Here is a 509,272-nt window from a genome sequence, read left to right as displayed (position 1 = left end):
GGTGCAGATCTAAATTGGAACCACTGAATCTTTTTTTCTATGGATATAAATGTAGACATACAGCAGATAACAGTGTTTACATGGAAGATGAATAGCGAATGAGATAGTGTCCCTGCTCTCCCTCTCAACTCTTATCAACAAAGGTTCAAGCATTTCGCAGAGAGAGACCACATGCTCACTCAAGCCAAGTCAATAATGAGGACTTTTAATTCATAGTGTTCCAAAGAAAGCAAGCCAAATCATAACCTTGAATTAATCACTTTCGTATAAGTCAAGGCCGAAACATACTCTATGCAAAATATGTGATCAAAGGCACTTCTTGCTGCACAAGCTCAATTTCGTGCATTGCTGTGTTCCGAAATTTGTCAGACTGCAATTCAAAACATTACGCAAGTATATGCTGCAGTATTAAGGTTGCCACAAGGGGTGCTAGAGCAGACATTAACGTGAACTTCGAAGTGTTTTTTCTCTTTTAAGTCAACTACTGTAATGGCAGAGGAACAGTTTGAAGGGAATATTGCTGAGAAAGTAAGTCTATATATTTATAGCAACTTGCCTGAATAATAACGTAAGTTGTTAAATAAGTATGTTTAAATAATAGAATAATAATCATTCAAAGGCATAGTATACCCGAGAAGGAAACATTTCTCATAATTTACTTACACTCATGCCATCCCCAATGTTTTTTTTAAAAAAGCACATAGAGGCAGAATAAAAGTAATCCATAATCCAGTGGTTAAACCCATGTCTTCAGAAGCGATATGATAGGTGTGGAGAAGAAAGATCAATATTTAAGTCCTTGTTTTACTATAAATCTCCACTTTCAAACAGCCCTCCTAAGTGCCCTTCTCAAGAGTTCTTCTTCTTTTGTTTTTGATGATTCACATTGTTCGTGCATATTGCCACCTACAGGTCAGGGAGGTCAATTTATAGTAAAACAGGACATATATTGATCTGTTTCTCACCCACACCTATCATATCACTTCTGAGGACATGGATTAAACCACTGTCGTAAGGATTATTTTTATGCTCCATTTATGTACTTTTTGTAGCTTCAAATTTTTGGCCACCATTCACGTGCATTGTACAGTGTAGACCTACAGAGCTTAACTATTCTTCTAAAAATCTTAATTTGTGTTCTGGAGAAGAAATATGTCTCACAAATCTGAGATGGTATGAGGGTGAGTATATGATAAGATCATTTTTATTTTTGGGTGAACTATCCCTTTAACGACAAACATTTAATGGTAACTCTATCTCTCGTTTGAGTACTGAGGTTTGTTACCACCACAGTAACACAAGAACTCACGTTAAGCATGTTCAACCAGACCGTGCATACTTGTGTAAAGTATGTTTTTGATCTAATGTAGCAACACACATATGAAAATAAACACACTGTTAGTCTCTCTTGTAGGTCTCTTTAATTAACTGAACTTTCCTTTCCTCCTAAGTACAGTACATCAGTATATAAACAGTACATATATATTAGCAGCTCTCTAAAGCGGAGCTTCGCTCTGCTGCTGAAACATAGCTTTGCACATTTACTGGTGACATAGACACTTCCAATCAGCCTGTACCCATGTTCTGGTGACCCTTTGAGTTATGTTTGCTTCTCGATTTCACCCACTGCACACACACAAACATCCAAACCCAGTAATCATATCTATCCTCTCTGATCTGCCTGTTTGTGTACAGAAGTTGCGCTGGGTGAAGTAAACCTACATCTGAACGCAGTAGATCTTAGGCCCAGGTGTCTGCAGGAGTGGCCTTTTATTTCTCTGTTTACTCCTGCGTGTCAGCTGTGGTCACCTCTGGAGTGATTATCACTGCATGTTGAAGCGGTGTCCTGGGGTTCATACAGAAGTATAGTGGTGGAGGAAACTGTGCTTCTCATTATCCACAAAGCCATCCAACTCCCACAAGGCCTTTTCATCTCCACATGCTCACATGCATTAAACCAGCCCAAAGATATACCCAGTTACCAGCAGAGAACAGGAGGCCATTGGATGCTTTGGCCCTTGCTAATACTGTAACCTTTTAAATAAGTGTAGAATTGAATTGGTCTCCGAATATTACTTCATCAGCCACTCATATTGCGTTTTAATGGTCAAGGTGTCTCAAGCAATCATCACAACTATTGTTACAGATGCAATTATTCTGATTTTTAACAGAATTAATTAAATAATTAAATTCAAAAGCATCATCATTATCAGAGGGCCTGCATATTCCCTACATGTGTCCTTTTATGTAAACTTTGGATACTTGATGCAGTTCACCTTTGAACCATGAGGGGGCAGGTGTCTGCCAAGGGAGACAGATAAATGCATTGCTGGATCTAGGAACAGAAGAATTTAAGCCTTTAGATAAAACACTCTCATCATACTTAACGTTAATGTTTAAGTTTGTGCTTAATCAAAATCATATAACTAATGGGTGGCAGTCTGTGTAGAATTCATTAAGGCAGAATTTTAGCTTATAAGAGGCTGAATTTACTCAGATCACTGTGGACTTGATATCCATATGATATCTAAACCTGATGAATCACGACGAGAAATGATATTCAGTCATTTCTAATTATCTTCTCAATAGCTAATTTTTCAATGCGTCGTTCACCCCCTCCAGGATACGATATATTAACTATGGCATGCTGTATATCTGTAAACACAATTTCTTTTTCTTTGATTTGGGATTTAATTTCGTAATCACTGCATATACCCATCTCTCATTTGTATGACATAAACTGCAGGCACGTATTTGTGTGGGACTGAATGAGCTGTAAATGAACAGGCACTGTAAAGTGAAAGGGAACATTCATTCTCTGCAGCACATAGACAATTGTCGTTTACCTCCTGATCTTAGTTTTAATTACATAACACCAAAACGGCAGAATCTCAGAACCATAAAACAACACATATTTGCACACACGTTGTAAGTGAAATGCATGGGGTGAGCTCACTCATTGCCTGTAAAGTCGATCACTGATGGGTTTCTCCCCACATCTCAAACACTGGTCATTGATAAGCCTGGGGGTCAGAGGCCAGGGTTTCTAACACTGATAAGGCAGTCTGTGGAATCCCATTGAGCTGATTGGGATCTAAGCAAGCACAGAGACCAGAGAATGTGAAGGAACACTGATCAAACACTGAGGTCTCCTCCCTCTCACTCTTCCTTATTCCTTAGTTTGGTGGTCTCCTTTAGAGCTACTTATCTGCAACTCACAAATGCCACATTTATGCCTCATCTTTCTCATCCATTCTCTTGGGTTTCTGTCTTTTTCTCTAATTACGTGTTTAGAACTAACTTGCCCATCTGTGTTCAGGTCTACCGACTGTTTACTGTAAATATAGCCAGCAGGAACACTGCATGACTGACAAATAGGTGATTGTACTCAGAGAAGAGGGTCTTCACGCTTTTCCCCTAGACCAGACCTTTAATTGAATGCATAAGCAGAGGGATATTTCACCCACCAAAAAGAGAATTCTGAAAAACAAAACAAAAATCTTTCTCCTGTATACAACAGCCAGAGCCTGTCAAGCTCCAAATATGATAAAAGAGCAGTCTATATGTCTTACCCACTATTTAAGCAATACCACGCGAGCAAGAGTGCAATATGGCCCTACATCAGCACGGCTGTGATTTGGCCGTAGGCCGAGTGCTGTTGGTAATCACAGCCGTGCTGATTTAGGGCCATATAGCACAATTGCAAGAGTACAGTCACACAAAACACATTTGTGCATGGAACTACTTTCTTACGCGACGAATCAGAATCTGCAGTTTCTGGTTCAAACAAAATGATGTGTCCAAGCCTCTCAAAAACATCACTTTAGAACTAGTATCACGGCTTGGTCTGTTTTAACAAGTTATTGGAGAAACAAGAATGGATGTATGTGTGTGTACATAAGTGTGTTAGAGAGAGAGAGAGAGAGAGAGAGAGAGAGAGATGGAGTGTGTGCGATCACCTGCATCTGTTGCCACTCCCAAGCAGAGATGCTGTAGTGTGTTAGTCAGCTTTCTGAAGATAATGTAATTTTTGTCAAATACATCCTATTTTCTGTGTGGAAAAATAGCCCAAGCGGGGTATTCATCCCTATTTCGCATTAGCCAGTGTGCAAGAGTCATTCACCTTTTTCAGCGCTATGCTCTTCCGAATTTTGTCATCTAACTTCCTGTTTTTATTGAAGCTACAGAGAAGAGTCAATCAAAATGGATTGTGTGTGGGAGCACAGAAAGTATTTTTCACCAAGAGTTGATGTGTGAGTCTACAGCACCTCTTTTCAATGTGAAAATGCTAGTGAGGTGTTTTTTCTGACACACACAGGGGTAAATTGGATCAGGGCAGCTCACATTTAGACAGCTATGACACACTGCACTTTACATAATGCAAGCGTTTAATTTTTATATGTGCAATTCTGCTTAATTATTAGGTTCCAACTTGTGAATAATTTGTTAAAATTATTTGTAGCTGATATGAAATTTCAAACAGTGACAGCTCATATCTTTACATGCACATGCAAGTTCAACATTAAAATTACAATTGTACTTTTTTAGAGGCTTAAATGTGATTTAAATGGTTGTAAATGGAATATAAAAGAAAACATACACAAGTGTGTGTGTGTGTGTGTGTGTGTGTGTGTGAGCGTGTATTTATCACATTGTGGGGACCAAATAAGGATAGTAAAACCCGAAAGTTTTGACCTTGTGGGGACATTTTGTCGGTCCCCATGAGGAAAACAGCTTATAAATCATACTAAATTATGTTTTTTGAAAATGTAAAAATGCAGAAAGTTTTCTGTGAGGGTTAGGTTTAGGGGTAGGGTTAGGTTTAGGGGATAGAATATAAAGTTTGTACAGTATAAAAACCATTATGTCTATGGAAAGTCCCCATAAAACATGGAAACACAACATGTGTGTGTGTGTGTGTGTGTGTGTGTGTGTGTGTGTGTGTGTGTGTATAAACATAGCTGTTATTTGTACCCCCTCCATCTGTCCCAGTTTAATGCTCAAAAATTACATTATAAGATGGTCAGAGGTGTCGAATAGAGATATTTTTAACAACTTTGTTTTGTCTGTTGGAGTTTGATGAGCACAGAGGCACATCAGTACATCCACAGCTTGAAGGTAGAATCTTGTGTATTTAGAATGCAGTACTCTTGTTTTAATCTCACTGCTCTGCTTTCTGTTATTATGACATCACCTGAACACTTTAAAATACTCATGATAGCTTTTGACAACTCTATAACCTGTAAATTAAATTCACTAGCTAATTACAATTTGACATCAACACCATAAATATCTTCATAGAACCGCTAGAACGGAAGTTTCCGAGACAAACTTGTCAAGATGTCTGCATGCTAGTTTCTCTGACGCTTAAGGTGAATAGAAACCGCAATGTCCTCTGCCATTTTGAACAGTATATCCTCTCCAATGTGGAAACTCCGGTAAGAGGTAGGCATCTTGAGTTTGTGTAATTAATCATTCTGTTGTGTCTCTCAACTGTGATGCGCCTTAATGCTGAAGTTGTTAGTTTTCCCAGCTTTGGTAGTGTAGGAGTAATCCAAAAAATCACAGAGTGCCGATGAATGTAAATACTGACTGACCGGCGATGCACGTCACCTCACCTGACTTCTTTACACAAATATTTTTTTCTTTTGCTGCCACCTGCTGGCTTAAATCTGTGGTGTCAAAAATATAAATGTAAAGAGACATCTAGCTTTTTACACATCTGCACTGCTCTTACACTTTAGTTTAGAATGGCACGAACACAAGCAGAGTGAAACAAACAGTGAAGCATTCGAGTGCTGATGTTCTGAGACATCAGTACTCATGGAAAAACTCTCATTCAATCAGATTCGAGGATCGGAACTAACTGTAGTATATATTCCAAATAAAATATCATACTTCCCCTTCACTGATAATCTTCCCCATATGCTGTAGCTCTCAAATCTCATTCATGCAATTTGAAGACACATTCGTATTTGGTGCATCAAGATCAGTATCAAGACAACACCATATATATATTTTATATACTATTTGTTTTTATTGTATGTGCACTCTATTGATTGATTTGCTTTAATTTACCACATGCCTCATTGAGAGCGAGAATCACTAATTACGGCCACAAGGAGGTTACCCCATATGACTCTACCCTCTCTATCAACCGGGCCAATCTGTTTGCTTAGAAGACCTGGCTGGAGTCACTCAGCACACCCTGGATTCAAACTCACGACTACAGGGGTGGTACTCAGCATCAATACTCGCTGAGCTACCCAGGCTCTCCATTCAAAGCTTTTTAAATAATTAACCGAATTTTTTAATTTAATCAGCTGAAGTTTATTTATTAAACCTGCAGGACATCCACCAAATAATGCATTACAACAATCTAGTCTTGAGGTCATGAATGCATGTGTACGTTTTTCGGCATCAGAAACAGATAGCATGTGTTGTAACTTGGCAATATTTCTGAGGTGGAAGAATTCAGTTCTACAAATATTGGAAATGTGATTTTCAAAGGTTAGATTGCTATCAAATATAACACCTAAATTTTTTTGCTGTATAAATTGATGTTACGGTACATCCATCAAGATTCAGATTATATTTTAGCGTCTTATTTTATGGGTTTTTGTTCCAAAAATTTGTACTAGTAAGGAAGGACATTTCTTGCCATCCACTCTTTGATATAAATTATACACTTTCCATTTGGAATATTTTTTATTTTGTCATGTTTCGAAGAAATATCAAGTTGTGTATCGTCGGCATAACAGTAAAAACTAATTCCATGGTTCCTGATAATGTCTCCAGCAGTCCCTAGGAGTCTTTTTTGAGTCCCTAAAACTGATCCATGTGGCACTTCAAAATGAAACTTTAATTTGATGTGACAGTTCCTCATTTACACAGACAAAGTGGTAGCAGTCAGAGAGATAAGGCCTAAACCAAGCTAATGCCTGTCCACAAATGCCAACATAATTCTCAAGCCTATCCAAGAGAATGTCATGATCTCTGGTGTCAAAGGTAGCACTCGTCTGTTTTAATCCAGGTTTCAGTCAAACAGAGCAAATCCAAACTGTGATCTGTAATAATTTAATTTACAATTAGTGATTTGAATGAAAGCTACATTTTTAGTAGTCCTACCTTTATATGATGTTTATACACAAGTTGTATGAGCAATGTTTATGGTACTTTCATGGTGTTTTAAGTGCTTTTAGGATCTTGACAGCCCCTGATCATCAGTCCTGCATAGTAACAGATTACATCATTGGCATAACTGACAGGGGGGGACTGGTGGGACATGTCACTAGCAATGTTTGCCTTTGCCAATTTTGTCACCACCACTTTCAAAATATATTTCGTCAGGTAAATGTCTAACGCAGAAGAAACATTTACAGTTCTTGAGCAGAAGTTTTCATTTTGTTCATGTGTATTATAATAAGTGGCAATCCAGTACTGAAGTTTGTTATTTCAGAATCAGAATGAGCTTTTATGTCAAGTGTGCTCACTTACACAATAAATTATTTTGATGATAGGAGAAACAAGCAAGTGCACATAGAACATTACAGTGAGACACTATATAAAACAAGGTAAGAGTGTAAATAGACATGCAAACAAATAGGACATATAAAAAAGAATGGCATGTTGTTCTCCTGAAGTCCACTATCATCTCCACTGATTTGTGCATGTTCAGCTCAAAATTCTAAATTCTGCTAAACATATTCTTAAGTGTCCCAAGAAAGAGAGTCATACATGTTTGGAATGACATGAGAGCGAATAAAGGATAACAGAATGTTCATCTTTAAGCTTAGCAGAGGGAAAGAACACAATTTGGAGATTTACATACAAGGACCCCTGATTGTTTGATTAGTAAAATTTTGATACTACTTTGGATAATAAACATTGACCCTCTATTAGGAGGGAGGGGAATCTGTCTGGTTCTAAAGGCTTCACTGGAACAATATGGACAGTTGGTGATTTGCCAAGGCTAAAGCTCTTTGGGCAGAAAAAAGCCTTGATAGCGTCTCTTATTTCACAACATACATCAGGGCAGGAGGCACAGAGTGCTTTGATATAAGCACTTTTGTAATATATTCTCTGAGTTATGAGTATAAATGAGGGGAGTTGATGATTGTGCGTTACTGTTTGAGATTAATATTTGCAGCATTACCCCAGGCAAAGCAAGCTTGCAAATCTTTATTTCCCTCGCAATCGTAAACATTTGATTACTCAAAAGTAAACACATAGAACAGTGCAATATCAACTGATATTTCAACTGACATTTCTGCTCTGTTCACAGCATGCAATCAAAGTGAGTCAACATTTGGGTAATTAATTTGAGTAATGAACACAGAAATTCAGGCATCTGCATTTTTCTCCAGTTAGGTCATTTTTCTCTGAATCTTTGAGACACAGTAAAATGAAATGTAATTGAAACACATGGAGTTTTACCTTGTTCTGTGTCCCAAGCCTTTCATCACTGAGTGTTTGGTCAATTATAAAACAGAGTGCTATTTCTAAAAGTCACATAAAAATGACAATACATTTATTACATTTAGATATGAATGTCACACACAGATGCTCTTAAATCAACTTAAATAACTAAGTAAAAAAATGACCTTGAAAGTAGTCAAAAAAGCAAAAATGTATTGCAAAATGTGGGAAAACTCTCACTAAAGTAATTGTGACTAGGTCTTTTCTTTTCTTTAGAGCTGAAATTCAATTACAGTAGTTTTTAAAGGCTTCCATGGGCCTAGTATTTTGTTAAACTCTCCATTGAGGGTTAAAAAGCCAATGGCAATAAGGCAACAGAAGATAGTGAATGAAAAAGGGCACTTTAAAGTAAAGAATCACTAAACAGCATTGTTTAAACTGAGCAGGGTGCAACTGTTCTTTGAGCAAACACCAAAATGATAAAGAGAGGAAGAGGAAAAGATAGGGAAAAGAGTGTGTTTTAAGATAAATACACTGATTGATTTAGTATATTTTGCGCTATAAATACATCAAGACAAAGATAGTAAACTAACTTCCAAGTCCTAAATGTTCCTCAAAGTTTTCACTTGTCATTCATTTTTAGATAAATGAAAATGTTAGGGTACAATGAGACCCTTTTGACTCCTATTTGTTTTCTCCTAAAGACCTGTTTGTCCAAAAGGTCCTGATCCATGATTTCACTGCATGCTTGGATGCATCATAATTAAAATCAATAGTTTTTAGTTACAGATGCCATTGTAGAATTTCACTATTCACAATAAGCCACGACGTTAATCAATATGTGAAAGTGTGACATTACAGAGCAGTTAATGCAGGCATATACGGTGCGATTTTCGGCTGTAGTGCGAGCTCCAAAGTTTTTTTTCCAGCCGGGAGAAATTGTGGGTGCTCGTGTGGTCGCGGCTCGCGCCATGTTAGAGGAATTACAAGCGGAGCCAAGCGGCTTACAAGCAGCTCAAGACCTCACGATACATTTTTTTTATTAAATATCCGGGCCGATTTGGCGATCTAACTGAAGTTGACCAATCAGAAGAAGGTGTTACAACTCACATGATCAATGTAAACTAAGTGTTCATGAAGCTTTTACACATTTGGAGAAAATGGTTATGTTAAAACTGTGTTTCCCCATATTATTCATGACCACATCACTGGGAATGATTCTACAGAAAGGCCATGCTGTTCTCTGCTCTGCAGACAAATCATTTGCCATACAGGTTGCGCTAGAAAACAATCTTTACTCTGACAGACAGAGTTTTCACATTTCCGTCATGGTTTATTTTTATCATACTTGCATTCATTTCTAGTGGCGAAATTTAAGGGGATATAGCATCTGTTATAATTGTATATACACGATAGAAGTTAGTGGTAGTTTTTTAACTATCCAAGCGCGTTTCTAGTGAAACAAAGGACATCTAGGTTGAAAGATCTACCTGTTAATCAACCGCTGCGTTAATAAGATTTATAAGCTTTGCTACATGTGGCTTTCAATTGCATTTACATGGACAAAACCACACAGATTTTCTTCAGAATGTATGCTATCAACATCCAAGCAGTGACACAGATAAGAAGAACGAAGCCTACATCTAAAGCTGAATAATGCTGGTAGCCTACTCAACTAAAATAACTCTGAATTCTGCACTATACGTCATGTTTGCGCTTAAATTAAATCCAAGTATAACCAACAGAAATTGTGTGTGAATTTTTCACACACTCTTTATAATCTTGTACATTTTGTGCACTTTTATCACCAACACACTGACGTTATAATTGATGTATGCAGCCATAAAATCACACAACCTCCCTTCAAATTCTTATTCTGTCAAATGTTGGACAGCATTTGTAATAAGTGTCCATTTTTTATATTTTTTAATCGGCAGATGAGTTTTCAGCTAATGCAGACCCCATGCCAGCCTTTTATTTAATTTCTACATCACAAGCTATGAGGAATTAAAGTAATGTTCTCCTCTGCCTTTATGTCTTATAATGATAAATAGCATGTCACTTTACACTATTGCACCTGTACTATTTTCAGATAAACTGACTCGTAACGTGTGCAGGGGCTCATGACCTCCCACGGGTCAGAACTCACACGTGTACGCCCCGCTTTACTGAGACTAAGCGAGTAGTATTCAGCTGGTCATATGATTCTAACATGGCAGCCCCCATGTGCGGACCCTCTCCATGTAGAATAAAACAGCTTTTATAAGGTTACTGATATAACTGGAGTCTTCATTTTAATGTGAGTGGTCATTATTTCCTTTGTTTATTACAAAATTACAATTTATGTCTTTAGGAGTAAAACATTTTAATGAGAAACTAATTACTGAGTGCACCTTTAAGGGTTCTATATACCTGTGTTTTAACAAGTGATTTAATTTAAAATGCTATTGTGGGCTTGAGGTAGAAAAAACAGAAGATGATGGTATGGATATGTGTGTGTGTGTGTGTGTGTGTGTGTGTGTGTGTGTGTGTGTGTGTGTGTGTGTGTGTCCCTCAGATTCAATTTGGCATTGAAGTGTCAGTGAGATGGTTCACTGAGCATCTGATATGAGTGACTGATTAACTCAAACTAATTGATTGAGAAGCATCACAATGACAAACTAAGATGGAGACAAGGGGGTCAACATCTGCTGCTTTCTCAGAAACTCCCCTCATGTACCTTATCCCATTACCCATCAAAACCCTCTGTCTGCCCCAGAACCCACAAATACACACAAACACATGCACACACAATACAGCAGTCACAGGAAGTGAGGTGGAAAAAATTTGAAAATAAAGATGAAAATGGCAACATTCATTTTTAATTAGACATGATTAATTGTTGTTTCCTCTTCTGACTTAGCCATACTTCAAGTGAAAATACCCATTCAAATAGATTGTGATTAATGTGACCCAGTGAGGAAATCACCGCTTCACTGAAATGAAAAGTTATTGATTATTGACTTAAGCTAAACTAACCAAATTTAACAAAATGACCTTCATCCAGTGAATGACACTGAGAGTGTGTTGAATTACTCCATGTAGTTTATAAGAGCTATACGGGCTGATAGCAAGGTGCTCAAAGGTTTTAATTGAAACTCAGATAATGCTCTGACTGGACATAGGATGGACGTATATCAAAGCCTCTTTATATGTGAACCTCTGTTGAAGATTTCCATCTTTATTATAGCACACATGCCTATTTAATCACTCACTAACCCATGCATGCAGATACATTAACTAAATGGGGACATGCCATTGACTTCTATTGTTTTTAGGTAAAGCTAATTCAAATGAACCCTAACCATAAAACAACACTATTTTGCACTTTTTAAAATTGTTTTATTTGTTTATTATTTTCTTATTTAAAAAATCTTTTTTTTATTTTTATATGACATGTACATTTGAATTTAAATGATTAAATAATTCCATTATTTAATTTTTTGTATTTTTTCCCCAATAGAAGACATTTCTGGTTTCCCCCAAAAGCAGCCGACCACTACTGTAAACCAGCACTCCAACGTGTGGGGCCCTGGACATCGGGGAGGCCCCGGAGAGAAAGCTGAGCAAAACGCTCAGTGGGTGAAGGGTCATGCGCTGATCTGTGTTCATGCATGGATACGATTTTTTTCAGCCGCCTAGGAGTGGTTCAAGTCAAGTCAAGTCAAGTGGTTTTTATTGTCGTTTCAACCATATACAGTTAGTACAGTACACAGTGAAACGAGACAACGTTCCTCCAGGACCATGGTGCTACATAAAACAACATAGGACAAACCCAGAACCACATGAGCAAACACGTGCAAAAAGTACAGGACAGTACAATAAATTATTAACAATGAACAGGACAATAGGCACAGTAAGAGACAGTGCAGTGCCGACCAGTACACAGTAGTGCAAAAGATGACAGTTTCTTAAAATGCCAAATGTAAACATAACATACTATGAGATAGTGTTCTATGCACATAGCAGTTATTGAGGTAGCAGCCAGTTATAAAGTGACAAAATTATAGTGCAACTTGACATGTGTGTGTCAAACCAGTCTCTGAGTATTGAGGAGTAGGATGGCTTGGGGGAAGAAGCTGTTACACAGTCTGGCCGTGAGGGCCCGAATGCTTCAGTACCTCTTGCCAGACGGCAGGAGGGAGAAGAGTTTGTGTGAGGGGTGTGTGGGGTCGTTCACAATGCTGGTTGCTTAGCGGATGCAGTGTTTTTTGTAAATGTCTTTGATGGAGGGAAGAGAGACCCCGATGATCTTCTCAGCTGTCCTCACTATCCTCTGCAGGGCTTTGCGGTCCGAAACGGTGCAAGTCCCAAACCAGGCAGTGATGCAGCTGCTCAGGATGCTCTCAATAGTCCCTCTATAGAATGTATTGAGGATGGGGGGTGGGAGATGTGCTTTCCTCAGCCTTCGAAGAAAGTAGAGATGCTGCTGGGCTTTCTTTGTAATAGAGCTGGTGTTGAGGGACCAGGTGAGGTTCTCCGCCAGGTGAACACCAAGGAATTTGGTGCTCTTGACGATCTCCACAGAGGAGCCGTCGATGTTCAGCGGAGAGTGGTCTGTGCTCTCCTAAAGTCAACAACCATCTCATTTGTTTTGTCGACATTCAGAGACAGGTTGTTGGCTCTACACCAGTCCATTAGCCGCTGCACCTCCTCTCTGTATGCTGACTCGTCGTTCTTGCTGATGAGACCCACCACGGTCCTGTAATCGGCGAACATGATGCTCAGTCGTGAGTCAGCAGAGTGAACATCAGTGGAGGTGGTGGAGATGCTGTTCCCGATCCGGAGTGACTGAGGTCTCCCAATCAGGAAGTCCAGGATCCAGTTGCAGAGGGAGGTGTCCAGGCCCAGCAGGTTCCGCTTTCCAATCAGGTGCTGGGGCATGATTGTGTTGAATGCTGAGCTGAAGTCTATGAACAGCATTCGAACGTATGAGTAATTTTTATCTAGGTGGGTGAGGGCCAGATGGAGGGTCGTGACGATGGCATTGTCTATTGAACGGTTTGGACGATTCACAAACTGCAGTGGGTCTAGTGAGGGGGGCAGCTGGGTCTTAATGTGCCTCATGACGAGCCTCTCAAAAGAACTTCATGATGATGGGTGTGAGTGCGACGGGATGGTAGTCGTTGAGGCAGGACACTGAAGACTTTTTTGGAGCAGTGTTGGAACGATGGCGCTGCTCAGAGAGATGTTGAAGATGTCGGTAAGAACATCTGCCAGCTGGTCTGCACATCCTCTGAGCACTCTGCCAGGAATGTTGTATGGTCCAGCAGCCTTCCGTGGGTTGACTCTACGTAGAGTTTTCCTCACATCAGCCGTGGTAAGACAGAGCACCTGGTCGTTGGGAGGAGGGGTGGTCTTCCTTCACAACCACGTCATTCTGCACTTCAAACCGAGCGTAGAATTCATTCAGCAACTGATGTTGTCCTGTAGTTGGTGATGGCCTGGATGCCCTGCCACATGCACCGGGTGTTACCACTGTCCTGGAAGTGACTGTGGATTCTCTGGGCATGTGGGCGCTTTGCCTCTCTGATGGCCCGGGACAGTTTGGCCCTCGCTGTTCTTAGGGCTGCCTTGTCACCTGCTCTGAAGGTGGAGTCTCGGTCCTCAGCAGCGCGCACACCTCCGCAGTCATCCACGGCTTCTGGTTGGAGCGTGTGGTGATGGTCTTGGAGAAAGTGACATCATCAATGCACTTGCTGATGTAGCTGGTCACTGATGCTGTGTATTCACATACATTATAAAGGTAAAATGCTGCAGGTAAACCCATTTGCGCAATTTAAAACATCTGATTCCGCTTTAAGTTATAATACAAATGTAAAAACGTGACACAGTATCAAAGAAATGTAGGAGGTGACAGTGTTTTACCAGATTTGCAATGAGGAACATTACAAACAGTCAAATAGAGTATGACATTGCAGTGCACTATCATCGTTCTGTCAAAATAAAAGCTCCAGGTCAAGGTGAAGTAAATACAACAAAAATAAATGACCATTGTATAAAACAAATCCTCAAAGTAAGACTAATTCGGTATCATATTACAATGATAATCTTGGCTGGACAATAATAAATATTATTCACCTTGGATACAAAATATAATTGAGTGAATTTTTTGTTTTTGCATTTTTATTACTATTGAAGCATATAAACAATATTTATTAATTTATAAATTAAATACTTTTCTTCCTTGTGTTTATTTAGTGGAAAAACTGTGGAAAACATGCATTCATTACTTTTAAATTGATTTTTACTTCATTAAAATGTTAGAAATCATTTTAAAATTATGAGTAAAAATCATTTTTATGTAATTTCCCCTGATTGTATGCTGAAAGGGGGCCCCCAGCTGGATGGTTGCTTGGGGCCTCAGAAATCGTAACCCCACCCTTGCCCAAAAGGAGGTTTTGTCAGCTTTTGGGGAAAAAGTTGGCCCCAAACCATAAATAAGTAATCTTTATGCATTTTTAGAACAACAACAAAACTTTAGGTATAATTATTCCAAATGATTATGTCCACAAATGCCATAATGATTATGTCCACAAATGCCAGTGAGTTTTTTTATACTTGGCCAATTTCTATGCACAAGTTTACACTCCTATTTAAACTCACCTCTCACCATTATTGCCCACATCCAAGAATCCTTTACCTGTCATTCTTCAAACAAACTTTGGAAGATTTCGGTTTGAAGAAAAAATATAGCCTCATGCCTTCCTCACACAAACACAGTTTCACAAACATAGAGACACACTCACACATAGATCCCAATATAATTCCATTTAAATCCTCATTGCTTTTGTGCTCTTTTACACGGAAGTATAATAGTGACATTATTGGCTAAAGGATCTTTGATGTGTGAATGGAAGGCTCAGTGAATGGATGCAGTACAATCAGTGTGGTGAGGAGGGAACCTGGGGAGCTTTTGAATACATGCTTTGATGTCCCTCTAATTAGTTTAGAAAGCATGAGGGTGATAGTGGTTTCCATAGTAATAGTGATGTTGATGCACTGTGTATGTGGCAGAGATGATGTGTGATTTGCTCCAAAATACGGTCCTTGATTGGATGGACATCAACAACAAAAACTATGGGAAATGTTTTCTCCTCCCTTTTAAAAGGTGATATTATGCATGGATATATGGCTAGTTTCAGGTTATCATGTGCATTTAGCGTGGGTTTTAAATTGCTGTCTGTGACCGCACTAGAACAGACCTACATCTCACCCAACACACACACACACACACTAGCCAACCCTTCCAAATGCAAACCATACATATAGTAATACATTTTTTCCAAAGAAGAGAGAAAGAGACACATGGAGAAATACTGCAATTTAAAGTGTTGTTTGCCACAAAAGTCAAAGTACAGCTCATTTTCCATATGAAAAGGTGGCAGGAGAGAGGGAGGTGCTTGAAATGTAGATTATACATTGACTAAAAGAGGTCTGATTTATTTGAATGAGGAAACAAGGGCTTGATGAGCTCAGGAAACCAACAGCAGACAGTAATTCCATTCCGTCTTTTACCACAGTGTCCAAACAAGTTTCTCAAAATGGCACAATAGATTTAATGAAGCGCCCCTGCACACTAACTCTATTCTTTTATGGCATAAGCAACACCACAAGTTTTATAATGGTGCTGTAAAAGGCAGACAAAAGACAAATGGCTGTCCATAATTTACTGCAGCCCTGAGGGCTGAAACTGGGCACTGTAAAGTATGTATGTGGGAGGGGGCTAAGAGCAGAACAGGAGAAGGAGGGGTGTGTTATTTTGTCAGTCAAACCCCAAAACAAGATGACAGTGGCTGGATCCAAGCATGTCCCCCATGTCACCCCCAAAAGCATACATGAACACACATGGCTGTCCTACTGCATCAGCTTTAATGTGCCCTGATTGGTAGGCATACCAAAGACTTTTCGGCTAATTGGTCAAACATCAGTCTATCTTCCCATCTCTCTGTTGAAGCTCCAATACTCTCATCAAGACAGAATTTAGTGGAACGGTGTAATGAGGTAAGGTGGGCAAGGAGGAGGCTTTCAGAAAAACAATGGTTAAGATTGTTCATTTATATATTCTGCTTTTAGTGTATGAGTAGGAAAAATCAATCATAGATTTCAACATTCCCTTTGCAAATAGATTTGTATAGTACAAGAACAAGGGGCCTTAAAACAGATGGTATGGCCACAGCAGAGTCCAGATTTGGGTCAGTCTGAGATTACATAAGGAGACAGAAGCAATTGAGACAGCCTAAATATATAGAAGAACTATGGTGAATTCTCCAAGAAGCTTGGAACATCCTATCTGCCAACAACCAAGAAAAACTGTCCAGGTGTACCTAGGAGAATTGGTGCTGTTTTAAAGGCAAATGTGGTCACAGCGAATATTGATTTAGCCTTTTTATGTTCACTGGACTTTGTACGACATTAACTGATAAATGAAAATTATTTATGGCATTATTTTTGAAGACATCCTCACTGTGCAACATTTTTCCTCAATTGCCTACTTTTGCACAGTACTATAGTTAACCCAAAAGTGAAGATTCTGTCATCATTTGCTCATTTTGTTCCAAACCCACATGACTATATTTCTTCACAAAATGAGAACATGTAATAAATGTTTACTGGCTGATTTCAATACATTGGGACTCATTTTAATGCTTAATAAAGAGTCATAAATGCAGCCTATGTGACCCGTGATTACTTTGTTTGATGCACAGACCATAATTTAAGTTGTTATTCACCCTAAAATCAAATGAAATCATTAAAAGGAATGTTCCAGGTCCTGTACAAGTTCAGCTAAGTCAATACCATTTGTGGCATAATATTGATTACCACAAAAATTTATTTCGACTCGTTCCTCCTTTTCTTTAAAAAAAGCAAAAATGGAGATTACAGTGAGGCACTTACAATGGAAGTGAATGGGGACCAATCTCAAGCTTATAATTTTATAAATCAGAATCAGCTTTATTGACAGACATGCTTACACATACAAGGAATTTGTCTTGGTGACAGGAGCTTCCAGTGCACAACAATATAATACAGCATCAAGACAGATAAAAATAAAAAATTATATAAAAAAAACAACAGAAATAAATAGAATAAAATAAAAAATTGGATAGGAAATTATATATATATATATATATATATATATATATATATATATAGAATACACAATAAGACAAAATTATATATACATACAGTGTATATACATATACAGAACTGTGCAAAAGTTTTATGCACTTGTGAAAAATGTTGTATAGTAAAAATAGTTTCAAAAGTAATGCCATACATAGATTTGATTGATCAATGAATGTCATACAAAGTGCAGTAAACATAAAAAGCTAAATTAATATTTTTTGTGACCACCCTTGTCATCAAAACAGCACCAGTTCTCCTAGGTACCTGAATGACTCCACTGCTGCCACAGTGCTGTTTAGAATGGTGAGGTGGGGGGGGTCTGGGGTGGGGGGGTGGGGGGGGGAATGTTGGGGTGTTCACAATCATTTCCACTGTTTTGAGTGTGTTCAGCCCCAGGTTGTTTTAACTGCACCAGACGGCCAGCTGTTCAACCTCCTTTCTATATGAAGACTCATCATCATCCTGAATGAGGCTGATGACAGTATTGCCGTCTGCAAACTTCAGGAGCTTGACAGAGGGGTCCTTGACGATGCAGTCATTTGTGTACAGGAGAAGAGTAGTGGGGAAAGCACACATCCCTGGGGGGCACCTGTGTAGGTGCTGGAAGTGAATTTCCCCTGTCTCACTAGCTGCTGCCTGTCCTTCAGAAAGCTGGTAATCCACTGAAAGATAGACGTGGGAACAGAGAGTTGATGTAATTTAGTCTGGAGAATAGCTGGGATGATGGTGTTGAAAGCCGAACTTAAGTCCACAAAAAGGATCCTTGTATATGCAAAAAGCACTTACATTAATTCTTCAGATAAACTCATGTATTATTTGAGCTGTAAAGTTTTTTAAATTGCAATTGTTACAGTCGTTTTAGGGTTTGTAGACATTACATTGTCATGGGCAACAAAGTTGTCAAATTGGCTATAACTATACACAGAAAAGGTTAGTTTTTTTAATTTTGAAAAAGTGAGTATTTTAACATTAAAAAAATCTCGATTTTTTTTTATGTTTTTTGATGTTTTTAAGAAAAGGAGGGGCAAGCTAAAATAATTTTTTGTGGCCAATCAACATTATGCCACAAAAGCTGTCGATTTAACTTATATTTCTTTAATTAATTTGATACACAACAGTGGAATCAAATATTGCAGTAACATCGATAACCTCAAACCTCATTGCTTCTTGCGCGTCTCGTGACCAAATGTCATGACACCGTGCCCGAATAGAATATGGCGACATATCAATAACATCAAACCTCATTAGTTCTTGAAACATGACATCATGATGTTTGGTAATTGTAGGAGTTAAAGTACAGTAGTTCTAAACGATGTATAATTGAAATATCAGCTTCATTCTCGACTTGTCTCAGATGTCTCCTGCAAATTATTTTTAAAAAAGAAATATGGAAACAGAAGAGACAATTGTTGACATTTACATTAAGAGCACAGAGCTATGAAATGAATGTGGAAAGCAGAGTCCAAACACGTTCATTAATAATTTGCTGTTAAATATTTGGGCACTCTGATTTGATTGCAGACTTTGGGATCTTGGCCAATCTGACCACATTGTAAGACAATGAGATCTCTTCTGTAACTCTAGATGAGGCACATGTTTGATTAGTAGTGTTAATATCTAACCTCCTAACACTTTGTGTTACTTTGTGTGATCTCCTATTTTATTTGTCTCTTCTACAGGCTTCTGTACAATGATAGAGGTTATTCCCCAAACAGTTGGTGCTTGGAATTGCGTTTCCAGGTTTAAGCATGTTGGGGGCTTTACTGGCCTCTCTACCAGTCAGAACAGCCCAGGGGGCGAGGTAAATAACCCCCAAAAACACAGTACCTTCCCTTATCAGTGATCAGAACCACCTCCAAACACACATTCACATTGACTAGATAAAGAAACAAACACCTCCCCACTGTATCAACACTGAGAGAGTTTGTTAGGCAGACACACCACTCTACTGTAAAAATAACAGATCATTTCAATATCAAGCAGACATGTGGTGCTATCTTTAATGCGGCTATTTGATAAAGTGTGCCATTTGTCTGCTGTTGCCGAGATGCACATAAAGGAACACAAGCACTTGTGAAAAGAGTAACACACACACGTAAACAGCATAAACAAATAGATAAATCTATTCTCTTTGACAAGACCCATGGCAAGGCTGTTTGCGCGTGTTTGTAAATGGCTGTTAATTGATGCACACCATCCTTTGTTTCATAATTTAAGAGCCTCAGTCATTATTGTGCCATTTTGAGCACAAAGTGCATCCACCCTGCTATAAACAAGCAAAATGGGCACCTTGAATAGCCTCATTTTATCATGCTGACAAGCTCTGTGTGTGCAAGTATGCACGTGCATAGGGTATTGATGTACATGTTTACAAAGTGTTTATACTTAAATAATTCATTAAGTTTAAATGAATGTACGTGGGAATCAGTCTGACTTTATGTGCTTGGGATTTACAGATTTAATTTGTGAAAGCCCCTACCTGATTATCTGGAAAGCTTTCATTGGACATAACATCTCACTGTTGTTTCTGATGAGTCTTTTTGAGCACCTTGATACGCAACAGATGCTCTGTTTGGGTGTCTATCTGGGATGTGTGTTTTATCTGTAATCAATCTGAGAGTGTGTGTATGTGTGTGTGTTCAGACGTGAGCCAGACACTCAGTCAAGGGGGTTTCAGGATAGATGGTGGAGACCTCTTGATTTGACCTCGCCAGGTGAGCATCTGTGTAACTGTCAGCAACTCTAACAATTCAATTGTAGTCTTGCGTGAGAAAATGTCATGGCCAGGGTCATTTTTAGACCCTAATGTAACCGTGCCACATCAATATGCACTTGACAGTCAGCCAATCTTTTGTAGATTCAACAGAGAGCAAGTGAGAAACTGCTTTACCTCTGAGAAAACGCAACGAACATGCAATTGGTCTGGGGCTAAAGAAGCACATCTCTGAAAATAAACACAACAAATTATTTAGAGAGCGAAGACTCAATGCTCGAGTTCATTCTTCTCTAGAGAACATCAGAAGAGGAAGAGAGAGAAAGAAAGAGAGAAGAGGAATGGAAATGTGGTGAATAGATGAGGATTTTGGTGGTTGGCTGAGTGGAGGGAATGAGAGGAGATATTTGGGGGGGAATTACCCTGGAATTTAAAAATGTTGACACACTCCCTCAAACTAGAGCTATAACCAGGAACCATCACACACACACACACACACACACACACACACACACACACACACACACACACACACGACACACACACACGCACACGCACACGCACACCTTTAAGAAGCTTAGTGACTGCAGAGTCGCAACACAACAAACATACTTAAAGGAACAGTTCACCCAAAAAAAAATCTGTCATAATTTGCTCTCAATATTATTGTGTGCTCACTCTTGCGACATGCTGAGACTAGTCCCAGATGCTATGACAGTTTTCAAAACAGCTTGATATCTAGACGTCTTGTCGTATTGTGTGAGCACTGTCCCGACAAGTGTGAGACCGTTATGAGCCAAAACCAATTAAATATAGAGAGAGCGCAACAGAAGGGCAAGATATTAGACAAAAAAATTATTTCAAAAATTACATAACATTTCACCCACATCTCTCTACTCACTTTTTATTATTATTTTCAGCAGTTTTTATATATTTTTTCGTTTGTAAATGGTGCCAATAAGCACAAAAAATAGCGAGAGCTGTTCTTTCATGTTTGTTGACCAGTTATCCAGAATAAAATGCACAAGTTTGTGAATGAATTTCATTATCTCAATTTTAAGATGCATTTTTGGCAATCCATATGAAACAGAACAATATTAAAGGCAGATGCATTGGCTGGTTTTTCACTGGTTACGTGCATATTTAAAGGGAAAAAGCAAATGCGTGAATATGTACGATAGGGACACAGATATGAGCAGCATGCACACTAGAAGCTCAAACAGGTCCTGTATTAAAATAACGCAGACTTCTGCTCTAAACATCATGCTTGCGAATAATTAAGAGAAACTGTGTGCTGGTTTTTAACAATTTCTTTCTCGTCTTTTAATTTTTTGTGCTTTATTATCATTCAGTAATACATAGACTTGATTGATCCTCAAATTCTGAACAAAAGTGGCCAAAAGAGATGACCAGGTTTAACGGTGACGTGTCTCGCTTGTACATTTGTGATTGAATCACCCAAAACACATCGTAATACTAGTGTACACATGGCCTCAGTGAGGTACAAATGGTCGTGCATTGTATGCACCAGCACAACAGAAAACAAGACTGTGAGTCGCAGAGCGCCGACTGCAAGTCATGTAGTGTACACTTGGCTTAACACAACCGGGTTCAAGAGGCGACATGTTCAAGGAAGCACTTACATTGATATTGCATACACCCCCTTTTTATGTGGTCCTTCTGATAGCATATTGCACAAGCAGCCTCATAGAAATGAGTACTGGTTCCACGGAAACCAGGAAGTAATCACCTTCACATAATCAATGATTAACATGATTCGTAGGTTGCATCATCACTCTAAAACTACATTTGCTTTTATTCTTTTTTTCTCTCCCCATTTTCTCCCCAATTTGGAATGCCCGATTCCCAATGAGATCTAAGTCCTCGTGTTGGCGTAGTGACAATCCGGGTGGCAGAGGACGAATCTCAGTTGCCACCACGTCAGAAACCGCTAGTCCGCGCATCTTATCACGTGGCTTGTAGCGCATGTGGAGGCCCTCGCTATTCTCTGCAGCATCCACACACAACTCACCACACACCCCACTGAGAGCGAGAACCACATTGTAGCGACCACGAGGAGGTTAACCCAACCTGACTCCACCCACCTCAGCAACCAGGCAATTGGTTGCTTAGGAAGCCTGACCGGAGTCACTCAACAAGTTGCGACTCCAGGTGTGGTAGTCAGAGTCTTTACTTGCTGAGCTACCCAGGCCCCCCCCAACTACATTTGTACTCCACCAAAGGTCAGGTTTAGGGTTGAGGTTTGGGTCTATTGTTAATAAAGTATGCATTCCTGTTGACTGTATTAGCCAAAACTAAAAACAACTCGCTTTTGGTGTAATTTTGGACATTTCACCTGGAAACTGAAGCTAACACTTGCCCATATGTTTAAGACTTCTAGCTTTGGCCACTGGAAGCATTGGTTCTAATTTCAGTGTGCACAGATCGATTTCAGTTGTACAACTTTCGACCTACTGTTGCAGAATTCACAATAAGCTCAGTCTGATCATATGCCTTCAGAAGACTTGGAATATGACGCACGAGCCGCATGGACTACTTTTATGATAATCTTGGGTTCTTTTTAAGCTTTGAAGTGAGGCACTCTTCACTGCCACTTTATTATCAAGATAGACCGGGATATCCATTCAAAACATTCCCTTTTGTTTTCTGAGTCATAGGTTTGGAACAAAATGAGGGCAAGTGAATTATAACAGAATTTTAATTTCTGGGTGAACTATTTCTTTAAACATTTCACAGCCTGCATTTTAGTGTGTAAACAGTGGAGTGGTGGTGGCATAGTGGCTAAAGCACAGGGCTGTTAATCAGAAGGTCGCTGGTTCGAACCCCAAGGCCACCATCATTGTGTCCTTGAGCAAGGCACTTAACTGCAGGTTGCTCCGGGGGGATTGTCCCTGTAATAAGTGCACTGTAAGTCGCTTTGGATAAAAGCGTCTGCCAAATGCATAAATGTAAATGTAACAGAAATCTGTGGAGAGATATGAGGTCTAGATGTTCTCACCGTAAAGGCTCTTGGTATTTTATAGCAGCCCTGATGTGTTATTTTATGTGGCACATTCATCCTGTCCCACCAGGGACAACACTGCCCACCAGGAATATTACTCTCAATACAGAGAGCGAAAGCCAAATCTCTCACTGTGTCAAAATGGGATTGTTGTCCTTGTGGGGAACCATGCACGCCTTCTCTCCGGACTTATCTTGATCCAAGGGACGGAGCTGGAAATATTTCACGTTATTTGTGATGAGAGCCAAAGCTAGCAATAAAATACTATTTTCATGCTGCATTTGAAGGACATACTGCCAAACATGTGTGCCAAGCATCTTTTTCTTTGCGGCAGGGAACTTTGAACAAAATCAGTGTGTGTTTTAGTCTCAATGGCTGTATTCATGTTAATTACAGGTCTCAGTGTGCCCAACTACTAATGTCACACACACACACACACACGCACACACGCACACACACACACACACACACACACACACACACACACACACACACACACACACACACACTCATGTTGTGTTTCCATGTTTTATGGGGACTTTCCATAGACATAATGGTTTTTATACTGTACCAACTTTATATTCTATCCCCTAAACCTTACCCTACCCCTAAACCTAACCCTCACAGAAAACTTTCTGCATTTTTACATTTTCAAAAAACATAATTTAGTATGATTTATAAGCTGTTTTCCTCATGGGGACCGACAAAATGTCCCCACAAGGTCAAAAATTTCGGGTTTTACTATCCTTATGGGGACATTTGGTCCCCACAAAGTGATAAATACACGCCACACACACACACACACACACACACACACAATCACAATCACACACACACACACACACACACAGCAATTTTCAACCATGTTTGCCAGGCAGGTCAAGGATTCTCTTTGTGCATAAGAAAGGTCATTCAACTGTTGCAGTTGTTATACCCACCCAAACAGAGCCGCCTGTTTTCTTGAGTGTTTGGGAAACATCTCTTATCATTGACAGTTTCACAATTTGATCAAGCCCAAGTAGTCCCAACTGGAGAATGACCACATCTTAAAGGAACAGTTCATCTAAAAAGGCAAATCATGTCATTATTTACTCACCCTCATGCATTTTGTTGCACTGCTGATTTCCATACAACAACAGTTGATAGTGACTAACTATAAAGTTTAAAAAATAACACAAAATAACACAAAAGTGTCATGAATATATTCCATACGACTTATGCAAAAAAGTCTTCTGAAGGCATACAATCACTTTGTATGATGAACAGACCAATATTTAAGTCATGAATCACTTTTAGATCAAATCAAATAATTGTAAACTCAGGTAAACAGCACATAAATCCAATATGTCAGCACATTAATAACATTAAACCTCTTCTTCAATTCTTGTGTGATGACGGCATAATGATTGGTCATGGGACTTTTAAGAGCCTATGAGGTTTGATTTTACTGACATGTCACCATATTTGATTTACAGTGTTTATTATTGTGGTTTCATTTGATTTGAGAGGGATTTCATTTGATTAATCATGTAAAGTTATCAAATTCCTTCAGAAGACTTGAAATATGACAGACGAGTCACATGGACTACTTTTATGACACTTCTTAGTGCTTTTTAAGCTTTAAAGTGAATCACTATCCACTGCTTTATATGGAAATCAGCATGACAACATTACTTAAAAAATATCCTTTTTTGTTCCACAGATGAAAGTCACATGGGTTTGATATGACATGAGGGTGAGTATATAATACAATTTCATTTTGGGGTGATCAATGCTTTTAAAGGAAAGCACATGAAATCTCTCAACTACTAATATGTACCCAGACCAAAAGAAAGGTCACATTTGACAAACTTTTGTTTTTGTCCAGTCTCAGCGATCTCAAACTATAATCAATCAAACTGTCAAGGTCTTTGGGGTTTTTGCAGTCATTTCAACAAAACAGAACTGTTTTAATCTTATTTGCATTGCCTCTCTATTTGCTTATGCTGAAAGTGGTCAGCAAGTGGAAAAGTGGCTATTATGTATTCATTAGCACTGAGGTGCCACTGCGAAGACGAACTTCCTGTACTTACACCTTGTCACAAACAATTTGTAAGTAGAACACGGAGGCAAGTGCCACGTCCTAACTGAATTTAAACTGTTTTTCAACATTTAGGTTGCAATAGTACTTTCTAGGATTGAAATGGATCTTTCATAAATGACTCCTTTACAATTTTTCAAAAATTATATTAGTTATGGAAATATCTAATCATTTCAACAATTATATAATTATATAAATTTGAGCTGGGAATGGATAATATTATGAGTTTACTTGAAACAACACATTTATTTCATCAGCTTAGGTCTCTATAGGTTATATATATATTTTTTAATCAACAGAACAACACAAAAGCGATCAGTGGTCTCTCTTTTACTCAGTGGTAGTGGTAGCTTATTTTTATTGCAATTAGTCTGAGGCTGATTCTTAATACACCTTTTGTAATTTTATTGGGGTTGCCATGGTGAACTCTGCATACCCTGGGAGCAATCTTCAAACCTTAATTTCCCATCAGAAATTAAGACTTAACTTTCAAGCACACACACACAAGCGCACACACGCACACACACGTGCGCACATGCGCGCGCACACACACACACACACACACACCAATAACACTACATTCACCTGAATCAAAAACCATGTGCAAACCCTTTCCATTTCTTGATGAACTTCACAATGGAGGAAGAACAGTGTCATTATTTTTAAAAGTCTTCTTCTTTTTTTTTAAACAGTTCAATCTCCTACTGAATGTGATTAACTGTAATTAGCTTATTGCATATTGGTGTGCAGCTGCAGTTGTTTTGATGAGGTGCAGGGCCAGCTGAGACTGAGGTGCTGTTATTAGATGATAGAATGACCCATCTGGGTCATATCCTCATTCTAACAAGATTTAACATCAGGGCCTTAAATCAGGCGATTAACCCCACATGTGTTGCAGGCTGGCGGTGGATACATTTGCAGAGCAATTGAGGTTGATTTTTGAGCAATTGAGCAATTGGGGCTCCAATCTGAACACATTCACTTCTTCTTGTCAAGTGTGAAAACGCTTGACAAGTGCAGTTTTCTTTCCTGTGCTGATGTATGTTGTATTGAAACAGGACATTTGGGCAGAACAGGAGTATAAAATGTATAAAAGCCGCACTTTTTATTAAAATCAAGCATAGCGTCAGTTCAGGCAGGTCACATTAGTTAAGCTGCAATCAGTTGATCATGACATCTACCAATACAACTCATCAGAGCGATCCTATTTAAGTCCTCTGTTTTTTCATTGCCTTAGCTGCCTTTCTAGTGCATGGTTGCAAGCTGCACTTAACACCCTCCTCCATCCCCAGCTCCAAATCTTGTATGGCAGCATTGCTTTTTAGTTTTCTCTGTGTTCTCTGCTCTAAGACTACAATTGATCAGCAGTTTTGAATTCCTATCTTCAATATGTTATTGGACCTTGTTATTGATTTACCAACTTTATATACAGTACTTTAAGTTCTTTTAAGTGTCCATTTAGTCTATTATGCAACGAAGGATTGTACCAAGTTGCACTGTCAGAATGTTTTCAAAACTGAACAATGTTGTGATAACTCTGTTGGTTCTGTTCTGTGAGTCATCAATATTTTGGTCCATTATCCTGGAGGAGAGAGACAGGAAAACTCTATACACTATATATGGTTTTAAAGCTAACAGATGTTGACTACAAGCCACAAAACTCCAATTCTGATTTAAAGGAATAGTTCACCTAAATGTTTTTGATTTGCACAGTCAATCTCCACTTTAAATTTCACTTTCACATTATTATTCGTGTTTTTGGTGATTCACGTTCTTCATGCATATCGCCCCCTACTGACCAGATGAAATAATTTCTAGCAAAAAAGTACCTGAATACTGATCTGTTTCTCTGATGCCTTTATGTGCTTTTTGGAGCATCACAATTTTGGCAACCATTCACTTACATTGTGAGGAACTACAAAGCTGAAATAATCTTCTATAAATCATAATTTGTGTTGCAGAACTATTTCTTTAAACATTTCACAGCCTGCATTTTAGTGTGTAAACAGAAATCTGTGGAGAGATATGAGGTCTAGATGTTCTCACCGTAAAGGCTCTTGGTATTTTATAGCAGCCCTGATGTGTTATTTTATGTGGCACATTCATCCTGTCCCACCAGGGACAACACTGCCCAGAAGAAAAGAAAGTCATACACATCTGGAATGACATGAGGGTGAGTAAATGATGAGAGAATTGTCATTTTTTGGTGAACTATTTCTTTAATGGGGCTTTCAAAGGCATGTTAAGAAGTAACTTCTGTTCATGGTACACCAGTTCATGGCAGTTCCATGGATGATGTTTACTGTAAAATTATAATACATATGTCTGGAGCTCCTTTACAGATGTCTGGGATTTCTCCAATGTTGTGTATGGTTTGAGGTAAGGTGGAGAGGTGATATGAGGGGTAATTGTCCAACTTTCCCCAATGTCGGGATTGATGAGGTTTAAAGTCATCATTGTGCTATTTGACCTTTCAGCTCACAGTTTGAACCAGTGGTTCACTGTTACTGCTGGCAACTCAGTGAAGCGGGTCAGACACTGGGGATAATGGACCGGATGGACTCAGTACTGGTTTAAACTGGTCACAGACCAGCGCATTTTACTGCCTTTACAACTCATCACCTGTGGGGGGTTTACAAAGCAAGCACTGAAATGAGCTTAAGAGGACCATGTGGGTAACTACTATGGGTCATGATGAGAAAAACAGCCCGTTTGTATGGGAACTGACCACCACATATGGCCACCACTTTATTCGGTATAATAATTACAACATTTAAACAATGTTTGGATATTTTTGTACATTACCTTTTCCTTTTTTACTGTTTCATGAGTAGTTGTTGAATAGTGAATAGAACAGTGCTTCATAGTTGTTTAACTTTTTCCTCCCGACTCAATTGGATCAAACTGAGAAATGCAAATTGATGATTTCTGCAACAGCGTTTAAGACAAACACTTTTTTACCTACAATAATTGTGTAATGTAAAAATCAGAGATCAAAATATTTTGTTTAGTAAGCTGCATACAAAATCCAATTGGCTCAAAAACCTGATGGGACACTTCTGTTGGCCACATAAGAAGGTTCAGAAACTCACAGACTCTATTTCAGTCTATTTTCCTTATAAGCTTCCAGCCAAAACGAACCATTTCCCATGTAGGGTGGCACAGACAGTCTCCATTAGAAAAGCCAACTTTGTCAAGTCAAGTGTGTCTTTTCTAGCCCGTCCCTGGAAACTCAAATGGGGCAAAGTGATTTGTGTGACTGGGCTGAGAGATAAGAAAGACAGAGAGAGAGACAGCGAGAGAAAGAGACTTACTCTTCTGCTGACTACTGAGGAGTGAAATGTCACAATGCGGCCTGGATCTCTCAGGACAGCAAATCAGGACGGGAAGGGATCTGAGGCATTAGACTGCACAGTGCTGATTCATGGCAAATTTCACCGCTGTCTTCCTCCAGTGCTGATAGTGCCACTGAATAAAGTACTTCCCTGACAGTCTGCTGGGCCTTGAATTGCTTGGTATCCAGACAGAGAGGACTGTGCCAGAGAATGGAAATCTATGGGGTGGATTTGGGACAGAGGACCAAATAATAATTAAAGCCAGCGCCACACTATCTTTTACACTGTTCGCTTTCATAAGAATATAAAATGGGCCAAAACTGTAAAAATTCGTTGGGGTTATTTTATCCATCATTAGTTGCTTATGCATTATTTCTGTATTAAAAAGTACCTATTTTCACTGTCACAGAGCTCTCTCTCCTTCTCACACACGCACACACGCAGGCACGCACGCAGGCACGTTGGTGCAGCTATCCTTATGTTGACTCTCAATAGACATAATTATTTTTATACTGTTCGAATTATAGATTCCCAATCCCTTCCCCTAAACCTAACCCTCACAAAAAACGTATGCATTTTTACATGTTCAAAAAACATTGTAGCGATTTGAATTAATGCCATTTATAGCATAATACCCTTGTAATTACCAGTTTGTAACCTAAAAAGATTTCCTCATAAAGCACCCAAACACTAACACACACACACACATGCACGCATAGAGAGAAAGGGTGAAGCCACGTCTTTATCTGTTAAAAGGTTGCTGATGACCTCTTTCCTGTTTCTGTTCCTGCAGCTATCTAAAAGAGAGAAGCGATCGTGAAGATCGACCTATATCTAATTTAGCAGCCTAAAGACTCCATTCGCATTTTGATGATGATAACAGGGACGAGTTGACCAACAGATTTTTTCACCGTCCAGGTGGTCTTGGAACCGATTGCATTGGTGCGGATCAGAGTGTGATTGACGTGTTCATAGATGCCTATAACAACCGAACCAAGGAAGAAAATGCACCAGGTTCTGAAACAAATGCTGCAAATGAGCCAGGTGTGAAAACACCATTAGGAACCGGTTCATGGAGTAACGTTACCTTGTGAAAGTGCTTGATTGTGTATTTATACGCAGAATGCGTATGTCCATATGCAGCTTTCAGTGAGTAAAGAAGTTCCATAAAAACAGCCTGTTCTGGCTCCACTTTCTGATGTAATGTTTCCTGAAAATCAGGAAAAACGCTTTGTGACAGAATCACTATGGATTACAATCAGCGTTTGTGATGTGAAGGACAGCAGCTTTAGGACAGTTAGGCAGAAATAATAGCACCAAATGAAACACACAGAGCAGGGGAACAACAACACCTTCACAGACTGAACCAGAGCAAGACATAGTGGTTGAATGTAACCGCAGGGAACGTGCGTTCTAACATCGCAAATGATGTAGCTATCTATTCATTTGGCTAGTGAAGAATAATTCACTCTCTCACTAAAGCGATAAAAGAAAGAGAGCCACTCAGGCAAAGAAAACACACTAAAGGAGGAAATCCAATTGAGAAAATTGGTGTGGACTGAAAAAAATGTCTGAGGTAACAGTAAAATAATAAACATGACCCTGTCGCTTATTTTTACTTTAGACCTCAATTAAATCTAATTGCATTTTTAATGAGGGTGACATTTTTCAGCCCTAATGAGACTCAGAGAGGTGATGGCCCAGCAGCTTAAGAACTCTGAGTGTGTTTGCTGTTGGAAACCACATATATCTCCACTTTCTAAAAGGACTGTGCTCTCTCTCCCTCTCCATCTCTAGCTCTTTTCTTTCACTCTCACTCTCCAAGCAATGTTTATTTAAAATTCCAAACCTGGAATGTTTCAAGGGCATTAGGGATGGCTGTTAAAGTAACCAAACACCTGTAATTGAGATCAACTGATTGTCTATGCATTGGGATAGAGAGAGAAAGATCTCATTTTCAATGGTAGTGGATCTACTGGTTTTGCTTCAGGACTCACAATTTACATTGGACATCAACCAGCATCCAAACACAGAACTAAACCTGTAAACCATATTTTATGTAGTCTGGCTTGTATTTTCTTTTACCTTGCATTGTTTGGTTCATGGTTTTATTAACCTGCCTATGTTGGCATCTTCCTAATTTGATTAGCTTCTAGCAAGTGACATAGCATGTAATTTGTGCCAGAATACTGTAGATTTTGATTGGACACAGCTTTTGATGTCAACAGCAAAAGATATGGTAAGCATTCCCTTTTAAATGTAGATAAACCAATTCATTTTGCTAAAACCAACAACATGTATGATTACATCGTTAATAGCATTTCATTATTTACATTTAGCATTGTTTTTACCCTGCTGTCTTTGACCCTATCAAAACAGCCCTGTGGCCTGTTTTTGTGTCGCAGCTCAACAGTTGAGAATAAATGCTCTATAGAGTGTGAACAAGAAAAAACCAGCAAAAGAAACAGATAGGAAGTAAACTGCTCATAAGAGGGGAACCTGAGATCCTGAAACAGAATCTGCGTCCAGGTGATAATCATTTCTCACAGCTCAGGCATAATTACTCACGTCACAGAAGGAACACACGATCCAGTCCTCCGAGAGGAAAGCCACATGGGCATAATGCTGAAACAAAAGAAACTCAAACCATGACTATAAGCTGCTAGTGAGACATACTGAACAGTGAGAAATTACACATTCATTATTGGAGAGTGGGGAGACAGCTCTGTAAATGTGTGCTCATGTTTTATAATCGTTTAAAGTAAAAACATAAAATAAAATAAATGTCTGGCTTTTGATGGCAAATTTGGTACCTTGGAAATGAGTTTGACATTGTTGAAATCTCCTCTGAAACTCTAGAGGAGACATGTGAGATTACTTAAGTGTTTTTCTCTGGAGAAGCAAGTGACATATACAAAAGTCTCCATTTGCAAGTTTTTCCTTTGTTGGTTGCCTTTTCTCTCTATTTGTGCATTTATTAGGAGTTTCTATTATGACTGTACATGCCCATGCCGTACATTTGTTTCTGAATGATTTGTCTGAGCTTTTAAATGGAAACAGATTCACGTGGATGCCCAAGTTCAGCAAATTTCACTGTGAGTTACAGCGACATATGGGCCCTCTCCAGGAATCTATGATAAGCTGTGTTCCAAAGCATCCTACTCAGACCTGCTAACTGAAACATACATGTTCACAGCAGGGGAGAAGGCTGGCGTAAGTATGAGAGAAACCGAGACAGCTTGAGGGAAGGAACGAAAGCAAGCCTGAGTGTAGCCATGCCAGTTGTTTGCGTTTACTCAGACACAGTTCTGCATGTTTTCACCACTTATCTCTTGCAGATACTTTGAGAGTCAATGACAAGATGGAAGGGTTCCATATAAATGGTGGATGTTTGTATCAACGGTCCTCTTGTTTTACTGAAAATAGGTTGTATGTTAATTTCTTTGAGGGGATTTTCGAAAAAAAAAAAGTCCTCTTGAATGCCCATTACTGCAAGGTTATGAAACCTATGTTACTTGATGTGCCAGGTCATTAACAACATCTTTGAGTTTCAGGTTTTGTGTGAGTTGTAAGTTTAAAGCTGAAGTTTGTAATTTTAGTAAAAATAATTTCTTCTATAAATTCTTTCATATGAGAAAAGACAACTATAAATCATTTGTAGGATGATTTCTCTGAAAAGTATAAATACTGTGACGCTACTAAACATTTTTGTACAAAATGGTATGTTTGAGCATCCCGATCAGCATGATTTGCCGTTTGGTGTGGGGCTATCCGTTTGTTCAACCAATGGAAAAGGTGGGAGGTGTACTGTATGGGGAAAACTGTTTTAAAACCATGAAAATTTTTTCAACTCCATTTGTGATCCTAGTATTGTAGCTTAGAAATTAAACACTTTATCTTTAAGCTGGGTCAAATGAAACTTTGTAAATGCCATAAACCTATCAGAGATGTTTAGCACTGAGTGTGTGTGTTCATACAAACTGTAGAATATTTCACACTAAAGCTCTCTGACACATTAAACCTCTATCCACCATGCCGTAATCCAGCGTGAGCTCACAAAACTTTTCTCAATGAAGAATGGAGAAGGCCAATACTCCAATATTCCTGGCTCTCTTAACCACCAATTAGGCCAGAGATTTCTGACCCACGTTGCTGTGCTGGAGTTTGTCACAGAAACTGTTTGTAACAAGTTGGAAATTGCCCTCACTGATATTCCTTAGGACCCCCACCCCGCCAGACTCCCCAAAACACGTCTCTCTGCTGCATTCGGGAAGAGAGGAGTACAGTGTATCTGCACCCATTTTAACTGGATAGGATTTGAATTTACACTCTGTTAACAAGCAGGATAAAACTCCTCAACAGAGCGGATTAATGCGGCTTGAGCGTGAGAGTGATGAGTGGCTGAGACTTGTGCCGTCTGTCTTCCACAAGGCAACATGTCAACAGCATCCGTTACCACAGCGACTCCATCCTCTCCTCTCTTCTCTTGCTGTGGTTTGAACCGCGCTTAACTGGCGCAAGGCATTTTTCCCTTTATTTTGCGTATTTCTATATTTCAATATTTATTTATTCTGTTATCATGAGCCACCACAAAACAACACATGTTGGCAATCTAGGCTCTAAATTATGTGTGGTGGAAAATCCCTTTTCTGCATTTTCTCGCCCAAATAGCTGTGTGAAGAATGTAAGCGATCTTCCATTGGCGTAAATTACGAGTTCTCTGAGGGTTGCTCGAGCTCTCTGTATCTGTGAGGAGCAGATCTAAATGGCTTTGCCTTTTCAAATCACTCCGCTTGGACACTTCAGTGGTTTTGGATTAGGCTTCAACTTCCCTAATGCAAAACCATTTAAATACTAGCACATGTCTTCACAGACTATTTACACTGTCTCTGGAAATAAATGCCTTTTTGACAGTAATTGTGAGATCCAAGTACAACAGTATGCAGACAGAATGCTCCCTAGGCAGCAGTAACAGGGTGCAAAAACAAAGCAATTAGCTGCAGGCTCCATTTATCATAGCATTGGTCTAGTTGTAACGTGACTTACGCGATGCAGCCATTCAGCAGAATGGAGTGGGTAGGCCGCTCTGATTGTGCCAATAATTTCCACTCGACTCTTCAAAGAGAGGATTCTGGTTTAAGTGGCATACTGTATAATTTCAAATGCAAATACCCCATGAAATTGGAATTGTGTACCTCTAGGTCCATGTCTGTTAGCTTTGAGGCTAATGCTATCATACTCCTAAAACTTGAAAATAGCTTGTTTGCAGTCACATGATTCTTATGACGTGCAAAATTCAGATGAAAGTGAAAAGCAGAATGGACGAGATGGAGGAAAGTCCGTACTGTACCAGTTTAGACGCGATAACGAGAGAAAGATATGAACAGAAAATCACAATATATGTTGGACGCGATCCTTATGTTATGAAGAGGAGCGATTTTTCAACTGAATTGAAATACATGTCTGCCATCGAGGTAATAGATATACACTCACCTAAAGGATTATTAGGAACACCATACTAATACTGTGTTTGACCCCCTTTCGCCTTCAGAACTGCCTTAATTCTACGTGGCATTGATTCAACAAGGTGCTGAAAGCATTCTTTAGAAATGTTGGCCCATATTGATAGAATAGCATCTTGCAGTTGATGGAGATTTGTGGGATACACATCCAGGGCACGAAGCTCCCGTTCCACCACATCCCAAAGATGCTCTATTGGGTTGAGATCTGGTGACTGTGGGGGCCATTTTAGTACAGTGAACTCATTGTCATGTTCAAGAAACCAATTTGAAATGATTCGAGCTTTGTGACATGGTGCATTATCCTGCTGGAAGTAGCCATCAGAGGATGGGTACATGGTGGCCATAAAGGGATGGACATGGTCAGAAACAATGCTCAGGTAGGCCGTGGCATTTAAACGATGCCCAATTGGCACTAAGGGGCCTAAAGTGTGCATAGAAAACATCCCCCACACCATTACACCACCACCACCAGCCTGCACAGTGGTAACAAGGCATGATGGATCCATGTTCTCATTCTGTTTACGCCAAATTCTGACTCTACCATCTGAATGTCTCAACAGAAATCGAGACTCATCAGACCAGGCAACATTTTTCCAGTCTTCAACTGTCCAATTTTGGTGAGCTCTTGCAAATTATAGCCTCTTTTTCCTATTTGTAGTGGAGATGAGTGGTACCGGTGGGGTCTTCTGCTGTTGTAGCCCATCCGCCTCAAGGTTGTGCATGTTGTGGCTTCACAAATGCTTTGCTGCATACCTCGGTTGTAACGCAGTGGTTATTTCAGGCAAAGTTGCTCTTCTATCAGCTTGAATCAGTCGGCCCATTCTCCTCTGACCTCTAGCATCAACAAGGCATTTTCAGCCCACAGGACTGCCGCATACTGGATGTTTTTCCCTTTTCACACCATTCTTTGTAAACCCTAGAAATGGTTGTGTGTGAAAATCCCAGTAACTGAGCAGATTGTGAAATACTCAGACCGGCCCGTCTGGCACCAACAACCATGCCACGCTCAAAATTGCTTAAATCACCTTTCTTTCCCATTCTGACATTCAGTTTGGAGTTCAGGAGATTGTCTTGACCAGGACCACACCCCTAAATGCATTGAAGCAACTGCCATGTGATTGGTTGATTAGATAATTGCATTAATGAGAAATTGAACAGGTGTTCCTAATAATCCTTTAGGTGAGTGTAAGCAACTACCTTGTCCTCTAGACATCAAAAGCATACAAAAGTATGGAGGCACACAACTTTTTTGTTAGTGGTTGGGTCAACGACCACGTCGTTTGGGTTTCACCCGAGTGAGTAGCATTTCTTTTTTGTCCTGTGGATTAACCTAACAACAAACATTAAACGCTGCGGCCGAAACCCCACTAAAGACATGGATCATCGTGAAACAAGACAGAGAAGTAATTGCATGGCAGGGTAAGTTATTTACGTTCGCCTGCAAATACTTTGTAACTAGCTTTGCTATAGTTATGTATTTTTGTTCAGTTACAGAGGAAAAAACAGTTACTTTAACTTTACAAAGTATGGAAATGGCTAACATTATATAAACCTAGCCACATAAGATGTATTAACTTACCTTTGACGAAGTAGTCGCTGCACACATGAGCATTATCCGAGTTGGCTCCTCCAGACCGCAGATCCAGGTTTACAAGCCATTTTTCCAGCGTTTTTCAGTCAATTTCTTGCATTTTCCCCCTTATTAACAACAAATTTTGGTACACGATAAAAGCTCCTTGTGGTTTCTCGGTTTGAGCAACCGTAAACGACACAAAACATAGGCATTTTGAGTTTGTGATAGTGCTTTCCTATGTAGAAAATCACTTCCTGCCCTCCATCTCCATTTTGCGCCACAGCAACACAGTGCCGTGACGTCATGTGCAAAAAAGCTATAGGGTTGTTAAACATCCTGTATAATATGGAATCGTTCTGTATTTAAGAGAACAAAATTGTATTCTGTAAATGAAATCCAAACGGGATTCCGTTTGACCCATATTTTTGCATCTCACACCCAAACAGCTGAGAATGTTTCACAAACAGAGAGAAATGGACCTGAAATGCACACCTTTCACATGAGTTCTGTAAGATATCAGCCATTTCTATGCTAATAGAACACCACACTTGACAGAATTGGCTAGGGCAAAGATCAATGACAATCAGCGCATGTTTTTTGAGAAGCAGGAGAATTTGGTCAAACAGAGGCCACAAAAATGGCTTTAGTCACTGATAATTGTTTCCCACCGTTGTGCTAAAAAAACACCACTAAATGCACCTATACATGACAGGGCATTACATTGAATAATTTCTTCTTCTTCTTTTTTTTTTTTACTAATATATATTATTTTTAATTAATTAACCAGAAACCATTAAACAGAAAGCTGATTTGTTGTGCTTTAAAAAATGGAAAATGCTAAAGCCTAATTATGGGGAAGAAAACATTTAACAGAAAAATATTATCTTCATAGATTACAATTTCATTTTTTTGGGAAAAAAGTGTTTATTAAAAGTGAATCTGAATGTAATGTGGTGTAATCATCCGGAGATTGTAAAAAAAAAAAAAAAGAAATAAAATGAGGAAAAAAATATTTTTTTTTAGCATGTTTGAAACAATTTTGCTTTAAAATATTATTCATATTTCAATCAAATAAAAAACAAAGGTGTAACTGACATTTAGATTGCCATTTTTTTGTCATGTAGACAAAAAAGAAAATAAGAAAAAGAAAGATAAGATCATAAAAAAGAGAGGACCTCTATAAAAATATAATTTTCATGACATTATCATGAAAAGGCACATTTTATGCAGGTCATCAAGAAAACTTTCTTGACTCCATTTTTTTTTTACTTTTTAATTGAATAATTAATGTTGTGCACAATCAAAGGCAAGTCAGTTCACATGAAAGCACATGGAAACACATCAACACAGGAAAGCAAATGTCTTTTTTAAATCAATGCGCAAAGGTTACATGACTCTTCAACATTTAAAATGTATGAGACAGACTGTTGGCTAGTCTAAATAATTTTGCAAAAGCAAAAACATACCCCTTAAAAACAGAGAGGAGGCATTACCAGCCCAACAATCAGAGAGAGAGGGGTGAAGAAAAGTGTGAAGTAAGTGACTGAGTGAATGAATCAGGCAAGAACAAACTAGATGAGATTAGGCTTGATTTCTGAATACAGGTCGATTTGTTCCTGTTTCTTTGCATTTAGAGTGAGTGAAGAAACTTGCCTCTGTGACTCTTTAGTAATCAACTTACAAATTCCCTCACAAATACCATCAGCCTTGATGAAAGTGCAAGACATGATGAAAGCTTGCTCGAGTCTAGTCATGCACTCAGAATAAAGATGTCAGTTTCATATTGCCTTTATTCCCCTGAACTCACCATTCCATATCACAGATAACTCGCCATTTAAATCAGCATGTTGTTGCCAAATACTGTCTCAGGTTTTCGCAGAACTGGCCATGACTCCTTTGGGACGTTCTGGGTGAACCTGTATCATAAGACCTCTGGCAGCTAGCCTGACCACAGGAAGAAGAAAGCACAACAGCCCTCAGCCACTCTAGGAATGTGGGCCAACCTTACAAGACAAAAGGAATATTGTATTCCTGAAAGGCTTAATAGAGAGGGAAACACAACTATGCCAGAATTCTTTCTCAAGCTCTAAATCGTTTTTGCTTTCTGGCTATTCCTCTCCTATCTGCACAGTATGTTTGGGTCAAGTGTGGGTATGGCAGGGAACTGCAGCCAGAAGGGAAACAGCTGCTCTGGCATTTGCAAGCACCATTAGACTGATACCAGGACAGGAAATGGAATTTATACCGGCCAAATGCAACTCTGCTTTAATAGGGCTGAGCCAGGCATCTTAATATTCTGCCTGTGACCTTCATGGGAATACATTTTCAGGGTTGTGGTATCAGTGATACTGTCGTCAGCACTAGTTTACTCTTCTGTTAGTCTTGCAGTGCAGGCAACGGCTCCCTATCAGGCCAAATATGTTTCCTTTTACTCCACTGACGTTTAGCTATAGGGTTGAGGTTTGGGTTAGGGCATATGGTTAATAAGATATGCATTCATCTTGCCTGTATTACCATAAAACTAAAAATACAACTTGCTTTTGGGGCCACCTGGTGGACATTTCTCCTGGAAACTGGAGCTCAAGGCCATACATTCAACAACATTTCCAGCTTCAGTAAGCACAGACCCATTGCAGCAGCAGAAATTTGAATTATTGCCGAATTCACTTTGTGATCAGTCTGTAGGGGGAGAGACATTCTCATACTAGAACGGATTTGATTTGACAAAAATCTTTGTAATGCATAATGAGCCATCAATATTTTTTGTAAATTGTTCTGGAAGAGACTGTCAATTTTAAATGCGTCCACCTGCTAAAAGTTACTAAGATGTATGCTAGACCAAAACTAACAGAAAAAAGACTAAAAGCCACACAACTCTAATTTCATGTCTGAGTCGATGTAATTTGGACTTTTGAAAGTGTCTGTATTTACTGAAATTTCACAAAAGATAAATGGGAGGTTTTAAGCACCAGTAAATACAGTACAAAAGCACTGTTGGCGACATTGAACATTCAGCTCGGAGCTGTGGAAAAGTTAAATGAGCGTTTTTATGCTGCCATTAAGCTCTTAAGCTTGAACAGAGGGATGAGGGAGGAAACAACTCCAGACTGTCTGTCACAACTCTCATAAATCAGATTTCCAGCATGCAGTCACACACAGACAAAGACACATACATACAAAAAGAGAAGAAAAATCATTCACACGCTTGTCTCCAATTTAAAGTACATTTCCACAGGCACATTTTAACAATTCATCACACAATTTCATTCTTAAAACAGTTTGAGATAAAATCTTCAGACCAAAGGGCTGCTTGGGTTGCAGACACTCAAAAAGAATACCAGTGCGTTTTTGATTGAATTTGAAGGAGAGAGAGAGAGAGAGAGAGAGAGAGAGAGAGAGAGAGAGAGAGAAACAGATGGTGAGAGGGAGAAAATAGAACTTAACAAAATAAAGCTCAAGACTAATAACACTGCATAAGCTTAATCACCTGTCGTTTTTGCTTGATCAAATTAAATTAGCATTAAATTAATGACTCGTGTTAAAGAAATTATCCGTAAGTTGCTGAAAGTGCGGTATGAATGACAGCACAATAATTTGATCACACTGTGTAAGACCTATTCAGCATAGGCTATCTACTGTATAGGAGACGTTTCACCAAAACATGCACTTCGGACCGCCTCTCACCCCTGTCAGCCATGATAGCGCGTGCAGCCACACTAAATGGCAATGTATAATTACTACTGTCTCAAATGCTAATTTAAACTTTGCCTAATAATTACTTTCAATAATTACACATCCCAAATCAATTCTGTAGGAGCCGAACATCTAGCAATTATGGTGGTGTTCCTTCTGAACTGTGTGAGAAATGAGCCATACACACTCAAGAAAAAAAAGAAGAGAACTTGCAAGCACATTGAAAACTTGAACAAATAATTCAAGATAAGGGGAAAAGAAAATTATGAAAAGGAATGAGAAGACAGCAAAATAAAAAAAATTATATATATATATATATATAATTTGCTGGGACAGAAAGTAATCAACCCGAGTAAAGGGCTATAATAGAATCTCCAATGATGATTACTTATGTGGTGACTACATTTGTAGCTTAGTGGCTAAAGATCTAGGTTGGCAACAAAACCATAAATAAAAAAAATAAAAACTACTGTAGTCATAAACATCAACTGCAAAAGAGTCAATATCGGCAGGTTTAGGTCATGACTCCATCACTCATGGTTTAAATAAATCATAAGCTATGCAGAAGAGTAATTTTTCTCTCCTATCCAATCCAATGTGCAGATAAAACTACAGTATCAGAAATGTGTAGCTGACTTCTGGAAGAATGTAAACACTGTGAGACTTTTAATATGACTACTGCATCTGTGGGCCTGCTTAACATGTGCTATGAGTCTGTGACAGGAGTGTTTGCAAAATCTGCTTGAAAACAGTATTTTGCTTTGCAATTCCGTTTGCTGCCACATGTGGTGCAGAAATTACACACTTCACCCTTAACAAATATTTCACTAATGTCTCTCTCTCCCAACAATCCTCTTCTGAGCATCGGCACAGAGCACTAATTACTCCAGAGCAGATAATGCGGTCTGCGGCCTTTATAATTATCACATGCAGCTCTTCATTCTGCAATAGCACATATTTAATCTCAAATTTAAAAAATGGGGCCATAATCACAGATTCATATCACCTCCTTATCTTAATTGATAATTACTGGTTTGTTAATTTGCAGCCCTCTATTATCACACATGCAGGTACTTTTTTTCAGAGGGCTGGGAGATGAAATTGAAAATGTTAACGCATCATACTGGAGGACAATATTCTCTGGCAGCCAAAAGTTTGGAATAATGTGCAGATTTTGCTGATTCTGAATGAAATTGGTATTTTAATTCACCAAAGTGGCATTCAACTGATCACAAAATATAGTCAGGACATTACTGGTGTAAAAAAACCAGCACCATCAATATTTGTAAGAAGTCATTTCTGATCAAATGTAGACAGGCCCCATTTCCATCACTTCATTAAATGAAGCTTAACATTGTCTTTGTTTTTGCAAAGGGGGTGCAGCCTTATGGAAAAACAAAAAGGTTAGAGTGGGCAAAGAAACAGACACTGGACAACAGATAATTGGAAAAGAGTGTTATGGATCTTAACCCCATTGAGCTTTTGTGGGATCAGCTAGATTGTAAGGTGCGTGAGAAGTGCCCGACAAGACAGCCACATCTATGGCAAGTGCAACAGGAAGTGTGGGGTGAAATGTCACCTGAGTATCTGGACAAACTGACAGCTAGAATGCCAAGAATCTGCAAAGCTGTCATTGCTGCACGTGGAGGATTTTTTGATGAGAACACTTTGATGAAGTTCTGAACATTGAATTTTTTTTCCAAATTGTAATAGTAATTGTTCACATTATTAATGTCCTGACTATAGATTGTGATCATCTGAATGCCACTTTGGTGAATAAAAGTACAAATTTCTTTCCATAAGATCAAAACTTGTACATTATTCCAAACTTTTGGCAGCTAGTGTACATGTACAGCATGTATATTTAATTATATATATATATATATATATATATATATATATATATATAGTAATTCTCCACACAGATATTTTCAAGTAACTTTCAAAATACAAAAAGGCATGTATTGTTTCAAATGCATATTTATTGAAAATGTGTTAGATAAAATACACAGTTTTGTACATAATAATAATGGATGCAGCGATACTAGGTGCACAGATTTTTATTTTCATTTCGTTATAAGTTACATACATGTTTGACATGATTAATGCATACTAAAGTCAACATTACTTTTATTCTTATTCATTACCTGTACTCTGAATACAGAGAGTCTTTTGTACCAAAAAATGTGAAAGAATTATTTTAGAATAAAATACATAATAGTTAAATGTTCAGATAAAAATATAATTGATGGTCCAGCCCCCTCCCTTAAAAAAAAAAACTAAACAGACTTTGTTTTGAGGGTTATGTGAGGCAAGTGATCGACCTATTTAAATGGTTTTTGGATTCAGGTGGGAATTCTGCTTGGGATGGTGCTCTGTTCATGGTGGTACAGCTCTGCCCCTCTCTCATCCTTCCTCAGTTTCAGTTCTATGGACCCTCCTTTCCTCTTCCTGAAAAAAACAATCTCTTTTTCTTCATCTTCCTCTGCTTATATAACTTCAAATAATGGACAGTTATTTTGAGGGCTATGTTATGTTGTATTGTATTGTGCAGTTTTAAAGGGATAGTTCACTAAAATAAAATTGTGTCATTATTTACTCACTCAAGTGTTAAAAAGTTCTGACTTTCGCAGAACACAAAAGTAGGCAATTTCATTGCATGGAAAAAAAAGATGCAATGAAAGTGACTGATGACTACTAAGATTAACATTTGGCCCACATCTCCTTTTGTGTTCTACAGAAGACCAGCAGGCATACAGGTTTGCAACATGAGTGAGAGTTAATGAACAGATTTTTAATTTTTGAAAATATTTTACACCTACTGTGGATTTATTGTGTGTAAATTGATCCACTTTTTTCTTTCTGTTACACATGACCAAATCTAGCTATTGTTTGCTGAGTGACAAAGTAATAGCGGGTGATTTGCAGTCATACAGTGACTTTCACAATAACAACAGAATGGTTAAACTGAAGAAGAGTATAAGGAGTGCTCTAACATAAAATAACAGCCTTTCATCTTTAAACATGTACGCACAACCCCACACACATTAGTAGATAAATTCCACAGTTTCAAATGACCACTGTAAAGATTGAACAGAACTGCACCAATTAAAGTGTTGCTGGAATTTGTTTAAATCAGGATTCAAATGCTTCCTCATACTTCAATTGTCCAAACCTCAGTCAACTGAGGTAGTAGCACATGATCTTTGGGCATGGCAGGTTAGCATTCAATCTAAAACTGCCTCTAAACCATCAAAACAAACCAGCCTAACCACAATAGGCTGACTGAAAGGGATCTTTGAGCAAAGTGTGAAAATTCTGTCATTTTTGACTTACCCTCATGTTTTTCCTGTGAGTCTTTCCATTTATGTAAAAAAGAGCAGTGTTGACATTCTTCAAAAAATCTTGTTCCACAGAAGAAAGTCATGTGGGTTTGAAACAAAATGAGAGAAGAATTTTTGGGTGAACTATCCATTTAAGATTTTTTTTTTCCAGTTTACTGAAGCGACCCATCACAACAAAGCATTGTGGGACAGCATCCATCTTAAATATCTAGCTGATACACACACATAGATATTAAGGCCAGTCTCTCGCACGCACGCACGACGCACACACACACACACACACACACAGGGAGGGAAAGTCTGACGCCTTGTACTGAGTGTAACTGTGTTATGTATATTGGATTATAATTTTCTCATCAGAACTTTAAGATGTTGCTTTGGCTAGAAAAACAGAGGACTTGATACAGCAACATTATTAGTAGTAAAACATGTAAACACCTGTCTATGAACACATGAAGCTCAAACTGGTGCTTATTCTAACATTGAACACAGGGCATAAAATAAATGGTGAGTTTAAACAGCAGCCGTCATTGGACTCTTCTGTCTCGGGTCAGAGTGTCGAGGTTCTCCATATGCATAGCGCTCTGGGCTAGAGTTGCGGTAGCCTCCACGGTTCATGGTGTCATAGCGAGGACCTCGGAGAGGTATGGTGGGAGAAGGGGGCACGTCCTGGCGCAGTGGTCCTCTCTGCTGCGGAGGTGGGAGATAGAACCCTGAGTCACTCTGCCGAGGGTCCACCAGGTGAGGGTAGTTTTCCCTGGGAGGGTAGCTGGGATGGTAGCCTGACTGTGGGTTTGGGTAGTGCGCGGGGTCCCTGTGTCCCACCCACGACTGCACTGGATACTCATTAGTTTCGACTGGTGGTCTTCTGCAAGCAAGAAAAGATGGAGGAAGCACAGTTAGAATTTGGAAGCAGTTTGGTCAAATAGGATTTTACCTGAAAAAATGGGCTATCGAACTGTAGCAACAAAAACGAGCTCCTCACCTTTGGTCAACACAAAAGTGAACGTGAACAAAGCAACCTGGTCTCAAAGTGAAAACATGACTTCATATACATTTTTGCTAAACTTGTTATTTGTGTCTCCAAGTAAAATTCCCTGCAGTTTTCAGGTGAAATGAGCACTATGAATAACTGTGTGTTTTATTAACTTTCACTCAGATCATGCCTTTAATGGCTGATTATGACTTTATAATACTTATTTTTCTCTCTGTTACTCAGAACCTGCTATTTTATGATTTCCACACACTATTTATCAAACACATCTTTTGAATAATGATACATTTTAATGCTTGTATTACAGACCCACCTACATATATACACTTATTCCAATTTGAATAGCTTGCACGCATGGAGCGTTGGATTTGAGTCAAAGACCGTGGTTCAAATCCAGCCATGAACTCAAGCTAACATGTGACATTACAGTCATAGAAGTGGATGTGGTTGCTTCAGTAAATGTGATTTTTCATATTGCTTCTGCATTTTAATACACAATTGTTTAGATTTAGGTATTGATTTGGAAAGGATGTCTTTCTTAAATGTCTCATTTATATTTTATAACTCTAATGGTTAGGTTCAGGCAAAAGTTATCCATTAGGGAGTTATGTTTTAAAAACATCCATCTAAAATACATATTCAATATGCATCTGAATATGACACAATTTTACTCGCTTTTGGTGCCATTTTTTATTCAGTAATGAAAAGTATCAATAAAAACAGTTCCTTGTAATTACAAGGATTTCACCCATTTCACACACTATTGAAGCCATTATTAGTGTGTGCTAAGTATTTTTTGTCCTTAGCACATGCTATGTCAGACTGTGAGTGTTATTTGAGTCTAGTGTGGCTGACAGCACTATTTGTGAGGCATGAGTTATTATTAACAGAGTCACTGCCTCTAAAGAGTACTCAATCACTTCAGTCACTGGAGGTTCCATTTCAGTTAGGATGCAGCTTTTTTGGCCGTGCTGTTTTTAAATAATTTTTCTAGGTAAATCTAAACTAAACAGACATCTTTGACCATTATGCCGCATTGTGCAGATTTATTCAGCATCTTAAGCATTTTCAGACACTAATGTTCTATTAAATTTGCTTTGTCTAACTTTTTTGTTTAGTGCAAGGATGCGTTCAGTCAGTGTGAACAGCCACTTGGAAGTTTGCTACTCAGTGTCCTGAGCAGTAGTTGCAGGGTCTGCAGGTTGTACACTAAAAACACTGCAGGGATAATGAGCCCATGGAAGAACCGAAAACAGGCATGTCAACGTGCTGAGGCAAACATGATATACTATGGAACCTGCAACATAAACATTTGAACACTTCCTGCCTCAAGCACATAATGTCTGGGACAGGGACTGACATGCGGTCAGGGTCCCTGGAGACAGCAATAAGGAGGTAGACAGTTGGCCATCTCTAGTTTCCTCACACTGGCTGATTAGAATATAAACTCTGCTGTAAGAAGAGACACAGTGCAGTAATTCAGCACGGATCGGCTATCATATCACAATTTGCATTTTTCCAGCTCATGCGCTGCTGTGTCCTGAATGTAAGATCCAGAGGCTTTAGCTACATTACACCTAAGATGAAAGGCAGCCAAAGAGAGGCCCTATGAGAACGAGAAACCAGACAGAGGATAGTTAGATCGTCCCATTTCACTGTACTGCCGAATCAGCAATCTTCCTTCCTCCCTTTTCATTCCCGTCATACCTCAGGCTAGTATCAGTATCAGCCCTGGCATGCCACATGTCGTAAGGAGCTGGGATCATTCTGTTCGACTCCCCAGACCATCCCCATGAAGTTATTTACATGTATGAGATGTGTATGTGAACAAGCTTCATATTTGAGGGCTCTCGGCAGTATCAATTATCTTCCATGTTCACTTTAGCCTAAAACGGTGTGTTTGGCACGTATTGCGTTACCCCCGCTGAGTGTGGAAAACATCAGTCTTAACGCCCTGGACAATAAGTTCAGTGTCACAGTAGTCTGGCTCCTGTCTGGAGCAAAAAAAGGAGGGAAGACCAAGAGGGCGGGAAGACAGACATTCAAAAAATCATCAGCATCCTCTTAATCTCTCCAAAGCCGTGACAACCCAACCATTTGGACAGTTGCGCACCTAGATGTACACACTCTCTCCTGACCCAAGCTGTCAGTCACACGCCATGTCATTGGCCAAGGCTTCAATGAAGTCATAGATACTTCACAGATACATAGATAGTCACCAGTGTCAGATAAGCAGGTTTTACAAGGGTCAGAAATTAACTAGTGATGGCTAATAAACCAGTCAGCAAACAAATTTAATATTTTCTATTAGTCATTTAGCAAACGCAAATAGACTTACAAATAAGGAAAACAACAAGCAATTTGTCAAACAAAAGTATATCTGTAGGACTGCACAATTAATCGAAAACTAATCGCAATCACAATTACAGCTGCCACGATTATGTAATCATGAAAACTGACGATTACAGCATTCAATTAAAGTCTGCTCCTGTTGCATCAATGGTTTATATTTACATCGTGTTTTTGCAGCAGTTGAGTATTCTAACCAATCACTAACATGCCTGTTGAGCAATGAAACAGCAATGGCCAATCAGAGCCGCTTAGATTAGTCCTCCGTCCTATCAGTAAAGACAACTGATCCTAATGTTCAAGCTTTAACCCGTCTTAATGCCCAGATGCTTTCTTTATATTCTAGCTCCGTTCGCGTGGCACACGAAAGATTAATAATGAAGAAACATCACCTGACACTTGAAAAGAATCTGTAGAACAAGAGTGAAAAGAACTTTGGATTCATTGCATATTGCACCACACGCTTTGAACATAGATGTTAAATACACTGAAAATAGCAAAACTAAAGTGATCCCGTTCTACAAGGCACAGACGCGGTGTAAATAATTGATTTATTAAGCTGATTAGACAGCTTTGTTTTTAATGAGAGCATTTGCGAGAGTGCAGAACATTGTGTGAAGAGTCATTGAGCTCGTGTCAAAATGCAGATCTCAAAAAGTGTAAACCTGCAGTGAGTGACAGCAGTCATTGTAATGGGAGAGTTTGTCGCATTTCTCGATTTCTGTGTACAATTTATTAAAAATGTAATTACGGATTTGTTTTGTCATGTTAATAAGTAGGCCAATGTGAATTTGATTTGTACAAAATAGCTATAAAGTAATTCAGCTTAATTGTTCTAAGTGTGTTTTGGAGGTGTAGCCAACATAAAGAATATGGCATGTATAGCATATTTCAGGAATCACTGTCATTGTTATCGCGTCTGCTCTAATAAGATCAATTTGCCAAGCAGCTGGTATTGGTAGATTGAACATTTTCATGAATCGCACAAACTCGCAAATGACTCTTTTTAATTTCCAAAGTGCAACCACTGAGGCCAAAAATTATCTAACGATGATCTTACATGAACAAGATCACCATTGAAGATCTAATGGGATTAATGGTCAACTGTCCCGCCACTAAATGTCTTAAGAACAGAATAACTTGGTCAATTTAAATCAGCTGTTAATAAGTTTGAATATTGAATATGCCATATTTTTTACTGTATGTGGACTAATAATTTAAGCAGTAATTTAGCAATCATTTAATTGATTCTATATCATAGATATCCATTTAAAATATTTTTTTATTTGCCAACAAACATTATTACAATATAAAATACAATACTATATAATGCTTAAAAGAAACTGCTCATATCCACCATTGAAATCTGGTGTTTTATTCTATTAATTTTGTTTTATTCTATTAATTTTATAGATATTTTTAGGGGTGGTGCTTCAATTAGCATGCTCAACTTCAGTTGTCAGAAATGTATCACAGTAAAACCCTCTCTGAAAAGTTGTGTCTTTAAATGAATCCTTTAAAGAATATAAAACATTTAGACAGACATATTTTTCCATTATGTCGTTTCTTGTATTGTTTTTTGAGGGTCGTTTACTAAACCGAATAAGCTTGAATACACTTCCTAAAGTATCTAGCGCTCTGCGCATGTGTCAAACACGAGGAAGTGTAATCGAATAAATAAATAAAAATATGATAATTCTGTCTGTTCTCACCAAAAACCAACTGGATCACTTCAGAAGACTTAACTACTGATTTAACTACTGGAGTCTTAACGGATTACTTTAATTTAGCCTTTATCTGCTTTTTGGACCTTCTTAGTTCTGGTCACAATTCACTTGCATTGAAATGACCTACAGAGCTGAAATTCTTCTATAATCTTAATTTGTGTTCTACAGAAGATAGAAAGTCATACACATCTGGGATGGTATGAGGGTGAGCAAATGATTAGAGAATTTAAATTTTTTGTGTGAACTATCCCTTTAATAAAAGTGCATGATTGAGGTGAGGTGAACTCCAAACCAGCCATACTATATAGAATTTCCTTAAAAGAGATTAGTCGACTAGTTCTTCAGACAACACACTAGTTAATTTAAAAAAATATGTAGTTTTGCACATCCCTACTGTGTATGGTGTGTGTGTTTGTAAATTGGCCATTGAAGGCCAACAGCATCATTAGCTTTACCACACATGATGGCTGCCTACACCTGGTTCTACCAGCTTATTCGCAAACACAAACCAAATCCAGTAGAGTAACATTTAATATTCCTATTCTCAAACCTATCGCTTTCTAATATAAAACAAAGCATTTACACACCTGTTCTAGTTTAGCCTTTTCTTGATGTAGAGTCCTAGAGTTTCAATGGGTCTATAGGGACTGTAGAACACAAGAGACCTAGTGGGGTAAAGAATGTTCCACTGTGTATAAGATCAACAGCTGGGGACACCAGAGTAAACTATAACTATATTCTTGTAAGCTCCTTTCATCACTTTACAAGCCCTCATGTCTTCCCTTAAAAAAAAAAAAAAAGAGCATGTTCAGGAAGCCCGTGTTGTTTGGAACAGGCATGAAGTGGGAAGATCAGTGATCAAGACAAGGAGTTCAGATACATTAGGCCAGTTCTTCATGGCAGTGAAATCCTGATTCTTCGAACTCAGTGTATTACAGTGGTATGAGGCCCTTTGGGCCAAATTTCCCTAATGGTTTAAAGACTCTGTGCAACTGCCTTTGGGATTGGTTGGGAATTGTGAGACATTCCTGATTTGCAGTTACTGTATTTAAATGTTTTTGTGGACTCGACAGCTGGGAGCAGCTGTTTAGAGCAACCATGGACCTTAGTGAGAGTAGATGTGATATTTAATGATGCAAATGTAAATTAGACTGTGAGGGATAGAAGTACAGTCTGTTCAATGTGTTGTACAGTTGCATCAATCATTGAGTCGATGAAACACTGAAATAGGTCTATCAGAAAATGTACAGTGGACCAAAGAAAAATAAAGCTCCATAAAACATGCTTCATGAAAATTAGATGTGACCTTGTCCCATTCACAAAGAATGCATTATTGCATTCAAAGATACGTTTTGCAAAGGTTACTTTTAACTCACCACTATCTTAAAAATACCATGCTAATGGCACAAGACATGAAACTAACAAACAAACAAATAAACAAACAGTGAGGAATTCCACAACAGCCAAAGATGACTCTCTAGAGCATTTTTACTTAGACCAACAATAAAAAAAATAAAATAGTGCTGTGGAATGCAAAAATGCATGGTTTGTGTACAGCCCCTATGACCTTATATTTGAACTGTCCACCCTGCAGCGACAACATTACACACATTTTAAGCTTTACTAAGCCATTCTGGATTCTCAAGGTATGCACTGTATGCAGGGGTTAAATTGGGATTTCTGAGGTGGGGGAACTCTAAAATGGGGTTATCCCATTTGTCATTATTCAATTCAATTGTAAAAATACTTAATTACATGAAAAATTTGGTTTACTAGATGACAATTAAAAAAATAAAATAATTAAGAATGATATCACATGAATTTTATACACTTTATAAAAATCAGATGACAGCTGGGACAAGTTACCATCTTGCCTGTAGGGAGTCATCTTATAAAACTGTCTTTAAAATGTATAATTAAATGCACATTGTTCTTAATGGGGGAAATAAACACCATCTGCATGAATACATTTTCCTCAAATTGTTATTCTGATAATATAAATGGTAATGAAAACATTTGCAATAAATTATAAGAGTTTAAAATTCTTCACTGCTTAGTGAAGAAGCATTTTCACTATAGTGAATCCCACTGTATATTTGGTAGAAAAAAATTCCCAAAAGAAATACCCTACACAAAATAAAAATAAATGCTGAATCAACAAAAATGGAGTACACATCAATATACAAATAACAATTAAACTTTTTACAGTGTGTTGGTCGAATGGTCTTTTATTCTTAAGATGTCACTTTGGATATGATTGATTCCTGATTCAAAACCCCTTCGGGTATTCAGCTTTTTAACAAAACAGAGCAAATCGCTACTGCATATCAGTGGATCTAAGAAACAGGTGAGCAGTTAATTCTATATTACACAATTTCTATGAATACGAGATCAGACCATGGCGCGGTACAGAACCGGAAAGTGCGTCTATGTAGGGGCATGCTGTCTGGTGCCGCTCTTAAATATGCTGCCTCTACCAGTGTCTGCAACTGACTAGACCAAAGCATAATGAGTTTGAAATATTTATAAGTACACTCGCTAAATAGAGATGGTATGTGTCAAGAGGATTGAACAAAAACAGCATTGAAGAATACAATAAATGGGGTGGATTGAAAAAAAAGCATTTTGTTTTTTTGGGGGTAATTGAAGGTGCCGGAATGCCATCAAAAACCGTACCGGCCCAATTTATCCCCTGACTGTATGTTTCTAGTATGATTCTCTTTATGTGATGGATGTATACAGTGCTGACTTCTACATTTTTCCTCTGAGAAAATATAGCAGTATTAAAATGCTAAAACTAAATTATCCTTCTTCACCGAATAAAAAAACAAAACCAGTTTATTAAAAATCTGCCTGCAGTTTTCCATCATGCAGTGAGGAGATGCAGAGACAATGATATTCTGGGACTGCGTTACCATTGCTTTCAAATGTTACACTCCAAGACATCTTCACTTTCTCATGCTCTTCATATCATCCGAGTTCAACGAGAAAGTAAGAGACAGCTGTCGTCATTTTGGATTCCTAACTAAGTTAGGTTCTTATGAAACTCAAGGTAACAAAGTTTCCCTCCCAAAATGAAATTTCATTATCAACTCAATTACTCCTTAATGACAGAGAGCTGACAACGAAAGAGCAATATAGGTAAAGTGCAAAATAACGAATGATAAACGCTTTTGCCAACCATCACCACAGAGAGAAGAGAGCAAAACAGAAGGTGTTCATCTCAAAGCCAGCTGCTCTGTCCTAAAACTTTCATCTTGGAACATCAACTCCAGTGTTTGATTGGTGAATGTTGTCTGGGGAACGTCTGTTGTCTTGTTTCCTGTGTTTTCCTCAAAGACTGTCATGTTCTGCTGCCTGTAAAGTTCCTCGCCTGAGGAGTTTGTAGCTGACAATCAATATTTGACACATTCATTTATCGCCTCCTGTTTTGTGAATATTGAAGATTTGGACATTCCACTCATTTGACACTGATTTTGGCACACTATATAGTAGGGAAGTAGGCATTTTCAGACACAGGGATAGTCTAAAAGACCCAATTCCGGTCATTACTAAGTTTTGACAAAGTGTAGTGTGTATTTACTGCATTTTGCCTTTGCACAGCAGAGACAGGGGCTGCCATGAACTGAGTGCCATGTTTTTAAAATCAGGTCAGAGCTGGTCCCCCATAGTGCACCTGGCTGCAAAAGTGACACTGTGGACCATATGAGAGCAGAGTTGTTTATTCAGCTGCCCTTGGGAACCGCACACCTCACCATCGCACACACAGACACATACACAAACACGTGCCCTACTGACCCCTGGCAGTCATACAACACCAGTTAGGCTCCCACTGAGAGGAAGATAGGAGGTCAAATCCAGGCAGGATTATTTGGTTTGAATTCCATACTTTATTGTGAGCGGAGAATCAAAGCAAAACATTCAGCTCTTATAACAAACTTCAGCTGTGTTTGTTAACAAGATAGGTGTCTATCCATTAGTAATGTTATTTAATGGGCTAGAATGTAATTATACAAATTGGTGGTGATATTAGACTTGAAACCCTGATTATTTTGCCTGCTATAATTGCATTTCATATGAAATTGTCTGCATGGGTGATTCTTTATTATCGCCAGTAACTGAAGCTTCACACTGCAGATGGCTTTGACAAAAGAGAAGTAAAAATGAGCAACTGAGCTTCCACTTTCACAACACTCAGCCTTGAGAGTGTGAAATGAATGGGCGTCTATGTGTATGTCTGAGAACTGAATGAAAGGTATGCAATGGGTGCTACATGCCTACAAAGATGAGTTAGGCGGTTAAGTGGCTTCATCCTTGTTGAGGCAATGAAGTCTGATATAGATCTGTAGATTTTGATTCTCTGGTGAGGATTCTGAATCTCAGGGTTGAGAATGCCGAGGTTCGACACTTCTTAAGAATAATACCTTGCTTTGCAATGCAGCCAATGGAAACGTTGCCAAATGCCCAGCTATTCCAATACTTCCCAGTAATTTCGGAGAGTTGAATGAGTAATGATTGACCATATTTGCTGCCGCAAGTGAAACGGTCAAAAAAATTCTGCCTGCTTCGTTTAATCATTAGCTTAATATTCTCCATCTGCTACCTGCCCAGTGTGGTAATGGAAGATGAGGTTGAAAGGCACTAAATGAGGTTTTCTCAGTAGAAGTCACGCTTGTGTGGTTGTCCTGCTATTGGACGGGAAATGGTCTGGGTAGGAACCTGCGGTTCACAGCTTTTCAGACACCTATGAGCTCACTTGTGGGAGATGCTGAACAGCAATCAGCCATCAGGGGTGAAGACATAAATTGACCATGTCTTTAACACACCTACATCAATTTACAAACCTGATGCACCCCAAAGGAGGGCGTGAATTTCTCTCTAAATCTTAGAAGACTGACATGATTTTGTGAATGCCAGTGCACAGGGTGAATAACGGGAAAACACTTTCATAAAAAGGAGGAAAGAAAGAAAGGAACAGAAAAAAATAGAAAGTGTATTCGAGCTGAAAGTGAGAAATAGGAAGACCGGGTGAGGAGGTCCAGCCTAGAACAGATGGTGGGTGTTTGTTGCCAGGGCAACACTGAACATGCAGAACAATGAGAAATACGGCATTATTTTCAGCGCCACTTATCAAATGTAACCTTCCTTCGTCACAAGTTCTTTTCTGGCATCTTCAGATTAGAAACTGACAGTTCACTGGCTAATCTAAAATATATGAGAACAATCCTCTGAAAATTGTACAAACGGTTTCAACAGTTTCAAACTGTCTCATGGTTCAAGAACAGCAGATTTTTTAAAATTAAATTTAGACTGCAAAGACTAGGATGTCTTCTATTGCACAATCCCCCACGTTAATGCACAACCATTTTGACAAGACATAATAAACAATGTGGCCATTGTGACTTGTCTGAAAATGTCTGGGAATGCCCACCAGCAAAAAAAAAGCACAAAAAAAAGCCATTGGATTAAATATTTCTTTGGAGAGATTTAGGGATTTGGGGGTGTTTCTATAGAAAACCTGTGTTAGTCTTAAACTGGCGCCACACTAGCCGATTTTCAGGTGTGAGGCCAAGCAGAGGGAAATGAAGCTCACATTAGCGTCTGTCAGTGGGAGGTTGTTAATCACTTGACAGTCAGGACTCCCTGTTGAGTAAATGGCTTCATAAACTTAAAAAAACAACAAAAAATAAAAAACACATCTGCCTTCAGAACCTGGTGCATTTCTCCCTTTGGTTTGGTTCGAATATGAACAAGGCAATCACACTCAGATCCGCAATCGGTCCAATTGCAAATTAACTCTACATTTTGTTAACTCTAACAAAAAATATCCATATCAAAACCATGAACATACCTAATGGATCTGCAAATAAGAAATCTGTAGGTCAGCATGTTATTGTAATTCATCAGCAAAAAGCTGATATAGTCTTTTGGTAAATATTTTAGATATAGTTACATATTTAAAATGTGAGCTATTTCATAATTCCTGAGGTAATTTTAGCATGATCGCCCCTCCACCATTTTGCTTCGGCAAGTATGTCATATCTCTGACTGAAGAGAGCGAGATCTCAGCAAAACAGTTTGCATGTATGACACCCTCAGCCAAAATCTAGTTTTTTGGAGTCTGCTAGTGTGGCACCAGCTTTAGAGACGACAATGTAGGATAGAGCGAGGAAGAACGAGTGAGTGAGATTGATTTATACCCTCAAAGTACTCCAAGTTGCTTTTGACAAGTTCATAGAGATGGGTCACCATCTGTGCATTCATTAGCTAATTATCACTAGAACTGCCCAATGAAAGCTTCCACAGAATGAAACAGAACTTTGACTTGCCCAGTTAATCCAATAATCTAGAGACAGGTGGTGAACACCCCCTCTGATTGGCTGACACTTATTGAGCACATGGTGTAATAAGTGGGTGTATCTATTTACTAATGGTTATAATTAGACACACAGAGAGGAGCAGCAGGGTCAGTTGACCAGGCCAGCATTCAGCCAACTGCTAAACCAGTGACCTCAGCATAGGTCGGACACAAATTTGAAACAATTCCAGTCTAGGCTGGTGTAATAATCAAAGCCGGGGTTTGCGTACTTGGCCCAAGTTCGGCCCCTTTATGTGTCAACACAAAAGCACGCAGTACCCTAATGGATCTAGGGAAGAGAGGTGAGGAGCAATATTTTGAAGGGAAATGGCTTTGAAAGTAGTCCCTGAGGGTGTTGAGACTAAAATACATTCTGATAAGCCATTTTGAAGGACTGAAATACTATTTGAACTCGGTGATGATGCTGTAGGGCAAGTGATAAATACTTTATAAGTGATTTAATGTTCTATTATAATTCGATAAGTGCCATTAAAATGCAGCACCAACACTTTTAAGAGTTAACCCCCTGTACGTTTTTGTTTGATTTCTTAATCTGGAAGAGACGCTCTGATTTGTTATCAGCAAGCTGTTTATCGTGGTCTGCGATCACGTGACAACATGCCCTGGTCTGAAGCTCAATACGCTTGCATGTGCCAGACTTGTATATCATGACACTAATGCCGCACTTACACTAGTACTGTTTACACACACCGCAGAGGTCAAACAGGCAGCAGACATTACAAGCCAAAATTCACGCCTGTGCGATTACTGCTGTGCAAGTGTTTGTTTGCGCTGGTCGCAGTGGCTTGTCAGGCACATTAAACATACAAAGATAGAGCGACAGAGCATGACTGAAAATTATACAAAGGAGAGATAGACAAAAGCCACTAGGGCTCTGGTGATATAATCACATACAATATCAATTATCAATATACAAATGGCAAAAAAAAAAAAAAAAAATCGCACCATTTTGTATACATTTTTAATCTACAGTACGTATCAATGTATTTATTTTAGGGCTGATAATCAATAATTTTATTTAATTGAATTAATTACATCATATGCTGATTAATTAAATTAATAGCATATCTCATATACTGTATATACACACACACACACACACACAGAACTGTGCTAAAGTTTTAGGCACTTGTGAAAAATATTGCATAGTGAGAATCTTAAAAATATTTTTCATTTATCACTTAATATCATACAAAGTCCTGTAAACATAAAAAAGCTAAAACAATATTCGGTGTGACTACCTTTGCTAATAAAACAGCACAAATTCTTCTAGGAGCACCTGGACATAGTTTTTCTTGGTTGTTGGCAGTTAGGATGTTCCAAGCTTCTTGGAGAATTCACCACAGTTCTTCTATCTAATTAGGACTCAATTGCTTCTGTCCATTTATGTAATCACAGACTGACATGATGTTCAGTAGGGGGTATGTGGGGGGCCCATGTCATCTGCTGCAGAGCTCCCTGTTCTTCTGTTCTAATCTTTTCTATTTGTAAAAGTAATGTTTGTGAGTCTAACATTTATATTTCCTATTGACACTAAAGATGAAGATATAAATAACCATCTTAAGACAAATGCTTTTGTGAAACATCTTATGCGTCTAAGTCTTCACAGTACTGCATACAATCTAGAAAATTAAATATACATTATTGTGGCAGACAAGCAAAGCATTGAGTAGACAATACAAAAAGATGCTTTACAATGTGTGAGCGTATGTATGTATGTGTATATATGTATGTATGTATGTACACTAATGGCCAAAAGTTTGGAATAATGTACAACTTTTGCTCTTATGGAAAGAAATTGGTACTTTTATTCACCAAAGTGGCATTCAGCTGATCACAATGTATAGTCAGGACATTAATAACGTGAAAAATGAAATACAACTTAAAGGGGTCATGACATGAGAAACCAAATTTGCCTTGATCTTTTGGTATATAAGAGGTCTTTGTATCATTAAAACGTCCTGCAAGTTTAATATTTTAAGACGTCCTCCCCATTCTAAACGAATCATTTATTTAATCAAGCTCAAAATACAGCTCGTTCTGGATTCATGGTTAGAAGTGGCGTGTCGGTTAGAAGTGGCGTAACAGCGTTTGCATATGACCGCCTCCAGCACAACATAACTACGCTATAAGCGCCAAGACAACTACGCTCATTTACGTATCGCCGTCGCCTCACAAGTGTTCAGTCGATGGACAGCGAGCTCTGACAGAGACTACTTGTGCACAGGAAAATTACGATGCCACACAGATGTGCTGTTCCTGGCTGTGGTCAAACAAAACCTCTGAATAAGCTGCCGAAAGATCCAGGCGTCAGGGAAAAATGGATGCAGTTTATTTTTTGCGGATGTCCCAGTCACGGCAGTGTTAACTTAAGCGTTTGTTCTGTACATTTTAAGGATGACTGTTTTGAGAACAAATCTCAATATGATGCTGGCTTTGCCAGAAAACTGTTGCTCAAAGATAAGTCCGTGCCGACTATTCTGGGAACAACGACGACGCAAACTGTAAGTAATCTATTTTAAACTTTAAACTACTTTTTAAAGCGCAATTTCATTCATTATGAATAATCACAGTGTTTTTACTTAGTTTACTTGCATATTGTTCTGGCTGGGAGCGTCAATAATTGATACATAGGCACTGGCGTTAGCCAATCATAACAGTGAGCGTTAACACTGAAGTCTTAAATGGAAAACGCCCCCAAAACAGACTGTTTGAATCAGAGGATGAGAAACAGGGTGGGAAAAGGTCATAAATCACTAGATTTTAAAAGTTTTTCTTAAAAAAAAATATATTAATACTATAATTGCACCTAAGGGAACATAATAATACAATAAAAAAACCATGTCATGACCCCTTTAAACTTCATCAAAGAGTTCTTATCAAAAAATCCTCCATGTGCAGCAATGACAGCTTTGCAGATCCTTGGCATTCTAGCTGTCAGTTTGTCCAGATTCTCTTGTGACATTTCACCCCACACTTCCTGTTGCACTTGCCATAGATGTGGCTGTCTTATCGGGCACTTCTCACGTACCTTACAATCTAGCTGATCCCACAAAAGCTCAATGGGGTTAAGATCCATAACACTCTTTTCCAATTATCTGTTGTCTAATATCAGTGTTTCTTTGCACACTGTAACCTTTTTGTTTTTCCATAAGGCTGCACCCCAGAGTCTTCTCTTTACTGTTGTACATGAAACTGGTGTTGAGCTGGTAGAATTCAATGAAGCTGTCAGCTGAGGACATGTGAGGCATCTATTTCTCAAACTAGAGACTCTGAGGTTCTTATCCTCTTATTAAGTTGCACATCTGACCTTCCACATCTCTTTCTGTCCTTGTTAGAGCCAGTTGTCCTTTGTCTTTGAAGACTGTAGTGTACACCTTTGTATTAAATCTTCAGTTTTTTTTTTTTGGCAATTTCAAGCACTGTAGAGCCTTCATTCTTCAGAACAATGATTGACTGACAAGTTTCTAGAGAAAGCCGTTTCTTTTTTGACATTTGACCTAATATTGACCTTACGACATGCCAGACAATGTTAAGCTTCAATTAACGAACCAAATAGCTTTCAGCTGTGTTTTATATAATGGCTGTTTTTTACATTAGTAATGTCCTGACAATAATTTGTGATCAGTTGAATGCCAAAATGAAAAAAGTACCAATTTCCTTCCGAAACAGCAAAATCTGTAAATTTTTCCAAACTTCTGGCCATCAGTGTATGTTCAGTTATCTGTCCCTAAAGTCACCTCATTGCTGGCAGCAGCAGTGTTTCTTCTTGATTTGTAAATGTTTGAAGCCTTCATATATTTGTAATAATCTCTTGATATTCAGCGGAAAAGTAAATCATGCAGTATTTCTCTCAAAATTAAATCATGCTGACTCTCTCCAAGCTTTACGCACTGGCTGTTCCTGGCAAATGTCACTCATTGATGTGCACAAGCTTCAGGGTTAAGCATGATCCCAGGATAAAACTCTTAGTTGACCGAGAATGTTTATAGCGAGCCTCTTGAAATTTCTAAACCTGATATAAACTGGTTTTGTCAACATGTAACTTACTCTGAAACTATGAGTTTGTTGAACTAGCTTCTTGAATCTGGCCTCTTGTGCTCTATGCTGTGGTTTGTTGTCTGTGCAGCTGTGCGATGCCTGAAGAGCTTGAGTTGCGCTTACTGCCCCCTGCTGACTGAGACTTGTAAAAATATGATGGTCATACATCAAGCTTGAATGACTCCAATGATATGAAAATACCTTATTACGGGTCGGGGGTATTATAATTACGTTAATGTTTTAATGCATTATTTTTTTATCTAATTAATCACATTGAATTAATGCATATATTGCCAGACCTATTTTCTTTTTTTAAACAGTTAGTTGCAATGTATTGACCATGCATTAAACGTGACAAAGTATGTATCTAATCTTGAGGTTGTTGGCGATATCCAGCCCTAGAACACTTTGAGGACTAGACCAAATGAGCTGAAACTTTAAGCGGCTCCAGAAATGTGCTCTGTGATCAGGTTACAGAGTTGTGACCGCATGGCCGCTTCCCTGGAGAGGATCAGGTGAATTCCCAGGATAGGAGGGCCTCAGAAGGCAGACACTCCAGATTTAATTATATGCTTTAAAGAGGATTATTCAGCTACGCATGAGACAGAGACAGATGACTACTTGCTCTCCCCCTCTTTTCTCATTGTCGTTCTCTTCCTTTTCATCTTCTCCTTTTCCATTTTTTCTCTATGCCTTCATCCATCCATCTCTTTCTTATTTGGCACAGAGGATGGAGGATTGACGGCTAGATGCTCTTACCTGGGCAAGGAGGCATATTGTCGCTCCACGTCCTCGTATCGGGGTGTCAGTCTGGGATCAGGGTTTCTCACTGGCATCTGGTAAAGGGCAAGAAGAGAGCATAATGAAACAGAGTTGGGGGGGGTCTCTTCACACCAAACAAATCTGGACCGCAATACATAGATTCACACACCTTTTGACAACATGTTTATCTGTGGGTTTTTTGTGTGATTACTAAACAACATTTTACATATTGCACTGGCTGGCTGAATATTTTACAGCTTAGACAATAAAAAATACACTGATCTGCCACAACATTAAAACCACTGACAAGTATAAAAAGTGAATCAAAATGTATTATCTCATTACAATGTCATCTGTCAAGGGGTTGAATATATTAGGCAGCAAGTGAACAGTCAGAAATTAATGTATTGGAAGCAGGAAAAATGGAGAAGTGTAAGGATCTGAGTGACTTTGACAAGGGCAAAATTGTGATGGCTAGACGACTGGGTCAGAGCATTTCCAAAATGGCAGGTCTTCTGGGGTGTTCCTGGTATGCAGTGGTTAGTACCTACCGAAAGTAGTCCCGGCAACAGGGTCATGGGCACCCAAGGCTCACTGATGCATGTGGGGAGCGAAGGCTAGTCTGGTTCGATCCTACAGAAGAGCTACTGTAGCACAAATTGCTTAAAAATGTAATGCTGGCCATGATAGAAAGGTGTCAGAACACACAGCTTGCTGCGTATGGGGCTGCGTATCCGCAGACCAGTCAAAGTGCCCATACTGACCACTCTCCAGCACCGAAAGCACCTACAATGTGTTTGTGAGCATCAAAACTGGACCATGGAGCAATGGAAGAAGGTGGCCTGGTCTGATGAATCACGTTTTCTTTTAGATCATGTGGATGGCCGGGTATATGTGTGTCATTTACCTGGGGAAGATATGTCAGCAGCATGCACTATGGGAAGTAGGCAGGCCGGCGGAGGCAGTGTGATCATTCATGTGGATGTTACTTTGACACATACCACCTACCTAAAGATTGTTGCAGACCATGTACACCCCTTCATGGCAATGGAATTCTCTGATGGCAGTGACCTCTTTCTGCAGCATAATGCACCCTGCCACACTGCAAAAACTGTTCAGGAATGGTTTGAGGAACATGACAAAGAGTTCAAAGCATTGACTTGGCCTCCAAATTCTCCAGATCTCAATTTGATTGAGCATCTATGGGATGTGCTGGACATATATATATATATATATATATAAAACTCTGGAAAAAATTAAGAGACCACTGCAAAATTAGCAGTTTCTCTGGATTTACAATACATAAGTATGTGTTTGAGTAAAATTATTTTTTTTGTTTTATTCTATAAAGTACTGGCAGCATTTATACCAAATTCCAAATAAAAATATTGCCTTTAGAACATTTATTTGCAGAAAATGCAACTGGTTAAAATAACATAAAAGATGCAGTGTTTTCAGACCTCAAATAATGCAAAGAAAACAAGTTTGTATTCATTTTTAAATAACACAATACTAATATTTTAACTAAGGAAGAGTTCAGAAATCAATATTTGCTGGAATAACCCAGATTTTCAATTACAGCTTTCAAGCGTCTTGGCATGCTCTCTGCCAGTCTTTTCACATTCACATCAAGATGCATGAAAGCTGTGATTGAAAATATAATTTTTAAATATATAATATATATTTATGTCTATAACAAGAAACAATTATATTCACTATTTAAAAAAAGATATTTCCAGGTTTTCAATGATCGTGAAATCCCTGAATTAAGTTACTGAAATTAAGGTTTTATTAGGATGGGATATACAGTGGGTACGGAAAGTATTCAGACCCCCTTACATTTTTCACTCTTTGTTATATTGCAGCCATTTGCTAAAATCATTTGTTCATTTTTTTTCCTCATTATTGTACACACAGCACCCAATTTTGACAGAAAAACACAGAATTGTTGACATTTTTGCACATTTATTTAAAAAGAAAAACTGAAATATCACATGGTCCTAAGTATTCAGACCCTTTGTTCAGTATTTAGTAGAAGCACCCTTTTGATCTAATACAGCCATGAGTCTTTTTGGGAAAGATGCAACAAGTTTTTCACATCTGGATTTGGGTATCCTCTGCCATTCCTCCTTGCAGATCCTCTCCAGTTCTGTCAGGTTGGATGGTAAACGTTGGTGGACAGCCATTTTCAGGTCTCTCCAGAGATGCTCAATTGGGTTTAAGTCAGGGCTCTGGCTGGGCCATTCAAGAACAGGTCACAGAGTTGTTGTGAAGCCACTCCTTCGTTATTTTAGCGGTGTGCTTAGGGTCATTGTCTTGTTGGAAGGTGAACCTTCGGCCCAGTCTGAGGTCCAGAGCACTAGGGAGAAGGTTTTCGTCCAGGATATCCCTGTACTTGGCCGCGTTCATCTTTCCCTCGATTGCAACCAGTCATCCTGTCCCTGCAGCTGAAAAACACCCCCACAGCATGATGCTGCCACCACCATGCTTCACTGTTGAGACTGTATTGGACAGGTGATGAGCAGTGCCTGGTTTTCTCCACACATACCGCTTAGAATTAAGGCCAAAAGTTCTATCTTGGTCTCATCAGACCAGAGAATCTTATTTATCACCATCTTGGAGTCCTTCAGGTGTTTTTTAGCAAACTCCATGCGGGCTTTCATGTGTCTTGCACTGAGGAGAGGCTTTCATCGGGCCACTCTGCCATAAAGCCCTGACTGGTGGATGGCTGCAGTGATGGTTGACTTACTACAACTTTCTCCCATCTCCCGACTGCATCTCTGGAGCTCAGCCACAGTGATCTTTGGGTTCTTCTTTACCTCTCTCACCATGGCTCTTCTCCCACGATAGCTCAGTTTGGCCGGACGGCCAGCTCTAGGAAGGGTTCTGGTCATCCCAAACGTCTTCCATTTAAGGATTATGGAGGCCACTGTGCTCTTATGAACCTTAAGGGCAGCAGAAAAGTTTTTGTAACCTTGGCCAGATCTGTGCCTTGCCACAATTCTGTCTCTGAGCTCTTCAGGCAGTTCCTTTGACCTCATGATTCTCATTTGCTCTGACATGCACTGTGAGCTGTAAGGTCTTATATAGACAGGTGTGTGGCTTTCCTAATCAAGTCCAATCAGTATAATCAAACACAGCTGGACTCAACTGAAGGTGTAGAACCATCTCAAGAATGATCAGAAGAAATGGACAGCACCTGAGTTAAATATATGAGTGTCACAGCAAAGGGTCTGAATACTTAGGACCATGTGATATTTCAGTTTTTCTTTTTTAATAAATGTGCAAAAATGTCAACAATTCTGTATTTTTCTGTCAATATGGGGTGCTGTGTGTACAGTAATGAGGGAAAAAAATGAACTTAAATGATTTTAGCAAATGGCTGCAATATAACAAAGAGTGTAAAATTTAAGGGGGTCTGAATACTGTCCATACCCACTGTATAAAAACAAGTCAAGTTTATTTGTACAGGGCTTTTCATAATACAAACAGATTCAAAGCAGCTTAACACAAAATTGCAACCTAGTCTCATAGATTGAACAGTAGGGTATAATGGGGATAAAGGCTCCTTCGATTTTATTTTTCACCTAAAACACTAAATAGCAACAAAAACTACCACAGCACTTTCCTAAACACCTGTTTGACACTATACATTGCAAAATGTTCCTGATCCATATGATCTTTGTGTGTAATGTCAATAGTTTGATTTTGAGGTCATTTAATTTAATATTTAATATTTTTTAAATGTTGCAATTTATGTAGCTAATGAAACTCCCTGAGATTAACAAATTTCTTTTGAGACAAACTACTTATTTATTATTTTCAGTTTTGTTTAAGGTCATTGAATCGTGGGCCTGGGTAGCTCAGAGAGTATTGACGATGACTACCACCCTTGGAATCACAAGTTCGAATACAGGGTGTGCTGAGTGACTCCAGCCAGATCCCCTAAGGAACCAAATCGTCCCAGTTGCTAGGGAGGGTAGAGTCACATGGGGTAACATCCTCGTGGTCGCAATTAGTGGTTCTCGCTCTCAATGGGGCGCGTGGTAAGTTGTCTGCGGTGTCATGCATAACAAGATAAATGATAAGATGCGCAAATTGACTTGTCCACCACCACCCGGATCGAGGTGAGTAACCGTGCCACCATGAGGACCTACTATGTAGTGGAAACTGGGCATTCAAAATATGGGAGAAAAGAGGATATTTAAAAAAAAAATAATAATAATTAAAAAAGGTAATTGAATCAAACATTTTCCAATAAACGTCCAATAAGTGTAAGGATAGTTTATGGGGTAAAAAGCCCACCTGTTGCAGGGGCTAAAGGCCCCTATAAAACACATTGTTTTTCTGAAGTAGATTTGTTATGAAAAATGTTCAAAGTGGGCTCACATTGAATCATCAAATTATAATAGAGATTAGTTTGTTTATAAAATACTTGAGATGTAATTAAATTACAAATATGTTTGAAATTAACAGGAAATGACTGACTTTTTTCTGAAATGTATATTTTGAGAAAGCATCATCTTAATTTATTACCCCAAAAAGCATCATGCTGTCACAAAATAATTTACATTAGTTGACAAGTTGTGCCCTATAACTAGTATGCCCCAGAATGTACACAATATCACTTTAAATCCCTTTATGGGCCTTTTACCCCAAGTGTGGTGTAAAAGTCTCCCTGACCACATTTCTTTTTTAAAACCGTAATTTTAATAGAAACAATCAATATACAATAAAAATACAAATACAAATGTAACCTTGATACATTTTGTGACTTGAATTTCCTTAAGGGGTGCCTTTAGCCCGATGTTCCCTATAATAACTAAAAATTGATTTATAAGTGTTGCTTTCTACATTTTGCTGCACTTTCCTGGTGAAATTAACATTAGAGGTGCTACAACAACTGTGCGTTTTATTAACATTCACACAAATCAAGGTTTATAGTAGATTAGTGTCAATGAACGGTTGGATGGCTGAGTGGTGTCTGGAGAATAGCATACTAATGTTACTCAATCTACACCACGCTATTGTTCAGGTAGAACAATTATTTCGACCACTAAAGATAGACCACTAACCACTAATAATCTTCCAGGTATATCTCATACATTCAATAAGCCCCAAAGTCTTGAAGAACTTGATGAAATAACTGAAATAATTGATGAATTATATAAAATATAAATACAGTCTTCTCTAGCACTCTTGATAGTGTGCCCCCCTTTGATTAAAGAAAATTAAAGAAAAACATCCTGCACCATGGTACAATGATCACACTCATGCTCTCAAAAGAGCAGCTCGGAAAATGGAGTGCAAGTACAGGTGAAACTCGAAAAATTAGAATATCGTGCAAAAGTTCATTAATTTCAGTAATTCAACTTAAAAGGTGAAACTAATATATTATATAGACTCATTACAAGCAAAGTAAGATATGTCAAGCCTTTATTTGATATAATTTTGATGATTATGGCTTACAGCTTATGAAAACCCCAAATTCAGAATCTCAGAAAATTAGAATATTGTGAAAAGGTTCAGTATTGTAGGCTCAAAGTGTCACACTCTAATCAGCTAAACACCTGCAAAGGGTTCCTGAGCCTTTAAATGGTCTCTCAGTCTGGTTCAGTTGAATTCACAATCATGGGGAAGACTGCTGACCTGACAGTTGTGCAGAAAACCATCATTGACACCCTCCACAAGGAGGGAAAGCCTCAAAAGGTAATTGCAAAAGAAGTTGGATGTTCTCAAAGTGCTGTATCAAAGCACATTAATAGAAAGTTAAGTGGAAGGGAAAAGTGTGGAAGAAAAAGGTGCACAAGCAGCAGGGATGACCGTAGCCTGGAGAGGATTGTCAGGAAAAGGCCATTCAAATGTGTGGGGAGCTTCACAAGGAGTGGACTGAGGCTGGAGTTACTGCATCAAGAGCCACCACACACAGACGGGTCCTGGACATGGGCTTCAAATGTCAAACGTCTTACCTGGGCTAAAGAAAAAAGAACTGGTCTGTTGCTCAGTGGTCCAAAGTCCTCTTTTCTGATGAGAGCAAAGTTTGCATCTCATTTGGAAACCAAGGTCCCAGAGTCTGGAGGAAGAATGGAGAGGCACACAATCCAAGATGCTTGAAGTCCAGTGTGAAGTTTCCACAGTCTGTGTTGGTTTAGGGAGCCATGTCATCGGCTAGTGTTGGTCCACTGTGCTTTATTAAGTCCAGAGTCAACGCAGCCGTCTACCGGGACATTTTAGAGCACTTCATGCTTCCTTCAGCAGACAAGCTTTATGGAGATGCTGACTTCATTTTCCAGCAGGACTTGGCACCTGCCCACACTGCCAAAAGTACCAAAACCTGGTTCAATGACCATGGTATTACTGTGCTTGATTGGCCAGCAAACTCGCCTGACCTGAACCCCATAGAGAATCTATGGGGCATTGCTAAGAGAAACATGAGAGACATGAGACCAAACAATGCAGAAGAGCTGAAGGCCGCTATTGAAGCATCTTGGTCTTCCATAACACCTCAGCAGTGCCACAGGCTGATAGCATCCATGCCACGCCGCATTGAGGCAGTAATTAATGCAAAAGGGGCCCAAACCAAGTACTGAGTACATATGCATGATTATACTTTTCAGAGGGCCGACATTTCTGTATTATAATCCTTTTTTTTTATTGATTTCAGGTAATATTCTAATTTTCTGAGATTCTGAATTTGGGGTTTTCATAAGCTGTAAGCCATAATCATCAAAATTATATCAAATAAAGGCTTGAAATATCTTACTTTGCTTGTAATGAGTCTATATAATATATTAGTTTCACCTTTTAAGTTGAATTACTGAAATTAATGAACTTTTGCACGATATTCTAATTTTTCGAGTTTCACCTGTAGAAGAATTCAAAATTAGAGGTATTTCGAGGTGCATGGAAGGATAGTTTCTGTAGCTACAGACATGCAATAAAAGCTGCCAGGTCGGCATATTTTAGCAAACTCATAGAAAATAACCACAACAATTCTAGGTGTTTATTCAGTACTGTGGCTAAATTGGTTAGGAATAAAGCCTCAACGGAACCAGATATTCCATCACAGCACAATAGTAATGACTTCATGAATTTCTTTACTGTTTAATATAAACTATTTAAATAATCAGAAATAAAATTGGAATTATGTAAGCATCTGTCACAGTACCTCAGATAACAGTGTCTCATAATTTTCCACAAGTGAAACTTCAAGAGTTAATAAAACTTATTGAAACATCAAATGCCACAACATGTATGTTAGATCCACTACCAACTAAGCCCTTAAAAGAGGTATTCCCTGTAATCTAAGAGCCTCTTCTTAATATTATTAACACCTCACTATCCTTTGGACATGTCCCAAGAAACGTTAAAATGGCAGTTATCATACCGCTTATTAAGAATCCACAACTTGATCCTGAACAATTGGCTAATTATAGACCGATTTCAAATCGAAATCGGCACCTCTGAAGGTGTCCTGTGGTATCTGGCACCAAGATGTTAGCAGCAGATCCTGTAAATTACAAGGTGGGACCTCCATGGATTGGACTTGTTGGTCCAGCACATCCCATAGATGCTCAATCAAATTGAGATCTGGGGAATTTGGAGGCCAAGTCAACGCTTTGAACTCTTTGTCATGTTCCTCAAATCATTCCTGAACAGTTTTTCCAGTATTTTCGAAAATACTGGAAAAGGTTGTGTCCTCCAAATTATGTTTATTTCTACAGAGAAATGGTATATATGATCATATTCAGTCAGGATTTAGGCCACACCACAGTACAGAGACTTCACTTATGAGTTACTAATGACTTGCTCTTATCATCTGATCGTGGCTGCATAACTCTTCTAGTGCTTTTAGATCCAAGTGCTGCCTTCGACACGATAGATCACAATATTCTCTTGAATAAACAAGAGAATTACATTGGCATTTGTGAACTTGCATTAGCATGGTTTAGGTCCTATTTAGCAGACCGCAATCATTTTGTCTGTGTAAACGAGGAATTGCCAAATCAAAGAAAAGTTAAGTATGGAGTGCCACAGGGATCAGTTTTAGGGCCTCTGCTTTTCTTCTTATATATGCTTACCCTGGGAGATATTATCAAGAAACATGGAATAAGTTTCCACTGTTATGCCAATGATACCCAAATTTACATTTCAAATGAAATGTATCAATGAAATCAAAGATTGAATGGCCAGAAATGTTATTCTACTCAATTCCGACAAAACAGAGGTACTAGTTATTGGACCAAAAACCTAAGATAAAAATAAGCAGCTAAAATATAATTTGACTCTTGATAGATGTACTGTTACATTGTCTTCAACAGTGAAGAGCATAGGTGGTATATTTGAAACCAATATGTCATTTAAACATCAAACTATCTATGTTTGTAGAACAGCATTCTTTCACCTAAGAAATATTGCTTAGTTACAACACATGCTCTCTGTTGCTGATGCCAAAAAAAAATGTCATATTCATTTAAAAATTCTGTTAACTACATACAAAGTTTGAATGGATCAAGCTCCACAGTACTTAAGTGACATTCTACTACGCTATATTCCATCACGTTCATTACGATAAAAAACTCTGGCCTGTTAATAGTTCCTAGAATATCAAAATCCAAAAAAGGAGGTAGATCCTTTTCCAATATGGCTCCTAAACTATGGAATAGTCTCCCTAACACTGTTAAGGATGCAGACACACTCACTGAATTTAAGTCTAGACTAAAGACTCATCTATTTAGCCAGGCATACACCAAATTTACTGGCAAAAGACTGGCATCTATGCTAATATTATTCTATTTGTTTCCATGTCTCAACACCAGAACCGGCTGGTTCTTACAAAATATTTGTTTAAACACTGGCCCTTAATTTAATAATTTTAAACCACGACTTGCACTGCACATAAATAAGTAATTTGGCATTATATTCATGCTGTTAGCCAGGCCCGCAAAGCGAGTCTGGTTTTTCCCAAAACACTTTTACTATAATGCATCATTTGAAAAACTTGTATAAAAGACTCACATTTTACAATAAGTTTCCATTTGTTAACATTAGTTGATGCATTAGGTATCATGAACTAACAATTAACAGTATATTTGTTACACAATTTATTCATCTTTGTTTATGTTAGTTAATAAAAATACAATTGTTAATTGTTAGTTTATGGTGCATTAACTAATGTTAGCAAATACAACTTTTGATTTTAAAAATGTATTAGAAAATTAACATTAACTAAGATTAATAAATGCTTAAAAAGTATTGCTCATTGTTAGCTAATATTAATAAATGGAACCTTATTATAAAGTGTTACCTAACACATTTATTTTCTGTTTTGCTCACCTCTCATTTATGTTTTAGTACACTATTAGTTAGATTTAGGCAAAAGTTTTAGTTTTGGGAAGTATGTTTTACTCTAAAATTCACTTTACAAACCTCATCTGATTACAACATCATTTCACTTGCATTTCGCACCTCCACTGGACATTACATTATAATGCAGCCAAATGTGTAATACAGCATGTTATTGTAGCTTGCAAATATGTTACCATGGTCATGTGCATTTCATCAGATCAGGCTAAAAAATTGTGCCTTAAAGCCCACAGTGAGCAAGTCAAACTTCAAGGAAAGGTGTAAAGGAAAAATATGATGTTTAGGTGAAGAGGGAGCGAAACCTTGGGAGGAACTAGCATACCACCCTTTCATATTGTCTCAATCTGAACAATTATGGCTATTAACAATAAAAATTTATAAACATAAAATACAATATTAGCTCTAAATTATGCACGAGTACTGATCAACCGATATGGGTTTTATAATGTCCGATACCAATATCCAGAGAGCAGGGTGGCCGATAGGCAGATAAAAATTACAATATATCTCACAATTTAATGCAGTAAATAACATAAACATAAAATTGCTAAAAGAAATGATTAACTCCTATTTAGCACTATATTTTCTCAATTTCACCCTAACTTTAACTTTGTAAAAATAAAAAATTATATTGTATTTTAAATGGTAGAAAGCAGTTTCTTCTGAACACATGAATAAATTATTAATATATTAGGAAGAAGGAAATAACAGTACACACAGTAGTCCAGCAACCATGGATGGCATGTCCATGTTAGCAATCGCATTTACTAAAAAATATTGAATCAAACCATTTGTACATACAGTGCATAATGAATAGGACATTTACTTATAGCAGACGTGAAGTGCTTTTACTTTGAAGTTACACTCATGCAGATCCAGCGGAAGCAGCAATATCCTGACAGTTTAAACAACCTGGATCGCCTGCTTGGATTGTCATGGAGTGCCCATCATTATTTTGTGAATCAAAGGAATTTTTGATCATGATTATAAAGCTTTTGATTCTGGCTGGTGGAGTACACGCTTCAGAGGAAAATATTAGATGAGCGCTCACAGGAAGAAAACTGTGGATTTTCACGAGTTGGTGAATTACATCTGTTTAAACGAGATATCTGCATATTTGAAAATGGTATATAATAGAAGTTTTATTGAGCTTTGCCTTTTTATCATTAGACAAGTCAGTTAAAAGTAACAGGGAACTGTTGAGGAGAGGCTGATATAATACATGCTTTAGAGGTAGATAAATGAACAATCCACAGGATACTGGATCGGCTCAAGTTTTGTGAGGTTGGTTTATTACATCTGTTTAAACAAGATATGCACATAAATGTAGACAGTATATGATATTAGTTTTATTGATATTTGCCTTTTTATCATTAGACAAGTCAGTTAAAAGTTACAGGGAACTGTTGAGGAGAGAGATACAAAGAAACAGATGAGCACTTTAACATTATGAGCTTAAACATGTCTGCCGTGGCTCTGATATGCAGACCGTTTAAATGACACTGTGTTGCACGCCGGTCTATTATTGTAGTAACACGGTGGCATGTAAAAACAAAACAAACCATGACTGGTTGTTTACATGTCTCAGACACTTCACATGCAAGCAGACAATTCTCAGCGATCTCAAGAATCAGCCAAAGGGGAAATTTATCAGCCAATGCCGATAATTACAAAATTATGAATATCGGCCGATTTACTACACATGATATCATAACAAGCTCTGCTAGAATACATTTAAATAACTGGCCTATCACTATGTTAGATTAAACAGACAACACTCTGGCCCATCACTCTCACCCACCACATTAATCACAGAGTTGCATTCCCCCTGAAATACCTGCTGTGTCCTGTAATCAAGCCATGAAAGGCAGTGTGAGTTGCTCACAAAGGCTGCTTATAGGGGATTTGGTACTGTAAATCATGGGGTGGGGTTAAAAGCCAGATCCCAGATTATGTTTCTGAAAACAGAATGGAGCCTAGCAGTCCACTAACCCTCCTGCACTAAGCCTGACTCAGGCCCAAGGAAGAGCCAGATTAACAGTGAGCATTACATTAGCAAGATGAGAAATCTCTACAAAGAATGGCTAAACCTCTGCTCAGTCAGCACACAGATTTGGGAGTATATCCCGATTCCTTTGCTCACACCATTTCCAATTATGCTGTTTACACAGTTAAAGATAACTTTTTTTTAAGCAGTGCTTTTGTCTTGTTTTGTCCTTTAAAGAAGAGAAATTTACTAGAGAAGCAAAACTGCCCAAGCTATTAAGACCGTTTTTTTCTTGCTTTCGGCTTAAACCTCACTACATTTTGTTTGCTTAAAGGGACAGTTTAAACAAAAAGGAACATTCTGTCATCATTTAATCACCCTCATGCCATCCCAGATGTGTATGACTTTCTTTCTTCAGAAAAACACAAACAAAGATTTTTAAAAGAATATTTCAGCTCTGTTGGTCCATACAAGCATAAAAGCAACCCATCCGACTGCAGTGGTTTAATCCATATCTTCTGAAGTGATATGATAGGTGTGGGTGAGAAACAGATAAATATTTAAGTCCTTTTTAATCTATAAATCTGACTTTTCTCTTTCACATTCAGCCACCAACTGGTTGGGAGCTTCAGAAGACATGGATTTAACCACCGGAGACATATAGATTACCTTTATGCCTCCTTTATGTAATTTTTGGACCTTCTGATTTCAGGTCATCATTCACTTGCATTGTTTGGACTTACAGAGTTAAAATATTCTTCTAAAAATCTTAGTTTGTATTCTGCAGAGGAAAGAAAGTCATTCACATCTGGGATGGCAAGAGGGAGAGTAAATGATAAAACAATTTTCATTTTTGATTGAACTATCCCTTTAAGAAAAAAACAAAAACAATTTGATCATTCAAGAAATATTCTAAGAAAACAAGAATTGCGATTATCTTCTGAAGCAATTTTGCATCTGAAAGTCTTCTTCTGCTTCTTGTTTTAATAATGTTAGACATTGCAACTGGAAAACAAAAACAAAAATACTGATTTAGTAAGTTATTTTTGGCAGTCTAGATCCCATTTAAGAAATTCAGAAGCAGCACTTTCATTTTGGAGAAAATGTCCTCCTCCATTTGTCTCATGTTTCAAGTTTTTCTCGCCATCTTCTTGTCCCTCTTAACCCAAGAAAGCTAAAAAAAAAAAAAATGACAGGCTTGGGACTGGGAAAATTGTACCTTGACACATATAGGCAACTTAATAAATTATAAATACTGACATATAATCCATGAGAAAATTATTCCAGTAGATTTAACAGGGCCTGACAGATGAAGGCTAGAGCCATTATGGAAAACTGGCGCTTTTCCGAGGGCAATATGTGTGAAATTGTGTCATCTGTCTCAATGAGCTGATTTTAAATACACGGCTAGCCGTGCCACCACCTCTCTTCTCCACTGTTCTCATAATGGCTGCCCTCTTGCCTGCATATTAGCCACATTTTTTCCTCTCCGTCTCTCAAAACTGAAATGTCTTCAGGGCTTCAATATATAAGATGAGAGGACAGGCACATATTACTTGGAAAAAAAGCCACTCGAGAAAGCGGCCAGAGATCGACGAGCAAAGAAGGAAGTGGGAATGAAAGAAGGAGAATGGAAGAGGAAATAAAATGTGCCCGACTACGTGCACTTCACTGCTACACATCTGCTGCAAAAGCAGTATCTCAATTTAGTAGGATAGCAATCCTCAATATTCATAATAAGCAGGTAAATATTACCCAAACGGCATACTGCTTCTTTTGAGACTCTGCAACCAGTGGACACTTTGCTAGTGCATAAGGCCAAAGGAGATGTCAGATAATAATAAAACATTTAAAATAGAAAATATGTCAGAGAATTCTGTAAAGTTTAAATGGTATAGGTAAAGAAAGTTATTCCTTGTGATTAAATTATACTAACAACACCTGAGATAATTAATTTCACTGTTTCACTGCAAAACATTTTTTAATCTTACTCAGTATTTTTGTTTTCCAGTAAAAAAAATCTCAACAATCTTGAGAAGCAAATTGCCAATATTTTAAGTCTTGTTTTCAGAGAAAATAATAAATAATTCAATAATTATAAATAAACAAATATTTTTGTGAGGTTTATATTGAAATAAGAAAAAATACTATATGCCAATGAGGTAAGAAAAATAAACTTACTTCAAATGGAAAGCAAATTTATTTTTATATATTATGTTCTTTTACATTTCTCAAGTTAATGTATCTGTTGTAAGTATGTTTAGATTTCTTTCCAGAAAAAATAAGAAAATATCTGCATACTTACAGAACAAAATGTACCTCATCAACAATTGGGAAGCAAGTTGAAATAGGCTCATCAAATTCAATAAATATTGAAATATATAAGTAAGGAATTTCACAGACAATGTTTCATATGTTTCAATCAAATGTGTCTTCTTCCTCTCTCGAACTATGCCTCTTCCACATCAGATGCCCTCGGTGTGAGATGCAATGAACAAGTACTGCAGAAGTAGGCGCCTTTGAATGCTGATGATGCTAAAGTTCTGAGCTAAAATTGCTATCATATGCCTCGAGGGTTAAAGAGAAGAACTTATCTCCAAACAGAACAGACATCCCTATTTGAGAGATACAGGGCTTGGCCTTCAAAGTTCCATATTTGGTATAGAAAGATATTTCAAGGATCCTTCCCCAACAGGGATCAATATCAGCCTGGATCTCTCCCACTGTAATATTTGTAAATAGACTGCAGTGATATGGTCAGTGTTGGGGAAGCTACTTTGAAACTGTAGTTTGACAAGCTACAAGCTACTCAAAATGTTAAGTAGTTAACCTACAGTCAAGCTACTCTTTTAAAAAAGTTATTACCAAAAAGTAGCTAGCTACATCGAAGCTACATAATGAGGCAAACATATTTTTTAATGTTACTATCAAACCAATAATATTAATAACAAAATGTACACTAATGCCATTAATTAATGTATTAATTCAATACATTTAATGTGTTTAATTAAATATCTTAAATGTATTTATTACATTTAATGAGTAGTAATATTAATACCGTTAATAATGGCCATAAAATAAAGTCCTGCTGTGGCCAGGTGTAGCCTACTTAAATTTTACATGTCAGCTCAACTTAAATAATTCAAGTAGAGGGAACCTAACTAATTAGAGCTAGTACAGTGAATGCTAGCATGCTGAATGCATGCTAATTGGAAACCCTATGCTTTGATTAGTATAGCAATAGTATAGCGTAGTGGTCGGGAACCTCTAGTGACTCTTTGTTAAAAATCAAGTGGCTTGCAGAGTGTCTCACCAACACATGATCTTTTAAAACGTTCAAGAGATAATTTTCCTGCAGAAAGTGTTGGTGCGATTGCAAAGCTTGGACTCAATGACACTTTTTTGATTTCCTTTCTCCCCAATTTGTCGTACAGCCTACTCCTGGTGAACAAGGTTTGAAATGAACACCTGCCAAATGCAGATTTTTCATGCAGAGTATTTGCTGATGTACCAGCCACTGTGGAAGGTGACCAGTAAGACTTCTTGGAGTGATATATGGGGCATGGGGACGTGGTCATGTGTTGGTCTGCGGGAGAGAGAGACAGCGGTAAGGATTGTCAACTGGTTCATAATTAACCCTAACACCAGTCTCTTGTTATAGTGATGCAGAGAGAGACAAAAAAGGCACGCCAAGTGTCCAAAGAGAGAGAGAGAGTAAAAGGAAAGAGAGCAACCAGAAAGCACAACAACTACGAGCAGAGAGAGCGTATTTTTTATTTATTTGTAAATCTTTAAGTTTGGCGACGGAAAGCATCGATTGTGTGTGTGAAACTGAAAATGAAAAACCCTGAGCTTGAATGAAAAGCTTTTTACAATTTATTACAAGAAATGAGACACAAAACATTTGATGAAACAAGAATATATTTTGAGAACAGGTGAAAGAAAAGCCGCTAATGCGTGTCTGATTTGATATGTGTGCGCAGTGAGCTCTGCTGTTCACGAGCGCAATGAAAGCGATTCTCCAACACGCACATTCATAGAGTTCTGGGCCTCATTTCCCAATGACTATTGATCTTAGCTGTTAATAGCATTTTCTACAAGCGATTTTATAAATGTTCGTTATTTCTGATGTGCACCCAGGGTGTGATATAGCACCCGCCACCCGCAAAATGCGACAAGGCTCAATCCAGTTCGCGAGCTCCTCGTTCAAATGTATTTCATGCACAAGTAAATTTGCTCATCTACAGGTGGATGACAATTAGTCAAAATGACACACTTGAAGAAACAAACTTTATTATATTTTCAAAAGCTTGTGTCTGCTCGTGTCTGCTTTGCGGTTTGGCGTGCAACGGGACCCTGTCTCATGGAGCAAGTGCATGTAAAGAGTTATCACTCGTTTTTTCGGTTTCATTCAACTGAAAACTGTTTGGAAGAATAATGTAATATATGAGAATGCTGAAAATGATCTCCGAGTTATGCTTTATTTCCACGGAGCAGTTCACTCTTACACATTGTGAATGTGACTCTGCAGGTTCAGTAATATATACAGGTATCTTTGTATTAAAGAAACAAGACAAAAGTGATTAAATCATAAAATAGAAGACACGTTCACCATGAAACTAATTTTTTTTCTATTTTCTTTTCTTTAGGAAGCATTAACTGTATTACCAAAACGCAATACAAACACATTCGATAAGAACACATATTTGGCAGCATTTTTTGGGAACACAAGGGAATTTACAAATGTATTATGATGATTATTATAATTATCTTTACATTAACAATTGTCTTTAGTTCTTAATTTTCACCTGTTTCCACATACTGATACTTGCGTGATGGCAAATGGGTCCGTTGGAGATGGTAAATGCTTGTATTTGGGGAGGTGGTTATATAGAAGATTTTTTAATCACTTAGTTATTTTAATTGCTTTTAGGTTTCGTTTAAAGTGCAATTTGAATTTAGAAATGTCTTTTGTTTAAGTTTTTCATGTTTCAATAAATGTATGTAATTTTTAAAGCAAAATAAATAAAGCAAAAATATTCACAGACCTTGGGGGTTGATCACATAATTGGATATCACAATATTTTAAATGCAATTATTATTAAAATATTTATTTACATATCACTCAGCCCAAAAGCAAAGTTACATTTTTCATGAACAATTGTACAATTTATTTGATGGAGACCCGCACAAACGCGTGTACTCGATTCCATATTCCAAAATGTTACCTATGTAGTTTTTGAGCAGTCTATGTGCAATATAAACATTTTATTTTATCGAAAAACTTTGTTTTTGAAAATATTAAATTATTAGTTTGTGGTATGGCTCTTTCGAAAAAATGCATCAACCAAAAATTTCTCAAAAAGAATTGTTGCATAATAATACATAACATAAATTATTTAATTTGTTTTACCAATTATTTTATATATTTTACATGAAAATAATAGTTAATGAAATGCTAAGAAATTGTTAAATCAAATAGTTCTTCCTGATAGTAATTATTATAATAATATATACTGTATATTTATAAATATTATAATAATAATTCACTCGCTGATCCCAATGACACACAGATGATGAGAAGCGAAATAAACATATTTAGAACAGAAACAAAATCCCTAAATAATAACTTTTTAAATTATTTTATTTAAAATGGTAAAGGTAAATATACTGTTGTGTGATCTATTAAGAATAAAGTGTCTGAAACATTATTTGTTTTATAGAAGAATAAAATGGTATTCTTTTATTAACCATCAGACAATCTCTTCTTATCCAAGTGAGCTGTAATATGCTCTCAGAAGATGGTTGTAATTCACTATTTTTGTTTGTAATCTGCCAATACAAAAGAAAAAGAAGACGCTGCCTGATTCTGATCAGTAGACTGAAATGCGCTGCCAGATCTTCAGACATTTTGCCGGTAAAAGTTTGGCTTTTACTCAATAAGGAAGACTATTATTTATAATCTGACCAACATGATGTAGCGTTTGTTAACACTACACCGCAACTTGCTGGAAAAAGTACTCAGTTTAAAACCAGCTAAGCTACTGTCAAGCTACTGAAAAATGTAGTTAAGTTAGTAGCGTCGCTACATGTAGTTAGCTACTCCCCAACACTGGATTTGCTTGTTATTTGGCTTTGCCCTCACATTCACACCATGCCGCTAATGGTGTCCACACTCAGCCCTATCACCATCTGTGTTCTGGACAGAAACTGCCAATAAATGCTGCCCAAGAACCAGCCAATCACAAGAAAATGGGAAAAAACTCACAGATATGAAACAAACACATCATAACCCTTAAATTGATAGAGCAAATGGAATAAAACACCTTTCCAGGCATATAGTCTGTGACACATCAATGATGATTTCCCTCATTCATAGGGATTCACATAATAATGTCATTATTTACTCATCTTCATTAAGTTTCAAATCCTTATGACTGTCCTATGCAGAACACAAAAGGATATATTTTAAAGTCACGATCACTGATTTTCATATGTGGATAGTGATGGTTCTTGTGTCATGACATCATATTTGAGTTAATTAATAAATCCATATAATGTAGGTTGCAAACATTGTTTTTAGCCAACTGCCAAAAAATATTTAAATATGCTTTATTTTCAAGTATTTGTTAAAATAACTTTCTAACTACTCCGGACACGAGAAGGTGTGTATGACTAATTACATTTTAGTGATCGAATGCGTGTAGACAGAGAGACCAGTGTTTGTGTGGAGTGTGTGTGTGTTTGCACAGGGGGCATTGCAGGTCCCTCTGGAGTGTGTATTCTCTCCCTCTGCTCTGAGCAGTGCAGGGCACAGGACTCATGCATATGTAAAACACACAGATGAAATCAGACTGATTTTGCAGTTCACTGCAGGCTAGGTAAACAAACAAATGAATGTGATGAGTAGAGAGGTGGAGGAAAGAGTTCTGGAAGGGCAGGGTGGCACCTGCTGACGCACACCCTCAAACAACTGGCATCACTCCTGGCCTCATTAGAGTGGTCCGCCTGCCAGAACCACTAAACAAATCTCCTGATCTGACCGTGCAAACTCTCACCTGAGACATTACCGAGAGTTTGCTCAAGCCGGCCATACTCACAGGGCTGGAAATGGCACTTGTTAAATGTTAATAAACCATAAATGAGTTTATTCATGGAGAAACCTTTTGCAGCGCACACTAATCTGGCCTTTTCGCTTCTCTCTCTCCTAAATGAGGTTGAGCAAAATATGCTGTGATCTGCCGTGTGCCATTAGATGCTAATTACATGATATCAATACACTGAACTTGTGCTGCATTAAACAAATAAATGTCAGATATGTCTGCCTCCAAATAATGATTGATTTATGGTGAATGTGAAACATCAAGATATGGTACACCTTGAGTATGTGAAATATTAAGGTTCATATTTATGGGTATATGCACCTCTCGCTAAAAATCTGTGTACGTGTATCAAGAGAGCTGTTCGTTTCAGTACAAGTTATTTTTTTAGCTCCAGAAGAAGGAAGTGGTTATTTTTTTTAGAAAGATCTGATTATTCTTTATATAACACACACACACACACACACACACACACACACACACACACACATACATACACATATATATATATATATATATATACATACACACACATATACATTTTATATATATATATATGATTTAGAGCATGATTACGATTGTGATATTGCTATATATATATATATATATATATATATATATATATATATATATATATATATATATTTATAATTATAATGATATGTAATAAATACACATATCTGTTGTGATATATACAGAAAGTAGGGATAACATTAAGAACACAGAAAAGAAAGACAGTTAAACCATTACTTATCTTCAAGCTTGTATTCATTTCTCCCTTCTGAGGAGCACAAAATTAGATTTTTTGCAGAATGTTATTCTCAGTCCCCATTCACTGTCGCTGCATCTTTTGTTCCATACAATGAAAGTGAATGGTGACTGAAACTAACATTCTCCATGATATCTCCTTATTAGTTCCACGGAAGATATCAAGTCAGACAGGTTTGAAACAACATGAAATAGAGTAAGATAGATATACTAAGATAAAGTTACATATAGATCATTTATGTTTTATATTTTATTTGATGTATTGTTTTAATGTTATAGTATTACTATTATTATAATATATTTTCTGCATATAGTTACATACTTATTGAAATTGACTGACTGAGATGGCAGAGAAAATACCTCAGATGCATACATCAGAGGGAGCTCTAGAGAGATGAGAGATGTACAGGTGTGGCCAAAAGTATTGGCAGTGACATACATTTTGTGTTTTGCAAAGTTTGCTACTTCAGTATTTGTAGATTTGTAGATATTTTTTCACATGTTTCTATGGTATACTGGAAAACAATGATAAGTATTTAATAAGTTTGAAAGGCTTTTATTGGCAAAAACATTCAATATACAGTATGCAGAGTCAATATTTACAGCGGTGACCCTTGTTCTTCATAACCTCTGCAATTCACTCTGGCATACTGGATGTCAGCTTCTGGCCCAATCCTGACTGATGGTGATCCATTCTTGCATTATTAGTGCTCGGAATTGAACACAATTTTTGGGCTTCTGCTTGTCCACTTGCCTTTTGAGGATTGACCACTGGTTCTCTATGGGATTAAGATCCGGGGAGTTGCCTGGCCACGGATCCAAAATTTCAATGTAATGATCTCCAAGCCACTTCATTATCACTCTTGCCCTGTGACATGGTGCTCCACCATGCTGGAAAATGCATGGCGCATCACCAAATTGTTCCTTGATCGTTGGGAGAAGTTGCTCTTGCAGGATGTTTTGATACCATTCTTTATTCATGGCAGTGTTTCTGGGCAGAATTGTGAGAGAGCCCACTCCCTTGGATGAAAAGCAACCCCACACATGGAAGGTCTCAGGATGCTTCACTGTTAGCATGACACAGGACTCATGGTAGCGCTCACATTTTCTTCTCCGGACTATCAATTTTCCAGATGTCCCAAAGAGTAGGAAGGGGGCACCAGTCTTCTGCTGTCCAATCCTTGTACTTCCTGCAGAATTTGAGTCTGTCCTTGATGTTTTTCTTGGAGAGAAATGGCTTCTTTGCTGCCCTTCTTGACACCAGGCAATTGTCCAAAAGTCTTCGCCTCACTGTGCGTGCAGATGCACTCACACCAACCTGCTGCCTATATTGAGCAAGCACTGTACTGGTGGGGACACGATTACGTAGCTGACTCCTTGGGAGGAGATGGTCCTGGTGCTTGCTGGACACTCTGGGACGTCCTGAAGCCTTCTTCACTGCAGTTGAACCTCTCTCTTTGAAGTTCTTGATGATCCGGTAAATGGTTCTTTCAGGTGCAATATTCTTAGCAGCAATTTCCTTGCATGTGTGGCCATTTTGATGCAAAGCAATGATGGCTGCATGTTTTCTTTAGAGGTAACCATTGCTAATAAGAACACAATGATTGGAAGCACTTCTTCCCTCCTTTTACAGTGATTTCACCTGACTAGTACTCGTTCACACTTTCCCAGGTGCTGCTGATTTGATTAGTGAAATGATGTTAGCTGGTCATTTTGTGACAGGTCCAAAAAACAAGTGAAATTTGGGTTTTTGTGATAAAGTAAATTCTTTTGGCTAACGAAGCTTGTCTGATCACTCTGCATAATAATCTAGAAACAATGTGAATCAACACCACAACAACTGAAGCAGAAAACTTTGTGAAACACAACATTTATGTCACTGCCAATACTTTTGGTCATGGCTGTAACAGTCTTGTTTTAAGCATTTCTCTTCACTCTACAGATGGAAAGCATTGCACAACACAATGCTGCATTATGATTGAGCACCAAAGATAGCTTCATCGCATTGCTCGCTTTCAGAGACGTGGAACAATTCGATACCCATTTATATCCGTTACACATTAAGTTCTGTAACTACAGTGGGTACGGAAAGTATTCAGACCCCCTTAAATTTTTCACTCTTTGTTATATTGCAGCCATTTGCTAAAATCATTTAAGTTCATTTTTTTTCCCTCATTATTGTACACACAGCACCCCATATTGACAGAAAAACACAGAATTGTTGACATTTTTGCACATTTATTAAAAAAGAAAAACTGAAATATCACATGGGCCTAAGTATTCAGACCCTTTGCTGTGACACTCATATATTTAACTCAGGTGCTGTCCATTTCTTCTGATCATCCTTGAGATGGTTCTACACCTTCAATTGAGTCCAGCTGTGTTTGATTATACTGATTGGACTTGATTAGGAAAGCCACACACCTGTCTATATAAGACCTTACAGCTCACAGTGCATGTCAGAGCAAATGAGAATCATGAGGTCAAAGGAACTGCCTGAAGAGCTCAGAGACAGAATTGTGGCAAGGCACAGATCTGGCCAAGGTTACAAAAACATTTCTGCTGCCCTTAAGGTTCATAAGAGCACAGTGGCCTCCATAATCCTTAAATGGAAGATGTTTGGGATGACCAGAACCCTTCCTAGAGCTGGCCGTCCGGCCAAACTGAGCTATCGGGGGAGAAGAGCCATGGTGAGAGAGGTAAAGAAGAACCCAAAGATCACTGTGGCTGAGATACAGAGATGCAGTCGGGAGATGGGAGAAAGTTGTAGTAAGTCAACCATCACTGCAGCCATCCACCAGTCAGGGCTTTATGGCAGAGTGGCCCGACGGAAGCCTCTCCTCAGTGCAAGACACATGAAAGCCCGCATGGAGTTTGCTAAAAAACACCTGAAGGACTCCAAGATGGTGATAAATAAGATTCTCTGGTCTGATGAGACCAAGATAGAACTTTTGGCCTTAATTCTAAGCGGTATGTGTGGAGAAAACCAGGCACTGCTCATCACCTGTCCAATACAGTCTCAACAGTGAAGCATGGTGGTGGCAGCATCATGCTGTGGGGGTGTTTTTCAGCTGCAGGGACAGGACTGGTTGCAATCGAGGGAAAGATGAATGCGGCCAAGTACAGGGATATCCTGGACGAAAACCTTCTCCAGAGTGCTCTGGACCTCAGACTGGGCCGAAGGTTCACCTTCCAACAAGACAATGACCCTAAGCACACCACTAAAATAACGAAGGAGTGGCTTCACAACAACTCTGTGACACTGACTTAACTCTGAGCCCTGACTTAAACCCAATTGAGCATCTCTGGAGAGACCTGAAAATGGCTGTCCACCAACATTTACCATCCAACCTGACAGAACTTGAGAGGATCTGCAAGGAGGAATGGCAGAAGATACCCAAATCCAGATGTGAAAAACTTGTTGCATCTTTCCCAAAAAGACTCATGGCTGTATTAGATCAAAAGGGTGCTTCTACTAAATAGAACAAAGGGTCTGAATACTTAGGACCATGTGATATTTCAGTTTTTCTTTTTTAATAAATGTGCAAAAATGTCAACAATTCTGTGTTTTTCTGTCAATATGGGGTGCTGTGTGTACAATAATGAGGAAAAAAAAATGAACTTAAATGATTTTAGCAAATGGCTGCAATATAACAAAGAGTGAATAATGTAAGGGGGTCTGAATACTTTCCGTACCCACTGTATGTGCTTCCCCACTGCACAAGCTCACAAGCTGCTGTAAGATTCACGAGATAATTAGAGAGGAAGTGTTAGGGACACGGTAAAGGGAATTCCCCGCACTACAGTATGAACATGAAACTTGCAGGAATTATTACAATTGTGCTGTTTATTTGTGTGTAGCAGTGTCCCTGCATGCAAGCAAATGTTTTAGTCTCCTCATCTTTAGCCATTCATTGCAAATATAATCTATATTTCCAGTCACTTTCAGGCTTCTTATCTCATATTGCTTCACAATCCTCCAGTGAGATAGGCCTAAGTCAGAAACAAAAACAATCAAAAAACTTTTATTTGCTCTCACCTTAACAGGACATCAAAAAAGTGCATAAGGCATGACATTAAAGCAAAAACTCAAGGGCTCAGAGGACTGTTCAATCTGGCCCCTGCTGTATATTGCCCAGGGTGACAGTGGGCAGCAATAAACACGGTGGCGTCTGACTGACAGTCACACTGGGTGATGTGTGTCAGAAGCTAATCTTCGTAATGAAGGCCATTGGGATGGCACGGCAGGCCTGTGCTGTATCCTCTGTCCCACTCATGCCCGCTCCTTCAGAGCTAATGGCCTACAGAAAGCCATTTCACGGCATGCCGAGCAGAGGAGAGATGAGAGGGTAATTCTGGCGGAAGAGACTGACACAGCCAGTCGTAAAGAGTTATTCCCATCCCTTTTTGCTGTGTACAGCCCGTGAGCCCATCAGCACCATTACCTGGACCTCCATTTGGCCTGGGCCACCCGTGCTGAAACTTATTTCTATGTATCCATCCCTGACACAAGACAAAAAATGCCAGGTCTATGGCTTAAAGTCAACATGAAACAACATTTGCAACCTATTATTTCCCATAATGTAATTTCCAAATGGATGTTATAATGTATAATACAAGAAAAAAAATGGAGGGAAGGAATTGATTTTTTCAATCAGGAATATTTTAGATCATGGATTGGAGACTTCTGAGTAGGTTTTTAAATGTGGGGTTGAGGATAAAGATCAAGTTCACCCTCAAGAGCTCAACATATTCAAATGGTAATGCTTCTTTTTGAAATCTATCATTGTTATTATTCCTGTAACCTTCATTACTTTAATAGGCCTTAAATTGCTTTTAACTTTTGGAAATAATAATTAATATTAATAAAGTTATATGAATAACTATATTAGCAATATTAACTAAAAAAGCCAGTTGGCTGTTGGTTATAGCCAACCCACCTTATTTACTTCAGCCGACAAGAAAAACTGGTTTTAGAGGTGAAGCAAGTTATATTGAAATAAGATTACAAAGAAAAACATGTTTTTGTTTGGAATAACATGCACTGATAAATCATTCATAATAAGACCAGGAATATGTAAAAGTTAATTTTGATTTCACATTGCCTTTAATATGTGGACTAGTATAGCGCAGATGACTTCAGAAAATATAGAGTAGAGACAATTTGAAATGCCCTAAACAGGTCATATTTAATCAAAGACATGCTGTTCTGGCATGTGAATGACTGGGGCAATATGAATATATCTGTACTGATAAATAGGCTCCATTACTTCATCATGTTCTGCTATAGTAAAACAGAGTCAGCGATAGGGTAACATACAAATCTGAAGAAAGGAAAAAAACGACACTGCAGACAGCTAAAAACATATAGCTCCAGAGAACATGAATTACCGTACATGTCAATTCTAAACAAAGGGCAATCACTTATTCCTCTGAGCTGGTCATATAAATTCAACCAGTGCTCCAAACACGTACCACTTCCTTCTGGGACTGTTGGAGGGAGGAATGATGAGAGACAGAGAGATGAGGTGAGAAGAAAAGGCTATGTCTCAATCTGTGATCGGCCCCCAATCAGGCTATTCAGCCGAGGAAAGGGATAAGGCCGAGCTGGATGAGGCAGTTCGGGAGAGAGAGAGCGCCACACGCAGCTGCCGTGTGTGTTTGTGTTTTGTGTTTTTTTGTTTAATTAAATATTACTCTGATTGTTAAGCCGGTTCCCACCTCCTCCTTGCCCATTTGAACAGTGTTACAGTATTATATGAAACTAGTATATGAGAATGTATTGATATTTTTGGAGTTCTAAAAAGCAAGTAATTTACATCCCTGATGAAAAAGAAAATGTAGGCTACAATACATCAATTAAACCATCATAATAAAATCATGAAGATAAACTAAAAGAGTCACCATGTGCTGAAGTCATACCACCATGGTTGAGTACAGTTAGCTAACCGTGCTGAGAATTCCAGACTGAGAACGGTTTATAATCATTCCACGCCGAACAGTGCTCAAGTGGAAATGTTACTGTAACTTTGATTTGGGTTCTGAGATTATCAATGATTAGATTTGAGAGTGAAGAATGACTGTATGCCATCAGAAAATGTATATGACCCGCAAGTCAAATAGACTTCTGTAACAAAGCTTCTGCGTAATTATTTATGCTTTAAAGTGAGCCACTACCAACTGCTATTGAACTGAAATCAGCGATTGAGACTTAATAACTCCTTTAGTGTTCTGCAGAAGAAATTATGTCAATTTGGAACGAAATTATTAATTGATTAAATTATGATGGAATCTTCATTTGGGGACAAACTTTTCCTTTAACTTATTGTTTACAGAACTGTTGTGTAAAAAACTAAATGGCTTTAATAAAATGAGTCAAATTGTCAGTATCCTGCCACTTCTATTGGACTTGTTTATAGATTTTGTGGCTGGATCCTGACACTCGTTGTTTTTCTCTTGTGGTGTGTGAGCACATGGCTTTGCTGTTTTTTCATTGCCATGTACTGTCCTTTCAGTGCCGTCTTGAATAATACCCCACCCCCTCATTTACCTTGTTATTGGTTTATCCGTTTCACCTGCTTTCCCTCTTTACCCTTCTTGTTTGCTTCCCTATATAATATCTGTATGTGCTCTGTCTTGAGCCAGTATGTTATGGTTTCTACCCATTCAATGTATTTGGTTTGAAGTTGCTCCCACAACTTCAGTCGGTCTTGTTGTTCTGTTTTCTTTTTGTCCTGTTCCTGGTTGCCCCTTCCAGTACAGCCGCCTGACCATTCAACCTCCTGTCTCAAGCCAGTCTGCCTGTTCTTAGACTGTGATTTTTGCCCTATGGGGAACTTTTTGTTTTTGTCCATTGTAAATAAATCTTTCTGTTTATTCTGAATTTGAGGCCTCGCCTCTCTCTAGCGTTCCTGACAGAATGAATTGGCCAATAGAGGACTCAGCAGAAATATGGGCATATTCCTCTTCCTATCCACCAGAGCTCCAGTTGCCAGCAGTTGGTCCAGCTCAACCAGCTATACTCACTCTGTCAATGGGAGGGCTTCGTCAGGGATTTCGACTATGACTTCCTTATCGTGACGGATGGGCTATATTTCAATGACACTGAGCTTAAGTTTAACACGTGCCTCAAGGAGCCCCTCAGCCCCTGGGAGATGGGAAGGCAGTGGATTCTCTCCTTTTGGGAATTCATGGACTACGATTTTCACCATGGGATGTGGGTACCAGATCCCCAATCCTCCAATGACACTTAAGCAGAGAAGGAAGAGGAAGAACGGCTCTGCCTCATCATGCACTGCAGCACCCCTGGAGGTAGGCAAGTGTACTGCAGTCTCCCTGGAGACGGCTGAGAACGCTGCATCCCCGCTGGAGCCCTCAGCTTTGATTTGCCATCATAGAAGGAAGAATTATAGAAGGGTTCTCACCTCATCCGGTCCTGTTGCTGCAACGGAGGCCATTTTGTTCCCATGCTGCCAGTGCTTCTTTTCACAGAGGCTGTTCCCCTGCCGACAGCTCAAACACATTATTTACTCTGGATTTGTGCAGCAGATTGTAGAGGAGCAGACTGCTTTGACTGATGACACTAATAGAACAGCCTCTCAGGCTTTGACTACCAGCATATCACAGTCAGTCCTCCAAACCATATAACCGTTTGCCTGAAAGAGTCTAATGTCAAACACCACACACATCTACAGTACATCCGTATGCATACACACTCCAACGCATCCACCCACATCCAATCATCCAAAACCACAGGCCCACTTCTGAATGTTAATTGAGTTTCACCAGAATGCTGCCATTGCACAAGTGATGTGAGTTATAGATTATAAGAACCTCTCACGGCCATCGATTTCACACAGGGGAAACGGCCCAGCACAGGGCCAGAGAGAGCTAAAATGAGCTGAGCATTACTCTGAACATCTCTGCCATTTAATTAACAGGAGGAGAAGGTCAAAGGGCAGTGATGCAGCTACAGCACTAATGCAGCAATTAGAAAATGTTTAAGGCTTGTTTTTAAATAAAAGGAAAACAAAACAATAGAAAGGGTATCGCTAACAATGGTGTGTACAACTAGAGTTAAGCAATACTTGGGACTAGGATTGTCACATTATCAAGGTATTAGTAACACCAGTAAAAATTCACAATTCTTAATACTAATTTATATACCACAGAAAAACACTATATGCAATGGAACTGTATTGATATTATGCCAATTTTATTTTCAATATTAATACAAATATTAACAATTTAAACAATGGCATGTAGCCATCAAGTATTTCTCAATAAGTAAACCTTTTTTTTCTCTCCCCAATTTACAATGCAGTCTAGGCAAAGTGACTTGCCTCAATCCGGGTGGCAGAGGATGAATCTCAGTTGCCTCCATGTCTGAGACCGTCAATTCGCCCATCTTATCACGTGACTTGTTGAGTGCATTACTGCGGAGACATAGCGCATGTTGAGGCTCACGCCGTTCTCTGCGGCATCCACGCACAACACACCATGCACCCTACCAAGTGTGAGAACCACATTATAGCGACCATGAGGAGGTTAACCCAACATGACTCTACCCACCCTAGCAAGTGGGCCAATTGGTTGCTTAGGAAGCCTGACCGGAGTCACTCAGGATGGCCTGGATTCAAATTTGTGACTCCAGGTGTGGTAGTCAGCATCTTTACTACCCAGGCCCCCCACCCAAGCATACCTGTTTAAAAAAAAATTATTAAGTACACAGTAAATAAAGAAAAACAAAGGAATAAGAGTTTTCTGAACAAACTATTTCATATTGAACAATGTTGCTGACTTGTGAGTTCCCAATATGCTTTGCAACATGAATAAATTATGCAGTTAGTGTTACTGTTAGTTTTTTATTTTTTTTGGTGTTTGCTGACTTTACGCTATTAGTGTTGTTTTTGTTGCCACTGTTAGTTAATTGTTGTGTGGTGATGTTAAGATCTATCTTAACGAGTTTGCTGATTGTCACCATTATTGAGGTTTGTGTGTTAAGGGTTGAGGTATATTGTGTGTCCATGTCAAAAAAAAGTGTACAGGCAAGACATACCTCACTTCAGAGCATGTAAAATTAAATAAAATTATTACAAAATGAAAGTTTTTGTATTGTAAATTAGTAGTTGGCTAAACAAGAAATGAATAGTTCTCTTAACAAGACTTTTTACAATTAGTGAACAAACAAATTCAAATTTACTAAACAAAGCAATGCAACTAAGGACAATTATTAAGAATTATAATTAAACATATGTTGAGAAAACTTGCTGCATGTTGCCTTGATTTTTTTTTATTTGCTTTAAAAAAAAAAAGATATATATATATATATATATATATATATATATATATATATATATATATATATATATATATGGCTCTGAATGTTGTATATAAAAGACTCCTCTTATCACCCACCTTCTACTGCTGTTCGTACCCTCAACCCTGGAAGACCACAATTCTAAAATGTTAAAGCAAAAGTCTAGGCAACAAACTGGGCCAAACAAGACAATTATTTCCCACGTGAAATTCTCTTTGCACTGGAAACAGCCCACGTAGGTTAGATGGATTGCGTTTTGTATCAGCATCTGAATCTCAATGGTGAATGTGGCTCTTGTTTAACAAAATCCAGCATTGTGAGGTCACAAAGTGTTTGAGATAAGGCTGATAAAACAGAGCTGGTGACTCAAGCACCAACCAGCTTTTGGAACAAAAGTAAACCTTCCTGTGGCTGTGTCAGCTTGAGTCATCCTGTCTGTAAAGAGCACCTGGCCCTTAAACCTGACAATGCAAAACCCATGTAATCTTGAACACAAAGCTAATTCAAGACTAATTCAAGTAAGGTCCTAAATGGTGTAGCATTCCTGTCTTACTTCAGTAAGTGGAATGGTAAATTTTGTGTTTGACCTTTGGTCTTTCTCAGCTCTCTCTCTCTCACTCTTATTCGATCATCATGAGCAACACTCAAAATAGTTCAGGCAAAAGAAGAAAAACAAACTCATTCATTCAAGTCCACTTCTATCTGCCATACTCCTTTCCTGCAGTAATTGCTGTGACTTGTGAAAAGCCATCAGTTTCAAACCCTAATTAGTGAAGGCTCTTAACAAAGTCTCTCCAGCCTTCCCTGAATGCCGTTCCCCGCTGGCAGCCACTGTGATAGCCAATAGACTCTTACACAGCCACGAAAATATCTATTTGATAGCTTTAATTGTTCATAATTTTCCCTAATAAGGGTGCATTTATTTTAACTAGGACATGAACACTGTGAGGGAGACTGGAAGCTAGCGCAGTAACTCTCTCAATGCTTCAAGAATCCATCATAGAGTTCAGCATTCTGTTGCATGTGGACTATCATTTGATGACAGATCTATCTTTATGATTGTGGTACACAAACTTGATTGGGCATCTGGCGTCTGCTTGTTATCGTAGGGTTTTTGAGTTGTTTGTGTGTTTGTTTGCTAGGACAGACGCAAGCTAAAACATATCATCTTGACAGTGCGCCCTAGATAATGCATTCTGCATACCATTTGGGTATGTTTTAATTGCCTTCAATTACATAGTAAGAACATTCAACTTTTTGTCTATGGTGTGTTCCTGTACATCTTTAAGGGAACAATTCACTCAAAATGTATATTCTGTCTATGGCTGTCGATTTAAAGTGTAATTATAAATATATATACAGTTGAAGTCAGAAGTTTACATACACCTTAGCCAAGTACATTTAAACTCAGTTTTTCACAATTCCTGACATTTAATAATAGAAAACATTCCCTGTCTTTGGTCATTTAGGATCACTACTTTATTTTAAGAATGTGAAATTTCAGAATAATAGTAGAGAGAATTATTTATTTCAGATTTTATTTATTTTATCACATTCCTAGTGGTTCAGAAGTTTACATACACTTTGTTAATATTTGGTAGCAGCCATACATTGTTTAACTTGGGTAATGTGTTTTGAGTAACCTTCCACAAGCTTCTCACAATAAGTTGCTGGAATATTGGCCCATTCCTCCAGACTGAACTGGTGTAACTGAGTCAGGTTTGTAGGCCTCCTTGCTCACACACACTTTTTCAGTTCTGCCCACAAATTTTCTATTGGATTGAGGTACGGGCTTTGTGATGGCCACTCTAATAACTTGACTTTGCTGTCCTTAAGCCATTTTGCCACAATTTTGGAGGCATGATTGAGGTCATTCTCCATTTGGAAGAGCCATTTGCAACCGAGCTTTAACTTCCTTGCTGATGTCTTGAGATGTTGCTTCAATATATCCATAACATTTTTCCTTCACCATGATGCCAACTATTTTGTGAAGTGCACTAGTTCCTCCTGTAGCAAAGCACCCCCAAAACATGATGCTGCCACCCCCATGCTTCAGGTTTGGGATGGTGTTCTTCGTTTTTGCAAGCCTCACCCTTTTTCCACCAAACATAACAATGGTCATTATGGCCAAACAGTTACATTTTAATTTCATTAGACTAGAGGACATTTCTCCAAAAAGTAAGATCTTTGTCCCCATGTGCACTTGCAAACTGCAGTCTGGCTTTTTTATGGCGGTTTTGGAGAAGTGCCTTCTTCCTTGCTGAGCAGCCTTTCAGGTTATGTTGACATAGGACTCCTTTTACTGTGGATATAGATACTTGTCTACCTGTTTCCTCCAGCATCTTCACAAGGACATTTGCTGTTGTTCTGGGATTGATTTGCACTTTTCGCACTAAACTACGTTCAGGAGACAGAATGTGTCTCCTTCCTGAGCGGTATGATGGCTGCATGGTCCCATGGTGTTTATACTTGCGTATTATTATTTGTACAGAACGTGGTACCTTCAGGCATTTAGAAATTACTCCTAAGTATGAACCAGACTTGTGGAGGTCCAAACACTTTCTTTTATTCTGAGGTCTTGGCTAATTTCTTTTGGTTTTCCCATGATGTCAAGCAAAGAGGCACTGAGTTCGAAGGTAAAATGTGTTACAAATTTCACGTAATTAATCATACCACCTAACCCATATGTAAATTCCGTAATAAGAATTAGATTCTTCTACCATCTGAGCAAATTGAATTACATGGAACTTTATGTTGTTACGAGCAAGTGAGAAGCTTCAAAAACATTTATTTTACGCATAGACTGACAAAAAAAAATTATGCAAACCGAGTTGTAAGACCAGGACTGATTAATAAATCCCAAGTGCAAAATGGATTGCTGTGGACTGTAGGCCAGGCTTATGTTCAATATGGGAATAAAACAAAGTATTGCCTTCTAAAGTCATTTTTTGTAATTTTCTGCCACAATAATAAAAATATATTTCAAATATATCCAAATATCTGAGTTGCTTTATTTTTATATATATATATATATATATATATACACACACAAATATTGATGTTTGTGATTCACTCGATTAATTAATCGACATGTCATGTAATTCATTTTTAAATAGATTAAAACATTTTAATAAACTGACAGCCCCAATTCTGTCATCATTCTGTCACTAGGCTCTATGGACCACTTTAATGGTTTTTAACAGTTTGACAGCCATGTTGGGAAAAGATGTGTGGACATTCTGCTTAATATATATTTTTGTGTTCTACGGAAGATATATCATTATTATTGTTTGCAACAAGAGGGTGAGTAAATAAATAAATGGCTTTAAAAAGGCAGACTACCTGGTCTGTAAATGCAAGAAAACAGCCTGTCAACAAAATATTTTAAAATCCACATGTATAAAGTCGTGTGAATGAAACAACTAGTCTTCAATTTCTAGTTACTCCTCTTCCTGAACTGAAATGTCAGGGTACCTCAGGGATGTCTATATGAGTGTGAGTAAATGTGTGGGATTGTGAGAGGATATAATGGAATACGAGTGTCTACAAGGTGTCAAAAACATGCATGCGAGTACAACTGAGTGTAAAAGTGTGTGTGTGTGTATCTGTTTGTGGAGCTAGAGAGACATGGGTGTATCTTTGAGACCTCTCTGTGAAGTGCAGTGAAGCTCCCACATGTAATTAGAACCATTTTCTCCTACTTTACTTTTTTCCACATCCACTTAATTTTAGCAGCCGGGGTTGGTTACATAAAACCTGGGAGAGCTTTTAACACTGTCAGCTGTTGAAATTCTCTCTTTTTGAGTCTTAACTGTGCAAAAGAAGATGAATCAGACATGTTTAATTACTTCAAATCTCATATCTGTATTATTGTGCAATAACAAAAGAGTGTGTGATGATTGAACGGGGGTGTTTGTTTGCTTTGCCAACGCCATGCTGATCTTCAATTGCAATCCACACTCGAGTTAATGCTTAATTTGAAATGTCAAATCCTTTCAGGATAAAGCCGGATAAACAGGAAAATAAGAAATGTCACATCCTCAAGTCCCTGGCACTCAGGCAATTAACCACATTAAAGGTCAATAACCCAATGCATTCTGCTTTTAATGACTAACGCCTCTTTACACATCATGCCATTTAATGGCTTCGATGTCTATTTTTATTTAGCTTTTCTCTTCAAAATGGCAACTCCAGGTCTGAGATTTTAAATGTTACATGGGGTGAGCAAAGCTCAGTGCCACTAGATACCTGGAACAAATTAAACGACCTTCTTCATCTTTCATGTCTTTTAAACGCTTATGCTCTAAAAGGTTCTTTCAAGATAAATTAGAAGCCCATAAATAAGAAACAGCCTTTTTTTTTTTTTTATTCTAGAGTGCTGACATTCTCTAAAAGTTGGACCAATTTTCTGCTCTTCCTGGGAATTTACCTTCCTTTGTTCTCATAATCCCTGCCGAGAACCTTTAAGATGGGATGTCTGAGAAATGGGGGTCCTATCTGGGTGGCAATGGCTTAAAAGAAATTATCTCCAGTCCTTAAACCCCCTTTTCTGTTCCTCCTCATTTCTCCCTTATCGGCCGTCCACCTTGAGTATTTTCAAGGACAATCCGCAAATTTAAGAAAAAATAAAAAGCTTTAAAAACCAGAGACTTTGAATTCTGATTGGCCCAGTGAAATACATCTTCCCTTAAATCACAGTTTCTACAGTGCATTGAGTTTTCTACACAGAGAAGCACCTAGGTATTTTTTACATCATGAGAGAATTTACTAGTGTGCGCTAGCAGTATCATGTTTGCACACAGATCACTGCATTAACCGTTGTATACAGAAAACTTTTAAAGGGATCATTTTCCTTTCCTCAACCTAATGTATTTTAAACCTGCATGACTTTGTTTCTCCTGCGGAAAAGAAAAGATCACAGAAAGTGCAAACTACTCTTTTCCATACAATGGCACTGACAACTTGCTTGATGACCATGGTCATTTTCAGTGGATAATGCCTTAAATTTCAGTCTGTTCCTCATATAAAGCTTAAATCAAATGATTTAAAAAGACATGGAATATTGTGCACGTATGGACTACTTTTAATATGCTTTAATGGTGCTTTTTTGTCCTTTTTGAAGCTTGAAGGCCTTTGTGAAGCTTTTGGTCATCTACTTTCATTGCATGAAAGAGAGAAGTTCAGACATTCTCCTAAACTTCTCTTTAGGTATTTGATAACAGAAATTTCTTTTGAGTGAAGAACTTATCAGAGAACACTGTTGGTCTATATATGTTATGTTGCTTCCAGGCTGATCCCTTCAATAGATCAATCTAAATATTCATTATATTTTCAAATGCTTGAGAATATATGTTTGAACTTTAGCCTGTGAGTGACTCCGCAAGTGCTGCAGTGAATTTCGTGTGTAAACATACATTTGGATGTGTGTGTGTGTCGGTCATGTGTCCAGAAATGTGTGTGTGTCGGTCATGTGTCCAGAAATATGTGTGTGTCAGATAGGGGAGCAGCTGGTTTGGCAGGCAGCTTTGGATGAGATTATAATGGGATAGACACACTGCCTCTCTCTCTCCCTCAGAGATGATTGCTGGAGAGCAGTTGGTTTCGAACCAGCACCCCGTGCAACACCAATTCCCACAGCTAGCCACCGCTGCAGCCATCAACCACAAAATCTGACCTGTCAGTATGAGTAGCAGACTCTTTGAAAATCATCTGTACATCACACAGCACTGCACAGAGGAAAGCATCATTCTAAAAAACAAGGGCTTTTATTAAACCGACAGGCCATGCATTACAGTAATATTACTACGGCAGAAATGTATCATTTTTCAGATGTTAAAATACTTTCTCCTATCCCAGCTTAAAATGCAGAGACAATTATAAGTATGCCATTTGTAGGTTGATTCAACAGTGTAAACACTGTGGCTCTATCAAAACATTGCTCTGTTTGTTTAAGTGTCCCAACCAGCACAAAACAAAGCAACACCCAATTGTGTGAGATTGGGAAGGGATTTTTTTTGACCAATAGAAGATGGGGGAAGTGTTCGGGAAACCGGTTTAAGAATAATCAGACATTTTGCTATTACGGTTTGTGACGTTAATGACACAGACATTGCACACTTCAGCTTTAAGGGGATACAAATCTGTATATATAACGTCATCATCTTGTCATCAAGTTCATAATCTACTTCATAAACCTAACTATAGGCTGTTTATAATTGCCTGTAGCAACTTTCAACATTAAAACAGATTTGCACATATCAGCAATTCAAAGGAAAAGTTCATCCAAAAGTGACGATCATCTGTAATCAGCAGAATGATGTAAAGGTGCATTACTGTCCATTACTGAGAGCCATTTAGTGCTGAACGCAGTCAGAGAATGAACTGGAGGAGGCTTACTGTCATTTGTGACTGCTCCCATTGCAACAGATGTTTTTTTCAATTTCTGAAAATGGGGAACAATGACGTCTAAATAAAGAATGTTTCTTTCTTTTTTTTACATGCTGAAAAAAACAAAAACTACTCAAATCTAGAAATGAAAGAAAATATAATGCAGCAGACGACACAATACATTTTCAGGCCTAGCAGCTAATCGGTTTATGTAACATAATTTGTTGACCAATACAGGTTGAAGGTAATGGACAAAAGAATCTAGTGCAGCAGTTCCAAACTTTTAGAAACACACCAATCTAATCTTTGACATCTGTCAAGCACCCCATCACCAAATCTTGGCTAAACATCACACTGTACATATTATAACCAATAGCAAGTTTTCACTGTGTATCAGAATGTTAAAAGGCATTTCAGTAATATATATATCTATCAAACAGTAGTCATTGCTTTTAAGGTATAGCTCACTCAAAAATTAATGAATATTCATTTACTCACACTCATGCCATACCAGATGTGTATGACTTTCTTTCTTCAGTAGAACACAAATGAAGATTTTTGGGGGCAATGTCTCAGTTTTGTAGGTCCATACAATGTAAATGAATGGTGATCAGACCTTTGCAGCTCAAAAAAGCACATAAAGGATACATAAAAGTAATGTAGATGACATCAGTGGAAAATAGAATATCTTTAGAAGCCATATAATAGGTGTGGGTGTTTTTTTTTACTATAAATCTCCACTTTAACTTTCACTTTTACATCTGAAAGTCACATGTGTTGCCTGTTTTGTTTCACTTGCGCATATGAAAGTGAAAGTTAAAATGGAGATTTATATGAAGATGTGGATTTAAAACACGAGTCATATGGATTATTTTTATGTTTCCTTTACAGGTTTTGTGGAGCTACAAATGTCTGATCACCATTAACTTGTATTGTGAGGACCTACAGAGCTGAGATATTCTTCTTAAAATCTTTGTTTATGTTCTGCTGAAGAAGAAAGTCATACACATCTAGGTTGGCATGAGGGTGAGTAAATGAGAGAATTTTCCTTTTTGGAGGAACTATCCCTTTAAGACTACACAGAATGCACATCCCCTAAAATAAAAAATAAAATAAAAAAATATATATAAATCATCTATATTAAATATCACTAACAACATTTACATATTTAGTCAAAAAGTATATCAAACACCATCCTACTTTTTATAACAAAAGCCACTTTTATCTGCATGAATACACAAGTCAGTGTACACTAGAGTCACAATACCATAATCATATCTTACGATAGAAGTATCACGATTCCACAGTAATTCTTAACACGGTTTGTCATAGCTTGCCATTCCACTTTTTACTCTGGAAGTGGTGAAAACAACTAATGGATGAACTGGGACTAATGGTCAAATGGACTAAGTTGTTACCTAATACATTCTTAGTTTGATGTAAAAAAAAAAAAAAAAAAACTTTCGCCACATCAAAACAGTAAGTTCAAACAGCAACGACTTTATACTTTTATTCCATTATTCTGTGATTATTTGAATGTTGGTAACATAAAAATAAAGATATTGTAACATTGAAAAGACTGATACCAATGACGCCAGTATCAACAACACTCTCTCTAAACTCTTATTTATTAAAATTAATCAATAAAAATACTACATAGAAAATAAATTAACAACTAACAAAAGCCTTCATCAGCCAAACTCAAAGGACAATGCATCTACGGGATGACTTCAAGGACTTTAACACAAAAATTTATAGATCATAAAAATGTATATTGTTTACCAATTGACCCCTTTCACTTACTTAGTTTACTCATTTTAACCACTAATAGTTCTAAACATAAATAAAACATAAACTAACGTTGGCATTATATTCCTTCATTTTCTGTTATAGCATAATTTCATGTATGGCTATACAAATACATTTGACTTGACTTGATTGTTTTGAACAGTTGTTTCATTATTACAACCGCTTCAGCCCCTCTCTCCTGGTAAACAGCAGTGCAAATGCAGATTACACACACGCACACACATCGGTTTGATAGCACGTCTCAGGGATGTGGTCAAACCGATCTAATCATAAGTGCGAAGTTACCGCCACCATTCATTTGTAATTGGAAAAAATTAAACAAGTGCAACGTTCGATTTTTCAGAGAATGGCCTGATCCATGCGTCCTTCACAAAGATGATCTGCCTGATTCCAGCCTTGCTGAAGCACCCCCAGATCATCACAGATCCTGTGTCCAGGTCTGAAAACACTGCATCTTTTTTGTTATTTTGACCAGTTGTCATTTTCTGCAAATAAATGCTCTAAATGGCAATATTTTTATTTGGAATTTGGGAGAAATGTAGCCAGTACTTTAGTGAATAAAATTGCAATTTTCATTTTACTCTTAATTTTTTCCAGAGCTGTATATATATATATATATATATATATATATATATATATATATATATATATATATATATATACACATAAAATTTCCAATAACATTTCTACAGATAGGATATCTAGCCAAGTTAGGTGGAGATATTTTTTCCGACCGTGAATTGGTGCCCATAGCACGTGACATGATGCAAAACATGGGTGTTAAAGGGGAATGTGCATTCCTTGTGGCCAAGCTGATCTCCAGGTGTTTGTAAAATTCCTGAACTCTGGGTGGCATCAGATTCTTTTAAGTTCTAAAGCAGTAATCCACAGATGTAACCTGCACCCCTCATTTCGCCTAAACAATTTCAGATCTACCTAATGCTCATTAACCAAGCACCAAAGCCTCAACAAAGCATACCTCCCTTCTCTATCTTCCTTTCCCCTGAGTCTCGATAAAGCGGTATAATCCATCCTGCCCTGTCATTCCTGTGAACTCCCCAGAAATTATACAGGTCAACCCCAGGCAGGAACCGGCGATCACGATACCACTGGCCATGAGTACAGAGGAGGGCTGCAGGGTCTTTACCCTCACTGTTCCAGGGTCAGAGAGGTGTATATGGTAAATTTGTTAAGGGGTAAGGGGCAGACCTGACCGATGAACCATCACAATCACACCAGGAAACCACAGCAGGCTAATTAGCGGAGAGCTTATTGAGGAATGCAGCTGTCCGCAGGATGACCAGGGTAGACAAAGTTGTCTTAGATGGCAGAGTTCTTTCAGGGTGCATAAAACAAGCAGTTAAAATGGATAACACACACAATTCTTTTTATTCTCTAATCATTTTACTCATCTTCATGCATCCCAGATTTGTATGGCTTTCTTTCTTCAGCAGAACAAAAATTAAGATTTTTTGAAAAATATATCAGGTAATACAATGCAAGTGAATGGCAATCAGATCTTTGTAGCTCCAAAACCACATAAAGGAAACATAAAATTAATCCAAAAGACTCCAGACTTTAAATCCATATCTTCAGAAGTAATATAATAGGTGTGGTTGAGAAACAGAACAATATTTAAGTCCTTTTTTACTCTAAATCTCCACTCTAACTTTCACTTTCAGATCTGAATGTGAAAATAAACAGGCACCACATGAGACTTTCAGATGTAAAAGTGAAAGTGGAGATTTAGAGTTAAAAAAAGGGACTTAAATTCCCTGATGGCAGTGGCCTCTTTCTGCAGCATAATGCACCCTGCCACACTGTAACAACTGGTCAGGAATGGTTTGAGAAACATGACAAAGAGTTCAAGGTGTTGAATTCAAGTTCCCCAGATCTCAATCTGATTGAGCATATATGGGATGAGCTGGACAAACAAGTCCGATCCATGGAGGCCTCATCTTGCTAACATCTTGGTTCCAGATAACACAGGACACCTTCACAGGTCTTGTAGAGTCTATGCCTCAACAGAGCCGTTTTGGCAGCATGAGGGGGACCTACATGTTATTAGGCAGGTGGTTTTAATGTTGTGGCAGATTGGTGTATAGTGCACAACATCTTAAGGTCTTATTTTGGCCATTGAGACTGAATTGATGAACGAATTCAACGTTCAACATGGCAGCTGTAGGAAAGGAATTCATTGAAAAAGTAACACCTGGTCTTTTACGACAATCCTTTTCTAGAATGTGCTTTAGCTGGACCAATCTGAAAAAATACCTGATTTTAAAAATACCTGTAACTGTTTTGTACTTGCATGACCAAACATTGTTGCTTTGGAGGCATTACCAAAATGGTTGCCATATGGAATGAATTGGATGAGCTCAAACAAGCTTCAACTGATGGTAATTCAATAGCAAACGTCTCTGGGTTCAAAAACAGCCAGAGGTTTGTTGCTTTAGCAGACAAGATTTAGGAGGATTTACCTTTGTCATTTGAAGCTGACAAATCATGTCAGGAAAAAGATTTCCATCTAAGTATGCAAACAAAACAAAAGCAGACTTCCAAAACAAAGGTTGATTTCAATCCAAAGTGTGTATTAATTAGGGAATTGTACAAAGCCATTTTAATCAAAGTTCTGTTTAGGTCAAAATAACAGCTTGTACATAGTTGTGTTTGAGTGAAAGGTGACGTGAGAGATTGAATCAATGCAATGAGATTCCTCAAATACTGCATGCACAATAGAGCAACTAGCAGTTAAATCTACTCTAGGTAGAAAAAATAGCCCACACAAAAGGTCAAATATGCACTGAGCAAGCCTAATGTTTCAATTTGGGATTTGAGCAGAAAGAATTGATTTCAAAGGTTTTGAATAACACAGCAATTATTGCTAACACGAAAGCATTTTGAGCAGTGTTAATGTTACTTTGGCTCTAAGAGAGTTTACACTTCTGCTGCTGCTATGGTAACTCCAGTCTCCATAGAACCCCAGTACATTGGTCCTAACAGCAGGGCTACTCAATCAGCCTGTTGATCCATCACACGATCTGTCCAGGGCAAGTTACAAAGCTTAGACCTGATAACACCAACAATTAGCAAGAATGCAAGCTTCTCAGTAATCATAAACAACAATTCCACGTGCACCTGTCTGTGCATGTTCATATTAAATATGCTGTCTGTTTGCACAAAGGCAATCAAGCATTCGGTTGAAGAGAGGTTAAGTAGAACCAAGAATGGACAACTCAACAACAACTGGGATTTACGAGGAGTAATTTCCCAGGAAGCAAGCAAATGTCGCTAAGATGTCTGTGACAGAGAGCATGATGGAAAGCGTTGTATTCTTCTCAAAATGTTGAAGCTCCAAAACTCATATAAGTCAGCATAAAAGTGATCCAGTGGTTAAATCAATGTCTTAAGAAGCAATATGATAGGTGTTGTTGAGAAACAGATTATCTTGTGTTTATCTTGATTCACATTCTTCATGTATACACCCCTACTGGGCAGCAATTTCTATCAAACAAAATTACTTAAATATTTATATATTTTTTCACCCACACCTATTATATCACTTCTGAAGATATAGATTAAAAGTTGTACGGATTACTTTTATGAAGCCTTATTGTACTTTTTAGAGTGTCAACATTTTGGGTCAACATTCTTGCGTGGTATGGACCTACAGAGCTGAAATATTCTTTTAAAAATCAGGATGTGTGTTCTTAAGAAGAAAGTTATACACATATCGGATGGCATGAGGGTGAGCAAATGATGATAGAATTTGTGTTTTTGGGTGAACTATCCCTTTAATGCCAACGTGTTTATGCGAGAGGCTGCGTGAACTGATTCCCCTAATGGATGCACATTGGAGAGTGACCGGATGTGTAGCTATAAAACAATGTAAAACAATTATAGTGAAAAGGACTTAAATATTGATCTGTTTCTCACCGAAAGCAATTGTATCGCATTAGAAGACATTTATTTAACCACTGGAGTCGGATCAATTTTACTATGACTGTCTATGCTTTTTAGAGCTTCAAAGTGCTGATCACCATCCATTTGCATTGCATGGACCTACAGAGCTGAGATATTCTTCAAAAAAACTTTGAACTTATTCTGCTGAAGAAAGTAAGTCATACACATCTGAAATGGCATTAGGGTGAGTAAATTTGAAAATTTTAATTTTTGGGTGAATTAACCCTTTAATTGTATGGATTTGTAAGCTAAATATGTTCAAGGAACTCACGATTATTCACTTACTTAATGTAACTTTCTAGTTTACCTTAAAATTGATATTTTGTGATGTATATACATTAATAAAAATTACGTCAAGCTAAACATTTTATAAATATGAACATTTAAGAGTAGTCTGACCAGAGCCCAAATCCTTCTAAAACCAGCAAAGTAGAACAGGAAACCAGCAGGTTTATTCAACAGGTACCCCATCATAAAAAGCTAACAAATATCAGAATTGTCATAGAAAGAGACTGCCTGGATCTGATAAAGAAAAAAGACGTGTACAGACAGAAGATGAATTGCAAAAAAGATCACATATTTGACTGTGATTGTTGTAGAAAAAGATTAATATTTGACAAAAAACATTACAGTCCAATTGAGCTCCTGGAAACAGTGACCTTCTGCAAGAGAGAGAGACCAGGAAAAGCAGAGCTTTGAGATTTTTTCCTAATGAAAAGTACAAAGGCAAAGGAGTCCCCGTGTCTTGAATTCTCATTTGTTCACTTCAGATGCGGGGATAGAATGAGAGATAGCACGCTGTGGGTGTGACGCTGTAACAGCGGCGTTGAAGCTCAGGGCGAGAGCACCATCATTATTCAGCTCAGTAAATGAGAGGAAAGGCAGGAGCTGCAGGCCTCTCATTACACAGAGCAGCAGAGGGCTCCCAGTGAAATACGCTGTGGATTTTACACATTCCTACCTCCAGTGTGTCAGGCTACTCACCTTAACATTCTTCCAGATTGGCCTGTAGCAGCCATTACCACCCTTGAGCTGGACAAGCTGCACTAGAGGTGCCAAGTTAAAGGAGCTAAAGCCAAGCACTGTTTGGCCAAAAAAGTAAGACATTTAAATAATTAGATGATTTAGTCGCTATTTTGGTGAAGATCATGGTGCAGAATTTAAATATTTAATCTTTAAGTGTGTAGACAAGTTTAGGATTTCTGTAATGCAGAGAAAAGCCATATGAGGAAATTTGGTATTACATAAGTGAACATCCATAGCACAGAGCCACACTAAAGTAGAAACACTAAGCCAAAATTAAACTCCACATATAAAATACATCATAAATTAAGCTAAAACTGGCTACGAATGCTTGGCAGCAGTGGTGTTTAAAAATGAAAACTGGGTAAAAAAAAATAACAGCAAGTCAAGAAATTAATTAACTTGCCAATCTTAAGGTCTTAACAAATCCACAGCAGTAGTCAATGAACCCTATAACCTTTTCACAAATCCTAGTTTAAGAGCAATAACATTAAACCACAAAGAGGCTTGTTTAGCTTGGTGGTGATTCCGTGTGGAAACTTCCAGGCTCTGAGCTGAGCTACAATAGCTCTGCTGGCCACAGGGGCCATGACCAGATCCAGAACTTTTTAATCAGATTAAATGCGGCTGATGAGGTGCGGGTCAGTACTCTCAGCCTTGGTGCTGAGCATCATGCGCTGGGCTCGAGGGTTATCACAAGCTCCCCAGATGTGTTGATTGGAATCGGGCAGCGGGCTCCTCTGGGCCATGGGGAGGTTAGATTAGAAGTGCACTGCAGCCTGCACATAGAGGCTTCTGTTTTTGTAAGTGATTTTCTTTTCCCTTGCTGCAGATCCATCAAGTCCCGGTTTTAATCAAATGCAGATCTAACTTTGCCACTGATTAAAGTCAATGGGACACACTGCAGTCTTTCACTATTGACCTGTATTAACAAGGCAAACATAAGAATCGTGAGACTGGGTGGATTAAGCTTACTGAATGAATAAAGCACTTTATACTTGTTGCAACTATAGTATGGGTATTAAAATGTGAAGTATGTCATTTCTCTGGCACTAGGATGCCAAAATCAAATCAAATCATCACCTCCGATGATGTATCTGGCCATTTGCACCACCCTTTGCAGGGCTTTGCGGTTGAGGGTAGTGCTATTGCCGTACCAGGCGGTGATGCAGCCAGTCAGGATGCTCTCTACAGTACTGGTGTAGAACCGTGTGAGGATGTGGTGGTTCATTCCAAACTTCCTCAGCCGTCTCAGGAAGAAGAGGCACTGGTGAGCCTTCTTCACAACGGCCTCAGTGTAAACGAACCATGTGAGTTCTTCAGTAATGTGGACACCGAGGAACTTGAAGCTGCTGACTCTATCCACAGGTGCTCCATTAATGGTGATGGGGCTGTGTTCTCTGTCTTTCTTCCTGAAGTCCACTACAAGCTCCATGGTTTTACTGACGTCGAGGGAGAGGTTGTGCTCCTGACACCAGCGTGTCAGAGTGTGCACCTCCTCTCTGTAGGCTGTTTCATCATTGTCAGTGATCAGACCTACCACCGTCGTATCGTCAGAAAACTTAATGATGCATTGGAGATATGTGTTGCCACACAGTCATGTGTGTATAGGGAATACAGGAGTGGGCTGAGAACACAGTGTTGAGGGTCAGTGATAAGGAGATGTTAATACCCTTTCTAATCACCTGACGTCTGCCTGACAGGAAGTCATGTGGAAATTTATGCGGTCAACAAACTGATGTCTCTCAAGTTTCCAAACATCCACTCAGTCTGCCATTGGTTGCACAAACAGAGCAAATTTATAATTTATAAATGTCATGTCAAAAACAAAACATGGCTAAATACGTATGAACAACATGTTGAATGAATTAATCCAATTTCAATTTTGTACTCTCTTTTGTCCCATTTCTCAAGAATCAGTACTCTGAATATTAAGCAGGAAAAGGAGAACGTGACTGAAAAAAATTACACACTTAACATTTAAAGGGTAACAATGACCCCGTTTTCACCTGGTATTAAGATGCGTGCGTCTCTTGTGAACACTTGTGATCGGATCTGGAGGGGAGGGACTTTGTTTCATGATGACATACGTCAATCACTATGACAGTGTGTTACTGCATGTTAATAAACCGCAACAAAGTCAAAAAACACAAAGACAGTGCAATTTTAAATGCCGTGCTCTTTCTGCCATATGTAGCTGAAATTTAATATAAGCATAAAATCAACATTTAGAGTAGAATTGTCTGTTATTTTAGTAGATAACCTGTATTATCCTGAGCTGCAGATGTTCTTTCTTTTCTTAAGTGTCCATGAATGTTGATTTTAGACAAACTGAAGAAGATCCGTGAAGATCTCGTGTTTGCATCCGCTGTTTACAATTGTCCAATCGGATGGTTATTTCCTTTTAAACTGCTCATAACCGGCAAAGTTTAAACTCTTGTTTTTGAGCTGCAGTTAATTGACAAGTGAGGGGTGGTGCTTCAGTGCTGCCGGGATGCCTACAGGATAGTTTAGTGTTTACACCTGTGATGCAGAAACATGTGTTTTTGACCACATTCGTATGTGTTTTTTGTGATCCAATCACAAAACATTTAGACCCTGTTTACACCTGCAAATTGCACTAACTACATGACACATCTTAATACCAGGTGTAAATGGGTCAATAAGCATTTGGATACTTGACTCCCCAATGCAAGGCACATGCTAATGCACTACACTAAACCAAAACTTTGGGGCGGTATAAGAGGAAGCAGCTTCAGAGGAGCCTAGGTAGCTCAGAGGGAAGTGAGTACCACCCCTGGAGTGACGAGTGTGATGAGTGACTCCAGCCAGGTCTCCTAAGCAACCCAATTGGCCTGATTGCTAGGGAGGGTACAGTCACATGGGGTAACCTCCTCGTGGTGGCGATTAGTGGTTCTCGCTCTCAATGGGGTGTAGATCGCGGAGAGTAGCTTGAGACTCCACACGCGGAGTATTTGCGGTGTTATGCACAACGAGCCACGTGTTAAGATGCGCTGATTGGCAGTCTCAGAATCGGAGGCAACGGAGACTTGTCCGCCCGGATTGAGGTGGGTAACCACACCACCACAAGGACCTACCGAGTAGTGGGAATTGGGGATTCCAAATTGGGAGACAGGGGGGATAAAAAAATAAATAGATAAATAATAAAAAAGAGGAAGCAGCTTCTCCTAGGAATTGAAGCAGACATGAGAACATTAGACCTGGCTTTGTGTGATCCTGTGTGCTGATCTTCCTGGGATGGGTGTAGGTTTCACCAACACAGAGCCAATGAACAGACTCAAGCAGCTCAGCAAGGTCAAACTAGTCTATAATCCAATTAAAATTCCACAATTATTCCTGAATACATGCCTCTGTCTCATTTTCTGTCTTTCAGCTCAGACAGTCATCTGATCGATTTATCCCCACTTCTACCTCTTACTCTCTCTTATTCTAAAAAGAAGGTTGTCTTCTTTTGGCTTATGTTTCCAGAACTGCCATTTTGTTTCTGTTTTCCTCTACATATTTGGATCCTACTTCCAGACCACATCACCTAGAGGGTTAAATTAAAATAAAAATAAATAAAAAAAGACAGAACACAAAGAAACTCTCCCACCAAATATAGACATCTGCAGAAGAACAGTGCGATACAAAATAAAACTACCCCTCCAATTGGAGGTAGACCAAGAATGCATGTCCCAGGCCAATGACATCCATGTGTCTCTTCACCAAACATCATAAATTTTAATCTGATGGCTTGTAATTGTGACAGGGCCCACGCCCGAAACAAAACTGAGACCCAGCCTTTAATCAGCTAGAAGATTTTTGTGGAGTGTGTTCTCACGGGCGAGGGAAAGAGCTGAGGTCCCGACGACTACCCCAATGTGGTGCTAGGGTTAAACTGTGTGGGTCTGTAAAAAACCTGATAGTTTTAGTATGGTTTAAATGACCATGAGAACTTCATACATTCGCCTTTTCCGTTCTAAAACAGAAAATGCTGAAATACTAAGCTGCTAAGCTATTTTATGGTGAATGTGTGGCTGAATGTAATTTTTAGAGGTCGACCGATTAATCAGCCAAAAGATTTTAAAATAGTTTAACAAATATATATATATATATATATATATATATATATATATATATATATACATACACACACACATTAGCATTCTGGGAATTTTTGTAACTTTAGGATACATGCTCAACAAACCGAAGCTAAATTGATTCAAGTTTACATCCACTGTTCACTGGCCAAGTTAAATTTCAAGTTATATTGCTTGGCACAATGTGTTCCCCATGTTGTATTTTAAATTTGACAATACACAGGCACAAAAGCCTTTATATTAATACTCTCTATGGTAATCTCAAAAGCACCTGAGTCATCAGCACTATAATATCACCTAAATATGCTGGGACAGGAAGCAAAATCAAAATCAACTAATTTACTGACCGAAACATTTTCTAAAGGTAGATTAATTCTTGACATATGCATTTACACTGATTAGAAGAAGAAAAAATATCTTAACCAGACTAAGCTCTTTTCCCCAGACTGATCAGACTGATTTGCCAATTTTAGAAGGATTTTGGGCACTTGTCAAGCTAGGAGACCATCTAGACCTTCTTAAATAATTTTAGCAGCAAATCAAGCTCAGGATTGTTAAACCCGTTTTTTTTTTTTTTTTTTTTTTAAGGCCATTTGGATAAAAGCTGGAATCACTTACAAATATGACATAGGTCAAAACAGAGTATTACACAACATCTTTCACTTTCTTGAACCGTAAATTGCCACTATTGTGAATCAATTGACTATTTCCTCCAATATAATCTAATAACTAGAAGGCAGAAAGGAATGGGAAACCGTATCGCTTTAACCCATGTGACTTATGTCCGAGAGGCAGACGAAACCACACCGGCAGCTAGTGCGAGTCAGGTGCCCTGTTTTGATCCTAAATAGCCAAGACTGTTCCACCAGATAAGGAAGAAGTGCTATGACATTGCGCCTGAGTCAGCATCAGCTCACTTTCGCCACTAAATCACAGCAGTTCATTCTGCACCCGAAAACCCAGTGAGGGCTCATATATCCTAACCCTCTAGCTGACAAGGTGAGAGAGAAGGAGGGGGCAAGGGGAATGAAGTGATGGAGGAAGTTAGTCTTTTACAGCCTTCTCTCCTTCTTTTGATGCTCTCCATTCTGCCTGTGATAATGAACTCATGTTGAGTGCTTGAACTCAGTCATTCAGTCATGAGTGCTGATGCTGAAAATAGAATGAGTGAGTAATTACTTCATGCATGTCTAGGGCTCAGGCTCCTTAGACCTTGGTATGAGACAAACGGACAGCGCCATGCCACCCATCTGATATGCGCGAGACACACATTCCCAGCCCTATGAGGCAGAGAAAGGGTCCCATTAGGCCTGTCTGAGAAGGTAATGAATATCCACAAGGTCGTGACCTCTGTTCAGACATAGTTACATCATCATCAGGGGGGTTATTGAGGCTCTACATTTGCCCCCGAAGCTCAAGATGAGAGAGGGAGAGGGAACGGATAACAACCCTCATCTGTCTTTATCACTTTCTCTCTGATGCTCTGTGATGTAAGAAGTTTTGAAGTGAAGACATACTGCTGTGGTAAAAAAAACATGCTTTCTGAGACTATAAACAGGGTTGTGGGGATTAAATCGTGCAACTTCAATCCTGCTTGAGATAAATCAAGTCTGTTGAAATGGATTAGTGGGACTTTCTTATTATTTAGGCCAAGTATGTCAGCCATTGTGTTTATTAGTGAGCAGTTCCATCTCTTTTGGCCTTATTATCACTTTTATGGCTACAGATAGACTATCAGTCCAGAGAGGGCAGGAATTGATAAGGAGAAGAGGGGGTAACAGGACTAGAAAATTGTCAAGTGTCTAGCATGGAAAGCATATGCATTAACTGCTGTTGCAGCTAGGCCACATTTAAAAAATAACAATATTAAAGAATAACTTAAAATAATTTTACTAGGGTCTCTTAATTTAAAGTCAGGCCATATAATGGATTTGAATCATTGTATTTTTTTTTCTTGAGGTCCACTTATTATATTAGTGAAAAAACCAGAGGATTTTAATGGATGCACAAACTTAAACAACAGAGGATTTGAGGTCTGACAGTGAACACGCAGCGCTTTAGATGGTGCATTTAAGAACTAAATGTAAATAATTAAAGAGACAAAACTTCTCATTAAGAGAAATTTGTGTGGAACTCTGCACAAATATAGCATCCTTATCAAGCGATTTGTAACAGAATGCATTTTTTCACACCCTTACTAAATGTGCAGTCATGAGATAATGTATTCATCTTTTGACATCAGAAATGAACAAAAACTCCTTTTTACAGCTTCCAGTTTCAATAAATTTTCTTTTGGGACAAGGAAGGAAGTTTAAAGTTCTGAAGGTTACTGTACATTTTCATAATACATTAGTACAAGTACTTTTGTCTCAAACAATCAAGGAAAATTTGATTTCTCATGGTATTCAACCTTTAAAGTACAATAAAAGAGAACTTTTAGCTAACATTCTTGCTGCAGTATGAAATGAAGTAAGACAGTAAGTGGCAGTTAAAAACCATGAAAACTTCCTCTTCAGAAAGGGTTTGGAGTGTATCGCTGGCCGTTTGCAAGACAAAAGCCTAAGGTCTAAAACATTTATAACAATCTAAAGCAGGCATGGTTTACATCCCGAATGTATTAGTCTTCGTAAAACAAGTTTGATACAAAGGACAAAGCCTGCTCTATATGTGGGAGAGAAACCACTGAGAAACAACAGCAGGTTGTTCCACTGCAACAGTTGCCAGCACACAGAAAAAAGCCATTAAGGAGTAAATCGGCCTGGAAATGAATTATCCTGCCCTCTAATCTCATCATAGCCATGCGGTGATCAAGAGGGCAGATTATCACATGCAAATTAGTGTGGAGTTCAATGTCGCTCCCATGGGTGGCCATTTTGTTTGAGGTCAAGGTGAAAACTAAAGTGACTTGAATTCATTGAAAGAACAACAGAGTAAATTCTCATACAATCTACACTATTGTACAACTATGACATTAAATGAAAGCTCAGGAATTATATTTCATAAATAAAGCTTATAATCTACTTCATTAACTCTTGGAACACTGAAGTAATTCCAGGGCTTCTGATAAATATTGCCTGTACTTATGAATGAGAACACAACAGTCCCCTGAATTCTGCTGCAACAGAGAGAGACCATTCACCAAAGACAAAAATGTTGACAGCAAAAACAAATGGAGAGAAAAAGAGAGACCTTGTGTAATGGCCTCTCTTGTTTCTCATTGAATAACCAGCCCCAGATGTTATGTGGTAGGCAGTAGCTGGTTTCTATATCCATTGTCCAAGAGCAGCTGAAGAGAAAGATATACATTTCCCCCTCAAAAAAATCAGTGTGGGACAGACAACTTATAAACGCTAAAGGGGTGACTGCCATTGGCCACGTTTATAGCGACTTTTATTAGAAATTTGGCATTCTTTGGTGGAAACTTGATCTGATAAAACCTTAAAAGTGTAGATCATTTGTGGTGGGTGGTCTGTGGGTGATTGCATGCTCTGGCATGGTTCGCTTCATATGTGAAATCAAATAGAGAGCACATTTAATGGCCCTATCCAAATGGTGCACTTCAAGTGGACCTGTGGTCTTGTGTCCTTCACTTGCGCTTGCCTCTGAAGACCACAAGACTGCACAATATCCCATTTGAAATGTTATGATTCAGAGGAGTGCTCACAAGCTCCCTCTTTGTGGCTGCTATGTTCACTTTTGCTGAGCCCACACTGGTTCGGAAATCACTGCAGACTGTAACCCAACAGTCTCTGGTCCTGTCTCAAATTAAATCCTCAGCCATATGGTCTTCCTTAGAATACACACTTTGCCACATGGGCATGGGTAATAGTCTGACGTGAAGTCAGGCATGGCAGAAAGGCATATTGAAGGTGCATAGTGGCCACAAAGGGGGGTTCTTGTGAGCACCTTCCTGAATCATAAAATTACATAGGAGACACTACGGTCTCAAAGGCCCCATTTACACCTGGTATTAAGATGCATTTTTAACTTTCTGATTGAAACAGGATGACCCTAAAGACATGTGTAAACAGGGTACAAAATGTTTTGAGGTTTCTGCCCTTCAACTACATTCTGAAGTGGTCAAATGTGGTGAAAAATGCATGTGATTGGGCTCGTAGTGTAAACGCTCATATGTATGAATGCGCTTGAGAAGCAACAAAGTGACGCTTACTCACCTGTCAATTAACCACTGTGCTAAAACTAGAGTTTAAACTTTGTTGGTTACCTGACACTTAAACAAACAAACAAAAAACAAACATCCAATTGGAAAATTTAAAAAAGCGCAAACATATACATTCACAAGAACTTCTGATATGAACATGTATCAGAAGCACACACATCGGAAATTCAGTTAATACAGGTAATTCACTAAAATAACTGAGAATTCTGCTCTAAACGTCATGTTAGTACTTGTAAATGCAAGGATTTTGGAGAGAAAAATTGCAGTAATACAATTACATTGTGACTGATACTGTATATATCATCATGAAATCAGAGTCCCCTTCCCTCCAAATCTAGGGCTGGGATAAACGATTATTTTTTAAACGATTAATCTAGCGATTATTTTTTCGATGCATCGGTTAAACTAACGATTCGTTTTTTCCAGTCCGATTCGATTTTGATTCGATTAATCGACTTGTGACAACACCGGTAATACTGGTTTCATCGGGGGTGTATAAAATGTAAAAAAAAAAAAAAATTTGATTGTTTGACAGTTTGATTGACTGGCGATCTGATCAAACAATCATAATACTCCATTTTTGTCCGACAAAATAGTCAGGAGAGAGAAGATTAACATCGGTGGATTTGAATTTGAATAATGGATTGTAGGCTACTGTACTGACATCTTTCCGCGGTTAAACCAACAGTCCTTCTGATGTAGGCTACATTCATGTTTAGCCTATTTGATGCTATAAATTAACCAAGGAAAAGATGATCGGATCACGAGCAGCTTTAACTGAGGCAATCTGTCACGACACATTAAAGAGCCACAAAATAGTAGGCCTATTTATGGTTTAATTTTCTTTGAATGACCAAATTTGAAAGTTGAGACTTTATTAAATGTTACCTGCTTGGTCCTGTCTGTCAGCGCGTTGTCAGTACCCTCTATGTATTTTTCACGACATTCATAGCTACAAGCGCATTATTAATAGCTATAAGCGAAAACTTTAGGTGTCGACAATGTATTATAGCCTACTCCAACATCGAGTGCAAAGTGGGGAGTTGAAAAAAAACTTACGGTGCTCTGTCATCTGCAGCTGCAACCGGGTGGCGCCTCTTCAGGTGCTGGTGCATTGCCGTGGTGCTAGAATGGAAAGCCATCTCCATTTTGCAAAGACGACATATCACGGAATTGTTTCCTTTTAAATTAAAGAATTCCCATACTTTAGAGTAACGAGTGCATGCCGCCTTGCACTTCTGATAGTCTGAGGAGCCACTCGTGTTGCTACTACTTGCCGGCGCCGCCATCTTTGTTTTGGGTCCGACAAATCGACGCGCATATTTTGCGTCAACGTATTATTTGCGTCGACGTCATTGATGACGTCGACGCGTTGTCCCAGCCCTATCCAAATCTAAACAGAAGTGGTCAAAAGAGATGCATATTACAACCAGGTGTAAACAGTGATGTGTCGTGCCTGTCCATTTGTGATCAACACATCTTAATACCAGGTGTAAACAGAGCCATAGACTTAACGGACGAGCACAAAGGCAACAAAACCGCAAGTCCACACCAAGTGCGTCATTCTGGAGAGGGTCTATGTGGCATTGCGTCACTGAAGTGTAGACTCAGAGGAAGACCACAAGAGCTTTGGGACAGGGCCAATGTCTGACTGCAACAGAGCTCTGTTTGACCTAACTGAATAACCGCTAAACCGACGTGCCAGAGCAATAACGGTCTAACTCCAAAAACCAATAGATATGATGTTTTTTCCATGTTACTTAATCAGCGTACAACGATTGGAGATCACACAAAGTACAATGTTATGAGGCATGCTGACATCCAAAATCAGACGAGAGTCACTTATGCAGTGAATCAGCATTAACAACCACCTGGCAAAAGGACTTAAACACAGACGTCTTAGCGGTTTGATTTCAAAACTAATGCGTCTGGACATTTAAAGGGGCAAGCATAACCAGATCTCACTGACAGCTTTCCAAGATCTCAACTGTGGGCTTCTAACTCTGTGATGGTAGAGAGCTTGGACAGCAGGGTTGCTCTTAGGCACAATGGAAACTTTCTGACTTATTAGGGTTTCCCTAAGTCGGATGTCTCTTTTTCTCGCTCTGCTTCAACTATGTGGTTTGTACGGCTACCAAAAAGGAAAAGATGACAATGGTTTGCTGGGGGAATGTGGGGAACAAACATTACAGAAGACAGGAAACTAAATGCCGCTGCCGCTTATTGTTACAGTCCTAGCTGGGAATATTAGTGTTGCTAATTTTGATATATGCTTTTGCATGAACTGGGATTCAGAACTAACATCAAAGGATCAAATCACATCCTGTTCCTCTGATGCCCAAATCAACCTTGACTTTGTAGAGCTGCTACCATGACACCCACAGCTGTACCACAGGATCTCAGGTCTAAATCCTGCTGAGCAAAATGGGAAAACACTAAGGTTAGACCAGATCTCGCTCAAACCACAACTAAAGAACTGATGCTTACACAGTGAAATCCAGCACCCAACTGGAGAATATTAAATAAATATTCTCCTCTAGTATTTCAAGGGAAAATATTTCACTACTTGCAATGGGTTTTATGAAAGCATAACTTGAAACAATAAAAAAATCAAAAGGAGTTACGGGAAAAGTGTATATGGGGATTTTTTTGTCATTGTGTATACGTGTATACGTGTATACAGTAGATGCAGCTGTTGACGCATAGATCTGGACTGTGTCCCAGCTTAGGAAAGGAAACAGAGGTTGTTAGAGCAAGGGAGACAGAGAAATACTTGTGAGGTTAGTTTCTCATGGACTGTATCATTTCTCATGGACGAGGGAGAGAGCAAGACAGAGTGCTAGTAAATATTGCCTGTTTTGACTCCTGGCTGATGTCTATCCCTCATTAGGACCTCAGCACTAAGGTGGAAGTTATTGCATTACCATACCAACTTTAACTGCCTTACAGGCACCATAAACAGTCACAAGACTACCACATATATTTTTGGAGGATACTTGTATGCTTATTCATGGCTTATCGGTTGCACTCGCATGACTGATTCTGTCAAGAGAGGCCTTTGAAAACATGCACAGCCTAATTCACATGCCCATTTGCTTGAGTTTTTCACAGGGTAAAAATAGTTTCTGGACACATTAGACACTGCAGGCAACACATTACATTGTTTGTTGCACAGACAGTGTGACTTATGTTTTGTCTCAACCTCTGAAAATGAACAGCATAGACGCAGCATGATAGCACTTGCATTTGGCTTAAAGCCTCTCATGTGCAAACAGGAAGTATTAAAGTTTGTGTACTTCCTGTTTGCATTTAAAATGTAACAACCACACATGAGAGAATGGGGCTAGTTGTCAGACAGGGAAGTCTTAATAACAATAACATTTGGAGTCAATTACGCAGTTGTGTGTTCTCAAACAGAGGTTTTGTATGTTGGTTTCAAACACCTAGTTCAAAATCCTGTTAAATTAGATATATGATTTCTGAATTCTACCCTTCCCGCTATCTTATTATAAAGATATAAAGGGTAAAGTAGGTAAACAGGAGAACATAATCAAACCACACCGGCATACATAAAGGCAAGGGTAAATTATATAACAAAGGCAGATCTTTACCGAAAGGTCTAAATGTGTTCTTAGGATAAATATATTTTGGTAACACTTTCTATGAAGCCTGTATTATAAGGTTATTCTTAATTAAGTAATATCACATGAGCAAAGTGCGATATGGCCCTACATCAGCACTGCTGTGATTCGGCCGCAGGCACAAGTCCGCAGGCCAAGTGCCGTAGGTAATTACAGCAGTGCTGATGTAGGGCCATATAGCACGGTTGCGAGTGTAATATTGCTTATATACAACAGTTCAATGAACAAGTAAATACAATTAAAAAATTAGGAAAAAACGAATATGGTCATAAAAATGCAATTGTGCATGGAACTACTTTCTTACAAGACAGATCAGAATCTGCCATTGCTGGTTCAAAACAAATGATGCATTCAAGCCCTCATTAGTAACTCAAAAAGTTCACTTCAGAAGTAGTATCATGGCATGTGCTGTTTCTAACAAGTTATTGGATAAACAAGGATGGATTGATGGGTGTTTGCACGTCTGTGTCTGTGTGTGTCTGTGTGTGAGAGAGAGATAGAGAGAGAGAGAGAGAGAGAGAGAGAGAGGCGGACGGAGCGTGTGCGATCACCTGTTGCCACTCCCAAGCAGAGATGCTGTCAGCGTTCTGAAGGTCAGCTTTCTCAGGGGAAAAATAGTGTCCAAGTGGGGGTATTTCTCCCTATTTCGTGGTAGCTGCGCAAGAGCCATTCATAATAGAAACAGCAATGTCCTCCGCCATTTTAAACAGTGTTTATCCAATGTGGAAACTCGGTAAGTGCCTCGAGTTCTGTAATCAAAGAGTCTGTTGGGTCTCTCAGCTGTGATGAGCCTTAATCCTGAAATTGTTCATTTAAAGCTGTTTAAAACAATGTCCTAGCTTAAGTAATATAGTGGTAATACCAGTGATCACAGAGCGCTGTTCTATGTAAACAATGACTAACGGATTCACTTTACGTCACTGGCTCATATTACAGACAAAAATTATCTTTTGCCACCACCTGCTGGCTAATATATGTAATTTCAAAAATAAAGACAATATCTCCTAACAGATCGGCACTACTCTTACACTTCAGTTTAGAAAAGCATGAACACAAGCGGAGTGATACACACACAGTCAGACAATCAGTGCTCATGGAACGTATCTCATCAAATCAGATTTGAGGACCGGAACTAACTGTTGTATAATGCATGCTTAATGCCTTATAATAAACATTATAATTTGTTGTATTGTCTCATAAATAATGGTAAAAACAGTTATAATATGATAAAATACCTGTTTTTGGTTAACAAACAATCAAAATAAATCTCTTTCAACACTATGTTTTATCCACATTTATTTTAAGTCAGAACGTATTATAGGTCTCATAGTTAATGCACTACAAGTTTTATATTTTGAAATTGTTTTCTGAAAATGTTTTAACTGCTTCAAGACAAATGACAAATGCAATGTCTTAGGCTTTATAATGAGATCATACTCATTCATAAGTGGCCTTTTTCTGCATTAAATAAAGTAATTACAGTAAGTCTTTTTTTTAAACAGCCATAAGATATATATATATATATATATATATATATATATAAGTGGTTATAAGACACATTTGCTTTGGACATATTTATTATAATACTTAGAAAATAAAATATTTCATAAAATCAATAAAACCACATAACATTATTTCAGATGTAAATGAGTTATGGACTTGCTTACATTAAAATGAAAATTGGCCTCAGAGGAAACACTCAAAAATGAACAAAGTAACAGCTCTACTAAAGGCTAGGCACTGGCAGTGTAAGTTATGAATACTTACTCATATGCGTTCTATGAATGTACGAAGTCACACAAATGTTTATTAAAAGGCAGTATGCATACATTGCATGTATCATCGTGTAGTGCTGTCAGCATTTATTTTTCTTAATCGCGATTAAGGCATGTTATTCAGCTATGTGTGAGTTTGTAAAATAGCTCAAGGATGGGCAAGGAGGAGGCGAGAACCGGCTTGTCAATATAAATGATAATTTAATGAAAACTTAAACCAAAACACATAAACAAACACACACGACGGACATGCCCATAATTCTCTCTCTCTCGAACCATCGTCACCGGCCGCCTTTATCCCTCGCGCGCCTCATCAGGCCGATTGGGGACCGGGCGCGCGATATTCTGATCGGCCGCGCCCCCCCCTCCGCTCCACACTCCTCCCGGCGTTATCTCAGGCCGGGGTGCCACCGGCATGACGTACACCCCCCCCTATCCCTGGGGCGGGGTGTATCTTGCGTCCCGCGTGGTCATCCCCGCCTTCCTCACCCTGGGAGGAGAGGAGGGAGAAGAAAAAAACAAACAAACAACAAAATAGGCGAGGGAAAAGGCCAACACGGTGCGAAAGGGAGAGAGAGAGGAGAGAGAGAAAAAACTCACTCACCGGTTCTCCGTGTACCGTCGCGTGGTCCTCGAACACTCCTCCACACTCAGGCGGACGACAGCCGCTCCAACCCCGGGCAAACCGGTGACACCTTCGACCCCCAGTGGGCAGAACGCGCCTCCGCTTTTCTGGCGGCAAATGGGGACACTCCTCCGCCCCTGGCAGCGGCTCTACCGCTCCGGGCGGTCGGAGAGATTATTCCCTCCTCCCCTCGCGGACGGCGGTCTCCCTCGACCCCTCTGCGTCTCGGGGGACGGCAGGGCACTCCTCCGCCCCCGGCAGCGGCTCCCTCGCTCCAGGCAGTCGGGTTATCCAGTCCCCATTTGCCCCGCGGACGACGGCCGTTCCACGCATCCGGGCGGTCGGGCTACTCCGTCACCCGGAAGATGGCAGCGGCGCTCCCCAGGGTGGACGGCAGTGTCGAGGACTCCGCGACGGGCATCCCTCCTCCTTCCCGGGTTTCGGCACCAATGTAAAATAGCTCAAGGATGGGCAAGGAGGAGGCGAGAACCGGCTTGTCAATATAAATGATAATTTAATGAAAACTTAAACCAAAACACATAAACAAACACACACGACGGACATGCCCATAATTCTCTCTCTCTCGAACCATCGTCACCGGCCGCCTTTATCCCTCGCGCGCCTCATCAGGCCGATTGGGGACCGGGCGCGCGATATTCTGATCGGCCGCGCCCCCCCTCCGCTCCACAGAGTTGTACACATAGCGAATCTGTGCCAATGATCCAGTGCTGGAGAAAGAACCTCTAATAAATCTAATGCTGAAGGTACTTCACTTCACTGAAGTCCTTCACGCGTCTTTTATAAGTAATCATTTTACCACATAAGCATGTCCATTCTTACAAGCACGCTGTGCAGCTAGATTTTCTCCCTGCTGACACTCCGCTCATATTTCATATAATTTCAACTTTGTACCCATTGCTGCCGAGCTTTTGAAATGCCAGCTAATGATCACAGGACAGTTCGGATTAATTATCTTTATATCGGAAGTGCCAGCACTAAAAGCAGAACAAGACACACTTTCATATGGAATTCAACACGATGCCCGATGCCCTGACACAAATCATGTGCATCACATATCTAAAGTGAAAAGACAGATGACTGATTAATATTAAATGAGGGTTTAATGCACATTGCAATGAATACTAGTCCTTTCAATCAGTCAACATCACACTTACACATTTAGTGAGTTTCTGTCTTTATACTGTGGAATTTGAAAAAAAATTAATAAAGCATTTTTGTTACACACTGTATTGTTTTGTTATATTGTGTTTTTATTTCCAAAGAACAAATAAATGCATTATGACAGAAAATACACTCACCTAAAGGATTATTAGGAACACCTGTTCAATTTCTCATTAATGCAATTATCTAATCAACCAATCACATGGCAGTTGCTTCAATGCATTTAGGGGTGTGGTCCTGGTCAAGACAATCTCCTGAACTCCAAACTGAATGTCAGAATGGGAAAGAAAGGTGATTTAAGCAATTTTTAGCGTGGCATGGTTGTTGGTGCCAGACGGGCCGGTCTGAGTATTTCACAATCTGCTCAGTTACTGGGATTTTCACGCACAACCATTTCTAGGGTTTACAAAGAATGGTGTGAAAAGGAAAAACATCCAGTATCGCGGCAGTCCTGTGCTGTGAAAATGCCTTGTTGATGCTAGAGGTCAGAGGAGAATGGGCAGACTGATTCAAGCTGATAGAAGAGCAACTTTGCCTGAAATAACCACTCGTTACAACCGAGGTATGCAGCAAAGCATTTGTGAAGCCACAACACACACAACCTTGAGGCGGATGGGCTACAACAGCAGAAGACCCCACCGGGTACCACTCATCTCCACTACAAATAGGAAAAAGAGGCTACAATTTGCAAGAGCTCACCAAAATTGGACAGTTGAAGACTGGAAATATGTTGCCTGGTCTGATGAGTCTCGATTTCTGTTGAGACATTCAGATGGTAGAGTCAGAATTTGGCGTAAACAGAATGAGAACATGGATCCATCATGCCTTGTTACCACTGTGCAGGCTGCTGGTGGTGGTGTAATGGTGTGGGGGATGTTTTCTTGGCACACTTTAGGCCCCTTAGTGCCAATTGGGCATCGTTTAAATGCCACGGCCTACATGAGCATTGTTTCTGACCATGTCCATCCCTTTATGGCCACCATGTACCCATCCTCTGATGGATACTTCCAGCAGGATAATGCACCATGTCACAAAGCTCAAATCATTTCAAATTGGTTTCTTGAACATGACAATGAGTTCACTGTACTAAAATGGCCCCCACAGTCACCAGATCTCAACCCAATAGAGCATCTTTGGGATGTGGTGGAACGGGAGCTTCGTGCCCTGGATGTGCATCCCACAAATCTCCATCAACTGCAAGATGCTATCCTATCAATATGGGACAACATTTCTAAAGAATGCTTTCAGCACCTTGTTGAATCAATGCCACGTAGAATTATGGCAGTTCTGAAGGCGAAAGGGGGTCAAACACAGTATTAGTATGGTGTTCCTAATAATCCTTTAGGTGAGTGTAAGTATATATAGTCAAATTTTACTATTAAATTCTGAGATTAATCACGATTAACAATGAAAAATTATATCTACGATTAAAATTTTTTATCTACTGACAGCCCTAGTTATAATGCGCCATAATCTTAAATGGTATAACCACAAATAGGTAAGTATTACATCATATTATAACTGCAGTTACCATTATTTATGAGACAATACAACATATTATAAGATTTATAATAAGTAATTTTGCATGCATTATAATGATAAGAATATCCTTATAATACAGGCTTCATAGAAAGTGTTACCAAAATATCTTTGTCCTAAGAACACCCTTATAATGCATTATAAATACATGCTTCATAAAAAGTATTACTGATATTTTTCATGAATGTCTGTTTAGGGCATGTTGTCACATTTTTATCATGGTAGGTTGTCACATGTGTTTTAAATGACCCCAGTGTATGTTACCTTTTCCTTTTGAACTGTTTAATGAATGGTTTTGTTCCTCATAATTGTTTTACTTCACAAATCTAGCAGAAAAGCCTGTTTAATGTTGCTAATACAAATGTTCTTCACTTCCTGGTGAAGAACAATGGAAGTTCTTCACTTCCATTTTTTTTCTTGGTCTATTAGTTAGAACACAAATACTCATGGCACAAATACCATTCCTGAATTTAATCCGGAGGCCAGAAGTCCTTAAAAAGTTAACTTGTGGACACTGAAATTACTACACCAAAGCCATCAGTAATTTGTGGAGTGGTCAAACAGTCATCAATCAATGTCCATACACAATCCATATCCAACCCCACTCTAGTTTTGGAACACAGTTTGGACCGACCAAGTAAACATTGCAACTCTTGGCATGAAGACAACAGAAAAAAGAAATGGTTGGAACATCAGCAGTTGGGTCCTTTAAAGGAGGAAAGGAGTACAACTGGCTAAAACGTTCACTAGAGAGGTGGACTTTGTGTGAACTGAACTGCGTTTGTGTGGGAATTAGCTGTACAATTCTGTTTTCGATTATTCTAACAGAACAATTAAAGTCCAAATACCCTTCTTATTCCTCAGTGTTTATTGTGAACATCCTTGACGGTTGATCGAGTGAGATATGTAAGGGATGATAAACAGGGTGATCAGGACCCCAACAATAAAAGAAGCATTCTTGTATCATCCTGAAGGTATTTATTTTTGAGATGACCATCTTGCTGTGCAGTACCCGATTATGTACACAGCTACTTACCAAATAATAATAATAATAATAAAAAAAAACAAACAAACAAACAGGTGGACACGAAATATTACTTTAAGTTAAAATTATATAAATGCGAGACAAAGAGACCATGGGAAGCATTGAAAGACATAAAACAAGTAGACCTATGTAATAAATCCATTGCCTGGGACAACGGTCAAAGATACAGTTTAGTGGACAATACGCAAAACACATTTGAACAGATAATGCTGTGATTGACCAATCAGAATCAAGTATTCCAGAGAGCCGTGTAATAAGTTAAGATATTAATTTTTTATACCCATAAATGGGATGAACCTGAACACAGAAGACAGCAATAACAATAAACAGACATAATAAAGCTGTCATGAGGTGTATTTATATCTGTGGTGTAGACTACATAATAGCAGCAGAACAGGGCGAGGAATGTTCTGTGAATATCTAAGTGTGTGTGTGTGTGTGTGAGTGTAAGTGAAGTCACAGGATATGGTGATTTCTCTCATGTTCCCTTCAGGCAATCGGCATCATTTCCACAATGCAATCATGTGGCCTGTAGGTAGCACAACAAAACTGTGCTAAAACTGCTTTCTTTTGACTCCAAAATGGTTGCTGATAAATGTTGCTTTGACGCAGTAAATGTCTGTTTCCTTTAGACGCTGAATAAATAGATAAATAATCACCAACGAGCAAACAAATAAATGCAGTGTCGACCTTAATGAGCCGGCTCGTTAGATTGGGTGATTGCTGTTTGGAGTTAGTTTAATTCGATCTGCCTCTCTAATTCCACAGCCTGCGATTCTTCATTGTTCACCGCAGCTCTGAATAAACAGACGTCATCTCATTTGAATTTGAGCAAGGTATACAGTAACTACTGATCTCACAGAAGGGGAGCTTTCTAAGCAAAAACATTATTCTGGATTGTCTGGATCTTCGTAAAGTAAGGGGCAATGCATAAGACCAATGCATTTGGTGGAAGTTTCTGTGAGTTCTGATTAAGAAAGGGAAAGTCTGTTTGCATAGTCAGTATTGAAATAATGAGACAGACTAACGCAGCGGGATCCTGTGATTGGAAAGGTGAAAGCGTGTGGGTTTGATGTCTTACTCTTTGTGGGTCGTACTCTTGTCCTCTACGTCGGGCCTCCAGTTCCTCGTAGGCTGGAGCTGCTCCCTCTCTACGAGCCTGAAGATACTCCCTCCTCAGCTGCTGGATACGGTCCATACTGCAGCCAAAACACACAATTAATTTAGCTATTAAATTAAATCATACCTGCAAACACCTGGCATCATGTTATGGACAAAATATGCCATTAATCACTTAAATGGCCCTTTTTTCGAATCAAAACCGAGAATTTTGCATAAAGGTGACACGCTTGCGGTATGTGGTGTTGATCAGTTGCTACAGTTCAGGGCTGGTAACCAAAAGGCTCTATCGTTTACATGCATCACATACTACTGGGTGAAGACTATTGAGCTGAAGTAGATAGAGACATGACTCAATACAGTGACAGATAATCAACAGCTCTTTGTTACAGGCTACTTCAAATCACATAATGACACACACTCACACATAGAAGACTCAGAATGATATTTTCATTTAAAGACCCCATGAGGTCAATTTTTTGTTTTTTTGTTGTTGTTGAGGCCATCTGTATGCTAGTGTACTCCTTACTAGTGTAGACTAAATTTTCATGCTGATCATAATTATTAATCATTATTAGCATTCTTAATCATTTTGTAGCATTATTTGTACTAAATTATAACATTTATACTTTTATAGTATGTTGTATTTGTATTGTCACATTTACCTTTATATATTTTCTATAAGCTTATATAAGTTACATACACATCTATATTACTTAGACCTTAACTTGCTAAGCAAGAACATTACAGAGATGTGATTTGACTTTCGCTAAATTGAACATGTGATTTGCTTCCTGTTTAAACAATGGAGAGGTAGTTTTATTGTTTTTCCTATGGATGCATTTAAATACACCCTGTACACCTTATAATACACCTTGACATCCTCAGGGAAAGATGGGAAGACCATCTTATGACACCACTCTTCAATTTAAATTTGTCTTTCTGTCCTATGTCTGATAACAACAAAAAAGCTACAAAATGCACTAACTCTTGGCAAGTAAATTTGTGTCTGGCTCCATGACTTTTCAATGGGGAAAAGGCAGAAGTGAAACTTCTTCTCTAGGGATGCACCAATATCACTTTTTCTCTCCTGATCTGATTACGATATCCAAACAGACAGTTTCAGCCAATGACGATACCGATCTCGCTCCGATACAACTGTGGTTTTTCTTAATCCATTTAGAATATCTATACCACACTGTGTGGAACTAATTGGAGTAATAATTTATATGTTTTGTGTAAATACACAAAAAACCTCTGGCTTTTATTTTGACGGAAGACCTAAGACTCTGTATGTAGGCTAGTTCATGGTAGTTTAATTCTCTTTTTTTTTTATATGGTGAAATGCTCGTCCAATGTACAGTGCTGTTCAAAAGTTTAGGCACTTGTGAAAACTTTTACATAGTGAGGATGTCTTAAAAAATTATGACATTAATAGTTTTCATTTATCACTTAATGTCATACAAAGTCCAGTAAACGTAAAAATGCTAAATCAATCAATCAATTCGATGTGACCACCTTTGCCTTTAAAACAGCACCAATTCTCCTAGGTATACCATGGTTGTTGGCAGATAGGATGTTCCAAGCTTCTTTGAGAATTTGCCACAGTTCTTCTATATATTTATCTAAATTGCTTCTGTCTCCTCATGTAATCCCAGATTGACTCGATGTTCAGCAGGGGGCTTTGTGGGGGCCATGACATGTGTTGCAGGGCTCCCTGTTCTTCTATTCCAATCAAAAGTAATGTTTGTGAGTCTAACATTTATATTTCCTATTGACACTAAAGCTGAAGATATAAATATCCATCTTAAGACAAATGCTGTTGTGAAACATCTTATGTGCCTAAGACTTTTGCACAGTACTGTATGTTATAGGTGAACTGAAATATTGAGCATTTATATTTAAGATGTAGTTAATGTGGAGCACTCACATATTGCACACTGCTCTGAGGGCTGAAAATAGCAGCTCATCACGAGCCTGTATGTGCTATGTGTGTGTGTGTGTGTGTCAACAGAGCAACATAGTTCACTGAAATGTGCTGGGCATGCATATTATTTACTTATTAAACGGCGCCTTTTGAAATTCACAAAGCTATCGAATGTCTTCAGACTTTGAATATAAGTAATATGGAATACTTCAATGGTGCTTCACTGGTTCTTTTCATTCTTGGAACTTGACAGTAATGTCCATGACAAACAAACAGTATTGGATTTAGATCGGGTTGTCTGACTGATACCTCAAAATATTTCAGTATCAGAGCCGATCGGTGCATCCCTAATCCTTACTCATATAAAATTATCTTTTAGCTGATATACAACTTACAATTTTTCTTCAGGAGCAATGGACTGAAAATATTGATGACTCACAATTGCATTGTAAAAAATTTTGCCCAAGGAGAAAGCATCTTATGTAGTAAAAATAATAAAAAAATGTAGAAATCTGTGTTAAAGATCAACATGGTATAACTTAATAACGTTCCACCTTTCCAAAGCACAGTATAACATCTCTCCCTTTCCAGACACAGCTAAATGATGTGCTTATCAGACATTCAAGAAGAGAATGAGTGATTTTTGTCTTGCTCAAATATTGTGTCATGGCAGAGAACTGTGGAAATGCAAAAATAGAGATAAAGTCCTGTCAATCAATCATTTGATAACCAAAATGGAACAAAAATCTAAAAGAAGAGGAAGTACTGCAGAGGAAGTTCAGTGCATTGTAGAATTTGTAATGTTTTAGGAATGTTACGATAGCATCAGTGTTTACACCTTTCAGGCCAATCATTCTACAAATTGTTTCCTTAAAGTAATATCTGATGGAATTAAGCTGGAATAGGAGAAAGTAAACAAACGTTTGACGTTGAAAAAAACAAACATTTCAGCGATGATGTGAAGTGATAGGATGTCTGCCATTATAATCAGAGATGTTATCCTAACCGTCAGGCATCAAAGCATACTATAGGCCACTTAGTTTCTAGCCACACCCACAGTAAAGTCTTATTGGTCCAAAATCCAAAGCCAAATAGAGTTATTTGAATCAAAAATTATTTTCTGATTTGCTGTGATTTTGTTGTTTCACACATAATTTCATATTCAGTGACAGAAAAAAAAAAAATACACTGGAATCTTGACGGATTGCACCAAGTAAGGACAAGGTGTAAATACAGTGCTCGACATGTAGTGGAAAATGTAGTGGAATCTACTTTTTTTTTTAAAAATCTCAATAAAAGTACAACTCTACAACAAGAGAACAAGTAGTACTTTCATCGAAAACAAAGTGCACACTGACCACTCTCCAAAACTCCCTTACATTCTTCCCTTTAGACACTCAGAGTACACTTAAATTACATTTTCTTTTTTTCAAGTTGCTGACCAATCAAATTATCTGAGAGAGAATGAGAACGAGAGAGAGAGAGAGAGAGAGAGAGAGAGAGAGAAAGAAAGAAAGAGAGAGGAGGGAAAGAAATACTTGGAGAACAGAGGATGAATGAGACAGTATAGAAATTAGATTAAGACAAAACAAATTAACATGTCTTTTGAAAACATCGTTAGGCAGATGGCGCAAGTGCCAAGCATTACAGAGGGATGATGCTGTGGGAACGGGCCAGAGCACTGTGACCCAGCAGCCACACGCACCCACACACACTTCTGTACACGGGACACTGAACTTATACAGTGAGGTCTCAAAGCAAACAAACAGTCAATGCAGAAACTCACAAACACAGGGACACACAGGAAGAAAGGTTGCATCGTGGATTATTAACACACACCCACGCAAAACACTGTGTCCGTTCTCTCTCCATCACACGGCTGTCATAAACAGCCTTTTTCATCTGTTGTTCTTTCAGGAACAATAAAGATTCCTGTGACTCAAGCAGGTTTAACCCTCTGGGGTTGACGGATGCGCCGGCGCTCTCGTTCTGTTTAGGACACATCTTAAAATACTCCGTCATTTTTGGGTATACAGATAAGTGTAAGACATCATTAGAGACTATAAAGGGTCAACTTTTATTTGTGTACACTCACAATAACAACAAAATATTGTGCTTTTGTAAAATAAAGAAAATAAAAAGGGTCTCTGTGTTCACGAGCATATTTCAGAAACACATCACTAAAATTAACTGAAACTCTGCGAATACTTACCACTCAAACATGAAACATATGTCTAAAGAAAGCTTAAAATGTCTATTTTTAAATAAAACAATTCAAATATAAAACAAATATTCTCCTGCAATGCAATCTGTTTGAAACAAAGCGATGTTCAGTTTTTACTGGTCTAATTATCTGTAACATGATCCCACCCACCAGCAGAGTGCGCCATTCATACGCTAATGTGCTGAGACGATCAAGGGAAATGTACACGCCCCCGACTCTGAGGTTTAATGTAAACACAACACAACTAAACTTTTCTGCGTGTTTGTAACGATACACAGGCGACTGTGAGGTTTGATTTAAACACATTTCATTAATTTTTCTGCGCGTTTGCAACGATACACAGACGAGAAAGCTCCAGGATATTAAGGAAGAGTTAACATTTTCCAGAGCGGGACTCCGATGAAAGTTTAAAGCAGGTATTTAAATTGTATGCTATATGATATAAATATGATATGAATGTTTAGATTATATTTTAACTAGTGTTTATGCTGCCTCATCTAATATGGGCATTAAATATGCCCATATTAGAAAATCAGCATATTATGAAAATTCAGCTTTGATCACAAATTGCATTTTACAAAATATTTAAATAGAAAACTGTTCTTTTAAATTGTAAAAAGATTTCAGAAAATCAATGTTGTTTCTGTATTTTGGATCAAATAAATCCAGTCTTAGTGAGCAGAAGAGACTTCTTTTAAATGGTAGTGTAGGTCTAAAATTAAGTAAAGTCAGATTACTTCTTTTAACTTAAAACTTGATTTGGATCATTAAGTCACCTCACATTCATTCTCTATCCCTCATAGATAGGCCCAGGGGAGGGTCTTTGTCTCTCATGTGTGAATTACAATGAACTATCACGATCATTCACACCTCCTCGCATATTACCTTTCAACAATAAAATTGTCTTACAAAAGGTAAATTACTATATTGTTTTGTATGAATGAGTGATCAGGATGGTTTTCACATCATTTTGTAGCACAAACTCTAGGCTACAAGATCTAGTTCTCAAAAGTCTTGTGGACAAATGTTTAGTATCTCTTATATGACCTTATTACAGTGACTTAATATTTTAGTTTTTTCAAAAAACATGCATAAACGTTATTTTCTGAAACATACAAACCTGTACATACATGTTGCTCACATATTATTGTAGCCCAGTTTGTGCTGAATACAGTGTTATCAGACTTTAGCCATTAATGTGTTTTTAAGCAACTGAAAAAAGCACAAATGTCAAGGCATGTCAAAACATCACCAGGGCCCAAAACACCCTCAGACACCAGAGGGTTAACTTTGCTGATGCTGCTGCAGTTCTGGAAGTGTTACTGTGAAGCACAAATTTAGACAAACTTGTAAACACACACCCACAAGCACACACACACACACTCACATTTCTGCTCTCTTTGTCACTGCTTTTCCAGGCCACAAAGTGCAGCAGAGTACCCTGAACTCTCTGAGATCATGTTCAGTGTTATACACAGTGTCTACACTGTCCTCAGTCCGACATAACAAAATTGCCACACAATGATATCAAATAGTGACTGGCGGAGCCAAACACCAAATAAGGACAAAAAAGCTCCACAAAAGTAGGTCTTGATGCTTTAAGTTTGGTACAGGACACTTGAAAAAAAAAAACAATGGTCTTGCCATTGACCACAAAACATGTCGACTTATCTCTAGTTTATTTGAAAAAGCAAAAATTACAGTGAAAGTAAGGCATTTACAATTCATGAATGGTCAATAAACATTAAAAATACAAAATTTTCAAACGTTTTATGACAAGATATAACATTATTCTTGTTAACATGATTTTAATGTGATAAAATCTCTCACTAACCTTGTCTGTGTAAAGTTAATGCTAATATTACAACTTTGTTGCTGACTTAGCTTAAGTAAACCCTGTAATTGATTTTTTTTTCTTTTTTTCCAAAAAATCATGTTGAACAGAGATTTTATCCCACTAAAATCATGTTAACAAACATCATTTTTGTACATCTTCTGGCTATATTTTTTAAACTGTGTGTATTGTTTATGGACAGCCTCATTGACTTCCATTGCAGATTGACCTCCATATTACAGTATTATTTTTTTATTAGCCGAGGGAGGAGTTAAAGTTATTTTCTGTTGTAATCAACATCATATTACAAATTCTGTCGATTGAGCTTTAAAAGTGCTGTAAGTGATTTTTTTAATAAAAAGGCATGAAAAAAATATTCCTACTCCCTGAAAGATATTAATGAAATGAGTGTCACAGAATAAAGAAAGCCATTTATTTTTGGAATGACAATGAAGGTGAGTAAATAAAGACTTAAATAAATAAATAATTTTTATTTATTTTCTTTCATTAAGTTATTTGTGTTCCTATGAATACATCATGAAATCTGACTTCACACTATTTACTGTATATTTAACATATTTTATATATGTTCCTGCTTTTATTGTGCATGATTTATCACAGCATTATTAAAAAAAAACCTCTGAAAAATCTTTCTTACTGATGTAACCAAAGCTATGAATGCAGGGAAATATTTCTAAGTTACATACATAATTTTACCGAGATTAATTGCGTTATAAATTCCATTAAATGTCGTTTTTACATTCACATCAGCATGACCCATACCAACATAGCCACATGCACACACAAGACCAAACACATTAACAACCACAGAAATAAACCAACACACAGGAGAAACACTCTTGAGACACAACTGCACTGTTACAGATCAGGGTGGACAGCAATAGGTCAGACAGACAGCAGCTCATCTGGCGAGGGCAGACGCAGAGTTATGCCCCTGTTACAACCCCACCATTTTTCACTTCTCAATCTCAGTGATTGGAGAGCAGAGAGAGTAGAGTGGGAATGTGTAGCAGTATCCATCTTCTCTCCACCATGGGTACTTAACACAATTTATGAGTGCAGAGAGTGGAAACAGAGGAAGAGGGAACAGGGGATGAAATCACATGCACAAGTCTGCATCCAAATCTCGTATTGATCGGAACAGTGAATAACGCCATAACACACTAATATATAAAATATTATGACCTTTAACAGCTAAATTGGAATCGACTACAATGGAGAGCAAAGGCATTATACATTCAAACTTGCTGCGGCAGTTGTAGTTCACATTAATGGTGTCTGAAATGGGCCAATACTGTTGATTCTTGACTGTGTTATTGCATCTGACGACCAGTGAGAATTTCAGAAAGGCAGGTGCAATTTCTATACTCACAAAAATGCATCGTACACATTCCTATCCGTCAAATGCTCAGTCTGAGCTTTCTAAAGTCTGTAAGTGACCTTGCTTTGTGGAACTATGTGTGATGCAGCAGTTGCACTAATTCATATCACAAAATTAGTAGGGTACTGGCAATAAGTAAAACTAGATGGGAAAAAACTTCCAAGTTTTTCTAAGAAAGATGCAAAACTCTAAATTTTGAGTGATCAGATTATTAGAGGGGCATGGACCTTAAATTAGAGGAACTTAAATCTGGTTTTAATAATGTTTTTGGATTAGGAGGCAAAAAGACCACAAGAGAGTTACAACATCGCTATGAAATGTACTGGAGGCCAGTGAATACATACTGATTGAAAATTACATGCACATATGACCATATTTACTGTATATGTTAACCATACCAATGACTTGTAAGGCTGGGTATCGATTCCAATTCATAAGCTCTCTATTCTATACTGAAACTGTAAAATAAATCCTGTAAAATTTACGGTGAAAAACTGGCAGCTGGAGTTGCCAGAAATTCACAGTAAAAAATAGGGTACAAATGTTAATTGGTTTATGCTACACTTCAAAGAAAACTGTAAAATGACCGTAATTTACCAGAAATTTATCGTGACCACTATATTTGTATTAAATGATATAAACTTGATACAGTTGAACTGTATTAATCTGCATTTCACTTTAAAATGTATTGTTAATCACTGTAATGACAACAGCAGGGCATATGATGACATACAATTCATCAAGAGAGGCCCTTCCAGTAGCAATGGGTCACACAGGGAATTATGGGAAAGCCAGATTATTGTTTTCCACAATAATTTAACTTTAAAATCACAATTTTCATCTAAAAAACTGTTTTTACAATATTTTATCATAAATTACATGTATGTTCTTGTTAAATATATTAGAATTTTTTACCATATATGTTAAGGTAATTACCCATTAACCAATTAAACATTTTGCATTTTCACATTATTTTACCATTAAAATTAGTCATTTTTTACAGTGAAAGAAATCATGTATTCAATCAATAATTTTGATATTTATTACATATATCATTTTTTTGTGACACATCTATTGTTTAATTTTTTACTATTTACAGGTATTTAAATTGATTTGCCGAACATGTGCTAATAAACAGGTCTGTATCTTTAAGAAAACCACTTGTTCTTTAAAGAGTGTCTGTAAGTAAACGAGCGAATGTAAACAATAGAGACTCGAATGGCTTTACTTCATCTGTGCTGTGTGTTATTAGAATTAAATGTTTATTTTGTTGTAGTTTTTGATAAACAAATGAGTGTAAAGAATAGGAAGGGTGTTAAAAGAGACATTATTCAATGACAAATTTATTGTGTGGATCTCATCTTTGGACACACATTACACATAACAACTTTTACTCACAACACGGAGGAAAAGAATCACTCAGTTCTAATAACTTCTTCACTACTATACAACCCAATCACTGGTGAGTGAAATCGTCATGGTTACTGTTGTAACCTCCGTTCCCCGAGTGAAGGAACGAGACGTTGTATTGAATGAAGTGACACAAGGGGTCTTCCTGGGACGCCAAACATAATGTTACATTTAAACAGCACTTTTCTAACACTACACTCAAAGCGCTTTACACAGTGAACAGGGGACTCTCCTCAACCACCACCAGCGAAGGCAGCCATAGAGCGCCAGTACGCTCACCACACACCAGCTATTGGTGGTGAGGAGAGAGTAGAGTTATAGAGCCAATTAGTGGTTGTGTGCTAATGGTATATAATTAGTGGTATAGAGCTAATGACGTGATGTGGATTACAGGATGGAAATCAGCTTCAAGCAACATCATCCAAAAACCAGAGTTTTCAATTATGGGTCAGTAGAAAAGATATATGATATATGACATTATATTAATAAATATATCATTTTCTAACTAATGATCTGTTAAATATTATAAAATGTACTATTGAGATTCTTAATGAAAGATATTAAAATGTTTCTAAAGTTTATAAAGTGTTTCTGAGAATATCTATCTTTTATATTCTGAAGGTTCCAGGGTTGGCTCAGAGTGTGAATGAGAGGTCCCTGTGCTAGTAAAGGTTGAAAACCCTGTATCTATCAATTTATTAAAGAACATAGGGGTCTGAGAAAACAAAACAAAGCAGGTTTTCTCTAAAGGTGTTTGGTCGTTGAAAAACTCACACACACCATAAAGCACAAAACAAGTGTGTGCACATTTATTTTCAGCCTCTTGTTCTCAAGCAAGCCATTTCCCCAGCACAATGAGCAGCATAGTTATGCTTTCAACACTCCATCACACAGCCATCATATCCAGATCGCCTTAATTACTGCTGCCATTTTGACTGAGCACCCTCCTCACCCTCCAAATGAATAACAACATCAATGTTTAATAAGGGTCCTGCTCTAATCAAAGACACAAGCACACACCTCTCACTCAAACACACATGAGTGCACATATGCTTGCCCCCGAATGTACACAGCCCGCAGTTATAAATATAATTATAAACTCGGCTTGTCATGCACAGATGGAAACCTTACATTAATATGGCCACAGGCTATGGAACTGGGTTGCTAGAAAGAGGGAGATAGAGCTGTTATGTTCAGAGTGGCATACTACCATATTATCTGTACTATTTTTGCAGTATGCAGCATGTATAATGAGCACAGTACGCATGCAATAGATGACTCATTATTTAGATAAATCTTACGAATCATGCCAAAACAAGTCCAGGTAATATTTCACCTCAAAATCAAAAGAAAGACATATGAAATAAAGAATAAAACTTTAATTTAGTTATTTCTGCACACAAAGCTCTATATAGTGCACAAGTACTACTTTTATAGTGCTTTTTTTTTGGGCCTTATAGGAGCTTGGTAGTAAAAACTTTATCCTTTTTATTCCGGGGGGGAGTAACCACAGTGCAATAAAGTCTTAAAGGAATAGTTCATCCAAAAATGAAAGTGTCTTTATTTACTCGTTTATAATGCTTTCTTCCATGGAACACAAAAGGAGATAATGGGCAGAATGCTGGCCTCAGCTCGGACACCATTCATTTGAATTTAATGCAAAAATGTGCATCGTAAAAAAGGCTTTATTTTCTTTATGCAAAACATATATTTTTTTAATTAATATTTTTATTTGGTACGAAATATGAAATGTACATATTTTTGTCAAAATCACACATTTTATCAGACTGCTAAAGGTTAAGAGAGCTGGATACGTGCATTACTAACAACAGTAGCACACATCTTATCACCACACAAAGGAATTTATGCCAAACAATTGTGTGTTTGAGAGATAGAGCTTTAAAAGTTACTATAGGTCGCTCTAATGAATGAAGCTGCACAAGTAATTTACTATTACATTTAGTCATTTAATAGATGCTTTTATCCAAAACGACAAACAAATTAGGAACACACAAAAAAAGAAATCCTTACCTTGTCCACAGGTCAAGCAGACAGCTTCAATAAACGGCTTCATTAATTATAATAGGAGTGATCAAATATTACTGATCTCTCAGCTGAGAGTACAAATTGTGAGTATCTAAACTACAACACAATTTCATGGCCTCTCTCATGCAGATGCTCAGTCTCAACAACACATCTGGATAAGTCACTTCAGGTGAACGTTTGATGTTCTTTGAGAAAATATGTTAACTCAGAGCCTTATTTAAAGGATCTCTTTATAATACCAAAAGTGCTTTAAGACCAGTAGCATGCTAATTCCTTTGTTATTGTTTACATCCTTGAAATGGTCTATACAGTACATACCAGGCAGTATGTTAGTACTGCATTGCAAACACAGCCATAACAGAATGTTTTTGGTAGACCTTGAGAGAGGAGGTGGTGGTCAGCAGGAATCAAATATGGGCACTGCCTCTCTGTATAGTGTTTCCTCCGATAAGCTGAGCCACAGCACCCGGTGACTAAGAAAGGCTTAATTTGCACTCTGCTCTTTTGCTCACAGAAGCTCATTCTACAGGAGTGTTACAACAGAAAGTTCAATAAAGGGTAAATATATATATTTTCTCTCTCTGCCAGTGACAGTGGAGCACGGCATTAACTACAGCCAAAGGTATTGATTCCCTCGGGTCAGTGCTACGTCTGTGTGACTGCAGAGTATGGGGAATATAGTGTTCAGCTGCAAATCAACAAGACTCAACTGAATGGGATGTTGGCCGGCATTCTACGGAGACTAAAAGATGTGAGATATTACACAACGTGAGTTGTTAATACAGGACCAAGGAACTTTCCCTTACACATGTATACACCATCATGTGGAAGAGTACAATGGGACTGAAGTACCCCCTGTGGTAAAATACAATTTTCTCCAAAACACAAAATAGCAAAAAATATATAAATTACTACAGTATAACTGTCAGTATCCACTGCAAACTGTGCAAAATTCCCGATCCATTGAATGAAATGTATTAATGGTCGACTGTGTTGTCAATTGATATAGCATTTATTTAAAAAAATTTTGCTGCACATTTATATAGTTATCCCTTGGGCCCACCACCCATTGGAGGAACCGCAGGAGTCGGGTGCGCTGCCATACGGGCGGCAGTGAAGGCCGTGGGCCTCGACAGACCAGACCCGGGCAGCAAAGGCTTGCTCTGGGGACGTGGAATGTCACCTCACTGGGGGGGAAGGAGCCGGAACTAGTGAGGGAGGTGGAGCGTTACCAGTTGGATCTGGTGGGGCTTACATCGGCGCACAGTTTTGGCACTGGATCCGTACTCCTGGATAGGGGATGGACTCTATTCTTCTCTGGAGTTTCCCAAGGTGTGAGGCGAGTGGCGGGTGTGGGGATACTCACGAGTCCCCGGCTGAGCGCCACTACGTTGGAGTTTACCCCGGTGGACAAGAGGGTCGCCTCCCTACGCCTACGGGTTGTGGGGGGAAAACTCTGACTGTTGTCTGTGCATATGCACCGAACAGCAGTTCAGAGTATTCGGCCTTCTTGGAGACCCTGAATGGAGTCCTGAATAGGGCCCCAGTAGGGGACTCCATAGTGATGCTGGGTGACTTCAACGCACACGTGGGAAATGACAGGGACACCTGGAAAGGCGTGATTGGGAGGAACGGCCTCCCTGATCTGAACTCAAGTGGATGTTTGTTATTAGACTTCTGTGCTAGTCATGGATTATCTATAACAAACACCATGTTCGAACATAAGGATGCTCATAAGTGTACGTGGTACCAGAGCACCCTAGGCCGAAGGTCGATGATCGATTTTGTAATCGTGGTCGCCGGATCTGAGGCCATATGTTTTGGACACTCGGGTAAAGAGAGGGGCAGAGCTGTCAACCGATCACCATCTGGTGGTGAGTTGGGTCAGGGGTGGGGAAAGACTCTGGACAGACCTGGGAAGCCCAAGCAAGTAGTGCGGGTGAACTGGGAACGTTTGGAGGAGGTCCCTGTCCGCGAGATCTTCAACTCACACCTCCGGCGGAGCTTTTCAGGCATTCCTGTGGAGGTTGGAGACATTGAACCGGAGTGGGCAATGTTCAAAGCTTCCATTGCCGAAGCCGCGGTGGAGAGCTGCGGCCTCAAGGTTTTAGGTGCCGCAAGGGGTGGTAACCCTCGAACACCATGGTGGACACTGGTGGTCAGGGAAGCCGTCCGACTGAAGAAAGAGGCCTTCTGGGATTTGTTGTCCCGGAGGTCTCTAGAGGCAGTTGCAAGGTACCGACAGGCCCAAAGGGCTGCTGCCTCAGCCGTGAGGGAGGCAAAGCAGTGGGTGTGGGAAAAGTTCGGAGAAGCCATGGAGAAGGACTTTCGGTCCGCACCAAAGTGCTTCTGGAAAGCCGGTCCGCCACCTTAGGAGGGGAAACGGGGAACCATTCAAGCTGTATACAGCAAAGATGGGACGCTGTTGACCTCAACCGAGGAGGTTATTGGGCGGTGGAAGGAACACTTTGAAGAACTCCTAAATCCCAACACGCCTCTATGGTAGAGGCAGAGCCGGAGGATGATGGGGGATCAGATTCTATTTCCCTGGGGAGGTCACTGAGGTAGTCAAACAACTCCGCAGTGGCAAAGCCCCGGGATTGATGAGATCCGACCAGAAATGCTGAAAGCTTTGGATGTGGAGGGGTGTCATGGATGACACGCCTCTTCAACATTAGCGTGGAAATCTGGGACAGTGCCTAAGGAGTGGCAGAACGGGGTGGTGGTTCCCACTTCAAAAAGGGGGATCAGAGAGTGTGTGCCAACTACAGGGGTATCACACTTCTCAGCCTCCCTGGTAAAGTTTACTCCAAGGTGCTGGAGAGGAGGGTTCGGCCGATTGTCGAACCTCGGATTGAAGAGGAACAATGTGGTTTTCGTCCTGGCCGTGGAACAACGGACCAGATCTTTACTCTCGCAAGGATCCTGGAGGGGGCCTGGGAGTATGCCCATCCGGTCTACATGTGTTTTGTGGATCTGGAGAAGGCGTATGACCGGGTCCCCGGAGAGACTGTGGGAGGTGCTGCTGGAGTACGGGGTGGGGGTCCCTTCTTAGGGCTGATCCAATCCCTGTACGTCCAAAGCGAGAGCTGTGTCCGGGTCCTCGGCACGAAGTCGAGTTCATTCCATGTGGGGTTGGTCTCCGCCAAGGCTGCGCTTTGTCACCAATCCTGTTTGTGATATTCATGGACAGGATATCGAGGCGTAGTCGGGGTGGGGAAGGTGTGCGGTTCGGTGGGCTGGGGATCTCATCGCTGCTTTTTGCAGATGATGTTGTCTTCATGTCAACATCGGTCCATGACCTTCAGCTCTCACTGGATCAGCTGGCAGTCGAGTGTGAAGCAGCTGGGATGAGGATTAGCACCTCTAAATCTGAGGCCATGGTTCTCAGCAGGAAACCGATGGAGTGCGTACTCCAGGTAGGGAATGAGGTTTTGCCCCAAGTGAAGGAGTTCAAGTACCTCGGGTCTTGTTCACGAGTGAGGGGACAATGGAGCGGGAGGTTGGCCGGAGAATCGGGCAGCGGGGCGGTATTGCACTCGCTCTATCGCACCGTTGTCACGCGAAAGAGAGCTGAGCCGAAAGGCAAAGCTCTCGATCTACCGGTCAATTTTTGTTCCTACCCTCACCTGTGGTCATGAAGGTTGGGTCATGACCGAAAGAACTAGGTCAGCGAGTACAAGCGGCCGAAATGGGCTTCCTCAGAAGGGTGGCGGGCTTCTCCCTTAGAGATAGGGTGAGGAGCTCAGTCATCGGTGAGGAGCTCGGAGTAGAGCCGCTGCTCCTTTGCGTTGAAAGGAGTCAGTTGAGGTGGTTTGGGCATCTGGTAAGGATGCCCCCTGGCCGCCTCCCGAGGGAGGTGTTTCAGGCACGTCCAGCTGGGAGGAGGCCTCGGGGAAGACCCAGGACTAGGTGGAGAGATTACATCTCCACACTGGCCTGGGAACGCCTCGGGGTCCCCCAGTCAGAGTTGGTTAATGTGGCTCGGGATAGGGAAGTTTGGGGCCCCCTGCTGGACCCGACTTCGGATAAGCGGTTGAAGATGGATGGATGGAGGGATGGATTTATATAGTTAAAGACAATCCTTGGGGGCCAGGGTTGCTCAAGTCAGGCATCCTAAGCAACCAATTGGCCCGGTTGCTAGGGTGGGTAGAGTCACGTTGGGTTAACCTCCTTGTGATCGCTATAATGTGGTTCTCGCTCTCGGTGGGGCATGTGGTGAGTTGAGTGTGGATGCCGGGAGAATAGCGTGAAGCCGTCACGCGCACTAGGTCTCTGCGGTAATGCACTCAATAAGCCACATGATAAAATGTGTGGATTGACGTCTCAGACACGGAAGCAACAGATTCGTCCTCCACCATCCGGATTGAGGCGAGTCACTATGCCTCCACAAGGTCTTAGAGCGCATTGGGAATTGGGCATTCCAAATTGGGGAGAAAAAAAAAATTCAATGATTTGAAATGATTACAAATATTTTGAGACAAAATACTTTTAATATGAAACTGACTTATATTTTTTAATTTTCAGGTTTCTTCAAGGTTATTAAATTATTTTGTTCCTCAATGTAAGTGAAAGGAGAATATTTGGGGAAGCCTACTAAAAGTACTTAATACTTTAAGAGGTTATGAAATGCAAAAAGTGACTGAATAAATACAATTGGTGCATCATAACGTATACGGAAGTAGTTCCTTAAGGGATAGTTCACCCCAAAATGAAAAATCTGTCATCATTTACTCAGCCTCATACCATGTCAAGACTTTATTTATTCTGCTGTGCACAAACAAACATTTTTAAAGAATATTTCAGCTCAGTAGGTCCAAACAAAGCAAGTGAATTGTGAGTAGAGCTGTGAAGCTCCAAAAGCACATTAAGGCAGCATAAAAGTAATCTATGTGACTCCAGTGGTTAAATCTATATCTTCTAAAGAAATATGATAGGTTTGTGAAAAAAAAAAAACAAATACATTTTTAAGTCATTTTACTAAATTTCCACTTTCACTCCATTTTATTTTTATTTTTTGCCATTCTTCATGCATATCACCACCTGCTGGCCGGGGCAGATCAAAGGTGGAGATTTATAGTACAAAATGACTCAAATATTGATCTGTTTCTCACCCACACCTATCATATTGCTTCTGAAGACATGGATTAAACCACTGGAGTGTGGATTACTTTTGTGCTGCTTTTATGTGTTTTTTGGACCTTCAGTGTGTTGGTCACCATTCAATTGCATTGTGAGGACCAACAGAGCTGAAATATTCTTCTAAAAATATTTGTTCTACAGTAGAAAGCCACACAACAGAGATGGCATGAGGTTGATTAAATGATGAGAGGATTTTCATTTTTGGGTGAACTATCCCTTTAAAGGGGGCTGTTTGCCCCATTGTTCCCTCACTGTCTTCGACATTTCTCTCTTCATCTTTTCTCCCTGCAGTGAACAGTTTTCCTCTTTGTCTTGACACAACCCCCTGCTAGGTCTGAAGGAGGCCCCACTCTGTCTTTTAATGGTATTATGCTGGAGAAAAACTTCAGGTCAGCAGATCTTAAGAGCTGGATAAATGATGACTTAAAGCTGGGGGGGCGGGGGGGCATAAATACAACCAAAACATCTGCTTTGGACAGACATCAAGAGGACCCCAGAGCAGAGCTGCTTGGCACAGAGCAATCCAAGAAATGTTGTCAGAAGGGATGGGAATCATAAGGAATTTTCTATCCTGTTTTTTGTTCCGACACCTCATAGCAATTGGTTCCTCCATTGCCATATGAACAACCAATCAGTAATTACACTGATTTAAGACTCACAAGCCTTACGCACACTTAACACAGCAACATTTCTTAGTTCTTTTTGACCTGGACATGACCAAATTAATGAACATGTGTTTCAGTGAGTAAGCCAAGACCCACTTTAAGCAATTCAAGCATATGAGATAGAGACAGATTTTAGTATTTTTTTGACCGATTCATGAACAAGAACCAGCTCATAAGACTAAATTAGTCACAGAATTGACTACATGGGTTGTGTATAATTTTATTGTTGCATGCAACCGTGCATATTATCGATGTAGCAAACAATGTAAAGAGTATTTCAGAGTGATATTCCATCTGCATTGGAGGAGGAATGCAGATGTTTAAGAACTGCATGTCATTAAAATAAATAAATATACATTTTTACTGGAATTTCTCTTAGTTCTGAATAAGAACCGGTTCTTGATTCCCAACTATCTGTTCTAAAGAGCTAGAAACACTGCTGATTTACACACAGTACAAAAAGAGACATCAGTTTCAGACTTGGAGAGCTGCAAAACAGGCCTAAAATGCTGAAATCAACACACGCAAACGAGCGGCACATGTGAAACACACTCAGGGGCCATCAGGGGAATCTTGATGTAATCCACCAATTTGATTCGGAGAGGCTCATCTGGTTGATAATCGGCATGCTTCTGTCAATCACACGCTCCCAAATCAAAAATCAATTCCATTCAAGCACCCTTTATCATGCCTGTTTAACACACATTATTACCGTATTACCCCAGACCAACCACAAGAGCTTCAGTGGATAAGTACACCTGAGAAGCCAGCAGAAAAATAGACATTAACATTTACTAAACATAGAAACCCTGGGGACACATGAAAGGTGTCTGTACTTTGAGGTGCATGAGGTTGCAATATATTATATAGTTAGAGTTTGCCTTCAACCCATTCAGCTATGACTATATTCACAATAGGAAATTGACTAAGAACCATCCTTCTGCCAGAAGATACAATACTTGTAATAGTGACATTTAAACCAGGGTCAACATCAAATCAAATCTGCCCCATTTACCTATTGTTTCGCATCATAGTTGTTAATATATATTTACACTATTAACAAGGGTCCATACATCTTGAATTTTACTATGTAAACCTATTCCAACAATATACTTCTGCATTCATTTATTAAGATTTTATTCATTTGAATTACACTTCCAGGAATCATAATTTAAAATTTTTTTGATATTTCCAGGCAATCGATGACTGTGCGAACTCTGAATATTGCACATTTTAGCCCATCTGGAAAGCTTGACCAATCAGCATCCACAACTCAAACCATCCATTATATAAACCAGCATTAAATCTATTAGTGTCACATAGAATCAGTTTAATTCAATCATGTCTAAGAATCAGTCTCTTTCAAATCAGATGAAAGAAAGTCTAACCTTTTTCCCCTGACCTGCTGATTAAACATGACCTGCTTCACACATGCCCGAAAGTGAGGAAGACAAGTAATTGGGAAGAAGGCCATGTGACTCTGGAGGCTAAAATGGGCACGGGTGTGTTTGGACATGAAGTTTTCCAACAAATTTCCCCTCGAGTAATTTAGCGCCGGGTTTCCACGCTTTAATTGGTGGACATTTTCAGAAATGAAATTTGACAACAAAAGATAGCCTAATGACAAACCGGCTGCCCAGCTCCTTAACTAGAAGAGACGGAACTCTTATATGCCATCTGCAATTGAAGAAATAATTAGAAATATTTTGGCTGGTGTAACAATATTTAGACAGGCCATCAATGTTCACCAAACCCTCCTGCGTCCTTTCGTTTGCAGTTGTGCAGGTGAAGATCAATTTGTGCCTGGACTGTTTCATTAAAACACCAGTCACACCGACTCAGACTCTGTAGACAGAGTGCATATTGAAATCTGTGCAAGTAAGATGGTAATGAAGTCTTGTATCCTCAACCCTCCATTCTAAAATTGCGCACGTCAAAAAGGTCTAAAAAAGAATGAAAATAAAACATTTCCCCTTTCAGTTCAATCAAGCTGAGATGGAATAATGAGGTGAATATAATTTAAACCAATCTGAGATTTATGCTTTTTAGAAATAAGCTTTCACATATTCCTGTTTCCAAAATCAGAACAGGGCTGTATGCAACGGCATGACTTGTTGCTAAGCTACAAGATGCATCTAGAAGAAATCATTAAGTGAATGCTTTGTGTGAGCGCGCACGTGCAGTTGAGTGCATGTGTGCATTTTTCCTCATACATGCTTCAATAGGAGAGAGATGTGGAATTGCTTTTCTTCAATGACTGACAGGTAGGAAGTTCTTGAACATATTTGATAGAGGAGGAAATGCAGAATGAAAAAGGGGACATTAGAATGAGGGAAGCGCTTTGAGAGGAAAAGAAAAGCTCAGGGGTGGAACGCATGAGAAGCACTTGTCTGGTGCTTCAGATTAGGCCAGATGAATCACATGGACCAAGAAAAACTAGAAGAAACTTCCCCTATACACTTTTTCCCCTCTGTTTTTCGGTCTTTCAAGGCCTATTCACATGAAGTCTCAATTTGCTTCACAAGAAACGCATGAAAAGATTTCAAAACAAAACAATGCACCTCTATGAGCTTGATATATAGTTTGAATTATCATGTGTCTGTGTTCCTGTTTTTCTTTTTAATTATTGTGTTTATTTGTACTGCATTTAGTGTGAACAATCCTTGTTTGGAGGCTAGGTTGATTGTTAATTGTTTAGATGATAAACAATTCGATCAGGTATCCAAACCTTTTCAGAAAAAAAAGTCTGCATTGAGCGCCATAAACAATTCTGCGAACAATTGTTTGTGACTATTTCATACTGTAATGTTGTTTAGTTGCACCGCACCTGGTGCAAACAAGCCGTGTTTGAAGACTAGTTTAGTTGGGTGCAAGCAGGCCTTATTTGGCCTATAAAGGCCTGGCACACTTCATACAGATTTGAAGAATAAATAGGTGTGACGTCATTTAAAACAAATCTGGCCAAAAATATGTGTTTTTGAGTTTGTTTCAGTGGTTCCTAATAGCTCGCCAATGTGAACTTCTACAAAAATGTGTATTGGCTACTAAACATTTTATTACTATCATCAGTAGGAGTGATCTGGAGCTACATCTGTGGCATCTACAGCCGGAAGCCATTCACACATCTGCCCAAAGATATGCATCATCATTCTTTTGTCTGTATTCTGCCCATTACATCTACACCAGGCGGTGTGTGAAAAAAGCTCGGAGGATCATCAGAGACTCCAGCCACCATAGTCATGGGCTGCTCTCACTGCTACCATCAGACAGGCGGTATCGCAGCATCAGGACCCGCACCAGCCAACTTCATGACAGCTTCTTCCCCCAAGCAATCAGACTTTTGAACTCTTGATCTCTCACGATCAATAAACATCAGCACTGCACTTTCTTAATCTCACACTGGACTGTCATAAATTATATTTACTCTTAACAACACACCGGCAACTGACTATCAACTGACAGCCTGAATGTCAATACAGCACAATACAACCTACCGTATATTTTATATATTCTATTTTTATTGTATACTGTACATCGTATATGATTATTTGTATATTGCGTTGAGTAATTATGTGTATATTAGTTTTGTAAATAGTGTTGTGTAAATGTTTCGTCACTGTCATGACTGCTATGTTGCTCGGAAATGCACCCGAGACTTTCACCCACTGTTGCACTTGTGTATATGGTTGAGTGACAACAAAGTGATTTGATTGAACACTTTTTATACACAAACATCTATGCAGTAGTATCGGTGTCATCATAAATTACATTAACAAAGTGTAATCGGTACATATTATAGCCGCACAAACATTTAGCATTATTTAGCATTAGCGCTATGAATGCACAAGGTAAACATTACAAATTACGCAATATCTACTGCACATACAGTAAAACACATCATTATTGTGCAGTTAAACAGCTTCTTTTACTAATCTCGTGTGAATTCTACTCATAGAATGAGGTATGAAGTCATTAATAACACATTTTAATGTTATATTAGTTGATGTGTGGCTTCTTTTTGGCTTTTGGGAACGGAGAAGCACTTCGCCATGAGTGTGCTGGGGCCTTCAGTATATTCTTTGTTTAGATCCTGAACAATTTACTCAGATATCTGAACCTTTTCGAGAACAAATATTTGATTGAATGAACAACAGAACTGGACGTGATTAGCGATGCTGCAAACAATAATTTGCATTTAATGGTTAAGATTGCTGAATAAATTAGTCAGGTATCCAAACATTTTGTGAGAACGAAAAATGTTTGATTTAATTAGCTATTGGAATTGGATGTGATATGCTATACTATAATTATAATAATTTAAGCTATAATTGTTAGTGAATATTTAATACTTTCATGTTGTTTAGGTGCACCAGACATACAGTAGAGTGAACAAGCCTTATTTGGACATTAAATCTATCTTTAAATGTTAAGATGCAGCCAGGTATCCAAACAAAAATTCAGTGTCAGATGTCAATAGCAATGCTGAAAACAACAGGCCAATTTCACAAGAATCGGAAACTACATTGCCGCAGGGTAAAGCTACTTATGCTATAGGATTGCGGCTATTTGGCTGTAGTTTATATTTGCCTCTTGCGTCTTACCTCCTCTCTGCATGGTCTGTTTTACACACAAATTATTTATCATCTTTTCCCAAATTATTCGGCTTTTCAGGCAGCATGTCTTTTGAGTTTATGTGCTCAAAAGCAGCGCTGTGATGGTTTCTTCGCCAGCAGGAATATTCTTTTAAAACTGTCCCTCCTCTCATCACCATATCACTGGAAATACATTTACAAAAGCTATATATACACACAATCATAGCACAGATGCAAGAATACAAATAACATTCAATATGTCTAACTGACCCTTGTATGAAACTCCAAACAAATACATTAAAAATATAAACAATCATATTTTGTTAGTCATCTTGTCCCATTTCAAATGTATTTACCCATTTTCATAATTTATATACAATGTACATTAACCTCGCCATCCCAGTAAAAGATCAACAGATAGAAATAAGGAACAGTGCAATAAACAATGTATTTAATACTGATTATAACAACGGGTAAATAATGTGGCATTAGCACTACATTGAATATTACAGAGCAAGTTTACAGACTTTAAGATGATGATGAGCAGCCATAAGAACCATTACAGTTTAACAAAGTAAGAACATAAGCTACATTTATCACAAATTATAAAAAAATGAATCGAGTGGTGGCAGCAAAGCAGTGCATAAAATCAAGCCGATACAGGTCAGGAGCTTCAGTTAATGATCACATCAACCAAAAAATTTGATCTCAGTGATTGACCGTGGCATGATTGTTGGTGCCAGATAGTCTGGTTTGTTTTTTTCAGTAACTGCTGATCTCCTGGGATTTTCACACACAACAGTCTCTTGAATTTACTCAGAATGGTGCCAAAAACAAAACACATCCAGTGAGCGGCAGTTCTGTGGACAGAAATGCCTTGTTGATGAGAGAGGACAACAGAGAATGGCCAGACTGGTTCAAACTGTCAAAGTCTACAGTAACTCTGATAACCTCCCTGTACAATTGTGGTGATAAGAATATCGCAGGTTGGTGCTGTTTTGTGAGACGAGGGGGACCTACACAATATTACACAGGTGTTTTTTGTGGCTGATCGGTGTATATGAGTTGGTTAGGCTTCATTATGTGAAAAGCACAGCATTTAATGAATATTATCCCGAATGTCTACTCGAACATTATCTTTATCACACTCAGTTTTATGATGGTCAGAAGCATGTGAATTAGATGAAATATCAGGGACAGAAATTACAGAAGTGTTCCCGTTTATGAAAGTGTCCATGGTGCGAGTGATCAGCTGTACAGGGAAGCAATCAGTCGATGATTTTCTCCACACACAATGTGCTGTTATCACTTGCGATAATGTAGAGACAGAATGAAATGAAAGAGAATTCAGAAGTTATTTATTACCGGTGTAGTCTAGAGCTAGTATCAGCTCGAATTTCACTGAATATTGGATTCAGTCATGTTATGCCTTCCTCAAAGTTGTCAGAATCCTCTTTTACCACAATCAAACTCCTAATTAGAGCTCTGTAGTGTCGGCAACAAAGCAAAAAGACTGATCAAATATTTACATGCTATTTCATTTGTGTGAAGACTTTGATTTCAGCAGATCTTGCTCACGCTTCAATGGCCGTTGTTGATACCAGAAGTAAGTTTACCTTGAGAGGGGCACCCCCATAAGCAACAACCCCAGAAGTGTGAAACTGGCCTATGGTTTGTGAATTTTATTTTAATTGGTTTAAATGGTGTCACCAAGACTTATTTGGAAGGCCTTTTTTTATTTGTAATTATTCGGATACTGAACAATCATTGCACACTGTGCATATTTTGTGGCAAAATTTTGTTTGCGAATATTTTATACTTTTGTGTTGTTTAGCAACTTGCCTTGAACTGGCCTGTCTTGAATTGTGTTATACGGTCACCTATATATTTTTTCTTCTGCACATCGTAGACACATTGAAAGCACACCAAACCCTCATTGCAGGAAAGATGGTGAATGTGAGAGACAGAGAAGCAGCATCAGACCAGGGACGGGTTTACAGATGCGGGGAGACACTTAAGGGAGCGGGCTGGCACCCTTTAATAGCAGCTGAGCGCCTGCAGTGCTCATTCAGCTCAGCAGAATGGCTGATTAATTAATGTGCAGAAAAGCACTCCAGCACTCACACAACCAGCACTAAAAGCATTTCTTTCTCCATCTAGTGATTTCTATAATTATTTTGATGGCGAGGCTGTGCTCCAGGCCTCAAGAAAGCGTAGTAGTAGTAGGAGGTGAAGGGGAAGAGTGGAGATGAGGAGGGAAAAGTGGAACACATTCTGGTTTTTATGTGCACCAAATCTTTCAGCGAGGTATGTGGGCACAATGGCGGCTGATGGGGGACTTGAGTGGACATTGGTAACCTGTGGAGTGGCCCTTTATGGGTGTGTGCTGTGTTTTGGACTGACCCTGGTAGGGTGGCATTGAGGATTGGAGGACTGTTTGCTTAGTGCAGCGTAGGAGCTATTGTTCATGAGCACATCCAGAACATGGTATTCATACGGCGAGGTAAAGTGCTGAGTGGAGAGCAAGCAACCTTGTAGATCTCTTCCTCCTGTTATCAAAATGATTCCCCAATTTTTTCATTTTTTATTTTCTCTCTCAAAGTGTTTTTTTCTCAAAGAAACCAAAGGTTGCCTCTCTACCCAGCTCGCCAGTAGTCTCCATAGTGCAGAGTCGCCCCTGTGCGAATAACTGAGCCACCTGTCCCCCTCATCCCTCTCTCTGGAGGGAACAATGATTATTTTTTAATTGGAGCAGAGCAGAGCTCTGGAGAGTATGGTTGTTATAGTAACTTTCCATGTTGAGTAAAGTGGGGCTCTTCAGTGCTTCAATGAGCAGCCCGGAGCTCGCTGTGGCCTTCTCATCTCAAAGCCAATGCCAAATAGCAACCCCCGCCCCCCAACCCCACACTACCGCTCTCTCTCATGAGGAGCACCTCAAGAGCCCCCTGCTCTTTTCTCTCACTACATTCCCAACGTCCTTCACCCACCTGCATGCCTCCCCATCTCTCACTTTCAAATGAAAGGAAGAATGGAGAGGAGGAAATTAAAGTTCTTGAAGGTTTCAGGGCTTGGGCATTTATATGTTAAGACTGTCAGGGTTTATGCAGGCTCAGAGTGACCTGAGTAATAATAGAAGAATCAGTTGTGCTGTTCCGAAATCTAGTGAGCATTTGAAAGCATTATGGACATGCTCCCTACGCAAAGGCTGTGTGAAAAGTTAGGCAACTTAATTATGCTGCCTCCTAAGCAATGTTATTTTCGTTAAGGAAAAATAAATGTAATCAAACACTTGTGATATCTAAAATAAAAACCAAAGCAAAGATTATTGTAAAAACTGCAACTAAATTAAAATACGTAGTGACTCAAAAGCCAAATACATTTAACTGAAAAAATAAATCAATAAAATACAATTTACACGAATGTCAAAAATGTCAGAGATAAAACAAATGAAAACTACACTAAATAGGAATAAAACCTCAATAAAAAAATTCACAACTAAATAATCCTGCCAATAAAATATATAATTTGAGCCAAATTAAGGCAGCATCGCTTGTATCCTCTCTGGTGAATTCAATCCCAGAATGGATTTCGAAAAGAAGAGGCAAGAAATATTTCATTCAATGCTGAAAAGAAACGATAAAAAATAACTCAATAATTGCAATTAGATCATTTTTGCCAAACTGCAGTGAGTATTAGTGTATGACATTCCTACTGACACACATACAAGTATAAGTATAATTAACACAAGTGCCTTTTTGTCATGTTTGCCCTTATTACTTCCTAAAACATACATATAATATAGACAAAGACATATCATAACTTACAGTACTGCAAACTATCCACATTCAAACAAGCCCAAACACAGCATAATATGATAAGTAGATCTTGAAATATTCCTCACATGGAAAGACGATGCACAAGAGGATGCTCAACACACAATTTGTGTGTGTGTGTTTGTGTCTGTGCACACATGTCCAGGGATCTGTGTGTGCAAACATCAACACATCAACATATGTGATCATCTAAAGGATTGGGATGCTCCTGAACACTTCATTTTGCTGTGCTTTGTGGTCTAATACATTCATTTCCAATGGCCGGTCATTTCTGACCAAGAACACAACACATTTAACAAAGTGAAATAAAACCAAAAACATGTAAATAAAATGATCCAATGTTTTTTGTGTTTTCAGAAACCAGATATGAACAAAGTCATATTGGATAAGGGTTAAATCACTTGTTCAAAAGTGTAATTGTGTCAGAAAGATTTGCAAGAAGCAGGCAGTGCTGTGCTCTGGTCTTGCCTTCAGAGAGACAAAATCAATTAACAGGTGAAGTTTGCACTTTAGGCAACAGCACTGGAGCAGCTGAGAGGGCAATATATATATATATATATATATATATAAAATATAGAGAAACCTTTTATACATCACACACGCAGTCTTTCGCACCAACACAACTCTAGCAGTACTTTTATTTTTAGTTCTTGAAGGCAACACATCATGGAAAACAGATTTTTCAAGCACTTTTGAAATATATCAAGTAAAAGTACATCTGAAAGAGATCAATGTACTATGCAGACATACTTATACATTCACGGCACAAAGCTTACCAGTTCACCCAGACCATTTATGGAAACTAAGCAGCAGAAACGGGTCATTTACAAATCACGGTATTGATGTTACAACCACCCATATTTACATATAGTATCATCGTGATATCATCAACTTGGCCCGACCTGATGAACAACAGCTTGACTTAAGCTGATTACATTTTCAAATCCAAAGAGGTTAGTCAAATATAACACAGGTCATTTATATACAGAAGTCTTAAAGATACACTGGTAAAAACAGCTTGTATAAATGAATTGTTCACCAACAAATACAAATGTTGTTCATCACTAGCTCCCTCCATGTCGTTCCAACATTACATTATTTACTTTTTCAAAACTTGACACAACACAAGATATGTGACACAAGAACCAATTGTGTCAAACCTGGCGGGACACATCTAAAGGTGCCATTTTTTAATTGAGCAGGAGCATAAATGAGAATTCTGAGCTCTGACGGTGGAAAAGATTATCAGTAAACAATGGGTTATAGTTTGGTCTGTTCCTCTCACAAAACTATCATATAGGTTTAGGTGACTTGGAATATAGTGTACAAGTCACACAAACTACTTACAGTATATGGTAATTATATGGTGATTTATTTCCTTTTTGAGATTGGCAGAGTCCACATCCTTTTTTATTATACAGAAAAGAGGAGCTTGGGTTTGAAACATGATTTAAATTGGTGGACCTATTTGTGCAAGCTATTTCCTTAATTATAAGGGTCAAGAGAGAGAGAGAGAGAGAGAGAGAGAGAGAGAGAGAGAGAGAGAGAGAGAGAGAGAGAGAGATATTAAAAATAATTACAGGGGCATTACAGTCAGCAGCAACCTCGGGAAACTATTCTGTTGTATTATAAATAACAGATTAGTGAACTTCATTCAAGAACACAAGACACTAAATAAATGTCAGATTGGATTCATGCCTAAACAGAGAACAACTAATCACATCTACACACTCCACTCACTTAAACAGAAATATGTTCAGCAAACAAAACAAGGCAAAATATTTGGCTGCTTCATTGACTTTAAAAAGGCCTTTTATTCTGATTGGCATAACGGACCCTTCCTGAAACTCATCCAGAGTGGAATAGGAGGAAAGATATATGATGTCATAAAAGACATGTACACAGACAATAATTGCTATGTGAGGATTAATGACAAAAGAACCAATTATTTCAATCAGACCAAGGGAGTTCGTCAAGGCTGCAGCCTCAGCCCAACTCTATTTAATATTTATATCAATGAATTGGCAACAACCCTTCAAAAGTCATCTTTCCCTGGACTGATCTTAGATGGCAGAGAAATCAAATGCCTCCTTTACGCTGACAACCTCCTGCTGCTGTCCCCTAATGAAGAGGGACTATGTGAAAGCCTCTCCATTTTAGAAACATATAGCAGAGATTGGGCCTTACCATTGAACATGGAGAAGTCCAAAGTCATGATTTTTCAGAAGAAAAAAAAAGAAGAAAAAAACAGCATCATCAAACCTATACTCCTATATGGCTGTGAAATCTGGGGCCCCAAATATAAATTCTATTATAAATCTTGGGACAAAAGCCCAGTTTAAATTTTCCACCTAGAATTCTGCAAAAACATCCTGGGAATTCACAGAAGTGCTCCGAATCTGGGTTGTAGAGCAGAACTGGGCCGGTTCCCTCTCCTCACTGAAATCCAGAAGAGAGCAGCTAAATTCCGGTTCCATTTGTCAGACACACCTCCAGATAACTACCATCACTGTGCCTTTACACACAGGACAGGACACCCAGAGAGTGACCCTATGCACTATTTAGTAGAAAAATATCAACTAAATTCATCCATCCAGTTCAGATTGGCCAAATTGAAACAGACAGAAAGAATAACGCAGGAAGAATACATTCAGGATTGGCAGCACAAAGTCACCCATAAATTAAACTACTTCCACAGAATCAAGACTGATTATAAATTGGCACCATATTTGATCCATATTAAAGATTATGGACAAATTAAGCTACTGTCAAAGTATCATCTGAGTGAGCACAGTCTGTCTGTAGAGACGGGTCGGACAGACTGTGTTCACACTGCATTGAAGGAGTTGTGGAGGATGAACTTCACATCCTCACTCACTGCAGTCAATATGAGACCATTATATACATATAAATATGAGGCATTTGTGTGAGCAGCTATCTAGGGAAGACTTTCTGCTGTATCCTGAATACCTTCCTTACCAAGCACAATGTCTTGAGTAAGAGTCAGATTGGATTCCTACCAAACCACAGCACCACCGACCACATTCACACGCGATAGTCAACCAACACGTTCATTAAAAATCCAAGTCAAAATGTATGCATGCTTTTTCTTATTTAAAAAAGCATTTGATTCCATTTGGCATGATGGTCTAATATTATAAAATTCTACAATCTGGCATTGGGGGTAAAATGTACAACACTATCAAATGTACAACACTATCTGTTCTTTAATTACCAGTTCAAATTGGCAATTAAAGAACAGAATTCTTCACTCAAGGGCGAGGAGTGAGACAGGGCTGCAGTCTGAGTCCAACTCTGTTCAACTTTTACATTAAAGAGTTAGCAGTGCTTCTGGAACAATCTGCAACACCCGGTCTTACTCTAAAAAAATTCTGAAGTTAAATTTCTTCTCTATGCAGATGATCTGGTGCTTCTGTCAGCTACTGCACAAGGGCTACAGCACCTGGAGCTGCTAGAGAACTACTGTCAGAACTGGGCCCTGACAGTCAATTTGAAAAAAAAAAAATAAAATAAAATTAGGATCTTCCAGAAAAAAGTCAGATTGCAGGACACCAGATACACATTCACTCTGGGAAACACGGCAATAGAACACACCCTACACTACGACTACCTCGGCCTAAAAAATCTGTGCTTCAGGGGGTTTTGGTCTGGCATGAATGAGAGTCTGTGCTCACTATGATACTGGTGAGGTCGAGACAAAGACACACTTTCTCTTTCACTGTGAGAAATTTGAGGTGAGAGAGAAATACCTCCACAAATTCTCAAACCTCATGCCACAGTTTTCCAGTTCAGCAGAAACAGATCAGATGCTAGTGTTACTGGGGGAGGACCATCATGCATCAGTTGCAGCTAAATTCATTTTTGAGATGCACACCCTCAGAAACCAATTACTGCTTTAATGTACTTCAGTCACAGTACTTTTATTTTCTTATGTTCATAATGTCCTGTTAAATGCTTATATTATTTATATTGTATAGTGTATATTGTTATTATAGTTTTATTTTATTAATTACCTGGCACCTTATTTTAATTCTATCTTTATTGTTATTTGTTACTATTTTATTATTATTTTTTGTCTTGTCATAATTTTTTATATTGTATGTAAACAATCATGCCAATAAAGTACTTTAAATTAAAAATGTAAGTGTAGCGAGAGAGAGAGAGAGAGAGAGAGAGAGAGAGAGAGAGAGAGAGAGAGAGAGAGAGAGATGAAAGAGAGTCATGAAAAACTACATTACTGTTTTTTTGGTCAAGAATTCTTGAAGTGGAAATTGCTACAAACCATCTGCTACTTTTAAACATTTTATTTATAAAGAGATGACAAAGCAGCATTTCGGGCAAGGTGTAGAGAATCCTGTTGAACTTCAACGCTGACCACACACACCTGCAATCCACTACACATACCTAAAATCCACTACACATATCGAGAGAGTGTGGTGGGCAGCAGACTATGTTAAACTGCTTCTCCGACTAAATAAGCAAGCCAATTTAATGACTCTCTGAGGATGCTTTTAAATCAGACAGCAGCCATACGGCACAGCAACGTTTAACAAACTCTTCAAACGACATCAGAATGTGCTCGTGCTGACACAGGAGTCACTAATGCTATTCTCATTTAAAGCCTCACAATTTACCCTTCAGCATCCTATCAGCATGCACTCTCCCCAAAATAATCCTTTTACACAGGGCAGAAAGGAATAGGCATCATTATTTAAACTCTCAGCCTGACAGGCGAAAAACGAAAGGTGGGAAAATGAAACCGGTTGTGTTTATCAAATATGTAGATGTAGGAGTTGAAGACACCTGGCCACAGAGTCAAACCATGTGTCAAACAATGACGAATATGATAAATATATAGGTAACACTTTATTTTGATTGTCTCAAGTAGATATTTAACTGACTATAAGTGATTATTTAACTGACTATAAGTGACTTATCATCTGGCTTGCTATAGCTAGTAAACAGTGTTTCAACTAACATTCAGTAGACTATCAATAGCCTGTATAACAGCAGGAAAATAACAGCTTATTTACTGACTTGCTATAGCTAGTAAACAGTGTTTCAACAAACATTAGGTAGACTTTCAGTAGCCTGTATATAGATCTTTATTAATGACTATTTAAGGAACTGATGTTCTCAACAATAATGTAAGTACAGTAGGTAATTAATAGTGATCTATATATAGTGTTATCTGGGGTTGCTTTAATTGGTCATGTCAAGGCTCAGCAATGTTTTGCAGCAATACAATGAAGTCAGCTGACTAACTGAATGACCAGGTTATCCCATCAATTATTTTTTTCTTCCCTGACAGCACGGGCATATTCCAGGACAACATGGCCAAGATTCATCGGGCTCAGATTGTGAAAGAGTGGTTCAGGGAGAATGAGGAAAGATTTTCACAGAAGAATTGGCTGCGACAGAGTCCAGACTTTAACCCCATTGAAAGTTTTTGGATGTGATGGAGAAGACTTTAGGGAGTGGTTCAACTCTCCCGTCATCAATACAAAGTTTTGGTCCAAAATTAATGCATTTCTGGATGGAAATAAATGTTGTCACGTTGCATACGTTTTTCGAAACAATGCCACAACGAATACATGCCATAATCTAAGTTAAAGGCTGTCCAACTAAATATTAGAGTATGCTATAATATTAGAGACTTGCCAGGCAGTGTGTGTGTGTGCATGCGTGTATGTACTGTATGTATGTATGTATATATGTATGTATGTATATATATATATATATATATGTGATGGACAAATATATAGAGTAGTGGTGGTGTAGTGGGCTAAAGCACATAACTGTTAATCAGAAGGTTGCTGGTTCAATCCCCACAGCCACCACCATTTGTGTCCTTGAGCAAAGACCTAAACTCCAGGTTGCTCTGGGGGGATTGTTCCTGTAATAAGTGCACTGTAAGTTGCTTTGGATAGAAAAGCATCTGCCAAATGCATAAATGTAAATATATATATATACACTCACCTAAAGGATTATTAGGAACACCATACTAATACTGTGTTTGACCCCCTTTCGCCTTCAGAACTGCCTTAATTCTACGTGGCATTGATTCAACAAGGTGCTGAAAGCATTCTTTAGAAATGTTGGCCCATATTCATAGGATAGCATCTTGCAGTTGATGGAGATTTGTGGGATGCACATCCAGGGCACGAAGCTCCCGTTCCACCACATCCCAAAGATGCTCTATTGGGTTGAGATCTGGTGACTGTGGGGACCATTTTAGTACAGTGAACTCATTGTTCAAGAAACCAATTTGAAATGATTCGAGCTTTGTGACATGGTGCATTATCCTGCTGGAAGTAGCCATCAGAGGATGGGTACATGGTGGCCATAAAGGGATGGACATGGTCAGAAACAATGCTCATGTAGGCCGTGGCATTTAAACGATGCCCAATTGGCACTAAGGGGCCTAAAGTGTGCCAAGAAAACATCCACAACACCATTACACCACCACCACCAGCCTGCACAGTGGTAACAAGGCATGATGGATCCATGTTCTCATTCTGTTTACGCCAAATTCTGACTCTACCATCTGAATGTCTCAACAGAAATCGAGACTCATCAGACCAGGCAACATTTTTCCAGTCTTCAACTGTCCATTTTGGTGAGCTCTTGCAAATTTCCTATTTGTAGTGGAGATGAGTGGTACCCGGTGGGGTCTTCTGCTTTTGTAGCCCATCCGCCTCAAGGTTGTGCGTGTTGTGGCTTCACAAATGCTTTGCTGCATACCTCGGTTGTAACGAGTGTTTATTTCAGGCAAAGTTGCTCTTCTATCAGCTTGAATCAGTCGGCCCATTCTCCTCTGACCTCTAGCATCAACAAGGCATTCTCGCCCACAGGACTGCCGCATACTGGATGTTTTTCCCTTTTCACACCATTCTTTGTAAACCCTAGAAATGGTTGTGCATGAAAATCCCAGTAACTGAGCAGATTGTGAAATACTCAGACCGGCCCGTCTAGCACCGACAACCATGCCACGCTCAAAATTGCTTAAATCACCTTTCTTTCCCATTCTGACATTCAGTTTGGAGTTCAGGAGATTGTCTTGACCAGGACCACACCCATAAATGCATTGAAGCAACTGCCATGTGATTGGTTGATTAGATAATTGCATTAATGAGAAATTGAACAGGTGTTCCTAATAATCCTTGGTGAGTGTATATATATATATATATATATATCTATAAAATTCTTATTACTTTCGACAGATAAGTGTTTTTTCTTTTTATTCTTCACATGATTTGAAATTGAAGACACAATAAATGCGCTGACGTGGAACGTTTCCATACATTCACATTTTTCTTTGCATGCACTTCAATCACTTGATCTATTTAATCAAAATAACAAATTATGAATTTCATTGAAATTAAAATATGTAGAAGCGTTGAATCACTTTATTCAGTAAAACCGATATATAGGTCTACCTCTAGTACATTTCTAATGCACAATCAAAAGAGGTGAGTCGAAGCATGGATGCATCAGTTGATCTGCCCAGCAGGAAGTGAGAAAATCAATTTTAGAGCAGTGGAGAGAGCATGCAGGGCTCCTCTGGGTTTACAGATGTCTCTGTGTCTTAAGGTTATGAGAATTACACCGGAAACAACAGGCACTCAGCAGGGGTATGGCGGTATATACTGTATGGTGCAATGGTAGAAATGTGTCAACTGGTCGATTTTGCTATAACATTAATAAAGCGGTAGATATTTTTGAGCGACTATCAATGAGCAGGTCTGATAAATGTTATTTACATCTGAAATTGACGAAGACACATGTGAAATTATAGAGCATGAGGTGTCCCGAACAAGTGAAGACAAGGAAGAACTGCTAAAAAGGGTGTTGTTAGGCACAGTTTATGGTCACAGGTGTGTGCGTATTCTGTAGATGCTTTTTTACAATGGCTTTGAATGTGACTTATGAGTCTTTTTTTTTTTTATCAAGTGATGCCAGACTCATCAGTCATGCTTTTAATTTGCAATTCCTAGTTCTTTGTAAAAATAGCTACATTTTCATTTATATTGGTACTTTTAATCATATTACCTACCCTTACACTCAACTGTTGTCACACTGAACACAACTGCTAATGCATATCATGTCTGTGCTCTTCAGACACTGGGTAAACAGATGAGGATTGAGAAAAGTATAAATTAAGCTCTACAGTTTACACTAATCCTTCATCAATCGATAACATCACAAGTCCACTGACCAAATGCAATCCAGGTGTAGTGTGGTCTTAAAGGCTTAGGCAAATGCGTAATGCTGGAAACGCCTTCACATGTGTAAACCTGAAGGCGACATGTGTGTGATGCCTCTTACCTTTCTGCTGCGGGTGGTGGAGGACTTCGTTGTTTGTTGACTTTGGCATACAGGTCATCCAGAGGGTCCTCTGTGGATGGCTCTCTGCTGTGTGACTCTGGAGGAGGGGGTCTTTGTAGGGAGGGGCTGCGGTTCCCATAGGCGGGGAGGGGAGGTGACCCATGCTCCCTGAAGTTGTTGATACGGGCGTAGTTTGGGTCCAGGTCATCGTCCTCCACGTCAGGTGGGGAGAAACGATCTCGAACCTGCCGGTCCCGCAGCTCTTGGTGCTTAGCCTCGATTCTGCCACACATTAAAAGACCATGTTGGAAAACATTGGTACACTATAAATGTTTTTCTTTATTCTTCACTGGCTGATATGACCATCATCTGACACCCTGGATGCAGCATAATGCCAAAGCAAAAGATCTCAACACATTCGTGCGAACTGTCTACTTGTGTGATTTTTCGACATGGAAGGCGGCATTTTGTTTCCAAGAGTTCTGGTACCCTAGTATCAGCCACATTATGCAGACTCACTGACAAGCGCCATTTCCTATCAGACATTTGGAAGCAGAAGCATTTTGCATCAGCTCCATTGGAGACTGGGATCAAGTGTTGAAACCTGGAAGTAATTGTGTTTGCATAATCATGGACGCTGGATTTAAAAGTTGCATTTTTCACTCTAACAATAAATGTTTACTCCACTTATGGTTAGTTTTAGGTTTGTGGTTTGATGTGTACAGTTTATAAATTATGCGTTACTCTTCACTGTATTACAGCCTGTATCACTGAAAACAACCTGCTTCTCAACTTGATTTTGGCGCCCCTCTGTGGACATTACACCCGGAAAATGGAGCTTGCATGTGCCCATAGGCCTAAACAGTTTCCGTTTTGTACACTGGGGGTAGTGTTTTAAATTTTGGTGAACACAGTTCTTTTAGAATTTGAGCTAAATAAAATCAACCTACTGTCTATGATTTTACTTGGAGTTCAGATTGGATTTTGCTCGTTCATACTTGCGTAAAGTAAGTTTCGTCCTAACCACCTAAATGCTGTGTGACCCCCTGACAGATGAAATATGTAGTTTACATGCCACTAGTGGAACAAAACAGAATTACATAAATAATCATTGTTTTCAAACAGGTTTCCTGCACATTCCCCCATTTACCATTGGCTAGACCAATTGACAGTCCCTCCATAAACTCAAGCTATTGGTTGAGCTAATGTTGCTATGTCAGGCTGTTTGTGATATTCTAACAAACATAGTAATGTTTTAATATTTCTACAGAGCCACAATGTTTACACTTTCTCGGAAAAATGATAAGAATGGCTCACTTAAAGTTGTATCTTCATATTAAAATGGAATTAGGGAAAGTATTGCAATCCATACAAGTAACGCATCCACACCTGAAAACACAACTGAAAGCACTTACATTTTATTTGTATTTACACTTTCGATGACTACTCCAAAAATACAATAAACTGGAAAGGTCAAGACAGACATTTCGGACATATCCAGCTGACTTTTTCTCTCTCTCTTTCCTTTTCTGTTCCTCTCAGAAGCTACAACAGACTCAGTCAATAAAGTCTCTCTCTGAACAAATGCCACCGTTGAGCATATGGAAGAGAACAGCATGGTTCCAGCTCATACTTCACACACTTCTAAGTCCAAATAAGCCTCAGCAAACAACACACAAAATAATTACTGCAAAAAAATCCCTGCATCTCAGCTGTAAATATCCATTCACCCTGTCTGCTGGCGCAATACACATAACACATAGAGAGAGGAAGTGGTATCGCCTGTGTGTCATCTCAATAATGGACCACAAAAGGCTGTCAGTCCTACATAGAGAACGGAATTGAAAGAAAAAGAAAGAGAGATAAATAAAGTCCTGTGTTTCATATAATGAGGCATGTGACAAATATATATCTTTAATGAGCAATACTTTTTTCCCCCTGTGGTGGATAACTTTCCTTCCATATAGTACAGTACACTTATAAAATCGACTTCAGCCAATTGCTAAATGCTCCCAAACACAAGAGCCTGCCAGATTAATATATTAAAATCTTGTGACACAAAAAAGCTATTCTCACAAATGACCAAACTAACAACAAGCATTTGTACTCCATTATTCAGCTTCACCACTAATGACTGCTCTATTTAAATCAGTGCAACATGTAAAGGAAAATGTGCGGTTAGCCAGTAATTATCACAAAACACACAAACAGGGTGACCAGGACCTTGGTATTGTGACCCACCCCCAATATTATTGGTCCAAACAAATTCTATCTAAATAAAACAGCAATGCATAATGAGTGCATAACATATCTTAGTGAGGTAAATTGAGTTTTAAGTTTGATATTCATTGAATAGTAAACTATTTTATACCCGTAATATACCATTTAACCGAATTGTGCTAATGATATCTTTGTAAGATTGTTGCCTCCACAGAGCGCAGGTAGGAGAAGAAACTATGACGAACACGACGGTGGTAACCGAGGTAGCTGACATGAAATACTGTACAGTTATTATTCCATGGAATAATATTTATACTTCAGAAAAATCATTTGTTATACTGTAGGACCATTTAAAAAACTAGAAGTTAAAAATGGCAACTATCTTAAAAGAAATGGTGGCCATTTACAAGCCCTGTACACGTTCCTTCTGCAGCATAAATTCTAACCTAAAATGTTGATGTGACATTTATTTTACTCAATCATTTTACTGCATTTGTCATTCTAAAAAACAACATGGTAACATGGCATAGAATTTGTGGCCAAACCCCAAATGTTATGGAGTATTGTCATTATATTTGGGTTTCTCATAGTCTTTATTTTTTTAAAAATTTTGGTCTGTGAATCTTTAGCTGCTACAAAAAATAGCAATATGTTTAAGGTATCAATCATACAGTCGCCTCAAACTTTTTAAAACTACAGTATCTCTTTCTAGTATTGTTTATAATTTTTTCCCACAGCACAGCAACCTCTAAAAAATAAATGCATAAATACATGTGTGATTGAAAACACCTTTATTTAATTATTTAAGGTTTATACTTAAAAAAGTACTTAAATATTGAAATTTTTCGCATCAAATGCAATTGTGTCACTTTAGAAGACTAATTTAACAGCTGGTGTCGTATGGATGACGTTTATGCTGACTGTCTGTGATTTTTGGAGCTTCAAAAATCTTATCACCATCCACTTGCATTTTAAGGACCTACTGAGCTAAGCTATTTTTAAAATTTTCTTCAAACGTGTTCTGGTGAAGAAAGTAAGTCATACACACCTGGGATATCATGAGGGTGGGTAAATAATGAGAGAATTGTCACTTTTGGGTGAACTGTCCCTTTAAACATAGCCGGCTGAAGTGCACAGGTACCGAATTGAGTCAGTAATCTGTACTGCCGTAACTTTTAACAGATGGCTATTAAAATATTAAATTGAGCAGAGATTTTGCGGTACCCCTAGCAGTCCTGCCGGAACCCAGTTTGGGAACCACTGGTCTAGGACCACCGCTCTGTGCATAGTGTTATTCATGTGGTACACAGTGTTGCTGCCTTTGTAGATGGTTCCATATCAGGTACACGTACACAGAGTACTTCTGAGGTACAATTTCATTTAGGGTGCAGAACCAAACTTATTTGTAATAATGTTTTAATACATGAATCCCACCTTTCTCTCTCTTCCTTCATCCTCTCCAACTCGTCCTCACTCAGAATTTCTGACATCTGCTTCTGTGCATTAACTTTAGTCTCCGTCTTGCTCTTATCTTCTTTTTTCTTCCCAAATCTGATAGAGAGAGAGAGAGAGAGAGGGGGGCATCACTGAGTGATCACTGTTTGCAAATGATGTTTATCTAGGAAAACAGGCAGCAGTTTATATATGTGTGTGTCTGTGTGTACTCTGGGGAGTTCCTAAATCGCTGTAGGGCCAGAGCATGTCAGTAGAGATGTTCCGTTAACATGCATCATTTCTGCACCAGTGACTGAGTCCTGCTCCTGTCTCCATTTTCTGCACTCTTATAAGGTCATTTCTCATGTGTGCTTGTGTCTCAAACTCACTGCTGCCCAGCCAAGCACTACAGCACACAGCTTCAGCACACTGTATCAATGTCACAGCAAGCAGAGGCCGTGGTCTCTAGACATGCACTAACACACAACAGGATACGTTTACAACTACATACACACACTGTAAAATGAAATTACACATGAGCAGTACACATATACACACACTCTCCGCAGGGACATGATCTGATCTAGATTAGTACACATAACTTGAACCTGCAGGTACATGTAAAGTATGTTAGTGCAAATCACAGCACTGCAGGTAGCACTCTTACAAGACATGGTGTTATTTACATAACATATTCACAGGTCCTGCAACTGAGAAAAATATAAAGAATACATAAAAAAAAAAAAATAAAAAAAAAGATGGAAAGATTTGTGTCCTCAGATATTGGTGGTATTTTTCTAAAAAAGACATTATATTAATGAATGAATAAAGCAAATGAAGGAACAAATGAACAAATGAAGGAGAGAAGGAATAAACAAACCATAAAAACAAAACAAATGAATTAACAATTTAATTAACTAATGGATGAACAAATGTAAGCTGGAAACAATGAACAAATGAAATAACTAAAGGAGGAGTGAAACCGAAGAATGAAGGAATATGAATGAATGAAAGAATGAATAAGCAAATGAAAGAGCAAATGAATGATTGAATGAATAAACAAAAATGACTAAAAGATCCAATCACTGAATGAATGAAAGAAGGAATGAACAAACAACTGAATGACAAAACTTAATGGACAACTGAATGAACAAACAAATGCAGGAAATAATGAATAAATGAAGGAACTAATAAATGAATGAATGGAACTGATGAATGAATGGACATGAATGAAAAAAAAAAGAAAGCAGGAATGAACAAACAAATGAATGAACAAAAAAATAAAATAACAAACAACTGAATAATCTATTGAATGAACAAACACATGCAGGAACCAATGACAAAATGAATGAAGGAGGAAAGAAGGAACGAATAAACAAATTTATGAACAACTGAATTAACGAATAAACGAACAAATGCATAAATGTGCGCAGGAGCCAATCAACACAACACAAAACCAATGAACTAACAACTAAATGAACAATTAAATGAATGAATGAATAAATTATTTGATTATGATACCAATGTTCACTTACATGAACTAAAATAAGTAAAGCAACTTTTATTTGTCATTGATGCAGTCATATCTATCTAATTAGCTACTAATCTAATGCAATGCACTCCAAAACTAGAAATGTACCAGTAACAGCCATCCAGGCCTTATCTAAATCCACAGATCTGCCCAGATCATTCTCCTCTTTCATTTAGTCTCCACCCTATTACTCAGCGCTTGAGCAGAACTGATGATTCACTGCCCGCCAGCACTCCAATCATTCTTCTTGTTTCTAAACAAAGTCATACGTACAAACGCTATGATGCCAAGTCACTGTTTGACACTGCCACAAGTAGAACACGGTTCCCCAAACAAACAGAGAACTTTGGCGCACTAGATTCTGATGGTAAATTGTTTTGGTAAAATTCAGCTGTAAGATGACAGACATCTCTTTGTGATCCTAGACAGACGAGGCACCTGCCAAAACCTACGCACACATAGTTCTTGAGTATTAAGTCCTGACTAATGCAGAGCCTGCTATCATAGTCCAGTAGCATACTTTCCATTGTCTACTCCGACATATCAAAACAACACACACATCCACTTCTTCTTACAGCACTCCTCTTTCCCACAGACATAAACACAAAAGAAATTCTGAAATTAAATGGAAAAGGCAACACTGACTAAATGATTCATGTATGACAAACACCCATATTTAGTCACTGCTATGGAGTTTACAGTTTATACCAGAACTCACAATAAGGAATGATGTCTGTTAGTTTTGACTTGCCTTGTCACAAATATGATATACATATTCCAAATATGTGTGTCAGAGATAATATACTGTATAAAGCAATATCACATGAGCAAAATACTGGTTTTGTAAAAATATGAATGACAAAACAAGAGGTTAATATTGAATAACTTTTAGACACAATATAGCCAGTTATTTTGTCTAATTTACTTATTAAAATAGTTCCAAACTAAGCCAAAGCATGATCAACCATGACGTGGTGTCGTCAAGCGTGCCGGTGCTATTTTACAAAATGCCCTTTATGGCAAAAAGTTTGTAATCATTTATGCATTTGGCAGACGCTTTTATCCAAAGTGACTTACAGAGCCCTTATTACAGGGACAATCCCCCCAGAGCAACCTGGAGTTCAGTGTCTTGCTCAAGGACACAATGGTGATGGCTGTGGGGCTCGAACCAGAGTCCTTCTGATTACCAGTTATGTGCTTAGACCACTACACCACCACCACAAATGCTGTCAGGTTAAGCTCAGCTGACAGCTTTTGTGGCATAATTTTGTAGCTTCTTGTATTTTGCAAGATGTATTTTTTTTTTAACATCTCCATTGCAATTTTACATCTCCATTGCCATGACAACGTAACGCTGTAAACCCCAATTTTTTGTGGTAATCAATTTTTCTGTCGATTGAGCTGAACTTGTATTGAATCCAGAATATCCCTTTAATGCTACAGCATGAAGCATGCCTATTCTGTTCCAGCAAGACAATGCTCCATTGCAAAAAGCCAGGTCCATAAATAATTAAAAAAAAAGATTTTGGTGTTGATGAACTTGACTGGTCTGCACAAAGCCCAGACCTGAACCAACTGAAGACCTTTGGGATGAGTTGGACTCCAGCTGCGAACCAGATCCATCGCCCAACATCAGTGCCTGACCTCACTGATGCTCTTGTGTCTGAATGGGACAAAATCTCTGCAGCTATATACAAACATAAAGTGCAAAGCATTTCTGAAAAATTGGAAAATGTTATAGCAGCAAAGAGAGAGGTTAATCCCTATGGTTTTGAAATGTTCAGGTGTCCAGACTTCTTTTTCTTTTTTTTGTGTATGTGATAGAAATATATTTCTAGTAAAGTAAGTTTACTTAACAAATAAATAAATACGCTATACAAATACAGCTTTCAGGAACAGATGTTTTATGGAAAACAACTGTAATGCAAATAGCGCAAAATATTACTATTAAAAAGTTAAATATTGCAGAGTCAATCACCCAATTAAAAAACAAAACAAAAAGAAAACTCTGAGGCCATGGTTCTCAGCAGGAAACCGATGGAGTGCGTACTCCATGTAGGGAAGGAGGTATTGTCCCAAGTGAAGGAGTTCAAGTACCTCGGGGTCTTGTTCACGAGTGAGGGTCAATGGAGCGGGAGGTTGGCCGGAGAATCGGGGCAGCAGGGGCGGTATTGCACTCGCTCTATTGCACCGTTATCACGAAAAGAGAGCTGAGCCGGAAGACAAAGCTCTCAATCTACCGGTCAATGTTAGTTCCTACCCTCACCTATGGTCATGAAGGCTGGGTCATGACCGAATTAACTAGATCATGAGTACAATCGGCCGAAATGGACTTCCTCAGAAGGGTGGCGGGCTTCTGCCTTAGAGATAGGGTGAGGAGCTCAGTCATCCGTGAGGAGCTCGGAGTAGAGCCGCAGCTCCTTTGCGTCAAAAGGAGTCAGTTGAGGTGGTTTGGGCATCTGGTAAGGATGCCCCCTGGCCGCCTCCCTAGGGAGGTGTTTCAGGCACATCCAGCTGGGAGGAGGCCTCGGGGAAGACCCAGGAATAGGTGGAGAGATTACATCTCCACACTGGCCTGGGAACGCCTCGGGGTCGCCCAGTCAGAGCTGGTTAATGTGGCTCGGGATAGGGAAGTTTGGGGCCCCCTGCTGGAGCGGCTGCCCCCGCGACCCGACTTCGGATAAGCGGTTGAAGATGGATGGATTGAACAAAAAATAAAACAAAAAGCTTAATCTATATCAGCTAGCTATATAATATTACCTTAGTGAAACTTTCAAATCAGCACAATTCACAACAATGTTTACATTTGCAGGGAATAGAAACACTGTACAAGATCATCAGATGTAGGCTGTAAAGATAATGAGGAACAGGTAAGATGGAGAAAATTACAGTTCTGTCAACTGTTCCAAAACACACGCAAACTGGTCCTGTACCATCAGGCTATCCTTATTGTTGAGCCAGTTTACTGCAGGCTGTAGAGAATAATGTACAGTATACTGCAGGCTGTTTATAGGAAAGAGAAAGACAACAACAGAAACAAAACAGTAAGAAACCAACGAGCCAAAAAGGAATATGCCTGTATACCAGTAAAGAAGCCATGTAAGAACAGGTGTGCATTATGTTAAATGTGAAGATGAGAGAGGATAAGCTATCCAACTGATTCTCCCATACACCCACTCTTCCTGTATGTCCTCTGGTGATGTATTTGTGTGTGGATGCAGCACTCTCATAACTTAATTACAGTATTTATCTTATTAGACTGCAGCTATTTAATATTAGTGCTTTGGCATGCGGTTCCCGCACATCCATTCTGCTGCCTCATTAAGATCAGGCCCTATGAGACCTGAACACTAAAACTCACACTCAAATTAACACGTAACGTACAGCTAATGCATTTTGACACAACATATATGAATTATTAATGCCAATAGGAAGTCTTCGCTGCAATGCCTGTGAACAACTGCTGGATGACTACGTGGGATTTTATTAAACAACTAGCTAAAGCTTATTTTAGTATCATAAAAGATGATTTGTTTCATATAATCACAGGTTGCTGACATCTAGAGCATGCAGCAGGGATGCTTGCATATGCTGATATGTACGGTTATTTAATTATATACCTGGGAAGACAATCCAGTCTTGCAAAGCCAAACTCTTGACCATCGGCATAATGTCTGGTCCACAATGCAGCTACTTAGGTGTTTGGAAGTCATTATAACAAAGTGTTTTTGATCTGAATAAAATATAAAGGATAAATCCATAAGACTTTAGTGTTTAAGCATTAAAAGAACAATGCAGATCTATAGTTCTCTGTCTGTCACTCACTCAGCATTGTGTCTATGTAGTGACACTATAACCTTTGCTTTATTCAAAACAGACCAATGAAAACTGGCGAGTGGAATTTGCTTGCCGCTCTCCGCACCGGACATACAGGTATAAAAGGAGATGCCATGCACCACTCATCCAGACTTGTTCTTCGGAGCCAAGAGCATGTGTGTGTTCATCCCATCATCTTGATGTCTGCTGGAATAATGGCGCATATCAGCCCTCGCACGGTCGAGTGTTGTGCTTCCCCTGGGCGCTTCGGTGACTGAGTCCAGAAGTGTAAAAGAGTATATTCAAAGAGTATATTTCCTCAAAAAGAGCTCACACAAATGATCAGCGTCAATTTAATGATGTCCTTTCGCCTTTGTGCTACTGGGTGTGGCAGTTATCTCTCCCCACCGGATAGCTACGAAATCTGTCTCGAGTGCTTGGGTCGCCAGCATGACGAGGCAGCTTTTGTGGAAGGGTCATGTTCTCATTGGAGGCATTGCTATGCTGGAGGGTCATGTCAGGATGAGCCTGCAGGAAGGGTACCACATGAGAGAGGAGGATGTTTTCCCTGTAAAGCACAGCGTTGAGATTGCCTTCAATGACAACAAGCTCAGTGTGATGAGCATATTTCTTTTGGTCTTTTTCAGACTCAGTAGAAAAGTCTTTATAAAAGTTTTTATAATTGTGACCTTAATTACCTACCGTCTGTAAACTGTTAGTGTCGTAACGACCGTTCCACTGGTGCATGTTCATTAATTGATTATGGTTCATTGAATAAGCATAGATAACATTGTTTAAACCCCTTACAATAAAGATCTGTAAAGTTATTTGGATTTAATAAGATACAGTGGCCTGAAAAAGGGACGTTTCTTTTTTGCAGAATTTATAAGTGGATTCGTGTGAGACAGGCGTGTCATTCAACATAATCTCTGACTTAAAGCTAAAGAGCAGAGCGGCCGCTGTCGAAGGAGGAGCCCAGCTGAGCTCAAACTAGCACATGGTTAAATAAAGGCAATAATTAGGCTGTCATAGGAGACTCTGCCACTGGCTTCATCTGTTCAGAGACACTTCAAATACAGCCTGCCAGTTAACCAAGAACAGTACTTTGGGGTGGGGGTGGGGATCATGGTACGAGAGAAAGTTAAACTCCATGCTGAAACTACAGCTTAAAACCAGTCTACTCTGGTTAGCTGATCTCCTAGCCTGGTCAGGTTGGAGGGCTTTTGAGCACTTTTCACTTTTTGAGCACTTGCTGGGTATGGTGGGAAATCAGCTGGTCAACCCGTGAGACCAGCTATACCAGCTTTGGCTTGTTTTACGATGTAGTACTAAACAGCTGTCCCACTTTTTAATTATTTATTAGGCCTGGAAATAACAGTTTTAAAATTACCCTATATTTCCAGGGTTTTCATGACTTTATTTTGCAGTCATGGTGGCGAATACAACTTGCTATATTCTAATTTGTACAATTTGCAAAGTTTCTGTTCCTAAAAATAAATAAACATGATCACATTTGAAGCAATGAGGAAAAGCATATTTCTTTAAGCATGACTCTAAATATTGTCCTTACAATCTGTGACAATTCAAGAACTGCTAAATTGATTTAACACTGATGGTTTATCAAAACTAAGTGTAAAATTTCCTAACAGAGGAGTCAAGAGCTGCTGATTGTTTCGCAGTGTTAAATTCATCACGCTGCAGTAAACTCTACAGGGGGTGGAAGCCTGCGGAGAAGCCAAACTGTGTTGATCATCACCACGAAATACATCACAGCTCTCTCCCTCTATGTCCAAACACTCCTTACCACAATGTCTAATTAAACTATACCTCGTCTTATAGTAAAAGTGTAGTGTCTTTCTCTCACAGTTGCCCATTAATTCAGTCTTTGCTAGGACTTTCTCTCTCAGTGCTGCAGGCAAATCCATATCCTCTCAGGATAACTTTCCCTGCAAGCTGAAGGAAAAGATATGAGGGGAAAGTCTCGAGTTCACAGTTTAATCTTTTCTTCTGAAGAGATGGGATGAGTGAAAAAGGTTCTTTAACAGATTCTCTCACTGCGACCGTCTTTAACACAGATGCATACATGCTGCCACACACATTTCCTGTCACTACACAGAAACAGCTAGGTTTATTTAAAGAAAATCCAGGGAGATGAATGGAGAGGACTTCAAACGAAGCATATACAGCTGTACACAAAACTGAAAAACTCACACTCAAACACCCAAACTGCACACACACTTAAAAACAATGAGCTCACATGCGCACACACACGCACGCACGCGCGCACGCACGCACGCACGCACGCACGCACGCACGCACACACACACACACACACACACACACACACACACACACATGTTGAATTTCCATGTTTTATGGGGACTTTACATAGACACAATGGTTTTTATACTGAACAAACTCTATGTTCTATCCCCTAATCCTAACCCTACCCCTAAACCTAAACCTAACCCTCACAGAAAACTTTCTGCATTTTCAAAAAACATCATTTAAAATGTCCCCACAAGGTCAAACATTTCGGGTTTTACTATCCTTATGGGGACATTTGGTCCCCATTAAGTGATAAATACATGCTCACAAACACACAAACACAAACACGCTCCCTTACACACACACACACACACACACACACATGCTCACACACACAGCTTCAATATGCTGATAAAAGAGGACACACAGGGCCCGTCTGTTGGTGATCTGAATATGATGGTATGTGGGGAGAGAGGCAGTTCCCATCAACCCAAAACGAAAAGACAAAAGCACAAAATGCTTGAGGATAAACTCTACATTCTACATTCCCAGAAACTGATTAAACCAACTACTACACTAAAAAGAATAATCACTGATGGAAAAGCTTCAGCATAATCTATGCAACATGGAAGAGTCAACATGTGAGATTTTTATGGTGAGGCAGTCAATTGTTTACCCTCATTTAATTCCAAACATGTATGATTTTCTTTCTTCTGTGGAACACAAATAGGAGATATTTTTGAAGAATGTTCACGCCGCACTTATCCATACAATGAAAGTGAAAAGTGACCAAGGGGGGTCACAATCTCCCAAATATCATAAAATCACCATAACAGTAGTCCATACTACTCAAGCAATGTATTTCAGGTCTTCTGAAGCCATTCGATCTCTGTATAAAGCCCCGTTCACACATGCAGCAACATTATCGCTGTACTGTGAAGTCACTAGTGGGCGTTTCTACTGTTGTAGCTCTAACGTTATTGGTGGAACGCACATCTGGCCATGTCTTTTGAAAATCTGATCACAGTTGAGGCATTTTGCCAGTAAAATTAAGATATCACTCTAATTTGACAAGGACTCAGTTTTCTTGTCCCTAGAATGCATATTCTGCAGGGGAGAGTTTTACATAACCTGCAGCAGTGCTCGGTGCATTATATAATTAGTAAGATGAATGAACTATCAATGTATGAATCAAACTCACTCAGACTGTTAACAGTTTATTTTCCATGCAACATTATTTATGTATGCATGTGGTTACAGATGAATCAAGAAGAACAGTGAAACCGCTTCATTATCTCAAAGGAGACAGGTGACTTGAGCTCCACGGACACCCTCTTCATTCCTATTGGTTGTCACACCCGAAATTCACTCCTCATTTGCATAAAGTTAAACCTTTCTCAACATTGTCATGCCACTCACCATAACCACATCTAGTTGCCAGAGGTCGCTGTCACTCATGTCGATGGAAGTCGCCAACTCTCATCGGAAATTTATGAGAACTACTCGCTTTGTTGCTGCATGTGTGTACGGGGCTAGAGAGGAATAGAATGAAATGTACTTATTTATAAAATTATTCTCTGTAAATCTTTTTCTTTTCTTTTTTTTTTTTTAACTTTGGAGCACTTACATGTGACATAAATGTTATAATGTCAATGGCACCAAACTCCATTGGTTCTTGTGTGTCTTGAAACCAAATGCAACATGGCATGGAATACTGTAAGGGTCCTTTAAAGGTGCTATCTTTTTTTTTTTTTTTTTTAAGTGTGTTTTTTAAACAAATGTGTCCTTTTGTGTTCTCTGTGTAAAAAAACAACAAACAGTACAGGTTTGCAATAACACAAGGGCATGAGACACAAGAGTAAATTATGTCAAATTGTCATTTTTGGTTGAACTATAGTATCACTTTAAGACATAAACTGTTTTCATTTCTTGAAAGTGATGGCGAATGGGAGCTGTTTTTCCAGGACACCTGCAGACCAGAGCAAAGCCGTCTCTACTTTAATTATCTCTCCGTACTGCCTTTCCAAATTCATTATGCTCTATTCCACTGAGACACACACCAACCCACACATACACTAACAAATACAACTACATACACAAGGAACACAGGAAACAAACACACAAGCAAAAAACAAAAACGCAAATCAAAAGAAACTGCAAAATTGACGAGTCTCTGCAGAAAAGTCGCATTTTTAAGGACAAAAGCAAAATCAAATTTCTATTAATCTCTCTACTTCTTTTGTTTTCCCATCCATTTCTTTGGCAGTGGTGTCATATTACAGCAGGAACCAAACCCAAATACGATTAGATCTGGCTGATGTGATGTCACCGCTCTGACCTTTCTGACTGTCTGCTGTTCCCAACAGGGCACCTCTAAAATAATGAGACTTTGTTACCATAGCAGCTTAATAAATGCCAGTTGTAGAAACTGAATGAGCCAATAAGGACAGAGCAATGCTAAGTACATCTAGCTGGCCTGAAAAATATCCATTTTAGCCAAAGAATATTCCTGACATGTCAAGCTGTTAATGCTCGAAAAGTGCAAATGGGTGTTAGGCTATTAAGAAACTGGCCTTCAACAAAAAGACAAAAAAAAAAAAAACACTTCATACTTAACTATACAATGGATAAAACACAAGGAGTCTCTGAATAAGGGCCAAGCATTCTGATTGGCAGCAAGGCATGTTTCTGAAGGAGACTGGGCTGTTCAAACGTCCAATTAGCAGCTGATTCTGATGAATTCATTAGCATGTTCTCAGGTAATTAGAGGAAGCAGCTGAGTGAATACTAAATATTCAACAGGAGAGCAGACACAGTGCCACACAGCTATCCATGTTCATCTGTAGACTCTCATTTGCATAAACACACACACAAACTTAAGTGCCCATCTGCACTAAAGAGAGACTATTTCATACACAGATATACAACAACAAAAACAACAACAAAAATCACACCTCCAAAATAGCCTTTCCATTTCTGGATGTAACTAAGAGACAAATATTCTTGATGAGTACTACATTTCTCACTGATGAATACACTCTTAAAATACACCTTGTAATGTTTTGATGAGTGCAGCTTTCTAGTCCCATTTTTATATTGCTAACAACATTTTAGTTTACACCACAGCCTGACAAAACTTCACTTTAGCTTGTTTCATGGACTAAAGCAATAAAGACATTTTCAAAATAAATAAATAGCAGCCACTTCCTTTGCAACCTTTTGATTGTTGAGAAAGAAATTAAAACAAGGCGGTTATTGCAATGAAAGACACACATATGAACTATGGTTTGCTAATTGCTTATTGCTTGTTTGTGCAGAATGTCTCATCACTAGTTTTACCCATTTTTGCTGAATAGAAAGACGGTAGATTTTAAATGTATTTACGTGTAAAAGTTTATTTTTGTCAACTTAATAAGGAAGTACATTAGCATGTAGATGGCCTCAAAGCAAATAGACATGGATTAAAAGCCACAAAGCTTCAACGTTTATGTCATGGAGCCTTTGATTAGAATGGAGAGACAAATAGAAATGGGGGAGGGAAGACACAAATTATTATATATTTTTTTAATATATATATATACGCGACCCTGTACACAGGATAAGCGGTTGACGATGGATGGATGGATGGATGGATGGATGGATGGATATATATATATATATATTTTATTATCAGCCTGATAACTCTGCTAAAAATCCCAGCTTAATCCAGCCTAGGTAGGATTGCTAGGCTTATCTGGTTTAAATTGGTTAAGATTGTGTTCAAACCTGGCCAAGCTGGTTTTTAGCTAGTATGGCTGGTCAGCCATCTGGTCTCCCAACCTAACTAGCTGACAAGTAACCAAAACCCCTCAAATATCATCCAACTAAGCCAGACTACACAGTGAAAAACAAAATGTTGGCCTGCAAACAACCTAAATCTGACTTAAGATGATTTCTTTCATCAGGGAATTGTATTGTATTTAGGGCCTTTATTAGTCCCAGAGGTGACTGGCGAGGAAAATAATGCTTAATGAAAACCTCCACAGTCTGTCTAGCCCTACAGTTAGACGTTGAGGAAGCCAAACCTTTCTGGCAGACAGGTGTAGTAGAGATTATGTTTAGTAGGGGTGTTACAATCCATCGATCTGGATCGATGCATCAATCCAATAACCAATGATCCAATGCTATCGATACAACGGGTAAATATCGATAAAGACATGGAGTCGTGAGTTTGTATCCAGGTTGTGCTGAGTGACTCCAGCCAGGTCTCCTAAGCAACCAAATTGGCCCGGTTGCTAGGGAGGGTAAAGTCATATGGGGTAACCTTCTTGTAGTCGCAATTTGATGTACTCGCTCTCAATGGGGCATGTGGTAATTTGTGCCTGGATTGCAAAGAATAGCATGAGCCTCCAAATGCTGTGAGTCTCCGCGGTGTCATGCACAATGAGCCACATGATAAGATGCATGGATTTACTGTCTCAGAAGCGGAGGCAACTGAGACTTGTCCTCTGCCACCCGGATTGAGGTGCGTAACCGTGCAACCATGAGGACCTCGTAAAGGGATATATATAAAAAAGAAGAAAGAAGAAAAGGGATATATATAAAAAAAAAAAAAGTAAAAATACTCGCATATCAGCCATGTCCATACGCATTTCAGTCAGGCGATGAAGCAACCTTTTTACATGAATTTCACTTTATGAGCGCTAAATACACTTTTCATGTGGGACAAGGATGTGCACAGGATCTGTGAAGCCAAATTGCACTCTGCTATCCATGCGTTTGCATCAACAGGGCTTCCAGTGAAACGCGAGATCCAAACCAGTGACAGGATCTGTGTGATCACATCAACCGGGAACTCCTTAAAATGTGAGCTCTCGTGACAAATGCAGAGGGGCTTACGTGCTCGATTAATTCAGGCTTCCATCGATATAGTTGCCCTTGCGACTTTTTAATTTCACATGAGAATTTGCTATTTTAAAGTACCATGGAGCAGTTCAACCATTATCTGAAACATCTTAACAATGCCGACATTCTGAACAGCACTAATGAGGGAAAGAGAAATGACCTGATCAGCTCCAGGTATGAGATTTTACATATCTACACACTAACATTCCCAGTTAACTGTAACAGAATGTTTCATTACAGCTGTGGAAGCTGTAGCCAAGAAAACCACAGATAGCACGGATAGTTGGAAACCAGTCATGGGTATGTAAGTACTTTGAATTGGATTAAACTGAAAAATAAGCTGTATTCAAATGATTGATGATCACTTGTGTGTGACATTTTGTTTTTTTATATTATTATTTGCATATTTTTTTCAACATTTGAAGTACCTTATTTTGTTGTGGATGTCCCAATGTGGATACTATATTTGCACTTTTCAGAGCACGATAAAATATTCAAATTATATTTTGGTTGCATTTGCAAATAAAATAATTGATTGTGTAAAATAGGCACATAATATTGGAATATCGACCGCAGGGCCCTGAATCAAATAAAATCTAAATTGTATCGCAGCAGACTTTGATGTATCTGCAAATATCGGATTGAAGGTCAAGAGAATCTATATAAGATTGTATCATGGTGAAACGTCTGATTTACACCCCTAATATTTAGACCTAAACAGCTTCTCTCTTTCTGTAGCTCACATATAAAAGGTCCAGAAAAAAAAACAAAACAAAAAAAACTGCTGGTGTCCATGCTCTCCAGGCCAGGAGGATAACAGTGCTTAAAGATAAGGGGAGTAGGACAGGCTCTCGGGTTAATGGCACTGCTGGTACACGGTACAAGAGCATGCTAGCATTGGTTGAAATGGCAGAAGGACGAGAAGTTGGAACAAAAACTGTCAGCCCATCTGTTCCAACACACTGGGAGAGAAACAGGGAAACAGTGTAAATTTTCTGTTATCACTACAGCCACCATGCCAGGATTTTCATCAGAAATCAAAGATACTGTGAGACATGAGACTAAACGATTGACAGTGAAACAAATACAGCTTGAAAGAGTGAAAGAGCTGGGTGAATAGAGAATGAGAACTCTGAGGAGTAAGTACAGAATGAAATGAGGAGAAAATACAAGTATGATTTAAAAGAAAAACAAAGATTAGCGCACATGTATTAGATATGGGCCACATACATACTGCACCTGATTTGGTTGTCACTCCTCTTCTAAGTGCTTTATACCATTCTGTACAGGTAATTTAGTTATTCACTGGAGTGATAAGAACATTGTACAACTGAATTCACTACCCTGATCCAATTATTTTTGTGTACCCCCTGGAACCTGCTTATATATACCTCTGGTTGGGAATCACTGATTTAGACGATTCACTCATACATTTATTTGTCAGTTCCAAAACCTTGTAGTAAGTATCTGGCCATGCTGAGCCCTGGTACACATGCAACAAGGGTTCGAGTTTGGCAAAATGATTGTATCTCGTTCCTCTTCTTTTTCCCCAAACTTCTGTTCAATAAAATGCAAAAGTCCTCAAACATAACAAAAAAGGCTTCAATGAGGAAGAAGAAAAAAAAAACAACAACAAATGGACAAGAACGAGAAGAAGAAAAAAAATAATAATGAAAGACCGGGGAATGAAAGCATTCAGATAATGAGTGCATAAAAGAGAAAAAAGAGATCAGGATTAGATCAGGGCCAGGTGGACAGCACTCGCTCAAAGGAAAGAACTGCTTTAGGAAGTTCCACACATGTGCTCATCAATAGAGAAAAAAGGGAAAAAATCTGTTCTTCTAAGAGCCTGCTGCACATAGCAGTGGGGTATCTGCACGTCTGAGTTGTACTGGGGGCCCAGAGGGGAGGTTAAAGATGCCAGGGGCCACTCTGACAGATGTGTGTGCGTCACAGAGACCACAAAAGACTTCATTCTGCTGTCTTCATACTTCAACAATCATCTACATCAATGGCTCTATATTTAAATCACAATTAATTATTCTATAAGAGAAGCTGTCATTAAAGCCGGTGTTCTGACAATGCTGTAACAATCAGTGCAATTACACAATAACATAGACAGAAAAAAAGGAATGAATTCGGATTTCTGTTAAGGTTTTATTAGGCTTTTGAAATATCACGGCCATGGCAGAATGGCAGTTTCAGTATTTTCTAGTAATTATACACTGCAATTGTAGATTCAATGCCTGTTTTTGACAGGGAACACAATAAAGTGGCAACTTGCCAGAAAGACCCCCAGGGTACAGATAAGATTGGTGGGGGGACCCAACAACAAAGTGACTTGAGAGTCTGCGACTTGACCTGAATTACTTATACACACACACACACACACACCACTGATTGATTCCTGTTGTTTTATGATTGTAAGTACAGCATGGTGTCTTAATCAGTCACCATTCCAAACTCATCTGAATATTATTAACAATAATATCAGAACTTTGTGCAACAATACACAAACCACATATTGCTTCAAATCCAAGTCTCCTGCATGAGCATCATAGTTCTTCATTAGGCCTCATTAAACAAAAGCAGAATGAATTTCTATGTAAACACTCCTTATGTTAATCGTTGCATGCAATTCAATGTGACAATTTACATAGTAGCAGTTTCACGAATGATTTACACAAAGTTGTTCAGCTCGTTGTGATAAATGAGGCCTAATGGGTCTGGAGCATACAATATGTGTTAACCATCACCCAGCAAAAATAAATAAATAAATATATATTTAAATAAGTAGAGTAAAAATATTAGAGTAAAATTAAATATAATATTAGGAGACCAGTCTAACCATGCTGGGAGATAAGCTAAGACCAGCAAACCATCTTAGGCTGATTCTAGCTGTTTTCCCCCCAGCAACGTAGGCCATGGCTATGATTTTAACATGCATTTTTAAGAGCAAAGCATTCTTTCCATAAGTCTAGTTCAGAGGTATGGGGTGCTTTATTGTCCCGTATCCTTCCAGAGGATGAAACAGAATTATTGATGTTAATTTCCTTTTTTTGATCTGAAACGGGACAGGTAAGTGCACCCTCATTCAGACAGATCAAAGATAGAACCATCAAATCTTTAACAAGATGGACCTGACAGCAAAGGTCTGGGGAGCGACCCCTCAAAGCCAGACCTGATTTAGGCCTCTCTAAACTCTCTACTACACCAGGAGGAAGAGGGAGGAATCATTCTTCCTGAAAATTGATCCCAGAGAACATTGCTCTTGACAAATTTAGAAACACATGCAAATCCATATGCTGCCCACTCATTTTCTTTCTTTCACTCTATCCTCCCTGTCTTTCTCCTTTTTGTCCATCTTTCTTTGCAAAATAAGTGCTTAACCTTTTTGTGGGAGAGATCTTGGGTGAGATTTGCTTTGAGCATCTGGGTGAGTAATGGCAGAGGAAGCCAATCAATACCTCTTTGCCTGATGATGGCCATTCAGGGTGTAATTGCGCAGGGTGCTTTTTCCTCCAATGGAACATAACTGCCCCTTTCATCTATGCACTTTTAGTAGACTCTACCAATTTGGGCTTTGTCTAAACTCTATGGCTTTGAGACCTGCTCTGTCTTCTGCCAGGTGCTTGGACACAATAGATTATGTAAAATGAGTGACGGACATATTAAACTAAAGACAGGCTTATAACCTTTTAGCTTAAACAAGTGCTTATAGCCATACAGTGTGCAGACCTGCGATCAAAGGCAAATGAAGGGTTGAATTAAGCCAAACTCGGAGACTACACAACACACTGCACATGCTTAATGAATCAGTCTTACGTTTTCAGTCGTGTTGGTGCTCACACTAAATAACTGATCGCAGACAACTTTTCAAATATTTAACAGCTAGTTGTCAAAAGTGTAGGATGAATTACAACAAAAAATAAGCATCCTTACTCCCTACTCACTCTGAAGGGTAGAGCCTATGAAGTGGGTATGCTGAAGGGTCTATGGCATAACGTTATGAATGCACCCTTCGTTAACACCATTGTGGAAGGGCCCTTTACATGAAGGGATTTAGTTTCACACTTTTGTTTGGAATGGACCTTCGAGTAGTGTCTCCTTCCCATAGTGCCCTTCAAGGGCGCAAAAATGGTGTTTGGAATTTGTCAGTAGTGTGTTCTGTCATGGGAGTCAAGGACCATTGGCCGTTTTTTTCAATTAGGTGTAAACGTGGCCATGTGGTGACATCCCTGATACATCTGCACCAGCTGTCTCTGGCACGACTGCCTGTCCTTTTGACACCAAACTTCCCACTGCAAAAGCACCAGCCATATTGCATGAATACATTATCAGCTTTCACTATGTCAATGAGCTAAAACTTCATCACACCTCGTCAACCAAGAATCCCACTAATTATGTACTGAGACTCTAAGGTGTCTGTCCTGAATGCTGTGGAGGACAACTGCACATTAAAATGGATGCCAGAGTCTGGCAATGTTAACACACATTAACAAGGCACTGCCACTCTGCTCTGGCCAGCAGACTTGAGCTATAGAGTTGATTGAAGTCAATCTGCTCATGGAAAGGAGGAGAGACAGAAGGAGACCAGAAGGGAGGTGAAGGAAACACTTGTCTGAATCCATACAGGGGGTGGCAGGAAGCAGAAGGAAGCAGGCCTGGATGAACAATGGAACAGACTGCAGAGCAGAACGTCTCCCCACTGCTCAGATCTCTGGCTTCTGCTCTTGGTCACTGCAAATTCTCTTTTGCCAAACTGAACTTCAGAGGAACTTTCCTCTATCTTCTTCTCCCAGATTTCCTAATTGAGACAAAGTGTCTTCAGTGAAAGGAACGTGGCATTTTTTCCAATATTTTCAATCACCCTGACTCTTTTAAGAGCCCATTAGTTGGCTTGGCAAGAGCCCATTTCCCATTTTGATGGGAAGTTGGGGTGGGACATTTTGTTGCCAGTAAGCTTTAGTTTCACAATCATGATCATGATTTGCAAATTGCTTCTGCTAGTCAAAACAAATGAGTGCATGTATAATGAGTCATTTACATTTTTTATCCTTTTTTCCAGGAAAAGAAAGACTGTACATTTTAAATGCATTAATTTGATAAAAGTTAATTTTATAAACTTTTAGGAGAAACTAGCATATACATGGCTTCAAAGCTAACAGGCATGGATTAAAAGCCAAACAATTCCTTAAAATTACGTTGAAGTTCACTTCCAAGACAGAAATCTTTGAGATGTGAAAAGTTCTTCACCATTTCATATCTGACTGTGATGACTATACCAGCAATTCTGAGATCTGTCACACAAGGGAAAGCTTAAAAGATTGAGTAGTGATTATGATGCCAAAACCTAGGGGCTATTACTTGCCACTATTAAAGGCATAGTTCACCTAAAAATGACAATGATCTAATTATTTACTCACCCTCGTGATATCCCAGGTGTGTATGACTTTCTTCAGCAGAACACATTTGAAGAAAAATATCTCAACTTAGTAGGCCCTTAAAAGTTTAACTCACACACACCTATGATATCATGAGGATTAGTAAATTATGAAAGAGTTTTCATTTTTGGGTGAGCTAACACTTTAAAATAGCAATATCTGTCATAAAAACAGAATCTTGGGTCGGTATAATGTTAACGGTTTTATCAGCTTATAAATATTAATTTGAGTGCTTCCCTTTCAATTTATCCCCACCAACCACCCCCTTAAAATGAATTAATACATTATTTTTGGAAACTGCCCAATTTGAGGACTGGATCTTTAATTCATTTAGCTGTGCCTGTCCTCTGACAAAATGAGACATAAACAGCCAGAGATAATGGTGAAAAGCACAGAGCCCTTTTCACTTTTTTCCAAAGAAAAAGCTAAGGAAGCTCTGAAAGTTGGTTAAAAGATTTGGTACTGAGAAAGACACTACCAGACAACACACAAACCAACAACCCCTTTAGTGATAGTATGAAATGCTATATGGTCAGCCTAATGTGGTTTGCTGGTCTTAGCTGGTTTAAGGTGGTGTAGCTGGTCACCCATCCTGGCCAAGCTAGTGTTTAGCTGAGTGTTTACCCCTCTAAAAACATCAAAACAGACCATATTAACCAACCTGGACAAACTGGATACCAGCGAAACTACTAAACACCATTTTAAGCTGTTTTTTTCCCCTTTCTATATTGTTTGCTTTAAAAATGGTCCAGGGCCCCCTCAATAGATTCTGAGTTTGAGTATATGGTCAATGCCTGTGCCCGAATTCAGAGTGTTGGTGGAGGTAAAACCGTTGGTGTAATCATACACGTGGTTCAACACTAATCTGTGGTGTTCATTAGCACAGTGTACATCATTAGCATTATCCACAGAGCACCATAATGGCACAAATTACACCATCAATCCTTTGCTATAATGACCCCACTCCACAGCTATTAATACAAGCAAAGAAAAGTGGGTTTGCTATATCTGAGATTAATGAAATAACTGCAACCTTTTCTATATTGCTTTAATGTCTCGTAAATCATTAAAAAATTATCACTGAAATCAAGAAAACTAATTATCAAATTAGATTAGGCTAATATATTCTAATTGTCTCACAAGGCCTTGTTGCTCTCCAACTTTTTGATTTAGGAACTCTATTATGCAGAACCATATGTGGTACCTGACCTCCAAAATTCTAACGGTTCTGTGATTATCTCTTTTTGAATAGTTACACTGTGTCATGGCTAAACCAAATACATTTCCAATTGAGACCAATTAATCATTAGTCCATGTGTAACTACTGACCTCTGCATATGCAAACCATCTGCACTCATAAAGTTCCTGTCTGACTGTCCCTTGAATGTGAAAAATTAAGGGTTCGTTTCATAGAAACAAATTAATGCCTGTCCTGAATTAAATTACACAGGATGTTTATGTGATTAACCACTTTTAATAATGAAAGAAAGGTTTAATTTGGAGCTCAGATTAAACTCTCATACGTACACATATCTTGGCCACATAAGAACATTGTAAGATCTTAAGGTGTATTAAGGGAAATCTAACATAACAGATAATTTTCTGTTGACAACATGGACTATGAGGAGTCCTTTCACATGAAAGGTGCAAATTAGCTTGTGATTAATGTGCGCTGGAGCTCTGAGTGATGACATGAATCAGTGTTTTAAGAAAATATAGATGAATAGATTTTCAGAAGGACATTTTGGCTCATGATGTCTGTCTTTTTTTTTTTTTTTATCATGTACTAACAAGAAAACTACTTTCAGTCAAATTAGGTTTGACATTTACTATAAATATACATTAGGACTCAGCATGGGCGTTTGCAGCTTTAGAAGAAAAGTCAGTGCAGTGAAAACAGTATAGAATCTGAGATCCAAGAATTTTCATACACATAGGCTGTCCTCCAGTAAATTAGTCTAATTTAAAGAAATAAATCTGGACCTCCTCCCTAAGACTAACAGAGGCATTCTGGCCTGACTGAGTCTTTGTGTGTGGCACCATGAATGAGTCAGAGAGAATGGGTGTGTGTGTGTGTCTGCAGTACAGACTATAAGACGTGTGTGCGTGAGCACTGCTGGTAGATATAGACAACATTAAAGCTCAAGTGTGTCATTACTGTACCATTTGCGTCATCAAATGGAATTGCAAAAATAAACATTGTTTTCAGCTTTTACAGCTTTTTCAAACACTCACCCTCTCTGCTGTGATCAAACAAATGTACAGTCCCACCCCAACTCACACCACTGGTTGAGCTATGTTGCCGAGTTGGGCTGGAAGGGCTGGTCAAAACAAAGAAAGCACTATTTATAGCGCCAAAGAGACACAGTGCTTAAAGTTTCAGGAAATCAACCTACAAATGGCTTATTTATAGTTGTCACTCTGTATTAAACTGAGATGCAATAGCTACACACTTCAGCTTGAACACAGTTACTTAACCTGAAGTCAACAGGTCTGAATTGAATACTGATGGATCCACAAGGATAGCGATTGTAAATATATAAATAATATACCGTATGAGAAATCATAAACAGCTTACACGTTAGCATACACCACATTATTACAGTTATGACAACTTTCTACGATAACAAGAAAGAGAGGGAGAGTGAGAAATGGAGAAAGGGAGAATTACCACATGCCCGTCATTAATTCGTTTTAGATTACCATTTTCCTCCCTCTTTCTGACCCATAAACAGGCTTTGTTTGGTACTGTAACTTAGGCCAGAAATATACTTTAAACAAGTACACATACATAGATTTGAGCGCTTCGCCAACGCTCAGTCCAGTTTTCTTGCGTTATTGTGGTGGTATCAAACCTCAGTGCAAGGGGCGATAGAGTTGCCTTTAAAAGTCTGTGCTTTTAAAATGGACATATGGTTATTCAGAAAAGTTGTTATAAATATATTGACTGATTTACTTGCTCAGCAATATTCTCTTTAAACTGTTGCTTCACCATGACGGTACTTAGCATAAAAGAGAAAACTCAGCGTAGAATTGGACAGTTCTCACTAATGTCTGCTATACCGCCCCTTGCAACATTGATAATGCAATGCATTCTTGTGTTTTGTTATGAATTGCGGACTGACACGTTTTGGACATCAACGCACAAAATTGAGCTTGCATAGTTAGAAACATCTGGGTTCACTTACTTGCATAGTGTTTGTTTTGGCCTTAAGACTCCTATGTGTAAATTAATTTTGTTATTATTGGCTACCCCTAGCATAGCTGATAATGTGTTTAAATGTTAACATATTACAAATATTATTTCAAGAGCAAATAAAATCCTTTTTTTCATCATATGTCTGTCTCCTTTACAAAAATTAAGTAAATCCGGTAAACACAGACAAATTGGGTCAGTAGGACAATCTACTGTCACCAACCTCAACAAAACACACACTCAAATTCCATATATCTGGGAGCCCGCACGGCATGTTTTTTTTATGTAATTTGCCAGAAAGAAAAGAAGAGGGCTGTTGAAGCTCCTATTTAGTTGTTCCTATTCATTTTCATTCAAAGCTAGCATATTCTCTTGCTGATTGTTACCTTTCACAGTCTGGTCTAAGCAAGCCACATCTCCACACTTTAATGTAATCAAAGGCATGAACAGGGTCATAATGAAAAAGAGGATAAGACAGAATAAGAGCCTTAGCACAGAGGTGCTACTGACGAAAAAAAAAGAGAAGCAATCCATTCAGTGGTGGGTCGCACAGACCCAATCACATATTCATGCCATTTTCCATTCATCCAATCATCTTAATCAGGACACTGCATCTTGGGAATCAAAGGGGAGATGATTGAACTTCCATTTATGCTGCCTTTTAGTGATTCATATGTAGATGTAGAGGGAAGAACAAAGGAGGCCAGTTAGCTACTGTATACCTCCACTCGAACTGTACGCATGAACCGCCCTTGATACTGTTACTATGGAGAACTCAAGACCAAGACCATAGCCTTTCATAGAAAGAAACCTATCTTCAGATCATGGTACTAGTAAAGGTGAGGTGGGCGCCAGTGTGGGTTTCGGATTTGGGTTAAGGAGGCAGGTTCTTGATCTAAATGCTAGAAGTCCTAGATCTGATAAAGAAAGAATGGCAATGTTCCTCAACAAAGCAAAAAAAAAAAAAAAAAACATTAAGTAATGGAAACCCTACTGACAATAGCAATACAATACCATTCTCTTAACTTAAAGAGGTTTGTTGCAACTGGGTCCAGATATAAAAGCACCATTGTGTCTCCTTTAAACCAAGCATACACTACAAAACTGAAGAACACACTTTCATGTTTTAAGAATGTTACTGGTCAGTGGCAAAAAGCCCCAGATTGTAGTCAACTTAAGGTTGTGCAATACAATCAAACAGTACACAATGTATCAGTACTTTAGATCTCTGTATATTCATATCACATCCAACATTTCATTAAAGTAATAGTTTAGTAAATATTTACAAAATTTTCACTTTAAATTGGCCCTTCCATCCAGGGCTCTGATGCTGTTTGAAATGGCTTGACGTTCATTCATCTGTTGTAAATAAGTGACGCTTATTCTCACGTGAACTTGTCGACGCGCTTACATCATGGGACAGCTATGTGATGCGTCAACTGATAAAAGTGAATAACATTTTAATGATTGATTTATTTTTTACACAAACCTACTGATTTGCTTCAGAAGACATTCGTTGATCGAGTGGAGTTATTTTTATGCTGCCTAAATGTGGCTTTTGTACCATCAAAGTGCAGGCACCCATTTACTCACATTATAAGGACCTTAAGAGTTCTATTTTCTTCTAAAAGTATATTCTTTATTAGTGTTCTGCTGAAGAAAGACAGTCATACACATCTGGGATGGTATCAGGGTAAGATAATTTAAATTTTTGGGTGACCAATTTCTTTAATGAAGAAGCAGGTCATATAAATAAGAGAAAAGTGACTGCCGTTTCTGAGCGCAGTTAGAGATGCTTCTGTGAAGTGTGAGAGTGATTGAAACTAAACCTGCATAAGTCAATCTTTCTCTTTTAGATATGCTGGGACTCTCTGACATGTTTGCTGCAGGTTAGATCACAATAAAATTATGATATTGTGCCATACTACAAATAAACAATTCAATAAACTGAACCATGACATGTATCACAATACGTATGGTATTGAGGTGGTTGCCATTTTAATCATCCTAACTGTAACTAGTCACAGACGTTACAATACATTTCTGAAAGGAGAGCACACTGTCTCATCAAAAATGTTCGGTTCTTTTAATCCATTCCCCATGTTGTTTGTTAAGATGTTGTCAAGAAAGAATGATATAAGCATGAGTTTTTGAGAATTAATTTCAGGATCGTAGTTGGGAATGAGAATGATTGTGTATTTGATGTACTTAGTCTGCAATTATTTGTGTACAGTGGCACCATCATAACAGAAACAAAAAACCATGAGTGTGCACATTTTTAAATGCGTGCACTTGGCTTTTGAACATTTGCCCAGCTGTGTAATGCACAATGATGCCAGTTCCAATCTAAAGCCATCTAAATGTTTTTTAGATCAGTGTCAGACTTTGTTGTTGACTTGATCAAACATATAAACACAGCAGGAAAGATATTACAAAATGTGTTAATTGAGAAAGAGAGAGGGGGGGTGGGGTAGGGATTGTCGCTCTGTAAGCAAGTCTGTGAGGGAGGGAGTTGCAAGATCAGTGACTCCAACACTTGCTTTAGTGGCATTAATCCTCTGGGGTCGACGGACGCGCCAGCACGTCCTGCTGGATTTTTTTGTCATTACAGCGGAAACAACATAAAATATTCATGTTGTGCCATTTTGGGACCTACAGATTGTAAGACATCATTAAAGACTATAAAGGGTCTACTTTTATTTTTGTACACTCACAATAACAACAAAACCTTGTGCTTTTGTAAAATAAAGAAAATAAAAAGGGTGAGCTAATTATCCCTAATGTGATCACACCAACTGGCAGAGGGCGCTATTCATACGCTAATGTTCATATGAGATCAATGCAAATGGTACACGCCCCCAACTGTGCTGTAAAAACAAAGTTCACTCACTTTTCTGCGCATTTGGAAGATCGCATGACACACAAGTGAGAAAAATCCTGGATAGTGACGAAGAGTTAAAATTTTCCTACGAAGAAGAGCGGGTCTCCGATGAACGTTGTATTTTGAAGAGTGACTTGATCCAGACGAGGATACAATTTCGGACTAGTTTTAATTAGTTGACATGCTATTTTATATAAACGTACATATTTTACTAGTGGGACTGTTGCCAGCCAGGATTCGGAGTATTGGCATTTGAAATGGGGCAGTGGTGGCTCAGTGGTTGAGGCTCAGGGTTACTGACCAGAAGGTTGGGGGTTCAAGCCCCAGCACCACCAAGATGCCACTGTTGGGCCCTTGAGCAAGGCCCTTAACTCCAGGTTGCTCCGGGGGGATTGTCCCTGTAATTAGTGCACTGTAAGTCACTTTGGATAAAAGCCTCTGCCAAATGCATAAATATAAATATAAATACATAAATATGTCCTAATAGGCAAGTTTTAGTTACATTTAAATGCTGTTTCGGCTAAAGCAGGTTTATTAACTGTATGCTGTATGATATAAATGTATAGTCAGATTACTTAAAAACTTTTAACTTAAAACTTGATTTTGATCATTAAGTCTCCTCATATTCATCCTCTTTCTGTCACATTCCTCATTGATAGGCCCAGGGGAGGGGTCTTTGTCTCCTCAGGTGTGAATTACAATCAATATTCATGATAGTTCACTCCTCGCATATGACCTTTCTAACACTAAAAGTGTCATACAAAAGTTAAATTACTATATTGTTTTGTATGAATGAGTGATCAGGATGGTTTTCACATCCTTTTGTAGCAAAAACTCTAGGCTACAAGATCCAGTTCTCAAAAGTCTTGTGGACAAATGTTGAGTATGTGTTATATGGCCTAATTTCAATGACTTAAATTATTTATTTTTTTCAAAAACCATGCATAAATGTTATTTTCTCATAAATACAACATATACTCACATGTTGCACACATATTATTCTAGCCTAGTTTGTGCTGAATACAGTGTTATCAGACTTTAGCCATTAATGTGTTTTTAAGCAACTGAAAAAAGCACAAATGTCACGGCATGTCAAAACTTCTCCAGGGCCCAAAACAACATCAGACCCCAGAGTGTTAAGAGGCACATTAGCACACTTAATGAAGGTCATGCTCCAGTGCGCTTTCTAACACACAAGTGCACATGAATATACACCAACTTGTACATATAAACAAACACAATCAAGTACACATGTACAAACCTGCATATACTCATGCATTGCAAAAACTCCAGTGTGGCTGAATATAAATATGACAAGAAAACAAGTTAAGGATGCTGCCAGCATGCATCTGTCCATCACATAATCCTGAACGTAAAGTGAAAGACTTTAGGTGAGTTTGAAAGACACGACTAAAATAATTCAACCAGGCTTCAGTCAGCAACTTAAAAATAAATAAAAAAATTGGACAATTTTAATCTAATTGCTGAAAGATGCAAAACCTTAATTGGCATCGACATGCAGTTTGAGATTTCATTCAATATTATTCAGATTTCATCTTCAGAGTGCATGCCAGTGTTTCCTGTACCACCATTCAGCATCTTTCAGTTGAGTTGTCCTTAGAGCACTCAAAAATGAGCACGTCAACCCTGTGATGACTGATTCTCAATTGCACTGTTTATTTTTTGCAACGACTAAGATGGTTCTATTTAATTAATTAGTTAAACAGATTCACAAGTCACAAGAAAGCGTTTAAATTCAATTGCAATGCAGAATTCCCACTGTCATGGAAAACATTACATTGAAATATCATGAGAATTAATAAAACCTAAAACATTATGGAAAAGTCATTAAAATGTCTAGTCACCACAGGCCAACCATTTTTTTTTTTTGACGAACTAAATTGCTCTTTGTGGGTGAACTCTCAAAATTCAACAATCAGGAAGGACTGGAAACAATAATGGAAATGAATTGGTCAAAAAGGTTGGGAACTTAAGGCCTTTTTCAATAATCTTTACAAAGAAATGAGCCACTATCATAGCAACTGCAGTGGAATTTTCTGAAAATCAAAATGACCACGAGATGTGAGGAAAATGAGAAGACAGAGGCAGAAAAACGAGAGAGAAAAGAGGACAGCTGGTGAGAGAACAGAGAAAGTGGGCCTGCTTCAGTTAATGATGGCGGCAAAGTATTGAACACTTGTTCTCATTGCACTCTCCTCTATATAAACATGCGCTGGGGAAGCAGCACTATCATAACACATAAACATATGGCAATTTTCTCTCTCACATGCACATATACTGTTCGCACTCACCACACCCCTCCATTCCTTCAACATCTGTCACATCTCACGGTTTCCAGTTCACACAACAGCATTTACATAGAGCTCTGCCTTCAAAACTATTTACTATTTACATGGCTGACCAAAAACACATACTGCTAATATCTTGCCTTATAAGGTAAAGCTTCAAGCTGCATTCCTCCCTCTCCTTTAATAGCAGACAGTCATGTGTTTGGTCATCATTTTAAATGTGAGCCAAGAAGACTTTGAGGAACTGCAATTTTGCTGAACTGCCCAAGATTAAGGTTAATTATGTAATATTTAATTTCAGATAAAAAAGTAGCAGCGTTGATGAGATAAAAGATCTATCAGAAAGAAATCTGGAAGTGTTTAACATTGTGTAGTTTCACTGAGAGATGTTTAATGTGTTTCAAGACAAATGGCTCAGATCTGACTTCTTGACACAAGAATGTAAATTACCCCAACATGCATATTAAGAGTAGAGTTAAAAATAAAACGAATGATAAAAAAAATAGTTCTCACTCAAATTCTTGAGAAGCCACATTACAAAACGTAAAATACTGATAAATGCACACCTGTGAGTGCACATTTTATTTTAGTGTGGAAAGTTACTTGGCAACTGAATATAGTGTACAGTTAGGCTATTACACCATTGCTTTAATGTCTTTCTATTCTCCATGTATTTGGGAGTGTGTTGATTCACAATTGTGAGAAAATGTAGGTTTCACAGGATTATATGTGTGAGCAAGTAGGATGTCTGTTGTTAAGGGTGTGTGTGTGTGTGTGTGTGTGTGTGTGTGTGTGTGTGTGTGTGTCATACAGCAGCAGAATGAGGGTATTTGGCAGTCCACACAGCTTCCATCTGTCTGCAATACTTTACGCTCCATACAGTTACTCCATCTTTCTGTGACAAACGTGCGCACGCATGCACGCACACACACACCACAGCTCTCCTGTGGAGCTAAATCATCTGTCACAAACCAACAAACACTATAGCAGTTCTTGGTTTAAAAACACTCAAATCACACAGCTAATACACTACACTTTTTAAAACTGTGGTCACCATGTAGCACACCATGGTCCGGGTCCGGACTCCGGATTTGTTCCATTCGGACTGCGAGACATCATGACAATGGTTGCCCCATCTCACTTTTTCTACACTTTAGGTTAGCAGCACGACAAATCAACAGAGCTGTGTACACCGCAAGTGTTCTGTGGGTTAGATAGCACTGATCTTTCAGAGCTATATCCTTTAATGTTTTTCTCTAGCACTGAAATCACTTCATTTATGCCCTTTCGTATTGCCACATTGCCTCTCCCCTGGCCCACGACATGAGGCACCACATAGTAGAGCTGCAGATGTGGTTACTGTAATGACAGAAGGCAATAGTGGAGAAATACAGTGAGTAGTGATATAGATGGATACTGGAATCTTACTGGAAACACACTGCAGAAAATGAAAATGAAGCAGAAACAAACTTCATGTGTCTGATATAACTTATAAAGTTCAGCTAAGTAAGGCAGGACAGGACAATGTATTGTGGTTTCAGAGCACCTGTAGACTAGAACTAGAAACCGTCTAAAATGAGCTTTTTCAATCAACATGTTTTGAATCTATGATAATAAACATACATTTCTGTTTAAATTTTGAGAAAACTATTCAGATAAAACCATCTCTGGTATGGATGACAAGAATGACAACCAAAATATAGAAATTATGAGTTCTCTGCTTATAATGAAAAGCACTATTTATATTTAACTATAGCTAACTGTATTTTGAAACTGCACTACTTGGAAGTAGGCTACATTGTTTGTTTGTTTTTGGCAGATATACATTTGAATGAACATATAAAAATTGTTCATTAAGATTTTAACCTTACCTACATTTTCTCTCTAGGGTTACCCCTGATAGCCCACTACATTGGTTGTCTTTAGGCCATAATGTCCTCATTCTTGCCCAGTTCTTAAGAGACTTTCTGACTGTTGATTTATGATTTATAACTTTTTCACATTTTACAAAGTACCATTGCTGCCAACCTGTAAATGTATAATAACTATTCCAAAAAATTTGTATTTCTTATACATTGTCATTAGTCAGAATGGCTACGAAATTATGTTTACTTATTGTCTGGGCCTTTGGTGGGATGAAAATGTCGAGATCGGACCTCTTGGAAACTTAATTGAATACCCCTGCTCTAAAAGCATGTCATACATGTGCTCACAGTATAGCTATAACATTCCACCATAACCTGTAATAGTGATAGCAATACATGTCCAACATAAAACTAATGCAGTGACCTCTAGAAGAAAAAAAGTCCCAAATGAACACTCTGGTCAAACACGTTATAAAAAGTGAATATTGCATGTGACACAAACATGCATAGGAAACACGAATACAAGAGACTTTTGCAATGAATCTTATCCAGGGTTAATGCTTAAGTTATAAATCCTAAAATAATAATAAAAAATAAATAAAAAAAAACATTCGTTTTAATTGTCATAATAGTAAGATTAGCAAGTCATTAACCTGTGATTTTGAAAGGAAGCAATGGATGGAAACAGCAGGCATTAAGGACTGGGAGACAATGTGACATGGAAAGTCCTCTTTTGTCATCTATTTATCACTGAGCAGCAGGGCAGTATCCTGGCTTAATGTCCAAGATTCACAGGACTGCTCTACCCCACAAACACAGCGACAGATCAACATGGCCACTATCAGCAGAATGGACACTAGCCTGTGACTCCCACAGGGCAATATGTAGTGGCCAATAACGGTGAAACTGAGCCAAAGAAAAGGACAAAATGCCAACCACACTGAACAGCTAAAGATTTAGCAGACACATGCAATACTGAGATGAGCAACAGAGACTTGAAACACTACAGAGGAATCTGATCCAGAGGAGGAAAACAAAAAACAAAACAAACAAACAAAAAAAAACACATCAACAACAACTAGGTGCCAAACCTAGAGGGTAGTCTAAAGGGTTTCTATATCAATGACAACATTAAGTAATTTCGGTCCAACATCAGAAATCCCCAGTATCAGAGAACCTAAATGGTCACTTTAGTGACAATGATACATTATGATCTCCACCTAACTGGCACTCAAGTAAATGGCACTCAACAATAAGACAGCTCACAATCAATTGTACAGTACAAACCTCTGCCAGAAAAATTATTGTCACTGTCAATTTTTTTTCACCATTACTGTACATTATTGCTGAGTTGTATGCTGTTATTCGTTTACTGTGGAGCATCAAATAATTTATGATAAATCTTTATGATCTAAATTCCATTCTGTTCCTTACACAAAGCTTATAGGCTTCAGAAGACCTGGAATATAGCAGGCATGTCATATGGACATATTTGTTTTGGCAATTTTAGAGCTTGACAGCCCTGTTCACTATAAACTCATTGTATGTCATAAGGTTGAAACAATTATGGAGAAAAATAATACAACTTGTAAATAAACAAGAATCTGTCAATAAAACATAAGTCCTGCACTACTTATATTGGGTATTATGCCTGTGGATGTGCACTTACACAGGCGACAAGCACTATGGTGCCGCTAAGCCATGATTTCAGGATGTAGAATTATTCTAAGACAATGGAAGTCAACAACATCCTCCTCATTGCAACAATGGCTGGAATTATGAACAATCAATATTCATAAACTAAGGGCATCATGATCCGTTTGTAAAAACATGGGGTCATTGTCTAGAGTTTATTAAGAATGCATAACAATACTAAGAAGCAATGCACTTGTATGAATGCTGCAATCCATTCTGTGCTGATCACTCTTTATATTGTAAGGTCCAAGGTAAATATACATATGCACACAAATCTATTTTATAGATTTACATTTTTTCCCCACTTCCCCCCCATTTTGTGTTACACGCACACACGCACGCACGCACGCACGCACACACACACACACACACACACACACACACACACACACACACACACACACACACACACACACACACACACACACACACACACAAACACTCACCGCTAGAATTTGGAAAGACACACTATCTGATTTACAGTCAGTGGGGCAAGAGGTCATGATCCTCTTGGGATGTCTAAGCTAGCCTGTACTTCACCTGCTCTTAACCCTTGAGGTCAGACATCACAAACACGCATAATGCTAACTGGAAAAAAAGCAATCAATAATCTATTGAGCCACATGATGTGTGAGACGTAAGATCCCTGGGCAGGTATCATTATGATGGCCAGCAGAAGAGGAATATGAGAAGGAAAGAAAAATGCAAAGGTAGTGGGTAGTGTAAGTATGGCAAGAACCCTACAAGAACCCTTCAGGAGAGCTGAATGCACAACAACGAGACAGCTGTTTATATTTAATTAAACTAAATCACACATACAGGACAGGTGGGCATACTGAACAAACGTTCACTTGGTTTAGAGTTTTGTCTTGGGAGAGGGCTCCTTCATTCATAAGAATCAACTGATTAAGGAGTTTTATTCTGAGGCAATAGTGTCTTGCTCACTAGGTGCTTTCCACTTCATCTACCAAAACAAACATTCATTTTTATTTTTTGCAGTAACAAGGCTTTGAGACAAAATAAGGGACTCTATGAAAACAAACCAAAATCCATTCGGGTGGGATTACTCAGAAATAAAATCAAGGTCAAACAAAGATTCAGCAGTTTTATTGGCTAATAAATCAGCCAAACTGCCAAATATATCACCCAGTAAAAAATTAAGCAAAACTGGTCACACTCCCAAAGACCATCGAAAGTTTGACAGAAATGGGAAAAACTGATTTAGACTATTTAAATTTTCTAAAATCCCTTTTTCATTTTGTTTAATGCTTGGATATTTGCCTGCACGGGTGACAGAGCAATCTCATGGCAAAGAAATGTTAGCTTTGAGCAAAGGCCGTGTCAGATTCCGTGGGCCTCACTGACAAGCAATGTCACTGCTTGCCTCTCGAAACCATATCTCTAATCCCTGCCACCTACCAAAAATAAATGAAACTACTACATTTTGTGCATAACCTTTACGTTCCTCACCCCATCAGCCACTGACAAGCCAACATGTAAAAGATTTGAAAAAGAATTGAATGCAAAACTACACATTTCCAAAAACGACTAGTCAGTGGGTTGCCTGAACAACTAGTTAGTCTTAAGGAAGCCTTGAATAATTATGTTGGTTTCACCTGACCATAATTGTACATTTACATTTTATGCATTTGGCAGATGCTATTATCCAAAGTGACTTACCATGGATTCAATGTCAGTTGTGTGTTCAATGGGAATCAAATCCATAATTTTGGCATCAATAACACCATGCCCTTCCAGCTACAGGAACCCCAACTCATTTCTTAGGGGGTGTTTACCTAAAACAGGTCCCTGTGTTCAACAAGAATGCTATACAGAGTGCCATGGAATAAAACAGAACACAGGGTTCTCAAGATGTATTGTTTAACCTCCTGAGACCCCCATGTGACTGCTGTGTGCATTTTCCCTTTTTGATTTGTAACATTATTTATTTGCTAATAAACAAGCAATAAATAAATAAATAATAATTCTATAGAGCAAATAGTTTTATAAAAATGAATGTCCACATATGTGGACAGCTGGTCTAATTTGTGAAATTTTAAGTAATATCAAGCTATAGAAAGTCAGATTTTTTTCATAAAATAGTTTATTATGTGTCCAAGAGTGTTGGATATTTGCGTTTTGAAACGTAATAGATATTACGGCTGGTTTTCTATAAAGCTCAATTAATAATTTGTATTAAAACTATAATGGCCAGTATAATCAAATCACTGACAACCATGTTAAAATAAATGTTTGCATTATAAAATTTGGAAACTCTGACAAACAGTGGTCCAAACATCATCTGCAGCCTGAAACTGAACTTTTGGCCTTATTTTAGGAGTGAACACACTTAGCTGCATAGAAAGATACAGGATGCTCCCTTGCTTACTATTTAGTGAATGACTTGACTTCCAGTATGCTGTCTGTCTCCACTGGTCTCAGAACAGTTAGAAATGCACTTTATTTCCTACCAAACTAAAAATAAAGCCTCAAAGTAACATTTTACATGAATACATGTATTCTCAATGTGAAAATGCTCAGTAAATATAGAAATGCATTTACTAATGTTAATGAATAGAACCATATTGTACAATGATAACAAAATAAAATAATATCACAATTTCTATTAAAATGAAGAGAATTGACCCACAGATGTGTTAATGTTGAAAAATATTCAAAATAACTCAAATAATTCAAAGTAGTTTTTTCAACATTTGACACAACACGGTCTTAATTTCAACAAATGTGGACATCATGTTTATCAGCATGCTTACTTGAGAAATATGAACACATTTTTTTAAAGCCATATATCAAATGAAACTAGAGATGCTACTTTTTACAACCAAACAGGTTTTAATCCAAAAACTTTCTTACCAGAAGCAGTTTTGTTGCCGCTGCGTCAGTAGCAGCGCTTCACATATATCAACGTCATGCTGTTGTGTCATGTGACATGGTGCGGCAGAAGTTTAACTCTTAAATGACAGTGTTGAGTCTTGCTAACTGTATTCAGACAGGTTTTATTTCATTAAAATTATTTGTTGCATATAGGGAATCCAAAATACAATGTTCACATGGACACGAGGTCTCACAAGGTTAAGGTGGACCACTTTAAAGGGGTCATGACATGTCTTTTTGTTATGTCTTATTTTTTAATATGTTCCTTGAGGTTCACTTATAATACAAGTAAAGATTTTTGCAAAAAAAAAAAAGAGAAGAAGATTCACCCTCATTCTGACCCTCTGTCAGAAACGCTCTGTTTTGGTGTTGCTTCTCCTTTAAGACTTGACAGTAAATACCCACTGTTCTGATTGGCTTTCTGCTCTTGACTGACCTTCTCTCTTCTTGCCAACTCACTGCTACAGGGCAGATAACTGGAGGTGATAAGGTAAAGTAGGTGTTGATGAGTTGTTTGTGGAGGCGGACAAATGCAAATGTTATCACAATGTGGAGGAAATATAGAACGAGTCATTTTGAGTCTTGTTTGGATGAACTCTTACATGTCAAAACATCAAGGAAAAGTTTATGACACATTTAAACTAAAATCTTAGACACAATGATTGGGCTGCAAGCAAAAAAAAATAAAAAATGAAGCGCAACGCAATAGCCAAATAAGACCTATGGATTTAGCGCCGGTGCTTTAAAGGAATATTCTGTGTTCTGTGTATAAATTAAGCTCAATCAACAACATTTGTAGCCTAATGCTGATTACCACCAAAAGATTATTTTAACACATCCATGTTTTTTATTATATTTAATTTTTTAAACGTGGTTACAATGAGTTACAAAGACAATAAACGTTAATATAGACCCTGTTTCAAAATTATAGCCACAAAACAAACTCTTTTAGTGTGACAAAATCAGGGATTTACTGGATTTTTTGCATTTACCAGATTACAGCGTTTGCCTGCATAACATCTTCATGACAGCAATGTTGTAATATTGAATATTGCATTACAAAGATAAGGTTAGCAAGTGATTTTTATCATACTAAAACTAAAATAACCTTAACATATTGAACTATAGACAGGCCCATTCACTTCCACTCTAAGTGAGCTTAACTTGTATTGAATTCAGAACATTGCTTAAATGGGATGCATTTATAGACACAACTTTACTGAGAGGGACTTACCGTGCAAACTGTTAAACAGCTATGGGGCGGTCACACTACATTTGCGCTCTATTCACTCCCATTCAAATGCATCCGAATGCAGCAGAACGGAAATGCAAGCTCATGCCATGAAATTTCGTACTATGTTGCATACCAAAGTTCATGCTTGGTGAAATCTAGATGAGAGACAAGAGGACGCGTGTCCAATAGGAGACTGAAATGTCACAAGCTGACCTCTTGGCTCAATTCAAAGGAAACAAATTTTAAAAGCTGCAAGATTTATTGTTGCAGGATATTGAGTAGACAATATATTTTGTATATAATATTATTTGTTATTTGTGATGTATAATTTACTTACACCAGATGCCCTCCCAGGTGACATAATTTCCTGGTTTGTTGCCTTGTCCACATTTTGTTTTTAAATTGCATGCTCAAAGCCTTGAGTGACCACGCCTTAAATCAAAGCACACTCTTAGCTCCCAAATCAACTGGTTGGTTGTTGGACGTCTAGCTTATTAGTCAACAATCATGACACATCTCAAAGCTGATATCATGTTCTCCAGCTCTTTCTCTCTGATGTGTTTTTCAGATTTCCCAGCAGTCATCCAAATTAAAACAATTATAGAGCTAATTGCCCGTTAGGTGGAGCCTGCCGGGGCGTCCATGCTCTGATTTGTAGAATCAGTCATGCGGGTCGTCCTCCACTGTGATGGACTTAGCCAGTCACTGTTGGTGGTGCCGGAGCCAGCGCCGCCGGCTGGCTGATCGACGGGCAGATGGGAGGGGTTGGCACAGGTGCCCACTGTGATGCAAATTAGCCCTGGCACTGGCTTGGTGTGAAGAGATTGAACACTGTGAGACAGCGAGCCATATGGAGTTGGGGCTGACTGCTCCGTTTACCAGTGGTCAAAGTCAGTTACACACACTCAATCAGGCCGTAACACACACAAGAGTAAGCCAGCAAAGGACCCCACAGCATCTCGGCCAACATTCCGTCACATGTGACGGACTGTGACAGGCCAGCAACCTGACACTGCAGCTTAGCATATCATCTATCCTGACATTTTATTGTGTGTAAAAATCAGCTAATCAAACTAGCCTCAGGATTAAGACTCAGAAACAGAAGCTGAGAAGCATGGCTCCAGACTTTTTTTGTGAAGCTTGTGAAGCTTGTGAAGCCCTGACCACTCATAGATAAGCCCATGCTGTGTACATGTATATTTACATATGCAATATACACAATATAGCTAAATCTCCATCGATTGACACTAAGAAAGGGAAGAAAAAAAAAATCTGGGGACTTGCCTTAGCAACCCGAATCCTTTCTTCTTGGTCTTCTTATCCAGCTCATCACTGGCCTCCTCAGCTTTCTTCTTCTCTTTCTCCTTTCCTTTGCTTTTCAACTTGTCTTTCTTCTTTCCTTTGGCCTTCTTCTTTTTGTCTTTCTTGTTCTCCTCATTGTCACCTGCACCCTGTCTGGAGGAGCCGCTGGCCGGAGTGTCTCGTCCAGAGCTCTGGTCCGACCCGTCATCTGTTTCAACAAACCAACAGAGGAGTCAATTAGAATTGAACCAAAAAAAAAATAATGAAATATGAATATAGAATAGCTTACACCAGGGGCTCTCAACTGGTGGGTCTTGACCCATGGAGGGCAAAACAATGCTAAATGCAACTGACCATTAATGGTGCATAGTTCAGATAGCAAAATACATATTTTATAGGTTATAGGTTTATCAACTTTACAAGAGAGACAGCAATTCAAACATCTTTTATTGACATCAAAGTCTGTGTGTCCAATAAAACTCTACACTATTTTAATGCAAATGTATGTCAACTGGTAGAAGCTAGCTGGCCAATTATATACCATAGATGATAACAAGGACAAGATGTTTGACATGCCTTCACAATCGAAAACCATGAACAAAACTATGACGTGTAAAAGAAAATACCACCCAGAATACTTTAAAAACAGCTTCTCTTGCAATGAGAATAAACTGATTATGTGGTGAATTATTGGCTGCCGAAAGCATGGAAATTCAAAATAAATTTAGGCCTGATTTACACCTTTCAATAACATGCATTTCAAATCTGGATAATATCTGGATATTCTTTTGCTGGATTGCATTTTCACCTTGCAGTCAAATGCATTTCCACTGTGATCAAATACAGATCCCATCAAAGTTACCCAGGCAAAACACCAATTAAATATTACACCAAAGGGTGTAGTAACTGAAAATTCAGTCTTTTAGCTAATGTTAAAAACATTGATGGACAATTTAAATACTTTCTATCACTTTAACAGTCTGGGTTTTTCCTTTATTGAAATTTTTTGGCAGCAACCAAAGCTAAATTTCAGGTTGCCAAATATGTTTTTAATGAAATCTCTTTTTGAAAGTGCTAAATATGCTTCTAATCTGAAACGCATGGATGAATCCTGGTTTCACTTGAGTGACACGAGAGCCAAATTAGAAAACAGTAGAGAGAGATGAGTGAGTGGGGATTTGAGGAGAGAGATGAGATATTCCAAGTGTATTCCAATGGAACAATTCATTGGATATTGCACATTGTTCGGGTGACAAGTTTGCAAGACCCCAGTGTCTGTTCATAAACCAAAAAAGGCAAGAACCTGAAAACTTCTGATGACTGTACCGCAACCTCATCAAATAATGAATTACTTACGTATTATCCAAAACATGCATTTGCATTTAAACCTTTGAATAGGTCAGAAACCATCCCTGACCAACTTTGAATGAGGCTTCAGTGATCCAATCACAATCCCATCAAAATGTGTCTTGAGTGCATTTAATGTGGTCAAATGCGATCCTATAACAATCCGATCACAGAAAACGCATGCTAATACAAAGTGTAAATGGGGCCTTAGAAAACAATCAACCAATTCTGGTTTGAGTTCAAGAAAATTTTTCTTAACTTTTGTATAAACAATTTTGGTATCATTTTGGGTTACTGGCCTACATCTCAATATTTTCTCACAAAAATATAAAGGGTCTGTTCAGATCTGTTCTATTTTTCAGCTAATCGTCCCTGAAGCATCAAAAAGTTGCTTACATTATCATAATCAGGAGGGGAAAAAAGGAGGATGATAAACCGGAGAAAGAAACTGAGAAAGAGGAAGATATAAAAAGTAAATGAAGAAAAAAAAGAAAAAAGAAAAAAACTGGCTTGGGTAACTCAGAAACCTGCTGACATAACCATCTGTTACTGGCTATCCACTGTGGGGCACTCTGTGTGTGTGTGTGTGTGTGGGGCGATCAATCGTGGCTGCATTATGTGTCTTCACTCTGAGGCTTGTCAGATGGTGGCGGTGGTGATGGGAGCAGATGTACGTTTACCAGGCCGCCTCGGAGAGTGACTTAAAAGAGAGATGAGGAGACATGTGAAAAAATCATCAGTCTTTCATAAGCCTCACAGCAGCCATCTTTGCACTTGTTGCTCAGAGGAAGATCCTAATAGCCCTGTACTTTATGATTTAATGATAGGGGGCTAGTTGTTTCTTACAAATCAAAATAGGACTTGGGGAAAAGACAGAAAGTTAAAGAGTGAAGTATTTGCACTCCTTTATTTTTAACCCACATTTGTTAAAGCCACATTGTGGCTCATTTAGGGGTTAAAGCCTAGAGGTTAGAGATCTGGGCTGATAACTGAGACGCTAAAGGTTCAAACTTCATAATTAGTAGTCAACCGATATGGGTTTTTCAATGGCCAATATCTAAAGAGCAGGATGGCTGGTGGTCAGTTAATACTGATTTACACATAATTGCCATGTCACCAAAATTGTACATAATAATAATGAAATCAAATGTTGAAATTAGTTCAATAAATTAAGTGAACTAGATATTCCCAATCAAAACAATATATTCTGCTTCGTATTTTTTGTTATGTCTGTGAAATAATCTGCACTAATTACTTTTGGATAGACTTTTGATCACAAAGCCTATACACATTTTCCACTCTTTTCTCTAGTATTATTATTTACAACCATATGCAACGACATATCATGAAAGACTCATATTGAGTGGTGATAAAGAAATATACCATTCAGTTTAGCTTTGAATATAGTGCTTGTACAATTTTGCATAACAGGGATAAACAACACACAAAAAAAATCCCACTAAACTCTCTTCCTAAGAGTTGCTATGTTAACAAACTTCACATACATCAGAGCTGACTATCAGGTTTAAGGATGAGGTGTTCCTCTGAGACTCAGTCCAAGGCCACAACAGCAGCCTCTCTTTCCCTGCAGCCTGATTTCTACACAAACAAATGCAGATATGCCATTTAAACTAGCATTGAAGCGAGAAGCACAGTAATGACTGTACAGTGCCCTATTATTCCGAGACACATAGGAAGCTCAAAAGACCGGCTCCCAGCTCTCTGAAAACTCTTTTGTTGGGACCAACGCAATGGCTCTTTGTAAATATCAATCCCCTGAACACAATGCCAAACGCCGTGAAAACTTTTTGTCAGCCTGAGAGAGAATGACTGAACAAAAAAAGGGTGATATTTCCCATCATGCTCTCAATATGAAAACACTTCAAGAGAGCAGGGCTTGAGGATTCAGAGAGCCATACCTGTGCTCTGAAAGCCTTAAATAATAAAGCAATAATGACACTGCTGTGAGCTAAATGCTAAAAACAGAAACCATTTTTAAAGAGAAATAAATCCCTTCCCTAAATGCCTCAGTAATTATCATCCTCACTGATGTATGGTCTTTGATATTTATATGGTTTCTTCTCTATAAATGAAGGCCTCAGTTGAAGAGACTTAATATGTAGACTGCATCCTCTTGATTTCTTCCTCATGGGGTTGTTTGGTATAGTGTTTAAGGGTCAGGACTGGCAAAGTAGAAGGTTGCAGGTTCAATCCCTGCAAGACGTGAGTTAAAACATTTGCTGCCACTGAGTTTGAAGTATGTGTAGGTTAAGGAGTAAGGGTTAGGTTAAGGAGTTTGGGTTGGGATTAGTAGTTAGACTTAGGTTTGGGGCAAGGGTTGGGTTAGGGGTAACAATAAAATTGTAACTTCAAATTTTATTAAATGCAAGTACTTTAAATGTAATTACAATACAACAACATGTACAAAATAAGAACATTGCATCAAATGGTTAAGTACATAGTAGTTAAGGCCACCTAATATAAAGTGGGTCTCAAACAAACCCTTATTTTATTCTTGGGGGCCAGACTTTTGCCTTGAAGTCTGGTTCCCTTTGCAGATTATTTGGGCCAAGGAGAATCCATTTGATGACATGTAAAGGTCAATTCAACCTGCCCCAACAAATGGCAACAAACTCCACCAAACACTGTTGAAGGGTTTTGTTGGATCAGTGTTAACTGAGTTGGTGTTTGTTGGGGCAGTGTGACAATGACATTTATGCTTCTCAACATTCTAAATCCAACAGGTATTTGTTGGGGCAGTGTGACAATTACATTTATGCTTCTCAACATTCTAAGTCTCACAGCCAACATTGGAATGTTGGTGTTTGTTGGTGCAGTGTGACAATGATAGTTATGTGGTCCCAACATTCTAAACCCAACAGCCAACTTCACAATGTGGGTGCTGTTGAACCAGTGTGACAATGACATTTATGCTTCCCAACATTCTAAATCCAACCGGTGTTCATTGGAATTTGTTGGTGTTTGTTGGGGCAGTGTGACAATGACAGTTATGCATCTCAACATTATAAATCCAACTGGTGTTCATTGGAATTTGTTGGTGTTTGTTGGGCAGTGTTGCAATGATAGTTGTGTACCAACATTCTAAATCCAACCAGTGTTTGTTGGGGCAGTGTGGCCCAGTGTGACAGTTATTCCTCTCAAAATTATAAATCCAACTGGTGTTTGTTGGAGTTTGTTGGTGTTCTTTGGGCGGTGTGACAATGACAGTTATGTGTCCCAAAATTCTAAACCCAACAGCCAACTTTAAATTGTTGGTGTTTTTTGGGGCAGTGTGACAATGACAGTTATGCTTCTCAACATTCTAAATCCAGCTGTTGTTTGTTGAAGGTATTTGGTGTTTGTTGATGCAGAGAGACAATGGCAGTTATGCTTCTAAACATTCTAAATTCAACAATTATTTGTTGGAGGTAGCTGGTGTTTGTTGGGGGAGTGTGAGAATTACAGTTATGCTTCTCAACATTCTAAAACCAACCATTGTTTGTTGGACGTGGTTGGTGTTTGTTGGGGCAGTGTGACGAGGACAGTTATGCTTCTCAACATTCTAAATCCAACCATTGTATGTAGTTGGTATTTGTCTGGGCAGTGTGACAAAGACATTTATGCTTATTAACATTCTACATTCAACAGCCAACATTAAAATGTTGGTGTTTGTTGAGCCAGAGTGAATTCTCAATTTTAATCTAAGCACTTTAAACTAGATATGTATCCCAAAATGGATTGGGTTATATCACCAAAGCTGCAAAGCATGGAACTATTCATTACAACCAGAAAGAATGTGTGACATGGGCAAAAATAAGTAGAGAGATAAACATGCACATAATTACACACACACAAACTTGTTTTTATATCACTGTGGGGACTCTCCATACACTTCCATATATTTTATACAGTTCTAACGATACTGTCTGTCTCTCTAAACCTACCCCTTACAGGAACCTTCTTTAGTATGTTTACTAAGCCATTTCCCTCATGGGGACCTCTGGCTGGGCCCCAAATTGCTTATGATCTCAGGTTTTGCTTTGCCTGTGGGGACATTTGGTCCCCACAATGTAGCATAAACATGTACACACACACACACACACACACACACACACACACACACACACACACACACACACACACACACACACACACACACACACACACACTAAAGAAAGTGATGTTGAACACTGGTAGACAATCACTCTATGACAAGGACAATAATGAGAAGTGAGAGGAACACTGTGTGTCTAATTATTGTCCTCAGTAATTAGTAATGAGCTGCCACTGTTTTCTTGACCAGGAGTCTGTGTGTGCATGTAAGAGTGTCTGTGTGGTACACAAACTTGTTTGTATATCACTGAGGGGACTATCCATACACTTCCATTCATTTTATGGATTTTATACTGTGCTAACGATAATTTCTATCCTCTAAACCTAAGCCTCACAGGAACCTTTGTTTAGTATGTTTACTAAGCCATTTCCCTCGTGGGGACCTCTGGCTGGGCCCCACATTGTAGATGATCTTAGGTTTTACTATCCCTGTGGTGACATTTGGTCCCCACAATGTAGCATAAACTTGTACACACACACACACACACACACACACACACACACACACACACACACACACACACACACACACACACACACACACACACACACACTATCTGGTTAGAAAGTGATGTTCAAACCATGTTCCCTGAACACTGGCAGACTATCACTCCATGACAGGGACAATAACGAGAAGTGAGAGGAACACTGTGTGTCCAATTACTGTCCTCAGTAATTAGTAATGAGCTGCCAATGTTTTCTTGACCAGGAGTCTGTGTGTGCATGTAAGAGTGTCTGTGTGCTAAACAGCAGATGTAATCAAACGTTGATGAGCAAATGAGAAAATAACCTGATAATTTGTTAATGAGTTTGCTTTGAAGCTACAAACTCATACTATAGGTAATCCCGAGTTGCACTATTGAACCAGATATTAGTTTAAAACTTCAGTAAATGCCTTGTAACAAAATAATAAGGGATGGTCATGATGGTTGATTAGTCGTCCAACAACTGAGGTCAATCAGCGAGCTATAATAGTTAATCTATATTTTTAGACAGAATTTTCATATTATTTCTAAGACTGAACAACACATTTTAAAGGTGGCTTTTCAAGTCAAAAATAGTTAAAATATTAAAAACATGTCTCAAGACCACTGTATGCAGTTCCATTCCATTGTGCTCCAGTTAGATTTTTTTGTTCTTTTTTTTTTAACACAACAACACTTCTTATGTAATGTACCCCTTGGAAACACATCCAGTTGGGGTCAGGTGTACCAGAAACCAAAAGTCTACGGGTAAGGAAGGTAGACACAGATGGAGTGTTATTGTGGTACATGATACTCCATTGGGACGTGAGTATGTATGTGTGAGACATGTTCTTAAGTCTTCAGCTGTGTCACATCTATTCACACTGACCATAATGAATGTCCTGTCTCCTCTCTCACACTCGCTCTCTCTTTCGCCACATGTCTGTGGTCTGTCGTTTCATGGAAGGGCCAATAAGGCTGGTGAGGGGGAAGCGGAAACACATGACAGGGACAAAGACAAACACTTTACTCTCAATTACTCTCTTTCAACAGCCACACGGCATGACACACACTTACAATATTCACACACATATTCTCAAACATTCACAGCCTCACTAGAAACACTGCTGTATTATTGATAAATTGCACCACCTGGGTCTAACCAAGTATTTCTCTAGATTTTAGGAATTGCATGGGGATCAGAGTGAAACACGGAGTAAAGAACATTTCTTAAATACTCTTATGAAATCATAATTGGAGTTTCACAGCTTTTAGTCCATGTCTATTAGTGCTGAGAATATCTATATGCTAGTACACTCCTAAAACGTGACTAAATGAACCTTTAGCAGATATATGAAACATAAAATATTTACTACATTTCTCTTCTGGGAAAATAGACAAAAAACATTGATGACTTGTCTTGCACTACAGAAATTTGTGTCCAATAAAATGCTCTCTAGGATATGGAGGACCCTCTCCCTATTACTAACTGCAACAATCTTGCAAGTAGCAAATAATGGTTCACTGATGTGATGTAACAAAAGCATATTGGCTATTTATAAAAAAAAAAAAATAAATATAAATAAAAGAGAAGAGCCCTTTGATATGTCCCATCCCAAATGTATTGTTTCAATAGTAAATACATTGACACAGGAAGGAAAATTGCACTTATCAAGTGATTTCATGGGGGTATGTAAAGGTGAAGGGTATATAGAGTATATATATATACATTATTTTTTTTCAATTGTTAAGACAATTGTAAGTCAGTTTGTTTAAGTGGCCTCACATGTCAGTAGTTGGCTTATCCAATGGCAAAGGCTTCTGGGAGAATAATAAAATCTTTTTTAGCATTTTTATGTTTTCGCAAATCCATTTGATGCTTAAAATGGTGCTGAAATTACACACTTCACTTTTAAATCCTGTGACTATATCCTGTAGGTGTTGCATAGTGGGAGCTCACCGTCATCATCTTCCGGTGGCCCGTCATATGATTTGTCAATGGCTGCACGGAAGCTCTCGTTGCAACCACGCCCCCTAACCATGTGTGGACGGGGCCTGTGGAAGGGCAGCAGATCGTTTTTCTTGGCCTCTGTCATGGCAGTCTGCAGACTCTCCAGAGAGCTGGACTTCTTCAGGCCTAACGTGGGTCCCAGCTCCACCACACTGCTCCCTGAGGAAATAGAAGGATAGGCAAAAGGAAAAACTTAAGCATTATCTCATTACATAATAATTACAAGTCAAAGTTCGATGGCTTTAATACAGTGTTTTCAAAGCAGCACTGTATTGACATCCCTCAATCATAATGGTAAGGGTTTGTTATAAACTTCTAACCCAAGTATCCTGCAAGTATACCAGCCAGAACTGCTTTGCTAAACTGCTTAGTTTGACTCCATTTAAACTTTGTTTTGTAGACACTTTCAGCTTTAGGCGATTTATTTAGGCGAGTATGCCATTCAAAATCTTTAAGAAACATAATAGCCAAACAAAAAGCACATAAAAATTCATCATGATAATCACAATTTTGCTTTTAATTTTATATTGCAAAATCAACACAAATATATCAAGAATATTCGATAAATCACCCAACCATTTAAAATCTACCTGTCAGCAATGACATCATCGTAACATTTGGACACTAAATTGAGACTTGGTTTTCTTTCTTGTATTTGTTTGCATGCAAGTACAAGTCATCATTGGTCTTTTCTTTCTTACATCTGCAAAGATGCACAGACGATGTATGTTATATATTGATTCTTGTGCAGAGATGACAGAAAACCAGACGTGTTCTAAGTGTCATGACAATGGCAATGCAACTATAAAAACAAAACAAAATGAAGGTACCCTAAACTGTAACACTATTCTTTTCATGCCCAGTCAGCACTGATATTTCTTTCAGGATACAAAAATCTAGTTAAATATGTTATGATTTGATTTGAAAGTTCAGAGAAGCGTGAACAAGATATATATATTGGATCACTGTAAACTGTCTTTAAGAAAGACTAGCTCATTTGTTTCTTTGCTAATCAAAGATGGAGAGTCAACTGAGACAACTAGACAATTTCTCAAAGGCATTCTGAGAAGACAAAGTGAAACGTTAATAATGGTTGAAGTGCAAAAGCAACAATCTTTCTAAGACTGGACATGCAAGTGTGTATATATGTCGTGTTTTGTGTATGCATTTGTGAGTGCAAGAGTGCATTCGTGTTAAGTGTGTGTGTGTGGGTGCGTTTTTGTGTGATCACAAGCATTTTCTCTCTCGTCTAATGAAAAATTATATTTGAAACATGCTCCTCCACCGAATGAAGGATGAGAGCTTGTTTCTCCATCAATCAGATCCACCCATCACTCTTCTTTCTATCTATGGATACCTCTTTCCTTCCTTTCCTTATCCTTCCCCGTCAGCCCCACCCTTTCTTCGTGCATCTCCTACACCCAGAATCATTAGCTAAAGCACTGCAGCTTCCCGAATGATTCATGAATCAGGAAATCATCGTATCGACAGGTGGTGCGCCTCACTGGAATTCCAATAAACCTGGCCTGCTGCCTGCACCGACCCCCTATTTTTGTTTGGCTAATGGTTGCTTAAATGAATGTGGAAGTGGGATCAGTCTTTTAATCTGTGCGGCCTCCAAACATGTCAGAGAAGGCCAGATGAGATGAGTTCAGCCCAGCCCAGACCAGCTTCATAGTTCCTGCTCTCATGATTATGACATGGGGGAAATGTATGCACATATCATTTGTGATGAAGCAGAGAGAGAGAGAGAGAGAGAGAGAGAGAGAGAGAGAGAGACTGAGAGATAGGGAGGATGGAGAGAGATGAGGACACAGCTGGATGTGAGAGACTTCATGTATGATCACAGTAGTTGGCACCATGACGTTGATGAGAAAGAAAAGTTGTTCAAAGTGTGATAAAAGATTGAATCAGTATTTTTCAAAAACATAACACTTTTTCAAGTTTTTTTTGACTATTTTGTTTAAAATTGTTCACACAAATTATAATTTTCTCATTATTTACTCACCATTATGTAGTCTCAAACTCTATGACTTTCTTCTGCAGAAAACAAATGAAGATACTTGTATAGATGCATGATGTGTTTATGCCCATACAATGCAAGTCGATGTGGTCCAAAATTTCCAAGCTCCAAAAACAGCATAAAGGTAATCCATCCTCCATATATGAGTTATTTAATTCATGCCTTCTGAAGTGATACGATTGTTTTTGGGTAAAAATGGACCAAAACTTAATACTTTTTTTCATTATAAATCTTGTATTGCATTGCATAATATGGCTATAAACAGATAATAAATCTATGAAAATATCTTTCATTTTATTCAGAAAAAATACAAGTTAGAGACGACATATTGGTGAGAGTTAATGATGTGAGAATTATCATTTTTGGGAGAACTATTGCTTTAATAGAACTTTATAAAATGGATGGTTCCGGTCCTGAATCCTGACTGGTCAACACAGTGCTCCAACTGTGCTTCAATACATTGAATATGGCAAGAATCGCATGCTCATTAAGCTACTGTGTGTATCTTTGCGCAGCACAATAGAAGCCAATTATTAAATTTAGTTTACATGTCAGTGACTGTATTTTTCCAGCAGAAGGATGCCACTTAATGCATTTGCTTATTAAATCATGTCATTAACAGTTTAATCATGTAGTAAATGCTTTATAAAATCAATGAAGCACTAGAAGAGTGAAATATTTGGAATATAGCTACTGTGTGTCATACCAAACAACAGCCTTTAGCTGTGACTATAGCATCAATACGGTACGGAAAAATCCCTCTGAAGCAAGTCAGGTCATTTGACTATTTTCTATGGATACACATGCAGCTCCTCTCTACTTGAATGGGAAAATATCATAAAAATATATATATTTCTCAGTAACTGTGAATTCAAGCCATAGCCACAGCTCAACATGTCAGAGAAAGTGCACTGACTACCAGGTTTGTTCTGACAACTTTTGAAACTTTAACTTAAAAGTCTTCAAGAACTTAAAACAACTTAAAGATAAAAGTTTCCCCAACCAAGGGCAAATCCTGAAATTTTACTAGGGATGACAAAAGCAGATCACACTTAAATTGGACTCTGAAGCACAGTGGTAGTGAATCATAAAGAAATGTTCATTAAACAACAGAATAGAGCAGTGAGTGGGTGAGGTTTGCCGCAGCTGAGCACACAGAGCTGGATTTGTGTGAGAGGAGGTTTATAAATAGTGGGCCGCTGATGTACCAGCCAGTGTGACTGAAATGTTCTCTGTAAGAGCACAGTTCGTGTCACAAACGTAATTAACTCTGTCCCATGGCCGGCTGATAGAATTAAGCAGCTTTTGAGAGCACTGCTCTCATGAGGTCTCCAAAACACTTTGCCTCAGAGAGTCAAAATGCATGACTAGGGAAACTAGCTTACTTTAATCAGACCTAGATACATTTACAAAAAAATGGGAGAGCCATTGAATTTGTTCAGATGATTAAAGAAGCTAATCACAATAGTGGGCATGGTGTTTGATTGTATCTGCTTACAATAAATGCAAAAACAGAGACGATTCACATCCTAATTCACATAGAATCCCTACAATGTTGTCTATGGTACCCCAATGGTATACTACTAGGGCATTTTTGAAGATTTATGCATTCAGTGAAGAAATATTGTGGCGAATATTTCGGAGGAGTTTGTCCGAAACCAAAGTTAAGTAGTAGTGACATTTAAGGCAATTACTTTAACTTAGAGTATGCCTATGTGAGGGTTTGTTGCATCAAGACAGGCAATGACATATTAGTATGTTGCATTTACCAGCTAAGGAGACAGTTTTAAGTGTGTGCAAACTCGGATGCAGATATAGAATCAATTAAAATACAAATCTACACAAAACTGTATTAAATTAGTGCTATATTCAATATGGCAGTGCTGTGCTGGTTGATAATTGCTTGGGCTGTGTCCCATATCTCATACTACCATTATGCCATCCCAGATGTGTAAGACGTTCTTCAGCAGAACATAATATTTTTATAGAAGAATGTCTCAGCTCTGTAGGTCCATACAATGCAAGTGAATGGTGAGCAGACCTTTGTTGCTCCAAAATATACACACATAAACCACATAAACACAGAAGTAATCCATAAGACTCCAGTAGTTAAATTAGTATCCTCAGAGGCAATATAATGGATGTGACAGTGAAACAGGTTCAAATGTAAGTCCTTTTTATACTCAAAATCTCAACTTCACTTTTACATCTGAAAGGCAGATGTGGTGCCTGATAAGTTTCACTTTCACATCAGTAAGTAAAAGTTAAAGTGTAGATTTAAAGAAAGAATGACTAAAATACTTATCTGTTTCTCACCCACACCTATTATATTGCTTCTGGAGATATGGATTAAACCAATGGTGTGAAATGATTACTTTTATGTTACCTTTATGTGATTTTTGGAGCTACAAAGGTCTGATCACCATACACTTGCATTGTATGGACCTACGGAGTGGAGATATTTTTCTAAAAATCTTCATTTCTGTTCTGCTGAAGAAAGAAAGTCATACACATCTGGCATGGCATGAGGGTGAGTAAATGATGAGATAATTTAAATTTTTAGGTGAACTATCCCTTTAATTATTTGTAAATAACCTGCTATTTTGTATTAATCCGTCACATTTACTGACAGGTAAACATTACTTAAAAACTCATGGGGGTTCTTCAAATAAATAATTTAGGTAATAGTGGTTCAGCTTACGAAAAATATTGGGAAACCCAGATCTATGATACAGCCTTGTCATGGGTCAAGAAGGAGAGGTCCTGGGACTTGTGAGTTTAGACAAAGGCCCTGCTCGAGATAGAGAAGCCTCTAAACAAACTAACACTGGATGGAGGAAGATTAGGAGTCTGATACTACAAAGAATAATCTCTTGTAGTGGAACTCAAAGGAAAATCAATAGAGAGAGAATAATTTCAAAGTTCAGCTCTCTTAGTGTCACTTGTGTTTACCTGTCAAACTCAGAAACACTTCCACTCTGCTCATAAGTGGCTTCAGGAAGCAGCTTTCTGTGGGTTACACTCTAACATACCTCTCATACCTGCTTCTGTCAATCAAACTTAACAGTGAATTCAGACAGGAAGAGAGGATAGACACACATCTGACAGTTACAGTTCAGACACTGGCCTGCTTCCCAAGAACACACTCAGTCATCCCACACAGACTGTAAACCTGCTCTCCACCCCCCAAGCTGGCATCAATCACTACAGTGCAGGTCTTAAAATCCTTTAATCCTGGAATGTTATGCTATTTTCACAGCGGGAGATGTATGGCTTTAATAATTGCCAACGGCAGAGTTTTAAAAGACATCTCATAATTACAGATCACCTCTATTGGGTTAGTGTGTGTAGGGGGCGTAGCAGGGGTCGCTGACTCTCAGAGAGAGAGATGGTTGTGGGCGGGGGTCTGTCACTTTTTGAGTGCAGGGTGATGGATGGTCACTTGCATTGGTAACCAGCACACACCATTAAACCCCACCCTTATACCAGCTCAGGAAAGAGAAACCCACCCAGCCAGAAATCTTTCATCTTACTCTGATATAATAAAGATTGTATCGATCAATCAGAAACTTATTAAGACTTAAATTGGTGTAGGCAGGTATGTTTTTAATGTGTGTGTGTGTGTGTGTGTGTGTGTGGGTGTATAAACATGTTGGGACTTGTTCCAAATGCTTAACATATTGTTGACCATATCAGTCACAATTTAGAGTCCAGAGATGAGAACACTCAATATCACAAGTAGAGGTCGACCGATAGTGGATTTTGCTGATACAAATAACTAAAGTGGAGAAAAAGAATGATAACCAATTATTCTGCAGATAGGAAATTAGTAATGTCCTATGCATAAACAAATTGTTCTTTTGAACTGGTTCTTCTCAGTGAACAGGCTGAACAGGAAACATTTGTATCTCGAGTTATAAACTAATGCACTCATCATTCGGATGAGCTGAAATGAGCCGAGAACTGGGATTGATTTGAATCTTGTAGAACGAGTGATGTTTGCTTTTGCATTCACTCCTTTGTCATAAACTGCTGTGCCCACTTCACGATTCGGTCACAAAAGTTGTCGAGTCAACAGTTCACTGATACATTTGAATCCATTCTTGAGTCAACAGTACACAGACAACATGTCCATTGAAACAATCCGTTCGTCATCACTGATTTCCATACACTCACATTTTGCTTTCATGCACTTCAATTAAGAACACTTAATTATCTAATAAAATTAATAATAACAAACATATTTAAGCAAGGGTAAAAACATGGATGAATATTATCAATGATGAAATATTTAGATCCAGCAAATCCTCATGAGGTGCCAGTTATTGTTTTTAGTTCACTCATAGGTTCAGAGGCCTATGCACATGCAAGGTTCAAAATTCACTTTTGCCACACCTGCTAATGGCAGGTGAAAATATATCGGGCACAGAAATTTCTTGCTGGCCATGAAAGTTTTTTGTTGTTGTTCTTAATTAAAAATATACACACCAGCTTGTCATGCTGACAACGTGATTATATAGCAGTGTTTGTCTTTGCGTGCTTATTAGTGACACATAGTACAGGTCATTCTGTCATTTGCAGAGTCAGTCTTGGTCTTTAAAAACACAAAGATCCATTGTCATTTTGTTGAGTTTTTGTTTTACTACAGTTAGAAAGGTTTTTAAAGGCATACAAGCAGCAGATGTTTAACTGTTTGTATTGCTTTAATTTGAAATTCTCATGTCGCTTGAATCACAGAGGATTAGACTAATGTTCTTACTTAATGATGCAGTTCCTAATAAGGTTTCTGGCAACTGTTTTATTTACTCGCCAAAGACAATTTTTACTCACATTTGGTGATTGCAGAGGGTTAATTTTGGACGCTTGGCACAATACTCTGCAAACGGCCTCAGCCTCATTCATCTGCAACACAAATGACGACGCCCAAGTGCACACACTGCATGAAGCTTTTATTCTTGCCAATGTAATTCCACTAAATGTCCTAGTCGATTTCAGTTTGTTCTCTTGGCATAACAGCTAAAACCTCAGACTGATATCCAGCATTTTTCCTATGTCTGGATCTGCTAGGAAAAAAAAAGTGAGGAAACACATTCACAAGCTACCCGCTCTGGTCTTGTCAGCAATTTTCACTCTGTTGAGATGAATGATAGACTAAAACAAGCTTTTTAGTGCTAAATGATTCACTGAATACCTCTCAAACACATCTCTAAGCATCTAGAGCTACAGGACCACAGTTATGAATATTTGCGTAAATACTGATGAGCTGGCCATTCATGTTTAAAGATGAAGTGTGCAATTTACTAGTGGCAGCAAACGAAATTACCAAAAAAGTTACTTTTAAGTTTTAAACGGTTTTCCTGAACACTCCATCTATATGCCATGGATCGACAAATGGATTGGACAAAATCTGTACAGTAAGTGTAGTATGAATAATACAAATTTTTGGTCCATATTCTAGGAAGAGAAAGACTATTAATTTTAAAAGTGCATGCTTGCTAAAACTGAATTCTGCCAGCATTTAGGTGTACACTAGCATATAGATGATCTCAAAGCTATAAGACTGCAAGAAATAAAATGAGAAAATATTTAAAATTAATGTTAAAAAAATTAATAAAAAATAAATAAATAAAATAACAGCTAAAATTAGACACAGAACCTGTAATGAAATTTGTTCTCAAAGCTACAGACAAACAGATACAAAAATATATAATAATTATAAATAAAATATGCAGTAACAAAACTTTCACTATCATCAGTTTTATTAAATCCTCCTTTATCCTCCTTTGTTCAAATTACTCAACAAATGCATGTAACCACGTGAACCATGTGAGTTGTTTCAAGGGAAAAAAAGAGTCAGCTTTAATGAACCCATTTGTGTCGGGACAACATGAATATTTTTTGAGGCTTTAACTGAAACCGCAGGTATTTCTATTTCTCATCTTGCTTTCCATGGAACTGGATGGAGGGAGTAAATGTTGAAATTATGTGTTTTTATCTGTTTTTGTATATCCTGTTGAAAAATAGCATCTGATCATTCCTCTTTGGAAAACAATTTTTCAATTGTGGGAAGTAAGGCTTTCTGCAATAATCTCCTGTACTCCAAAGCATTCATTGACTTTTCACAGTGAAGCAGCTGACCAATACCAGCAGCTGAAAAGGCTCCCCACACCATGACACCTCTTCCTCCATAGTTCACTGTGGTAGAGAGGAATACACTATTGTATTTCTCACCAGATCTTTGAAGACACCTCTCTGGAGCATCACCAAGCAACTCAAATCATGATTAATCACTCCACATATCTCTGTTGACCACTCTGAATGAAACATTCCTTATTCTCAAATTTCCTGACCAATGATTTATTGTGGAGTCCATTAAAAGTTTAATGTTTTCCATTTGGGGCTTGGCCCAATTGTAAATTTTTTTTGCCTAGGACTGTAGGTTGAAGAGGACAATTACTTAACACTTGTGCATTGCTTTGTAAAACAACAACAACAACAACAACAACAAAATGTGTGCCACACAGTAGAGTGGTAAGCATGACCTTTGTTGTGATTCAAGCCAATGCCATACATTACCATGTCCATGCAAACTGTTGCTAGCCAATCGTTAACTGAAAGAATACATTGGAACTTAAGAAAATTCAATAATTATTATCAAGTTAGACAAACATAGAATACATAATACTAATAAATCCAAATGGTTAGCATTTACTTAAGCGCTTTGGTCCAATTTACTTGAATTTCTTTAGTTCATACAATTTAACCGTGGCTTATCGGAACTACTCAACACTGTTGCGTGGAACCAATCGACACCACTTTTTTAAGTAAATCCAACAATTTGTTTTGGCGAATGAGTGTGCAACAAAAATGTACTTGTTTGATGTATTGTACTGAATTAACATTCCCATGTTGAAGGCAAGAGGCCTGAAGCGCCGGCATGTGTTATTTGCGAATGACAGTCATTTCTGCATATGTAGCTCATTAGCAGAAAGAGTACAATCAATCTGAAAGCGAGAGTGCAGGGTCACATCACACATAGATTGTAATCTGCATTCTGTGCAACTCAGAAGTCTGCTTTACATGCTTACTTGGACCTTATTGCAAACTGCTGTTTGACACTGGCAGCATTTTATTCATCTAAAGATGATCGGCAGACAAGGGCAACTGTCCAATAAGAATGCATCAACAACAAATGGACACAAATCAATAGTCCAATCGGCTCCAACCATCCATCCTAATACCTGGCAGTGTTTTTGATGATTGGTTCACAATTGGAAAGCACTTGAAGATGCATTGGAATGCAAATTGTCAATGATATTCAGCTAAAAATAATCCAGATACTATCCGGATACGAGACACATGTTAAAACCAGGTGTAAAAGGGGACAGAGATTGGATCAGATCCCAAAATCAATGCCTTTGCTTTGGAGATGTGGGAATAATTTTTTCTCTAGTTTCTGACCGGTGCAGTGAACTTCCACGTCTTTGTGAGGGTCTGGGTGAGTGGGGAGTTTGAGTGGTTTAGCCCTAAGCATTTCAGGCAGAGATGGATGAGGAATCAAAATCACACGTGCAAATATTCTGTTTAGTCTCACCTCGAGTAGGTATTGGATATTCCTCTGATACACACCGCTGTGTAATATAAAATGCCTGGTCTTAGTCTGAGAGAAGAACTACACAGGTAGAGAAGCTGAATTCTGTTTTACATTTTAATGAACCAGGGCCCAGTTGCAAGAAACCCCTTATTTTATATTTATATGGTCAATAAGGGGTTTCTTGAAAGCAACAGCGGAGAGGAGGTGAATGACAAACTAAATACATTTTATTCCTTACATAAACCTAATGCATAACTTCAGAAGACATGGGATTCAGCAGACATGTAGTTAATACTCTTTGAGAAAAGAGCAGTGTGAAGTTTATTTAAAAAAATGTGCCTTTTGTGTTCCATGGAAAAAAGTCATATGGGTTTGAAAATGACAAGAGAGTGAGATTTCTGGATAAACTACCCCTTTAAGACAAACCAGTCCTGGCCTGCATTTGAGTACAAGTCCCACTCACAAGATTTACTTTATACTGATTAACAACTGTTTCCTTGATTTGGAAAATAATAAACTTGTCTTTCACCACAACTGCTTTAGATGGCATACATCTCCAAATAACTGTGTGAGAAACACTATGCCTTGGCTTCATCTGCCTGGCATATTAAAACAATAAGAAAGAGAATACGATATCTGACATGATTTTTTCCATACAAAGTGTTCACTGGTTTTGGCAATGGAGGGGGTTTTCCATGACTTGAGAGGTAAAGTTTGTGTGGGGAGTGTTTGTCCTGGAATTTGAGGAGTAGAGGGAACTGCGGTCTGTGTATTTGGGCCAAAGGAGAAGGAGAATAGGTCTCCCATGGTGCTTTGCTCTTACACCATGTTCTCCCTGTACTGCTGGAAAAAGACCTCATCTGCCTGAGATACACATGCATAGAGTCTGTTAATAGAAAGCCAGGTTTGGATACACAGCTCAAGTGCAAAGACTTTAAAAAGAAAGACATTTCATGCATCTTCTGTGCACTCTTTCATCTGCACTTCACTGCAATTAAGGAGGAAAGAGAAGGAGGAACGAAGTGGCCACTCAGAGGAAGTGGATTCGACTACCCTCATACACACAGACAGATAGAGATGGAGAGAGCAACAGTGTTTGATGACATGAGCGAGAAATATAGTGGTAGTGTCTAGGGAAATGTCCAAATGCCCACCAGTCGTACACTAGAGAGTATAGCCAACAATATGTCGACACCCAAGCACCACACCCATATGGCATTGCTGAACATTTCATTTCAAAATCATGGGCATTAATAAGCAGATGGTTCTCCATGAAAGCTTCCTTTCTTCTGGGAAGGCTTTCCACTAGATGCTGGAACATGGCTGCAGGTTACTTCCTCCTATTTAGTCGTAAAAGATCAGTGAAGTCAGGCACTGATAATTGAAAGTTGGGCCTGGTTTGTAGTCGGCAATCCAGTTCATCTGAAAGGTGTTCATTAGGGTTTAGGTGGGGGCTTTTGGCATATTCACATCATGTCGTAATTCCAATGAACAGTGTTCACATATTTGTAGAGCTCATAATTATAAGTTGCAACTTGCCATGGGCATCATGTAAAAAGTACCAATGTGGCAGGGGTCTTAACAGTTCAAGGTAGCTAACACATATTTCTGTTTGATATGACATGTTATTATGCCATGTTGCTAAGCCAATGCTGCAATACTTTAAAAAGCATAACATTACACAGCACCCACAGTTATTGGGTAAAACAGTCAAAATTAAGAATGAATTATGGCCTTTAAAAGAGCTGGTTATTTGCATGCACTGTCTGCGTTGGTTTATCACCCATTTCACTGAAGGAATTATGCAGATCAGTCTACTATCATCTCCACTGTTTTGAGCGTGTTCAGCTCGAGGGGTCCTTTGCAGTGCAGTCATTCGTGTACAGGGAGAAGAACAGTGGAGAAAGATCACATCCTCGATGAGCACCAGTGATAATAGAGAGGGTCCAGAATGTGAGTTTCCCCAGTCTCACTAGCTGCTGCCTATCTGCCAGAAAGCTGGTGATCCACTGACAAATTGGGGTGGGATTGGACAGATAGGTCATATTGGTTGAGAAAAGATCAGGCATGATGTTATTAAAGGCTGAACTGAAGTCAAAAAATAAGATCCTTACATACGTCACAGGTCTGTTGAGGTGTAGCAGGATATAATGCAGTCCCATGTTGACAGCATCAACCAGAATGATGGTGGAATGTTTGAAGGAGCATGTTCACACCTTCACACCTCTCCAGTGATCTATTGAAGATCTGTGAGAAGATGGGGGCCAGTTGGTCAGTGCAGACATTCAGACAGGCAGGTGAAACACTGTCTGGGCCTGAAGCTTTCCTAGTCTTCTGTTTCCTGAAGACCCAGCACACATCCTCATCACAGACCACTAGTGCAGGTTGAGTAGCAGGTAGGGGAGGAGGGGGGTAGCAGGAGGCGTAAGTGGGTGTGTGAAGTGAAGATCATAATGGGGGAGAGGTGTGAGACTGGGCTTTTCCAACCTGCATTACAACATATTTAGGTCATCAGCCAGTCGTTGATTCTCTACAGAGCGAGGGGGTGGTGTCTTGTACTTGGTGATGTCCTTCAGGACTCTCCACACAAATGCAGGATTGTTGGCTCAATTTCTTTTTCAGCTTTTCAGAGTAGCTTCTTTTAGCATGTCTGATCTCCTTAGTGTGTTTTTGGACTAATTATACAAAATTGTATCCACAGTTCTGTAGGCATCCTCTTTGGCATGATGAAGCAGTCTGAGTTTTGCTGTAAACCATGGATTATCATTATTGAATGATAATAATGTCCTAGTTGGGGTACACGTATCCTCACATAAACTGATATCGTTCTGTCCCACATGCAGATTTAGTCTAGTTCATCTTCAACCGACCTACAAGCAGAAAATATAATCATCTAAGCCTGTAGTAAGGAGTGTAAAGAGATGGACCAATGAAGCAGAGCTGGAAATACAAGCCTGCTTTGAATGTACTGATTGTAGTGTTTCTGATGTTGCAGCCACAGACATGGACGAGCTCACAGATACTGTGACAGACTATATCAGTTTCTGTGAAGACAAATGCTTACAGTTGATGCAGAGCACTTCTAAATTAGGACAGCACATCTTCTTCAACATGGTTACATCTGTACACCAACTTTCATTGATGTAAAAGCATGTAAACAACTTGTTTGCGTGAGTAGATCAGTTGTTGGCAAGGGATCGGACATTCGCCAGATGAATACTCGGCAGAGGAGTCCTAAAGCCTTGTTGAAGGAGCATCACAAGCACTTGGAGCACTTGTAGAGCACCACTGCACCTCCAACTAAGCTGTCTAACAAAATGTCTGATTAATCAAACACTGGCCAAAAATTATCAGTGATGACCTGCTGAAAATTTGGCAGAGCATACCTGACAAAAAAATGACAAACAAACTAAAGTAACAAAAATGGTAGAGAGCTCCACACCGAAGCATACCATGTTCAAGTTTGGTTATTGCTGGGTGTGGCGAATTAGGGCTGCAGTAATGTATAACATTGGCTACCATCCTACATGCTATTATGGAATTTTGGCACTGAATAACCACAGGGAATCAAACTTGTGAAGAGAAAATGTTCTCCTTATTGCGTTGGACTGTGTCACGCATCTGGTGACTAGATGCAGATTATAGCCTTGAGCTGCTTGGCCAGAGAGAGTTATGGGAGCTCTCGAAGCTGGAGGTGTAACACAATTTTGATGGGAATTGGATTCTGAGGCTAGAAATCATGTGTGGGTGAAACCACGGCTGCCAAGAGAGGCTGAGAAAAAGAAACGGGGAGGAATATAGGGAGTGAAGGAGAGAGAGAGAGAGAGAAACTTGAGAGAAAGGAGGCAGGAGAACAGGAGCCCAGCACTTAGAATGTTTTAGGGAGATTAAAAGCCCAGTGCAAGGGCTCTTAAGACCATCCTGCTAATTAAATATGTCAAAGCTAATAAAGACACATTGGGGCCTTTTCCCAGAGCCAAGCTTTACCAAATCCACCTAGTCAGCAAAGCCTTCACATCCTGTCAATACACATTAGCTTGGGCACCAGTAAAACATCCACAAAATGGATTGGTTTATCAAATGTATTACAAACCCACCTTTTTTCTCACTACAGAAAAATTGTGCACACTACAGAAAAATAATTGAATATTACACAATAAAGTGAATATTACAAAATGTTTGCAAACTGAGTATTACATGCCACCTTGTATGTTTCGACACAGTTTCTGTAAAATTAACACTAGAGGCGCAACAACAACTGTGAGTTTTATATTTGCAAATGCACTTTTCATGTCACATTTGCTTTTATAATGCAATAGGTTAAGTTTAGGTGTTGATTTAGGGTAAACATTTCTGTTTAGGGTAAAACAATTTTTCATCTCCTTTTAGGACACTTTTTTTTAGGTTAGGTAAGTGCGTTTTACTCATTAAAACCTCTATCTAACATTCACCTTCAAAATCTTGTGTGATTTAGACAACATTTCACTCGCTTTTGGCACCCCCAGATGGTCATTTCACTGGGAAACTACTGCAAACCGTGTAATGAGGCAACATAATTGGGGGGCCTAGGTAGCTCAGCAAGTTTTGACGCTGACTACAACCTCTGGAGTCACAAGTTCAATTCCAGGGTGTGCTGAGTGACTCCAGCCAGGTCTCCTAATCAACCAATTGATTAGCACGAGCCTCTACATGCAAAGTCTCTGTGGTGCCATGCACAACGAGCCACATGATAAAATGCACGGATTGACGGTCTCAGAAACAGTGAGCATTTTAACGTTTGCAGATTGGTCGCATTGACTTTCATTGTTAGTGCCTCACTGGAACCAAGATATGTGCTTTTTTTAAAGAAAAGGAGTGACAAGACAAAATTTTGGAGGTAACCAACATTACGCAACAAATGCTGTCGATTGAGCTTAACTTGTATTGAACTCAGAACATTCCTTTAAAGCCAATTACTGTGTTCCTTTTAAATTAGAACATTACAATTTCAACCTCCTACTTGGAAAAGTGTTATAAAACACCACTTGATGTCAGATGTCCAAGTTGGAAATTCAGAAATCTACAACCCTGTAGAACCTGATTTGACTGGAGACTTGATATAATGCAGTGGCACCTGCAGCCATACCCACAGTGAGTACCATTAGCGCTCTGACTGACCTTGACCTGAGAAACATTTTCTCTACACATATTGGGCAATAATGATGACAAGTGTCCTGCTTTTCTGTTGTCTGTTTAAAAGAACTAGTGATGCCTAATTCGCGAATTAATAATTCATTTGAGATAGTTCTTTTCAATAAATTGGCCAAATGCACTTACAAAACAGCCTGAATAGATTTGTGATTCAGTATCAGTATGTTCAGACCGCTCTCTCTCATGGAATCATACAGAGCCGTTTCTCACTCATTAAAACAGCATCGGAATGTTTAAGAACACAGAGAACAAACGGTGCTGAATAAAAGTGCATATTTACCAACAATCAACTGAAACAAAAGGCTATCTTTTTGAGAGGTAACTGAGAAACTTCAGCAAGTGCTGTACTATTTGAATAAGGGGCTGTTCACACACTGAATCTGTTTTTGTTTTTCAATTGTTTACCATGTAAACATTCACTAGGTCAATGTCTTTTGACAACTCCATCACGTTACACTGTGTTTTCAACATCTCTCACAGGAGCACTGCATTTTTAGGTGGCATGTCAAGTTAACTTCAGCTGTTTAAAATGTGCCTCGAGACACCTGCATTCTTTTTGTTGCGTTGCCTATTGCTTTTTAGCATGATAACTTGTTTATTCTGACCGGCCTTTTAAACGCATTAGCCAACAGTTCCGTTAATGCTACACATACCAAAGAAAATGTAAAAATAATAAATAAATACAAATAAAAATAAAAACGCTTCTCTCAACGTTACTAGAATTGAACTCTTGTTAAAATTATTTCTTTTTTAAATGCCCCTAGACATAAGGGTAGGCCTATACTGCATACCCTCAGTTTAAATGCTGCAGGCGCCCATGATTTCATGTGAATGTACACAATTTTAAAATTATTTCTCAAATTTGCAAAACATTATTTTAAGTATCTTAAAGTGTTGTTTATCATGACGTTTTGTAAGAGTGTCTTTAAGCTAATACATGCATCAGTAATGTAAATTTCCAACATTGCACAACAATGTAAACTGTTTGACAAACATTTGCAGTGAAAGGTGTAAAACATGGTAAATTATCTTTTGTTTTCATTATGTCATCTTCCAAGCTTGTGGCAAAGGAATGCTTCATGGCGGGAAGACGGGATATATCACGTAGGACTGACCCATGTCTGACTTTAAATGGATCACAGCCTATGACTCCTTAACAGTTAGAGTTAACACATTCAGTTCCTTTGATGAAAAGGTACAAAATGTTTAGGTTTTGGACTTAGTAATATGCATGTAGAAATTATGTGTATAAATAGAAAGACACCAGAAAGAAATATAACTGCCTCTAGACCAGCCAAAACTTGTGAAATAAAAACAAGCACAGGTGTCCCATTAAAGAGAGAAAAACATACTTGGTGACCCTGTTTTTTCACCCACAGTATCAAATGTTCATAGTTTTAAAAAGTGAGTCATAGTAATAATGGCCATTTTAGTAATAGTAATGATAAGTTTTGGTGTTGATGAAGGGGCACTTGAACTGATTGGCTATGGGGGGTATATAATACATAAATAAATAAAGTTAAGAAACACTATAGTATACGAAAGACCTGAATAATTATGAATTCTGAATAGACTGAGCAAGACTGATTAGAAAGGGAAACCTCATCATTTCAGTCTTTTTACTATAACAGGACTCCAGATGCAATGGCTATACTATAGAGGACAAGTGGAGAAAAGGAGTAAGGGATGAAGGGAGAGACTGAGATATCATAAGGTAGAAAAACATCTGCTGGAAACATGTTTCATCACCTCATATGCCACACACTGAAGGTTAAGTATGAACAATTATAGTGAAAAGGACGTAATATTGATATATTTCCCACCCAAACTGATCATATAGATTTAGAAGACAATAATTTTAAAAACTGGAGTCATATGGATAACTTTTACTTCTTTAAAGTGCTGATCACCATCCACTTGCATTGAATGGACCTACAGAGCTGAGATATTCTTCTAACAATCTTTGTGTTCTGCAGAAGAAAGAAAGTCATACAATTATGGGATGGCATGAGGGTGAGTAAATGATAAATGAATTTTCATTTTTGGGTGAACTATCCCTTTAACCACATCATTCACTGGTTAAGTTTCACGATTTCAAAGATACCCAATGGACAACGACTGCAATGGATTTGCTTTCAAGGAGAGACCGTGTTTATGATGTTTTACCAGGGTCTTCATATAGCTTCAGGCAGTTGACATAGTGCAGGGACAGAATCAAGATGTAATGTTTAAAACCCTTTGGTCTCCCTGCATTGCACATTTCATTCTCACCTCTCAAGGCCCACATGCCCAAGCATGCTCACTACAGTGGTCTACACTCGGCCCTCAGGGGCCTATCCATCAAGTACAACCACAACGGAACAAGTCTATCAGCAGAGCACTGAAGTCAGACCGGACACAGCTGTGGGCTTGAGCATGTGTGTCCCCGCTCTGATCCAAAGCAAGCAAAGCAAAGAGTGTATTCATTACCTGACTTCTGTCCTGAAGGAAGCCTATATGTTGCTTTGATCTACCATGGAGAGATGGAGATGGAAAGGGACAAAGCACAGTTTTAAAGGTAACATTGTAATGATTGCTAATTGCTAGTTCTAATTAGGCTGGAATTTATAAATGATTTATGACATTTGGTTGTTAACAGTTCTTAAACATCTGCATTTTTCCACTAATTAGAATGGAACAGTTTAAAAAAGCTCTGAGAAGAAAAAAAAAAAAGAAAAAATAAATAGAACCCGTTTAGACAAGTATTTAGCAGTGAACACATGTGATCCGATCACCAAAAACACATCTTAATACCAGGTGGAAATGGGGGTCTTAAATCAGCTGCAATTACCCACTGGTTGTTTATGACAACATGTCATTAAAGTTACAAATTTAAAACACAGTATTGATGTAATAAACTATTGTATACTCACATATGCACCTTCACACTCACCAATCACATTTTTATTTAAAAGCGTAAAAGGGTACAAGTCTAGTAAATTATTTAAATTTGTAATATTATTTTACTCATAGTTTGACATAGCAGCATCTTATAATTCTTTAATATTTGGGTGGCACAAAAAAAAAAGTCAGATGGAGGGTTAAAAAACGTATTACATGTTATTTTTTATTCAGTGTATAGTTATGGACAAAAACATTAGAGTGCTTGCTAATTGTCTGCTAATGCTAAGGTCCACCTGAGGATAAAGTGTGTGCATGTGTGTGTGTGCGCATGTGTGTGCGCGTGTGTGTGTTTGTGTGTGTGCATGTGGGCAGTACATGTTCTTTGTGCACACCTGGATGGACCAAAGATTGCTTAGATCAAGAGAAAAAAGCTAAGCCCAAAAAACACACTGGTAAACAAAGTAAAACCACGCAACCACAGGGCATGCTATTCATCTTTCAAGAATCACTACAGGGGAGGGAGAGAGGGAGAAGGAGAGAGAGAGAGAGAGAGAGAGAGAGAGTGTTATGGCACTTTTCCACTGCACATTATTGTTCGGCTCACCTCAACTCTACTGCCGTGACATCATCTTAAACATGACACAAACTGACCAAAACGATAACACAACCGCTAGCTGTTAGCTACTAGCTCATTGTGCTGCATAAAGTCCAGGGCACTCTCCCTCCCATTGCTCGCCGATTTAGATAGCATCCATTTGGTTGACCTTGATGGTTCTGTAGTCACTTTTATGTTTTTTTACTTTTCCCTATACTGTTGGTATGTCCGGTGGTAGCCGTGTGCGGCCAACAGCTGAGACACTTCCTGGGAGACTTTTTCGTTTTGCTCATCGCTAACGAATGGACCGTCCGCACCTCGTTTATTGAACACGGTGTGGTTTTGCACACAGCCATTTCTTTTTTCACAATTTGAAAGTTGTATGAACAAATGATACTGTTATAGCTGTTGCTAACTTTAAAACTAGCGGGTTGATGTCGCATGTAGAAAATCCAGTGATGCTGTTAGTGACGATTCTCCCTGACCAATCAGTGATCTGCAGGATTTTGACGTCACATTTAGTATTGGCTCGGCCCACTTGGAACCTCGACCGAGGTGGTACTAAAAAAATTATCAGGTACCAGGTACTATCCACAGTGGAAAACCCCAAAAAAGAGAGCAGAGTCGAGTCGAGTTGAGTTGAGGCGAGTTGTACCGTGCAGTGGAAAAGCCCCATTAGACTGTCCAGTTGCTAATAACTCTTGCTCTCATGTTCTTACCACAATCCCTATTTAAAGCCAAGGCAGAATTATTTGCAGTCAAACTAATGTTGGGGCACACACATCTACATCCAGCCAGCTATAGTGTTAACACATACTCCCCGCATTCACAACCAGCATTATATTGAATATAAATCATAACTGAAACCGAAAAAGAATCCAGCCAACTCACAAAAAGGGAGAGAAAAGACATGTTGGCTTTCAAGAGCTTTTATGGTTTACATTAGTCGACTAGTTTCTGTTCCAGGCCTGCTACCTCAGAAGTAAATTGTGTACAAGTCCAAATAAAAATACAGGGGGAGGAAACTGGCAGAGTTTTACATTATTTATTAAGAGCTGGGGCTATTGGGGTTTGGGCCCTGTGACAAATATGATATGATGTTAAATTGAGGAAAGCTATAGCAGTAGAGGCATGGGTAATCCACAGAAAAAAGGATTTGAAGGGAGAGAGCCAAATGCTGGTGAGCAAGTAACGGCCTAGCACCCAGAAATAGGTTTTCATTACATTGCAATCTCTTTTAAATAATCCCATTCATTTTTCATGAGGTCAATTTTTCCAACAGACGAGAGCTATAAGACCAAACGCAGCTCTCAGTGGGCTGTGATCCGTCATGTCATGATGGATTGCACAAGCTTAAAAAAGCCAGCTTAACAAACACTGGTCTCACTTTATATTAGGTGTCTTTAACTACTTTGTACTTATATACAAAAAATAAACAAAATAAATCAAAATATGCACTAAATGCAATGTACTTATTGTGTACTTTTTAGTATTTTTCTGCATAACTGCAGATATTTGCATATGCTGATTCTGAGTTACGAGTATGGAACAAGTAGGGTTAGGTGTAGGGAAAACAGTGAAATGTAAAGATGTACTGCAATTGCATGCAGGTACATTGCAAGTACAATATAATAACAACAAAAAAAGTATTTTTACTTTATATTAAAAAAAATAAGTACATAATAGTTGCAGACATATCTCTAAAATACTTCTGTAAACAGCAGTCACAATAGGCACTGGTCACTCTAAATGCCGTTAAGAATTTGAACTGATTGGGTTCTCTGTGAAATATACTACAAAAACAATAATAATATTTATTATTATTATTATTATTATGTTCTAAATTAAAATTATGATTGACTTTTTTGCATGCATGAATTCACATTAAAGATAATTTATACGATACAATAATTCAAATATATATTAAATAAAGGTCTAAAAAAATTATTTGTACTCGAGTGGTGCCTGCTTTGTAAAACTCGCAGCCACAATGCTAGGGTGTTCAGGGTGGTTGCCTGGGCCTTGATATGGTTGCTAAGGGGTTCACAGTTGCTATGTTGTTGCTAGAGTTTTCTGGGTAACTTCTGGCCCTGAATATGCTGTTCCCTAGATATGGCTCAGGTCCCTATTTCAATGCAAGTCAATGAGATTTTTAAACCTTTTGTCTACCAGGAACAAATTGTAAACCTAAAAGCTTAGAAAAGAAACCGCACACTTCATCCATCCATCCAAACATCCATCCATCTTTGCCTTTATATCCTTTTAGAAGGTTAGAAGTGTTGGTCCCCATTGAATTGCATTGTATGGATATAAACATATCTCCAAAATATCTGTGTTCTGCAGAAGAAAGAATGTCAAACTAATTTGAGATGGTTTAAAGATGAGTAAATAGTGAGAGAACTGTCATTTTTGGGTGAACTATTCCTTCAATACTTTACTTGAATACGTTTGTTGAAATCTTTAACCCTAAAAGCATAAGTAACATTTTCTGTGCTAAAATACTTTCTAATATCCCGGCTTAATATAAGCCCAATGTAGTTTAATTTTGTTGGAAACTGTAAGCACTGTCTTTCTGTGGCATTTTTTTAATTGCTCAGTTTGTTTTGAGGGACCCACTTAGACCCTCCCAACAACGTTACTCAACCAATGGTGTTGGGTGTGGGACTCTCTTTGTTTGACCAATGGAAGATCAAAAACACTGAAAACATTGTTTATTATATAGCAATTCCATTTAGTGGTGCTAGTGGAACAGAAATTACATACTCCAGCTTTAAGTATGAGCCACAATAATAGTGATGGCAAATCTACTAAAGTCTAGATATAGTAGGACAGAAAAATAAACAGTGCAATTTGTTTTCTGTCATACATTTTTACAGAGCTCTCACATAATAAAAGACTAAAAACCAAGCAAATTGTGTCCATCTCTCACTCATGTATGCCCTACTGAACACACTCAACAAACCAATTGTGCACTGTACAATGCCCATTCCTTACAGACAACTTGTTTCCTGTTTTTCCTGTTCGGCCCATTCCTAAAATGGAATATGGACAATGCAGTTTTTCAGCATTACAAATCTAATTCTGATTCCAGGGAGAGGGCTAAAACAATACAAAATGGGTAAATTAATACTGCTTCTCAGTAAAGACGCACACTCATGGAGCGAATGTATTCCAACCCTGCTGGTGAGAACAAAAGCCCAGGAGAATAACACACTTTGGCCTTGGATCTACACACTGAGATGAAAGACGACCATTTAGGACAATTTCTGATCAAAAGAAGCCAGGCATAAAGCACTCTGAGTGCAAGTATTCATCTTCAAGTGCAATAGTATTAGCGCGTGGGGATGAAGATTTTTTTCTGGAGAGGCTAGTTTAGAGAAATGCAATTACGCTAGTACCCATTTTACACAGTTCACTCACTGCGGCAGTAATTCAGACTGTGTTAGGTTTCATCGCTTTTGTCTATTGAATGATTAAATGTATTTGCATTTGGGCAGTAAGTCTGGGTACATGCACTGATTTCCTGAATAGATTCTGATTCACAAGCTCTAAATTCAACACGGTATTGATTTATTTAAAGTTAAAATGTGAGGAAGGCCAGTCTTTATTTTCAAATTCATATTTTTCTAATTATTTTTACTATAAAAATATAATTTTTAGTCAACACTGGCTTGTTCAAATGAAGATTATGATAAATTGAGAAAATCAATGTTTTTAGCCAGTCCTATGGATCAATTATTCAGTGCAAATGTTGGCAGTTAGTTAATTATGCCCATGAAACCAAATTTAATTAAGTGCTTTATCAAAAACACATACACTCCAATAATCACGAAAACAGATTTCTCGATTCATGAAGCTCTTATATTCATAACTGACTGTTCAGGATGGGTTTTTAGATAGATGAGGGTGACCTCTGAGTGATCTACTCCTGCAGTGGCTCAGAAGTGTGGCGGTTCTAGGTGATAGTCGAGATGAGGTCATTAAACTCAGGAATATGGAGATATCAAACAAAAGTTCTGCATTCCTTGTTTATCTATTATCTCATATAGAAACAAAACACATTTGTTATTTTGAGTGAGACAGTGTTTTGTGTGTATCTATTAGAGAAAAGTAGAAACACACACACTCTTGCACTAAGTAATGAAAACCAATCAATTGTTGGCGTAGTCGGCTACCACCACTGAAACATTACTTTGGAAGTTCCAAATATGGAAAACTAATGAAGTGTAATTGAAATACTGCTGCTTCCAGCATTTTAAGAGAGTGAAATATTATTCACTCTGTGTATTACGGGGGGGAGGGGGAGGTGTGCTGCACTGTTCAATTCTCATGGTGAGCATTCAATTTTGAGAGTCGTGCACATCACACCTGTATGGAAAAGACTCGCTAAAGCCACCATCTAATTTCTGTTTTCGTGATCTCTCCATTTCTCAGAGGCAGTCATCCAGCAGGCCCTCTTCCTCTTTCAAAACATATCTGTCTTCTCATTTGCACCTCCAGCACTTCTAGAATCTCCTCTCTAATTCTCATTATTTCTTTTCTGGGGGAGGGGTAAACCCCATTCAACTCCGTGAGCTGGATTGGCTGAAAAATTATATATTTGATGTCCAGAACAAAATATGCCATACAGCAGGAAAAGCATGCTAATCAAATCATCATAAATATATGTTTTTGGCTATTGATGATAAAATGTTCTCAGTTTTCTAATGACACCTAGATTGAGCTTCTAGTCCACTCAGAGGCCAATATATTACATTTACATTTATGCATTTGGCAGATGCTTTTACCCAAAGCGACTTACAGTGCACTTATTACAGGCACAGTCCCCCCGGAGCAACCTGGAGTTAAGTGCCTTGCTCAAGGGCCCAACAGTGGCATCTTGTTGGTGCTGGGGCTTGAACCCCCGACCTTCTGGTCAGTAAAAACTGAGAATTTGAATGAATGTCTATGGATGAGCAAATCAGTGAGCAATTTATGTGTTATTTATGTGGGGTGATACATGACAGGTTTCCTAACATCGACCGAACTGCTGGGACATGGCTCCAATAAAAATATATCATTTTCACTTTGCATGCAACAAAGAGGCAAATTCAAAAGACAACATAAACCAGAATGGTTTATCTGAAACCCCATCAACACTCACAGCAAAATCATTGCTGTACTTTCAGGGTTCTTTATTAATAAACTTACTGGCCTTCCAACCACACTGGGAAACAAAAAGGACACTAAAGCTCTCTTATCACTGCATTCACAGTAATCAAACAATGGCATTATGCAGCTGTAAACCTAAATCTACCCTACAGGTTTATATCCTCATAGCTACTCACGCCTCCGAGGGTAACCAGAGAAAAAGCCAATGGCATAATTCACATCTTTCGTTTTTCTTTTAATGTGCCCACACCCAGGTGAGTAAGAGCGTACACCAAAAAAATTCAATTAAAAAACTATTCAAACATTCTATTATTCATGAACTAAAGGGAGCTCTCTTTATTGGTTATGTATTATTAATATCCTAGCACTCATATAAAAGATGATCCAATTTCATATTCAGCACTTGGAACCAAATTACAGTGTGTTTTTATTCAGGGTTGAATTGGACCGCAGGGCTCGCTCAGGCAGGCCATTGTGCCGCCCACCATAGCTACAGTCGCCATGGTCACTGGAGAGCAGCCCCCCTCTGCCCTCTATCATTATGAGCTCTCCAATACTGTCACAAGTGTTCTTTTTTTTAAATGCCATTGTGTTACACAGATTTGGTCTGCAACAAGACTGATGGATCAGAGATAGAGGTCCACTGATTAGATTTTCAAGGCAACGCTGGAATGCGTAACACGGATTAATTGTGTTCCGATGAGGAGAAGTATTGATTTGTCCCCAAGCATGCACTTACACCAGTCACACCACATTTCATATAGAACAGATTACTAGCAAGTGGATGGTTTCCCATTCTCTTTATTATATGTTCTAAATATATACTGCATGTGTACATATGGTATCCACTCTCAGGTACACACTACCAATGAAATTAGATGTGTCAAAAATATTGAACAAATGCGTAAAACAAAAAAGGGAGAAAACGGTAAAAATGCACCAAAAACATAAAAATAAATACAAAATAAAAATCTAATTACTGGATTCTTTTTTTTATATTTATTTATTATTATTTTATTGGTTTTATCGGTTTCCTTTTTGTTAACCAGGAAAGATTATGGCACTGCATATTTTTCATATACTTTTCTGAAGAAGAGTAAGCCTCTAAGCTGCGTGGGCATTACAAGAAATGGACCCTTTTCACACTTCCATAAAGCTGAAGTTGTCATAGTTGGGAAAACGGAATATAGCCAGTGCTGAGTTGTTTGTGTTTTCACAGTCTTTAATCGTTTTGCCAGCATTTGCCGAGACGTTGACTGCATCATCCAAATGGATTCCTCAACGGTTAAATCAAAACTCAAGAAAGGTTACAGGTTGTTTTTCTAGGGTAATCTGCATGAATACAAAGATAAGTCGATAAAAATGAATTATTGTTGTGAGGTTGTGCTCTTAATCAGTAGGCACAGACTTATTTTTTAAAGGAACAATCAACAAATCTGTCACCAGGAATGCAAAAATGCAACAACAAAAAAAGAGCATACAATTAACACATCTGTGATGGGGGGTTGACAAAGGTTGTGAAGGAGTGGATTGACCCATGTCCTGCTCCATCCGACTTCTAACCCTGTCAAACACACACTCTCATGTTGGTTGTGATGTGTAATCATTCCATTGAAACCGTGACGGTTCAGCTCAGATTTCAAAGCATTTCACAATTTCACCTGTGAGCAATTGCTTAAGTCCTCATCTTGAAAATGACGTCCATATAATAATTAAGTTCTCCGTGTTTAATTGCCTGAACCCACCAAGCTCGTACAAAGTTCAGCATCTTTTGGAAATTCTTGGAAAGACAAATCCAGATGTTTTCTTTTTAGAGTTTATGCAAATAGAAACACAAATGCAGATGTGTGAAAAGGGTCCATGGTTATTTAGCTAGTTTGCTAATTGATGGTTAATAGCTAATTGATTGGTTCCTTGACCTGAAATTATTTAAATGACCCTAGTGCAGTGCTCTTGACCTGACGCGACTGCAATCGAGGTGGCTGACACTTAATTAGCATTTGACAGAACCACCTGCACCTTGACTGGACTTGCTAAATAAATAAAAGCTGGTTAGTTGTGAAAACACATTCTGGTGTTACAGAAGTCACCATTGTTTTTATATTTAAGTCACTGTCACTTTGGTTAAACACATTAATAATGGGTGATAATACAATTTAAGAGTCAAACCAGTTGTACATGCAGTTGTCAATCCCAACCACTGACTGTCTGAACATTGTCTGTAAGTGAAGTGAGCCTGTAGGGGTGGTTGTCTTACCCAGATCCATGCTCTTAGAGGACTTGGCAAGATTCTGCTCTGCAGGACCCCGCTGACCTCCATCAACAACAGAAGTGTCCGCTGAATGAAGAACTGAATTCACACTGGTCACATACAAACAAAGGGCATATTTTATATTCTCTATTACCTTTATTCCAAAGTACTGAATCCCAGAACATGAAGTTTCAAAATCCAACTTCTAAAATAAGGAATAAGGGACATTTTTTTCTATTTTGATGGTTCAAGGCAAATCCACATTACCTTTGCTGAAGCTTCATGCTGTCCTGTCTGTGCAGATTAGCGGAAAACCCTTCATCATCCCCCTCTTCCATGTGACTGTATCCCCCATTTGAAACTGTAAGAGAAAAGGCAAACCACACAGAGAGAAAAGCAATCATTAGAGCTCAGTGGAAATATTATGCCGGCTCATTTAAGAGGGGTCTGCTGGGGTCAGGCCTGCAGTGGAGAGAAGTGACAGTCTGGCTAGAGCCCTGAGACATATACAGAGAGACTGAGACCATTATCACCTCCAACACACTGCAATCTCAATTCACCTTTAATGATCTTTCTCTCCTATGATAATAGGACTGGGACCACAGGTTGACTTGCTTTTTTACCTAAGCTTGGTTAAGCTTGTGACAGGGTGTGAACAGTACATCTGACAGAATGAGCGAGATGGCGGCTTAGAGATTATTTCGCTAAACTAATGTCTATTATTACTACTTTTCGCATATTTAAAGCTTAAGCATGTAATTTCGGCACCTCTAGTGACACGAAATGGAGTTGCAAAAATAATTATTATTCTCAAACAGAATTAAGAGACAATTAACAGGAGAGCCGGTTTCAATGCACAACTGCAGAGATTTCTGTTGCAAACCCTCCTCCTCCCCAGCACCACTTATCTAGATCTGCTTCACAAGTATTGTATCTAGGTCTAATTGTGCATCAGAAGCATGTCCAAAATGTCTGATGCAGCATGACTTATGCATGTCTAAATGTGCAGCAGCAGCAACATTGTATGTCTAAATGCTTTCCAATTGCACCAAGTCTTCATATTTGCTCCGCAACAGCGTAAGAAGATCTAGTCCACCAAGAATAAAATTACCAACTTGTCATATTCATTTTAACACCTTAAATTTATTCATGACTGCATTTATATATATATATATATATATATATATATATATATATATATATATATATATATATATATATATATATTTATCCTTAATTATTCTTGTTTAATGGTACTTCCCAATTTATTTTATATATATATATATATATATATATATATATATATATATATATATATATATATATATATATCATTTAATTTTTAGGTGAACTATTCCTTTAATTGACTGGTTGATTTACAGGGTGGACATATGTTTGAGTTTATGTGTGTGTTTGCTTGATATATTCAGTGTGTGAGGGGGTAAAAAGATACATGTACACATCATAAAAATAGCACAACAAAACTAGAAAAGACATGAAGCTGTTAGCAGGATGAGTACTGGCCTCATGTCTCATTTACCTAAACAGACTACACCACTGCAGGTTTCTGCCAAGCAACACAAAAGTTTTAAAACACCTGCTTAAGAGGAAGACACAACAATGAGTGGTTTCTGATTGTGTGTTTGTGTGTGTCTGCCACTCAGAGACTCAGAATTCTCCTCATTCTTTAGCTGATTATGTTTTAAGTATCTGAGGCCCGTTATGACAAATGCCTGATTAACATCTGTTAGGCCAAACAGTGCAGAACCACAACCAAGGCAAGAGGTCTTTATCTGGGAGCCGACAACGTAAAAATTTAAACAAATGCCTCAGATTCCCAGACACTTGCTGAGTGCTTTGCATGAACAATGTAATAAGCAGTCACTCATCAGTTGTTAACGAGATGGGCCCAACACTTGTACTGTAATAACTTCCTGAATCACTTCCTCAAGTTGAATGTGAAAATACAAAAATGTAAGATGTTTTATTTTTTAAGAAATACTTGAAAAGAAAATGAAGAAAAATAAAAATGCTGTCAATTTCTCACCATCATGTTGTTTCAAACCTTAATTACTTTATTTTATGGAACACAAAAGGAGATGTTAAGACAGATTGGTAGCCTCAGTCACAATTCTGTTTCACTGTATGAAATAAAGATGCTTTCTATGAAAGACAAGTGGAAATAGACCATATAACAATATTTGAGATGAAAACAGAAGTTGTTGAGTTCAACTCACCAGACTCAATCAGGGTTGTTGCGATTTTTAAAATTTTTAAGTTTAAAAGCTATGGTCAATGTGAATGAACTGTAGATGTGCGTAAAACAGCTACATGAATATTTATACTATTACATTTGTTTGTTCCATATAAGAAAGAAAGCCACACAGGTTTGGAATTTTAATTTTTTTGTGAACTATTTCTTTAACATCTTGCTGTGGGGTGCTGGGATAAGGAGACCACGTTCTTCTATGTCTTCTTGATAAAGTGTCTGTGTTTTGGCAAAGTGGAGCTGGAAATCAGGCCTGACAATCACATAGATCAGTGCACCCCACCCAGCACAACTTCTCATCATTACTCATCAGACAATGCTGGAATGACTCCTTATTAGTATTATATATCTCAACTGTTTGTGTGCTCCACAACTGCCGTAATACATCAAGTCTGTAGACACACACATGCATGCACATGTACACACATGCACCCACACCCACACACTTTAAAGATGAACTGATGTTGGAATAAATGATAAAATGAACATAGACACAAATAAACATTCTCAGCCACATGCATGCACTCACGATTATTTATCTGCTAAAGTGTGGCGTATTTAAAATGAAATAAGTTGTTCCGTCTGAAGATGATGGATCAATGGCTCATCCAGCTAAAAGAGGGTTATTAATCCTACACAGCAGGTGCTACCAGTTCTCTTACCAGCAACGGCACAATATCCTGCTTTTGTTAAACATTACCTAAAATAAAGCCCATGTTTCTATTAAAGAGGGTTGGGTATGAATCTCTTCCCACACACACTGGACATATACAGTATTCTATAACTGTGTACAGTATTCATATCGCAAATGTGCAGAATGATGCAAATTTTGCAAGGCATTGCTACTGTATGTTTGCACAAAGTTTTCTCTAAAATGAAATGACTGGATTAAACAAAATGCTTTCTTGAACATGTACCATGGTAATATTGTGGACTTCTTTAAAGTAACTGGTATTCCTTGGAGTACCATGTAAATACAATGCTATATGGATATGGTAATCATTCAGTACCTTGGTAATACCATCGAATACCCTATACCACACCCTAAAACACTACACCAGGGTAGTGCCACTGTGCTTTTTTGTACAACAGTTTTGTTCAGATGGTAAAAAGGCCAGAAATGAAATAAGTAAATTATACTCTGCATTTAAACTCCACACACTCAAAGATCATCCACTGATGAAGGCGTTTGAGGCCAGAGAACAACTCTTCCCACAGCATAGATGGACAGAGTTCAGGCTAGTTCAGAAACAGTAATATTCATAGCAACCCACACTTCCACCCTCTCCTCAGCTTCCGGCTCACTGTTATCCAGAGTTATAATTAGAGCTAATTCTCCCGAGGAGCACTACTTCAAACGCGAACACAATACACATACATATGTACGAAATCATTAGCATTCATTTACAGCTCAAACAACTACCAGTAAATTACTTCCTTCAGCATAAATGGCTGCGGCATGTTAAAAAATTCAGCACATTATGCATTTTAAATTGTTTGTTATGCTCCGTGATGAGTGGACCACATTACTTTTGTGCATGTGGAAACATGGCCTAGATAAAACACATTTTAACTTAATGACTTCAAGGTCAGGGCGAGGAAAAACAAGGCAAACACAATCACAACAACAGCGGGGGTCTTGCCATCTTTTTTTCTTCTTTTTCTTCCCCTTGCTTTCTATTTTTATTAATTTGCTTATGAAACAACTAAGGGTGGGCGGAATGACCAACATCTTCTATATTTATACAAGTAATTTAATATTGTGGTAACTTTACTGTATGTAATTACTACATAGCTACATTATATAGATATGGGATAGCAAGGATCATACATTTTTGCATAAACTTGTGAAGTCTATGCCAGCACAAGTGTCTGTGCAAGTACATGCTGTCATTAAAGCTAATGGGGACTGATAATATAATTTACAATAAAAAATGTATATAATGAAAAGAAAAATCCAACAAATAAGAACAATATTAGAAGCATTGTTTTTTTCAAGTGAACTCCATTAAAACACAGTTGCATATGAATATTTTCTTTGTTTTGTTTTAACTTTTTTTATTTTATTTGTTGGACAAACTAAAGATTGTTGGACAAACTAAAGAAAAATAAGAATAACAAATTAATGATAATGGCAACAGTACAAAAAACAGTTAATTCACATTATACAGCATAAATAAACACTTAAATAAAACAGTAATACATTATTATTATTATTATTATTTTCTCCCCTTTTTCTTCCCAAGTTGGAATGCCCAATTCCCAATGAGCTCGTCGTCGATTAGTGACTTGCCTCAATCCGGGTGGACGAGGACGAATCTCAGTAACCTCCGTGTCTGAGACCGTCAATCCATAAATCTTATCATGTGGCTATTTGAGCACGTTACTGTGGAGGCTTCACGCTATTCTCCGCGGCATCAACGCACAACTCACCACACTAATTTGGCTGCTGGAGTCAACAGTAGTACATTTTTAACGGATGAACGTTCAAAGCCATTTGAATATAAGATTAATATATATATATATATATATATATATATATATATATATATATATATATATATATATATATATATATATATATATATCACATGACAAATTGAATACTTCTCAAGTAATCTCAGTAACCGTTTTGTTATTGGACACTTTCATTATTGGATTAAATGAATCATGGCTGATTGTGAACAGTGAATTTCTGCAATGGCATCTCTAACTGAAAACTATTGATATTGAATGATTCTGCATCCACACCACTAGGTGTCACTGTAAATCCAATATGACACAAACAAAAAGTTAGTGAGTGCACATTAAAGTTGTTATATTGCTTGGCAATCATTTACAACCTTGTGTCTACCAGTCAAACGCCAGCAGATAGATTAATCTACTAAATCTAAATCTAGAGTACTAAATCACTTCTGTTATAATCAACACAAAGTTGAAGAGAATAGTAGAGTTTTCTGCACTGTGTCGGATGTTTTATATCTTGTCGTGGATATTCTGCAGTTTAAGATTTTTATATCATTTGACATATAATTTTTGAACGGTTATGTTTAGAATATGAGAGCATTGTCATATCAAGAAAATAAACAACAGGGGGAGAAGAATGAGGTGGCAGGCAGGGAAGATATGAAGCTGATGTGGCTGATATTGTACTATTTGTATTATTTTTTAGCACTGTGCACTCTGGGAATCTCAATGAGCACGGTGTGTGTGTGTGATACACGCTCCTCAAAAAAAGCTGCAGACACAAAGTAGGCAGCTCCATGTTAAGCCCCTCTCTCGATCTCTCTGTCTCTCTCTACTTGTGTTGAATTCCTGGAGGAGAAGTGTTACTCTTTCATGTTCACTTAAAGGGATGGTCAACACAACAGGCTATGCACACAGGCATTTCACATGAAAAGAATTGCAAATGTGCCCCAATTCTCAGACAAGTTAAAACTTCCAGCTTCTAATACAGCCACGATAAAAAAGTATTTCCAGGCATGAGAGACGGAGACAAAGAAAGTACTTGTACATACTGTATTGATAGTGACAGACATTCATGTACAAACATATTTCCAGTACCACTTATGCACAGAAAAACCCAGACAATTGCTGTGTTCTAAACCTAGTGAGCTGCCTATGTAAACAGCATCTAAAGGCATCATAGGCATGCTCCTGATACAAAGACAGTTCCATAATGTACTCTTGATGAAAAAATTTAAATAAAATAAAAAACTTAGCTTTAACAAGCCTTAGGTGGTCAAAAGTGTTAGACTGGTCTGTTTTGATGGTTTTAGAGGGGTTTTGGACACTTGTCAGCTGGTCATACTGGGAAACCAGCAGGCGAACCAGTTAAACCAACTAAATCGAGTGGTGGTGTAGTGCCAAATGCATAAAATGTAAATGTAAAATGTAAAACAACAGCTTGGACAGGCTGGAAGACCAGTTAGACCAACTTAACACAAGCTTATTGGTAAACAGGCTTTTTGTTATTATGATGAAATGCACTGACATACATGCCACAAAATTATTTATTTATTTATTTATTTACCTTAACAAATACATTTTAAAACTATGCCATGCGTACAATAAAAGTATGCAAGGGTGCTTTAGTAGGATTAATTTGTTCACAAAACTAATTATATTTTTGGCTTCTTCCATACTAATTAGGATTAATATCAATTAAGCTTGTAAAAAAATAGGCTTAATATACCTGTTTTTTAAATACAAGAAGGCAAACAAAGCAATATATATTGATTCAAAATATATATTCATTTAATACTTAAAATACGTCTTTTATAAAAATACACATTTTACCCACTTGTTGTATGTCCTATTAAATTTATGCTCATTAGAAAATTGCATAGATAGCCTAGCAACATGCTAACATCAAACTATTGGAATCGTGTCACCTAGGGTTGCCAACATTCTGCCAGAAAAACATAAAGTTATAAAACTGGACTTTTTTTTCAGCGGGGCTCCTGTGTGATACGCTGCACAACAGTTAAAGTGGTCCACCTAGAGCTTGTTTACATTGGAAAACAACTGAATAACAGCACGGATGGATGCAAAAACACGTTTGGTATGAACAGTCCCTAACAGCCAAAAATGAACTGGGATTAACCAAAATTTATATAGAATTTTACTTTTAACAAACACTTCTTTTTGCCAAAAGTACTAAGCTGCAATCAATGGAGAAAGACAATATTTTTTGGGGGTCAATAAATTTTTATTATACAAATTGGCAGTGGCGGGTAATTCCGTCACTCTTACTTTGGCGGGGTGATTTTTTCAGGCTTTTTCCTGTACTGAAAATTCTATGAATGTCAAGTGACTCGGAGCTGCTGGTGAAGCAAATGTAATGGTATTCATGTGTGGTGATGGGGGCGTGGGCGTGTGTCTGTTTGCAGGAGAGAGGGACTGGTGTGGCTCGTCAAGCTGGTTGACATGATCTCTAACAGCTGTTTCTTTTACAGTGATAGCAGGGAGAGGCCTCAAAAGCAGCCGAAATATGCCAGAGAGCGGAGAGAGAGAGAGAAGGGCATGAGTGTGCAGCGACTGGCAAGTCTTATTTTGAATGTTCTTAAGTTTTTAGTAGTGTGAAGCTGAGATTTCAAGTAGTTCATGCCTGAGTTTTGTGAAGCTGAATATTTCAAGAAGTTTATGCTGACTGAGAGTTTTAATACACTGAACTGTTTGAAATAAGAAACGCACTGTGAAGAACAAACACAGAGAGTATGGAAGGCAGAAAAATAAAAGCCTACCTGAAGCTTGTCACTGCTCCCATACCCGAACCTGAACGAGTGCTACATTGCCGGAGCCAGGGATTCGAGGAGAAATGTCGTCATGGAGTCCTCACCACTGGGAGATGTGATCAAGACTCTTATCAGCATCCATCAGAACCAGCATCAAGTCCTCGTCAAGCTGGAGCAGGAACAGCTTGAAATCCTGCTCTATTCCCAAGCGGAGGACCGACAGAGTTACAGAGCCTGATAAGACAAAAGGGGCAGCTGCTGCGGCCCGAGCCCATCCAGGCTGTCCAACCGGTCACCCATGTCAAAATAGGGCCGGCCGACGATCCCGAAACATATTTAGACCTCTTCGAGAAGACTGCCAAGGTGTGGGAATGGCCGTCATTTACGCTGACTTGAAGAGAGGCATTCTTAGCTGACAGCACTTCCGTGCCCTGAAGCTGGGAAAAACATGGCCGCCCATTCACCTTCGCACAGCAGCTCCAGGACACCTGCCTGAAATGGTTGCTGGTGGGGGAACCCTGCTCCTCTTCCCATCCCGTTCCTAGCCCCAGGAGGCTGGGCGGTCCTATGCCGAGGTTTCCTCCCCGCTTAGGGGCGTCTTCTCACCCCTCTTTGTCTCCTGCTAACTCTGCCTTTCTCCGCTATCCCTCCCAGGTTGCGAGTCTGTTCCCACGGGTGTAGGAGGCAGGCCAGTCTGTGGGATCCAGGGCATTTACAGAACCGTTGCCCCGTAATGGAGGTGGGTACGCTGGTCCAGATTCCCGACGCACCACAGGCCGCCCCTGATTGAGCTGGGGAGTATTGACTACCGGTGAGTACCCAGGGGGATACATATCAAGCTTTGGTGGATTCTGGCTGTTCTCAAACCTCCATCCAACAACTTTTGGTACAAGAAGGGGGCATTGAGCACAAATAGTTGGGTGAAGGTGCGGTCTGTGCATGGCGATTTCCACATGTATCTGGTGGTTACCATTGACATACTATTCAGGGGAAAGGAGGAGATGGCGAGAAGTGACACGCAGATAGGCTTTTATTTTTCTGCCTTACATTGAAGACATTTCTGTCAGCATTCTTCAGAGTGCAGAACTTATTTCAAACAGTTCAGCATAAACTAATTGAAATCTTCAGCTTCACAATACTAAAAACATTAGAACACTCAAAATAAGACACGCCAGTCGCTGCACACTCGTGTCCCTCTCTCTTCGGCTGCTTTTGAGGCCTCTCCCCGCTATCACTGTAACAAGAAACATCTGTTGGAGATCGTGTCAACCAGCTTGACAAGCCACTCTCCTGCAAACAAACACACGACCACGCCCCATCACCATAATCATGCCTCTCATAATTTACACGTGCATCTGTGCGAGGCGAATGAAGAGTGCATTCGCGCAAACCGCCGCACGCACATCATGCTGGGTGTCCACTGGGGTGTGGTGAGCAAAGTGAAGTGAGCGTTTTCAATTCAATCCAATGGGAGTCGAGTGTCATGCTCACAAGGTGGATTCTCATCAGAATGAATTGAAAACAGTGGACACACACCAGTACGTACGGTCAAAGTGCTCCAGAGCGAAACTTTCGTTATTCAATCGGGCTTCACTCGATGTTAGTGTGGCCGGCAAAGACCAAAAAACATATATGACCTGTTTGAATTCTACAGAGAACATACTAATGGAGGAAATCAAACTCCTCAAGCTGCTAGACATCATCTTCATTCTAAACAGCACTGACGAGGAAAAGAGGAAACAAATAGCACACATGACCAGTTTTTAAAATACACAAATCATCCTTAATAAAATGGTTTGGTATTTGGTAGTATGATTCTTTTTTTTTTTTTTCACTAACAGGTCATTTGTATGGATTATATTTAATATATTAGTGAATCTATTAGACTACTTTTATAACACCTGTACAAGTAGAGGTTAAAGGTTTATGTTTGGGCTACTAGTGGGCTACTACTTTTTCTTTTGTATTTATTTTTTTTCGTTTCTATTCTTTTCTTTTTTTTTAATATTATGGTTAATTTTTATGAAAAGACATATCTACGTTAATGTAATTAATGTAAATAATTACATCCACAGTAATGAGGAGCAATCCATGGTCTTAACTGTGATAATGGCCTTATAACAAATGCCAATTCATGGCTGACTGCTAAACTAATATAATTCTTGTTCAAATAATACTGATACAAATGCATGCAGTTATAGTCTCCAGTTACCTTTATCACTTTTTTACGAGGCGGGGGATTTTGCCAATGAAAATGTTAAGTGGCTAGTGACCTTGGAAATTACAAGCCACAGTGGCTGGTGAGACAAAATTAAATTTCAAACCCGGAATTTAATGGATTTTTATGGGAGAGAAAACACTTCACATGAAAATAGTGAATTTTTCGTGAAAGTAAAAGTGTCGTTTTGGATTACATAATGTACATCACAAGGGAAATGTAAGAAAAGCATAATAAGCATTTTAACTAAACCTGCACTGTACTTTTTTTTACTAAAAGTAATGTTTCCCTTTTTTTTCTCACCATCATTTAGTTTCTCTTTCAGAACGAGCACTGATATTTGCAATGCAATGTAATGTCCTGTCATGAATACAGTAGGTGTGTTTACTGGTGTTTTGGAAAAATAATGATAAGAAACATTTATCATGCACTCATATGCTTTATGTTTTTAACAAAACCCTGCTTCTGACAGAAAACACGACAAAAAACATGCACTGATTTTCTTTGAACTTTTCCCCAGCTGCTTCTGTCAAGTGTGGCGTCCGTGTAACATATCTCACAGAACTCACACAAAAGGTGTATTTCAGGTCTTTGTCCTCTTGGTTTTTTGAAACATTCTTAGCAGTTTGGATGTGAGACACTAAATACGGGACAAATGGTGTCCCATATGTATTTCTTACGGATCACAACATTGTTTCCTGAAATACGGCACAATTCCGTACTATACGGGATGTTTGCCAACCCCAGTGTCGCAAGTGAGAATTAATATGTATGTGTCGTTCTGAGTTTCTGTCTACGTAGTGTTCCAAATCAGTTACTTATGAGGTTCCGTTTCAGTAAGGATGCTTACTTTGAAGACAGCTGCCTATGTAGTGTAAGCAGTAGACAGCAAGGCAGCTCACTAGGTCTTGGAACAGAGCCATTGTCTAGTCCAACATAGTCTAACCATATCTTCCAATCATTCAGACATGTCCGTTTATTTTGTCTCTGGCTTTCCACCTTCACCTTCCAATTTCACAAGTTAAAATTAAGAAGCAAACTTCCACTGTTTAGCTGATGAAGAGACAGTCAGAGAGATTAGAAAGCAAATTTGCTGTAGGTGACAGAGAAATATATTAGCTCTTGATGTTTGTGTGGCCTTCTCCTTGAACGCCTCATTGCTGTGCGGAGAGATTGTGAGATAAAGACATACTGAGCCCATCACTCACCCGCACATCTCTCATAGATGCTGTTCATCACCATAGGGGGCTGAATGCTGCCGTCTGATTGGCCGAGGTGCCCCACGCAGCTATCAAAGGATCGATTGAGAATTCGCCGTGTTTCCTGGAACTCCTGCGAGAGAGAATGAAAGAAGCCATGTCACTGAATCGATTTTGTTAGTGAATTATGGAAATAGAAGGGACAAATCTGAGCACCAGGATAGGTAAAGACTTTAAAACAGCAGGGAGATTGTTACGCTTGCTTCGGCATTCATCACAAAACAAATGGCACAATGAGATTTAGATTTGGGAAGAAGCAAAAGACCAAAAAGAGCGGTAAGAACATCCAGTATCTGCTTTTAATTCATCTGATTATTCTAGCTGTCAAAGGCATGAAGGATTTAAGCCACCCGCACAGATGTTACAGATTTTCTGTCTCTTTCCCCCAGAGAAAAAGACAGAGTAGTAATTCATTTCATTATCTTGCCCCCAGGCCTGAAGCGCCACTATGAAATATGTTAATTCGATTGGCAGATTTCAAATGCTGGAGAGAGGCAGGGTGCAGCGCATCAGATGGCTCTTCTAATGGCCTGTTCGGATACTGCACATGCTGCCAGCATTTGGTTAACTGTGGATCATTAGAAAAGCAAACTGCTTGCATATATATTGTACATCAAGGTAGGGGTGTGTGTGTGTGATTCCTTAGGCCTTGAGTGACTGGCTGTCTGAAAACAGCAATCACACAGGAAATCAAGGTGCCATGGCTTCCGTGGGATGGAGGGAATCTGTTTAGCATTTTTACTTTGAAACATTTATGTTTTAATGTTCAGATTTTTGCTGAGGCGACACGGCAACATAATTCTGTTTTGTATGTCACCAAATTCAGTTGGAATGAATGAAAATTCAGCTCTGATACCCTCATAAGCTGTTGACTAAAGCCAAAAGTACACTTCGGCCAGATGTGAACGCTCAGCATTAGCGTACATTGTGCATGCCGCAAATTTCATCATCAGTAGAGTGCTCGAGCACTGAACACATGTGGCCCGATTTTTCTAAAATCTTTGAACATGCAGAATGCGCATGCTCCTGGAAATATTTGCACCAATTAGTTGGTCCACAAGGTGGCAATACTCACATTTAAGCTGTAGTTGTCACGTTGTTGCCAATGCTAGTAGAATATTTAATTGGCAGTAAATAACAGGAAATGAAGGTAAAAACAACAACATTAGATATGCTTGTCAAGAGCATGTGTTCGAGTAGGTCTGGAAATACCTGCATTTGTATAACTTGAACACAAGGAACACAAAGACATTTTTACGAGTCGAAACTCCTGAAGAGAAATTGTCCGGCATCTTATAGCAGTCATAGCGCACATGCGCCAAACGGCTGTATGCTCAGACCGTCAAAATCAAAGTATACATTGGGCTTAAGATAGGGCTGCAGTGATTAAACTGACTGACTGCAGGTGTGTTTATAGAAGAAACATGGTGGAAAACAGGGATTTTCCTTGCTCTTTTGTAAGCACATTTCAATGTTAACAATGCAAAGCTCCCTCCTTAGTCCACCTTGCCCATATATAGAAACTAAACTGCAAAAAAATTGGTCAATAAGAAGTCAAATTGCAATGACATCACACCACGAACAAATTAACAAATGGCTTTCAATATCAATGCATATGACCACTCATGTTAACAGCAATGTCCATTCAGAATTCAGCTACTTCAGGATGTGCTGAAAAACAGTGAATACAGGACTTCAGCTAACCATAAAGGAGAGCATCTTCATGTAGAAGTCTACAGCAGCAAAACCAGCCAGTCTAATTCTAAGGGTCAGAGAAAGATGGTGAAAACAAGAAACCTTGATTGATATTGTAATCTGAGTTTTGGGATAATTGTAATCTAATGAAGAGGACTTCAGGGTAAAATTAATATTGCAAAACTGCAGAAAATTGTCCTTTTAATCAGAAGTAGGAGCAGGTCTATGGAGGGGGTGGCCCAGGAGGGAAGCAAACCCAGGCTGCCAAGAGAAGGAACAGTGATGGGGGCTAAATTAGATTACATGAGGGGATCAATGAGGATACCTCAGCCAACTTTTCCATTTCCCCTTTAATAATAATCAGAAAAAAAGAGGACGTGGAGCTTGCAATTTTCCAAACAGGATGGGATTTAGAAATTGTAGGTGAATTTATAATAAATAATAATAATAATAATAATAGCATAAAAAACATTTAGAAAATGTTGAGGGTGGGAAGATTGAGTAAAAAAAGTGTATTCTAGTGTTTTAGGAAGAATTTTCCCTTACTAAAAAATACAATTCCCAATACTAGTAAATGTATAATGATATCACCATCTCTAAGATACTCATTTATTTGTGCCAGATAAACACTGCTCTTGAATGTAATTATAAACTGTATCATCTATAGTAATATAAATTTAACAAGAGAAGACAAATAGCATCATAGCCTTCAATTGCTTTAATCAAGCTTTTGCTACTTTTTTGTTAGAAACTTGCAGTGCAACTAACTACTTTATCACAAGTGTAGCTTGACTATAGTTAAGTGAATATAAATTATGAGAAGTATGTAGCTTGACAAGCTACAGTTCGTTTGGAGTACAATCTCACGGTATTTGTGTTCTTGCTAAAAGCTTTTAGTAAAGATAGGTCAACAGGTCTTTTTTTTTTTATTTGTTTAATTTTGTATTTCATTGACAAGCATGCAAAAAGACAACAGGTTGAGCATACAAAGAAAAGAAAAGAAAAAGACACTGGTCTGGGGACGTAAGGTATCTTGTTTCCCAAAGCCTCTCTCACCATCCTCAGACACTGTTCTCTGTCTGATTGCATCATCCACACCTTTCTGCTCGAGGGCCCATCCACAAAAACTCTGCTTATGTCTTAATCAGCTTCACAAAGAATACAATTCAGCCTGTTGTTAAAGACAAAAGTGGTTTGGCAGGTCTGCGAGACCCCATGCTGCAACAGAGCAAACCTACCAGTGCTCCTCCGGCACAATAGAAACAGGAAACCGTCTCGAGGGCACAGATCGGGTGGGCTACTATTCATTATTAATTCCTATGCTGTAATGAGATTATGACAGGTCTATTTAGATGGCTGTCTCAGAGAAATGGTGAAAAGGATTGATTGGATCAGGCTGCTGTATAAGACTGTTTATTCTGCAGAGAGGAGAGTGTATCGCCATGGTACAGTACATGTCCAAAAGCATAGTATTAGCATGGGAACTTTACTAGAGCCAGTCAATCAATAAATCGATCAATCGATCGGTCGGTCGGACAGTCTGTTTATCGGCCTGTCTTATTTTTTACAGTATGTCAAAATGGCAAAGAAAAATGTGCTGAGCTACAGAGTAAAAATTATTTCACCCAAACAGCCATTGTTACTATCAAGTTAAATCAAATTAAAATCCACAGTTTTATAACAAAGAAACAAAAATAATTAAATTTATTTATTTTCACCAATATAACAATACACATTAATAAACAGTAACATTTACCTATATTTTTTACAACTAATTATACTCTAACATTTTAATACATGAAAAAATGTCATAAGAAGAATTTTTTTTTTATTATTGCGCATATTAAAAATGAAAAATAAATTCAGATTATTTGAATGTACCAACCCTACTACAACAACATTTTAACCAGAGATGCTTTTAAAACATCAATCTTAACGAGCTCATACTTGAGTCACATGGCAAGTTTAATGAAAAAAAAAAAAAGAACAAAGTAAGCACATTAAATCATTGTGGTATGCACAATGCTGATTAATTTGACCAAAAATCATTTATATCATGAACATTGAATATATCAACCAGCTCTACATGGTACCATATCCAAAAGAACATTTCAGTGTTTTCTGTGATCTTCTGTTTCTATCTTTTCTCTCTTGGTTTCACAGTCCCCTCCCACCTTCCTCCTAGATTTTTGCTGAATTAGCCAAAACTAAATTGGGATTGAGTGTAAAGCTGGTCTTTGATGTCTCTAAGACAGTGTCCACAATTAGTGAAGTCAGGTCAGGAGACAAGGACACAAAGCAGATCCAAGCAAGAACACTCAAGTATGATGTATTCCCAAATGCTTACAGAACCTCTGGAGAACAGAGGAAAGCAGAGTGGAGGTATAAAATGTATTACCCTCACAAAAAAGTGAGATTCTGTGAAAAATGTAAACTTGCTCTAGGGTAGATGATAACTTTTTGCATTTATTTATTAGAGCTGGAGAGAATCAGACAACTAGAATAGACTGAAATTCATTAAGATCATCCGAACCACATAATATAAAGGAATAAAAGCTTCAACAATACATGTTCTCAGAGCCTTGTGGCTGTAGAAACTAATCTTCCCTTTATTACTGGATATATCTCTTACTTGTGGTACTAAAAGCATGCTGAGCCATATTTCAGCATCAGTCCACTGTGAGTTTCACCTGAGGACGAAACTTTCATTTTCCTGCATCTGGCTTGAATGACCTATCAATTTAAACCTAGTGACAAGCTCTTGGGTCCCATTCAAAGTCCCCTTACACACAATCTGTCCCCCATCCATTCATACTTTTCTCCATCCATCCATCCACCAACTAGCATCTCACCCCAACTCTGCAGAGAAGGGTCAATGGCATCCCATCAGCCCCAACTCCATTCTACGCCGAATCAACAGCCATGACGGGGCCGTCCAAAGCCCATGAAGCATAATGAACATGAATCTTTATTTTATGAGAACAATAACACCACAGCCAGGCTGTGCCTGCCCCTCCCAGCCTGTCGATCCTCACAAAGGGCCCCCAATAACCATCAATCTATACAGCCAGAGGGACTGCTCCATTGTGTAGCCTAATTACACACCACTTTGGAGCAGTTGTAAGCCTTGGGGTGGAGTGTGTCAGCAAGTGTGTATGTATGAGAAGAGAAACCTGGGGAGACCATATGGTCGCTCTCGAACCCAGGTGCAGGGGAGGGGGAAAAGGCTAAAACATGCTGCTTGATGCAAATTCCTCCAGCACAGAGGAAATAATAGAGAAAGTTAAAGGATGTGGCAAAGTACTAACTGCAATTACCAGCCCTTTTAGTCAGGTTTTATGACACAGCAAGTATCAGTCTGCATCCGGTTTAAACTGACAAAATGTGGTCAGGTAAAAGTCATAAAACCTAATAAAATTAAACCACAATTAGTTCCGGTCCTGTAAGTTAATCGGACAAGCGATGTTTCAAAAGCACTGATATTTAGTATAGCATCACTGGGACGTTTCACTGTCTTTATCACTCCACTTGTTCATGTTCATGTGTTTAGACTTTTCAGGGTATTCAATCTACTAATGGCTTACTTATAGTTAAATCAACATATTAAAGGAATAGTTCAACTAAAAATTTAAATTCCCTCATCACTTACCTTCCCAGATGTGTGACTTTCTTTCTTCAGCAGAACACAATCGAAGACATTTGGAAGAATATTTCAGCTCTGATGGTCCATAAAATGCAGGTAAATGGTGCCAAACCTTTGAAGCTCCAAAAAGTACATATAGCCATCATAAAAGTAATCCATATTACTCTAGTGGTTCATCCAGGCCGAGATGTTTGGCAGAACATGTTTAGCCAATCCTGCAGTTGAACACAACATCATCGTGCAGATGGGTTCAACTACAGTAATGCCTTCCAAACCGGTCAGAAATCTAGGGGTAACATCAATAACCAACTAAATTTCACAGACCACATCTCAAAGAGAGCACGATCATGTAGATTTACACACTACGATATCAGGAAGATAAGACCCTTCCTCTCTGAACATGCCACAAAACTTCTTGTTCAGTTACTTGTCATAACTAGACTGGACTACTGTAACGCTCTTATTGCAGGGCTCCCTGCATGTGCAATTAGACTCCTGCAAATGATCCAGAATGCAGCAGCATGTCTGGTCTTTCATGAAGCAAAGACAGTGCATGTTACACCACTCCTTGTCTCTCTTAACTGGCTGCCGGTTGATGCATGTATCAAATTCAAGGCTCTGATGCTGGCATACAGAATAGTCACTAGGTCTGCTCCAGAATACTTAAATTCATTTATGCAGAGCCATGTTCCCACCAGAAGCCTGCAGTCAGCTAAGGAATAGTGCCTTGTTGTACCAACACAAAGAGGCACCAAAACACTTTTCTGGACTTTCGGTTTCATCATACCACGTTGGTGGAATGACCTTCCAAACGCCATCCATGAAGCTGACTCACTTTCTGTCTTCAAGACAGCTTACAAAAATCTGTCTTGAATACTACTATTCTGATGCAAGTGAAACTTTGTAATACAGCACATTTCGTACCACTGTCTCCATAAGATGATTCGCTTATAATGTATTCCTCTTTTGAAAGTCACTTTGGATAAAAGCGTCTGTCAAACGAATAAATGTAAAAAGCAAATGAATACATGTAAAAGTAATTATTGTCTTCTGAAGTGAAATACTAGGTCTGTGTAAGAAATAGATCAATATTTGTAACTTTTTTTTTTACAAAAAAAATCTTGAGGGTCGAGGTCACGCAGCCTCTCGCGTGATGCAAGTACACTGGCAAGTTAACCCGAGAACTGATGCATGAAACATGAAAAAATATGGAAGTGCAGTGTTGTTTACAACAGAGCAGCATAGATAATCATACATATATGCCTCATTCAGCTGGTTTGAATATGTCAACTGTGGTGACACCTTGTTCAGGCCGCTGCATAAGCTGCTTTTGGTCCATAGGAACAGCTGCTAATAAGGTATGTACGCATAAATATATATGTAGAGGAGGCTTACAAATTACATCATATGAGAAGCACTTTGAACTCCACCCTCATCAATGCCCAAACCACAGCTGGCTGGAAGTGAACATTTCTAGTAAGGTTTTAAATATTGATTTATTTCTTACACCAAGCATTTCACTTCAGAAGACATTAATTGATCTTTTGGAGTCAAATAGATTACCATTATGATGGCTATATGTGCTTTTTGGGCTAAAAAAAAAAATGCTGGCACCCATTCACTTGCATTCTATGGACCTACAGAGCTAATGAGTGCAAATTAATTTTCATTTATGTGTGAACTATTCCTTTAGGTTGGGATACAACACTGTATTTAAACAGAACAAATGACCTATCAGCTTTAACTGATGCACACCATCTATTGGAACTACTTTAATGTGATATTAGCATGGGAATAATAATATTAGCATATGCCAACACTTGCAGTGAGGAAGAGTGAGACTGATATTGTGAATGTGTTAAACCTCAACCCTGCGAGACATTCTGATGATACTAATTAACATGCATATGTTGGATAAAAAGAAGTGACAGAAGATCAGACATCAGACCTCAGCTTTAGTCCTGAAGAGAGAGAATGAGCAACTACAGAGTATTCATCTCTCCACTTTTAATCCATTCATAGATGTAACACTTCGTACTCACTAACAAGCAATGTGCACTTCAGGACAGAAATGTACAACATGGACTTAAAAGCACCTAAACGAAACGCCATCACAGTAGCATGCAGTAATGCAATTACCCAAAGGAGCATTGACCTCAATCAAGGAGAATCTCAGTCATCTTGTGGGAAGAAATGACTACTCTTCGGGAATATGCAGAATGCCTGTGACTGAGCTAATTTTTTGAAACTGTTTTAAAGACAAATTATAAAGACCTGGTGGAAACCTTGCTGAAAAAAAAAATAAAAAAAAAAATAAAAACAAAATAAAAAACATGGTCATGCCAGATTAAGGTGGTCTAGCTTGTCAAAACAGTTCAAGTTTTGTTTTGGAAAATGGTAGAGAAGCTCAACCGGGTCCCCACTATCCAAGCCAAGATGGTCTACCAGCCCCAACCAGGTTGACCAAGATGATTTTTCAGGTTGACCTCAGAATCACTAGATGGTAGTCCAGCTGATATGCCAATTGAATCAGCTTAGACCCGCAAAGAACCACATAAAAGCAGATATAATCAGAAAATACCTGGATATTTCAACACGAATAAGAAAGAATAGTTCTAGGATCAAAGCTTATGGACATCCAGGGGAAAGTACAGAACATGTACCTGGTTAGGTGGTAATGCGGCACGGACAACCACCAGTTGGATCATTCCTCTCAGGTTTCCTTCCATAGACATGGATCTCCGCAGGGTCTCCATGGCCTCATGGTTGGACTTCCCCAACAGTGACTCACCATTGATGGCAATAAGCTGGTCATTGATGCGTAAATGCCCATCCTAGGCAAAAAAGACAGAACCAGAATTCAGAATCTTGATTTAGCCTCACAAGGCCACAGTCAGTATTTGTTGCTTTCATTTGTTTCAGCAAATAACAAGACAGAACAGAGCCATAAACTTTTAAGACGGACAATCCCAGAGGGGCAACCTAGAGTTAAGTGCCTTGCTCAAAGGCACAATGGTGAAGGCTGATAGCTTGGTTCTTGTAGAGATCGAACCAGCAACCATCCAGTAACCAGCCCATCGCTTTAACCAATACACCACCACGTCAAGACATCAGGATTGGTGAGGCTTTTATTTTCAACTATGTACAAGTACTTTCATCGGAAGCATCTTGGCAATGTCCTACTTTATTTACATCCCTACTGCATTTTGTCACATTCTACAAGAACTCTCTGCTTTCTTTCTACAGGCATATAATTCTCAGTTAAGCCTATAGGGGCCTGCTGTAACGGAGTACATTACCCAAAATTCAGCAGCTCAGTCTCTCTAGTCCTGTATAAGCATATTATAAGACATGCATATTACATGGCATATAAAAAGCCCTAAAGTTCATTAAAATTAATATTAATTAGAGTTTTCACTGCAGAGGCCTCTGCTCTGCTTCCTCTATCTTCAGGCGAAAGAGAGCATAGATTCACATGGGGGTTAAAGTAGGAGCTTGCAAAATAAAAAAAGCCTCAGATATATTAGCAAAAATGCTGATTATTAATGGAGCTAATGGATAATAGATAAAGTAGTATTATTATACTATCAAGGAGTTTTGCAATCTATGGTTGATGGCAAGTTTACACTGGCCCCAAAAATGTTTATGGACATTTAAACCACACTTTAAAATGTAAGAATTATGCTGAATTAGATAAAACAAAATTAAACTAGGGCTGTCAGTAGATTTACATTTTTAATTGAGATAAATCTCATAATTTCACAGTTAATCGTGATTAATCTCAGATTTTAATAGTAGTAAAATTTGACTTTATACATGCTTATTTCCTGTCATAATGCATGTATTTGTTCTTTGGAAACAACAACACATTAGAACAAAACAATACAGTATGTACCAAAATGCTTTATTCAAATTTTTCAAATTCCACAGTACGTATAAAGACAGAAAGTCACTAAAATAGCTCCAATTCGAGTAACATTAAACATTTTCCAAAGTCTAAGTGGGATGTTGACTGATTGAAAGGACTAGTATTCATTGCAATGTGCATTAAACCCTCATTTAATATTAATCAGTCATCTGTCTTTTCACTTTACATATGTGATGCACATGATTTGTGTCGCGTTGAACTCCATATGCTTTTAGCGCTGGCACTTCCAATATAAAGATAATTAATCCGAACTGTCCGGTGATCATTAGCTGGCACTTCCAAAGCTTGGCGGTAATGGGTACAAAGTTGAAATTACATGTAAGACATGTGAGTGTCGGCAGGGAGAAAAACTAGCTGCACAGTGGGCTGTAAGAAAGAAATTATGGGAAAAAGATTTAAACATGGTATTGGAGGAGTGGGCTAGGATTCTAAAAAGCATCAAGTCTACATCTAGAGACGCAAGGGTTAAACTTATGCAATTTAAGATTTTGCATCGATTCTACTGGACCCACTCTAGATTGAATAGGTTGGGTCTTAAAGACACACCCACCTACTGGCAGTGCCAATCAGAAGACAGGGACACAACACGTGTTTTTTTGAGGATGTGTAAAGATCCAAGAAGATTCTTGGGGGTTCAGAACTTTATTAGTGAGGTATTGGACACTGACATTTAATTTATCCCCAGACTCTTTATCATGGGTGATGGGACAGCTGTTAATATTGGGGACAGATATTTAAAAAGTTGAGTCATGATTGGCATAAAAATCATCCTCAAGGGATTGATGTTGGCTGTGACACCCTCATTCAGGGAGTGGTGCGGGGTGTTGGACGAGGTGGCGTATTTGAGATGTTTTTTTTTTTTAGAAGGCTGGGGAAATGGGATGTGTTTGTCAAGAAGCGTGTGTGGGTGGGGGAATTGATGTTCTATTTGTTGGTGACCACAGTAGTGCATGTTTGTGTTGGGTGGGGATTTTCGGGGGGAGGGGGTTTCATGTGAATAATTGATCCCGTTTTTTATGTTGTGTTTGTGTTTTATGTTTGGAATAAAAAATATTGTTCATAAAAATAAAAAAAACAAGCTAACACCAATTCTGCCCTGCAAAAGCAAAAGACCTTAACTCACTAGAGTGTGAAACTGAGAAAAATGAATTTAAAGTTTCTGTTTTGTCCAGACAAAAGTATTATAGGTAGGACTCCCAAAATTTCACAACTAGTTGCTATATAGAAGAAATGTTTGTATGCAAAAAATCTTGAGCTCAAAATTGACCTTTGACCCTTGTTTGGCAGTTAATGTACTCTGCCTTTGTATCATGTGCCAAAAATCAGGAGTCATGCAAAGGCAAAAGGCCGTAACTGACATATAATCAATATTTACTTGCTGTTCACCATACTTACATCCATTATAAGAACACCTAACCAAGGTCTAGTCATCATGGTATTTGTTTTAAATTATATAGAAGACCTTTGGTTGTTCCTATTTAGTGCTATAATGATCAGGATAGTGCGGCAACACTAACACAGTTAAACAGTATAACAGATAAGTTACTTTGCAGTACAGTATGTACAGTATGAATAAATACAATAAATATTTTCACAATAAAGATAATTTAATTATAATTGAATACAAAGGTATATGTATTTAAATGCAAGCTATAGAGTAATAATTAATTAAACATTAGACCAATACATTAGAGATTAGAGACTGCTCATTCCAAGTTTTTTACTGCGCCCAAATAAAATCTTACTGAAAGCTAATTTTTTGAGATATCATCCTAAAATTTGGAACACAGCTTGTCAATAGGTATATATGACAAAGCATTCTTGAAATACAACCATTTAAGTTTGGATAGTGATTTTCATGTCTATGCGAAAAAAGGGGGAGGGGTGACAGTTAAAGGGTTAAACTTTGAAGTCCAAACTGCTCAAGATGCTCAGTCAACGAACTTGACTTGGATTACTACTTTTAATTCTGAGATAATATAGACAGAGTATACCGAAAGAAAGTTGGAATTACTTTTACTATTTAGGTTAGCCTACTTTGTACGGACGTTAGCGATAACCAGCTGTAAAATCTGACGTGAACACCTGCAAGAAGGAAATATGGCTCAAACACGTATGGATTGTTGTGGATACAGCAGATGACGTGCATTGCTATGGATTATATCTTCTATGGATTATATCGGATTGCATGGAAAGGTAGGATGCCTCTGTATTTAATATTTGGTTTTCAGCATCTGATGTGAGGTGAGTGTCAGCATCAACGTTAGCGCTAATTTACGTGACACAGATTAAATTTAGCTAGCTCCGGGCTGTCACTGACATTGACAGATCTGAACCATCGCCCTATCACATCGCTATCACAGAGTAATAATACAAACAAGCAGTCGGCAGTCTACACTTTATTTCAAAGATGAGTCGTGTGTATGTTACGCGGTTTGATGACAATAAAAGAGCGGTAATCTTTGACAGTATGACAAAGCCAGAGTACAGTAACATCACAGCGGCACCGTAACATCTCTCTTGATGCCAGGCGAAACAAAGTCAGAACACCTTAACTCAACTTCAGCGTGCCGGAACAAAGGCTAAGAGCCGTAACAACTGTTACGGCGTTCTGCTGTGGTTTCTCGTATGGTTTTGGATGTTACGGTTGTCATAGCCCTTTAATTTCTCGTTAAAACAATCAAATTGACTCACGATATTTATTCACATGATAAAGGAGGTCTTGAATACCCCAAAAATGACATTAACTCATTTTTGACCAAACATGATGTTACGGCGTTTTGCCTTTGTAGGGCAGTATTGATGTGGCAGTTGGTAGATTTTGGAACCCACACAAGAGAAAACCAAAACTTAATTGGCCATGTGTGTGTGTGATGCCTTCGCATTTTGTCGAAACTGAATTATGAACTAAATCCAGTTTCTTAGACTATGATCTGTCCTGTGACAGATGAGTTTGGCTAAAATATGCTCAGATTCACAGAAAACACATAGTAAGAATATTTTTTAATCCACATTTGACTAATCTGACCACCAAAAACTCACCAGACCCATGACAATTTATCATTAATGCAACTGAAACTAATCAGAGGTGTTGAGGAGAGGTTGTTTCTTAGTATACAAAGAAACAAGAGCATGAAACGCACTAGAATGTGTTCTTTACGAGATAACTTCTGGCAAACAGCATTTTCCTGTTTTGCAAACTCAAGAAAACTGTAACTTTGCAAGAAACTGCTTCGTTCACCCTGGCCTCCTCTTGCCTTCCCACTCTAGCTCTTGGGAGAAGACGCATCCCACCCACAGACTCGGGACGCTTCCAACTCATTAACATGGGTTTGGAGAGTTTTTAATTAACATTAATTTGCTGGAGCTAACACAGGCAGCGCTCAACAGTTTCTGCACTCCCTCACAGGGGACTGGATGGGGAATTAAGAGTGTGTTACCTAGAGTTCTGCTGTACTGGGACTCAAGTGTGAGAACTCATGTGTATCACCTTTGCCATGGCTCCCTCTACCCCCTTCTGAATAAGATGATCTGACGAATCTTCAGGATGATGGAGAAGCTTTAGAAGCTTTTTTTAATTCTGCTAAACAACCTCTGAAACACAAAAGCCGATTTTCCAAGCTGCTAACGGCCTGACAAAGCAGAGGGAGAAGATGCTTCACTCAAGGTGCAAATCAAATCCTTATCTTCAGAAGTAAACTTCACACACTTGAGCGCATGAATGTGAACTCTTTGAGTAGACACACAAATCCACAAAAGCAAATGTGCACATGGCTGAGCAAAGCAGTAGCTGGAATAATTTTGCAGGGTCTAGTTCACAGAAAAATATGTGCAGGACATTGTGTCATTCATGTTTATCATGCCATTTGGGGGAACCTCACAGCAGAAACTTTCAATACCTTGCATAATCCTGCAAACATCCTGAAAAACCTATATTAAAGGGATGGTTCACCCAACTATGAAAAATGTGTCATTATGTATTATATTCACTCGCATGTTGTTCCATACCCATATGCAGTTAATTTTCATTGGAACACTTAAGTATAACTTTTGAAGAATCAATAAACAACTCCTACCATTCAACAACAGTTCATAGTGATCAGGGGCTGTCAAGCAAAAGAACAAAAACATCTCCATACAAGTACATAGGACTTGTGTACTATATTTCACATCTTCTTAAGTCATGCAATAGCTTTGTAAGAGGAACAGGAAAAAATGCATAATGACAAAAGTCATTATTTTGCAATAACTTCCACTTCTGCAAAAGATCATATGTATCCCACATCCACATAAAAAAAAAAATAAATAAATAAAAAAAAATGGTGCACCACTGTAATTGATGGCAAAATAACACTGGTTCTAGTGTGTATAGTAAATGAATGTGATGAGTAATTTTTGAATTCAGTATGAAGAACACAGGCTAGAAGTGAGCTTCAGGGGAGGGAAAGATTACCCATGAATAATGACTAAAATTGCAGCCTGTTCAGCTAATTGACTATTTAAATTACTACTACTACTACTACTAGTACTACTAAAAATTATTTTACTTTGTGCATTTGTCTGCCGTGAGAATTAAACTGTACTTTCCCTCTAAATAGCTCACCAAATCTCAGTTACAAATTAGTCCAATATTTTGACTTACTGAATTATACTCTACTGATATTCTGTACTCATTGGAGTCATGCCTACCAACAAATGAGGGTCTGCTTTTATGGTGGATAGAAAATGTAAAGTGGTACATTAGCCTCAACCTAATGCCTTCAGATTTGGTTTCTAAGTAACTCTGGGTGAGTGCAAATAATTTTGTTAAGTTTGTTGAGGTTAGCTTACATTTCACATATGCATTATACCTGTTATTTTTATAGTACATTTTAATTTACGAGTAATCGCTTTTTTTTTTTTGATGTGGGTTAGAGTACTTGACTACCAAATTACTTGAAATATAAAATATTGGCACCCTTGGTAAATACGAACATATAAGGCTGTGAAAAATAACAAAAATCTATCTGAAAAAGTAAATCAATTGAAAGAGGGGAAATATATCATTATTAAATAAATATTATTCTCCAAAACACATTGGCCAAAATTACTGGCACCCCTAGAAATTCTTATGACTAAAATATATCTGAAGTACACTCCCATTTATATAAAAAAAAAATGTTAGTGCAACTGGGTGACTAGGAACATAATTGTTCAGCCATGATGTCCTGTTTCATGGGGCAGTGGTGGCTCAGTGGTTGAGGCTCAGGGTTACTGACCAGGAGGTTGGGGGTTCAAGCCCCAGCACCACCAAGATGCCACTGTTGGGCCCTTGAGCAAGGCCCTTAACTCCAGGTTGCTCCAGGGGGACTGTCCCTGTAATAAGTATACTGTAAGTCGCTTTGGATAAAAGCGTCTGCCAAATGCATAAATGTAAATGTTTCACAGGAATATAAATATGAGGTAACACACAGGCCAAATTCCCTTAATCATCAATCACAGTGGGTTAGACTAAAGAATATAGTTCTGATGTGTGGCAAAAGGGTGTTGAGCTTTACAAAATGGGAAGTGGCTATAAAAAAAATAGCCAAAGCATTGAAAATGCCAATTTGCAATAATTAAGGGCAATAATTAAGACGTTCCAATCAACTGGAGATCTTAAGAATCGGCCCGGAAAAGGACGTGTGTCTATATTGTCTCCACGCACAGTGAGGATGGTGGTTCAAGTGGCCAAAGAATCTCCGAGGATCACAGGTGAACAATTGCAGAAATTAGATGGGTCTTGAGGTCAGGAAGTCTAAAACAATATATCAGACATCACCTACATCACCAAAAGTTGTTTGGGAGTGTGCTCTGCTCTCATCCAGCAACAAACTCAAGCATCTTCAGTTTTCTAAACACTACTGGAACTAAAAATGTGACTGGGTTCTATGGTCAGATGAAACAAAAAGAGCTTTTTGGCAGCAAACACCAGAGATGGTTTTGGCGCACACAGAGATGAAGTAGTACCGAATGCCTGCGGTTACATGTGGTGCTGGAGCTTTAATGTTATGGGGCTGTTTTTCTGCCAGAGGCCCTGGACATCTTGTTCGGATACATGGCATCATGGACTTTATCAAATACCAACATATAAAAAAATCTAAACCTGGCTGCCTCTTAAAAGCTTAAAATGGGCCCTAGTTGGATCTTCCAGCAGGACAATGATCCAAAACAAACATCAAAATCAACACAAAAATGGTTCAATGACCACAAAATCAAAGTTCTGCCATGACCATCCCAGTCCCCTGACCTGAACCCCACAGAAGATTTTTGGGGTGAACTGAAGAGGAGAGTCCAGCAACATGGACCTCTGAATTTGAAGGATCTGTAGAGATTCTGTATGAAGGAAGGTTCTCAGATCCCTTGCCAAGTGTTCTTCAACCTCATTAGGCATTATAAGAGAAGACTCAGAGCTGTTATCTTGGCAAAGGGAGGTTGCAAAAAGTATTGAACAAAAGGGTGCTAATAATTATGGCCAATGCGTTTGATAATTTTTTTTATTTAATGAGATATTTCCCCTGTTTCAATTCTTTTACTTCAATTACAGATTAGATTTTTGTGATTTTTTTTTATTCACAGATTTATTTGCTCATATTTACTAATAGTGCCAATATTTTTGGCTACCACTGTAAGCATTCTGCACACTATCACTATTAATAGAATTTCCCTCTTCCCAGAAATATCACTTTGCATAGTTTTTGCTGACATTTTTTTATTTTTTTACGTTTAAAAAGGCTCATTAATGTTTATTTATAAGACTTTAAAACAAGTATATGCTAACAAAATATTTTCTATATTAAAGGACACCTATTATGCCCCTTCTCACAAGATGTCAATTAAATATTTGGTGTCCCCAGAATGTGTCTGTGAAGTTTCAGCTCAAAATACCCAACAGATAATTTATTACACCATGCTGAAAATGCCAATTTTGGGGTGAGAATAAAAACGAGCTATTTTTGTGTGTGTGTGTCTTTAAATACAATTGAGCTGGTGCTCCCCGCCCTGTATCCAGAATAGGGCGGAGTTTTGACATCTCTGCTTCGGATAACTAGACATCATAAACAATATGACTGACAGTGAAAATGAGGGAGAGACAACTTTGAGAATGAACCAGGAAGTTTCCGAAAGTTTATTTGATATATTTATTTATTTGTTGTTTTTTCAGCAGTTTTGCAACGATGGATGAACAACATACACACACACACACACACACACATAAATACTGTTACAATGTTCGCTATGCGCTATAACAAAACAACACACAAACGAACAAACATGTTGAACATTTTCCATAATGTTCACTTATTAAGTGGTGTACAGGTGTGGCAGTGTCCGTCAACACTTGTGTGTGGGCCAAAATATATCATCAGTACCACACAACTTCAGAATGTGAACCAGGAAAATGACAGGTGCGTTTGGAAATAACATCAGAAGACAGATAGAATGATGGGTAAAAAGCAATCTTCCTCAACAGAGAGTTGGGTCCATTCAGCACCCTGCTGTCAGTCTCCATCCCTCCTGTCAAGGTTAAATTAAGACCCATTCAATGGTGGTAACACAGGTCACAGGTCAAGGGAACCAAAACACATGCTAACTGCAGCTAATAGGGACTCATGACCTATTTACGGTCTCAACTCAAAAGCCATGTTTAACACTGTGAGGAAACATAATTGTGATGTGGTTCCTCTCCTAGCACACCTGTTTAAACTTCAGAGGAACTGACTTCATACATTCACTAAAATGGCATGGTACCAGTTATAAAAAGTGATTGCAGGAGATATTGAAATTGGAGCAGGCCATATTGAAGGGTTAATCTCCTTTTCTGATTTGATTCAATGAGGCCATTTCAAATGGACAAAAATTGGTAAATGCCTCATCAATATATTTGGTTAATTTTCCCAGAAGTAAAAGTCTGTTCATATTAAATGTGTATTTCTGCTAAACTAAGTTACTTTAAGAGTACACCAGCACATAGATGGTTTCTAAGTTAACAGACCTGGACTAAAAGTCACAACACCCCAATTTTGATTTCACGGGGTTCATTTTATTTCATATGAATTCACCGCAATGTGCTGTAAGTCACACAGGATTACACATTCTGCCAAATATATATGTGCTACGTTACCTTAAATGCTGCTCCTCCGTGGATGATGGACTTGATGAAGATCCCCAGGTCCTCACCGGTCTCGCGGGACTTATTCCCTTTCAAGCTGACCCCTAACCCAGCTGAGCCAGAGTCATTCAGAGGAACCTCAAACATCAGCTGCTCCTTCCCCTCCTCAGAAAACAACAACCGGGCCTGCTCCTCTTTCTGAGGGGACAACAACAATGATGGAAGAGAATGAGATGGGGAAGAAAAGAGGTCATTCCTTTCTAACATAAAAAGCCCACTATTTCAGCAGAGAATAGCTCAACCTTTTCATGCCTCTTTTCAGTCTGTGATGGCAATGGGGTCATTTAGAAACATAATCCATTCTCCATTATGGAGCGCACATGCTCTGCACCCCGCTGCATTCTCCCTCTCCGCTTTTTCCCATTTCCTTTTTCTCTTTGTCTGATTTTTTTCCTATAATGATGCTAAAATTACCTGTACATCTCTTCAGCAAAAGTTTGTTTTAAAATGAGTGTTAATGAAAAAAGGCAGGAAAAATTACATTATATCTGTATTGTGAAAGTCATTTTTCGTCACCAGGGAAACAGGCTTTTCTTTCTGGTTTCTTTTCAAATAATGAAGGAGAGCAAATGAAGAAGAAAATAGGGTTTAAAAAGGTCTGAATGAAGTTTGTATTTGATCTAAGTAATGGCGTAGTGTATGTTAGAAAGACAGAGAGAGTGAGGGATGTTGACACCAGAGTGTCTAACAGTATTTTAATGGCACATCCTAAACACAACTACTCTCTAAACATCTTAAATCTTCACTATACCAAATTATTTAAAATCAAATAATACAAATACTGTATGTAACCACATGTTTAAGATTGGAGTAAAATAATCCTAAATGTAAAATAAATCAGCTATTGAAAAAAAAAAAGAAATCACTATTGTTCACTAATATCAATATGAGGGGCAACAAGACTCCCTCAACGTCCATGGTGGTTACAGTCCTGGTTTAATGTACACCCCCACACATTCTGTAAATAATTTTCTATGACTTTTCCAAATTTTCAAGTAATTAATGAATAGAAAAGGATTTCAATAGGGATGTCCCGATACAATTTTTTTGAGAATGCGTCCAAGTAACAATACTTCATTTTTGGTACACGCTGATACAAGTCCGAAACCTTTATTTAAATGTTATCATCAAAATTGGGTTTAAATAAATGCATAAAAATGTAATCAAATGAAAATATAACAATACATTTTCAACATAATATATTATTATCTTTTTATCAAATGAAGTGCTTATATACAGAACCTTAAAGCACAATTCAAAACACAACATTGGGGTTACATTTTTGTCAAATAAAGTGCTGCATAACTGACCATCACAGATGTATTACAGTGAATATTACATAACTTTTTTTCCTATAAATGTAGCTGTTAATTTGATAAAGCTTTTATTTTGAAGTGTTTCTGTGTTGTTTTGACCAAGGAGCTCTGACGTTATGACGGCAGCGTCCCACTCTGGAAAAGCCGGTCACTACGTGACTCAAAGTGATTATTAAACAGAAAAAGGCTGCTAATTAAATATATACTCTGTATGTGCTTTGTGCTAAAATGTGAATTTGCGTTGTGTTCGTTGTCATCTGCTATAAACAGAGTGTGCAATGCTCATGACGGGGTTTTCCCTGTATGAGCCAAGGAGGAGCTTTAAAAAATGTATGAGCAGTCGGTGTCGGCACAACAGCTCTCACATATGAATTGCATTCAAACTAACATATATATATATATATATATCTCACATTTATATATGCACAAATCACAAATGCAATGTCACTATTTAGCAACTTTGTCCATAGTTTTATCAGGTGAAGTGGTTAGCATAATAGAGGTTATGTATATTTAAATGTCTTAAATGCAGAGTAGAAAAAAAAACAGCATTGCTTCTATTTATGTTTAAAGGTTGAACGGATGTTGGAAAACTGTTATGTAAAATTAAACTGCATTATAAGTGAACTTCAGTGGAGAAATTAAAGAAAAGATACAAAAAAAAAAAAAAAAAGATACATAAGCCAATAGTGTATAATATAAATTTGAAGTCACACCGGATAGCATATGAGAAACATGTAATGCATATCCAGTAGAGTAAAAAAAAAAAAAAAACATAAAACTGACAGGAGCTATGACGACTGTAAATATCAGGTGATAATACAGGAATGAACAGGGCTGAGAAAGGCAGCTAAGACGGAGTATTTGTGGGTCAGCAAGGCCTGGTTTATCTCTGTTTACTGTGGGATTGTGGGTTTTGAAAGTATTAGTGTCACGCACTCACAAACACACACTCGACTCAGCAACTCTGAGAATTTCTCTGAAGAATGAAAAATACCGCTGACTGTCATCATGAGAGAAAAAAGCAAAGGATTTTAGGAACCAGACCCTGATATGAAGCCCTAAATTCCCTCAAACTTACTTCCAAATGCCAAAGTCTCTTACATGTCAAGACATTCCAAACACAAAAAATTACATAAATTAAAAATAATTATCTATTTAGGGACATAAGCCATTTTCAAATGCCTTGCCAATTCAAGACAATGTCCTGAATACATAAATAAGCCGCTGATCATTAGGAGTGCACTTTATCGGCCTAACCAACCTTGAATTTGTTAAAAAATGGAAGTGTTAGTTACTAAAGACAAGAGAAACCAATGCATTTACACAGTAGGCTGTGAAACTGTCATGTTAGGGAAGCAGGCGATATTCAGAACAAAGAAAAAGCCCTCGGATCATAGAGCGTCTATCAGCAAGGGAAATCACTGTGCTAAATCCCACTGTGTGTAGAGCTACCAGCGCTTCAGTATGCTAACAGTTGTGATATTTCACAGCCAAGCCCCCTGCCAGGACAGAACTCTGAATCAAAATGCCAGGTCGCATTTCTTTCAGCCATTTTCCTCGGTCAGAACGAGTTCATCAGTCAGCTTGCACTCTTGCATGTTTATATAGGAGACATATGGCTCAAGCGCAAGGTGAGGAAACAAGTCTTTCTCTCAGGGATGAATATATCCAATAATCTTTATTGTGTTAGTCTTTATGACAAGCAAATGCATTCAAACTCCAATTCTGACAAAGTACATAAGTATCTGAATAAGCACCACCTATATGTCTTAGACATGCACTTCCTAATCTGCATAAGAAACATCTGTTCCTCTGCCGTTGAAACTGTCTTAATGATGAATAAGACACATGATGTCATCAGCCACATCAGATGGATCACCATCGTCTATAGGTGCGGCAGCAATGACATACTAAGGACTTAAAGATGAGCAATTACACAGCTGTTCATTCAGGAAATCACGCTGTCTTTCATAACCTCTCACTCTTTGTGTCAGTCACTCACAAACACACTTAGCATTCTATCTCTATTGTTAGTGGGTGAACAGACAGGCCCTCAGAATTATTGAGCTCCAGGGATGCTGTGTGTATGAGTGTATGTTTGGTAAAGACAGGAAGAGGAAGTGAGAAGGTTCTCTGGGGATCCAGAATGCCATTGGACCTCTAAGGTCTCCAAGAGTGAGTGCTTTACAATGGCTACAGTAAACAAAGCTTTTAAGGCCACCTCTTGAGCCTCAATCTCACCCCCACACTAACAAACACACATAGACACAAACGCCACAAAAAGACCTTCTGTGATAAACTGTCAATTACATGTGATGTATAACTTACCCACCTGGGGAGTAAAACTGCTCTGATACTCCACAGGGGATAGCAGATCCCAAAAGAAACAGATGTTAAAGGCCAAAGTATACTTCATTTTTGATGTGAACACCCAGTGTCTGCGTACAGCCAAACACAAGCCTTTCTAAAGTCCATTTTCCTGAATGCTGAAGTGTTTCACAATTCGCCTGTTTTAAATTTCCAGTCTCCAATGATTTCACTTGCATCGGCAAATATTTTTAGACGGTAATGTGATGTTTAAAGTGTTACATTTGTAAATATTGCCAAAAAAACATGTGCCAATCCTTCCCAGATTTGCAATGACCATTTTTAATGACAGTGCCTCACCTAAGTGTGTAAATGACGCGAAACCATGGTCCGAGGTTAGCTACATTGATATCATTAACTAATTCGAGTTGGTATAACAGCTTTTTACTTCAAATAACACATAAATGGTTATTGTTCTCAGTCTGGAACACTTGTTTCGGTAGATTTTACATTACATCTCGAGACCAGAAACAGATAACAAGCAATAAAACGTTTTAACTAACTTTGTTTTTAGTTTTTTAGTGCAAAATTGCATTCGACCTGAATGGCCCATCAGAAAAAACCTTAACCATACCTCTCCAAATGACTCCAAAGACAAGGTTATAAAAATTCTATCCCAAACCTATTATCATTCAGAATTACATATTATATTCCAGGAAACCATCATTTAGTGCACAGAAGGTGCAGGAAAGTAAACTGAGCATGCCCACTGGTGCAGATGAATCTGTGTACTGTTCAAAATGCTAGAGGTCTGATTTGGGTGTATGCAAAATGTACAGAGATTGTGGTTGTCTTTACAATAGTATACTGCATGGATGCTTTCAAAAAGCAATGAAGATATATCCATGATCACAGTAGGAAAATTGCAAATGTTATTTCAGAAAGCCTCACTATACACTGTTACTCCATACACAGCCTACTGTAGCAACAATAAAAGTGTGCCAACTGCATTTGAAATCTGAAGTAAATACATAAATATGTAACAATTTAAGCGCTGAATTAGCCACAAACTCCAGGACTGTTGGCAACAGATTCTGAAATGCTTATGACAGATATCATAGCTCTCACCGCTTGCTCTGCTCCAATATTAATCCCTCAATCCACCATGCAAAACTGCCACTAGCTCCCATAGAGAATGAATTGGAAGCGCCCGCTCATGCTTCCCTCACTTCACATCAGTAGACACGTAGGGTCGGCCAACCTCATCACTTCCTGCTGTGAAAGTACATGTATCATTCCCGTTAATGAGCTACAATACTCAGCAGTCTTCCTTCTCATCTAGCCAGGGAAAAGCTGGCATGCCCAGCTTCATTAGTCCAAGGCGACTGCTGCTGTTAATGATCAAATGAGTTTACCTAAGCATTAAGATCAAGGAAAACAAATGCACAAACACCAACAGAGAATCTAGCTCTGTTCCAAAACCTTGTGGGCTGCCTGACAGTCTACTGTCTGCATGGGCAGCTACCATTTTCAGCAGCATCTGAACCAAAAACGACCAAAAACGGTACGGCAGTACCGGTCACTCAGCCACACAGATAGCCCAACAGAATAGACAGCTCAAACAGAATAGATGTCCCCGATTAAAACAATTCCCCCAAATATAATGTGATATGATGCACACATCTTTTTCTTTTTTTCTCCCCAATTTGAATGCAAAATTCTCAATGCACTCCAAGTCCTCATGGTGGCGTAGTGGCTTGCCTCAATCCGGGTGGCAGAGGATGAACCTCAGTTGCCTCCACGTCTGAGACCGTCAATCTGTTCATCTTATCACGTGGCTCATTGAGCGTGTTCATGCTATTCTCCGCAGCATCCATGCACAACTCACTACATGCCCCACAACTCACCACATGCCCCACTGAGAGCGAGAACCACATTATAGCGACACAAGGAGGTTAACCCAATGTGACTCTACCCACCCTAGCAACCGGAAGCCTAACTGGAGTCACTCAGCAAGCCCTGGATTCGAACTTGCAACTCCAGGTGTGGTAGTCAATGTTGCTTGCTGAGCTACCCAGGCCCCCACGATGCACAGATCTTAAAATAACCTTGAGAAAATGCAATGCTACCACAGATATATTTTTTTCATGCTGAGTGATGGTTTCTAGTTACAAAGCAGACCAATCACAGCTTTGTAGTCTGTGTTGACATGACATGTTGTAACATTTTGGAGGTGCAAGCCAGGCTATGGTGAAAGTTCAACGCAGAAGTATAAATAGGTCTGAACGCTCACAGTTAATTCCAATAGGGTCTGGAATAGGCAACATGCTACGCTAAAACAAAACACTCTAATGAGTACACAGAGAAAGCATATTGGGTGAATTAGAGCTTTTTAAATTAGATCGAACAATTTAAATACATTTTCTGTACTGATCATTTTGCAAACAACTGTGTCTAGGTACAGTACTGTGCAAAGTTGTTCAGCACTTAAGAAGTTTCACCAAACATTTGTCTTAAGATGGTTATTATATCTTCAGCTGTAGTGTGTCTATAGGAAAAATAAATTTTAGACTCCCAATCATTACTTTTGCAAATTAAAAGATTAGAATAGAAGAACAGGGCACTCTGCAAGACATGGCATTGCCCCCACATACCCCCCACTGAACATCGTGTCAGTCTGAGATTACATGAAGAGACAACAGCAACTGATATAGTCTAAATAGTTTGAAGAACTGTGGTGAATTCTCCAAGAAGCTTGGAACATCCTATCTGCCAACAACCAAGAAAAACTGTCCAGGTGTACCTAGGAGAATTGGTGCTGTTTTAAAGGCAAAGGTGGTCACACCGAATATTGATTTAGCTTATTTTTTTTTTTTACTGGACTTTGTATGACATTAAGTGATAAATGAAAACTATGTATGGCATTATTTTGGAAGAAATCCTCACTATGCAACATTTTTCACAAGTGCCTAAAACTTTTGCACAGTACTGTAGGTAGCTCAATAGTGTACACAGCAGAGACTATCTTTCTTCTCTTTCTTAATCCTTTTGAAGGCAATTTGAAGGCAATTCTAAGAAATAAGATAATTAAATCTTATGAAGCCGATAAGTTTTCAGATTTTGTTTGTTTGCATGTGACAGTTGTTTGTGAAAACAAAATTTGAATGTATTCTACCTTTGTACATATGTAAGGGATGCAGTGGTATCAGTGCCAAAGAGATCATATGTACTGTATGTCATGTAAACAAGTAAAAGCATGCTCAGGTGGAAAATTCAGAGGGAAATCTCAGGGTCACGGTTCTTGATTCTCTGTCATCCATTGCCTCTTGATAATGTCCTGCAGAAGCTGATCCAACCAATGGAAAAGAAAAGGAACGATGAGGAAGAGGAAACATGGTAGCCAAGTCACCTTCCTTAACTGGCATTCTATCTGTGATTGATTTTCTTAAAACTCCTCCTTTTCGTTTGCCCATAGGGTCTCTGGAAATCAAGACTCAAGGTAAAGAGTGCATCTGTGACAGAAAGTTAAAGGGAAAAAAATACAAATTCTCTCATCATATACTTACCCTCATGCCATCCCAAATGTGTATAACTTTCTATCTCAGCTCTGTAGACATGGGATCAAAATGCCATCAAATGTATTGTGGTCACACATCTCACGCAGATCAAAATAATAAGCGCAGATCAAAAAATAACAAACATGAATCAAAAATATATAAACACATTTAAAATATGCCGCAAAAAAATAAATAAATAAAAATTAAAGCAGTCATCAGAATTGCAAACAAAATCATGTTTTCCTTTGTTATATTACTGTAATTTTGCGCTCTGAAAATTTTGCTCATATTTTCATTTATTGTACGCTTATGATGTATTTTTATTTGCTTTTGTTTTCAAGTTCTGCCCTTGATTTTCCAAAACTTGTGAGTAGAAGTTCATGTAAATCAGGGGGCGTTTTGCATCCCTATTGCTCCACTAGTTCTTGATCAACAGCTCCTCTAGCCAATCATTCGAAGAGGGGAGGTGACGTCACTCTAATGCAACTCCAAAGGCTGCTGCTCAATATTATATTATTTATGGTTTATAGATACGCTGCTTTTGTCTGTTTTGAGTATTTTCTGACAGCTCTAGGAATAAATGTGTTGTCCGAGTAGAACATTATTATAGTCCGTTAACATGTATCTAGTCAGCTGAATTTAGTTAGCAGAGTCTTTAGTTTAGGCATTATTTAAAAATTCCTTATTTGTAAATGATGCTTGTTATTTTTTGATCTGCGCTTATTATTTTGAACTGAGCTTTTTATTTATTTGTGTGCTTAGAATTTTTTTATCTGCACTTATTATTTTTTGATTCACTCTTATTATTTTGATTCACGCTTACGCTTAGGATCCATGACCCCAATACATTTGATGGGATTTTGATCCCATAATGTAGGTCCTCACAATGCACTCCAGAAAGCACAAAAATGCAGCATAAAAGCAATCCTTATGACTCTAGTGTTTTAATCCATATCTTCAGAAGTGATATGGTAGGTGTGGGTGAAAATCAGATCAATATGTAAAACCATTTTTGCTAGAAATTTGTCTTTCTCAATAGGGGGTAATATGGATGAAGAATGTGAATCTACAAAAAATAAAAAAAGATGAATGTGAAGGTTAAAGTTGAGATCGACTGAGCAGGGAGGACAATTTATAGTAAAAAAGACTTGGATATTGATCTTTTTCTGACGCACAACTATCAAATCACTTCTGAAGTCATTCATATAACCACTCGAGTGTTATGGATTACTTTTATGTTGACTCATGTGCTTTATGGAGCTTCAAAATTTTGGCCACCATTCACATTTTATGGACCAAAAGAGCTGAGAAATTATTTAAAAAATCTTAATTTGAGTTCAGCAGATAGTCAGAAAGAAAGTCATACACATCTGGGATGGCATGAGGGTGAGTAAATGACAAGATAATTTTAACCTTTGGGTGAACTATTTCTTTAATGCAGCATGTAGTTAGACAGCAAAAACACACTGAGCTTTAATGGCCACTTTAGCTTCTTTATTTGTGAGCAGATTGAAAAGACTGTTTTGTCAAAGTCTCACTGGTAACAACAAGGAACAAAGAGAGACTGGGTAAGAGGGAGAGTGAGAATCCTCTCCTTGACAATCAATGATGCTATGTTAAATGGGTTGAATTGATTCATCTGATGACCTTGCTATGAAAAAGAAATGTTTACGTCTAATGGATCTGGTGTTCCTGCATACAGCACACAATTATACTGTAAGAGCAACAACATGGGTCAGTCATTCTGTTCAAATACTGCCTACAGAAGCAGTATTGTAAGGTAAGCACACTTCCGACACAAAGGCTGTTCTAAAAGGTAGGCAAGCTAATTGTGCTGCCTCTTAATGTTTTAGCCCAATCATAAGGTTGCTGTTACAGTCCTAAAACAGATTCCCAGAATGCACTATGATTAGTGTTCCCAAACATTTTGAACTATGAATGCCATTGAATTATCCATTAACTTTCCAGGTGTGTCATTAATGGATAAACATTTTTCATTCAAACCTATTTACTAATGAATCATTTAGACCAGTGGTCACCGAATAGCGAACTGTGGCCAAGGTCTGAACCTCAGCTTGGTTCTATCCAGACCGCGAGACTTCTTGACATTTGTTGCCCCATCTCACCGTATTTTCACTTCAAGTGTACAGTGGCCACACAAAAATAACTCTTTCTTTGCATGTAGCTGTGATCGAATCATTACATTGATGTTGATTTACAAGCAGACCATCAATCAACTCACAAGATTGCACACAAAAGTTGATTTAACTAAAATACGAACACATAGCTAATCTGAACAAAAACATACAAACAAAACACTCATACATGGGAAAGGGGAAAAATGAAAATAAAATTAAACCAGAACAGAATAGGGGAAATGCAGTTATGGAAAAGGTAATCTTGACCATCTGAGAGAACCACAAGTTTCTTAAGAGCACCTTTGGTACAAAGGGTTTTCAGCTTACACTAAAACTATGTTAAATTAGTTACTGGTACAATACTTGCAATTGCCTTGGCTGTTGAGAGAGCGCCCAGATGCAGTCGCAGGAGAAAGGCTTGGAGGTTCCTTGGGTTGATGGTTTTGAAGTTGCAACCGGCATTCGGCATTGAATGAATAAATTATGATGAACTGAGGTGTTCATTGACTCTATGGTCGAGGTAGTTGCACATGGCTTGAGGTGTTGAGTCCTGCAAGCCTGCGACCTTGTGGTCAGCCCGACCAGGAGCAGAGGTAAGAGAGCAAGTAAGAAGTGGTATGTGTCATTTAACTCCTGATGAAAGTCTCTCCTCTCGAGTCTGGTTTGAGCAATGAGAAAGGTGCAATTTCCAAGCGGGAAATGTTCCTTTGTTTGGAAGTTGACACATTTGCATGATTGGGGTTAGATTAAGCCCCTTTATGCTCCGATTAATATAGCAAGAATACAATACATGCTGTCAGAATTATATATAAATAACATTGTGCAGGATGTCACACAAGGATTAATTTGATAGAAAATATGGCAGAACTAATAGTACATTATCTGGTAGTTTTGTCATAAGTAATGCATAAAAACAGTATACAGTCAAAATAAAAGACACTATACAAGACAGTAATATATCCCCAGGACATATATATATATATATATATATATATACAATGTCCTGGGGATATACTGTACATGTTCATTTATAGTTTGTCTATAAATTAATGAAGAAAATCTGTGTTCTAGGCTTTATGTCTATTTCCTATGGGGGCAGGATTTAATAAATCTTTCTGCATTCTTTGCTCTAGCATGCAGCTAACCTCCCCCCGCTTGGAATGTCACTGGTGGTCCACTTTCTGCTGGTCCAGTGTCAGCAAAGACAGTGTAAAGGCTTGATAATGATCAGTGGGGGAGCAGACATAAAGTCTGTTTGGGCAGCACCTTTGCTTGTTACAGTCTTCAGACATCTGTTGGCTTATTCATTAAATAATGAATACGTGTGTGTTTGATTGGTCCAGATGCTACATCATACTGCAGAAAACAGCGAAGTGAATTCAACTTCATGTATTTGAAATGAATCCGACCATTCCACTCTCATGGGTTTAATAGACAACGGTGCTCAAAAAGGTTGAATTGCTAGTATGATGATTCTCTCAGGTTGCTAACACTAGACATTTGGGACTCCATTCATCCTCTGTTAATATCACCCTTTCCCTGCTACTGTATGAATGAATGCGTGCGTGCGTGCGTGCGTGTGTGTGTGTGTGTGCATACGTGCTTGAGTGTGTTTTCGTTAGATTAGTTTATGTGTATTAGTGTAGTTCAATAAAGTCTTGTTTCATTTTACATTCCAGTGTTTTGTGCTGTGCGCATTGCAAGTTACTACCTTAAACTGTCGATTTTGTTACCTTGCAAATAATCAGTGATCAAAACTTTATTATATTATTATTCTTGGCCATGGGGATAATATTCTGTCCAGAATTGGTAAAATACTCGAATCTCAATTTATCGGTGGATGAATAGTTGAAGTGATAAATATTAATTCTGAATCATTTACCTATTAATTTGGTTCTAATTCACTGTCTAATTCAATCACCTTTGAGTTATATATATTATACATACAGATATTGATCCGAAATTCCCTTACAACTAGTTACATAATGGAGTTCTCATGAGAACATTTCCATTATTTGATAGTCTGACCATTTAAAAGCCTACTTAACTTTAGCTTACAGTATTTTTAAGCTTCACTATTTTGCTGTACATTGTTTGTTGTTTGTAGATTTTCATTTGAAAGAATATCTAAAAATGGTTGATTCAGTCTTTTACTTTTTTAACATTTTCTCTCAGGGTATATACACCTGAACCCCCGAACAATATATTTCCTTAATAGTCAAAAGGTGTTCTATGTCCCTTGAGAATCTAAACATATTCAACAAAAATACTGGACTGTTGTCATTCAGCTTCAAAACGATCAATTGATTATATATATATTTTTTTATCCCCTTTTCTCCCCAATTTGGAATGCCCAATTCCCAATGCGCTCTAGGTTCTCATGGTGGTGTAGGGACTTGCCTCAATCCAGGTGGAGGATGACGAATCTCAGTTGCCTCCGCATCCGAGACTGTCAATCCACGCATTTTACCACATGGCTTGTTGAGCACATTACCGCGGAGACATAGTGTGTGGAGGCTTCACACTATTCTGCAGCATCCACACACAAATCACCACACGCCCCGCCTAGAGCTAGAACCACATTATAGTGACCGCAAGGAGGTTACCCCATGTACCCAGGCCAATTTGGTTGCTTAGGAGACCTGGCTGGAGTCACTCAGCACACCCTGGATTCGAACTTGCATCTCTAGGTGTGGTAGAGAGCGTCCAAAATCGCTGAGCTACCCAGGCTCCCAGTTGATCTTTTAATAATTATAACAAAGTGATCTCGATTGATTAACTGATTGAAATATTTTAATCTTTTGGTAAAAGTTCCCACTAATTAGGCTTTGTTTCTTGTGTCTGTTTTGACTGATCATTTACACAGTACATTACACGATCACTGCCAACTTGAACATTTACAATTAGGCCTTCTATTTCATAAAATGAGCACTTCTTATGTCATTTCAGCTATACTATACTACTAACATTGTGTAAGTTAATGTCCGGACCTTTGCTGTAAAAAAATCTAGAGACCAGATCTCTTGGAACTTTAAATGAATACCCGAATTAGACTGATTTGTGAAACATTTTGACTAATTAATTTCAATGAACTGACAAAATGGACATTACTTTAGCTTACAAGCAAGATTTCCTCTACACAAGAACAACATTTAACTCAGTTAGGATGCTGCCTTACAAGGCAACTGCCCATGTAGGAGGTAGAGAGCAAGGCAGCTCACTAGGTTTTGGAACAGAGCAGCTGTGCCTGAACACTTTTGGCCCAAACAGGCCCTGTGTCACAGGGGAGCCATAACAATAAACTGCATAGTTCACAGGCAGCTTTTAAAACTACATACAGACACATTTAAACACTCTTAAGAGCACTTTCCCACAGGGCAAATTCAGCAATAAAGAGGACGTGGACAAAAAGCAGAGTGCAATTTGGGTCATATTTTACCACTGAAGAGTTAGAAAGTAATGTTTTGGATTTGGTAAATTCTGTACATCTTCAAACTTGGTCTATCTAAAAATATTTAGACTCCACTCTCAAAATCACAATCAATAAAACAATTATTTTAAATAAGATTTATGCCAGGTCCTTAATGCAATGTGGCACTAAGGGAATTGGCAAATGCATTATCATACAACAAGTGAATGTGTATCACTCCGCTCTCATTAGGTGTAAAAAAATTCCAGTGGTCTCCTTTGCCTTAGGATAGTACCGTTAATATAGTAAGTGAAAAGACGTTTTTGCTAATCTAATTTCATTAACCCAAGAGCAAAAAGTATAGCTCTGGCTTTCACACACAAACAGGACAAATATTAAATATTTTCTTATCCCAAGTCTTATTACTGTATTCCATAATTGACACAGTATTAGATACTATGCAAAACACAATCCAACTACATAAGTGAATGCAGCTGGGCTGGTATTAGCCACAGCAGGTCGGTTAGCACAGCTAAATCCTGGATAAACAGAGTGGGGAAGCTGACCGGCCGACCAGCATGCTGGAGATCTTCAGGGAAAAAGAGGATCTGGTGTGATTGAGTGTCGGCAAGCTGCACGGGTCAGTCATGAACTCTGTGAGACAAATGGCCAGATGGATATCTACTCGTCCTGAGCCTATGAGGTAATTGTGATGTCAGAATCATGCCAGGAAACAAACTCTTGAGAATGGAGGGAATAATCGGTTCTTTTCTTGTTTTGTGCTGCTGCTAGTCGAAATGCTTGGTTACGTTTTTGTGGAGAGATAAGAAGATCTTCTGTGATGCTGATTCGACATTACTGATAATCAAATCCTTTGAATACACTCACAAGCACATGACTCAAGCTTGTGGATTATTTTATTAGGCATGGATCAAAGACCTGGTTCTGTTGGGAACAAATCTTGCTAGAAAGAGATGACTCGTGCCATTGTGCAAAGGAGGGTGCTGTATATCTCCAGCATGTTTCTAAAATATTATTTTTTTCATTCCAGAAGCACTCTACCGCCTTTCAGCAGTGAGCAGGTGGTGAATTGAGCACTAAATGTGTGTGTGTGTGTGTGTGTGGTGGTGGTGGTAAAATGTCTTTGTAGTACATTCTGTACATGCATTAAGAGAGTGCAGCAGATGGTAGAGAAAGGTGTGGGACAGAGTTATTCCACCTGTACACTTGTACCCACAATCACCAACAGCATACACTCTCTATTTCTCTCAAAACACCCTAACATATATCCTTTCCTCCTGTTTATGCCTAACCCTATCTAAGTGTGGGGAATCAACATGGATCTGGCAATACGATATTAGGTCAATGCCAAGGTCGCAGTGCAATAATATTACTATTCTTTATGTTTAGTATATTGCGATTGAAAACTTAGTGATCTTAAACAATTATCAATTATTCCTCAATCACTTTAAATGGACATTGGTGCCTTGCGCAACAAGTGCTGAACTTCTGGTTTCATCATAGATCCACAATTAAGTGTTAGTTTAACACATAAGGGAATAGTGTACCTTGGTTCCATTGTGTTGACATAAAAAACATAGCAGTCTATCTGTTCGGACAAAATGTATTTTGGCCAAATAGAAAAAAGTGTGTTCATTGACCTAATGGCTCTTTTTTTAGTTTTTCCCTCCTAAAGTATAATTAAATATATTAACCAAAAATATAGATTTTTTTTAACAGACTGAAGCAAAATATTTTGATATTTTGAAATATAGATCCCTCATTCCTGTTTGACCTCTTTTCTCTTCTTAAACATCCTCTCTCATTCTCAAATGATGACACCATTTGGGTGGTTCGCTCTGGCTTTTACTAAACAAAGCCAAAAGTATGGACTACATTTCACCAAATGGCTCCATTTGATCCTAATTAGGTCTGAACATCAACAAACACCGGGGGCCTGTGTAGCTCGGCGAGTATTGACACTGACTACCACCCCTGGAGTCACGAATTTGAAACCAGGGCGTGCTGAGTGACTCCAGCCAGGTCTCCAAAGCAACCAAATTGGCCCGGTTGCTAGGGAGGGTAGAGTCACATGGGTTAACCTCCTTGTGGTTTCTATAATGGGTGGTTCTCGCTCTCATTAGGGCGCGTGGGGAGTTGTGCGTGGATGCTGCAGAGAATAGTGTGGGCCTCCATAAGCACTTTGTCTATGCGGTAACGCGCTCAATAAGCCACGTGATAAGATGCGCAGATTAACTGTCTCAGACACGGAGGCAACTAAGCTTCATCCTCCACCACACAGATTGAGGTGAGTCACTACACCACCACGAGGACTTAGAGACCATTGGGAACTGGGCATTCCAAATTGAGGAGAAATGGGGAGAAAAAATAAATAAATAAATAAATATCCTGTGCCTTTCATCAAGCCCAATTGCGTCTTCACTAAGAGCCGAATACATTTCCCCTTTTAACATGATGTCTTTGTGAGCTGAGGTTGCGAGAGTCTCATGAATCAACCTCTCTGCTTACACATGCTAAAGTGCACTTTTTACCCAACGCATGCATATGGAAAGGACAATTCAGCTTGCAAACCACATCATCATTAAAGGAAACACTGGGATAAAATTGAAGGACAAGTACAGACAAACACAACCTTTTAAACAAAGGGACATCTCTACGACCCTGTCGATGGAAGCCAATGGGCAGCTAAAGGCAGAAACGGATGGCTAAGAGGAAGGGACGAGTGCAATTTGTCCATGAGTAAATGGATTCTGTTTAAGTGGAGATGAAAGCAAACCATTGAGAGAGGATGAAGTTGTAAAAGAGAAAGGGGTCTGTGAAAAGAAGTGATGTCCATAACCCTTGTCCTCTTCTGCTTAGGAAGTTGCTTTATTTACCAAAAAGGCCAAAACATCTCTTCTTATGGGGTCTTTAGCTTGTGCCTGGAAGCCAGGCCTTGTGGGCCCCTGATACATCAGAGGCCAGTGATACCAACATCAAAGTTTTATTAGGGAAGCAATGTAGGTAGTAACAAGGAGGTCTGAAGATTAAGGAGTGGAGAGGCCAGCAGTTCGACTTCCTTATTTTGAGTAGAATGAGCTAGAAAGAGGAAGACTGTCACAACAACACTACCACAAGTGCTAACCACTCGTCTTCACAGCTGGAGTTCTTATGGGAGAGATAAGGCTTTGTCAGGCCCCTTATTACCCAGTCTGTTGCCATTGTTAGCAGGCTGTTTTGAAGTACACAAAGATGCCTGTTTGAAGGGGTACGAGGGTCTTTTGTGACAAGCTCCACTGTCCATTTTTAATCTGCCTCTGTCGTGAAGAAACACTACAAACCGAAAAGGATACGAGTACCCATTCTTTCCCCTTTGTTCATGGAGTCATATCTAATCCCACTATTACTATTTCATCCTACAGGGGTGGCAGACAGAGCTCTGTCCCCCAATGGGGGTCCATGCTATTTTAGAGAGATTAGGGCTGAATCTGTAAGGGGTGAGTGAGGTCCTCGGTGTGGGGTATTTGAAGAGTGGGCACAAGGTTGTAAGACGCTTTTGGTGACAGCTCACCTGGCAGGTATAAATATGGCAGACACTATGCTGCTAGTGCTAGCAGCGCTCCTGCCGATTGTCCTTTCCCCTCTTCACATTGCCGAATTACCACCACATGGTTTTTCAATGAGACATCAACACATTGTGCAGAAAAGTCATCATCTCTCTTAGACAGCCTTCACCAGTCCATCCATTCCCACTGCATGATCTCTCTATCAAACTCCCCTACCTTCTTACGGTCTGAAGCCTCTGAAGTCATATGGCTTGTGGTGATATGGGTTTTCCAATACCAATGCAAATATCTAGAGAGCAGAGTTTTTTGCATAAATGTGCCTTGTTTTTACATTGTTTTCCTTTGTAAACACATGCTAGATAGACATCTTTGGCTATTGAACTGTGTCTCGCTGTTACAGTGTCAGCACATTGTTTTGAAACGGTCAAGTCAAAAAGAATTTTAAGTTTCAAAAATGAGGTGTCAAGACACCTGTGTTCTGTTTCATTTGCTGTTTGTTTTATGCACAGGTGTCAAAACGATTCAACGTTCTGAACAGGTTTATGCTGCAAAGACGTGTCTGTTACATTGTTTCACATTATTCCAGATTATTCCAAATTGTAGCGCTTGATAAACAGAAAGACAACTTTTTCTTTTCCTTCTGCTCTTTCCTTCATTGTGTGCTGATGGGCTGCTGTGCCTTGTCTAAATTGTGTATGTTTACAGTTACAATACTGTTATGAATGTTGCCTATGATGCTTATATAAAATACAGCCTACTGCAACAATAATTGCTTGGAGAAGAAATTATAAAGATTGTGCTATTTCGGGTTCAGGCTTACTACTGTTCAGGCCAGGTAAGGACAGGCCACAAGGTCTCAGGTCAGGTTCGAACTTTATTTTAAGGCCTGTGCAGACCTCTATGGGTGACATTTATATGCAGGCAACCTTAGCAGGAGTCCAGCTTGGGTCATTTTCCAATGATATTACTCCATCTTTTCCATATCATTTCCCATCTGAACTCTCAATGTGTTTATCAAAACCATGCAAAAAAAAAAGAAGGTAATAATATTAGGCCAATTTGGCCATCTGGATTAACAGCACACTTATTTCCAATAATTGTGGTCATTAATAAGCTCTCCAGTAAGTCATGATTGATTTTATATAAAAATAAATAAAGGCAGTGTAGAGGATTTTTTTATTACTATTATATACACACACAATATTTTATTTACAGATACTGCAAAACACAGAAATCGAAATAGCTTAACAGATTACATTACTTTGGTCATTTTAAGTGAAAATGGACTTTCATATATATATATATATATATATATATATATATATATATATATATATATATATATATATTATAGACCAAAACTTTTAAGAATATGAAGTAAATAAAATGTTGTAATAATAAGCCAACTTGAAAGATATATTTATATTTAAATATATCAGTTTACCAATACACTCACATTTCAAATATCTGATTACTCCATTTCTTTATATATTTCCTTCTATTTTTGCATTATTCCTCAAGTTATTACATTTCACCTCGTATTGCCGAATTTATATTTCTCTCTTCTCAGCGTTTTTTTTTTTTTTTTTACCTAGAGTGAGAATGACGACTGTCTCTCCACCCTCTGTCACCATCCTTCTTTCTACCCTTTATTTCACTCTCTCTACCCTTTTTTTATTTGTCTCCTAGTCATTCGTCACTCCTCTATCAGTGTTTCTATCTCTTTCATCCGTTTTTATTTCCATACATTTCAATCACTCTCTCATTCAGCTTTTGCTCTTAAAATGTATCTATAGTCATCTTTCCCTCTCTGTTATTCTTCCCATACATTAATCTCACTGAGTCAGACCAGACAGTTCAGTCACACACATAGACGTCAATCCATGTCAAGCAAACTCTAAGAAGCTGTTTAGTAATTCAAAGCTCAATAGGTATATTGCCCACAGAATCTGGTAAATGTTAGCTAACCAAATAGCAAATAAAATCATTACAATCATCACAGATAATGAGACAAATTTTTTGTTTGTTTGAAGATCTTATAAATGTATTATGGTCCAATGAAGTATTTTAATCTCCAGTGTGAGAGCGAAAGTAGTGACTAGTAGTGTGGGTAATGAGTTGCAGGCATGCCTCAGACCACTGCATACAGCATAATAACTAATCAGAGGCAACGACGCAGTGAGTAGAGCATTCAACACAGCATATGAGAGCCATAATTAAACAGTGAGAGGCCTAATTCACTAGAGAATTTACCAGAACATTGTGTGAACAAGTGTGAACTGGCTTTAATACAGAGAAATTAGACATTTATTGTCATCATTTACCCCAAAGAATAGAAGGTTTTTAAGCATAAAGTGTTTTCTTTGGCAAATGTTAGGAATAGGCCGATAAACAAGTTATCGGCAAACAAATCAATTGCATGTACTGAATGACGCTCTGGTATTATTAAAATACATCTGGATTAAGAGTACATTTTAAAATATGTTACATGTATTTCGTTACTCCCCAACCCTACATATATATATGTGTATGTGTGTGTGTGTGTGTGTGTGTGTGTGTGTGTGTGTGTGTACTAGGCCTGGGAAATTGTTGTTGTTGAAAACTTGTTAATTTCTGTGATTAATATTTGTTAATGTGCAAAAAATTTTAATTAACAAAATTAATGCAGTATCCATTTTTTATACTTCCTAAAACTTCAGACGATAGGATAAAGTTGTCTCGAGTGTTCCTGGTAGCGCTACATGTTCGGATTAGTGTGGGTTTAGGATTAGGGCATCTGCTGCCTGCCAGAAACAAACCCAGGCATTTTGTTTTACAAAGGGATGAAAATTCAGTATTTTCCAAAACTGTCTGTGGATAGCATTGGCATATATACATTTTCGGGATATACTGGGCAGAACAAATTAGGGACCAGATTTACTGTACAGAAAAGGCAGAGTTTGCCTGCAAATCTGCGAGTGATACGGGCAAGCTGCTGTATCTCTTCGCATGGTGCAAAAACGCTCACTCAATTTCATTTGAACCAAAAGTGAAATTGTACACTAGAGACCAAGCGTGTGAACAACAGAGACTGAGATGTTGCCGTTCAGCAAGCTGCAGCCTGAGAAAATAATAGATTTGAGATTTTAAACTTCAGCAAATTAAAATGTTTTATATTTGTATGAATAGTGTCTAATAATGCATTGATTATGTACACTTAAAGGGACAGTTTTAAATTCTCTCATAATTTACTCACCCTCATGATATCCCAGGTGTGTATGATTTTCTTCACCAAAACACATTTGAAGAAAAATACAAAAATGCCTTAGCTCCTTAAAATACTTAAAGTGAATAGAGATTTATCTTTTGAAGCTCCAAAATCACAGACAGTCAGCATAAATATCATCCATACAACAGCAGCTGTTAAATTAATGTCTTCTAAAGTGACATGAGTCACTGTCAGTGTCTTGGCAATCTTCTTATAGCCTAGGCCATCTTTATGTAGAGCAACAATTCTTTTTTCAGATCCATAAGGTGCTATGTTGAACTTCCTGTGACCAGTATGAGAGAGTGTGAGAGCGATGACACCAAATTTAACACACCTGCTCCCCATTCACACCTGAGACCTTGTAACACTAATGAGTCACATGACACCGGGAAGTGAAAATGGCTAACTGGGCACAATTTGGACATTTTCACTTAGGGGTGTACTCACTTTTGTTGCCAGCGGTTTAGACATGAATGGCTGTGTGTTGAGTTATTTTGAGGGGACAGCAAATTTACACTGTTATACAAGCTTTACACTCGGTTTACTGTGGAGTTTGTTTGTTTTTTCTGTGACCAACCGACCAATCAAAACTTGGTCGATCAAGACTCTTCTCATCGACTAACATTTGCGGGCAGCCCTAGTAATGTTTTCGGGTTGTGACATCCAGGATGAGCACACAAACGCACCATTGTGAGTGAAGAAACAGATAAATACAGATATAAACTGAAACCTATTAAGCTTCTGTAGTGTTCCTCCTCACTTTTAAGCAGGGCTGCATTTCCGGCTGTGACTCACGTGCCTCAGTTCTCAAGTGCCAATGCGATTACGTCACATGCACATAACACTTCACTTTTCTGGATAAACAGTTTGCGGTATGGCCCAGTGTAATCACTGAAGACTTTTAAATCATGTCTGAAATCTCATCTCTATACACTGGTCTTTGAGGCTGACCAATGAAATGTAGGACACCGTTTTGGAGTGTTTGTTTTTGTGTTTTAGATTACTGGTGTTTGTGTATGTAGTAATTTTTAAAAGTTATGTTTTAAGTTGTATTACTGTGAAGCACTTTGGTTAACTCTGTTGTTTTAAATGCTTTATAAATAAAGATAAGTTGAGATGAAAGCACAAATGCTGCGATTTATTTATAGAAATATATAGTTTACATGTGCTGCGTGATTCACAGAAGATTAGTGCTCTGCTCAGCCATCTGATACAACGTGAATGATTCTCAATGTCTGTGGAGTTTACAGAGTATGAGCGGTCAGATTTATAACATCCACACTAAGATTGCAGCATTCAGCGGTTTAATAAATCAAACTAGGACATGTCACTTGGATTAATTTTCCATTTCAGTGGAAAAAGAGTAACAGAGAACACATTCAAAATAAGCCTGTGAGCATTTTAAAGCAGTCATGTGTCATTCATATTGCACGCAGGTACCAGATAGAGTTGGTGCTCGGTACTACAGAAACACTGGTATCATATATATATATATATATATATATATATATATATATATATATATATACACACACACACACACATATACACATTTAAGACAAAGTATAAAGTAAATCTATGTATGATGATTTTGTAATGTGTATTGTAATGTATCATGTACTGCGCTTAATCACAGAAAAATGTGTGATTAATTAGTTAATTAGTTAAATATGTACGCATCTAAATTAAATAAAACAAATTATTGAATCCAATTTTGTCTTTATTCACCACAGTTCACATTAGCAAAACATCTAATTGTTAGTACTCTAACCATAAGACGACAGATACTTAGTCACTGCCTGAACTTTGGACTTAGGATAGACCCCACCAAAATGACTTGCTGGGTGAATTGTGATGCATCTCACTGATCTCTGCCTGCATCACTTTTGTCTATTGATGGACTACACTTTTAAAATGAAATTCACAGACTATTAATACATTGCCAACAAAAGCCTTCATCAACCAACTAACAAAGTACAATTGCATCTATGTGAACTTCTGCAGTTAATCCAGGATGAACTTCAAAGACATTACCATTAATCTTACAGTTCATAAAAAAGATCTTTGTATAATCACTGACCTTTAACACTTACTTAGTTTACAAATATGTTAAACCATGCACTGCATGGCATTATTTGTCTGCACTTGCACACAAATAATTAATATTGGCATTATATCCATGTTGTTTAGCCAGAGGGTTACTGGCCCCCACAGTGAGTCTGGTTTCTCCCAAGGATATTTTTCTCCATTAACCAACATCTTATGGAGTTTTGTGTTCCTTGCCACAGTTTTAGCTATTTAATTGTTATACACAATTCACAATCATATTTAATCAAACTACAAAATTGGCAATCTAAGACTTCATAGATATTACGGTTTCATTTTCTGTTAAGGCATGATTTTCTGTAAAGCTGCTTTGAAATTATGTGTGTTGTGAAAGGCGCTATACAACTAAAAATGACTTTGCAACTAGCATTGGTTTTGTGCATATCCATATATTTACAAGAGTGAGTGAAGCTCAATTGACATGGAATTTTAGTCAACTCTAATATGTCTCAAGTATTAAATTAAGTAATTAATGCTCACTAACATAATTTATAACAAACTGGATTTTTAACTCTCCAGTATATTGCGTGCAAGTGTAAGGACCGTTATATGGGAAAATATTATAACAGTTTTTGCGGATACCAAATATTGTGTCCTAAATTCCTCTCATAGCTCTGTGAATTTATCAAAATAAATACACGATTGATGTTGACAAAGGAGGCTGTTGCCAATTTCCTGTGAGGGGGCAAAGTTTGAGTGGCTTTGCTATGGCAATAGTCAAGTGTGCGTGGTTCTCAGCGGTTGGTTATTTACAGAAAGCACTGAGTCGCACAGAATTTGGATGACTGTGGAGTGACGGGCACTATGCTGAGGGAGATACAGGAAGAGCCAGCACACAGCTGCACAGTTGTAGTCCCTGACTTCACACAGTCCTGCATGCTCCAGCACTTCCTGTAGGAGCACCCCAACCTCCTGCACAAGTTCCTGCCCAGCACTGAATCAACAAACATGGATAAGAGCAGGAAGTCAGACTACAAGGTGGGCAGAAGGGTGTGTGCAAATATGTTTGGCTGGGTGTGTGGGTCGCAAGGTTCATCAGGAAAGGTATCAAACAGACGAAAAGAGATGAACACAAAGGGAGGGAAGTCAGTGGGAGGAGAGAGAGAGAGAGAGAGAGAGAGAGAGAGAGTGACAGGTGAAAAAGTCTGAACATCCTAACAGACAAAAGCAAGCCTGCTTACACATCTAACAGGGGTTGAAACAAAAGCAGGAACTCAGGACTTCCCGTCCTCAAGGTTTGAGGAACTACAGCGTGACTATGACCTTCTCTAAGACAGCAAACAGAGGCCGACAGGCTTTTGAGATAGCCATGGCAGTACAGAGGCATTCCAAAGGGACATGAGATATTACTACAGATGACCCAAATAACATGCCACTATTTCCTGTCAGTCTGAAGCACAGGAAGTGCCTTAATGAAGTACACTGCCATATAAAGACAATTTATTTATTTATTTTGCATTTTATGCCAGTCAATCATTGGCTAGTATTTTTAAAAGCTCCATTTAAGCCATAGGGGTGCTTTGGTTCAGTAATTAAAGATGACGACCGCAGGCTCAAAGCACACAAGGAGTGTTCCCTGTGATCACACCCGTGCCCTTGAGCAACCCACTGAACCCCAGGTTAATCCAACTGGATTTTAACTGGTGTAAAAAAATATTGTATTGAATCGGATGATACAATGCTCACGATTCAATACCATACTGTATGTTTTGTAAGATACATAAACACATTGTAGTATAATTAAAACCAAGCAGTGCAATATTGAGATCTGCGAAACAGTCTTCTCCCAGAGAGAAGACAACAGATCTACGTTACATAGGCAAGAATATTGATGGCAAGCAGCAAGTAGACTGTGCTGTAGCATTACAGCTTGTCGAATTTGCCAAAAAATGGTGCCATGTCCCGGTGCTACAGTACATCAAACATTGTTTTATTTACACCGACATCACAATGCAAATCGGTGGAAAAAGCAGCAGCAAAGTTGCACCTTTCCCAGATGACACGGAGCATGACACTGAGGAAGACGCTCTTAAGTAACATAAGTGCTGATCGGTTTTTGCTCAAATGGCTAAATAATATTGGATTATGTAAATATATCGTAAAACCAGAGGTCAGATTCCTCTCAAGATTTTTTTTTTCTGCACCAATAAATAACACTGAAAGAAGATTTGTCCTTGCTATAGGCACTTTAGCCTGCTCTCTAGGGGATATAAAACACAAAGGCATGATTTTCTAAAAAGCTGCTTTAAAACTGTACTGTGAAAAGAGCTATACAAACATAATTGAGTGCAGACAAATGATTTTTGCTCACAAAAAGCATGAACATTGTTCTTATGTGTTTTTCTCATAACATCAAACAAAATAAATGCAGTGCTGTTGTTTATGTTACTTTATTATAGAGATCAACTTTTTGTTGCCAATGTCAGACACTGTTGTGTTATTTATTCCTTGAAAAAGTTTGACCATACCACTTGTGCACGCTACCGCATCCTATCATATCATCTCGTGAAATTTGTACCTATAACAAGCCCAAATCACTTTGGATAAAAGCGTGCGCTTTATAACAACTACTACTCGGGAAAGCTTACGAGGCACACAGCAATTTGAATGGGAGAAAGCAAGTTAAAATAATTTCTTGAACACATCTGTATATGGAAGCTTGGAAGCTCATGCCAGTTTGTGCTAGTGTATTCAGCACTGCTATTCATGGCACTGTGACTCTGTTGAATCAACAGCACCCAGACAAAATCAATTATTTTAAAATTAGGGGAGAATTGTATTTTAGGTAATGTATTTTTTACGGTATGACAACAGTCAAAAAAAAATACCACAGTATCACTGTATTAAGGTGCATTTATATATTAATGTCAGTTATATTTGTAGGTATAGCTAAACGTAGACTAAAAAAAGACCTGTTCCCTACTGCAAATAATTTTTATACCATAATGTCAAACATAATTTTTTTTTTATTAATATTTTAAGATTTATGAAATTAGGGGCCTGGGTAGCTCAGTGAGTAAAGATGCTGACTACCACCCCTGGAGTTGCGAGTTTGAATCTGGGGTGTGCTGAGTGACTTCAGTCTCCTAAGCAACCAAATTGGCCTGGTTGCTAGGGAGGGTAGAGTCACATGGGGTTAACTCCTTGTGGTCACTATAATGTGGTTCTCTCTACGTGGGGCAAATGATGAGTTGTGCGTGGATGCCGTGGAGAATAGCGTGAAGCCTCCACACAAGCTACATCTCCGTGGTAATGCGCTCAACAAGCCACGTGATAAAATGTGTGGATTGACTGTCTCAGACACGGAGGCTTGTCCTCCACCACCAGGATTGAGGCGAGTCACTAAACCACCATGAGGACTTGGGAATTGTGCATTCCAAATTGGGGAGAAAAGTTTATGAATTTAAATATAGCAAAATATTATAATAATAATTTGTAATGCTGACTGCCAAGGTGAACAGTTCAGATACACTTTTGATTCAGTAATTGCTACTTTTAAAATGTAGTTTAATTCTAAACAATGCCTACTGCAAAATAAATTATTCATTTGCAGTTTATTGATCTATTTAATTTCTGATACACTGTCTCACTGTTCAATTCCTGTATGCCTAAAGCACTCTGTAAACCTTATTTAGTATTTTATAAATAAAACATATTGCCTAATGTTGTGCTGAAAATAAATGCACAAACAAACAGTCAGCCCATCGTTAACATTGCATATACAATAAGTGCTTAAATCTGTTTGCTATTTGTGAATGTTACAGAAAGTGCATTAAAGTTAGTCGACCTATAAACTCTAACGAGTCATTACAAATCAAGTAAAACTGTATTGTATCTGGCATTTTTTAAGAATGGGGTCAATGATTTATTATCATTTATACAGTATCTTCACTTACATTTGAAGTAAATTCCATGAGATAATGTTTGTGGAGATGATGCTTTGAAGTGTTTTCTGCCTGAGCTGACACTTTTTTTTGCACAAATCTTACAAACTGGATAACTGAGAAACATCATTTGAAATTACACACTGTAACCTTTCAAGAGGACTTCTAAATGTAAAATGAGAAATTCACCATTTAGTGATTTATTTTATAACGTCAAGTTTATGTAAGGCTGTGTAAATGTACAGTAGCCGATTCGGTCTTAATTGAACTGATTTGGATTTTAGAACAATAAAAAAAAATATATATATATATATTTTATATTCATGTAATACAGTGAATGCACATATGCACAATGTAACAAATATATCATGTCATTCTACTGGCTGTAAACATAAAACCAAACATACCACAACCTGTATCATCCATTGGTCAGAAAAGTATTAATTCTATAAGCCAGTTATTTTATTAAATCAGTCAAAACAGCTCCAAAACTCCTAATTTATACTGTTGAGTGCACAAGTTTACACACCCCTTGCAAAATGTACACAAATAATTAATAAAAGATCATTTTTAAAGGTGCAATATGTATAAGATTTTTCATGTAATATTCACCTTTTTTTGCCAATGTGTGAACGGCTTGTAACGCAACTTAAAAAATGAGTAGCCTGTAGACTGATTTTCATGCGAAGGGAGTGGCTCGCTTTTGCCAAGAAAATCCAAAGGATGTGAAGTTTATGCATGCTCCCGAGAGCCTTGCATCAGACAGTAGCTTCTCTTCCGCTATACAACAGCGACGACAAACTGCAACACTAAATAACGTTATCTTAGAGATGGAATCCAGCAAACGGCCGGCTCCCAGCACAACACCGACTCCTACACAAACTCAGAGTAAGCCAAAAGCAAACACACACACAAAAAATACATTTATCTACTGAATCCAATCTGGCTAAGCGGGAACATGATCGTGGTCGAGCGAAAACTAGAGTGACGGCAGGGCATTTGATTCCTGACGGATCTTCTTTCGGTTTTGGGGATCAAAACTGACCCTGAATTGCAGTTTATCTGAAATGGTCAGGTAATGCCGAGTTTACACTACAGATTTTAAGCCCGATTTTCACTCGCCGACAGTTTTGTGGAGATAGCCGACAAAAGCACAAAATTGTATGCAAATCGTAGCTCACTCCCGTGAGCAAAGATCACTATGTATGAATTGTCAAAGACGCAATCTGAGAGAAGCGCTGACGCGACGCCGATGTCAGCGAGATATCTAGGATGTTAAATATCTGGACCTGTTTTTTCATATTGTAACCAATAAAATGTATGATGCCTTTAGGCGATTCAAAACATACACATCATATTCTGAAATGTATAACAGATGATCATGCATTTGTTTTTGTATCTCGTATCACTTCTCACGTGTACTCTATTGTGAAACGTAATTTGGAGTCCAGGCAGAGTCACCGGGGATTCGTCAATAGTGAAATGTTTTGTAATGTGTTCACCCCTGTCGCCGATTCATCGTGTAATTTGAAAATGCTACGACTTGCATTACAAGACAGACAGTTGTGTAATATGAACAGTACCATGATTTGACATCTTTGAAAGTCTTGTAGTGTGTAGAAGGCATAAGTTTACATAACTGCAAAACATGTGAATTATAGTGCCATAAGGATTGATCTGTGTAATTTTAGCTAACTTGATCTTGCCTGCTAAAGATGACAAATTGTAAGCTTCCTTGCTTCATAACTTTCAAATAATTTCAACGATCTTCTCTTTATACTAAAAGTGAGGTTAATGTCAATGTTAATCTGTAATTATTCAGAAAGGTAAACAACAATAACGCATGAAATGAATGCTTGACAATGTTCAAGATAATGCAAAAATCTCCATTCATTATTGTAATGTAACTTGGTTATACAGAAAATATATACAATCTATTATTATAAAACAATAGCGCATCGATATATCAAAATGACAGTTATGAATTGTGTCAATTAATTTATAATGTACAGTATATTTTATTAACAGCTCTTGTTATCATCCACCAAATTTAGGTAAAAGCTATTGATAAAGCTGATTAGCTAGCTAACGGCGACATAGGCTATCGTATAAATGCAGTCAATGTATCATGCAGAGAAAAGTGATTTCTTCAAACTAAAGTCTCGCATAGTCAGACCTATATCCACACTTTGTTTCAGCCCTGTTCCAGCACTGGAGAGTCAAATACAATAAACAGTCTCAAAGTTTCTAGTAAAACAATCATAACTGTGTAATTTTAATTATGCTACCTCATCTTTCAGCATGATGCCGGTGAATCAAGTTCAGTCTATGTAGTGTGTGCACGAGCACGAGCAACATGTAGCTGGCTGCAGTTAACTTAACGGTGTCATTAATAACAAGGGTTTCTGAATCTTACATACTGCTCCTTTACTAAAATAAATATATATATATATATTTTTTATTTACTGCCCTTCAGAAACTACATCACAGATATGTACATATCTCCCACAAGTTAAAATAATAACATTTACAGAAATCATCCTGCTCAAAATTTTAAATCCCCTTGCTACTTAATACTGTGTTGGAATTTTCATGCAATGATAAACATCTTGTATATTCTGCAAGGATAATTCAGACCTATTCATTTAACAATACACTTCTATACTTGATTTGCAAGTCATTACAACTTCCATTCATCCAGACTCTAACTCAGAACTGTTACTGTGTTTACTTAAGGTTCCTGAGAATCGGAGTTACTGACATATTTTTGTAGAGTTTTTGTTATAATGGTATAACTGGTAAAGAGTGTACACTCCTTCAACTGCAAAACTGATTTCTGTATAAACTTATTGAATTCATCTTCCCAAACAACCTACCTACCTGTAGCGTTAATGTGTTTTTGTGTATGCATGCATTGTGTTTTTGGTAAATCCTGTGCTGGAGATGAAGAAAAGACCCAGAGAGGAAAAGGCTTTAAGAATGGTTTATTTGAAGCAGCAGGTAGGAGAGAGCAGGTGTATAAGATGGAGTTTACTGAGGGACTGATGACTGCAGAGCGGCAGTAGATGCATTGTAGTTACAGAAGACTCTTACCAGCTCACGCGGCAGGAATATGTCTTCCTGTCTTGACACAACCAGACACACACTGTCCCCCTGCTTAGTACTGCGTAACATGGCCACCAGTTCCTCCTGAGTACGACCTGTGATGTCCACACCATTCACCTGAGCACACACACATGTGCGCATTGAATTGTTTGTAATGGATTCCATATGCAACAACACATTAGCATTCAAATTATTTTATATTTAGCTTGCGAGAATGCACAAAGTGAGATAAACAAGTATCAATTATATTTAATAAGCCATACACCATAAAAAATTATACTGTAATTCCACAGGTTTAAGATGAGAGCGATTTCTGTGCTTTTATGTCCATTTAAAGCAGTATATCATTATAGTCCAGAGAAGAAACTCACTTCCAGGATCCTGTCACCTGACTGCAGATGGCCATCTTTGACAGCAGCTCCTCTGGGAAGGATGTTTTTGACGAGGATGGGGCCGGGCCCGTGCACAGAAGAATCTCTGGTCACAACAGTGAAGCCCAGACCTTCTGGACCTATCCAGAGATTAGATTTGGATGTTATCACTAAAGTTTCCTATTTGTGAACAACCATCTGATAAACATAAAAAAGCTGATTAAAATACTTGTATAGTCATCAACCAATACTGATTAGGGCTGAAATGATTAGAAATGTTAAAAAAAAAATCGAATAGTCATTTGATTTCATATAACACAACACGAGATCTTTTGAAACGCTAATGATGATGCAGGAGAACAGCATTTCAGCTCACACTTGATTGAGGAGAGGACGAAAGAACAGCTCACAGTCCAGGCGCACTCCAAACTTTAAAAAAGATTAAGGTGATGTAGATAGCAGAGTATTAGCAAACAAAAATGCTAAATAAATAAGTAAATACAGAAGCTGTGTCATTGTGAAATAAAGCAGAGCGTATAAAAAGGAAACACTGCGCCGTTAAACAATGTATTTAATGCATACTTTATTTAAGTTCAAATAATAAGTAAGTGGGCTGTATAAATAAGCACAAACTCTGAAACTGGCATTTGTCTGTGCGGTCAGAGCCGCTTATATGAGTCGCGCGAAAAATAGCGCAAGAGACGGCTGATACGCTGTCTCGTGCGGAGACTCTTGCTGCTGCTAGGTTTTGTTTATACTGATTGCTCGTGACATAGTGAATTATATAATATGAGTGTCACGGTGTGTGTCTTATGGTGAAGAAAATCGGTGAAACGCAGGTCCATAAAGAAGAGTTTGTTTTTTGAGAGTTAAAGATGGATCGAAATCAAGTGAACAAAAAGGTGAGAGGGTGTACTCTTAGCCCATTATAAAATATTTTTTTTTATTTGTCTTTTTTGGTTTGTTTTCTAATATAAATATTTAAACCTCCTTATGTACATTTACTTCAGCAGCTATACTGCAGAAGAAAAAAGTTTTATCAGAGAATTTTATATAATATTTAAATATTTAAAAATATCGAAAAATCCTTAAAACATGATACATTTACCTGAGAAGCAACATATAAGATATTTTATTTATACTTGCTTTCAGAGCAAATATCATGAATACGAGAATATTTTGTTTTTACTGCACTGGTAGAAGTATGAAAAAGTGAAAAAATACACTTATCAAAATACATTTACTGTATTTTTAAGATACATTATCTTAAAGCAAGTCTAAATATCTTATATTTTGCTTCTCAAGTAAATTTATCTTGTTTTAAGGATTTTTAGATATTGTTAAATAGAAACAAGACACTTGATAACAAAATAATTTTTTGCAGTGAAATTTGTAATTAAACAATAGAAATCAAAGTAGTTTTCCCCTTTAATTCAATGAATATTATTTATAGGTATTTCTAAAAGATGATTTCATACTCTTTATTGTTAGTAAGCATGTTTATTACAACCTTTTAAGTCGGGCACAAGCTGAATAATCGGTTAAGTGCTAATGATTAATAGTTTCAATAATAGTCCGAATAATCATTCTAATAATCGCCAGATAAGTCGATTATAAAAATAATCGCTAGTTGCAACCCTAATGCTAAAATCTAAAGAACAAGACAGCCAAGATGTAATTTGAATAAACAGATTTAAATAAACATTTAGTTTAAAAAATAAATAAATATATATAAAATAAAATAAAAAAATCACCAAACAAATTGGAAAACAGAAAATGTGCACTAGACTGACATTTCTTTGTTTGCTTTACTGAATAAAAATAGTTGTCACATTACGAATTACGACACTTGCTTCAGTAGATTGGGTTTACACTGCTGACCAATAGCAAAATAACCTAAGAAATCTTAAACTTTGCAAAACATCTGAAAAATGTAATTTTAGCTACATAATCTGTCTATACAATGCTCCAAATGCAAGTTCTAAGGCCGGTTTTATAAATGCATCAAGCCTTAAAGACTCTAGGGAAACAGCAGAAGGAGAGGTGTTAGACTGGCTGAGGCTCTACCAACAATATGAAGAACTTTTAGCAGACTACTCTATATACATATGGATGGGTAGATCTGAGGCCTGTCAGGCTGATAAAGGCCAACCTTGTGGGAAACTGAGATTAGAGCTGCCTGGCTTCAGAAACTGAAGTTTAATTAAACATATGAGCACATCTCAAAGAGCCAGAGCGAAAGGAACCGACAAAAAGAGATATAGAGTGCATAAGTATCAAAGGGAGATAGCTTGTTCATATGTCTACGTAAGCAAAAGAGAACATAATTGAAGGAGATAATAATAGAAATCATACAGTTCTTCCATTGTTATAGGTTGTTTTTTTTTTGCAAAAAACAAGTTGACCCATAACAGATACATAATTAGCCGTATGAGTGCAACCTCAACAGTGGTTTCCTGATAGGACAAAAAAATTATAATGGTGACAAGGGGTTGTCAAGCTCCAAATAATTGTTTAAAGTCAACATTTTCAGGAGGAGAAGATTATCAGTGAATAATGTTTTAAAATTAATCCTGTTTCTCACACAACACATATGGCTTTAGAACTGTTATTGGTTACAATATATGCCATTGGGGGGAGACAACAAATTCATTTTGGAGGGGGGCTATTCTTTTAAATAATTAATTCCATGATTTTCCTTTCAGACCAGACAAAAGGAAGATATTAAAGGAGCAGGCTGCTCTCAACCACAGGTGGTGCTCAATTTAAACCATGCTGCCTTGACCTGTGCATATTGCTTCTGATGGTGGTCTTGATGCTGTCACGATGACTGATAGGTAGATTAGTGAACAGGATATAGCCCCCCAGTGTGACAGGAGGCACGTCTTTAGGGTGGATATTTCCAGTCCTGTCCCTGACGGGGCTCAGGATAAAATGATGGACAGAGCATGAAGTGAAAAAAACTCCAGAGTAGACTGCCTGAGGGGCAGTGGATGTTCTTTAACATAGTTTGTATCAGACCATGGCAAACAATACAAATTGAAGGCAGTATGTGGAACAGTGAGCCCAGCTGCAGCGGTCAGGCGGAATTTTATGCTAGTAATTTAGCACAATCGTTTTACAGTCAGAACTTTTTTGTTCCAGCAATTAATTAATATCATTATATGCTGGATCAATAAGAACTTAATAGACTTTGCTGCCTGAAATTATAGCCGCATCAATTCGGCTAGACTGCCAAAGCCACTGACTGCAAAGTTGATCGTTGGAGTAAAGGAGAGAGAAGCATTTTAAAAAGTGCATTTGTTCTGATTGGCAGCAAAAATTCAGTGTGGACAGAAAAACACCTAAAAAGAACACCGTGTAAGCTGCAAAAAAATGTCTAATTTCAGAAATCATCACAGTTGTGATGTCACTAACATTACATTTACAAATTAACGCCATATTAACATATTGAATGACCGTGTGAGCAAAGCAGGTCCGCAGAGAATAGTCAATCATAATAGAGGTAATGTGCATGGTCTAAAAGTTATAGCACTGAAAACAGACATGTGAAACTAAATCACAATTGATTTTGGTTGCAAGAAACCATCACTTGCATAAATGAAAAATAAATAATAATACAATATATACCAGACAACATATCAATCTCATCTCATACCATCTTACACAGCTGTTTACCTTTCTTGAGGTCAATTCTGAGTCTTTTCCCAGCCTTTTTGTTTTGATTTTGCAGAGGTGATTGTCCCATGCTCATTTTCAGGAGGGGGCTATCGCCACTCTTGCCCCTGGGGCTGGGGGAGAGGCTTTGGGGGAATGGGGAGCCCAGAGAGCGACTCTCAAGACTGCTGCTAGACTCCTGAAGCTCGGCTTGCCATTCCGAGGACTCCAAAGGACGCACGATGGGCTTCACCTTCACGGGCGGAGGGTCTTTGGTCCGTATGGATGTGTCAGGGTTTTCTGAGTTAAAGAGATGACCGATCACACTCTTCTCGTAGCGATCTTTATTAACAACAGGAACGACTTCTAAACGAACGATGGGTGAACGCATGGCTTGCCGGAATATTTCCTGTGCTCTGTGAAAGAGAGATAAGAGAAGCAGGAAAAAGAAAAAGCATTAGCAATTAAGGGACAATCAATTAGATGTTTAATATTATTTGCAGGTAGCATGATGAAATAAAATTCATTAATATATTGAATAATCTTAGTTAAGAAAAAACTCACTCTGGCATTTATGCTGACAACATAATTGGGGTTATGAGTAATGAGTCTGATGCATTACAAATGACAAAGCAATCGAGGTAAAGTTATTTAATTTCAAAACCATCCATCCATCCTCAGCCTAATAAGATGAATGTGACCTTCTACAGGATGGGAGTAATTTTACTTTAGCAGAGAAATGCATGTATAACGTATTCATAATGTATGTAATGACCCTGGAACATCTGGGAAATGTTTCAACTGAGACACCAAGGTCTTAAAGGGTTTAAAAAATGGTAATGAACTATAATAATTTACTCACTCTCATGCCATCTAAAATGTGTGATTATCTTTCTTCTGCAGAACACAAATGAAGACTTTTAGGAGAATATAACTGCTCTGTAGGTCCATACAATGCAAGTGAATGGTGACCAAAACTTTGAAGCTGCTAAAAGCACATCAAGTCAGCATAAATATAATCCATCAAACGCCAGTGGTTTAATCAATGTTTTAATCAATGAGGTGATCCAACTGGTTTTGCATTAGGTAGTAGATACAAGGAAGTGTAATCCAGCTTAAAATCATGATCAAGCTAAGAGACTGCAATGACTAGATGTACAGTGAAAAAGGAGTTGCATATTGGTCTGTTCTCACCCAAAACAACAGAAGACATTGATTAAACCACTGGAGTCTTATGGATTACCTTTATGCTAACTTTATCTCCTTTTTGGAGCTCTAAAGTTCTGGACACCATTCACTTACATTGTATGGACCTCCAGAGCAGAGATAATTTTTCTGAAAAATGTGTTTGTGTTCTATAGATGAAAGCAAGTCATACACATCTGGGATGGCATGAGGGCAAATAGATCATAAGAGAATTGTAATTTTTGGGTGAACTATCCCTTTAACTAATACAACCTTATTGTAAAGTGTCAAGTCACGCAGCAGTTTCACATTCAGTGTCGACAAAAAAAACTTGCCGCATCCCGTCTGGTCAGGGCGTAATGTAAATGTAAACGTAAAAAGTAAAGTCAATTATTTACATAATAATAACCCATTTTTTTCGTGAATTACAAACAAAACCTATAGCAAACCTGAAAATATTAGTGAAAATCTAACCCCTAACCCAATGCTTAGTCAGCTAGCACATCTTAAATCAGCACGACAACCTGCAGTAATGCATTGTAAGAGGAAGATCTGCTACATACAGTAAGTATAGTGCTGTAAATATCCATGACTACTGGATGCCGTGAGTCCAGAATTGAGAGCAATAATACAGAAGAGTGCAACAATGGACACCGCGAAGACTGACTGTTTTTACAACCATGGCATAAAAAGGTAGGGCTAAAAATGAGTAGCTAGACAGGAAGGAAAGGAAGAGATATGAGGACGTTGCAGACGAGGAGACATAGAGAGAGAGGAGACCAGATTCAGCAACAGAAGGTGAGGCAGAGAGGCATACTAAGAGTGAGGCAGAAGGTGGGTTCGACTCGGGGACTCACTGGGCAAAGGATTTGTCCATTAATTCAGTGTCATTGATTTTAACGATACACTCATTGTCCTGAAAGATGCCTTCCCTCATTGAGCGACTGTTCTCCTCCACGCCTCGAATGTGCAGGCCCATTGCCCTGAGAAAGAAAGCACAGCATAAATCATCATCTTAATCAGAGACAGTTAAGCAGAGATGGGCCACTGGTATTAAAAATGAATGGGAGAAATTGGAACGCCCAACAGCAAACGATGTAGAAAAAGAAGTCACGCATTACAGGTTAATGAGCCAATCACCTTTTAGATACAGAAACTGCCTGTCAATCAACTCGATAATGTGCATGCGCTTTAGTTGGTGTCCATAGATATAGAAATAGCTGCCCAGCATGCCCAAGGGCATTCCAAAGAAGGCCGCCGTGTGAACTGATTTGTCTTGAAAGGGACAGTGATTAAATATAGAGAGCACAGCAACCACCAGCAACTAGTCATGGAAAGTTGTGCTGCTAAATACAGAAAGTAATGACATTAAGTTGAATATCTAGTGAGATAGTCAGAGACATTTCCTCCCTCCCACACTTTTTAATCTTATATTTTGTAATATTTATTTTTCTTTCTTTTTGTCAATGCCTCCCTTGCCTCCTCTGAGAAAACGCCCCTGCTCTACACCAATAAAGCCATGTCTGCTTTACTTATAGGACAAATAAAGTGTTAGTATGTAAATATAGGAAAATGCTTGCCTTCCATCAAACTCTTTGTCCACCCTTTGCCCTCCCAACCCTAGCACAAAACTCACACATGCACAACCGGCTTGGCAAAACGCTAGACAGCAGCACTCTGGCTGGCGGTGATAAAGGCTATCAGGCTGGAGAAACTCATAAAGCAGCAGCAGTAACGGCAGGCAAGAGTATTAATCCCGCAGCCTTCACCCGCTGGCTCTGCACAAGAGCCCATTACAGCACTGCAGCGCACTGTACAGGCATAGACAAATGATAGACAATATGTTAGCAGAGATTCAAATGAACACACAACAGGTCAATGTCTCCACTCTGAACTGAAATTTAATGAGATAATATCCCACATAAGGGACAGGGGCTGAGTTTTAGGTATGTGAATAAGAGATAGAGAATAAGTATATTTGTCTGCTGACATTGCACAGTCTCTTTGTGGTTCTACACAACACTAATAAACATTGAAACACAGCTGCAATGCAGAGCAATTGAAATAACTGTAGATGTAATTATCTTTATGTCACACAGCAGACAACCACACTTCAGGGTTCTTCAACGCAGTAGGCGGAATTTCCGAAATGTAGGATGGCAGGGGAAAACTCATTCATATTTATGAAGAAAGCACTACCTGTTGTTTAGGGGTAGGTATAGGGGTAGGGTAAGGTTTGATTATAGTTTTTCCACTAATCAGGTAGCACTTTCATGATGAATATTACCAATTTGTCCAATCAGATATGGCTATCTTTATGAATATAAAATATGACTCTTCCACTGCCATGTTTCAAAAAGTCAAACGCTTCAGGTTTCAGGATTATGGTTTAAAGTGAAGAAATATATGTAGGATATTTTTGCCTACATGGTCTGTCTGTCTATCTCTACAGTATCTATCTATTGATCCAGCCATCCAACCACCCATCCATTCATACCTTTAATACAAGCCTGATAATTGTGCCATATAAACATGAAAGCTACCATCAGACTTAAAGTATTGGTCCACATACAGTAAATAATTAAATGTGACTTGTTCAACATTCAATATGACACTGATGGCAATCAGCGCCCATTGACGGCAGTTCTTTTCTGGGTTGCTGAAAGAACATGGAGGTGCCACAGCCGAGCATTTGTAAACAGTAACTTCAACTATACCATGTGGCCTTATTCTAAACACAGTCAGAAGTACACATAGAGGCTAGTGGTTGACTGATATGTGTTTCATTAAATAGCTTGAACCAATATCGAGCAGCCAATGATCCCGTATAATGTCACAAGCTAAAATACAAAATGTTTAATGATAGCAAAATTGCTGAAATTAAATATTTATTTTCGACGGTTTTTAATTTTTTCCCCTCAAAAATGCACATTTGATTGAAGCTGTTGGTTGAATATGAAACTAACAACAATGACAAATAATACTTTTTTTACTTTGCAGCCGAGGTCATGGCCTGATATTGACAATCTCAAAATGGCCAAATATCAACTGATTTGACAAATATATATTGGGTTGAGAATTATGGTTAGTTACAGTAAAGGAAAATATATAATTTATTTGTACAAATAAATTATATATGTACCTTTACTGTAACTAACCATAATTCTCAAACCCAAACAAAGTAATAAACATTTTTAATAATAAAAAATAAAATAAAAAAAACCTCAAAATATTGTAATAAAACCTAATTTAATAACCAAATACAAAAAGAACAAAAATATATATCACCCAAAATATGTATTTGCTACACTTGCTCCTTAATATCAAGTCTTTTGACTGAAGTAGTTATAATATTTATGTTATATAAAGATTGATTACAGCTACAAACCCCATAGGCTACTATGTACCAGGCAGTAAAAGCTTGTGCTCTGTATGTAAAGTATATGATGGACCTGGTATTACATTTTATGCTTGCTTGAGAACAGACTGCTCATATATTAACTCAAGGGACAGCTACTCTTTTATCCTTCATCACTGTTTATGGCTGTTGTCAGTCATCATCAAAATAGCATAGAAAGTCTACGGACTAGCAAAAAATCCAAACTAAATAAATATTGTCTCCTTTTATCACATTCAGACTAAACAAAACAATAAAGAACAAAAACAAACATGTAGAAGAACTCTCCAATAACACGCTGGAGGTCAAATTAGCACTGTGAAGTCCGAGTAAAGAGAATGGCATGCAATCTGGGGCAAATTAGCCTTGTGTTGGTGTAAGACGCAAGTGTGTGACCTGCTAATGCTCAGGAAAGATCTCTTCACCCCTCCATTAGACATGCTAAAGTCTTCCCTATGTGTGAAGTCACTCTGCATTAATTATCAGGCATGTTTACGTTATGCTCCGTTCACTTTTGCAGAATATTACATAAGTCTTAAGATGGCGTGACCTCTGACATGTCGAGAGAGAGGGCTAAACCATGTCTAAAGAAAACAGATGGAATTCATGGCCTGTGGGAGATATGGGAGGGGGATGAGCAAGATATACAGGTTGAATGGACAGAGAGAAAGAGACATAGTTTTATCCTACAGGGAGGTATCTGTCTTCATTAAGACTGCTGTGCTGTCTCAGCCTGATGTCTTAGTCAGTCAGGAGAAAGCATTTCTTGGTGTAAGTTAGACAGTAAATCTGTTCGACCGTGAAAACATCTGGTCATTAACAGGGCCTTTCAAATTAAGTTCATGTGAGGTGACAGTTTGCTCAAGTTACTAAGAATCTGCACTTTGAAGATTACTATCTGAAATAGTTTTCTTGAGGCCAAATCAAAGACATCAAAACCAGAACTGCTTCTCGATTCAATATTTTTCTTCTGACAACAACATAAAAAGCCATCAAAGCTAAGCTATTAAAGCTAGGGATGAACCGATACAGACATTTTTGGCCAGTAGCGATTACAAGATTATTTAGATTATGTAGGCATTGATTCTGCAGCATAATTGGAAGAATGAATTTAAACAAAGTAAAATATGTTTCAAATATAGCTGAAAGCATAATTAAACTAGCCAAAAAAATGGAATAGATAAACAAACAGGTGGTGATGAATATTTAGAACTTTATAAATGACAGGCCAATTCTGAAGAAATCTGTGGCGGGTACAGATTCTATGCGGGTTAATGACAGAACGATACAATCAACAGATATTCTGCCATTTTGCGATTAGCAACATTGTTTACAAATGATGAGGAAAGCTGTACAGTAGCTTGGTTTGTTTTGGTGTAGAGCTGTATTTATCTGTTTCTTTACTCACAATGGTGACTTTGTTGCTTATCCTGGATGTCTCAACCAAGAGGAGAGTGTGAGATTATGTCGGTATCCATGGCAACACAAACACGACACATGAGAGACTGCTTGGACTCTCAGTATAAAGTATAGAAAATTACAGATTTATTTCCATTTATTTATTTATTTATTTTTTCAATTTCATTGACCACCGTCATAACAAATTACTGGTTGAATAAAATAAACTACATCAATCAAAATCAAATATTTATTCATAAATGTAATACATTTTAAGACTTCCAACATTAGCCTAATCAGATGCCAATACCATATCTAACTAATACATAAACAACATTGACCAAAACCATTATGGTAATTGATCTATTGTGCATCTAAATGTAAAGCATTTAGGAAAAGGAGCAATTTATGAAAAACATGTAAAGACAATCTAGACAGTAGTCTACTCTGTTCCTCAAACACAATAACACCCAACCCCCTCTTTAGGTTAAGTACTTAACTCTCAACCCTTCTCAGTTACCCCAACAAAATGTCTTAATGAGTTTTTCTGAGCCAGCACTTCATGCTGACCTCAAAGTCCTGCTCCTGCAAGCCTTCAAAGAGAGCTGTGGGTTCACATACTGCTGACCCACTCCAAACGCCAGCTGCAGTAGTCTGCTCATACAGGGCACACCAGATTCTCTCACAGCAACAAAAAACAGACATGCTTTTCTCTCAATATGTCCCTCATCAATGAAGAATTAAAGCCAAAGAAAAAAAAAAGAGCTCAAGAGACTACAAATGCAATGTATTAGTTTGCTTTAATACAATTTTAAGTGACATATGGACCATGATCTTTCTTGCTATTTGCAAAAAGAAGACAACAAATTTTTAGTGTAGCCAACTATGTAGATATGTTTAACATTAACACAAATCTTCTTCCCCAGTTCAGCCTCACTATTTATGGAAACTAGTCAGTGAAAATAGTTATTTAGAAATCACGACTATATAGATGTTACAACCATAAACGCTTGAACATATGACCGCCACATTTACATACCGGCGACTACAGTATTCAGTATTTAGCAACTTGGCCTGCCATGATGAACAACAATGTGAACTTTGCATTGGAACTGGTATCCTACTGGTTCCAATCATAATAATAACTAGGGATGTCCCGATCCGATCCACATCATCGGTATCGGGCCGATACTGGCCCAGAACGCTAGATCGGAGGGGAGAAAATAAACATGATTTGATACCTATCAAACACAAACCATGGGAAAATCTAAGCGGTGCAGCCTGTCACGTAATAACAGCAGTAGCCAATTATAGTCGCATGAGTATGACAGTTAGCTAAATTACAGAATAGTCATATCAGCGTCATGTCTAAAAGTCCAATGGTCGAATCTTTCGAAGCTTAATTGAGCATCTCGAGCCTAGCTACACTTTGCTCAGTCGCCATTTTATAATGGAAAAGGTAATCCCTCATATGCACAATGAAGTTTGTGAATTAAATTTCCTCTCCAAACTCTTGGAGAATGTAGTCTCACAACAGACATCTGGAGCTCAGGCGTGAGTCCAATGTCCTTGTTGAGTCTGACCACGTAATGGATAGACTCTGATTTTACCTTGAAAAATGTTGTGTTGCATGCCCGAGAGTTTCGTGGCTCGCACACAGGAGATTCTATTACGGCAGCCATTGAGGAGATGCTGCGTGAATGGAAGATTAATAAGTAATTAAATGTAGTTTTAAGGGATAATGCAAAAAACATGAAGAAGGTCATGGATCAACTTGGCGTGGCAAGTTTATGACACACTGCAGCTAACTGTACATGAGGGACTGTTGTCGCAGCACAGTGTAAGTGACGCATTGGCCAATGCGAGAAAAATTGTAGGCCACTTTAAACACTCACCCCTTGCCTATTCACGGTTAGAAGACATCCAAGTAGAGCTAAATATACAGCCTAAGTGTGATTATAAAAACATGTTCAGCACAAAATATTTCCATTACTATAAACTTCAGCTTCTCTAACTTTAAAAATAACAACATATTTTAATTATTGGGAAATAAAGCCCAAATTGTCTTCTTTGAATAGATACTACAACTGTGTCCATACTCCAAAGGGTCCAGAAAATACAACCATTTAAGTTCAGGTATGTCATTTTCATGGTTTGTGCTCCAAAAGGGGGTGCGTATCAACAGGTTAATTCTAACACTCTTCCACCACCAGACACCAACAACGTAGCATATCGAATTGAAGCTGTCTACACAGGAAGCTGTCTAAACTGCATGTCATCTAAGAATGTTTACACACCATGGCTCAATCAGCTGAGAGATAATAGTATACCTCAGCAATAATAAAATGAGTAAGAAACTTTTTATCCAAAGTTTCATTTGTTTATTTTAATAAGAATTGATTGCTATGAAATGTACTGTATGTACTATATACAATACAAGCTCTTGCACTCGACAGCTGGACTGAGCACAAAATAATGCAGGGCTCTCTATATGTGTTCTACATGTTTATGAATAAAGACGCTGAAAAGCAGTGAGATGTGATGCAACAAAAGTGGAAAAAACCCCAAACAGCTTTAAAATATATATTTTTGATGCAGACAACCTTGAATTACTTAATAAGTATTAGGAGTGGAATTCATGGGATATAAAAAAGGGGTGATGTTCTACCCTCTTTTAGCATATATATGCTAAAAGAGGGTAGAACATCACCCTTTTATTGTTTGGAGAAATTCAGTGCATATCAGAACACATTCAATGACTCCCAAAAGGCAACACAGAATATAACTCCATTCCCAAAATCTCCCACAGGAGAATAGTATAAAAAAACATGTACAAATAAACAAAAAACTCTAAATGTGAGGTGTACAGTTTAAACTTTCTTAAGAACATGTCACCATGCTTTAGGTAAGTAATGCATCACCACGGTGTGTGTGAGAGAGTGTGAGTGTATGTGAGTATTAGGAGAAGAGAGAGAAAGAATCTCTGGACCAACACACTAACCTTCCGCTGAGAGAGGAACAGTACGGCACCACGTGTATTCCTAGAGGCCCTTGTTCTCCTGAAATCTCCACCGTCTTTGTGAGGCTGCTACACACACACACAAACAAAGAGCATCAGTCACAATATTAAAAAGTCAGACAGCACAACACAAACACGTGTAAACTCACTGTTTCCTGCCCCTTGGATCTCTCGCATTCACAGGCACTGAGCTGCTGTACATGTCTGCGAGTTAGTCAGTGCTCTAGCAGCACATGATCTTGTTTCCCTACACTCCCTGCTCATTTTTTTTCCATGATGTCTGCCATACTGACTAGTTTTCAAATGTTCCACATTTTTTCCCCTTTTTCAGCAGTTAAAGGAATAGTTCACTCAGAAATGTGAATGGTCATAATTTTAGTCTCATGTCGTTCCAATGCAGCATCATGGACATTCTGCCTTACATCTTCTTTTACATGTCACAGAAGAAAGAAAACAATAAGCATTCTAAGTGGCAGGGTAAGTAAATTATGACAATGCTCATTTTAAGGTGAACTATTCCTGGGGGACCTGGGTAGCTCAGTGAGCAATGACACTGATTACCACCTCTGGAGTTGTGAGTTCGGATCAAGGGTGTGCTGAGTGACTTCAGCCAGGTCTCCTAAGCAACCAAATTGGCCCGGTTGCTAGGGAGGGTAGAGTCACATGGGTAACCTCCTTGTGGTCGTTATAATGTGGTTCACTCTCGGTGGGGTGCGTGGTGAGTTCTGCGTTGGTGCTGCGGAGAATAGCATGAAGTCTCTACATGCACTATATCTCCGCAGTAACAGGCTCAAAAAGCCACGTGATAAGATGCGCGGATTGACAGTCTCAGATGCGGAGGCAACTGAGATTCATCCTCCACCACCCAGATTGAGGCAAGTCACTAAGCCACCACGAGGTCTTAAGAGCACATTGGGAATTGAGCATTCCAAATTGGGGAAAAAACCTAACCTAAAAAACTAAATTCCTGTAATGTTCTTGGCATGTGGTGGGATGATATAGCAGGAATGTAAGCCGATTAACTGCATCCAGAACGGTCAGTTGCACTGCTGCAGTGATCATCCGCTTTTAATCCACAAATATAAGCTCTTCATGGTGGAATATTTGCAGAGTCATACAAGAGTGAGTACACATAGCCTCTTCAAGAACCGCCGAAGGAAAGAGCAAAAGCAAAAAAGAGAGATAGTTTGAATATGAAATTAAGCTAAATGTCACATCGCACTGTTATAAAGCATTTTATTAAAGTGATAATTCTGATCCAGAATGCTGATTAGTCCATGCAGTGATTCAGCCAAGAATCAAAGTTCAGCTGGTTAGCATGGGCCAGTTGCAAGACATTGCTAACGTGAAATTGATGTCTTCAATTTCCATTTGTCTTTTCATATATGTTATTGTTTCCCTTTAAAACTTAGTTAATTAGAATGCTTGTGATAGTCATGATTATACAGTTTGGCTGATATTGCTCAATATATGAGAAAAATGTATCATAAACAAATGTTACCATATTACTCTTTGTATGTATGAGTGCAGTATACAGTATGTTAAAAGCAATTAACTCTATTAAATTTCAGTGTGATGAATGAACTGGAATTAATCAGCCATTGTTTCTCTCTCATTATTTGATTGGACTGCCAAAAGTAAAAACATTTTTGCACAAAATTGGATAAAAAATGCAATATAATTTAAATTTTCAATATGATGCTAAAATACTGTTTCATATACAGTGCTTAGTAAGCTAGAATTCAATTTCCAATATGGCCACTGTTATTGGTTCTGTGGTCATAGCTCAGCCCACATGGAATCTTGTCATTTTCTACCCTGATTTTGAGGGGAGGAAATATGTGGAATAAAGCACAGAAATCTAGTTCTGGAAGAAAAAAAAAACATTGTTTTGTCTATAGGGGAAACCATTATTAACAACAACTTATAAACATTTAAAGACAGACCTATTTTGAGCTCCTAGGTTGGTAATCAATGGCATATGCTTTTGTTAAAGTCATCAGTCTGCGTTATTAAAACTTTATTTAAATTATAATAATAATAATAATAATAATAATTTTAACTGACAAACTGCGATTAATAGTACAATTCCTAGTAAAGAACTTCACTACCAATATTCCTAAGGAAAATTTTACAAGCTGAGAATAGTTGCAATAAAACCACGACCAAAGAGCCCAGCAGTGATTTTGACTTGATTACATCATTACTAAGGCTTCATGGGATTGTAGTTCATTCCCTTATTAAAGACATTAGATAGACAGTCTTGTGCCTTTGTTTTTTGTCAAGTCATCTTTTGCTTTAAATCAAAGTTTGAAATTGTGATTCACCTCGAAGCTGGTGGGTTTAGTTTGTGGCTTAGAACAATTTATGGAGGATTTGATGAAATCCCTATGGAAATGGGTCCAACTTGAATGGTCAGAATGTTAAATGGCCCTGACAATATTACAGTCGTATAAGATTAATACACACTGTGGGACGAGTCAAAAATATTGTCTTTGGTAATCGACAGCATGCCACAGTTTAAAAACATGAACATTAAGTCCAGTTAAGTAGCAGATAAGATGAAAAGTCATTTGAAAGTTGCATGTCAATTACCTTGTATATGAAAAGTGGTGTTTAAGTAAGTTTTACCAGCCCCTCAATTTATTCCGACAGTAAACAGGTTTAACATTAGTCAGCCTTTAATGCCACGTATCTGGTATATTAGCCGCTGGAGGCTGAGTGTGTGATTGTATGCACTGTGCTTTCTGCATCCCTGTTGAGCGACTGGATCCCCGATTGTGAAGCTGAATTAAAGTCCTCCTGAATAGATGGATTACTTCAACCCTGTAGGGGAGCTTTACTCTGGGTTAAACACTTGCAGGTAAACACAGCCTTGTTTGCACCATTTTACATTACTCAATCCTCTCCAGTCTCCATCAAACATCTCTGAATTCACACACACAATAGCTGTCTCATAAAGAAATGGCAACAGTATTCAAATAGACTTCATTCAGAAAAGAAGTATCGCATGTTTCTCTTGGAACTCTCGTCAAACAGCCCACACTCGCCCGATACACAATCAAAGTGAGACAGTTAATCTGAACCACAGCTCTCTTTTTTGTGCAAAGCTGCTGGAGCTCAACACTTTGAAGATGGAGAGTAGAAAAGAAGAGAGAGCTTTGGTAATTTTCTCTCTTGTATTATATCTTCCTTTTATTTCCTTTTTTTGTATCATCTGTCTATATGGAATAGAGCAGGTAAATAAAGAGGACACCTGCCTCAAGTGCCCCTTTCCCACCCTCCTTTCCTGTTACACAGTCATGCTTTCACGTGTGGAAGGCATTCTTCACAGTTCATTTGTTTGCCTATTGATGCAGGAAGGTTAACTGAGGAGGAAAAATAAGGAGTAGAGGGCACGAAAAGAAAGCAAATAGAAGTGAAATGAGGGAGCTATAAGGAATAGAGTTGGGGATGGAGGGAGACGTGGAAGGTTGTTGGGTTATTTGTTTCCTTGCTTCTGCTTACCTAATTATTTCTGGGCTCCTTTGTCCCTCTTCAAGGAGCTCTTTCTCTTTGAAATGTCTTGGACATGAAAACTTTTGGAGAGTTGATGAAAATGTACTTCATAGGATTTACCCATGCTTACTATATTTTTGTTTACATCTTTGCTGCTGTTGTTGTTTTCCTTTTCTCTCTCTCTCTCTCTCTCTCTCTCTCTCTCTCTCTCTCTCTCTCTCTCTCTCTCTCTCTCTCTCTCTCTCTCTCTCTCCCTCTCCCTCTCCCCCTCCCCCCTCTCCCCCTCTCCCTCTCCCTGACAGAGTTATCTGTGCTGGGGTAGCTTATCAGTGTTTAGTCCTCTGAGCCTTGGGCAGACAGCTCTCTCCTGCATTAGCATCTCAACAGTCTCAGTCTTTCCTTTCTCCAAATAGATTGTCATATGCAGTCATACACAATCTGCACTACAGACTTAAGGATTTTTTTTTTTTTTTTAAGAATTAAAGTCAAATGGGAGTAATAGTAGCCTGGAAAAGTGTGTATTTGCATTAGTGTGTGGCCGGCCTGGTTAAGTCATTAAGACCTCACACGGGCAAATTATTTGACTAGAGGTCTGTTTGGGACAAAGGCCTCAGGAGAAGAGAGGTTATCCACATATTCTTTAACTCGCAATATCTTATCCTAACAATACTCGTCTTCACACTTGCTCATGCATGACTGAAAATCACAACATGAGGTCATAGGGTCAAAGGTGTATCTTTACAGACCAAGATGGCTGTTAAGCTGCACATTAAAAAGCATGTTCTTATTACCACAGTAATATTACTGCTCATTATACAGTTATTGAAAAATGTTTTATTGTGCCATGAGGATTGGAAGATATAAAATGTTTTATAAAATTTATGAGTCTGACATTTTGATTCTTCCATACAAAACAAAAAATCAAATGAACATTCATAGACTGATTATGCTTGACAAGCTAGCAATGGATGTGGCCATCGAAATGCATTACACTTGTTTCCTTTACAGGGTAAGGTCATAAACTGTTTGAGCAAATACCGATCGGCACCCATTGATATTTGTCCATTAACCAGTAAACACCTTTACTGGCATTATTAAAGTCAAAGTATACTTCGGTTTTCCTTGTTCCGGATCGGATCATGTGCAGTAGGAGTGACACAAATTTTGTCATCAGCACAGTCTGCGCAGACTGTCCCAGTTGTTCTAGACACGTGGACAAACCACGTCTGTGCACATCATCGCCGCATACGCCTGCTGTTGACTGTACTAAAAGAGTTTGACGCAGCAGTCGTAATGTGCATGGGTTGAATGCTTTCGTATTCACTTAAGAGTCAAAAGAGTATACTTTAAAAGGCTGAGCACTGGACCGTGTGCATGACAATCTGGAAGACAGAAATATTATGTATCCAAGCCTTTACTGGCTTCTTAAATGTGAGCAAGTGCTCATGCCAGTTTTGATGTCGAAAACATGATTTCAAGACTGAAAGGAAACTAATACTAACAGTTATAGAGTGAATGTATTGAAAACTTAACTGAAATGACAAATAGAAAGTACAGTAAAGCCGCCAGACTGAGCTCCTAGAAGTTGTGAACTGCTCACTGCTGTGATGTCAGTCAAACACAAGCTCAGAATGGGTCTGTCCGTGCACCGCCCATCCCTTACATCATCATACTGCCGCATTGATCCACAGCGGCACAATACGGCTCTAATCCACTGTGATACTGACAGCTGAGTCTTTAGATTGCCTGCGACACATCTTTTCATTACTTCAATTTCCTCTCACTTCTAAACAGTTCTCGCTTAATTGATTCAAGAGAGACTGCGTGCTTTCTATTAGAAAATCTTAAGCACCCAGGTATAATCTTGTGTTGGAAACTAATATATGGCAAATCTTTGATACTGCTGTTTATCTTTGCTGAAATTGAAGTCCCAGAGGCGGCGTGTTTCAACCGTTATCCCGAAGACTGCATCAAGATCAGTTAAGGGAAAATTTAGAGTCAGATGCAGGAGTTGGGCTCAAAGCTGGCGGGGTTAGGGTTTAAGATTTTCTCTCTGTCTCTCTGATAAAGCGGATGGTTATCAGTGGGTGTGTGTGTGATTGGCAGAGAGGGTGATGAGAGGATCATGATAAACTGGTGTCAGTGTGAAAGACACCCGAGGGGCTGACAGCAGGGTGTCAACGGCACAATGGCATAGCAGATAAGAGTGCACAGATGAGTCTATGGTCCCTCAGACTGAGCGGAGAGACAGACAGAGAGTAAAAGATGAGGAGAGAGCAAGGAAGGGAAGACAAAACAGACTGGGAAAGAGTTGAAGAAAGAACAAAGGTGGAGCGGTAAATTAAAGTGGAAAACCCCAATGCTACAAAATAATGATGAAAACAGAAGTGCAAAAAGGCCAAATAAGACAAAGTTACAAAGCAAACAGATAACAGTCCAGAGGAAACTTGAAAAGTGAGGAAGAAAGAAAAAAAAATGCTCATACTGTACAGAGTTAGCAAATCACAATTGGATTCACGAAAAACAACTCCTTAGTCAGTTCTTTTGATGAATTGTTTAAAAAGCATTACCGGTAATCACATGTCCAAATAAATATATTTTCAGTATGACAAACAATACATCGCTTTATTGCTTTTAAAATTAATAAACCTTTGTCCAAAATAACCTTTACCAATAATGTACAAGTATATATATATATATCTCACACACAGACACACATACACAAACAAAGGTATCCAAATGTTTGGAATAATATACAGATTGCTGTTTCGGAAGGAAATTGGTACTTTATTTCAGCAAAGTGGCATTCAGCTGATCACAAAGTATATTCAGGACATTAATGATGTAAAAAAACAGCACCATCACTATTTGAAAAAGTCCTTTTTGATCAAATTTAGACAAACCCCATTTCCAGCAGCCATCACTCCAACACCTTATCCTTGAGTAATCATGTTAAATTGCTAATTTGGCACTAGAAAATCACTTGCCATTATATCAAACACAGTTAAAAGCTATTTGGTTTATTAAATGAAGCTTAACATTGTCTTTGTGTTTGTTTTGAGTTGCCACAGTATGCAATAGACTGGCATGTCTTAACACTCTGCGGTCTGAGGGTATTTTGGGCCCTGGAGAAGTTGACATGCCTTGACATTTGTGCTTTTTTCAGTTGCTTAAAAACACATTAATGGCTAAAGTCTAATAATACTGTATTCAGCACAAACTGGGCTACAATTGTGTGTACAGGTTTGTATTTTTGAGAAAATAACATTTATGCATGGTTTTTGAAAAAACTAAAATTATAAGTCACTGAAATAAGGTCATATAAGAGATACTAAACATTTGTCCACAAGATCTGGATCTTGTAGCCTAGAGTTTTTGCTACAAAATGATGTGAAAACCATTCTGATCACTCATTCATACAAAACAATATAGTAATTTAACTTTTGTAAGACAATTTTATTGTTGAATGGTAATATGCGAGGAGGCGTGAATGATCATGAATAAAGACAAAGACCCCTCCCCTGGGCCTATCAATGAGGGATAGAGAATGAATGTGAGGAGACGTAATGATCACAATCAAGTTTTAAGTTAAAAGAAGTAATCTGACTATATATTTTCTTTACATAAAGACTTTACTTAATTTTAGACCTACACTACCGTTAAAAAAGTCTCTTCTGCTCAACAAGACTGGATTTATTTGATCCAAAATACAGAAACAACATTGATATTCTGAACTCTTTTTACAATTTAAAGAACCGTTTTCTATTTGAATATATTGTAAAATGCAATTTGTGATCAAAGCTGAATTCTATCCGCTCAACACCAGTTTAATGTACAACAGTAAAGAGTAGACTACATAAACAGTTGAAGTCAGAAGTTTACATACACCTTAGCCAAATACATTTAAACTCCGTTTTATCACAATTCTTGACATTTAATCGTAGAAAACATTCCTTGTCTTAACGTCAGTTAGGATCACTACTTTATTTTAAGAATGTGAAATGTCAGAATAATAGTTTTCAGATTTTATTTCTTTTTCAGATCTGCCTACAAATTTTCTATCGGATTGAGGTCAGGACTTTGTTGTCCTTAAGCCATTTTGCCGCAACTTTGGAGGTATTCTTGGGGTCACTGTCGATTTGGAAGACCCATTTGCAACTGAGCTTTAAATTCCTGGCTGATGTTTTGAGATGTTGCTTCAATATATCCACATAAATTTCCTTCCTCATGATGCCATCTATTTTGTGAAGTCCACCAGTCCCTCCTGCAGCAAAGCACCCCACAACATGATGCTGCCACCTTCACGTTTGGGATGGTGTTCTTCGACTTGCAAGCCTCACCCCTTTTTCTTCCAAACATAATTATTGTCATTATGGCAAACAGTTTTTTTTGTGTTTTTTTTTTAAATAGTCTGTCTTTTTTTAGGCGGTTTTGGAGCAGCGGCTTCTTAATTGCTGAGCGCCCTTTTAGATTATGTCGATATAGGAATCATTTTACTGTGGATATAGATAATTGTCTAACTGTTTCTTCTAGTATCTTCACAAGGTCATTTGCTGTTGTTCTGGGATTGATTTGCACTTTTCACACCTCTAGGAGATAGAATGTGACTCCTATCAGGGCAGTATTGATGGCCATTTTATTTTTTTAATAGTGAGAATAAATTTATGACATTATGCTTATTGTTATATTACCATGGAATTTTTTCTGCAGGGGGGTTACTTGTGAAATACTCACAAGAATTTCACCAACTGTTGCACTTGTGTACATGGTAGTGTGACAATAAAGTGATTTGATTTGATTTGATTTGATTTGATTAGATTATGGACCAAGCTATCAGTTTTCCATCTGTGTAAAATTGGTACTCTTGTAATGCTCTCTGATTGTAGGAAAAAGTTGTTTTGTTTGCCTTCAGAAATTCCAAGAGATGACTGTAGTATATCAGTAGGAGTCTTATGAAAGGAATCTGTAAATACCCATCTTATTCACACTGTCAGAATATATAAATTCCGCCACAGACGTTACAGTTGTTAATATCATAATTTTGATCTGCATCCCAACCTCAAAATCAATGCTGTACTCTCAAATGTGTATTTCAACGCACATAACATGTAATATTATTTGCATGGGTGCTACCCAAGCAGGTGATGGTGCCACATTTTCAAGGGACTTTTGAGGGCACAAATAAACCCTGATTTGGCCCAGGCTGAAATTTAGTTTGCACACCTGTTTTAATCTATTCTTTGACAGACACACGTTAATACAGGTCTGGCGTTGCAGGCTTGCGGACACGTGCACAATAGCACCGCTGCTGAAAATATCCTAAGGGAAACACTGCTTATGGCTCTCAATTTCTATATTCAAAGTGTAAGTGATAATTTAATTTTTCCCTCTCAATTTCAAGGATCATTTGCCCAGAGCGGAAAGCATTCCTCACAGTGATGGCAAAGACACTTCCATGCTCCATTGCTACAGCCAGTTGCTATGGTGAGAGGCTGGTGTGAGACACGGTACAGGAGTTTGGCAGTGAGGCTGTGATACTGTCTGTTAGTGCTCCAAATGTGCATATGGAATTTCTGACTATCCCACAAAATACTGTCTGCATATATAGGAGACTGTGAACAAAGATATTACTGTAAAAAAATACAAATATATTTATAATGTAATCATTTAAATGCTATATATCAGTTTAAATATGACACAGTATTTTGTACAGCATGGGCAATATGAGCCAATTGGGAAAGAGATAAACAAATAATAATACATTTATAAATACATTTTGTTTTGCCAAAATAAAAAAATAAAAAATAAAAAAGCACTGCCATGATATTTATACCATTGTGGTCCTATCTGAAGTAGTGTGTGTTTATGGTGTTCAGGAGAAGACAGTGTATGAGAAGTGTCAATCAGAAGACTGGGTGTGTGCCTGGCTCTAATGTTCGGATACGCTCTGGGACTCAGAGGCGGCTGGCGAGATAGTCTCTAATCCCACACTGCCTCATTAGTCATCTCTCTCCTTGATTAATGCAAGCGTTTGTGTTGGGTGAGCTCTTCCCCTCTGATTTCTGAAACTGCTTAATGAATAATCATTTTATATGCAAGTGCCATAAAGTCTTGATCTTCTCAATGAGGAGCAGAAGAAATTGGGATGTAAACTAATGATATGAGAGAGAGAGAGAGAGAGAGAGAGAGAGAGACAGAGAGAGAGAGTGAGAGAGAGAGAGAGAGAGAGAGAGAGATAAACATAAACAACATAAATAGATACTGTGGGGTCCAAAACACTGACTACACAAAATTAAGATTATATTTACAAAAAACTTTGACAGCACTAATATAATACAATATATATATATATATATACACACAGACTGCTGTCAAAGTTAACGTGTTATTAACACATTAACGCTATGTTTAATCAATGTACCATAGCAGTAGAACATGCCCGCAAATCACAAACAGATCTCTTAACATTTTAACATCATTGCAGCAGCGAGACAGCTGCCATTTGAACACCAGTGTGACAGGGCGGAGGGCGGGGCCGGGTCATGATTTTACACACCCGGTCCCTTATCAGGCTAATCAAGCCTCCGAGAGGGATAAAGGCTGACGGTGGTGCAACAGAGAGAGAATGTTTACGGACAGCTGTCCATCCTATGTGTGTGTTTGTGTCTTTTGGTTTATTTCTTTATTAAACTATTATTTATATTGTCAAGCCGGTTCTCGCCACCTCCTTTCCATTGTTCCCTTTACAACCAGCCTTGCACTGCAAAGTGCAGTGTGTGCAATGTGAAAGTGTGAGCACGAGGCGATTGCCTGTGATCCGCGACTGCTACCGGGTCCTTGAATAACATAGCGTGCGAGTAAGGGCAGCCGGTGGAGTTTCTGGTGCCCACCTAGGGAGTATATGCCTTATGCAGACTGTGTAATATGCATATATGGGGTGGCGGTACTGATTACCAGCTAATGAAAACCTTGCTGCTGTCTCTAAGGTTGTGTCACAGTGTCTCTCTTTGATAGTGCACTAGCCAATGCAGAAGCTGGAGACATTGCTGGAACCCTGCACTAGTAACAATTGTGACTGGGGTCTAAAAGGTGTTTTTGATGTATTTTGCACAGAGTTGTCAATTGTAATTGACAGTGCAGACTTTTTTGGCTGTCTGTCAAAACTCCATAAAAAGAAGCAATTCAATCCTGTCATAATACACTTACAACTATATTTTTTGTAAATAATTTGAATTGTGCTGTGCTGTGTTTATTTTCTATTGTTCAACTCTGTTGGTGGGGTAGGTTTTGTGTGGATGAATGAAAAATACATCTGGATGAAGTATATTTTGTCCACTCATGTTTATAAAGATATTGCGATTAATCATGATTAAATAGAAAAAATTAATTGTGATTAAATATTGTAATCGTTTGACAGCCCTTATATATATCATATATATATATATATATATATATATATATATATATATATATATATATATACACACTCACCTAAAGGATTATTAGGAACAGCTGTTCAATTTCTCATTAATGCAATTATCTAATCAACCAATCACATGGCAGTTGCTTCAATGCATTTAGGGGTGTGGTCCTGGTCAAGACAATCTCCTGAACTCCAAACTGAATGTCAGAATGGGAAAGAAAGGTGATTTTAAGCAATTTTGAGCGTGGCATGGTTGTTGGTGCCAGACGGGCCGGTCTGAGTATTTCACAATCTGCTCAGTTACTGGGATTTTCACGCACAACCATTTCTAGGGTTTACAAAGAATGGTGTGAAAAGGGAAAAACATCCAGTATGCGGCAGTCCTGTGGGCAAAAATGCCTTGTTGATGCTAGAGGTCAGAGGAGAATGGGCCGACTGATTCAAGCTGATTGAAGAGCAACTTTGCCTGAAATAACCACTCGTTACAACCGAGGTATGCAGCAAAGCATTTGTGAAGCCACAACATGCACAACCTTGAGGCGGATGGGCTACAACAGCAGAAGACCCCACCGGGTACCACTCATCTCCACTACAAATAGGAAAAAGAGGCTACAATTTGCAAGAGCTCACCAAAATTGGACAGTTGAAGACTGGAAAAATGTTGCCTGGTCTGATGAGTCTCAGATGGTAAAGTCAGAATTTGGCATAAACAGAATGAGAACATGGATCCATCATGCCTTGTTACCACTGTGCAGGCTGGTGATGGTGGTGGTGTAATGGTGTGGGGGATGTTTTCTTGACACACTTTAGGCCCCTTAGTGCCAATTGGGCATCGTTTAAATGCCACGGCCTACCTGAGCATTGTTTCTGACCATGTCCATCCCTTTATGGCCACCATGTACCCATCCTCTGATGGCTAATTCCAGCAGGATAATGCACCATGTCACAAAGCTCAAATCATTTCAAATTGGTTTCTTGAACATGACAATGAGTTCACTGTACTAAAATGGCGCCCAGATCTCAACCCAATAGAGCATCTTTGGGATGTGGTGGAACGGGAGCTTCGTGCCCTGGATGTGCATCCCACAAATCTCCATCAACTGCAAGATGCTATCCTATCAATATGGGACAACATTTCTAAAGAATGCTTTCAGCACCTTGTTGAATCAATGCCACGTAGAACTAAGGCAGTTCTGAAGGCGAAAGGGGGTCAAACACAGTATTAGTATGGTGTTCCTAATAATCCTTTAGGTGAGTGTGTGTATAAATATATATTATTTTTTTTATTATTTTATTTTCTTTTTCTATGATGTAAAACAGGGGTTCTCAACCTTTTGCAAGCTGGGCCCCCCAAAGCTGGTTCATTGCAGTTGGGCCCCCAGTGCCCTCCGCCCCACCCCATGCTTTATTGTTGTTATTATTATTATTATTATTATTATTATTATTATTATTATTAGTATTAGTATTATTGGCAGCAGCACCGGACTTCTAATGTGAGCTTGCAGGCATTATAATAATAATAATAATAAGTAGTAGTAGGCCTATCATCATCACTAGGCTATTGCTATATAATTATATGAGGTTACATGCTTTATTGTTGTTATTATTATTATTATTATTATTATTATTATTATTATTATTATTATTATCATTATCATCATCATCATCATCAGTAGGCCTATTATCATTACTAGGCTATTGCTATAATTGGGAATTGGCACCAGACATCTGATATTAATTTATGCTTTATTATTGTTATTATTACTAGGCCTAATAGTAGGCATCATCTGCATTTTTTAGAGAAGCTTGCTGGTAGGTGATGTTAATGTGAGACCTGAGCCTGCTTTGCCTTGCAAAGATCCTCAATTCTTGGCTCAATGTTTGATAAACATAGCCTCAAATCATCCTCGATTTGTGCACGATTGCGGTATTTCGTTTTGAGAATCCTGCCTCACACAAATATGTCGACGCGAAAGGAAGGAGAATCTTCAAGGCGACGTCACAGAGTTCAGGGTATTCCTGCATCAATGCTGCCCAGAATGATGAAAGAGGGCAGGAGCTAAAGAGTTCCTTCAGTCTACTGTCACTCTTCAGCTCAATAAGCTGTTCCTGCATATCAATTGATAGCTCGTTTGCTGTGCACACAAACAGATCTCGAACCCACGCAAAAGAGAGATAATCCTCTTTAAGGTACGTCGCAAATTGTTTTCTCATTGCTGACAGGTGCTCAGACGCTGATTGAAATAGGGAGGAGAAATCGTGTGACGTGCCTGCATCAGTGATAATGTCTGCAAGGCTGGGGAACATATCGCAGTTCCCTCGACTGATGCGGCCATGCCAGAAGTCTAGTTTTTGTGTGAAGGCATGCACTTTGTCTGCAAGGAGCAAAATATGAGTTTCGCGGCCTTGCAAAGACAGGTTGAAATCAAACAAATTAGCGCCGTTTTCTAAAGTCTATGAGCGCAGCGCACACAAATAAACTAAATTGACATACTGGAGTTAAATTTCAAATTGTGGTGTTTTTATATTTATAACATCTGAATACAGTTCAGCAACATACATCACGCGATCATGACTGACCAAGAGAGCTGACAATTGACCATCACTTAATTTACCATCACCTCACATGAATTGAAACATGTGACAGTTCAACAAACAAGTTAATAATATTAAGTCACTTACATTTTAGACGAAATAATGACTGTTTTGGTCTATTTTAGCACTGAAAATAGATCCGATGAATCCAAACAAAGATCACAGCATAGCCATAGCGCATCTCACAGCAATACTCAATCGTGTTTTGAATGATTCAGTGTTGTGAACGAATCGGTTGAGTTAAAGATTCAATTAACCATTCACAAACATCTGTCTCATTCTTGATGAATCGGCCGTTTGAATGAATCGTTTGAATGAACAACTCAATGACTCGCTTAATGAAACCGCTTATGCTTATCACCTGCATTTGCGCTCACTATCGACAAACCAATCAAATTTGTTCAAAACTTTTTTTTTTTAAATCAGTCCAAACACATTTTCATTTTTATTCAGGAGTTATGTATATACAAAACTCTAACTTTTTATGACAGTAGTTTAGTGATAAAAAAAAATGTGCCCCAAAATTTTTTTTTTCCAGTTTTTTTTTTCCTTCCATCGTAGCCTACTCGCGCCCCCCACCGGTTGAGAACCACTGATGTAAAAGATTAGGAGAAATGTGTCTGCACTTTTCTTGGTCTCTAATCAAATAAGAAAATTTGTGACATTGACCATGCAACATTTTTACAAAGGTGCTCATTCTCAAATCATTCTGGATAGCATTAGTCATCAGGATTTGCACAAACATGTGAAGTCCATGCCAGCTCAAGAGCATCTGGTCATTAAAGCAAAAGGGGAACCAAATACATGTTAAATGTGCACTCAGTATTTTTATTTTTTTTCATTTGTTGTATTACACTGACACCTAGGGGTCTGGATGCTGCATAATTCAAACACAATTGTTTTTAGTTGCAGATGCCATTGTAGAAATTCCCTATTCACAGTCAGAAAGGACTAATGTAATCTTTAAGTGAAAATATCCAGTGACAGGGTAGTTCCTAAGCTTAAGCAAGTAGTATCCGGCTCATGTGATCCAAACATGGCAGCCCCGGGAGGGGACACTCTCATGTAGAATAAAACCGCTTTTGAAATGTTACTGATAAGACTGGAGTTTTCTTCTCATATCCTTAAAATCATGAGCATGTTTTAAAAAAAAACTATTCATTTCATTAGAAGTAACACTTTGTAAATGAGGAAAACCTTTATTTTATTTTTTTCAATTTTAGTCTCAACCCACTGTAACGTGGCACATACATTCACACAGATTTCTTACTTGACACTGAAATGGCCAGATTTGTTGCTACCAGATTTTTCAGCTGCAAAGTCCATGTCAGTCTGCACATGTAGCCCCTACGGAAACAGAACAAATGCACAGAAACAGTAAGATAAACTGAACAGCAAGACAAACTCATATAATAAAAGTCTCACTGTCCAAAGAGACCAGACACCATCAACCAGGGCAGTGGTTCTTAACTGGCTTTGCTTCAGGACCCAGATTTTACAAGTTAACAAATAATGTATGTCCTTAAAATCAAATTGAAAATAAATACAATCACAATGAACTGTATTGACCCATCAATTTTCAAAATTACCATAGGCTGAATAGGAAAACTGACAATTTAGTAAATTAATGAACAACGGAAAAACTGGGACAAATATTGTATTAATATTAGCCATATTATCAAGTGGCAGATGAATAGCCGCCAAAACCCTTGATGGTGTTTTTCGTGTTTGAAGCCATGTATGGTTTTCAGTGTATAAGCAGCCGGCCTCACATGTTCATTTTGAAGTGCACAGCACATTTCGGTTTTTGGTATCAGAGCATTTTTATGAGTTTGATTGAACCCCTTCTTTCACTGTCCTAACTGTGCTGCATTTTGTAATTTGAATTTTGTACAGTTTTTTGTTTTGTTTTTCCTGTCCTCATGGAACAGACCTGTCACCCATTTATGGGCCATGACCACTATCTTTTCTTGACTTGGCATGCCGTCGTTAATCAAAGATGTCCATCTGATGAATGTACATGGAACAACAATTAAAAATTAGCACAGGACAGCAAAAATAATGTATTCATGAATGTCCCCTAAAATTATCCAAAGCAACACTCACAAAAGACAATACGAAAGAAAAATGGTTGCATTTAATGGTAAAATAAACAGCTTTTAAATAAATGTCAATGCTAGCTAATGATTGGTGTAATGAATCTCCTTTACATCTCCCTACATAGACCCATATAACAGAATGTTATTTCACTTGCCAACTAGTTGCTGTACTCAAGGGAGGCATTTCCTCTGATATAAATGGCTGCTGATTCCTGAATTAAAAGACCATTAGAGTGGATGTGCCATAACCGATGAATTTCTGTCAAGAAAGACACTAAATGTATCTCATGTCAGGATTTGAGAATGATCATTAGTCATGTAGATCCATTATGCATGACAGTTATTACAAATATGTAGCACATATGTATGTGAATGTGGTTTGAAGCAGGATAATGACTTGAGTAACATGTGTGTGCAATGTGATGCAGTAATTAATTTTATGTGGCATGTCAAGCCTCAGTCGGATGGCTTTGTTTATACTGAAGACATCAATTAGTGGATGTTGATTTTGTGCACCTATCAGATTATATGGCCATTAATGAGAATAACTGCATCGAAAAGTGTGTGAGTGTGTGTGTGTGTGTGTGTGTATATATATATAAAAAGTACTTAAATCAACTGTGAGGTTTGTAGTGACCACAGTAGTAATGTATAGTACGTAGTTTTGGGCCAGTGGAGGTGGGGGTGACAACTGTGGGAAGGGCCGGTCACTGAGACATATCGAGCAGGAGAAATGCATCATGCTGCCCTTCAGATTTGACAGAAAGTGTGGCAGGGTTCAGTGGCAGTAGAAAACCCTAATGTACTTGCCTGTAACCTCTGACCCCATTAGCACCTGTCAATCAAAACCCTGCCTCTCAAAGCTGTCTTTTAGAAAGCCAAAAGTGTGATTTAAAGAACGAGGTCAGGGGGGTTTGAGAAGAAAGGAACTTGATGTGTAATATACCATACGGCCAGCCCAATAAGGCTCCATTTGCTTGCACAGAATGCAAAAGGACTTTCCTTTAAAAGGGCATATCATGGAAATCAGGCTTCTCTTTTGAAAAACAATGGCTTGATGCAGGGCTGTGTTGATATCAATATATCGCTATTTTTTTTTCTCAAAATATTGTATTGATGTACATTAGATATGTGTATAACTACTTTGTAAACTGGTATTCCTCAATGCAATCAGTATGAGGTGCTGTACTAGACAAAAGTGAAGCGAATAGTTTTTTTGTGATGCATCATCATATATTGAAATGTTTAATTTATTATGGTGGATTGACAAAGCCAACAATGTTATTCTACCAACTTGGTCAAAGGTGCTGTAAGTGATTTTGGCATTCTGAAGATTTCACGTGACTGAGCCGTTGACTTAGCCAAGCCCCCTCGTTCCAAAGCTGCCCACAAGAGATAATTCTGAGACCAAACAGAGCAAAAGAGCAGCACTGTTTTTTACTGTGGCTGTCAAATTCAACTGTGACACAATAGCACCCTCAACTGACAAACATAATGAATCATGCCTCAATGATCCGCTTCAAATACAACACTATGAGAACGAGTAAAATTATTGACAGGTTAAAAAGCATCAATGTCTGTTGTCCACGGACACATTTGTTTAGCTGTTTACAAAGTCCACACTGTCACAGAGACTGGTGAGATATCTCAGGACACTTACATTCATGTCTTTAAGGGAGTAGGACATTTTTTTGCATGCTTTTCCATGAAAATTATTTTGTCAAAATACTTAAATCAAGACCAAAAATTCAAACACTAAATCCTCAAAGAGCAATCCAGCTACATCCATCAAACTCAGCACAGACCTTCAGACTGTTCTGGAATAGACTGTTGCTGTCTTTCTAACTGATCAGACTTAAGGTTTTTGCTCAGCTAACTATTCAAAATTGGAAAAATCCCATCGAATTATATGGACGGAATGTTCAAACAGGCCAACAGAATGCTCGTTGATTCAAATGCTAACTATCAAAAAAATGTTATGTAAACAAACCAAATCAGGTTTCTCTCTCGCTCACTCTCTCTCTCTCTCTCTCTGATGGTTTATGTGATGATCTATGTGAGAAGCTAGATCGCTAGCTTACTGTAATGTGTGTATAACTATTAATCTTCATTCAAACTAGTTTAAACTTTCAGGCAAAGCTTTAAGCCAACATCAGTGTTGTCTTGACAAACTTTAGCTATCTAGATGTATAGTATAATAATCATATCAATGTAGTTGGTGATACCAGCCCTAACTCAATGCACTGTGTAGTAATGATAGATATTTTGCCCAAGATGATTAATCTGATAATTAATCTGTGTTGCATCTGCTGATTAACAGTGTGCTCTTAAAGTAATTTTTTAAGCCATTTTAAAATTCAGATGATTTTTATTTTTGTACAGCTTGCTATCACTTTAATATCTATTCTGCATTATATCTGCTATCGTCCACACTGCTCTCTCCGTATCGGCATAAAAGAAATGACTTATCAGCCAACCACAACACTCTTAACATTTTTAAGAGAATTAATGAAAAGCACCATCTTCCATTACACATTTTGCATCAACTCAAATTGATCAACTTTCCCTCTAGCGCTACTGATGGCACACTGCTTGAACAACTTCTAAGACACACAGGAACCAGAAAGTAACAATGTTCATAAAAACAATGATGAGTGTGATTCAGAGGTTGCATTTTTGCTCTAAAATGACATGTTTACTCCACTGATGGATAGGTCTTGGGGTTTGGGTTAGAGCCAATGATTAATAAAATGTGCATTCCTGTTGACTGTATTACTTAAGCCACAACTAAGAATACAACTCGCCTTTGGCGCCACTCTGTGGACATTTCACCCGGACACTGGAGCTCATATGTCACACAACACTTCCAGCTTAAGCCACAAGGAGGAGGTGCTTTGAATTTCAGTACACAGATTAGTTCAACAGCTTTTGAACTGTTGCCAAATACATAAAGCAATTGGTCTGCATAAAAGTTTTAATTTACATATAAAAGTGTAAAAGGTGTAGCAGTCCTTTAAGGTGCTATTCTAAGGGTCAGAATGGGGGTGTAATATTACAACAACTGTATAAGTGCATTTCAGGCAAAAACACTACAGAAGTGCAGAACATCACAGCTAAACATCAAGATGTTCTGGTACCAGCTGTAAAAATGAATAACTGAATAGAGAGCCAAGTGCTTTTAAAAATAAGCTTGGATGTACTGTAGGCTTGAATGTCTCATCCACTTCACCTCAAGGCCTTTGTAATACGCACTGGGCTTTACACTGAATAAACTACTGCATGGTAAATGTGTCAATGAGTGATGACCCAGGCAGTGAAGATATGTCTAGCATTAAAGGGATAGTTCACCCAAAACTTCATTTTATGTTATCATTTAGTTACCCTCAAGTCATTCCAAACCTGTATGAATTTCTATCTTCCACATACGTAAAACAAAATGAGATAAACAATTAAAGTATATGGGGACCAGAGAGAGCCGTGCTCACGATAACAGAGCAGCTTGGACATACTCCTTGACATTTCCTATTGTGTCATGGAGTGGTGGTGGCGTAGTGGACTAAAGCACATCACTGGTAATCAGAAGGTTGCTGGTTCGATCCCCACAGCCACCACCATTGTGTCCTTGAGCAAGACACTTAATCCAAGTTGCTCCGGGGGAATTGTTCCTGTAATAAGTGCACTGTAAATCGCTTTGGATAAAAGCGTCTGCCAAATGCATAAATGTAAATGTAAAATGTAAATGTGTTTCACACAAGAAAGTGAGTCATACATGATTAGAATGACTTGAATGTTAGGAAATTATGACAATTGTCACTTGTTGGTGATCTGTTGGTTCGATCCCCACAGCCACCACCAACTCCAGGTTGCTCCGGGGGATTGTCCCTGTAATAAATGCACTGTAAGTCACTTTGGATAAAAGCGTCTGCCAAATGCATAAATGTAAATGTAACACAAACACAGTTATGTCAGAGCGCCCACCTTCATAGACAGGCAAAGCAAACAATTAATTGAACAGTGACAACTGATGGCGTGTCCCCTTGTTAATACAGACCCACAACACATTTTTAATTGTCACAAGAAACATCAACGCCCACCTGTGATTCATTTTCATCTAATTTTTAATGATTAGTTTGTGCCGTTTAAGTCACGCTTTGGTGCTGTTGCTAATTAAAGAACAAAGGCATTAATCTAGCAGCTGACTAATGATCTGATGAACGTGTTTATTTGCTCGTGGTGTCTGATCTCTTCGCACTGACCCCCGTCTAACGCATGACATGGTCAGAACTGGCGGTAATGAAACGTGCCAAACAAAGAGAACACAGCAGCCACGACAGAGCAGAGAGGGAAAAGCAAACACATTGCAGGGCAGGATGGTATTTGTACCACATGCTGGGAGAGTCATGAAAGTTGACATGTGTATTTATATACAGTGGTGGACAAAACTTTTGGCAATTTTGTTAAATATGAACATATAAGACTAAGAAAAACAAAACAAAATTTCTTGTACTTTTGATCTTTCATTATAAAAAAAAATAAATAAATCACAAAAATCAAACCTTTATTTGAAGTAAATCAATTGAAAGAGGGGAAATATTTAATTATTAAATAAATATTTGTGGGCACAATTATTGGCACCCCTAGAAATTCTTAGAAGTAAAACATATCTGAAGTATATTCACATTCATATATATATATATATATATATATATATATATATATATATATATATATATATATATATATATATTAGAGCAATTGGGTGACTAGGAACATAATTGTTCAGCCATGACTTCCTGTTTAACAGGGATATATATATGAGGTAACACACAGGCCAAATTCCCTTAATCATCAATCACAGTGGGTTAGACTAAAGAATATAGTTCTGATGTGTGGCAAAAGGTTGTTGAGCTTCACAAAATGGAAAGTGGCTATAAGAAAATAGAGATCTTAAGAATCGGCCCGGAAAAGGACGTGTGTCTATATTGTCTCCACGCACAGTGAGGATGGTGGTTCAAGTGGCCAAAGAATCTCCGAGGATCACAGGTGAACAATTGCAGAAATTAGATGGGTCTTGAGGTCAGGAAGTCTAAAACAATATATCAGACATCACCTACATCACCAAAAGTTGTTTGGGAGTGTTTCAAGAACAAAAACCTCTGCTCTCATCCAGCAACAAACTCAAGCATCTTCAGTTTGCTAAACACTTCTGGAACTAAAAATGTGACTGGGTTCTATGGTCAGATGAAACAAAAAGAGCTTTTTGGCAGCAAACACCAGAGATGGTTTTGGCGCACACAGAGATGAAGTAGTACCGAATGCCTGCGGTTACATGTGGTGCTGGAGCTTTAATGTTATGGGGCTGTTTTTCTGCCAGAGGCCCTGGACATCTTGTTCGATACATGGCATCATGGACTTTATCAAATACCAACATATAAAAAAATCTAAACCTGGCTGACTTTGCCAGAAAGCTTAAAATGGGCCCTAGTTGGAACTTCTAGCAGGACAATGATCCAAAACAAACATCAAAATCAACACAAAAATGGTTCAATGACCACAAAATCAAAGTTCTGCCATGACCATCCCAGTCCCCTGACCTGAACCCCATAGAAGATTTTTGGGGTGAACTGAAGAGAGCAACATGGACCTCTGAATTTGAAGGATCTGTAGAGATTCTGTATGAAGGAAGGGTCTCAGATCCCTTGCCAAGTGTTCTTCAACCTCATTAGGCATTATAAGAGAAGACTCAGAGCTGTTATCTTGGCAAAGGGAGGTTGCAAAAAGTATTGAATAAAAGGGTGCCAGTAATTATGGCCAATGCGTTTGAGAAAAATATTTATTTAATAATGAGATATTTCCCCTGTTTCAATTATTTTACTTCAATTATAGGTTAGATTTTTTGTGATTTGAAATGAAAGATCAAAAGGATAAATAAACAATGCAAAAAAAAAAAATCACACCTTTCTTTGCTCATATTTACTAAGGGTGGTCAGTAGTAAATAAACAAATTTGGAGATTGGGAACTTAACATTGCGGACATTTTGGAAAAAACAAAGCAGACAATTCACCAATATCAACTGTATCCACATCGGTAGAAATTTGGGCAAGATTGGAAAGTAATTATATTAATACTCCATCTAAACAATTTTAAACAGTACTGTGCTAATTATTTTATTGTGTATGCACTGTGACTGTTATGACCTCATAGTACAACGAGACACTATATGGACCATTTGTTCTTTTAAAAACTTAGTTTTTTTTTTATCACAAGAGTGCCTAAAATGAATCAGTGAAGGTAAAACGGTCATTCAAAATGGTTACAAATTTAAATGGTGAGGAGTCACAGCACCTACATTTACATTTTCTGTTACATGTGAATATATATTTTAACCTAAACTTTCATGTTATGCTGATGTTATGCATGTTACGTTTTATGCTTAATATACTTAGAAAAATTTAAAATGGTGTTATAATATTTTAAAGGCATACTGTCATGGTATTGCCATGTTGTTCTTATTAGAAATATCTTGGGGAGTACTATGTAAATGTCACGGTACATGAATATGGGAATCATACATCCAAGTATCATGGTATCTGATAATGTCACAGTGCTTTTCAGTCAGGGCTGATGCTTCACACAGAATGTCTTTAATCCACAACAACATAGCTTTTAAACCATATTCAGTAAGGCAGGGAACAAACAAGAATCAAAAGATGACTTTCTTTCAATTTCCATCAACTCAAAGTGGTGAGAATCAACAAAGTACAACCGACTCCTCACAGGAAACACAGTGTTATTTATCATCAAACACACAATTAAACTACACACAAAAAGACCACAGGAAGAAAGGCATCACAGCACCAACAAGTGATACATTAAAAGTAACACTTGTTGGTGACTATTAAACCCAGAGGGTTCAAGATACTAAAAAATACTCCCAGAGCAATTAGCAGCCACTGGGGTTCTCCCAGAGGACGATGGTTCTAATGATGTCAGGATAGACAAATAAACCTGCATGTGACAGACCTCACCACAGGCCAAAAGCCCTAGCGGGAGATGTGAAATACAAAAAAATAGACTAGAACTAGCATCTAGGAATTGGATTTGCTTTGTGGACAAAGTCCCGCTATTGTTTTTCGGCTGCGGCTTCTAACCGGGGCCAAGTGTGTGTGTGTGATTGCTGCCGGTGTTGCGGCATTTCGGTGAATTACGTGGGAGCCTTCTGCGGATCGTGCTGTTTCTGGCTGCTCGGGCTGACTCGGCTGGCCATTTCGTTAGGCTGGGCGTGCATGGTGGACTCCAGTTGTGATCTTTGGAGTATTTGCATATGCTCCTACAGCCAGCAGTTCCAGCTCAACGATCTCACAAAGTCTCCCTTGTTGTGGATCTACAGAGTCCTCCTTGTGACCTATGGATTTACTTGATTTCTCCGGTTGTGAAATATAACCACGGATAGTATAAAGCCGACAATGTTAAACCTCAGGCCGCAAACAAGGTTTTATCAGCGCGACCAAAGTAACGGTTACCAGGCATACAAGTCGCGCACATACAGCGGCAGTACAAACAAACTTAAACCCGCAGCTCAATGGATAGAAACAGCAGCTTACCCGTGGCGCATTTCTCCTGACAAGACAACATGCCAAAACTAGTACTCGCTCCTGCTTATAGCCCGTACTCATTCATTACTGGATTCTAACACAACGGTTTGGGATTTTTTACTGGTCCACATTTCAACTCTTGACTGGCCTCAATCAGGAAAGTTAATCAATCATTCATTCATTCAATTATTGCTGCTGAACACCCGTGACGTAGTGAACGCGACATTGGGGCACATACATATATACTGATCGAAGTTATTTCCTAATTTTGTGTATGATATTATAAAGTCTGTGTTAACTAAGAAAGAAAACTACAACATTGTCAATTACACTTTTAGCTGAAATTCACCTGTTAGAAATGACATACCAAGTAAAACAGTAAGTGACGAAGTTCATATGTTAATGATATCTGGAAATATTTTACCAAATTCAGGCCCTTATAATGATGCTACTTTGGCTTTTAATGTTCCAGCACATTTTAAATCTAGGTTAGGACTGGGTTTTATTCATATAAATGTAAGAAGCTTGCTTCCTAAATTGGATACGGTGTGTATTTGGGCAAACAGCACCAATGCAGATGTTATAGTAATATCAGAGACATGGCTCAAGAAAACGGTCTCAGACAAAGCCATCAGTATTGATGGTTATACTGTTTATAGGGCCGATCACCCAAAAGGGGAGGGGGGTAGCAGTTTATATTAAGGATAGATTTGAGGTTACTGTGTTGCTTTCTGAATCAATGGCCAAACAATATGAATTATTAGCATTCAATCGAATTGTTTCTAATAATTTACATTTTACTGTAGTTGTTTGTTATACGCTTCTATCAGCGAACAATGACGCTCTTCCATCCTTAATGCACACTTTGACATCCTTGAATTATAAGGAACTCGTCCTACTGGGCGATTTTAATTTGAACTGGCTGCAATCTGATGGATTTAAAGCAATATGTGATAGACTTAATCTTTTTCAGTAAGTCGAAACACCCACTAAAACCAATTTAACAGATCAACATTAATTGATATTACCTTTATAAATGCTACCCATAAGTATTCATTGGCTTCTGATTATGCAAATTATGTTAGTGATCAATGTGTTGTTGCTGTAATTAGAGATACTAAATTACTTAAGCAGAAACCACATATTATTGCTAGATGGTGTATGAGACACTTTAGTGAAGGTTTTCTTTGTGACCTCGCCCAGTACGAGTGGGATAGGATTTCTCTTATACCTGATGTTGAGTATGCATGGAAATATTTTTATGACTGTTTTCTCAATTATCAATATGCACGCACCTTTTAAAAAATTAATAGTTAAAGGCAGGGACAATCCTTGGGTTTCTGCCTCATTATCAGCCCTTATACATGAGCTGGATGTTGCTTGGGCAAAAACCAGGCAATCTGATTTAAACTCTGATTGGATTTATTTTAGACAGCTCTGGAATAAATGCACAGTTGCAATTAGAAAGGCAAAAGCAGACAATGTTATTCTTAAAACATCAAGAAATTTAAATAATCCAAAAGAATTAGAACATTAAATATGGTTGTTAATAAAAATACTTACATTTTCCTTAATGTATAACTACCGATTCTATCATATATTTAATTTTATTGCTTCAGGGTCACTATTTGAATCATGTAATGTTACTTTTCAAAAGTCTGATTTTATTTATGCAGTAAGTAATCTAAAGGAGGAGGCGTTTAGTTTTGGACAGATAATGCGTTTTGATGTCCATAAAGCACTCAAATCACTAGAGATAAATCACCAGACTCTACACAATCAGGGATTGTGTAGAACCTGTGTTTTTAAAAATGGCAGATTTCATCTCCCTTAACTTATCAATTTAATCTCTCATTAAAAACTAACGACATCCCAGAAATTAGGAAATCAGCTTTTGTGGTTCCTTTATTGAAAGGGGGAGATCCTACTATCTTTAATTATAATATAATTATAGACCAATTTCAAAGCTTTGTGTTCTATCAAAATTTTTAGAAAGCCTTATTCATGAACAGCTGACATGTTATCTTAATACAAATAAAGTTTTATCTAATAATCAATCAGGATTTTTCAAAAAACATAGAACTACAACTGCTGTTTTGAAAGTTCTAAATGATATTGCGGATTCTCTAGATAAGGGAGGTTACTGTGCATCTCTTTTTATTGATCTATCAAAGGATTTCGACACAGTGGATCATGAAATACTCTTGCATAGACTTAAAAGTGTTGGTTTATATAATCATGCTATATTTTGGTTTAGAAATAATTTAAGCAGAAGAATGCAATGTGTACAGATAGAAGGTAAACAATCTGAGTCATTAGATATTGATAAGGGTGTCCCCCAAGGATCTGTGTTGGGGTCGCTCTTATTTACTATTTATATAAATAGTCTTGATCATGACATTCAAAATGTGCGATTTAATTTTTATGCTGATGACACCATTATGTATTGTAGTGCTACCTCTAAGCAGCAAGCCTTGCATAATCTACAATTAGCATTTGATGTCATTCAGTTACGGCTTTACAATTTAAAACTTGTTTTGAATGCTGATAAGACTAAACATGTTATTTTCAAGTACAAAGAAACTAGTAAATAATCTTACTTCTCTTCAGTCTTTGAAGGAAATGTGATCGATTTAGTGAAAGAGTATAAATAACTTTTATTTATTTAAGTATTATTATCGACGATACACTATCTTTTTGTTCTCACATTACTCAGCTAAAGACATTTTTTTAAACAAAGCTAGGGTTTTAGTTCAGAAACAAGCTCTGTTTTTCATTTAATGTAAGAAAGAAATTTGTATCTGCTACATTCTTACCAGTACTTGATTATGGGGATGTTGTGTATCAATTTGCTCCATCTTATTATCGTATTTGTATGCTGTGTATCATGGTGTTTAAGATTTATATAGAATTGTAAACCCTCAACACATCATTGTACATTGTATAATAGAGTAGCTTGGCCTTCTTTGTCTATTAGAAGAGAAATGTTTTTGTATACAACTATTTACAAGGCTATCTTGGGGTTCTTGCCTTTGTATCTCTGTTGTTTGATCCAACGGAACCGTGTTTGGAAATATTCCCTTCGTTCTCAGAATTTGTATATTCTTTCTGTTCGCCATGTTCGAACTGAATTAGGTAAAAAGGCTTTTAGGTATGCGCTCCATTTGACTGGAATTCTCTTCAAGTGAAACTGGTTACAAAACTTGGTGTCTATGGAACATTTTAAATGTATCATTTGTCAGCTTGAAGATGAATCAATGACTTGTGTTTTTAGTATTGTAAATGTCTGTTTAAATTTATTTAAATTAGGCTGTGTACAGTATTTCCTTTTTTTTTTTTTTTTACTTATTTGTTGTCCATCTTGGCCTGTAAAAGAGATTTTTAATCTCAGAGAGGGTATTCTGGTTAAATAAAGGTTATAATAATAATACAATAATACAATTAGGGATGCACAATATATTGGAGACTATATTGGTTTAGGCCAATGTTGGCATCTATTAAATTATTGTTATTGCTTAAGGCTGATACTGAAAGCAGACAATATTATATGACTCTCTGAAACACGTGATTCTGCTTAGTTCATCACAGCATTCTGAAGTAAATATTTTTTTGCAGATTGACTACTTTATAACATTGACTGCTGCATCAGGCAACTTATTTCCTACAACGCTTAACTAATTTATTATATCTCATGTCATTCTGTAGTCTCATCTCATATAATAAAATAATTAAATAACTACTTAATAATTAATGAGACAACAATCAGACCCCAGGGTTTTGTGTCAGTGGTTACCAGCTGTGACATTTTTTTTCAGATGGGATTTATTTAATTGGCAAATCATCATACAATAAGCAGGAACTAAAACTATTTTTGAAACTGTATGTTTTAATTGATCATCAATCTCTCCATATTCTTTTTCTAAACTGCTTAAACTCTGAATGTGAATTTATGTCTGGGTTAATGTATTGGATAGTTTGTGGTGATTAAATTCCTATTAGATAAAGATGACAAATAAATGCTAAAATAAGACAGCAATATGAGAAAAAAAAAAAAAAAAGTCACATCCAAACTAATTACATCTCAAAATCACTTAATAATAGCCTGTGAAAGTGTGAAAGTCTGTGTGAAAGTCTGGATCACTGACGCCCACCAATTTGGCTTTTAAGATCTTTTAAAATTGGTTACTTCAGCACTATTTTGTCTTTGCTAAGAGTATTTTTTCTTGAAAGTTTAAAATATCTGCCTGTGCTCCTCAGTGGGAGGTGAGGGCATACCCGAGGGCCGTTTCTCTCTCTTTTCAACCACTTAAAGGGGAAGTGACAATCGGAACAATTACACAGGCCTATTACCTCAATCAGGTATAGAGTGGTATGGACTCTCTCTTTCTCTGCCTATCTCTAGTGGTTTGGCTGCAACTCTAGTGCATTAGAGAGCTCTAACCCTGTCATTTCTCAGACACACTCGCTTATTACTGACATGCCGCACGCACCTGCAGCCAGGAGGAGGAACACGCAGAGCAGACAGGTCTAGCAAAGACCAAAACGGAGAGGTAGAGATGGTAGAATGGAAGGTCAAAAAGACACAAAAGCCTGTCTTCAAAACCTAGTGGGATGTATCACTGTACTCTCCCTGATAGATAAAAAAAATTACAAATAAATCAGCACAGGGTTGTTTGCTGATCAGGATGTTGGTCTCCCAGCCTGGCCTGGTTTCCCAGCCAGACCAACTGACATGAGCCCAAAACCCCTCTAAAACCATCATAACTGACAACACTTACCAGTTTGCCAGGCTAGGAGACCAGCTAACTTTTCCTTGACTGATTTATAACACTGTGAGAAGCAACTCCATTAGTCAAAACGGTGAGTAATGCTCACAGTACACTCCAATATATTTTGCATATTGCAAAACAAACAACACAATATTCAAGCATATGAAACAAATTAATGGCACACACAGTTTCAATTAAGTACATATGCTCTAAGTAATCTCATCATCTTAACTGCAACTGTAGCTCTCAATAGGCTATTTTGACTGAAGTTTCACAGAAATTAGGATTTCAGCTGTTTCTTAGGAGCTGTCACATTATTTGTAGGTTTGGCCTAATAAGACTAAATACAATGGTCATGCAATACTACTTTGTTTGGTTACCAGAGCCGGCCAGATCCAGCTCTGTTTCTCCTTGGAGTCAGACTCCACTGCAACATGCCGCTGATTGATGATGACAAACTACAGCCGGTGCTAGCAAGACATCACTTCAGTTTTTTTACTTCAGATGATGAACTGATGCCAACTCCAACTATAAGTAGGGCTGGGCGATAAAACGATATCGATATTTATCGCAATAAAGAAAATCCACGATAAGCTCGATTTTTACTGCATGTCACTAAATCACAAGCAGGTTGGCTTTCTCAGGCTGCGTTCCACTGAGGCGGACAAAATCCGCAAAAGGCGCTCACAGCGCTAGGAGAAAGCTTGCTCCACACCGCTTCATGACTTCATGCTAACGGTTGTGCCCTCTCATCGTCTCTAGTGAAGAGCGCGACAGAACAACAGTGATGTGGACAACATTAATTACTAGTTGGTAGACTAGTCTCTCACTTTAATGAAAATATACAAATGTTTTTTAAAAATTTTTTTTAAATGTTTTAAAAATGTTCCCTCGGGACACCCCTGAACCCACATTCAGCATCATTCCACAGTCACAAGGGCTTCTATGCCCCATACTTGTTTATCTGAATCTAAAGAAATATAAAAAATTAAATTTTAATGTAAAAATATTCCAACAAATACTGGACTGCTGTCACTATGCCTCAGAACAAACAGATGATCTTTTAACATTCATTTTCAATTGATAAACTATAAAATATTTTTATATTTTGGTAAAAGATCGCGCAGAACCCACTGCTTTGGCTGTCTCTGGACCCCCTGTGCAGTTTTGTAGAGACTATTTTGACTGTTTAGAATACATTTTTTAATTGCAATGTGTAAATGTATATTGTGATAAATATCAATATCAAACAATATGAAAAAGATTATCGTGATAAACATGTTGGCCATATTGCCCAGCCCTAACTGTAAGCATCTGATACTTCATATGCCACTGCTGAACCTTGAACTTAGGATGGACCCCACCGAACCTCACTGAAATGACCTGTCGGTTGAACTGCGATGCACCTCATTGATCTCTGCCTGCATCACCTTTGTCTATTGATGGACCACACTCATGAAATGGAACACATTTAATTGCCAACAAAAGCCTTCATCAGCCAACTAACAAAGAACAATGCATCTATGTGAAATTCTGCAGTAAATCCAGGATGGACTTCAAAGATATTACCATTAATCTTACAGTTCATACAAAATCTGTTTAAACACTGGCCCTTAATGCTTATTAGTTTTAAACCATGACTTGCACTGTACACAAATAACTAACATTGGCATTATATCCATGTTGTTTAGCCAGAGGGTTACTGGCCCCCACAGTGAGCCTTGTTTCTCCCAAGGATATTTTTCTCCATTAACCAATATCTTATGGAATTTTGTGTTCCTTGCCACAGTTGCATTCAGCTTGCTCATTGGGGAACTTTATCATTTAATTTTTATACACAATTTAAAATTATATTTAAACAAACTACACAATGATCACTCTAAGACTTATATATATATATATATATGAGCCGTTTAATTTACTGTTAAAGCATGATTTTCTGTAAAGCTGCTTTGAAACTATGTGTGTTGTGAAAAGCTTTACACAAATAAAAATGACTTGTATTGAAAAGTGGGAGTTTAATTACACCCAATGGGCTAAAGAAAGTTAGAAAGAGAAAAAGAGAGAGTGAGAATGCGAGACAAATACATTTATATTAATTGGGGGTTTGTGAATGAGAGGCTGTTGGATTAAATCCAGAGCCATTTTAATTTTATATCACATATTCTTTTTGAGTGTCATTTTAAAGCAGTGGAGATTGTGAGTTCACACAGCATACACAACTCTTAGACACTGTACTAAACAGACAGAAAACAGGCGATAGGTCTGGGTAAAATATCTTGAAAAACGTTTGTCTCAATATTTGTCAGCCTTTTGAAGGTATTCGATATATATCTTGATATGTACAATATGTTTTTACTCTGAAAAGCTTTAGAAAGTTTTAATGGATTTGATTGTGGCTCATCTATTCAGAATGTATGATAAACATGTCAAGATATATATCGAATACTTGATAAAAAAAACTTGTTTTGCGATCATTTTTCAAATAAAATGAGAAAATAAGAAAATGAGATGATGTAACTCCATTGGAAAGGTATTTAATTCAATAGATTATCCAAAGTACAAATAATTAAAATATAGACCAATTTTACATAAAAAAAAAAAAAACTTCAGCTCATAATGTATGCACTATATATAAAGTTGAAGTCAGAAGTTAGACACTTATGTTGAAGTTATTAAAACTTATTTTTTAAACCACTCCACTGATTTAATATTAGCAAACTATAGTTTTGGTAAGACAATTAGGACATCTACTTTGTGCATGACACGAGTAAAATTTCCAACATTTGTTTACAGACAGATTGTTTCATTTTGAATAGACTATATCACAGTTTCAGTGGGTAGTTTGGTGTGAAAAGTGCAAATCAATCACAGAACAACAGCAAAGGACCTTGTGAAGATGCTGGAGGAAACAGGTAGACATGTATATATATATCCACAGAAAAATGTGCTATATATCAACATAACCCGACCGGCAGCTCAGCAATGAAGAAGCCACTTCTCCAAAACCACCATAAAATGGCAAGAATACAGTTTGCATGTGCACATGGGGACAAAGATCTTACATTTTGGAGAAATTTCCTCTGGTCTGATTAAATAAAAATGTAACTGTTTGGCCATAAAAATCATCGTTATGTTTGGAGGAAAAGGGGTGAGGCTTGCAAGCTGAAGAACACCATCCCAACCGTGAAGTATGGGGTGGCAGCATCATGCTGTGGGGGTGCTTTGCTGCAGGAGGAACTGGTGCACTTCACAAAATAGATGGCATTATGAAGAAGGAAAACTGTGTGTATGTATTGAAGCAACATATCAAGACATCAACCAGGAACTTAAAGCTTGGTTGCAAATGGGTCTTCCAATTGGACAATGACCCCAAGCATGTCTCCAAATTTGTGGCAAAATGGCTGAAGGACAACAAAGTCAAGGTATTGGAGTTGCCTTTACAAAGCCCTGATCTCAAGCTGATAGAAAATTTGTGGGCAGAACTGAACAAGCGTGTGCGAACAAGGAGGCCAACAAACCTGACTCAGTTACACCAGTTCTGTCTGGGGAAATGGGCCAAAATTCCAGCAACATATTGTGAGAAGCTTGTGGAAGGCTACCCAAAACATTGACCAAATGTAAACAATTTAAAGGCAATGATACCAAATACTAACAAAATGTATGTACACTTCTGACCCACTGGGAATGTGATGAAAGAAATAAAAGCTGAAAGAAATAATTATCTCTACTATTATTCTGACATTTCACATTCTTAAAATAAAGCAGTGATCCTAACTGACCTAAGATGAGTTTCTAAGCGAATGTTTTCTACGATTAAATGTCAGGAATTGAGAAAAAGTGAATTTAAACATAAGCTGTATGTACAGTCAGGTCCATAAATATTGGGACATCTACACAATTCTAATCTTTTTGGCTCTGCAGTTAAAGCACATCTTGTTCCTTTCATTTCAAATCCACTGTGGTGGTGTATAGAGCCAAAAAGATTAGAATTCTGTTGATGTCCCAATATTTATGGACCTGACTGTACATAAACATCTGACTAAAACTGTACATGATATGAATATTCTGGGTGAATTGAGGTCAAAATGTAACCTGTAGTCCTTAACTACCATTGCAGTGACATCACACATTACATTTCCTGTCACAGATTAACCTGAAACTAATACAACCATATTTCCTAGTCCAAGTTTACTGCAATGAAAACAGAGTTGAGATGTGAAGGGTTCCACACCACCTGTCACTGAACATTAGTGATATTCTAGACTGCACAGCAACAGCTGAACCCCTATTTCAAGTCCAGCTTTATACAGGTGTGGAAAAAATTTAATTATCTGGTATAGTGAGATGGCCTAGTGTGTTTTTGGGATGTGCGGAATGACTAATTTTACTGCCATATAAATGAAATTTTAGGAGTCAACAAGTCGACTAGTTTAAAAAGAAACCAATCTTCAGAAAACAGTAAAAAAAAAAAGTTGTTTATGTGACCCATTTAAACTACTTAATCTATTCTAAATAGAAAAGGGGTATTTATCTGCGATGTGCTCACCTTGCATTATCATCATTGTACTAATCTATTGAAAACAACTGAATGAATAGTGCAGGACCAATAGTGCAACCCCAATAGCCTGATCTAAATGGAATTCACCAAATAAAATGTACTTAACGTATTAAAACAGTCAGGACATAGTTTAAAATAATTAACATGTAGGCCAAATATACGGGAGAAATAAAAATGTGCTGAAAAGTTGCACGTATTTCACAATGTGCAGTCGTGCATATGACAGCTGTTTGGTAAAGAACATTAACCAATAACAGTTACAATTGAAAAAAATAAATAAATAAAATATAGGATAGAAAAAAATTGGCCTGTAATGTAGCCTACAATAAACCTAGCGTATGCTAAACGTGATGTGCGCACAGAATATAATATATACTTTATCCCGTAAAGCAGTTGGCACCTCATTGAAAATAGTATTCTTAATCAACAGATTTAAAAAAATGGATTACCTTTCCTAAAACAGTCATTCCTCTTCTGTCACTCACTCGACATCGTGTCGATTGTAGTGACACAAGGGGTCTTACTTGAGAGCCTTGCGTACCTCTGAACAATGTCCAGCCCCCGGAAATACGGGTATAAAGGATGTGCGTAAGTCAGTCAGATTTTTTCTTCTGAGCAGAGCGGTTGTGTGATCAGCGAGCTATGTTCATGACTGCTTCACCCCCCTCTGCAAGAGAGCTTCTGTTGGATCTGACGGTGCATTCCAGCAGCTTTCTCTCTCCGCACGCTGTGCAGACTCTGCCCCTGGGCGCTTCGACAGAACTTCTTTCAGAAAATAGAGTGATTTATCTGAAAGAGTATATTTTCTCTAAAACAGTTTATTTCTGATAAAAGAGCAACATACACAAGCGAGCGTTGAACGTCCTTTTCAGGATGCGTCTTTTTAAAGATGCCCTTCCGCCGCTGTGTATTACCTGGATGTGGGACATGATCAAACTTGAGGCGGCGTTTGTGGATGTTCATGTTCTTATTGCGAGAACATGACCATGGCAACGTTGCGGTCGCGGCTTTCGTTCTTAAAGACAAACACACACAGCCGCTCCGCATTGCTCCTTCTTCCCACGGGATTGAGAATGACCCGGTTGGCGATGGAGGCGATTTGGGGATGGCAGTGGGCTCGGTTTCGCCGTGCACAGCCACACGAACCACCCACCCCCCCCCCGGCACGCTTGTTTGCTACCATCCGCGCTCGGGATGACAGCAGCTTGCCTCCTCCCTAGAGCCAGGTCTGCCGCCCTCAGGCCAGCCCGCCCAGTCTGACGTGCAAATGGCCGACATGCTTTCCCGGGCCGCTGTGAACGTTGGGCTGGACTGGAACCTTCCATCTTCACCCCCAACACTCGTGGCTTGACGATTGGTATCTTGGCTCCAGGCACATCTACCTTTTCTTCCCGGAAGTGCATGACGAGCTGACAAGTTCGTGGAGGGTACCTTTTAATGCCCGGAACAGACCTCCTCGCTCGTCCGCACCCACTACCCTGGATGGTGGGGCAGTCCATGGATACATGGAGGTCCCTCAGGTGGAGAGGGCGGTTGTGATCCACCTGTGTCCCGAGAATGCTGCCACCTGGCGGGACCGCACGGTACTCCCCTGCAAGCCCTGTAGGACAACGTTGTCAATGACTGTGAAAGCCTACAGCGCCAGCGGACAAGCCGCCTACGCCTTTGCATGCCATGGCTCTCCTGCAAGTACACCAAGCCAAGGCACTTAAAGATCTGCATCTGGGTAGTCCCGATCCCGATGTGCTGCAGGAACTGCACTCTGCCACCGACTTCGCTCTCAGAGCTACGAAGGTCACAGCGCAAGCACTCGGGTGGCTGAAATGGTCGAGATGCGTGACGTTGACAAGGCACACTTTCTCAACGCCCCCGTCTCCCAGCTCAGCCTCTTCGGTGACACTGTCGACAACTTCGCCCAGCAGTTTTCGGTGATGAAGAGGCAGATGGAGGCCATCTCTCACATCATGCTGCACCGCGGCAGCACAGGCCGCCCTCCGTCTGCCCACCGAGGGCATCCCCCTGTGAAGAAACAACAGGCAGCTCCGCCTCAACCCAGGCCCAGCTCTCAGCCCCAGTGTCGAGTGCCCCACAGGCGGCGTACACCCCCATCTCCAGGACCTCTTCTAGGGCCCGTAAAGCCCCTAAACGCTCCTGAGACGACGCACCCAGAAAGTCAGACGTTTGCCCCGGAGCTGGTAGCAAGACCACTCTGTCCCCTGGTGGAGGGCCGGGAGGAGAATCCTCAGTTCTCCCTTTTTCTTTCGCCGCACCCCCTTCGGGCTGCGGTACCCACATTGCCAACAAAAGAGCAATTTCCTCACTCACTTCCTGGGTCATCAGACTGGCGCGCACCGTTCTCACGGCACCCCAGCACCAACGCTTCGCAGTCCCGGCTCCCCGGACGCAGCCATTACTATGCGCCCACAGGTACCAGGTGCTTACGCCGTTTGGGGCTTCAGGTCAACTGGGAAAAGAGCAAGCTCTCTCTGGTTCAGAGCATCTCTTTTCTCTGCTTGGAATTAGACTCAGTTTCAATGTCAGCACGCCTCACAACCGAGTGCACGCAGTCAGTGCTCAGGTGCCTCGCTCGCATCAAGCCAGGCACAGCGGTTCCTCTGTTCCAAAGGCTCCTGGGGCATATGGCATCCTCGGCCAGTTGCGCCACTCAGGTTGATGGATATGAGACCGCTTCAGCACTGGCTTCAGACTCGAGTCCCGAGATGGGCATGGTGCCCATCTCGGGACTCGAGATGGGCACCCCTTCCTGCCATCAACCAGGCAGTGTGTTAATCACCCCTTCCTGCCATCAACCCTTGGGCAGACCTCTGTTTTTTGCGGACAATAGTACCCTTTAAGCAGGTGTCCAGACGTGTTGTGGTCACCATAGGCGCCTCTCAACTGGTTTCGGACACCGTGTGCAAGGGGCACGCTGCTGCTGGCTCCTGTACGGGGCCCCGCCTGCTTTGGCACATCAACTGCCTCGAGTTGTTGGCTGTATTCCTTGCCCTGTGGAGGTTTCTCTCACTAGTTCGGGGCAAGCACATTTTGTTCTATTCAGACAGCTCCGCGACTGTAGCGTACATAAATCACCATGGCGGCGTGCGCTCTTGTCATATGTCACAACTCACCCACCATCTCCTCCTTTGGAGTCAGCTGCGAATCAGGTCGCTGCAGGCCTCTAACATCTCAGGCGGGATGTATCCCTCTCTTATTTCAAGCAATTTAATAGCTTAGCGAAGTCCTTCATTTGGAATGGTAAACATCCCAGATAACATTTCAGTAAGCTACATAGGCCGAATAACAGCAGTGCTGATTTAAGGCTATATAGCACGATTGCGAGTGTGTTATTGCTTATATACTACATTTCAATGAACAAGTAAATTAAAATAAACTAAAGTTGTTAGTTTAAAACCATTTAAAGCTATTTTCTAGCTGTAGTCATGTAGTAGTAACACGAGCGATCACTGAGCGCTGTTGTATGTAAACAATGATTGATGGATTCACTTCACATCACCAACTGATCATATTAAACACAAAAATATTTTGCCACCACCTGCTGGCTAACATATGTAATGGAATTTTTTTTTTTTTTTAAAAAGACACTTCTACAGTAACTCTTAACACATATGCACTACTCTTACACTTTAGAACAGCACGAACACAAGTGGAGTGATACAAACTGTGAAGCGTATACACATGTATACACATATACACTGGCGGCCAAAAGATTGTAAAAAATTACAGATTTTGCTGTTTCTGAAGGAAATTGGTACTTTAATTCATCAAAGTGGCATACAACTGATCACAGAGTATATCCAGGACATTACTAATGTAAAAAAAAAAACAGTACTTCCACTATTTGAAAAAAGTAATTTTTAATCAAATCTAGACAGGCCCCATTTCCAGCAGCCATCACTCCAAAACTTTGTCCTCGAGTAATCATGCTAAATTGCTAATTTGGTCCTAGAAAATCACTTGCCATTATATCAAACACTGCTGAAAGCTATTGTGTTCATTAAATGATGCTTAACATTGTCTTTGTGTTTGTTTGTTTTTAGTTGCCACAGTATGCAATGCAATAGATAAAGATAAAGCACAACTGGCTCTAACAAGGACAGAAAGAGATGTGGAAGTCCAGATGTACAGCTAAACAAGAGGATAAGAGTCTCTAGTTTTAGAAATAGTCACCTCAAATGTTCTCAGCTGACAGCTTCATTGAATTCTACCCGCTCAACACCAGTTTCATGTACAACAGTAAAGAGAAGACTCAGGGGTGCAACCTTATGGGAATAATTGCAAAGATAAAGCAACTTTTGAAACAGAAAAACAAAAAGAAAGGTTAAATATGGCAAAGAAACACAGACATGGGACAACAGATAATTGTTAAAGAGTGTTATAGATCTTAAACCATTGAGCATTTTTGCGATCAGCTAAACTGTAAGGTGTGTGAGAAGTACCCGACAAGACAGCCACATCTATGGCAAGTGCTACAGAAAGTGTGGTGTGAAATGTCACCAGAGAATCTGGACAAACTGACAGCTAGAATGCCAAGGCAAAGCTGTCATTGCTGCACATGGAGTATTTTTGATGAGTTGAAGTAGTTTAAAGTTTTTTGTTTCAAATTGTAATAGTAATTGTTCACATTATTAATGTCCTGACTATACATTGTTTTCAGTTAAATGCAACTTTGGTGAATAAAAGCACCAATTATTTTCCATAAGAGCTAAATTTTTACATTATTCCAATATTTGACTGCCAGTGTGTGTGTGTGTGTGTGTGTGTGTGTGTGTGTGTGTGTGTGTGTGTGTGTGTGTGTGTGCGTATATATATACATACACACACACACACACACACACACACACATATATACTGTATATTTTTTTCCATTTTTTGTTTTCAAAAAATAAAAAAAATCTGTTGACAATTTTTTTTTTTTTTTTATAATTGGTAGACATAAGCAGAAACTTCATGTAGACAACTAATAGTCTGCATATACACTTATTCCTCAGAGTTAACAAGCTCAATAATTATGTATGTGTGTCCTGACCAGCAAGCACACTGGACATTTTCCATGCCACAAGGGACATGAACACCAACAAAGAAAACACTGTAATACCAGAGGACAAAGGTGTGCTGCCAGCTGACCCTCTCGAAGGAGGCCAGTGGGACAGCAGGGTGAGGTCCCTGGGTTCCCGCCTGGACAAGCAACATAACAACCAGCACAGGTAAAAACAATCCACATACCTAATTGGTTCTTAAGGGACATAAACATTCAGAAGGCATATAAATAGACCGGGACACATAGGACAAATATATCTCTCTTGAATCTCAGTCTCTCATGACTAATATCTGTAGAAATTCTGCAAATCACGGTTTCCAAGGTTACAAAACCTTATCTGCTATCTCCATCCGCAGGAGTTCAAATTTTAAATTGAAAAGTATGATTTTCAAAGTGAATTTATAGAATGTGGGGAAGGTGCATAACCTGGCACCTACAGAATCCCCCCACACAGGATATGCCAAAAACAAAAATTTGGGAAACCCATCGTTCTATATACATCCCCTGCCCCTTGCTTTTGTTTATTAAATATTTTTTGCTAATTCAATCATGCTTTTAGCAGCCACAAACACTAATACTCTTAACCTGTTTTCACACATTTTACTATGTTTAAATCCATTTGCATGAATGATGGAATGAACATATTTCAAAATAGTATTGTAGAGAAGTAGTCAAAGTAGATGTTATGCCCAAAGATCACGGACAGTGCATTCACTGGACTTTTTCCACAGAAATGGCAAGAGCTGGAAAAATGTGCCAAATCCAATCTGAGTGGATGGCTACATGAGTCAGAATGCACAAGTTGTGTCTATGAGGAACCGAGTAGCCACAATGAGTGCTTTGAGGAAGACATTTTGTGAGGTTTATGGCATAAAATATTTTTGTAATAATAGATTTTTGAATGAAAGTTTGTTAGCAACTCTTAATGATTTCTCACCACTCAAGTGAGACCAAGTTCAATGTAATCCACTACGTTGGATTTTAGTGGCTCTTTTTGCAGGATTTAAGATGAATTTATCCTGCCGCATTTTAAATGTGCTCAAGCCAAATGATTTCATATTAGCCTTGGCTGGGTCTTACCGAACCACAAGAAAGAGTTTCAGACAACAGGGTATTATATTGACTCTCAGAGTCCTCCAGTGTAGAAATATGTTACAAAACAAAATCTCCTCGCCCATGTTCTGTCTTTAAATCTTTTTTTCCAGATGCTTTCCCTCAATCCATATCAACTCCTCTTTCCAGTAGCTATTTCCAGATTTCCATTTCCCTAGTCTTAGACAGAATTAAATGAAAGCTCATGCATATTGCAAACAAAACTGGAAAGCACTTTCTCAAACTAGCAAACTCTAATCTGACTGCCTGGCTGAACTGTATGCAACTTACAGTTGTAGAGCAAACCTTTTTTTAATAATGTTATTTATAAGGCATCTTAATATTATGGCAACCCATTTCAAATAACCCTGCACCTCTAAAAAAAAAAAAAGAAAAAAGAAATTGTGGTTGGCTGCTTTGCATGTCGGTCAGACTGACTCTTCCTGATTTCATGGGTGGATCGTGGCCAGAACAAGCTGCAATGGGGACTACATTTATTTAGAATAGACTGATTTTTCAAGTCATCCATAAAAGTAGTTGACTAGTTAGTGAGTCAGTGTTTACCGGTAAATGACTCTCCACAGTCTGTGCAGCATCAGCGGTGGAGAGAATAACTTGCGCTGCTGCAATGATGCGGGTATGAATGAAAGCTCAAAAATCTCCACTGACACATTCACGCTGCTTATGTTGTCATGAACTTTAAACAAAAACAGACAGCTCCAACTCGCTTAGTTCCAGTCAGCCTCTAGGTGACACTTTCAATTGTTTTAGGGATCTCAAGAATGTTTGGCAAGAATTTGGGGTTAAACTTGATTCTTCCGGGCCCTCTCTTTTCTCTTATCTCTGTTCTCGCCTCAGGTATCTGACCCTATCGGGAAGCCCTCACATGCCCACTTTCACCCTGGGCCCCAGTGTTGCTCCACACCCTGCAATGCCTGTAGTTACGCCACTGATGTAAATACTCCAAACACACCCATACCATCTCAGATATCCACTGTGCGCTTCTCTTATAACGTGCTTTGTGAACGTAAAGCATAGCAGTTTCACATTATTTTAACATTTGTGTAATTCCATATATACAGTATCTGGCTATTACATCATGCCACATAAATCTGTTTACACGCTGACATGCAAATACACCAGAACATAGGTTGTGGACAGAGGAATTATGGCCATCTATAACAATTGCAACCGATGTCATATAATCCATGACTAGTTGACACAATCCAAAAGCATCCTGGTTGACACAATCCAAAAGCATCCACTAATCAATTAATCATTAGTCAAAAGTTTGGAAACACAAGTCTAGCCTCTCCTCATATCAGACAATAGCAAACAAGGTAGGGCTGCACAATATATCGTTTCAGCATCGACATCGCAATGTGCGCATCCGCAATAGTCACATCGCAGAACGTGTGATGTATTAAGATAAACATACAGTCTTCAATATTTTTTTTTCCAATAGGAAAAGTAGCATTATACACTCACCTAAAGGATTATTAGGAACAGCTGTTCAATTTCTCATTAATGCAATTATCTAATCAACCAATCACACGGCAGTTGCTTCAATGCATTTAGGGGTGTGGTCCTGGTCAAGACAATTTCCTGAACTCCAAACTGAATGTCAGAATGGGAAAGAAAGGTGATTTAAGCAATTTTGAGCGTGGCATGGTTGTTGGTGCCAGACGGGCCGGTCTGAGTATTTCACAATCTGCTCAGTTACTGGGATTTTCACGCACAACCATTTCTAGGGTTTACAAAGAATGGTGTGAAAAGGGAAAAACATCCAGTATGCCGCAGTCCTGTGGGCGAAAATGCCTTGTTGATGCTAGAGGTCAGAGGAGAATGGGCCGACTGATTCAAGCAGATAGAAGAGCAACTTTGCCTGAAATAACCACTCGTTACAACCGAGGTATGCAGCAAAGCATTTGTGAAGCCACAACATGCACAACCTTGAGGCGGATGGGCTACAACAGCAGAAGACCCCACCGGGTACCACTCATCTCCACTACAAATAGGAAAAAGAGGCTACAATTTGCAAGAGCTCACCAAAATTGGACAGTTGAAGACTAGAAAAATGTTGCCTGGTCTGATGAGTCTCGATTTCTGTTGAGACATTCAGATGGTAGAGTCAGAATTTGGCGTAAACAGAATGAGAACATGGATCCATCATGCCTTGTTACCACTGTGCAGGCTGGTGGTGGTGGTGTAATGGTGTGGGGGATGTTTTCTTGGCACACTTTAGGCCCCTTAGTGCCAATTGGGCATTGTTTAAATGCCACGGCCTACCTGAGCATTGTTTCTGACCATGTCCATCCCTTTATGGCCACCATGTACCCATCCTATGATGGCTACTTCCAACAAGATAATGCACCATGTCACAAAGCTCGAATCATTTCAAATTGGTTTCTTGAACATGACAATGAGTTCACTGTACTAAAATGGCCCCCAGAGTCACCAGATCTCAACCCAATAGAGCATCTTTGGGATGTGGTGGAACGGGAGCTTCGTGCCCTGGATGTGCATCCCACAAATCTCCATCAACTGCAAGATGCTATCCTATCAATATGGGGCCAACATTTCTAAAGAATTCTTCAGCACCTTGTTGAATCAATGCCACGTAGAATTAAGGCAGTTCTGAAGCCGAAAGGGGGTCAAACACAGTATTAGTATGGTGTTCCTAATAATCCTTTAGGTGAGTGTATCTGTCTGATATTACGTAATTTACTCTGATTTATGGGTTCATAGATACACTGAGTTTATTCCAATTTTTTTGTTGACGTGCAGGCTCGGCTTGCGCTTGATGAGTGAGGAACAGGCAAAAATAATTGGAGGATTTGGTTGCAAAATGAAATGCATTGTCAGTTATATGGAAATATTTTGTCTACAGACTGGATGATGTTGACCAAAAACAGGTACTTTGTCGAGAGTGTCTTGCAATTGTTGCCACAACACGAGGAAACACGACCAATTTGTTTGATCATTTAAGTCAGCACCACAAATCTTTATATGTCGAGTGCAAAGCCAGATCTAAATGCCGTCCAAAGTAAAAAAAACTATTTCAGATGCCTTTGCCAGTGTTACACATACGAGAAAGATTCCAAACGGCAGAGAAAAATCACAGATTCAGTAACATTTCACTTTGCGAAAGACATGGTACCAATTACATGATGCGTTCGCTTGACAAGCGGTATGTAATACAATCACGCAACTATTTTTTTAAGTTATTTCTTTTATAAATATTTTATGTTGTATTTTTGTGTATATTTTGTGTATAGCTGCACTTTTTTCCCCCAAAGGGTTTAAATTAAAATATATATATTGTTTACATTTCTTTTTAAAAAAAGAGGTTTGTAATCTAATTTGTAATGTAATAAAATGTTAAATTACTTATTTTGTCATTCACATTAATGCCCTATTGGGATAATGAAACTTCCTTAGTGTAATGCTCTGTTTTAACTTGGTGGGAGTACAGAGATAAAGCCTCCTGTAATCTCCTGGATCCCTTCTAGACACTTCATTTACAAATGAGCCCCTTTATTTTAGGGTAAGCAACATGCATTATTAATATCATAACATGTTAGATCATTGACTTTAGGGTGAATTGATAGAGGAGTATTACATGAATACAATGGAACCACTGTGAATTAAACAGTGTATTAATTTTTATAATAAACTACCCAAAATAAGTAAAAAAGTCATTTTCAGTTTCTTTTTTTAAAATCACTCCAATCATTCTAGAATAATTATTTCTTCTCAAATAGAGCTATTCAAGTCATCTGGCGAAGTCATCCTGTATTGTTTTTCATATCGCAATATATAAATCGCGGAAAAACTAAATATCGCAATGTCAGTTTTGTCCAATATCGTGCAGCCCTAAAACAAGGCAAAAGTGTAAATGCAGCAGCCCACCATCTGGCCCAAACACTTGTTCCATATTCCCAATATGTCTGTGAGTGTGTGTGAGAACAGAAAACAACCAATTCTGCTGTGCCACAAGTGCTGTGAGTCCAGAAGCAAAATAAAGCTTCTTAACTACAATAAAAACACAAGAGTCAGCCAGCTGGCTGTTAAATGACATACAGGAGATGAAGGGAGAGATGAGGGAAGCAAGAGGGAAAAGGAAACAGGGAAGGGAAACGGGGATGGCCGCAGGTGTGAGAACACCCAAGAAATATAGGTTGCTTTCTAAAAAACAGCCTTAATGTATAATGAATATCTAAGGAAGTAAGAAAAATAACAAAGAGAAGATGACAAAGGTCTTGTGAACAGAGACCAAGGCCAAAGAACAAGAGTCAGGTTGCAGAGGGAGGAAACATCTCTGTTTGGAAATGTTTGTGGAGCGTTCCAGAACGCTGACAATGTTGTGTGAGTGAGAGTACATTATACTCTCAGGGTTCCGCTGGCCACTTCACATTCGTATTACCCGGAAATAGAGGGCGTTCCCTTAACCCCGCAGAGAACAGGGAGTGTGAAACACTTTGGGTCTTCTGACCCTGAAGAAAAGTGATTAAATCATCAATCTTGGTACTGCAGTTTTATCTGTCAGGTTGCGTTGAAGGTAGGTGTCATGCTGCAAAGGCCGGAGACACAAGGATTTCCTGCACGTCTGAGGGTGTGCACACAAAAGGAACATTTCTCCCTTTCATCAGACACATAAATTATGTCACACCAACTCTATGCCACCTGATACTGCAGGAATGCCTCTGCACTGATCTATGCTTATAACAGCCATGGAGAACACATAACTCCCCATAAATCATACACAGGTTCGAGAAGCACTCAGAAAAGTGTAACAGAGAAAACACAAATTAATTACCAGTGTATCATCTGCCACTTGTATCAATCATTCAGCCACTGCAACATGTTAAGGTCTATTAAAATTAGAGTGTGACTTTTCATTACTACAAGTTCTTTATTTAAAAAAAACCAATGAATTATAATGGACCCCATCAGATTGACTGTAAAATATGGTTCTGTGACAGAGAAACCTTTTTTTTTATTTATTGGTCCACTCAACAAAAAAACATTATTGACCAAGGAGATATAAGCTTTGGGGTCATCCTCTATTGTTTTTAGCCCTTACATTGCAAATAAATCACATTTGTGCCTAAATTACTATTATTAAATTAATAAATTGCATTTTAGTGACTAAAATACAGCTAGTAAATATTCAGATTTCCCTCTCCTAAGATTGAGTTGTGTAGTGGTGAAGAACTTAAACACAGGGATACTTTTACTGAATAAGAAGCTGGCAAATAAGAAGATGGATTCAGCCTCATCATTTGCAGAGTGTTGTGTCTCGTGAGCATGAACTTGCAAAACTCTAGAGCATGTAGATTTGAATTTGAGAACTTGTACTGTACAATAAATATTTGTACAAGCTACTAGTCATACACATTAGAAAAGTAAAAGTTCCCTTTTGCTTCGTTCCATGTATTTTGTGGTCAAAGATCCACAAAGTCAATTTTCATTTCACAGTAAATATTTGCTCTGCTGACTCTCTTAAAGAGACAGTATCATTTTAGCGCTTGTTATGCATATCAAGTAAACTCAATGTAAATGGCACAAGTGCATATAAATAAACATGTAACAAAATGTATGAAATGTAAGAAATGTGTAAATACATAAACATTTAAAAGACACAATCATACAATAAAAAATTTATTGTTATATGTGTAATTCTATTTTCATTATAAGGTGTACCTTGTGAATATTTCATTAAAAATGTGTACGAAATTTTAAACAGTGACAACAGCTGGTAATATTATTGAACTGACATCAATATCATGAAATCATATAATATGAAATGTGTACATTTTAAAAAGCTAAAATGTAGTTAATATGATCAAAAATGAAATATAAAATAACATTTACAATCTTGCATACTTTATAGTTTGAAGAAGCCCCCTTTTCTGTTTACGTAATATCTTTTTCAGTTGCATTATGCTTGCATATTGGCAAATGTCTGGAGAGTAAAAAACAAAAGTTTACTTTTGTAAAAAGAGTTTCTTTCTGCAATGTGTCTAAAGAGGGTTGGTATCATTATAATATATAACTCTGTACATATATTGTTTCAGGAGCATGCTGTATAGATGTTTCTCTCCGATCCGGGTATGACAAGAATACTTTTTGATTCATAGTTGGAAGCATACTTTCTCTTTGTCTGGGCCTCATAAAGGTCTTATCTATTTGTTAACTGTTTCAGTCAACTGTTATATATATATATAATCCTTTTTTGCCAGATAGTGGAGAGAGATGGGAAATGATGGAGAGAAGAATGGAAAAATGGATTGTGAATGAAGCAAACAGACTTGTGTCACCCTCATTACCACCACAAACACCAGGTGGCAGATGCTGTTGGCTATAAACTGTTCTTATATGAGAAAAAAGGTGCCTTTCAAGCCATCGCTTGCTGGCCGGAAAAGTCAAATCCTCCATTAAGCCACACTCAAAATGCTTTTCTATACTGTAGACATTTGTACATTAAATAGTATGCTTGTTTATTTTTTTATTATTAACACTTTTATTGATTCAGACACTGCCCCATTTTTTATTAAATAACAAATTTCCCTGCCTTCTATTTGACATTTCTTTGAATGCTGCCACCCTGTCCATTTCTATGCAACACTCCTGAAATGAGGTCACTCCAGCTTAATTCCATCCACTAAGGATGACCTGCCTGCCGATCAGAACACTGGCTAGGACCCAGTTTTTATATATATTTATCCCCTATTTCATGACCAACAAATCACCTAATTTGTGTCTAGAGCAAAATTACATTTTGAGCACCAAAATGTCACACATAAAAATATGAACCCTCAACCAAAAATCTTGGATCTTAACACACCACCAAAAAACATGTGTTGTGTTCCCCATCTTCTGATTGGCATCACCAGAAGGTGGGTGTGTCTTTAAGACCAAGCCTCTCCATTCTAGAGGGGGTCCAATAGAATCTATGTAAAATCTTAAATTGCAAAAGGCGTACCCTTGCATCTCTAGATGAAGACTTTGTTTTTAGAATCCTAGCCCACACTCCCTCCTCCAATACCAAGTTTAAATCTTTCTCCCATAATCTCTTGAGAGAAGTTAAAGCACCATCCCACAGACTATGAATTAGCAGTGAGTAATATACTGATGCCTCATGACCTTTTCCAAAAGCATTAATCAACACTTCCAGAGAATCTGCCACAAATATTAACCATATTTTCAAAGGATCTCAACACTCCACTATCATACAAGTCACCGAGTGTACTAAACTCCCTCACAAGCCACTCTGTCCAGCAGAAAGGGGACCTATTAATACACAATTTTGGGTTAAGCCATATGCTCGAGGCAACATTTAAATAAATGTCTGAATTAAATACTCTTTTATATTTGTCTATACCGAGTGCAAAAACAAGATAACGGGGTGTAACTTGCCTTCTCTGGTTACTTTGATAGAAAGGCTTTGCAGTGGTGAGATAGGGGCAAGAAGTTCCTGTTCAGTACAAAACCAGGGAGGGGCTCTCTCTTGTGGAACCAACCAATGAGACCAAATGCATAATAATAAACCAAAATCTTGGTTAGGCCTAGCCCACCTTTGTAATTAGGCCTATCCAATTTACTGAAATGTAATCTGGGATGTTTATCATTTCAAATGAAGGACTTCGCTATGCTAACATATTGCCTGAAATAAGAGAGGGGGACATCTATAGGGAGAGACTGTAGCAGGTAGTTGAATTATGGAATATAATTCATTTTAATAACATTAACCTTTCTAATCATAGATAAATGTAATGAAGCCCACTTCACTCAAAAACATTTTTATTAAAGGGTCAAAATTAACTAACTAAATCACACAAATTTGCTGGGAATAAAATATCCAAATACTTAATATCGTGTTTGGAACACTGGAAGGTGCCCGGCTGAAAAGCCGTTACCGGGCAGTATGCTGTCAGAGCCAAAGCTTCAGATTTAGGCCAATTGACTCTGTATCCTGAGAAATTTGAAAAGGAATTAATAATTCTGTGGAGGCAAGTCAAAGATCTAATGGGGTCAGAGATGAATAATAAAATATCATCAGCGTAAAGCAAAAGCTTATGAGCCATACCTCCCGCAGTCACCCCTGGAAAATCATCTTCATTTCTTATCTTGGCTACTAAAGGTTCCAGGGCAAGACAGAACAATAATGGGGAAAGAGGGCAACCCTGCTGGGTGCCCCTTATTTAAATTTGTTTAAACCCATACTCATTTGTGTTCCTGTAGCCATTTCTCTACTGACATGTGACATACTGACATCCGGAAAGCCTGACCAATAAGAAATTTCACAGGTTGTATTCTGCATTTAAGCATGTTGATGACATGTGCATGTTTTGCTTTCATTTAGGTGTGGGTACTTGCCACAAAGGCTGGTGAAAATGAATGTCAGGCTCAAAACAATCACTAGCAATTAATGTCCTTTTGTCACATTGTTCTCTGCCTTGCACTAGGAGAGGATTTATATGGCAAAGACAAAAAAACTTAACTTTTAAGATCTACCCCACATATAGATTATACACACAAATCCCACATAGTAAAGCTGATGAGTAAAACTGTGGTCAGACAAAGAGGAAAAAGGGAACAGAGTAATGTAACAAGAAACAATACAGAAGAAAAAAAAAATAATAAATAAGAAATTCTGAGTGAGAAAAAGGACAACCAGAGGAGAGAAAGAAAGAGAGGTGAAGTACATTAAAGCTATCCATGCTGCTCTAATAAAAGGCCCTGAATGAGCAGAGTGGTAATCATAAAAAACTCCATCTATTCTGAGCCAGTCCATTAAGCAAGGTGGGGGAGAGCAAGACAGTCCATTAAGCAGGCCTTGGGGAGAGAGAAACAAATGAGTATACTTCACTAACTCAACAAAGCTCCACAAATGCATTCAACACACTGTAGCGATACAGCTCTGTTCATATAGCATTTTATCAGAATATTATGGCTATTCTAGATGAGCATTTTATTGAGAGAGAGAAGAGGGAAAAATGAGAAAATGCAACAAAAGAAGAAGGTCAGTTATGAAAGAACACAAAAAAAAGTGGATCAATGTCTCAGTGTTTGGTTCAGTCTGGTTGATGCTGATCTCAGATTTGCAAAGCTGGTCTAATATTGGAACAAACTTGTTAAGCTGTGTTTTGTTGCAAGAAGATCAGCTTCATGTAACCATGATGGATGGTAGCAAAATGCAGAATATGAAAGTGTGCAAATGTACTTTATAAGGTCAATACAAGGCAAGAAAGTTCTTTTTTTACTGGTCATGTAAGCTGGTCAGCACCTGAACCTGTTTAGCTGTTAAATTGCCGAGATCCTTTAGGCACTTTTTCAGCAGGGTCAGTTAGGATATAAGAATATTAAGTGGATCACATTGATCGAACACTAGAAATTATGGTGTATTCAGTCTAAAAATGTTTATCCCTTGTATGATCTGAGATAAGAACTCCTAAAGAGCTTTGAGAATGTGTCAGTGTGGTTTTACCATGGATCTGCGATACAGATCATCAGTCTGAGGGGGTCCAAGGGCAGAATCACTACTGCTCCGTACCAACAGAGGAGTGCCTGAAACACAAACACACACAATGATCAAAGGGGAAAATAAAACTACAAAGGCAACTACACTTAAAATGCTTATTTTGTCTCCTCATGATATATTTCACAAAATAAAATGTTTTAGAAAAAAAATGTATGTGCAGTTCAAAATTGCTGTTTTTGTGCTGATGTTGTGTTAAAGAAAAATTAACCAAAAAATTATAATTCTCTCATTACTGACTCATCTTTATACTGTCTAAAACTTGAATGACTATCTTTTTTTCTGTGGAACACACATAAAGACCTTTTATTTGAGGTATTTTATCCATACGTGACTGGTTTAATTTTCATAATGTAAATATTGAATGTATTTCACAAAAAAAAAAATTTGTTAGTTTCATGGGTATCTTATATTTTTTATATTGAACTGTTTTTGAAGTGCGTTGGGGTTTTCATTTATTTGTATACCGTGTTGCAATTAATGACATCATTTGGGTTAACCCGCGCTACACCTCTCAGTCTGCATGGGAGGAAATTTAAGTTTATAAATTTGAAGTATTCTATTTATTCAATTCAGAATAAAACCTTCTGTTCAGCAGCAGCCGATATCTGGCATCTTATTTACTTGCACAACACAGAGTTACAGAGTAACAGCCTGGTTACACTTACAATGCAAGTCAATGGGGTCACTAGCAAGCTCCAAAAAGGCATGTACACAAGCTGTACATGTGTCATGTGCAAAGGAAGTGTAATCACTCTTCAAGTCATGATCATTGCATTGTATGGATAGAAACAAATCATAGCTCCATCAAAATATATTTGTGTTCCGCAGCAGAAAGAGTTTGAGACGGCATAAGGGTGAGTAAATTAAAAGAGAATTATCATTTTTGGGTGAACTATCCCTTTGAATTGGTGCTAAAAAACAGACGGATGGCCAGCGCAAAAAATCTTTTTAACTATATTGCTAAAACTACACCTTCCTATGCAATTTTATATTATGTTGCACCCTATATTATACCCTATATTGGACCCTATGAGTCCCATCACGCATTTTAAATGGGTTGCAAATACTGTTTCAAGTTGTCTTTATTAATAGTCTATGCTTAAGCTCAGCACACTGTTTAATGACTGGACCAGTGTGTTTGTTGTCTTGTTATCAGTTTCATTCTTCCAGCTCAGCAGCAGCATCTGACTCTGAACCCTGAGTTAAACACAGTTTACATCTCACTTATTCATACTTTACTGGAGCAGGGGCACGTCATGCTCCCAGTGAGAGAGTAAAGATGGAAAAAAAAAACTCTGACAGCATTTCAAAAGGGTTTAAAAGAATATTTTGTTCTTTTCCTTCGCAGCAAACAGGGGCTGTCTATGTGTCAGAGGCTCTGACACAATGCCTTGTAAATTCCAGTCGGCTGCCTCCCTCAAGCATCCTGCATACAATTACAGACCTGTTGCCTTCCATCAATAGTTTAAAACACTTTTAACCATGCATGTGAGCCACAGTAATCAGTAGAAAAGACCTCATATGACTCTCAGGGGGATATTTCATATGGAAAAAAAGGATATTGTCATCAAGGATTTTCTTAAATACACATCCTGTCTACACTGGCGCAAGTAGCAAAAGCAAATAGATCATGTTGTAATCAATAATGCTGTCTACACTGAAACATCAATTGTGGCATTAAACTGACCCGGTCCATCTTGTGCAGCACGTGCTGGCACTACTCCTGCCCACAAGACAAATAAAAGCTTTAGAATGTTTGCTTTGACATGTCCAGTGTAGACATCCTCAGGCCATTGCAGCTGGTTGCAACACGTCAATGGACATGCCCAGTGTAGACAGAGTGTAGGCAGTGGGTAAGCGGTGTGTCCACCTCTTGTTCATAATTCAAACCTGAACAACCTCACAAACTCTTGGATAAGGAGGCAGTTTTCTGCTTGGCCCTTCCAGACCCCCAGCTGTTTAGAGAGACAGTCAGTGTGAGACTCCATTCAGTCAATTAGATCTAAATAACAGCCCAATAGAGAAGCATGGCTTCATAATGCAGCAGAAGCATCTTAATATAACAGCACTTGGGCATGAATACAGATAAACAGTTTAGTAAAGGACCACATAAACTGAAAGAGAGGACATTGTGTTAACCACTGTAGTGTTTGCTGATTCAGAACATTATTTATGTAATATTCTATACTTGGCATACACCAATACACAAATACAGACTGATGCTGCTGATAGCCCAAAACTATTGACCAAAATTATCATAAAAAATGACTTCAAAAAGGTGCGTTCCGAATGACAATGATTTTTGAGCCCCACAATTTTCAGCATTTCAAAGATCTCTGAGAGGATGGTAAAGTCTTCGAAGGGAATGGGGCAAAGGGATGATAACTTCTGAGAATGGAATGTACCCTATTTCTGAACAAACCTCTGTTTTGCAATTTGGTTTGCATAAATGGCCTGGGAAGACCAGGAAGGGAGCTTTACTATGCAAATGTTTATGTCTATTATATATATAGTTGGTCCTACATTGAAAACCATTTAAAAAAAAGAAAATTTTCTCAATGTTCTAGATCTGAAAGATGTCAGAATTATACTCCTTTAGAGACCCTGTGAAATCAAAATTAAAGATTTGCTGCTTTTCATCTACATCTATGTAGCAAATTTCAGTAGATGTACACAGGATGGCAGAAAGTGCCTGCGTACCTCCACCAAAACCTATCGACTAGTTTTAAAAATGTGGCGAGTGGTTTGACATGTCACACCCCCACTTCCTGTTTCAGTAGGAAATATGTCAAAACAGCAACTCCAATCGTGCTCGTCAAGGGACTTCAGGGCGGCTTTGAAAGCATCATTTGAAACCGTGGAATCAAAATTCAGCACACCTCCATTAACCATTGGAGTAAGGCAGACTTTCCAATGACAAGGAACAAGAGTGAACACCTTAAGCACAATTAGAAAGACAGGCCTTCCTGCTCACTGCTCTGCAGCATCCAACACTCTCAGTCATGAGCGATTAGCCTTACATGATGGCTTCAATGGTTGAGAATTAGACTCCAACTTTGACAGATGTGTTAGTACTAGCTGATTTCACAGTCTTCACAATAGATCGTGCTTCTCAGGACCCAATTGGTCAGATGAGAGCCGAAGGCCATTACAAAAGAGTATAACGGATTATCTGTATCCAAGGTGATGAGTGTCAATTTGGACTAGAGTATCAAACAGATGGACACAAGTAGCCAGGGACAAGGGTGTCGTTCTGCTCGGTGGTCTAAAACTGGCATTTCTTTATCTTTCTCTTTATTTCTGGATGAATGAGCTATCCTTCTCTCTTACTATTCTTGTGTAGAAACAGAAAAGAACAGAAGAAAGGGAATGACCTTTTTGGGAATTAAATGTTTACACGCACAACATTTTCCAATTAAAGTTGCTGTAAGCGATTTTAGCCATTCTACTTCCATGAGACTGAAATGTTGAATTAGCCATGCACCTCTATCCAAATCCCTGCACTCCATAAGATACCAAATGTGCTTTATTGAGAGCAGAAACGGTTGTTAAAACAACAGCAGCAAAAATAGCGCCCTCAACTGACAACTGTTATGAAAAACATGACATAAAAATGGCATTAAGCCTCAGTTCACTGCAACTGCACTACTATGAGTACGTGCAAAATGATTAACAGGCAGAAAGCTTCAGTGACCATGGTCTGCAGACAAATGTTTGCTGTTTACAGAATCTAGAGCAGTTACAAAGATTGGTGAGATATCTCACAACTCTTGTTTCATGAAAATCTTTCTGGGAGTAGGAACAACTTTTGCATACCTTTCCATGAAAAAACATTACTTACACCAACATTAATGTCTATATTCTGATTAAGCCTTCATTCTGAAAAATAATTCAGATTTGGTGCATAATGTGGGACTTCCAATCCAGAATAAAAGCATCTGACAGTTTGAAGAGGACATTATGAAATGCTAAAGTAGCCTAACATTTGGAAAGAGATACTACTTTGGAAATCAAACCCCTGGGCAGGGTATCTGCACATTTTTTAAGTGCAAATTTAAAGACTTTTAAGACCTTTTCAAAACTTCTAAATGGAAAAATTAAGACTATACCATGGCAAAAAAGATAAATACTTAAAACTTAAAACTGTTTTATGTAATAGTTTTTTTTTTTACTAACTTTAGCACACACATTGTGAACAACAGGTTAGACATGCAAACTGCTTAGATAAGCCAAGTCTTGTGTTTTGGAAGTGCAGTTCCCACTGTAGCAGCAAGGAGAAGACTGAGTTACTGGAGCAAGCACCTTGAAACATTTCAAAAACAACAGCAGCTGACACTATCTGAGAAAAACTGTATAAGACGAGCCCTAATGTAGAGGGTGATCCACCTCAAAGTACATAACATAAAATATACACTGCAAATGGTAACAAAATCAGTATAAAAAATTATAAAGAAAAAAATTAATAAAGTGCCATTTAAAAAATAACAAATAAGATTGAAGTGTTACATTTTTTTGAGCTCAGAGAGTTTGTCCTCAATTTGTCCATTTACTCCCTTCAACTCCTCCTGTTTCTCTTTGGCCCGTCTTCTCATTGTGTTAGACTTTGTAATCAGCGTGGCCATTTTGGAGCTTGCAGAATTTTCTGCCTGTTCTGCCATTCGGTCTGCGTCACTTTCAAGTGACTTACACACCTCCTCAATGGACCTCTTCTTTTTCTTCAGCCCTTCCAGATCATCTTCAATGTTTTTCCTCTTCTTGGACTGTTCCTCTTTTTCCTTTTTACGTCTTTCCTCCTCTAAGTGCTCCCTGTAGCGACTGGCAGAGTTAGACGCACTGGAAGTAGACGCAATAAGCCTAACGTTACTAGTAGCAGGTGTACTTGTCTGAGCACTTGGTGATGGTGTTGTAAATATTTGAATAGGTAAACTACCCGACTGATCCACAATGTATTGTTGTGTTTCTCACTTTTCGCATGGGAATCTAGGGCTGTTTGACCCATTGTCCCCAACAGTATATTTTTTTTGCAGAGATCACATCGGGCCTCCCTCATGCCAGTTTTCTTCAACCAACCCTTATATTTATCATCCTCCAACCACTTGTCGTTAAACTGACATTTGCCCATAATGTCACTAAGCGTTTCGCTAACTGGCTTACCAACTCTTTCTCCCGCTTTCTCCTGCTCGCGCCCGCTCACTCTGCAACCACTACACTTCCTCCAGTAGCCTTCTAGTTCTACGGAATGCAGATGACACCCGCAAAGAACAAATGCTGCCCCTAAAGGTGTGCTGGTCACTTATAAAATTGCGGTTAAAAAAATACACGAAACCAGATGGAGACATTTCACTCGCTCGGTGAATTGGGAAATTTAATACCTCCCTTTCGAAAATTCAAGACATTCCAGACAATTTAAGACTTTTTTAGGCCTTAAAAACAGAAAGTTGTATTTAAGACTTTTTAAGACTTTTTAAGGATCCGGGGACCCTGCTGGGGTCTCACCACACTAGGGGTGTAACAGTTCTAAGTAAAACACGAACCACATGGATCGCCACCAACGGTTCAGGAAGCATTGGCACCGCGGTCAGTTCACCTCACGTTTAATGATGCATATGGAGTCAAGAAAACAAAGCATCAAACAGACAGGCACAGTTATAACCTCCGCTAATGCACCTGAATGGATACGCTCCACCTGTGTTTCACGTGGGACAACTGTTCTGCAAGCGTTGTGTAGTTGAAAATGGCAAGTGGAGAAAACGAAACACTGATAGAGGAGCCCCCTGCATTTCTCCTTTCTGGGAACATTTTCTTTTTGCAGTCAATTACAATAGTGATGGTCAAAAGACGTTTATGAAACAGGCACTGTTTGAAGACATCGCTCAACACGAGTGCTGTATACTGGTAATATATGTCAATAATGCACGTGAGGGTTTATTTAAAATGCATATGCAAGTTCTTCTTGTTTCCTTGTGCAGCTATAATCTATCACGAGTGTCAATAATGTGCTTTGATTAATGGCATTAAGATGCCGTTATAGTAATACATTAATACATGATTAATAATTTACGCCTACATCACCCAGGGAAAGAGCCACAAGTGAGCCAAAACTGCACACACCCCCTTTTTTAAGCAGGCACTTTGCTAATACTGTGGTTACTATGATTTTACTACAAATGCCATAGTTAAACTATGGTTAATATATATATATATATATTTATTTTTTCTAACAAAGCAAATACTGACCCATACAGAAACCATGACCCTTAAACAGTGATACTAACCAAACCATGATAAATTTGAACCCTTACACCCCTATACCAATCCCAAAAAAATGTATGGACATATGTCAAAAATATTTGCAGGGTCAAGTATTGATTCAGATTGAAAGAACACCCAGGATGCACTTAAATCTAGAGTTATTGATAAAACCCAACAACAACGGGAAAAAAGATCAATACTCCTTTTAATATGACCATTCAAAATGAGAGAGAGAGAGAAAACAAACTAAAGGGGAAAAAAAAAATCAAGGATTATGGAGAATGAACTTCATGTTGTATTTGTCTTTCTGGAGCTTGACACCCGTGGTCACTATAAACTGTTATTGTATGGAAGAGAGCTGCTTAACAACCTTTTATTATTGTGCTACACTGGAAAAATAACAGCATATAGGGTTTGGAATTACAAGAGGATGAATAAATAATGACAGAATATTCATTTTTGAGTCAACTATACCTTTAATACAGGCACTTCTGTGAAAATGTAAAAACCAAAATACCTGGCTTAAGATACCTGTTTGCACTGCTCAGCTTTCTACATGATTAAAGGCAGGAAAGACAACCTGACTCCAAACAGAGCAGAGAATATGTCAAGAAAACCTGTGTCTTACATTCACAAGCTGTATTTGAGAGTGCTTAAAAAGCTGATTTTGCAGACAAGTCTAAAAGACCTCAAAGTTCCACAACACAAGACTGTTCCTTAAGTACAGATAACTTTGAATACACTGACGTCTTTCTAATGGACAACCAATTATCTATGAACAGTAAATGTTAATGTGTCATTGTGTTCCGCAAGACAATATTTTGTGTGTACGCTGTTAAGCCAAAAAAATAGTTTATGCAAGTATGCAAATGCTTGGCAAATGCATTACAAGTGCACAGTCTAAGGTACTTAAAGGAATAGTTCACCCAAAAAATGAAAATTCTCTCATTATTCACTTACCCTGATGCCATCCCAGATATGTATGTCTGTCTTTCTTCAGCAGAAGAAAGTTTAAGATTTTTAGATAAAAATGTTGAAGCTTTGTAAGTAAATGGGTGCCATAAGGCTGCTGGCTGTTTGATGGTCCAAAAGGCAAATATAGGCAACATAAAAGTAATCCGCACGACTCCAGTCGATTAATTTTGTGTCTTCTGAAGCAAATCAAGTTGGTTTAAGAAACAAATTGATAATAATTTTTTTTTTAACTTGGAATTGTTGCTTCAGCACAGCGATGCATCTGTTTGAAATGAACTAACTCTCACATGACATTTGTTCCTCTGTTGTATACAAAGTGCACGCTTCCAACTTCTCTCTCGCATTAATCCGTCAAAGCGCTTACATCACCGATGCATCAACTGCTTGCAGGAAATTATTTTATAAAAGTTAATAAAGTTATAATAATAATTTGTTTCTAACACCAATCTATCGATTTGCTTCAGAAGACATTAATTGATCAACTGGTGTCATGTGGATTACTTTTATACTGCATAAATATGCCTTTTGGATCGTCAAATAGCCAGCAGCCCGAAGGAATCTGTTTACTTGCATTACAAGGACCTACAGAGCTTCAACATTTAAAAATCTTACTTTGTGTTCTGCTGAAAACAGTCAAACACATCTGGGATGGCATCAGGGTAAGTGAATAATGAGAAGATTGTAATTTTGGGTGATCTATTACTATAATATGCTTTCTAGCTTGTTGCACTAAAAAAAAAACTCAGTACTCAAAGGGGCGATAGAGCTACCTTCAAATGCCTGTGCCATTGAACCAGATGTGTTATTATTCAGCTTGCTAGCAATGTACATATCAACATTAACAAACTTACGCAGCAGGATTCTCTCTAAACAATGCTTCACCATGAGAGACCATGCCAGTGATAATGTTTCTTGTGGTAACACTGAGAATTCAATGCATACTTGTGTTGTGTTATGAATTGTGGTCATATACATTTCAAAACATAATGCATACTGTATAATCAAGCTTGTGTAGATAGAAACGCTTGTGTTTATGTGCTTAAATAGAGTATGTTTCGGGTCTTTGTGTGGCAGACTGCGTTGGGTTTTGGAAGATTTCTGCAGGCAGATTCTTTCTCAATGGGAGTTTACATTTATGTCATGGAGCAATTCATATACAAGTCAGGGGTGATAGAAGTGTACAGGTTTGGCTGTGTTAAAGATAACCCCTGGGGCCTGGGTAGCTCAGTGAATATTGACGATGACTACCACCTATGCAGTCTCGAGTTCGAATCCAGGACATGCTGAGTGACTCCAGCCAGGTCTCCTAAGCAACCAAATTGCCCCAGTTGCTAGGGAGGGTAGAGTCACATGGGGTAACCTCCTCGTGGTTGCGATTAGGGGTTCTCGCTCTCAAAGGGGCATGTGGTGAGTTGTGTGTGGATCGTGGAGGGTATCATGTGCCAAAGTGGCTCGCTGTGCATGACACCGCCGAGACACAAAAGTCATGCACAGCGAGCCACGTGATAAGATGCGCGGATTGACTGTCTGAGGTGAGTAACCGCAACACCTTGAGGAAGTAGTGGGAACTGGGTATTCCAAATTGGGAGAAAAGGGGATACAATAAAAAAAATGTTTAAAATAACCCCTCTGCCAGACTTCCTCCCAAAGGCCAAATGCTGATCTTAACCGCCAGGCCTCAGGTGACACTTTTGTCAGACACCCTGCAGTGGAAAAAGTCCTCTGAGTTAAAGCATGCACTTCCTCTCTCCTTCATCTGCCTCATCCTAAATCACAAATCAGCCACTCTCTCTCCCGTTCTTTCATGCCGGCATATTTCTTTCCACCGCATCCCTGCTTTCTATCCTCTCATCCCTCGCTCTTTCTGTCCCATCTCAAACCTGACAGCATGACAAATGCTGCATTAGGCACTCTATTGCAATGTGGCCTGTTTTGGATTAGGCGAGAGATTGAGGTGGAGATGTTTACACTGGCCATCAGTGCCGGTTCTTCAGCAGACTGCAAGGTCAGTATAGAAGACAGAAACCTGTGCTCATGGTCAATGGGGAGAGGTTGAGAGTGCCAGATGTAATTTACAACGACAGCTCCTGAGGGACACGTTACCCACAGTTCAACATCCAACAAAGAGACCCTTAGGTTAGAGATTGCATTGATGAGGAAAAACCTGAAGAAGCTCAAAAAGGATTGAGCCTCCGGTCCCAAAATAAAGTAGGGAATGGCTAATAACTGGCATTAAAACAATTAATCCTGGCTGATTTATGAAATTGAGTAGTCTGATTATTTTCAGCAGATCAGTTCGTTCGGATGTTTCAATGAATCAGTTAAAAAAAACTATTTGATGGATTCGCCATTCAAAAGCGGTCTCAGAAGGTCTTGCTGCATTTATAAATGTTATTTTTTTTATCATTAAATAAACAAACTAATTAAATAAATAATACTGTTTTTCACTATATTATCTATTAAACAAATTGTTCCCCAAAAACAAAAATATTGTTATAATTTACTCACCCACAATTCATTCCAAACCCATACGATTAAGAGGTAGACCGGCATATAGTTTTTACCGAATAATTTGTGCCGATAGTTGCTTTTTGAAACAATTGGTTATTTGCAAAAATCTATGCCTCCATTCTTGATTAACAATCACGTGGGATTTGGTGTATCTAAATCTTACATCATTAGCAATATTTATCCATATTTTATCCTCACTTCAATGCATATTTGTTGTTATGTTTAGAGAATCAAGGTTTCAATATTGAAGCTACATGCCCAATCAGCACATACATCATGTCTTCAAATTCATATCTCCTCATGAAACTTCATCTGGTCAAATACCTATATTAATACAGAACATTAATAATGAATAATGTACAGATTTTGCACTTATGGAAATACATTTTGTTACTTTTATTCACCAAAGTGGCATTCAACAGATCACAATGGTATATTCAGGACATTAATAACGTGAAAAATTACTATTACAATTAAGAAAATGTTTTTAAAAAAAATCAGAACTTCTTAAACTATTTCAAAGAGGTCACATCAAAAAAAATCCTCCACGTGCAGCAATGACAGTTTTGCAGATCCTTGGCATTCTAGCTGTCAGTTTGTCCAGTTACTCAGGTAACATTTCACCCCACACTTCCTGTAGCACTTGCCATAGATTCGTCTTGTCGGGCACTTCTCACGCACCTTACAGTCTAGCTGATCCCACAAAAGCTCAATTGGTTTAATAAAATATATATATATATAGTTTGGGGTGTATTATTGATATTTTGGAAAATAATAAACTGTATCTGGGATTTAATTCATTTTTGTAGCCATTATATATGTGCCCATCATAGTAATGAAAGAACAAGAATTGATTAATCGGCCGATTAATCAGTATTCTGCCTTTTCCAACACCTTAGTTATCAGTATTGGCAAAATCCACTATCAGTCCACCACTATGACTTGCGTTCATCCTTGGAAAAAAAAAAAAATATTCTATAACATATTTTAACTCCCAAACTTCAAGTGTTAACATAAATACATTGCAAATCATCATTCATCATTTAAAAGAACTGGCCTAAAATAAACTGAATTAAACTTATTTTTCAGCTGTGCAGGATTGCACATAAACTGAAGACTGTGCTAGTAATTATTCAGGAGCCCAACAATGTCACTTCCTCTTAAAATGAGAAACTTTTCCAATTTTCACATCCCAACTATTTCCAACTGAAAAATGATGCACCATTTTTGTGTTTCTCTCAACTTAATGTTAAAAGTGAGCCCCATGAGTGATGAGAACTGTCTAATGGCTGCACCAGTGTAAAAAACTAAAGTCTTTCAACTGAAGTACTCCTTGGGCATTAACTCAAGAAAGTGGGTGCCAAATAACCAAAGTATTGCATGGGTAAATGTGTGTGAGTATCAATTCACACACAAAAACCAAACCTCTCCCTCCCAACAGGAGCTCACATCTCATTAGACAACACTGGAATAGATGTGGAAAAACCAAAATTATGTTTGCAGTAAAAAAAAAAAAAAGTGTCATTTTAGACAGGGACTGTCCATGTGTTGAAAAAATCAGGGTGGACTGCACTGATGACGAAATTGAAATATCGCATACTATGCATGGAGCGAAAACCAAAGCTGAAGTATACTTTGGCCTTGACATTTACTGGTCTCTAACTACTTTCAATGCATTGTAAAAAAAATAAAAAATAAAAAAATAGCTTGGAACATCTCCTGTTGTGTGAAAAAAAGACATACAGGTATGGGATGACCTGATATGGTAAGTCAATTATGACAATTGCTTTTTTTGGTTAGGACTGGGCAATATATAGAATATTAATGATATAATCTATATAATTTAGCTGATGATGTAAATTTGACCAATATCGTGAATGTCGTGATGATTTTAATGGGCTATTATTTGGCCATTATGTTTCATAAAGAGCGAATCAGTAGACTAATTTCATGATCCTTCAGGCTGCAAAATTAATCAAAATAACATAAAAATGGCAAGTTGTCATATGTGATTATTAATCCACAAAAGACTGTGATTGAAAGACAGATAAACATGGTCTGTGTGTGATTCAGAACAAACCGGTGATGCGCTGATATATTTGCATGCGCATGGTGGCACTCTCACAAAAGTGTGAAATCAGAATATTGCAGGATCAAGCATTTGCGCAATTCCAGAAATTAGTAACCGCTACAAGATATTATACAAATCTACAAACACGTCACCATATTACAGAAAAGGAGGAGATAACAGCATTTCAGGAAATGCATAACATTGCAAACATGTTGCCTTTTCTGTGTCAAAATAAAAGCTCATTGTGAATTTGAAGTAAATATGACAGCACTTTTGGTGTCAAAACAAAAGCCCTAGATGAAGGTGACGTAAACAGAAATCATATATATTACTTTTGTATAATGCAAATCTAATAATCATAATAATGATATTTCAGCATTATATTATAAGAATAAACCTGACGTATCCTACAGTAATAATTTAGTATTATGCAATGTTAAACTGGGGTTTCCAAAATAAGTCAGTGAAGTAGCTTTGCACAGTAAAAACATTTGAAGGTAAATAATACTTTTTATTTAGCTACTATTTATCATTGTATATGAGATTTAAAAAGAAAGTGCATATCAATGAAAATGACAGAATTTAATTCTCCCTTGTGTTTATTTAATGAAAAACAAAGTATTATATTTTAATATAATATAATTTAAAATATTGAATCTATTTGGCTACAGTGGCTGTTTGGATAAAATTATGGTTCCCTCTGATAAAATTTTTTAATAAAAACAAACAAACATTTTGAGCCACTTTAGAGCAAATACATATTAATCAAGATATATATCGAAGGGGGCCTAGGAAGCTCAGCGAGTATTGCTGACTACCACCCCTGGAGTTGCGAATTTGAATCCAGGGTGTGCTGAGTGATTCCAGCCATGTCTCCTAAGCAACCAAATTGGCCCGGTTGCTAGGGAGGGTAGAGTTACATGGAATAACCTCCTCGTGGTCGCGATTAGTGGTTCTCGCTCTCAATGGGGCGCATGCTAAGATGTGCGTGGATCGCCGAGAGTAGCATGAGCCTCCACATGCTAGCCACGTGATAAGATGCATGGATTGACGGTCTCAGAAAAGGCAGAAACTGAGACTTGTCCTCCGCCACCCAGATGGAGGTGAGTAACCGTGCCACCATGAGGACCTACTAAATAGTTGGAATTGGGCATTCCAAACTGGGAGAAGAGAGATAAAATTTTTTTTTAAAATGTATATATATCTATATCGAATATCATCAATAGGCTAAAAATATTCAGATATAATTTTTAAGACATATCGCCCAGCCCTATTTTTGGTTGAATCAGTCCTTTTAACTACACAAAGCGTTGGAGACTGGTTGCTTTGCTCCAGTCAAGCAAAATTATATCAGCTGTGGGTTTCTGTTGAGGGATAGCTTGATTTTGTGGCTCACAGTATGAAGCATGATATTTGCTTTTGGATCTGCAAAGTGACCAGGAAGGGAGAAAATGTATAATTTTAAAAGGGTGCCTGAAAGCAGAACGTTTGGGCCTTCAAACATGTTTATATTAACATGCTGTGAAGGGATGAATCTCACAAAACCTGTAAGGAACATGTCTGTAAAATGACACCCCCCCCCCATTTCAGTACTGCCATTTATTCTGTATTCCAAGTATTTTCTTTTATAAATCATTGACAATGAATTGATATTAATGGGAGGCACAAAACAATGTTAGCAGTTAATATTAGTTGTATTTCAGATTTAATATACATTAAGGCAAAAAACAATGATGCTATTTAAACAAAAATTATACATAGTAATAATTATTGTACTACCTTTCACTAATTATAATTTAAATGGAAAAAAAAAATCAGTAAACTACAGAACTTTCATTGAAAAAATCATCAAGAATAAAGGGAGGTACAAAACAACATCAGTAAACCATATCCAGATACAATACAATAAATGGGTTGTTGTTTTTCTTTTCTTTTTTTTTAGATGAAATATGACCAGGACCTGGTTTCATGAGATTCACCCAAAAACAATATGCTGTGAAGCTTTGTGCTTTTCTACTGAAAATAAAAAATATATAAATAACTAAAAATATGCCAAGCCCATCTGCTACTTCAAATATAAGTATTCATGATTGTTGCAAGGTTCAAGCGATAGTCAAATATGGCCAGAAGTTTCTAAAGACTTAATATCCTAAGCAGAGATCAGAGCTGCTGGGTTCTACCAAACACACCAAAACACACAGCATCTAAGCCCACATAACATCCACAGGATGAGAACATGTGGGGAATGTGTGTCTCCTCTCTGACACATTCCAGATGACACTGCTGGTCTCAATAGACCTCTGGGCATGAGCTTATCAAAGCACACATCACTAGTGCAAGCATGTGTGTGTGTGTTAAACAGCTCGCAGTGCCAAAATAACATCCAGTCAAATCAAATTAACATGATCCATGAGTTCACATACACACTGACTCAACATGTAAACAGCCATTTCTGGCCCCAAGACGGCCACAAACACCCAGCAAACATATTTCAATAACAGTAAATTCTGGCAAAATACATATTCCTTTACTCTGAGGTCAGAACAATCTATGTTAGTGCGCAAAAGTCGAAGCGCATACATGCATGGTCCCATTGTATGTAAATAACATGCATTTTTATGGTGCTGTTTAATAAAAACCTCTCACATTCCAAATGCAATGCAAGTGCACCTTTCATTCTCAACATTGCCACAAGGGGAGCTATAGCAAGCATCAGAATAAATCAGCATGCTTCTATTGTTAGTTTTCTGTTTTAGCTCAACTTCTGTAATGGCAGAGCAATAGTTTGAAGAGAATCTTGTTGCGTGAGTTGCTTAACCCTTGTGCGTCAATAAATAAAAGTTACTCAGAGGTCAGAGGACAAAAATGTCCACGTCAAAAAAACTACCACAATAATAATATAAATTAATATTATTTTCCACTTTCAAATAGTTTTTCTATTTAGCCAACATCATTCCTGATCATAACTACCAAATATTTATTAATTCTCAGGATTTTAACCCTTTCAATTTCAGTTTTTGTTTTATAAAGTGCCGCTGTTGTTTGTTTATGGAAGAAACAAATGGGTTTTAATGGGGACATTTGTGTTCTGAAGGTCTTGTGTAATTATTTTGAGTAAACAGTGTATTATAGATGCATTTTAGGAACTGAGGTTGAAATATCAAAATTCCCACACAAATACACACCTGTGACTAAATTTATGCCATTGACATTAACGCAGCCTAATTGATCAAAAACTAAAATGTCCCAAAGGTCACACAAGGGTTAAAGTCCATGCCATAAATTACAAAATTCTGCAAATTGGGGCAAAAGGTGACAAGTTTGCAGGTATGAACTAACTTACATTTACATTTAACATTTATGCATTTGGCAGACGCTTTTATCCAAAGCGACTTACATAGCCCTTATTACAGGGACAATCCCCCCGGAGCATCCTGGAGTTAAGTGCCTTGCTCAAGGACACAATGGTTGATATTTTTACCTTAAATATTACTATAACTCAAATTAAATTCAAATGTTAAAACTTAGCAGATTTTTAAAATTGACGTTATTTCCTTGGTCCACAAGCGGGTGCAATGAATACATATAAACTACACAGTAAAGTGTTAAATTATTGCAAAGAACAGATAGCAGTGCTATTTGGCCTAACTCTGTGTTGAAGCAGCTCAGACTACAAGCCCAGGAGGGCATGAATGGAACAGAATGAGAGGATCTCGAGATACACATTTCCAAATTGACTTCCAGTCAAAGCATTTTAAAGACCCATTGTTTAATCTAAGAAATGATGATAGGAGAACAGGACGCATTGGCCAAAGACCTCCACCTAAGGGGCTGTTCACATGAATGCTTTTGCAACCGTCCAGTTAACCATTTGTTTTTATGTGTAGCTAGCCGAACGTTTTTGATTGTTTTGCCACGTATTGTTGTGTATTCAACGTCTCGTGCGGGAACGCTGTTTTAAGATGCCGTATCAAGTTCAAGTTTCTTCAACCTTTAAAACACTTAAAGGTTGAAGAAAGGTTTGCATTATGAAACGTGTTCTGACACTGCGGAAACCAACGACAGGGCAGATCGAGTTTGCCTAGCTAGAACCATCAAACTTGCATGGAATTTTTGGGTCTTGTAGAGAGAAACTCTATCAAATTCACCCCTCCCCCTCTGCCCTGCCCAGTCAGTGAGCAATTTTTTCAAAATGATGAAATTGGTTTTTTTTGCCTTTCTGCTTTGTGAATTAATTGAGGTAATAAAACAAACCTATAGAGCATAAAATAGTATTAGAGTTCTGCTCTCATTGCAGGATTTTACAAGTCATCATATAACTAAATGAAAGGTGGCTGATTGGATTGTAAATATGTGTATTCTTCTAGTGTTCATTGATGGTTGAATGCTGAGCATTCATTTGGACTGGAGGAATATTCCACTTTGAGAGGCAGGTCAGGTCATAAGCTGGGTATTTGGGGAAATACCAGGGTGTGTGTCTGTGTTTTCCCTGCTGAAATTTTTTTTATAATAATCGGTGTTTATAATAATCTAAGGTGGTTTGCTGGTCTTAGATGGCCTCCCAGCCTGGCAAAGCTGATGTTTAGCTGGTCGACTATCTAATAAGTGCCTAAAACCAGCTGCCTTAAGCCCCGTTCACATCGCAAGCAACACAAAAGCATCAGCATGCTTACAGTTGCTCGCTCTGAAAAGCTCTGTAGAACTCCCCATTGTAATTAATGGGAGATTGCCGTGAACGACATTGGCTAAATATTCTCATACATTCTCAACGAAATGGAAAATATTTTTACATGGGCTGGTGGGAAGTGTGATTGTAATGCATATTTACCTTAAGTTTTTTATTTTTTTTTGTAAAAGAAATTATTAAATTACTAATAATTTGATTAACATCTGTAGAGACTGCGAATTAGAATTAAGTCAAACGATAATTACAGTTATGTGAAAAGAGAAAAACTTCATTTAATCGCGATTACACATCTAATAAAATTAGCGTAAGTGAACAGAGCTGTTTATAACATCTCATAACACTCATTTTGTCAATATTTTGTCAATTTTATCAATACATAAATTAACTAACATTCAGCTGTTAGCTTTAATTTACCATTTACCACTCGTGTCAGAGTGGCGCCAGGGCAACAGTTGCTAAGACAGGATTGGTCAGAAGCACTTTTAAAGCAGGGCTTTACGAAAGGTACATTTTTTATGAGAGCACAGCGACTTCCCGCGACACAAGTGATAGTGACCATTAGTGAGTGACAAGATGTGGGCGTGGCGAGTGACACAAAAAAGTTGGGAAAAGGCTAACTTTATGCAAATGACAAGCGACATTCGGGAGCAACTACCAATGAGAAAGAAGGTCACATCATCTAGCTACAGTAAAATACTGGTGTGGAGTACAGGCAAGACAGAGATGTTATAAAGTAGTGAAGAATTACACTACTCTATAATCACTGGTCTGTAACCACATGCATGGATATAACAAAACAGTGTCAGATTCTGCCATTCTGAGTGAGATTCATATTATAATGTTTATTAATATTTCATTGTTTAATGATATGAAGCAACGAGCACTAGTTCAGGTTATAATAAATGCTCTCCTTTGCAGAATCTTCATTTATAGAGGCAAGAGAATTGATTCCTTGTCAAATTAGAATGATATCTTAGTTGTTCCCCGGCAGAATAATTTGTAATTAGCATTACAAGCGCTACTATGGCCAGACGTGCAGTCAACCAATAACATTAGAGCAACACCAATATGAATGTCAACTAGTAACTTCATAGTTAACAATGTCGTTGGAGGTTTGGACTGGGCTTTAGACTGGTTCATGATGATTTTCTCAGCAGGCTTGATTTGGAATGAGGTTTCTCAATGACAAATTGAGAAAAAAGGGCATATACACAGGACGCATTCTTCCATTTCATATGCACTATTTTGCAATTGTTGGTGTATGTACACATGCATTAGAAAATTGCATTGTGACTTGCTTTTGTTTCCACATCTTGTATTTTTAGACAACATGTTGCATAAAAAAACTCATATGTCAGTTTTAAAACAAAAGACTATAAAAAGAAGCTAGACATGGGATATCAAGAATACAGAATGTTTACATTAAAAACTGTAATATACTAGATGTCTGCTACAGTGTCAGAGGTTGTACACCCTGAATTGTACAACATGCTCAAGAAACTACAACAAAAGATGACTGGGGAGAAATATCAACAGTGAGGTCCAAAATACTCCCACCACTAGTGAAAATGCTTTGATTTAGCCATTTTATAAATTAATACAGTTAAATATTTAAACAAAAATCAAAAAATAATGCATTATTTTTAATAATATTATCAGTGTAACATATTGAGAAAAAAAAGTCCATAAAAGAATCCTACAATTTTCAGAATTTCACAGTATTTGGTATGTCCACATTTTGCATTAATGACAGCATTCACTCGAGCTGACATGGACTCCACAACTTTGTGGAAAACTTGATTTATGTCAGCATGATTTGAGAATGTTCGAAAGAGCATCATCGTGAGTGATTAATTGGAAGCAAGAAAATCTGCTATTTTGTACAAAGGAGTTAATATGGTCAATGTCACAAATTATTTGATTTTACCTGGAAATAGTGCAAATCTTAAACTGCTTCATCAATTTAAATTTCTAAATAATACTGTTGCTTTATTTACTTACTTAATCAAAATACCAAAACTGTTTATTGCCTATTTAAATACCAGAATTGATAGTCAATGTGGATTTAGACTTTTGAATCCCAAGCATCCATCTCACTGAGAGTCTCTGGTGAATTTGAGCATAAGAACGCACCTCAACACCCATCCGATCTGTTTCATTCAGTTGCACTCCGTCTAGCTGGTTTTGAACGCAAGATCATATTCTGTATGCCTGCTTTGAGTTACACATCCCAATGCTAACCACTTTCTCTCTGTATACAGAGCGAGATGTGTGTGATCTTTCTTCTTAACAAATGATCCAGATTCAGATGTATGTCAGACCCCGTAGACGTGACAAACAGCATATTTACAGGCGTGGAGAATGAAAGGAGAAAAGATCACTCAGTCAACTGACACCTGCACCTTGATCTAGAGACACGGAAACTCGAGCACTTCCCAGGAATGTCTGGCTGGCGGAGGAAAAAAGCCACTTCTAAAGCACAATGAACATTACAAGCCCCTGTGTCTATCTTTACAACAAAACAGATTTACAAGGAGACACAATCCAACCCTAGCTTATTTTACCAAGGGTTTAATTTCAGAGTGTAAACATGTTCTAAACACACTCTGACATTTGGATGAAATAGGTGCGTGTTTTCTGTACTGGAGGTGTACATGCCATCTGGTAGAGGTGAAACCAGCCCAGATGAAAAACATATGGTAAGAAAAAGAAGAAAAAAATGTACTATACTTCTGGAAAGAGTGAAATAGACCAGATCTGTTCAAACTCCAAGAAACAATTTCCTTTACAAAATAAATGACAAAAGGGATATATGGTAAATGGTCTGCACGTATATAGCGCCTTTTTATCCTTAGCGGTATTCAAAGCACTTTACACTGCGTCTCATTCACCCATTCACACACACATTCACACACCAAAGACGGCAGAGCTGCCATTAGGAGCCACATGGGGTTCAGTGACTTGCCCAAGAACACTTCGGCATGTGGAGTCATGGGGGCCAGGAATCGAACCACCAACCCTGCGATTAGTTGACGACCCGCACTACCACCTGAGCCACAGCCGCCCCAAATAATATCAGAATAGAAAACGGCAGCAATGATTTTTTTTCAAAGTGAAAATTGTATTGAATATATTACTCAGAGAGGTTGGCTAAAGGACTTTTTTCCACTTAAATTGTGGGTTGTTACTCACCAAAACCAATATTTATGATACGTTCGGGTCAAATGAGTCACTATCAACTGCTATTGAACAGACGACCGCAGCATTCATTAAACATTCATAAAATTCTCCTTTTGTTTTCCACATGACAAGACAATCATATGGGTTTGGAATGAAATGAGGTTGCGTAAATTGTGACATCATTTTCTATTTCTATTACCTTTTCCTTTAAGGTGAGAACTGTAAATGTGATTTTGCCTTGTAATTTACATGAGTGCCGTAACGTAGGGAACACGTTCATTTGTTCACAGCCACATGAGTGAGTCAGACCATTTCATGCTCAAAACAGGGCTAGATTAAACCATATAATATCATCTTTCATACTGACAGTCTATTATTTCACTCCCCATTACCTCAGAATCACATGAAGAGCTTTGATCACATGTCTGTTTCTGTAATGCGGATACATTACTTATCCTTTTCCCCAAATACTTTCCAGACTGTACTCGTATTAAAAACGTTGACCTAAAACACTTTGTACTATTGGATACGTACTAGATTTGAGGGCAGAGGAGTTGACTTCAATTTCTCCTCCTCTGATTGGTTGGAAGCAGGAGAGTTCAGAGTCGTAGGGTTCTGGGCTGGACTGTCCCGTTATGCTGCTCCCTGTCCCTGTACCTGTTCCATTCCCGGGACTCACAGCACCCCTCTGCTGGGCCTCCTGTTCCTCGTACACAGCAATCAGCTGCAAGAAACACACATCACAATCAGATTTGGAGCACCACACACCACAAAATAAAGATTGTCAAATATATACACACAGATTTAATCACCATGACTGCCAAGCGATTTACATTAAACACACAAATATATGCTCAAAGGACATTATAAAAAAAAATCTAAATTCTGATTGCAGTAGGCATGTTATAAGCAGTTGTTAAATAGCCAATATAAGCACACCTCCGACCACATTTCAGTTAAATTCTATATTAATGTGCCAAGTTACTCCAGGCAACCACATACAGACTACAATTAGGCTCATTAACTGTATTACTTGGATCATTATAATTAATACATGTATTTTATCATATTGCTGTTGCCATTGCTTTGTTTCTACAAATATCCTTTAACTGGGGTAAAATCACTGTAATGTACAGCCTCCTGTGGCTTATTGCTTTATTAAGATGTACTGACCCCACATAATATCTGTGCCTAATACCCACTCACATCACTTGTCCCTCTCTAGTGCATGCCTCAAGTTCATTTTATGGAGTGAATAAAAATGTGGGCGCAAATTTGTCACCATGCTTCCATAAATCAGAAATTAATAATAGTAATCATCAATAACAATAATTGATTTGAGAATATGTTAACTATATGAATTACTTTAACAAATTTTCATTTTAATAGCCGAAGACTTATCATAATCAACAAAGTGAAGACTTGTAAAACTGTGAAATAAACTTAGCTAGATTAAGGAAAGTGAAATCCAGGGTCAGAAATTAAGCGTGGCTCAGGGCAAACATTTCAATTCCTAGAAAATTTTAATTCTGGGATGTTTTTCTTCTTCTCAATTTTCATTAAATCACAATTAATTCTTCTGTTTTATTATTTTTAACATTGTTTATAGTTCTTAATATTCTATTATAGTCCTAGATATAGATATTATGGCATAACATATGAGTTGATATTGATTGAAAAGTAGGGTAAGAAGTAATAATGTCTCAATCTTGAGTTTTTTTTTTTTTTTTGATGTTTAAAACTGTCAGTATATTATAAAGGTAGAAAATGTCCCTGAAAATCAAATCCAGGGGCAAATATGGTCCCTTAAAAAGAAAGTTGATTTCTGACACTTCTGAAAAATTTGTTTTTTCTGACAGTCCACTTCGCATTGGATGAAAAAGAATATGGCATTGGTCAGTGTAAACTGGTTGTACACTATAAATCAGAGACCATAAAACTGTGCACTATAGAGGGAAAACAAATTGGCACCATTCGAACAACACTACAAAATATATGACACCCAAAGAGAAAAGGAAGCGATTTCGGACACAGCAAATGACAATGGGCAAATATCTAACATAATAACCAGCATAAAACTACTTTAACATTTCTACAGCAATCAAACCATACACATACTGGCCTACATTACCTTCTGGATCAGGATGCTATAGAGGACATCTAAGGAGCCCAGCATGGCTAGTGTGTATAAGGTTAATCTCTCTATGCGGTGGCATAAATTCACTTGGCGCTGTTTGTGTGAGAGACCTGCTGGCCTAATCAGCACTGTTGTATACATTTACAGAGTCAATGACACTGCACACAGACTGCTAGCTGCAATGCTTTTCTAGAGGCCTGTGTGTGCGTGTGTGCGTGTGCGTGCGTGCGTGTGTAGGGCTGAATGACGTGAATAAATGTTCAGTCAGGGACAAAAAGAGGAGTTTGCTGGTAAAACCAGAGGCTTCCTACCTAAGAGACAGCAGGAAAGTACATATATAAATAAACAATTCAGAGTGTGACAATGTAAAAGTGGGCTATAGCTTTTAAACTGCAAAAAGCTACAGCAAGATTAAGGAAGATGGGAAGATCATGGATGGCTTAGTGACAAAATAATTGTACAGTAGAACTTTCATTCATTACCATATCTCTCTCTCTCTCTCTCTCTCTCTCTCTCTCTCTCTCTCTCTCTCTCTCTCATTTATCTTGTCTGAAAGGTTCATCAGGAATACTGCATTCCAAACAACTCTCAAGGTGGAATTTTCAACCTGCTGCTCCGAAAAGTGCAGTAGAACACCACTACTGATTATTTAGCTGTAACATCATTGTTTCTTTACAGTACTAAGATCCAAATATATCGACATGGTTTGACCATTTTGTTGATAACTTGCACATTTTTTAATTTATTTTAGCAAATATTGTGTAAAACAATTATTCATTTGATTTAAGCTATTTTGTATCTTATTCACCATCATTTAAATGTATGGAAGTCAGCCATGGTGGAAATGTTGGCGCACTCTTCATAGCTAACGAGAGACAAAAGCCAAAGACAGCTTTGCCCCAGCTGGTGAAGGAGGAGGTGACTTCATATATAGCAATAGATCTTGCTGAAGAACCCCCAGATCATCACAGATCCTCCACCAAATTTCACAGTGGGTGCGAGACACTGTGGCTTAAAAGGCCTCTCCATGTCTCCAGGTGGAGGGTCGGTGATGATCTGGGGGTGCTTCAGCCAGGCTGGAATTCGGCAGATTCATCTTTGTGAAGGACGCATGAATCAAGCCACGTACAAGGTTATCCTGGAAGAAAACTTGCTTCCTTCTGCTCTGACAAAGTTCCCCAACTCAGAGGATTGGTTTTCCAGCAGGACAGTGCTCCATGCCACACATCCAGGTCAACCAGCGGATCAAGACCCTGTCATGACCAGCCAAATCTCCAGACCTGAACCCCATTGAAAACCTAGAAGAAGATGGATTGTAACAAACCATCAAACAAAGAATTGAATCTTTGCACCAGGAGTGGCATCAATTGAAACAGCAATATGAAAGACTGGTAGAGAGCATGCCAAGATGCATGACAGCTGTGATTGAAAATAAGGGTTATTCCACCAAATATTGATTTCTGAACTCTTCCTTAGTTAAAATATTAGTATTGTGTTGTTTAAAAATGAATACAAACTTGTTTTCTTTGCATTATTTGAGGTCTGAAAACACTGCATCTTTTATGTTATTTTGACCAGTTGCATTTTCTGCAAATAAATGTTCTAAATTACAATATTTTTATTTGGAATTTGGGAGAAATGTTGCCAGTACTTTAGTGAATAAAACAAAAATGTTTATTTTACTCACACACATACCTATAAATAGTAAATACAGAGAAGCCGATAGTTTTGCAGTGGTCTCTTAATTTTTACCAGAGCTGCTTATATAATTTTTCTGGAGTCCAAAATTGCATTTTGCATTTACTTGAGTAACTTTTTGGAAAAAAATTACTTTTATGATTATGTTTCAAGGTGGGTACATTTCTGATGAAATTTTTTTACTTTTACTTCGTTGGTCCAAATCTGAGAAGCATCCTTAAAGTGATAGTTCAGCCTTTAATTAATATTACATCATTTCCCCACCCTCATATTCTTCCAACCCCGTGAAACTTTCGGTATTCTGTGGAACACAAAATATTTTGGACAGAATGTTAAGGACTGACATTCTCAGTCACCGTTAATGATGCCTCTATGTGCTTTTTGGAGCTTCACAGTTCTGGTCATGATTCACTTGCATTGTATGGACCAAAAGAGCTAAGATGTTCTTCAAAAAATCTTCATTTGTGTTCTGCAGAAGAAAGAAAGTCATACACATCTGGGATGACATGAGGGTGAGAAAATGAGAAAATGTAAATGTTTTGATGAACTATCCCTTTAATTTGATGCATGGAAGAAATAAGTCATATGGGTTTGGAACAACATGGTGGTGAATGATGACAATTTCCATTATTAATAATAATATTAATAGTATTATTATGAATCATTCTGTAATGCATTTTAAATGTGTATCAGAGAGTAAACATCCATTACATTATATGTGAAAGTAACTAGTTACTCACTACTTATTATTTTTACTGGATACTTTCTTACTCATACTCGAGTAATTTATAACATTATTACTTTTACTTCTACTTGAGTAACTGTACTTTTACATGAGACAAGTTTTCCACACTTATGTTACAGCCTTATTCCAAAATGGATAATATTCATTATTTTCCTCAAAATTCTACAAACAATACCCCATAATGGCAACTTGAAAGAAGTTTGTTTGAAATCTTTGCATATTTATGGGGAAGGGTACAGAAACATTTCTGCAGCATTGAAGGTCCCAATGATCACAGTGGCCTCCATCATCTGTCAATGGAAGTTTGGAACCACCGAGACTCTTCCTAGAGCTGGCCGCCTGGCCAAACTGAGCAATCGGGGGAGAAGGGGCTTAGTCAGGGAGGTGACCAAGAACCCGATGGTCACTCTGACAGAGCTCCAGCATTTCTCTGTGGAGAGAGGAGAACCTTCCAGAAGAACAACAATCTCTGCAGCACTCCACCAATCAGGCCTGTATGTAGAGTGTCCAGACGGAAGCCACTCCTCAGTAAAAGGCACATGACAGTCCGCTTGGAGTTTGCCGCAAGGCACCTGAAGGACTCTGACCATGAGAAACAAAATTCTCTGGTCTGATGAAACAAAGATTGAACTATTTGGCCTGAATAGCAAGCATCATGTCTGGAGGAAACCAGGCACCGCTCATCACCTGGCCAATTCCATCCCTAGAGTGAAGCATGGTGGTGGCAGCATCATGCTGTGGGGATGTTTTTCAGTGGCAGGAACTGGGAGACTAGTCAAGATCGAGGGAAAGATGAATGCAGCATGTACAGAGACATCCTTGATAAAAACCAGCTCCAGAGCGCTCTGCACCTCAGACTGGGGTGAAGGTTCATCTTCCAACAGGACAACGAGCCTAAGCACACAGCCAAGATAACAAAGGAGTGGCTACGGGACAACTCTGTGAATGTCCTTGAGTGGCCCAGCAAGAGCCCAGACTTGAACCCGATTGAACATCTCTGGAGAGATCTGAAAATGGCTGTGCACCGACGCTCCCCTTCCAACCTGATGGAGCTTGAGAGGTGCTGCAAAGAAAAATGGGAGAAACTGCCCAAAAATATGTGTGCCAAGCTTATAGCATCATACACTATGAATGCATGTGATTTTTATCGTTTTTTATTTGTAATAAATTTGCAAAGATTTCAAACAAATTTCTTTCACGTTGTCATTATGGGTTATTGTTTGTAGATTTTTGAGGAAAACAATGAATTGAATCCATTTTGGTATAAGGCTGTACCATAACAAAATGTGGAAAAAGTGAAGCGCTCTGAATACTTTCTGGATGCACTGTATATATATATATATATATATATATATATATATATATACACACACAATTTTATTTTATTTTTTTAAACTATAAGAACTCAAGTAGGAATCTCCCACCTCTAACTTTGAATGGAACGGAGCCTTACACCCACCACCCTGAACGCAATCCTCACCTTCCTTCAACCGATACCTCCTCATCTATCTATCAATCACTGATTGCTATCATCTCTTTCCCAAGACCAAAACTATTTTTCTTGATAAGGCCTACTGCTTTTCTTGACATATCTCTCACACACACACACACACATACATATATATATATATATATATATACACAGCAGAAGAGATGGGGCATGATCACTGTGGAAGACTTTTGATGTATTCACAGAGGCAGGAGAGGAGCGGAGCACTTCCGCCATACCAAAGGAAGGAGAGATAATGGGGCTTTAGAAATGTCATCAATCTGCTCACCCTCGAAGAGATATGAAAAGCGAGAGGGAGAGCACAAAAGGGAGCAAAGGGTCTTACACTAATATGTCTATTTTTCTGCTCTCTCTCCATCCCTCTCTTTGGTCTGTGTGATGATATCTTATTTATTTCTAGTAAAATGTCAGCCTTCCTTTAAAACTATCTAGGCCAGCATTTGAGGGGAAACGCATATAAAAAGAGCCCATCTAAGACAGGAGAGAAAATTCAATTCAGCTTCATCTTTAACACTACCACCATATAGCCGACACACCATTCCCAAATATACACCCTTGGGAGAGAGAGTCCACTGCTAAACAGCAAACCTAATTTCTCAGATATATGTTTGTATATACAGTATGTTTTACATATACTGTATATACTTTGCATTTATGTTTGGGTGAGCCATACTCTTGAGTATTGAAAAAGATTCCCCAATTCGATTAGAATCACTAGCTCTCAATTCAATCTGATTCCGATTCCAATTCCGATTCAATTCACATGGGTATATTTCAGATATAATGTCAATTTGCTTAGACAACATATGAAAGAAATGATCGTTCAACTAGACGAATGCTATGAATTATACAGGGAACATTCTAACTTGGTACATTACGAAAACACACATTTGACAAATTTTATACTATCTTAAGTTTTTCATGAGATTGGTCACATTTAAAAAAATTTAAATCCAAGTAATGCATAATTGTACTAGTGTTGTCACAATTTAACATTTTCAGTAGTTGGTACTGATGCCAATAAAATTGCAAGGTTCTTGATAACAATCGATAACACAGAAAAATGTGCTAATATAGTGATGGGCTATTAACACTCCTTTAGCCTATTTAATAAGTTACATTTCAAATGAAATTATCAATTAAATCAAATTAATGTGTCCTTCAAGTGTTTAATTTTTTTTGTTAGTTTGTTTTAAGTAGGGCCCTACTCAGATCTGTTTTGTTTTCCTAAATCCTTGATTTTCCATTTTATTTTATTTTTTATAATTTAAAGTTTATTTTCATCATAAAAATATTGTCTAATCCAATTAATTCCTAAAACAATTAACCAATGAATATAGAACATTTACTTTTCAATATACAATTACATTTTTTGCAAACTTATCCAGTACAACAGCACTCTTGCTTGTGATTTCCTGCTTAATTTTCATTATGATTATTATTATATTATTATTATTAATAATATTATTACTGTAATTATTAATAATCATTATTATTATTAGTAGTACTGCACTGAATATTGCCATTTACTATACAGTTGTAATATATTTCTGTCACAAATTTCAGGTTTTATTTTGACGTGAGCTTTTATTTTGATGCGTGTTTGATGAAGCTTTACTTGCCCATATGGCCCTGTGTGATCAATAAAATGCAATGCTGTAATTTAATAATATAAATATATAGTTTGCATGTGCTGCTTCTGCACGGTGTATAAGTGCTCTGTTCTGTCATCTCTTATCACACAGCACTCATGATCTTGTGGAGTTATAAGTAGGGTTTTCATAGCATAGCATGTATATTTGCTTATCTATGGTATGGAGAAAAAAAATGCAACTGGACAGAGAATCTCAACAGTGCCTGTGCATCTCCTTTCCTCCTAGACTGATGGTCAGACTAGTCAACTTACGCCACACACACGCCCGCGCGCACCGGAGAAAATGTCAGAGAGAAGCGAGTCGAGGGGGTCTGACTTAATTGAGTCATTCTATTCAATTCAGACTGGGTTGCGGACAGCAGGGAAACAACAATGCCATAGTTCTATATAGGATTGCCGAGGCAGATTTAATGATAATCTCGCAGATTTAATGATAATCTCGCAGTCAGCTAAAGGCTTCTCATCTGCACTTTCACATGACTGTAACAGAACCAGCTGGCGATCATGATCTGCTCTTCTCGCACAGACCTCAAAACCGTGAAACTTCTAGTGAGACTTTTCTAGTTTAAAGGTGCAGTATGTAAATTCAGAAACCTTTGTTATTAATGACACCTGTGGCCATTAATGAACTACGTGCGGCCAGCTACCTGTTGTTCGTGATCACGCACACACTCCATAGGGATGCAAGCATCGACCAATACAATGACGTAAATGTACAAAGTGACTAAATGTGATTCACCGACATAATGCTGACAGATGAGGTAGCATAATTAAAAGTACAGTTATGATTGTTTTAAAACAAACTTTGAGACTGTTTATTATATTTGACTCTCAAGTCCTGGAACAGAGCTGAAACAAAGTGTGGATATAGGTCTGACTATGCCAGACTGTAGTTTGACGAAATCACTTTTCTCTGCATGATACATTGACTGCATTTATACGATAGCCTATGTCGCCGTTAGCTAGCTAGTCAGCTTTATCAATAGCTGTTAGCTAAATTTGGTGGATGATGACTGTTTCTGTTTATAAAATAGACTGTACATTATAAATATGTTGACAATTCTTTATTGACGTGATTCCATCACAACTGTCATTTTGATATATCGATGCGCTATTGTTTTATAATAATAGAATATATTGTATATATATTCTGTACAACCAAGTTACATTACAATAATGAATGGAGATTTTTGCATTATCTTGAACATTGTCAAGCATTCATTTCATGCGTTATTGTTGTTTACCTTGCTGAATAATTACAGATTAACATTGACATTAACCTCACTTTTAGTATAAAGAGTAGATTGTTGAAATTATTTGAAAGTTACGACGCAAGGAAGCTTGCAATTCATTAGCGTTAGCAGGCAAGATCAAGTTAGCTAAAATTACACAGATCAATCCTTATGGTAATATAATTCACATGTTTTGCATGTCCTGTAAGAAGAACGCCAATTCAGGGTCGATTTTGATCCCCAAAACCTAACAAATGTCCATCCAGGAATCAAATACCCTGCCAATGTTCACTCTAGTTTTCGCTCAACCACGATCACATTCCTGCTTAGCCAGACTGGATTCACTAGATACATTTTTATTTATTTTTTTACTCTGAGTTTGTGTAGGAGTCTGTGTTGTGCTGGGAGCCGGGCGTTTGCTAGATAAAGTTATCTAGTGTTGCAGTTTGTCATAGCTGTTTAATAGCAGAAGAGAAGCTACTGTCTGAGGCAAGGCTCTCAGGAGTGTGAAAAAATTCACATCCTTTTTATTTTCCCAGTAAAAGCGACCCGCTCCCTTCGCATGAAAATCAGTCTACATTCTTTAATAAACAACCTAGGAAGTCCGGGAAATGCCAATTTTTTAAGTTGTGTTACAAGCCGTTCACACATAAAAAATAAATAAAAAAAAACATGAAAATGTTTACATATTGCAACTTTAAAGCATTATGAGGAAGTCAAGTTGAACCTCTCAAACAGTAGACACCCCTGACATGCCAAACAGCACTGAGGAAAAGAGCAACGTTGTGCTATGTGCAAATTTTTCTTTTCATTATACATCATCATTACAAAATTGTTTTATGATTTTATATCAGTAAAAGTAAAAGCTATATTTTGAAAAAATATTCTAGTTTCATATGAAATAATCTAAAGGTAGAATCCATTAGACCTCATTTTATATCAACAGTGGCAGTTGTAGTTAAAGTTTCAAGATGTGTTTCAGCGAATATCTATTTTTTTCATAAGTACTATAATTTGTTATTATTATTACTACTATTAATTATTTAAGACTAGCTACACTGACCTAACCATAGTAATGAGGAGCCTTTCCTTCTGTGTAAAACGTGTATTCTGTTTGAACTATGTTTGAAATTAGAAAACAAATGGGATAATAATGGGCTCATAGAAGTAAATATGCTCTTCAGTTTTTAAAATGGGGGGAGAAAAAATTTGATGTCAACAACAAAAATAATGTCATTCGATGCATGTCCTTGTACTTAAAAACCATTAAAAAAAAACTGCAACATAAAAAGAAATGCGACCCAGCATACATTAAATACAGGTTAAGTTTTTACTAAGGTGGGTCGTCACTTGATTTCCAATGTAAAATCTGTCCTCAAGCAAAACCAGTTGAAAACCACTGAGTTAAAGGTGTATGTAGTATATGTTGTTAATAATCATAGGACATTACTTTAAAGCTCACACAGTTGATGTTATTTTTCATTTAGTAGTTAATTTAACATGCTATGCTAACATGTAAACTAACATGCTTTAGTCATATGTTATAGTTACATCCTATTTTATCATGTTTATAATTCAGTTTATTATTATAATTCTGTTAGCTTTCTTATTTATTCTATTTATTTTCAAAAGGGAGACTTTTCTTTACACATACTTCCATACTTCTATTTTCTGAGACGGTTATCATACCGTGAAAATCTCATACCGTTGCAACCCTAGTTATAAGCAGTCTGCATCACACATTCGCTTTTAAGCATGCAGCTCATGTAGACCAAGATTAAAGTCTTGCGCCATTTATCAATCACACTAGGACATGTCATGATTTTATTTTGATTAATTGTGCATTTATTTTTCTCCCCAATATGTCAAATTTGTGTGTGAGCATTTGGAAGCAGTTGTGTGTCAGAGTGTGTGGGTATCGAATTGAGATGGTGCTCATTATTACCGGTACTGTAGAAACACTGGTATATTGGACATCTTTTTTTTGGTACCAAATTGACTTGGTACTTTTAACATCACTAATTATTACTATTTACAAGTATTTACACTGATAAGTAAAAACAAGTGCTGAATCGGTACTGTCTCTTTAAGAATGGTTATGGCACCTCAAAGGCATGTTATTTTGGTTTAAACCCACATAACAAGAGTTTACAACTTTTTAGTGCTTCTGTGCTATGTTTGGTTAGAAGTAAATGCTGAAAACTGATTGTAAAGAACAGAAAAGTTAGAAAAAGAGAGATTATTCAATGTCAAATGATTGTGTGGATCTCGTCTTTGGACAGACAATACACTGAATGAGTTACACTTTTAACATGAAGTGAACTGATCTCAATAAACTAAATAGCTGGTGATTAAATTCTAAACATTTACCAGCAAATGACTCCATTCACAGACATTTTAGTCAGATAGAGCAAAATTATCTCCTGTATGCAAGTGATTTTCTTGGATTGTAGTTGCTGCAAAAAGTTAAAAAAATATATATATATATTTTGGGATTTAAGAATGGATATCGATATCGTTCAAATTAAATTTGAGATCCATCCATCCATCCATCTTCAACAGCTTATCCGAAGTTGGGTCGCGGGGGCAGCTGCTCCAGCAGGGGGCCCCAAACTTCCCTATCCCGAGCCACATTAACCAGCTTTGACTGGGGGACCCCGAGGCGTTCCCAGGCCAGTGTGGAGTTGTAATCTCTCCACCTAGTCCTGGGTCTTCCCCGAGGCCTCCTCCCAGCTGGAAGTGCCTGAAACACCTCCCTAGGGAGGTGGCCAGGGGGCATCTTTACCAGCTGCCCAAACCACCTCAACTGGCTCCTTTCGACACAAAGGAGCAGCGGCTCTACTCCGAGCTCCTCATGGATGACTGAGCTCCTCACCCTATCTCTAAGGGAGAAGCCCGCCACCCTTCTGAGCCCGCCACCCTTCGCCACCCTTCTTTCGGCTCAGCTCTCTTTTCGTGACAACGGTGCGATAGAGCGAGTGCAATACCGCCCCCGCTGCCCCGATTCTCCGGCCAACCTCCTGCTCCATTGTTCCCTCACTCGTGAACAAGACCCCGAGGTAAATTAACTCCTTCACTTGGGGCAAAACCTCATTCCCTACCTGGAGTACGCACTCCATCGGTTTCCTGCTGAGAACCATGGCCTCAGATTTAGAGGTGCTAATCCTCATCCCAGCTGCTTCACACTCGACTGCCAAGCGATCCAGAGAGAGCTGAAGGTCACGGACCGATGATGACATGAAGACAACATCATCTGCAAAAAGCAGCGATGAGATCCCAGCCCACCGAACCGCACACCTTCCCCACCCCGACTACGCCTCGATATCCTGTCCATGAATATCACAAACAGGATTGGTGACAAAGCGCAACCTTGGCGGAGACCAACCCCCACATGGAATGAACTCGACTTCGAGCCGAGGACCCGGACACAGCTCTCGCTTTGGACGTACAGGGATTGGATCGCCCTAAGAAGGGACCCCGTACTCCCGCAGCACCTCCCACAGTCTCTCCCGGGGGACACGGTCATACGCCTTCTCCAGATCCACAAAACACATGTAGACCGGATGGGCATACTCCCAGGCCCCCTCCAGGATCCTTGCGAGAGTAAAGATCTGGTCCGTCGTTCCACAGCCAGGATGAAAACCGCATTGTTCCTCTTCAATCTGAGGTTCGACAATCGGCCGAACGCTCCTCTCCAGCACCTTGGAGTAAACTTTACCAGGAAGACTGAGAAGTGTGATACCCCTGTAGTTGGCACACACTCTCTGATCCCCCTTTTTGAAGAGGAGAACCACCACCCCGTTCTGCCACTCCTTAGGCACTGTCCCAGATTTCCACGCAATGTTGAAGAGGCGTGTCATCCATGACACCCCTCCACATCCAAAGCTTTCAGCATTTCTGGTCGGATCTCATCAATCCCCGGGGCTTTGCCACTGCGGAGTTGTTTGACTACCTCAGTGACTTCCCCCAGGGAAATGGAATCTGATCCCCCATCAGCCTCCGGCTCTGCCTCTACCATACGGGCCTGTTGGGATTTAGGAGTTCTTCAAAGTGTTCCTTCCACCGCCCAATAACCTCCTCGGTTGAGGTCAACAGCATCCCATCTTTGCTGTATACAGCTTGGATGGTTCCCCGTTTCCCCCTCCTAAGGTGGCGGACGGTTTTCCAGAAGCACTTTGGTGCGGACCGAAAGTCCTTCTCCATGGTTTCTCCGAACTTTTCCCACACCCACTGCTTTGCCTCCCTCACGGCCGAGGCCGCAGCCCTTCGGGCCTGTCGGTACCTTGCAACTGCCTCCGGAGACCTCCGGGACAACAAATCCAGGAAGGCCTATTTCTTCAGTCGGACGGATTCCCTGACCACCAGTGTCCACCACGGTGTTCGAGGGTACCACCCCTTGCGGCACCTAAAACCTTGAGGCCGCAGCTCTCCACCGCGGCTTCGGCAATGGAAGCTTTGAACATTGCCCACTCCGGTTCAATGTCCCCAACCTCCGCAGGGATGCCTGAAAAGCTCTGCCGGAGGTGTGAGTTGAAGATCTCGCGGACAGGGACCTCCTCCAAACGTTCCCAGTTCACCCGCACTATTCGCTTGGGCTTCCCAGGTCTGTCCAGAGTCTTTCCCCACCCCCTGACCCAACTCACCACCAGATGGTGATCGGTTGACAGCTCTGCCCCTCTCTTCACCCGAGTGTCCAAAACATATGGCCTCAGATCCAACTACACGATTACAAAATCGATCATCGACCTTATAAATTTGAGATGCATTGGAAAAATCTATATTTTTACCCAGTCCTAGTATTGACTGAAATAAAAAATTAAAAAAATTATTTTCCTATTTGAAGGCTTTAGAGCCAACCTAAAACTGATCCACAATCATTCATGTTAAAATTCGGTTCATAACTCCTCCAACATCTTAAATGACACCTTAATTGGACAGTTTTTTTGGGTTTCCAATAAATAAATTGAACGTTGCTAAAAGACACAAATCTGCATCATTCATGACCGATGCACATCTGGTTTCTTTAGGTGTAACAGGATAAACTCTAAAATGAATAACATTAAGATGGGACAATATGTAAACACAGCCACTTACTTCAACCCTGGCTATTTAAAATCACAGTATTACCCCTATACAAGCACCTACACAAGCAGAACATAAGTGTCTAAATTACTTTCACCAAATGAGAAAAATCCATTAGCTCGATTACCTAATCATGAGTCAACTGAACCCAGTCTGGTTTACTTTGCCACAGAGCAAAGAAATACACAACACCCTCTAAGCCATCATCTTCACGGAGAACCAATAGTGAAGCCTTCAGACTCCAAAATTGGATCAATAGCCTGTTATCAAGTGGAACTGCTCGACAGGGTAAATAGCCACTTCTTACGCTCTGTCCTTAGATAGTCTGAGCATTCACAATAAAGGGCAGAGGATTCAACCAAACACTTCAGTTTTACTTGTCATCCTACAATTGTATTGTGTTTGATTTAAACAACATAATACAACATTTAAACAGTGCTGTTTGTATTCTCAGCCCACAGGGGAAAGAGTGTTTGAATATGGATTATCCTGTAGTTCCATAAATAGTTGAGGCCCAGAGGTGGATAGCTCATCATTATCTCATTCAGCTGGAGTTTGAATGGCGTAGTCGCTCTCAGAATGGTGATGACTATAATTTGTGCAACAGTCTAGAGGCGTTAATTACCTCATATGACAGTTAAAAAGAATAGTTCATCCAAAAATGAAAATTCTGTCATTATTTGCTCACCCTCTGTAAATGCAGTAAGCATTGCTGTTGGGTTATTCCATGTCAAATTAAACAAATGTCAGAGACATCCCCCGGCTGAAATTTTTTCTTTTTTCATATTTTTTTCTGAAGAAAGATAAACATAAATGATGAAGAATGCAACTATATTACATGCCATGGATCAATAATTAACTATTTCCTTTTTCTGTTTAAAAGAGGGTCAATTTGCACCTATGAATTAGGAGCAAAACTACAGGAAAAAAAATAATCTTAGAAAGGTGGCTGCATCATTCATATATATTTTTGATTTCAGCATCCTTTGTTTCTTTATATGCATGTGTGTGTACTTCCAGATAGCTTAAGATCATTTTTAGATTCTGGTTTAGAACAATTTACCTTTTAATATGGTTAAATCCCAGAGACATGGAGCTCTCAATGTAGCTCCATCCCTTCAATGCTCAAAAACCTAATGTGGGTCACATGGTATGAGGTATGTATTTTGTTTTTTTGTCAACCAAAACTAAGGTCTTAAGTACAAATAATCTCGAAACTAGAAATGTGCATCTTCTAGTACGATTAAGTGACACACGTGGCTCTTCAGTTTGTGCATTACTGAATTGTGTGCATTACATTTTGTGGGGGTGATTCAAGACATCTTCAAAGCTCTGGAATGTGTCATTATGTGACCATGCTCCATTTTTTCCACCTCTAAATCTTTTGAGCCAGAGACCTCTGGTTGAGTTTTCACAGAATGTACCAGTTATTTCTTTCTGTAGATTACAAATGTAATTGTTTGAGGAATTGTTGTTCTTGCCATAAAACAGCAGTTCATAGTAACCAGAGGCTGTCAAATTTTCAAATAAAAGAAAAACATCAAAAAAAGTTACTCACCAATATTCTGGCTCTCGAGTCAAGTTCAGTTACTACACAAGCGAGAACCAATATAGTTTTTCCACCAATGGTGTCAACAAGTTATTTTTTAATCTAAAAGGCAGGCTAGACACAATCTTCGGTAGGTTTTGATGTGATTTTTAGTGAATAACAACTTCAATTCCAGTCTGTTCCTTCCATAAAAAGTTAGGAGAGCAGACAAACGGAAGCATGTGCACACTATATGAGGCTATACACAGGAGAGTGCACTCGCACAGATGTTTAAAGGTGCGAGATCGATGCCAAATTACATGTGATAGCAGAATCAGAACCTGTCAAGCACAATATAATAACAGACTCCATTAGCGGAAGGGACAATGATGTCAGGCTGACAGAGAGAGAGAGAGAAACTCCGGCAGTGACCAGCAGCAAACTGCCTGTAAAACTGCAGAGTTCCTTAGTAATTAGAGAGAGTGATCTGAGGAATTAGACAGCTCTGGACTGCAGCTTGCATTTACCTTCCAGTAAATTAAAGGCTGATAAAATACACAAAGTTCAGCAGGGCAGAGGAGGACAATAAAATTAATTTGTTATCAATGAGAGAAAATCACTCAATTAATTCAGCTGTCACATAAGACTAATTTGATAGGGTGTTTTCTTGCATCTCTTTACAGCAATTACTACAAGTCAGGCATGCAAGTTGGACTACAAGAGTCAGCCACTATTAATTTGTAAGGTTCTGAACACAGTAGCCTGGCAAAGAACGCTGGATTCACTGCAGCTCACCATAATATAGGATTATGCAGAGTGAGAGGTGCAGGAGCTCTGTTCCAAAACGTTGCTGTCTACTGCCTATATGGTCAGCTACCTTACAAGTGCTGTCACGATTACTCTATATAATTTGATTACTCGATTAAAAAAAATTATTCGATTACAAAATTGCCGAATCGAAAATAAGGTGGAAGTGACGCAGTCCACGGATGAGAGTGCAAACACATAACAACAAGAGGTGTCAGCTGTGTGACAGCGCTTCACTTTAGATTTAAAAAGAAACATCACTTCAGCGATGCAACAGCAGCCGGACACACACACATTGGGATGCAGCATAAACCTTTTTATCTACTCAATTGTTTTGCAATACAGGCTTTTGTGAAGCAACATATAATGTCACGAAAAAGTTACACAAGCAGTTACAGATGCACAAACATATTCTGTTCAATAAATCTGACTGAACCCATATGATTTTAGAAGATTATTTTCGGCAAATTGTCATTAGAGTTCTGTTCTGTGTAAATGAATTACCATTTGAATGTAATGTGATCTTTCTCCTCATTTAAATAAACATTTGTAATAATTGTATAAAAAAACAGATCACAATTCCCCACTTCCAATATATTTTTTATAGTTTATGACCATTATCACAGTAAAACTCAATGTGGGAATCCAGAGAACTTTATTTACTGAATAAAACCACAGGTCTGTCTGTATGCTCTTGTGCCCCACAGATGCAATATAAAACTTTGGTTTACCTGAGGAAGAAATGCATGTGAAATTATTACGTTTTAGTCAGTAAGGAACTGAATGTCCAGATGCTTAAGGGTATTTTACACAGTACAATCTTTTGCGATCTGAAAGTAGCACTGTAACAATGCCACAACTGCTGCAGCTCAATGCAAGAGTGAAAAAATGTATCTCACGTGAATACTGTTAATATTGTATTCCTTTTTGCATGCAAGTCATAGTTAAAACTAAATAAATAAATAAAATGAGTTTAACCACATATTTAACGTATCCTCAATAAACTAGATTGGTGGGCAGACCTGTTTTTACATATTTGAATTCTAATCTAAAATGGTTTTGTCATGTTGAACTAGAGGAAAAAATTCAATCTTGCATTTAAAATGTTGGGCACACCTGGAGAAGCCAATCTCAGCCAGCTTGAATCTAAAAAAATATTTTGATACATATAGATCGGCTTTGGGTGTCGATTGTCTTTAGATATTGTTTGCATAATTGTTTGTTGTTGTTATTCAATTGAAAATACATAAAAAATTAATGCTAATTAATGTATTTTAGCCAAACATGACTTCATCATGACAACTTTATGCAATCTGAGTTATTAAATCATTTTTCAGATTAATCGATTAATCGTTGGAATTACAGAATTACGTTAGATTACTCTTTTACCAAAATAATCAATAGTAAAAGCCCTACTTACAAGGCAATATCTCAACCGTCATGGAACCTCATAGTGACCCATTTGGAACAATACAGGTCCAAATAGGCAGCAACAACAGTGCATCATACCAATAGCATCCAAGCACAAGTGCACAAGAATAGACTTGAACCACAATTGATTTTGATGAAATTTGGTATTAGCATGTTGCTAACCTATCAATCCAGAATTCAAATATATAACTAGAATGTACATTTCCTGAAGAAAATGTGAGTGGTGCTTGCCGTGGCAAAACTCGTCAAATAGCATTTTATAACTGCAGAGATATGTGATTTTTTTTACCCGGCTGCTAGGGTACCCCCATCTGGTTGCTAGGCAGTTACCATAGTGATACTTATCAAGTCACCTTGCCATCCTGATTGAAATGAAAGTATGGAGTGGTGGTGGTGTAGTGGCTAAAGCACAGGGCTGTTAATCAGAAGGTCGCAGGTTCTAAACCCATGGCCACCACCATTGTACCTTGAGCAAGGCACTTAACTCCAGGTTGCTCTGGGGGGATTGTCCCTGTAATAATTGCACTGTAAGTCGCTTTGGATAAAAGCGTCTGCCAAATGCATAAATGTAAATGAATCAACCCAGAATTCTCTCTGATTTTCTGGTACAGAGATATAGTTATTGCTAAACGGTTGCTAAGGTACTCTGTTTAGTTGCTAGGGAGTGGCTTGGCAGCTGCCAATCATGAAACTACAAAGGCTGCTTGTCAGTGTGAATGATATAAACCAACTCCCATGCCTCTGTGACATTCAGAATGGAAGATATCCCTCTATGGATTTTGGTTGCTAAGGTGCTCGACAATGGTTGCTAGGGAGGGACTATGAAGTGTTGCTAACCTATCAATCCAGAATTCAAATATATAATAAATGCATGGTAAATATGCAGCACACACAAATATTGGGTAAAACACTAATTAAAACAAGCTTTTGTTTGTTTTTTTAGCACGCCCCAGTGCATTAACCCAAAAAACCTAAACGAATGCATAAAGATCAAATGTCCCAATTGGTTTCAATGGATTTATCCCAAGAAAAGGTATCCTGTTGATATTGGAGTTCACCTTCCGTGTTCACAATGGTTTTTATGGTTAATTGATTTTTTTTGTTTTAATTTTTATTTATTTTAAAATTATAAGATGAAATTCAGTGTTCTTTAAAAAATACTTTTCCTGAACCGACTCTAAGAATTTATCACAAACACAGTTAAAACATTTAATAGTGCAGACAGCTTTGTCCACTGGAATGTTCTAATTCTCATTAAAACACCAAACACCAAACAACTGCACAATACTTTGTCACAATGACAAAGTATTGTGCATAGGATAGCGAGGGAAGTGGACAGGCCAGATGCACAACAAAAAGACTAGTAAATCACAATCTCTAGTTTGAGAAACAGACTCCTCACAGGTCCTAAACTAGCAGATTCTAAATGCCAAAGACCTGCATTGCTGCAAGAGGATTCTTGGACAAACAGACATTTTAAGTATACAACATTTATTTAAATAGAAATAGCCATTTGTAACATTCTTAATGTCTCTAAACGACATAATGTGCATTGTGACTGCAACACATTCCTATTTAAGTTTATTCTCATTCACGTATGTCCACGTATTTTGGTTATTAAGTTAACATACTGAACAAAACGAATATAATGTAATATCATTGAGGAAATGTATCCTCTTTGATATTGCAGCAATTATCCAAATATGGAACGAGATTATTAAGCAAACTGTTATCAACTCCTACATGCCAACTTAATACAATAAGGCAAAAATAAACAGAGATATGATTGATTCAGACACTAAAAGTGGTTGTTCTGTATTACAGTTGCAATAATATATATATATATATATATATATAGTTCAAGAAAGAAATATAGAAAGAAAGCAACAGAAAATATACTGTACAATATGAGAGAAGCATGTATGAGTGATAAAAGAGAGAAACACAGAACAATATTCTGGACTAAGGCGTACAAAGAGCCATTTATAAGAAACCAGTTAACCTATGGCCTGCGCCCACAAACGTCAATAAAACGTGTCTTTGCTTCATCCTCTTACTAATCAAAACTGCTTATTGCTGATTCATGCCCCCTTTCCAATCAATAAGATGTTAATCAACTTAATGTACTGTCATGCAGGTGGCTAGTGCAGACTCTTAAATATACTTCTCTGTTCTTTAGTGCTGGATGGAGCACCAGTCAGAGTTAGCATAAAGCAGTCATGAATCAGTACAGCCCAGGCTTTTGTGGAGTCAGCACGGGGAAGTGACTACTTCATTACTGAAGATGCCAGTATCTGATTCAAGCAAGAGAGAACTTAACTGAGATAAATGCACCTTCTGTAAAGTAAAATATTTTTGTAATTTCTGCACCACGACCAGCACCAACATTTTTTTTTAAATAGCTACTTTCCAATCAAGTTTCCCAAACACTCGCCCCGGTTTTCATTGGCCATTCAGGAAGTTAGTCCCACCACAAACTCACACTATTGGTTGAGTCAATGGCCCCATGGCATTAAAATGCATTTTCTGTATTTGGATAGATATCACCACATTAAATGCCATGTGTAATTGCACCCAAGACACGTTGTGATCAGATCACTGAAACCATTAGGAGGAGGTCAGGGACAGATTCTGAATTATCAACACCCAAGTACACAACATTACAACATTATTGGGAGGATGTTTAACATTTTGTCATTTTGTCAACGTCATTTGAATGATAAAGACTCAAAAACAAAACAGTACAACATTAAACAGACTGCACTTAAATCCCACACACACTTGCTTTTGTTCACATTAAATATGGCATCCACGCTACCTAAAATCTACTCAGTTTTTACAACCAATTATTTATACAACCAATCATTTATCAAGTAGTGGCATTTTTGCCAATGAGGTGGCAACACATAGAACTGTGTAGAAGAGATAGAAATCATCTGCAGAAAGCAGAGCTCGAGGATGAAGATGCCCTCTAGATCTCTCACATTTATTCATGCAGCAGTGACCACAATGTAGATTTGAAGTTCCTGCCATTTAAAAAAATATATATAATAATAATTAAATTGTGTATTATTTCCAAGCCTAAAACTGAAATGCTCAAAACATATCCTGCTCATAACATGATACCAAACAATAATGCTTAAGCTTACGATTCTCTCAATTACTTACAGAATGCACACGATTCTCTGACTGACATAATAATCTGTAATTTTGTGCATGTGTGTTAACATTTTGAGAAATCATTTGGAGGAAATAAAGTAAATATATATATATATTCTTTTTTTATAGAAAATCATCTCATCTCAAAATGAAAATACATAATACTTATCCAGCAAAACCACAACCCTCGTATCATTACTGGCACTGGATCTCCAGCACTAGGTCTGCATAGTTAATCGAAATAAAATAGAAATCACGACATGACCTTGTGAGATTATTAAACCACATAGGGCTGTGATTTAATTAAATAACAATTCTCCTCGCACTGCTCACTTCAAAGTTTATGTGAATGTCCTGTCTGTATTATGTTAGTGTATTATTATAGTATTTCAGAGCGGTTCTGTGATCCACAACTCCATCTCATGCTCAGAGTAACAGATGTGCTTCGATTTTGGTTCTGTTGGCTTACGTGCGCTAAATGCTTTATATACAATATAAAAAAAAAATCGGTAGCGTGGAAGTATTTTGGGTTCCATAAAATACAGAGGGATTGTTGGTTGGATATGTTTTCCATTTGTGTAAAACATGGGAGTAAAGTGGCTGCAAAACTACCATGGACAACATGTCTGCTCATCTGCGGGACAATCATTCCATTCAATTCAGCAAGATAAAGGTAAGTTGTAACAGTTCTGGGCTGCATTTCCCAAATGCATCGGAAGCTTAAGTTGACTGCCGCTAATGGTTTCTACGATCTACTTAGCTTATGATGCTTTTGGGAAAATGCAGCCCTGCTCATTTTCTAAACTGTTTTTGAAAACTGAGAGACACCTAGCAAAGTGACAACTAAGATGACAAACAAAGTGAACTCTTGTTTCCATTTACAGATAATGTGTAGCTTGCTTTCTAGTGGCAAGAGAGTAGTTCACTAAAACTCCGCTAGCTACACAGTAACGTTTATGTCTTGAAACAAATAAAATACAATTAGAACAAGATAATACTAGGTCCTGAAATTAATAACGGCAATGTGGCACAATGATAACTTCAATATTAATATCTTGTTGGAACACCACACAATCGTATGTTGCTATACAGTAAGAGTGAACTTGCAGTTATTGAAGTTGTAGCATGAGCCTAGCTATAAATTAGCAACTGGCTTGCTATACAGAAAAAAATAACATGCACACTATTGTTGTAGCCTAGTAGCTGGCTTGATAAAAATAGTCTAGACTTCCTTTAACAATATCCTCAACAAGACAAAGTCTGTTCTGATCTGTAATGAGCAGTGATCCTGTGGCATAATGACTATATAATATTAAGACATCAACTAAATATTATATTTGGCTATGTATCTATGGTGTTGATGGTAGTTTTTTTAACGTTCAAAAGTAACGGGTTCTTTTCAAAGTTCTTAGTTATCTGTTAATTTATAAGCCAGTTTGGTATTGAAAATGTGATTAAACTTTTTATTAGGAGAACAACAATAAAGTTTGAATATTGTTCAACCTGTTTTTCTAATGCAATACCGTGATAATACCGTATACCATGATAAAAGCTTCAGCAATTATTGTGACATGAAAATGTTATACTGTCACATGCCTAATACAAATACTAATAATAGATCCCAAAGCACTGGAAGGAGATGTTAAATTGAGGAGTACATTGCACAGCTGTTGTGAATTCCATGTCTCCAGACAATACGGAGCTTGTCGTGACGTCATCAAAATACTATCTACAGAAAAAAAATGCCTTGACTTGACTATTGTGCAATGAGTAGCTCTACATATATATTATCCAAAAAAGTTTTATTATAAAGTATCGATGCATGAAAAAGTCATCTATCCCAAGCCTACTGTTAACCCTTACTGTAGTTTATAGGGTAATTAACTGTAATATGATGAGTAAATTACTATCATATAATAATACAGTATTTAACTGTAATGTGCATTGCATCATGGGAAATTTCGGTTACATCAATAGTTAGAGTAAATTACTTTTTATCTAATGATTTTCACCAATTATTTGCTGTCCTCCCTCTACTCCTCTTAGGAAAAATCTGAAAATAATAATAATGTATAGCAAAATGTTTAGCAAAATAATCCCATGAAAAATCTTTTCATGTTTTTTTTGTAATAATGACAGGCTGACTGCAAATTATGACCCTTATTACAGGGCTACGACAACTGTTCAAGCAATTAATGGGCATGATATATTAATCTGAATAGAAATTAGTATGAAGTTGAGAAGGAACCACAGAGTGCAACGAGCAAGAGACATACAACTAGTCCAGTTTAGGAGATGGGTTGCCAAAGACAACAGTTAAATATACAGTTTAGTAATGAAAACTTAATTGCAGATAATGTTGTTTTGTCATGACTGACCACTAAGAACCACGTATCTGAGAGAGAAGTCTAATCACTTAATAAAAAAATAACTGTCTTTGTTAAAAGTTACCAGAAACCTGTTTTACCTCTTTCAGCTAAATAATTTAGTGTGTAGTAACATACTACACGTGTTCAACAACGTAGCCTACTTTTTTGTTCCTTAACATTATCTTGTAATACTCCCTCTTCATGTCTCGTCCTGCCTTTTAACCTGTTTTTGCATGAAAAGTGAGATGTTGCATCCCAACAAAAGAGAGGAAAATAGGCTCATTGTTTTAAATACACACACACACACACACACACACACACACACACACACACACACACACACGGAGCACAGATTGACAGCACCACCTAGCTCTTGTAAGAATTAACAGCATCTCACCCATAAAACTTTGTGCTCTCTCTCTCTCTCGCACTCTCTCTCTCACTCTCTCTCTCTATCTATCTCTGTGCTCTCTCTCTCTATCTATCTATCTATCCCTCTCTCTCTCTCTCTCTCTCTAACACACACACACACAGGCTATACCTGAAATTTAAAATACTACACTTTATAAAGCCAAGTATTTTTTAAATAATAGGAAGTGAAATACACAGTTTTATCATGCATTGTTGTCACATAACCTGTGAGTGGCATCCATTTATCCTCTTGGACATTTTGCACTTCTATTTATTTATGATATAAACTGCAGTAAGTCATTCATGACAAGTCATTTCATGCATATAGAAAATGTGAATAAACTGTGCAGAGTAGGGCTGCACAATTAATCGAAATAAAATCGAAACCGCGATATGACCTTGTGCAATTATTAAATTGCAAAGGGCTGCGATTTAATTAAATAAATTAATAGTCTGCTCCCTTCAAAGTTTATTTTCGCTGCTCTTAATTTAGAGCATTGTTACAGTGTTTTCAGAGCAGTTCTGTGCTCCACAACTCCCTCTCATGCTTAGAGAAACAGAAGTGTTCTCAGTTCGGTTCCGTTTGCTTACGTGCGCTAAACGCAATATATACAATAAACTGGCAAGTCCTGCGTGAAGCATTTTTTATTATTATCAGCGGTAGCAGCATCTCCATCTCCGCAAGGCAAAGATATCATAATAATAATGCTGAATACAAGATGGGGTATAATTCAAACATCTTTATTAAATGAACATTAAAAGTAACACCTGTAGAGTCCAGAAACATCTCTTCATCTCTTCTCCTCTCATTGTTTATCTCACAAGAAAACGTGTCGCCCTTATTACACTCCCCACAGAAATAAGTGAAATCGGAACTAATATTTCCAATATCCAACGAAATGAAAATGAACGTACATATAATAAATCTATATCAAATATTTAGTTACTATAATATAATGTTTTACTAAATTAAATATAATAAAATAAGGAATAAAAAAAAAATCACTTTAAATTGAATTAAACCAAGGGGTTATCAGTTCAACTTCAGTTTGACATAAAGCCTCGTTCTTTAGGACTATCTTATATACAGTAAAGAGTAGTTTGTATAAGCCTACTAGTTTTTAAGGCCTAGAATAAAGACATGAATTGTGTATACTGAATTATTTAATCAACCAACATTATTTTTGACAGCAAAAACTAGTGAAATGTAGTTAACAGTGACACTGAGCAGAAAGTTTACATATAACCAGTTTTGACAGAGCTGCTGATAAAAGTTAAATGATCAGCATCGATTGATGAGATGAAAAGAAAATTGGAGATCAGTATCGGATGTTAAAATCCTGATTGGAGCATCCCTAATATTCAAGTTGACGGTGTTTCATACTACTATTCAAACTACTGATGATGATTAGTGGGATGAGACCCTATCACAAAATGGACAAAAACATGTACACTGTGTATGGTAACATTTGCTATGAAGAAGACATTGTTTCACTGTTTAAATATTTATTTGTTTGTGGTTAAACTGAAAAAAGGCCTCAGTTTGGGTTCAAGTGTGAAAACCCCTGTAGCCTTTTTGCAGTTTAACATGTGGAAAACATTACCATCATAATCGCAATATTTTTCAAAATAATCGCAATATGATTTTGTCCAAATCGTGCAGCCCTAGTGCACAGTATACATATTATAAACTGCAGCAATAGTAAGAGTGGTATGCATGTATACTACGCCAAACATAGTCATCAACTAGAGCCCCTTACAGCCACATAAAATATATTGCCAAAAAGTATCATGGTATTATCATGCTATTTTTAGTTTTTGTATTTACCTTGGTAGTACCATGGTATTCCTTCACGTTAATTCAAACATAAATGAATATGGTATAATATAAATGGTATTACATCACTGTACCATGGTACTGTACAATTACTTTTCTATAAGGGTCAGTGTACTGCATAGTGAGTTGCAACAACTACAAAATCTCTCTTCCTTTGATACATGCTCTCTGTCTGTGATTGATGGGAGTTCACACAAAAACTCCTAAAGCCTCTTTATGCCTTAATTCTGCTTTTGTTTAACTGACAATTCAAAAGTGTTTCCTTTTCTCCATGACATGTCCAGCACAGCAGAGATTGTCTGTAGCAAACCCACACAAAAACACACACCCAGAAAAAGCACATCATTCCCAGTGTAAATTACCATCTTGTCTGACTGTACTCACATTTAACAAGCTCTGTATATCCTGCAGTGCCTGCATAAACCCTGCATTCTGAATTCACTGTGTGAGCAGCACTAGTTTGGCCATTTTTAGTTGTACACAGGGATCTTTTTTTTGGACTGAGTAAAAAAATATAGATTTTCCGAGGCATGCTAATCTTCGTTTGAACGATCTCGATGACGATTTTTAAATTCCAAGATGGATCTATGCAGCAACCATCTACAACGCAAGGAAATAATTTGCAACCAAATTTCATGCTTTTTTACTAAAAATGTCCGATTAGCCACTGGCTAGGAAACTTTCAGATTTCAATGAGAAATATAGTGGCAAAGAAGATTAACACCAAGATCCTTTCACTGCGTGTTAAGTGTAAAAGTTTGGCTTGATTCGTTCTGTGTGTCCATTTGTCATTAAATAATGTCTCTATTAATACCTTTTCTGAACTTTACTGTTGTTGATTAAAAAATAGAAACATTTATTCTAATCATACATAGCACAGGTGTGCCTAAGATACCGTGCACATCCTCTATCATTAATCCTCTATTTACTCATAGGCTGATGCTGGTAGTCTTACAAAGAGTACTTATAGTACCGATTTAGCAAGTAATCTAAATATTAATGTAAAATCATACAAATCATGGATGTAAACAATAAACATGTTCATATAAATAAATATATTATCAATAAATATATTATATATATATATATATATATATATATATATATATATACACATACATACATATATATATACACACATACATACACACACACACACACACACACACACACACACACACACACACACACACACCATGGTCTGTTCTATTACTTGATTCTGATTGGTTGGAATGCGTGCAGTTCAAAAAGTTGAATGCCCAGGTAGTTTCGGTCAGTTTTAATCACCATTCGATATTAATGTGCTGTTTGTAACCATAACACAACATTACATTACAGAGCAAGTAGGGTGAACTAAAGCAAGAGACAAAATGTCCCAACCACTTTCATCAGCATAGCTAATATATTGTAATTACGCTTGTTTTTGCACGGAGGGTGAGAGATTGAAATCAGGACCTGATAAATGCATCTTTCAATGTCCAGCAAGGTGATGCAAGACGATTTTAAACTGTAATGTGTTGTGTATATTATGTTTCTGTGCTGAAGTGACACCTATAGCACTAGAGGACCCAACATGCTCACATATCTCTGTCTCAAGCGCTCTTGTTTACAAAATGCAGGTAAACGTGTTTTGCGGTAATGTGCGACCGTGCATGGGCAAATTGTGATTTGATTGTATAGACCTGGAGAGGCCTACATGTCACAGTGTCTTGCACCCTGTGAAATTTAGTGGAGGATCGGTGATGATCTGGGGCCCAGATCTCCAGACCTGAACCCCCATTGAAAACCTCTGGAATGTGATGGCCACAAGCCATCAAACAAAGCCAAGCTGCTTTAATTTTTGTGACAGAAGTGGCATAAAGTCACCAAACAGCAATATGAAAGACTGTTAGAGAGCATGCCAAGATGCATGAAAGCTGTAATTGAAAATCAGGGTTATTCCACCAAATATTGATTTCTGAACTCTTCCTAAGTTAAAATATTAGTATTGTGTTGTTTTCAAATTATAATAAACTTGTTTTCTTTGCATTATTCAAGGTCTGAAAACACTGCATCTTTTTTGTTATTTTAACCAGTTGTCATTTTCTGCAAATAAATACTCTAAATGACAAACCAGCCATTCTGGCACCAGCAATCATGCCATGGTCAAAATCACTGAGATCACAGTTATTCCCCATTCCGATGGTTGATGTAAACTTTGACTGGACCTCCCGACCCATATCTGCAAGATTTTATGCATTGCACTGCTGCCACATGACTATGAATAGGTAGGCCTACACGTTCCTAATAGAGCTCACAGAGTTTAAATATCAATACATAGATCTAACGTACCGATACAATTACGAGAGAAAAGTTATCACAAGAAGAATTTGATTGCATTGACACAGCCCTATTGTAAAGGTATATTAATATGTAATTATTTAAATAATATATTCTGATATGGTATTCATGAAATATAATAATATACATAGTTTTCCTTCAACACTTCAACATGAAGGAAAAAGGTGAAAAGTATGGAATAATATAACCTTTCAATTAATGAATGAGTTACTCTTGTAAGCCAGCTCTTTTAATAATTAGTTTTTGGTGAATGAGTCAAGTGAATCCCTTTAGTCCGAAATCACTTCAGGTCAATATCAATCAAGTCCAACTCACTTACTGACCAGATGTTTATATTAAAATGTGTAGTTAGAGATACACGTTTACTGTAAAAAATTATTAGCACTTTAATTATCATAAATTAAAATGCAGATTTAAAATAACAGCCCTGTATTGACCTTAAGATAACTAAATTATTCATGTTTTTGTTGGCTAAACTTGTTATAAGTAATTGAACTAATCTAGCTAAAATAAAAAATATATATAAGTCAAGAGAACTATGCACATCACCCTCACATATTCAGATTCCCAGCATGCACTAAAGCATGAACAAATGATGCTAACTGTAGTGTTGCTATCATTTTTATTTTATATTTGATGCTTTTATTTATGCTATTGGTTGGTGTTTTTTTGTCACTTATCATGTAGCAATAATTTGAAACTCAAGTTTTTACTCTATGTGTTTGATGATTGTCAACATCATTGTGATTTGTGTGCAGTGTTGGGGCCCATGTGTGTCTCCTTGACAAGCTAAAGTCTAAATATGATGGAGGGATGATATCAACAGGCCATTCATCATCAAATGGCAGTTTATTTTAGATCTGACAATGGGATAGCCCTAACTATTTATATGGTTATCATCAGTAATATTAAATGGTATTATAAGTAACTGAACTTCTACTGTACATACAATTTGAATTGAAATTAAGTTGATCAGCCCTATACATAGCGACTAAATCGCTAGCATATGCGACCAAATTTCACACTATGCGACTAAAATGTGAATTTTATTAGCTACTGGTGAGTAAAAGTTTAGTATTTACTTGCCAGAGCTTGAGTAGTGTAGTGGCAAGAATTTGAGCACCACGATCCTTTTACTGAACAAGGCATTGATTAGGAAAGATGGATTCAACCTCGTCTTTTGCAGCATCAAATGACTTTATTTGGCTGCAGGGATCTGTCATGATCATGCCGTCTCAAGTCACTTTATTTGAGCCTTGGAATGTCACTGACATTGCATTTAATGACGTCAGCTCTGATTTTGGTTAAACTGTTCCACATTCTCAACATTCTCCATTTTAAAGGAAGCCTACAGACCAGTTACATGCCGGTTGGACGTATGTTAGAAGGTAAAAGGGTTGGAAACCTCGAGAACTTGTAGATTTGAATCTGAGAATTTGTACAATAAATATTTTTATAAGTAAAAATTAGATTTAGCTTCATTCTGTGTATTTTGTATCCGAAGACGAGACCCAGGCACCCAATTTAATGTGATCATTAAGATAAAAAGAAACATTCTTTCTAATCATACATTGCAGAAATGAGAGAAAAACAACCATGCAACTTCTCTCTCATTGTGTGCCGCTCTCATTTAACCATAAACACTTACTGGTGGAGCATATGACTTAAAGAGACAGTACCGATTTGGCGCTTTTTATACATATCAATGTAAACTCAATGTAAATCGCAAAAGTGCATATCAAAATATTCAACGAAATGTAGTAAGTTTAATAAATGTGTAAATACATTTAAATTTCAAAAAACACTTTAAATATGAAAGAACTTAACAAATAGGCTATATGCAAGGGTTTGGTAAAATAATTTAACAAATAGGCTATATGCAAGGGTTTTTTATGTAGGACTCGGTTATTTTTATCAAATAAGTTTTAATTCTATTTTCATTAGGTTCCAACCTTTCAATTTGTATGAAATTTCAAACAGCGACAACAGCTTCATGATATATAAATTGATAGAATGTGAAATTTGTATATTTGTACACAAGCTAAAATGTGATTAAAAGGATCAAAAGCGAAATATGAAAATAAAATGTACAATCTTGAATACTATATTACGTGAAATAATATATATGAAAATGAATATATATATATATATATATATATATATATATATATATATATACACACACACACACACACACACACACACACACACGCACACACACACGCACACACGCACACACACGCACACGCAGCCAAAAGTTTGGAATAATGTGCATATTTTGCTGTTTCAGAAGGAAATTGGTATTTTAATTCACCAAAGTGACATTAAACTGATCACAAAGTATAGTCAGGACATTAATGATGTAAAAAAACAGCACCATCAATATTTGTAAAAAGTCATTTTTTTTTTCAATCTAGACAGGCCCCATTTCCAGCAGCCATCACTCCAACACCTTATCCTTGAGTAATCGTGTTAAATTGCTAATTTGGCAGTAGAAAATCACTTGCCATTATATAAAACACAGTTAAAAGCTATTTGGTTTGTTAAATGTTGCTTAACATTGTGTTTGTTTTGAGTTGCCACAGTATGCAACAGACATGTCTTTTTAGGTCAAAAATATAAGAAAAAAAACAGCTTTCTCCAGAAACTCATCAGTCAATCATACACCAAGTCAAGATGGTAAGCAGAAATGGGTCAGAGGTGAGTCTTCTGTTTGCATGCACTGGTGTCTAGTTCCTCTGACTTAAGTCACATGATTTTCAAAACTACAAACAATCCTTGCAGTGACATCATTAGACAGAACATAACATTTCTCTCAAGGTTGGGAGTACAGAATGTGAGTGGAGTGGAAAGGTGATAATTCCACCTGAGCAAAGAGGTTTTTGAAGATTCCACTCCGCTCAGACTACTCAGTGCCGCTCAACCCAGAGTGCGCTTTGTGATATGCTAGTTTGGGAACCAGTGAAATAAGTGATAGGCTTGAGTTCAAACATTGTTTTAGTGAAGTTGCAAAACTTTTAGCCTACATAAATGCAAAGTATAAAATAAGGTTATTCGAAAGGGAGTGTGGCGAGACTATGAAAATTGCATATTTCTTTTTTTTATAATATAATATATAATAGTATGCATTACATTGCCAGAAAGCACAAGGATGTGCTATGCAAACATAGTAGTGCAGCAAAAGGTGAGCTAGTAGGCTACTCTACCATCTGATGCAATCATGTCTGTGCAGCTGCCAGCTAGATGCAGCCCTGGATCTGAGGGGTTGCAAACGTTAGAGCACCCTCAATTAGTGGTCGACCAATATGGGTTTTTTAATGGCCAATGCCGATATGGGTTTTTTTAATGGCCAATGCCGATAACCAGAAAGCAGGGTGGCCGATAGGCCAATACAATGCCGTTATATCGCAGAATTTAGTATGGTAAACAACAAACATAAAATTGCTTTAAGTAAAATAACCTCTTATTTAGCACTATATTTACTACATTTCACACAAAACAAAAAAAGGATATTGTATTTTAAAATGGTAGATAGCAGTTTCTTCAGGTTTCTGTTTAGTCATCAAATTGTAGTCATTTATTTGCACATGAAGAAATTGTTAATATATTAGGAAGAAGGAAATAACAGTACACACAGTAGTCCAACAACCATGGATGGCATGTCCATGTTAGCAATCGCATTTACTCCAAAAATATTGAATCAAACCAATTGTACATACAGTACATAGTGAATAGGACATTTACTTATAGCACACGTGAGGTGCTTTCACCTTGGGCTACATCCGAAAACATAGGAAGCTGACTTGCTATCTTGCTCCCTAATCAGTTTATGACTTGACTTGCATCTGTTTTGAATGAATGGACCTATTAAGGAAACTGATCTCCGAACAGTTCGAAAAGCAACTTATTTTCATCATACCTCCGTATACAGCATCCAGAGGCAGCAATATCCTGGTTTCGGACACAGCATTGAAGTTGCACTCAAGCGCTCAAGCCGATCCAGTGCGAGCCTCAATCTCCTGACAGTTTAAACATCCTGGATAGCCTACTTGGTTTGTCACCGATGGACCATCATGATTTGTGAATGAGAGGAAGTTCTGATCCTGATGATTTTTATTTTGGCTGATAGAATATGCGCTTCAGAGGATGATTTTAGATGAGCGCTCGACGGGAAGAAAACGCTGGATTTTCGTGAGTTTCGTGAATTACATCTTTTTAAATGAGATATCTGCATATTTGCAGACAGTATATAGAAATGTTATTGATATTTGCCTTTAATTATTAGAAAATTAAGTTAAAGGTGACAGGGAACTGTTGAGGAGAGGCTGATATGCATTAGAGGTAGATAAATAAGCGCTCCACAGGATACTGGATCAGCTCAAGTTTTGTGAAGTTGGTTTATTACATCTGTTCAAATGAGATATGTGCATATTTACAGATGGTATATAATATTAGTTTTATTGATATTTGACTTATCATTTAGACAAGACAGTTAAAGTTACAGGGAACTGTTGAGGAGAAAGAGGGACAATAAAACCGACACTTTACAGGCGAGCACAGAGCATCTGCCGCGGCTCTGATATGCGGACCGTTTAAATGACACTGTGTTGCACACTGGTCTATTTTTGTAGTAACAAGATGCATGTAACAACAAAATGAACCGTGATTGGTCGTTTACATGTCTCAGATGCTTCACAAGCAAGTCGGTGAATTTCAGCGCCCTCAAGAAAATTTAAATTGGCCAAACGGGAAGATTTATCAGCCGATGCCAATAATGAAAAAAGTCAGAATATCGGACAATTTATCAGCCTCTGTGATATATCGGTCAACCACTACTCTCAATTGAATACAGTTTGTTAGTTTACTGATACTGTATATTGGAAAATCATATTTCCTTGAATCCCAGCGAACACACAAAAAATCCCTGCATCAAACTAATAAACATGTATGACCTTGCAGTTCAGTGTGTCCTAATTTGCAGATGCAGCATTCTGCTTTCATGCCTCCACTGTACAACTGAGCATTTGATTGCAAAAGATTTCCACTCTCACATAGAGAATTTCATAGCTGAATAATCTCACTTAATCGACTGCCTGTTGCTTTTGATTTCTGCTTTAGGAGAAAGTGGCACATACACTAACTGCTGGTCAGTTTCCTAAACCCAAATCCACACCTTAATAAGTGATTTGTGGTTGCGGAAAACATGTTCCGACATCACTTGCTACATTCATGCACAGAGAAACAAGATATAAATGTTTGTACATTTGAAAAAAAAAAAAAACTTTTCTTAAAAGCAGTGTAATTCGTGAAGTAAATATGTTTTATTTGTTTTGGGATCGTTAAACATGATTTCATCTAATAAATAAAGATTTATACTGTACACTGGACAAAATCTCACTTTAAGCAGGATGAATATTTTTTATTTTTTAAAGCTGCACTATTTGTTTTTTTGGTTAAAAATGAACAAATTGCCATTATTATGTGCATAAACAATCAGTATTCAAAACAATGCCCTTACCTTACCCTGATTCATTTCGGTAAGCCTATAAAAATGATTTGTATTTTGAGCGTGTCTGGTTTGGCGTGAAATGTTGTTCCTTTTTGCGTCATGATGTCATGTCCGTAAACACAGTAAAGAAGTGCCAGCTGTCACGTGTTCTGGCTGAGGACACTGTTCAGTTCTGTCAGTCACAATCACACAGTTCAGGATGTCGTCACTGCAGTCTAGGTGGATGCTTATCTGTTATCCATTTGGCTTTTTAAGTTTTTTACCCACTATAATGCTTGGAACTGTATACAGTATGTTGTCTGGTAGCGTTAATGCTTTTATGAATCAAACATCACTCCTGTGATTACCGATTGCGATCTATTGTCAGGGGAAGGTACTGTGCATGTTTACTAATACGCAAGACTTCTGAAATTGACTTCTTGTATATTATTTTTATATTTAATAATGTATGTTATATTTTATCCCCATTTTTGCTCGTTTTATGTTTTTAGCTTACAGTGTTATTAGGCTTACAGTTTCACTTGCTTTATCAACTGCTGTTATCATTATTTCATTTTATTTCATTTGTCACAGTTTTATTTGTAGTCTTTTGACAAAAATGTCCTTAGAGTCAATATTTCATCATGTTATATTCATTCATTTTAGTCAGGTTTACAAAATTGACAAAATTGTATACATCGAAAATAATATACTTTACTTGATGACGATGTGCAAAATGGCCAAAAAAAGTCTCAAACTATAACAGACTTTTAATCAAATATTTAGAAAAAAATATATAATTTCTAATGTAAACATGTATCAAACTAAGTATAAATGTACATAGGACTACTGTCCTTGTGAAAAACATGAGCTACTGAAATACTAATGTATAGACTGAAGTATTACATACTTTTTAGATGTTAGCCTGTACTAATTAGATGTCTGGAATGGATAAGGAAAGACTAAAATTACTAGTTGGTAGACTAGTCTCTCACTTTAATGAAAATATACAAATGTTTTTTACATTCTTTGTAAAAAGTTTTCAAAAATGTATCTCGGGACACCCCTGAACCCACATTCAGCATCATTCCACAGTCACAAGGGCTTCAACGCCCCATACTTGGGTATCTGAGTCAATGTATTTCGTTATTGCCATACACAACTCTAACAAACTTTTAAGTTGAAAAGATTGTGGTTTTCTGCATCGGTTTGGTCAATCAAGTTCAGTTTAAACTGAAAAGGGCAAATTTGCTTGTATGCATGTTTCCGTACCAATGCATGTATGTTTTATCACTTATAGAGGCATGTTTTATGACTTGTTTAAAGTAAATAAAGGTCATTTAGAACAAAAAAAAAATGTGAAGGCATTATTTGAAGATGTTCAATGACTTATGTGCTAACAGAGAAATATTTGACTGATTATAAATGATAACGAAGGTCTGGTTATCTAACAGCCGTTGTACACCATTACAAAATATACAGCAAGATTTTATATACTAAACCAGAATAATACAATCACATAATTTCTGATATGCACGTTACTAAATATTTGATAATTTAATAAATGTTGACCTATATATTTCACCCAAAGGGGCACCTCAGCCCATGTAGGGAAAGGGGCAGTTTCTCCGGTCACTGTTGCTACCCCCCCTGTGTACGTGACTGTAAACAAGTACACTACAGAAGAATTTCATGTTGGAGCGGGGTTTGAGCAAACTTTTTACCGGTGAGCATGACCGGTGCTTGAGCGGAGCATTCGCTTGGGCCGAGAGCGGTTTAGGAGAGCGCATGCACATGGAGCGGGTTATTGAGCTGAGTGTCAAGTCGCTCCGCTTCGCTCACATGCTCTGGTTGGGACACAGGCCTTATCCAACTGGAACAAACATGACAATAGAACAATAGGTACAAAAGCAACAGAGCGCATTTAGTGATCAATTAGAATTGAGTCAGTATTTAATGACCTAAAACTTAAACACAATAAAACTCTTACTTAAACTGAATAATCAATCAATTAAATAATTTCAACTCAAATGTATATTTGTCCTCTGGGAGCCGGGCTAAATGAGATTGCACTGTTAACTGAATTCCTGATAGAAATCAAACCCTCAGTCCCACCTCAGAGGACAAATACACAAATGACCTGCAACATTCATGATTATAACATAACCTTCATAAAAACACATGATTAAAACACTTTTATTACCTTTTGATTAAAACAATTGTTATTGAATGCATTCAGCTCATCAATAGGACAAAGAGACAGTTTTAATGTTGTTCAGTGTATTATTTTAATAGAATACTGGATTATTAATATGATTATTTTCATAATTTGTTATTACAATAGTATTTCACCTTCACCTGGAGCTTTTATTTTGATGACTGTGTCAATGTACAGTATATTGTTCATGTTCCTCATTACAAAATCTGCTGAAACATGGCCACCACCTTTATTTATGTGATAATGTGTCATTATATTTGTATAATAACTTAAAGCAGCATCAAATGTTTGGCAATGTGGAAATGGGTGCACCTCCAGTACTTTGCCTTCACAATGCATGTGAACTGCTCCGAGAAGGCTGAAAACAGCGTATCTGCACGTGAACACAGAACAACGTGTCACCCGTCACCCCTTGAGCGTTTTGCGCAGCTTTCCGACCAGGGCCCCACGCAATTGCATGGTTTGAGTGGTGGTACTGACAGGACGGCTGCTTTATGATGCTGGAAAAAGCCTTATTATTGCTTGAGTAATTGAAGCGTCATTTCCAGCAGTCCTTAGGCTATTATTCTTGACTGCTCATGCTTTTTTTTTTTTTTCACACTCAAAATAAGTAAATGATTCCTTTTGCATCGAAAAATGCCTAATAGCTGCCAAAATGTAGGTGCTTCTCAATGTCTGTCCAAATGCCTCTTCTTTTGTGCAAATCAAACATTTGGCCTTTTAGAATTCTAGGAAACAGCAAAAGTTTTAAGAAGGAAAACAAAAACTGTAATTGCGTGGTGACGCATAACGTGTCCATTTCCTTTTTTTAATCAACTGCGCATGCATTTTATACATTTACTTATAAAACACAGCCTTTTGGGATTCACAGAGCTATTGCACGTCTTTAAGTGGCTTTGAATAAAATGCACGGGTCATATGAACTGCTTTAATGGTATTTTTATGGTTCTTTTATGTATTTTTTGAGCTTGACAGTAAAGAACATGACTAACACACAGTATCGGATTTGGATTGGGCTTGTTGGACTGATACCCGATCCATCTAAAAGCATCAGTATCGGAGCAGATACCGATCCAGGTATCAGATCGGTGCATCCCCAGGTTAGATTAGTTTTAGATGGAGTATAGCATGTCAAACCACAGGGCAGGTCAACCACCCAACTATGATACAGCAAATCTTACTATAAATTCCAACTGAAAGTACAAACTCAATCTTCTCAAGTCAGTTTATTTAATTAGTCATGAAGTTGAAGTGCTCAACATCAGTTATGAATGATGCAGTCATCTATGTTTCCAAAGAATGAATCCAAGTGCCACAATAAATTCAACTCCAAATCCTGAGGATCTCCATTCAACATTTCGTCTTGATCTTTAGTTTCATAAATCAATGTGAAAACCTGTGATTATTTCAAGGCCAATCAATGAGTGAGTCTAACAGCCCATCAGTATTACATTCAATACTTCATCTATTCCCCGACTGTCATAAGCTCAATATGTGTATGATGTGATGAAGAAGAATGTGTTTAATGCATTTATAAAATGACATCCTGGTAAAAGCTGAAACTGCAAATCTGTCTCATCAGATTCACATCACTGCTTTCATTTGTCTATCAAAATAACTACCAATAACAACATTAAAGGCATGCATCCAAACAGTTTATTGATTGCATTCAATTAAAGCAAAAAATGTAAAAGTATTTAAGGACAAATTCTTACCATCGATCTTCAGACCACTTATCATTAAAGAAGTGTGTCTACATAACCAAATGGCAGATTTGAGATGGCCAAGTGAAATCTTAAGGCTAAAGAAAAACTTTTTGGATGGCATCAGCTCTTAAGGAATAGAAACAACCAAAATGAAAATTCACTCACACTCTAGTAATTTAAAACCTGTATGAATTTCAATGAAATTGTAAAGTTCTCGTTCACACGTACTTATTCAAACTTGGCATGTGAAGAAGCATTGTAACAGGTTTGGATTCGATGTCAAGCACAAGCGTCTTGCAACTAATAACGATGCACCAAGTTTAAAAATGTAGACGTGTGAATGTGACTTGAGAGCTATGGCTGAGGTCAAGAGTAAATGGTGACAGAATTTTCATAATTGGGTGAGCTCCCTTTAACCCTTGTGTGCTGTTCAGGTCTTTTTGGACCCGTTTTGACAGTTTTTCTTCAATATTAAATGGAATCCTTTTAGTACAAGACTTGGTGACTTTTCCTCCACTAGCTGCTCCACATCTGGACTTGGTAAATGGTCTGCACTTATATAGCGCTTTTTTTAACCTTAGAGGTTACCAAAACGCTTTACACTGTGTGCCAATCATCCATTCACACACACAATCATACACCAATGGCAGTAGAGCTGCCATGCAAGGTACTAGCCTGCCATTGGGAGCAACTTGGGGTTCAGTGTCTTGCCCAAGGACACTTTGGCATGTGGAGTTGTGTGGGCCGGGAACTGAACAGCCAACTCTTCGCCAACCACCATAGGAAATTAATGTGAAATACTCAAATACAGAGATTTTTGTTGTTGTTGTTTTTTTTTTTTTAATAAAAATCAATAAATCAGACACTCAACCAAAAATAAATGAAGGGCTATGACTATAAAACATCCACATTGCAGAAAACACACACACACACACACACACACACACACACACACACACACACACAGACAGTAAGACATACAGTTTTGTTTTGACTATATTTGTGATTTCATATTAGGCTAAAAATATTAAATAATATTTTTATTATTTATTAATATTTATTATTTTAGCAGATGTCACCATAGACCCCAAAGCATGACAAATTGTGATGTTTTGAAACTTTCATTTTACTGAAATGAAGGTTTTTTTTTTTATTATTAAAGTGAAGATAACATAAAATGTACTTGTTTTATTTGAAAATGTGTAATTTAGTTATTTAGAGCTAAATAAGGTATAAAATACCATAAAATACCCCCCAAAAATCATATAACAATAATTCAATATATAATAATGAAATAATTATACAAGCTATCTTTAAAAATAATATATATACAGTGAGGAAAATAAGTATTTGAACACCCTGCTATTTTGCAAGTTCTCCCACTTGGAAATCATGGAGGGGTCTGAAATTGTCATCGTAGGTGCATGTCCACTGTGAGAGACATAATCTAAAAAACAAAATCCAGAAATCACAATGTATGATTTTTAACTATTTATTTGTATGATACAGCTGCAAATAAGTATTTGAACACCTGTCTATCAGCTAGAATTCTGACCCTCAAAGACCTGTTAGTCTGCCTTTAAAATGTCCACCTCCACACCATTTATTATCCTAAATTAGATGCACCTTTTTGAGGTCGTTAGCTGCATAAAGACACCTGTCCACCCCATACAATCAGTAAGAATCCAACTACTAACATGGCCAAGACCAAAGAGCTGTCCAAAGACACTAGAGACAAAATTGTACACCTCCACAAGGCTGGAAAGGGCTACGGGAAATTGCCAAGCAGCTTGGTGAAAAAAGGTCCACTGTTGGAGCAATCATTAGAAAATGGAAGAAGCTAAACATGACTGTCAATCTCCCTCGGACTGGGGCTCCATGCAAGATCTCACCTCGTGGGGTCTCAATGATCCTAAGAAAGGTGAGAAATCAGCCCGGAACTACAGGGGAGGAGCTGGTCAATGACCTGAAAAGAGCTGGGACCACCGTTTCCAAGGTTACTGTTGGTAATACACTAAGACGTCATGGTTTGAAATCATGCATGGCACGGAAGGTTCCCCTGCTTAAACCAGCACATGTCAAGGCCCGTCTTAAGTTTGCCAATGACCATTTGGATGATCCAGAGGAGTCATGGGAGAAAGTCATGTGGTCAGATGAGACCAAAATAGAACTTTTTGGTCATAATTCCACTAACCGTGTTTGGAGGAAGAAGAATGATGAGTACCATCCCAAGAACACCATCCCTACTGTGAAGCATGGGGGTGGTAGCATCATGCTTTGGGGGTGTTTTTCTGCACATGGGACAGGGCTGACTGCACTGTATTAAGGAGAGGATGACCGGGGCCATGTATTGCGAGATTTTGGGGAACAACCTCCTTCCCTCAGTTAGAGCATTGAAGATGGGTCGAGGCTGGGTCTTCCAACATGACAATGACCCGAAGCACACAGCCAGGATAACCAAGGAGTGGCTCTGTAAGAAGCATATCAAGGTTCTGGCATGGCCTAGCCAGTCTCCAGACCTAAACCCAATAGAGAATCTTTGGAGGGAGCTCAAACTCCGTGTTTCTCAGCGACAGCCCAGAAACCTGACTGATCTAAAGAAGATCTGTGTGGAGGAGTGGGCCAAAATCCCTCCTGCAGTGTGTGCAAACCTGGTGAAAAACTACAGGAAACATTTGACCTCTGTAATTGCAAACAAAGGCTACTGTACCAAATATTAACATTGATTTTCTCAGGTGTTCAAATACTTATTTGCAGCTGTATCATACAAATAAATAGTTAAAAAATCATACATTGTGATTTCTGGATTTTTTTTTTTAGATTATGTCTCTCACAGTGGACATGCACCTACGATGACAATTTCAGACCCCTCCATGATTTCTAAGTGGGAGAACTTGCAAAATAGCAGGGTGTTCAAATACTTATTTTCCTCACTGTATATAAAATAAAAAATATTCAGACAATTAAAATGCATTACATTCTTGTAGCAGAAGATTTAATCATTGATAATGATTAAGAGACAACACAAAAAGCGGCTTTAGAATAGAATGTATTGTTTACTACCATATTATTGAACTTGAGCCAATCATTGGCATACAGTTCACAGCAATCCATTTCACAAGTGAATTTGTCAATCAGTTGGAGATTGAGGGCTTGTTTAAGGACCCGTCAATTTACACCTGCGTCAGACATGCTTGTGTAGCATCTCGGGTGCGTTGCGTCATAAACAAAATGTTTAGGTCACTGTGTCAAGTTAAATATAGTTTAAAACATCGTCAAGTATTTTGAACGCAAGAACGTAACGCATGTTTGTGTTGTGCTGCTGGAAGGTTGTTTTCTTCAATGTATAAACTATACGTTGCTCATACAGCTCAAATTTCACTTACTGCCCTCTGGAGTAAACAGGTGGAACTACAAGTTTGCTTTTCTCAGGAATCTTCCTTATTACGGTCCGGGGCCATTACGATTAATTGCGTAAATTTTTTTTACGCGTTATTTTTTAGTAAAATTAATCGCACTGAATTAACGCGTTAAATCGACACCCCAACAAATAATATAACCAGTGTCACTGGGTATATATGGACAGAGGAGATGATGTTAAAATTAGGATAATATTATACAGCTGTTGTGAATTCAGCTGCACACAGAAACTCTGCACCCCAAATTAAGAAAGATGGTTTAGAACTCTTCGGTTTAACTGGATCACATAGAAATTTCCTGAGCAAATTAAGATTTTATTTCAGAAATTACAATACAAAAATATTCAAATTTCCCAAAAATAATGAAGAAGAATAGTGGCCTGAGAACCTATCACAAAGTGGACAAAAACAGGTACAAATTGGACAGGTACAGTGTGAAAGAGTGTTTTTTTTTTATACTAGCCTAAACAAAAATTAACTAAAATTAAATGACACCTTTTAAAAATGAATTTTTTTTTGCACTGCACATCCTGTAATATCCAGTCATTTGAAGTCATACTGGCCATTTCAAAGCATCATCTCAGAGGGTGTTCACACTCTGTAAAGTTCACACCAAAGTGTGCACCATAAAGCCCATCAGCACTGGCCTCTTATTGAGAGTGATGGAGGTGAGCGGGGGTCAGAGGCATTAGGCAGTCTGGGTGCTCAGACATAAACAAACACTGCAATATTACCACTACAGCCCCGCTCTCAGACCAGCGCCGCCATTAACCTCTCCTTTGCCTTTTATTCATAGCTGTTTGAGTGCAAATACAGGAAGGCAAACAAATCCTATTCCAATGTTCCCGAAAAAACAGTCCACCTGTTTGATCCACACACTGGGTGGTTACTCAATTGATGAGGGGATATGAATATAAATACTGTTATAGATTTGGCTGACAAAACACAAGAGCACTAAAGGTCAGCACTAAGAATTCTCAAATCAATAGACTGATGCTAATCAACCAGGTCACCTTGACTGCCCCCAAACCAATAACATTGAGCTGGATTACTTCTCCAACAGGTCGCTGGTGTCAAAACAATTTCGATGTTTAAACTGCAGAAGACCTAATAAGCTAGTTAAAACCTTCTACTGTTTGTCCACGCTGGTTCACATGCACTCAGTTACCAATGACCTTGGCAGTACTAATCCCTGAATGTGTGTGCCATCTGCTCTGAGGTCAAAAGATTGTTGTGTCTTCGGGGTGGTATGGCGGCTTAAGGAGTCCAGTAGTCTAGAAGGACCCAAACCTTTTCATTTAAAAATACAATGAGTCTTTTCACACATTTCCTAAAGGCAAGAAGTGGCTAAAGTCCTGTTTACAACAAAGGGTCAGGGTTTGGCTGGTTTGCATGGCCCAGTTACCCTCTACTGGTAGATGCCTTAACAACACCAACTACTCTGGACCCAAAAGGCATCGTTCTCATTTGATGGCCATTCAAATGTAGCCATGTTTTCTGACAAATGATGCTTGCATTTTTGTGGTGCTATCAGCCAATCAGTTTCGTGTGGCTCCAAAGTGACATGGCATTTACAAACAAAGTGATCAGCTGAAAAAAATTCAGTGATTCTCATGAGCAAAGATGGCAGATCACAAATTGTGTACTTACAGGGAGGTCCAGCACCTTCCAAGCCATTGAGATGAATGGAAACAGATAGCTCTCTCCAGGTATGGACCTTAGTGAAGAGTAGTGGCATATTTAATTTTTAACAGGAATGAATACAAATCTGTGAAGGATTATAGTACAGTCTGTTCAATGGGTAAGACTGTTAAAAATGTTTGCTTGGATCGCTCAACTGACAAAATATTAAATGGTCATGACAGCATCCAGTTGACCAAAAAAACTCCCAAAAACATGGGTTGAGGTAATCTATACAGAGATGTGAGAGACTAGTCGGCTAGTCGACTAAAAGGTTCTAATACTGCTAGTCGACGCAGGAATTACTAGTCGATCAATATTTTTTCCCCATTAAACTGTTCAAAACTAGGAGGTCAGCACCGATAATGATTGCTGGAACTATCGGTTATCGGCAAAAATCCACACCGATAAGTTTTTCCCATTTTGTCCTGTTGTGTCCGGTGCTGGAGCGGCTGTGAAGGGCGCGCTTATAAAGTATGAGAGTGGCCTATAGAGGCGAAATAAATCTGATCACTGATGCCTCGTGGTGGTTGTTTTGACACGTGAGACTGCACATTGAATGCATCAGAACATTGTACGGAGCTTAACAATTTATACAGTACACGTTGTTGTATCATTATAAAGAAATTAAATTCTTGACTAGATGCTGCATTAATAGAGGACAGCAGTATGTTTGCAGACAAGGCTATGAGGACGCTAACATTAAAACTATCCTCAAGCGGTTGGAACAATGCGACAAAAAACACGCAAGTCCTAACAAATGTTTAAATAAAATGTATTACCATCTATTTGCATTAGTTTATATACAGTCACATTTATGCTATAGCCAGCTAAGTTGTATATATAAAGGTAGTGAGTGATTTGAGAAAAATATTTTCATGCAGTCAAGAGAAACACATCTGATTTTAATTCATATTTTTATCCTCACAGTAATACATATTTTTGTAATTTTGATTAGATAATCATCAAGTGATCGGGGTGTGTGTGTGTGTGTGTGTGAGACGAGTTTCTCACAGAGAATTTAAACAAGCATAACAGCGCAAAATACCAACAAAAAACATCCCTGAATCCTATAGAAGGGTAAAAAAAAAAAAAACAAGACATTGCAATTCATTTATTTGTTTGCACTAGTTTCACATTAAAGACCCCATCACCAGAAGTGAAGTGAACGTAGTTTTATGGTTTTATGGCAATGCCGAGCATTTACCTCACGTTTTTCATGAGAAGAGAATCCCGAAGGCATGTAAAAAGTGTAAAATATAAAATACAGCATGTAAAATGCTGTGTACGTACTAGTTCATTGTTAGTTGATGTTAATTTCAACATTTACGGAATACATTTTATTAAATGTTAAGTTATTTCTCTTAACATTAGTTAATGCATTTACCTTATTGTAAAGTGTTAACTGACCAATGACATTTTCACACATTTGACCTGTAATATTTTCTTAATTGTAATTATTTTCAGATGGCAAAGGCTTTAAAGAAAGTACTTTACTGAAGTGTCGCCAGGAAAAGCAAAGTGTAATATCTGTGACAAAATAATCAGCATGGAGGCATCAAAATCTGCAAGCAAAAATACCACCAACATGTGGAGTCATCTCAAGCACAACCATCTAGCAGTTCAGTTTGGATGAATATATTTTATTTATTGTAATATTTATTAATATAGTTCATATATTAATATTTATTTTATTTAAAAAAGTACAAAACATTTTCATGGTTCAGTCAGTACTGTTTATTTTTGTAATAAAGTTCAGCATTATTTTACTTTAAATGTTGTTTTTTCATTCACTTTCATTCAACGGCCAATTAATCGGTTATCTTCCCAACTTAGTTATTAGTATTGGCAAACTCCTATATCAGTCGACCTCTAATTTGAACACATTTATGTTTTGCTTTATACTTACACAAATGCTGGGCTTAATTTACTGTCATGTTAATTAGACATTTTAAATATAATAATAAAATTAATTAAAATACCTGGAGCAGATGTGAACAAAGTTTCATTTTATCTCAGGCCATGCATGTTTCTTCCATTCACTCGCGGTGTGCAAGAGGACATTTTTCTGCACAAAACCAGCAAAGTAGCTACAAAAGCAACTCTGTGCTGGTGCAGGAAGCGGATTTCTGAGACACTGGCTTGCAAGTCACAATGGATGTTTTCACATTTGAGTGTTCTTTAAATCTGTCTGAGCTTGCAAGTTATTTCCTGCTGAGCTTGCTTTTTAAGTCCAGGATAATCACCTCAGGTGAGTCAGGTCCCGTCTTACACGGACCATGTTGACGTTAATTTTGCTCATCAAAAATCTATGCTCTGAGTAAGTAGCCAAGAAAGTTACTATTTTAGCCTAGGCATACCATTTTTTTTCCCCCTGCTGATCAAGAAGGCTATTTTCAATGATGTGCAGACTGCTTAACTGGTTAAATTGTCTTTTATTCCGTGTGCATGTCATGTTTAGGACAATAATCAGGTTTATTGTACATTTCTCACAGGCCTATATTATTTAATTATTTAACGATTTTTAACCAAACAGCGGTCATAGGTTAGGTTATAGACTAATGCACTCTCGTAGATTTGGCTTACCTGTTATTTATTTTCAAAAAAAGTCCTGTTTTAATATGTTAACTAACTTTTACTTGGTGAATTCCTTTTCAAACAGGCTATTAGGGTTTCTCTATTGGTCCTGCACTATTCTTTCAATTGTTTTCAATAAATATGCCTGTATTCACTAACATTGATTAATTTTAATCACTGCTCTAAAACTTAGGTGTTCAGCCCATAAACATTGAAAATTTGAGGTTTTCACCAAATTTCCAATGAACAATATGCACAGTTATGAGCCAATAAATTATGATTAGTATTTTAAATGAGCAGCATAACCACAATGCTTTTTGACAGTTTTCTTAAGGTTTCCAACTTAGTTGACTAGTCGACTTCAAAGGTCAGTTAAATTAGTTCTTCCACACATCCCTAAATCTAGAATATTTAGCGAAAGTACAATCCATTTAACAGACTGTCCATATATCACAGCCTCATTTTCAAAGATGAACAATTGAATATGGCATCTACTCTGACTAAGGTCTATTATAAACAAAGGAGGGCATATGTGTGGCCACAATAAATAATTTTTAATATGGTTTTTTGCTCTGCTCTAGCAAATCCCTTACAGAGAATCAGTTTTATTAGGGTGCCATCATCCAAGTTTGAGTTTGATATGCTAGCAAAATAATTATCTTATCACACACCAAATATGTTACCCATTGTTTTCAAATCTCTATGTTGCATTAAAACTGTATGCAGCATTAATGCATACCAAGTCTCTTGGTTTTACTAACTCTTAAGCAAATAAAAACACTTGGACTATGTAAAGGCTATGTGACAAACTACGGCAGATGGCAATATGAGTCCCCATAGAGTTGCAAACAAAACATAAGACCAGAGGTAAAATATTTTTAAAGACCCAAGCTAAACATTGAAGCATTGTAAATCATATGAACAATCTTTCTAAATCACCCATGAGCTCATGCATACAAGCTGAACCATAAAAAACATTTAAAAGAGCTCCTTAAACATATATGCTGACTAACAGTTCCTAATAAACTCCTCATATCCATTTATATCAACAGTCTTTAGTATACTAATCAGGATATAGATGCATTAATTATGGATCAGGATCAAGCAAGCGGGGAAAATACAGCCAACAGCTGTTCAGAGAGCGAGCACTGAAAGCATTTAGTATGCATGCTTAGAAAAAGGAAAGAGTTTTTGAGTGTGAATTCCACTTCACGTCACATCTCCTCTCTTCCCTTCCAATGGTCCATGTTGCCTGGAAACTGCCTTAATATCAAATCCATTTTAATATCCATTCATATGTATTCCAAATGTATTATTCAAACATTTAATATCTTTTTAAACTCCCTCTGGGTAGTTAGGACTATTAGAAAGTGCCTTCATTCTGTGTTTGCCCCACTCTCTTATTCAATCATTCTTTTGTTTTCCCCTCTCTTCCTCTTTTGCCCTGAGGGGAGACAAGACCATGGCTCGTTCAGTGCCTCCTTATCAAAGTCTGCCTGCAGGAGTGTGTGCTTTCATTCAGAGAGAGTGGAGAGGTGGTTATGAGACTGAAGAGAACCTCAAGATATAAGATTGGAAAAATGCTGGAACAATACACATTAAAGTAAATAACATATTTAATTTTATACAAAAAACAGAAGTTTGAAACAGCTGAGTAATGACATACTGCTTGTGAACATTCAGACACCCACCACGCTGCAGGAGAAGGTGTAAACAGGTGCATTTAAATATGAGAACACTCAAGACTACATGTTAAACATCAACTAAAATACTGACCAGAAGGTCAGGGGTTCAAGCCCCAGCACCACCAAGAGTCCACTGTTGGGCCCTTGAGCAAGGCACTTAACTCCAGGTTGCTCCGGGGGGATTGTCCCTGTAATAAGTCGCTTTGGATAAAAGCGTCTGCCAAATACATAAATGTAAATGTAACTAATGACATTAAAGTTATCAATGACTTAAGTACATAATGTGTTATCAGTAATGTTTACCTTTTGCAATCATCACGCTAATGTGCTTACATGCTATATGCGGCCATAATATGCACCTGCACTCTTAAAAATAAAGGTTCCAATTAGAACCAATAAGGGTTCTTCAGAGTGATGCCATAGGAGAACCCTTTTAAGATCTACAAAGAACCCTTTATTGTCAAGTTCTTTAGAGAACCATCTATATACTAGTGCTTTAAAGAACCCAGAAATGGTTCTTCACAGCAGTGCCACAAGGAACCCCTTTTACGTTCCACAACGAACCATGATATTGCAAGTTCTCTAAATAACTCTTAGTACTATGGTGCTTTAAGGACCCAAAGTAAGGTTCTTAACATGTTATGCTCTGTTATGTAATTTATGAAGATACTGATAATAATGTAAAAATGGGTGCTACACAAATTATCCTACAAATTTAGGAAAGTTGGCTCCAGCTCGTTAATAACTCTGCACGCCGGTGTGCAACTGTTGACTGATCTTGACTGACTGAGCGGGAATTAGGTGTCGGCCTCAAACTAGGTCCAGATGACACCAACAGATGGCATGGACCAATGGCAATATGAAGGTGTTTATAAGCCGGTAAGAAGTTTTCCTGAAACTTTGTCCTGGCGAGCTGTTAAGAACAACCAAAATGAACTCAAAAACACCAGATTTTGTCCTAAATGACATCACACGCGTTCGTTGTTCGATTCCATTTAAAAGTGTGCAGGGGCCTTAAAGCCCTGATCACACTACACATCACACTTCTTTCACTTCAATTCAAACACAACAATGCTGGAGACCGGAAACAAGCTCATGCGAAGAAAAAGCATTCTGCTGGGGATGAAAGTTAAAGTTTGGTGAAATCTGGCCTGCAAATTGGGATGAAAAGACATTGAAACGTAAAGCAATGACATTTTAGCTAAACACAAGGAGTAAATATTTTAAAGTTGAGATGGCATATTTTAACATGCATAAAATGTTAAAAATATTTATACAGAATTTAATATATTATTTGTGATATATTATTAAATTAAACCAGAAGCCAGTGTGATATCATATCCTTTTTTGCACAGTCCGAAATAATCTTGCTCGAAGCCTAGAGTGACCAGAGCTTTCCTGTTGATTCTTGTGTACAGCGGACCGAAAACGAAATAAAGTTGCACGCTGATTGCCAGAGAGCATGACAGGGTGGCTATGGCAGCCATTGTGCAGTCACAGCAGCTGCTTTCCTCTGATGAAAATGAAAGATATTAGATCTGAGCATCTTTCTAGAATCTCTGCTGCAGAATCATTTCCCTCCCATTGTTGGATTCATTGGAATTTTAAATCTGTTCAAATCTGCCACATATAATGTATACACATATTATAAATGCATTACCATGCAGTGCCATTGACCACCTTGCCTTCTAGCAATTGGAATCTGCATCATCCTTAACAAAACCCATATCGGTCAACCACTAATAGAGATGTAAAAACAACAGGTATATGAGATCACAAATTAAACTGAAGAGACTTGTGTACCTGTGTGGATTTTAATTCTTCCAGGGTTGCGGAAGAGATTACACCACCTGGGACACACTGAAATGAATCTCAATAAAACACTGCTAACTCCCTGGAGTGATAAAAAAAACCACATCAACAAATGAGAGATGGAGTAATTATGATGTGTCTTATTCAGTCATTTGCAGAGAGGGCTTCCTAACCCTGCCATCCTTCTTTTCTTCACACACGCTGTCTGTCTGTTGCCATGGTGAGCCAAAATCCCGTTTACCACTCAGCATGATCCAGCCATTACAACTGTAGCGGACAGACAAGAAAAAAATATGTATGCGCATACACACTGCATAATAAAGCACAGTTTGATCGTCAGTACACCAGATCAAATAATTCACCTTTTTATTCTTTATTTCTTTGTTTTGTTGGTGTGATACTCACAAAAACGCAAGTTTCAAAATCAATATTTATTTGTTTTTTGCTGCCCAACTAAACATACTGGAAATGGGGTTGTGTGCTGGTTAAGCATCAACTCAGTCGGCTCCCAGGGGAGCCAGAGAAAGGTAATAAGGGTGATCCTTTAGATGTTACCCTTCGCTCCGCACACATTAGTGGAGTCTTTTAATTAGGGCAGTGATCAGACATAATGAAGTGGAAATGTAATTTCACGTTTTAAGGTACTGCTACTTAGCAAACCTGTATAACAGTCAATCCGTATGTTTAAACCAGTGGTTTTTGACCAGTTTTGCTTCAGGACTTAGATTTTACTTTTGATGAACACACTACCAATATTGTGTACTGTACAAACGTAAAGACATCCAAAAATCAGACAAAATTGTATAATTTCAATGTATTAATTTATAGGGCTGTCGATTTAACAGCATACATTTAGAGCAATGTATAATATATAAAAAAAATATATTATTGTCTATAAATTCCCTCATGTTCAATGTTATGGAAATGAAATGATATAGTAAAATTAATCATTTTAATTTATCATATATATTTCAATCATATATGTTATTATATACACTGTAATTCAAAAGTTTGAGGTCACTTGCCCGAAATGTTTCTGATGATCTTAAAAACCTTTTGATCTGAAGGCGTATGCTTAAATGTTTGTAATTTGTTTTGTAGACCAAAATATAACTGACAAAATATTAATTTAATTACAAAACAAAAATTTTATTTAAAAGATTTAGAAATGGATGACTTGGACCGAATAATTATGAAAATCAGCCACTAAATGTTATTCTAAAATGTGAAGAAAAAAAAAAGAACGAGCAAGTGACCCCAAACTTTTAGTGTGTGAATATTATATATATATATATATATATATAGGAGGGACTGGTGCACTTCCCAAATAGATGGCATCATGACAAGGGAAAAATATGCAGATATATTGAAGCAACATCTCAACACATCAGCCATGAAGTTAAAGCTCAGTTGCAAATGGGTCTTCCAAATAGACAATGACCCCAAGCATACCTCCAAAGTTGTGGCAAAATGACTTAAAGACAACAAATTCAAGGTATTGAAGAGGCCATCACAAAGCCCTGATCTCAAACCGATAGAACCACTGTTTGAAGGAATGGGCCAAAATTCCAGCAACTTATAGTGAGAAGCTTGTGGAAGGCTACCCAAAACAAAGAATTTAAAGGCAATGATACCAAATAATAACAAAGTGTATGTAAACTTCTGACTCACTGGAAATGTGATGAAAGAAATAAAAGCTGAAATAAATAATTCTCTCTAATATTATTCTGAAATTTCACATTCTTAAAATAAAGTGGTGATCCTAACTGACGTAATACAGGGAAAGTTTTCTATGATTAAATGTCAAGAATTGTGAAAAACTGAGATTAAATGTATTTGGCTAAGGTGTATGTAAACTTCTGACTTCAACTTAGTATGAAACTTACGATTAAAATACCATTTGTATGGTATGATAAATAAAAAATACATTACAGTGTAATTAAAACCAAGCAGCACATCATTAAGAGCTGAGGAACAGTCTCAAAGATGGCGCTGAGCGCTCACAGGAAAACAGAGCAACACACAAACATCGATGGCAAAGGCCAAGTAGATTGTAGCGTTACAGCTTGTCGAATTTTCCAAAAAAGTTACAGTAGGCTACATCAAATATATCATTTTATTAATGCAAACATCACAGCACAAATCTGTGGATTTGCGAAGCAGAAACAGCAGATCCAAGTGTAACAGCCTCTCTTTAATTGAACACAGCCTTTTGACATCAACAACAAAAGGATACTTGAAGTATTTTTACCTTCCTTGATTGATGATATGAGCCAATTAATTTTCTCTGAATGGTAAACATTGTTTTACATAGCTGTTTACTGGTATAAATTTGTAAAAGCACTGATATAGGGGGGCCTGTGTAGCTGAGTATTGATGCTGACTACCACTCTCCTCAGCAACAAAATTGGCATGGTTGCTAGGGAGGGTAGAGTCGCATGGGGTAACCTCCTTGTGGTCGCTATAATGTGTGGTTCTCGCACTCGGTGGGGCATGTGGTGAGTTGTGGGTGGACGCCACGGAGAATAGCGTGGACCTCCATATGTGCTACTTCACCACGGAAATGCACTCAACAAGACACGTGATAAGATGCATGGATTGACGGTCTCAGAAGCGGAGGCAACTGAGATTCGCCCACCGCCACCTGGATTGAGGAGAGTCACAACACCACATTGAGGACTTAGAGCACATTGGGAATTGGGTATTCCAAATTGGGAAGAAAAAGGGGAGAAAAGTTATAAAAAAAAACACTGATATAGTACAAATGGTTAAAACCCATCCCATTCTAAATGAACTAATGTAAACCCTTCAACTGGACCATGCTCAGCAGAGAGTGATGTTTCAGCTTACCAGCTTGAGAATCACAGCCTCCTCAAGGTGAATGACAGGAATTATGGGCTTGTTCTTTAGAGGCGAGCCATCTGAGGTTAGACAATTAGAAAACCCTGTTATCATCGCTCATGTAACTAAAAGGGTTCAGACTATCAGGATGTCTGAGTGAAATTACCATGTCAATGTATGTTAATCTAGGTTTTCTTTGCCCTGTTTAAATCAGGGATGTGAAACAGGGACAGCTTTGGTCACCAGTCACTTTCACTGAATGCAAAAAAAATATATATATATATATATATATATATATATATTTTGCTAGTGTTCCATGCAATAACGATGTCATACAGGTTTGGTACAAAATGAGTTTGATAAATAAATGATGACAAAATATTAATTTTTCATAATATTTTATATTGCTTTAAGGTTTTAAAAATCCTTTTAAAGTGTGATTTGAACCGTACATATTTTGACAGAGCAATGTGTTTTACATACTCCAGAGATGATAATTCAAACTGGCAATTTTGATGGGCAACCATCTAATCAGGTGAAACCATTCATTAAGGTAATTAATTACTTTTATAGACCCATCGGGAGATGAATATGATAACAATAGTGATGGCTTTTCAAACTAATGTGGACAGGCCTGGTCCCAGGTGCTGTTATTCTCTTTAATTGAGGGTGAAAGAACATAAAGAGTCTCACTTTAACATTTCATTCACTCGTCCAATTAACCTTGTGTGCTGGTACCAGGTCACGTGCATCACAGAGAGACCCCCGCTTGCTGCTCTCAAGAAGTGTGACTTAAAGATTATTTTAATCATTAATGGAGAGGAGAAAAGGCATTCATGGTGCTGTGAGAGAACACAGTGGCAAGAAACCAGAAGCGTGACTTACTCCACAGACTGTATTTTTAGACAGTTTAAGTAAGCATTAGCCAGTGCTTTCAGACCTGGAAGACATTGTATTTAAGTAGGCTATGTCATTACCAATGTTTGCTGAGGAAAGCATTACAAGTAATATTGGTCACACTTTAGGATATGATATTTGAACAAATCACAAACTCTAACTATTAAATGTCCTCACAATATTGTACTGATGTTTTCTATCACTGTACCAATACATTTATTCACCTATTTGTTGTGTTCATATTATTTCCAACATTTAATTTAAGGTTGAAATGGGAGGCATGCTATTCCTTATCTAAGCAAATACATTTGCAGTTTTCATCTGGCGTACAATAACAAAGTAAACTCCATAGAATTTAATTGAAGGAGGGTCCAGAGTCCAAAGGGACCAAAATATTACAGAGACCCAAGGATGGACTCTTGACTTAAGCAAATAGGCAATCACCAAGAACACCTTAGAATCAACCCTGAACATGCAATCAAACCCTTAATAACACAAATACCACAAAGAGCATCTTAGTAACCAAATAGCAACACCCTGTCAACCACCTACGAAACATTTTTTTGTTTGTTTTTGCAAAAGTGAACACTCACATTTTGAGAACTCACCTCAATTGAAAATCTATCGTGCAATGAAGCTATAACAATTCAGATTGCAAAGGGATGTTTAATGTGAGTTTTGGGGATATGCAGTGCTTTATTGACACTTTGATGTAAATAAAAAAAATCTGATCTATTAAATTCTTAAATTCTGAAATCTTTATATACAATGTCAGCTTTCTCTTGGTGGTGGTGGTGGGGGGGGGGTATCGTTATTATAAGTCAACTGGCAAAAGCAAAAATGCATAAAACAAATTCTTTTGTCAAGAACTGCCTTGAGTGGAAATCTAAAGAAAAATGACAGATGTGCCCTTGCACTTTTCTTTCTCAATTAATAGGTCTGTTTTAACTCAGCCTTTGCTTGCCACCTGTTCTTAACATGTTTATCATTCATTACTGGAACAGATTCAAGCGTCTGTAGTGTAAATGCAGCTCTATGCATTAAGCAGATCATTGAGACACTTTCATGGTATTAGAAGTACCTGCACAACATTAGAATTTGCACAAATTTAATTTAGCTGTAAGAATTATTCCACTTCGCTGCTTTGGGATTGTGCATAACACAATTAAAAAAACACCATGCCTGTGGCAAACCCAATGCAAAATAGGGCCATGAATTAGCACAATAAATTAAAACCTCCATTTAATATAATTCCCTCTTTTTTTATTGCTATTATCCCAGATGCGGGGACATAAGCAATCAAAGTAATGGAACATTACAATTGAATCTAAAAGGCAAGTATGGTCCCTGTCTTCCACGTATTAAGCAACGCTCATGAAATGCAATCTAAAAGATGTAGAAAGATGTGTCATTGAAGGCGCCTTCTCACATATTTCTCTGCCCATTTAAATTGCGGTTTTGAACTCTGGTCTGATGAACTCTCAGCAAGAGTTAACGTTCTGCTCACCTCTAACATCACCCTCCATTAGAGCGTAATGAACAGCGTGATTTGAAAGTGCAGCCATTAGACAGAAGAAAGCAATGTCACCCCTGCCCCCCCCACCCCCCCAACCCCCAATGGACAACAGGAATTTAAAAGGGGTGGAGTCAAGTGCTCCATTGGGTTGATTGATACCATCTCATATATTCATCACTAACATAACTACTCTCGGAGGAACCAACAAGAAACATGCCATTTTATAAGTGTTCTCTTCAAGGGGACAGAAGAAATCTCTGAAGTGTGTGTCTTATGTTAAAATAAAAGATTTGTCTTCATTATCTTGCTGTTGGAGACTTTGTCAATATCTGTGAATCAACAGCAGGGTTTAGCAGGGTTCAGCCAACACAATAGTGTAACACTAAGCCATTACATTGAATTGCCTATGGCAACTAACTAGTTTTCATTGGCAGCGGTTCAGTACAGCCAGACAACAGACCATTATAAAAGACACATTACGCCCAGAATAACCATACAGCTGCAGGTTCTAGACATTTATGAACAGCAATATTATGAACTCCGGCTGATCAAAAGGTTAAATATGAGTTTTATTAGGCTTAAACTAGATAAACAAGATCAACCAACAGACAGGGTGGTCCATCTAAAATCAATAAAAAAAATACAAATAATAAAAAACCTTACATTGCCAGTACCATAGAGTGGGGGATTTCTTTTTAAAAAATGTATAAATCCTGAGACAAAACATCCACAATGCAGAATACACACCCACACAGGTTTGTTTGACTATATTAGTGATCTCTCATTGACTTCAATAGATTTCATATCAGGCTAACAATATTTCCTATTTCCAAATCTCTACCCCTAAACCCAACTGTCATACAAACATGTGCACTTCACTAGATTTGAAGATCAACATCATCTAACCAATGTAAAAACTTTTTTAGCGATGATTTGCCTGTCACAGGTGTAGACAAACCTGTCAATATACACTCACCCGCCAATTTTTGGTACACCTGTACATCTGATTATTTACGTGATTATCTAATCAGCCAATTGTGTGGCAGCAGTGTAATGTATAAAATCATGCAGATGTGGGTCAGGAGCTTCAGCAAATGTTCACATCAACCATCAGAATGGGGAAAAATGTGATCTCAGTGATTTTGACCGTGTCATGATTGTTGGTGCCAGACGGGCTGGTTTGAGTATTTCTGTAACTGCTGATCTCCTGGGATTTTCACGAGCAACAGTCACAGGGTGTTCGTGTAATGGTAAAAACACTGGAAACAAAGTACGTTATTCCATTTTTTTCTGACACTGACATGCCTATGCTCTATGCTAACTCTATGGTTCTACGATGAAGAGAAGCAGAAGTTCAGGACTTGTGCAAAGAACTGAAGTCCAATGAAGATGAATGAGAAACAAGTGAGTAAAAGATTGCTATATATCACAGTTTTAAGTTGCAATACAGTTAAAAAAATAAATAAATAAATGAATCACCCGAACAACATTATATTATTCCCACCCTAACTGACGATTATGTAAAGTTTACCAGTCACATTCCTAAATAATTACACTTTATAAATGAAAAAATAAATAAGATATATATAGGAGAACGTAGAAAAAACGTTTTCAAGCCCTCCGATGGAAGAATACGAGACAAACATCTGACCTATAACAACAGTGAGCCTGATGAAATGAAGGAAATTATGTGGCATTCTCGATAATTGCCATAATACTTCTCATTATAGCTCTCAGCCTCATCCATGCTGTTTTTTGTTCCCGAAAATGAACATGTGGGGCCCAACATAAATGAGACCAGCACCCCTACAAGAAGGCTTAAACACACACTCACTCACACACACACACACACACTCTCTCTCACACACACACACACACACACACACACACACACACACACACACACACACACACTCTCTCTCTCTCTCTCTCTCTCTCTCTCTCTCTCTCTCTCTCTCTCTGCCCTGAATTATGTCTATTTTCAGGGGAGACTCATGAAAAGGCCAATTACCAAGCGCTCCCTTCTCCTGCCTCCCTATCATCATTCTCAGCAGGAGGAGTGGACTGGCTATCAGCCTGACAGAACAGCCTCTGGTGTGTTCATAAGTTCCCTAGTCCACCAAGCTCCCCCACTAGGAGATGAAGGGGGAAGGAGGAGGAGGCTAAAAATCCATAATACCTATTCTGAGGGAAGGAGAAAGGGAGAAATCAGTAGAGTTAGCCATAGGACTCGTTTCCTAAATGAGGGACAATTACCTGAATTATCTTAACAACCAACATCAAACCCAGCACAGAGCATTTGTGCACCTGATTTAAAAGGTCGCATTTTGGCATTAGTTTTCAAGTTCAAAGCACAAAATAAATGTGGTAATTTTCTCGGGCAAAAATATCCCTCAATCATTCTACCCTACATGTTCATTTTGATACTAAATAGGCTTTTTTTTTTTCGAAGAACAAATGACATTAATAGCTTATGACTCATTTCTAGACAAAATAATCATTCTATATTTATATTCTTGATCAAATAACTAGATTTGCTTTTTCTTAAGGAAAAATCAGTACTGGCAAGGCAGATAAGTGCTAAAAAGGTTTTGTTTATTTGTAAATGTATTGCCATATCAGAACCACTTTGCTGTGTTATTGATTAAATGGATACCAAAAAAAGAAAAGACCAATTACAAGTATACAAATATACTATTGTAAGAAACAAAACCAAGCGGAATTAAATGTTACAATATCATCATCGCTGTTGATTCTCAAACATAACACAGAAGAGAAAATATACATGCACAGTCAACCATTAACCCCCTAAACTCCCATTAATTCCCCATCCCCCTCCCAGTTCCCAATCCCAACCCCAAACAAACATTCCCGTGGTCCAAAGATTTCTCTCCACATGGCCCTCACCACAATATCCAATCGCATGAAGGTACCACGTTCATCTGTACAAACAACAGTAAACAAGTATTAGAGCCTGACCGATCCGATACCAGAGATTTTAGAGAGGGAAAATTCACAGATTTCTGATATGGTGGCCTATATTGAGCTGGAATGAAAACAGAACAATTCTATGTGGATTGTGCACCAATATGAAACAAATATTTGTATCAAAGAATATTTTACATTATTATTACACATTTCCAACAAATTCTAGAAATGAACACTGAGAAAATAAAGAATAAATAAAAATACAATAAATAGTTTAATAAACATCAGTATTACGATTTAGTACCAGTCAAATGCTGACCAATAAAGTAAAGAATAAATAAAAATAAACATCAGTATTACTGTTTAGGATCAGTCAAATGCTGACCATTAAATTAAAGCAGGAGTCACCAACCTTTTTGATACTGAGAGCTACTTCATGGGTACTGAGTCATACGAAGGGCTACCAGTTTGATACACTCTTCTGAAATAACAAATTTGCTTAGTTTGCCTTATACATTATTAATAATGTAAAGACTCTGATCACGTTAATGATTTCTCACAATAATTACCAACAATGACAAGGTGGGAAACAGATATCAATATTCAGCACTTTATTTCTATTTATCTCAGTAATTGTAAAATGTTCAGATGATCACTTACATTACATTTCTTAGGAAATATGTCCCATTTTCACTAGCCACTGACAAACCTTTTAAACAAATCATGAACTATGTTGCACCATGTTTCAAAAAGTTATCAATTATGTACATTGTAATGTCTGTAATGTAGTGAAAAATCTTAAATATTTTTAAATAAATCTTGTCACATTTTGAACTAATGACCAAATCTGCTGTATTTTTAATAAAATAATAACTGTTACATGTCATGAACACACATTTTAAATTGAACAATTCTTCAATATTTTAATTAAACTTTGCCATGGCACTGACATGTTGCCACTGACATCTGGTATAATTTTCTTTGTTAGTGGGAAGACTGGCATTGCATGCTGTTTACCATTGTATTGTAATCTGGTGTGTAACTTGACACTGCAACTGTGAGTAACTCTTTCAGATGTGCATCAGTGAGGCGTGTTCTGTGTTTGTTCTTGATGAAGTTCATGTCAGAAAATGCTGATTCACATAGATAGGTAGAACCAAACAGGCTGGCAACCTTCATAGCTGCTGTACACACACACACCACTGTACTTCTCTGTGTCAACAAGGCACCAAAAGTTTGGTGCAGCCTGGTAGGCTTTGAGGTGGAGGTCATTTTGCAATGTTATGATTTCAATCTCCACCTGTCCAGCATCCAAGTTGAACGTTGTACTTAGTTGCTCAGCAAAGCTTGTTGTGTCCACATTCATGAAAGGATTGGAAATGAATGATACACATGGCTCAAGCTGATCTAGGTCACAAAACCTATTCTCAAACTCTTGCCCAAGTCTGTTTATGACTTCATAGTACTTGTCTGCAACTTTGTCAAATGTATCAGATGCAGAAGCATTGTCTTTCAGCACTGACTGCACAGAGGGAAAGTGCAGCACCTTTTTCTCGGTAGATCCACAGAGAAAATGTTCATTTTGGCTTTAAATGCATTTAAAGCACTTATCATATTAACAACAGTCTTGCCTTTACCTTGCAGCTCGCAGTTTAATTGGTTTAGTTTCCCAGTAATGTCCGTCAAAAATGCAATGTCAAGTGTCCACTCTGTGTCCTCTAGCAGTGAGACGTCTTTGCCTTTGGACTGCATGAACTCTTTGATTTCACCCAAAAGTGACAAAAAACGAAGTAAAACTCATCCTCTGCTGAGCCATCTGATTTCTGTGTGTAGTAGCAGGTCACTATATTCAGCTGCCATCTCCTCCAATAGCACTTTGAAAATCCTGTGCTGTTTTGCTTTGGAGCGGATTAAGTTTATGATTTTCACAACGGGAGTTGCAGTGGTAATGCAGAAATTTTGGGAAGTCTGGGTCACCTTTACAGTGAGCGATGAAACCTGCATGTCGGCCAATCATAGCAGGAGCCCTATATGTGGTCACCGCTACCAGCTTTTCCAATGGTACCTTTTTCTGCACGAAAAACTCCATCACTGTGTTATAAATGTCAACTCCCCTCGTAGTTGTCTTTATGGGCAGTAGTGTCAGGAGTTCTTCTCTTGTGGAGAAATCTTCAAACACCATCCGGATAAAAACCATCAGCTGCGCTGTGCTGTCCACGGACTCGTCGCACTGGATGCTAAACCACCTGCACCTCGCCAGATCCCGGTCCAGCTGATCGACCAAGTTACTGGACAAAGCTGACACTCGTCTAGCCATCGTAGATGCCCCCAGTTGGACGTCGGAGAGCTTCCATATTTCTCGTCTTTAAGTACAGTGTTAGCAAATATCATCATTGCTTCTTTGACAACTTCTCCGTCTGAAAATGCCGCCTTCTTGATCAGGAAATGCGTAGCTCTAAAAGAGGCTTTGGTTGCTTTTTGTGACTTTTTCGCCGGCCTTGTGAAAAAAGCTTGTTGCTTACCCAAAGCTGTCTTTAGCTCAAGGGCTTTTTCTGCCCGTAGTGCGCTTCCCGGTGGGTAGTTAGTAGTTTTTGTGATTCGTAGTAGTGTCTCTCCACATTGTGCCACTTTGCCGTTGCCACAGTCGCTCCGCATATAAGACACACGCAGGTTTCTTTCACAGTCGTAAAAAAGAACTCCCGACTCCCATTCGTTGTGAAAGTGATACGTTTTCTTTCTTTTTTCTGCCATGTTTTTGGGGTAAGAAACTACGTTCAGCGCCAATCTTCGCTGCGCCCTCTAGCTTACTCTCCACGAGCACTGTATTGTCACACGCACAATACTGACCGAACTGGAGTACGTCAGAGTTCACCTAAACTTATCTAAACTTCATGTATAAGAAACATATTTTTAAGATATTTTCATTTTTTAAATCTATATAAATGCAAGTGTGATTAAAAAAAAATTAATAGCAACAGAATAAAATAAAATTTTATACGCAGCTGAGTTGTGTTATTTTTAGAACAGGCCTGCGGGCGACTCATGTGGTCTTTGGGGGCGACCTGGTGCCCGCGGGCACCGTGTTGGTGACCCCTGAATTAAAGAATCAATAAAAATAAAATAAATAGCTAAATAAACATCAGTACTGTTAAGTATCAGTCAAATGCTGACCAATAAAATAAAGAATAAATACAAATTTAATAAATAGCTAAATCAACAATAACATTTCGTAAATGCTAGGACTGGAATTGTTCAGTTGAAGGTGTACCAAACTGTGAATCCTGAACAAAACAGTTTGGTGAATACATGTTTACACATTAGTTTCCACTCAGCGGACAAGCAATGAAAGTAGCTACGTGGTTAGCTAGTTAGCTATGAGCTTGTTGTAACAGACAGTAAAAGATACATTGTTTATTTAATTTCCCGCATTGCATCTCATCAAATAGGTAACACCATAGTGTGAAATCAACACTCAGACAAAATTCACTACTGCACGGTTGTCTGCTGAACTGCAAAAAGATGCTCTGATATTTACCTTTCAATCTGCTACATTACTTACTGCACTGACAAACTATAGCTGGCTAACAGCAAACAGATGTGATAAACATAAGTGACATTAAAAAGGAGAAATGATGGGATCATTGTTTATTAACTTTACAGTATGCATTTCACAAACTAGTTAGCAACTTGCAAAGAAGACACCACATAACACAATACCGCTTGACTCTGCCCTGTCTGCAGAGTCAATGTCAGCTCAGCACTGTAAACAATGGAGTCGGAGCACGCTCTGCTGGACAATCTACATTGACACCAATTAAAGCATTGTTTTCTGCATTATATGTTCTGAAAAAAGTTTTCATTTATGCGCATATCGGTAAAAACATATACGCCGATACGATATATCGGTGAAAGGCTAATATCGGGCAACCAATAAATCGGTCGGGATACTAGAAAGTATAAACACCATGGGACAACGCAGCCATCATACCGCTCAGGAAGGTGACATATTCTGTCTCCTAGAGAAGAACATAGTTTGGTGCGAAAAGTGCAAATCAATCCCAGAACAACAGCAAAGGACCTTGTGAAGATACTAGAGGAAACAGGTAGACAATTATCTATATCCACAGTAAAACAAGTCCTATATCGACATAATCTGAACGGCTGCTCAACAAGGAAGAAGCCACTGCTCCAAGACTGCCATAAAAAAGCCAGACTACAGTTTGCAAGTGCACATGGGGACCAAAATCAATGTCCTCTGGGGTCTGATGAAACAAAAATGTTACTGTTTGGCCATAATGACAATAATAATGTTTGGAGTAAAAAGGGAGAGGCTTGCAAGTTGAAGAACACCATCCCAACCGTGAAGCATGGTGGTGGTAGTATCATGTTGTGGGGTGCTTTGCTGCAGGAGGGACTGGTGCACTTCACAAAATAAATTACATCACGCAGAAGGAAAACTATGTGGATATATTGAAGCAAAATTTCAAGACATCAGCCAGAAAGTTAAAGCTCGGTCACAAATGGGTCTTCCAAATGGACAATGATCCCAAGCGTACCTCCAAAGTTGTGGCAAAATGGCTTAAGGACAACTAAGTCAAGGAACTGGAGTGGCCATCACAAAGCCCTGATCTCAATCCGATAGAATATTTGTGGGCAGAACTGAAAAAGTGTGTGCAAGCAAGGAGGCCTACAAACCTGTCTCAGTTACACCAGTTCTGTCTGGGGAAATGGGCCAAAACTCATATTGTGAGTAGCTTGTGGAAGGCTACCCAAAACGGTTGACCCAAGTTAAACAATTTAAATGCAATGCTATCAAATACTAACAAAGTGTATGTAAACGTCTGACCCTCTGTCAATGTGATGAAAGAAATAAAAGCTGAAATAAATTATTCTTATTCTGACATTTCACATTCTTAAATAAAGTGGTGATCCTAACTGACCTAAGGCAGGGAATGTTTTCTACTATTAATTGTCAGGACTTGTGAAAAAGTCTTGTGTATTTGGCTAAGGTGTATGTAAACCTCTGACTTCAATTGTATTTGTTCCATTTCTTACCATATACATATAATCTGCCAAGCTGTTTGTATGAAATCTTTTCAAATTCCCCCACCCTGCCCAATTTGTTGAACCATTCTTAAAATGAGTGAGTGCCAATTGACTTCCATCCTCTAAGAATAGTCTGCCAATTCAGTAGTTTGGACCCAGCTTTTTGAATATTTTTCACCTAGTTTAATAACAGCCCCATTACCCAATATACATAGTCTGGGGCAGAATTAAATTTGAGTATCTAAAATCTCAGATACATTTCTGGACTCTTAACCAGAATTCTTGAGTCTTAGCACAGAACCACAGAGCCACTGAGCATGGGCTATGTCTCCATCCTCCAATTGACATCACCAGCAGGTAGGTGTGTCTTTTAAACAAAGCCTAAACAATTTTGAAGGGGTACAGTAGAAACGATGCAGAAACTTAAAGCTGTTGGGTACTCTTTGAAGGATGAACATTCTACAAATGTCAATGGGATCTAAATTAAATCTTAAGCCACATCCACCCCAATATGTTTTAGTTTGAAAAATGCATGGATTTCACAACATTTACAATTAAACACTAGAAATAAATCATTGTAGTTTGTTGACAGCAGTCAAACTACAGAAAAGGGGCTTTTCCACTGCATGGTACAACTCGACTCATGGTACAAGCCGAGCCGATACTAAATGTGACATCAAAACCCTGCAGATCACTGATTGGTCAACGAGAATCGTCACTACTAGTGTCACTGGATTTGCAACATGGGACATAATCCCGCTAGTTTTAAAGCTAGAGCGATAGCAGTATAATTTTTTCACGTGACTTTCGAATTGCAAAAAGAAATGGCTGTGCGCAAAACCACACCATGGTCAATAAACGAGGTGCAAACGTTCCTGTCGTTATCGATGAACGAAACAACGTGAAATAAAAAAGTCTTTAAGGAAGTGTCTCAGCTGTTGACCACAAACGGCTACCACCGGACCTACCAACAGTGTAGGGAAAAGTAAAAAAAAATAAATAATGTAAGTGACTACAGAATCCTCAAGGTAAAGTGGAAGTGGTTCGACTAAATGGACACTATCTAGACCAGCATGCAATGGGAGGGAGAGTGCCCTGGACTTCACGATGGAGGATGGTATGTTAACTCTATTCTCTGCTTGAAAGTCTTACTTTATTTAGTTGACCAGATACTGGGAAGCTTGATTCTAAAACAACCAGGCCAATTTAACTGTAACACTTGTGTAAAATCGCAATGCAACAACTGTTTTATGCAGCACAATGAGCTACCGTAATTTCCGGACTATTGAGCGCACCTGAATATAAGCCGCACCGACTGAATTTTCAAATAAATATTATTTTGAACATAAATAAGCCACACCTGTCTATAAGCCGCAGGTGCCTACCGGTACATTGAAACAAATTAACTTCACACAGGCTTTAACGAAACAGGGCTTGTAACAAAAATAAATAGGCTTAAACAAAACACGGTGTGGCAGCGGGGGCGTGGTCAAGCGCCCGTCCGGGAGAGAAAAGCGGTAAGGGCGCTTACATCAAGTGCTGAAAACTGTCACACTGGTGCCAGGGTGACAGTTTTCCCAAGAAGGACACGTGAAGCAGGGCACTTGACGTTCCAGGTAAGGCTTTTAATGGCCACAGCAATGTAAGTTTCTCAATTCTTGGACTTCTATGCGCCAACACTAGACTGACGTGTGTCTGTCTGTCTGTCTGTCTGTCTGTCACTCACTCACTCACTCACTCACTCACTCACTCACTCACTCACTCACTCACTCACTCTGCTGCCTTTTTATGCCGCACTCCCCACACTTACTGAAATTAGACACAGGTGTTAGACATTAGCTCAGGTGTAAGCGCCCTTACCGCTTTTCTCTCCCGGACGGGCGCTTGACCACGCCCCCGCTGCCACACACGGCTTGTAACAAAAAATAAAAAATTTGCAGTAAACAGTAGCCTAGCAAGAAAGTCATTGGTCACTATCTTCCTCCTCTTGTGCACATGAAACCATTGAAGTCATCTCCTTCGGTGTCGGAGTTGAATAGCCTCAGCTTTAGTTGTCTTTTTGCACTGAGTCAATTCATCACGCTGCTGTTTCCAACGTCTCCCGTGCAGCAACTCTATTTACTTTTCCAACAGCCAGATCAAATCGCATTCAACTTGAAAGCTGCATCATATGCATTTCTCCGTGTCTTGAGGGTGACAAAATGACTACCGTAATAAGAATGATGGGAAGTTTGAGCGCGCTCGATTTAATCTAAACAGTAAACAAAAAAGTTGTTTGACCTTAACCTGTTCGGCAATTTCATTGGTCTAATGAAAGCTTCATGCCGCCAAAAAACTGAGCACGTCACAGAATGTTTTTTCTTTTTTTTTAAATAAAATTTGAAAGCGGGAAAAATCCATATATTAGCCGCATCGTTGTTTAAGCCGCGAGGTTCAAAGCGTGGGAAAAAAGTTGCGGCTTATAGTCCGGAAATTACGGTAGTAGCTAACAGCGGTCCTGTTATTGTTTATTGTTTTGTGTTGCGTTTAAGATGTCACGGCAGTAGAGACGGTGCAACTATGACTATGTAAACTATATTTAAACAGCAGTGGAAAAGCAAGCTCAGAAAAGCAAAGTGAGTAGAGTCAAACCGTACGTGCAGTGGAAAAGTGCCATAAGAAGCCATCTTAGGAACCATCACTCAGATTTTGAAGCAATATCCCCCCAAAGCCATGAACATTCCTTTCCTCCGCCCTTACTAAATAAACATTTTCCAAAAGCTTAATAGGCTAATTTATATTAACACTAATTAACATGATCACTGCATTATTTATGAGGTATACAAGCAGGACAAAGACATATGGAGGCCTTGTAGGAGAGAAAAAGATGGAAACCTTTGTGATGCACAGCTACAAAATGCCACACTATTATTTACAAATTATCAGCATCATTTTCCCTTGATGGCTGTGGCAATCGCTAATTAACTGTCGCATACGGAGAGGTGGAGCACTCAGATAGGGCCACGGTTCCAAAAGCATTTCTGTAAAATTACATGACTAATTTCTTAATTACAGTTATTTTCTTTCTGACACAAGGGAGATATCCAAAACAGGAACAAAGATGAACACAATTAATTGTATTTATTATTTTCATCTAAGTGGAGCAGAATGGAAGCCATTTGCAATGTCACCTGCATAAAAAAAAATTAAAAACTTATTCCTTCAAAGCTTTTCCCACTTGTCAAAATTCACTAAAATGAATGAGTATGTAAGGATCAGGCATGCCAATATGTGTGGAGAATATTAAGGAGCTGAGGGTACTATACTCTTTTCAGAGCCTGTAGCATAAACATTTTAGGACAAAACATGCCAGGAGATGTGTAGAGCTTTGTGGATGACAGGCATTAAAATTATGCTGAGATGAAGTCCAAAATATTTATATATTTGATAGGCCAATATTGGCTCATTATGAGATTCAATGCTCTGCTTCGGCGAATAAATATGCCTGCTTGCCCGGTTAACACAAGTACGTAAGTTACCCATTTTGTACGTTTTAAAATGTACCTACACCCTGGCAATGGATAACAGACCAGTCAATGGATAGTGTACATTTACTGTTTTCAAGCAGGTTATTTCTTGTAAACAGGATATGAAATTAATTTTTTCCCCTCCAGCCACAGTAGCTGAAAATGCCCAATTTAGATCTGTCATACATATATGTACAGTACATACAAGTATATACATAAAATGATTGTATTATTTTGAACATGTGCGTTGTTACTCCTTTTACACTGAAATGGAAATTAATCCAAGTGGCATGTCCTAGTGTGATTTATTAAATAGCTGAAGTAGCATAGCAGATTGAAAGTTAATTATTAGAGCATCTTTTAACTTTGAGGTGGTGGATTGTGTCTGTTGAGTGTTGATTTCACGCTACGTTGTTATCTATTTGGTTAGATGAATTGCAGGAAAGTAAACAAACAAATACCATCTTTTAATCTCCGTGACGTCAAGCTTATAGCTAACTAGCTAACCACGTAGCTACTTTCATACCTTGTCAGCTGAGTGGAAACATGTATTCACCAAACTGTTTTGTTCAGGATTCACAGTTTGGTACACCTTCAACCGAACAATTCCAGACCTTGCATTTACTTTTGCATAGTCATATCAGTGCACAATCCACATAGAAAAGTCAGTATTCATTCCAGCTCAAAAATCAACCATTATCGCCCACCATATCAGTAATCGGTGAATTTTCCCCCTCTAAAATCGGTATAGTCTGAAAAATCCCATATCGGTCTGGCTCTAATGTAAACTATATATTTATTTAATTAAATCACATTATTTGCGCTTTAATCTCAACTCAACAGTAAACAGTCAAAGTATGTTTTTAGTACAGATTTGAGTGATTTTGAGAACAAAGAGTTCCGTTTACCCAAATTTTTAAATAAAAAATAACTAATTCTCTCCACAAATGCCTTGTCAAAAATAATCAACCCCCAAAGTCAATAATTTGTGGAGCATCCTTTACCCTTAATATCATCATTTAAATGTTTCAGGTAAGTGTTCTCAGGCTTCGGACACCTCTCTATTGGAATTTTTACAAATTCCTCATGATCAAAAAGCTTCCAGCTCATTGACATTCTTTGGTTTCTGTGCTGCACTGTTTCCTTAAAATCCCAATAAACATTTTCAATGCGATTAATGAGCCAGTCACATAGTCAGAATAGCCATTTCTTGCAGCCGCAAAACACCCCCATAACTGACCCACCTCCATGCTTGACTGTGGGGCTGGTGTTGTTCTTGTGATCACCTTGCCTTTCTTACTCCAGATGAACTGCTGACCCATGGGTCTAAAATTCATTTTCAGTTAAGTGTCATACGTCCATAAAATCTTTTTCCAGGACTCCACAGGTCTTTCCAAATCCTTCTTGAATATTCAAGTCAACATTTCGCTTGAAGTTTTGTTTTCTTCTACAACCAATAAGGTGTTGTACCATATTTAAAAAATGTATGAATGGTGCTGCCAACTTTGTGTATTAGAAATTGAAGTGCCTTGGAAATGTACATTTAGTCATGGCCTATCTTGTGTAATTAAATAATCTCCTCTATTAGCTTTTGTGACAGTTTATTTTGAATTGCATTTTTTGCATAGAAGTACATTTTTGCTTATGACACTAAACTTACATTTTTAAAATGAAATAAGTGCCATTGTAGAGTAATGATTTAATTTGTTTAAAAAAAATTACTTGTGTAGCCTTAAATACTTAAAAAATAGCTACACTGGTAGCCAAAAGTTTGAAATAATGTACAGATTTTGATGTTTCAGAAGGAAATTGGTACTTTAATTCACCAAAGTGGCATTCAACTGATCACAAAGTATAGTCAGGACATTACTGGTATTAGTAGATTTAACATTTTCATGAATCGCACAAAATGACTGTTTTTAATTTCCAAATTGCAACAACTGAGGCCAAAAATTATCTAACAATGATCTTACATAAATGAGATCTATTGAAGATCTAATGGGATTAATGGTCAACTGTCCCGCCACTAAATGTCTTATGAACAGAGTAACTTGGTCGATTTAAATCAGCTGTTAATAAGTTTGAATATTGAATATGTCATATTAATTACCGTACGTGGACTAATAATTTAAGCAGCAATTTAGCAATAATTAAAGCCATTCTATACCATAGCTATCAATTTACAATAATTTTCATTTGCCTTTCCTTAACAAACATTATTACAATACAATATAATGCTTAAAAGATGCTTGAAAGAAACTGGAGCTCAGCTCATATCCACCATTGAAATCTGCTATTCTGAAGAACCACACAGTTGCTTAATGTGTGGCGTCACGGTAATTAACAATTGTAATCGACACTAATAATCGCGATTACAATATCAAGAGCAATAATCGACAATTATGATTTTTGCTATACTCGTGCAGTCCTATTTTAAACAACAACAAAAATTTAAAAAAAAGGTTAGAGTGGGCAAAGATACAGACACTGGACAACAGATAATTGGAAGAGAGTGTTATAGATCTTAAACCTATTGAGATTTTGTGGGATTAGTTAGACTGTAAGGTGCGTGAGAAGTGCCCGACAAGATAGACACATCTGTGGCAAGTGCTACAGGAAGTGTGGGATGAAATGTCACCTGAGTATCTGGACAGACTGACAGCTAGAATGCCAAGGATCTGCAAAGCTGTCATTGCTGCACGTGGAGGATATTTTGATGAGAACACTTTGAAGTAGTTTAAAGGGGACCTACTACGCAAAATTCAATATTACATGGTGTATAACAAAAATGTGTGTTGGCAGTGCATGTACACTACCAACCTTTAATGATAAAAATCCAGTCCTTTTTTTAAATCCTCATTAATCATAAGCACTGTCTCACAACAAGCCATTCGCAGAATCTGTACAAAGTGACTTCACTTTCTACAGGACCTTCCCACGTCTGTTGACGGACACTGCCGACGGACATGTTTGTTTGTGTGTGTGTTATTTTGTTATAGCGCACAGCGAAAGTTGTAACAGCATTTGTGTGTGTTGCTCATCCATTGTTGCAAAACTGCTGAAAAAACTAAATGAATAAATGTATCAAATAACCATTCGGAAAGTCATTTTCGGTTTTTGGCCAAGTGCATCCTGAATTCTCGGTTTCGGCCCAGAATTTTCATTTTGGTGCATCACTAGTTTAAACATTCTGGGTCATCAGAAAAGCTTACCTTTGTAAATCCTTACTGTCTTGAGGGGTTGAATAAGTTAGATTGCAATTTTAGCATTTAAAACTACAGAGTTGACCAAAGTGCTTCACAGTAATAACATTTAAAACATAAAATTTCAAAATTACCACATACACAAACAACAGTAGTCTAAAATACAAACGCTCCAAAAACTGTGTCCTACATTTCATCTGTAAGACTCAAAGGACAGTGTAAACAGATGAGATTTCAGATGTGACTTGAATAGTCATCAATGATCACACTGGTTGTGTCGCAAACTGTTTATCCAGGAAAGTAAAACTTCCAGTAAAAAAACACGCATCATAATGGGCGGATTTAGGCATGGGCGACATGGGCAGCCGCACAGGGAGGCATCTTACTGGGGCGGCATAGGGTGCCCTCACCACATGTTTTGGAATATAAAAATAAAAATGTACTAAATTGTGTTCAATAGCACATTATCATATTTTTGCCATGTTTTTCTTTTCAATTCTGTGAAATTTCACTGGTATCAACTACTGAAATTGTGGCACAGTGACAACACAGCACTGCTCTATATATAGTGTGACCACAAAGGTTCTCTGAAATTGTTTATGAAAGGTAAGGTACAGATGCACATAAATAAATGGAAATGCACATTTTAAAGAACCAAAAATAAAAATTATTTTTATTTTGGACATGGTACCCTGGTAATTCAGTATGAATAACATGTTTTTATAGACATTTACCATGGTGATATCATATTATTCTTTTAACTGCCTTGGAGTGCCATGTAAATGCAATTGTACATGAATAGGGCAATCATTCAGTAACCTGGTGTATATCAAAATAGCATAGTACTGGGGGGCCTAGGTAGCTCAGCGAGTAAAGACGCTGACTACCACAGCTGGAGTCACGAGTTAGAATCCAGGGCGAGCTGAGTGACTCCAGCCAGGTCTCCTAAGCAACCAAATTGGCCCAGTTGCTAGGGAGGGTAGAGTCACATGGGGTAACCTCCTCATGGTCGCTATAATGTGGTTCGCTCTCAGTGGGGCATATGGTGAGTTGTACGTGGATCAACGCGCTCAACAAGCCACATGATAAGATGCGCAAATTGACTGTCTCAGAAGCGGAGGCAACTGAGATTTGTCCTTCTCCACCCGGATTGAGGTGAGTCACTATGCCACCATGAGGATTTAGAGCACATTGGGATTTGTGCATTCCAAATTGGAGAGGAAAAGGGGAGAAAAAAATTAATAAATAAATATCATAGTATTACCATTTGATACATCACTGTGCCATAGTAGTGCTATAGTACTTTTTTGTAAGGATAAACTGATAGTTAAAGCTCAAGTATTTAATTTCTGCACCACTAGTGCCACCAAATGGAAATACAAAAATAAACTGTTTTCAAAAGAGAATACACCCCTCATCTCCCATTGGTCAAACAAAGATATGGTCCTGCCCAAACTCATACCATTGGTTGAGTCTATGTCATTGTGTTTGTATAGACTGGTCGCTAAAAAACGGGGTGAATTTTCATAGCACTAGAGACACGGTTCTTACAGTTTTCAAGAAAATGTACCTATAAATGGATTACCTTTATTGGTTTCTACATATTAAGTTTGGAAAAAGAGAGTTTTAAACACAGAAAAAGTTACTTCAGCTTTAAGTACATTCTCAAAGATATATTCAAAATCCACTGGGGCCCTGTGTGTTAGTCCTCACTGCAGCGTTTCTCTGGCCTTCAAAATTCCTCTGATCTTCTCAAGTGGACACAGGGACACGAAAGGAGTGTTTGCAATGCAGAGAAGATTTGGACTGAGACTAAAGCCTGTAAGACTAAAGCCCTCCTCTCTGTCTGGATGTCTGGCAGACCTCACACACACACACCCACCCTGAGCTCTCAAACCAATGCCAGCTCATACTTCAGCTTACAGAGGACTCCTGGAGTGCCGAGTCCAGTCCAGAACCACTACACCAAATGTCTCACACAACTACCAAACGTAAGACACTTATATAGGGCTCAACAATATAATGCACACAGGTCAGAAACATAGCTCTTTCTAGTGTAGGAGAGGAGCATGAGCTCAGAGAATCACTTCTGATGTTCAGGAAAGCAGAACTGCCATCGACAAGCATGTTAACTACAATTTAAAATCATCCATGACTTTATGTGTCAAACACTATATGCTAAGGATCATGTTTTTTTGACATGTTGCATATTTCAATAAAATGTGATCCAGTTAATTTTTTTTCTTTTAAAGTCAGTTTTTATTAACAGATATAGTAAAGGGGGAACAGAATGTGCATGGCCAAAGCTTCAACATCCATTTACAGTGTCCATCTGTTTTTCATGGATGTCTGTGTATGATTAACATTCTACACATTTGCCTGTATGATGCCGACATGAATCCTATCAACAATCACAAACACAGAGTTTTTGTGAAAAGACTGCTTTGTCATGCTCTTGGTAAAGTAAGAAGCAGATTGTATTATCATCTCTTCAATACAACAAGAGAATGATCAACTTACTCTTTTAATATAAATTCCTATGTTAGCGTGTTATCCTGCTGTACACCCTGTGGTTGTGTGATAGTAGTGTGAAGTCCACAACATTAATTTTGCCATTATTATAATTCTAGTTAGAGTCTGACTGATACATCGGTCTTGCCGATTAACCGGCACAGATAACAGATTTCTGGAACTAACTGCAAAAATCCCCTCCGGTGCTAGAGTGGCTGGAAAGGGTCTGCTGATGTTATACAGTATGAGAGCAACCTCTAGAGGTCAAATAAAAATGATCAGTTCACTGATGCCTTGTGGTGTTTGTTTTGACAAGTGAGACTACAATCTGCATGGAACGGAACACTTCACAGGCAGATTTAAAACATAAACAACGAAAAGGTATGTATACAGTACACTACAATACACGTTGTCATATCATTATAAAGTAATTAATTTGTTGATTAGATGCTGCATTAGTAGAGAACAGAAGTATGTTTGCCGACAAGGATGAGAGGATGCTAACATTAAAGCTAACTTAAAGCTTAGAGCAATGTGACAAAAATGCATGCAAATCCTACCCAAATTAGGGTTGGGCGATGTCCCCTAAATTGGCAGTTGACGATGTTGACAGTAAAACATCGCGATGGACGATGATATCGTCGGTGGGGTGGGGGGGCGTGGCGGGATTATATAATTTCATATAATTTTCAAAAATTATATTTAAAATGATAACTTCGTTATTTTACTAACCCAACTAATGACTCGTCGGCGCTTTATCAGTAGGTTGCACGACACGTGAAGCATTTTTTTTTTAGCTTTCACTTAAGAAGAGTTGTGCACTTTTTATTTTAATATATCTCTTTACATAAATACTATTTTCCACTTAAAAACTATAATTTCGTTATTTTACTCACTGATGAGCAAAAGGTCGAGGCAGAAATGACCATGTACCTGCAGGAAATGGCCACTGATGGGGAAGAGGACCCGCTGACTTGGTGGAAAACGAACGACAAAAGGTTTCCGTTCATGGCAAGATTAGCACGGAAATATCTGTGCATATGTGCTACCAGTACTCCATCAGAGTGGGTCTTCAGCACAGCGGGTAGTGTATTTTTGTAATAAAATTCAGCATTATTTTACTTTGAGTGTAATTTTTTCATTTAAAGTCAAAAGAAAAACTATCAGTTGATTAATCGGTTATCAGCAGGAACTGCCCAACTTGGTTATCGTATCGGCAAAATCCACTATCGGTTGACGTCTAATTCTAGTTACACTGCCAATGACAGCGGAACTTTGTAACACTTTATTGTAAGTAAGCACGTTTAATACAACCTTTTAAGTCAAGGCACAAGCTGAACAGTCATTTAAGAGATAATGATTAATCGTTGCAATAAGCGCCCAAATAGTCGAATAATCATTCTAATAATCATTAGATTAGTCGATTAAGAAAATAATAGTTTGTTTCAGCCCTAATATACAGTACATAAGCACATGTGTGAAATCTGAGTTCTGTTGGTTTGAAATGCACAAACAGAAGTGCAATCTTTTAGAAGTAAAACATTTTATAACTTTTTTCAATCATCATTTTATCATATTTAGTTATTTTAAGTTTATCTTCTATTGTGGCACACTTTACAATTTTGACCTGTCATGTGTTCAACAGATCTAATCTAAAAATTTTTTTGTAAAACAGTGATCTGATGACAAAATAAGTGGAAAAAATATTGGTTCTGTACCGGCCTATAGTTTGTTTTTAGATTTTATCAATATTGGCCAAAAATTTCATATTGGTGCATCCCGACATACAGTAGCACCATACACTAAATAATTCTGCATTGAATTCAAAAGGTTCCATATACTTGCATGGTAAAAACAAATTGAGCATGTGGATGACCTTATCCACCTTAATTTTTTCTTCTCATTTTTTGCACTTCTCTGCAATTCACATCTCAACTGCGTACATTCGTTTTATCCACTGTTTTTTACACGGATGCAGGTAGAACAGCAACCCAGATACCAAAAAATGTCCGCACAGCTTCTTTTTGCCGCCGTCCCTAAGCTGTCGGCTATAAGTGCGTCCCACTGGCGGGGATGAAACGTTCGCCGCCTAATTAGTCACTCCCATTTCTTGCGAGTTGCCGCCCGCGAAAAGCTGGCGGGCCGCCAAAATAATTCCTTTTGTAAAACTTACTTGGCAATAAATATCTTTATGATTCTGATTAGGTTTTAAAATAGATATTTAATTCATGGTATGAACAATTTAGCAGAATAAATTGATGAAGTTAGACTTTTCACGAATGCCTGACTATCAGTGAACAGTGAAAGACATCTGCAACATGGCCAAAATCTCGGGTATACTTTAATTTTTTTTTATTAATTTGCAACCATGGTGATATCTATCATAAACATGAAAATCCCTGATTTGACGTGAAGGATAAACTCAATGAAAAAGCGAAATTATCCTCTGGTTTCACAGTTGCGCAGAAATTTCGTTTATGTCTACATTTTTTCCAACCTCGATTTTTTTTGTTATTTTACCTTTTACAGGTTTTGCAATTATGACCTTTACAAATGTTTAAGAAAGTGTTAAAGTCCCTGTAAAGGCAATAAAAAAAAAATCTAAACGCATTATAAATGTTAAAAATGTATTGCTAAAACTACAAAGACTGAAATGTGAAGTTCCGCTGTCGCCATATCTGTTTCCGGTTTACTTGTGCGTCGCCCAAAATGTCTGTTTTTACTCGATGTCTCCAGAAAATACGCGTCAGCGATGTTCATCGCATTGTTGATGCCTGGTCCCCTGCTCCGACAAGCAAGAGGGACAAGGGCTTTAAACTCTAGATATCGAGTTATCTGCACAACTACAAGGGTAAGTATTTTAATCGAATGTGGTGTGCCGGCAGATAGCGGCTAAGCTAGTTCGCCACGTGTTCATTTTGTATGTAAGGTTAGTATAGAAGCTTGTTTTTTCTTAGTTTTAAAGCAGACTGTTTGATAATTTTTGTGATAATTGTAATATAAATTATATTAACTTGCTCTCCTCTCAGTTTCTAATAAAGATCAGGGCACAGGTGAAGTCACTGTCAGGGCATTGTGCTACAGGTCCACGAAAAAAGCAGATAAACCTCACAGTTTGAGTGTATGGTGAAGCTAGAATTAATAAGACCGCAGTTATAGGCTTGTTACTTTAATAGCCCGGTGTTCCTGGGGACTCGGCTAAGGTTATTCATGTTTAATGTAACTCAAATCAAATGAAAACAGTTATTGTAGGCAGGTAAGTTTCCCTAGCTGGTCCCCTCCGGGTAAAATGCGTTCTTATTCAAGTTTTCAACTCAGTCATTCGTTTAAGATGCAATCTTAAGTATTAGGCTATCATGATTATACAGTGAGCAAGCTATATAAATAAGTATTTAATATAATAAAAGTGTAGAGCAACAACCGAGGGTGTAAGGTAAAGGCTGAATATTGTAGATTTATTACAATATGTTGCATGTTTGAATTAAAATACCTGTAGATATGCAACTTCCCACTCATGAAAGTTTTATTCAAAAGGAGCACACTCTACAAAGGCCTGACTGGAGATTTGCCTGATCTATCCGTCCTTCAGGTGAGTAGGGATATAACAATAGCAAATTTCATTGTACAGTATGATATATCAACCAAAATCTGTTTACCAATATTTCATTATTTTCTTTTTCCACCCCTTTTACAAACAAATATTCTGCTTCAAAGAAAAAAAATGAAATTGATGTTATCATAAGGGGTCTTCATTATGAACTTGTATGCCATGCATAACATACTGTGGATAGAAATTACAGGGAAAGTTACTGGTATGATAATTTTGGTTATATTATATTACTATTATATTTAGTGTATTGCTAATCAATATATTGTTACTTCCCAGGTGACAGCGGCTCACTTATAGAGCAGGTGAAGCAAGTTGGGACAATGTTAATTCCCACTGGGGCCACCTGTACATGTAGTAGACCTAGATATAAATGTCATAGTTTAGTAGTTGAAGGACCAGGACTGACTACTTTATTCTTTTATTCTGGGAACCCCTGTAGGTGCAGATCAAACCCTAATGCTGCGACGTCTTGGAGTTTGGCGATGTTGTGCGTAGCATGGACAACAAAATGCTATGCTGCAACATTTCAGTGCCAATGTGTCTGTTGGCGAGTTATCCCTGCCAGGGGATCTGTTACTCCCCCCTAGACACCCAGGAAGATTTGGCGTTGCTTGACAACAGTTTGAGGCAGGATAAAGAGCTCCAGCAACGATTTGTAAGTGTGCCGATTTCGTTTATAACGGTATAGGGTAATCTAAAAAGTAAAATTAAGATCGTACACTGCATATTCTACAGTCTGAATCCACAGCCTGTCACATTTTAAATTTATGAGAAGCTTCAGAGAAATGTAATTTGTAACATGTTTTTTTTTGTATTTTCAGCTTCGGTTTTTTGCAATCAAATGTGGGAGGGACCTAAAGACAACCGTGTGGCGAATGCTTCAGAGTATCTTCTCTAATCACCTTTCCATCAATACAACCTGGACTGGTGTAGGGGATAAAGCATGTTTTAGAGACATGATCCTGAAGACCATTGTTCAAAGTAAGTTGGATATTGTTTTTATATTTAAGTAGATGTGTATGACCTTATGCCATTCAAATGGAATGACAGATCTTTATTTTCTACAGGAGCCATCTGGAAGAACCAGGCAACCCAGGATGCCACTGATGAGGCGATCCAGGTTAACGTTACGCGTTACCTGAAAGGAGCATCTGAACATGAAGGTGGAAAAAGGCGCCGCACAGCTGAGAGGAACCCACAGCCGACCCCTTAAACCTAGGCTGACTACTGACACCCCAGCATCACTGACAACTGGAACCCTTTCTTTATCCTGCAGTCAGTAACAAAAAGACCCCTAAAAAAGCCTGCTAAAAGTGTCAGACTACACTCACCCAATCCACACTGTTCACTATGGAAATTGCTCTTTTTTTTTCTCTCTCTCTCTCGTGACCCTGCTTTGAGGGCAGCTCCTTGGATGAATATGGGATGGTTTGTCCTTTTATACAGGCGCACGAGGAATCACTGAAGATATGCCAATTTGCACTGCCTCATTCTGGAGGTTGGGGAAAACCGGTGATTCTTAGCCCACTACGCCATGCAGTCCCCAACCTCTCCAGACATTCTGATTGGCTGTGTTCTCTACAGCCAGATATTCTGCTGTTAATTATATTTATTCCCACTTGTTGTCATGTGTAAGTTGAATGTCAAAATGTATATTATACCTGTTATCCTGCACATTCCTTGATACCACAGATCTCAATTATTTCATATACAATTTGCTGCTTATTTCATTGTTACAGTGCTTAATTATTCTATTTTTAAATATAGCTTGTAAATCCTAGATTATACATCTAATACTTGATATTTGCACATTATCTGGTATCAAATATTCTACTTACCGTGACTTTAGTATTGGCTTATTTCATTCCGTCAGTGCTTAACGATTCTATTATAGTTTGTAAATCCTATTTCATACCTCTGATACTTGATATTGCACATTAACTAGTACCAAAAATTCTACTTTCATTCCGTCACAGTGCTTAACTGTTATTCTATTGTTAAATATAGCTTGTAAATCCTTGTGCCACAGGTCAGCATTGCAGTTATAATGGTATATTCTACTCCAGAGCTTTACTCTAAATTATTACCACTTAACCCATTGTTAGAAATGACTTGTAAATATGATGTTATACCTCAATTTATTTGGTATCCTGCACTTTCTTTGGTACCAAATATCCTCATTGCTTATGTTTACTGGTAATTCTTTTCATCCCAGAGCTGACCTCTTTATATTATTAACAATTATTGTAAGTGTTACAATAGTGTTTTTTAAAAATTATTATTATTTTTTTTTACCAAAATTTAATTGGAAACCTGCATGTTCTTTAGTGTGTGTGTGTGTGTGTGTGTGTGTGTGTGTGTGTGTGTGTGTGTGTGTGTGTGTGTGTGTGTGTATATATAATGTTTGTATTTTTCTGTTATTTATATTTCAGTGATCTGACATCTTGTTTCAATGACAGTTACTGTACTTTGAAATGTGGAATTAAAACGGCAAATGGAAATTTGTCTGGTTTGATCAATCATTATTCTTGATAAACTGCATGCTATAAATATATATATATATATATATATTAAAAAAATATATACATACACATACATACATACATCACACACACACACACACACACACACACACACACACACACACACACACACACACACACAAAGCGGCGGCAGATCGCTCGAAAAAAGTGTTTGCCTCCGACACTCCGCGGAAGGTCCGCCTTCGATATAACGGCGGCGGAACGGCAGATGGCCAGCGGGCCGGCCGCGGAACGAAGGCGGTAGGAAGGCGGCTGCCGCTTTCAAAAAGTGTTTGCGATATCGCCATTCTGCCGCTTCTACTGCCGCCGGAGCACAGCCAGCGGCCCGCCGACTTATTGCTATCTGGGAAGCAACACACACACTTTGATTCTGGCTGTAGAGCCCCCACAGCAGGACATTTGGGTGATGCTCGGCGGCATACTCGCTGAGCAAAGCGACACCACTCTCCTGTTCATGTTAGTGCTTTCACTCGATTCTACCCAATCAGTAATGCACCCACTGAGAATTATGTTGAAAGAGCCTAATAACTGGTGATTCTATTGTAAGGAATGTGGAAATAGAGACTCCAGCCACTATTGTTAAATGCATTTTGGGGGCTCGATCAAATGTGCTTGCCAATGCAAAATGTAGATTTTCTAAAATTGTTATTTATGTCGGCACTAATGATGTCCAGCTTTGCCAGTCGGAGATCACTAAAGATAGTGTAAAAAAGGTGTGTGAACTAGCAAAAACGATGTCAGACACCGTAATATGCTCCGACCCCCTCCCTGCACATCGCTGTGACTGACATCATGGACAGATTAGTGTCACTGTCTGAGTGGTGTCTGGAGAATAGCATAGGATTTATAGACAATTGGAAGAATTTTTGGGGTAGACATGACCTGCTAAAGAGAGATGGACTCCAATCTCTCTAGCCGCTCTCCTCTCTAGTAACTTGGATCAAAGTCTTATTGGTGAGGGTATTTGAATAACTGGGACCCAGGTCAGGAATCAGACAAACTGGTTAATCCGAATGTCTGCTAGCTGCCTTGAAACTTCACACAGATCACATAAACAACAACACATAGAGACTGTATCACCTAGATATCATATAGACTGTGCCTGTTCCCTGAACTACCAAATAAAAACTCACTAAATAAATGTAAAACATTTGATTAAGCTCAAACTAAAATATTGAAGATAAACATCATAAAAATGTAGGGCTACTAAACATTAGATCTCTTTCAACCAAAGCACTAATTGTAAATACAATTATTACAGATCATAGTTTGGATGCACTCTGACTTAAACCTGGATTAAACTGGATGAATATATCAGTTTTATGAATCTACTCCCCCAGGTTATTGATATAAACATGAGCCTCGTCTGAATGGTCGAGGAGGGGGTATTGCTATAATTTAAAGTGAAGGTTTTTGTGTTATTCAGAGGACAGGATATAAGTTTAAGTCTTTTGAACTAATAATGCTTAATTATTAAGCATTATTTAAGTATTATCTGTCAGATATAAATAAAAAATCTCTGTCAGGCCATACTCTGGTTTCCTTGGTGAATTTACTAATTTTCTATCAGATCTAGTAGTTAATGTAGATAGAGTTTCAATTGTTCATGACTTCAACATTCACATAGATAATCAAAATTACACATTGGGATTAGCATTTATCGATATTCTAAACTCTCTTTGAGTCAGACAAAATGTGACAGGACAAACTCATCACCATAACATATGCTAGATTTAATTATGTTATATGGATTTGATGTTGATACTATAGAAATTCTAGAAAATCACAAATCATTACCTTGTTTCCTGCAATCAGCTAATTTCACTCAATCAACACCATGCTATCGTTCAGGAAGAACTATTCTTTCGACCACTAAAGATAGCTTCACTAATAACCTTCCAGAATTGTCTTGCATAATCAGTAAGCCAGAACTTGATGTAATAACAAAAAATATAAATGCAGACTTCTCTAGCACTCTTGATTAGCGTCGCCCCCATTCAATTAAAGAAAAATGACATGCACCATGGTACAATGATCACAATCATGCTCTCAAGAGAGCAGCTCGAAAAATGGAGCATATTAGAGGTATTTCGCTGTGCATGAAAGGATAGTGTCTGTAGCTACAGACAGGCACTAAAAGCTGCCAAGTCAGCATATTTTAGCAAACTCATAGAAAATAACCAAAACAATCCTAGGTATTTTCTTCAGTACTGTTACAAAATTTGTAAGGAATAAAGCATCGACTGAACCAGATGTTTTGTCGCAGCACAAGAGTAATGACTTCATGAATTTCTTTACTAATAAAATTGAAATAATCAGTAATCAGAAATCAGAAAAGTGTCTAATTTGCCTTACAAGCAACTTCAATCCTTCACTGTCATAAGTCATGAAGAGCAAACAAAACTTATCCAAAAAATCAAAAGCCACAACATGTATGTTAGATCCAATAACAACTAAGCTCTTAATAGAGGTATTCCCTGTAATCTCAGATCCTCTTCTTAATATTATTAACTCCTCACTTTCCTTAGGACATCCTGGAGACTTAGCTAAGTACAGACTGAATTAAAATCTACCTTTTATGTTGAAAATACTAGAAAATATAGTGTCCTCCCAACTATGTTCATTTCTATAAAGAAATTGAGTATATGAACGATTTCAGTCAGGATTTAGTCCCATCACAGTACAGAGACTGCACTTATCAGAGTTACTAATGACTTAGTCTTATCATCTAATCGCAGCTGCATTTCTCTTCTAGTGCTTTTAGAGAATTATGTTGGCATTGGTGGACTTGTATAAGCATGGTTTAGGTCCTATTTATCAGAACGTTACCACTTTGTCTATGTAAATGAGGAATTGTCAAATCAAACAAAAGTATGGAGTGCCACGGCGATCAGGTTTAGGGTCTCTGCATTTCTCATTATACATGCTTCCTCTGGGAGATATTATCAGGAATCATGGAATAAGATTCCACTGTTATAACTTTATATTTCTCCTAAACCCAATGAAAATTCACAATTCTACAAATTAGCAGAGTGTATCAATGAAATCAAAGATTGGATGGCCAGAAATGTCCTTCTACTCAATTCCAACAAAACAGAGGTACTTGTTTTTGGACAACTAAAATATAATTTGACTCTTGATGGATGTACTGTTACATCATCTTCTACAGCACAGAACATAGGTCTTATATTTGATACCAATCTGCCCTTTGAAAATCAAATTTACAATGTTTGTAGAACAGCATTCGTCCACGACAGAAATATTGCTAAGTTATGACACATGCTCTCTGTTGCTGATGCCAAAAAATAATTCATGCTTTCATGACCTCAAGCCTAGATTATTTTCATGCATAACTGGCAAGATGTCCAGCAAGTTCAATAAATAATCTTCAATTGGTTCAAAATGCAGCTACCAGAGTGCTGACTACAACCAATAAATAATCATATTAGCCCAATTTTATCATTGTTACATTGGCTACCTGTTAAATTTCATATTCATTTTAAAATTCTGTTAACTACATACAAAGTTTTGAATGGTCTCGCTCCACAGTACTTGTGACCTTCTGACAAGCTATATTCATTACAATTAATTATTCACATTCATTACAATCACAAAATTCTGGCTTGATAATAATTTCAAGAATAACAAAACCACAAAAAGTAGTTCATTTTCCTATGGAATAGTCTCCCTAACACTGTTCAGGATGCAGACACACTCACTCAGTTTAAGTCTAGACTAAAGACTCATCCATTTAGCCAGGAAACATCTATCATTATCAATAATTCTGTATAAAATTGGATTGAATCTATGCTAATATTATAATATTTGTTTCCATGTCCTGGGATTCATTTCCCAAATTTACCAGAGATGGACAGATCCAGCTCGGTTACTGCTTGGTGTCGGGCACTGGACCTTAATGCTTAATTTACAAATTTTAAACCATAAATTACAATGGACATTATATTCATGTGTTTTGCCAGAGGGAAACTGGCCCCATAGTGAGCCTGGTTTCTCAAAAGGTTATTTTTCTCCATTAACCAACATCTTTGAGTATTTTGTTCCTTGCCACAGTTGCCTTCAGCTTGCTCACAGGGGTTCTAAATTCAATTATTATTTATACAAATATTTTATACACAATTTACAATCATATTTCATTTAAAAATCACTGAGACTTTATTGATATTTCAGTTGAATCTTTTTGTTAATGCATGATTTTCTGTAAAGCTGCTTTAAAATTATGTGTGTTGTGAAAACCGCTATACAAATAAAAATGACTTGACTTGTGTTAAATACAGCTAGACAAAGTGCCAAGTGTGTAAATTAACAGAATTCAGGGGTCTTGAGACAAGTTTTGAAAAGTGAAATTTTTTGACTTGATGCAACGTCTTGAACCTTCAACAATCCTGGTATGAAACGCTCAAAAAACAGCGTGAATCATGACGACATAAACAAAGACATCCATCTGCATGAGTATAGCTGTAGCAGAATTGCTTTAAGGGGACGCATTTAAAAGACACACATTTTCTGGAAGCCTTTCAGCATGTAGATTTAGTAAAGCTAAATTACAACACATTTTCAGCACACTAATAAAAGCAACACAGATAAAAAAAATATATATATCTAAAACTAGTAAAGCTAACGTATTTCTCACTAATCAACCAGTTGTTGGACATCTAATGAACTACCCTGATCCATCCCTAGTCTCAAACCTAACTGAAAGAGAAACTGAAAAATTTCCATCATTGCTCAATTTCCATCACTGCTCGAGCATGACCATATCATACCGGCTCCATTATCAGAGTTCAAGCACAGAGTAAAGTCATACTCGCTCTTCCTCCCCAAATCGTTCATGTCTGTTTCGCTTGAGCTGATGATAAATTAAAGCCTCAAAATAATAACAACAACAACATAGAAGAAACGTGCACAGAGAGCCCAGTCAATACCCATCCATAACCTCTCCAAACAACAATAAATTAAAACCTACGGACCACACAAACCAGCAAGGGGGACAGGATTACTTCAGCAGTGATTTTCATTTATTTCACCCCCTTTAAACTCCTCTCCCTCCCTTAATAGTTCACAGCTGATTGCTTTTAAGCAATCTTTGAATTTACAGCTGAGGGTGAACCCTGTTCAAAAACGGATGGTGGCTCAGAGACCTGTGCAGAGCATAATAATAAAGTGTGAGGGAGTTTAGGGCCAGTTGATGGAACGGACACGTGTCCTATTGGGTCAGTTCTGCTATGTGACAAAATCTTAACATTGTTGACATTTTACATCTGTATTATTCCTTGAAAATGTAAAAATTTTATATATATATATATATATATATATATATATATATATATATTTTTTTTTTTTTTTTTATTTTTTTTTTTTTGAACATTTTGTTGCAAAATGGGGAGAGTATTGAGATAATTCATTGAAATTACTGCTTACTGCCATTTTAATTTCACAAATAAATGCAATCAGAAAATGAAGAATTGCAATCAAAAGGAAGCAAGTACCCTTCTGATAGGACTGTAAGGTCATGATGTTGCACCTATCGCAGGTTGTCACCAGTTCCATCGTGGAAACGTAATGGCCCTGTTAAAGCTGGCATCCTGCACCAAGTAGTGGTGGAAACTTTCGGTCTTAGTATAAGGACCATCCATCAATGTGTATATGCTGTGTGCACAGCTATTAAAGAAAAACTGATGCGGTGTAATATCAGGGTTTATATATGATACATTCCTGATATTCAATAGGCTATTTTGAACAAGCATCTAATCTAAAGCATTGCATTCACAACTGCATTATGTCCCACATATTTGTCCAGCAACTTTTAATTGCCAACTGAACTTGATTGTCATCTAAAATCAATTTTAGCATCATAATGCAATTAACATTTCTCAGCAAATGTGATCCAATGTAAAGAGGGTTAGATTTAAACTTTTTAAAAGTTTTAAAATGTTCAAAAGCTAGATTTCTGAAAGTGAACTCAGCATTGGGCTACATATTAGTGTTCCAAAAATGCACACTGATGCTTTTATCCTAGTATTATGTATTTATTTTTTATTTAAAACATGCATAGAAATTATAGTTTTTTTTGTATTGCGGGCTAATTCCATGACTGCCTTCTATTATTTGGAATGGTGTGCAAAAGCAACTTTAATAAATTAACGGATGGCTACAGCAATTAAATTAATAGCATAGTGGCGCCATTCATTTGTTCTCCGTGCCCGGCACTAAATCATCCCAATCAGCCGAGAGAGGGATAAAGGAGGAGCCGGGGACGCCAGTTCGAGAGGGAGGGAGAGACGCACGCAGCCGCTGTGTGTGTGTGTGTGTGTGTGTGTGTGTGTCGACATGTTCTGTTAAGCTGAAAAGCACTTTTATGTTATGTTTGCGTCATTAAAGTATTTTTGGTTGATAACCTGGTTCCTGGTATACCTCGTTATCATGATTAATACAGGCTAACGATTGGGGTAAATTCTGTCATGTGACACTATATTTTTGAGTTAATGCCAATTTTCTCAACAAAAAGTGTTTCCAAACCAGTTTTCCACGACATCTGAAGTATCGGCATAGAGTTTATGCACTAGAGTTAAACGGAAAAATGTTATTGTCGAAACTTGTGAAATTTTACAGATAATTAGCATTTTCATCAGCTACATCATAATCTTTTTGATGTGCTACACTTTTTGTGTAGACATTGGATTGAAACGTAGTTATTGTCAAGCTGGCTAACATAGATGAAATTCTGAGAATGATTTGTAAAATCATAAACCAATCACTAAGTTGCATTGTATTCCATCATATTCCAAAAAAGTTCAAATAACCAATTTATCAATTTATATAGGTGTTATGGAGTTACATTAAAGATGTCAAATGTCCAGCTATTACAGCAAATTAAAAAATATATTATTATTTTTTTCTTCCTTCTTTATGTATTTATATCTTTTATTTAATTTATTTTGGTTTGGAATGATAGGAGTAATACATGTAATTTTTGGACTAGCCAATCCATAAATAAAAATGCTAAATATTGTTTTTTTTCTGTCACATATAAAAATACATTGTTAAAACTAAAATACATATTTTTTGTGGCAGGCCCAGTAAAATTTTGGCAGGGCAAAGCAAAAATCTGAACGACTGGTCCAACTGGGCCTACGGACAAAATCCTCATTGTTGAGCCCTACTGTGGGAGGAAGATCAGAGCTAAATTGACTGGATGAGATGAAATGGCCTCTTTCGTCCAGCCCAGCTGTGTGGCAATAGTTCCTGCTGGGTGAGGGTTTCACATGCAATCATTCCTGCCAGCTTAAAGACCATTATTTTCATCCATCAGCTCCAACTGAATATTCATCAGCTCATGCAATCGGCCAGACCAATGGGGCAGTGAGCCTGCTGGGGGTTAATGGCGATTGGATGAGGGGGAGTACGGTAATCAAATCACACAGCTTTTCACGTCTCGGCTTCTATAGCGAACAGACAGCAGCACTGCTGAGAAGCAAGAATGGCTGTTAATTAATCTTGATTAACCTATTTAATTAGCATTAAGTGAGATTTTAAGAAGCCCTCATTGAAATCATTTTGAAAGAATCAATCTCCATCTAAACCCAACAAAGGCATGGAAGAGTGTGCTAAAACACAGCTCTCATCTTACGCAAGTTATCTTTTACACACATGCGATCTTAGCAGCCCTAAAGAGAGCTGATTTGCTAGTATGTAAGTATTTAATTACTCCAGACTTACACGCTGTCTAAGTGGAAGTGCCTCTGGCCAATTACATTCAAACTAAGTTATATGCACTACTGAAATTTTTGTTCATGACATACTGTATTATCCAGACCAGCACACATTTAGTCTTTCAACATAAAAACCGGGTGCAAATAGATTACAGCGGATTTAGGACTTAATAGGAAAGAATGCTGCAAAGAACAAAATTAACAAAGGATTACAATATAGTTCACTTAATTAGAGATGAACCGATCAATTATTTGTAAGGCCGATATCAACTGATTATTCTGCAAGCAGAAGTAGCAGATTCTAATGTAGATTCACATCAATACAGCCGTAAAATATAATCTTTATTTATCGCCACATAACTAGAGCCAGAGGAATTCATTTCCACAACTTTCACACAATGTCATCATTGAATGGCACTTTGAACACCACAAGATAAGAAATGCATGTGGTAGATAGATGATATGTCAAGATTAATGTCATGCTAGATAGTTGCTAAAATTAGATTATTTAGACTGATTATATCTTCACTTAACTTGCTGTGCCCCAAGTGACATGGCAGGTAATTTCTATTAAAACTTTGAGTTGCTCCCCCCAGGACACATGCCATTTGTTCTAACAGTGCAAGTTAGAGGCAGACTGATATATTGTTTACCTGATAAATCTGTGTCAACAATTGGATGTTAGAACTATCAGTTCTATCAGAAAAGGATTTAATATTAATGTAAAGATACTTGTATCATTTGGCATAAGCCCCGTCTTACAGTTCATTGCCCAGATACTTGCTTGAACTGTCAGATCCTGCCAGACGCAATGACAACAGAGGAGCGGAGTTTACCCCTGCCCAGGACGACACCTAAACTGGTGGTGATGTGGTGGATTGGGGTAAGACAATGTAAATATGCAAACATTCAGAGACAGCTATGCAAACTTATAAAGCAGAGGCAAGAACTACACTTACACTTCCATTTATTGGTATAAATTGATGACGATGGTTGCCGATAGTTTTTTATTATTATAATAATTCCTCTATGTTCAGGGCTGGAGGAGTCTACAGTTAGAACTTGCTGGTTTTACAGTATAACAGCAGCCTCATGTAGGGAAATAAAAACAATCACTGACACCTTGTGAGGATTTGCTATATCTAAATTTTCCATAATTGAAAAAGTTCATCCATATTTATATCCTGTTTTAAACACATATTTTGTTATTTTGATTCGATAATCAAGTGTTCTCAATTAAAGAGAGAACATACAAATGTGAATATATGGAAATGTGCCCCATAAGCACATACTGTACAGTGCATTCGTAAAGTATTCAGACCCCTTCGTTTTTTTTTTTTTTCACATTTTATGTTGCATCCGTATGCTAAAATGCTTTAAAAAAAACAAAAAAACAAAAATCACATTAATATAAACTCCATAACCCATAATGACAAAGAAAAAAAAATTATTTTAATAACTAAATTTAAGAAAAAATTTAAATATCACATTGATATCAATATTCAGACCCTTTGCTATGACACTTAAATCAAAGCTCATGTGCATCCCATTTTTCTGGATCATCTTTGAGATGTTTCTACACTTTGATTGGAGTCCACCTGTGGCAAAATCCATTGACTGGAAATTATTTGGAAAGGAACACACCTGTCTATATAAGGTATATATCACAGCTGAAAATGCATATCAGAGCAAAAACCAAGATTCTCTGGTCTGATGAAACAAAGATTGAACTGTTTGGCCTCAACTCCTAGTGTCATGTCTGGAGGAACTGAGGCACCGCTCATTACCTGGGCAATACCATCCCAATAGTGAACCATGATGGTGGTAGCATAATGCTGTGGGGGTGTTTTCAGCGACAGGGAGATTAGCCAGGCTTGAATGAAAGCTGAATAAAGCAAAATTCATAGATATACTTAATGAAAACCTGAGAGTGCTCAGGACCTCAAACTGGGCTGAAGGTTCACATTACAACAGCACAGTGATCCTAAGAACAGTCAAGACACGTGAGAGTGGCTTAGGGATAACTCTGTGAATGTCCTTGAGTGGCCCAGCCAGAGCCCAGATTTGAACCCAATCGAACATCTCTGGAGAGACCCTGAAATGGCTGTCCACCGACCATCCCCATCCAACCTGACAGAGCTTGAAAGGATATGCAGAGAAGAATGGCAGAAAATCCACAAATCCAGGTGTGCAAAGCTTGTCACATCATACCCAAAAAGACTTGAGGCTGTAATCGCTGCCAAAGGTGTTTCAACTAAGAACTGAGTTCAGGTCTGAATACTTTTGTCAATGTGAAATTTCAGTTTTTTATTTTTAATACATTTTAAAGAAATAAAAAATCTGTTTTTTTGGTCATTATGGGGTATGGTGTGTAGATTGATGTGAGAAAAAAACTATAATTTTGTAAGGTATGGCGGAGGATCAGTGCCTTAACAGATTCCCGAACAAACAAGAACTTACTGTTAAAAACCCCCCCTAATTACTGAAATAGCGCCAACCAGCCTCCACAAGCACAATAAATGTATTGACAAAGAGACAATGAACTATTGACAGAGAACCGCATGTGACATCCGCATGCTCACCACGTGCTTATCATGTGGACAGGAGGGGGGAAACTTTGAACGTAAAAATGTGTGTGTGTGTGTGTTTTCCAGTTAAACACAGAACTGCATATTGCTAATGAAATACGTGTAATCCCTGTATGTTGTGTATTTCTGAGGTATATCAAACTCGTTAGAACTGTTTCGTTGTGTGTTTTAAACTCTGAGGCCTCATATTTAATAGCCTCAGTGTATATTCCCTTTCTAAGTGTACTAAATATACTTTTCTTGGTATCAAATTAAACCTTACGATTTGGCCTAGCTAAATTCGAATATAAGATCTTCAGTAGAATGATATTACGTTATGTTTTGCCATCTTTTGAGTCATTCAGCCCAAAATCTCTTACCGTCATAAACCCAGCCAGAAACATGCAAATGAGCCGTGACGGAACAAAGGAATCATTCTCCTGCCCAGAGTAATGGAGGCCTTTACGACCTCCAAAGGAATGTTCAGAGAAGTGCTGACCCTCCCTTCATTCTCTTACTGAGAAAGAGAAATGAACCCTGTTAATCCTATATATATATTCTATATATCCATGTGATAAATATTGACATGTATCTAATGTGCCATCTCACATTTTCCCTTAAATGTGCTTGATCTATGTTTTCTTGCAAACTAATGGGTTAATGTTTCAGACTTTGCATACTATGGTTAACCAAAATCATATGTGTGGCATATTTGGTCTCTATAACTTGGTATTTTGAAGATTGAAATGACTGTGTACATGATATGTCGATAACAACAGCATATTAGTATTACCAGTATGTTTCCTATTTTCTTTCTTGCACATGCAATGGGCAATTTTACAACAAAGAGCAATAAACCAAATTCCCGCCTAGAACTCAAACCCTTCTTATTGGTCGAGCCAATGAGAGGTGGGACCTGTTTCCGAGGGTATAAAATTGCTGCGCCCACTTCCTCTTCCTCTCTCTTAGCTCGCTCTTAGCCCTATCCACTCTCTTATCTTACCAACTCTTCTTAGCTCTCTCTCTCTTATCTCTTCACTCTCTTGCTGAATGATGCCAAACTAAAGGCCCCAAGGACTCCCAAGCATGTGCCAGGCTACGGCCTCGACTGCCCATTCACCAAGATCCTCTGACTCTCACTGGTTCTCTCTCATCAAGACAACATCATCAAAGATCAACTGGAGCCTCAACAAATTGCATCAGGACAGTTTAATTCAAATGGGACATGCAAGTATCAAACTTAGTCTCATTATTTGATACATTAAGTATCCTTAACCCCTTTCTAAAAAGGGCGTGTCAGAACTAATATGATGGTTTGCTCAGGCTGTTGATCTGCTGGACTTCAAACAATGCTATAACTTCTTGCCTTCCTGTATTCTGCTTCAGCCCTCTTTCCCTTGGTAAACTGTATGAATGTATGTATATGTATGTTAGAGTAGTTTAAATGTTTAGTCTAGTTAATAAAGTCTTGTTCATGTCACATGTAAAGTTGTCTGTGTCTCAAGCTCATATCTAAAGTCACTAATCATAGATTTTGACTACTTGCTCTTAATACTTAGTAAGAAAGACATTTCCCTTGCCCCGGAAATGTACATTTCTATTAATTAATTAATTAATAACCAAAATTGAGTGTTCACGGGATGAACCGAGTATTTGGTTGTAATGTTAATGTAGCTACATCAAGTTAACCCGATTAACTGATCCAAATATTCATAATCGATTATAACAAGTTATGATTGATTATTAATATTTCATAGAGCTGATTCAGCTACCTAATGGTGGAAGAATATAGAGCTGATTCGCTACATAATGGTGGAGAATGCGGGCATGATTAAACAAAGGTTATGAGCTTTAACCACTGTCAACTTAAAAGTGTGCATTGAATAATTCCGGTCAGAATAGGACATGACATGCGAAACGGCATTTGCTTCACTAGTTGCTGGCTTGTTTGGATGCGGATAAAGTGATGGCTTGAATTGACATCTCTACTGTAATTGAAAGAGTCTTAACACATTTAAGCATATTTTCAAAAGGTATCAGTGTACGAGTAATATGATTTTAGCGAAGAAACCCTAATTTCAGTATTAAAGTGTAAGTCTGTTTTGATGAAGGAATCTCAGCTCAGCGGCATGTAAACTGTACCAGAATTGATTGCTTAACCTGTTTCTGAGGAAGAAATCTCAGTACAGTGTTATATAAATGTAGATTTGGGCGATGCTCCCCTTTTCACAGTATAAAGGCCTTACAAATTATAGTTAGATTGATGTCCTTCATCTAAACTTTATCTGTGCATCTGAAAGGCTTAGCTTCCTGGTGGTCAAAACTGTGTTTCACTCACTGAAACTCTGAAGTGCAGTGGTTCCCATGACAACGACTTGTCACAGGAAGTGCTCACTCCAGATAGCACGTGTTTCCTTCCGACGCCATTTTGTAAACAAACCAGCCTAGGTGGCTAAGCTAACCCAACTTAGCAGCCCCTTAGCTTAGGCTAAGCTAACTAATAGCTTCAACAGTTAGCTGCTAGCATAATTTACATGAAGCCTTTATCTACAGCTTGTGTGCATGCAGAGTGAAGTGATCTAAACCATTTTCCTTTAACCCCATTTCTGGTTTCTGAATTTTCACTTTCTCTTTCCTTAACTTTAATTCTTCTCATCTAACTTCACCTGCACCTTTCAGGTGCATCCCTTACTGAACGCTGTTCAGCTAAATTTGCAGTTACTTTGTTAATTAAATCTAAAAACTTAATTACATGTAAACTGTTTAGATAGAGAATAATTTTTATAGTTATTGGGAACTTTCAATGGCACGTTGACTAAACTTTCTAGAGGGCCAAACAAATTGTGTGGTCTGGAACACGCAACAGCTGTGACCAACTATAGAATGATGTCCAAAGCAAATCTAATTGTTGATCATAGGTGCTATTGATTATTCCCAATACAAGGTTATTCTGCTATTTTAATCACTTCTTCAAGTCTTTTTATTATTTTTACTAATAATAGAAGTCAGCTATTCATTTTCCCATTTAACCCTCTTGGTCTAGTGTGGTTTTATTTCCCCATAAAACTGCAAAAGTAACTAGACATACTTTTCTTCTCGATTTTGTGTTTATTTGCAACAAGTTGCTTAAATTTTATGAGCCAGCTACACTAGTAATCTAGACGATTTCTACCGCATAATTTTGAGCACCACTAATAGACACAATCTAATAGGAAAGCTCTTCTCTTCCTCTTTCTTTCTCTTCTTCATGTGTTCAAAGATCAAGCCTGTTGTATGCTATCAGTAAGTGCTGATAAATAATTTGACCCAAAGAAACATCTTAAGTCATTTATTAAATCTAGGCTTACGCTCTTTTAGCAAAGCCACTCAGATCCACACAAATCTGAGCACCCTGCTATTTGCAGCTAAGATAGTAATAATCAGGAACACATTTCAATTGTTAACCACACCTAGCAAAACCTAGCTGTACATTATACACCTTGCTGTCTCACTTTGCCTTTAGCTCCAAATTCTGTTTGATCTTGCATTAGTCTCTTGCCCTTACTCTCACCAGAAGTGTGCCAAAAATGTTGCAGATGCTTAGCCTAACTGCCCAGATGGCAGGCCAAAAGGACTGGCTAGGTGTTTTGAGGAACACCCTTTTATCCATGACTGCTGACGACCTTCAGCAACAGAACAAAAAGCAACTGGAAAACGAGGGAGAAGAACTAATGACAGACGACTCAAACCAGAGGTATGAGCACAAATATCTGACTGAGGTTATCTTCCTGGCCCACAACCTCACAGGTTTGAAACAGGAGGTAAACAACCTCAAACGCCAGATCACTGAGTCCCAAACGGAGCTGACACATGCTAAAAACCGCATAGACCAGCTAGAGATGGAGGCTCAGGACAGACACACGGACCCTGGCAGAAGGGAGTCACAGGAGGTAATCCACAGACTTCAAACGGCTCTGACAGCTGCTAAACAACAAGAGCAGTTGGAAAAGACAGCTAGAGAGCACCTGGAAAAGGTACTTTTTCACAAAGATTCACTGTTAAAAACAGCAAATTCTGAACTCTTGGACAAAGATGCCAGAATCATGGCCTGTGAAGGTCAACTGAATGTGTCCAGAGCTGAAGTTAAAGTGCTGACTCAGCAGCTGGAAAACACCAAAGATGAACTTGACATGGTCCAACGAGAACTGAGACACTCTTACCTGCTGCAAAAGGAACCACAGCAGGAGAGACATCTCACTCCCCACTTGCAATCAGCAGAGAAACCTCCCCAGCCAAGCACAGAGTTACAAAGGGGGAGACAAACCCCACTGCTTAACACGTCATCGGACAGTTTCCTTAAAGCTTCTGCAGCCGCAGAAGGAAAAGGATTGATTCAGACGAATCTTGAAACGACACGTGTAGCGACACTCAAAGACCTCAACCGAATGGCCAGACATATCCCTGCATTTACACCAGAGCTTGCAGGAGACCACGACGTCCACGCTTACCTGCGAGACATTGACTTTCACCTGCAGTCTTTGATGAGTGTGAACCATCAAGATAGACTCCATCTGATCTGGATCACGTCCAGCCCAGAGTTGCGACGCTTTCTGGCTCGACAGCCAGAAAACATCCAGTCTAACTACCAGCAGCTGAAACAAGCCATCATAAGGGAATTCTCAGAGTCTAAAAACGGACTGATCGCTGCCCTAGACACCAAACAGGGTCAGCATGAAACTCCCTATGTTTACTACCACAGACTCAGACGAGCTTACTTCGAGCTCGCAACATACCTGGGATGGAGGAGGACGCCAGCTTCAAGAGCCTTTTCCTCCGAAACCTCCATCCTATGGTAAGTCACCATTTAGGCATTATGGCCTGCCCCCACACAATGCCTATCCAACAACTGCGTGACCTGACACAGAAGGCCTTTAACAAACACAAGGCCTCACCCAGCAAACACCACAGGACGTCCCACAGCAGTCTACAACAACATCCTCCTGTACACCTTTCAAACAGGTGCCGAACAGAGGCTGCACAAAGACAGCTAGAAACGCCTGTTACTGAGTTACAAGAGCTGCTAGCACTAGCAAAAGAGCTCCTGGAACAGAACTCCCCTGAGGAGTACTGGGAAGAACAAACCTCTGACTCTTGCCCAACACCACTCAGGCAAGCTCAAGTCAGCACTGCTGCCAGAGCAGAGTAACACTGCAGACTTCAGACACCTGGTGACTGGGTGCCGAACCAAGGGCTGAACGGCCACCTGCTGCCCTTTTGCTACCAGTACTAGGTCAGTCTGAAACTCGCTCCACACTACACAATGCCCATAACCACTCCCTGCAGCCACAAACAAGCACCTGCCTCAAACGAACTGACTTCATAATGACAGGTGACACACTGTCAAGGCACCTGCTGCCTCTGCACCTGTTGCAGAGACCTGGATGTGGCTACTGTCTACATCACCCACCGTGGAACAACTACCTGCTACAAAACCCTCATGATTCACCTGCCATCCGCCATTGTGATGATTGTCGTCCGATGATGTCTCCAACAGGGACACCACCTGGCGAAAAAGGGGGACTGTAAGGTATGGCGGAGGATCAGTGCCTTAACAGATTCCCGAACAAACAAGAACTTACTGTTAAAACCCCCCCCTAATTACTGAAATAGCGCCAACCAGCCTCCACAAGCACAATAAATGTATTGACAAAGAGACAATGAACTATTGACAGAGAACCGCATGTGACATCCGCATGCTCACCACGTGCTTATCATGTGGACAGGAGGGGGGAAACTTTGAACGTAAAAATGTGTGTGTGTGTGTGTTTTCCAGTTAAACACAGAACTGCATATTGCTAATGAAATACGTGTAATCCCTGTATGTTGTGTATTTCTGAGGTATATCAAACTCGTTAGAACTGTTTCGTTGTGTGTTTTAAACTCTGAGGCCTCATATTTAATAGCCTCAGTGTATATTCCCTTTCTAAGTGTACTAAATATACTTTTCTTGGTATCAAATTAAACCTTACGATTTGGCCTAGCTAAATTCGAATATAAGATCTTCAGTAGAATGATATTACGTTATGTTTTGCCATCTTTTGAGTCATTCAGCCCAAAATCTCTTACCGTCATAAACCCAGCCAGAAACATGCAAATGAGCCGTGATCGGAACAAAGGAATCATTCTCCTGCCCAGAGTAATGGAGGCCTTTACGACCTCCAAAGGAATGTTCAGAGAAGTGCTGACCCTCCCTTCATTCTCTTACTGAGAAAGAGAAATGAACCCTGTTAATCCTATATATATATTCTATATATCCATGTGATAAATATTGACATGTATCTAATGTGCCATCTCACATTTTCCCTTAAATGTGCTTGATCTATGTTTTCTTGCAAACTAATGGGTTAATGTTTCAGACTTTGCATACTATGGTTAACCAAAATCATATGTGTGGCATATTTGGTCTCTATAACTTGGTATTTTGAAGATTGAAATGACTGTGTACATGATATGTCGATAACAACAGCATATTAGTATTACCAGTATGTTTCCTATTTTCTTTCTTGCACATGCAATGGGCAATTTTACAACAAAGAGCAATAAACCAAATTCCCGCCTAGAACTCAAACCCTTCTTATTGGTCGAGCCAATGAGAGGTGGGACCTGTTTCCCGAGGGTATAAAATTGCTGCGCCCACTTCCTCTTCCTCTCTCTTAGCTCGCTCTTAGCCCTATCCACTCTCTTATCTTACCAACTCTTCTTAGCTTCTCTCTCTTATCTCTTCACTCTCTTGCTGAATGATGCCAAACTAAAGGCCCCAAGGACTCCCAGCTGTGCCAGGCTACGGCCTCGACTGCCCATTCACCAAGATCCTCTGACTCTCACTGGTTCTCTCTCATCAAGACAACATCATCAAAGATCAACTGGAGCCTCAACAAATTGCATCAGGACAGTTTAATTCAAATGGGACATGCAAGTATCAAACTTAGTCTCATTATTTGATACATTAAGTATCCTTAACCCCTTTCTAAAAAGGGCGTGTCAGAACTAATATGATGGTTTGCTCAGGCTGTTGATCTGCTGGACTTCAAACAATGCTATAACTTCTTGCCTTCCTGTATTCTGCTTCAGCCCTCTTTCCCTTGGTAAACTGTATGAATGTATGTATATGTATGTTAGAGTAGTTTAAATGTTTAGTCTAGTTAATAAAGTCTTGTTCATGTCACATGTAAAGTTGTCTGTGTCTCAAGCTCATATCTAAAGTCACTAATCATAGATTTTGACTACTTGCTCTTAATACTTAGTAAGAAAGACATTTCCCTTGCCCCGGAAATGTACATTTCTATTAATTAATTAATTAATAACCAAAATTGAGTGTTCACGGGATGAACCGAGTATTTGGTTGTAATGTTAATGTAGCTACATCAAGTTAACCCGATTAACTGATCCAAATATTCATAATCGATTATAACAAGTTATGATTGATTATTAATATTTCATAGAGCTGATTCGCTACCTAATGGTGGAAGAATATAGAGCTGATTCGCTACAATTTAAACATTTTAGCATAAGGTTGCAACATAAAAAGTAAACAAAATGAAGGGGTCTTAATACTTTCTGAATGCACTGTACATTGCATCTCCAACTTCATACCTTCTGAACAATAAAAAAAAAATATGCACACACAACCAATATATTGGTTATAAAAAGCTTAATTTGGTTGTTACTTAATATAGAACATTGTAACAGGGCCAGTGTAATTTCTGTGCCAATCAGAAATGCAAAAACAATGACATCACAAACACTGCCCTTTTTCCATTGGTTGAACAAATGGACAGCCCGATCACAAACTCACTCCATTGATTGAGACATTGTTTCTATGCTGGACATTCTGTGTTTATATTTTCAGGGGAATCAATCTACGAATGGCTTAGTTGCCAATGCAAATCAAGCAGGGACAACAAAAAAAACGCATCACCTTTAGAAACACATTTGCTTTGCTCTAATATGTTTTGCCTTGAAAACAGACATCGTAGATTGTCTTTCAGTACATGTCTAATGGAAGGAACATAGAACAATCATCAATAACACACTAAAAATTAAGACAATATATTGCTCAATAGGCTTTCAAGCTAGACCTACACCTAAACAAGAAACACAGGCACAGGTGGCTAAATTAAAAGTCAAGGTTGATATCATCCAGATGAAATCAGAGACACAAAAGCCTTCTCACTTAACATCCACACAAATACATCTCCACACCCGGAGACAAGTGTAAAAGATAAACTGAGATGTGCCACAAGACAAATAGATGGCACAGGTTTAGACAGCGAAGAACGTCACGGTACACTACGTTATGTGCATTATTATGAGGGGGCCGCCTCATCATGATGGAGCAGCTTAATCACAGAATCACATCAAGCTATCGCAAGCTCATAACACATGCACGAATGGTCAAAACACGTCATCGTTTTGCGAATTTACCTTAATGAGCATTTTAACAAATGCAAAACTCTATCATTCACCTCCTCCTTGAACATTAAATTTTATGCGAATTTAGAAAGTTTATTTGCATATCAAGCGTTTCCATTCAGGATTTCTAATGCACAATTTCAAAATGCACATAAAAATTGTTTGATGGAAACCCAGCTAGTTTGTTCGCAAAACAATGACATGTTTTGAACATTCGTGAGTGTGTTATGAGTGTGCGATAACTTGATGTAACCTGCCCAGTGAAAGATTAGACCTTGGCACACAATGCTTTGAACATAGCCCTCGTCATTCAGACGTGATTTACCCCCAGCTGGACGATAAAGTGGGTCTTCACAATCCGGCAGAACATTTTTGAGAGTGGACACTCCAAAGTATGAGGAGACTGGTGGCATGTGGGCATCGCAGCCATTTCTGCCCCATTATATCAAATATTACACACTTAAAATGAGATACTTGATCCAATCTTGCAAATAAACCTGTCCCTGAAGCAGGGAAGTCATTCAGCTTCTCAATCATAATGAGGTGGCTTCCCTCATGATCATGCGCATTACGTAGTGGATGGAAATCAAACATTTAGAGTGTGTTCACACTTGTAGTTCGGTTTTCTTGGTCCGGACCCAAAAAAAAAAAAAGATACATTTAAGTCCAGGCATTTTTAACATCGAACCTAAAGATACAAAACAAAAGCCATAAGGATAAGGTTACAATCTGATTGGACAGCTTTTATGATATATATTTTGCAATGGAACTTGTCAAACATCCAAAACAATGCTGGCTGCTGGCCTAAATGTGCTTAAACTCACTTTCCCTTAACCGATCACTGAACATTTTGAACACTTGAGCATTTTTGTGCGTTTTTTCCAGTATACTGTAAATATGCTCATCTGCCAAATGTTAATCAGGAACTTTACCTCCTCATTGCTCCACGTTTGCTCTCTGCTCATATTGTTTTGCGTACACCACTCTTTCCATGTTCTTAATTAAATATTTCTCAAATCTTTTTAATGTCACATCTTGTGACATCGCACCCCGTTATTGGTCCGTTTAGACGTCTTTGGTCCATGCTGCATTCATATATCAGTCGAACCGCACAAAGACTTAATTTCTAAGCGAACTGAGACCCCCTATTCAGGGGGTCCCAATCCGCTTGTTTGGTGCGCACCAAGGTTCGGATAGCAGCATTCACACTTGTTCAAATAAAATGCACTAACAGAGCAATCGCACCAGAAATCGTTTTAATTTAAACAAACCTGCCAAGTGTGAACACACCCTTAATGCCATTTCATCCCATGCCTGGGACTAGCAAAGTTGATGAGACAGTACATTACAGTGAGTGTTGGGTTATGGGGTGCAAGTGCTGGTCGAGTGCTCATCATTTAAAAGTATACTCGTTTGACCAAGAGTACATATGTACATGTCCGTTGAGTGCGCACTTGTGCAATATAACCGCTTTGAGATCCTCTTTTAGTGTTGTCAACAGAAGGCACATGAGAAGACAACGTGCACAGACGGTCCGCGTGTCTAGATAAACAAGGCTGCTTGCAAATACATACAAATCACGGAGCGCACCTTAAAAACAAAAATAGCCAACGTTTAAAGTTGTGTTGTGTTAATTTAAACAGAATGAAACTATGACACTATGACGTTATTTTATTTCTATTGGCAGGACAAAACAGACATATTGTACGACTTTTTTGTTTAATCTTTGCCCAAAATGTGGATGCTGCAGAGAGCTACATTAACTCTAACTATTAACTATTTGCATTCCTATTTGTTGAATTGAGGTGCATTGAGAACAGTTTTTCAATCTGATTGCAACTCCCTGACCTGAAATGAAATCAAGCCTAAAGCTTCCCAAGCCTTGCATTTGCGAGAGAGTGAGTGTATATGAGCAGTACAGATTTAGCTAAGAGTGTGTGATTGATTCGAGGCCAGTCAGTCGGCCTGCCTGCCCTCGGCCCGTGATGAATGAATGGAACTTTTAATTAACCTCCTGCACACACATCAATATTATTCACACACATTACCACATTTTCTTTGCTCTCCCATTACACCGTAACCTTTAAGATAGAGTTTTGGGGCTCTTTTTGAAATACCATGAGAAATGAAAAATTGTAAATACGGTGTTAAAAGTGTTGCGGAAAATCAATAAAGTGCGTTTTGCCCTTTTTGTTTGTTTTAAATTTGTTTTTGTCCCTCTTCACCTTCCAACACAAAGAAGCTAATGCAAAATGTTAAACTCTGAGCCAGGGGGTCTCCAAAGGGGGTCAGTGGTGGTACTGTAGGGGGACCACCGATTTTTTTATTGTTTCACTAAAAAGTAGTTAATAATGAAAATATCCTTAAAACAAAATACAATATTAAGCTAACTTCAACCACAGCTCAAGTTAAGCTAAAATGAAATGAAATGTTTCACTATGCCTCCCACTTTAAAATGTATCATCAAAACTAAAATGTAATGAACAAGTACGTGACTGTATATCAATAATGATTATTTTAATGGCTTTCCAATGTAAGCATCATAACAATGTAAATTATATATATATATATATATATATATATATATATATATATATATATATATATATATATATATATATATATATTTATATATATGCAATTTAGCAAAGGCCAAGTTTAAAATGCAATAGTCAGTTTTTCATGGTATGTAACAGGGGGTCCCTGATCGGTTTATCTACCTATCAAGGGGGTATCTAGGCCCAAAAAAGGTTTAAGACCCCAGATCCAAACAAGAAAGAAAAAAATCTATACCATGAATGAACTCTAGAGGGCAGAAATGAGCAAATGTACTCCATTATTCCTTGGCCCCTTTAAAAATAATCAAATCACTTATTGTCACTCAACCATATACACAAGTGCAACAGTGGGTGAAAGTCTCGGGTGCATTTCCGAGCAACATAGTAGTCATGACAGTGATGAGACATTTACACAACACTATTTACAAAACTAATATACAGGTACACATAATTACTCAACACAATATACAAATAATCATATACAATGTACAGTATACAATACACACCATACAGAATACAACGTATACAATAAAAATAGAATATATAAAATATACAGTAGGTTGTATAATGCTGTATTGACATTCAGGCTGTCAGTTGATAGTAAGTTGCCAGTGTGTTGTTAAGACTGAATATAATTTATGACAGTCTTAGATTAATAAAGTGCAGTGCTGATGTTTATTGATCGTGAGAGATCAAGAGTTCAAAAGTCTTGGGGGAAGAAGCTGTCATGTAATCGGCTGGTGCGGGTCCTGATGCTGCGATACCTCCTCTCTAATGGTAGCAATAAGAGCAGCCCATGACTTGGGTGGCTGGAGTCTCTGATGATCCTCCGAGCTTACTCTCACACACCGTCTGGTATATATGTCTTCTAGGGAGGGAAGCTCACCTCCGATGATGTGTCTGGCCATTTGCACCACCCTTTGCAGGGCTTTGCGGTTGAGGGTAGTGCTGTTACTGTACCAGGTAGTGATTCAGCCAGTCAGGATGCTCTCTACAGTGCTGGTGAAGAACCGTGTGAGGATGTGGCAGTTCATTCCAAACTTCCTCAGCCGTCTCAGGAAGAAGAGGTGCTGGTGAGCCTTCTTTACAACAGCCTCAGTGTGGACGGACCATGTGAGTTCAGTGGCAGGCCGTGCATTTAAAGTCTAGGCCTTTAGTGTGATTCATGCCATTATGAAAACATGGTTTCACCCTATGCCTTTGGGCACCATACATTATGTTGCAGCTAACTAATATCAATCGACATTTTAAAAACACATTCACGCATGAAAGCCAGAACTTGAAATGACACTTAATGCTCAAATAAGCCTAATTTTAACTGCATGACTGTTTTGTGAAATAAACGTCTCCCAAACGGACAGTCAAAAATAATATTTTTTAATATGAATCTACCAAGGAGGTCTATAATACCTGGAAAAATCGATCTTATAATATTGCTGATTTAAACGTTGCTTGTAATAAATAAAATTTTATCCGGGTACACGGTTATGCTGCGTTCCATTCAAGTTGGATGTGGGAAATTCCTACTTGATATCTCCGACCATAAATGCATTCCATTCCCCGATATTCAGAAGATGACATTTAAGAAAACAAAACTGCAATGCTCACGTTAGCTTTGCAGGGGTTTGACTCTTATTAGAGATGTCTCCTAGCAACCCAGCTGATAAAAAATGCTGCAGTGCTAGAATATGTGCTTCAGGTGTACAAATATCAAAAGAGATTATAATATTTTATACACCTGTTTCTGCAGGCATTTGTTAAACAAGCTTTAATATCATGTAATGTGGAAACAAACTCATTTATCAATATTACTTGGTGAATGTTTATCACTTTCTTTGTATATTTAATGTATCCTGGGTCACATTTCCTTTTATGTTGCATAGTTTTGTTCATGGTTTTCAAGTACAAGGACATGCATCAAGTGATTGACGTCAACAACAAAATCTACAGGAAGTTTTCTCTCACCCTTTAAAAAATTGAAGAGCATATTTACTTCTATGAGCCCATTACTATCCCATTTATTTTCTCATTTCAAAAATAATTTAAACAGAACATACATATTACACAGAAGGAAAGGCTCTTCATTATTATGGTTAGGTCAGTGTAGCTAGTCTTAAATAATAGTAATAATATAATACTAGCTGAAACACATCTTGAAACTTTAACTACAACTGCCACTGTTGATATAAAATGGGTTCAAATAGATTCTACCTTTAGATTATTTCATATGAATATTGCCACAATATAGCAGTTACTTTTACACATGTAAAATCGTGAAACAATTTTGTAAAGGTGATGGTGTATAGTAAAAAAATATAGCGCATAGCACAACATTGCTCTTTTCCTCCTCAGTGCTGTTTGGTATGTCAGGGCTGTCTACTGTTTGAGAGGTTTGACGTGACTTCCTCCATAACGCTTCAAACTAGAAAAGTCTAGAATTGAAATTGGTCACATCAGTTCTGAGGTCTGCGCTCCACAATATCGAGGGAAGCCCGTTTGTTGCACGTGTGCGTCAGAGAGCAGAGCAGATCATTTGCGTGAGCTGGTTCAGTTACACTCGTGCGAAAGTGCAGATGAGAAGCCTTTAGCTGATTGCGAGATTATCATTAAATCTGCCTCGGCAGTCCTATATAGGCTATCACTTGGGTGGCTGCCAAAATATCTTCAATGGGAGAACCATTGCATTGTTCTTTCCATGCTGTCCGCGACCCAGTCCGAATAGACCTGCAACCCACCAGTTGAGAAACACTGCTTTAACTCACACACACACACACACACACACTTATGTCAGACCCCCTTGCCTCACTTCTCACTGACATTTTCTCCGCTCTGTCTGTGTGTGTGTGTGTGTCTGTGTGTGTGTGTCTGTGTGTGTGTGTGTGTGTGTGTGTGTGTTGCAAGTTGACGAGTCAGACCGGCAGTCGAAGAGGAAAGGAGATGCGCACACACACACAGATGAGATTCTCCATCCGGTTGCATTTTTTTCTCAATACCGTAGATAAGCAAATGTACTTGGTATGATAACCATAAATTTTCACACTGTGGTACACCGTGAAACTGGTGCAACCCTATTTCCGAGTTGAATGGAACGCAGCACAACTTTTTAAAACCTGATCCGACACTGAACGCTCAAGCAGCATAATTTACATTTAGAAAATTCCTGATGTTGCTATAACAATGCAAAAAGCACTTACCAAATTACTTGAAGTGAAAATCAGCCCTCCTTTCCTGTTTAATAAATTAAGCAATCACACGGTCATACAGAACATCTTGTGTTTTAAATCCATAAGGATCTCTTTCTAAGAGGTTATGTGGCAGTGACAGCCGACTGGTCAGTAAGATCTCGTGCTTTTCGCTCTTGAATTACAGGTGAAACTCGAAAAATTTGAATATCGTGCAAAAGTTCATTAATTTCAGTAATTCAACTTAAAAGGTTAAACTAATATATTATATAGACTCATTACAAGCAAAGTAAGATATTTCAAGCCTTTATTTGATATAATTTTGATGATTATGGCTTACAGCTTATGAAAACCCCAAATTCAGAATCTCAGAAAATTATGGCGCTTTTCCATTACCAGTACCAGCTCGCCTCGGCTTGCCTCGACTCGGCTCGCTTTTCGCTCCGTTTTCCATTGCAGACAGTACCGCCACAAATAATACCCGGTCGTCATAGCGACACCGCAGGAAACTGCCGTGACGTAATCTTATACGCGACACACATCCGCTACCCACACACACAGGACAATGGAGGAAATCGAGTGTATGCTGTTTTTGATCCTCGGGATGTGGCTGTTTCTCACAGCAAGAAGACAAACGTTGTTTCATGAGAGGCTGAGGGCAGCAAAACGAAACACTGCTGAAAAAAACAGGAGAGTTTGGGAATTACTACAGAGTTCAGACTACGAGACGAATCCGGTTGTTCACAGCCGACGCAAGAGGTTAAGTTATGCTAACATAGCTAACGTTTGCATATGTGTAAATACTATACTATATGCAAAGTATTTAATCAGCTTTATAGCTACCAGTATTACGTACTAAAATGTGCATGGTTTATGTGTTTCAGATCTGTTTAGCTTTGCAAAGTCGCGCGGCAGACCGTCTGTTTGGGCTTTCAACCGAGCTACCGATTCACTGACACTGGACGGCTGACAGTAGAACAGCAGATCTACAACAAGAAAATATGTCGAGCACGGGTAGTGGTTGAAAACGCTTTTGGTAGACTGAAGGGAAGGTGGCGTTGCCTCATGAAAAGAAATGACTGTGATGTTACAATTGTGAAATCTATGATTCTTACTTGCTGTGCTTTGCATAACCTTTGTGAGAGTCACGGAGAGGACTATGACAATGACTGGGATGCACCTGCAGCAGCAGAGCCTGTGGTGGCAGTGGCACAGGGTGTTGAGGAGGAGGGCAGAGATGTACGAGAGGGTCTGATGCGTTATTTTAATTGCTAAATAAATACATTATCATAAAATATGTTGTCTCTGCTGTTTTTCATTAAAGGTTATCACAGTATACAATCTGAAAATACTTGCTCAAACCCTTGTAAAAAAGCAAACCATCAAAAAAGACACTGTTTGTAATAAGTTTCAAAAAGGTTTTATTTAAACACGCATACAAATAGAAAAAAATATAATATTAATATAAATTCACACATCCAACTATATACATATGTTACATGTAGTGCAAACATTTAATTAAAATAAACAAAGGGGTTTCAGTCCAGGGGCGGTGGAACAGCATCCCACCGGTTCAGTGCCTGGACAAGCTGGCTCAGGGTTCCCAGAAAGGCCTGGTTGAAGGACGACATTGCAGCAATCTCCTCTCTCCTTAAAGCCGCTCGAGTTCTCGGGCATGTGCTGCATCATCGAGTGCCATCTGTAAATGGCGCTCCCGCTGTGCCATAATAATAGTTTTGTAGGCTATATCTGTGCAAACTATTTAAAAATGGCGGAGTTATTCTGGATACTCCGTCTGGCGCGCGCAATGATGACGCAGTGAATAGTGACGATTCTCTCTGACCAATCAGCAGTCGGCATTGTTTTTACGTCACATTTTAGTATCGCCTCAGCCCGCTCAGAACCTCGCCGGAGGTGGTACGAAAAAAAGTACCCGAAAGCAGGTACAGGTACAACTTTTACACAGTGGAAAACCAAACAAAGTCGAGTCGAGTTGAGCCGAGGCGAACTGGTACTGTGTAGTGGAAAAGCGCCATTAGAATATTGTGAAAAGGTTCAGTATTGTAGGCTCAAAGTGTCACACTCTAATCAGCTAAACACCTGCAAAGGGTTCCTGAGCCTTTAAATGGTCTCTCAGTCTGGTTCAGTTGAATTCACAATCATGGGGAAGACTGCTGACCTGACAGTTGTGCAGAAAACCATCATTGACACCCTCCACAAGGAGGGAAAGCCTCAAAAGGTAATTGCAAAAGAAGTTGGATGTTCTCAAAGTGCTGTATCAAAGCACATTAATAGGAAGTTAAGTGGAAGGGAAAAGTGTGGAAGAAAAAGGTGCACAAGCAGCAGGGATGACCGTAGCCTGGAGAGGATTGTCAGGAAAAGGCCATTCAAATGTGTGGGGAGCTTCACAAGGAGTGGACTGAGGCTGGAGTTACTGCATCAAGAGCCACCACACACAGACGGGTCCTGGACATGGGCTTCAAATGTCAAACGTCTTACCTGGGCTAAAGAAAAAAGAACTGGTCTGTTGCTCAGTGGTCCAAAGTCCTCTTTTCTGATGAGAGCAAATTTTGCATCTCATTTGGAAACCAAGGTCCCAGAGTCTGGAGGAAGAATGGAGAGGCACACAATCCAAGATGCTTGAAGTCCAGTGTGAAGTTTCCACAGTCTGTGTTGGTTTGGGGAGCCATGTCATCGGCTGGTGTTGGTCCACTGTGCTTTATTAAGTCCAGAGTCAACGCAGCCTTCTACCGGGACATTTTAGAGCACTTCATGCTTCCTTCAGCAGACAAGCTTTATGGAGATGCTGACTTCATTTTCCAGCAGGACTTGGCACCTGCCCACACTGCCAAAAGTACCAAAACCTGGTTCAATGACCATGGTATTACTGTGCTTGATTGGCCAGCAAACTCGCATGACCTGAACCCCATAGAGAATCTATGGGGCATTGCCAAGAGAAAGATGAGAGACATGAGACCAAACAATGCAGAAGAGCTGAAGGCCGCTATTGAAGCATCTTGGTCTTCCATAACACCTCAGCAGTGCCACAGGCTGATAGCATCCATGCCACGCGCATTGAGGCAGTAATTAATGCAAAAGGGGCCCAAACCAAGTACTGAGTACATATGCATGATTATACTTTTCAGAGGGCCGACATTTCTGTATTTAAAATCCTTTTTTTTATTGATTTCATGTAATATTCAAATTTTCTGAGATTCTGAATTTGGGGTTTTCATAAGCTGTAAGCCATAATCATAAAAATTATATCAAATAAAGGCTTGAAATATCTTACTTTGCTTGTAATGAGTCTAAATAATATATTAGTTTCACCTTTTAAGTTGAATTACTTAAATTAATGAACTTTTGCACGATATTCTAATTTTTCGAGTTTCACCTGTATGTACATCACTTAAAGCAGGGGTGTCAAACTCAGTTCCTGGAGGGCTGCAGCCCTGCAGAGTTTAGCTCCAAAATGCCTCATAGTAATCTTCAAGCACTCCTGAAGACCTTGATTAGCTGCTTCAGGTGTGTTTAATTATGGTTGGAGCTAAACTCTGCTGGATTGTGGCCCTCTAGGAACCGAGTTTGACACCCCTGACTTAGCGTAATTGCGTCACTCAAGGCCAGCTAGAAGGCCTCGACTGGGACATATACTAAAAATCACACCCTCCAAGAACAAATAGACCAATCTGATAGGCTGATGAATCTGACAATCTGACTTCAGTTGCTCATTCATTTGCACTGTTGAGGGATTCTGTAGAAATTCTGAAGGCCTGAAGGGGTGAAGCTCAGACTCACATGCTGCTTCGGCTAACAAGCTTGGCTTTGGGCATGCAATTTGTGAAACAGTTGTCTCAGCTCCTTGGTCTTAATGACGTTGAGGGAGAGGTTGTGCTCCTGACACCAGCATGTCAGGACGTGCACCTCCTCTCTGTAGGCTCTTTCATCATTGTCAGTGATCAGACCTACCACCGTCATATCATCAGCAAACTTAATGATGGCATTGATGGCATGTACAGGGAATACAGGGGTGGGCTGAGAACACAGCCCAGCGGGGCTCCAGTGATGAGGATCAGTGATGAGGAGATGTTGCTGCCCATTCTAACCACCTGGTGTCTGCTTGACAGGAAGTCCAGGATCCAGCTGCACAGCGAGGAGTTTAAGCGCAGAGCCTGGAGTTTCTGTTCAAGCTTGGAGGGCACTATGGGGTTAAATGCTGAGCTGTAGTCTACAAACAGCATTCTCACATATGTGTTCCTTTTTTCCAGGTGGGAGGGAGCAGTGTGTAGTGTAGATGCAATGGCATCATCACCTATCAGCGGTTGTTGCGGTAAGCAAACTGCAGTGAATCCAGTGTGGAGGGCAAATCAGAGCAGATGTAATCTCCGATTAGTCTCTCAAAGCATTTGCTGATGATGGGGGTCAGAGCATCAGGACGCCAATCATTAAAGCAAGTGATTTTGGATTGCGTTGGTACATGCACAATGGTGGATGTTTTAAAGCATGTGAGGACTATACATAAGGCATGGCTGACTCCAGCCAAAAAAAAAAAAGAAAACAACTCAGCAGAACAGATTCAAATGAATATTCTAATGTCTTCCTCTGTTCATATATTGATGAGAGTGTTGACTAATGTAGCATTTTTTTGCCTCCAGTAGAATGTGAATCATAGCTATGAGCGTTTCATTAACACATAGAGCATGCATCTGTGAGTATGTGATGGTGTGTGCTCGCACATATGAGGAACAAATCAGAAGAAAAATACATCAGAAATCTGAAAACTTTTTACTTCAACAGCTTCTGCAATTAAACTAGTGCACATATTCACACCAAACAGACAAAAATAGATTTTAAAAGGAATAGTTCACCTAAAATAATGTCTTCACCCTCATTAAAGGGATAGTTCACCCCAAAATGAATATTCTCTCATGATTTACTTACCCTCCTGGCATCCCACAAGATGTGTATTACTTTCTTCTCCAGAACACAAATTAAGATTTAAAAAATAATATTTCAGCTCTGTAGGTTCATACAATGCAAGTGAAAGGTGCCAAAACCTTGAAGCTCCAAAATCCACATAAAGTGAGCATAAAAGTAATTCATATGACTCCAGTGTTTAAATCCATAACTTCTAAAGCAATATGATAGGTGTGGGCAAGAAACAAAATCAAAATTATGTGGTGGAGCATCTGGGTCTTTACATACAGTAAACACCACTAACCAGGGAGATAACATTGGCTATGCAACTTTGTTGTCAAGTTAGCAAAGCTGAATTTTTATGAGAAGTTTTTGCAAGCTCTCGGTTCATGAGGTGTGGATTCGTACAGGGGTTTTATACCTGTGGGCACCTGTATGCTTACACATACAAGGAATTTTTCTTGGTGACAGGAGCTTCCAGTGAACAACAATACAAAAACAGCAGCAAGACATAGATAATTAAAAACAAAAAACAAAAAAAGAATACAAATAATTAATTATACATATAAGTACATACACTCACCTTCATACATACCCACATACACACACGTAGTGATAATCTAGTCTATTACAAATCCGTTACATAAAAAACAGAAATACAGTATATTATGTACAGTGCAATGTATGTAATGGCAGAAGTGGATATGTTGGATAATAGAAATAGACTTAAACTGTGTAATGCACATAATTATTGCTCAGTGGGGCAATTTAACTGTTCATGAGATGGATAGCCTAAGGGGAAAAAACTGTTCCTGTACCTGACGGTTCTGGTGTTCAGAGCTCTGAAGCGCCGGCCAGAAGGCAACAGTTTAAAAAGGTAGTGGGCTTGGTGAGTGGGGTCCAGAGTGATTTTACCAGCCTTTTTCCTCACTCTGGAAGTGTATAGTTCTTGAAGGGGGGGCAGGGGGCAACCAATAATCCTCTCAGCACTCCGAACTGTCCTCTGTAGTCTTCAGATGTCTGATTTCGTAGCTGCACCAAACCAGACAGTTATTGAAGTACAGAGGACAGACTCAATGACTGCTGTGTAGAACTGCATCAGCAGTGCCTGTGGCATATAGGCCCATTTCAAGATAATGTATTTGTAACATTCCCTCATATTAATTTTTTGAGAACAAAACTAACGGACCAAGCATCACCCACGCTGAGCGGGACTGCGTGAATATCTGTCTTGTTCTTTCTCCTGAACAAATTCTGTTTTCTACATAACTGCTGCAGTGTCCAGATACTAATAACTCTGATGTGACAACAGGCCAAGGATTTCTTTACTCCTAAGTCCTATCCAAAATTATGATTTAACTAAATTCTCCACATCCATTTCTTGCAATAATGAAGCTTCTGGCACAGCATCCATTCTACTGTTGTGATGATGCGTTTAACATTGTAAATTTTTCTCTCAAAATACTTCTACTTTATTCATGCAATATACTACATTATTCTCATAATGCTGCAACTTTATTTTTGAAATTTAATAATTGTATTTTTGTAAAAGGCATACAATGAGATTATTCTCAAAACATTTCGACATTATTGTCATAACACAATGACTTGATTCTTTAAATCTCAAGACTTTTTAATATTAGCATGGCACCAAATGCCGTTATAAGGAGCACATTGAAATGTATGCATTTATTCACTGAAAAACTTTACATTTCTCAAGGCAAGATTTTTTGTAGATCGTGACTTCAACTTCAGTCAATTCCTCACACAAAGCTATCATATGGTTCCAGAAGTAAACTGGCATAAAGTGCAGCAGTCAAGGACTACTTTTATGGTGTATTTGTCCCTTTAAGAGCTGGACAGCCACTGGTTACCATATGCTTTTGTTATGGGAAAAAGCAGCAAAAAAATTCTTCAAAATTCATATGGCTTAGACAGATTTGTCAATTCTGGGTGAACCATTCTTTTAACTAGATATTTTGTAAAGCTTACCAACAGTATAATTACAAAAACCACAGGATCACAATTAGACTGGCCCTCTAAGTAACACATCCAATACCATATGCAACGTTTAGTTCAATTTATATATCATACATACATTCGTAATGTGCCAGAAGAAGTGTTGAGAACATAATGGGTTCAATACCACATATCACAATGTCTGATGCAGCAACCACAGTTAGTTTGTGTATACACTACGCCAAGCACATTTTGTGTGTTAACAGTCGAGTGGTATGTTATCTTCATTAAAGAGTAAGATGCATGGTAATTACCAGAATGTGGCTCATGTTCCTATTGACTTAAGATCTTACGACCTAACAAGATAAATGCTGCATTCCACAAAAGCAAACATGTAACTAGGGTTGCAAAGGGGCGGGTAATTTCCGGTAATTTTCCGGAAAGTTTCCGGTAAATTTCCATGGGAAGTTAAGCTGGGGAATTTTGGAAATATTCCATATTAGAAACTTTCCATGGGAATAATGGGAATTAATGGGAATTTAGGGGAACTAACTGGGAATTAATTGTAATTCATCGATCATTGTATCATATCAAAGCATAAATATAAACAGAAGTCATAAGAAAACATCCATGCAAAAGGTTTTCAACAGATATTTCAACAGATTTATTTGTAAGTAGAACAGAACAAGTTTTAATTATTTTACTGAACAATCACTTGTTTCATGGAAGAACAAAAATAGGAATATTGGGTTAAATATTACTCATCCCCCAACCCCACTCAATCAAAAATGCACCCCCATCCAAAAATCCCCACAAAGTCCCATTCAAAATGTTAAAAAAAAAAAAAACCTTCTCCCTCCAAAACGTCCCATTAAACATGCAAATCTTCCTTCAAGCAATCCTCTGCAGTTTTGCTCAGTCAGAGGGCTCTTCGTGGGCCTCATCAACGTCCAATAACACGTCCACTTCCTCAACTTCCAACTCTTCCTCTTCAGTGTCACTTTCCAGCCTTGTTGAGGATGGCTCTGTGTCAGGCTCAAAGAGCCTTAGGTTTGCCCGAATACCAACCAGTTTTTCCACTCTTACATTTGTGAGCGTGTTCCCAAACAGCGCTATTTTGGCTGTGGTGAATCACGTGCCAAGCATGGGGGGGGGCATCGCGATGTCGGCTAAACATCGTGATGTCTGTCAGCCATCACGATGGACGATGATATCGTCCATCGGCCCAACCCTAGTAAGAATACTAATGCAATGGCATGAACAGATACATAAATAGTAAGGCTAGCTAAACAACTGGAATGATCTTGAAAACATATTGCAGGAGGCAGAGAAAAACAGCCACATGAGGTAGCTAGCATATGCCTTATGTGGTAAATAAAGTTATGCTAGCTTATTTAGCATCTAACTTATCAGCATTGCTACTAGATGAATACATTTGTATGTAATATTTTCAATTTAAACATTTAATAAATATATTTCCCCATAATATCATCAAAACTTACTTCACTTTGTTTTGTCCACAGGCTAAAATGTGTGCCTTCAATAGTCTTGTGCTTTGGGCTTCTGTACATGTGATGGAGTTATGCACAGTGCCAGTAGGGGGTGTGGTCTCAATAGCCATGCAGTAAGCAGTGTTCTATGTGCATGTGATTGAGGAATGGCATGGATATTCAAGTGTATTTGAATGGCATCTGTTTGTTTTAGTCAAGATTATGCTAAAATATACTTTCCTCAACTATATTTAAGTTCCCTATGAAGAGCCAACCCTCAACTTTGAAAATTCCCACTTTATTCCCGTTTATTCCCATAAATTGCTGTTAATTACCTTAAATTCCCATTAATTCCCATGGAAAGTTTCCATCTTTGAAAATTCCCAGAATTTTGCAACCCTACATGTAACATTTGTGTTCGCTTTTGAAAACTTATTTCAAAAATAAATTTTGCAGCATACTTGCCTACAGCTTGTTTTAAATGACATATACTTTAAATATTTACATGCAATGATTAAATAAATACTGTAGTACAGAAAAAGTGCCATTTATATTGAAAGAAAACCCCACTCCCAGCTTACAAAAAGCAAAGAACAATTATTGGATCACCAGGATACAGTAACGCAGGCTGTGACATTTGGGAAAGTTGTCACCATGGCAACGTCACTACAGTGAAAGCTCATTACTCATCCCGGTCTGGATTTATGGGTAAATACCCAATGAAGCCACACTACCCAATGGGCAAGTGCGTGCCTCTCCATCTATGGAAAAGGTAAGGAGAGAAAAAGAGCACCCGTGTTCTTATAAGGTGTGTGTGTGTGTGTGTGTGTGTGTGTGTGTCCATGTTAGCTTGAATGAAATGCAGTCAATTACGGCACAGAATATTCATACAAATTAATGCTCATAAAAAGGCACCACCAAGTTAATAGCCTGACTCTTAATCTTTAAATCATGACAATTCTTCATCTTTTCATATGTAGATTTTTCAATTCAATTTTTAATATGTAAACTATTCCACAGAAATGAACTGCATTCCCTTTGGCTAAACTGTATAAAACAATTCCATACTTAATTATTATTAGGCGACATTCCAGAAATCATCTTCCTCTGAGAGAGAGAGAGAGCGAGAGAGACCCAAACAGCCTGGTGCATTCACTTTTAGTGTACAGAACTCAAAAGCTTTGCATCAGATAGACCATTTGATGTCAGTGAGAATTCAATTAGGAGGAAAATGCCCTTTTTTGTTATTGAGTTTGGAGCGGCCAAACAGCTCAATATTCAGAGAAGGACAAATAGAAAACCCCAAGGGCTCATTGGAGAGACCACTCTTTTCCTGAGTGAGGGTGGTCCAAATGGGCTCCTCGCAAGCAAATGTCAATGATTCACTTTCCATATGAAACACAGATGTTTGTTGTATGTCCATAATGAACTGAACATTTTGGAATGAACATTTTGTCCATAAAAAGGATATAAATACATAACATATCAAAATGTCTATTATGACCTCTATCAAAGACCTAAAAGTGCTTCACATTTGGAGTCACAACATTTAGCATCTTCAACATAATTTTCACAGGGAATATATTGGGTGCATATTGAATTTGTGGCTTCACCTGATGATTTTTCATTTAACATGTTTTTTTCCATAAATTCACACATTTTCTCTCAACATTTGCGAGAGAAAATGTGTTCTGTTAGAAATCCGTGACCGGTTTCAAACATTGCTTTGTGTTGCTCTGGGATAACTGAGATTGCCAAACATTGGGGCTGATTGCACAGCTATTAACAATACAAATGATTGCAGCAAACACTATGGAAAGCCAGTGCAACCTAGCTTTATGCATCATTGTTTTAATATTGCATGGTAAACTACACAAGTCCTGCACAAGTTCATGCTGAATACAGCTAATAAACCTTCTATTTTGTAGGTTTTTTATGAATAAAGTTTATTGGTCCTCAAGATTACGTTACATAGCTGAGGGTGCAAATTAAATACCATGAAGACAGCACTACAAACACCTGAACAATAAGCCCTTTTGCTGACAATCAGTTTTGGAGTTTAAAAACACAGTTAATAGGTGAAAATTGGAAGAGCGTACTGGTTACAATGAATACAATTACAATGAATGGGGACAAGAGATTAGCATTAACCCCACTGACCATACTATCAAAATGGTGTGATTTCAAATCACATTATGTTTGATAATATATAATCTGTCCTCCAGTGTATCTGCTGTGAAGTGTACGGTGTCTTTTTTCTTTTCTTTTTTAATTCAGTGCACATTAAAGAACTAACGATGGGGAATCAGTCAGTACAGGAGAAAGTCATGTGCGAAAGAGTTAGATGAACTGATTTTTCACTCAAAGCGTTTCACTCAAAACGTTTCACTCAAAGAAATTAATTACTATTTTGAAACATGTATATTAATCACGAGCACTTGAAGTGGAGACTCCAGTCATGTCAATAAACTTATTAAAGCGGTTTTATTCTACATGGAGAGGGTATCCTCAAGGGGGCTGCCATGTTAAGGTCACATGACGGGTCGAATACTACTCACTTAATCTCAGAAACTGCCCTGTTATTGGACACTTTCACTCATGGGTTAAATTAAATCGCAGTTGACTGTGAATAGTGAATTTCTAAAATGGCATCTGTAACTGAAAACTATTGGTTGAATGTGTTCAAATAATGCTGCATCCATGCCACTAGGTGTCAATGTAAGTCCAAGACAAAATAAATAAAACTTACTGAGCGCACCTTTAAATATCACACAAGTTGTCCAGACAACTCACACATTATATTTCAAGTCTTCACTAGCCGTATTAGCCTATTTAATGTGTTAATTTTGTGCGATTAATTATATGAAAAATATTTCATCATGCCCCCTGACAATGGATAAATTCCCCTTTAAGGAATTTCGCACCAACAATGCAAGCACGGTGAGAATTGACAAACTCAATTGTAAGATGGATTGCTGTGGACTAGGCCTGTGATAGGCTTATGTTCAATGATATGGAAATAAAACTAACAATATATAGACTTCTAAATCAACTTTGTATTTCCTAGGGTCCTGGTTGAGAAACACTGCTCCAATCAATGCTTTAATCATCTGCCACAATAATGAAATGTATTTGAATTATCTAAATTATTATATTTATTAACTGCATTTATCAAATTAATAGATTATAAATGAACAAATTATATTTACATTTTTATGCATTTAGCAGACACTTCTATCCAAATTGACTAACAGTGCAATCAAGGAATACAAATAATCAGTTTGTATGCTCGCCAGGAATCGAACCCATGACCTTGGCGTTGCTAGTGCCATGATCTACCAGTTGTATCAAAATTTCTGCTTTTGTGTTCAACAATACAAAAAAACTACATAAAGGTTTGGAATAACATAGAGAGTCGATGACAGAATTTTCTTTGTAGGTGAACTATTCCTTCAATACCTAACTCACATAACGGTCATGACACTAACCTTGTCCTTGTCTTCCACCAGGTCTGTTAGCACATCATCAGGGTCCAGAATTCCCCCATCACAATACTCAACATGATGGGTTCGTACCAGGAAATCTCCCTCCTACAAAACAAACAAAGCGTTAGTGTGAACTTTTAGTAAGAGCACACAACGACACACACAGCTGACCTCAAAATTATCAGTTAGCCATCCTAAATATCCCACAGGTGTCTAAAGAGTAACTATACTTTAAAAATAATTTTTTAAGAGTGCCAGTTGCTTGAGTCTGCCCATCAGGGCTGACAATACTTATTTTGTGTTTGTGCAAACATCAAAACGGTGCATATCCAGAGACCCCGATGAACAAACAAGACAAAACGTTGTTCATTAAACTGAATAGTGTACCCACAAAACTCCTCCATTGTCACCTCCTACACGGGGAGGGCAGCAAGGCTCCAGCTTGTGCCAAATGGACTTGTCTGATTAATGCTGACAGGGGACAAAGCGGCACACATCAACAACCAAAAATAATCCAACCCACAAGCTCATAACAACCACGGTCAACCAGGTCTAAGAGACATGTCATTAACAGTCAACCAATCCAGTTTTCTCAAAGATATCTGTCACATATCAGACCTGGTTGCATGCACAAATGTGAAACAGCAAAACAGCGCAGAATTTGGGCAATTTGGGCCACTTTTAAAAGTCATGATTTAACGATACAAAACCAAACCAGGTTTGATGTTTTTTGACATGTTGCCATATTGGATTTGTGGATTTGTGAGTCTACAATGATTTGATTTGAGATTGGACAAAGAAAAAAAACTGATATGCATCAAAATATCAGATCTGAAGATCTTCCAGTGTAAATGAAGCATCTATGTAATAAGCTAAATATCAGCTTATGCCAAGAAGTGAAACATAAACATGTTACTTATTTATGCTCTATAGGACAAATTACTTAATTCCAACTTGTGCATGATTATAGAGTATATCATTACATCTTATAATTTGGATGAATTTACGTTGTTAAATCACTTTGTACAAAGCAACTTTTGCGAGTTGAATGTTTTCAAGCAATGTCATGTACAAAGACTAAAGCCAGCAGTAGGAGGTATGGTATGCTTTAACGGTGTTTGCCTTGGCTTGAAGAAAGCGCCAAACTCAATTGATAAAGTGAAACATGACTTTGATACGGTCCTACCCTGTTTATCTTGGCTGTTGTAGGTCTACAGAGCTGTCAGTTCAACAGTGATTACATACATGACTCATATAGTTATGAAATGTTCTTAAGTCCCAGCACTGGAGAAAAACAGTCACCAGATTTGACCTTCTCTGTACATATGCGAGTACAGTATATGACCACTGAGGTTAAACAAAGTATGCTTAACATTAAAGAGATCAAGAAAACTACATATCCTGGATATCAGAGAAATGCTTTATTTTAATTTTTGGGTGAACAAGCCTATCCCTTTAATTTGTCAACAGGCAGAAATAGTTAGACTTGTTATAAATGTCAACAATTTGTTTTATATGATAGTCCTGATTAGAGAGAACAAAGTGAGTTTGATGAATGAGGGTATTACGTAATCATGTTACTCAATAAATCATTTCAGCCCATAATTACTTCAAACCAATATTTCTGCCTCTTAGATATTGTTTTGGAACAGAGTGATAGAGTGAACTTTTTGTGTTGGCAGGTGAGCAGTCATCAAGCCTTACTAATATGATTCTACCATAATTAACCTCATATGTTGAAGATGTGCAATATTTGACCAAGTGGTTTAAATGTCTAGTATACGGTTTATTTTGGTACACAAAAAAACAGTTAGACAACTTGCTTAAAATAAATTGGTGAATTTGACACAAACCACATTCCAAGGAGCTACTGCTGTCCACATTTCTAGGAAACACTATAACACCCCTGCCATATTCATCATCATCTATAATTACATGACAGTATGCCTCAGTATTATTACAAAAACTAATGAATGAGATCACGCAATCTCTATGGCGTTATATTTGTGCCTCATTCCTGAGCGAGTAATTGTAAGTTTTGAGCACAGAGAACTATATTTTGCAAGCACATTGCATTATATTTTGAACAGAAATGAACAATCGCAAATAAAAAAATCGTTTGAGCAAAGAAAAAACGATTCCGTGCTCAATAAATGCATTTGCTATTATCCATATTAACGTGCAATAATAACCCTCTCACGCAGTTTACTCAGGTGCTCTCACAAATTTATTCTCTGCGCTCTGTCAAGTCCCTCTCTCTCTCTCTCTCTCTCGCTCAACCTCTTAATTCTGTGCGCGCTCAACTCTTGACACACACGCACGCTCAACTCTTCGAACACACGCGCGCGCTCAACTCTTGACACACACGCGCGCGCTCAACTCTTGACACACACGCGCGCGCTCAACTCTTGACACACACGCGCGCGCTCAACTCTTGACACACACGCGCGCGCTCAACTCTTCAAACACACGCGCGCTCAACTCTTCAAACACACGCGCGCTCAACTTGCAACAGCGTTACAAGTGTGCCACAAAATCAACCAATCGGAAAAGTAAAGGTCAATTGTGATTGGCTGTTGGTCTCCAATCACCACGCATCACAAAGACGACGAAAAATTTATTTTATGGATAGATGTCTTCTCTAGCCACCATCAAACATGACAGAGTCAAATGGTGAAAACTGCAACAATATGCCACAACGTCAGGTGAGTTAGTAATTTCTAGTTTTATGATGTTATGGTTTTCTATGCCTTTGATGAAACCCTGCTATTATCTACGGAAGCGTATTGCATTCACTTGAGAAAAAAAAATCTACTCTGTTTTTCTGAATTAACGACTTAATTATCTCAGAATTACGAGATCATTTTTCATTAAAAAAAATATTTTGTTCTGTTTTTCTGAATTAATGAGATCCCTCAAAATCCTGCCAGGAGCTCTATTTTAGCTGGATGCTATGAATTTATAGAGATATATTTTAAACTTGGCCTTCAATACAAAGACATTACTGTCTATGACATTTGTAATACTGTCATGGCTGAGACACGCTTTGATCTTCCAAAGGACACTAATTACACGAGAACTACCGGAATTCTAGAACTACTAGAATGGCCATAGCGGTCATTCTGACCGTTCATACTAGACTGTACCAAATGTCATGTCATATTTACTTTCGAAACTTCTATTGAGGTTTTAGAATGAAGCTTCTAATGTCTGTCGTCATATTTTATGGCGTCATCACCCTAAAAATGTATTGAATAAAATAGAATAATATGGATCAAATGGAGCCAAGCTGAACGCAGATAGTCCTACATAATACTGATCTTTTTTGTAATATATAATAGTGCTAGACTATACACATACATAGGCCTATATATATATTATATATTAGCTGCTAGACTGCCCGGAAGGTGCGTGCCTCGCTTTGTGTACAGCAAGTTTTTTCCACCACAGTGAAAATGTTTTCGAAAGTCTAAACGCCAACAAACATGGATTGAGTGGAATATTTCGTTAGATAAAAACATGTTGTGAATTTTGGAAATTATTACATCTATCCTTTTTCAAAACATGTTGACTTTTGGACTTTACAACGCTCAAATTTGGACTTTACAACGATCAAATTTGTATCTGTAATTAGCTACAATATCAAGTTCTGTGGTTGTCGATGAATTAATACATTTTCACATTCATTAGAATTAAAATTTCGTGTCCTGGTGTTTATTATTAATATAACAGATTCATTTATTCATGGATTTGATTCCAGTGGTGGATTGTTTCCAATTTCCAATAACTCCAGAGCGTTGTAAAGTCCAAAAGTCAACATGTTTTGAAAAAGGATAGATGTAATAATTTCCAAAATTCACAACATGTTTTTATCTAACGAAATATTCCGCCTCAATCCATGTTTGTTGGTGTTTAGACTTTCGAAAACATTTTCACTGTGGTGGAAAAAACTTGCTGTACACAAAGCGAGGCACGCACCTTCCGGGGCAGTCTAGCAGCTAATATATAATATATATATAGGCCTATGTATTTATATAGTCTAGCACTATTATATATTACAAAAAATGATCAGTATTATGTAGGACTATCTGCGTTCAGCTAGGCTCCATTTGATCCATATTATTCTATTTTATTCAATACATTTTTAGGGTGATGACGCCATAAAATATGACGACAGACATTAGAAGCTTCATTCTAAAACCTCAATAGAAGTTTCGAATGTAAATATGACATGACATTTGGTACAGTCTAGTATGAACGGTCAGAATGACCGCTATGGCCATTCTAGTAGTTCTAGAATTCGGTAGTTCTCGTGTAATTAGTGTCCTTTGGAAGATCAAAGCGTGTCTCAGCCATGACAGTATTACAAATGTCATAGACAGTAATGTCTTTGTATTGAAGGCCAAGTTTAAAATATATCTCTATAAATTCATAGCATCCAGCTAAAATAGAGCTCCTGGCAGGATTTTGAGGGATCTCATTAATTCAGAAAAACAGAACAAAATATTTTTTTTAATGAAAAATTATCTCGTAATTCTGAGATAATTAAGTTGTTAATTCAGAAAAACAGAGTAGATTTTTTTTTCTCAAGTGAATGCAATACGCTTCCGTAGATAACAGCAGGGTTTCATCAAAGGCATAGAAAACCATAACATCATAAAACTAGAAATTACTAACTCACCTGACGTTGTGGCATATTGTTGCAGTTTTCACCATTTGACTCTGTCATGTTTGATGGTGGCTAGAGAAGACATCTATCCATAAAATAAATTTTTCGTCTTCTTTGTGCTGCGTGGTGATTGGAGACCAACAGCCAATCACAATTGACCTTTACTTTTCCGATTGGTTGATTTTGTGGCACACTTGTAACGCTGTTGCAAGTTGAGCGCGCGTGTGTTTGAAGAGTTGAGCGCGCGTGTGTTTGAAGTGTTGAGCGCGCGTGTGTTTGAAGAGGTGAGCGCGCGTGTGTTTGAAGAGTTGAGCGCGCGTGTTTGAAGAGTTGAGCGTGCGTGTGTGTCAAGAGTTGAGCGCGCGTGTGTGTCAAGAGTTGAGCGCGCACAGAATTAAGAGGTTGAGCGAGAGAGAGAGAGAGGGACTTGACAGAGCGCAGAGAATAAATTTGTGAGAGCACCTGAGTAAACTGCGTGAGAGGGTTATTATTGCACGTTAATATGGATAATAGCAAATACATTTATTGAGCACAAAATCGTTTTTTCTTTGCTCAAACGATTTTTTTATTTGCGATTGTTCATTTCTGTTCAAAATATAATGCAATGTGCTTGCAAAATATAGTTCTCTGTGCTCAAAACTTACAATTACTCGCTCAGGAATGAGGCACATATATAACGCCACAAATCTCAAGTGGGTTTAACATTTGAAGTGAGAGAGGTAAAATCATCACTTTGAAAAATGAGGCACAAAAACCACGACATTACCTCATAAAGGTTCTTGGAAGTATACATTTTTTGTATTTTATATCCGTTGGTCTAGCTTTGTGTATTTTCTCTGTCCCGAGTCTCTTTCTGTGAAATTTTCTGTGAAATGTTCAGAATGAAATGAAATGTGAGATAAATGACTACTGGTCTTCACTGTATGATTATAATACATTAATAATTGTATTAATAATTAAAGCTACTAAACACATTATTCAGTCAAGAGCAGTGAGTGGTTGTATCGTTTCCTCGTTTACTATGTTTGATTAGTTTTTTAACAAAACACTAGACAGCCTCTATTATGTTACATTTATACTTCAATTCTGACATTTTGATACAAATTTTAAAAGTGAATATGAAAAAATGTGTTGATTTTTTTTTTATCACTACATACCTGTCATACTTGCATAGTTGTAATGACCTCATTGTGGGAAATCAAAATAATAAAGAATAAATGTGTCCAAACTTTTGATTGGTTGTGTACATTATCTTTTCCATCATAAGAGCTTTCTGTGTTTACTGAAAAGTTAATTTTATAAACGGTATATGTCCTCAAATCCTTCTCATACAATGCCAAATGTGTCTTACTGTGTTCTCTATTTTACCAGTGCAATGTTAAAGGATAGCAGAATCCCCAATGCACTACTAAAAAGCTTGTATCCCACTCAATAACCAACAAAACCAATGACCCTGCAACCCATAAAATCTCATCTCAAGCAGCTTTCGTGCAAAATGACAATCGACAGCCAACACACCTGTCTAATCACGGTTTCAACCAAATGAGTCCTTATGTTTTTAATGCTACAAGTGCAGCAGGGTGAATGAGGGTGAGCCACAGGCCACGAGCAGTGCAGTTTCTGGCGCTCAACAAAGGGCAACAGTATGCCAGTCTATGAGAAGAATGCTGTATTACATGCCACATTAAAGTCAATTCCCAGCTATGCGACCAATGAATAGGGGTATGTGTATAGCGGCAGATAGCGAGGCTGCACCATAATGAAATGATGGAAATCTCTGGAACATTTTGCAATTTTTACCCTGATGACGGTGAACGGCGGGGCTCCTGCTGTATTTCTGCGATTGCTTTTGTTGACGCAGGGTCCATTACCAAGCCTAACATCATTACCAACCTCATAAACAGTAATGATGATCATGATAGTGATGATAATGATGCAATAAGATGTTGTCCATCTCCAAGAACAAACTCCCACCTCTGCACCGCATTCTTACAATTTCTGGTCAAATATGAAAATACCAATTTTGTCGTGAATTGAATTTAATAAACATACCATTTTCCGACCCACACCTCATTTTCCATTATGGACCGCAATATAGCCTGAATATAATGAGATACGTTTTATATGGTAGCACAAATAAAATTAATATTTTCCTGGACATAGAGGGCAATGTGGGAAGAGATGTGTATGTGGGTAATCAGAGCTTAAATGAAACTAACAGATACAGGAAGAGTCCTGATCAAACAGCCTGTCTGGATGGCCCACTCCCACTCCAGCATTGTGTTTGATAAATATCTGCATTGCTAATGCAATAATCAGGAAGCCAAAGCATATAAGTTCCCCACAGTGACACACACATACAATTTCGCTCTCTATAAAACATACACAAATCCATAGACTTCTAACCAGGTTGCAAATTACTCTTTGACTTTTAGCAAAGTCGACTTATTAAAAAGAATCTGAAGTTGAACTTGCACAACCCAAACTGTTTTTTGGCACCCAAACATCCAAATATCTCTGCACCCATCTAGTCTTCCATCTATACAGCCCTGTCCCCAATATACTGGTATATTTGTTTTGAATGACTTTCCATAAAAGGTTGCCGTTCACCCACTGATCAAATAACCCTTTGGAAAATGTTCTGGAAGTCAAAGAACTTGGAGATATTGAAAATTTGTGATTTTTTTTATTTATTTTTTGCCAAATTTAATCCATAAGGTTTATAAGCACAAAAATATGAAAAAACAAAAACAAACCTAAACCTAACCCCTAACAGTACACACTAAAATGAAAAAAAAAAAACAAACAAACACTGGTCTATTCCAAGAAATGCCTTAAAAAGAAAGACTATGGCAAGTCACTGGAGACAATGGTATAAGAATACAAATCACAACAGCAAATGTGGATCCAGCGAAAACAGCACATTATGGTTCTTTTAGTGAGTTGTGTTAACCCACTCAGAAAAGTTGCATCTAGGGATGTTAATGAATAATTGAAGATTGACTATTCGTTTTTAACAATCCGATTAAGCTTATTGATCATCAACTAATACATTTCAGACCAAATGCGTTCAGCAAACATACCAGCAGAGAAAAGACAGTCTATACAGTCATCCAAAAAAATACAAACACAGCCTGTATGTATACAAATTAGGGATGTGCACGGACACAGTCAACATTCCCTTAACCGTTCAACACGCCACTATTCAAATACCAAATTCACTATATGGTTATTTTACATGTGCAAAAAAGGTCTTCAACCCGACCTTAACTCGACAAGATCCGACAAACAGTCTGCTTTTTTGGCCGGGTTTCGGTTCGTTTTTCCAAGCATAGGAGTTGTTAAGGGCTGTTCATACATGATTTTGTGTGCATCTACACTGTTTTTCTATATATACTGTTAACACGTGCTAGACGGACGTCTTAGACTGTTGCACTGAATCTCACTGTTTTTACTTTCAGCGTCTCATGCAGGATTGCCACATTTTTAGACACCATGTTAAAAGGAACCTACATTTTTATAAACCCATCTTGAAACAACAGTGTTGTGATGCATTCTAAAGTAGTTCAGGTTGCAAAATTAGACTTCATATGACTGCTATACTATTAACATGATTCCAGGTTGTTTTTCACCAGGTAAAGTTTCAGTGCTTGATAAACTGTAAGACATGTGTTTTTTCCTTTTGCTCTGGTGTCCATATTTACGAACAACAATTAGACAAGCTCAATGCTAATTGATTTGTAAGCATTTAAAAATCAAAGTTTGTTTGTTTGTAATGCCAATTCAGCTTCTATGGCTATTTCCATGGCGAGAAATATGTTCGCAATTATACATTCTATAAGATGTTTTTTAAATAAAATGTTCCTAAAAACTCTGAAATTGCATTCTGTTTGATTTTGTTAACATATCTTCCAGAGTGCTGACTGAATAAGAAAGGTTTCTTACGGATTAAGAGCAGTACAGTCTAATAAAATATGTTTCAGGGATAATGCATTCTTGCAGAATGTATTGGTGTGCAGGCATCAGTATATTACTCCCTGCTAATTCAGAGTCTGGGGGACGGAGCTTTAACTTCTGTCAAGTGATTACGGAAGAAAGATTTATACTTGGTATTGGAGTAAGGAGTGTGGGCTAGGATTCTAAAAAATGTCAAGTCTGTATCTAGTGATGCAAGGATGCACCTTATGCAATTCTATATTTTACATAGATTCTGTTGGACCCCCATCTAGATTGTATAGACTTGTTCTTAAAGACACACCCACCAGCAAGCGATGCCAATCAGAAGATGAGACACAACCCATGTTTTTTGGTGGTGTGTTAAGGGTGGTGTTAAGATCCAAGAAATGTCGATTCATTGTATATATGTTATGTTTTTCTTTGTTATATATTTATACGAATCAATAAAAAAAAAATGTAATAATAAAAAATTAAAAAAAATTATTCTAGTCAGATGTAGTTTTGTTGCAGTTTCTCCCTGTGGCAGGGCAGAGGGCGGGGCTGGGTCATGATTATACACACCCGGCCCTTATCAGGCTAATCAAGCCTCCAAGAGGGATAAAGGCTGACTGTGGAGGATTGTGCGGGAGAGAGAGATATGTTTACGGACATGTCCGTCATATGTGTGTTTATGTTTGTGTGTTTTGGTTTAAGTTTTCATTAAATTATTATTTATATTGACAAGCTGGTTCTCGCCTCCTCCTTGCCCATCTTAACCCCCTTACACTCCCGAAGACAAACTGAGATTTGTCTTATGACTCGGTGTCAAAAGTTTAACCCTTTACTGACAGTCCAGTGTCCTGAACTGAAATCATTCTGTTTAAATTCAATTATGCAGAAAAGTGCATAGCGAAGACAAAACACACAGTCCACGCAGAAGGACGCATGGTCACACAAGAATACACATTAAGATGGACCTCTTCAGCCATTGTGTTTTTTTAATCTTTTGTGCAAAGAACATAATGTTTTAAAGATGGCATGTCAAGTTAAAAATAGTTCAACTTTTTAAAACATGTCTTTAGAAACCTGTTCCGTTTTAGGGCACTCTGTCCAGCTGTTTTTGAATACAACAATGAGCGTGTTTTCATAAACACCATTACGCTTATAATTCCGAAAAAATCATCTTATTTAAAAAAAATAAATCCACATTTACACGAGATATAAAATAATCTTGTTACTCTCCACTTCTGATGTCAAACTGAGAGAGGCATGCGCACAACACTTGTGTACACAGGATAAGAATGCATTTGCATGTTTACATACAACGCAAAATCGGTAATGGGCAAAAATCTACCTGTGCCAATCGGTTTATTCTTATGTGGTTTAAGACCTTACACCAATAAAGGAAAGCAGTTTTATGCATTTACATGATAACACGTTTTGTCGGCTTAATAGGCAAAGGCCTAATCGGTGTTAAAAAGTACATCCCGAAACCAGCCTAAATGTTCTAGGCTTCCTTTAGACTGATTAATCAACCAGTTGTTCAATCAACCCACCAAAAAGTCGATTTGAAAATATTAAGTTTTGCACATCCCCACCATTCACCTAGTTTGGAATGATTTTCATTGAGAGCTGGCACTAAACAACTCTGTCTCTGAGGCGAGTCATGCTAATTGTTTTCTTTACTGGCAGACAGCCAGGCTTTTCCATGATATCAGATGCTTTGGCAGCCAGCTCAGCACTAGTGCATCTGGCATTCTTGAGTTTAATGAAAAAACAGCAGCACAGCTCCAGCCTACATTTGCCTGGGTAATTAAGTGTCCCTTTTCAACGGCCTGATAACTTCCTGAGTGACTCCCAAGCACTTCCTCCACCTCCTCTGCTAAAGGTCTCACACTCAAACAATTTACTGCCTCTGGCAAAGGCTTGCAGACTTGCTGAGTATTCAGAGTCTACAACTCAAGCACTTTCCACTTATTTTTCCACCCCGGAACATTGTTGAGCTTACTGGCTTAAGATCACAGGCATCTTTTCTTGCTGCTGGAAAGTGACAAGTCTGGGTCAATGGAAAAAGGGATGTGCAAAACTACATATACTCAAAATCGTCCAGTCTTTATGTTGTTGAAACCACTAATCGTCTAAAGGCTTGGTCACATTTACCTTTGCACTTTTTCGTAAAGAAGGCATGAGAGGCTGTGAAGCAGGTGTGAAACCTGCAAAAACTACTTGTCAAGCAGCATCTTTTTATGCTGCACTTTTTACTATGAGAAAGATGTTAAAAAGAAACTCAGTTAAAATGATTTGTTGGTTCAGCACTGCACACACAGAGGTCACTGTCAAACCAAGCAACTTATAATTGATCAAAGTTCATCAAAATTGAACCCCAACACGAAAGTCGCATAGGAAATTTTTCTCCACTGGAAGTCCATCAGCTGAAATTTCGGATTGCAAGGATTTTGTGTATATGAATAACTGTATTTCAACCGTGGAATTTTGACATGCAAAGGAAAATGTGACCACGACTTTAAGCTTTTTAAGCTTTTTAGCTGGGGTTCAGGTTCACCTGACCACTATCTGACGTTATTCTTTCAGGCTGTTTACGTAAGAGGTGTTTTCTTGCATTCAAAATCTGTTAAACGGAGAACAACAGAACAAAGAGGTCATTGAGGTCAAGCATTTTTAAAAGTTGGGCTATTTTCAACTTGACATGACATCTTAAAAGAATAGTTCACCCAAAAATGACTCAGCATTTACTCAACCTCATGTCATCCCAGATGTGTGTGACTTCATTGAAAAAAACTGAAGATGTTTTTTTAAGTACATCTCAGTCCAAATCTTTGAAGCTTCAAAAAGCAAAGGCAGCATAAAATAGTAATAATAATTCCTTACATTTATATAGTGATTTTCTAGGCACTCAAAGCACTTTTCATAGTTCAGGGAGAATCTCCTCTACAACCACCAGTGTGCAGCATCCACAGTGCACCAGTACGCTCACCACACAGCTATTGATGGAGAGGAGAGTGATGTAACCAATTCAGGGATGGGGATTATTAGGAGGCCATGACAGATAATGGCCAATGTGGGGAATTTGACCAGGACACTGGGACTACACCCCCACAATTTATGAGAAGTTCCTCGGTTTAACATATCATCCAAAGGACGATGCCTTTTTACAGTATAGTGACCCCATCACAATACTGGGGCATTAGAACCACACATACCACAGGGTGAGCACCCCAGCAGGCCTCTCTTATACCTTTATAAAAGTAATTCATACGACTCCAGTGGTTAAATCCATGTCTTTAAAAGCTAAATGTTTGGGTGAGAAACAGATTCTTCTTCTTTTGTTTTTGGGGATTCACATTCTTCCTGCATATCGCCACCTACTGGGCAGCAACTGCATCTAGAGTGATAGTAATAGCACTTGTATGGCACTTTAAAAGGGCTGAAGATTAGTGCAACTAAATCTAGGCCATTTCTCATTCACTTTAATCCTGAAACGCATCAAATGCATAATTACACAGCTGCAGGAAAATGTTTCAGACCAGCATAACAAAAAAAATTAAAGACTGTGAGCTGCCGAGACTTCAATTGTGAAGGAGGAAATCTAGTAATTAACAACACCTCTTGGGTCTCCATCATGGGAATGATAACGCCCAGCCATGTAGTTGTGCTCCAAACTGTGACAGGTAGTTATTTGTCTGCAAATATGGAACACAGAGAGCAAGGCTACAGCTTAACCACTATTAACTTACAGGTTATTTGGAAAAGTTTAGTACCAGCAGTGCATCGAGGCCTGGATGCATTTAGGCTGTCCATACAACTAGGCCAAAGTGAACAGGGAAAACCATCCAGTAAAACAGAAGGTGACATAATCCACCACAATTTACAAGCCAAATGCTACTAGTAGCATGTTGATGCTTAACAAGAGAGGATGTAATCTAGCTAACATCAGATGTTCGGATGACAAGTATTCAAAACCGATAACCACAGCCAGCTGAGGCATCTCATAATCACTAAGCTTTCTGGTGTGATCCACACTAAACACCAGTTATTGAATAAATATAAATAATTATGGATCTAAAATTATACATTTAATTTACAGTATAGGGGGTGATGGGAGGGCTGGGAAATTGATAAGCACACAGTGCAGGCCGGAAATATAACTGGATCTTCTTCACCACAGCTTAAATTTAGTTATTTTCCAACATCACGCCTCAATGCACTGTTAGCTTGCCACATTCAGGACAGTGAACCATTCCAGTGAAGAGCCTGTAGTGACACTGCGACTCACAATTGGTCACTTGCTCAATCAGTCCTTACGTATCCTGATTTTTCAGCACAGCATTGGAAAAAGTAACCGTAACCATGCCAATGAATCCGGAACTCTATGAGAAATGTTTGGCCTGATACAGGGTTGCTGCAGTGTTTTTAAAATCAAATTTAAGACTTTAAGACTTTTTCATGATCTGAACAAATAAAATGAATACCATCTCCCCATACCAAAACAAACCCACACAATCTCAAAATAAATGTATCACAGACTCTTAATTAGACAGGGGCACACAATCAACATGGCCTTAACATTGCTTATCAGTAAAACAGGATAGGATGTACTGTATGGAGTCCGACCGATATGGGATTTTTGAGACCGATACCAATTTTAGAGGGGGGATTCACAGATATGGTGGCCGATATAGTTAAATTTTGAGTTGGAATGAACACAGACCTTTTCTATGTCGATTGTTCACCGATGTGCACTGATATGACTATGCAAATGTACTCAAGGCTGCTTTCTTAAACAAATGTTTATATTTGACATTTATTATACATTGTCAACAAATTCTAGACATGAACACTGAGAAAATAAAGAATAAAAATACAATAAATAGCTAAATAAACATTAGTACTGTTTAGTATCAGTCAATTGCTGACGATTAAAATAAAGAATATATTCAATATGGTGGCATAGTGGGCTAAAGCACATGACTGGTAATCAGAAGGTCATTGGTTCGATCCCCACAGCCACCACCATTGCGTCCTTGAGCAAGGCACTTAACTCCAGGTTGCTCCGGGGGGGATTATCCCTTTAATAATGCACTGTAAGTTGCTTTGAATAAAAGCATCTGCCAAATGCATAAATGTAAATGTAAATGTAAAATAAAGAATATATTCAAATAAAATAAATAGCTAAATGAACATCAGTATTGTTTCGTATCGGTCAATTGGTGCCCGTTTTAATAAAGAATAAATAAAATAAACAGCTAAATAAACATCAGTATTACTGTTTAGGATCAGTCAAATGCAATCAGTCAAATGCGAAAAGATGCTCTGATGTTTACCTTTCAATCTGCTACATTACTGACTGCACTGACAACTATAGGTGGTGAACATAACAAACAGATGTGATAAACATGAGTGACATGGATGTCAGGGACAGGGTTAACATTATATTAGTTATATTGAAATGGGAAAATGATGGGGTCATTGTTTATTAACTTTCCAGTATGTATTTCACAAACCAGTTAGCAGCTTACAGAGAAGACACCGCTCAACTCCACACCGCTTAACTCTGTCATGTCTGCAGAGCCAACATCAGCTCAGATTCAGCTCCGTAAACAATGGAGTCAGAGCGCTCTCTGCTAGACAAACTACGTAATGACACCAATTATAAAGCATTGTTTTCTGCATTATATGTTCTGAAAAAAAGTTTTCATATCTGAGCATATCGGTAAACATATACGCCGATACTGATATACTGGTGATCGGCCGACCTGTTTTCCACACATACGATTTTGCTAATACAATAATGTGTTGAAAGGAAATTAATCTGCCAATAGTTTTTAAAATTGTAGGCCTACAAAAAATGCAACCAAAATACCAAAAAGCAAAAAAAAAAAAAAAAGATGTGATACATAGTGCGGAACTTTTAACTTTAAAGGCTGAAAAACACTGGGAAATGTATGCGCTTCACTGTTTCCAGCTTCTCATTCAAACAGATAAGGAAAATAAAACATCTTGCAATGATCTACAGCAAATTACAATATAAACAATTAAAAGTAAACATTGTCATATTTCATCAACACTATATCATCATCATCATCAAAAGATGATCATTAGTGATCACTTGTCATAAATTTCCGATATGGCTTAATGATTGTGAACTGCTCTGCAACAGCAGGAAACTCTCACAAGCCCCCACATGCTTGGAGAAAATACAACAGTTTTCACTTTTTGAAGAATGCAGTGCATTCATTCATTTATATAATTAAATCATATTCTTTTGAAGTTTGATAATCACATTAGGTCATATCACGATTCCTGTCTTTCAGCAACAAATTTAAGACCTCTTTAAATGATAATTAAGATGTTTGTTGTATATTTTACGATATTAAAGACTTTTTATGACCTTAAATTTTGGAAAACTGAATTTTAAGATCCATGGGAACACAGCCATGTCTCGAGACTGGTAATTAGGGCATGGCGATTTATTGAATATTCACTATTTATTTGTGATGATTGTATTTACTGCCGACATAAAAATAAGCAAGATATGAATACTGTAAGCATTTTAATCAGTTCAAAATCAGTTTAAATTGTCAAGTCGTTTGCAGTATGATTTAAAAAGAATTGGATTAATATACATTTTTTATTCAACTACTTCCCAACAATGGTTTGGTTAAAAAGTTGGTTCCTCTGTTGAGAAAAAACGTTAAGCCATTTTAAAGCAAATACAAAAATATAAGACATCTTAAATCATCAAAAACTTTTAAATAATTTTTTTCTCTAGCTGTATGTTTGAGAATGGAAAGAATTTCCAGCTGAAGCCTCAGAAGCATTGATTGTGAAGGACGGGGTACACAATGCAAATGATCTTTTAGGAATCCAGGAAGAAAAACTGAACAGACATAAATGAGATGAAAAAAAAAAATGAAAAAAAAAAAGTGTATAATTTGCAAGAAAATTACATTTCAGGGGGATGCAGAGAATCTGTATCAGATAAAAAGACACCTTATCTGGCTTTGTGAATTATGAGATTTACAAACATCAAAAGCAAGCTCAGCATGTGCATTGTAAGTCTATGGTAATCATTGAGAAACTATCAGACACAGCAACTCCAAATCATTCATGCATGTTCAGCAAAACTACATGCATTCAGGTTTTCCGCCAAGTGTTGAACTTACTGGCACTGAATTCAAGCACCATGTGGCAGCGCCGAGAGGTTCATGAAAGGTTCAAAAACCACACAGACTGAAGAGGATGTTAGTAATTCCGCAAACACAATGCTCCGTTTGTTCTGCGTTTTCTGTTGAAAGCACGAGACATGATTCGTGAAGACCCCCTGAATTCATGAATAAATGCAACAGTATGACTATTAACTCTATTTTATGAAAATTCAAGGGAAATCTGAAGGACATTAGTTACCATCAGCTCTAAATCATACAGTCTCACAGGAAAAAGAACCAAGTAATGAAAACAATCTATCACAAAAATCGATTGCACTGCCTTCTCGATATCGACAATACATACTGCAGTACACTGCTTCTGATCATAAACAGAATACATTTAAACCCAACATTACTGTGCAGGACAGTAGCCTACTATTAATAAACAAAAATTATGTGTGTAAATATGGGGTGTTATTCAATGCCAAAAATGCATAGAACGGACTTGCATTCTCATGAAGACCAGTCTTGCTTAGCTACCTTGAAAGAACGCACTCGGAAGGACAGGAGGACGCAGAACGCATCTATTGCGAGCTTTGAAAAATGCTACAATCTTCCTGTTGTGCAAATGAGTTCTTGCCCTCAAGTCAACATCCTATGCATCCTGGATAATTGGCCTGATCAAGAACACATACAGGTAATGTTATGCTTTCGCCGTACTTGCATGATGCCATTGAATGTAAGAACACAGCCATGTTCAACTTTGTGCATGCATGCATATTAGGGCTACAGGATTATGACCAAAATCATTATTGTTGATCATTTCACTTGATATTGTATTTGGAATAATTTCACTAACTAGAACTTGCATTGAAATACTTTCTATGTAAATGGGACTTTTGCATGCCATATTCTTTAGACTACATGTCAAAAACAAAGCTGAGAACGGAGTTCCTGAATAACTTCACTGCAGTTTCATACACAAGTAACTCAGCTTCACATTTGCCGTTAGCAGCATGATAAACCAAACAGTTGTTTTCATTTTGAATAAACTATACCAAATCAAGCCATAGACATGTTTGCAATTCATTCAATGCTCAACTACTCCTTATTAAATAATCACTTCAAATTCCAATCACATAATATGCAAAAAGAGAATTTTAAGCAAGTAAATAAACGCCATCAATGGCAGGTTCAGACTCTAACGTGCAGCAATGACAGATTTGCAGATTCTTGGCATTCTAGCTGTCAGTTTGTCCAGATACTCAGGTGACATTTCACCCCACACTTCCTGTAGCACTTGCTATAGATGTGACCGACTTGTCGAGCACTTCTCACGCACCTTACAGTCTAACTGATCCCACTTAAGCTCAATGGGGTTAAGATCCATAACACTCTTTTACAATTCTCTGTTGTCTGCATTTCTTTCCCATCTCTTACCTTTATGTTTTTCTATTTCAAAAGTGGCTTTTTCTTTGTCTAGATTTGATCAAAAATGACTTTTTTCAAATAGTGATGGTGCTGATTTTTTACATCAGTAATGTCCTGGCTATACTTTGTGATCAGTTGAATGTCACTTTGGTGAATTCAAGCACCAATTTCCTTCTGAAACAGCAAAAACTGAACATTATTGCAAACTTTTGGCCGCCAGTGTACACAGAATGGCAAAAGGTCTGGCAGTTTATTAATACTTTATTTTACTGAGTTTACTTGCATGCAGACATATAAACTGTAGTTAAATATAGGTTCGGTTTGAATAATTTTGATATGATTGTGTCTTTTCTTTAATCTCCTGATTATTTTAGTTTTGTAGTGCAAAAATCTGTTAATCTGTAAACACGCCGCTCAAGCCTCACTTACGGAGGATGTGTGAACCCGGAGTGAGTGTTACTGAGCCGCACCACAAATGTCAACCAGAGCAGCTCCTTTGCGGAAGAATCACTTCTTTAGCACTCTGATATGTGTGCCTTCAGCAGAGGTTCGCACCAAACTGCCATGAAAATATAAACCATCAAATATAAACTTCGATAGTGAATGCAAGGCGCTCAGGCTTCATTTTAAAGGATCATCTAAATGGCAAATGTTCCTTTTCGAGTGACACAGAGGAGACGCACGCTTACTCAATTTTTGTGGAGAGATAAAATGATAAAGCGAAATCTCAAAGGTTTTGCTTCAGGCTAAGTAAGGGCTTGTGGTTTTAATCAAAGACCATTCAAATTATAATATTACAATATTATATTCTAAAATAAATATATAAAAAATTATATTTTAATTAAAAAAAATGAGTTCTGAAATCAACAGTGCACAAGTATGTAAAATTGACCAAAACTAAAGTTGACCAAAAAGAGAGACAAAAGCTTTTAGAAATATTTTTATATTTAAAACATTATTCGTGTCATTTGTCAGTTTTTTTAAAGCCTTTTAAGGAAATCATATATCCCTATTTTATTAGTTGATTTATATGTTTGAAGATAAATATGTAAAAATTACTTCTTAATGTGTATGAAGCACACATGCACCTTAAGAAATGACAATTTATATGACAATTAATCGTGAAAGCCCTAAAAGATACAATTAATCGTCATACTTGCAATTATTTATTTGACAATTAATCATCAGCCAAATGTTATAATCGTGACAGCCCTAAGTTGTATCTATTGAAAATGTTGATATAACGGTAGACCTATATGAAATGCTTTAATTTACACTTTCCACAACTTTCCAATTGCAGCAGCTGTCATTGTAATCTCGATTACAATTCAATGGGACCCTCTTCTTTGTCTTCTGACCCTGACCGATTGAGGCCAAAAGTAGAGATACTCTGCAAGGGCAAACACCAGACAACCACCTTGGCCTGGAAATAAGGCCCTGGTGAGAACAATCAAGATCCCTCAAGCAGCTCCATCCATCCTCACTGAGCCCTCCCGGGCATCACCAACTCACACGTCTATTCCTCTGAGACTAACAGCCAATAACACTAGGTTGATGGGAATAACAAACACACCAATAAAGGCTGGGCACGCACATAAACGTGCCTGAGTGAAAGGATGTGCCAATACCAAATAAATAAATTGTCAGAGCTCAACCTCTGTGAGTAATCGGCTGTTAAGATCTTGCACTCCGATGGCATACTAAACCCAAGCAATACCCATATATGACCAGCAAACTCAAGTCACCGCCCTGACCTGCAGAATTCATTGCATGATATTACTCAGATACGCGACAGGGTGCAATACAAGGCCACCGCCACCCACAGTCCGATCAGTACTCGTACCTGCATCGATACAAATTGCACAGACCATCTCCCATCAGTCAAATTGACCACTCTAAAGACAAAGCAATAGCACACTAAATTGTAAAGCGAGGAACTCCTGCAGCAATCTACGATCACATTTAGGACCAGCGGCTCCTGGAGAGATGCAGGATGAAAAGCCTGTTGTTTATTAGAGGCTAGACTACACCCTAATGCACAGGGAGTGAGCCAAATCCACGTCCCCACCAGTCCAAGGGGATCTGAGAGAGCAAGCGAAAATGTGTGCCACTCAAACTGATGTACTATTTAAATAATGAAGCTCAAGCAGCAATGACGAAGATGTCTGATGAGAGGGAACAGGGTCAGTGTTCAGAGGATAGACAGGCCACCATATTTTAAGTCTGATTTGCATACATCAGAAAGAAAAATTGGACAAGGCACTTCTGCCCCCGACTTGTGAACCCCTTTTAAATTTTACAATAATAAAGAGACAAGGTCGACATTTCAGCTCCCATCAGGAACCAAGGATGTGATTTTGACTAACAGGCTTGAAATTAATGAATGAGGACTTTTACAGTTCACTCAGTCCCATAAGGAACAGCATACATTTTTGAACAGCCTCTAATTAAATGTAAACCCAACTATTAAAAAGGGGCTGTAATATAGCGTTTGGTAGTCCCTCTGTGATTTTGGCCATTTTGTGTTCAAATAGGAGTTAATTAGCTGACATTAAGTCAATTGCAGTTAGTGAAGGAACAAATCTCATCAATTATTATTAACCTTTAAAAACATATAAAAGAAGAACACAAACACGTTACGGCCTTTGTTCATCTAAAATGCTAATTCTGTCATCATTTAATAACCCTCATGTCTTTCCAAACCAGTTTGAGGAGATGTTTTGCAGAATGTCAAGGCTGCTCTTTTCTACACAGTGTAGGTACACAGTACAGTGACCAGGACCAGTCAAGCTCCAAAAAGCACCACTCATTTACCATAACAGTAGTCCTTATGACTCAGGCGCTATAATTGTCTTAAAAAACTAAGGATGCACCAGTTCAAATTCTGTGCCGATACAGATGCCTGATTATTTAGAACAACTTCTGCCGATAGCTTTGTGGTTCTACTTATTTTTTTATGCTACCTTGCTTCAAATCACTTTTGATTAAACACTTAATTCTCTGTCTCCAAGTTATAAACAAAATGTTGAAACTTTTAAAGGAATCATTCACCCAAAAAATAAAATTGTGTGTGACCTTTTCTTCTGGATAACACAAAAGAGATTTTTTGAATATCCTAGTATTGTGAATTGTGACCAAAACTTTGAAGCTCTAAAAAGCACATAAAGCATCATAAAAGTAATCCATAAAACTCCAGTGGTTTAATCCAGCTTTCACAAACTGGGGTCTGCGGACCCCCTGGGGTCCATAGTAAATAGCCAGGGGGTCCGTGGAAAAACCCTGAATTGTAAACATTGTGTTGCAATGTTGTATTCAAACAATCAATTAAAAAAAAGCAACAAAAAATACTCAATCTAAAGCTTTTGACTAGTATAAAAATATGACAACAGAAATTTAGAACAATATATTCAAACAGCCTATATAAAATAGTTGTATATTCTGGAACACAAATTGTGGAATCCGCCTATAACGTGTTAACAGCCGCAGCGACTTCTATGATTGGTGAATGAATCTCGCTTCAAGATGACTTGGCAGGGGAGCCAATAGCTCATTTCATTGTATTTGTGCACTATGTGGTATATATTTATAGTATATAGTACATATTTTCCACTTCAGTATAACTGTCATTTATCTGAATAGATGAACAGAAGAGAGCCTTTATGATGTAGGAATACATAAGAGAATTGTTTTTCCCATATTTCTTTTTTCTGTTTATTTGCAGAAAAGCAAAAAGTGAGTTAAAAATTACAAGATAATTTGACACAATGAAGAATGATTAAATTGCATTATTGTATCATTACTGTTGTTTAATTATGAACAATAATATGATATTATAGGAACAAAACAAAAAAAAAAGAATCAATACTGTTCATTTTCTTCAGAAGAACATGGTGCTTTCCTCATGCTTTGACTAGGGGGAAATTATAATAATTTATCTGTACTGTTTGAGCTTTGTAGTGTTCTTGATGATATTTCTTCACTCAGTGCAGATGGCACTAAAACAACATATTGCCCTACCCTAGCTTTACCAACCTGGCACCTTTCAATGGCCCAAGCAAGGCATTAGGTATTTAGGCATTTTATTTCTATCAAATTTGATAGATTATGTTAGAGCTAATGTTGACCCATTAATGAAAAGGTTCTCGTGTGATGTGGATAGGTGGGCCTCACTACATTTGTCTATGGCTGGGAAGGTCAATGTTATAAAGATTGTATACCCAAATGTTATTATTTAGTGCAGTCTCTTCATCTAGAAGTTCCTCTTTCTTTTTTTAATTTTAATCAAATAAAAGTTTTTTTATTTGGAATGGTATATGACCTTGTTACATTTCAGTAATTTACATAGATTAGTTGACAAAGAAGGTTTAGGCCTCCCCAAAATTGTATTTTATCACTATAAAATAACTATTTTAAATGTTATATAGATAAAATATTATTTGATCATTATGCTTTTAATCTTAGACACATAGCCCTATTGGCCTCTTCCACCTGAGAGAGCCCCTGGTACAACATTGAACAAGCATTCATTCATTCATTCATTGCCCCAATTTCACCATCGCAATTTGCCTATTAAATTGCCTGGTTAAGTAAAAATGCATCCCATTATTTCGCACTTCCATTCAGTATGGACAAAGGATTCCCATATGTTCAATTTTGACACTTAAATATTTCCTCAAGCATATGGCTGAATATGAAAGTCCCCTTTTGATGGAAAGAATGTTCTGAGAGGGCTGTTGCTACACTTGGTGAGCTTTATGAAAATGGATCTTTGAGATCATTTGAAAATATAACACTGAAATTTCAGACTGTTAGGTCTAAATTGTTCAGGTATTTACAGTTGCGCCATTTAATTTGTACTACTCTTGGTGGTAGTATACAGTCCCCCAAAGCTCCATGCATTCTATGTATGGTGCTTACGTCCTTTTGAAATGGTCATGAATCATCAGTGTATTATTCCTTGTTGATTAAGAGTCTTGGTGATTGGGCCTTAACAGCTCTGTAGAGGTTATGGGAAAGATATTTGAACTTGGCATTGGAGGATGGGGAGTGGGAATTAAAAAAAAATGTAAACCATGTCTAGGGATGCAAGGGTATGCCTTATCAGTTTAAGATTTTGCATCTTGGTTTAAGCTTGGCTTGGTTTAAAGGACACACATACCTGCTGGCGATGTCGGTTGGAGGATGGCGACATAGCCCATGCTCTGTGGTTCTGCACCAAGATTCAAGAATTCTGGTTAAGAGTCCAGAGATTTATCTGTGAGGTTTTAGATACTCAGTCTGGGGCAGAATTATATCTATGTATATTGGGTGATGGGGCTGTTATTAAACTAGCTGACAAATATACAAAAATATGGGTTCAAACTAGTGTAATGATGGGCAGACAAATAATTCTTAGATGATGGAAGTCAATAGGCACTGAATGAAGGGTTAACCGAATTGGGCAGGGTGGCGGCATTCTAAAAGATGTCATATAAACAGCTTGGCAAATTAGATGCATAAATTAAGAAATGGGACAAATACATTTCTGGAAGGCTCTCGGTCAGGGCCATATGTAGAGAAAAACACTCTCACTCACTCTCTCACTCTCTCTCTCTCTCTCTCTCCCTCCCTGTTTATATGAGTACACTCAGTCTTGGACCACAGGAATGTTTGTTGGGGTGGGGTTGGGGACTGGGAGGGGAATAGGGAATTAATGAGGGTTAAAGGGGGGATAATGGCTTTGTTCTGTACTGTGCTTGAGAGTCAATCAATAAAAAATGTTAATCTGAAAAAACACAATGGAATTAAACATTTCCAAACATAAAACCAAATGAAATGTAACTGAAACACTGCACAAAGAAGCCTCCCACAACAAGACAGCAGTGCTTGGCCGTTATGCAAGGTTCATCAGTATTAAAACTTATTGGAAGTTAATTACTGAGATTATTTTTATGTGCGTGAGAAACCCTGGTTTAATCAACATCTACTGAAGTGATCTAATTGGTTTTGGGTGAAAACAGACCAAAATGTAGTAAATTTTTCACTATAAATCTTGACATCAGCAGTCTCCTCGGCGAACATGATTTCACGCTTGATTACACTTCCTAGCACCATCTAGCGCTCAGCACATGCGTCAAGCACTAGGAAGTGTAATCAAGCTTGAAATCATGATCTTGCCTAGAGACTGCAATGGCAAGATTTATAGTGAAAAATAGTGGTATTTTGGTCTGTTCTCACCCCAAACCGATTGGATCACTTCCGAATACATTGATTAAACCACTGGAGTTTTATTGATTACGTTTATGTACTTTTTGGAGCTTCAAAGTTGGTACCCATTCAATTGCAATATATTGACCAACAGAGCTGAGATATTCATCTAAACATCTTCATTTGTGGTCTACAGAAGAAAGAAAGTCACACACATCTGGGATGGCATGAGGGTGAGTAAATGATGGGAGAATTGTCATTTTTGAGTGAACAATCCATTTAAGATGAATAATCAAGTTAGATGTAAATGTCTGATATGTTTTTTCTGCCTTGCAGATAATTGCTTTTAACAGTCAATACCAATATTTGGCTGGTACATGAGTGCATCTACACAAACAATAAAAAAATGAAATTTAAGCCTTCATTTACATGAAATTTTCCACTTCGCCGTAGATCTAAAATCTCGTTCTACACATTTTCAAACTTGGTGAAGAGCAGCTTGGAGTCCTTGGAGATTCTGCATAACAATTTCTTTTGCATTTCATGGAAGAAAGAAACTCATACCAAAATCCTTTAAACCTAATAAGGGCATAATACTCACCTGTTCCAGTAGTTTTCTGTATCTCTGGGTGGCTTGCTGAATGAGCTCCCGTACCGTCCATCCTTCCTTACATGGGACAACTACACCAGTCCTTCCAAAAGTCACTGTTACTTTCATTATTAATCCAAAATGTGGATGAATATTCCAGATGTTTCCTTAAACTACACCAGCAGCAACAGGTGTTTATTTCCAGCCAAACTGATCTTCTGCATCCAACTTCACAGCATCAAAGATGACATTATCCGATTCTAGAATTAAAACAAATAAAGTAAAGTGTTTTAGCTATGTTTACTAAGTAAAAGCCTTTGTAGGAGTGTTTACTAAACGGTTCACTAAGTGTAGCATGAAAACGCATGTTAATGAAAGGGAAGTGTGTAATGAAACATTATGTGGTGCGTGTTGCGTAGCAACAGTCAACTGGAGGGAAAAGTTAGAGAGCCATTATAATAATAATAATATATTTGTATTATTATTATTATTATTATTATTATTATAGGTCGAGATTGATGGTATGATGGTGGGAAAGGACCCGTTCACTGTAACTGAACTGAGGCGGCTAACTGGTTAGCTCTAAACAGCAACAGTTGTTTAAACTCCATGCAAACACTTTAATAAAAATGCATTGAAACGAGCTTTATTTAACAGTTAGTATATACGTTTGTATGTATTTATATAGGCCACCAAACCAGTTTTGCACTTACTTGAGAAGGAAAAGATGGAGACGCGAGGCGAGCAGGTTAGCGGCAAAAAAAAGTTTGGCGACGAGTTGTTGAATAAACTCAGAAATCATGCAATCATAATGCCACACTATACTGATGACCCACTGAGAGAACGCGCATTTAGTAATGAAACCGAGCAAGTGTGGATGTTGTATGCATCAGTATTTTCCCTGGATGGAGTTGCATGCCTTTCGCCATTCCTGATGTTCCCAGCAGCAGTGTTATCCCAACTCAGAGCTGGGCCAGGCACTGGAATTTTATTAAAGGGCCAGAACACACCCTGCACACGGACGGCTGCAGGACCGGACGCACTCATCACTATTGATCGAAATGTATGAAACATATCCTAAATATTGTTATAATAGCCACACTTTTAATACCCCACATTGTACGATATGGCGTCTTTTAGAACACTGTGCTGTTTCTGATGGTAGCAATAAACCATATCCTTAACATTTATTAATGCATATATTTACCCATAATATACATAATGCAAATAGGCTATAATGCAAAATACAATACACATATTTTTGTAATACCATATAAATTAGTTTTATGGTACTCTGCTCTTTCCAATGACAATCATGAACCATATCCTAAATGTTTTTTTTTTTTTTTGTAATACGCATGCATCCCTAATAAATCACATGTTATAATACCCACTCTAATATCATTGTATATATGGTATTCAGATGTTTCCAAAGGCAGCCATGAACCATATATACAATCATATACAGGCCTATATAGGCAATACCAATATTTGTTCCACAGGGTCAGAAATTAAAGGGAAAGTTCTCCAAAAAATTAAATGTCTCTCATTATTTACTCACACTCATGATATCCAAGATGTGTGTGACTTTCTTTCTTCTGTGGAACACAAACAAAGATTTTTAGAAGAATATCTCAGCTCTGTTGGGCCATACAATGCAAGTGAATGGAGACCAGACATTTGAAGTTCCAAAAATCATATAAAGGCAGCGTTAAAGTAATCAGTATGACTCCAGTGGTTTAATCCATATCTTCATAAGTGATATTATAGGTGTGGGTGAAAAGGCCTTATAAACTTTAATTTTCCACGTTCATTTTCAGAATGTGAAAATGATAAAGTGAAAGTGGAGATTAATAGTAAAAAAGGATTTCATATTGGTCTGTTTCTGAAGACATGGATTTAACCACTGGACTCTCATGGATTACATTTATGCTGATTTTATGTGCTATTTTTCCAGAGCTTCAAAGTTTTGGTCACCATTTATTTGAGTTATAAGGACCAACAGATCTGAGATATTCTTCTAAAATCTTTGTTTGTGTTCTGCAAAATAAAAAATGGGATCATCTGGGATGGCATTGGAGTGAGTAACCGATGAGAGAAATGCCATTTTTGGGCGAACTATGCCTTTAAAGGGGGTTCATGGCAAAAATGCCACCAAATGTGACAGCAAATAATCCTGAAATTCAAAAAGTCAGGTCAAAATATATTCTCGTAATGAGTGTTTCTGTTCTGTCTAATATACTTCTTTCTTTATTCTAAGGCTAGTATATCTATCTATCTATCTATCTATCTATCTATCTATCTATCTATCTATCTATCTATCTATCTATCTATCTATCTATCTATCTCTCTCTCTGTCTGTCTGTCTGTCTGTCTGTCTGTCTGTCTGTCTGTCTGTCTGTCTGTCTGTGCATCTTTCTGTCTGTCTGCCTGTCTGAGCAATAAACACTGTATGCTGGTAGATCAGTGTAACACAGTGTAATATCTGTTTTCTGGGTCATTAAATAAAACTTTTCCTTGAAAAACTTTCAGATGCTAATGAGACCCCGAAAAGAATGCAGAAAACTTTGAGGTTGGTGTTGAATAATTAAAATGTGTCCAATGAAATACTACTTTGCAATGCAGACATTATATTAGCTTGAGAAATAGATTTAATGAAGGAAAAATCTATGATAATAGTTAAACACAGAGTGCAGTTTCTACCTGGAGCCTCCCATATTTTATTAAAACTTGGTGATATACAAGAGTTAGTTATTATAATAAGAATGGTTGAGCTACGCATTTTAATTGTGAAAACAATTAATTGAGCCGCCTCTGTTTATTGCAGTGGGGTATTCAGGAGAATGATTTTTATCAGCTATTCAGATGATTACACCATCAGCACATTTTATTTTTAGATGCAAAACACACCAAAATCCAGAGATAATGGTATTCAACAAAAACAATTTCCATTCCACTACGATTCGATTTTGAACATTGCCCTCATCTATTCAGAGCTTACTGGAATAAGCTGTTTGAAAAGGTTCATAAACCTATCAGTGGCACCATCAGAACATTGCTGTGCTTGTTTGAGAGTCACGACCAGCCCTAATGCAGCAACACTGACTCAATAAATGGGGCATGACTCTTTGTTTGTTTGACCAATGGCAGATGGAAAAAGTTTTCGGGAGAGCTGTTTGAAAGTTCTGTGTTTTTACAGTTCTGTTTGGTGATGCACACAGAATGACAGAAATGACACACTTCAGATTTTAGAGCACAGTGGTGATCTCAATTCAAAGATTGCTATGTCTATAAACCTGCATCCAAATGTGTTCAGATCCTTAACCATTGGGATATCCACTTTAAAATTAAGATTCCCCCCATCTAATAATGTATACATGATATATACAGTATATTTAAGATATGCTAAATAAAATATGCAGGAAATGACATGACACTATTTATACACAAAATGGTAAGAAATGCAGGAAACTAATGTGATACTTTCGGTAAAGTATAGATTTGTTATGCTCTTGTGATTTTTGTTGTTTGGCATCTCATGTGTGGTAATACTTTAAGTAGCCTATCTTGTTACTTTGAGCACATTCTTTTCAAAGCACAGTATTGGTACTAAGTATAGACTGAAAGTAATTATTTATACTGTATAAGTATTTATAATTTGTTTTTTAAAAATAAAGCAACTCCTTAAAACCTTCTGCACACTGGGCATGCCAATTGGGATAAATTAGTATGAGGTTCATTATGAGAATAATGTCATCAGAAGTCACTGAAAATACTCAATGTCATGTCATTCAAAAATATGAATGTCATAATAGCTGCATTTAGACCAGTTATGGAAATTTGACCTGCTATTTGTATGCAAATTACCAATGCACAGTATATTTGACATTGGCAAGCAATATGTTGACATATCCTTGATGTCCAACATTGCTATGATTCTGTGGCATTAGCATTTGGCCATGTCTATACCACTGGTTAATGTATGAATTAAATGTACAAAAATTTGCTTTGACCTATAAACAGCAGCCAATTATTTGCCTTAAATAGCAAGTTTTGTGAATAAGACCCAATTTATAACAAGCCTGAATTACACAGAGAAGGCATGTGTTTGCACTGAGAAGAATGATAATTTAATTTCTCCAAATTTAAAGCAATATTGCAGCTTATTTAGCACTTGGTTAAAGAGATAGATCAACCAAAAATTGTAATTCTCTCATCATTTACTCACCCTCATGCCATCCCAGATGTGAATGCCTTTTTTTGATGAACACAAACAAAGATTTAAAAGAATATCCCTTTAGGTCCTTAAAACATAAGTAAATTGTGACCAAAATGTTAGCACATAACGGCAGCATAAAAGTAATCCATATGAATTTGGTGGTTTAATCCATTCCTTCTGAAGCGATATGAAGAGTGTGTGAGAAACAGATCAATATTTAAGCCCTTTTAACCATAAATATCCACTTTCACTTCCACATTCTTCTTTTGTTTTTGGCAATTTGCATTGTTCATGCATATCGCCACCTACTGGTCTGGGTGGAGGCACTTTGCAGGAAGAACGTGAATCGCCAAAAAAAAAGAGAAGAACAATGTGAAAGTGAAAGTGGAGATTAATAGTAAATTAAGAGTTGTATGAATTACTTTTATGCTGCCTTTATGTTTTACTTCTAAAAACCTTAATTTGTGTTAAGCAGAAGAAAGAAAGCCATACACATCTTGAATGGCATCACAAATTATGAAATGATGAATTTTCATTTTTGAGTGAACTATGTCTATGAGTTGGATTGTGAGTGGTTATTTAATTGGAAAACTGGAATATTTGACCTGCAATATTTGGAATAATCTTAGTTAGTGCTTTTTTTTTTCTTATTAAAAAAAAAATCGAAAGCTGTAAAATAATAAAATGTTCTTGCCTCATCTGTAAATGAAGCATAAACCCCACTTAATTGTGCTTTGTTTTTGGATTTCTGTGAAAAGAAGACTTAATATCTTCTGATATTTTCATTCTCAAGTACTTTAAATGTATTTGTTTTTAAGGATTTTTAGAAATATTTACTGGAAGATGAAAATGTGCATTGAAGTAGGTTTTCTGAAATACCATAAGCAAAAGTGGTGCAACTGTTTAGTGAATTTGCCCTTGTGTGCCTTTCACATGAGAAGTTACATCAGCCCCCACAGGAGAGGCAATGATTGGTAACTGGGGTTAATTTGTTTCAGGTAATAAGCAAATACAATATCAAATTCAAAATAGAGTACCTTAAATAAAAGCATAATAATTTTTTCCATAAAATGGAGGTTGGGTGTGCAATGAGCATTGAGAGATTGCATTATCAAGCAGAACATCTGTAATAGGAGGTGTGATCTACATGTGTTTTAGGTCTGCTGGGCTGCTTGTCTAGACCTGACCCCTGCAGATTCACTCTCAGTGTGCCCAGCGAAGTGTAAATGCACTCCCACTGTTCGGAAGAGATGGCAAAAACAAATCAATGTGTCTGTACAACATGTCCAAACCGAGGAACCGCAGCAGGGGGTGATCGTCACTGAAGACTTCCCATTGAAACATTCGATTTTTCCCTTTAATTTCCATTTACATGGAGTTTTACCAGTAGAAGCATCCATCTTTCCCAGGGATTGCCCATTCAACAGGAAATGGCTTAATTAACCACATGGTGGGTTGGGGAAGGAGACACTACAAACACCTGTCATGGTAAAGAGCGATTCATGTATAAATAAGGAGGGTGACTTTGAAATAGAATTGTTGTTTTGTTTTAGTACGTTGTCACATAACCTCACTACATTTATAATATGACCTCATCACATTGTATTTGTAATTCAGTGAGTGGAGTCATTTATAATCAGGGTTGGGGTGGGGTGTGTGTGTGTGTGGTGGGGGGTTATGTAAAGATTGTTTCTGGCAGTCAAACAATGAGTCAAGAAGGAGATCTTAATGGGATCATGACATGCCTTTTTTTATCATTTCAGTATATCCCTGAGGTTCACTTCTAACATTAATCAAGTTAATAATTAATTCATTCATTCATTAATCAGAAAAAACAGTCATATAACATTTTCCACCATCATTCTGACCCTCTATCAGAAATGCTCGGTTTTGGTGCTGCTTTTCCTTTAAATCCTGACAGTAAACACCCAATGTTCTGATTGGCTCTCTGCTCTTGACTGACTTGCTCTCTCCTCTTATCATCTCACTGCTCACCACTACTGGGCGGGGCTACGGAAGTAATAAGATAAAGTAGGCGTTGATGTGTTGTTGTGCAGGCGGTTAGATGCAAATGTATACCACAGTGTGACATCACAATGTTGAGGAAGTAGAGAACAAGTCGTTTTGGCAGCTTGGTTTAACTTCCAACAAATGTACTTTTTGCAGTGAGGAGGAAGTTTTGAGTTCTGAAATTTTCTGAATGTTTTTATAGTACAATGTCAAAAGATCAAATAAAATTTCATTCCTCATGTCATGACCCCTTTACATTCATGGCTGATGTTCCATCACACTGGAAATGGAAGATCAAGCCAACTACAATTTTGGAATACGTTTGTCTACAGCTAATTTTAGCAAATGTGGATAATGCATAATATATGCTACATAAACATACATAGACCCCAGCCTTAAGCAAGTAAATGAAGCATTCAGATCACGTCTGAGAGAAATCCACAGTAATTTGGAAGACTTCAATGTCTTGCTTCAATAAGAGTGAATTAAAAGTAAGCGTTTGAGTTGAGGATTTGCTAATGCTGCATTTAATCCAAAAAGTTAACTGAAAAACAGCTATACCATTTTAACCTCGAAGGAATAGTTCACTCAAAAATGTAATTTATTTGATTATTTACTCACCCTCATGTCGTTCCAAACCTATATGCTGTTTTTTTCCATGGAACAAAAAAAATATCTTCACATAGATATATTTGCATATAACCTGAAGACATACAATAGCTTTCTAAGAGGAACATTATTCAATATTATGATGACTCATTTACTAAGTCATTATACACTAATAATATTCACCTTTTGCTAAAATCATTTATGGCAGCCATCGAATGGGTTTGAAGTCAGGACTTTGATTACGAGACACACAAGATCCAATGGCATTTGATGTTATGTCCAGCATGTGACATCAGCACCATATTTCATTTCAGTGATCATATGAAGTCATATGATCAATATTTCTTTATAATACTTTTTTTGACCTTGTTGTAATTTGTCAGCTCTTTGTTACTATGAACTGTTGATGTATGGAAAAGACCTATGTGAAGATTCTTTAAAGGGATGTTTGTGTTCCACAGAGAAATAACAGCATGGTTTAGAGCAGCATGATGGTGAGTATAATGATATATATCAATTCCGCATGTGGAATTGATATATACATAAATATTTTACTAGTCAACGCCTGCAGCTAGTAACATTTAAAAAATGTATGCCATATTGAAGTGTGCAATTTAACCCCCTGAAACAAAGGATAGTGAAAGGAACATTTTGTGGCAAAGAACTATAATGCCATTGTAAGCTAAATCTACCATTGCTGAAAGGATTAAACCGCACTGAGAATCTGAGCCTAATATCTAATGCACCAGGAGTCTGGGGGGTTATTATACCCCCCAATAATCAAAACAAGCAAGTACAACTCCCACATTATTTATACCATGATCAATGGAAACATGTAAATGACCCCCCAATGTTGCCTATGGACATCACTCTAATGCTGTTATTCTGTCTATGCTTATGCTGA

The 509,272-nt window shown here is 38.1% G+C and overlaps 1 protein-coding gene across 3 annotated transcripts; it reads right to left on the bottom strand.

Moving 5' to 3' along the window:
• Positions 1-41,498: 41,498 nt before the first annotated feature.
• On the bottom strand, positions 41,499-502,493 carry LOC127658564 (partitioning defective 3 homolog B-like). Of its 3 annotated transcripts, XM_052147919.1 has the most exons (23): positions 502,244-502,493; positions 501,543-501,790; positions 477,557-477,658; positions 364,623-364,812; positions 344,359-344,438; positions 310,960-311,036; positions 296,156-296,242; positions 289,217-289,342; positions 287,196-287,590; positions 283,518-283,657; positions 283,135-283,263; positions 254,461-254,646; positions 245,053-245,223; positions 237,001-237,124; positions 226,336-226,429; positions 226,075-226,178; positions 200,331-200,540; positions 192,429-192,654; positions 157,127-157,243; positions 153,473-153,754; positions 120,011-120,128; positions 59,118-59,194; positions 41,499-43,736 (listed from the first exon to the last, which is right to left on the bottom strand). In XM_052147919.1, exons 2-23 carry the CDS (start codon positions 501,657-501,659, stop codon positions 43,382-43,384), a joined length of 3,507 nt encoding a protein of 1,168 aa, XP_052003879.1. In that variant the 5' UTR covers positions 501,660-501,790; positions 502,244-502,493; the 3' UTR covers positions 41,499-43,381. The 3 variants fall into 3 exon arrangements, with proteins under 3 accessions (XP_052003879.1, XP_052003882.1, XP_052003881.1); XM_052147921.1 differs by lacking the exon at positions 59,118-59,194 and having other exon boundaries at positions 43,583-43,736; XM_052147922.1 differs by lacking the exons at positions 310,960-311,036; positions 344,359-344,438; positions 364,623-364,812; ... (1 more) ...; positions 501,543-501,790; positions 502,244-502,493 and adding an exon at positions 296,323-296,415.
• Between the last annotated feature and the right edge of the window lie 6,779 nt (positions 502,494-509,272).

The sequence above is a fragment of the Xyrauchen texanus genome, chromosome 18 (genome assembly GCF_025860055.1).
Source record: "Xyrauchen texanus isolate HMW12.3.18 chromosome 18, RBS_HiC_50CHRs, whole genome shotgun sequence".
Taxonomy (NCBI): Eukaryota; Metazoa; Chordata; class Actinopteri; order Cypriniformes; family Catostomidae; genus Xyrauchen; species Xyrauchen texanus.
This window is presented reverse-complemented; position numbering and strand designations above follow the sequence as displayed.

Bases quoted from the DNA above. Each gene is read 5' to 3' on its own strand.
- LOC127658564 (XM_052147919.1), bottom strand. From the start codon at position 501,659: ATGAAAGTAACAGTGACTTTTGGAAGGACTGGTGTAGTTGTCCCATGT. The intron at 226,179-226,335 runs GTAATGTGGATT...GTATGTGACCAG, and splicing joins AGCATGAAGCTTCAGCAAAG to TGTGAATTCAGTTCTTCATT. The intron at 120,129-153,472 runs GTAAGAGGCATC...TTTTGGCTGCAG, and splicing joins CCACCACCCGCAGCAGAAAG to TATGGACCGTATCCAGCAGC.